The 464,432-nt window shown below is 34.9% G+C and overlaps 6 protein-coding genes across 10 annotated transcripts; 2 read left to right on the top strand and 4 right to left on the bottom strand.

Annotated features, from left to right (window-relative positions):
- Positions 1 to 59,652: 59,652 nt before the first annotated feature.
- Positions 59,653 to 106,623, bottom strand: LOC105214661 (tumor necrosis factor receptor superfamily member wengen). 2 transcript variants are annotated; one of them, XM_011188211.3, is made up of 5 exons: positions 106,360 to 106,623; positions 82,077 to 83,021; positions 81,187 to 81,397; positions 64,793 to 64,930; positions 59,653 to 61,565 (listed from the first exon to the last, which is right to left on the bottom strand). In XM_011188211.3, exons 2-5 carry the CDS (start codon positions 83,016 to 83,018, stop codon positions 61,474 to 61,476), a joined length of 1,383 nt encoding a protein of 460 aa, XP_011186513.2. In that variant the 5' UTR covers positions 83,019 to 83,021; positions 106,360 to 106,623; the 3' UTR covers positions 59,653 to 61,473. The 2 variants fall into 2 exon arrangements, with proteins under 2 accessions (XP_011186513.2, XP_054088588.1); XM_054232613.1 differs by lacking the exon at positions 106,360 to 106,623 and adding an exon at positions 105,632 to 105,773.
- A 2,959-nt stretch (positions 106,624 to 109,582) lies between these two features.
- On the bottom strand, positions 109,583 to 154,593 carry LOC105214663 (rab11 family-interacting protein 1). Of its 4 annotated transcripts, none has more exons than XR_851848.3 (8): positions 154,437 to 154,593; positions 154,020 to 154,347; positions 118,209 to 118,353; positions 116,159 to 118,134; positions 115,267 to 115,412; positions 115,032 to 115,192; positions 111,127 to 111,258; positions 109,583 to 110,774 (listed from the first exon to the last, which is right to left on the bottom strand). XR_851848.3 is itself a non-coding variant. In XM_054232612.1 (7 exons), the coding sequence occupies exons 2-7, from the start codon at positions 154,048 to 154,050 to the stop codon at positions 110,768 to 110,770; spliced, it is 2,466 nt and encodes an 821-aa protein (XP_054088587.1). In that variant the 5' UTR covers positions 154,051 to 154,347; positions 154,437 to 154,593; the 3' UTR covers positions 109,583 to 110,767. The 4 variants fall into 4 exon arrangements, 1 of the variants encoding a protein (XP_054088587.1); XR_008471603.1 differs by having other exon boundaries at positions 117,467 to 118,134; XR_851849.3 differs by having other exon boundaries at positions 154,020 to 154,304; positions 154,437 to 154,592.
- A 230-nt stretch (positions 154,594 to 154,823) lies between these two features.
- Positions 154,824 to 155,521, top strand: LOC105214660 (UPF0729 protein GD16342). Its single transcript, XM_011188210.2, has one exon. The coding sequence runs from the start codon at positions 154,972 to 154,974 to the stop codon at positions 155,266 to 155,268; it is 297 nt and encodes a 98-aa protein (XP_011186512.1). The 5' UTR covers positions 154,824 to 154,971; the 3' UTR covers positions 155,269 to 155,521.
- Positions 155,522 to 156,224: 703 nt separating this feature from the next.
- Positions 156,225 to 288,980, bottom strand: LOC105214659 (neurogenic locus Notch protein). Its single transcript, XM_011188209.3, has 10 exons — positions 287,359 to 288,980; positions 243,093 to 243,168; positions 205,716 to 205,984; positions 204,718 to 204,922; positions 189,314 to 189,447; positions 166,495 to 166,657; positions 160,256 to 166,196; positions 159,872 to 160,190; positions 159,319 to 159,798; positions 156,225 to 159,250 (listed from the first exon to the last, which is right to left on the bottom strand). Exons 1-10 carry the CDS (start codon positions 287,576 to 287,578, stop codon positions 158,907 to 158,909), a joined length of 8,151 nt encoding a protein of 2,716 aa, XP_011186511.2. The 5' UTR covers positions 287,579 to 288,980; the 3' UTR covers positions 156,225 to 158,906.
- A 9,185-nt stretch (positions 288,981 to 298,165) lies between these two features.
- Positions 298,166 to 364,845, bottom strand: LOC105214658 (irregular chiasm C-roughest protein). The gene is made up of 11 exons (XM_011188208.3): positions 364,595 to 364,845; positions 357,368 to 358,196; positions 302,182 to 303,102; positions 301,528 to 301,728; positions 301,288 to 301,464; positions 301,117 to 301,219; positions 300,618 to 300,745; positions 300,117 to 300,543; positions 299,720 to 300,047; positions 299,335 to 299,654; positions 298,166 to 299,271 (listed from the first exon to the last, which is right to left on the bottom strand). Exons 3-11 carry the CDS (start codon positions 302,935 to 302,937, stop codon positions 298,775 to 298,777), a joined length of 2,937 nt encoding a protein of 978 aa, XP_011186510.2. The 5' UTR covers positions 302,938 to 303,102; positions 357,368 to 358,196; positions 364,595 to 364,845; the 3' UTR covers positions 298,166 to 298,774.
- Positions 364,846 to 412,093: 47,248 nt separating this feature from the next.
- Positions 412,094 to 413,039, top strand: LOC105214686 (high affinity cGMP-specific 3',5'-cyclic phosphodiesterase 9A). The gene is made up of 2 exons (XM_011188241.2): positions 412,094 to 412,287; positions 412,357 to 413,039. Exons 1-2 carry the CDS (start codon positions 412,236 to 412,238, stop codon positions 412,968 to 412,970), a joined length of 666 nt encoding a protein of 221 aa, XP_011186543.1. The 5' UTR covers positions 412,094 to 412,235; the 3' UTR covers positions 412,971 to 413,039.
- The last annotated feature ends 51,393 nt before the right edge of the window (positions 413,040 to 464,432 follow it).

Here is a 464,432-nt window from a genome sequence, read left to right as displayed (position 1 = left end):
AAACGATGAAACCCAAATTTACATTTTCAGCCTTTATAGAAGAAAAGCTGTAAAATATGGTGTTTAATTGTTTGCTGGTGCCCCTCTTTGAAGAATGCTCAAACAATATTGAAACAAATAATCACAAAACTGTCGGAGATGATTTTTTAGTAGGAAATACCCTGTTCTGTTACTCGATCGCACAGATATAGATTACTAAACGGCTGAATGAATATTTATGAAAATATATGAATATGATTATTTCAAGCTGACTTAATGCTCATCTTCATATGAGTAACTCAAGATATGCTTCAGATTTTCCGAAATTTGTTGAGACTTTTTCCACTGTAATTAGCCATCCGTAGCATTAGACCGACTAGAATGTAACATTTAATAACCACCTCTCACACTCAAAATCTCGTTAACTTATTGACCATGATTGCATTTGAATTTCAAATGCAAAATGGCGAAAATAAAATGCGAAAAATGTTTCAAAATTCATTTTGCGTAAAAATTTCGCTATTAACAGTGGACACAAGTGGTAGTGGCGAATAACTGCACGACTCGGAAAATCAATTGCCACCAAGCGGCATGCTTATCGTGCTGCCATCGAGTGTGCCACACCGTTACAACGCAGTCATTTAAACGGCATAATTTACCGTTCATGGCTGCCACGTTTTATTGCCTTGGCTTATTGCAGCTACACAGTCGAATATGGACTTTTTGCCATTATTGTTGCAACATTGCTTCGATTGCGTTTAATTGCATTTAATGTGCTGCAACAGCGCCGACAAACTCAATGGAGTAGTGGTCGATTGGCAATTGCGAACGCTTAATGTTTTTATAATTAATAGTATCAATATTGGCACATTGCAATAGCTGCGCTGACTGCCGCTCGCTTCCAGTGGCTACGTGCTGCACGTACGCGAAAGCAGATGAGCTTAATTGCAGATTAAAAGTGTCCACCCGCACAAACGCCCAGATGTATGCTATGTACATGCCGGCAGTTGGCAATTGAATACAACAAAAACAAAAATAGTTATGAGCGTTTGTGCGCCTGTTGGTATGCAATAGCAGCGTTTTGTTTGCGGTTGCAGTGGCAGTTGCAGATTTTGTGGTCACGCAGGCGTTAATTTTCTGGTCAGTAATGAGTGCGTGACTAACAAAAACAAGCCATGCACACACATACATACGCACATAACTGAATATGCAAAAGTTTATGCGTGAAATTATGCTACTGCCGTGCCGCATGTTGCACACATACTCAGCGGTAGCTGTAAAAAATCCAAAATGCACATATTTGTTTATGACGCGACCGTAACGGAATTCATTGCGCAAATATTGATTTAATGTAATTTTAATTAAATTTAATTTGCTGCATAATCAAGTGTGTTGGTACTTGTTGCAACTTGCAGCGTTGAGGTGTGTAAAATTTTTGTTTGCTTTGCATAAATATTTACACTGACTGTGCAGTTCATTTTGATGTGCGGGGTTAGAAAATATTTCAAAAGAACTTATATAATATGAGTTATGAAATACTAAAATTTGAATGAAATATACCAAAATTGGAAGATTTATCACCCCCACAAAGGCAGTAACCGAAATATTGAGTAGTTTTATATGCATTTTAAACAATACTTTTCTAGAGCAAACTTAATATGAAAAACTAGGAGTTCACAAAGGAGGTGATTGTGGCAGTAGAGCTTAAAGCTTTCGGTGTGTTCAATGCAATCCATTGTAGTACATTTCACAACACCATAAAATTTCAATGGTTTCTAGAACTCTATTGTAGTACGGAACACGATTTGCTTTCAAACAAAATTCGGAAAACCGGTGATACACATATGGTTTCTGAAGCATACTACAATATACGAGGTAGTCAAAATTATTTACACATCGGACGTTTTTTTACAAGTTTCATACAAAATGCATTCGCTTGTTGTTGTTGTTGTCGCAGGGTAACAAAATGCTATGTTGTTGTAAACCTTGATCTATTCCTGAGCGGATGAAGTCAGTTTGGCAAGAATAGCTAGAAGTATGGCAGAGAAATAAGCAAATGAACTGAAGACTCGCAGTAGTCAAAAGTATTTACACACGGCGATTTAGCCTTTATCCTTGGATTTGGTTTAAGCAAGAGTATTAATTGAATACTATTGCATTCATAACAATCTAACTCAGCCTTAAAATATAAAATATGGTAAATAAAATGCCGAAAGCAAAGGAGTTATCGATTATAAATAAATCGGAGATTGTTACTAAGTTTAAGACTGGGGTTTCGGCATCGGAGTTAGTAAAACTTTATAGAATTTAAAGGAATACTGTTTATAATGTTATTAAAAAGAAGGACACGAATTATTACAAGGGCAATTTAAAGATAACTGGGCGGAAACCTGTGATAACTCAAAGAGAATGCAGAAAAATCCCACAATTAGTCCTATTAATATTGCAGCAGCGTCGAATCAGCATTTTGCATGAACAGTCTATGATGCTACACTGCTCAGGACCTTAAAAAAGTTAACATAAATACCTATGTTGTGCATAAAGTTGACCACTTCCGAAACCAAAAAAAGCGATATGCCTCTCACTTGCCTTAAAATGCATCCTAAAGCCTGTCGTGGGCAAATAAGGCTAAATTTTTGTTTCAGAGCTTCTTTAGTAAACGCTTTATGCATTTACCACGTAAGAAGAAGAATAATGCAATTTAGATAATAAATAAAGTCGGGAGTGACATTATGATTTTTTGAAATTTTTTTTGAAATTTTACTTACTTCTGTTTTGGAGAATTGGTACTAATTGAGGGACCCTAAATCATCCGGATATATCAGAATTCACATGACCATGCCATTCTAGTGGTCCGTCGGCCCTTTCCAACTATTGTAAAAAAACGTCCGATGTGTAAATAATTTTGACTACCTCTGTATACTACATGTCTGTCTCAGGTATAAAGTAATAAATTTTGATTTCAAGTGACTTTGAAATAAAAAAATCCATATTTTGAATCCATCCGCTGTCTTTAAAAGAGATTTCATTCCATCTTATTAGAAGTCTATTACCTTAGGGTTAATTTATGAAGCATTATTTTGGGATAACATACAAAACGTAACTACTTCGAGTTTAAATAATTTTAAACATTCACAAATCCCTCTTAACAGACAATTATTACTCTAGGCTCTAGATAACACTGAGAACAAATTTTTTAAAAGATATGTATGGAGACATACACTTTATCGTACAGCACAGCTGCTAGTTTCTTATCCTAAAAGTATGCTTCTAGCTTCTCTAAAGGCACATTTAATCATTCCGCTCTATTGTAAAGGGTGATTTTTTAAGAGCTTGATAACTTTTTTAAAAAAAAAAACGCATAAAATTTGCAAAATCTCATCGGTTCTTTATTTGAAACGTTAGATTGGTTCATGACATTTACTTTTTGAAGATAATTTCATTTAAATGTTGACCGCGGCTGCGTCTTAGGTGGTCCATTCGGAAAGTCCAATTTTGGGCAACTTTTTCGAGCATTTCGGCCGGAATAGCCCGAATTTCTTCGGAAATGTTGTCTTCCAAAGCTGGAATAGTTGCTGGCTTATTTCTGTAGACTTTAGACTTGACGTAGCCCCACAAAAAATAGTCTAAAGGCGTTAAATCGCATGATCTTGGTGGCCAACTTACGGGTCCATTTCTTGAGATGAATTGTTCTCCGAAGTTTTCCCTCAAAATGGCCATAGAATCGCGAGCTGTGTGGCATGTAGCGCCATCTTGTTGAAACCACATGTCAACCAAGTTCAGTTCTTCCATTTTTGGCAACAAAAAGTTTGTTAGCATCGAACGATAGCGATCGCCATTCACCGTAACGTTGCGTCCAACAGCATCTTTGAAAAAATACGGTCCAATGATTCCACCAGCGTACAAACCACACCAAACAGTGCATTTTTCGGGATGCATGGGCAGTTCTTGAACGGCTTCTGGTTGCTCTTCACCCCAAATGCGGCAATTTTGCTTATTTACGTAGCCATTCAACCAGAAATGAGCCTCATCGCTGAACAAAATTTGTCGATAAACACATTTCGAACCGAACACTGATTTTGGTAATAAAATTCAATGATTTGCAAGCGTTGCTCGTTAGTAAGTCTATTCATGATGAAATGTCAAAGCATACTGAGCATCTTTCTCTTTGACACCATGTCTGAAATCCCACGTGATCTGTCAAATACTAATGCATGAAAATCCTAACCTCAAAAAAATCACCCGTTAAATATGCCCAGGTTTACATTCGTCATATCTCAACTATGAAGTTTTGTATATACATATGTATAAGAAAAATTAACCCTCAAAATATACGTGTGTAAAGATCAACTTAAGGACAATTGGTTCGTGAGATATTATATATCATTTAGAGTGACGTAAATTGTGGAATTTTGAAAAAAAAACTGGAAAAAATTAATTTCTTTTAGTATAATAAAATAAATACTGCGGATACCAAAAATTTGTAAGAGATGCAAACATAAAAAATCAACCTAATGATTTTCGATGATGATAAAATAAAATTTCACGAAAGAGTTCATGAAAATATTGCCAATCAAAAGCATTACTATGCAATTACTAATGAGTAGATTAATTTATTCAGTTTTGGATAAATACAATATAATACCGGAACATCAGTTTGGGTTTAGAAGAGATCATGGAACTCCAGAGCAATGTCATCGTATAGTGAATATAAAAAGGTGTATTTTGCGGCAGTATTTCTTGATATAAGTTAAAGAACGAAATATTAAATAAAGCAAGCTTTGCAATTTACTTCGTAAAAGAATGAAACAATTAACGAAATGCAAGCTCTGCAATTAATATTTCGTTATAACCTAAAATGCAAGCCCAGCCTAAAAAAACTTGCACGGAAAAAGCCAGCGAATCAAGAAACACGCGCACCGAATTGATCAGCAGCGTCAGCTAAATCGCACGTTTATATAGGGCTAAGTTTAATATAATTAAATAGCCTTAATTTAGTAGTAGTATCGAATAGTCTTAATTTAGTAGTTGTTATGAATAGTCAGCAGTAATGGTCATAAAAATAAATTGGAAGATTAAAAGCACCCATTTCGTATTATATCTATTTTTTATTATTTTAAAACTAACTAAAATTAACTTATACAACAAACATTTGTCTTGTTACATAAACCGATCCATTTTTCCTTTTATGGAAATCATATTTAAAAAATCGTCAAATGAAAGTAGAAACTTCAAAACTATACAGTATCCGTGCTGGTGTCCCGCAGCGCAGTGTTCTGGGACCTGTCCTATATACAATATTCACGGCTGATCTTTCTGTTGTCGGTTTGTCGGTGCTATTTAAGTAGCCACTTATACTGACGATAGAGCTATAAATGCATTCAAAAATACCGCGCCAGAAGTAACTTAACTTATACAAAATGAAATAATTGAAACTGAACGATGGCTTAAGCAATGGAAAATAAAGGTTAATACTGAGAAATCGAAACACATCACATTTGCTCTAAGAAGAGGAGATTGTCCACCGGTATTTTTAAATAACATCATCATAGTGATGCCACAAATTATATCGGACTCTTATAAATCGAAGAGGAACTTGGGAAAGCCACATTAAAGGCATGAGAAGGAAACCCAACATAAAAACACAAATATGAATGGGAGAAAATCTCAGCTCAGTTTGAAGAACAAAAAAAGAAGAGCAGAACTGGAAGATTTAAAAGAATTGCCCTTTTGGAGATGAAGATTTTAAAATACATTAAATAAACTCGTAATTCTAAATTTTGGAATATAATATCTGCTCTCACAGGAGCTCAACTTTTATAATATTATACATATTGTGTTATTGATAGATACTAAATAAATAAATAAAAAAATTAAATCTTGTTACAAATCACTGAAAACGGTGTAGAATTGTGTCAGTTGCGCTTCGAATTTCAACTACTGAATCTCTTTGTTTCTTCTTTTTTGAAGTTGACTAAATTTTGCTTTAATATCCATGAAACTCAATCCAACAGAGTGATCTTTCATTTTATATGCGATTTTAAGACATTTCACATGTTTTTAAGTTCATACAGAGACATTAAATTATATCATAAATTGTTTTAAAGTATTACACAAGTTCTCATTGATAATTTAATAATTCTTCTAGCTTTTCTTTTCAGAATCCGCCAAGATTTCAATGAATGGATAAATTTATCATGGAAGAAGTACGTTTCTGCGTATCCGATTCATATTTTTCACCATCACCTGTTTTTTTTTAGCTAATTAAGTTTTTTAAGCCACTCTCCACATTAGCTTTTTTCGATTTGTTTTCGACGATCACTCACAAGCAAACATTGCACTTCACCAGCGCACTTTGCTTTGCTTCGCGCTGAATGCACTTGCGAATGCATAACGCGTAAAAGATTAGCTCAAGAGTTGTTGCTTAAAAGCCATTGCTATGCAACACTGCGTTCTCAACGATTTGCCAAGCATGTGGAAAGTGTGCAGCCAACGAGAAATATATGGAAGAAGAAAAGCATGAAGGCTTTGAAGGGTTAATATATGGTATTTTTAAATAACGGCATATGTAAAGCTTCTATTTACACACATTCACGCATTAATCAACAAGCCGAAAAAAAACTTCGCGGCCACTTGCTGCTTGTGCATGGACTCTGAACGGGTCTCAGAAAAACACGAAGATGTGAAAAAGGGAAATAACTGTTTGAAGCACAGTTTGCCGTTTGCTTATGCTTTTGTTCAGCCAGCCGAGCACGTAATGTGCCTCTAAATACCATTATTTCACACAATTCGCACAAATGTGAAGCGAAACGAAACAAAAGTGGAAAAAAATAAAAATTAAAAAAAATAAATAAATAGAAATTTCAAATAAAGTGATAAAATATTAAAAATCCAACTGAGAGTCATGTAAGTAAGCAAAGGATTTCTAACGTAAATTGCTTACGCGGCAGCTAGTCGCTTTAACGGCCCACAAAAGCGTAACGCAACTGCCGCACGATTACGCAGCTAATGTGGCTGAACATAACCGCAATACCCGTTAAAGAGAACATATGCACTTAATATTATTTAAACACACGCCATGTTATGTAAGTCAATGGAGCAAATCCTGTCAATAACATAACGCTTCTCAAACACACAATCGCTCTCACATATGGAGCTATATATATATAGTGGAGGCACGTTGTCTTGATGAGTGAAATAAGCTGTTTTCGAAATCGAAATAAAATCAACTATATGCCACAACAACAGCAGCAATAATGGTTGTGGAAATGCTAACGAGTGGCACGCAGCAACAGCAGGCAATCAAAGACGTGCCTGGAATTATGAAAACCACATATGTGCTATATATACACATATACATATATACTCTTTCCTCTCAACTACAAAATAAGCCTTTGACAGACATTCAAACACATTCCCAACAAATCAAAATATTTACGCAAAGCATTTTACAGTCGAACACCGAAACATTGCCGAAAATTACCTTCTTCAAATCCACACACACACTCCACCCTCTCAATCTAAGATTTCCCATAAGCCATTTCAAATACGCAGCTCCCCGCCACTTGATACGCAATCCCTAGGCGCTTATCCTGCCTTCAGAATTATTTGAATCGTTGGCATTGTTCGCGCGCTATTTGACTTCTCATTGCCAGCTCCCGCTTTCGGCGAGATAAATTCATAGCAATAATTTAAATAAAACTTACATTCATTCACGAAAGCTCTTAATACATGCGGCAACGGTAGGCGGGAGCGTGTGAGTTGGCTGTGATGCTTGCGACGCTCTTTGGCATTTGACTGCTGCGAAATCCCTTTACTTTTGAACACACACTCCTTTAGAGACTTCGAAGTCCCCCTCCTCGCTCATCAGACTTATTGTCTGCCGTTTAGTTGTGCAAAGTTTGGCGCGAAGCATTTTAAAATTTTTATGATACCTCTGTAAGTGTCTGTCTGTCTACAATTTGAATTGCTGGCGCATTGCGAAAATGTAAATGTTGCAAGTTTTTACTCTCCACTCCTCCATGCAACAATTCTTATATCCTTTCGTTCTTTCAGCTGCACCCTTTTTTCGATTATACTTGTGCTTTTGCGGTCGCTGCTCGTTAGCTCGTTCGATTGCTGATATTTTTTTTGCCAATTTCACTGCCGACTCAACACTTTCTATGGCGCTAATCTGCCATAAACAATTTATGTATATTTATTCGGTTGGAGGTGTTCGTGCGAGACGAAAATATTATTGAACATGATAGTGCGAATATATGTATTTGAGATATTCAGAATTTACTTTTTCTTTTACTTGTTTACGGCTATGCTGGCCTGGAGAACTGTGTGTTTAAGACGTATTTTAGAATTTGGAATTAAAAATCGAAAAACTACGTAATAAATGTTTAGATAATTTTTATAGGATGCTCGAAAGATATAAACATCGAAAACCCAATACAAAGGCAACTTTTATATTACCTTTGCATAAAAGTGGAGTTAGATCATCTGTTGAGAACTATAGGGGGATAGCTAAAATGTCAGCTATACCCAAACTTTTTGAAGCTATTGTCACTGACCAAATAACTTTCTTAATCTTTCCTTTAATTTCGTTTTCTCAGCATGGATTTTGTAACGGGAAATCTACAGTAACAAACTTGCTTGAATTTATACCATGTGTCAATGGGTTTTAGGGATAATAAGAATACTGATGTTATATACACAGACTTTAGTAAAGCATTCGATAGAGTAAACCACTCAATTCTTTTGCAAAAACTGGATCTTCTGGGTTTTCAACCAAGACTTCTTGAATGGGTATCCTCATATCTTACTAACAGAAAACAACAAGTTTTATTTAATAATACATCATCCGATTCAATTAGTGTCACTTCAGGGGTTCCACAGGGTAGTCATCTCGGCCCGATTCTGTTCTTGTTGTTCATCAATGATATACCTTCTGTAATTAAGTTTTCAGAAATTTTATTATATGCGGATGATGTTAAACTTTTTAAATCATATACTTCTTATAATGATAGAACTGAGTTACAATCGGATTTAAATAATTTAGTTACTTGGTGTCACAAAAATGATATGCCACTGAATCTTAAAAAATGTAAAACAATGTGCTTTTCCCGTAGAACTGTTGATCTTTCTCCCTATGTAATAAATAACTTCAGTTTAGAGCTAGTTTTTAGCTTTGTTGATTTAGGAGTTACTATGGACCCTAAACTAAATTTTAATTCTCATGTAAATTCAATTGTCTTAAAAGCTAAAGGTGCTCTTAGCTTTATTAAACGTTGGTCTAAAGAATTTAGTGATCCGTATATTACTAAAATTCTTTTTACAACATTGGTAAGGCCTGTATTGGAGTATGGTTCTGTGGTATGGAATCCTAGCTATCAATCCCATTCTGATAAGCTTGAGTCCGTTCAAAAACAATTTTTACTTTTTGCTTTAGGCCACTTACATTGGGATTCAAGATTGAATCTTCCCCCGTATACTAGTCGTTTAAAACTTATAAGTCTTCCCACACTCACTAGTCGCAGAGAAATGCTAGGTATAATTTTTCTGGTAAAACTTCTGAATGGTTTAGTTTGTAGTTCATTCCTTTTGTCTGATATTAAGTTTAATGTCCCATTGCGTTCATCCAGGCAGTTTAGACCATTATTTCTAAAATCTTTTAGAACAAATTTTGAGTTAAATGAACCATTCCGCCGAATATGCCATGATTTTAATTCACATTCCAGCACATTTGATCCATCTGACTCAATATTTAGCATCAAAAAAACTATTTTGTCTTCTCTTAATAAGTAATATTCAGAAATTTTTAACTTTATGTTTTTATAGTTTTTTAAATCTCAGCTGTTGAAATGTTTCTTTCTGTAGCTGAGCAGTTTGAGAACCGCCTTGCCTTTCTAGACTCGGCAAATTCCGCAAATTCCATAAACAATTTTTAAAATCTTTGAAATCATGAGGATCGAGGAAAAAATCCAGTATTAAATAACCTACAAGATAAGAAGACCGATGGGGATTACATCTTAATCTTAACAAATGAGAACCAAAGTAGCCATTATTCTGGTTCATAGATGATCTCGACATCAATATCCTATCTCCGAGCAGAAACTGTATACTATATAAATATTCACCAAGAGCAAAAACATTACAGTATTTTCTATCATATTTAACTCAATTTAGCGCAAAAAATGTATTGAAAACCAGAAAACCTTAGTTATTCTAATGGAAAAAAGATTCCAACTACTTCGAATTTGAATAATATTTTTCCTGCGGTTCAAACTGTTAACTTCTTGGTGCTTTTTCATACATTTCTTTCAGACGAGTACTTCGTTTCTTTTTATTAGTAAATGTAATCTCTACAGGAAAAACATATAACATTTTGATAAAGAAATTCCGCGATATGTACAATCTTGCATAAGATAACCAATCGGTATGACACGATCAAATTTGAGAATATTGAAGGGAATCTTTAAGATGCAGATCGAACAGCCCTCCCCTAAAGTGTTGGAAGGGCAAAGGTGAGAACTAATAATAACCCCATTTCTATATGGGTAAACGTGAGCACCTGATTTCCAAAGAGCTACATTTTTATACTCTCGTAATATGTTCAAATTCGATTGGCTGACTGTCCGTCCGTCCATGAAAACGATAACTTGAATAAAAATTTAGATATCTCACAAAATGCAACCTCGCTCACTTATCAAATAATACATTTTCGAAATCCATCTGATTATATTATATAAATCAAGCACCAGTGACGAAAAAACTTTGCATAAATAAAGCATTGTATGAGTGACATCGCTCATCCAAAAATTTTCGAAATCGGACTTTAATTTTTCAAGGCACCAGATATTGAACCTGTGATTTTTTACTGAAAATAGCCTTAAATCTTTCACATATTCCATGGAAATTCAGAGGAAATATCTTTCTTATAATATAGTGTCCCTGTGCCAAAAAACCGGGTCCTCGGTTTCTCTTGTCTCATTTACATATATATCTTAACAAAATTAAGTGAATGTATAAGCCCAGCATCAACAATTAAAACCCCGAAATCCAGCACAGATTCACTCTAGCCAACAGGTACTACTTTGGACTGAGTAGTCAATTGAAAAGTAAAGTCCTCTCTCGACGAACCGAAATCAAACTCTACAAGTCGCTTATCATTCCCGTCCTGCTTTATGGTGCAGAATCGTGGGCGATGTCAACATCCGATGAGGCGACTAAGAGTTTTCGAGAGGAAAATTTTGCACAAGATTTATGGTCCTGAGAACATTGGCAACGGCGAATACCGCAGACTATGGAACGATGAGCTGTACGAGTTATACGACGACATTGACATAGCTCAGCGAATAAAAAGACAGCGGCTACGCTGGCTAGGTCATGTTGTCCGAATGGACGAAAACACTCCAGCCCTGAAAGTGTTCGATGCAGTACCCGCCGGAGGAAGCCGAGGAAGGGGAAGGCCTCCACTCCGTTGGAGGGACCAGGTGGAGAGCGACCTGGTTACACTTGGGATCTCCAAATGGCGCCGAACACTGAGGGAAAGAGATTTATTTCGAAGAAAATATATATATAATCAAAATTCAATGTTTCCTTCACAGTTTTAAAATATGACATTTAACCCCTTTCTTCACTTCAAGTTTTTTTTTCTGTTTCAGTAGATTTCCAAAAATATTACAAACCATAAATTCCAACTTAAAAGCATTTCTGAACGCCCAACTGGTTACTTCCAACACATGAGGACATGAGCTACTCCGCGCCCAAGTCATTGCGCTGCCAAAGTTCATAAATTTCCACAACTAACTCAATTTATGCGCATTATTTGACGCTAATGTGGCCTAAACAGACTGCCAGCATATGAATGAGGTATATACATGCATATGTGTTAACGGTTCATATGTCAAGATGTGTGCATACATTAACATGTTAAGGAAATTTGCAAGAAAAAGCAGCAAGTGTTTCTACACCTCTTCCACCAACAAACACATTTAACTTCCAGCAAGAAGAAACAGGAAGGAAAGGGTCCTTCTGGCAGCGAGTTTCACCAGCTTTCACCGTTGTTTTTATTTATGACATGAAAAGCACTCCCGCGCACCTTTCTAACCGCCCTTTCGCCATTCCGAGATTTCTTTTATGGCATTCAAAAGCTCGTTGTTGCTGTTGTAGTTAACGCGCAGTGGCGTGAATTTGAGCGGACATGTGTGACGGCGCTTCCTTCAAGCGTTGATTGCACCTTTCTGCGAGTGGTCGTACTTGTGTGTGGGTGTTATTATGCGCCGTTCTGTTACATCACACATGATTAATCATTTGTGGCGGCAGAGATTACTTGTTTTTACTGCGGAGTATTTACCACCAACACAGCATATTTTATCTTTATGCGGTATTTTAGATTTTTTTATTTTTTCCTTACTCAAGGTGTTGATTTGCGTCACCAAATGTGTGCCTAAACATTTGTGAAATGGTTAAAGCCGCGAAAGAATAACATTTATTTCGGTTTTTGTTAAAAAAATATTTAAAATATTTTGTCGAGCTCAAATGTTATGTTGAATTCTGCTTGACCACAAAAATTGGCCACAGACACAAAACATTTACATTTCAGTCAAGCGTTCCTAATTATCCTAATTGTTTTCTATTTTGCTCAAATAAATACATACGGATGTATGTATGTATCCATTAATGAGCGTATTTTAGCAAACAAATGTGTCTAGTTTGTTCTATCACTAAATATAATCAAACTACACAGGAGCGTATTTAGAGTGACTAATATTTTAGGCCGAAAAATGGCAAGTACCAATTTTTTCATTTTGGGTATAGAACTTTTGTAAAAACAAGTAAGGAAAGCTTAGTTCGGGTGTAACCGAACATTTTATACTCTCGCAATTTATTGAAGAAATTTTATTAAGATAACACACAAAAATTCGGCATAAAGTTTTATAGAATAACGATAATCGTCATATATAGAAATGAGGGCTGAGGTAATTCCTGAACCGATTTCATTCAATTTCATCAGCAAGGTACACTATATCCAATAGTATACGCTCACTTCATTTTGCTAAGATATATCACATATTAACCAATACATATATGCGTAATAAAGCCCAACGAATTTTTGAAAAACCTATAATTAGGTATATGGGAGCTAAGAGATGTTGTGACCCGATTTTAATAATTTTTGGAACAGAGACACACTTGAAAGAAAACAATTTCCTCTGAATTACATTATCTGAGAGATTTACCCATATTTTCGGTTAAAATTTAACCTAAGGCCCTGAGTTCAACATGTTCGATATCTGGGGCTTTGAAAAGTTATAGTCCGTTTTCGACAATTTTTTCACAAGTGATGCCACAGATCACATACAGTATTTGTGTAAAGTTTTATTTCGCTATCTTCATTGGTTCCTTATGTATACATTATAAAGTGAAGGAATCATATGGAATTCAAAATTGAGTTATAAGGAAGGTAGTCGTGGTTGTGAACCGATTTCATCCATTTTCCACACATGTCATCAGGGTGTCAAGAAAATATTCTATACCGAATTTCATTGAAATCTGTCGAGTAGTTCCACGCCCATTTTCCATTTTGTAAAAAAATCTGAGTGCAGCTTCCTTCTGCTATCATTTCTGTAAAATTTAGTGTTTCTGACGTTTTTCGTTAGTGTTAACCCACTTTTAGTCATTTTCAACCTAACCTTTGTATGGGAGGTGGGCGTAGTTATTATCTGGTTTCAACTATTTTCATGGTGTGTGGTGGGGTACGTAAGAGAACCGACTGCAGAAAGTTTGGTTTATATAGCTTTATTGGTTTGCGAGTTATATACAAAAAACCTATTTGGGGGCGGGGTCACGCCCACTTTTCAAAAACAATTACATCCAAATGTCCCCTCCCTAATGTGATCCTATGTTCCAAATTTTATTTTCATAACTTTATTTATGGCTTAGTTATGACACTTCATCGAAAGCGACCTCCTCAGGGTGCCAAGGAATATGTGTTCCAAGTTTCATTAAGATATATTAATTTTTACTCAAGTTATCGCTTGCACGGACAGACGGACGGACAGACATCCGGATTTCAAATCCACTCGTCATCCTAATCATTTATATATATATAACCCTATATCTAGCTCTTTTATTTCTTGGTGACACAAACAACCGTTAAGTGAACAAAACAATTATACTCTGTGCAACATGTTGCGAGAGTATAAAAATGCTGATGTGACCGAAATTTAACTATAAACAAATCGTTTGGAACAGTATTCACCTCCGAAGGACTATGTTCTGAATTATTACAATCAGTTTTTGTGCCACAATAAGGCACATATGTATTTACATCAATTACTATATCTTGCTTTATATCAATAATAGAAAATACTATATTCATCAAAATTGTGCTTGGGAAAGTTATCCTGCCCTCCCACAAATCGTCTAAAACTTCCAACTAATATTTCCCCTCAACTGCATTACCTTGTTCCTACAAAGGGCACCGTCTCCATTTTATTCATACTTATTCAGAACCTTAATACATGTATAAAGAGCTACACCGGCTTCTAACGATTCAGATGCTATTGAAATAGGGTTTTTATTATATGTTGGCTAACAATGAATGCTATTTAGAAACCAACTACTGGAAATATAGAATAGTTATGCAGATTTGTCGGAGATCCTATAAGATATGGACAAAGTGTCTGCCATACAGAATCCTAAGCAGTATATTGGCTCATAAGGTCCGAGATGAAAAGATACTTTGATCATTCGAGAGAACTATTCTCCATAAGATCTTGGGAGCAATTCGTGTGAACGAGGAGTACTGAAGAAAATAGAACCATGAACTGTATGAGCTCTACGATACCATGGATATAGTTAAGCCCATAAAAATCCAACGAATGCGCTGTTTAGCCCATGTCGTACATATGAAAGACGATGCTCCAGTGGATAGATCCTTCGATTCGAGACTCTTGAGTGGATACCGAAAACAAGAGCGCGCACGCATCCAATAAAAGGATTAAGTGCATAGGGACCAGGGAGCACTTGTAATGTACAACTGGCGCGACTTCAGAAAAAATAGGGGAACCCACGGTTGTGGTACCAATGAAGGATAAGATATATGTAGGTTCATAAAAGCGATAACAGGTAAAATTTCTAGAGAATTCTGCCATATTGCGCAATTCATAAAGCAGTCGCTGCCGGAACTAGGCTGTCAAAATGCTCAGAAATACAACTTTTGATCATTACTTTTATTGAATAATCTGTAGTATGTCCGGATATGAGACCCTCGATTCAACTCAACTTCTTTTAAATAATCGATTTCCAATGAATACAGTTAGCAAGTAATAATTACATATTCATTTTTGCAAATTCCAACACACCTTATATAATTCATCATGTAATTTTGTAATGAAAATCGCCCATTTAACTTGAACCGCCTCTGAGACACTCCCTCTATACGAGTATATAGTAAAGAGTGAACTATTTTAATGTGATTTTATCCTGACCGCCAGCCGCCTGAGCAAGTGTGAAAAGTCGCACATTAAAACTAAACTATGTTGGTAAATACAAATACCTAATTTGCCACAGAGTAAACATGGCAACGGACCCCTCCCTCTCTTGTATCGATTGCAGTTCGTATGCAGTTCTAAATAGGCTGCGACTAGGAGTGCGCTTGCAAAAATCGCATATGTCCATATCTATACATACAGATATATACGAATGGTGCTCATAATGCGCTAGAGCCCTCGAGCGCTCGTAAATTGTAAACAAATCGCAAATGAAAATCACCAACGCCACATTGCAAGCCACCACAAAATCGCACTTTAATCCCGGCGCGCGATTAGTTTAATTGCCATTTTGTGGCAACGCAGTCAGTGGGGCCAGGCCGCTGAGGAGAGGCGAAAAGAGAGCGGGCAAAAATTGCATAGCCATGTTGCTTGCCAACAAAAATGCATTGAACTGGTGGGTTGTGCTGTTGAGGGGATCTGCACGCCTCTCTGCCGTTTTACAAGTGTCGATTTATCGCCACTATGCCCCATTGTGCGTATTTATTGCGTGCGGCAGGACACTGCGCGCTATTCAGCGCATAGTTTTTGGGAGAGTTGGGCGAGATTTCGATTTGCATTTTTGTGTTAGGCAGGCCAGTAGGCACCTCGGTAGCTACAGTGGCAACGAAAATGGTCAAAGCTAAATATTGCTTCTTCGAACCGAGTAGAATATGGCCTGCGATAGACAGCGAATGCCGAAGCGTAATGGGAAATTAAGGATTAAGCTGAATTTATAAACGTTTTTTGTTTATTGTGGCATATTATCCTGGCAAGGATAGCGAAATATTGGTTGCTGTTGCATTTTATCAATGAGTCCATATTGAAACCATGCAATCTTTATGTTTATATGTTTGTATGTATGTATATATGTATAGTAGAAGCGAGTTCGTGCCACGCAGCTGGAAGTCTGTTGTCGTCGCATGCAAATTGACTGGCATAAATTGGCAACTCTTATGCCAATAATATCACAGCGTGCACTCCATCGTCCAATACTGAACATACATACACTGAAATGTTGTTTTTGTAGTTAACGATGCGAGTTGCAGCGGTCGCAGCAAATCGCCAGCAATCTATTTTGGATTAAATCAAATCGAAATAAACGATTTTTAATGGCCCAACTCCCTGAACAACGCACACGAGCACACACACTCGTACACTTCGGACCACAATTAAATGCCTACTTTGGCGCTGCATGTGGCAGTCGAAAGGATAATGCTAGCTCTTCGTCCTGCCAGCAACACACACACATGCAAACTGGTAGTTAGTTACACGCAGTTATGGAACTATGTATGTATGTGTAGGTGTTCGTCCACACATATACAAGCTTTCAAGTTGGCGCGTCCACGCGCACTCGCTTGTCCAGCAGCGGCTGTTGCCACAATGGGCAACAGTGGCAAAAACATGGTCATTAATTATTTCTTCAAAGTGGCCCCCTCGTTCGCGAAACCGAGCGCAGAGGCGAGCTGGAGATAAGCCCAAAAACCGCTAGCCGCACAGTTGACCAGCCGACCGAGCGGTCAGTTAAGCAAACCTTCTGCCACAACGCACACACTCGACTTGTTCTCTTATGGAACCAAACAACTATGGGGGAAAGGAATCGCTTGCACGGGTGTTTAAACGAGTTAAGAGATAAATTAACCCTGTTGCATATACACACATACATTTATATATATTTGGATAGGCCTTGTGCCGTTTTGTGTCATTAGCTGAGCGTCGAGAAGCTTATGTAACTTGGTAATGTAGTATGTAAATATTTTAGCTAGAGCAGGGTTGCCAAATAATTCGATGAAATAAGAGGGTTTTAAAAGAAATCGGAACCTAAAAGATGACTTTCCACCATTCTACGAGGGCTGCTATATATATTTCTGGCCTAGGCAACACTAAGTGTTGGCAGGTGCAATCTGACATTTCCATTGGAAAGTTTGACATTTTTTAGCATAACACCACTCAGAACGTTTTGTCATTTAATCGTGAATTGTTTTATTAACAGGGAATTAAAAAATTCATTTCGGCCAAAAAATGGAATTAACTCGTGAACATTTTCGTGCGATCAGTTTTCACAACTTTCGACGTGGATTATCGCGACAAGAGTGCATCGATGAACTAAAATCTTTGTATGCTATGAAGCACCATCCTATAGCACTGTGAAAAACTGGTGCAACGAATTCAATCGTGGCCGACGCTCGCTCAAAGACGAATTCCGTGAAGGTCGTCCAAAAACAGCCGTTGTGCCAGAAAACATCGATGCCGTACGTGAACTGATAATGCAAGACCGTCATGTAACATACCTTCAGATAGAGGCATGCCTATGCATTTCTCCCACCAGCATACATTGCATCACACATGGCCGTAAAAAAGGTTTGTCCTCGTTGGATCCCGCACAATTTGACAATCGCTCAAAAAAATGCTCAAAAAAAGTGCAAAAGTGTATAAATCTTGATGGAGAATATTTTGAAAAACAATAAAGCCATTTTCGTTGATAAATATTCCTATTTTCATTATTAGGCCAGAAATATATATAGCAGCCCTCGTACCAGAGAAGTTGATTTTTATGTCATTCATGACCACCTTATAAATTTTTAGAAGACCGTGGATTTTGTCGGATGTTCAACTCTATTAACAGTTCCTTTAGTTCCAACCACATTGAGGACAAACAAGCACTCAGACTCTGAATAGTATGTACCTTGTAGTAATACCCATACGAACTAATTAAAAAGTCAGATAGCATGTAACGGAACACAAAATTTTATGATATAGGGTCATCCAACTAGTATTATTATTGAAAAGTTCATTAATTCATTGGTCTCTATATCAAAAACAACTTGTTTTTCGGCCGAATTCAGAATTACCAAAATAGCGATCAAAACCCTGTTTGAATTATCCTTTATTAATGATATATTTGCTCCTGGTCGATATCGTATGAATTATTCGATCCCAAATTCGAAAGTACAAAAAATGAAAGAACGTTTCGCCAAAAAGGTATCGTTTTGTAATCAATAGTTCGAAATAAGATTGAGGGTCTCCCGTCATTCTCATAAAAGCGAACAAATTCCATTGAATTTCGGTTAAGACATTCACAACCACCACTGGACTACCCTTTATAAAAATCGAACCATATTTTAACAATGCCTTTGGACCACCATTTTTGAAAAAGTTTCGATATTTCTGATGCTTATTTTGATTGCCTTAAAACATACCATTTTGCGGAAAACAAGGAATCTGTGCCATTTAGTATTTTTATCTTCTAAGGAGGCCTCTGATTTTAGAATGCCAAATGAGTTTATTTGAATAAAAGTTCAAGCTTTTATCATTGAAAATACTTTATTTTGTTTACGATTCCTTTTTAAAAAAGGTCTTTATTATCTACATCAAATTATATGCTTTTAAGTAAATATTTGCCATCAGCGACTTACGATTTTTGCATTATTTTTCAAAGGAAGAATATTCAACGATTTTCTTCCCACGACCGAGATTGAATCATGGCAACCCTGCTTATTTTTTCCTGCTCTCTGCCCAGTCTAATGGTCACTATGCATGATTAGGGTAATGAAGGCGTCGGTAAAGTGGTAGACAGTTAACCAGCTAGGCATTTGAGAGTGAACATGGGGAGAGAGAGCGGTTGTAGTAACATGTGCTGAAGATTAATTAATCTTTAAGGACTCTTTATGGCTATTTTATGCTACCCCAATCCACATACCTTGTACTATGCTAAAGCTGACCATTTGTTTTTTGATATCTATGTTCTATGTTATGTTTGAAACGATTTGCTTGTTTTTTGTGTAAAATATATTCGTGTGGTAAATGAATTTATGATAACAGTTAGCAAGGATAACTTATATGAGATAAGTAAGAAATTAAAATGTATATTTTTTTGGGTTTTAGCAGTTTTTTTAGAAGGAAAGAGTAAGGATGATTAAGTTTCGGCGGAACTGAATATTAAATACTTCTCGGATTATTATGCGAAATTCGGAATATCGGAATTTAGAATGCTTTGAATATCTCATACGAAAATGGTCGAAATCGGACTAAACGTTTTCAAGTCCCCCAATACCAAATATGAGGGTCACTATGCCTACAGCTGACTTTATATAGAATTTGGTGCTCAATTTGTGTGATATCTTCATGGAATCATGGCCAGATTATAATGCGGGTTGGTCCTAAATTTGATAAATTCAGTACAGTAGTTCCCCTAGTTAAGTATAAAGATTTGGAGAGTGTCGCATTGTTGTTAGGTGGTCGTGAAAATAGACGGAATGGAATAGTCTATCAAATTTCAAAAGTTGAAAAATATTAAGAAATGAGTGAGCTTATTATTCTGCAAAAAAAGTCCTCGATTCCCATTATTCTCTCCTCATCTCTCATATATCACATAAAATTCATTCCTCGCAAATCCTAGCAATTTATCCATTTGATATCCTGTTAGGTCCTTGCAGATTGGCGACTAGCAAGTTAATAAAAATAAATGCTCAAGGGCTTAGAAGGGCTTACCCACATGTGACACTATCAGTGCTGTCTGGTTCGCCACACGCCACTAAATTTCAGCAAATTTGTTAGCCGTCGGCCGAAGGATAAGAGCACATATACAATAACAAAAACAACAACAACAACTATAGGGAATCATGCTTAATCGCGCTGTTGTCATGCGTGTTGATTTATTTTTCATCATGTTCTTACAACGGTAATTTTTTGCGATTGTCTTCACCTATTTTTTTCCAACGCTTTGGTGCTACAACAATAACAACACATTTATTTTGATTACACCCAGTGACATTCATTTCTATTTGCGCGGCGCTTATCGTGGTCATCATCATAGTCATCATCAGCAGCAGCAGCGGCTGAGCATATGGACGGCTCTTTCATTACAATCACTAATGCCAACACATAACAACTTAATTTGTACGAGTATTTCTTGTTGTTGTGGTGATTGTTTGAGCGTTTGATGGGCTTCCAATCTCCGGCGTTAATCCCAACAAATGGCACAAAAGAAAAAACAAAAACAATTCAGCAAACTATTTGACCGCGCTGAGGTCAACACCGCCTCAGGCTACAAACCCTCATGCATACCGTTACCCTTTCGTCTATCTTATTCCAGCTTTTAATAATTTCCGAAAAGCTTTGTTCTTAAATTTTTGCGCACAAAAATTGTTGATTAAAGTTAATTTTATGGAATTCGAGTTGCATATTTGGCATATCCTTGCTCTTTGATTTTTACCTTTTTAACGGGTAACCACATCATAGTAAAAGTAAATTGCGTGCCGCCTTCATTTCAGATATATTACCTTACTGTTAATTCGCACGCACGTTGACTTCTCTGTTCGTTGGTAGTCCCCGGGGCATGAGCGCATGTCAAAGTTGCGTTTCCATATCCTTTACTATATGTGTAGCCTTGGATATTATTTTCTCAGGTTAATGTGCATTTATTCACCTTGCTCTGCCTTTGGGTTCACCTTTGACTCACTTAACTTTTGATGCTATGCGTAGTGTTGTTGTTGTTGTTCGTTACTAACATTGTTGTTGTGTTGAGTTAAATACCCATGTGAACTTATCCTTTGATACTCTAATTTATTAGCAAGGATATGTGAATTTATTGCCTTCATTGTGAAGTTGTCGTACTCGTGTTGGTGTTGTTGTGGAAAATGTGACATTTTAATACATTTGGAGAAATAATGTTGCTTATATAAAATGGATGCTGCGTATATACCTTCATATATGTATACATATGTATGTGTGCAATTATACAACGGAAATACTCATGGATAATAGTTTATGCTTTAATAAATTACCCGAGAGATTTAATAAATCAATGACTTTAAGCATAATATATTTTTGAAAAAAATTAAGAATTTACATATTTTCATCTAGTTTATTTCCTAATTCAACCCTAGTCTAATCACAAAGTAGTTAAGTTTGGTAAAAGGAAGGGAGAGGAATTTCCGGAGCAGGTTGAATTTATAAACGGAACCTGATTGAAGTAAGAAGCTCCTTACGGTTGCCATGTATAATGTTCAAATATACGTGTCTGAATATTTAAAAATTTGTTAAGATAAGATTTTGTCGTCTATTTCAAATAATACTGAAGAAGAGAAATAGATTACCAGATGTAGAATAACTCATTTTTGCATAACCTTTAATGAGTAAAATCAATAAATTGTAATCCACTTATTTTTATTTTCAAACATTTCAAAAATATGTTATACTAATTGAAAACAATAGTAAGTTCGGGTGCAACCGAACATTTTATACTCTCGCAATTTATTGATATATTTTTATTAAGAACAACACACAATTAGACCCAATTTGAAAATCCTATAATTAGGTATATAGAGCTAGGAGAAGTTAGGACCCGATTTTTACCATTTCTGGTACAGAGACGCACAATTAGAAGAAAAATATTCCCTCTGAATTAAATTAAGATAGCTGAGAGATTTACCGAAATTTTCGGTGAAAAATTACCATGGGGCACTGAGTTCTTCATATTCGATATTCGGGGCTTTGAAGGAATAAGACGGAATTAAAAATTGAGTTGCATGGGAAGTTGTCGTGGTTGTGAACCGATTTCATAAATTTTCCACACGTGTTATCAGGGTGTCAAGAAAATATTATATTCCGAATTTTATTCGAATCGGTCGAGTAGTTCCTGAGATATTCTTTTTGGCCCATAAGTGGGCGATGCCACTCCAATTTTCCATTTTGTAAAAAAATCTGAGTGCAGCTTCCATCTGCAATTTCTTCTGTAAAATTTAGTGATTCTAACGTTTTTCGTTAGTGAGTTAACCCACTTTTAGTAATTTTCAACCTAACCTTTGTATGGGAGGTGGGCGTGGTTATTATCCGATTTCAACTATTTTCATGGTGTGTGGTGGTGTACGTAAGAGTACCGAAATTACACCCAAATATTCGCCTTCCAAGTGCGATCCTTTGTTCCAATTTTTATAACTTTATTTATGGCTTAGTTATGACAAGGAACATGTGTTCCAAGTTTCATTAAGATATCTCAATTTTTACTCAAATTATCCGTTGCACAGACGGACGACTGACAGACATTCTGATTTTAACTTGTCTCGTCACCCTGATCATTTTGATATACATATATAACCCTATATCTAACTCGTTTAGTTTTATGACTTACAAAATTTTTCAAAAAAACCCCGTCGTATTGAATCCGCCATTTTGAATTTTTTAAAAACCGATACTGGATTCGTATTTAGCGTCCCCGAAAACCTTCGAATAGCGACTTTCAAACGAATCCGATGAGTTTTAAAAATCGCTGTCCGCCATATTGGTTTTCTTGTGTTATCACAAATGGGTTAAATGGGCCTCAGATTCACATTTATCGGCCACAAAAGTTTATAGTGCACATAGTAAGATCCCCAGGTCATAACAATGTTTTTTTTGTGTGGCTATGTTATCATTTTAAGATCTGTTCTGTTTCTTGTGAATTAGTATTCACATCAAGCTCCTATAGAATACACAAGATATCAATCCAAATTCTAATAAAATAATTGAGATAATATGAAGCATAAGTTTAGAACAACAAGGCTTTTCCGACTTTTAAACGTTTCAAGGAATTAATATATGCTTAAACTCCAATTTCAGCTTTATATTAAGTGGACCAATTTTCATGGAAACCCTATGTCATTAGCAAATGGAAAAAAAGAAAAGTAAAAAAAGAGGCATACTTCAGTTGAATCTCATAAAAACAAAGTAATAGTAAAAAGTATCACGTACTACAAATATACCACTACGGCCATGACAACACATTCAAAAGATCTTGTACTTGTATTGCTACCATATCGAAATCTTGTTTAAAGTAGAAGATAAGAACTAATAATATAGGAAAGGAATGTCCAACGTACCTAGTTCTGTATAGCATTCATGTAATGAATCCTTAGTACAACCCCATTATTATTTTGAACAAAACAAAGTGATGGACTTTGTTCTTACATTTCTTGAATTAATAATGTAACTAAAGTTAAGCCAATGAAGAAGGAATGCATCTCGGTGAATGGATTTGAGCACTGCCTTCCGCCTTCATATTTTGTAAAATAATTAGAGAATAACAGCTACTTGGCAAGTAACTCTGAAAATATTTCTCGTTTGTTTCTCGGATGTTGTTAAAAATGTTTAACCGGAATGCTCATTGAATTTCTAAAAAGGAATTTTAACCCGAGTTGATCTCCATATTCAGTCCAAATGGTAAATACACTATTTCCTCAAAGTAATAAAAAGTATACTTTCTAGCAAGAGTATTTTCTCGCATATGTAGAAGTTGGGGGATGGGGTCATATGTAGAAGTTCACGCAAGTGAGGAAAGTTTCTGATTGCCATTCACTTGGGAGTGGCCAGGAACGATTCTTTTACATATGACTCAAGCAGCTCACGACTTCCGGTTTTAGACCAAGTATCCCCTGGGTAGCCAACAGACACCCGTTTGAATGCGAACTAAAGTGAGAAGGCGAAGCCCGCTTCTGCGGTTGTGCGTAGGGTTTGGGACCCACCACATAAAAAAAAACATCCCCAATGAAAAAGCAATCAGAGCCGCATATTTATTAAATTATTTAAATAATTCTCAAAGTTCTTCGTTTTTAAATAGAATTTTATGTTATATTAAGGGGTTATTTGAGTGTCAAAATTTAAATTTGAAATATCAGATCAATCTGAGCTATAGACCTATGCCCTTTAAAAGTTCCGCCAATCAGGACACTTTAGTATGAATGTAAAACTTTAAACGCGTTTATCTCAAAACTCAAGAAATATATGATTGTATAAAGTAAAAAAAATTACAAATACCCTTGAAACCCAACTCACCCCTTAAAAGACGTTACCACAGTGGTCTGTAGACTTAGAATCATATACTTGAGCGTGATCTAAACATAAATTCAGTTAACGCAGAAATATTAAAAATTTCAGCAGCATATGAAGTCAGGCTGCTAAAGCATTGTAACGAAAAAGTAGTCATCAAGTTGCTTGTTAGTCTTTCTGCCTTCCCTTAATAAAAGCGACAGCGGCAAATGACTGTCAAAAAATCCTCATGCCCATACAATTTGTATGGCGCACCCCTAAATAACGCGACGCCGACGCTGAGCGGTTGAAATTTTCTATTTTGACAGAGCGTTCCGAAGTAAAATTGGCTGCGAAAAACGAATAATTGTCTGTTCAATAAAATTTCACAACAACAATTCAAGTAAACATTTCATACTTGACGTAAAGTTGCCGCTTTTATTTAGGGATGGCGCATCGACGTTAACGCTGAGCGAAAAAAAAACGTTCCGCCAACGCTTTTTTTTAGGGAAGGCAGTTTCTTTTGTAATTTTTGAACTAGTTGCTCCGACTGCGTAGACCGGTTGGTGGAAAAAAATTTATGTAATCTAGTCTCCCTGTTTGTTTTTGTCCTAACATTCTTACAATTGGTAAGTTGTTTTAATATTTGGTTACGCACGTAATTAGCCTTTATTATGTATCATAAATAAATTTATCGGGTAGTATATTTCAAGTGAAACTCACCATTTACTAAAAACTATCTAATCTTAACTTCATCCTCACAGTACTTCCAGTTATTGAATGAAAAATTAATGGAAATGGCATCATGCCGCACTATACTTCGGATTTCGACTGTAAGAAACACTTACGAAGATCTATGCTTTCTGCAGTCATATAATACAATCCAAGCTATACAAATGCTACGCAATCCCAGCTCAATGCACCGCTTGATTAATGACATTGCAAATTTAACATTAAATGCAAAGCACTCATTCCTCCTCCTGGGGTGGTGTGAAAAATCACTGAAAATTGGCTGCCACACTTGTCCGGCCGTAGCCTTGGTGCACTTAATCCCCCAGATACCGTTTATGTGCGCATTGTACGTAGAATGTTGAGCGGAGTTTTGAATGAAATCATTTTAATGCGTCAATTTAATTACGCACGTGACAGCTGTGACAAAGCCGCACTGATCAAATTGAGCGCGAGAGTGAGTTGAACTGAGGAACGATTGATGATGAAAATTGCTAAGCAGCGCCGAGCAAAGCGTGTGGCAATATGCACTTGCATTAAACACAACAAAAGCAAAAACAAAAACATTGATTTTGTCAGTGTTGCATTCTGCGACTGTGTAGCGGTGTTGGTGGTGGTGGTGATTGGCAACGCGCTGGCGATTTTCATTAAATATGATAAATGAAGGACGATTTATAGCGGCAATCGAGCGTGCGCTTATTTGAGTGTGTGTGTGGCTTATATGCAAAAATCCATGCGCCTGACGTGGTCACGCTGAAAAGTATGCAAAGTGCCACAACATGTTGCAACTGGGCGCGGCCGGGTGATGCTGTATTGTTATTTACGTGGCTCTGCCTCAGGAAACGGAAGCCACACGGTTGGCGGCGGTTATCCGCTTGATTGTTTGCATATTGCCTGCTTATGCTCGCACACTTGATCTCATTGTTGTTGTTGTTGTCATTGTTATTACACGCTTTGCAAAATAAAATTGACAAAAATTAAACGCAAGTGGCTGTCGCAGACTCTGCTGCTGTCGCCACTGCTGCCAGGGTGACATGATAAATTACTGCAAATTATTCTTGCCACAACAACAATAGCGTGGCATGCTTGTTACGCACTGCTGCCGAAAAGTGCCAAGTGGTTGGAGGAAGCCTTTCGAGGCCTCGACTTTTGTTTGAATTTTGCATTTTGTCAAGCCTTGTGAATATTCTTGTTTGCTTGTGTATTTGTATTTGTATTTGCCACACGGCCTTTATCTATGCCTTTATGTCAGTGACAACAACAACAACAACAACCGCAACATTAGCAATAATGAAGCAACAACAAAATGGCAAAACCGCAAGCGGCAAAGAGTTTTGCAAGCGAAGCCAACAACCACCCTGTGTTTGTGTTGCCACACCCACTCAGCCATAGTCACCGTTAGTCTTACAGCGTTTCGCGGCGCGTCGCTAAAGTCGACAACCATTAAAAAAGCAAATTATTCAAATTGTATTTGCAACAAATCGCGACATTTTTGTTGTTTATTTTTCGCCGTTGTCTGCTCATTACTTGATCTATTGTTGTTGTTGTTCGCGTAGTGGTACACAGCTAAAGTTTGTTATCTGTTTTATCGGATTTACTATGAGACCGTTAAGATTTATGATGCCACATCAAAAATTGTGCGTGCAGCAGCAAGCAAAATGTGGCAGCATGAGAGAAGCACAGTAGTCTTCCTTCAATTCTTGCTCACTAACACACACACACACACTTTAATAGAATGAAAAATTGGCCACCCAAATGTTACAAACTCTTACAATCTAAAACACTCAACCACATATGCAAAGCTAGCATAGAGTAACCCCCCAGCCTCTCTATTTGACTCATCTAACCGGTGGTATCCCCCCCGACTCGTTGTAACCAGCTGTGCGCATCGCTGTTGTGGCGAAATTGGTCATTAAATGTTGACACCGAACACTCAGCGGGACGAAAATTGCCGTTGACAGTGGCCGAGCAGTTTGGTCTCTTCAACAGCCGTTGTTGCTCTGTCCCTTGACTGTGTGCTGACACTTCCGCTTCGACCAAATCGTGTAGAACGTTTTAATTTGCCGCTGTCAGCAGCAGACTTGGTTACATTGGTGACCAACAAACAACAACAATAAAAACAGTGAAAAGTATGACAATGTTGGAGTTTTGGAGTTTTGGAGAACGAAGCTAACTGATTTACGCTGAATATGAATTTGAAGAGTATTGAATCGAAGATTATTGACCAGAATTGACCAACACGAAGGGTGTAGTGTTCCACCAGGACAACGCCAGACCATACACTCCGTTGATGACTCGTCAGAAGCTACGGGAGCTCGGATGGGAGGTTTAATCGCATCCACTATATAGCCCGGATATAGTGCCAAGTGTTTACCAACTGTTCCTGTCCATGGCCACCCTTGGTGGTGTAAAGTTGAACTCAAAAGTGACTTGTGAAAAGTGGCTGTCCGAGTTGTTCGCAAATAAGGAGGGTGCTACTACGAGGGGGTATTATGAAGTTGCCGTCTAGATGGAAACAGATTAACGAACGAAACGGCGCATATTTGACCTAAATCCGATCACTGTAAAGGATTTTGAAAAAAGCAGAAGGGAGATATTTGTTAATCTAATATTTACAATTTTGTGACAAGAGAGCAGATCTCAAATCTTTACTCTGAAAGGAAGATGGGATCCCTTTGGAGACCTCAGCTATTTTTTAACTATCGGACATACATACTATAAATGTAGGACTAACGGTCGGGTCTACATATTCTTGAAATTAAATATTTCATAATTGGTTGGATAACAACAAAATTTTAGAGTTAAGAAAGAAACTCATTATTTTATCCCGGTGATCAAGAAGCACATTTTGATATAAGCTTCTCCTTTGAAGTATCAATATATCTCAAATCAGTCAAACCGTTCGCCATTCTGAATAGTAACTTAACAAACACTCGGATAAGCATTTCAATAATTCTAAGAAATATAACTAGAAAACCTCTAAGATAATGAATAAACTGACTCTCTAGTTCTCTAAGACGTTTTTGATAGCTTAAACCAAAAAATGTCCTGTTATATCAAGAATGGTCGGACCAAAATGGAGACTAACACCCCGCGTATCGCATTGGCTCTACACAGCTGTGGTAAGGCCGATTATGACATACTGCATATTGGTCTGTTGGCCAATAATCGACAAGAAGTACGCAGTAAAGAGCATGGGAAGTCTACAAAGAGCGGCATGTATATGTATCAGTGGAACTCTCGAAACAACGCCGAGCCAGGCGTTAAATGTTATTCTGAACTTATTGCCTATAGACATATTCTGTAAGCAGCGGGAGGCGAAATCGGCACTTAGACTGAGAGAATCTTCACTACAAACCTGCAATAGGGGACATTCTAGTATACTCGGCAAGTTCCCATTTCTACCAAATAAGACGAATTTTCGGATTTCTAAAATCTGAGCTACATATATCATTCCCCTTTAGAGAGGAGTGGGATATGGGAAAAGTGGACAAAGATTCAGTGATAAGTATCTACACGGACGGGTCAAAACTAGACAAACGAGTTGGAGATGGGGTATTCTCAGAAAAACTAGATACCAGAATCGCCTTCCGGCTTCCGGATCATTGCAGTGTGTTCCAAGCAGAAATCACTGCAATTAAAGAAAGCCTTCTCGTTCTCTCAAAAAGAGTGTTAGCGACCAGACAAATATTCATATTCTCGGATAGTCAAGCGGCTTTAAAATCATTAAAGTCTCATAGAATATCTTCTAAGACAGTGAAAGAATGCTTGGATTTATTATTGACAATGACGTCATATTTCACGATACAGCTACAATGGGTCCCAGGGCATAGTGACATCCCTGGGAACTGTGTGGCAGATGAACTAGCAGATTGAGCACCACACTGCAGTTGGAGGCCGATAAAGAGGCAGTCTATATACCTCTGGTAACCTGCAAATACTTAATCGATAAACATGCAGTTAATATGGCTGAATCACCATGGAAACAAGTAACGACTTGCTCCGTAAGCAGAACATGGCCAGAGTGGAATAAGAGCCGTACTTGTCGCTTATTGAAATTTAAGAGGATGATACAAGAACCCTTGTAGGGGTATTAACGGGACACTGTCTGATTGGGAGACACGCCAGCAGACTGGCGCTACCTCTCAATGATTACTGCAGGAGCTGCCAAGAAAAAGAAGAAGAAGAAGAAACTATTACACACCTTCTTTGTAGATGCAAGGCTCTGTACAGAAAAAGAATCGCAACTATTGCACGCGGTTTTCTCGAGGATGTGGGCGAAGTTGCTCATGTCAAATTGTATGAACTTTTTCACTTTACCAGGATCACAGGGTGGTTCAATGATGACTCGATAATGTGAGGGATCTCAGTCCCAGTGGTATCACAATGGGCCTTCCAAAGGCCTAGGTGCGTCGTTTGACAGCCACTTAACCTAACTTTAACTATATCATGCTGAAACACTCCAAAATCGAATATTCAAAAACACTATAAGTCTCTAATTTTTCATGGCGTTTGAGATACTTAGTTATAGTGTTAATAGTGCTTAACTACCAATCAATCAAATACCTCGAACCTCAAGATATTGAAAATTTTGTAAAAATCCAAATACCATCTTTAAAATTTAAATATGTTCTCATATTTATTTGGAGGTTAATTGAAACGATTTACGGGTTTTCAGTTCGAGAAAAGACTAGATCAAGCAAAAAAAAGATCTTTCAGAAAAATGTTGTCTGAATAACTGTAAACGTTGTCCAAAAATATTAAAACAAAAATATTAAAACAATTTTGATATCTATAGCTATATTACTTCCTGAGGGATAAGTCTCCCAAATCTGTGTACCAAGGTTGATTCCTTATCATATTTAAATCCCCCATCTCTCAGCAGGAATAAGTATCAATAATATTAAAAGACAAATCTAAATAAAAAAGAAACAGGAGTGTAGAGGGACACCTTCATAATAGCCTAATAAGTTAATGATGAGTCTTCATCTCCTTTTACCCAAAGGAGTTTGCTTCTTCCTGTAATGTGAAATGTAACTAAAAGCTAAGACACCACAACAAAAGTAAAACAAAAACACCAACACATTGCAATGCCAGCAGCAATTCCCACTACTTTATGTCGCATTGCACAGTAAGAACATTTAAAGTTATGAAAGCCGCCCAAGAGCGCGCTAAATTACAATAGAATGACACTCTCAAGGCTCTGCTGCAAATGTAAATGCGAATACTACAGTAAGACGAAACAGATTGAAAGTGCAGAAGGAGGAGCACCGAAAGAAGATAAACTTTTGCATTCATTCTGCAGATTTCAGTCGAGTCTATTGTTCCCGAAGGTGTGACGATGAGGAGTTGATTCTTCTTCCTTGTGGGCATTTCCTTCTATTTGAGTGTATGTGTGTATAGGTTCAATTGGTGTGAGTATTTACACTTTGTTTAGTATATAAATAAACGCGTTTTTGTTGTGCTTTTGTTCTATTTGCTGCTAATTTGGTGGGCTTTGCCGCTGTCAGCGCATTAAATTGGCCGTTAAGATGCTAATGCGCGATTTTTTCGCCATCGCTCTCACACTCTTTAAGGACAAAGATAGTCTTAATGGTACTTTGGATGCAGTTAAGCAGTTTATAGTTTACGTAGAGCTTATACTCTTGATATAACGAAGATAGACTAGGAGCTGTGGAGTGGACAGCAGACGAGTGTTTATTGTTACAAAAAAAGAGGCGTGGTTTTTATGAGGTATACAAAGGCGGCTGATTTTATGTAATAAGAGATAGATAGAGATAGAATAAGTCCAAAATAATTTTAAATATTTTATACAAAAAATCGGATACATAAGACACTTAAATTCTCATATCAGGTCCAAAAAGCTCTAACTTCTAAATAATAATATACTTTGAACTAAACGAAATGTGTAAAAAACGAATTGCTGAAGCCGTTAATAAATAACAGTATGATCGACATATTTTGCTTGAAAAGAAACTTTTCTAGAAGAATCAACCGGTCGGCCATTCGACGAAACCTTGAATTCACATCCCCAATAATAGATCATTCGGGTAATTGGATTGCCCTTTCAAACGTATAGTTCGGGCAACGCTGAGACCAAGATCTCCTTCCTATGTAACAAAGTACCACTATTGATCTATTTTTCTTCATCTATCTAATTTAAAAGTGCTAAATTTAGAGCATTCGCATCAAACCAAAAATATATTTTGAGATGTTACAAAAGAGACCTCGACTTCGGTCTGATTGAATAATAAAAGCTTTTTTTTGTAATGTTAAATTAGGTAAAAGGAAACTTAGTGCAACAATGGTAAACTAAAGACTTATTCTCCAAAGCCGAAATAGAACATAATCATCAGAATCGTTCATATAAATTAAATTCCACAAATTGTGATTGTGACACGGTGTGATTTGATATCACACATCGTCAGCAGTTATCGTGGGAAGTCATTTACGATAACTTATATAACCTCTATAGAGACAGCTTTGACTTTCCTTAAACGTGTTGTACATAATTTTATAAGTTACTAATTCAAAATGTATAGTTCTTTGCTTTTGATAACAAGCCTTTTGTTCAATCTCATATAAATGAAATTTGTTGTTTTTTATATGCAATTTTTTTCTATATAAGAGTTCTGCACAAAGAAAGACTTGCCACTATTCCTTTTGTACTAAACCAGTATTTTATATTTTCGGTATACGATAAATGCAAGTTACTTCGGTACAGGCTTTCATATCTTTAGTACTTAATATTGTACCCACTGTTCACAGCGACATCTATGAGTGTACTCTTGAGGGTTGGGTATAAAATAAGCACAAATCGTAACTAATAGACCAAGGAAGAGTAATATCGTAAATTTACGATCTACAATTTTATTTTTTTTAATTTTCTAACTAATTGGAATTGAACAATGCTTTCAATCCATATTCTATTAAAATTTTGATAATAGTATTATTTTACTATTTTAACAAATTAAAATCAGTATACTCAACCGAATAGAGAGCAAAATAAAATATGACAGCACATCTCTTTGTATAAGGAAATTACTTAAAGTTCTTTGTTAGCGGCATCTGTGAGTTGAAAGTGGATTTTTAGTACTGCAAACTTATTTTTAGATCTAATGGGCTTAATATATATAAATGTACATATTCTTTACATGCGTTGGTGTTGGTTTGTGTAATGATAAGGATAAACAAATTATGCAGAAATTAGAATAAAACTTTACTTTACTATAAAGAAACCCTTTTGTTGCACAAATGCTTAAAAATATACATTCAACACATGGAGAGGTATTTACCGTTTCCCTTTCGCGAGTATGTTACAAAAGCGTTGTTTTTCAAAGTTCCTTAGGAAATATTCAGGCATCCTCAAACAGATGTTCAAATGTTCCTTTTTATGTTTTCAAAATAGTAGATGTGTTTCAGTGGTAAAAGAAGAGGTTCGAATAGAAGAACTTTGAGAATAATGAACTTTGAGAATAATGAAAAAATGTCTTATTCTGAAAATGTTCAATAAAAATTAAGCAGGAAACAATAATACAGTTGAACTTCCATAACTCGAAGATCTCCGTAACTCGAACACTTGAATTGGCAATAGAAGTAAAATTTCATACAAATTTTCTTCCGTAAATCGAACTTTTCGACAAGGGCATAATACAAAATTTAAAATTATGGTGATTCGAGTTGGATAAGTTCCACTGTATTTTCGAGTTAGAGAGACTTCCGAGTTACAGAAGGTAATTTGTATGAATTTTGACTTCTATTGCCAATTGAATAGTTCGAATTATGGAGAACTTAGCTTAAAGGGGCTATACCAGTGTGACTTTTTCAAAAAATATTTTTTTTTTATTTTTTGCTTATTCGATAGTTTATACTTTCAAAAATATCCTGTGAAAGCGGTCAGATCGTATCTTGAATAGTTTTTGAATGGCAACGTTCTATAGAGCGACCGCTCGCAGGTACATACCGCTATAATTGAAACTTAAACGTGTTTTTCTCGAAACGACATTTCTCAAAATTGCTGAAATTGCTGACCTAACTCAACGAGAAATTGACCGATCGACTCAAATTTACACTGAGTACTCTTGAATTTATTTACTATACAATGACCTACAATACTATTGTTTTCTTGAAAATAGTAAATTTGTGATTAAAAAACGACCATTTTTATACATAAAAAACGATTTTTTGTTTGAGATCTACGCCATTTTCTTAATTTTTAATATTTTTCAAAAATCATAGTTGGGGAACTTTTTAGTTTGGCACCACCGAAGACAGTACATAACTCCGTTATTTTTCAATATTTTTGTAAAAAAAAAAATTTAAAATATAGTTGAGAATATAAATTATTATGTCAAAAAAACTTCGAAACATTCGATCGAGTACTTTCTTTAAATAAAATCACGATAATCGCCTAATTTTCCATGGGTTACACTGCTATAGCCACTTAAAGCAATTATATTCTCAACAATTGAAACAAATAATCGATTGTTTAAAAAAAATCTTAGGAAATACAATAAACAAAGGAGAATCTCTCCTAATAATGTAATCTCCCACATATCAGAGCTGACAAAAGGATTTTTATCGACTAAAATATTGAATTGAATACTACAGTAACCTAATTGGGGTCCCAATGCTTTGAAACAATAAGGGCTTAATTTCCGGCACGAGCAGCAATCGGTCTGTATGATTTGAAAATTGTTTCAAACGAGAGTCTAGTAGTTCTAATTTTAAAAAATAATGAAACTGCTCTAAAACACTATTTTGCTATTTGTTGGGACAAATATATATGTATATATAAAACGTATATACAGATGTTTTGAGTCGAAAGCTCACAAAATATATTTCGGCTGAATTAAAAATATTTCGAAGTACTCCTAAAAAGTAAGCATATTATTTTTTTAAATAATATAAAATAACGATTTAAAAAATATTAAATTTTCCATAGAAAAATTTGCATTAATAACATCAAAATCTAAAAGATGTATCTTAATAAAATCATATAGATATGCAATTCTAAAACTGATCAATAACATACAGTTTTCATATAAAATTAAGTTAGTTTAGAAACTTTGCAACCAAATCAGATAAATATTAAACAAGCCAGTGCATTACTAAAATCCCAACAACAAAACAAAAAATAATTAAAACACGGAAACAAAAGAATCTCTGCACATTTAACAAAACTTGGGTAAAAAGAAAGAGAGAAAATATTTAGATATTCCCAGCAACAAACCAAAATCGGCATTTTATACACCAACACACGAATTTTTAATCAAATTTATTGATTACTTAAAAAGAGGTTCCGTAAATTTATTGTCGAGAAAATGAAATTAAAACACGGCTCAAATGCAAACCACATTTACATATATAAATATAAATGAAGGTGTGTGTGCACACGAAGTCACATAAACAACTTAACTTCGTAAGTTCTCTCACGTATGCATTTTGTTTATTTTTTTCTTTCAAATCGAACGAGCATTCGATTGCAACGAATTGTGGTGAAGCGGCAAAAGCCAAACTAATAAATATGCATTTGATAACATAAATAAATGGGCTTAAAATGCCGCATTAAGCGCCTATTAACTACCAAACTTTAAGAACCTAATTACAAATTCATTAATGCGCAGTTCGGAATGGCATCTGGGCAGGTTTATGGCGTTTGCTTGGTGGAAAAAAGTGAAACTCTCAGTGGTGTAGACATGTGGTGTAGCAGGTGTTCAATAGGTAAGGCACCTTAGCTATTTAGATATTTATGTACATTGTATGTATGAATGTATGGAAGTGCATCGTAAGAAGTATTCAGTTACATGAAATGCATACTTGCAACATTGTCCAGTGCATTTGTTGTTGTTATCAATGCATTTTATACAAGGTGTTTGATAACAAAAAGTTCAGATTCCCCAAAAATAATATGAAATTGTTTCGAGAAATAATCATTCGTTCGTAGGAAGTCTTAAATGAAGACTTTTTTGTTTATTTTAACTTCGAAAAATCTTCACATTATACCTCGTCAATCATTTGAAGACAGTTCAGGTTTAATTACAAAGAGATGTGGTCTTTAGAAAGGATTATTGGTTTGGGAAAATGGAAAGAATTGATAAAGATTTTGGTCTTGCCCAAAGAAAGGTCTTGACAGAAAGCTAAACATATAAAATTAGATACAGTTTCATTAGTACGAATTGTTGCCTCAACTAAGAGTTTGAAGAGATAGGCATTTGGATCATAGATATATAGTATGTATAGTATAAAAGGAAGCTCTCGTTTATCAGCTGGATCTTCTAAGAAGAACTGCTCTAAAATACCATAAAACTGGGTTCTCCAATAATTCTTATTTCATTTACGTTGAACTTCGAAGAACATATAGTGTGAGGACCTTTCAGAAACTTTCGTATTACTCAGCACTTAACAAACAAAAATCTCCATTCAAATTAAATTTTCTTAAAAAAACAATTAGAGCTTAAGTTTCCTTTCTATTTGAACTAAAAATAATATAGAATAATAAATAACAAATAATCCTTGGTGTTATAAAGAAGTCAGTCCACGTGGTAAAATATCTAAACGCTATCAACACTTTTCTCACGTGGGTTTTCCCATTCCATGTGGCCCTCTTGTTATCTACTTATTAAGGCATCTACGCTCTGTTGGGAAACTCATTGAGAAATTAGATCTCAGGTTTGCAACTGCTATTAGGAAAGCTCGGAATCATCTTAATACATACAACACGACTTCGTGGGAAGTCATATTGAACCATCTTAAAATATAGGACATAAGAAAAGGTGGCAATGTCATTGATAATGAGCTGAGCGAAGTGTAGACTCAAGACGTCTCCATACTTAAATTGTCGAAAAAATGTTCCAGGAATCAAATCAACTATTATCGCATCGATCGACTAGTCCTTATCAATTGGATTCAGGAATGTCTACATGAAGAACATTCTTTCGAATACTTATTTACTATAACTAAACGGACAATGGATAAATTATAAAGATAATCACGAAAATTTCTGAGAACTCTGATATCATCAGCCAAAGTTCAGTATCTGGGGTGCAACTGGATAGTGGTAAATAAAGTTGTATCTTCACAAAATCCTCATTCAGATTTTTCCACAAGTAAAAACTTTTTTACTTCAACACCCTGTAATTAAAGTGACCGGTAGAATAAACATTGAAGTTCGAAAATCTGCGTGCGATCTCAAACACCTAGGTGTACGATCGATAAATCGTAATGCTGCGACAGCAATGGTGGAATTTAATTGGAATTTGGTGCTTTATGAGCACCTGAATGGAAATTACGAGCGTACTCGCGTACTTTTAAGTTCGTAAACATTCACGCACAAACGTTTATGATGCTTTTTATTGACGCATTTGTATGTACAAAGCATAGGCTTACACATACATATGCATACATATATACGCATACACCTGGAGTAGTTGATGCGGTTTAATTACCTTCAGTTGGCCAGTTTCGGCAAATCGTTTTATGAATGAAATACAAATCTACGATTATATAATACACGCATGTACTATTTTGTACACAGTTTTCATGCTAATTTTCTGAATATATAAGGGTTTGCGTAATTAATTTGAATATGCCTAATATATATTGAATTTACATATTTACATATAATACATATGTTTCTATGTGTGAGTAGTAAAAATTGTGTCATTAAGTGCCAAAATAGTGAATGAAAGAATTCAAGAATGCGAAATTACCGCAAGAGCAGATTCCGGGTTCGTTGACTATAACACGCGGAGCCTCAAAAACGCAAATGATTTCAAAAAAATTATATTTTTTTAAGATATCAAAGAAACGTCTTTCAAAGTGAATTTTTCCCCAGCTCATAGTCTACTAAAACCAACAACGAATATTTGCCCTGATATGTGATAATGTATGATTTATAGCACCCTCATTCCACTCCGTTGGTTTTGATCCCTTTCTGTATTAAATCTCTAGAGAATGTTCTAAGAAAACAAATTATTTAAAAAAAATACTGACAAACAAAGTGATGTTAACTCATTTCCTTTTCTACTAACAAATTTAGATTCGCCGCCAAAATTTCTCAAAATTGATGGGGTTTTTAAATCGCGGTGAATCATGAGGTTTTCAAGAATAAATAAAACTCATTTAATTTAATGTTAATTATTTATAATGCCATTAATTTAGCTTTCTTATAAAGATAAGGGTTTTCCATTATGTTTAAAATCGATTCCGGACAAATGACCACGCCGACGGGTTCGAATAAATTTCGGTCGAGAGGCCCAATTTTCGACCACCTTTTGCAGCAATTGGGGCCGTATGTCAGCCATAAACTTTGTTCCGTAGTAAGTCTGTTCATTGAGAAATCGTTAGGTAAAATTACTACAAATCAAGTAACAGCTGTCATAAAGACCAACTCCAAAAGAAGTTTTGCCTTATTTAAAACCACACGTCTAAAAAAACACCCTTCTGATAGGCTTGAACCATTGAAACTCATAAAGGAAAACAATATTCTAGAAGACTGGAGTCCTATGAAGTTCATCCCAACTTGCTCACCAAGAACCAAACTATATTTTTTATATGTATATGCAAATTTGTGGTCTAATGGCCACTAATTTATGATGTGAATTGAGATATTGACTATATTTTTGCTCAGTTTTGGGTATTCATGTATTATGTAAATCCTTGCTTTAATACTGATTATATATTGTTTTATGGGGCCTGTGCTATTTTGGCAACTAATTTTATTTTTTTCGATCAATTAAAGCCATTTAGTTGTTAAAATTGTGCACAATAAAGACAGAGTAGCCTCCATAAAATGACTGTGAAGTGGTTCGATAAAACATTTTTAGGAAATAAAAACCTCGATTCTACATTCCATGGTGATAGAGAAGTCTTGTGAAACTCTATTGAATAACTAGGACAGAATAAATAAAACAAAAATATACATAACAAACTCCAGAAGGTCTAAACCTTGAGCTTATTGGAAGACAAATTGCACCAAGGCTTGATATGAATTCCCGTCCACAGGGACACTTTCGTTAACGAAAAATCAGACGACTAGTTGAATCCGAGACAGAATTAATGCCATGCCCGCTAGGATCGACCAGGTGAGAGCTCAATACACAATTCGAACAATTATACAACCAAATACAAAATAACTAAACAGATAAGGCCAAACTATGGCAAGACAAAACTAGGAACTTATAAAATAAGTCCAAGAAAAACATATTCAGATTTGCAGCTACCATAACGGGACTTTTGTCATTTGGAGAACATTCGATGAAAGTGGCCTACAAGAACATTTGCCGCGGCTGTGAACTAGAGGTGAATATGGAAACAATTTTCTACTATCTCTGTGAATGTCCTATCGTCTTATCGCAGATCCGACACATAATAGGTTGATTCCAAGTATCAGACATCAAACCTTGAATGGATGTCTACTAAACGCATACCGGACATATATAAGTAGCTTCTTTTTGTATGCTCTTTATCATACACTCATTCGATTAGTCTCCGAGTATAGTTAGAAACTTTAATTAACTCATATACAGAAATGACTCTCTCATTTCACATTTCCTACTCTCAAACAAATTTTAAGCCGCCATGAAAAAAACTACACTTAGCAACAGAGAGCTCATTAAATGAAGTGCAATATTCAAATTATTGGGTGCTGACCATTGACCATTACTTATAATACGAATTATCTGTTTTTGTTATGCCTTCCAAATTCCGCTCTTAGCTGAACTGATTACCCTAAAACGGGTTACGACAAGCACTACAACACCCTGGCTTAGTTAAGGCCACCCGCATAAGGTCACAATGAACGCAATAGATTTTAATTAAAATTGTTGGTGGAATTAAAAAGGAAATTTTAAATACGCAAAACTCCGCACATGTGTGCACTAGTACAAGCAATATTTACTCGTAAATTTCAGGCAAAACAACATAACATTTTCGACGGTCATAAAACGGAAATGGCCGTTTCCACTTCCGCTCGCTCTAAACAAGATCGCGAAATTGACATGTGAATAAATAAATGAAAAAAATCATAAACTAAACAACAGCAAAAGCGATCGTAAAATAGCAAAAACAACAATATTAAATTTTAATATTTACACAAACAGCCAAACTGTACAACGGACCAATCAGAGCGCGTCCCTACAAGCACCCGCACACACACATACACATACTCACAGATAGACAACGCTGCTGAAGCCACGAGATCCGTGTGACCTCGAAATGCGCCGAAATAAGCGAAATTTTTCAATCAGAAACATTCACCCTAATTAAAAAATATACTCGTACTCGATTGTACAACAACAACAGCAAAATTTAAAATTTGCTTAAGGCAAAAACACCTTCAATAAATCGATATGGTTATGGCTATGGCTATAGAGTGGGCTAAAGAGGTGGTGTGGAGAGCAGCTGGTGGGCGCCGTGATATGTATAAGCAAATCCACACATTTATATTTGCCCATCTTCCCAATGTGGCAACACTTTTCGTAGCGGTGGCGGAACGCACATGGCTCTGACAAGGTGGTAATTGGACAGCAACGGCACAACGCAGGAGGGGGGAGGGGGGAGGATAGAGTGGCGGCAATTGCGGTGACGACAATTCGAATCGCTTCATTCACTATTCATGCGCTTCTAGTTCGGTGTAGTATGAATGTGAAAACAATTTGCGATTTGATTTCTAATTCCAAATGGTGCGCGTACATTTCCGTTAATATCGAGAAAGAAATAGAAGCGTATGCGTATTTGTAATTACAAAAGCAACATAGCAAAATAAAAAATTAATAAAATTGCGCGTTCATGGCAAAATATGGGGGGAAGTCAAACACATAGCAGCAAACACACATAAAGTCCGCAAAGCAAAGCGTTAAGCCAGCGATATTTTAGCGAAAAGCAAGTGATAGCAATGAAAAGTAATGGCAGCAAAAAAATATATGTTCGTCGAGAAACCGCGCTGTCATCGCCATCGTCATTAGCGTACTGACGGAAATTCAAGTCCATAATCGAAAAACGTGGCTGGGAGTGGTGTATGCCGGTACCCAAAAGTGGATGAAACGTAAGGGGGAGTTTAATAAACAAACTGATCAAGTAAAATTAACAATAAGTACTCTACGAAACGGAAGCTAAATACAGGCATATGACGGAAGGATTTATTAGGATCCGAAGGATTTCTATTTTTTTGGCTTATGCCGATCAGTCGGACTCTAGGTTTAATATAAAGTTCAAAGGACTTCGATGGATTGTCTAGAAAATATTAGGCCTACAACTTTGCTTCCGCCGTTTTCCAATAGATGTCTCTAGGTCGATTAAATCAATTAAATCCTTTTATATCGATCTTGGACATTTGTGTCAACATTAACCCAACAAAATATTTGATCTGTTTGCATCCTAAACTTATTCTCAACTGAAAATGTCATTTTTTGAGCCGAATTATCGACATTTACTGGACATTTTGCTTTTCTTTTTTAATTCCAAGAAAAGTGCGGCTGATGCTAATCGAATGCTTTCGGATACATACGGTGTGGCTGTCCTAAGTGAAAGAACATGTCGCGAATGGTTTCAACGTTTTAAGAATGGTGATTATGAAGCCAAAAGGTCATGCTCTTCATTTAGTGGGACCAGCTGAGGGTGATATATTATGAGCTGCTAAAGCCAAGTGAAACCATCACAGGAGAAGAGCACTAAAAGAAAAAAAGGCCACAGTACGAATAAAGGCACGATAAAGTCATTCTCCAGCATGACAATTCGGCCTCACGTCGCAAAGGTGGTCAAAAAATATGTGGAGACGCTGAAATGGGATATCTTACCCCACCCGCCGTATTCTTCAGACGTTGCTCCATCTGACTACCACTTGTTCCGATCGATGGCACACGGTCTAGCTAACGAGCACTTCAGTTCTTATGAAGAAGTCAAAAATTGGATTGATACTTGGATCGACTCGAAAGATGAGGAGTTCTTTCGTCACGGAATACGCATGCTGCCAGAAAGATGGTCAAAAGTAGTAGCTAGCGGCAGTATTTTGAATAAAATGTTTGTAACCGTTTTTATACAATAAAGCCTTAAATAAAAAAAAACGGCGGAAACAAAGTTGTAACATTTTAGAAGTAGAGAGAAAGAGAGAAAAGGTAAAGTGAGGAGAGAGAAAGAAAAGTAAAGAGTGATATATAGAGGAAAAATTAAAGAGAGGGATAGATAGATAGAGAGAGATTTAAAGTAGAGGAAAAAGAAAGATAAACAAATTTAAAGGTAGATAGAGAGAGGTGAAATATAGATCAACAAAAAGATAGAAATAGAGATAAAGAGATAGAAAGATAGAAAGAGAGGTATAGCTTATTCCGAAGTCGAAGTTCTTGACTTTAACTTAGTGAATTTTATCAGTATAAAATTACGGCATAGAGTCTAGTAAATTAAGGGGGTAGCCATGTGATGGGCTCAAAAATTGATTTCTTAACATGCCTAGAATACGGCAGTAAAATTATTTTTAAAAATTCAAAGTAGTTTTAAAAATAAAGCAGTTGGAAAAATGAACTGTTCGAAACGCTGAGTTGGCAGCTCGATACTTTGAACGTGTTTTTCTCAAAACTGTGTTTTTCAAACTTTCCTCCATCGTATCTCAAAAACGTCTTGTCCGAATGACTTGAAATTCGTAGAGTACACTCAGCACATGTGAACGGATTAAACTATTATCAATCTAAAATTCCCAAAAGTTCGATTTTTGTTAAGCGAAAACAGTTTTTTTGAAATGTCTACCAAAAGCCCCATTTGATAATAGTCCCTTTTTCTGGGCGGGGGAGCTCAGAACACTGGAATTCATGTTCTACACAATATTTTTTACTTAAGGTCGTACAAAAAACTTCTAAAAAATAGTCATATAGGATGACCCTCTTAAATTAACTTAAGTGATATTCTAGTCTATATGGTACTAACAGTTAATATCACGGCATGGCTGACCTATAAGCATGGCTGACCTTTGTGGTCAGAGGGAGTTTTGCCATCATTTAGGAAACGTAGCATTTCTGAACTCCACTTTCAACTCAGCATAATCTTTAAATCTGACTAACTCTTCGATGGAAAACTCTAGATTGTGCTCAACTTTACTCAATTTATCAATTAATTTAAGGGATTAGGGGTAGTCAGGATTTGCAAAAAAAAAAAAACATTTTTTGGTGTTTTGCATTTTCGTTAAGGAGTTTTAGAATACATAATAAACTTAGACCTGATCGAAAGACTTTTTTTCAAATTTTCGATTCTTTAAGACCAATTAATTTTTGAAAAAAAGCTTCGATCAGGCCCAGGATTATCTATTTATAAAACTAATTTTTTTTATCCGATTGATTTTAGATGAATCTCCAAGGACTTATGATTATCACCGCAACGACTTTTTTTTGGAACTGAGTCTGTGACAGCTATAACTTTCGAAATTATAATTTTTTTTTCAAATTTTAGTGACTTCAAGTCAAAACTTTGAGTTATAATGCCATACTATTACTTTTGTAAAATAACATGATTTAATAGCAAAAAAAAATTACTGAAAATTCTAATTTTTTTTTCGTGTCTCTGAGTACCCCTAACACCGTAAGTACGCCAAAGAATACCTATCAATAACTAAGTCTCCCTATAAAAGGCATGCACGCAATTTTAATTGTGTCAACATTTTTTGACCAATTTGAAACACTTTAGGCACACGCCGCAAATCAAAACAAGGGCGTAAAACCAAAGTTGGATTTTCGCAAAAGAAATTTTATGTCAAAACAATTTCTATGAATCATACTCAGTTATGACACCAAAAGTGGTACCACAAAAGCAAAAGAAATCGCATTAGTCGGCTAATCAAACAACTATTTAACAAACCGCAACAATTTGCAATACGCCCACTTGTAGTATTGTACAAAGTACAACCCTCTGTATACATACATAATAATTAATATGAAGTTAATTCGATGGCCAAACAGCTGAAGAACGATTAAAAGGTCGTAAAAATTGAATTTTTTTCTCAAAAATAAATATGTACTTTTTTCAAAGTACCAAATACATACATTCTAACAAACTTACACATATAAAAAAATATATTTTTTCGATATCTGTTTACATACTTATACCCTACCGCTTATGGCTCGCACTGACCATTTGCAGCGATTTGATGGGCTTTGCAACACTGTGATTGGTTGAACGAAAATCAATTTGTATTGGGTTTTTCTTTGACCAACTTTGGCTGTCACAATGGACAGTGTGTCGAAATCTGCTACTGCCAATATGAACACACACATACATACTCACATGAGCTTACTCAATCAACAGTTTTTGGGTGGGTACTCATATAAGGCGCGCTGCCACATTCCATTAGCAATCAAATAGAAATTTTCAATGAATTTTTCATATTTGGCGGGCGCTGACCAAATTGCATATACATATATACATACATACATGTCCATATGTATGTAAGGGTGTAAGTATATATATTCTAATACACTCCCACATACATATTGTATATATTATTTCGCTGTCAAAGTTTCAATAAATACACCATTGCAATAAATCTACATACACACATACAAACAAATATATATTTTATTTTCTATTTGAATTGTAATGAGCTGCCACATTAAAATTCTACAAATTAGCAATTTCAACAATTTGCGAGTCAACCAAAAAATAATGTCCGCTTGAACGACTATGATACATATTCACGTGTGTGTTTATTTCTCCAACCTAATGGGTGGTCGCAATTGCAAAAACTAATAAATGCAACAAAATGTATAAAAACAAAGTAAAAAGTGAACAATACAACAATAGGACATATAAATATAAATAAAAAATATTAAATAAATATAAAATATTTAATCAACAGCCAAAACAGTTATTTGAAGCAATGTCTGGGTTAAAATATTTGTTTTAAAATACATCTGATCTTTTGAAAAAAAAAAAAAAAATTATTACAACTCTGAAAATAAAATGATTAAGGATGACTTTAATATTTTACTATTCACTGATTAATAATTTAGAGAATAAAAAAAATTAATTGGGTTATAGGGGGTAGATTTCCAAAAAACCATATTTACTAAAAGCTAAGTAAAATTTTCAAATAGGTCAAAGTTTAAAATATTAATTCAACAGCAAAAACAGTTATTTGAATCAATGTCTGGGTTAGATTCTTTGACATATGCATTTGTTTCTCTAGTATATAAAAAATATTTGTTTTAAAATATAACTGAGCTTTAAAAAAACATTACAACTCTGAAAATAAAACGATTAAGGATGATTTCAATATTTTACTATTCATTGATTCATAATTTAGAGAATAAAATCCATATTTAACTTCGTGAAGGGTTAAGGGGTTTCAAAATTTCAAAAGTTAAATTGAAAAAACTTTGTCTTATTACATAATGTAATATGTTTACTTTGGAATAATATTATCTAGTTAATGGACGAAGGATTTTTTATATTTTTATTACGAAAATACAAATTTTAATATTTTCTTTTACCGAAATATTTTAGGTTTATTAATTTTAGATATACTGTTCACGGCAAGAGCATTTATTATTATTTTTAGACGTCAAGAGGAATGAGATAACAACGACTGCGTTTACAGAATATTTAAATAAAATTTTAACAAAATACTGTTTAAATTTGTTGATTTGATATGCTGAATTGTTTAAATGAAATATTCGATTATATTAATTTGACAGTCGTTTTAATTAATTCATTATATCAAACAAAATTGTAAAAAACTATTTTTTCAAACTCTGAAACCCACCTAACCCTTTAACAATTTTTTTTTTTTAATTTTAACTTCTTTTTTAAGCAAACCTTTTTTGTTAATTGAAAAGTATTATTTTACAATAAACTCAAACTATAGACGTTTTAATACTGGAAATTGATTGTATGTTTGAAAAATTATTATTTTTTCACTAAAAAATTTAGGTGAAACACTATAGTGGAATATTTATTTTTTTTTTTTGCTCTAAAGTAATTATAATTTTAATAATCATATATTAAAGGAAGTTTCAATATGAAGAGGTTCTAACGTTGTATAGTCTAACAATATTTTTGTCTACAAAAAAAAATATAAAAGAATTGTAGGGATAGCTGAAAAACTCTTAAAAAAATTGCACAAAAGATTGATAAAAATGTCTACATCACTTCGATGCAATCAATCATATTAATTTAAATAGTTTTATTAACTAGAACCAATACTCTTCCGCACAAATGGTCTATAAATGCAAACGTCTGTTCAAAATTCAGGTGATATTATATTTATTATGAGCCCTCAGTCATGCATACATTTTGTATATAATATTCATAAAATTATAATTAGAATAAAAATAATAATCTTCATACATAAATATTTACAATAATAATAGAATTTTTATAATTGAGACTCACCAATTAATTCCATAGTGCATTCATAAATTCCAACATGAATGTACAAATCCTCATTTTCCAACCTGCAAAAAAATAACAATAATTAGTCAAACATAATAAGAATGTCATACATAGAAACATTACATCACAAACATACATACATACAGAAATACAAACATGAAAGTAAATGCCCAAAATAACTCACTTTTCATTCATTCGGCATTGCCTACCACGCTACCCCACTCGGCAAATGTACGAAGCTTTTAACGAAGTCACGAAGGTACGACAGTCAAATGTAAAGTCATATTTAAGTTCAATTACTGAAAATATTCCCATGTGATAGTTCACGTTTTTATTGAATTATATTTTACACCGCACTAGTTAGTCACTTTTCTCATTGTTTATGTTAATTCACTTTTGCAGTTTTATAAAATATTATTGTACAACAACAACTGCGCCCATTTCAATTGTCCACATATGTACGTATATAAAGCACAATACACATATTCTCACAGCAAAAGAAGCGCCACTACTTATTAACAACACCAATTAGCATAACTCCCGAATTAACACTGATCTAATTTCGAAACCTGCAATTGGGGTGGGAGTAAGATTAGTAATTCTCCGTGTGCGACTTAATAGAAGTGTGAGTGATTAGCAAAGATCGTCCCCTGTGTATAACAGTTTCGCCAAAGTCACAGTAAAAAATAACTCCTATTTAACTAACACACACACATATACAATTATATGCCTCACTCACACCACTGTGCTCTTACACGGCGGCCGAAGTGCAACTCCGAAAATTCTGTTAATCGAAAACTTTCATTGAGTTTTTGCAAACACAGCAAACGAAGGCACGCACAATAAAATCACGAAGGTGTCACTGCGTACATACATATTTACACATGTACATATGTACATATATGAATGGCCATTTTTAATTTGCAGCACTAAGAGCGTCATTAGCAAAGCATCAAATTTTAATTAGTTGTTATTTAACAACGCACTATACATATTAACACTTTACGTATATCACTTGCAAATCAATAAGCGTTATTAATAAATAATAACACTTCACTTTTCTACACATTAGTCAGCTAATTTCTTATTACGTTCTTACTATGTAACAAATTAACATTTTCTATTGTCCGTTTAGCACAACTCCCGAACTCACACTGACCTGTGCATTTGCATAAGCTGCATATGGTGTGGGTGTATGAAGAGTGATTATTCTGCGTGTGCGACTTAATAGCGGCCATTGAGTGTTGAGTGTTTATTAAAGTTCGTCACCTGTGTCGAAAAAACGAACGACATTTCGTGTTCACTCTTTTCTTATTAGGTGTATTCTTAAGGTAGTGTTGTTGTATGTGTGAGGTAAGTGGATGCTATCAAAATTGCGGGAGTCACTAATGTCAATGTGTTTATCGAAAATTTTATATGAGTGGGCTGTGGTAAAATCGTAATGTGGTAAATAATATGCGTGTGTACGTATGTATGTAAGCATGTAATTTAATTTACTCATGAATATTTTCATAACTAAATATTTTGTAAATATCATTTGCAAATGTGGTTAATATGGGAAAAGTTTCACTTCGAGCGAAACTGAAAATGAAATCATTTAGCAAATTGCAGGATTAATAAGCTATTATTATTGTAAATGTATATAGAACACGTTAATCAAGCGATGTAATAATTATACCCTTAACAGGGTATATTAAGTTTGTCACGAAGTTTGTAACACCCAGAACGAAGCGTCGGAGGCCCTATAAAGTAAATATACAAATAGTCAGTATGTTGAACTGAGTCGATTTAGCCATGTCCGTCTGTCTGTATATATACGAACTAGTTCTTCAGTTTTTAAGATATCGTTTTGAAATTTTGCAGATGTTATTTTCTCTTCAAGAAGCTGTTCATTTGTCGGAACTGCCGATATCGGACCACTATATCATATAGCTGCCATACAAACTGAACGATCGGAATCAAGGGCTTGTATGGAAAACTTCCGCATTTTACTACATATCTTCACGAAATTTGGTGTGAGTTATTGCTTATAGAAATAATTTAATATCCGAAAAAATGTTCAAATCGGTTTACTATAGCATATAGCTGCCATACAAACTGAACGATCGGAATCAAGGGTTTGTATGGAAAATTTTCGCATTTGACGTGGTATCTTCACGAAATTTGAAATGGATTATTGCTTAAGGTAATAATATAATCTCCGAAGAAATTGTTCAGATCGGTTAACTATATAACCTTAATGTTTCTAGCAAACAACCCGGCTAAAAAGAATTAGTAAAATATTTTCTTTTTTTGCTTAAACACATAGTTACTAAAAGAAATCCACCTGTGAAGGGTATATTAGCTTCGGTACAGCCGAAGTTAACGTTTTTTCTTGCTTTTACCTCAATTCGAGGTTTCGACGATACATAGGCCGATTGTATGAATCTTTAGTACCAAATTACCCTTTACCTTTTTTACTAAGGTACAAATTATTAAGAAAATAATTATTTATTTAATTAAATTATTTACTATATTATCAAAATCAATTAATCGCGTAATTTTACAATTTTTTTTTTTTTACTGTATTAGCAAAAATCATTTAATAACATAACTTTAAGCCCATACCACATATAGGCAAACAAAAGAATTGTACTCTCTGCTACGTATAGAGCTGGGGAATTAAACTTTATACGGCGTTCATTAAAGTATTTGCTTATATACATATTTACATACATACATACCTTAGTAAAGAATCCCACCTCAACCATAACCCTCGCAGGTGTAACTTCGAAAATTTTAATAACAACACAATTTCGTTCATGAATACACTAAAATAGCCGAAAAAATCACGAATGTCCGACGCCATCAATGAATAGCCATTCAGAATTCTGAACGCTGTGGGCATCATATTTTTATTGAATTGTCTTTAAGACCGATCGCACAAAAAATACACATTTTACGTTTGTCACTAGCGATTTAATACGCGATATTAATAAATAGTATTAATAAACAGTTCAATACACATTATTCCGCTAACTAATTAGCATATTCTCACTAAATATAACAAATGCAAATTTTATAAATTCCAATTAGCACGACTCCCAAACGCACACTGATTTATTTGCAAAAATTTCATTTGGGAATGTGAGTAAGACGAGAGATTCTGCGTGGACTGTTAATATTGTGGGAAATAACGAGCCACTTTATTTATTGCATACACACCTTCTTTCTAATTAGGAGCATTTCTTAGTGGTGTTGTTGTAGACGAGGCTGCATTAAGTGTATAACAGTTTAGCGTAAGTCACAAGTGACACTAATACACACACGCGAAAAACGAAGAAGGCAATTCGAATTTTCGTTATTATTACTATTTATTAATTAGTTTATTAAATTGTATTTACAACACACTATACCAACACCAATTATTTTACTAGTATATCACTTTTTTCTTCAGATTTCTTAATATATTTATGCATGTACAATTGCTATTAAAGTAAAACAGAAACCTTTTTCTCAACATACACCACAACACAACTCGCAAATTACCATTGTAGAAACCCACATAGGCATATACAAATGCAAATTACAACTGACCTCGCGACGTGTGCTTTGTGTTGTGGTGGGTCATGCGTGCGCTTTGAGTGATTTGTTGCTTTAACTGTTTTAAATGTGCATGTGGAGTAATGAGTGATTAGGAAAGATCGAAAGATCATCGTTTGAGACAATTAAATCGCGAAGTTCACTTGTTTACTGCTTCGTGGTTATTTTTTGTTTGCTTATTATTTCTTTCTGGTTGCTGCCTTCGCCGTGGGATGTTTTCGCAAATATTAACGCGTGTCAAGTGTCATTGTGCGGAGAACTATTTTTGGTGTTTGGACTAAATTTTATTACAAAATAGTGAAAGAACTCTAATTAATTATTGTATTTACTTAAATTTGCGTTAAGTGCAAGTGTTTAGTGTGTATAAAACGTGGAATAATTGAAAAAGACAAAAATCAATTGATAAATGATGGATGTGTGCCGATTGCTGCTGCGTAGTACTTTACATATAATCATACATGTATATAGGCAAAGGGCGGATGTTTGCCGTCGCTTTTTTGGAGTGTACAGGGCGACTGTAGTGCCGTTCAACATTAACGTGAGTGTATTTATTAATGAATTTTATTACTGATTGATATTTTCATAAAACATTTTGAACATGTGTACATAATTATAGTATGTTTGTGAACTTAGAAACCTATTAATGGCTATTAATCCTATCTACTGATAGGATTATTATTTATTATTATTTTAAACCGAATATATTTTGATTTTTAATTTTCATCGTTAACACCAACATTTTTTTTAATAATTAAATATTTTAATTTTTGGCATATGTAATCATAAAAGACTTTTCCATATATTATGAAAATCGTGTTTATTGCTTGTAAATCTCAAGAACGACTGAATGCTTTCTTTTAAATTGTTAAGGATTTACATAAGGAGTTTTCTCTGATTTAAGAAAAAACTGTTAAAGTGTACATTTTTGAAGAATAGTTTCTAATTCATATAGCAACTTCTGTTTTTAACTTAGAATTTCAGACTCTTTGTTCATCTCGTCACAGTTGAGAGAGTTCTACTACATTTTATGTTTATGGAATGTTAATGCAATTATTATATTTAATACAATTTTGACTTCACTTTTTTTTTTAATTTGTATGTGAGATTCAAATCATTTTCGAAAACAAATTATGGAATGTTGGTGTGTGGATGTATGATAATCAGGTGGTTAGATAATATCAATTTCTGTGTAGACTATAAGACCTTGCAGTTTACTCTTTTAGTTTATAAGCACTGAAGAACGGTGAACAAACTTATTTATAATGAAGTTTCCTGAATTTCTATTTAATGTTTCGAAAACATTTGAAATTAAACTTTCTGTTTTGCTTCGCTTTTTTGAGTTGCTGAATTAAAAGTAATTCAACCCTTATTATGTGGATTTTTTAATTACTAAAATTTGTTAATTAATAAAATTATTGTTAACAAATTTTAGTAAATTTTATAATGGGAATTATTCGAAAAGGCTGACATTTTTCACTTCTTCGTTTGAATTAACATTGGGTAAACATTTGTGCATTTGTAGTTTCAGCGAAGCAATTTAACTTATCAAGTTCTTAAAGATCAATAATTGGTTTGAATAAACGAGTGAGTCCATAAGGTCAAACTCTGTGCAGTACAACAGAGGTATCGGTTGTTATTTAGAAAACTCGTGATTTTTTCTGAGTTTTCTTAAGAGACTCCATGGAGTCAAATTTTAATTGGCAGGAGTTTTTTTTACTTAGTGGACTGTTTGTTGTTTTCATTTGATTTGAATTGTTACTTTTTAAGATTTCGGGTCTAATTGGATTGAATAAAGAGGGAGAGTCTTGCGTCAAACTCTGTCTTACAGAGGAATCAGTTGTTATTTAGAGAGATTTTTTTCGATTTGCATTAAGTTTTGGGGATGGTTTTTGGACTAATTGGTTTGAATAAGCCAGATACTCAATGAAATCAAACTTTGTCCAACAGGGGTTTCATTTAGGAGACTTTTGGTTGTTATTGTTGTTGTTGTAGTAAGGGTTATCTATCCCTGCTGGAAAGAAAAGCATAAATCTAGTTGTGGTCGAGGTCATCTAACGGAAGGCCCAGGAAACGTGCTGTTTCGACAGGGCTGGACCAAAGGGAGAGGGGTGTTACATGAGTAGGGTTCGTTGGGCATGCAAAAAGGTGGTTAGTGTCATGCGGGGACTCATTGCATGCTGGACATGTATTTTGTATGTCGGAGTTCAGTTTGGATAAGTTGGAGTTTAACCTGCTACAATATCCAGATCGAAGTTGCGCAAGGGTCACAAGAGACTTTTGGTTGTTTCCTTTGGTTTGATTTGCTCCTTTTTAAGGTTTTGAGTCTAATTGGATTGAATAAACGTTGTTATTTTGATCACCGTTTTTTTCTGATTTTTCTTACATTTTGGGAACGGCTACAAGTCTTTTTTTGTTTCAATAAGCGACAGAGTCAATGTGGTTAAACTCTAAATTATCAGCTTTTATTTATAGGGCTGTTTATTTTTATTTTTTAAGGATGGTTTCGGGTATATAAAAAAAATAATTTCTCGTAGTCTAAATGATTGAATGTCTTTTATATTAACGTGACTTCTAAGGATTAAATTCGTTTTAATTTTGAATTCCCGGCACGCTTGCATTCAACTACTGAGTACATATTTTTATATAATCGTGATATGTTTTCGTGACAAAACGTTTTCAATGTTCCCTTCTCCGTAGTCTTGAACATGTTCTTTCAAAGAATTGTGTTATTCAAAAGACACAAACTCCTTTGCTAAACCAATCGGCTTTTCAAAGTAACAACGATAAGTATGAACTGCTGCTAGTTTTAATTGTACTACACGAATATAATAGACTGTAGGTAATTTGAGTGGATTTTTATCAGCCGCGAAGTTACAAGGCTATATGCACAAATCTTCATTCCAATCAACAAGCTGCACTTGAGGAAAACTAAATAACACTTGCATTTCCTTCCGGTTTCCAAAATAAACGTGTTACACATACAACATCTGCGGCCCTGAATAATACCGCTTGCATGTGTGTCCACATGTTAGCACCACCACCACAGCTGTGTGACCCTCTTCAAATATTCGAAACACAGCCGCGACAAGCGATCTATGATTTCCTTTACCACTGAACGGACATCTAGTCATACTCTCGCGTTTGCTGCTGCCTCGGCTGTGCACGTCACTATCGGCAATCTGGAGCAGCCGTGAGACGTGCCCCCGGCAAATGGCGTCGACACATCTTCAACGTCTTCTGGCCCCTTTCGATTTCGATTTCCCATTGAGCGTGTCTCAAGCGCAGTCGCGGTGAACACATGCTTCCTGCATGAATGTTTGCTTCAACAGATTTGTGCAACGGCACACATGTGTGTGTGTGTGTCGGTGTGTGTCGCTCGGTGAGTAGGAGTATGTGAGCACGTGTCAATTGCATTCGGAAAATGTGCCATTTACATTGGTGCCACGGCAATAAAAAAACACAAAAAACAAACGTGTACAAAATCAGTGGAAAAACAGGAGGAAACAGAAAAGTCAAACGTATGCATAATTAAAAAAAGAGTGAAAAGGCGGGGAAAAAATTGACTAGTGAAAAAAGCAAGATGTTAAAAATAATTAAAATGACTTTGGCATGTGGCAGCAACTGCTACTGCATCGGCAACAGCAATATCCGCAGCCACCGCCGTCGCAGAAGGAGTCGCCGCCAATGCCACAAGCACGCTGTGCTGGCGGCGACAGCGACTCAGCGGCAGACAGACATGACGCGGCGACGTCACGAGCGCAGTCGCTAATGGTTGACTTTGTAGACGCAGTGAATTCTTTCAACTGCAACTGCACCACATTTAGTTTTTTTCTTTCAACTTGCATTTTTTTCTCTACTCCACTCTGAACTCAAAGCAATTCAACTGCGGTTCGTGCCAATATGTTGCAAGTTCGTTGCCAGCATCTGTTGCATGCAGCTCAATGCAAATGCATTTGCAGGCATTTACACTCTTTGTTTACAAACACATTCACACTTATCAGTTTATATGTATGTATGCATGTATATCGTGTGCACACTCATGTGCAATACATCATTTGCAATGTGACAGCGCACAATTAGCATTGGCCGTAACGCCAAAAAGTACGACGAAAATTGCAGGCCCAGTGCCTATTAAAAACGACATTATTCCCGAAACGTGTATTGAAAATATATATTATATAAAGTAGAAGTTAGATTGTAACCGCGCTAGAGCCAAGGCAGATAAGCTGGTTCTCTATTTTGATTCGAGTTCGAGTTACTTAGACACTTTTGTTGTGGGTCGCTACCTGAGTAAGTGGCTGAAAAGCCTAGTATGAAGTTTAAATCTAAAAGGCTTCGAACTTTTTATTTCTCTTTTTAACATTTTCAACGGAGTACAACTTTTCAAAACCCCATATACTGAACATAAGGGTCTTTGCATATTTTTTACTATAAATACCGATATATCTCGCAAATTATTATTATTATTTTATATTCTATAGAAATTCAGAAGAAATCGTATCCATATAATAATGCGCAGCTGTGTCAAAAATGGGTCATATCGGATCATCCCTTTCCCTTGTTCTCATATATTTAATATAACAGATTAATAACTTTTGGTTTGTTGTTGTTGTATCGGCATAAAACATTCGCCAAATAATTTTGTGGAATGTTGTCGATTTGACAGTCCTTGGCCGGATATGAATCCTAGTCCGTTCCGTTTACGTAGCATCGACTATCGTGGGTACGGTGTCGAAAATGCACGAGTTGGACTTAGCCCTTCCTTGCTTGTTATTAATATAACATTAGCGTTAAGCATGAAATGTTCAAATTAAAAATCTATTATACCAGCTATATATACTTGGGTTGTCGAGTTCAAAGTTTCGTGTGGACACTTTATAAATACTATAAATCTATATATTAAAAAAAAATGCTTGAACGCCACACAATAATTATTATAATTATTAATATGAACATTAAATGTCCATAAATAACTTCTCAGTTGTTTTAATATAATATTTGCATAGTTTAACAAACAATACAATATCAGTTCAGCTCCTCCACGAGTCACGAGTACAATGAGTACAATTTTTCGCTTTCGTTGGATTTTTGTAATTTATATAATTAATATAGGGCGATGGCATAACTTCTTTGTGGAATCATCCACGAAAGTAACAAATATCGTTTGTACATCTTTTGATAAGAAATTTGCCGATTTCAAAATATGTCACTTGCTTGTGCCGCGTCGGAACGAAGTTTCAATGGAAGTTCATGTGCAGGTTTTTCAACTGCCAGTGACTAATGTCAGTGTGAGTAAGACAGTTGTTGTTTTTGTTTTTATTTTATTTCTTTTAATGTCTTTAATCACACTTACTAAATTTCAGATAAATTTAAGTCTCTGGCAAAAAACGAATACTTACCATCCCTTCTTGTACAATAAATCGCTGAATTTTTGCAATTTTATGAAGAAGCGAGCAAGTATGCCATTTGCAAAAATATTCTTTGATGCGATAGCGAAAACTTCAAATATAAATCATACCTGTCCCTATAATGTAAGTACAGTTCTAATTGGGGCAAATTAAATTAAATGCAACTTGTTTGACCGACAGCATGATCTCATTGTGAAAGGGTTCGTTATGGAAGATGCAATGTTTCGGCTGTTGCCACTGCCGGTAGGACAATATATGTTCAAGCTACGTGTTGCCGCATATAACCATTGGAAAGCTGAGATTGGTTTTCAATTTTTGTTGCATTTGGATTAAAAATATCAGCGAATAGGATTTAGAAAATAGTTGGAAAAAAAGTAATGTTGGGCATATAGTCGTATGTCCAACGAATGATTCTTCAAATTTCGAAATAAAAAGTAGTTATACAATGCAAAATCTATGAAATACGTTGTACGCGGGAGCAGTTCGTAGCTTAAGCGATTGGATGGGTTACAAAATTTCAAAATTTGAAAAAAACAACATTTTTTTGTCTTATTAAATAGTACAGTAAGTTTAAAACATTCGCCAAAGATTTCATATAAAAATAAAATTCTAAGAGACCCTTTGGAAATTCCGCCCATCAGGCCACGGCAATTAAAACTTTAAATGTGTTTATCTCAAAACTTAACATTTTACGTCTGTGGACACGATTTATCGAAAAGTTAGGAACGATTTTGTTTTAATTTTGCACACCTTTTTGAATACTGTTGTTGTTGTAACGGTTACCCAAGCCTGCCTGAACCGATAAGCCTAGCCTAAATGTCATCGAAATCATCTAACGGGGGGCCCAGGAAACGAGCTGTCTCGTTGGGGTCAAACCAAAGAGAAATGAGGGGTGTTAGATGTGTTGGATTTAAGGAGCATGCAAAGAGGTGGTTAGTGTCATGCGGGGACTCTTTACATGCAGGACATATATTGAGTATGTCAGGGTCTAGTCTGGATAAGTAGGAGTTTACTCTGCTAAAGTATCCAGAACGAAGTTGCGCAAGGGTCACTCTAGTTTCGGGACGCAACTCGAGCTCTGTGTCTGCGATAGGGGGTGTTGTTTCTCCAAATATGCCATTCATGGCTCTCCTGTGAATGGCGTTCAGTGCTTGTCTATAGTTTGTCACATCCGAAGTCCTGTTGGTATAGTCTTATAGGTCATCGACGTATTTCAGGAAGGTACTATTGATTGCTCTGAGAGGCGGCTCGGCTTCCAGTAGGTGGCTACTTTCTGCGAAAGTATCCCAACAGAAACAGTTTGTCCTCATTGTGAAGGTGCTCGGCCGGAGACATTAAAAGGCAACCTCTAGCAGCCCGGAGAGCGGTATTGTGACAGGTCTGAAGCGTCCTCATCTGCGACCTACTGCATCCAAGCGACCATATTGGGGCTGCGTAGTTTAGGACAGATTTGAATACTATTTTTTCGCTCTAATATGTACAAGACTAAAATTTGAAAAGTGAATTGTTTTTGTTTCATTCGTTCATTAACGAGAATAATCCATGTACTATCGGATTATTTTTGGTTTATTGTTGTTAGATGAATCAATAATGAGGCAAGAGCTTTTTTTTTTATATGTAATGAGAGATGATGTACCAACGGCTTTCACATTCTGAAAAAAAAAACTTTTCCCGTCGATAGTTTGTTTTTTGACTTTGGAACTTGTTCGTTCGAATGTTTCTTGATCTCTGTTGTATACCAGCGAATCCATGTCTTGTCATATTGATAAACGAAATATCGTTCCAATATTTGAAACATATTCGTTCAGTGAAGTCCACTATTTCGAAATGTTTCTTGGTCTCTGGCGTATACCAGTAGATCTCTAGTCATCTTGATCGAGCACATAAACGGAATATCATCCGCCGGTGGTTGTTTTTAGTAAAAATTACAAATGATTAGGTCCACTAACTGGAAAACTTTGGACTATCTAAAAAAACTCTCCAAAATATGGGTTTATTATTTATAACTTCCTCTTGTATACAAAGGTTTTTTAGTTAGATCTAACCTCCAATTACTTTATACATGTTACCGGCTTCCGGAGATTGGTTTGGGCATATGAAGATCAGGCACTGTTTTTAAAATGCAATACCTAAAGTCATCTTTGTGTCGTAACTCTTTTTCTAGTACACATTTTAAAATAGACGCCCTCAATTCATAAAAGCCTATTGAGGTCCGCAAATTTCATGGCCAAATGTAAGAATCAACGCTTTGTTGTTTAATCAGCTTACAGAATAGTTGAGGAAATTAGAAAATAAAGGAAAAATGAAAACTCGCCAACATCAATGGCAGATATTTCAATGTTAAGTGCGAATCCACCGAAGGCAGAGGCATGAATGCTCGCCGAATGCGATCCATAGGAAATAAACGAAAACATTGTGCAATATAAAATGGATTGAAGGAGGTGGAGCGGCGCCTACGGATGCCGATTGCCACTGTGCTACGCAACAGAGACACTTTGGAGGCAATTCAACGCGTTTTTGTCATGCAAAATTTTGTCATAGAAATTTGGAATGCAACAGACGTGGCTGCCAACGAATGGGCACGAGATATACTTATCCGTAACTGCAGATGTACGCTGCATTCGTAGTCGAGATTGCATTTTTTTGTACTTCCTTATTTCCCCCGCAGCTGTCTTTTATGATTAAAATGAATTTTGCATTAAATTCAATTTCCTCGCCATTGAAGTGTGTGTAATTTGCGAATTGCGCATAGTCGTTGAGGCACACTTTTGAAATTTTAATTTCTTTAGCTTTGCTGCGCCACACAGCAGCAACCATATAACCACAACAACAACAAAAACAAAAACAATCGTTGCAGCAACTGCGCTTGCAACTGTTGCTCGTAGTTTGTCGTCTCATTCCTGTTGTTGTTGTTGTTGTCTTTGTTATTGCAGTTGCTTGCTATTTATTTTCATCGTTTGTTGTTATTATTATTATTTGCATTACTATTGCTGTTGTTTTTGTTGTTGTCATCTCCTCCTTTGGAGACTATCGGGTGCCATTTGTGGCAGCTGTAACGGTGCCGTGATTTGTGGCTTCATCGAAATTTTATGAGATGGATACTCGCGATTGCATGTAAATGTGTGTCGGCAATTGCATGCCAATTGACTGCTTATCGTGTCGGAATGAACGCCTTGGCGGGCTGCGTACACACGAGCGCCATGCGTTTGTCACATTGGCCCTGCTGGCGTTCGTCTGGCCCAGACATTGAATTCTGTTTGGGAGAATAATACGCTTAGCAGTTGCATTTGCGCATAGTGATGTAATTATGCGATTTATAGAAACTATAGATATGCGGTAGGTATTCGACGTTGACTTGAATGATTTTTTAATGAGTTGACTGTAAGTTATTATTATAGCGGCTAATATACTAGAACCTTACCTTAATGTGGAGATTTACGCATGCATTTTATTCATTCCGTTAGTTATTTATTTATTATGATAAAATTAACGTCTGTGTTTTCAGAAACAGCAAGTGAGTTGTGGGTGGGTGTCGTTAATTTCTATTGGGTGGGGAATATATTATATATAATTTACATACATCTGTCCATATATTTCTAAAATGGAGGGGTTCTCATAATCGTCGGTAAATGTTAAAGACTTTTCAGAGTTCGTAGATTGTCATTACGATGACTCTTCGGATTCTAGTGGAGGTCAAAAACTCCTTAGTGATCTAATTTGTCTATATCTGCGAAATTATTATTTTTCTAAATATATTTTCATACATACTAGAGAACTACTGGCCTTAGGCTTCCGGAGATCTAAATCTGTTGTCAGATTCTAGGATGTCACAATGTCCTTAGGGGTCGATTTTGTCTATTTCTTCGTACTTATTATCTTTCTGAATATATTTTCATACATACTAGAGAACTACTGGCCTTAGGCTTCCGGAGATCTAAATCTGTTTTCAGATTGTAGGATGTCACAATGTCCTTAGGGGTCGATTTTGTCTATTTCTCCGAACTTATTCTCTTTCTGAATATATTTTCATACATATGTACTAGAGATCTACTGGGCTGTGGCTTTACGGAAATCTAAATATGTTGTCAATTTTACCTTCCCGAATATGTTGTTTTCTCACCGAAAATAGTTTTGTATTTTGATGCTTGAAAACCTTGTCTTACAAAGTGAAATAATGTAGAGCAGCTAATGTTCCAAGGCTCTATTCTCGAGATACTATATTTTTGTTCGTTTTTACTATTTTTTCTCGATTTTATAACACAGAGGGAAATATTTGAAAGTCTAAGCACTTAAAACGATAACATCTCTTCGTTTTAATAAAATTTCTTAAAAATTTTGAACTTTACATCCCATAATATTAAAAAAATTTACACGAATGAAATCTCAAGATGATTCTCACAGAAGCCATTAGAGATTAACCAACATGTACAGACTTCTCTTTAATATACAGAAAAAAATTGGGATACTGGAGTGGTTAGTTTGAAACCTAAAAGGCAATATTGATCATTACTTACATGAAGATCAAATCGGCTACCTTACTTTTTAGGATATGACAGCGAAATCCAATCAAGCAATATTTACTCAATTTAAGAATGTTTTATGTCGAAAACTGTTTGATTTTTTGTCGAAATAATATGTTTTATGATATTCCACATTCAAATAAAATAAAACAATACTTTTTTTGTTTCAAAATATATATTTTATTACACACTTTATGCCTTTGACCATTATTAATTAATTACCCGCTCTTACACCTAACCATAACATATGTAGACATACATAGATAAATATATATATAGATACGCGCAAACATATGTACACATACAGTTAATTATTATTTTTTCATACATAAATACAATTGACCAAACAAATATATAGTATTATATAAGTATAAGTAGTTATGTATGTATGCTTGAGAATACAATGCAACAACACTAATTTAAATAAGTATTTCGTTATACAAATACAAAAAATACACGAAAATATGTATGTATGTATAGAATAAGTGTGGTTTCTATAAGACCACGATCGGATTATAGAAAACTAAAAAAAATAAAATTAATTTAAATGAAATCGTTTAACGATCAAATCAATATTTAAACTTAACACTAAAATAATTTATAAGAAATTTGTTGTTCTTTTTTGTTTTGCAAACACACAAATGCAGGAGTACGAGTAATTGTTGTTTTTTATTTAATTTTAAGGTATTTGATTTATTTAATTTTTTAATTTAAATTTTTTAAATTAATTTTTTATTTTTAATTTTTAATTTTCAATTTTTATTTTTTTTATTTTTTTATCTTTTTATCTTTTTAAGTATAAGCAATTGTAATCGAACTATGCCTATTTTAGCATAAATTACTGTTACTGGATATGTTTGTGATATACTTAGTTTCTTTATGCCAAATATTTAGCAATATAAACATTTATAGTATTTACATTAAGTAAAAATTATTTTATAATAAATTTTGGGGTTATTAATATAAATATATGTATATATTTATATAGATTAATAGTTTAAAAAATGGTTTCTAATGTTAGCATAAACATACAGTTACATATATATTAATATTATGCATATTTACAATAATTTTATTATTTTTTTTTATATCAAATGCATACAAACGTAAATATTTATAGCCTTTAATAGAAACTAGAAAGCTGAGTTTTTTTATTATTTATTGTATTTTATTTATTTAAAATTATTTTTATTTATTTTTTCTTATTATTTTATTATATTTTTTTATAATTAATTTTATTTAAGTTTTTTTTTATTATATTTTTTATTTTAAAACTCAGGTTTTTTATTAATTATTTATTTTAATTAGTTTTATTTAATTATTTCTTTCTCTTTTATAAATTTTAATATTATTCCAATTAAATCATTTTTTATTAATTTTTATGTTTCTTAAATTTTTTTATTTTATTTTTTATTATTTTATTTATTTATTTTTTTTTATATATTTATTTATTGAAAGTTAATTACATAAGTAATTTTTGATAGTTAATTTAGAAAAAAATATATTTTTTTACTTTTAATTACACAATAATAATTTTACAACAAGTCAACAACAAAGAATCTAGGTAAATATTAGTAGAGCGAAGTATTCTAACCATAAATATACCATACATAGGACATATGTACATTAATATTATGCACATGCCTAAATTTACGAATAAACGAGTACATAGTTCCGTTATATAAGCCATAAAATTTTATATTCACACATTTGAATTGTATAGTTGCTATTATACACAAATACCCTGCGAGAAAATAATTTAATGGAGCAATTTTAATTAACAAAATTTTTTAAAATAATATTTTTTAATTCGAAGCCATTTTAGTGTTTTTGTTTTTTAAATTAAGAAATTCATACAAAATTCTGAAAATATATTTTGTGAGACTAAGGCACTTTATTTAATATTATTTTAAATTATTTTTAAACCGAAATTGGTGGATAAAGGAAAGTAATGTGATAAAAAAAAACATTAAACAAAACAATTAAAAAAATTAATTATTCATTAAAAATATCGAAATTTCTGAAAGAAGTGTTGTCTTTGCTGTTTCATCAATTTTATTACTATTTTTGTGGTCGTAATTAATTTAATTTAATATAAAACAAAATTCTTATTCCATTAAAAAAATTCCCGCAGGGTATACGCCAGTACGTATGCTATGTCAATATGATTATATACGAATTTTTGTACAGTAAAATACAAAAAAAAAAAGAAATAGCGTCAATTATTATGATCGTATGTTATTTATTATTACTTTGTATTATTTTCATAGTTTCCATAAAATTCTCTTTTGATTTTTTATAGCGCATACCATACCGTACTGCCATTTATAGCAACTAGATAGTAAGTAGTTAAAAGTCATAAATTTTTATGGTTGGTTTTTGTCGCTTTAATTACTTGTTAAACATCGTTTTGTTTTCATTTTAATTAAGTAGTATTTTACGTAGTTACTTTCACTCAACTATGCATATATTTAATTACGGTATATTTTTCGTCCGTTAGAAAAGTTATTGTGTTGACTTCATACATATCTCCAATTCACATTAATTGTAAGAGCTTAGTGCTTAAGCGTGTCTGACTCAACCCTTTGAGCCATTTTCCTCAATATAAACATTACCGGGTTGTAATGTTTTTAAGATACGCCGTTCATGGTGATGCTTTGCCGGTTTTTCTGCAAAGAGGCGGAAAGAGTAGAAAAAGAGATTAGATGATGTGAGTAAATTTATACATAAAAGAAATATATTTTATTTTAAAGCAATGATTCTAGTGCTGTTATAATTATTTGGGAATCAAATTAGACTTCGCTGTTGATATACGATTTTTTTAGCTATTTTTCGATCAAAATTATCCAAATTAACTTGATCCGAACACGATCTTCAGATTACGTCATTAATATTAATAATTTCGGGGTCAAAGGTTACATAAACTGTTATTGAATTTTGGAGTAAATGTTTCTAATTTAGTGTAAATACATACTAGAGGTTGTGGGGAAGTCGATGAAAGAAAATCCTCAGCAATCATCTTTTTATTCCTTCTAATGTTTTAGTAAAACCCGAGAACTTCGGAAAAAAAATTCCTTCTTCGTAAAAAAATTTGATCCCTTACCCCCTACTTGACAATGCTGACCTCAAATCAAATTACATTAGATGAAACCACAGTTTTTTTTCTTCTTGTAGAACCCTCTCATAAATAATTTTTGATTTTTTATCGTAATTAATTTTACAAAAGGACTTCGCTTTGTTCTCCTTTCCTCTCTGTCAGTTTACGGTTTAACACTTGACATTTTCATCACCACACAATTGTCAAACTCAAGTGACATATGACTGTCAGCACAGTTAGTGCGAAAAGGTGTAATGCAGAATTTTAATGACCAACTGCATGATGGTCGAGGAAGGTCCCTAATAATGGCTACATAAAAATATAAGAAATCTTAAAAAAGAGAATTATGAAAAAACTGCATTACTTTTTGACTGTTATTTGTGGCACGTCTGGCAGAATGGGTCGAACGTGATCGGTAAACAAATAAAATGGTGTTTGACCAAAAATAATTTTTGGAAGAAGCAAGCAAGCTCTCTAAAGAATAATGCAAGCAGAAATGCGCAAACAATTTACAGACAATTAACGAGGACCGAAGGGTTATTGAACAGCTGATTGTTTCGGTGTGGAAGACATGTCAAGCTTATGCAGTCAATTATGCAGTCAATTCAAACTTTTTTTTTTAATATTTATTGTTGTTGTTTTCATAACTTTAATAGCATATTGTTTACCACTTTTTTGGTTTGGGTATTAAAAATACTTTTCATTAACATGTTGGCGCGTCAACATTTCAATAAATCACACGTAAAAGCTATTCATATTCACACTTGCGGCGTCGAATTGGAGGGGATACTCCAGCATATTTATTCGCGCACGCTGGAAATAAATTACGAAACTCTTTACAATATTAAAACTGAAAAGAGTTTACCGATGCTTTTCTTTGTTTTTTTTTTTTTTGTTTCTTTAGACTGTAAAGCATTCAATCACACTGAGGCTCTTTGGGAATAAGAGAAAATCGCGCAAAAAAAAAGATATATAAATAAGATGAAAAAATATGCTTCAGTCTCTACTTATGGGGCGCTCTCGCCGCCCAGTCAGTCAGTTGTGGCGCATAAATGGTTGTGTCTGGCGACGTGTCTCGTATGGCAGTCGCAGCCACACATCATAATTGTCACTCAATACCGCGTCGATATTTATTTATAGACGTCTTTCATATGTACATTTGAGTCTTAAAAAGTTTTTTGACTTTTGGTTTTTAAAACGCTTTGTTTTTTGGTATTTTTTCGAAAAGTATATTGTTCGACACACATTTCTATGCAAATTTTTACACTTTCCATCTCTCCAGCACCTTCGTCTTCTATCTGCTCATATTAAAGGCGTGGCTCGTGCTTGAACCGTGCACACGCACATGACGAAAGTACACACACTCTTTGGCATTACAATAACACTTTGAAACAATAGGTTTGGTCGAAGGGATGTCAGTTGCGGAACAGCGGGTATTCTGTAACTAATGTCACTCATAAAATAAACACCAGAAACAATTAATTTCGACAAGCGATTTTAGTCGCACATAGCCTCTTATACACACACATCATACACGCCTGCCACTTAAACGGTCATGGTGCAACACTAAAAACAATGCAGTCTTCTTCTTGCAATAATCCGAGACTCATTGGTTAAACCATATAGCGCCCAGGGGATACTCAAAAACACACATAGAAGTCAAGAGTCAAGCACTTCAATTGTATTTTCATTGTCATACTCAAGTGGCGTGTAAATTACTTTTTTGTATTCACTTCACTGTGGTATTGAAGGCGAAAGAGAGCGAAGTAACTGAAAACTACCTGTATACTGCATAAATATATACATATATAGAGAGTTGTTGTTGTGTTTCGGTGCATTGTCGATTTTGAAAAACATATGTTGCAAAATATTGATAAAATTGATTTTTGAAATGATTTTCAAGTTCAGATACTGAACTTAAACCTTTGTAAATATTTTGGTACAATGTATATAGCCCCAAGTTGGAGCCCGTGGTCAAAATAAACAGCGTTTTTCATTTAATTTTCGAGCCTTTCACATTTTAAAGATCTTTTGAGAAATTCTCAAAGTGTAGGAGGTACCTAGGGAATGAAGTCGATCACAGGGTATCGATATTGAATGCGAGAAATTAGCTTTACAGTCAAAGATGTTAGCTTTTGCTTTCATCTATTTTTTCCAAATTTAATTTGTTTGTTTATGGGAGCACTATTCAAGTAATGGCTTTGTCATATTTTAAGTGCTCTATGGGGATTTGTCGATTAAAATACCTTCCAGTCTTCAAAATATGCTATAAACTATTTTTCCATAGCTAAAACCCCAGGCAATTCCTACAGATGACGTTTTTGGGCTCTTGGAAACTCGATTTCTCTTTCTCCTTTCTTTGATCGCGAATGAAATTTTTAATAAGATTACTAGTGTGTTATTTTAGAATTGGCTCTAGTTTTAGAAACATATGTCCTTTAAAACTTCATTGAATTAAATGCCTAGAGAAAATAAAATAATTAAATTCTAAATAAAATATTGTTCTACCGAGCTTTATCACTACTATTGTAGCGGCTTAGTGTTCTTCGAAGTCATTTAACGGAAGGCTGAAGAAACGTGCTGTTTCGACAGGGTCGGACGATAAGGAGAGTGGTCTCAGATAAGTCGAGTTCGATGGACATGCAAATAGATGCTAGTGTCATGGACTAAGTAGACACATATATTCGGTATGTTGGAGTCTAGTATGAGTTTAACACTATCCAGTACGATGTTGCGCGAAGGTCTCACATTCTCAGGGTAGTCATGGAAGGTCATTTATGCTACTGAGAATCCACTTACCCGGTAATAGCACATGTTGCGGCTGGAAATTCGTTGATACACCTAATGCATCGGCGTTGCCAATAAAGAATGTGCCACCCTCCATACTCTGTACTTCAGCTAATTTCGCCATTAATTTTGTAGATAATTCTTCAACATCTGAAAAGGAGAGAATGAAATTATTTAGAATTGCGATTTTAAGAGAGAGCTTATAAAAGGAAATAAAAAGGCCAGATGTCAGAAATTTTTCGAATATAATTTTTACTCCACCATTGAAACCGTCCCAAATAGTCCATTTTCATTGGAACCCCCTTATTGCATTAAAAATTACTTAATGACTTCAAATTATATTAAAGACTTAAAAAAAACCTTAAAAGCAGTCAAATAAAAAATATACAAAGATGCCAAAAATAAATTTGCAATAAACAGACAAATATTAAAAACAACCAAAACAAACTTCAGAACAGATTTCCATTATCGTACTGCGCACATAAGCTAAACATTTGTTTACTCAAATTGCAACATGTGGCAGCGTTCAAAAATAAAAAGCAAAAAAAAAAATCTTAAATAAAAAACTAAAAAAGCCAGCGATAAAAATTTGGCAATCTTTGCTTCTAAAACATAAAGAATTCAGCTAGTAAATGAAAGATTCTATTACACAAGCTACATAATCTTACACAAAATGCTTCTAAAATCGATGGCCACACATCTTTCTATGCAGTCTTCTTTTTTCACTTATTTTATGTGTTGTGCGGAGCTTTTTTTTCGTTAAATGTTTATTTTTCTTGATGCTTCTTCTTGATTTATTTCTCTTTTCTAATTTTTTTGTGTGTCTAACTTCTGTCGAAATGTAAACAATTCTACGGAAAATAGTACATTAAAATAGCAGAAGTCAGACAAAATAAATTATTTAAAAAATTTATTATATTCGCTGCTTTGTTTTTCATCTTCTGGACGCAACAATTTGTTTACATTTGAATGCTTTGTGTGGTGTAGATTGAGAAGAAGCAGTAACTGCAGACCACAAACGCGTGCCGGTAGGTGGGCGGGCGCACAGTGGGTGTGGCGGCGGAATTAGTATTTGGCGCATTGGTCCGGTTAATACCAAGCGAAGTAAATATTTTCATTCATAATGATGGAAACGGCGGAAAATCGCGAATGTTTTGCCAAGTCGCTATACTAAATTGGCGAATTAGTGAATGATTTAGCGCGAATTGGAATAAAACAAAAAATTAATATTCAAAACAAAAATAATATTTATTTATTTAATATTTATTTTTGTTTTAAATTCCCAAATGGCTTAAAATGTATACAATTTATTGCCGTTAAGAGTATAAATTACTGGTTCAAAGCAGATTGCATTAAAATAAAGCAAAGCAGATTGCATGAAAGCCCAAGTACAAATTTCATAAAATTTAATATTATTCTCTGAAATAAAATTTTACAAGTACAAATTTCATAAAATTTAATATTATTCTCTGAAATAAAATTTTAGCCATATCATTTTATGATCTTTCAAAGTTATGTTTTAGTTCCACCAAAAGCTTAGATTTCATTTAATGTCGTTCCTAAGATTGTCGTTTCTAAATTACCCGCATGTATACGGATAATTATCTAGACTTACTGGACAAAAATTTCATTTCAGTCCTACCGTGGTCTCCCGATTAACTTTAAAAAATTAGTTTTACAAAAAAAGATAGATATAGTATAAATGGTGAAGAATGTTCTATAAGTCAGGTCGATTCTTTCTGAAGTTCTGGTATCAATGCTGAAATGTTAGATCAAAGGTTGCTTATTTTTCAAAATACAGCAGTTAAGGTTGATTTTTAGGCAATAAGAGTGATTTGATTGTGTGATAACAGTTATTCTCTGGATAAATAGCGAGCGGTAAATTTTACTCTTGGCCAATTGGAAATGCAATTTATACCAACAAATAGTGAAAATAAACAGTTTGTTTGTATGTACATTAAATGGTACAAGGTTCATTACTAGGCGCGTACCCCAGCTGGTTTCTATTTTCAAACACGTTCTAAAATCTTTATACATAATACTCGTATTTCTAATGCTGTTGGGCAATATTTTCACTGTCGATACTTTTCCACCTCCAACTAATGGCTAACAGCAGCGGAAGTCATGCAAGCGAGACGTTGGCTATTTCAAGAAAGTTTTCTAAACAGCGCGTAGTTGTATTCAGATATTTACATATGTATATGTGATTATACAATTGTTTATCGCATTATTTGCCTGAGTAAATGATTTTGAAATTCACACAAAACTTTCATTTTATTAGTTTATTTTGTTATTCAATTGGAAACCAAAATATTTTCTTCAAATTTGCAAAAGTAAATATATTGCTGCATACCAGAGTAGATAAGTGTGCACAGATATATTTTATTGATGTACTTTGCCCTCAAATTTATATTTTGCAAAATAATTCTTGTTCTTGTATGAAAGAAAAATAAGCCCAAATGTGACGTCACGAGATAGAGGGTGCCTCGAATGTACTATTTACTTAATTTCAATTTTATTTTTAACATTAAGCTTTTGTTTTTGTAATAATAAAATACATTTTTTCTTTATTTCTCCATACCCAGGCGACACAGAAGTATCACAAGCCTATACTGTCGAAATTCTTTACAATCATGAGTCGTCAGATTTCATTAGACATAGACATAGCATTTCATTAGGCCCAGAGTAGACTTCAAAACTTAAGACTGAATATTATCTAATAGTACAGCAATTTCTGAGGTTGAGCTCTCTAGTTTTCAGGCTGAACGGAGGAGATTTCGTAAATCTTATTGCTTGATCTCCTGAGCAGGAAAACTGATATGGAATTAGTTAGAATCTCAAAATTCCATATAGACATCATTCTAATGTTTGACATTACTATTATTTGTTCGTTTCATTAGAGCACAGCTTTGCAATGTCAATTTCTCTGTGGTATCGTTAGTAGTAGTAATTACCCTTGAGATCACTTTGGTTTGATATAAAAGTGGTTTCAAGATATCAATCCACCAATAACTGAATTGCCTTTATAGTTCTGAAATAATTTATCCCTTAGCAATCCAATCCTTGTGAAGTAATGTTACAAATGAAAGGAAGTCTAAAGAGATGAATAAAGGAAATTATTGCCAGAGTAATATTGGGTCTTCTAATGATCTCCTCAAACAGTTCTTTAAACTAATAAACTGTTATAATTGTATGCAGATTCAAAACTTCCACTTCTAATGCCAGTCTGTTTCAACAATTCACCCCCTTTTGCGTAGCAAACAATTTTGCAAGGAAATGATCTTGCAAATATTTTTATTGGCACACACAAAAAAAAAACAATATCTGTACAAATTGCATGAGTGTTGGTATTTTAAGTGCATGCAGCCATTACAATGGCACGTTCCAAGTTGAAGGAAACCATTTGTGGCATCATGAATATGTCGTCAGCAAATTGTTGGCATTCACACGGCTGCGAATGCTTATTAACTACATATTTCCATTTAAAATATTTTTTTGCCAACAATTTATAAATAAAATTCTCGCAACAATTTACTATAAAAATAAATAAAATCTGGAAATTTTGTTGGCAAAATAATTCGAAACGATTGCATGATCGGTAAATTTAGAATTGCTGAGCAATTGCAGGCGGTAAAATGTCTAGTTGTAATAAGTAGATTCTAGGAATCTGAAATTTTACTGTTAGAGACGCGTGAATTTTTTCGAAACTACTTCCTTAATACATATATAAATGTAAGTAAGCATTGCCAGCTGTTAGTTGTGTCAACTGCTTACATTTACATACATATCTATATAGATACATACATATGTACATCTGCTTCCAGCATATTGCTTGTAATGAGCATTTCCTTAATTACTCCCCACTCAAGTGGTTTTTTCTACTTTGTCTGCGTCGCCACAATCAAGCTGACAATATTTTCATCAGCACCTCATCGACGCAATGAGCGATCATCAACGTCAACGTCATCGTTCGCGCATCAACGGCAGTATCATAATGAGACACACGCTTTATGACAAGCATAAATTTCGATGCCACCAAATGGGATTACAACTTCCGCAAGCGCCTCACTACTCCCACCATAAATCTATACATAGGTGTTCATAGATACATAGTGCTACATATGTAGCACTACTAATAAATGCCACCAGCGTAAATTTAGAGTATCTATTTTAGTGCGCTATTGTTGCTTTTGTTTTTGTTATCTTACGCTTGTTCTTTAATATGTTTTCGAAATTGTTTCCAAAATGACATTTGATGTATGTGTTGTGTGTGTATGTTTGTATAAGCGTTTTGGTGTTGGCGCGCCACTTGATCGCACCACACCGCAACGCCTTCCATGACGCCTACGCCACCTCTTAAGTGCCCCCGGCTGCCATTTACATTGGCATGTTGATTGAAAAATGTTTGTACAGCACATTTGTGACATTATTGAAATTTTTTCATATTTCCCTCTCATAACATTATTTGTAGGTATTCTTATTGTTCCGTTCGGTTACCGGAAGCCGTTTGTTTTTTATGTTCCCTTGTGGTTTTGTCTAGTTCCGCTTGTCGCTTTTCTTTCACTTGCGTTTAGTGTTACATTTGTCCTTGAGCACTTATAATTTACATATTTCTTTGTTTCTTTGGTAATTTCCCTTTTCATCATGACATTCCACAATTATAAGCTTTGATGTATTGGACACCTGTTTTTTTTTATTTGATATGAAATTACTTTCGAGCTATAGACCACAAACTTCCTTTTGTCATTAGTTTTTACCATTTATCTTTAATTTGTTTTTCTCTTATTATTCTTATTCCATTATAACACTCGTTTTCGATATACTTTGGTATTGCTTCTTGATTATTTAAGTAGTTAGTATTAAAGTGTTTAGCTTTTTCTCTCGTTTAAAGAATTTATAATTTCCGGTAGTTAGTTTTAAAAATATTTTGATTTATTATTTGTAAAACTTTAATTCGTAGTTGTCTTATTTTTCTTATATTAGCTACTCCAACTGTTTTAAATTTTCGGTTTTCTATCAGTTGAAGAAAAAGTAAATCTATGAACTTTTCATGTCAAGTTTTCTAAGTGCCAATTCTCTAAAAAATAACCTTCATTTCCTAAATGTTTTCCAAGAATCCAAGCAGTATCTGTACTAGTTTTCGGAAAACCACAACTGTATTTAAAAAACTCAAAACTTTTACCAAAAGAATTTCCAAAATACATAATTCAAATGAACCAAGGTAGAGAGGGTGACATTTCCAAAAAATCGTTTTTTTTATTTATTCGATAGTTAATACTTTCAAAAATATCCTGTGAAAACGGTAATGTCGTATCTTGATTAGTTTTTGAATGGCAGCGTTCTAAAGAGCGACCGCTCGCAGGCATAAGCCACAATAGTCGAAACTTTGGACGCGCTTTTCTCGAAACGTTTTTCACAACTGCTCACATCATAACTCAACGCGAAATTCACTGATCGACTTCAAGTTTTAACTGAATGTTCTTGAATATATTTACTATTCAATGACCTACCTACCTACCAATGATTTTTTTGATTTGTTGAAAATCGTCAATTTGGCAGTAAAAAACGAAAATCGACTAATTTTTCATGGGTTAAACTGGTATAGCCCCTAACTTAGCCGTTCATGATTATATATTTAAAATATCTGTCTTGTGACAGAACTAAGGGTGGTCGGTGAACTTTCCGAAACAATATGAAATTTGATCACTGAAATGTTTTTTTTAACAAATGGATTATAAATAAAATTGAGAAAAATATTCAATCGAAGTAGCTGGTTATCTATCAAAATGATCATATCAAAGAGATGAAGCATAGATAGCCTTAATAAAAGATTTATGATTCTTCTCGAATTGAAAATGTTTAAATGTATTTAAACCTAAGTAAGCTCAGCGAAGTTCATTTTTTTAAGCTTTATAGAACATTTTTTTCTATCATATATAGTGGTTAAATTTATGTGTATTCCTTGGTTCTATAAAAAAGCCTCATTGTAACGAGGGGTTTGCTTTTTTGTGTGATCATTTCTTCGATCGCTTTCGACTGAATGTATAAAAATTACTGCTGTCAAAAATCAATGTTCTAACTAAGAACTGTAACTTCTGTAACTAAGAATTTTTCCAAAATAAAACCAGAGTAACTAATGACTACTGCAAGTTAAACTGTAATAGATATATTCGGGTTGTTAACGAAAGTAGTACGATTTAGATCGATATCGATTTATCTAGCGTTATCTAGCTATTTATCAGAGTTAAATAGTGATTTGCATATAATTGTTAATCAGTCAGGTTAGTTTTAAGGTTAGAATGTCTTTAGAACTTTCAAATATTTCATGTTTTGAATCAATAGATGATGTATTGCTTTTCTGGGATGTCTTTTCAAGACCATTATTATTGCAGGTGTGTATCTCCGGGTTGTAAAGGAATATAGTCTAATTTAGACCATATCGATTTGCCTAGCGTGATCTCTAATCTCTCTTCCATATATTTGCATATAATTGTTATTCAGTCAGGTTAGTTTTAAGGTTAGGATGTTACTTTGGTCTTCGCACCTAATTCTATTGTGATCCTTTGAAACGATATGTCATATATTGCTTTTCTGGGAAGTCTTCTCTTGCTCACGATTATTGCAGAGTGAGAGTAACACTCATTTGAAGTTCAAATTCAAATAAAAATCAGTTTATTTGGGATCTGAATGGAGCTTATTATGCTAAGAGCACTTAAAATTATTAAACGTTTTCTCATATATTTTGCAACTTACGGTTTTGGTCAAACGTGTCGAGTTTTGAATGAAAAACTATAAACTAACCTATAAAATGAGTTCATTGAAAATCTAATTCAACTTAAATTTAATGCTTTTAATATTAAAAGTTCGTTTTTAATATAATAAATTTTAGCCAAATGTTTACCAATTCTACAATATAATAAATTAAAGTGTTTACCAATTTTACGTTTTGGATATTGCAACCAAACCAGCTGTGTGCCCATTAAAAATCATCTGCCCACTTTATGATTGTTTTTATAGCACACAAAATCACACGCTTTTATTTCAAAAATTTATTAAACTTGCGCCATAAATTTCCATTTTGAAAACAATGAAAACCGATTTGAAAAATTACTAAAATAAAAACCACTTCATCATTTGCCGTTATAAGGCGATATCAATCAACGGCCATACATTCCATACACTTGCTGTGAGTAAATGGTGAAAAGTGCAAGGAAAATTATTAGCTGCCCCATAAATAAACTCGTAGGAGTAATTAATACAGTTCTCAACGCCACGCTTTAGCGCCCATCGCGTGAAATGTGACCTCCGACTTCCTGAAGAAACGGTATAAAGTGGCCAACGCACGTACCGCCACATAAAATGGGGGCACACATGTTTATTTTCGATTTTCGAAAACTAATTTTAAACATTTGCTCTCGCTTTCCAAACCAAAAAACTTTAATTCACAATTCTGCACATTGTTGCGTGAAAAATTGGGGAATTTTGGGGAAAAAGATGGAAACTAAAAAAAATTTTGAAAATTAAATTAAAAAAAAAAAATCAGAAAAAATTAAAAAAATCAGAAAAAATATATGTGAGATAAATTAGCAGAAAATCATGTTGTTATTGTTGTTGTGCTTTAGATTATGTTATACACTTGTATTTGTTTTTGTTGTGCGCACATAAGTCACACAGCAGCATCGGCCACATCGTTGGGGCAGCCATTCAGCCTCCTCGAGTTGATCTTGTTAAATCTCCAAATGAACAAACTACAAATCAAAACAGCTCATAAATTTTAAAAACAAATAAAATGTTGGACGGAATGAGCCACACAGTGGCAGCGGCAAAAATACAAAAGCAATAAAAATAAGAAAAATTGCACTGGCTCCTGTTGCTGCCGCTGCAAACACGCATAATTCACTCGGTGGCAATAAAAATGATGTTGATTTTTTATGCTTCTAAATGAAATTTTTTCCAACAATTGTTTTTCATTTTTCGATTTTGTTTTTGGCCGTGTAAAACTCTTTGCTGCATAAGAATTATTATTTTTAGTGGGTGGAAGTGGTACATGCCATTCATCTCTCAGTTGTTGGCAGATGTGCAGATGCTTGGCTGCATGTGTGTATGTGGTTGTTGTTGTTATTGTTGTTGCGCTAGAATACAAGCGAATTTGTGGCAAGCATGTGGCAAGTTGTTTGGAATAGCAACAACAACAACTACCAGTACACCTACAGGCAGTTGTTTGTATGTACATATATCTGCTCGTAGTCCATAAATCGGAGCAAATGGAATCGCACCCACACACCAGCAACCGATCAGCGATCGCGGCAGCAACACAACAGCTAGCATCAGAGGTGTAGAGTCAGAAGTCGAGGCGTAAGCAGTAGCTAAGCAAACGTAATTTACAATTTTAATGAACTACTGCATAAACAAACTGAATACAACAACAACATCTACAACAACAAGTAGCTAAAACAAAATAAAAATATTAAAGCAACAAAAAAGTTACAACAACAACAAAAAGTTTCTACAACAATAACCAAAAACTCACATATGGCTACTGGCTGGCTGCACGTCTTCAACAAGAGTAAAACATTAACAACAACAATTGCAACTTCTACTCGCGCTTTGTACTGAACGCTGAACGCTTCAAAGCACAAGAGTTCATATTTATTTATGAACTGTCAGTGGAAGCTGTGGAAATGGTAAAGACTGTGGTGTGCCTTTGCGAGCGAAGGAAGCTCCCAACGGCAGTGGCAGAGGTGATGGCAACAACTACAACACACACACATACGTACAATCGCTTGTAAACAAAAATTTGTTTATATTCTAAGGTGAAGCTTTCACCCTTTGCGCCGTTTTCGCGAGTCAGTCAGGTGAGACGTGCGATCTGCGCAAATACTTTTATACACACGAGGTTGTGTTTGTAGGTATATTTATGTATTTTTGTGCTTCTGTGTGCTTAAGAACGCTTAAACTTTAGCCAGAAACCCATAGCTGGCAGATAAACAGAGGTAGCAGTGGCAAATCGCTGAAGCAATTTATTGTTGTTCATATGTTATTCCCTCAGCGGTGGATTAGGTAAACATTTCATGGTTATTTGCTGAACGCTCGTAGTTGGTTTTATGCATTTATTATTTCTTACAGAGTTATAAGTGATCATACATTCACATAAATACTTGAAAGTTTGTTATGAAAAGTTTGCGAAATGATCTTTCAACGGATCTCATAGTAAATATCCTCTTTAAAAACGGGTTCTAAAAAATCTCAATATTTTAGTATTTTTGTTCGCTAATCATCGAAAACCACATTGGTATCTGGGATAACAACGCATAAATTATCCTTTTATATCCAGTAAAAGATCTATTGGGGGTCATAGGTCATAATAAATTTTCTTTAGCATTATTAATGCCATAATACAGTGGTTAGTGTGAAAGTCGTCGTTGTAAAACATACAAAACCCTCATTGCATGTGTACTATGTTCGGTTTAATCATCAGTTTAGGTTTTGATTTTACAACAGCGCCACCTGTTGGACCCTAAAATTTCTAATAATACTTTTTCCATGTTTTAAAACTTGTTTTCAATAAGAAAAATCGTCCGTTAGTATAGTAGAATTCGAGTAAAGAGAATATTTTTCAATGCAAAAGGAAAAATTCTTAACTCTTTCCAAGATTGATCCAGGACTCTTCATAAACTGACTTTTCAGAACTCAAAAAGCTAAAAAGATAATAAAAAAAGAAACGCAATGGGATGGCACCATCCATAAACTGGTAGTATTCTGAGGGATTCTACGATTTTTACTTTTATATCCGCAAATAGATTTAATACTCAATCGCAGATGCTCAAATTCTCATCCGACACTTTCAATGGAAAAGGGACAGCACTACTTTTCATAGGATTTGCCTTCTTTAGAACTTCTCCTGTTGAGAAAATTTAAAAATATTCAATTGCAACACTGTGCTCGGGCATTCAAATTGTAGCAAATTGAACCCCTTCACCAACCTAAAGCCATATATTTTACTGTCGCAATTTTTTTCTTGCAAAATGATTCTTTTTCCTTTTTGCTTTTACTTCATAAGATCAAAATTTTATTTCCAGCACAGTCTGTGGAATAAACTTCTACAAATTTTGAGGGTGCAACAGTTGTTGAAAACAATGAAACGGAGCAATGATGTAGGGAGATATAAATGTATGCACTGGTTTTTATAATATCGTACAAGGCAGTCATAGCAACGGCAAAATATTTCTTACAATAAAGTCTTCAGAAATTACTGAAGACCCACACTGCCAAGTGCTATGGCTCATTGAGTGCCACAAAATATTATTTAGTTGCGGCTAAGTTGGCAGTAGACCATAAACGAGATATTATTTATGTGCACAGCAGAGAACTGCAATTATTCCCTTTTTTGAGTCATTGGTTGAGTAACACAAAAAGTAGTATTAGTGCATATAAGTCAAAAATCATCAAACACAAAGATCCACTAAAACACATTTACGCACAGCACACAAAGCGAGAACATGAAAAATGAGTAAGTTTCTCTTCATACGTATCGTTGAAGTGCTCAATTGTTTCATGAGCCAATAATTCAGTCAAGTTAACCAAAAATGAGCCATACCACCAAAATAACACCAATAGTATAGCTAAATAAATAAAGTTATACGAATAGGATCAAAGTAAAACTGACGAAGGCTGTGCCGCCGCTAGGCAAAAGTGCCCTGCGGGAAATGACTAACGATGTGTTTTGTTCTTTGATGTCGTGTATTACATTTAATGTTTTAAGTTAATTAATGACAGTAAAGTTAATACTTTTAGGTTCTAATATATATCTTTTAATAGTAATGTATTGAAAATAAATAAAGACGCACGAAAATGCATGTTCAATGAAATAATGAAACATGTAATGTGACAAAGTTCTCACTGGGTATCTTTACTTTCGTGCTCAGCTACGAAGTCACAATTCCACTCATACCGATCAGTGTAGCGAGCTCATTCAAGTTTATTCTCATCGTGACCAATGAACAAGTGAGTAAAATGAAATTTTTAATATACGCTCGTTTGAGTCATAAATTGACGGCACATATAAGTGTAGAAATACTATGAGTTTTTTTTGGTTTGGTGGAAATGAGTCTTTGTCATTTTTGATATTTGTATTAGTACTCATTTACACCAATTTGTTTGGCTCATGAGTTTGTGCACTAATTTCATTATTACTCAATGCAGATCTCTGGTGCACAGACACAGCTACCGAATTTATATTTCTGATGCTGTTTCTTAAAATATATGTATGTAGTATGTGAAAGAGCAGACGAGTATTTGGTGGCTTGCTTGGATTTTTTGGTGAAAATCACTGTCAAGGACAATTGATGTTGAGGGCGCATAAATGAGTGAATGCATTGCTGGCAGACAAATATGCCAGTTGGAAGAGATTAAGTGGTTGGGAAGCGAATTTTCAGTTTTCTTCTTCTTCGATTTTTAAAACTTTGAGTGGGTCATAAAGTATTTTTGTTTAAAAGAGAAGTCTGAATACTATTTTTTTGGTATAAGGGAAATTTTAAATTTTGTTTTTATGTGTGTTAGGTTGGTTCTTAAACATCGAATGAACTGTCCTCATCTTTCATAGCTTCTAGTGGTTATTTCGTGATCGAAAATGTCACATATAAATTTTGTTCAAAAAGGAAGGTAGTTCAGATGAGCCGTTCAGGGAAAATATTTTGTATAAAAGTTGGATCTTTACTACATAATCGTCTTCAATAAGGATCTAAAGCTATATTTGAGGTCTTCATTTATAGTGATTTCGATGATGAGGTTCAGGTTTTCTTAAATTTCACTTCAAGTGATTATTATATTCACAGACCACCCTCATGTATACTATATGTCACATTTCTTGTCAATAAATCAATATTAGAAAGTGTCTAACTGTTAATTAAATTACTTGATTACTATAATTTTTTTAGAAATCACACCGCACGTGTTGCTGTCACGATCAATTAAAACCGCAAACAGTAGTTAAACATTTTGTGAAGCACCATATAATCATGTCTCAATCACTACAATTATAAATGTGTAAGTTGACCGCAAAAAACTGGCAACTCATTAACCAATTATGGGGCGAGTGACAACTGTTGCAATATAAAATAACAAGCGCTAGAGCGAATCACGTCATCGAAAGTTTGTAGATTCAAAGTACATATAAACATAAGTACAACTAGCATTTCCTTAGTCAATAAACCAATAAAAATTTTGGCGAAAAACAATTTAACCAGTACTTACAACACTCACTTCTTGAGAAATCGAAAACGTTTGCCAGTAATGAACGGTAATGCGTAATTAACATTGTTATAAAAAAGCTAAATTTCCATTTAAAAAAGCACACCCAAAAATTGTTTACCATACACTCATGAGCCACGAATTCCACAAGCAACTCAGTTCCATTTCTTTTTCGCTTACGTCGTCGCTCACTCAAAGCGCTGCGCCCGAAATTTCTCAAGCTGTCTCCAAGTCACGTGCTTTCTTTCAACAAAGTTTTTTTTCATTCTGCTGTTTAAGCTTTATACGATTTCAATACGTATTGAACGTTTTTGTTGTCACAAATCGTTTGCGGAATTTCGAAGCCGTATTTTGAATGAAAAAAAAAAACACATCCAACGAAAATTATTTCACTCGTGATAGTGAAGAATATACGAACACACAAAAACTGTGTGTTCGTTTGGCTACTGCTCAATTCGCCTTAACTAATTTATTATGCTGAACAAACAACGCATTGTGCTTGTCTTCCAAGGGCGCGTCAATGTGGGGCCAAGGGAGTACGTGAGAGTCTGAACGAAGGCACCAACATTGAGGCACTGGTGGTAAATACATTTCTGCGTGTATTCATTTCAGCATTGAAGTCACCGCCTTTGGTGTGGCATGTTTTTGGGAAACTTTTCGTTTTTTGGCTTCGGCATTTTTCCAAGTATTGCTTTGCGGAATTTGAGAGCTCGTCTTGTGAGTAAACAAATATACATATGTATGTATTTGAAACGTTCTGTGCTGATTTCTGTTTCGATACATTGAATGTTAATCTTTTAAACCTTTCAACCAGCAAGTATTTGAATGATCAAAAAGGAAGATAAGCCCATTTTACCGCTTTCTATGTAGAAGCGGCAACCCTCCACCATTCTACACTCCATTATACCACTTTGAACTCCCATGAATTCTATCAAAAGAGATGAATGAGAAGTTTATATTATTGAAGGAATAAAGTCTCTGTCGTCATAGAGACCACATTTTCCTTGTTTCGCCTCGTTACTAGACAATTATCGATCTATCGATCACCAAAAAGACGTTTCTTGAGATATTTCCATCATTTGTACTAGGTTATATTAGGTTATGTTAAGGGATAGATCTCCGCAGCTGCAGATAATCTCAAAAACCGGAAAACTCCTAACGGATCACTAAGACCCTTATGATACGACAAAGCGCTTGAACTCTGTGATAAAGTTCTTAAGTCGGCTAATGTCGATTTCAGTCACCGCACTGGGTTCGCCGAAGGTGTGCCTATCTAAGTCTGGCGAATGCTGGACGTTGAGGGGGGAAGTGCTTGGATGACACCTCTTCGCCTTAATAATGGATATATTAGAAATAGGAAAGTTTTAATTGACAATGATATAACTTACCTTTTAGGTTAGGAAAAGCTATTTAACAGATTGAGATGGAGTTTCTACGAGCTTTAGCTCTAGGCTCAAACGAAAGATTACTGAAAGCCCCTAAAGGAAAAGTATTCTTAATAGAATCTTGCAATTAGAGCCATTTGTTATTGTAAGAACAGTTTCTGAAATCTGTCACCATCAGAACCATCCATCGCTTGAAAGACATACTATTTTTAAGAGACTTACACGATCTGATCCCCAGGAAGTAGGTTATTCGAACTTCATGAGATAAATCACATGTGGATCAATTCCACTGGAAAATTATTGAGAAAATATAAATAAAAACAAAAAAAAAAATCGGTCCTACGAAAAAGTCTGTAAATGGGTCAAATAGGAATTTGTCACTGATATAAAAGTATCTGATTCAAAAAATGATTTGTCAAATTTGAAAATTTGTCGTGTTTTAGCAACATTTTTCACAATTAGTTAGTCAACCTATCAAATTTCATCAATAAAGCGACGGAACTAATTTGAGCGGAGTACTAACGTTAGAAAAGTATTTCATAGAACGATTCATAACATTACGACAACAACAATGACTCCTCATTTCTCAATATATAACAAAACCTATCTTTTTTTTTTAATATTTTCATGTTCTAAATATTCGGACATTATCAGTAGATTCTCGGAGTAAATCATAGTTATGTAAATAATCTTTCAACAAAACATCTAATATGCAATACATTTCCATTACAAGCTCACAATGAAAACTATGAAATATCTTCTTGCCTCATCTAACATGCATTGCTCTTCTCACCTGTACATTTCTGCACGTTCCAGCCCTCTGTGGAGATAACATCTCCCCACCACTGTCAACATATACGCAAGTAAATAAATAATAATACAGAATATAAATATTGTTTACACGGGTACAGTGACTTTATGTTAACCTCCAAAGACTGCTTGCTGCGGACACACAAGATCACTTGAACGCGCTTTGAAGGAACAAACCAGCAACAACAAACAAAACGAAAAAAAGTTAGTAAAACGTTAGGTAAAGAAACAAAGAGCTAGCGAGAAACATCTAGGCAGGAGTATGTGACAGGAATTTTAAATACTCACGCTCAATTCACAAATAAGTAGCAATTTTAATGCTTAAAAACGAGCTTCTGCAGCGCTGACATTAGCCGCTACTGTGTACTGTATACAATTATCCGTTGCGGCATAAGTGGATTGAGTACGAGTATTGTAGTAAATAAGTAGTTCTTTGCCAAAGATCAATGCAAAGATCGTTGCTTACTTAGAAGCCAAGCCCGAGCAAGATCTCCAACAGACAAAGCACTGTGGTGAACGTGCGCGGAATAAATTATGATTGAATGCCGTAGGAATAATAGTTAGAAAGTTACAAAGAAATTCTAGTTGGTTGGTGCGTAGGACAGCGGGCAGGAAGTACGAAGCGAGAGCGTGGATAGAAACTAATATATTTATGTGCTGCACGTGCGTAGAGGTCAGTGTCTAAGGATACTTTGCTTGGTGCGATCGATTTTTTGCCTAGGTGCTTAATGGAAGATTGGTTTTTGTGCTTTCTATATATATTAAGGTGGCTCTTATGTAACCAAAATATATTATTTCACAACCGAACCGAGACTGAATCGAAATTAACTATTTTTTCGTACTCAGTTCGGCCATTAATGTGATGTTTTCAACTATATATCGAAACTGTTTTGGAAATCTATCGAGAAAATTGTTTTCCTACATATAAGGATTACCCTAATTACAAATTTTATAAACTCCTAACCAAAATGAACAATTTTTTCGAACTTAATCAGTTTTTTGGGATATCTCCGACTATATTTTCGAGGAATTCATCTTGCTATATTTAACGACCATCCTAGGATATGTATCCGAACTTAAATTCACTTTTTTAGAATCCAGGCGGTCATTCGTTTGATATTTTCAACTATATTTCAAATAGATTCAGAAATTTGTTGAGAAAATTTTTACTTCATTTGAAGGTCAACCCAATCTACATATTATGTATATCCGAAGCTAAATAAACTATTACTTTCGAACTGGGGTTTGGGCAATCGTGTGATGTCTTCATGTTTCTAACTAATGATTCAGAAATCTGTCGAGACATTTGTCTTGCTACATTTGATGATCACCCTAATTTACATATCCTGTATATCCGATCTACACAGTGTGACTTTGTACATAATTTTATGATTATAAATTATTAGCCTACGGTTGGTATACTCCTCGGTATGTACATACATATGCTGCGCAAGTTCATAAGCTTGCTGCATAATCGTAAAAACAATATTCCATGCAGAGTTACCATTGTAAATTTACAATAGCAATAAATAAATTTGTATCTCTTTACGACAGACTCCCCAGCGTGCAGGAAATACGCATTAGATAGTGCCAATTTATGGCCCAACATCAAATCAGACAAAATTTTATGAGCGCAGGTGTGTGGAGTTTCATAAAACAGAAACACTCCGATGGAGAAGTAGAAGTAGCCGTTAATTAATATGAATGCATTTCGGTAAAGAGTTTTATGCACCTATTATGGCAATCATAAGCCGGGTGATAGAATTTAATTACCCACAATGCTATTTACCGCTCATAATTTCGGCTCTTACACGCTTTTTGAGATTTCTGGTTTTTTTTTTAAGATTTTTTATGGTATGCAATTACGTTTCTTGGTGTCGGGTGAAGGTCATAAACACTTAAATACCTATATAAGTATGTACCGTTTCCCCCAAAGATTTCTTCTCCGTAATTAACACTCACCTTGATCGAGACGACGTTCCATACGCCGCCATTGCCGCATATGATGCACCAAAATGCCAGCGGCTATGATGAAGAAGATTAAGCAGGCCAATACGGCCATAAAGAGTGCCGTTGTCTGCCAATCCATCGGCAGTGTGCCGTCCTGCAATTGCTGCAGCTCTTCGTGTGACAACTGTTGATCCAATTCAAAGTTGTCGTCATCCTTTCGGCGCTGCGAAATGAAGTTAATTTAATTTAGATTAGATTCAAAACACGATTGAAAAGTCAGGAGTTCTCAGTTTTCAATTAAAATAAAACTCATTATACAAGACACTTCTCTAAAGCCTAAACTCTCTCAAAGTCTTATATATATTCGCTATTATGACATCAGCAAATTTTGAAAGATAAAACTGTAGGGAGTCATTTAGCTAGGCTAGCTCCTCTTTATCATTCGAAAAAGATGCCGTCTTATGAAATGAAACTTCGAATTGTGGGCATCCGCTCTAACTAGATGACTTCAATCGTTACCTTCCGGAAGGTCTTGGGTCTGACTCAGTAAGTTTTCATGATGACCCTAATTGCTGTACTGTTATATAATCTAATTTATCAGCCATTGGAAAACGGTTTGAAAGTTGGAAAACTACAAGTTTTTTTAGATAACATGAAGCAGGAACTCCAGCTATAAGAATGAAATCGAAAAGAGATCTCTAGTCCATTGCTTAAGCGTACTGTGTTCCAGATTACCCAGTAATCGAATAGGCAGTACAGATTCTCGAGTAAAAGTAAAATGTTTTCTCAACTAACGGTTTTCGATCCAAAATTTATAAAACCACCGAAAGAAGTTGATCTAAACTACTCGGTAGTCCCCGATTTCCAAAATTATTTGAAAAGTTTCGACTTCAAGTACTCACCTCCTTCCAATTGGGCTCCGTTTTCGCCAGCACCACCCAATCGATCTTCAGATCATAGATAGTGCCGCATATCGTGTCACGATCCATCTGACACGGACGCAATGGTATCAGTTCGCCCTGGCACACAGTACACGGAATACATTTATCCTTTAGCGGATCCCACCAGCTTTGCCGGTCGCAGGGTGAGGCAGCGCAGCAGGAACATAGCGTGGTGAGGATAAGGAGAGCCGTGATGTAGGTGATCGCTGTAGATGAACTACTTAAGCTTTGCGCAATCACATTGTACAATTGTATTGCAGGTGAACTTAGTGTTGTTGTTACGGGTTTACTTAAGTTGCTAATATTGCTGTTGCTGCTGCTGCTGCTGCTGCAGTTAGCATTATTATTATTGTTGTTGTTATTGTTACTCATATAGCTGTTATTATTATTGTTGTTGTTGTGATCATGGTAAACAGCGTCAGTTTGCGCCGCATGCGAAGCCGTGCTATAGGCGAAACTGTTGTTGTTGTAGTTGTTATTATTATTGTTGTTGTTGTTTTGTATGCAATTGTTACTACTGCAATGCGTCGCATAGTTGCTATTGCTGTAGTTATTGGTGCTACAATTGTTGTTGTTGTTGTTAATATCATCACGCCTTCTTCTTCTTCTTTGTCTGCTATTCGCTGTTGTTATGGCCTCTATGCAATATTGGCGTAGACGCCAACTGATGCTCTCCGCTTGTGTGTACATCGTATTAAGGAGGGTCGTGTGCTGTCGGGTGTTGGTTATTGTTGTTGTTGGGCGGTTAACATTAACATTACTCGTACTTAAGTTAGACATTCCCGCTGTTGTTGTTGTTGCTAAGTGTGTGTGCAATATGTTGTTGGTGCTGGGTGTGGGGGTAAGAGATGTGGGCGTGGTCGTTGATGGACAGGCATGTGTCGTCGTGGTTCGAGTCGACATTATCTGAAAAGCGGAAAAAATAAAATTAAAGGTTAAACTAGAAATTCTTCTAATTCAATATTATTTTCAGTTTTATCTCTAAAAGATTTAACAGATTTGCTCCTATAGCACTAATGCTGTGAGTTCTATCATTATTCATACAATTATTTCAGGGTGAAAAGTTCCCATGAGAGTTACATGTAGATATGTACTCCTACATATGTAGCTAGTTCTTTATTTATCTGCTACAATGTCGGCGAAATAGTCTTCATCTCATTTGCTATGCACAAAACTATTCCATGCATGTTCATATGTATTTAATAGTTTCATCCATTAGCGACGAGCAATTTCAACTCCAATTCTTCCATTACTCACGCAGAGGGTTGTCAATTGCAATGCATTTAGTATGCGCTGAAAATGGATTTTCCCAGAAGCATTAAACCATTTAGTGTTGGAATGATATTTAGTAGGGTTGCTAAGGCATATACAAATTTGACAGATCTTTTTTTTGAGATACTCAAGGCACTGGTATCCGGTAATGTTCTATTATTTATATAAAATTTCTCGGAACCTCTAAGCAGGTTCTACAGAATTTTCTATCAATCTTATGAGATAAGCAGCAATTAATTGTTCTCGGTACAGATGTCCTTCAGTTTAGCTTACTCGATCGAAGACTTTCAAAGCTAGTAGTAGTATGATACTAAAATTTTCATTAAATCACTAATCATTCAATATTCTAACTAATACAAGAAGCCAATGGAATACGTCTGTCAATCAACCATAAAAATTAAATTTTTTTAACTAAAAATTTAAACTGTTATAACTATACATAATCTACGCAGTAGGGATGTTAAACTATGGATAGTCCACCAATTCCGAAAACTATTGATTTCTTAAAGTATAATCAACCAAATGTGATGTATTGATTACACAGCCATACAAAAAAAATTTTGTCATGACCTGGTGGTCTTACTATGTGTAATTAGTAACGAGTCTCGAGCGATGAATTTTTCAAAAAAAAAAACTTCCGTCATATTGGATCCGCCATTTTAAATTTTTAAATACCGAAATCGGAGTCGAAATCTGCGACACCGAAAACCCCTAGTAACAAGTTTCAAGTGATTCCGATGAGGTTTTAAAAACACTGTCCGCAATATTGGTTTTTGGATCTGAGGGGATTAAATATACCTCGGATTCGGATTTTCAGATACGCCCTAAACATAAGACACACATAGAATGACCCCAAGGTCATGACAAAAAAAGTTTATTTGAAAAACTAATCCACTTTTATTTTTAAAAATCTAACCTCCTTGCACCAATTAACTATGGTTGAACCATTTTAAGTTCATTAAACCAACCTCTACTCCAGCAAAAGTAGATGTTGCTAAAAATTTTGCTGTTTTAAATGCCAGTTGGCAACTCTATGCCACTCTAACGTGTCAACGTTTGAGATCATTCTTTAATTGCTGATTTAATACTTTTGCTGGCTATAGACTGACCGAGGGTCAGCACAGATTTGAACTTCAAGCTAATAAAATTGACTCATGTAAATGACTCTGAATGTTCACAAGCAGCACACACCACACTCATACTACTAGTACATACATACATGTTTGTACACATAGATCTAATTTTTGAACCGTATGGGTATGTAATATACACATGTATGTACTAGGTACAATAAATTAGTCACTACACATTGTAATAAATATAGTACTCGTGGAAACGTGCCATGTGCTTTTTATTTCCTTTAAATTAAGATCATTCCACATTCTACAGATTATGCAAAAGTGAATGTCTTGCTTGGGATAGAGAAGAAGGAGGTCTGCCGTCATTAGGTCAGACTATTGACGAGATAAGAGAGACTGCAAGCGGTGCACGTGAAATTTGAATACGAAATTATATGAGATATGTGATTAGCGAATCACCAAATAAATATTGCGACAATATGCAGGCTTTTCTGAAAAATTTGAATTTGAACACACGCATACATATTTCTGTCTGAAATTTTAGCAAATATAGAATTTTTGGTGTAAACACCACATTTTTCCATTGAAATAATAAATTTTTTAGCGCTTATAAATTGTTTCGCAACAACAAATCTATGAAAAAATCATAACGGGTGATTTTTTTGAGGTTAGGATTTTCATGCATTAGTATTTGACAGATCACGTGGGATTTCAGACATGGTGTCAAAGAGAAAGATGCTCAGTATGCTTTGACATTTCATCATGAATAGACTTACTAACGAGCAACGCTTGCAAATCATTGAATTTTATTACCAAAATCAGTGTTCGGTTCGAAATGTGTTTCGCGCTTTACGTCCGATTTATGGTCTACATAATCGACCAAGTGAGCAAACAATTAATGCGATTGTGACCAAGTTTCGCACTCAGTTTACTTTATTGGACATTAAACCAACCACACGAATGCGTACAGTGCGTACAGAAGAGAATATTGCGTCTGTTTCTGAGAGTGTGGCTGAAGACCGTGAAATGTCGATTCGTCGCCGTTCGCAGCAATTGGGTTTGTGTTATTCGACCACATGGAAGATTTTACGCAAAGATCTTGGTGTAAAACCGTATAAAATACAGCTCGTGCAAGAACTGAAGCCGAACGATCTGCCACAACGTCGAATTTTCAGTGAATGGGCCCTAGAAAAGTTGGCAGAAAATCCGCTTTTTTATCGACAAATTTTGTTCAGCGATGAGGCTCATTTCTGGTTGAATGGCTACGTAAATAAGCAAAATTGCCGCATTTGGGGTGAAGAGCAACCAGAAGCCGTTCAAGAACTGCCCATGCATCCCGAAAAATGCACTGTTTGGTGTGGTTTGTACGCTGGTGGAATCATTGGACCGTATTTTTTCAAAGATGCTGTTGGACGCAACGTTACGGTGAATGGCGATCGCTATCGTTCGATGCTAACAAACTTTTTGTTGCCAAAAATGGAAGAACTGAACTTGGTTGACATGTGGTTTCAACAAGATGGCGCTACATGCCACACAGCTCGCGATTCTATGGCCATTTTGAGGGAAAACTTCGGAGAACAATTCATCTCAAGAAATGGACCCGTAAGTTGGCCACCAAGATCATGCGATTTAACGCCTTTAGACTATTTTTTGTGGGGCTACGTCAAGTCTAAAGTCTACAGAAATAAGCCAGCAACTATTCCAGCTTTGGAAGACAACATTTCCGAAGAAATTCGGGCTATTCCGGCCGAAATGCTCGAAAAAGTTGCCCAAAATTGGACTTTCCGAATGGACCACCTAAGACGCAGCCGCGGTCAACATTTAAATGAAATTATCTTCAAAAAGTAAATGTCATGAACCAATCTAACGTTTCAAATAAAGAACCGATGAGATTTTTATGCGTTTTTTTTTTTTAAAAAGTTATCAAGCTCTTAAAAAATCACCCTTTACATATTTTGTTCACCACAATTCGCATTTGCCGTCACCCCATCTAAAAGTCAGCATAAAAATAATATAGCAACTGCAATTGTACACAGGTTATTTACATACATATGTACGACATGAGTACCTGCATAAACAGACATTTGCACATACATATGTATATTTAATGTACACACTGTATTTGCTTAAGCCGCCTTAACACTGATAAATGCACGAGAGCGCACTTAAACAAGCAAACAAACAACGCCAAACCTGACAACTTGTACGCAATCAAAATTATTTGCATTTTTATTTATTTCGCTTTTCTGTTTAGCCTCCTGTGTTTTCCAGCATATTCTGTAGTCACTTTTTTCTCAATTGTTGTTTTTGCTTTTATCCATTTCCATGCCATTTCCACTGGTCACTGGTTGCGCATGTTGACCACCGCCGATTACGCGTAAAATTTTTATAAAATTCATATTTCTAAGCGCGTAACGTGCGCTAGTGATTGTACAATCGGATACAAGTTGGTTCGAAAGCAACGTTTTCGTTTGCAATTTAAAAAATAAATTAATTGTTTTATTTTATTTTAATTTTATTTTATTTTATTATTTTTTTATTTATTTTATTTTATTTTAATTTATTTTATTTTAATTTAATTTAATTTTATTTTATTTTATTTTATTTTATTTTATTTTATTTTAAATTTATTTTATTTTACTTAATTTTATTTTAATTTTATTTTATTTTATTTTGTTTTATTATTTTATTTTATTTTAATTTATTTTTATTATAATTTGTTTTAATTTTATTTTAATTTAGTTTATTTTAATTTTATTTTATTTTAATTTATTTTATTTTAATTTTAATTTATTTTATTTTATTATTTTAATTTATTTTAATTTTATTTTAATTTAATTTAATTTTATTTTAATTTATTTTATTTGACTATTTTATTTTAATTTTATTATCTTATTTTATTTTATTTTATTATTTTAATTTATTTTATTTTAATTTTAATTTATTTTAATTTTATTTTAATTTAATTTAATTTTATTTTAATTTATTTTATTTTATTATTTTATTTTAATTTTATTATCTTATTTTATTTTATTTTATTATTTTAATTTATTTTATTTTAATTTATTTTATTTTATTATTTTAATTTATTTTATTTTATTTTAATTTTAATTTATTTTATTTTATTATCTTATTTTATTTTATTTTATTATTTTAATTTATTTTATTTTAATTTTAATTTATTTTATTTTATTATTTTAATTTATTTTAATTTAATTTTAATTTTATTTAATTTTATTTAATTTTATTTTATTATTTTAATTTATTTTAATTTTATTATAATTTAATTTAACTTTATTTTAATTTATTTTATTTTATTATTTTAATTTATTTTATTTTACTTTTAATTTATTTTATTTTATTATTTTAATTTATTTTAATTTTATTATTTTATTTTAATTTTATTATCTTATTTTATTTTATTATTTTAATTTATTTTATTTTAATTTTAATTTATTTTAATTTTATTTTAATTTAATTTTATTTTAATTTATTTTATTTTATTATTTTATTTTAATTTTAATTTATTTTATTTTATTATTTTATTTTAATTTTATAATCTTATTTTATTTTATTTTATTATTTTAATTTATTTTATTTTAATTTTAATTTAATTTTATTTTATTTTGTTTTATTATTTTAATTTATTTTAATTTATTTTATTTTATTATTTTCATTTATTTTATTTTGTTATTTTCATTTATTTTATTTTATTTTAATTTATTTTAATTTTATTTTATTTTAATTTATTTTATTTTAATTTTAATTTATTTTATTTTATTATTTTAATTTATTTTAATTTAATTTAATTTTATTTTAATTTAATTTAATTTTATTTTCATTTATTTTATTTTATTATTTTCATTTATTTTATTTTATTTTAATTTATTTTAATTTTAATTTATTTTATTATTTTAATTTATTTTAATTTTATTTTAATTTAATTTAATTTTATTTTAATTTATTTTATTTTATTATTTTATTTTATTATTTTAATTTATTTTATTTTATTGTTTTTTTATTCTATATTAAACAACAACTTGCTCTCGAACCACCCATTACATAAGCATTTACAAATCCCTGTTCATGTTTTAGCGACTTTCTGATTTGCCTTGTGTTTATGCCAAACTGTCCACTCGTTGTCCGTTGTCAATATGACAGCATATCATACTTCCGTTTTGTAAAGTGTGCGCACAGTGGCGGTGTTGACACTAAATAAATGGGTACCGCAAAGGATTTGTAAATATGCATACATAAGTACTATTACACAATCAATCAATCAGAAAATATATTCAAACTGTGTAGTGCGTAGGTTGTAGCACGTGTCGAAGTCGTCTTGTGGTTTATCTCTTAGAGTAAATACCAGTAGAGGCTACTGGATTTATGAAGCATACATTTTGGCGTAATGTATTTGCTTTTCATTTTTGTATTTCCAAATACGGAGAAGTTGAATACGGTGATTAGTAATTCTTTTGTTATAAAGTGGAGAAGACAGTTCGTAAGAGCTTTTTGTTAAGAGTTTCGGAATCTGCTCCTAATTCAATATCTCAATAATTGATTGAGAAAACTGTTGAAATTTATTGAGAAAATTATTTGAAACAAATTTTCCCTCAACTCGATAGTTCAAAAGAGCAAATACCCCTTTTTTTAATGGAAAGCTTCACAAATTTAGTTACATTACTATAAAAAATAGTAAAATAACTCTAGAAAAAAGCAAACCCCACTAAACTTGTTAGAATATTGATGACAAAATGTTTCTTGATCTTTATTAAGAACATCTGTTTGGAATTTTTAAGGATATTGGATCAATATAAGAATATTGTTGAGAACCCCGAGCTGCTTGAGTGATCTTCTAAGATCCTCTCCTAAAGAAACACTTGTAAAACACCACGCCACTGTCTTCACGCTTCCTAAACGCAAATAAAATGTAATTTTCCCGCAATTTGAAGTTCCGCAACGGCCGGCCAATAGAACAGGGAATAGACAGACCATCAACGTCAACGTCATCGCCATCAACGACGTTAGAGCTGTTGCAAAGGCATTAGTTTCAACATTAGTGACAAAAGGGAAAACATACTGTTATAAACATACAATACAGACATACATAAGTGACTATCCATATAACCTAGCAATATTGTACGTTAAAGTGACCGTTCGCTTATACTACATACACACTTCCATTACATACATATGTATGTACATATATGTCTAACTAAGGTTGTATGAGTGTAAAAAATGTTTAAAATTGAAATTCAAAACTCAGTACAACACTCGACGCGAATGTGGCGCGTTTCATGGTTGCTTGTCATTACTGTCATTTTCTTGTTGTTGTTGCTGTTGTAGTTTCATATATGTTAGTGCAGAATGGAATAAATATGGTTGAAAACAACAGGAAGAAATATTTAATTAAAATTAGCTATGTACAATAACCACCGGCACCGTAAATTGATGTGATCCGAAGGCAAAGCGCTGAGTAGTTAAACGCGGCGCAGAGAATTCAGCGCTGGTTGTTATGCTGTTACGAAGATCGTATATATCTACATATGTAAGCAATAAAAACAGAAATGTAATATATGTACTCTGAAGAGACGTAATCGTTCTGTCATAATTACGAAAAGATAGCATCCAAACTGTCTGACTTTTAATTTTTCCACTAAATTTGACAGCGTGACCCTTTGTGAAAATTAAAACTCATAATGGTTATTTAAAAAGTTTGCTGACCCTAGAAAGTACATTGAACAAAATTACAATTTTATACTTTTCGTTTCCGTACTTCTTTTCCCCCCCTTCAGTAGTTTTGTTATCAGCAAATTAAGTTGACCGCGTTGCTCGGTCGACCTCGCACAACTCGCCTTTAATTGTAGTTGAAAACAGTCGATCGCCAATCAATTGACAGTTTAACAATTCATTTAAGTACTCAACTCACTTCGTAACGGCAAAATCTACTGCAATACTACAACTCTATCAGAGCTTTTCCCCTCCTAGCCTGTTGACAACACACCCCCTCAATGGAAATGCGAGGCACTTGTTGTCCAACTTCGGTCGATCACTTGCTTGTCGTAGGCCATGTACTGTTATTGCTTCAACTATTTTTTCCAATTTCCCTTTTTGTAATATTATTGCAGTTGTTGTTGCATTTGCATTTAAATTAATTTAAGTTATTCGTTTTATGTCGTAGTATTGCTACATAGTCCACGCGGTCTGCCTGTATTTCTACATAAATACTTTGCGTAACGTATAATTAATTCCATTCGGAAATTGAAATTATGGTTTTCCCCATCGACTATGGCTTCGGTTTTCGTATGCGCACACCGTTTAATACGTTACTAGTTGCTTCCTTTCCGGGTCAAACACGGTTAAGCAGGGCTATAGCTAAATATGAAGGAGTATTGCCAGGGTGTTGGTTAGGTGAACTATGTTATTGGTATTGCTAGAGAAATTTCTACAGTAGGGAATCCTATTTTATATATATGTTAGTTTCAAAATGTCTTCCGTTTGATATATCCTGTATAACCTTAGAATATATTTCAGACATCTAAATGTCCTCATAAAGATAAGGTATTCTGTAGTGGTTTGACACTTTAGAGTAGAATAGAATTGAATTACTCGAAATACGCATACGATAAATATGAAAATTAGCTTCATAATAACTGGTTTTATATAGACAATTATTGACTTAATCGAAACAGTTTCATGACTTTTCCAACTTAGTACTCATATAGGTTCAAATAAAATATTTCTTAATTTTTCTCCGATTTTTCAAATTTTTTTAGTACTAAAATACCTGGATCTATATTTGTTACTATATAGTATATTTTTAATTAATGGATCCTTTAATTGAGTTAATTAGATATTTATCTTCAGAGGTATTAGTGTAAGAATCATAATTTAGTCAATTAGAAAATAGAAAAATTGGCTAATTGACTGATGCTTAATTGCTTGAACGCTTAATAGTTCAATCTCTGGTTGATCGAGCAAAAATTGGGCTATTTAACTGCTTTTATTTAAAATATTACTTTTCAAAATTTATTTTGTTGTCTCTTCAAACTGCTGCCAAATTATTTTATTAGCATGTTAAACACTAATTGACTCAATTAGTCTGGCATTAATTATGCAATTAGTGAGACAACTTAATGCAAACACAAAATTTGTAGTAAAATTAATTTATTTGCATCAATTCATGTTATAAACATATATATAGAAATATTGCACGATTTTGAACGTCCTTGAAATTACAAAAAAAACAAAACGAAAACTAATGTTCCAATTAAAAATACATTCAGACAGCTTACAGATTCCACTAAGGGCAATCACATAAATACTATATATAATATACATATAAGTGAATACAAAAACAAATACTTGTATATACGTATGTACCGTTACGTTTGCGTAGCATAGCGCGCCTACATTTCAACTTTGATGGACAAGCGTGTTGATTGAGCTAATCCATTTACTTAATGGGGCGCCATATTTTATTGGCAATTTACCAAAACTTGGCAAAAACTGATTTGTACAACAATTAAAGCAAAAAAACCAACATCGATGAAATAAATTCGCAAATCATTTATTTTGTCAAAATGCCAAGAAGCGCAGACTGAATACAAATCACTAAAAATAAATTTGCCAAAATATATACATATACTATTTATTATAAAAAATATTGAAAAAGGCAATGAAATTTATTTTGAAAATTAAAAAATAATATATATGTATGTATGATTACGTACTTTAGTAAATTCTTATACATATTTATATACATTTGTATTGTTATGTCTTTATGCAAAATATTTCTTGTAGAAGTCTCTCGGAATATTGCGACACCCAAATACTTGCGTGTTTTCTTAGTTAAATGCACAGCTGTCTGGCAGTAAATACACGTGTCATGTTTAAGAAAAAAACAAGAACAACAAAAATAATCGAAAGAAAAAAATTATGTGCATAAGTGCATGTGTGAAGATGAGTATTGAGTGCATAAAGGCAAGTGAGTGCATACATACATTCATATGTACGAGTATATTAATGCTGCAACTTTTGCAAAGTAAACATTTTGGTGGCAATGTCTGTGCCCAGTACATATATTTATGTATAAAAACACATTAGTAGTTTTTAGTTCCTCTGATAATAAGACTGTTATTAAGTCCTCAGTGAAATACAATGACGTGACGCCATACATATTTATCTGCTTTTGGGTGGTCCTCTTTTAAGGCAAGCTTCGAATTGAATACAATTAATATCTTTGTTCGTATAAAAACTTCATTGGAACTACAATGTAAACATTTGTTTATCAAATGTGAAGTTTTTTGTATGTTTACATGAAAGTCTTCACAATTGGATTAAAAACTGATCAATTTTAAATAAACTGATTATTCTAAACTGTGCCTATAAATATAATTAATTTTATTGGGCTTAAAAACCTTGTTTGACCTTATGACAGTTAATAGATATTTCACCGAAATCATTTTTTGAAAAATCCGAGATACCAATTAGAATCTAATGGAATTGCTGAAAATACAGTGGAACTTTAGATGATTTATGCCATCCATATGTGTAATATTATATTTTGTGTTTGCCTCCGTACAATATAAAGCGACTCTTTTAAAATTCTCCCTCGATAGTAAAATTTTAAATTTTGTATTATGTCCTGACCAGAAAGTTCGATTTATGGAAGGAAATTTGTATGAAAGTTGTACTCTATTGCCTCTCGAAGAGTTCGAGTTATGGAGAACTTCGAGTTAAAGAAGTTCGAGTTATGGAAGTTGCACTGTTGCATTATATAATTACCCATCCACACAAAAACAATTTGTTGTGACATTTGAATTTTGAAAAACCGACACTGTATTCGTAATCTGTGACTCCGAAAACATGTGGTACACATAGTTCCATTTTAAGAATCGCTTCCGCCATATTGGTTTTCGGTTATCTCAAAACCCGGAAATGATGGGGTTAAATGGACCGCGGATTCAGCGAACCCAAAAACATATGGTACACATAGTAAGACTCACAGGTCATAACACAATTTAAACCTACCATCCAGTGTATTTCAGATGATCTTAGAACAAGTAACTAATACGTATCGCTTTACATCTGTTGAGCACAATAAGTAGGAAAATTCTCATGTTAAACATTTTCGGATAGGCTCAATATAGTTTTAAGGCTGTTTTCAGCTTGACGATTCCTAGTCTCCCGACTTATACCAACATAGAATTTTCGTGATCTCTGTGACATTCATAATTAGTAATTGTGTTGAATCATAATTAGTATTTTGTAGCGATATTAAAGGACTGTGGGAATTTCAAATTTGACATCTTTGCCTATATTATTTTTGTCAGAAATTCTATAAATTCTAATAAAGTTTTACTCGAGTGAGTTTAACTCGAAAAAATACCGTTTATCAAAATGATGATTCAATCATCAATGATCAAATGATTCATTTAATTGAATTTAGGCTATTTAAATCAGGTTTCAATATTTTGTTTCTTATGACAATTTCAAGTGTTTCAGAATTTTTTCTTTATAGAAATTATATAGATGTAAAAATATAAAAAATAAATAATTACGGGATTTTTAATGCGGATCTTATCAAATATTAGATAAAAATTATCCCAAAAGCGTCACTACTAGAAAAAAATTATTAAAATTGTATTGGATAAATTTTAGTCCTCAATAGATGTATTGAATTAAAAAATTTAAAAAATGTTGTATATAAAATTTCATGTGAAACATAACCTAAGCTATCTTTGAGATCCTGGGGCTGTGTATATAAAGTGAAAAATGATATTGACTTATAGAAAAAAAATCACATAGCATCTCTCTAAATAGACCACTATAGTAAATGTACCACACCTTCTGCATTTGTGCACAAACAACAACATTTGCATATTTACACACACATACAAAGGCACCACACATTCCTAAATACATACATATGTATGTACATCATGTAATTATAAACTCTCAGTTAGACTGTCTATTAATGTTTGCATAAACATTTTATGTTGTAAGTAATAACTACAAATAGACACTTGCAGGCCTACCAAGTTCGCGTTAGCGCACTTCAGAAAAATAAAATCAGCAATTCAAGCAGCCAGTCTCAGTCACTCACTCCGTCATGTAGTCAAACAGTATATACTATATGTACTTGCGTATGTACATCTGTTTGTAGTCAAGCCGTCAAGTTGGTGAAGAAGAGCAAACAGTTGACAGTGACAGCAATTTACTGCTTGTTGCCAAAGCAAAAATACAGAACAGAAACAACAAATAAAACAAACAAACAAATACACAAATAAAAGTGTAAATATATAAAATGAGGCGAGCAAAAAGTTAACCTCACGCCACTGACGTCTTTGCCAATCAAGTTGAGGCACAATTTGATCAACAGTACAACAACAACAATTGCAATGCAACTGAATGGCAATAGGAAAAAAGTTGCTTGAAGTATATATGTACATATATTTGTAGATGATATTCACATGGATGCTGCTGCAGGAAGATGCAGCCGGTCAGATGATAAATATCTGTATCTACCCAGTTGGAAGTTCAATAGTCAAGGCGACAATAAACTAATTTCTTTTTAAATCTCTAACGTACGTCGTATAGAGTATACAAACGAAGCTTTGTCCAGAGGCTTTACTCGACTATGGACTCGATTAACAACTTGATGGTCTCTTTGGATAAAAGGTGCTTTTGGCTTCAGGTTTTATCTAATCATTACAGAAGTATAAACAGCGCGGTGAGCTGCATATCTTTCATTGTCAAATCCGGCTCCTTGGCCGATCTGAGCAAAATCAATTAGTACGAAATTGAAATTTAATAGCAATAAGCCCCAAACAATTTTCAAAAAGCACCAGCGTTCCACATGTATTTCAAATTATAAGAGAAGCTTTCAGAAAAATTTAAGGGCAAGCTACAAAAACCGAATTTTCCAAAATTGCTGTTACTGGAGAACTTAATGGGTTTCTGACGACTGCTTAGATCACTTAATTTTCAATTGTATCAATAAGGAAGATCTATGTTTATTTCTAGTCCTTCATATGCTCTGTTGCCTATTTTATACGGAGAAAGTATTGAAGCTTGTTGGTCGGCTGTAAAATAGATATTGACCAACAAAACTTTCAAAATCAATTAGTTTATATATCAAAGTTGCAAACCAAAACCAAATGTCATAAGTTTTATTGTGGATGATAATTTTCTGAGGACCAATAGCACAAAGGTTGGATCCGGTCTTATGCGATTGGTAGCTTCGCCTTACTAGCCATAGTTACATATAGTCCTAAAGTCAAGACAAAAAAAATAACAATGTAATTATGATCGAGGTCATGAACAAAAATCTAACCATGGAATGGTATTCTCTAAGTAAAAGTTAAAAGGTTAAAACATCGAATAATCCCTATTTTGAGAAATCGATCCTGATTAGATGAAATAATTTCATATAGCTTCTTCGAATCCTAGGAAACATATAAGTATTGACAAATTAAGATGCCTAGCATCTGGTTTACAGTATATTCGAAATATTTTCGACTTTTCTCGTCAACTAGCTAATTTTCGAACTTAAAACCACTTCGCGTTTTTGGAAAATATACACACAGGCTTTATTGACACTTCGTTGGGTAATACATGAAAAAGTATTGATTGATTCAGAACTGAATCCACTCTAGTTCACTAAATCTGATCTATATTTTTTTATAAAACAATAAAACCATCTACAGAGTACGAGTTTAGTACTTTAAAAAAAAATTAGAAAAAAGCTGAAAGTGAAAGATAGTTAGATTTATAAGCGCAAAATATTAATGAATGTAGCATTTTCCTGTAGGGTAAAAGCGCAGCTTCCAACTGCCACTGCAGACATACATGTCCATATGTTTGTATGTAAATTGTAGGTACTCTCATATAGTATGTACGAAAACATTGAGACAACGTGCAGAGGCATTGCGCTTGAGTCGAAATTAAAACACAAATAAGAAAAGAAAGTGATTTTCATTAATGTTTACAAAAGTGTTCCAACCAACGACTTTTCGCTGTTTTTTTTTCTTTTTTTACTGTTTCCTTATTTGCGTGTCTCTCTACGTACATATGTATGTATTTGGGTGTGTATGTTTGCGTGTTTGCAACTGCACATGTTTGCTTAGACGAGCATTTAAGTTTTTGTTTACAAATCTGTTTTACAATGAAAATAATCAACATCTGGGACATGTGCGCTATTTTTGTTTTTGTATATTGTACGTACATACAACAACTGCCAGATTTAACAATACACACAGCTATACATATGTATATAAGGTGCATATGTGCATAAATATGTATAAGTAATCGTACAGAGAGAGTACAGCAGTAAGTCAAGTCGCCGTAAATAGCGCAACTGCAATGCTGCTACGTCCTTCGTTGCATGGCACATAGCTTGCCACAAATTTTGTTGCATGTATTGTATGTGCATAACAAAGTGTATGCTTGCAGTGCAGTGAAACTGCATTCGCAAGCAAGTTGCTAGCAAATGAGCGCACCCGACTATTTTTATGCGCCAAAGGGCTCACACGGCATTGCCATTAATTTTTGATCCTTAGCAAAGTGATACGAACTGCATCAACCAAAGGTATTCTTTTTTTTTTTCTTTTTTTTCTTAAAAAAAATGTTAGCTACTTCAGTTGCCAAATTTCGCCACGCTAGATTTCAATTAGAGAACAGCTGCTGTCAACCAATGCATTACTATGACAACAGTTGTCGCTGCTTGGTGGCAATGCCAACTTTAAGTTATCTACACATTCTTACTTACATACTTAGCTGCCAACTGCTGCATAGCTGCAGCTTTGGATAAGCAATTTAGTTCAAGCATTCGCCCAGTTTGATGTGCATCACAGTTGTTGCTTTTGTTATTGTGCCACATTCATGTGCATATGTACGTATGTATGCGTGACCGCCTACCTTTCACCCCATTGGCGCACGATCGTGCACTCGTCGTCGATCGTCCTCAATTAGCATCAAAGTCGCCGACAAATAAAAGCCAATCAATTGCCATTATAAGAGCGCACTCACTTACCAACAAACACACATACAAACATATTAGCTTCCAGTGTTTAGAAGGTTTTTTTTTGTTAAAATGTTCATTTATTTGTAGGTTGATCGCTATATCGATCACGCTTTTCCATTATTACATTGCCTTTTAGTGTGGCACTTTATGTATGCCTCTAGCCTATTGCTGCGCTGCTGTTCTAATTGCTAAGCGACAGTTTGTGCCACCGATATCGCGTGACCCAAATTGCTGTGGACAGCTGAAATAGCAATCGGCTCCAAAAAGCTTTCATCGTTGGTGAAAGAGTGTTGGAAAGTTTGCGCTACTGATTGCATACAACAACGGTAATAAATTTCAATCAGTATTCATGCGAAAGACTAGTTGAAAGCAGAGTGCAAGTTCTATTTAGGTGAGTAGATAAGGTTAGCACTTAACAATTATTTGTAGAGATTAGAGTAGACATTTTGGCGGATATAGTAGTGGCGATCATTAAAGAGTAACTACGATGTGTCAGGATCAATAGTTAGCTTAAATAACTCATATTCTTTTCTTCTGCTTTTCTTGTATCACGAGTTCTTGAGAGTGAAATGTATAGAGACAAAGAAATAAAGTGATTCTTTGTTTTCTCTTAAGGGTCTATACCAGTGTGACAATTAAAAAAAAACGATTTATTTTTTTTTTTGCTTATTCGATAGTTTGTTCTTTAAACAATATCCAGTGAAAGCGGTAAGATCGTATCTTGAATAGGTTTTGAATGGCAGCGTTTTAAAGAGCGACCGCTCGTAGGTATACAGAAAGCGCTATAGCTGAAGCTTTAAACGCGTTTTTCTCGAAACGATATTTTTCAAATTTGCTGACATCATAACTTAACGAGAAATTGACCGATCGACTTCAAATTGAAACTGAGTATTCTTGAATATATTTAAAAAATTGTCAATTTGACATTAAAAAACGACATTTTTTTCAGAACTACACCATTTTGTTAATTTTTGATATTTTTCAAAAATCGTAGGTCATTGTATAGGAAATACCTTCAACTTTAATAACCTTTAAGACTTTTTTTGTTTCAGCTACTCATTCCGCCGGAATCATGTCTGCAATTGGGGAACTTTTTTTTGCCGCCTCCGAAAACAGCCCGTAACTCCGTTATTTATCAATATTAATCTTAAAATATAGCTGAAAAAGCACCTTATTATGTAAAAAAATATTCGAAACACTCCATCGAGTACTTTCTTAAAAAAATCACAAAAATCAAAAATTTCAAAGTCGGTTAAGTAGACTGTGTCACTTAAAAGCATGAAAAAGGTCCTATAAATATTGGGTTCATTCATGAATTTTGGCATATAGCTTCCATGAGCTTTTTACTCCGTTACATGTTTTAGTTTAAACTAGTTGAAAGTATTATATGTTTTAGTACATTAAATCACTTCTAAGGAGTCCTGACACCAGAATAATTTGGTATTATTTGTTGTCCTTAGCCGCATGAGCTTTTTAAAAGATCCAGTTCATATAACATTTGATCTTATCTGTCAAAAGATAACTAATAAAAATTGATTTATAATAACCATGAATCAGAAAGTAGTAGTTTTCTCTGTGAAGGCAGTGATATGGTGGAATGAAGAGTGACTTCGAGTGACCTTCTATTTATATTTTTTCGATCTTATTGGAAAATAGTGGGCCATATACCGCGAGAAGTCTTAAAGTCTTTAAACAAAAGATTTCTGTATTTTTTATATTCTTCAGAAAAAAAACTGCGAAAGAGAGAGCTAAAAAGCAACAATAACAAATCTTAAACTATAATTTAGTTGACTTCTAACCCATCTTTAACGGCTATACCGTGTAAGTGGTGATATTTATGTGGTACGTCCAATCGGCTTAATGGATGCTAAGAATAATCACAGCAATTATGGCACGAGTTCCACATAATACGTACAGTAGAAATAAATAAAATAAATATAATCGTACATATTCTAAACGCATACACAGACGCAGGCAGGCAGGCGAATAGGCATCATGTCACATCCACTGAATGCTGATTACTGACAACCGACTGCGCACTGCGCACTGCACTTCAACGACTTGCAAACGCACACATCCACAGACACTCAAATAATGTAGAGAGACGAATGCAGCCCCACCCCACAGCGCTCACACCCCGTCGCATGGGGATTTAAACGTGGCGCATTGCCGCATTTTATTGCAATTGCATTGCTTTAATGAATGAATGAGCAGCAACTGCAACAACAAACAGCAACAACAATGTAGCGCATTTGTTTTTGTTTTTTACAAAAAGCTACAAACGACTAATTGTTATTGCTGCAGTTGCTGTTGTTGTTGTTGACTTCGTTGTTGTTGTTTGCGCAAATACTAATTAAAGCAAAAAATGCAAATACTACAAATTCTTTGCGTATCACAACAATTGTTGCTATTGTGAGCATTTATAATAAGAAATGCACACAAACCTACATACATACATACATGCAATGCATATAGGCAAAATACTCAGAAGACAGTCTGCAAATGACAGCAGATAAATAGTACCGCGCAATATAAAACAGTTTTTAAAGATTCTTGTTGTATTTGTTGCTATTGTTGTTGCATTATACGCAGTTTGCTCTGAGCCAAATGGGCAACCAAAGCTACAGCAACAACAACAGTTACAACAACAAATGTAACAGTGGCAACACTAACAATTTTATTGGCATTTCTGTGCCGCTTTTATAATAATTTTATGCCGTCTATTTATGTTTTGGTCGTTTAGCGTGGAAAAAGTGCAGTTTTTATTGCCAACAATGCAACGCTTCTATTTGCAACATACTAACACACACACACATACTTGCTTTCATACAAACATATGTACACACTCGTATTCTTATGCGCTTATGAGCTCGTATATTTCTATCAGAACTTTATCGTTTGTTTTGTGTAGCAACAACTTTAGTGCCCATAACTGTGCTTTGAGTTGCTGGGTGGCAAAATATTGGACGATGGCATCAAAAGTCTCAGTAAATGGCACAGGCATTAATTTGTAGCTTTCAAATCTCAAATCGTATCAGATAAAATTTGAGTAAGTAGAGTAAGAAATTGGAGATAAAATATATTCAGAGGAAATGTTCTTCTCGCTTTCGGACGCTGAGTCTAAAAATACCCAATAGCTCCATAGCAGATGAGCTCTTGTTCAGTTGCCACCTTTTTAAATATTTCCGTCCACTGAGACCTTGAAACCTAACTAGAGTAGATAGACTTCCATTCTCATCATAATCAATGGATGAAATGGTACTATGTTTCTGAAATCACTTTTGATGTCTAAAATCGTCATTTTCATTGAGGTATTTCTAAAACTGAAGCATTCGTCAAATCGACGGTTGGCTGGATAAATAGAAAAGGTTATACCTACTTAACTCTTCTTCCAAATCATTTCGTATAAAAATTTAAAATTTATTTCTACTATTTTTGCAAAAATTGTGTTGAAAAAATTTGAAAAAAAAATAAGCAACAGTTTCAGCAGTGAATGGTGAAAGTATGTGCTAACAGGTGAAGTCAAGATAATACATATTAGTATATTTGAATTTAGAAAAAAATATACTGATATAAATATCTTACCTTCGACTCACTAAGTATTTAAGAACAACTTTACAACTGGTATAAATCTCATGACTTGCATAGCCGAACATACAGCTGATATAAATCACATGGCAAGCATAATCGAGAGCTTGAGATAAGCGAATTGATACTACAACTCGTATAAATGATATAAACTGGCATAAGTGAGACTTTGAGAACAGCGAATCGAATGTACAATTGGTATAAATTTGCATAGACTGGTATAATAACGCCATTGAGAACAAAATACAGAATATAAAATTTGTATAAATCAGAAAGACTGGTATAGTCGGAACTTTGAGAGAAACGAATCAAAAATTGTACTGATAGAAATGGTATAATAGTTATAGTCCAAATTTCGGTCATATTTTAAAATTTTCTTCACATTGATCAATGGCCTCGCATAATGAATGAACAGCACTGCTTTAACCACTACACATTTGTCAATAGCTCTCACAGCAAAATCGGTGCAGAGCAAGTTGAAAACATATTTTAACTGTTTGTTTATTTTAATTATTTTTGGAGAACACAAATTTCTTCTCGTGTGAAATTTTGCTTCTGCTTCTACTTGTGCATTATTTATTTTCTTTCATTGCATACGAACACATAACTCAAAATTTTTCCATGCACATTTTCCGCCACCAAAACGTTGAATATTTTCACGCTTGCTACACTTGTCAATATTAATGTCATTTTTCGGTACGATATGGTTTCCAAAAAAATAAAGGGGTGGGTGGACATAAAAATATTTCTTCAAAAGATACAAACAATCGCAGGCATACCAGGCGTATGTCTTGTGAATTTGTTGTTTGTGTGAATATACTATATAAATAACACGACAAAGTACATGTGTACGAGAACATCAATGTTGACACATGTACAACAACAATGTAGCTGTGTATCAGTGTATATTTGTTGGTATCTGTATCAGTGGAGTTGCCTATATATCACAGCCTCTGCTTAACTAGGAAGTAGTGCGTCACTAGCTGTACCTTGAATGATTGGCGACGATCGATGTGATCACTCAACGGCGTATGCACACAGATACAATAATTTGTTTGTGTGTATGTATGAGTATGAGTATGTATGTGGGCACATTGGGTGACGCGTAGACGCAAGCTATCAGTGTCATTTGCTACAACGTCAATCAATTTGGGGAGTAAAGTTAAAGTCAAACGAAAATAAATTGCAATTATTTTTTTTTTGTTTTCGAACAAATATACATACATACATTCCTATATATAGTACTTTGATATGTATATTATTTGTATGATTTTTCGTATACCGAGTTAACGCATCCGTAAACACTTTTCCTTGCGCGCTCGGCCCAACATATGCTGCACGCATGTGTACATACAACACATATACATCTACAAATATATATGTATATGCATGTAGATATGTATTCTTATAAGCGCGCCGCTCAAGACATCTTTCAACTCGGCAAACGCTTGATGGATGTATTTCAATCATATTGCTTCAGGGAAGCGTTTATGTTATGATGAAGTCGAAATCTTATACAACAACACATTAGCGCGCTAATGTGCGCCATAATGAGTTGAAAATAACAACAAAAACAACAAGAAGCATATACATTGGTTAGCTATTAAGACTTAGCTATAGTATTTACTTGCCAAGAGCGTTCGCCGCGCGACACCGCTGGAGTCGCGCTTGTCGGCTAAAGCCTTCAAATTTTGTTATGTTATTGCACTTGTTGTTGGTTTTTTGCTGTGGCGGCATAGGCGCAACAGTGGCATACACTGTTTAAATGCGCTGAGCCGCGAACCCTTACTTTTTTAATAGTATTTACGATTTTTATGTGTGTGCGTTGCATGCGCCCCTGCTTCCGCCGCGCTTACACACACTAACTTGTATAGTATTTTGTTGCTACCGCGCGCATTTCATATATGTGCAAACATGTACTATATTACGTGCATTAATAACGAATCTGCGCACCATAAACCGAGCGCTGATGCTAGTACATACACATAGACATTTGTTTAATTTAAAACGGCTGCCGCGCGGAGTGCTTTTTCAAAAATTTCATACATTTACCATTGCGCGCTCATATGTATGACGTTTTTGTTATTATATTTGTGTGTGTGTGTGTGCGCGCGCATTATGAGCGCTGAATATTTTCACTTGTTTTTATTAGATTTAATTTAATTTCATTCCACTGCGCTGCGCGGTTTCAATGAAAGTCACAGGCGGCGGCGCGGCGGGTCATCCACTGACCGCGCGGCAAACTACTCGAAAACTGATTTAACGCGTTTAAACAAATAACCCCAAACCGAAAATTCGTAAATATCTGCGACGCATGCATTTTACAATTTTACGAATATTTAACAAGTACACACAGCTATATCTACTTATATGTACCCGAAATCGCCCCTAAATTATATTTATTAAAAAAAAAATAAATTCACTCTACTCTCCTCTCCACAAGCGCGCTGGAACAATGACAGCAGCGCGTCGTTCATCGTCATCACTTTCGCATAATTGGCAGCCATGATGTGGCACGACCGCTTGCGCGCGACTGTCCGCCGGCTAGTTGACTGACTGCTGCTCATACTGACTCTTACACTGATTCAGATACAAATTCAGATTCAGCAGCAGCTTCTGTTTCAGACTACCGGACAATTTGCCCGAGTGGCTGGCTGGCTGCGCGTTGAAGTGAATGTGGAAATACCATCATCAAAAAAATATAACTGATGAGGTATTACATACTATACGTAGTAAGGTTGATTAACATGTCTATATATCTCTCGATGTGTATGTGTGTCTGTTTCGGCGCGTCCGCAGCGGCGGCTTCCGAAACAGTTTTCAATCAGCGCGCAAATAAATCATTTTATTCTGCAAATGCAGTGCAGTGTAATGTACATAAAACAAAAACAATTTACTCTGCTGCAAACATACACATACACATACATACAGACAAATGACTTTCCTTGCTTGTTTGCCCGTTTTATGGCGAAAAAAACAGCAAACTATTAGCATTCTGTTGTTAATATTAAAAAATAAAGTTTTTTTTTTTAATTTTGTTGTTGTTGTTTTTGTTTTGCTGCGCGTTTGTCACTGAAAGGGCGGCCTTTGTGTCTGTAGCGGCAATATATGATTTTTTACGAGAGCGAGATTTGGCTTGGCTTGGCTTTAGTAGCGAATTTGCAAAATGTGATTTTACAAACCAGCGCTGGCAATGATTAATCCTAATGATGTATACTGCTTTTTTTGTAAATATTAAATATTTTGAATTTGTGGTATGCGGTTTTAAAATGTGTGGGGTAAATAACAGTTATTGTGGGTATAGGTTGCGTAATAATTTATTAGAAATTGTTTTAAATTAAATTAAAACATACCTATGTAACTTACATTCTAAAAAAATTTAAAGAAGGCCAAAAACAAGAGAAAAGGGTTCAAATTTAAAATTAAAAAAAAAAAAAATAAATAAAATACAGTGGAACTTCCATAACTCGAACTTCTATAAGTCGAAGATCTCCATAACTCGAACTCTTGAATTGGCAATACAAGTCAAATTTTATAAAAATTTCCTTCCATAAATCGAACTTTCCGGCCAGGGCATAATACAAAATTCAAAATTTTACTATCAAGGAACAATTTTAAAGGAGTCCCTATATTCGAATGGAGGCGAACAAAAAATATGATATTACACTTATAGATTTCATAAATCGTGTAACAAAGGCATGAGATACAGACGTCAGGAGCCAAACAATAGCAACCCGAAAGAAACAAAATTATATAATACATGTTTTAATGTATTTAAATAAAACTTTTTACGAGGTAAATAACTAAAACTGTGGGTAAATCTATAGTTTACAGCTTTTTGAAGAATTGTATGTTTTAATGAAAATTCTATAACTCGAAGTCTCCTCAACTCGAGTTTTTTTGTGGATTATGGTGATTCGAGTTGGGGAAATTCAACTGTATTTATAATTTTTCAAGTTTAAAATTTTGTAAAAATATAAAAAATTCGTATTGTTTCAAATCAGCAATAATATAATTTTGTTATTTTTTTATACTAATAACTTTAAATAAAAAAAAATTTTGTTTACTATATTATATTTCGCGTATTTATTTGTTTTTGTAATATTAGAATTAAATAATATTTTTTCTGAATATATAATTATCCAAATTTTTAAGTCTTGTACGAAACACGTTATATAATTTAAAAATTTGTGCAAGTTTTTTTTCGCGAATAAAATTATTTTTCGTTAAATTTAATCATCTGGAATTTATGAAAACCTTAATTTTCACATTTTTAATTAAATAATAATTTTAACCAATAATAAAAAAAAACAATATTCTTTAGTGAATTAAATTCATAAAAATTAATGATTTATATATAATAAACAAAATTATAATATTAATAAAAAAATAAAAATAATAAATTAAACTATATCATATAATTAATATAAAAAAATTCTGCATAATTTTTTATTTATTGTGATATTTTAATATTTTGGAAAAAAGTGAAAAAGTATTTATATAAGATTATTTTATAAATTAAATATATATAAAATTATGAGCTTTATACATACGAAGTGGGCTCAAAGTAAAATATTCTGTGCAGTTTTTCCATAGAAAAGGGTCTATAATGCATTCTATACAAAAAATGCGTATTTTTAAATATTTTACTTTTTTTGTGATTTTTTATATTCTCACATTATGGTTCTCTGTTGCATAAATATATTTTTTTTTTTTGTTTTTGGGTTCACATAAAATTTGGTCACTGGTATCCTTTTTTCGAAATATTTGCATTTAATTTTTATAAATATATTTTCATATTCATCTTTTAAAGATATTTATAATATTTTAGTTTTGACAATATTTTTTAATTTCACGATTCACTTTTTGTCAATATTAATTATTTTTCAAATTTTTTATTCAGAACATTATTTTATAAAAATAGAAAAAAATCGAGTTGAAAATTTTAATATCTTTTGGAATTAGTTCGCACTAAACACTAATTATCAATTTTTTTTACAAAATTTCCAAAACTTTCAAACTGAATAATATATATTTCCAGTGTTTACACCAAAAATTTTGTTTCAATAAAATTCGATAAAATGCCAAAAATCCAACATTTTTATAGCAAATTAAATATTTAAGATAATAATAATTCACTGCTTTTTACACACCCCTCAAATCACATCGTAAGGCACACCACCAATTCAAATTAACACTATAAAGTTTTATAATTATATTTATTTATTAAAATATTATTTTTTCAAATACTCATATTTTCCAAACACCATCATCAACTTACGTTATTCAAAACATTTGCTTAGGGGAAAATTAAAAAAATACACTTTCAAGACATTTGAAAGATTTAGCTTAAACAACGTTTGGTTCGCTTAAGTTCTACTGCATTAACTTAGAGAAAAAACTTAGACAAAAGTTTCTTTCTATTTTACTATTTTTTTTTTTTGTGTTTTGCCGTTTGCCGCCGACGCGTTAGTGACTAGCGCGCTTAGTTCGTTACGGTTGCGTTTTTCGTCGAGTTTGCGTTGAGACTGAAGCGTTGCGCGTCGTGCAATCACTGTTTAAACTCAAACGCACGAAATCACGACAAGATCGGATCGTGCGCGGTTGGCTCGCAACGAAATGGTCTTCGTATCGGTGCGCAACAACCAGCAGACGAACCAGCGGTGGCGTGGAAATGTTGTTTAGGAGGTACGGTGATACTTGGATAAGTGGAACAGACATAAATCAGCAACAAAGTAACTTATTGTCGCTTTAATAAATCATTTGTATTTGAAAACATATTTTAGACTCTGTCTGCTGATCGTATCCATAGTCAATTCAGTAACATATTCGTTCGCGGTGAAATAAAATATTGTTAACGACACTTTGAATGAAAAGAGTCAAAAGTCGTTAAAAGAGATGCTTCTAAGGCCGAAATAAAATGTTAAAGTTTTATAGGATTCCCAGAATGCATATACTAATATCACCTCATATAGAGAAAATGCTTACACCAGACTAACCTTAATTGGTTTCAGTAGTATTTGATGCTTTGATTTAGGATTCCATCTCTTCAAAGAATCACTTTTGACATTTCCTATAAATGCTGTTTGGTTAGCCCGAGATAATGATTTCGGAGATTTTAATTGGGTACTGTTTAAATTTGGGTTAATAATTTGTGTTACTTTGAAAAGTAAATTTAAGGCGATAGATCGCTTTTGAAAACAGATTTTATGTTGTTAACGGCAGTGTATTTAAGATCTTTCGAGTTTTTAAATTGGCTAAGGTTGAGTATTAATTATCTAATCTAACCGTTTTAACTTCTGTGCTCCGCTAAATGACTTCATTATACTCAAAACCTAGTGATCGCTTTTCCAATGCGTACACCCTTATTTCTATCCAGATGTGGCTGCAGTTTAATTGCTATCGATTTAAATGTAAACAGATTTTTTGTCTCCACTAGTTAAAATACACACAGTACGTTTACTTTTCCATTGACATAAACGAGATTTTTTACTACACCTTTTTGTTATCGGCTATCTAAGGAAAAGTGCTACTTTTTAAATGCGAAGGGAAGGGAAGAATCGGTAAGGTCTAAAATTTTCATTATCAGTGTTATCAGCGTCGATATAGCAATATACCTTATAATTTGGTTAAGCTATTCTCAAAATCTTCGTTAATTAGTATTCTAGAATTTTTGAAAGATATAAAATGAAAATGAAATGGAATTAAACCAAAATTGCTCTTCTGAACTAAAAATTTAATGAAAAAGTTTTCAATGTGTTTATTGGAAATTTTTACTGGCATTTTATTTCTTTCTTACTACTAATCCTTCAATTATTGATTTACTTATTCAATAGAAACTAATAAAATTCTATAATGGACCAGTTTTCCGAAGCTTCATCAGAAATCTTGAATTGTGATGGTGTAAATTTATTTAACTTCTTAATTTACAAATTATGTAAAGAACACATTTAGAAATATTTTTTGCTACGCCCACAACAATTCGCAAAGAAATAAGATATTGCTACAATAATGCATTGTGAGCCTGATCAGAAGCTTGGTTACTTTATTGTCTATATTTACATATATACGAAATATTTTAAGGTTTTACTTACCTGTATTCGGTATACAGTTGATAGGTGGCTTATTTGTTATGATCATTGTCTATAGTCTTCTATTGCCAAATTGTTACTATTAATTTTAATCATATATTAGAAATTGTAATATTAAAATTATTTACCTTGAAAAAAAAAACTATAATTTTGTATATTTTTTTTAATTCGACAAAATTTTGGTTTCACTTATTGATACTCTACTGTATACACATTAAATATGTGCGTACATAAACACTTTGGTTCGAGATAACCTGAGCAACTAGTGAACATTTGCTGCTGGCAATGTCGCACTCCCAACATGAGCGGCTCACTAAATTGAATTTTTGTTTGATCGCAACGGTGCACTCTTAAATGAGAGCACAGCAGAAAAGAGAGAACCTAACCAATATAAATTTTAATGTTGTTAAATGCGAAGAGAGATTTTGATATTTAAATGTTATACTAGCAAATGAATTTATGTATGTATTAACAAAAAAGCAGTAGTCTTAAATAATGAAAAGATCTCCCAATTTAATATTGATGCTTTGAAAACAGTAGAAGTCTTATTTTTAATTTTGATAAAAAATTAAAAGATTTCCCATTTTTTACTCAATATTACTATTGATCTGTGGCAAGTGGCTTTAACTTTCAATCAGTTCCTACTTTTCTATTCCGTAGAAAAACGTTGAAGCCCATTCTCAATATCTTTCCTGAACAAACAAACATTTTTCGATATTTAAATGTTATACTAGCAAAAGAATTTATATATTAACAAAATATTAGAAGTCTTATTTTTAACTTTGGTAAATAAAGATAAAGATCTCTCAATTTACTATTGATGCTTTGAAAACAGTAGAAGTCTTATTTTAACATTGATAAAATACTATTGATCTATGGCAAGTGGTTTTAACTATCAATCAGTTTCTACTCCTCTATTCTGTAGAAAAACGTTGTTAGCTCATTCTCAATATCTTTCCTGAACAAAAATTTATTTTTTGGTACCATTTTTATGCAGCTAATAGCAGATGGGTTACTTTGTTTCACCTAACTGATTTTACACTAATTTATAGAAGCACGACAATAAAATAAATATTTTCTGTTAGGAATTTCCGTTGTCAACTGCTGGGCATTTCCATTTCTGAGTGTTGCAATGGCGGATGTAAAAAAAAAAATGTTGTTCATTGCATATCCAAAGGGGCAGTGGATTAGATATTCCAATGAATTATCAAAGAACATGAATGAATTTCATTAATATACTCCGAAATTATATCCTCTTCTATTTCCGACAGCTAAAATAAGCGCTTTGTTCAACGGATGTAATAATTTCAGACTTGATTCATAGCATACATGTAGGCGCATAGAAATTTTTTAGCAGCAAGCGTAACATTTTTGAGTGTTGTGTTTGCAATGAAACTGTCAATTTAATGGTAGAAATATTTTTTATTTATTAAATATTTTTTTTACTTAGATTTAAATTACAATATCGCGACAATTTTGCACATACACATAACAGAGATAAATGTCAGAGTTAAAACTAGTAATTTAATATAATTTTAGACCGGCAACAAAAAAGAAAAAAAAATTTACCAAACCAAAAGATACAAAAATAAAATATATGTAAAATAAACATAAATAAATTTAAATGCCTTAACAAAAAATATTTATTATAAAACTTAAATTGTAGCAAAAATTGTTTGAAATTGTAGAAAACGGCTTAACTTAATATTACGTCATAATTACAAGTGTTGTATAATTTAAATTTTTTTACATAAAAAATGCAATATTTAATCAGTTTTCCATATGAGTTTTGTTGTAAATAGTTTAAATTTGATTTTTGTTTTTGCCTGCTTTTTGGCTAGTTCAATGCATTATTTACAGCTGTCACTTGCATTAAGAAATGTCAAATTTTATACAATAATATAATTTTGTGTTTTTAAAATATAATTTTTTCATGAAAAATTTGAATTTCTTTCATTTTTTTTACTTTCTTTTAATTATTGTTTAATAAATTAACTTAAACTTAGCTTGCTTTCCGTTGCTGGGTGTAAAATTTAAAATCATTAAATCTTGAGTTGTGGTGTATACGTTGTTACTGCAGTTTGGCTGCATTAAATACCGTTAATTTTTTGTTAAATACATTTTGTGATTCTTTTACTTAAAAAATATACAATTTTTTTTAATAATATAATAATTTAACTGTATTTTAGTAGAAACAAAATCATTTCTAACTAACAAACATTGACATTGTTTGCAAAAATCATGTTTTACTCCTCAAACACATATATTTTTTTTCACATACATTGCTATAGTTTTTCGTTTTTCTTTTTTGTGTAAATTTTTATATGTATATAACTAGTCTAAAAAAAAAGCACTTTGAATTTTCACACTAAGGCAACTTGGTGATACTACTCATGCGCCTTGACAGCTCTTATATCCTCAAAGAATTTGGTGTATGCTTCTGTTAAGGCTGTTTGGAAGGCGCCGCACAACTCAAACAAAGTGACCGTTCATTGTGTTGTTTTTGTTTTTCTTTTTCATTTCATTTTAATTAGCGCGCGTAACTTTACTATTTGCTATAAATAACTATAATATATCTTTTGATTTTTTGATTAATATTCAGCCGCTGCAAAGAGAAATCAGAGTTTATAAAAATTTTGCAAAATTACAATTTTGTTCAACAAAGGATGTTTGAAGTGGGTGATATAGCATTCTCAAGCATATTAAATACATTTATAATAGTAATAGAAGAATCTTACAATTCTCAATAATAATATTTTGTTAAGGAAAAAGTTTGTTTTTTGCATTTTTCAAGCTAAAATTAATGAGCGATGTGTATTTGTCTGTCACCTTATACCCTTTAACACACAACTAATTATACCATAAAAGTATATAAAAAATAGTAATAAATATGTAATAGTTTAATACACCACATATTGTTATAGTATTTGGTAGAAAATTGTAATCAAATTGCTTACTTGTCCTGGCAATGACATGCGAACTGCCCGAATCGGTTGGTAATACATCGCGCTTCGCAAACCTGTCTTTCATTCTTTCTTTCACTTCTTTTTCTTTACAAAAAGTCATTCATATTGATGTAATTTTTAAAACTGAAGAAGAGCATAACAAACAACAGAAACGGCGCGTTTGCATTTTGAAAAACAAAAATATTAGTAAACAAGTAAAATTGGAAATTGCATTCAAAACTTTCAAATAAATATGTAGCACAATCACAATCACAGGGGAAATTTGAAAGGCGAACGAAAAAATGGTGAAATGGGTGCACATGAGAAAGACAGTTACAAAACAGTTGTTGTGGTAGGATTTCTATAAATTGACTTTTGAAATGACAGCGATAAAGGATAAGGTAGAGTTAGATTAGCACAACACAGTGGGAAATTAAGAAAATATAAATAATATTATAGCATAATATTTTTCGCAGCAAATAATATTCAAAATGTCTGTCAGTTTTATGAGATTTGAGTAGATGAGCTTTGTTCTCCTTACGATTGTTTGGAATAACATAAAACTAGATGTGTTTGTCCGTCCCTTTAGATGTCTAAATGAGGCTCAATGTGTGACAAATTATCGAAAAAAATTTTGAGAATCGATTGAAAACTGTATAACATTGATATGAATGCGACATATAACCTTATAATTTTTTTTATGATGATTGTGAAATTCGATAGAGTATATAAGAACAGTATACTTCATAATATAGAACAAACCATAATTCGTTAACGAATAGAAAAATATTGTAATAGACTACCGAAAATCTAAAATGTTAAACATGTAAAATAAAAATCCTTTTTTCTGCATATCAGAATTAAATAAAATTTGAATCAATCAGTTCATTTATAACACTGCACAATACTCGGCTGGGTATTGAAGCAAACTAGCTTATTCCGGGAGAATGTCTTATAAGTAAAAAAAACTTGTGTTTTTTTTTTCAATTTTCGAAGTTTGTTTTATTTGCCTTGGAAGTTCGAAAATAGGCTTATTTTAAAAAATTATTATTATTATTATACAGGAGATATTTACTAAAAAATCAAAAATATGGTTATACACTAAATTTCCTTAATATTTCAATAATGTATTAAGTGTTTCGGACAAGCTTATATGACAGATGTTATTAGGGGTTAAAGTTGGTTAAAATCCCTATATTTCGAAAATTTGGAACAGTAATGTGTATGGATATGAATGTGGTTAAACGACATTTCTTCTGATATGCGAATTTATTTAATTTCAGTATAAATCTTTGGTCGGCTATAATCGCTTAAAGCGGTTTCTACGCCAAATATATATATACAACCTTGGTAAAAGTATTAGGCACCCCACTAATTACTGAATTTTTTGTTGTAACAAGTGAAATAATGAAGTTTTATTAGTAAAACAGTGAAAATACAATGAATTAGTGATAATAGTAGTAATAGTGATAATAACATTAAAAAAAATAAAAAAAAAATATTATAAAATATTTTATGAATTTCTTAAAAATGACAATTTTTAGTTTTAGCTTAATTTTTTTTTAATAATCAATCAACAGTTAAATTTAAATTTTAATCAACAGTTAAACACCCATATAAGACACTTACAAAAAGAAGTGGTAACTTTGATAGCCACATTTGAGAATACTTGTATTTTAATGGGGTGCCTAATACTTTTGGCCAAGGCTGTATATATAAATCTTTGGTCTAATACTCAGAAAAAATGTATAATTTGTTTTATAGTGTAATATAATATATGATAAGAAGTAGATATTGTTATTGAAATAAACTGAATTTAAATAAATTAAATATTCAAACGGAAATCGATTGTTCTTGTTGTGGCATATAACTTTCCCAAATAATTTTGAGCAATTTGGCCCAGTTGATAGTTTCTAACCGGTTATAAATCCGAGTAATTTTCGTTTATACAGACCCGAACGGTTCGATATGGGAATCATAAAAACGCCTATCTTACATATTAATACTAATTATATTTTTTACATTCCTTCAAAATGAAAAAACTATAGTCAGGTTTATTTAATTATGTTTTATAATTGTGTGTTTTCAGAAAGTAAACTTAAACATTACTAAGAATTAACGAAATTTGAAACTATTTATTCGAAAATCTTAATTTTGGTGGAAATTTTGGCCAATTTTAAATTGAGCTCGTTTTGGCAACGACTGTTGAGACACATTATTGTCGAATATGTTCCAAATACACCTTTTTGTAATCGACAAGATATGTATTGTTCTGTTTGTATAAATCTCAAACAGAATGAACATAGTGAACATGGGATTCTAAGGTTTTAAGGATAGATTTCAAGTCATGGTTGTAGCTGTAGCTGTTATTAAGTTTTATATTACTTTTTTAGTCGTCACCTCTTCGGATAAACAATTCCTTTCGACGTAGGCATGAATAGGTCATACAAAGGATTGGTTATAATCATGCATAGATGTTAAATCAGTGTCTCATTTGCCATTTCTTGAGTAAAATTAAGAACACTGAGGCTCGGTATGGCTTCATATTTTCTCGGAAGAACAAAATTATACAAACAAAAGACCCAGAAAAAAACCTGGGATCTCAAAACAAACCTGGAGTCTCAAAACAAACCTGGGGTCTTTTGTTTGTATAATTTTGTTCTTCCGAAAATATGAAACATTCTTTCGAAAATAAAACCAGTGACTGGTTATAATCATGCATAGATGTTCAATCAGTCATTTGACTTGTTAATTATCTGTTCAACGCTGTAGCAGAAATATTTGGATTTTAACGACTTAGTCTTGATTTTAGAATGATAAAGAGTCGGATAGATATTTTTTGTCCGTGGTACATTGTTACCATGTTAAAAATGGTTGCCGAATGGTACGCAATTTAAAGATTATAGGCTTCTCCAAAGTTTTTGAACATATGTATGTTCGAATAGAACTGTCTGTACTGTATATAGAACGTACAAAAATTAAAAAAGGGTCTCGCGAGACAGTTTGCACTGATTTTGTATAAAAACTGCAGAAGTTAATTCACAGGACGTGTAAAAACAAATTTAATGTGCTAACATGCACTTGTGAATGATAATCAGATGCTTGGATATATCAATATTGTTTTGTGAATTGTTGTAATGTACTCATATGCATCTAAAAAGTGCATGTTTTTAGGAATATTTTGTTTTATTATGAATATTATATATATTTTATATTTTACAATTGTATAAAGCTTTTATTTTAGATATATATTTTAGAAAAATATTCCAGAAATTATTCCAAGCTTTAAAACTTTATGTTTAAATTGTATATTTTTGTAAACTGATCAGTATTAATATTCACTGCCAATATAAATGGCATAATATTTAGCTGAGACAAATTTATAATCTATAAAAACCCAAGTTTTTAAGTACTTCATATGAAAACTAATTCAAATCTTATATATTTGTTCTAAATATTTTTTTGTGTTTTTTAAAATTAATTTTGCAATTTTTAACTTTTTTAAATTCTTAAAAATCTCATCTACTGGAAATAAGCGCTTCAAATGTTATTAAAATCTTTATAGAAAATGTCATTTATATATAATTTGCCGACTGAACAGGTTATTACAAACCGTTTCACGCCCACCCATTCTACGTAAGACTCGGCTATCACGCCTTCTTGTTTTGATTTCTGTGTAGTTATTTGATTGAATGCATAGCGTATTTTCATTAGCGTGTGTTTAGGTGCATTTACATATAAATTGAGTGTTGAGTTATGTAAGTGTATTGAAATGAGAGTATGAAGTAACGGCCAAAGATACAGAGAGTGAAGGCAGTAAAAGTGTGAGAATAATAAAAAAATAAAATATTGACAGCACAATAGAAAACTTATAGAGATACAACATTTACATTTGCTAATTTGCCACTTGTATATACCTCTTTGCCGATGTGGTGCGTGAGTAGGGATTCTGCAAGAGTTTCGGTTGTGTTTCCATAACGCGCAACAATAAATTATCCAGGTAATCCTCCAGTTCTTTGACACGTTGACGTTGCAGTAGTGCCTCATTTTCCATGCCATTCGCGATCAGCATGAGTTCCTTGAGTTGAAGAAAATATAGAAAGATTAGTATGAAATGTAGCAATTGGGGGAAAGTGAGTGATTATATTGAACCTCTCGTGATTTGCCGTCGTATTTTTTGGCCAATGCCGCTGATATCTCTGAGCGACGTTCCGCATGTGATGTGGATTTCTCATGTCCAATTATGATGCGTTCGTTGGCTTTTGGACTTGGTGTGGAACGATTATCTTCGCTTTTATCTGTAAGATATTAAATTATTAAATGGAAAAGCTTTCAAAACACATGCATGCGCGCAGTAAAAATCACAATCAATATGAAAATAATGGCTTTATTATAAATGAATAAAAGTGCAAATTTAATGCTAATGATTTGATTCACTATATACACTATATAGTATATATGTATATCTGTTTGTATGTATTGCATGTATTAACTTGCTAAAACCAATTAAAAATCATAAAAAATATATGATTATATAATATAATAAATATGTATGTGTGTGAGTGATGATGAATATTTGCGTTTATGTGTGGACAGCGTACAAATGAAATCCACTGGCGGATTTGCGTTTGATTGGCTTTATTATAAAAAAGCGTGCATTTAATTTTCACAACAACAACAATTACTGTATGCCATATGTATGTACAAGTACATTAAAACGAAACAAATCGGGTCAAAGCATTTCCATGCCGACATTGCACAACATTGACTTTGGTGTATGTGTATTGGTTTAATTTTTTTGATTTTGTAATTTTTCAAAATCGTGCTAGATTTAAAAGCCAGATTTATTAGTTAAGCCACTATACACATGCAGCTTTCTTTTTTTGCTGCTAATTTTGCGCGCTCGAAAGTGTGTGCGTGTGTGTGTGCGTTACGTTTTCACTTTCAATTACAATTCAACAAATCCGCCAGCGTTAGCCGCCACAGCCAACAACAACAACAAACGTTCATCAACCACTGCACACCGTCCCTCTCAAACGCTCACCTCGCTTATTCAAATACTTGAATTTGCCCAAGCGCCTTTCGCGTTTCTCACTAACAATCTCACTCGGCGATTGCTCGGGCGTACTACTGTAGGGACTTTGTTCGTCTTCGAGCGATGTCGATCGCTTGGCAAAGTTCAATATGCGTTGATCCTCTTCGCGTCGCTTGGCTTCGCGTCGTTTCTCCTCCTCACGCTGTCGCATCTCCTCTTGTAGAGCCGCTTCTTCTTCACGCAATTGTTGCTCATTTCTGCGTAGTTCGTCCTCGAGACGCGCATCTTCCGCAGCGCGCCGTTGTTCTTCGCGCTCAGCCGCTTCACGTCGGTTGCGTTCTACCTCGGCAGCGATTGTAGCCGCTTCAAGCTCAGCTTGACGCTGGCGTTTAGCTTGTGCAGCGGCTTGAGCGGCAGCTGTGGCTTCAGCGTCTGCAGCAGCTTTGGCAGCTGCGGCTGCTTCGGCTTCAGCTGCTGCTTTAGCCTGCGCCTCAGCTTGACGTCTGAGCTCGAGTTCTTGCTCTTCTTCAGCGCGCTTGAGTTCCGCTTCCCTTTCACGGTTACGTGGTAGGGCCTTGGGCACAACAGGCACTTTACTTTCGGCCTGTATGAAGGACTGCGTATGCCACTTCTTATCGGTATCCAAATCAAATAAGTGCGATTTATTGCGTTGTTCGAATTTGGCAAACGAAGCGTTGAGTTCATTGAAATCTTTTGTCTCTTCATCGGGCGATAGTAGACTAATGTTTTGTGTAGCTGTTACGGGTTTAGGATTGATAATAAGTTCTTGTAGCCTTTTAGCAACGACGTCTTTGACTTCGTTTTTAATTGGTTCGGGTATAACTTCCTTCTTCTCTTCCTCTTCAGAGTCTGAGGACGACAATGAAGAATCGCTGTCGCCATTCACTTGTGAATTGTTTAAATTAGAGAAATCATTTGCTTGTTTCACAAAACTTTGTTCTTCTTTCTGTTCGGTCACCTTCTTGTCATCGCCATTTACTTGTGGTTCCGGCTCGGCCTCTTCATTGGGTGTTGGTAGCGGCACACGTGATTGCTCCCAAGAGCGCCGTTTCAACGAATCGGAACTGCCAATCTGCAAGTGTTGTTTATATAATTTGGACTCCCATTCATCCAATGCTGGTTCCTTCTGTTTCGGTGATGAGGCTATCATGTCGTTGAGTTGTTGTTGTGTGCGTGGTGGTTTTGAGGGCGGCGGCAGTGTTCGTGCACGAACGCTGAAGTCGTTTTCTAACTCCTCTAATTCGGGATCTACGGCGAGATCCTCCTCCACCAAATCTCTTCTAGACAATGGCTTACCTACGACTTTGTTCAGCAGCGGTGAAGGATTACGTGGTGCGAAATTTTGTGTTGGTGGTTGCAAACTCGAGCGTATATTCAACGAACTTGCTGAACTCTTATGTGATAAATTGTCAAAGACAAATTCATCCTCGTCCTCACTAATCACACCGGGATCAGCTTCACCAGCACGTTGCCCGTAACGGCGACTTCCGCCATTCGAGCTGTTCGGTGTGCCGATGCTTGCAAATGAACCACTGAAATTCGATACATCATCGCCGTCCTTGTTCTTCTTTTTGCTGTGCAAATGCATTTTCGAACCAATCGATTTGGCAAACTTCTTAATGCCTTTGCGTTTCTCTATTGTGCCTATGGAGAGCAGACTGCCACCCACGGAAGAGGCCAGTTGGCCAATGGAAGACTTGTGTTTTTCTTTCTTGCTCAGATCGGTCAGCGAGCCGGATTTGACAATGAAGGATATGCGCGCTTCCAGCTCACCGCGCTCTTTATTCTTCTTCTCCTTGCCGGGTTTACTCTCCAATTTGAACCATTTCGAACGCGGACGATCGTAAACATCCATTTCATTGAGTGGCAATGTGGCCTGTCCGAGAAACTCATCTATGCCGAGATTATTGCGATGCAAACAAGTCAGCACCAGTTCGGCACGATTGCCTTGGTCGGGAATTTTACTATGTGATAAAGATAAAGTTGTTGTAGTTAGTTGTACTAAATAACTCTCGGCATTAGGTGGGAGTTTACTTACAGTTCGCATTCCTCATTCCAGCTGACATTCATCTCCGCTTTCTCCTTGACAGATGTTTGATATTTCTCCTTGCCCAACGATATTGTGACAAAGCAGTTGTTGGTGCCATTTTTGCCTTTCGTCAGCAGACTTTTTGCTCGTTGAACTAAAAAAGAGAGAGGAATCAGATTAGTAAAGGGGTTTGTTTTACATGGAACGAAGAGTTTATAACAGAGGCCGAGTTTATATTTTGATCTCATAGTTATTAATAAGAAATTTAGTCTATAGTTTCGACCCCGGTTGGGATCTTCATACTAATTTTTAAGCAAGTGGGTAACAAGGATGTTGATTTATCTCTCATATTCAACATCAGATCTATTAATATTCGTAATATCTCTCATATTCAACATCAGACCACAGCTAGTACATAAGTCTTTACTTTATCAAGGGATACGACAGCTCAATATTCCAAGTTCAATGATTAAATGCTAGTCATTTAATAATACGAATGGTAATTGAATTATATATTCGAAAGCGTTAAGTGCCTATTGAAAAGCACCGATGTTATTGTTAATATCATTTCCAATTTTTTTTTTTTGAAACCTTAAAAGGTAATTCTCATCTGTGGAAATTAAAAACTGTAATTTAAAATTAATAACAATTATATACTGTTTATGTATGTATAGATTGAAGAATGAGATTTAATATGGGGTACAGTGTGTACCAAAGTTGTTTTCTACTTTTAGAACTACGATACAGGATTAGATAAATGAGTTTACAATTTCTTAATTTTTATAAAAATACTTCCTTGTTATTGAACTCTTTGAGATATAACGAATGAAATTACTCAAGGAAGTCAGAGCATCACGTAACTATGAGAGCTAAAACTATGTTTACATTACTAGTAGAAACTACTTCCTTTAGTAAAATTTTCATCGATGATTAATCGTTAAATGAAATGGATTCCTACGGGTTATAGATTTTTTATTTTACTTGATAGCTTTAAGTCCACTCTTAAGTAATTTGTCCAAAGATGAAGGGATATTTCCGGTTAAGTTTATAAATATTAGATGAATAACCAAAAAATCATTGACTATCAGGAATCTTTGGAATTTAACACCATCGGATTATGTATCCTGAAGATTGGCTGGAACTCACAAAACTATCAAAGCTTCCAGCAGAGGAATTTGAGTTCCATCAGATAACATTTGATTCACTACTGGACTTATCTCCTCATACTTACGTTCTCACTTATTACCAATTGAGTCTATAGTTCTTGTGCTGTATGTTGCAGTGAGACCAAAATTTACGAATATACGGGTTTTCTCATACCATTGAAACACTCGTTGTATTTCATTAAACGACACATTCCCAATTTATAATCACTTTGCACTGCACTATGCAGATTTTGATCGAAATATAATGGGTCTTTGATTCACCATGCAAAGTTGAGGATTCCAGACGATCGTGATGCATCATTACTTGATATAATAAATATAGCTTTCATATGTGCGTGTGCTTTTCAATTTACGCATTCATTTCTATTATTATGCGCTGTTTTGGGCATTAGTATTTAAATGAAGCTTCAATCCATCGACTACTCTTATTTCGCCGTTATTTATTGTCACTACGTTGCAATGAAGATCTTTTCCAATTTTCTATTAATATTCGTAATTCTAATGTGCGACTTATTGCTTCAAAGGTCATTTGTTGCTTCATTTACTAAACTAACAAATATTGAATGTGAATCCTTCGATAAGAAATTTGCAGAATTTAAAATGTGTCGTTTATTCGTGCCACGCCGACGTGAAATATCTGTGACTGTGCACGTGAAGCTTTATGAATTGCCGGTGAATAATATTAGTGTGAGTTTTAAATTGAAATATAAATATTAATGAAACGGTAAATCCACAAATGTACTAACTATTACAGATTAATTTAAGCCTCTGGCGAAAAACTAACGCCTATCAACCTTTCTTGTACCATAAATCAACCGATTTTTGTCAATTTATGAAGAAAAAGGGCAGTATGCCTTTTCTCAAAATAGTTTTTGACGCTTTTCAGCAGAATTCAAATCTAAATCATACGTGTCCATACAATGTAAGTAGTACAAATGAAATGAAAAGTGTTATTATTTAACTTTGATGATTTCTAGCATGATATCATATTGAAGAACTTCGTTTTAAATGACAAGATGTTTCGCCGGTAGGACAATACATGTTCAAGGCAATGCTGTTCGTTTACAATAAAAAAAACAGAGATTCGTTCTCAAATGTTGGTGGACTTAGATTAGTTCGGCATTATTTAATTTCAGAAATATTTTGGAACAAAATAAAATATCAAATTAAAAATAAATACGAAATAAATGATCTCTTTTATTTTAATAACAGTAATCTTTTAGTTTCGAAAGTGCTTATACATTGCTATATATCTGAAGATTGCATTCGATTTACTTTCGACTTTCGGAACCACAAAATTAGAACTTTTTTTTTTTATAGATTTGAAAGGCCTGGTGACGAGAGCGCCACTCCCGTAAGAGAAATTTGCAAGAGAAGATTGCATATTCCCATAAACGGCTGGTGCCAATTTCAGACGAATCAGGGTCGTTTTATTTTGACCGCAAGTGGAAACTTTTATCTCCGCGTATTTAAGAGAAATATCGGACGTGACAAAAGTTCACGACCTTGTCTTGCTAGACCGCCTAACAAAAGATACGTGAGTAAGCTGGGGTATTAGCCATCTTGAAAGACGGCCATAGGCCATATTTTGTTTGAAATATTGGCCATAAGAAAACTGTCAGTGGCGACGCGTTTGCTCACTACGGACAACAAGCTTCACCGCAGTATTTGATATTGTTTTAGCAATCAATCCGAATCAATATCTACGTCTTTTTGTGTCCTACGAGGAGACATAGATCGACTCGTACACATCAGATATCAAAGAACTGTCTAAATAGTGAAATGCATCCGGCGAACCTGGTGTAAAGAAGGCGTAAATTTTCCCATCGGCGGGAAAAGTTATGACTAACGTTTTTCCCCTATATTCTCTATATTTGGCTGTACCTGTATTCTTTTGTTTCCCTCCGAAAAATTTGACTCAAATGACGAGGTCCAGAAAACTTATTTTCAGTTTCAGACGGATTAAGGAACTTAAAGCGTCGTTACGTGGGATTTATTGAGCTAAAAAGATTAACAGTTTCCCAAATTTTGTTTGTAGGTAATGTGCCTATCGAACCGACATCATTATTTTCTCAAAACTATGCAGCGAGGACATGGAAAGACGTGATTTGCTGTAGGTATAGAACCTCAAGCAGAAGACGAACGAACCTTTAGTTGTAGATCTTCTTAATTGACGTTAGAAAGTGTTAGGAATAGCTTCCTTAATCTGAAAAAACCTTTTTTGGACCTCCTAATTTGACTCAAACTTCAGGAGGGAAATAAAAATAATTCAAGAGGAACTAATTCTAGTGAATCAGGCAACAGCTCGTATCCTAATTCGACTAATTTGGTCGTGATGACGTCGTAAATGTGGTCCGAAACGTTGACCCCTCCGGACGTTAGGACAATATATGCCATCTTCGGAGCAGTTTCGCTGGGTGGAGTCCACTATTTCGACAGCTCCTTGATATCTGATATGTACCGGTACAGCTATGTATGTCAAAATGGCACAGATACTGCTTCGGAATGAGCTTAAACAGTGGCAGACACTGCAGTGAAGCTGTTTCATGGTGCTGTTTGTTGTTTGGAGTGAGCAAACGCTGCACCCATCGCGCTGATCTTATGTCCAATATTTAAAACAGAATATAACCCATGGTCGTCTTTCGAGATGCTTACCGTGTAAGCTTCCTCGCGTATCTTCAATCGGCGGTCTACCAAAAGGAGATCGTGGGCGTGTGTCACATTTTTTCAGTGGCGGCCATTTGTGGAAATGTTGACGGTCACCAGTGAAAACGCTCTTTAATCATACTAGTCGACCAATATTTTTCTAAAATATGAGGACATACCGGTTTTCACATGTGGTTTAAATAAAAGTATGAGTCCGATTCGTCTAAAATTTTACACTAGCCATCTACGAAAACGCGCTAAGCGATAGTAAATTAATTTTGCGATAGTGTCGCCCTCGTATATTAACAGGCCTTTCAAATCTATGACCAGGCCCCAAATTTGTGGTCCCGAAAGTGAAAGGAAAGTAATTTTCAGTAATAATTTATTTCGGATTTATTTGTTCAATTAATAACTCATTTTGTTCCAAAATATTTCTGGAATTAAATAATGCCGAACTAATCTAAATTGATTAACATTTGAAAACGAACCTCCGCTTTCCATTGATTGTAAGCTGCCACCAATAGCTTGATCATGTATTGTCCTACCGGCAAAGGAATAAGTCGGAACATCTCGTCATTTAAAACGAAGTTCTTCAATATGATATCATGCTAGAAATCATCATAGTTAAATAATAACTCTTTTGATTCCATTTGTACTACTTACATTGTATGGACACGTATGATTTACGTTTGAATTCTCCAGCAAAGAGTCCAAAACTATTTTGAGAAAAGGTATAGTGCCCTTTTTCTTCATAAATTGGCAAAAATCGGTGGATTTATTGTACAAGAAAGGTTGATAGGCGTTAGTTTTTCGCCAGAGGCTTAAATTAATCTGTAATAGTTAATACATTTGTGGATTTACCGTTTCATTAATATTTTTATTTCAATTTAAAACTCACACTAATATTATTCACCGGCAATTGGTAAAGCTTTACGTGCACAGACGCAGATATCTCACGTCGACGTGGGACGAATAAACGACACGTTGGAAAGTCGACAAATTTTTTATCGAAGGATTCACATTCAACATTTGTTAGTTTAGTAAATGAAGCGACAAATGACTTTTAAAGCAATAAGTCGCACATTAAAATTATGAGTATTAATAGAAAATTGGAAACGATCTTCATTACAACGCTGATAATTCTAAAATGTGATAATAAATAATGACAATATAGAGTCTCCAATGGAATTTATACCGAATTTAATACATAATAATGTGGAATAATAATGAAAGCTATATTTATTATATCAGGTAATGATGCGTCACGATCGTCTACAATCCTCACCTTTGCATGGTGAATTAGAGTCCCATTATATTTCGATCACAACCTACATTGCGCAGGGCAAAATGATTATAGATTGCGGGAGCGTCGGTTCATGAAATACAGCGATAGAGGTATGAGAAAAATCGTATATTCGATCATTTTGGACTCAATTTGTAAGTATTGAGAACAGAATTACGAAGAGAAAAGTAGTGTAGTGAATGAAGTACGATCTGGCGGAACTCAAATTGCTCTCCTGGGAGCGTTCAGAGTTTTGTAAGCGCCATCCTATAGTAATGATGCATTGTCCGATGGCGTGAAATTCAAACGATTGTTTCATATAAATGAAAGAATGCCAACCGATGATAATAACCTTTTAATTGGAGGAAGGTTAAAAAATTTTAAGCGATAATAATTCGTGATAAGTCATTAGAATAATATTAAATCGTCAATTAAATCTGGAGCAATATTGGAAAATAATATAAATATTTTTATTTTATAATTTTATTCCAGTTATTGAACGATCTTCGGAAGTTATGAAAGACTGAGTAGACAGATCTTGGTTTACGTGCTTACTAGAACCTTATAGGATAGATTCAGAAGACGCAACAGTGAACGAAGTATTGCAGAAAACGATTTCGTTAAATGAAGTGTGGAAGACAAGCATCAATTGAGCAATTTCTACTGTTTTACCTTAGCATTGAAATCGGTTATGTACTATATATTTATTTTATTCGTAATAAAAAATTTTCAGAACTCCAATTAATAAGCTTTCTAGTATGATATCAATTTTTTCAAATGTTGGTGGATTTTGAGTAATTCGTCATTATTTAGATTTTGAAATATTTTGAACAAAATAAGATATTAATTTAAAAAGAAATACGAAATAAAGTGCTACTTTTATATTGATAATAGCAACCCTTGGTTTAATGGTGCTAAAGACCTGAAGATTACATTCCGTTTGGTTTCGGAACCCACAATTGAATACTTCTTTTAGATATGAGAACGCCTCATTTAACGGAAAACTGGAAATTTCCTAAAGAGCGTTTAGATGCTGTATACATTGACTTCTATCATTGGGAATCGTCAAAAATTTCTTTAACTGATTTCAACGCCCGGGTATACGGGAAATGGCTACCACCAAGTAAAACGAGATAAGACAAGTTTTCAATCTCGTATGCCCAGACCGCCGATTGTAGATGCGCTAGAATTCTTAGGCGACAGGCATCCCGAAAGACGACCCATGAATCATATTCTAGTTGAAATATTGGACTTAAGAAAGCTGTCATAACGATATGTGGCGCATTTGATCACACTGGACAATAAGCAGCACCATGAGACAGCTTCACTGCAGTGTCGAACACTGTTAAAACTCAGCCAGTCAGAAGCAGTATCTGCAACATAGAATCGAAACATAAATCCCCTGGAACACATTAGAGATCAGAGAGGTATTCATCCGGCGAACCAGCGGTGAAGAAGAAGTAATCTGCCGAAAAAGTTGCCGACGTCTCGACCAAATTAGTTGAATTAGGATTCGAAATTTTGTCTTGTTCTCTAAATTCTTAATATTTGGCTCCGCCTGAATTCTTTGGGTTTTCCAGGCGGAAATTTTAGACAAATGAGGAGGTCAACGACGCTCCATCTTATTTAATCCGTCTGAAACTGAAAATTCTATTCATAGACCTTCACATTTGATTAAAACTTTCAAAAGAAACAAAAAACAAGCGGAGCCATATCTGGAGAATATAGTAGATGAGGTATTAGCTCGTAGCCTAATTCGACTAAATTGGTAGTGCCGATGTGGGCCGAACAACGTCGGGCATAACTTTTTCGGCAGATATGCCAATCAACGTCTTCTTCGGAGCTGTTTCGCCAGTGAATTCCCCACTATTTCGACAGCTCCCTGACCTCTGATGTGTACCACTGTTAATTTATTCACTGCTTTGGATTACGCTTCTACAGTGCAACTGCAATGAAGCTATCTCACGGTGTCGCTTTTTGTCCGGAGTGAGCAAACGTTCCATCCGTCGCTCGGACAGCTTTCTTATGCCCCAGAAAATGATCCATCGCTGTTGTTGTTGTAGCGGCATAAAACATTCCCCAAATAATTTTGAGAAATGCTGCCGATTCGACAGTCTTTCTAGATGCCTAATGTCTGGCCATGAAGATGGTTTTCACGTTATTCTCGGTGGTAGCCGTTTCAGGGACCCATGAGCGTGGTTCAGCGAACTCCAAGTGGGACCTCGTTGAAACCGGTTGATTGACGGCCGCTAACGAAAGAGAGAATCATTCATACGCACTTTAATTTCTTTGCGTCAACCGATATTTTTCTTAAACACGCCCACTACGAGAATGTACTACATGTTAATAAATTTCTCTTGTGTGGGTGGCGTATCGTACATCAACAAGCCTCTCAATTCTATGAGAAGCACTTCAGAAACAAAAGTTTACTGTTATCAATATAAAGGTCACAATTAATTTCGTATTTATTTTTTTTTCTAATAGCATTATCTTTTGTTCCAAAATATTTCAGAAATTAATTAATGCTGAACTAATCAAAGTTCACCAACATTTGAAAACGAATATCTGCTTTCCATTGATTACAAACGGCCACCAATAGCTTGAGCATATACTCTCCTGGCGGCAAAGGTAAAAGTCGAAACATCTTGTCATTCAAAACAAAGTTCTTCAATATGACATCATGCTGAAAAGCGTAAAAATTAGAAGTAGTACCCTTTCCATATATTCATCCGTATTACTTACATCATATGGACACGTATGATTAACATTTGTCTTATCAAGTAAAAAGTTAAACATTATTTTGAGAAAAGGTTTACGCTCTTTGTTCTTCATAAATTGGCAAAAATCGGTGGATTTATTGTACAAGAAAGGTTGATAGGTGTTAGTTTTTCGCCAGAGGCTTAAATTAATCTGTAATAATCAGTAAATTTGGGGATTTACCGTTTCATTAATACATATTTTTATTTCAATTTAAAACTCACACTAATATTATTCACCGGCAATTGGTAAAGCTTTACGTGCACAGACGCAGATATCTCACGTCGACGTGGAACGAATAAACGACACGTTGGAAAGTCGACAAATTTTTTATCGAAGGATTCACATTCAACATTTGTTAATTTTGAAAAAGAAGCGACAAACGGTGAATTTTCGTAAAATACGTCGCACATAAGTATTATGAATATCGATATAAATTTCCAAACGATCTTCATTGCAGCACTTACAATTCTAAAATGCAGCAATAAATAACGACTAAATAAGAGTCTTCGTTGTAGCCGATGGAAATAATGACAAATTTAACAAATTAATGCGTAAATTGAACTGCACACATACTTTTGAAAGCTAGTTTGATTATATCAAGGAAAGATGCATCAAGTTCGTGTGGAACCCTTACTTTAGCATGGTGAATCAAAAACTCATTATATTTCGATCAGTTACGGTAGGATGGCGCAAAGGGATTACGAATTGCAATAGGGTCATTTAACGAAACACAACGAATGATTCATTGGCAAGCGAAAAACCGTATATTCGTTAATTCTCGGCTCACTGCAACATATGGCAGAAAAATGGAGATCTATTAACCCATTTGGTAAGGCTCAACACACACTAGATTAGTGAAGATGTCTTTTCTTGTCTCATACGACAACAGCTCATAATTTCATATGTGACAACCCACACCGAACAAGACGAAACAAAAACGCCTTTACGTTTGGTTTGGGTTAGAGCAAAATACGTTTTTGTGTCTTGTTAGTCAAAGACGTTTTTGACTAATCCGGTGGCCCTACTCAGAGCGTCAGCATGCATAATCCAATGGCGTTAATTTCGAAATATTACTGATGGAAATCATTACTTTATTATTCATCTAATATTTGTAGTCTTAACAATATATGTCAAGATTATACCTTCACCTTTGGACAAAGTACTTACAAGTCAGGATAGATTCAAACCTCTCAAGTTAAATGAATGAGAATAGTGTGTAGAACCACACTTCATCTAACGAGATGATTTGAGGTAAACGAAGTAATTTCTGCTTTTAATGTGAAGATAGTATTATATCTAACATTAAGTAGCTCTGGATTCCTCCTAATGGAGTCATTTATTTCCCTTCAATAATTAATGAAGCTATTGATAGGAATTAATATATCCGTATTTCTGTAGTTTTATAATCGATAAGAAGTTGTTTTCTTATTTGTGTAGTTCCTTTATCATAGTTCGAAAAGTAAAAACACTTTTGGGACACAATTTCACCAGTCATTAATTATTTCTATTAAATAAGATTCTAATTAATCGAAATAATCTTATTTAATAGGAATAATATAGCAATCGTATCAAAAATAGCGTTTTTTTACTGTTTAAATTACTCTTTTACGAACATGATGAACTTTTAATATCAACAAATATTAATAACCTTTTAATTGCTTTGTTAATATTATAAAAATAATGTCGGGTGCCAGTCGGCATTTAACACTCTCCTGTTGAGTTATTCGAATACAATTTAATCGAGATCAAATATATTTGAAAATAATATATATTTTTTTAATTTATATTTCTATTCAGTTCTGGATTTTAACAAGATCTTTGGAAGTTGGCTTACCAGAGCCCTACCGAATAGACGCGAATAATCGAGCATTTTCTACTGTTGCAGTTTTACCTTATTAGTAAAGGTGGATATGTAATATTCATCAGATTTAAAATAAAAGGTTTAACAAATCTATTAAAGTTATTTTATTTATTTTTAGAGGCATAAGATGTAGAAAACCAGATATGGTGAGTTGAAAAAAGAAAACAATTCTGTACCTGGACCTCGAGTATAAATTTATAGGGTGGAATTTGGTCTCATTAAGACATCAGGAAAGCTAGCAATGATTATATGCGAAAGAGTCTGTCTGAAATTATTTGAAGCGAGATTACTACAGTTGTGGAACAACTAATCGGGGAGAAATAAGGAATACCTATATTCGATACGTCGCCTCTCAAAAGCTCACCCGTCACACAGGTTTCTTGAATAAATAAATCTAGTCCTACACTTCGAACGACACCTCAATTAACCTTGGTCAAATTATACCTATTAGTTCTCGAAATTATTCATCTAGTAGAATGTTGATCTACATAGTGGTGCGGTTTTGAGATGCACTGTAGACAAACACAATATAAAGTGAGTATATTGAGCAAGAGTTCTTCAAAACCGCAAAATGAAAGAAAAAATTAACTGAAATAGGAAATAACTGGCAACAACAGTAAAGCACAATAGCTGCGCGTCGCTGGCGGCTGATTCAAGCGCATTATTGCCGGGCGACTCAGATGAAAATGGAGCGCTCAAAGCAAATGTCACAGACACATAATGACACATAATGAATAAATATCGAGGCATAATGAGGCGAACAAACAAAGCTAATGACTAATAATTTTGCGGAACGTTAGACAAAGCGAAAAGTAAGCAACCAAACAGCAAGCCAAGCCAGTCAATTATGGTGCCAGTTAACCGTAATACTTGAAAGAAAATATTTGTATATATATTTGGAATCTTTTTTTTTTGCAATTATGCAAGGCTGTACAGGTAATTTATATATACTCAGTGCATAAGTAAATATGTTTTTACCATAAGCAACATGCAAGAAAAAAGTGGTAAAAGACAAGCAAACCTAAAAATGGTGTAGTTGGTGCGGTTGTTTTGGGGTTGTGGGTGGTGCAAGCAGGCAGGCAGGCAGCAACAGCGAAATTAACCACAGACACAAATACCAAACATTTTGTAGGCAACAAAAGCAACAGGTGAATCGAACTAAACCACAACAACAACAATAGCAACATTAACGCAACAATTTAAAAGAAAAGCAAATAAAAAACAGAAAGGTAAATAAAAAGAAAAGAGAAAAGCACACAATACGATATATGTAATTATTTGTCTACAACACAAATGTTGTTGCCAACATACATACATAGTTGAAGTGGGTGAATGGAAGTTATCGAAGATGGTGCAAGGTGTGGGCGGTGTGTGAGCACAGCGTGTAATTATTATCGCATTATCGGCATATTTGCAGCAGCGTCTCATCACAAACCTCACACTCGAATTTCGCGCTCGTCGCATTTGCATCACATCGCATTCAGCAAATATTTGCATTTTTCGCATTTTTGCACGGTTGGCTTTCTTTTGGTTTTTATTTGCGTTTATCTTTGTACGCTTTTCCCGTTTATTTATCTCACTAATTGCGATTAACTAATATACTAGACCAACAAAATTGTAGGTTTCCACATACATACATATGTCTACCCATTTAGGTATCTTAAATGGTAGGTATGTAAGCGTGTTTTAGACCCCACAAGCACATAAAATTATGCAAAAGCCAGCGAGCCATAGAATATGGGTATGTGTTATAAATGGCTTTACCGATGACGCTAGCGATTTTGGCGAATTTGGTCATGCTTGCGAAAGTTTTGTTTTCCTCACAAATATATAAATTTCGTTATATAGCTAGAAATGGCTAAATAAGGGGAGTGTGCCAAACTAACTAACATAAATGGCGGCATAGAGACTTAAAGAATTATGTTATTACAAAATTATAGACAGCTATTAGAGGACGGTCGACGAATAGGTAGTAATTCGAGATAAAACCTTTCACTTCGCATAACCTAAGTTCGAATACTGCACGGACCAACATAAAGGAAACCGATTTTTCGAATCATTCTTACTCTCCGGCAGATAATGACTAGTCTCCAAGGGTATTCCTGTCGAAACAAAACTTCTCATGAAAATCTATAAAAATCTATCTATTAGATTCGAATAAAAGCTTATTCGCTATAGGCCTAAACCACAAATAGGAGAAGCTCGGCCAAAGGTTTATCACTACATATTTATATATGTATACTGTCTTCCAACACTCTACTGTGTAATATTTCAACAAAATGATTTGAAATGTAATTTTTTTAAATCTCACCGCGAACCTTATCGATTTTGCACTCGTTTACACTGTAAATTTGATTGAATCTTTCTAGGCAAGAATATATTGACCAGTAATTAAATTAATGTTTTGAGTCGCTTGTTGACTGCTGTACGCCGGACTTCTGGATTGGCGATGTAGTTCGAAGGATATCAAGTATAATCTTACGTATGTTACTGTATAACCCCAGCTATAATATGAGGCGTCTACTCAGCAAATTTGTGATATGCTCTAAGCGCTTCGGCGGTATATGAAGGTCTTTAAGGATCCATACATAAACTTTTGGCATCACAGTGGAACAGCGTCTTTAGCTTCCAAGCGAAATACTTCAGCTTCTGAACCTCACTTAACATAACCTACTGCATAGCCAGGAGAAAAGCTACACCCCTCTGCATATTCGTATGGTTCCATGCAAAATGGGTGAAATGTAGGATGCATCGTATATATATACACAAAAGACGTGCCACAGATATTGTAAACATACTGCGAATGATGATTGAGAGATATTACGACAAAGTTTTTATGATCCAAAAACAATAAAACATGTACTAAATAGTTTCCGAAAAGTTTAACCGGCTTCACTATAATTTTTGAAACGACAGATCAGAATACTAAATGGTCACAAAACTGAAATGGTTGAAAAGCATTTTGGATGGCGAATGTGTCCAGTCGTGGAGACAGTCGTGTCTGGAACATTTTCTAACTAAAAATAACAACGGATTTTCAAACAACACTAGACTTTCAAACATCAGGATTGGCCAGAATACTATCTCTTACGGATAATTCATAAGAAGAGGAAGTAGTTTTGATGTTAGAAACAATAAAGAGTTCTTTTGTGCATTCCGTGGTCAATTATTAGATTAGATACAATAGAAAGGGTCTGAAAGTAAAATTAATTCATTATAATTATAGGTAGAACCATATGAAAAGAGATAGTTTCTGAATAAGTGAAGTAGAACGGATGGATACTATCTGCAATAAACAATAAGGCACGGCCTACGAAAGTACCACTATATTTAATTCTCCGGAAGTGGTACCCACACCCCGCTGCGTGGCAGGAAAGCACTCAAGGCACTTTTTTGGAGAAAAAGCTATTATGTTGATTTTGAATGACATACTAACATGCGGGACCTGGTTTAGATAATTGTTCTGAGATGACAAACTATTTTCATGTATAATGAAAACCCTTAAAAAATCGTTCGGAGTCGACTTAAAAACATTTAGGTTCCTCAATTTTCAGAAAAACTCAACGCGCATATCTCGCATGAGAGAAGCCCAACTAAATATTTCGCTGGAGTGTTATACAAATACATAGCTCACACCTATCTATATAGCTATATATATAGCTCATTTTAATTGTGATCAAAGTTATATCACAGCAGTATGGATTATGAAAGTATTTATAATAATAAGATTAAAGTAAAGGTGAAAAGATTACAGCAAAATATATGTAAGCATAAACAAACATAAATGCATACATTGTTTGTAAGCAGCGAAATCGGTTTGGAAAGGTGCCCCCCAAAATACAAACAAACTACAATGTATACAAGAGAGAGTTTTTTTTCACAGACTACACACATTTTTCTTTTATAATTTACACCAATAGTTAACAGTTTTATAGTACATATGTATGTATGTAAGTGTGTAGTATGTATCGCATAAAGCGAGCTCGTAAAGCTTTTATTAAAACGCTTACAGTTTATTAGCGCTTTGCGTCCCGTCGCTACTTTTGTCACTTTCCATTATTTCGGTGGAAAAAAAGAAAATTTGATATACAAATTAACAAAGTAAGCTTTTAAATTCACACTGAGTTGCAAGTTTACGAGTGTAGATATGTATTGCACATACAAATTAATATAAAAGAAATTTCAAGTTCAACACGCGCTCTGTTAAAAATCAAGGCGAAATGATTTTTCATACTCATATGTACTGGTAAATAAGAGAGTATATAAGCACTTGCTTAAATATATATAATTATGGTGGAGCTGACTTGCGCCTAGACGAATTAAATTCGACGGGGTCTCATTTAACATTATTATTTTTTAGTATTTGCCTCTGCCACCGCTTAGCGCCAGCGCGTTTAATAGTTCCACTTGAAAGTGGCTTCCGGCTCGCAGCTATTACGCATTTCGCTGCGTTACTTATTTTCGTCTAACGGCCCCAAAATGCTGACATCAAAAGATATGTTTGTACAATATTTACCGAGCAATATAATATGCTATATGTGTGGTTTCGCGTCTTTGCCGATGACCTCATTGCGAAGTTTTTACCTTCGCGTGCTAAACGGCTGTTTCTTTTGACTCACTCGTCTGTTACTCACTGCACCCATGGACTTTTTTCTTTTATTTATTTTTAATTTTTATTTGCTTTTCAGCGTTTCAGCTTATTCTATGCGGTTACTTTGTATACATTTTTTATTATTTATTATTATTCACTTGCTGTTTTTGTTGTTGCCCATTAGTCTATATATCAAATGCGTGTTTTGACTATTTTTGTTGGTATGCGGCGACGGCGTCTAACAAATTTGGCAATGTCGCTTCAGTGCACCCCCACAAACATGCCGGTTCGTTCGTCTATTTCACGTCGCACAATGTCATCATCATCGACTCTTTGTGGCGCTTACTAAGCTTATGTGAAGCCGTTGGTAGTGTCTCTATTGTAATATTATAGCAATGTTTGTTGATGGTTTCGCTTCCAGGTTTTTTTGGATTTGTTTTTTCACAGCATTTTTCACATAAACAACTTATTTGGAGCGTGATTGCGGATTTTCATGTCGAAATAAACAGTATTGTCTATTTGAATATTTATTTTTTGGTTTCATGCAACTACGGATTCGTTGCAGAAAAGTCTATTCGATACTTTCGAATCATAGCTTTGGGATTAATCGAAATTGGTAGAAAGAGCGCTAAGGCCAGTCCGTGCAATTTTATAACCAAAACGTTATCTTGGAGAGAGCGGATTGTTCAATTGGCTTGGAATTTCGTTAGTTTTATAGGATAGTCAGGCGGTAATCTCTTACGCCAAACCTAAAAGTCTAAATATTTCAAACCAACTACTATACATATGTACATCTGTAAAGCGACAATCATCAATTTTAAAAAAAGAAAAAAGTAAGCAGCCGTAATCGATATAAATTGTCCCAAACGGTGCATAACGAATATAGTGTATTCCCATATTAGTCCAATCTACATAACCGGAACAAAACTGGACGTTTGAGGTAGCCAAGGACTTTCAAATCGACAGCATGACTACCAATATAAGAACTTTATTAGTCGGGGAAGTTTTGAGAGAGTAAGCGAACACACCATACACGTTTTAGGGTTAATATAGAGAGCATGGACTTATGATATAACCATGAAAAGCTTGGTGGGTTGGATTAAATCCATTAACTACCTTTGTGAGAGTTCAAATCACAATCGGACCAGATCTATTTTCTAGATTATTTTTGCCATTTGAGTCCCAGATCTTTATAGGTATAGTGTATTAAACCAGAAGACACATGTAAGAATCCAAAGTTGATGGACGAATAAATTTAGAGTGAATAAAGAGTTCGGCTCCCGATTGGGTGTCATGGGACCACTACTTTGGTAGATAACATAATTTTAAAGTGATACGATACAGTGGATATTTTTAATGAAAATGGCGAATTTGACTTTGATAGCTTCAACATAAAATATGGGAGGAGTTATACGAAATTCTGACGATCTTTTTGATGCCTTGTTCCAGCAGTACAAAATAATAAAACTTTGAAAATCAAAAAATTGTATTTCGCTTACATCGCAACTAGTTTTATGACAGACCTTTTTATCTTAACAAGAGAGACCAATTATTACAAATGTTGCTCGAAGGTATAAAATCTGTAAACGATTATGAAGAGCTGAAAAAGGATGTCCACATTATCAAGTATTCCTTTCACCATTATTTTTGTTATCACCTTAATTAGCTTTGTCTTAATTTTTTTTTTAGAATTTTACCTTTGGCAAGATTTTTAATCAACCTTTCTTCAGTTTAAAGCGCATCTTTAATTAAATTAAATAAGATAAGATTCAGAAAACGGTTTATCTACAGTGAATCAACTTTTCATTAAAATATTTATATGCTAATGCAAAAAGTGGAGTGATGCACCCAACCAGTCAAAAGAGACATGTACTTGAACTTTTATATACACATACATATCTGTATTTATGTATAAATTACCAACATTCCACATGCAAACTAGTTTTGCAAAATGACTGCACCTTTTTAATTACACACACACTCATACGTATACATTTTTATAGTCACATTTCGCACGAATAATTGCAAAAATTACAATAAAAATCAACGTGCAAAAGGCTAACTAGACTAACAATATCAATGTCTTACAGAGAGAAGCAACAGACGCCCCAACATTTAGCCCGGATGACATTTTGGCCTTTTGGCGAGGTCAGCAAGCGGGTTAATTAATTTAAATGAAAGCATTTTGGGGCGCCGCAACAGCAAACAACAACAACAACAACAACAACAACAACAACAACTACAGACACGAGACATGTGGCCGAGATAAAAAAATCTGTGGACATATTTAAATACATTTGACAATGTGTCTACCGTTCATTTTCACTTGATTCTTTTTCGCTTATTTTTATGGAGCAACAACAAAAACAACAAAAAAAAAGAAAGAATTGAAATTAGCTCAAATAAGTTTACACTCGCTGTGTGCGCTTTGCGCAAATGCACTTCACAAATTCACAAAGAAGATGTCAGTCAACATTGTGTAAATGTAGAGCAGAAAGTGTGTTGACATTACATCATCATCGCCAGCAATTACAATTACAATTACAATTACGTTTAAACATGAATGTAATTACATACACATAAGTACCTAAGTGAGTAGTTAGCTCATCGTGTGCGCGCAAACGGACGGACGGATGTACGATATGGGTTGCAAAAGCCACACTGAAAAAAGCATGCCACCAAAAGTAGCAACAACAACAACAAAAACGTTTACTAATCAAAAACAACTGAAACATCTGTTTCACAAATGCTCACATTGGATTTGTAACGCTTTCATTGCAGAGTACAAACGCTTACATACATACATACATACAAAAACAACAACATATAAATACAACAACATACGTAAGCATGTACAGATACATATAAGCCTGCATTCAACACCGTTGTAGCAAAGCAAATAAAATGATTGCGAGTTCGATAATTGACAGCCAATTCAGCCACGCCATTGACAATGTGCAACCAACAACAACAATAACAACTGGCACTAATGGCACTAGAAAAAGTATAATTACTTTCGTTTAAGCTAAAAAGTTGTGGGGGTTTTCACACTCGCAAGTTTTTTTCGGATTTTTGAGGAAATTTCACCAGAGTGGGTTGTAAGCTGCACGAAGAAACAAATCACGTCATTTGAAAGTGAAAATGTGACGTTGTTTCGAAACTTAAATTACATACAATTTTTATATTCCAAATGAAGATATTTATCGCTGATGAATGGTGGAAATTATTTGCATAATTAATGCCGTTAAATGTTGGAGGAGATTAACACTTGTTTTTTATGAGAGATTTTAACAATAAATATTTATTTTGTGCAACAGATGCGAATGAATGTTAAATCGTTATGACTAATATAATGGTAAAATTAAAGAGATAAAAATCAAAATATTATTTAAATATATATAAATAAGTTGAGAAAAACAAAGTTTCCACATCATTATAAACATAAATCTCACTTTAAGTTAAATAAAAACTATACTGAGTTCTAGAAATTTGTTTAAAAATTTAAGATATAAGAGATGTACATATATAGGAGTAAATAACCTAACTTAACGGCATTGATTTGAAATATACAAACTGTTTCACACTTACAATAATTTATTAATTTTATTTAGATTCGATTTTAATTAATTCTTAATTTAGCCTTGCACTTTAACAGTCTCGTAAGCTTTTCGTAAGAATCAGTCTGCTAAAGTCAGCTAAACTTGAAAATCGTAGTTATTCAATTTACTTTCATTGCATTTTTTTAAATTCTAGCAGTTCCTACTCAGAATTTGAGACATTTATGAATGAAGATTTTACAAGGAAATCCCTTCAAAAATGCAAGAGTAGATTATTATATAAAGGGTTTTTCAAAAGGAATGTTACAAAAGTAGACCGATAAGGACAGCAAACGTCACCATATTTTTTCCCGCCCTTTTGACATTTCTCTTCAGTAAGGTTTTTCATTTCATTATCGAAAGATATACGATCCTACCACGAGTCGAAATTTTTAAAATTTACTACGGAAATTCGGAGTCAGTGGACTCAACTTTAAGAGCGCTACGTCCAATTTATTGAGCGTCTAGTGGAAAAAAGGAGCAGTACAAAATGTTCTCGTGCCAGTGAGACAAAGAAATGCCCGTAGTGTCGAGAATATTGCTGCCGCTAGCGCATCATTAGAGGAAGACCCAAATTAGTCTGTAATTCATCGTTCTCAAGCTTTGGGCATGGGTCGTTGTGGCGACTTTTGAAAAAAAATCTTGGCCTACATTTTTACAAGATCAAATTGACCCAAGAACTGAAGCAGCTTGTCCACCATAATCATCGTATGTTCGTGAATTGGGGTGAGCAACAACTTGAAAATGATCCGTAATTTAATAGTGTATTCTAGGACTGAAGTCCAAGATATTATAATTTCATATTTAAATAAATTTCTTGCATTGAGATCGAAGATCGAACGGATATCTCTTTGACCAACTAATAGTTTTGAATAATGGATGTATTACCGACGGAAACTTATAGCGATCCCACCAAAGAGCGTTACTATTTTCTCGAACAATTGCACATTTTTACGATATGATAAACCGACAGATAATTACACAATTTTTGTTAAACTTGGCTATCTAAGCTTTTCAATTTATTTTCATTGATTTATTTTCAGAAACACTACTAAAAATTAAATCAGATATGTATGAAATTATTCCAAGAAGAACCCATAAAAACCAATCAGAGCAGATACGATATTTATAGCAGATAATGGAAGCATATCGAGGGAAAATGAAAAACATTCGTTGGCAAATTGCAATGTCTATACAAAATACAACAATCGTAGAGGCTTGATACTACCAATTGCAGAAACAAGTTTTGAATTTAATAAAAAGAAAATAAAGAGAAAATTGTTTTGTTGGGATGTATCTATATGTATTTAAATACTAGTACTATTATGCAGCACAATTAACCTTCATTTAAAAATCAATAGCAAGGGCAGTGGAATTGACAATGATCAATATGAAAATACGATAAATTTGCAAAACGAAATAGAAGATAATAAAAATAGTGTCAATTAGGCAGAATTGAATGCAATGGAAAAGAAAATAAAAAATAAGCAAAATTAAATTGTACATTTATGGAAACTGAATAAAAAATAAAAATAAATAAATTGTACAAAATTGTTGTTGTTACATGATATATATTTCTATTCGGATATAGCTATTATAATTGTCAATTGAAAAGGAAAGTGTCATATTTTATTTAATAATAATTGAAAGATCAAAATTAATTAAATAATGGGCAAATGAAAATAAACAAGAATACATGTTTTGTGGAAATAAAAAAATAAAATTGTATATACAAATATTTCAATGGAAAAAGCTGGCGTGAGTATGGTAGCCGCTATGAAACCGTATAACAATTTAACATTATGCTTGACTATCGCTAGCTTAGCTACTATATATTAGTAGTCTAACAAAATGTGAGATTTACGTTTGGGTTTTAATTAAGTTTTAAGTGAAAATATAAATCGTTATACAACACACCATAAACGAAAAATAGCCTAAATTTTTTTGAAAAATATTTTTTTAAGCCTTAAATGTATCTTATACTAACATAACCTAAGAAATCTTGAAACGCTGACATCTTACTAATGTAATTTCAGACGATTTCCAAACGCCGCTTAAAATCTCCTCACACTTGTCTACTCGAAGCGAAATCAAAATTTGCCAACCATAATCCACAAGCAGAGTGACGTTGAGTAAGCCGATTTTAAATGTTTCATCTAGGAAGTTCAAGTGCCTCGATGCAGTATGCAAAAATCAAAAACAAAAGCGAAAAATATGACTTCTTTGCAGCTGTACAAATACGCATTCGTAATCTGATTTTCCTCATAAAAGTACTAGTGCGTGCGTGTTGAGGTGAAGGAAATTCCAGCGAAGCAACAAATGCATTGACCCCAACATTCAGACTGCAGCTCAAAAGCTACAAATGTACACACGTACGAATGTGCAACTTTATTTATACGCATTTTCGCAATTGTTTGCAAATACGAAAAAAGTAGAAAAATAATAAAAAGAAAAGCTACATTTTCATATGGAGACACAACTCTAACAAAGCAAGACACAATAGAAGAGACAGCAACTGGGCAGACAACTGCACAAAACCACAGCAACAAATAACACTTAATGAGTGCTTCAAGTGTGCCACAACCACAACAGCGGCAACAACAACAGCAACACCTACGGGGCTTGTGCGTGAAGGCATTTCTGCTTTGCACACGAATGTTGCAATTCGAGAGCCGGCCAACTCAACCCAACTCAACCCAACTCAACTGTAATAGCAGAAACAGTAGCAAATGCATTTGGAATAAAAGCAAACAACCGATCGCCAGCAGCGAGAAGTTCACACAAGGTGAATTCCACAGTCAAAAGAACTGTTTAGCAAACTATTTTTAGAGAGATCTTCTTTTGGAAATTTAGTGGACTCAAAATAAAGATTTGTTTGAATAATAACCCCAGAAAGTGTTCTCAAACGATTAGTTAAAATACTAAGATCTAAGAGAATGAATATTTTATTAAAACAAAACTAAGTTTCCTAATTTTGTCTATAAATCTCCCACGATGAGAATATGATAAACCTTTTAGCAACTCTCCCACAAATAACGTCTTTTCCAAAGGAGTAACATCCTGAAAACATTGGTGATTTAAAGTGCGTGTTCCAGCGAGGTAATAAATAGATTGCTTATAGAATCAAGCAGTCATAGCTCCGATCGCTATCGCATGCAATTCTAGTAAGTCCAGTTATCATACAAAGATTACAAGTGACATTCTGGTATCGCTAAGCATTCATACCATCCATTTACTTTGGAACAAACGCTTTGCTTGTTAATCATGTTAATGGGCGTTGCTTTTCAAAGCCGTCTCAAATTGACTTGCCCTGCTTTTCGTCAGCGCGCACTTGTTATAACGTAATACATATAATGATATGTGAAGCTTGCAATAATGAAGATTTTTCTTTTTGAGTAGTTTGGAGCCAACAGCACAAACAAGAACAAACCGTTCTGCTTTATATGACCAAAGGCACCATGCGGACTTAATTAGAGATTTGATGTGTTTTTAATTCACATTATGGCATGTTGTTTGTCTTATTAAACATGTGGCTTTTCAAGACATAAATAAATATTTTTAAGTGAGTAAGAGAACTGAATTTAAGTGTATAAGGCTTTGGGGTCCGTTTGAAATTTGGTAACGAATATGAGAGGTTTCAAAAGACAGGATGGAATAATTATAGGTCACCACTGTTCCCTTCATAGTCGGGTCTACGTAACAGGAACGGACTTGGATTTTCATCCAGAAACCAGAAACCAGGGACATTTAAGTACTTTCTAAGGCGTCCGAAACTCCCGTTTGGTTTCAAAATTACGAGGAACCTGAACGAACTAGTAAAGTAAAGCTCAAAATGGCGATGAAGTCAATACACAAAGTTTTATTAAGAATTAATTCATTCTAGGAGACGTGTCACCTTCCAAAACTTATAAGGGAAGTCAACAATGAGCTTGTAATGGAAATTTTGGCCCTTCTCTGAGCCGCATTAAATATATTTACGAATATATGAATCCAAAAGAATTTTATGGAAGATATGTTTGCATATTTTTTAAAAATAGCACAGGAAACCGTCAATTAAACAGGTACAATATTACAAAGGTTAAACACAGCCGATTCCAAAATATTAAACCAACGAATCAATAACAACAGAGAGGATATGAATTCCACATGAACACAATTATCTGATAAATAATGATTATTCGAACGTGAATAAAATAGTGGGGCTCACAAACAGCCACCAGTCTCTAAAAAGCAACGCTGGGGAAGCAAATGAAACGTAACTGTTTCGCATAAATGCACACTCTTTAAATGTCGTTGAACACCAGAGCAAGAAGTAAACAAAATAAATGTGAGGCAATGCAGCAGTTCGGAGCATCAAAGCAACAAATCAGCACCGGTTGATCGGCTGCATGTGGTCAATATCACAGCTGCGCATGGCAATAAGCCAATATGTAATAAAAAGCCTACAGCAGGGGAGCGGAGAGTGTTACTTAGACAACAAGTGTATTGGTTGTTTCACTGGCCGACTCTATGTGGCGCGGCAAGTTGCCATTTTAAACTTGGAAATTTAGGTTGACTGCAGTGCAGCAAAATTCAGTCAGTGGACTAGCTGCTGAATGTTGGCTTTTATACCCTCGCAGGATGTTGCACATGAGTATAATAGTTTTGTTCACATAACGGTAAATTAAATGATATAGTTATAGTGTAATATATGAAATGATCAGGGGTTCATTACAGAAAAAAAACATAGTTCAGACACTACTCGACCAATTTAAAACAAATTTTGTACTTAATCGGTTAACAACCAGGTCTACTTCCCATATAACAGAATTTCGAATTACATTTGATTCATTCACTCTACAATACATAAATCAAGCACTAGTAAAGATTACGGATTAAAATTCTGCAGTAATACTATCTCATCTAAAAATTGTCGAAATCGGACTATAAACAGACACAGTGTCTCTGGTGATTTTTTTACCCAAAAAATACGTAAATCTTTCAATAGAAATTCAGAGAAAATATTTTCCTTGTAATATAGCTAACATCAGATCGAAACTTCTCCCAGCTCCCGTATACATAAGGGGTAAGAGGTAGTTAGGATTTTCAAAAAATCACTTTTTTTGCACTTTTGTTAATGCTAGTGTGAAACATTAAATGCGTTTTTCTCAAAACTATGTTTTTTGAATTGGTGACAACAGCAACTCGAAATCCGTTCAGTAGATTTTAATGAAATTCATACAGCTTTTAGAATACATAATAATCCTAGGGCTGATCGAAGCTATTTTCCCAAAATTTCGTTTTTTTTAAGAGCAATTCCCAAAAATCTAGAAAAAAATGTCCTGAGGCCGCCATTTTGTTAATTTTGAAAAAAAAGGGGCCGTAACATATAATAAAATTTATTTTTGATTTTTAATTTTTTAGATCAAAAAATAAGAATTATTTTTGATTTTTATATTTTTAAATCAATAATAAAAATCAATTCAAAATTTGTGACATAATATGTTTCTTAATCTCCGTTAAGCTTTAAAGTAAAACTAAGGTGTACGCTTATAATAACAAGAACAAAAATTAAAGAACAAGTAATAGCGTTATTTCAAGTTTTGCATAACATTTTTGTTAACTTTTATTTTTGATCTAAATATGTAAAAATCAAAATTTAAAAATCATACAATATTTCGCATATAGTTCACCTAAAAACCATGATGGTGTAATCAAAACTTTTCTACGATGTTCCTTTATGTATGATTTTTTTTTTTATTAAAAGTTGTGAAATAACTCTTATTTCCGGTCCCTGAAAAAAAGCTTCGATCAGGTCCAGGATTATCTATTTATAAAACTAATTTTTCTTATCCGATTGCTTTAAATGAATCTGAAAGGACTTATGATTGTCGCCGTGGGACAACACAAACAGCTATAACTTTGGAAATTATAAATTTATTTTTTCACATTTTCGAAATTCATTACTGAAAATTCTTATTTTTCGTGTAGATATTCTCAAACTTTCGATAAACTTTATATCGTATATATCAATTAATATGTGAGATATCTTAGCAAAATAAAGTGAACTTTTAATTTTGCGAGAGTATAAAATATACAATTACACCCGAACATAGTGATACCTTACTTATTAAATGAAGAAAACGAAAAAATAAATATAATTATCTGCAATTGAGATAAGCAAAGTGAACACAATTAAAAAATCGAGTAAAAGATGCGAGCGGAGACAAATCAGCTAAATAAAAACCAATAATGATTTAAAAAACCGGGTTAACATATGTACATATTGGAACAAGTTGTCGGCGTAGTTCGGTCAGTACATAATCGCTGAAGTAATATTGACAGCGTGTATTCGCGTTGCTTCACTACTCATTTGATAGAATGGCTGACGCATTCTCGGACGCAACTCGATTGACTTGTTGGTCAACGCTTCTGACACAAAGCTATAATTTACAACTCTATATGAGTATGAAGAATGTTTATAAGCATAAATTCAACATTAGATTTACGATTTTTCGCAGTTGTCACGATCAGTGATGATGCAATTTCTTTGATTGAGTCGTCGGTAGCGCGTCAAAAACGTGAAAATGTTTTATTCAATTAATAATTTCTAATTGAAACTCTACGGCTGAGGTGAATGCGCTGACGACACGGTAATTAAACGCAAAAAAAAAGATATAAACAAATGCTAGTATATGAGTATACCTACACTTAGATATAACAACAACACTGTTATGGAATTGTTATGGAAATTGAGAATCAATAATGTGACATTCCAAGCGTTAAGGTGGAGGCGCATACATACATACAAACAAACATACATACATATATATAAGGTATGTAATGAGAAGTTTACACCTCTAATGCGCCACAGCTGGGTTTGTTTGCGAAATTAGCATTCATTGAAGGTCTATAAAATAAGCAAACGAAAGCGCGCTAGGAAAACTGCCAACAAAACCAAAAACCAAAACAAAAACTACGAAAGCTAAGCAAAAGCGATAACGAAATAAACAAATAAAGCAAACCGAAAATATGTCTGTAACTACAAGCAAGTATGAATTTGTACACATGCTCATTAGCATTAGCAAAGCAATGTGTACGCCGGCGCGCTTACTAAACACTCGACTAACTAAAAATGGGCAATGGAATGTGAATGCTGTACTTAAGTATAAATGCTAACTTAAGCAACGTACTACACTCATTTTTAGTTATACACATTTTTAATTGTTTTTTACCAACTACCAATATTATCAATGTCATTTTGATTGTTTTTGTTTTTGCTTTCTGTAGGTACTATTTTCCTTTTTGGTTTATGGAATTTTTAGTTGGTTTATTGGTTATATTGTTAACACCGCTCACGAATTGCATTTCTCAGTAATTCCATTATTCACACCTCAAACCAAAAGCGAGAAATTTTCAATCAAAAACAAAGAGAAAATCGCTGAGAAAAAAAAGAGTAGAAATCAAAATGTTGTCAATCATCAAGGCAAATGCTGTTGCAAAGCAGTTTTTAAAGCTTGGAAGCCCAAGCACGCTCAATGAAATTCACATAATTATGAAGGGGTATGACTTTTTTAAAAACATATTCAAGAATAAGAAGCTCAGAGAAACTGTCTAAACATCTCTCTAAGATAGTTAGAATTCGCATTCTTGCAAAGTAAGAAATTAATAAAAAAAATTGAATAATTTTCTGCACAGAGTATAATAGTTGTGATCATATAACGGTTTTTTGTAAGTCCTAAAGCTAAAAAAGAAGAAAGATATAGGTTTATATATAACAAAGTGATCAGTGGTAGAGTAAAAATCCGGATGTCCGTGGGTACGAACGATAACTTGTGTAAAATTGAGATATCTTCATGAAACTTGGTATGCGTGTTTCTTGCCACCATAAGAAAATTGGACTATTACAAAAGTGTAAACTACCAAAGTGCTTTATTTCAATAAGGAAAAACACCAGAAACCTCAAATTTAATGGTAAAGATGATACAAAAAGGCTGAACTCAAATTCATATAGCAAATGTGAAATGGCCTTATTAGACCTATGGGTCAAAAACCATATCTCAAAAATTACTCGGCCAATTCCAACGAAATTCGGTTCATAACATTTTCTTGGCATCCCTATGATATAGTTTGAAAATGTGTCGAGTCGGTTCACAACCACGCCTACTTCCCATATACCAAAAATGTTAAGTACATCTGATTCGTTCACTTTACAATATATAAATTTAGCACCAATGAAGATGTAAGAACAAAGCATTGTTTAGCAGTTGTTTGTAGTAGTGGTATAATTTATTCGATAGGTAACTCTCCAACGCTTGGCGAATCAAAGACAAATACAATTACTTTTTAAAAAATAAAAAAATTAAAATTATGTGACAGTCATACCCCTAATACGTTCATACTTATAGAATGTAGAAAGCAGCACGAATTGTATGAAGTTGAGAAAGATTTCGATAAAATATTAACCGCAGTGATATTTGCTTGTGAAATAAAAACGTGGTTATTGTAGCTAATGTGCGAAACGTTCGTTATTTATTGTTGTTCGGTTCTTTGGAATTTGCAATAAAAATAATGCAAAGTAGTACTGTAGAGTACAGCAAGTGTTTCTCAAGATGATAAGACTTACATATATGACTTAGTTTATGAATAAAAAAGCGTTTCCTTTATTTTATTCAGAACCGAAGGCAAAAAATATAAAAAAAAACATTTTGTTTATCAAAATTTCTTGCACAATTTTGTAGGAAAGCGATACTACTTTCAAACTGAACTGCTCAAATGACTAGTAATTTTATAAATATTATATTACGTAAAGAATTTCTGAAATTATGGAAGACCTATAAATCTTGTTAAACGATGATTTCATAAGAAAAATATTTCAGAAAACATTAAGTTATATGGATAATGAAATTTGTGGATTTTAACAATAGTTCAAATAAGCCAAAGCAAGACACCCACTTCGATTAGTAGAAAAATATGTTTATTTGTCGTTCATGTCCACCGTATTATTGAACCCGAATGATATCGATATTTTAGAAAGATAATGCATTGAAGGTGCGGTATCGATCATTTAAAAATTGACGAAATCATATAACTTTTTAAGACCATAGATATCGAACATGAAGACCAATGGATTTCCGAAAACCTCAGATATTTTACAGAAATTCAGAAGAAATCTTTTTCTTCTGCTAATGTGCCTTTGTTACAAAATGGGTAAAATCGGCCATTAACTTCATCTAGTTCCTACATACATATATACCTAATATTAGGGTTTTCAAACATCCGTTAGACTTTATTCCGTATATTTCGAATAACGGATAGAATCTTAGCATTTAGTAAGGGTATATGTATATATATTTGGTCCAGGAAATTCCCTCAGCCCTTATATACTATATATAATGGATTCGTTATTTCATGGAACTTTATGCCGAATATTATGATCAAATCGTGTGCCAACTCAATAAACCCGAGCCGAACTTAGCTCTATCTTAATTATTTTGAATTTCTTTGCATTGTTAACTGAATTTTTTGTATTTAAAGAACAAAAGACAATTTAAAACAAACATTATCGGAAGTACAAATAAAATCTTAAAGAACACTTCTACGTAGACTTGGAAAAATAAATTTCACTAAATAAATATTTGCTATAAATAAAATAAAGCACAAAGGCCATTAGCCCACACCGCCCACATAAAAACGCACAAAGGTAAACAAAAACTGTGCGAACACACAGGGAAAAGCAACAAATTTGTACAGAAACATTAACGAAAGCTAAACACATTTCAAGTTTTCTTTCGTTAGCTTTTTTTCTTGGGCACTTAGGTATAATGAGAAACCATCGCACAAGGGGCCATTAGGCAATTTATATGTACATATTTGTAGCAAATTTGTAGTACTTGAAAAAGAAGGCAGCAGAAAAAGTTATAAACCAAACGAAACGAAAACATTACCTGGTGCTGGCAATGCGGAAATTTTACGCTTACTGAAATGAGCACCGTAAAAATTGCATTTATAGTAAACAGTAGCTGGTGCGCTAGCTAGTCAGCTAAGTGCCAACTAACAGTATGCAGTAACAGCATATGGATTTAATCAAGCGCATCGTTTTGATATGAGCTATTGGACACTGAGGTGGGTATTCGATAAAGCGTCTCGGACGTATGAAGACAACTGCGAAGCTATTGTTAATAAACACAAAAACGGTAAATGAAATGCGAACTGAATGCATTTGAATCGATGTTTATTGCATTTGCGCACTGAGAAACATGAAAAACTACTGTTTGTTTTTGTCTGGGAAATTTTACCGAAGAAATGAGGAAAGTAATCACATTAATATCGACGCAGTCATTCAGTGCATGCCACAGTAAATCATGTTTAGTGATGGTGGAATTTATGTTGTGCATTTGTGCAATATCAAGTATTTGTAGCGTTTTTCTTTGGTCTAGAACACGTCTAGAAAGAATATAATAAGAAAAGTAACAGTAAACACAAGCGTCAATAAATCAACTTACAGTTGTTTGACAGCTGTTTTTCTGCTGCTAACGACTACTTGTACCGTCAAAACAAACTAGAGCTGGTTTTATGGATAAAAGTCGAAGTGTTGCGGTTAAACGATTGCAATTAGAATTTCTGCACTTTTTTCTTCGAATGATTTCGATGAATCTCTTACATAGGCATAACTCAATTCATACAAATCTAGAAGAAACACCTATTATGGATTAAAATCTAGGGTCGATAGGTCTAAATGTAGTTCCAGAATGGATAATAGCTAAAGAATGAACTTGCTAATTGCAATAAAAAAAGATCGATCAGTGAAACCTTCCGGCAATTAGAATTATCAAATTCTTAATTCTAAATATATACATTCTAGAATAGTATTGCTATCTATCTAAAATATATCGAAGCGCTATCTTCATTCAGCAGCACTCAATAATTGACACATTAAAACTACTAGCGCTGATGTAACATATGACAGCTGTCAAAAGATTTGTTTATGACAATTCAAAGTTCACTGACATCCAATCATTTACCTCATCTCCAGTCTTTTCAGGTATTCCATCTATTTATAGTGAAAAACAACGACCAACAACAACAACACGTCACACTTAAAAAACTTTCAAAGCAAAGATACACTTTCTTCGTTTCCAAGCGAATCAAGCGATCAACAAAAGAAGCCGTTGAAACGCATAAAAAGAAAAAAACGATTTTTACAAAAAATGGGTCAACGAAATAAATCAGTTACCAATAGCGGAGCGCACGAACTGAGATAAATTAAAGAAAAGTGTGAAATGTAAAGAGCAGCAACAACAACAAGAAGCTACGTGTGCCTTGCAGTGGCAAAATGCGGGCATTGAAACGGGAATGTGTGCGCACAGGTCAGCGGTGAACGTGTAAAATGCTGATGTTATTATACAAGATACTCCATGTCTGTATGTACTCTACATGTTTAAGAATGTTTAATATGGCTATTATTTTACGAGCAAACTTTTTTCGAAGCTTAATTTTACAGTTACTCGCTTTTGTGGCTTAATTGGAGAAGATTGGGTATTTAAAGCGCCATAACGATGAGCGTTTATTTTTTAGAATGACTGCAAAGTGCTTTAAGAATTAAATGCGAGCATAGAGTATAAATGGATGGAGTTAAGAAAGCATAAAGTTTTTATATAGCCAACAAGAAAGTGTATTTTGTGTTTATTTTCACTACAGGTGGCGCCAGGGACGAAGTAATTCTAAAAATAATATTTTCCATTTGATTTTCTATTTTAGAATAATTAAAAGTTCTCTCTGAATACCATGCTGACATGCTACGGATACATAATTTAACAACTTAAGTGACCCAGAGGCTAGAATTAAGAAAGATGCCACCAAATTCCTATCAAAAGTGTTCTAGTACTACCATAGTTCTGTTAGAATATAGCTGAACCAATAACAAATAGGAAAATATGACCAATAGAAGCGTACCTTCGAAATCGGAAAGGGAGTTTTTAAACAATGTCCCAATCAGAAATTTAGTAGTCTGTACATCTAATAAGAACTGTTGTTACTCGAAACAAATTTTGTGATCATAATATCCAAATAAAATATGTATTGGAATTTTAGTATATTTCAGATGAGCTCATCTCATTGCGATAAAACTTGAAATTTAAAATTAGAAAATAAAATGAAATGCAAATAATTTTCAATATATGTAATCAGCAAAAAAAGGAAAAAATACATTATAAACAATGAAATTCAGTTTTCGCAGCAAAAACGTTACTCAATACCATTAATTTTCTTATTAAATGAAACTGCAATACATAACATATGACAATTATTGTAAACAATATAACAAAAGTACTGATTCATCAAGTTCAACGCCATTGTAGTAGTTTCAATAAAGAGTTGATTACGCCGCTATTTACATACAACTGTTCTTGGGTAAAATTATTATCGACAAAAAGAAAAAAATAAAAAAAGAGTGCTTAACAAAAGGGCCGTATCATTGTAAGTAATAAATAGCGAATACAAATGAATAATAATGAACTTGAATTTCTGCGCTCAAGCATATTAGTGGAGCTTATGAGTTGAGCAAAAAAATTATTGTTGATAAAGACGGCATTGTTTTATTGACATTTGTACAAGCAGACATTCATACATAATTATGTGCACATAGCATCTAGCTTTGTTTTATTTAATATTTATATAAGATTTCAGCATCTAGCTGTGTTTTATTTTATATTTATATTATAATTCAAGCGAAAAATAGCAAATAATAAATAAATCCATGCTATCGCGAGTAAACTTGAACAATGCACAGCTTCTTGCAGATAAATTTGTTTGATTTTAAGATGGAAATACATCAGTTATTTAAATATTGACAACACAAATTTAAAAATACTTGAAGACAAAGGCAATTGTCAATTTGACAGCGACAGACTTGTAAACTAACATATTTATTTATGTTTGGTACATAGTACGTATGTATATAAGGCTGTTATTTAAATAAAAGTATTTTAAAATAAAGCACGGTTTCTATGTAGAAACAAAAAATAAAATAAAAATCATATAAATTAAACAAAAGTTCACCTTGCAATGAACTATAAAATAACACTTTTATCTACTGCATGCTGTTTTGATATTTTAGTCAACCTATATAGATGTATGTATGTATATTTGTATATGATATTTACAAACATACTAATCCACATATATATATTTTCATACTACAATACTTAATAATTAATTTCACTGCTCTTGTTAAGTGTGACATTACTCATGCAACAGTCAATGTGGTTAATATTTTTTTAAGCGGCTTGAAAATTTATCAACTGGAGAAATGACTAATACTTTATGACCACATCTAAATTTCTAAACTAAAAACCAAATTTACATTTCACAAACAATACACATAAATCTATACAACAATATACATACATACATCCATCCATATGTGTATAGTATTCAGGTATGATCAAGCAAAGAATTTATTTTTTGTCACAATACAGGTTTTAAGACTAGAGCTCTTATCTTATCTCTTGGGAATTTTTACTGGGCGAGTACATATTTTGCTTTCATGAAGAGTCTAAGTAAACAAATTGTATTGTAAGGTATAAGACAATAGCTGATTTGGCAGAGATTTGTCGATAAGAAAATTGCACTGAATTTATTTTGAATGAATAATAGTAGGAGAATGTCCACTTAAAAAAAATATATATGTATATAAAATATTCTCTGGCGAAACCAAAACATATTTCTTGAATAATGATATTGGAAACGCCACTTGTCTGTACGAACATTGATTTGAAGACATGAATTTGAAAGACGCACATACAAAATATAAAATAATACAAAAGAGAAACAAGAAAAAATATACTCTTTTTTAAAAACGCTACTATTTGTTAAGGTAAATATACGTTGTGATAGACGGAAGACATGTCTCCAGTGTTTTAGACGTGCGTACGCTCCGAGGACCAAACATTGACTCGGACCATTATCTAGTAGCAGCAAAGATACGCACTCGCCTCTGTGCAGCAAAGAACGCCCGTCAACAAACACAAGGAAGGTTCAACGTCGAAAAGCTGCAATCACAACCGACAGCCGAACGATTTTCTACTCGACTTGCACTCCTGCTCTCTGAGAGCACTCATCAGCATCTCGATATAAGGGAGCTGTGGAACGGCATCTCAAACTCATTGCATACCGCTGCAGCCGAAACAATTGGTCTCCGGCAACGCCAAAAAACCAGTTGGTACGATGAGAATTGTCGTTCCGCAGTGGAGAGAAAACAGACTGCCTACCTCGCAACGTTGCGATCGACCACAACACGTTCGGGGTGGGATAGATATCGAGAACTGAAGAGGGAAGCGAGACGCATTTGCAGACGTAAAAAGAAAGAGGCCGAAATGCGTGAGTATGAAAAGCTTGAAAAGCTGGCCGACATGGGTAACGCTCGAAAATTTTATGAAAAGATGAGGCGATTAACGGAAGGTTTCAAGACCGGAGCATTATCATGTAGGGACCGAGAAGGTAATCTGGTAACGGATGTCCAGAGCACACTGGGATTATGGAGGGAACACTTCTCCGACCTGCTCAATGGCAGTGAAAGTACAACACCAGGAGATGGCGAACCCGATTCCCCAATCGATGACGATGGAATAGATGTTCCATTACCCGACCATGAAGAAATTCGAATAGCAATTACCCGCTTGAAGAACAACAAAGCGGCGGGGGCCGATGGATTACCGGCCGAGCTATTCAAATACGGCGGCGAAGAACTGATAAGGTGCATGCATCAGCTTCTTTGTAGAATATGGTCGGAAGAAAGCATGCCTGACGATTGGAATCTTAGTGTGCTCTGCCCAATCCATAAGAAGGGAGACCCCACAATCTGCGCCAACTACCGTGGTATAAGTCTCCTCAATATCGCATATAAGGTTTTGTCGAGCGTATTGTGTGAAAGACTAAAGCCCACCGTCAACGAACTGATTGGACCTTATCAGTGTGGCTTTAGACCTGGAAAATCCACAATGGACCAGATATTCACCATGCGCCAAATCTTGGAAAAGACCCGAGAGAGAAGAATCGATACTCACCATCTTTTTATCGATTTTAAAGCTGCCTTCGATAGCACGAAAAGGAGCTGCCTTTATGCCGCGATGTCTGAATTTGGTATCCCTGCAAAACTAATACGGCTATGTAAGCTGACGTTGAGCAACACCAAAAGCTCCGTCAGGATCGGGAAGGACCTCTCCGAGCCGTTCGATACCAAACGAGGCTTCAGACAGGGTGACTCACTATCGTGCGACTTCTTCAATCTATTGCTGGAAAAAATAATACGAGCTGCGGAACTAAATAGAGAGGGTACAATCTTCTACAAGAGTGTACAGCTCCTGGCGTATGCCGATGATATTGATATCATCGGAAGCAACAACCGCGCCGTTTGTTCTGCGTTTTCCAGACTAGATAAAGAAGCGAAGCGTATGGGTCTGGTGGTGAATGAGGACAAGACGAAATATCTCCTGTCATCAAACAAACAGTCAGCGCACTCGCGTCTTGGCTCCCACGTCACTGTTGACAGTCATAACTTTGAAGTTGTAGATAATTTCGTTTATCTGGGAACCAGCATTAACAACACCAACAATGTCAGCCTTGAAATCCAACGCAGAATCACTATTGCCAACAGGTGCTACTTTGGACTGAGTAGGCAATTGAAAAGTAAAGTCCTCTCTCGACGAACCAAAATCAAACTCTATAAGTCGCTCATTATTCCCGTCCTGATGTATGGCGCTGAAGCGTGGACGATGACAACATCCGATGAGACGACTCTTGGGGTTTTCGAGAGAAAGGTTTTGCGCAAGATTTATGGTCCTCTAAACATTGGCAACGGCGAATACCGCAGACGATGGAACGATGAGCTGTACGATTTATACGACGACATTGACATAGTTCAGCGAATAAAAAGACAGCGGCTACGCTGGCTAGGTCATGTTGTACGGATGGAAGAAAACACTCCAGCTCTGAAAGTATTCGATGCAGTACCCGCTGGAGGAAGCCGCGGAAGAGGACGACCTCCACTCCGGTGGAAAGACCAAGTGCAAAGTGACCTGGCTTCACTTGGTGTTTCCAGTTGGCGCCAAAAAGCAAAAAGGAGGAATGAGTGGCGCGCTCTGGTGGATTCGGCTATAATCGCTTAAAGCGGTTCCTACGCCAAATATATATAAAAAATATACGCATACGGCTCGGAGCAATTTACGTTCATTGCCAGCAACGTTTTGAAGCACTTTCACAGTTTAATGATAACAGTAAAAGTGAGAAAACGAGATATGACATATTGTGGTTAACTTATCAAAGTTTTATAATTTTTCAAAGTTTAGAATTGTGGAATGAAAAAGGTATTATTATGAAGCGCTCAAAAGCCAATTTCCGCCTACAATTTGTATACTAGTTGAACAATTTCTAAAAGAAACACAGCCAAAAGTTACTGTGGCCGTGTTTTTGTTTTCGATTTATCTCAATTTCAGTGAAATTTAACGTGTAAATAAAAATATTCAGCCAAATTCAGACAAAGTCAGCACTTGCATGCCAAATAAAGTGAAATCTACAATATGCAGTAGAGAACTAAAGTAGCAGTCATCATCACGTGACATTAATAATCTTGTTGCCACAACTACATACCACATAATTACACATTTGTATGCACGGTGGAAAGCAGGTGGTGAATGAGGAGCACTTTGGCAAATAATAATGTTTTTATGGCGTTGGCGGAGGCAATTGCCAGTGGGAGCACTATGGCACGGTGTTGTGAGGTGTACAAGACAATTTCAATTGCAATCCCTGGCACAAATTCATTTCTCGAGAACAATGGCGCATTGTAGAAAGTGGCACATAAAACCCAAACAAACTAATGACAACAAACATAAATATGTACATATGTTTACGTGCTATAAGAGTTCAATTTGCGAATGCACAATCTTAACAGAAACGTGCCTACTTAATCAATCTACAACTTGTGCAGAAAAAAACAAAATATATGTTTACTTTGCTCATACTCATTCCACGATAGCTAATTGTTAAAAGCATTATGGTGGCGTGTATTAAAAAGTGAAAATAAAACTGAATTTGACCGGGCGTACAAAGTTGAATACTAATAGCATCGGTCACTGCCATTCGTTCGCTTCCGAACCAAGTTGGAGTTTGTATAGCATAGCTCTAGTAATAACGATTTAAATATTTCCAATGTGCTCTATCATTCTCCAACAAATAAACATTATACTTATACCACAACTTCATATCTACTGTTTTAATTTCATTTGGAATGCGTTTTTAACATGATTTGTGCAGAGTGTGCTCATATTTTTGCTACATTCAGTTTCGCCTTGTACTGTGAGCTTTGTTTTAATGAAACTTTGAAACGCGCTAACTGCTCAGCGATGGTTTTTCTGAAAACCAGTTCTCTGTTAATCAAACCACATACGAGTGAGGTGCTATTGTAGCTGCCTTTGCCTCCATTGTATGTGCACATGTACATATGTATTTATTATGAACGTATGGTATACAAAGAAAGTGGCTGCTCACAATTCCGTCAGTCAGAGGCTTTGATATCAACAATGACAGTGAATCAGTCACTGATGCAGTTAGCGATGTCAATAATGCGCTGGCACAAAATCACGAATTATGTCGTACACAGTTGGTGCAGGTGATGTTTTAGAAAGCCGATGATTTCGTTATCATGCTAATATATAACATTAATAAAAGTTTTTCTTTTATAAAGAATTTTCTCAAAACATTTGCTAATTAATACATTATATTTATAAAACATTTTCTCTTAAAAAGACGCAGTTTGAATTGCATGTAACGCATGGAGAAAATGCTAAAAGACTTTCATTTGAAAAATATAATGGACACTAAATCAGATTAAAAATTGATTAATATGATATAAATGGATATTAAGATGCATATTGACTTACCAGTAACTTGTATGTGCGTTGGACTCCACATTTTAATTTTCCAATTGCGTCGTTCAATCCAATTTGAAAATTAACTATGTTTTGACAATTTTCACTTTTTTTTACAATTCCAATAGGAATATTCTATTTTACATGAGACGCTTGAATGATATTGCGTTTTTGCACAATTCGCTTATTTTTTTGTTGGATTTTCCCCTTTGCTTTAAAACTTTTTTGTTAGCTTCACCACATCACAACAACACTTCACTGCACTACCGTTTTACAATCGCATTAACACCGTAGAGGCTATATAAAGACGATATTGATATATTCTTTAATTATTCTACACCTATGACACATTTAAAATATATATAATTATTGAACAAACAAAAAAATCACTTCACACGAATAGCTTATAAAAACTGAAGCCAATATTACCTGTATTTTAAGCGCTAAATGAAATAACTGGAATCAACAACCGAACAGGTCAAATTGCAAAAAACGAGTGACAGCTGTTGACTAAAGAATTTTGTACGAATAAAAGTAACGAGTACAATTGACGCAGTGGTGCATTTCAACTAATGTGGAAATGTTTAAAGAAAAGCTTTTTGATTTTTAATTATGGTAAAAAGGAAACAATTTAAAATTGGAATAATAAAATACAATTAGAAAAGGTATAAATATTTAATAATAACATAATGAATTACTGTTTTCAAAATAAAATGAAGTTCACCTGTTTTTCTCTTGTATATTTGCACAAAACGTTTCTTGCGTCATCTGTTGGAAAAATGTCATTTCTAAAAAATAAGCCAAATGTCATTTTTTCATTTGTTTTGATTAATTGAATCAAAATTTACGAGTTCTATTCTTCTGAATAAGAAAATTCTAAAAAATTTATATTGCCAATATTTTTCTCATTTGAAAAAAGAAAATTTGTACAAATTCCATTCCGTTAACTATACAAATTACTAAAATGGTTTGCGTACCGTGCTTTATCATTCCTGTGCTGCTATATATTTGGCACAAATTTATACAGCCAATAGTACTACCATTTATACAGCGCTATTGGAATCCTTGGGAGAAGAAGGATGCTCAGGGCAATGTAATTAAAAATGCACCTGAATTTCCATTCGAATGCAAAGGCGGTAGCTGTCCCTTTACTGGTTCTAAAAACAAAACTTTAACTAATGACGGAAGTGCAGAGTCAGCTGTTATGAAGGACGCTATCGACTCGAGCACCAGTGGGCCAGATGCAAAGAAAGAGAACTGAAATTACATTAGTGCAATTAGCATATACTTAAGTATATGCATTACAAATTTTACAATAATGACTAATAAAAAATGCATAGACTTAGTGCTGGGCGTGTGGAAGGCAACTATATAAATATTATAGAATCACAAGCGGACGGACATTAGTAAATTTTTGTGCAAAGTAAATCTGTTTGTTTTGCACTTTATATAACTGTTTTTGCAAAGCTAAAAATTTTAAATGTAAATAAAACCGATAAATGAAGTTAAAAAAATGTGTTTTTGTTGGATAGTGTTAATAAAAATGTAATTGGTAATTTATGCTTAAAACACGTTTTAATATGAACGACGAACGGCTAAAGGTCGCTACAGCGAAGGTTAATCACTTTATCAAAAGTTGAGTCATGTGAGCTTTATCACTGCGCCTATTTCTATGCAACTAAAAATTGTAAATTTGGAAGAAAATATTTTTCGGTGTTAATAATTAGGAAAATTTGTTTATATACCTAATTTGAATAATAAAAAACGTTTTTTTTATTTTATAAAAATATGTAATGTTTTATTAATGTCTTTTTAAAAAGTTTCGCTTAATTACTTAATTCGTTATAACTACTGCTACAGAAATCTTATAATCTACTTTGCAAAGCACTATTTTACATGAACTATATTAATTTTAAAACATGACGAAATTAAAATTGGACACACAATAATTAAAATAAAAAATATAAGGAAAAACGGAAAAACATATATCAGTGGACAATTAATAGCGCAGTAACATTGAAAATAAAAATACAAAATAGAAAATAACTAAATTAAAGCTTTTTCGCAAGTTTATGCGCCAACAAGTTATTTGAGTGTCTTCAAAAAAATATAATATTTGTTTTAGCATATTTGTTGTGTTTAAAAGTGGCGCATGGAAATAAAAATAGTTTAGCAACAGTACTGCTGATGGAGTTTGTTTTTATATAAAAAACTAAATTACTATTTAAATGCTAAAAGAGCACAATTAATTAATTTTTAAATAATATTATGTCTTTTATGTTTCGTGTCTTATGCCGAACGCTTTCATTATAAGCGACAGTTTCACACAGTCAATAATTGCAAAGTGGTCAATATTATGGATTACTGTTTGTATTAGTTTAATTTTCAATTTAAAAAAAAATTATTTAAATTTCTACGCATTATATTTAGCGCAACAATTTACTACAAGTAAATTTATAAATAACGCTTTAACGCATACGGAATACAAAATAAAATGCTTAGAGTATACATACATTAAAAAATTAAATATAAGCTAATTTAAAAACTTTACGCCAATTACAGCACGTTTTAAATATTTACTAAAAATTAATAATTTGCAATTAATTTCGTTTAATTTACATTAAAAAATATATATTTTAAATATTACGCATATTGCTTTTAAATAATATGCTGATTTTTACTAATATTTTTTTTTTTTTGCTTTTAGACAACTTAACGCTAAACATGTTAGTTATACTTAAGTCATAGACATGAGATACTTTTTACAGTTACTTGCTAGCGTTGTTAGCATACGCACTTGCTTAAGATTAATTATTTTATTTATAATTATAATTTAATTAAAAAAAAAACTTTATTTTATGCAATTTGCTTTAATAACAAAATTGTAATACCTAACAATATTGGAAGAGTTTTCAGCGCACCTATGGCTAACATTTTATACTAGTAGCAATTACATATTTACTTTACGCAGCGTTGTTTTTATGTTAATTTGTTTTTTCTTTTTTTTTATATTAAAATAAGTCTAGTGTCTTCAGTTTGCCGCATGCTTTCATAATTTTTAGTTTAATTTTTTTTAATACTCTTATTTTCACAATCTACTCATTTTCAGCACTTTTATATTAAACTAATTTAATTCTTTTTTTTTACAAATTTCAAATTGCAAATTTTAAACAAATGTAATTTTTTAATAAAAAACTCGAATATCAATAACAATAAGCAATTAATAAATTGGTGAGCTGCGTTTGGGCTGTGGGTTCACGATTTTATTCGGTAGATATTAAGGTAATTGTTGATATTATTGAACGATTTTTAATAACGGAGACATATTGATGCGTATTAAGGTTGAGATTTTTCAAAGTAGAAAATTAAAAAAAAATTTCGTTGAACTATTTTTCGGATTTGAGACAATTTTGTAGCAAATTTAAACATTCGGAGTACGTTCGACGTCTGTAGCTTTTAGTTTGTCGAAATGGAACCATATTTATATATGGGCAAGGATTGTCGAAATTTATCAAATTCATTATGAAACAAAAAATAATTATTTTGAATATTTTCCAATTAGGACAAGCATTACTTTAACTGTATAAGTGGCCTCAGGCAAAAAAAATAACAGTAAATTACTTTTAAGCTTTAGTGATAAATTTGGAATATTTTAAAACGTTTCCTCTAACTTTTGACCTTCAAAATTACCTTTAATTAAAATATTTTTACATTTCAAATTTTTTGAAATTTTTCTTCAAATTTTTCGACTCTCAAAATTACCTTTAATTAAAATATTTTTACATTTTAAATTTTTTTAAATATTTCTTCAAATTTTTCGACTTTTAAAATTAACTAAAAACTGCTTGAGAACAACAAAAATTTACTCACATTCCAAATAAATCCCAGGCCCCACAGTCCACACGCATTATAACATTTTCAAAAACACCAAAAACTTTTCAAAACCATCTACACAATTCCATCGCTTTTCACAAATCGTGCGCATTATATTATAACGGTACTATTTTCGGTACACATATATACTATATGTATTATATGTATGTGTGTGTATAACTAATTTTGTATGCATAGCACTTATGCATATATAATTATATAATATTTATGTATGTATGTATTTACTACTCTGGTAGGAGATTCGATTGTGAGTTTCTTTTTTGCAGCTGATTTTTTGTTTTTGTTTTATATACTTGTTCATTATCGGTATGTAATTTATGTATGTAAGTCTATTACTAGGTCATTATTTACTTGCATGTATGCTATGTAGTAGTGTGTGTGTGTGCGCATATTTATAGTGTAACGAATTTTTGCGCTGTACACATTAATATGCTTGTGGGTATATTAAAAAACGGAATTAATAAAAATAGTAATAATTTACAATAGGCACCGCAGCTATTCGTTCAATGCACGCTTTAAAGCCTCACCATGCAGGCGTGCATTTTAATAATTTTCGCTTTATAACTGTATAATAGTTGTAAACTATATTTAGCATATAGTAGTCGTGTATGTATATGTATGTATGGTTAAAAAATGCATACTTAAAAAATATGGCTGACATCCTTTTTTGAAAAGGAAGCATCTAAGTCTCCATGCAGCCGGCGGTGTTACGCGGCGTTGAAATGCGTGTCAAATTTGTATGTATGTATAACAACAATAATAATAATAACTACAAATGTTTGTTTGTATGGAAATTGTCAAAGCGCGCGCCGCAAGCAACACTTTTGAGGCCGCCGCATTTGCTTTCAGTTCGTTCGTACTCTGCACGTTTAAATATTCAATTAATTATAATTTTTTTTTTTTTTCGTTTAATTAATTTTCACTTTTTACACGCGTTACATTCACCGTGGCGCATGTCGCAGCACAGCAGCAGGCAGCTTTTACCGCTGTCACCTGCGCTTATTGTCAAATGTAAATCGCCTCCGAACCCTTATTGGCCTGATGACCACCGGAGATGTAGAGATTATTACCCGCTGGCGATTGCACACCCTCCGACCAGTCCGATGTGGAACGTGGCGATGAGCTCGACCAATGGCCGGGCGATTCGGGTGATGGCGTGGGGTAGCTATCGAGCGTTTGCACCAGATGTTGTGGTGTCAGGCCCCCCGAATGTTGACTCGTCGGCGTCAGATATTGGTAGAAGGCCTGATTGTGTTGGGAGGATGGCGAGAGCATGTTGGTGGCGGGCGATGAGCCCGACATAGTGCTCTGTATCGAAGGCGGATTCATTTGGCCGGAATGAAAGGAATCTGTTGAGCGGATAATGCAAGTGTTAATAAATATTGCACCGTAATTTCATTATATATTGTAAACCCACCTGGTGAACCGCAAAAGCCGTTCAAGTCCAAACCGGTCGAGCCGAAATCGAGGCTACCCAACTGTTGTTGGTGTTGTTGCATTGTTTGCATTATTGCACTACTTTTCGCATTCTGTTGCTGTTGTTGTTGCTGCTGCTGTTGTTGGTGTTGTTGCTGCAGCTGTTGTTGTTGTGTTTGTTGTGGCGCCATCATCATGCCATCACTACCGGTCGGCGATACAATGCCCACACTCACCGGTGAATTCTGTTGCGATAAACTCTGACTGCTGGGCGATTGAAAACTCATACTCTGCGGCGAATTTATCGACGCATTGCTCTGTGGACCATTCGTTGAATTGCTGTTCGCATTGTTTAGGCCGCCACCGAGCAGCGAGTTCACATTATTGCCGAACTGCTTCTGGTGTGTGGCATGTCGCATGGCCTGCATATGTGTGGGCGAGGTGGGCAGGCTGGGATGCGATTTCACGGGCGACGGAGAGCCTAAGGGGAGAGAGAGAAAGAAATTTTTTATTATTTGAGAAATCTAAGGCATGTAATGCTATGCTGTACTCACCCAAGTAGGCGTGCGGCGAGAGCGCCATGCTGCTCTGCACGGAATGTGGTGGCGATTGATTGGAGTACGGCGGACTCAGTCCCTGCTCGTGATTGCCCATACTGCCAGGGCCGTTGTGGCCGAGACTGGCGGGGCCACCACCACCGCCGCCACAAAGCGAATTCATATTTTGCTGATTGTTGCCCTTCTGATTCATCATTTCCTGATGAAAGGGCGAACCACGCGAGTACACATAGTTCTCCATTTTTATTAAATCCATATTATTCTGCTGTTGTTGCTGTTGGTGTTGTTGCACTAAACTTTGCATTGTCTGCGCATTCTGCAATAAAAAGGTAAGTGGTTAATTTAAACTTGTTAGACATTTTTCAATTTGAAGGTACTCACTTTTATGCAGTCTTCATAACTGGGTGGTTGTTTCACGCCGTTGCTGTTGCTCAGCAGATCGTTGTGGTGATGTGTTGGCGCCGCCATCGCGTTCGAGTACAGTGACGACGTGTCGTACGGGCTCGGTTGGCTTGTTAGGCCCGACAGTGGTGGTGAGTCCACCGCACTGAGACCGGCATCCAGCAGTTGCTGTTGATCCACTCCCTCCAGCCCCTGGCCGTGCGCTGTCAGTCCACCACCCAAGCCATTCAGCAGTTGTGCTGCCGTAAGGCCGTTTTGTCCGCCCTTTTTTGACACCGAGCCCCCTGTCCCCTTTTTTGAGCCCGGTTTGCGTCGCAGACTGCCGCCGCCGTCGAGTAAATTGTCCGGGCTGCCCTCCAATAGCTTTGCCTTTTTCGCCGCTTTCGATTTTGTTGTTTGTGCTGGCTGTTTTGACGATGAAATGACAGTAGGCTGTGAGATGATTTGCGCTTGACTGCCGGGTGGCGGTGAACCGATCATTGTCTGTGGTGTCATGGCCATCATTTGTGGTGAACGCGGTACATGTTCGTCCAGTAGTATAACGATGTCGTGGTGTAAACGCTCGGAAGCAACGTCGCGTGGCAAACGATCCATGTGATCGGTAATTTCGCGATTGGCAAAGTTATCCAAAAGCGCTTTGCAGGCCTCATAGGAGCCCTCACGTGCCGCCAGAAAGAGTGGTGTTTCATCTTTGTCATCCTGTGCGTCGCGATTTGCATGATGCATGAGCAGTATATTCACAGCTTCGGTATTATTGACAGCGGCTGCCCAGTGAAGCGCAGTCTTTCCAGAATTATCAGCTGCATTTATATCCGCATCGGCAGTGATTAAGTCCTCAACCATACCTTCGATGGCTAAGCGCGCAGCGAGTATCAGCGGTGTGGTGCCATCATGCATGCGTGCGTTCAAGTTGGTAGCGCGATTGCGCAGCAGTATCTGGAAAACGCCCATTGCATCGGCGGCTACAGCTGCATGTAGTGGTGTACGTCCGGTATTATCTTGACAATTGGCATCAGCGCCAGCATCCAATAAACGTTTGGCAGCGTCAGCGCGCGCATAACGCGCAGCCAAATGTAGTGAAGTTTCGCCAGTCTTATCCATAGTCGCGTTGAGCTCAGCGCCCTGTGCCAGTAAATCGGAAATCACTTGCGCCGTTTGATCGTCAGAGGTCTCTATATCCTCACCGGTATCCAAACCGCCACCGCGCACTGCCGCCACCATGAGTGGTGTCATGCCGCACGGTCCGCGTACATCCACATCGTGTTTGCCATCTTGGTGTGCCGGTGGTGTCATAATGGATGAACGTACATCCGCTACCTCAAGGTGCGCCTGCGACCAGACGCGTGGATCAGCTTCCTCGTAATCGGTTACCATTGTGTGATCACTGGCATAACCGCCGTGCTCGTTGCGCATACGTTTCTGTGGTGGTAATTCGGATTCGTCGTCCGACCACTGTGGCGCATGACCCATATGACCAGAATTCATGTTGACATCGTTGCTCATGCAGGCAATCGAGGGATTCTTATTCAAATTACGCATCTCCTGTCCGGTATCACGTCGTCGGCGTTGATGGTTCACCGCTGTGGCGGTGGTAGTACGGAAATTCTCCGGGAACCAGGTAATGCCATGAGCGCGCTTACGTTGCGTAGTCACTAGTACGCCAAGGAATGCGAACACCACTATGCTGATGCCGATGAGCACATATTTCACGTTGCTCGGACGTTCCTCCACATCTTCTCCGGGATTCTGTACACCACGCACGCTATAGATCTGGAACTTTGGCGAAAGCGTGTACTTGGCAGCAGAAGCCGCTAAGAACTCGGCTGCTTCGGCGGCGCGATTGAAACAATCACTACACTTGCGATTATCGATTTCCAGATAGATTTGTATGCCAGTCTGATCATTACGCTCCGTCGAGATTATACGGTGTTTGCGCCCGAATTCCGAGTTCTCTAAGTCGGTCAAATGTGAGGCGCCCTTCCAGGTAAAGATCATGTCATTGCCCATCGAGTCCTTTTTGATGCGTACCGTAGTGCGCAATACATGACCCATCTCACGTAAGAACTCGATTTGTTTATCTTGGAACGTTTTTACATCCATCAACATTACCACTGAAATGGCACCATCAGCTAGATTCGGTTGCTCGAGTGTGTTTTCACAATCCAGCCCATCCCAGTTGCACTCAGCATTGTTGCAACCATAATCACAGTGTCCGTCAGCATAGTGTTTCTGGCAGTAAGCTTCATAAGTCGGGTTGCATGGTTGTAGTTTCTTGGCACAATCGCGACCATCGAAAAGACATGCCGCATTATTACACTCCTCATTGCATTGTCCATCCATGAAGACGCGCCAGCATTCGATCTTCGCGCTGCAATTCACCCATGGATTGATGCCTAGCGAACAGTCGTTGCCATCAAAGTTGCAAGCGTAGGTGTTGCAGTCTTGGTCACATTTGTGATTTCCCTTCTTCTGTTCACAACCACGTTGGACGCACATTTCACGTTGATACTCCAAGTCTTTCGCGTATTTATTAAGTGGACCACGACTGGTATCCGAAGCCCAGCCAGGGTAGTTAGTATCGTATATTTCACAACGTTTACCTGCCCATTTGGTGGGACAGAAGCAAACAAAATCGCCGAGTAAATTCTCGCATGCCGCACCTTGACGGCACGGATTCGAAGCGCACTCATCCAATGTGTCGATCTCGCACTGCATACCTTCGGTACCGGGTGGACATTCGCAATGATAGCCGCGTGTCATGTCCACCACACAGTTGCCCGCTTGACAGGGATTTGAATCGCAATCATTACCAGAGAATTCACAATTTTTGCCATAGAAGCCAACCGAACAGACACAGTGATGTCCAGATTGTTTCGTCGAACAAATGCCGCCATTTTGGCATGGCGAATTGGCACAAAAGTCGACTTTAGTTTCGCAATGACGTCCCATATAACCAGGTTTGCAGTTGCAATGATAATTGTTCACCAGCTGTACACAGTCCAAAGTACCCGCATTAGAGCAGGGATTCGAGAGACACTCATTGATGTCGCCCTCGCAACGCGAACCCACAAAACCGGCAGGACAGGCGCACTCAAAGCCACCAACACGATCAATGCAGGTACCGTTGTTGTGGCAAGCACCAGGCACGCAATCCTCCTGATTAATCTCGCAGATGATACCTAATGTACCGGGTGGACAGGAGCAGCTGAAGGATTGCACCAAATCGTGGCAAGTACCGCCATTCTGACATGGATTCGGCGAGCAGTCATCGATGTTCAGTTCACAGTTCTGTCCTTGGAAACCCTTCGGACACATGCATTTGTACTCGCCCACACGATCCAAACAAGTACCGCCATTTTGACAAGGTTGTGACTCACACTCGTTGATATCCGTTTGACAGTAACTGCCCGTGTAGCCTTGCTTGCAAAGACATAAATGCATGTTGCCCATCTCCTTACACGTGCCGTTGTTGCATAGCTGTTTCAGACCCACTTGTTTGCGCATAGCTGCCACTTCGCAGGAAACCATCTCCACGTCACAAAGTTTGCCCGTCCAACCAGCGTCACACTTGCAATTATATTGGTTCTTTATCTGTGAGCAAGTGGCTCCGTTCTCACAGGGCGATTGGGAGCACCAATCCACATATTCCGTACACTGTTTGCCCGTGTAACCATGCGGACAGTGGCATGTGTACTCATCACCACTCTCGTGACATGTGGCGCCATTCTGACAGGGCTGCGAGTCGCACTTATTGATCTTATACTGACAATTAGACCCGGTAAAAACGGGTAGGCACGAGCAGTTGTAGCTATTGATACCGTCAATACACGTGCCGCCATTCATGCAGGAACTCTCTGTGCAGTCCTCATCGTTCGTTTGACAGTTGATGCCCGAGAAGCCGAGCGGACATGTGCAAGTATATGAGTTTACATACTGTCGACACGTAGCGCCATTCTGACAGGGCAAACTCAAGCATTCATTTATGTCCGTTTCACAATGTTTGCCATCGAAACCATCAACGCACAGGCATGTGTAGTCTCCAATGCCGTCCAAGCAAGTGCCGCCATTCTGACATGGGAAAGAAGCACAATCATCGGTATTGATGGCGCAGTCACGACCCTCATAACCTTTAGCGCAGAGGCACTTATATGTACCGGGCACATTTAAGCAGGTCGCACCATTCCGGCAGGGCGACGAGAGCGCACATTCATCGATATCCTCATCACAATAACGTCCCGTGTAGCCAAGTTTACAGGTGCAGGAGAAATCCAAGAAATTGGGCGACGGGGTGCATTTGGCGTCGTTACGGCAGCGATGTGTGGAGCAAGGATCCATTTTGGACTCGCAGTCTCTACCGGTGAACGGTACTTTACAAACGCACTTATAGCCATTCACCAGATCAATACACGAACCGCCATTTACACACGGATTTATCATGCAGTCGTCAATGTTTGTCTCACAACGATATCCCGTATAGCCGGGCATACACTGACACTGGAAGGAGTTGAGTTGGTCAATGCAGATGCCGCCATGCTGACACGGATTGGAACTGCACTCATCGATATCTATTTCACAGCGTTTTCCGCCATAACCGGGTGGACAATGGCAGATGAACTCGTTAATACCGTCCTCACAGCGACCACCATTGATGCATGGGTTCGATGCACACTCATCCACATCACTCAGACAGCGCGCATCATAGAAGCCACGTGGACATTCGCATTTGTAACCGTTAACCATATCCATACAGACGCCATTATTGGCGCATGGATTGGAGGCGCATTCATTGATGTTAATCTCACAGTGCAGTCCCGTAAAGCCCGGCACGCATTCGCAGGTGTATTTATTTATGCCGTCAATACAGGTGGCGCCATTGTTGCAAGGATTGCTGTGACACTCATTCACATTGATTTCACAGTTCTTGCCCGAAGTGCCCGGCAGACACTTGCAAAGGTATGAACCGACACGATCGATACAGTGTCCACCAAACTGACACGGATTGGACTCACATTCGTTGATTTGCGTTTGGCAAAGGTAACCGGTGAAGCCCGGATCGCAGACGCATTTGAATGAGTTATCACCATCGATGCACTTGCCACGATGACATGGATTCGAATCGCAATCATTGATGTTAATCTCACAAGAAGTGCCCGTATAACCAGGCGGACACTCACACGTATAACCGGCTATGGAATCATGACATATACCATTATTGCGACAAGGTTGCGACTGGCAATCATCTATATTGATCTGACAACGTGTGCCCGCAAACCCGAGCGCACAGGAACATTTAAACCCGTTTATCATATCGTGGCAGGTGGCACCGTTCAAGCAGGGATTCGATTGGCATTCATCAATATCAATTTCGCACTGTGTACCAGCAAAACCGGGCATGCAGACACAACGGAAAGTGCCGGGATCATCCAAACAACTGCCCTCATTCTGACAAGGATGTGATTCGCACTCGTTTATATTCGTCTCACAACGTGGACCCGTGAAACCTTGCGAGCAATTACACCTAAACGAGCCGGGTGTATTCACACAGATACCGTTATGTTCACAAGGTGAACCCTGATCGCATTCATCAATATCCTCCGAACAATCCACACCTTTATAACCAGTGGCGCAGGAGCAAGTGTAGGAACCATTTATGGGGCTTGTGTCACATATTGCATCCTTATGACAAGGATTCGATGTACAGGCATCATCCAGATGACACAGAAGACCAGTCTTACCGGGTGTGCAACGACAGTAGAACGAACCCACGCCATCTATACAAGTGGCGCCGTAAAAGCAGGCTGCAGCTACGCAGTCGTCAACATTATCGCTGCAGTCTCTACCCTCCCAGCCGTTCACGCAGATGCAGGAATAATTGCCATGGGTATTAGTGCAAGTCGCGCCGTTTTGACAAACCGAGGGCCTAGAGAGTTACGTCATTTTAAGGGGAGGAGAAATGGTATACAGTTATTGAGTATTGAAAAAAAAAAATCAAAATGAGATTGAGATTTTAATGAAGGGAAGAAGTATGGAAAAAATTAAAAAAAAAAAAATAGAGAGCGTGAGTTTAAGGGGATGAAGAATGAAAAATCGTTTACAGTTATTGAGTATTCAAAAAAAAAAAAAAAAAATAAAATAAAAAATTAAATTGTTGGTGTCGTGGGTATATAGAAAGATTGGGTTTATAAATAAATTTTATAAAAAGATCTCTTTGTACTCACCTCATCGCACACTCATCAACATCTTCTTCACAGAGTTCGCCGGTAAAGTTTGGCGGACAGGTACAACGATATGTATTAATGCCATCAATACAAGTACCGCCGTTCTGACATAGATTTCCGGGACAGTCATCGATGTTTTCTTCGCAATGTTTGCCGCGAAAGCCTGTAAATGTAAGGAGAGGAGAGATATGGTTAGTTTAAGAATTTAGATAGAGTTATTTATAGAAGATATTTGAAATGGAATGTCATAACCTCTGAAATCAAGTTCTGTATTCAGACACATAAGATCAGATATAAGCTCTCTGAAGTACCGGTAAGAAAACAAATCTTGTATTGAAAAACATATAATGAGCTCTAAGCTCTCTGAAGTGTCGGTAATAAGAATATGAGTGGTAATGAGAGATCAAACGAAAAATCAAGACTCCGCAGTTCTTTATGAATCTGAATCGGTGATTATACTTTTATATGTGCTGTAGGAATAGTTAGGAAAAGACTCCTTTAAACAAATCAAGGAAAGGAATAAAAACTGACTACTAAAATAAGGAGTCATTGTCTCATTCGGGAGCATGCATTAAAAACGGGTCTCCCCTACAAAAGCCATCACTACAAGTAGCTTATTAGATATGTATAACGGTAAAACCTTAGAGGCATTCCAACCAGAAATGCATGCAAATTACATGCTCCAAGTTCTCACGCCTTCACAATGGCCAAACGCCACAAAATTTCACAAAAATTTATTGACCTCAATCCATTTGGACTAAACGCACACAAGTCGCCAAGTTCTTGCCGTCGCCAAGTGGGCACTAAAACGCCAAAGAAAAGAAAAGAGTGTGTACACAAAAAAAGCACTGCATCACTACCAAAGGCATAATTTGTTTAACACATAAAAAGGTAAATCATTTCAGTTAGTCAAAGTCAATCATTATCGAAGCATTGCACACAAAGCGTCATTAAGCATTATTAGCCAGCGGGCAGTGAAGCAAGAAAAAATTTACAAAAAAATCCAAAAAAAAAGTAAACTCGAACAAAGCAACGGTAATAATAAAAGAATTGGTGCACAGAAATATGCAACCCAGAAAGAGAAAAAAATAAAAACAACAAAAAAGTGCAACAAAAATTGCACGCAAAAAATCCTGTTTTTGCTGCCCACAAGCATTAGCCGTGCAACAATGCGCGCCACCTCGCACACCTCCGCTGTTGCATGCAGCTTGTTAGCCAAATTTGAGGCATTACTCATGCTTATGCAAATTAATGCCAAAGTCCACTCCACTGTTGTTGGCTGTCGCGTCGCATTGTTGAAATCGAGCGAATCGAACACGCTTACAACAAGACGCTAAAGTGCAATAGATAGACTCCGAGCTGTGAGCGCCGCAACACACCCCGCGCAACGTCTGCAATTGGAGCCTATGCGCCAAGCGATTGCCAAAAACGCTTGGGAGAAAATTGTGGAGACATACATACATATGTACATATGTGGATAGATGAAGTAGACAATGGGTGTTGAGCGCTTAAATATGTCGGTGAATGCGGCGAATTGTTTTTTTCTACAACAATAACCAGGCAGATTGGCACATTATTGTGGCGATTGTGTCAGGCGAGTGTCCAGCGCGCTTAAGCTTTACGCTGAATCATAGCCTAAACTGGGCGACCAAAGAAACAGACAGCCCTACAGACATATAGTATATTCTATATATACATACATAAATAGAATTGAGTATATTGCATTCTCGCGCTGGGTTTGGTGCCACAGCCACAGCCGACTCCCAGCTACATATGCAAAAGCGCCAATGGTCGTTGGTGAAAAGCGAAACGAAAACAACAGATAAATAAATTAAAACCACCGCTTGCACCTTATTGCCTCCGTCGCCCTTGAGAATCAGGTCTGGTTGGACTGCATATAAAATGCTGATTGTTGTTGTTGCAGCACACGCATAAATCTCAGAAAGTGCAGCTGTGTTACACATGGCTACGACGCGGAGCTGTGGCTTACAGACACACACATATAGAGGCAGCTAGCTAGTATAAGATCTTACTTGGGAGAATATCGGGAGAATATCAAAGCGCAGCAGAATGAAAACAAATAAAGCGCGAAGTTTCCAATAAAATAGGCGTACAAGTAAGGGAACTGGAGTAATGGGCAGCAAAAGACTGGCTCAAAAACAATAAAAGTAAGTATGGACCTCAAAACTAAGGTTAAAAGAAAATAAGAGACAGATAAATATGTATGTATGAGTAAATATGGCTCGGACAGTTGACCAAATACCAACATGTTCCTCCTCAATACCACATTTCCACGCTCAGAGTAGAATTGTTTATAAGACAGGTAGGCAGTATGACTTTGTTGTAAAGACCGGCTTTTGTAGCGACGTGAAGTTGAACGGAGATACAAGTGAGAGCGACCAAACACAAACAATGCAGTCGCTCAAAAAATGCTACAAAGATCGTATACTCATTCGAGACTCGAACACTACACGAGCGGCGCTCGCAGACAACGCGCTCTAACAACGCACACCAAGCGCAATCGTACTCTCCAAAAACGCTAACACAGCATAAAAGACAAATCTTCGGACATAAAAGACACATGTGTAGAAGAAACAAGAAATGTCTGGCGAAGTAGCGACAAGCAGCCGAAAATGAAAGAAAGACAAACGCATTGTAAACAATAAAACAACAGATCTTCATGCCTCAAACGAAAACGTGTCGAAAGCGTAGAGCTAAAACATAAACAATCCGTAAGAAAACGGTAAGAGAGAAAAGAAAATATGTAGAAACTAAAGTCAATAAAGAAAATAAAGCAAAGCAAAAAATCATAAAAACGAAAAAAAAAAATACAAAGTAGTTGTAACGAGGTACATACAACAGCCGATGGTACGCCCGAAGCCGGGCACGAACGGTAAACGAACGACTTTGAATGTTCTTTCCCACGGTCTCATATCTTGCATGCTTTGTATGCTTGCTTGCTTGCTTGCTAGCTTGGTTGGTCGGTTGGCTGGTTGTTTGGCTGGTTCGTCGTCGCTTCGCCTGCTTGGCTTGTCTCCGTTTCTGTCGCCTTACCTCACATCACTCCACTTTTCACTGTATGTTTCTACCATAAATATGTGTAGTTGGGTGTAGTTTTGAGTGAGCTTGTGTGTGTTGTACTATATTTATGAACGAGACTATGAACATAGTGTTGAGCATAATTTGGGTTTTTCGAGATCTGATTTCGTTGTAGCAAATATCGAGGTGTAAGTAGGTGAACTGTTTTAGGCAGGGTTTGAAATAAAGTTGGTCCATACCTCAAGAACCTCTATGTAGACTAGGTTTACTTGGCTTATAGGTGTTAAAAGCAAAAGGCTTGAACTTGTGGAGTTGAGTTTCGGGATCAAACATACATAACAATATGGATAAACTTGGTTTAGGCCAGATTTTCTATATGACTCAAGTAGACTTGAAGAAATGACGTTATTCGGTAATCTTTAGAAATTAAATGAGTTGAAATATTTAAGTTCCCGATCTCAAAATTGGTGAAACTGAGATATTTATGGCAATCTTAGTTGAAAGCTGAGCTTAATGATACTCCTCTTCTAATTAAAGGCACATCTTATAGTAAGTGAAAGCTTCTTCTGTTTCCCCGAATTCAGATAATGAAGACCACTCCGTATATAACGCTAATATCGGTAAATCTTACTTGCACCAACTTCAACGCCTCGTCTTCATCACTAACAACACCGATATTTAGCAATCTCAATCGGTTGACATGACTCCATAACAAACATATAAATAAGTCTACATATGTAGATAAATAATTCGTCGTTTCATTTGCTTGTTCGGTCGGCTGATTGCCGACTATTTATGCGTACACAAACACGATCATTACCTACGTTGTCCGAATATATTCGTAAGTTGCGCTTTATTTTAGCTTCGTTGCGACTTCGGCTGAAGACAGCGACAAAAGCCAAGCAGTAAATAGGTATGCCCTCGCCACCGACCTGTACAATATATATTATTCCTATCGCGTCACTACAACAACACACATACACGAGCTTGCTGCAACAATCAGCTGGTGTTGTTGGGCAGCAAGCTCACCACTAAACCACTTTTCTTCCACAGTGTCTTAAAGACAACATTTGTATGTATGCTTGCAGCACCAAGGGTCGTCTGGGCTCGCTTTAAGACTTTTCATAAAGCGATGGACTTCAATAAAATTAATGTATGTATGTTTGTATGTCCATCTTTGTATGTACTTTATACACCACTCTTAAGGTTGTCAGAGCTCTTTAAGGCTGTTTAGTATTATTGTTGTTGCTGTTGCCATTGAAGCATAAACGCTTAAGAATCATAAACATATACAGGTCCGTTTAGTATAGCAAGTAATAAGCAACAACAACAGCAACAACAATAGCAATAATCATGCATAACAAAAGGTGTATGACACTGAACTGTGTTGATCGTTTGGTTCGGTGTGTGTCTCTGCTTCGAAAAAAGTTAACTGAACTGGACCAGGCCAAAAAGGGTGTGAACCTTATGCTGTTCATAAAATTGATTTCATATTGCGCATGCTCATATTTATACATACATATGCTATGAGTTCATACAATAGGTATCGAACCCGTTTCTTATTCTTTGCGGATATAAGAAAAATAATTATTGCTCTATTTTTTAGACTACAGAGTATGTACGCCTGAAAACAAGCGAATATTGCTCATATGTTGAGAACTAAATCATTCTTACAATTGAATTATTCAAAGTCTGGTGAAAAGGTCAGCACTTTGCTGAAAAGTTCAGATTTTTAATTAAGACCAAATGAAAAAAAGTGTATTGAATGGCAAAGGCTTTTCTGATCCTATAACAACAACCACAAGTGACTGAAAAGTTCGCAACGTTTCTATGAGAAAAGAATTCATAAGTTTTGTAGTTAGATCTAACCTAATCCACCGTATTTTAGATAACTTCTCTTCAATAACTTTCTCTAGTACCCAAAGCTCAAGATAAAACTCGTGGGATGAGCAATAGTTCTAAAATATAAGTTCTTCCTTGTTAACCTCAACTGTCCTAATCAAACTGATCTATTGTTCCGTTACTTTTTTCCCAGAAAAATACTTGAGACTTATTATCAAATTAAGCTGAGAAAACTGCTTTTATTTAAACACTTATAAAGCCTACAAACCGCATACCAGCAATCAGAATATATTTAAATCCTAATGATATCGATAATTTACCTTAATCTTCACACAAAACAACATTCTTATCAGCTGCAGTTGTATACTTAAGTAAGGCAGCAATCTTTATCTGCGATAAATTAAGTTAAATACGTGAAAAGTCCATTTCAATTTTGATTACGAATTTACGAGCATCATTAAGTGCAACACGATGGATGAGCAAACAGGAGAAGGGCGTTATAGAAATTTCAGCACCACAGTGATTGGGAGTGAAACGCATAAAGAGCATCTTAAACGCGAGAAAACATTAGCAGTCAGATAAAGATATACAGGAAAGCGCTTTGAGCTCAACAAGCAACCCATCGAAGCTCCTCTGGCTTGAAGTTCTCATTCCTTTTTGTGCTTATTCGGCTACAAAATTCTAAGATACTTTTTGTTTGTGTATTTATTGGAGAAAACTTATTTATTATTTTTTGTATTATAGACAAAGTTGCTCGCCGGACTAGTTGGCTAGTAGGCAGGTTGTGCTCGCCTAATTCCGCGCTTGACTCAGCAACCTGCGTTGCCACAATTCGCCTTGATTAGTTGTGACTGGGACAAAACTGTATTCTTGTACTTTTCATTCTATAATTAATATTTCACTGTACTCCATTTTAGAATTATTATTGAAATAAATATTCTGTTATATTCTATGCTCAAAAAACCGGTTCAAGCAACAGCGATAATAGTGGCAATAGTTGTTGACTTGGTCAGAGTTCCACTTATTTATATTGTAATTAGTTTTGGTGTTATAATCTCAGTTTCGTTATTGTTTCTGTAAGTTTTGGTAATATTTTAATTGCTTAATGGTTACTTTCATTGGATTACTTTTTAGCCATTTTTAACTCAAGCCTAATGGCAAGTACCAATATCTTCGTTTAAGTTTCTGATGAGGGTTGATTTAGGTCCAAAATGTTTTAAATTTATTATAGACGCAATAGTTGAAAGCCTTTTAGTGCAGAAAGCCAATTTTCAAAACGATTCGTCTTTCTTAAGATATGCAGAAAAGTTTTATGAAGTATATTCTTAACAAGAAACAAATTCCTCGAAGTTTTTTGGCATTATCATCGTCAGATTTCTACAATATCTTCTAGCAAATATGTTTATAATACACATTATATTATATGTGGAATGAAAGGTAAATAAACTCAAGATTTAAGACAAATCTCATGTTAAAACATAGACTGGGATCAGATAAATCTGGAAACTGGGAAAAGGAGTTGATATAGTGAAAATGAAAGAAATATATACCACATAGTTAGGATAAAATTTAATAAATGAAGTTTCTGAACTGGAAAAGAATTTCATTTCCTCTTAACTTGAATCGTTTATGGATTTTTTGAATAATATATAAGGCTCCAAATGTTCCTTCAAAATTGTACAACACCGCAGCATTCATACAACAGCTCTCAATTAGCATCTGGGGTTGATTTTTTCTCTTCGCCGTTTAATTTTAATATCTCCCTGGAGTGAATACTATTTCGAAGCTATGCTTAGAACAAATTTTAAACGGAAGAAACTGCTTCCAGCTGGCGCATACATAATTTGTACAAAATGGAGTGTGAAGTGAACGAATGATCCGAGAGTGTAAAGTGAAAACAAGTGTCAGGTCGATAGAAAAATGTAGAATAACAAAAACAAAAACAAAAAAACAATATGCGATCATACAACAGTAAAGCGTTTGGAGTACAACTTAGCAACACAAGAAGCCGACTGGGTAAAGAAACTCATTACCTCAACTATAATATGTATGCCTACGAGCCCTTCTACCAAAGTAAGTGTGTGCGAAGTGTTTACGTACATAAGTACGAGTATGTGGCAGTGGCAGCTATTTTCGTACGCACATTCAACATCTGCTCCCGATATGTTGTAAAGTGAATGGCGTTTGAGACACAGGCACCGCCACCGACGCCACCGCTATGGGAATAATATTTGAGCAGAAGGCGCGCTTGCCTAGAAGTGATTTTAAAATAGTCGCTGCGCATAGCACAAGCACATGTTGTGGCAAGACAAATATTTAGCTGCCAAGTGCAAGTGGTGTTTACCAACTAAACAGGCTCGCATTCGCGTAAGCAAATTTGTATGAGCATTTTTTGTTTTTGCAATAACAAATAAAAATTTCCAACGGGCCTATGCGAGTGTATGTGGCGCTGCTAATCTAAATGCAAATGCGCGGCTGTGAGAACGTAAAACCTAGTCACACAGTGACCTTCACCTTTTACTAAATAGTGGAACCACCAACAGCACCAGTTCGCGTATGTGCGAACACATGTGTAGCAACAACAGTGTTGCTGGTGGCAAAGTGTTGGTCATAGCGGCATGTTTAGAAGCAAGTTTGGCATTTAATTAAAATATTGCTGCGTTCACTGTTGTTGTTGTTTTTGTTGTTGCTTTTTATTTGGTGTATTTCGGCTTTACGATCGGAAGTTGACGCTAAAATGCGAGGAACAAGTAATAAATTGAGCTATGAAGAGTGTGAAAGAGTTTATCGAGAATAAAACCGAAAAACGTACTATATTTTTGGGGCAATATGGTAAAATAGGTTAAGTTGACTTCAGTGAGTTCAGATATTATCACTTTTAGTAAAATTCAGATGCTATTATTTAGCTGTTTCTATCATAATTTAGTAGCTCAGATCCTCAGGTATTATTTGAGGTAAGATAAAACATCAATTCTCGAAAGAGTTGGTCGGAACAACTTAATTTTTCCTCATTTGCTTAAGTCGACTTAAGCTCTTTCAACTCAAATGGCTTCATGTATATGAAAATATCCATGTAACTTGGAAAATCCGGATAAAGATAGGTCTATTTGTTGGTAGATCCCTTTCTAGATAATTTGAATATATCGATTTTTTGGTTCAATATTTTTGTTCCCGTTAGATCTTAGAATATGGATGTCATATATACAGATTTTGAAGAAATGAATATAAATATTTCAGATTGGGTTATAGCTGTTGTAAGAAATGAGTCGTAACCGTAATTATAGGTTTGAATTTAGTTAACCGGGAGAGCTGTGAATGAGGTTCTCTTTACTGCTGAGTTTTCACTGAATAGATGGAGTGAAGATCAAGATCCATTGGTAGTGATGGATAGATGGAGAGAAGATCAAGACCACTTAGTAGAGAAATGATGTGCTGAAGTCAACTTTGAAGTCTCTTCAAAATATGCACACAAATTATTAATTCAAATAAGGAAATCAATTAAACAAATTAAAGAACCGGGAACAATTAAGTAGAGAATGCGGTATTAAGACTAAACTGTATTTAGCGCTGCATTTCAAGAATTGTTTTCTAAAATAGTATACAATTTATCCTCGTACCAACATCAGCTAATGGTGGCAATTACCTTTTCATAACGAACTGAGACACCTAATTGAGCATAAAAAACGACGCGTGAACCATATACTGACCTCAATTACCGTTCTAACGTCTCACATCAAGCTACTGATTATCATAAAGTAATGTGGAAAAAAGAAACGGAATTTGCTCCATATGTGGCAAATAGGCAATCACAGTCTAAATAGGGCATGAGGAAGAGTTTGAAAATGGCAGGCTCCTTCATGCCTTGCTAAGCTATGCTGCCTAGATGGTAACTAGTGCATACCATGCGTACATTTGTCATCTTCTATTTCTTTTCCTTTGTATGAAGTATGTTGTTGTTGTAAGTAGAAATGGTGGACTCAAGGTGCAACCAATTCGGGCAAATCGAATGCAATTATTTGCACTTCGTTATGTGGTCGATTGTTAGTACGAAGGAATGTGGCAAGAACTATTTTTAATGGTGGAGAGGAAGAGAGTATACGTGTGTCTAAATCAAGGGTGTATGAAATATATTTACCGATAAATGTTTAAAAGTACTGCGCTTAAGATGACATAGATCTTAATGTTGCTGCAACCGAGGCGCCACATATCGCTGCATGCTTGCAACAAGCGTGAATTTAGCGCATTGTCATGCATAAAATTAGCAATTTATCATTTTTTTAATAATCCTTGCAGAATTTAACGCTCTGACAGCAGTCAAATGTGTGGATTTCATGCAATAACTGGAAAATTCGCAATACATAGCAACTTTATTAATGATGACTCACACTCCAGCGGAAGCTAAGCCGTTATTGGCTTGATTAATTGAACAGTTACTTGAGCGCCATGAATGCAAAAATATACGTACAGACATAAAATAAATATTTTTTAATAAATGCAAAAGTTCGCTGAACAAATTTTTTAATTGCCAGCACAAATGAGTGGCTACAACAAAAACAAATACAATAAATAAACTAAAAAAATGCATAAAAATTATGCCGAAAAAAACGAGTGCACAGCCAATCAGCGGCATGTTGCACTCGTTTGTAATTTATAATTTATGGTCTGTAAAGGACGGAGAGAAATTAAAATCAATTGGACGAGGGCAGCAATTTGCAGCAGCAAGCAAAGGTCGTCAAGCGGTTGTTGATAAAAATAGTAAAAAAACGGTTAATAGCGGCGAAGAAAGTGCACAAAGCACAGTTATAACTGTTATGCACACACAAACAACACGAAAATCCATACAAATACCAACAAAATTCGCCAACAAGCAGCAACAGCAGTCAAATGAAGCGCGCCAAGCAAGTAACACAAGTAGCTTAAATGCAACACAACAACAGCAACACTAACAACATTTATCAAACAATTATAACAACAACAGCTGCTGTTGTTCAACCATTTAACAATTTGTAGGAGTAGCAGCAACAGTAGCTCGGCCGCTGGCAATAACACCAACAGCAACAATACACGAAGTTGTTGTAACAACAGTGTTGCTACTATTTTTTCTGCCACTGTCTTTAATTAGAAAGTCTAGCTGCAGTCTAAAACAACAACAACAAGAGCATGTAGTGTTGCAGCAGCACAATGACAAAGATAAAATGGCAGAGACAATGCAGCTGAAACTTCGTGTCGACGCCACAGCACAGCTTCGACGCTCACCTACGCTACTTTGCATTTTGTCAACAACTGTAGTGGTCAGCAACAACAAGCGCATGCGAAGCAATATTTATAGCGGAATTGCAACGAAAATAGAATATGTATGCAGCTTGAAAGCAAATGGCGTGGAAAAACGTGAAATGGCAGAATGTGGCGATAAATGATTTTATTAAAATGTACGAGATGCTTAAGTGAGTGCGCACAGTGGGACGAATGTGTGAATAAAGTAGACATAATTTTTAATTATTAAAAAAAAAATACATTAATTTTAATAAATATATTTAATAATTAATTAAAAATAAATATAAAAAAATTAATAAAAATTAAAAAAGAATAAAAAATATATATTAAGAGCTGATTCTTCAAAAATAATTTAAATTAAATTTAAACTAAAATATTTTTAGAAAAAACCAAAAAAATTATTTTGACAAAAATTTGTTGGTAAAATCTAGTTTGCGTCCGATAATAATTCATAAATTAATATTCTTTGATTAAAATATTAAAAAAAATGTCTAAATACAGTCGAACTTCCATAACTCGAACTGCTCTAACTCGAAGTTCTCTATAACTAGAGATCTTGAATTGGCAATAGAAGTCAAATTTCATACAAATTACCTTCTGTAACTCGGAAGTCTCTCTAACTCGACTTTTTGTGGATTATGGTGATTCGTGTTAGAGAAGTTCCACTGTATATTAGCGGTTAGGAAAAAATTTTCTTAAAATTTATAAAGGTTAAGACTCATCATTATCCTAGATTTTATAAAAAAAATTTATTTAATAAAAAAATAAAAAATAAATAAATAATTGAGGTTATATGCGACTCAAATAAAATTAATAATTTCATTTCAATTTTGACCATAGAAAATCGAGTAACAGACCACTGTACACATATACGGCCACTTTAAGAGACCGACTAGAATAATTTATAACCTAAAACCCGCCTGTAACCAGGTGCGACAAACCCTTGCAGCATTTTGTGGCAAGATTTAGAGCAGAGCATAGCAGAACGAACAACTCACGAAAACATGAACTAAATAAAACTAACAATAACAACACGAATAATATTTAAAAAAATGAGGCGCTATGTAAAATGTCAAAAATTGTTGTTGTTGTTTTGTTACAAAAAAAAATTGTAATAAAAACAAATAAATGTTGAAATAAATTGCAAGAGCAATTGTAGACCTTCAAAGCCTGGCAGAGAGGCGTAGCAACACTTTATTCCACATTGGACTTAATGAAATGACAATTGCGTTAGTGTTGATGTAGCGGCGATGCAAGTGTATTGCAATGGCCACTAGTTGTTGTTGTTGCTAGAGTCACACACAACACAATGCATTTAATATTGTTACTATATGTTGTTGTTGTTGTTGTTGTTATACTTGTATACAATTTTATATATTATATTTGCCCCTAGCATTGTCAACGCCAACTGGTTGTATATTGTGGTTGTTGTTGTGTCTGTTTCATGCGCAACGGCATGCGCGACAAGCCGAACAACAACAAACAAGCAAGCAAATGATTGCAGCGGCGTACTACAACCATAATGGCGTTGGTGGAGCTGGTGGTGATGACATTGTTATTGTTGCTATTGCTGTCCTCCACAACTAGAATCTGGTCAGCAATTGTCATCTTTTCGCTGTGCACGCGTTGCTTCCCGCATTGTCGCTGATGAATATATTTATGCAGAACCATGTATTTTATATATGTACATATGTATGTATAAGTGCATGTTGTTGTTGTTGTTGTTGTCCATTGCAGCGAGTGCATTTTTCGCAAATTTCATGCAATTTTATTTAATTAATTAAATTGAAACGAATTGAATGAAATGAACTCAAATGCCAATTGGCGACTGGTGACTGCAGTAGCGGCGACATTAGAATAACAACAACAGCAATAACAACAATAACTGACACTAGTGCAACAGCGTGCATTAACCGCCGCGTGACGCGGGTGTAAGCGCGTCTCTGTCACTGTCACTATGCGCTGAATTAATTAGAAAAGTGTTTGTTGTCGCACATATACTCACCAACATGTAACAACAACAACAACTGAATGCAAAGTAGCATACAATTGTGTATTGCTTGTTGTTGTTGTTGTTCGTGGCATTGCATTTGCGACTTTGCCTGAGAATCGGGTGCGGCTTCAGACACACTTGTTTTTCTTCATTTGTTGCAGTTGTTGTTGTTGTTGTTGCGTATTTCGCAACACGTACTGCACTTGCAACAAATAGCTGTACACTCCTATTTAAATTAAAACATTTAAATAACAACAACAACAACAGCAATATATGTTAATGCACTTACATGTGCTCATAGCGCTTAATTATATATGTATGTAGCTTAGAACCCAACATTTAAGTAGTTAATGTGAGACTTTAGTGTTGTTTAGCTGGCTAGTGTTGTATAATTGCAGCATTTATTGTTGTTTTTGTTTATATACATTTCGTATTTCGTTTATGTTGTTTTTGTTGTTGATATTTTTAAGTTTGTTGCACTGCGAGCGAGTTTGTTATGGCCCGTAAGGCGAGTAGTGTGTGAAAGCTTTTCTGCGACGTTCACATTTATTAATTAATGTAAGTAAACTATTTTCGAAAGTATAATTAAATTAACAATTTAGTTGTAATTGTCATGCTGAGCATATTGATTAAATAACTTCAGAAGCAATAGCAGGCATGGAACACTAACACAAAGCATATAAAAAAATTCTAACTATATGAAATAACAAAATGTTAGTAGTACCACAGCGCTATCTACTGCCTAGAGATTTATTGCAAATTTGATTATAAATTTTTACGAAGCATTGAGATCTAGATTTGTCATCTGAACGATAAATATGGGATTGTGTATAAGTGGAGTAATTTTTAACACTCCAAAAGCTCAGTATAGCAGTATTCCTGCTTACTGCCTTAAGGAACTTGAAAGTTCCTCGATGAAATACTTTCAAATTGGGAAGTAATATGCTCCGAAGGTCTAGCTCTTAGTTTCTTGTAAGTTGCTACTCATATATAATACAGTTTTTTTATTATTCCACTTCAAGTATATTTTCTTAATAAGTCTAAAATAGATAATTATTCTTCTCTTTAGGCTATCAATGTCTTCAGCAAACATTTTTAAAACAGATAACTTCGAAATGATAAACATTTGTGTCAATTTCAATAGGAGCAGCTGACTTAAAAATCTAATGTGAGGTTATGCGAACGCCAAATGTTGATAAATTACACAAATAATCCAATTCATTATAAAAATCTCACATTATACATATGTACATAAAAAGTAGTACTGAACTTTAATTTGAAAAATATCGCACTTCTCAGTCTTCAAAACAAATATGAACCTCTGTAAATATGTATTATATGCAAATGAGTGCATATTAGTTATGTATATGTAACGTTTACTAGTTATTATTATTATTGTTGTTTTCTTTTTTAATCTCAGTAATATGCTTTTCTCACGTAGTTAATAGCTTATGCTTTTACGCTCTATCAACAACAAAGAACTGCCAGAAAATTGCTATGATTCACAGGGTTTGCTAAAAATATATCTTATATATTCATTACATATCTAAATATAGGTACAGATATGTATATATGTTTGTCTGTATATATGTAAGCAATTTGTTCAAGTACAACGCTGTGAAATGGCGAGAATATTGTGACTTTATGATTTCTTGGATAATTCTAATTAAACTACACTTTATATGTGTGCCGTTAAACGGGAACCATTACGCTCCCACGTTTGCAACAACAATAATAACACACTAAAATCGATCAATATTCAACGGCTAACGGTTTTAGAAATAATTTCAACTCATTTAAATTTTCTTTATGATCTATTTAAATGGGTCGTTGCGGAATTAATCGTTTGTAGAAATGAGAAGAGAGTGTATTTATTACTCATGAGCTAACTGGGATGAAGTACTCGTATATCAACTTGAGCTTAATCAATGGTTTTTGGATTGTCCATGGTAATGCTAATAATTTAGACATGATACATGGGAATTGGTAATTGTCAAACTCTAATATATTTTAAAAGCAAACAAAAGCTCCTGAGATCATCTCTAGATGTTATTCGAAAGTCTTACTTATCCTTAACACAACTCTATCTCCAAACTTTCTCTCCATAAAACCTCTAAGCTTGTTTCTCAGCCTGTCCTCAATCTTATTTTTGCAGCTTGTCTTAATAAATATTACAATTCTTCATGTGAAATTTCTAATTCCCGCACCTAAGATGGCAGTTGTCGAAATTTTTCTGAAATATTGCCACAAATCGCCGTAAGCGATTTATTTGGAAACGCAAATGAACCAACAACCAACCAATAAAAGCAACAAAACACCAAATGGTGGCACGCAGGCCGCCTGCCCGACCAGCTGACTGTCAAATGATTGTCAAATCGAGTCAATTAACATTTTATGTACTCGCTCTATTAATCAACTAATTTATTATTGTTTTAGACAACAAAAAACAGAAAAAAATAAAAGATATCAGCAACAGCACTTAAACCGCGCTTGTCTAGTGGCCTAAAAGTATGCGTGCTCATATATCACAACGCCGAAATCGCATATAATCTGAGTCTGAAAATGTACAAGGGTGAGCAAAAGAGGTTGGGTTCCAGTTGTATGACTTGATTTGCGTACAACTTAAGCGTGTCTTTTGTGCCACGCAATGCCGCCGCGGCTGTTGCGGCATGTCAGTATACGTACAACAACCGCAACTCCGGCGCGAACGCCAACTTTAAATTCACTCGACGTCAGACAAGTCAAGTCAATTTCGCAGCGGAATCACCCGCTGGACATCACGCGCGCCAAGTCAAGCAGAAGTATTTAGAGAAAAATAAGAGACAAGCAAACAAAAAAACGAAGGATTTCTAAAATATTGCTGAAAATAGGCACATTGACTGTCCGCTACGACTGTGTTGCCCACTATTGTTCGAGTGGAGCTTATGAGTTAAGAGTAAAGCTTTTGTTTGCAGTCACATACAAAAATATCTATGCATGCAAATGTGGTTGAGGTTTGCCTCGGCAGCAAATTGTTGCAGCTGCCACACTGCCAACTCGAGGCTCTCCTCGTCGCTATGACCAGCGCTGCATGTCATTACTCATTTCTATGCGAAATTGCGAAAAATTTGAATTTTATGTCGAAAGCATATTTTTTTTGGTTGATATACGCCCCAACAACAATAGCAAAGTTGTGCGAAATATTAACAAGCGAATTTGACAACGAGCTTGGCCGGCAAGGCAAAGCAATTGTTAAGGAAATCTAGGAAATGATTTCTTGTAGTGTTGTTGGTGGCACGTGAAAAGGGCATCACGATTTTAGCTGTTGGCAATGTGTTGGCGCAATTGGCATTAACGCAATGTAAAATAATAAATATAAATTTATATAGAAAAAAAAAAGAAAAATCGGAGTAACTACTTAGTATGGAAAAAATATCGGAAGTGAAAAATTTTGGTTATAAAAAGTTTAAAAATCGAAAATGACAACAAAATGGTACATAATGATCGGTAGTTATGTATTTGATACTAATAGTAACATCTCATTAAGCTTTGAAACCTATTTTCAAGTTTTGGCGCATCGAACAAACAACTGGTATAAATTGGTATAATCTTTTAAAGCTAGAATGGCAAGTATACCACTTCAATACAGAAACCATATAGCCTCTAGCATCCAACTCAACTGAATAACTTTATTCTTGTATTTATAGCTGAGTTTTCGACAAGAGAGGAGCTCTAACAAAAGGCGAATCGATGATGTCTGGAGTTCCTCAAGAATTATATATTTATGAGATCGCAGGCAAGGACTGTCAATTTGATGTTGATTTGAGGCTACAAAAAGGAAGGTGGGGTTTCATTTGCAGGTTTTTATTTGATCTTGTTTTCCCGAAATAGTTAAAGAAGGAATAAAGCTGAGGAACTAATTCTAGTCTACTCATAGAGCATTCTATCTTCCGTGATTTATTAAAAAAAATATTCACATTCTCTTCTAATAGTTCTATACATCAGTATGTCTGTCCAGCAATTTATTTAAATTGTATTTTGCGGTTTAGATCAAGTAATTTGAGCTTTGGAATGAAAATTGGCGGACAAAAAGCAAATTACGTTAAGAATTATGGCGACGCAAGAACAAGGAGAGCTGAAACGCAGAGAAAAAGAGTGCAAGGAACAGGTTGGCGAATAAAAGAATGGCACTAATTTCCACAAAACAAACAACAACAACAACAATAAAATGTGTATTAGCATGCTATTAGTTAGACACAAACAAACAACAAAGCGCTGGAAAGGATCATAAAGCAAATGCACAAGTATTCTAATTTGCCAATAAAAAGCGCATCTTCAATGCGGCTAACTAATCTTGTGAAAGTCACAACTCACACTTAATCGAGCGCTGGGTGAGTAGGTTAAAATATTGCATTTGCATCCATCCATGTATGTATGTCTGTCTGAGTGTGTTTGGGGCCGACGACATGCTGATGGCAAATAATAAAACAATAACAATAAAGAAATAAAAAAAAGTTGCAAGCTTTTGTTGCAAGTAAGAGGCGAGTAGCAAAGTAGCAGCGGCAAATGACCAATAATCATGGGAACCAATCACACCGATCAGTGATGCATGCCACCACCAATGCTGGCCACAATTCGATGGCTCGGGCAGCAGGCCGCCAAAGTAGCAGAAGAAGCAGAAAAAAAACAGCAGAAAAGTGGAAAAGTCATAATCCCGATTGTAAAATTTGTGTATTCCAGTTACCCGAGGGGGACTACACATTCTCTTTGATAAGTAATAAGCGCTAGAAAATCGAAAAAAACAACAGTAAATGAAATGCAAAGATGTTGCATATGCATGTTGCAACAACAACAATAGCTGCAACAGCGCTTGCTCATCATCAACCAACAAGCAAAAGAGTTGCAACGAGTAAATTACAAATACAATAAAATCATGTTCACTCATTAAATGCTGCAAGCCAAATTCATAATGAATGTTTTTTGTGGTGGCGGCGGCGGCGGCTCCAGTGACTGACAGCGTGTTTGAGGCGCAAGGAAGCGCAATCGACGCTCCCACTACAGTTACGCCCTAAGGAGGTCATGCAGCAAATGCATACCGCCGCTGTGGCATGCCACCATCAGCGACGTGGCATAGTATTGCCACCGAGTATTGCCAGCTTAGTCAGCAACAATAACAACAACAGCAACTGATATATTGCAGACACTAGAGACACTAGAGTCGAAAGCCGCCGACCAGCGAACGGCAGCCGAAAGTCAACCGAAGTCTATGCAGCACGGTGTCGTAAAATTAAACGAAGTGAACCACAATCGTCGAATGGATTGATCACCTTTCTCTACTCATTACTTCCAGCCTCAATTTACGGCGCTGCATGTCTTGCATGCGAACTGGACTTGGCATTTCTTTGGCGTTCGGCACCTTTGGCTTGCGCCCCGACAGTTTGTTTTTCGTTTCGCCAATGAATGCTCCAATGATGGATGCTGATGAATGTCTGCCGGAATTTAGCTGTTAGCTTGCTGATTGCCTGGGCGCAGATCTTGGATTGGTTCGTGATTGGCATCGATGGCGGTAAGACAGTTGAAAGTGTGAAGTTATTTGTTGTCTTTTTCTTCGCTTGGGTTTCTTTTTGCGTTCGGTTAAAATTGGATACAGGAAATCAAAGGGAATTTCTTGTTGTTACGTTATATAATTGTAATATAATTATTGTTTATGCAATAAAATACATAAAAAATCGATGAAATAGTCACATCACCGAGGACCAATAAGATAGAGGAACTCTTATAAAAGAAATGCTTTTAAGATTCAGTGTTCGGATTGGGCTGGATCGGAGGCGGTTCCGGTTTCTCACACCTTAGCCTTAGAGATTGGTCTAAATTTTACATTAAGACTTACGAAAAAGACTCGGCTCGGATGAAATTACGGTCCTGCACCCTAGTTATCGAGCAAAGTCAGAGTTTTACTAGAAAATTTACAACAAAGACACCACAAATAGGTAAATAATGAAACATAAATGCAGCCAAAATCAAGAAAAAGGAAACACTAAAATCAAGGTGAAGTCTAGACCTCGTTGACTGACATGACTTCCCGCTACCGCCTTCGCCATTTACCACGCTGGTAAAGGCAATAGCAATCCTTATCCATTACCAACAGTATTTGCTTAAGCTACAAAAAGATTTATTGGAATTAAAATTGCAAATGGAATGGAAAACTGAAATTGCCATACCAACGAGCGTTCCGAGCACCACCATGAGGAAGATGAACACTTAATAGCCAGAATACGGACGCGCTATTGAAATGTGGCGAGCAGGTTTCTAGCCATGACGGCATATATTTTCAATTCATAGAAACGCGGAGTGAAATGTAAAGTGGGCAGTAATGATTACCGATCTTGAGAGAGAGTGTGGGAGAGTAAGGCATGCAGCTTGATTGAGCGCGCCAAAAGCGGCTGCTGCTATTATGCGATTTGAGGTTTTAACGGCATGCGGGGTACTACAGATAGTCGGTCTGCTAGTGCGGATGTGGTATTTGGTGTTGCTTCGTTTTTTTTTTTGAATTTTTTTTGATGGCAGTGGTGAGTTTAAAAGTCTTGAGCTTGGCGCGTGCATCACGATTTCGCGTGGTCGCGCGGTCGCATTTGCGCGCATACACTGTGGGAGGCGTAGCTGCAGCTGGGTGCCATTGAGTCACTGAATGGGTTCAAAAAGAATCATTTTGAAATTGACTCAAGCAGTGATGGCATGATAGCGTCGTCGTCGTCGTCGTAGTCGTTGGATGGCGCGCCACTTCGGTTCATTCATGCAAACGTCAAATCGTTCTAATATGAACGTTTATAATTTTGTCAGCACTTGGCCTTACCGCGTTGAGATTAGAATAGAATTATTAGGTGCCGTTATTGCAGACACTGGTATTCTAGCTTTGTGTGGTAATAGCATTTGCAATTGGTATGTCATGGAAAAAATTTTTGGGAACAAATGGTTTTTTTGTGTAATATTTTTTTTTGGTTCAGCAAGCTATTAGCTAATTTGGGGTAATTTTGTTTGTTGCAGTCGAAGAAGACGTTATGGCAGACGAGTTACAACTTTAATCAGAATTTAGCATAGAAATTGTTTGCTTTTTTATTTTAGTTGTTGAATCTGCTTTTATAAGCAGAGAAACTTGGTGAAAAAACGGTTCCTTCGACAGCCAGGTCTGTGGGCCAAGACTTGACCTGGTTTATTTCCGACCAGGGCCTGTACAACCCTGTTTGGATCGGTAAGTTGGTATAGGTTGGTAAGTATGGAATCTAGTTGAACTATAGATGGATTCCTAACTTCATACATGGAGTTCTATCTTGAACAAAAAAATGCTAGATAATTATGGTTCAGTATTTCAAAGTCCGATTTTCATTACACTATTATCTACAATAATTCAATAAAGATCAATTCGAATTATGCACTCATATGCCATGCATACTTTCGAATAGCGTCGACTACACCCTTCGCCTTCAAGGCGATTCGTTCGAGGGTGAGGCTAGATGATCGCGTGTGCTCTAGTCAAATCGCGCATGATCGTGCGATCATATTTACAACAAAAATCGCGCTTAATTCGCACTAAAACAGGATTTATAGCCGCCACACCTTCAAGTCAATAATAATCATTTAATGCGCTCAATAGTAGCCAGCGCATTTATTGATTACCACCACCAACCAAATGGGGCAAAAGCAAGCGTAGCAAATGGAGGTGGAAAAATATATGGCAAGATCAGACAGCTGGTATGTATGTATGTAGCAGAACGAAACTTTGATGGATATTCATGCTAAACGCATTAGCTAGAAAACTGGCGGTGGCTAAGTGAATGTCATACGGGTCGGCATATATTACCTCATATATAATATATATTGATACAGGTATTTATCGTTGTTGATATGTATGTATGTATGCAATTTGTCTTCCATTTTCAATTGAAAAAATTCGTTCCACTTTGCGCTCGCGCAACCGTGTCTGGAGATCATGGTCACCATATTCGACCACAAATATTAAACGATCAATGCTTGGCGGCTACGCGCGCAACGCTCGTATTGCGCGCCGTTGACAGTTACACATTGTTTGAATAACCACTGATCAACGGCGTCGGTTGCGCCGTATTGACCACCGCCATCACCGTGTATTCTCCAGTGTGTACGCCGCAATTATTAATATAAATTCAATTTACAATAATAACTCAATTAAACGCAGAATTCGCTTGGCGTAGCAAGTGAGATTGCACGGTTGGTTAGTGTGATGGAAAACGCTGATGAATGCGTTGAAGCTCCGACTTATGTATGCTTGCTGTTGCTGTTGATATGTACATATAATTTTTCTGTTTAGTAAGTTATTTGAAAGCTGTGCTGTCACATTTTCACACTTCCATTGCGCAATTATTTTGTAAGTAGTTAATTGATGGCGCTTCTTGCTTCTTGTTTCTTGCCACTCGAAAGGATGCTGACAATTAAGTAATTGTGGTGGCGCAATGATAATGATAATTATAATCGCTATAATTGCGATATGTTAAGATATGTTGCGAGCTGTTGATTAGCCAGCTTAAGTATTGAAGATTAGATGGCATGCAAGTGTTGCTCTTTCACTTAGAATTGAATATTGTTGAAGACAATGGTTACTGTTTGTACTATAGGTGGCGCTGTTGTCAAATATTTTCTATTTTCGATCACATTCCTGTCAAATTAGTTATTATCACTGTGGTAATTACCTCAAATTTTATAAAAACACATTTGATTGACTAAAAAGTTAGTAGATAGATGGCGCTGGTGTCAAAATATTTCAAATTTTCTCATATCGTTTGATTAGATGCATACGTGGAGTATTCTTATTCAAAAGAATTCGGCATGAGCAAAAGTATACCGTCAATCAATCTTATAGGCTAGGCCGACTTAGACAGTGAAATTGAAGAAAACGTATTCTGAAATCAGATTATAACCTCTAGCTTTGAAATAATTGATCAGTTCTGAAAGATTCCCTTTAGAACACTCCTAAGAAAGGCGTAAAAGGTAGGTTATCAGATAAAAAAATAAAGTTATCAGAAGATAAAATGAACTAAAACAAAATTTCTATCATCAAGCTACTATTTTTTTAAATATCTGGAGCCTCTAGATCCGTCTTAAATGGGCACTCACTCGCGTTCAGTAGTAACTGTAGTAAAAAGACGTTAGAAAGTCAGCTTAAATAACTTTTTCACGAAAATTTCCAGACTGCAGCAGTCAATTGCATGTGGGTCTTCGAGAAAAGTAAGACTTTAAAGACTTTTAGTTGATACAAAAAGTGGTTATTCTACTCCATACCTCTTACTAAACTGAGGTGATGTCTTCTAGATAAGAAGAACCAACTTAGATGACTAAAAAAATATTACTAAAGATATAAGCTAAGCCTGACGAATCATCTAGCTGAAAAGTTTCGATTGAAGCTTTATAGTTTTGAAGGTTATGAGACGGCAATCAATCCCAAAAAGCATGCGCGAAGAAACTATTATCAAACAATATGCATACTAAGTCCCATCACCTTGACTCTCATTAGCAACTGCTCTACAGCAATTAAGAATATACATCTTCAGAGACAAAATATCACCAACATTTCAAAACAACCATTCTGGCATAAGCAGCATAATCTAACAACATTGCGAGCAATTACCTTAACTCAGCCGTCAGCCGCAATGAATTGTTGTTGCACACCGATCAGATATTAAGTAAAAATGCAATACTTAGGTATGCACGTACGCAGAGAGAGGGAGGGAGGGGGAAAATGTGGAAAATTATTTAAAAACTGGTTTGAACATTGTAAATTCTATTTAGCACAAGTTACGATGACGCGTCGTGGCAAGCGCGGCGTCCGCAAACTTAACGGCCAGGTGCATAATGTTTTGATTGCCTAGGTACAATTGCTGGTCTAAGCGTTTGCCGGAACGCAAGGAGCACACCGGCTAAAGCCGTGAAGCAAGAAGTAGAAGAAGTAGCTGTAGGTAGCTAGAAGTCAAGCCAAGCGATTTGTTGCACTGATGCAACGCTGTGGCGGTTGGTTGTTTGGCGTTATCTCAATTAAAATACGCATAAAAGCGAAGAAGGGGGTAAGAGAGGGGAGCGAATGAAATATATGTATATGTATGAGCACTTGCAGAACGTACTGCGGAGTAACTCAGCTAATCGCTTGTGGATGGGTGGCTTTGATATGCCAACAAAGAGCTGTTACATGCAACAAATAACAACAACAAAGTTGCAATTTGCCTGCTACGCGTCAGCATTGCTTTTTCTAGTTAAAGACACCGACGACTTCATGCCTAAACATATTCATATATTTATTTATACCAACAACAAATGCGTTGCCTTCTTGCCCACGTCACCGTGCAGTGGCACTACTGTGGTGGAGATTAGCGGCAATTAGTCGCTTAAAATTGTGCAACTCGTTGTTGTGCGCTTTGCCACTTAGTTGAGCTGTCGAGCTGCCAAGTCAAGAGTGCTGCATGCGCGCTTTCATGTTGCATGGTTCAATTTAATGCAATGGCATCAACTTAATTGTGGCAATTATACGAAAAAATATGCGTGTTGTTGCTAACAAACATGCAGTGAGGGTTGCAGTGAGCCACGCAATGAGTGCGTAACTGCTATATAAATTTGTGTTTGTTTATATGTATGTATGTATATTACTGAGTTGATTCAAAAGACACTTACCAGGTGGGCATTTGCACTCGTACATTAAACCATTCGATTGACGACAAGTGCCGCCATTCTGACACGGCGATGGCGCACATGGTATGTATTTGGATTCGCAATTTTTGCCAGTATAACCGCCAGGACACATGCATCTAAGGAAGAGAGAGTGAGAAATGAAAAATAATTAGTTTTCTGGCGTAAAGTAGTATTTTAGTATAATAGTGTATATAAGGTTGGAAATTAAATTAAAAAAAATTAATTTGTATGTAAAAATATGGAAATAGACTTAAACATATTAAAAAATATAAAAAATAATAAACAATTATTAAAAGCAAAATAAATTTGTTAAAATATTGCTTAATTAAATAAAATATTAAATTTAGTAAAAAAATAAATTTTAAGATAAGAATATGAAAATGGACTAAACCATATTAAAAAAATAATAAAAATAAAAAAAAAATTAATATTGAAAACAAAATAAAGAATTAAAAAAAATTAACTAAAAAAATTATAAAAAAGTATTAAAAATAAAATAAATTTGTTTAAATATTGTTTAATTAAATAAAGAATTAAATTTAGTAAATAAATAAATTTTAACATAAGAATATGAAAACAGACTGAACCAAATTAAAAAAAAAATTTAATATTAAATACAAAATAAAAATTAAGAAAAAAAATTAAAAAAATTTAAATATTAAAAAAAAAGTATAAAAAATTTTTCAAAAAAAAAAAAATTAAATAAAATTGTTAAAATATAGTTGAATATAATAAAATATGACATATTGAGCTTAAAATTTTAAAATATATTCCTATGTAATATTCTTAATTATGTATTATATGATACAAAAAAAATTTACATAACATTGTATATACAAATTCTTCATTCTCTATATCATGACATACAATTAGATATATAAATAAAATATTTAATTCTATCTTATAGCATAACTGTCATTCAAAACGTGTCAAATAATATAAATATGTGAAATTAAATTCCACAAATGCTTTTGTTTACGCATATCAATTAACAATATCCGAATATGAGCTCACCCGCATGTTACTCATACGCACTGTAGCACCACGACCAATGCACTTGCATTGTTTTTTATATACATATATACGCGATAATAAAGCGATAAATGAATGAAAAATGTAAAATGGAATTAGACACCTTGACTATGATATGGTTTATACACTGACTTTGTCGCTCTAATACAAAAGTTAAGCCGAAGTTTCGGATATCAACGTACGCTGTAAATATATGAAAAACAACGAAGTGCTCATTTTCTGCCTTATTTGCTAAATTTTATGATTTGTATACGTATTCAATGTTAATTCGAATAAATATGAATTGTTTTTCCTCCAAAGTTAGTGATAATTTAGTTGAGTTGTACATAGAAAGCTCAGAGCAGAGTTATGTTCCTGCGATGGACGGGACTATGTAACAAAAACGGACCCAGATTTTCATACAGCCAAGGACTATTCAATCAGAAATTTTCCTGAATATTGTTTGTGGAGCATTCTAGACGCCACAACAACTATAAAAAGATATGGGTTCAAAAATCTTCGGAATAATTTGGAACAACAATTGTTGATGGGATTGAAAAAAATTAGCAGCAGTTGACCTCTAGTACCACAAAGTGAATTATATATAATATATAACACGTTAAACTAAAAACAATCATGAATTTGTTAAGAATTTAGAGGTATATATGTTTCAACATAACAACAATTATAAGCCCTTGCAAAGCCTGAAGCGCTAAAGCCAAGCAGCTTACTGCAAGCCAAGCAGAGATACATAAAACCAACAACGAAATGCTGTCATTACACTCAGGCGCAATTCATCAGCCCAATGTTTATGTTTCGGTCTGCAAAATGTGAACAAAATAAAAAAAAACCAGCAACAACAATATACAAAGTATAAACGACACATGTGACGACGTTTTTTATGCCGCAGTAGACTGTTCACTTTTATTTTTTTGAATGTTGATATTTTTTTGCTGGATTTTAAATTTTATTTCCCTTCTTTATTTTTGCTCGGACATCACTCTATACACATACACATGCATATATTTGGTTGCTCTGTACTTAAATTGGATTTAATGCTGTCCGGCCTTTTCCTTATTTAATTTGTTTTTTTTTGTTGTTTTGGCTTTTAGTCTCTTCCACTTTGCCTTTCATTCGCTTGCTTGCGTTTACAACTTCCTTTCAACATTAATCTTCAGCAGTGACTTGTGGTGTTCTGGGACAGGCGATACACAAAGGTAAACAACATAAGCTTAACGCTATTTTTATGTTGAGTCAGCTCACGGCAAATGCTTGCATAAAGACGGACATACGAGTATCTATGTATGTATATATGTATATAGTATGTGTACATGAGATGACAAAAAATATTGTGGAATCAGTGTGTACAGAATTAATGACAAAAATTCGCAGTAAAATTGTGTGTATGTATGTATATAAATAAATACAGGGTGACTCAATTATTTCTGGTTTATTTCGTGGAAATAGTAAATACGAAAAATCGAAATTGAATCAAAAGGTATTTAGGCTCATTGAATACAATGATATGATCCTTATTTTAGCCACTGCAGTCTTATCTGAAGAATCTAGAGTATTCTTATATGCCTGCTAATCACCCTCTATATTTGAGTTTTTGTCCAGCTTAGGTATTTTTAGTTGTTTATTGCTATCGTTGGATATTTAAAGCAAGGCAACATAAATTAATGCCCTTCGCAGAACATTTTTGTTTTGTTTTTGTTGTTTTTGTTTGATATATGTATAAATAAAATAAAATAAAATAAAATAAAATAAAAGAAAATAAAATAAAATAAAATAAAATAAAATAAAATAAAATAATATAAAATAAATTAAAATAAAATAAAATAAAATAAAATAAAATAAAATAAAATAAAATAAAATAAAATAAAATAAAATAAAATAAAATAAAATAAAATAAAATAAAATAAAATAAAATAAAATAAAATAAAATAAAATAAAATAAAATAAAATAAAATAAAATAAAATAAAATAAAATAAATTAAAATACCGCTTAGAAAAATATTTTTCTAATCTAAATCTTCCAATAATGACCCCAACTACTCAAACCACTTTTTTTTATAAATTTCCTCTAGCAAAGCAACAAGATTCCTGCTCCAGTTCCGCATTCTAATTGCGTATTTGTCAAATCGACTGACAAGTGCAGCGAGCCTGTCGGAAATCAAGTCTGCAGGCAGGCTATAATTCCTGTAGTACATACAGAACACACAGAAAAACTGAATTAAGCAGGAAAATGGACTAACAGCAAAATGTGGCAAATAGTGGGTTTGTGGTGCAGTTAAAGTGGCTGACAGCTGGACAGCCAAAGCAATCCAGTCACTCAGGTACTCAGCTGGTGTAGAGTAGGTGACAGAAGAGAGATTTGCCACATCTAGCATCAAAAGGCCATTGAGGCATGATCACGATCATGGCGGTCACACTGTGATACGAGATACCAGTGCCAACACGGCTGCTGCAAAGCATAAGTAATACATTTATAAACGTATATGTACACAAATGTACATATGCACATATGTAACACACGTACACACACCCCTGCCATCAGTGCGGCTGCTGTAATTTTAATGGCCACTCAAGCATCCACAATCTGAATGAGCTAGCCGGCTGACTGACTGCCTAAATGGCTGCCATCCATCCAACTGATACGTTTGAGTAGCAAAGTGCAACATACAGTGGCAATTGCGCTCAACCACCATCAGCTCCAACAGGTAGCATGCAAAAAGGGGCACAGCTGTTGCAGTTCAAAATCGCTGCATTTAAGGTTTTTTCTACTTTTCGTAAATGACAGTAGCCAGATTAGCTTACCAGCAACAACAACAACAACAACGTGAGTAGCAACAGCAGTGGCAGCAGCAGCATCATCATCATCACAATCAGCACATCATTGCCACCGACATTGGCATTGCCAGTTGAGTAGCTGTTGGTCCGGCACTACATACAACTCGATCGCACCGTAATTTGCACAGAGAAAAACTCGCCTACATACATAAATACATATCCATAGTATATACACACACACACAGTTGTGCAACAGATTTACTGCAGCTCAGCAGTTGCTGTTGTGGTTGAAGATGCTCCTAATGTAATGACATTTATTTTTAACTTTTTTATTATTTTTATTTTGTATTTTTTTGTTTTATTACAGCTCGATTTTAAATGGCTTTCAGTAGCTGTCTGCGTTTATATGTATGTGAATGCTGTTACATTTACGACGATTTGTTTTGTTGATGCTTGGAATCGCACGCAATAAATAAATGCTTGAACATTTTACTGATTTTTTGCACAATTTTTAGGTTTTTTGTTTAATTTTTCGAGTTTGTTTTTATTTAAATTGTAAACGGAAGTGCCAAAGCAATTTGTATTACATTCGAGGAGTAAGTTTTATACGTGAGTGTCTCTTGTCTTTTAGGTTTGATTATTACAGCTCTTTGAGGCTTTTCATATTTTTACATGGAAATAAATATTATAAAAAACTAAAACTTGAACTAATTATATAACATTTATACTAGTAGTATACTACTACTAAAGTCTTGTAAAAAGTAATCCATTATTTTTTCAATAGATGGGATTTAGTAAACTGTATCTCGAGTTGTATGAATGCGATTGTGTAATGCTATATGTCATTAGAAAGTTAAGATTTTACACTAAAAATACTTCTGAAACAGTTTTGTGATTGCTTGCCTCAGTATAGTATGAACCCACGTCAAAGATGGACACCAGCAAGGTGGACATTTTAAAATTTTTACGGCTTATCTTTGATAAAGGCGAAAATGAAAGCCAGGCAATTGAAAATTTTAATAATGTTTATGTTTCTGATACGACCACAGTCAATTAAGCGCAATTTTGGTTTCGCTGAGTCCGTTTCGGTAGTTTAGATGTAAAAAAGAGGACGCTCTGGAAGTTCAATAGTCGAAACTATCGGTAAAATATTAGAAATCGTCGAGTTCGACCATCATGTAAGCACTGTTTCGATTGCACAGGAGCTATATATTACACAAAAAACAGCATTTGGAACCATTTAAAAAGGCTGGATACCTCATATACCGAATTCAAATCTGCGAATCGCTATTCAATCGCAACAAAATCGATCCATTAAAGAAGCAGATGGTTACTGATGATGAAAAGTGGAACATTTATGACAACGTCAAGCGAAAACTTTTGTTATCGGACCCGACGAACATCGTGACCAAGTCAGGAATCAGGGTCAGGAAGGTATTGCTTTGTTTTTGGTGGGATTGGCAGGTGATCACCTACTATGAGCTGTTTCCTTACGGCCAGACTCATAATTCAGACCTGTACACACAAAAATTAGACCGTCTGAAGGAAGCAATAGGTCAGAAGCGGCCAGTTTTGGGAAATTCAGTTCAATCTTGACAGCGCTAGGCCATACACATCGAAAATGACTCGCCAGAAGCTTCGTGAGCGTGGTTGGGAGGTTCTTATGTATCCATCTTATAGTCCGGATAAGGCACCAAGTGAATGCAACCTAATTCTGTCTATGACGAATGATTTTGCTGATGGAAAATTCACCTCCGAAGGAGCTTGCGATTGTACCAGTCTTTGTCAGTAGGAACGACGGTTTCTTTGAAAGTGGCTAAATTATCTTCAAGTTTTTGTTTTTTACGAACAAAATGGTGCATATTAGAGCTAAATCGGATCCTTCTAATTATATTAAATAAATCTTTCAATTAAATGCGAATTAATGGATGTCTTATTACTGAAGCATTTATATATTTAATTGATATTTATTCGTTTATGTAATCTATTTTAATTTATGACTATTTTTAATACTTCATATTGCTTCATTGTATCAATTAATATTCTACTTTAAATTTTTTTTTATATTCCTTCTCCATTTTTCATAAAATTTCATATTAATTTGAGTTTACTACTCCATGTCCTAATCGATTTTACAAGAGGTCCCTAAAAGGCAACGAGCAAGAGACATACTTAGAAAATGCGCCAAGCAATGAAAACAACTGGGCAACAGACAACTAGTAGTAAACTAACCACTAAAAACACAGAGAGTGCTAGTAATTAAGACAACTAACTAAATTATCAATTAAACCTTATATTACAGTTAATTAAATAAATGCACAAAATTCTACATTAAAAAAAGAAGTAGAAGAAAAAACGAAAAAAAACGCAAAAAGCTAACAGTTAGCAACACGAGTGTGTCCGTCCGTCTGCTTGTCCGTACGCTTAAATAGCTAACGATTGCAATTACAACTACTCGCCTATTTTTGTTGCCTTCTGCCTTGTTTTCTGGTCAATTAAAAAAGCCCTAAAAGACCTGTTCACAGCTCGCTTGGCTAACAGCGCGTACGTCCGCACGCCGCTTGACTTGACGTTTAGACTGTCTACAAGACAGTCAGTTTGTCGTCTTAGCAGCGACGTGCGCTGACTACTGACGATTTGACTGAGTTTGCCTCAAAAGCGCATGGCTTACAACTAATAAACAACAACAAACAATAGTGAGTACAAAAATAACAAAAACCATTTGGTTTTTTTCAACGCAGAAGGTTGCCCATAAATGGCTAGCAGACGGTGCGACGAATAAACTCAACAACAATAACAAAAACATTGTAAAAAACAATAAAAAAGCAAAGCAATACTACATACGCGCAACAACAACAGCAACAATAGAAAAGTGCAACAAAAAAAATGGGTCTGAGAAAAAAGGCGCTTTAACAACAAATTTGTCTTTATTTTGCCGTTCAGACGTGCGAGCGAGCAAAAATCAGCACTACAGAGGAAAAACGCTCAACACTGAGTAGAAGAAAAATGTTCAGCGGGAAAATTAAAAAAAGATTTCATAGGCGGCCGACCGCAGTTTAGTTAGAGCCGTCTAGCTCTGTATGTACTCGTATGTGAGTATGTTGCAATAACAGTATGTAGCAGCAATGTTGCTGAAGTTAGTCAACACTTTGTAGACAATGTTGAGCGATGTTGCACACACTTTGAGAAAGCCAATAAAGCCAATTGTCGCAAGCGGCAAAATTGAAGATAGTAAAGCGAAGTAGTGAAAAACTTGGAGGCCGAAGAGAGCCTGCATAAAAGTTTTTATTAAACTTTCAACTATTAGCAATGAGATAACGGTAATAAATGATAATACAGCAACAAATATGGCGTTGATTTCGTAGGAAAACGAAAACAAATCATTGTCACTGATGAACTCCGATTGTCGCCAATATTTCTGGGAAATATTAAATCAAATTAATCGATTATCAGTACAGAGGTGACTTAGGTCGAAAAAACAATAAAATTAATAATAAATAAATTCGCTTATGTCAACAAAAATATGAACTTAATGATTTATAGTATCAAATTGACGATTTATTGGGAAACCCGATTTCTTATCGAGAGTTTTTAGCGAGATTTTGAGTAGCCTATCAGGTGTCGCTATAGTTGAAAGTCGAATAAATCAAATAAAATGATGTTAATTCTGTGAATTTCTGAAAAAATGCTAAATTAATTAGAAATCCTCTTACACCAACAACAACTAAAAAGCCTTTTCACTTGCATTCGTCTGCATTTTATGGTCACCAATTAATACGAATCAAATACTTATTTGCAATAACACACTTATTTTTTTAATTACACAGCAAATAAAGAAGAAACTGATTTAATTATGTATTTCTCTTTTCCATCAAACAAGCAACTCATCGTACATGTTGCACATCTTGATATGAGGTTAATATGTGCAAATAAGGTATTAACTTGTGCGCGGAGCCATATAATTGGAACGATTGTAGGTATTTGATAGAAACGAAAAGTATATATTGGATATAAAGAAATAACAGTGGAGAATTGCTTGTGTTGCACTTAATAATTTTCTTCGGTTTATTGGGGTAGTGGGAAATTTAGTGGTTTGGTATTTGATTCGTGGTATAAAAAGCTCACCATAAATGAATAGAAATTGCAGACTTCATTATATTTAACATTTAAATTTCATGAAGTTGGATATTATAGTTATTAATTTTTGGAACTTGAAATATTTGTAAAAACTTAAAAAAGAAATATTATTTATAAATAATAAATTATTTTAAATAAAAAAAAATTTAAATATAAAAAAATAAAAAAAATATTTGTTTTTGTAGATTTTTTTTAACTTTAATTAATAAACATTGAAAAACATTTTAATTTAAAATATTAAATTTAAAACAAATATTTTTTTTTATATTTTTTTATTATTAAATAATTTTTTATATTAAATATATTTTTTTACTTTTATAATATGGTTTTTTATATTTTTACATATAAAAATATTTTTTCTTAATTTTCACATTAATTTTTAATGTTATATTTCTTGTTTAAAAATTAAAAAAGTATATTTTTTAAAACAAAAAAAAGATATTATTTTTTTCCAAATAATTATGATTTTTTTCTAAATAATTATTGTTGTTTTATGTTTTTATATGTATTTTTTTTTTATTTGACATTAATTTTTAGTGTTATATTTGTTGTTTAAAAATTTAAAAAAATATAAATTTTTTGAAAAGAAACAGATATTATTTTTTTCTAAATAATTATTAAATTTAAATTTTATTTACACAAAAAACATTTGCAAATATTTTCAAAATCTGAACTAAATTCTAATTTAAGAATTTTTCAATTCACATTTAGATTCGATTATCACTTTGAACCCTTAAAGCTTCCGTCTACTTGAAGTTATTATTAAGTTTTGGTCTAGAAACATACCTAGGAAGCATGTGGTTCTGAAATTTCAGACATTTGATACTCAACTTGTATTGTTTTGAGTGACAAACTGCTTTAGGTAGCGACTGAGCGACATTTATAGCTCATAATTGGAAACATAATATAAGAAAACTCAAAAAAAATATTTTTATTTTTATTTAGGTTACCACATTTTCGAAATTGCAAAATTTATGCTCTTGCTCTAGCGAACATCTCTAATAAACGGATTTTTATTACTGTCATATTCACAAATATACACATTTTAATAAAAAAAAAACTGAATTTTATATATGTTCAAACATACTAAATCAAATACGCTTAATTTCCAATGATTTATTATTAATAAACATTTGTGCAAGAAAAAACCAAAAAAAAAAAAAATAGCAGCGAAATAACGAACGAAAACGCGAAAACATTAGCCGAAATTTAACCCTTTATAGCATCATGTGACAGATATGTTACAAACCCTTTTAGAGGGTACAAAACATAGGAAAATCAATTTTTCCCTTTTTAGTATGATATAGAAGCACTGTCATATTCCGTATTTTTCAATTTTAAAATTCTCTGGTTTTTTATGTATTGGCATCACTTATAAAACGATACTTTCTTTTTCGCTGTGGTAAAGTTAGTGAATGCACGTGCTTGCAACTACCGAAAAGATAAAAATAAGAAAATTTTCAGTGTTTTAATAAAATATTTAGTGGAAAAGTCCAGGTAAGTTCACTATTATGTTTAATTTCTATAAGATAATACGAAAAATGTTCACTAATACAATATATAGTGAAGTTTAGGTTTGTACCATTTCTGTAACATTGAGTAATAAGGTAATAAACAAGCGATGGCACGTTCGTCTATTTTATCACTTTTTAGACCTTGCAGTGTCTTTTGCTTGGCTCTTATACAAAAGAGCTTATAAAGAAAAAAATTAGAGGGCAATCAGTTGTCATCTGCTGATTTTCGTTTAGAAGTTGCCACGGTGTTGTGCAAATTGGGTACAAAGTCCCCTATGAAACGAAGAGGAATTGAAGCGGAGATACAATCTAAAAAGCATAAGGGCCCAGCCCTTCCTCCTATGACAGTTAGGCAAGATCAAGTTAGACACTGGCCGGTATGGGCAGAAGAACGAATTCGTTGCAAGCGTCCAGGATGTCTTGAAGAACCACACACAGTATGTGAAAAATGTGTTGTGGCTTTATGCTACAACAAGCAAAACAACTGCATCAAAGAATTTCACACTTCTTAAAAAACATGTAAATATTCACGAAATACAAACATTATTATTTAATGAGCTTAGAAACGTTGTTACATAACGTGACATATCTGTCACATACCCTTTTTTGTTGTTTTTCACCCAAATAAAAAAAAATGTTTAAACTATAAAACACGTATTTCATTTCTATCCGAAATCTATTAGAAACGATACAGCTTTTCCGTTTTTACTTACTTGAGTTATAAAGGGTTAATAGAGTTTCAAGCAAAAAAAAATAAAAATAAAAATTCATCAAAGAAATATGCACAATTAAAAGCACTAGAATATGAAAAATATACGCAAAAGGCAAATAAACGCACAATTGTTATTGTTATTATTATTGTTGTTGTCTACACGTATGAGTGGCCAATGAACTGTGCAAACTGAATATCAAATGCGTATTGTATTACCGACATTCTCAATTTTTTTTATAATTTTTTAATTTAATTTTTTTCACTACAAACAGCCATGGCAGGCAATAATAATATTAATATTATTGTTATTGTTATTGTTGAACAGTTGTTGGTCCCAGCTGTTATTTGCCGCTTGCGCATACCTTGCTGTTAGGGCTGTTATTGCTATTGCTGTTGTAACTGCTTGCCGCCAGCACAATTCAACACGCACATTAAAACGATAATTAAGCGTATTTGCCACAGCGAGCGTGCAAACCCAAGCAATCAAAACGCGTAAGCTCAGCTCAACTCATGTGGTATAATGGAAAGAAGTTGAAAAGCGAAAAAAATTTGCCTATAAAAATTGGAAATTTTCATACACGCTTTTATTGAGCTTGTGAGCGTTGTTTTGCCGCCAGCTGAGCGCGATGCTAGCGGGTTTTAAACATCATTAAATAAAAAAAAAAAATCGCAATTATTTTTTGTTAGTGGCTACAATTATTGAAATTGTCGACAATACTGATTATTTTAAAAATAAAATTTTTTTTATATTTTTTATAGTTAGAGAATTCACCGAAATGCAAGTGATCGAATTATTAAACCACTTCAAAATAAATAATGAAATCAAAATCACTTCTTAATGCAACACACGAAAATAATCGCGCTACATGCCTTATAGCATTCCTTTTTCTCTTTTTCTCTTTTTCATTTTCTATCAAAATCTTTAATTGCCAAAAATTGCCGGCAACGACGCACCCAAAGGTCACGCCAGCAGGTCCGACGCTTACTATGTGGAATTATGTGAGACTTCCGACCAAGATAAATGATTTAATGCCACGAAAATGGTTGCGTTTTACCATATAAGAGTACATATAAAGTATTTCTATATACAATCACAGATAATTAGGTATATTCAACTGTAATTATCGGCCAAAGGAAATGCCTAATTATCGCACGAAATCTCGTGGCTCAAGGTATGCACTTGTAATCGATTAAATAATTGTGAACGAAATTACATTTTTTTGCCTTTAGAAATAGTTTTACGATTACTCCATATTATCACTGTTTCGATTTATGCTTTAATTCCTTCAAAATCTGCTTTTAATTCTCTGCTATCTTCTATAAATGCGGCTTTTAGTTGATTTCCGGTGTAATCAGAACACAAATTAATTAAACATTTATTCTCCTATACATAATGTAATAAATAAAGGATTATGTAAATGATTTTTTGTTCATAAATTGCGATTTTAATACTAATCTTTACTTAATCGGATTAGACTTCCCAATATTCATACTCAAAGGCAGAGATTTTATTCAATTACTGTGTAATCGTCGCTTAATTGCACAATTTAAGCTCAATTAAGCGCTAATCCTATTAACTAATACTGTCTTAAGTGTATTTATAAACACAAGAGTAATTTTTACTGCCGAATAAGAGCGCAGTGGACGAAAAATATCGACTAAGAGACTTCGTGACACTATTGAGAGCAAAAGTTTTTGGGTTGTAATTGAAGAAAGTCGACCAAAACAGTTGTAATATCTACTTAGTTGTCTCAAAAATGAGTGAGAAAGCGGATCTAGTGAAATATTTGAAATTTTAACAAGTAAAAGAATTCATTCTGCTGCTGCTTCTTGGATTTCCAAGACAATAGAAATACGCTGAAAGACTTAATTTGACAACTGAAATTACAACTGAAACTCTAGCAGATCAAGAAATCAACAACTAACTATTTATCACGCAAAATCACTGGAATACGATCTCTCGATGTAAACTTGATTGCTTGACAAGTATTTTTTTCTTCACATTTTCTAACTGCACCTTACTTTTACTTACAAACTTAAACATGTCTATCTAAAGAAACACATATATAAGTACCTATACCTGGAAGTAAACTGATGAATATATATGCCACTTTTGCATATGAAACAAGAAATTCTAGTTGAGAAGGAAGCAATAACTTAGTAAATCATTAAGTTTATTTTTACGATGGGAAAAATTATCGGTACGTATATGTATAATGTGAACTAGTTACAAGGAGACATGACTATAAGTATAACATATGTATATAAATAACTCTCTGTGTGTGTGTCCGCGCATAAAATTATAGGTGAGTCACTAGTCATTGCTAATTGAAACTAAGAATCTGTGCACGCTTATTGAATTATGTATTTGTGAAAATCAATTAGTCGAGCGCACCACACATCAAGGCGGTGAAGTTCAATGAGCATGCGGTTAGATCAGTTGTGAACGTATCTCGTATGATGCTTAACCACTTATGGATGCACGTAACAAAGATGGTAGAACAAGTTGAGATCAGTTTTTGCAGATTTATTGTGTTTACAATTTATATCATATATATTCGTATGTAAAACTGTAAGTTAGATATCATGTATTATAATCTTCAGGGAAATCAGAAATTCGATGGGAATTGGATTAAAAATATTAAAAAATCAAAAATTTGGTTTCCAAAAGTAGATGAGGTCTCAAGCAATTATGGTATACAAAGCAGCACTGCTAAGGACTGGTCGTAGTGCGTTATTCGTAGATCGCTGTTTTAGTCTGGAAAGACTGTAGATATGAATTCAGTGTTTTGAGATCTTGAAAAGTACGCAACTTGTAGTAGGATCTCAGTGATCTTAGGTGTTACTCAAACCATTTAGAAATTAAAAATTTATTCGAAAAATATTCAAAGCTGTATTGTGTGAAATATCCAGAGCTGTGAACTGTAAGAAAGACTAGGGGACCTTAGGTGTTATCAAAGCCTTGTGGTAGATAAAAATCTCTTTGAAACTGATACAGATATTTGAAATGATCCAGAGGTAGTGACTGTACTAAGCACTAGGAGATCTTAAGTGTTCCTAAACCTAAATAGTAAATAAAAACTTATTCGAAGATGGTCCAGATGTAAACAAGGTTGGAAATTTTAAATTTATAAATTAATTTAAAAAAATAATTTTTTTTGTGCCTAAAACCTTGGGATCTCAAAAATAAAACCAAAGGATTCCAAAAATATTTTTTTGTTGTTTTTTTTTGTGAAGTTCCGTTATTTAACCATACGAAAATCTGAATATTTTGATTATGAGACTTTCATTATTTTCTGTGGCATTTCCTGAAGATCTAAATCTCCAACGCCAAGATACGACCACACCAGCTTCAACACTCATCTTTCTCACCACACAAGTTCAACGCAAACGCCATAAATCTCAAGGCAATGTCATTTGAAAAGCAAAAAAATATAAAAACAAAAAAAAAACAACAAAGCTAAACGCCACTAACGACAAACACCACTAAATATCGAAAAACACATGTTTCGATCGCACTTTAGTTGCTACCAAAAATTATAAAAAACAACAACAACAATAACAACAACTAGCTGACATTACAATTTGTTAGCATTTATCTAATAGTTCTAGTTTAATTTATTTGTATTACTTTTTTTTTTGGTTTTTGTTTAGCCCACCTAGTTGCGCCGGTTAGGTGGCTTTAGAGTTTTGTGTAACCATTTAGGTGCAGATAAAAGGTAAAAAAAAATAAATGTGTAGACAAATAAATAAAATTAAGTATGTTAATGAAACCACATAAAAAGCAGAGAAAAATCACATTTAATTTGTTTGATTGTCGACGATTGGTCTACAAAAAAAAAACACAAAACCGGAAATTTGAAACCAATGAGGCACCCGCTGACACCACAAGGCGGTGGCTTTGAGTGAGTGTGTGTATAGCTGGCGTTGGTGTGTCGGCACTAGAAAGCAAGTAACAATAAATTTTAGACCCACACGCAAGCATACAAACATACATATATCTATATATATTTATATCTGATAAATCTAGTATGTGCTACAATATGTGGCAGCAATATCTACATATATACGTATGTATATCTGTATGTATGCTTTAAAATGAAACTCGTGCCCAATGGGACGCTGTGTTCGCCACGAACGCTTCCACAGCGCTAACGCTCCAATGCGCATGCGCTTTTGCCTACTACTACTTTGCTGTCGCTCAGCCAATCAGCAAGCGCGTCCACCATTTTCATATGCAAATAAATGTATTTTTATTTTTTTCTTCGTTTTTTTAATTTATTCACATTTTGTCAATTTAATTCAATTTCGTATTGCAAATACTCGCTATATATTAAACGCTACTCACTGATTTATCTTAATCGCTTTTATATTTTAATTGCGCTGGCCGATCGCATTATTTATGGCGCACAGTTCGTTAGTGAGATTTAGTGGAAGCGGCAGCTGAAATGTCATTTCGTTTAGTCACAACAAAAGCGGAGAAAAGATAATGGTTCCAAATACAATAACAACCAAGGTATGAGCGGGGGCCGCAACTCAAAGGGTGTGTGTCACAAAATGTTTACAAAAACAAAAATGCTTGAATTAACGAGCGCGCGATCTATTCAATAATCATTAGATTATATCGAATATATTCGATATATATTATATATGCGGTAATATATGCTGATATGTAAATATGTATTTCATAAAACTTTTTTGAAATTTTCGTCGCTTTGTTTAACATTTTTTTTCACTTTATTGTTGTTGTTGATTTTTAATTTTTTTTTTCAAAATTTAAATGAAAATTTATTGCACTGAATTGCTTCGTTTGTTTCAAATGCAAATTTTTCTGCCACACAACAGTTAATTTTATTTATTCATTTAGCTTTTAGCCTCATTTTTATACGCTACCATAAATAACAGAATTTTTGTTGAAATTACAATTAATAGCGCTAGATATTTTATATTGATCGCATTGATTTTCGTGTTTTTAAAGTGTTGCTTAACATTTTGTACAACAAGCATTTAATTTGCATGAAACAAATTCGCGTGCAATCACTTATTCCCACACGCAAAGGCCATGCGTGACAGCTTCAACCACCAATGAGGGACACGCCAGTCAATTTTTTTTCGGGGACAGTTGATTTATGACTTTAAGCTAGCAACTAATTAAGTTTCTAAAGCGCTTAATTACTAAGCGCATATATAATAAAGAAATCTGTCTCTCTTCTACTTACTGATAGGAGCCATGTGTATTCTTGCAGGTGCCGCCATGTTTGCATGGGTTCGCCTCACACTCGATCACATCTTCGGCGCAAGTTTGTCCTTTGAAACCTTTCGGGCATATGCATTTGAAATTATTGCCACCGGCCACAGAGGTACAGGTGCCGCCATTGTGACATGGTGAGGTGGCGCAGAGATTTTGAGTTTCGCAGTATTCGCCTGGAAAAAATATTAAAGAGATTTATATATATAATTAAAAGCCTTATAGGATAATATAAGTTTTCGAAGTATAAATAACCTAAAAATTGTATTCTATAGACTGATAGGCATACTAAAATATCATTTTTGGCAATGAGGTGGAAATTTAAACATTCCGAATGCACCGATATCATTCGGGTTCTGAATTAATGTTTTCAAAATTTCGGGATCCCAAACTTCTGATATAAGAATTTCGAGATCCGGAATTTATTTTAATAAAATTTTGTATTTTTGATTTCAAAATGTTATTATCTGATTCAAAATTTCGGGATCTGATTTGAAAATTACGAAATTTTGAATTTTTGTTTGAAATTTTCGGGACACCGTATTTAATTTTAAAATCAGAACCTAAAAATCTTTATTTTTGATTTAAAAATTTTAGTTTCTAAAAAAAAGTTTCCGGAATTAAATTTTAAAATCAGAAAAATCATTAATTTTGATTTAAAAATTTTATTTTCTAAAAATTTCGGGATCTCGAATATCTGTTTTCCAAATTTCGGGTTCTAAAATATAATTACAAAATCAGAGTGTAGCTATCTTTTAAGCTTAATCTAAAAAATGTATTTTCTGATTTCAAAATTTCGAGATCTCGGTATATTATATTTAAATCAGAATGTGATAAACTATTAGTTTTGTTATATAACCAAGCTGTATCTGTTATTTGTTCTCACTTCTAACGTGCCGAGTTAAAACTGCCAAATTCTGGTAATTAATTTCTCTACAAAAAAGTATAAATAATGTCGACTCAACTCACCTGTATAACCATTCATGCAGGAGCATGTGTAATCGTCCAATGTTTTAAGGTTACACGAACCACCATTGCGACAGGGCGATGAATCACAGGCATTCGGCACACGTATCTCGCATAAAGACTCGGTAAAGCCGAGCGGACAAATGCAAGAGATGCCAAGGCGATCGTTACGATATGAAGGTTGACAAGTGCCGCCATTTTGACAGCGCAGCAGGCCGGTAAAACAAGGATTCAGATGTTCGCAATATTCGCCGACATAGCGAGAGCTGCAACTGTAATGAGAAGAAAGAGATGAAGAGCGATATTAGTAAAGTGCTAAAGTAAAAAATAAAAATTAAAAGCATGTGTTAATCAAGTAGTATAACTTTCCAAAGCATTACTGTCACTTTGGCATGCCGACACACTTCATTCAGATTACAAACAACTCACTTGGTAATGCTTTCCAAGTAAAATTTTGACCATTCAATTTAAGGCATTTAGATTTATTTCCCATAAAATGACAACAAAGACAACTGAATTGTCTGCTTTCTTTTCAGTGGTACACAAAAAGCTTTTGTCCTTCACAAATTCTTCACCACAAAAATCTTTTGACCTCTTTTTCTCAATAACCCTTTCTCTTTAGCATAACAAATTATCTTTCTTAAATTAATCCTCAGCATACAGCTGCTTCTCCATTATATATGGGCATATACTATACACTTGAAATAATTAATGATGTAAGTTGCTATTTTGTCATTTCCTGTTTTGACACCCAGCACCAAGAATGAATGAATGTGTAGACCGAAGCATGACTATAAAGACAAAACAAAAAAAATCAAAAATTCCCTAATCAAAGAAAGGAACGAAGAATTACAACAGATTACCGCTGTGGTTCTGCACAAAAAAGAATACAAAAACAAAAACTGGTTTTGTTGCAACTACAACGAACTACTAAAATAAGTCCGATACGCATTCAAAAAAAAAAAAGTGAAGGAATTATATTTAATGTGCATTGGGCCAAAACGCCAAGAAAAGCACTGAAAAAAGTAGCAAGTTCCAAATTGACAAAAAGTAAAAGGCCAGCGCTGGGCACGCCATGTGTAATAAACACAGGCGAACAATAATAAAAGTATAGCGGCGCCCTTTCGCTATATGCCTACCGGTGCATGGGGGACCGTCCACTGTAAGCGCATTACGAGCCACTCACTGCTTGGCGACAATTAATAGTCATGCCTATGGCGGTGTACACTGATTTTACTTGTACGATTGCATTCGAATAAATTCGTTTTATTTTGAGTTAGCATATCTTTTACGAGCGTATTAAGTGGTGCCCAACGCCTGAAATCACCCTAAAATACATTAAAACCAAGCGAATGATGAAGTGTATATATAGAGACAAGAGAAAGAATTGTGAGGAAAAGAGTCAAGAGTCAAAGAGGAAGACAGTTGTAAAACAAAAACAAGAAATATTAACAACAAAGCAATTCACCTGGAAACCACGACAGGTGGTAAATATTTGGGGGACCGTAAAAAGTTCGGTTTCAGTTTAAAAGCATTAGATTTTCGTTGCACTTAGAAATACAAATTTGTATGTTCTTCGAAGAAACGAATGAAAGTGAAAGGTATGGATCATTTCAAATAAAAGTAAATTTTTATTAAAAAAAAATCTGGTTTGATATTGTCTTTGAGGACTTTTATAGCGATCTTTGGAAGATACGATCGACAAAAATTTTCTCAAACATTTTCTGCTTCAAAATAGACCACAATTTCGATCGCTAAATATATAGATTTTTTTAAAACGAACATTATCTTGAGGTCAGAGGACAGAAAAAAGACTCCGCGTTAGAACTAGAGAATATAAAAAAATATTACGACGGAGTACTGAATACCTCATAAGCCAGGGGATGTACCACCTGAACTCTAAGTACACAGAGGAACAAAATACTGAAAAAAGTACTCAAGGTGCTGTTCCAAAGGGATTTTAAATGCTTTTATCAGCAACTTAGAAATTTTGAAAAAGCTCTGTATACTTCGTTATACCACTCGTAGTTGAAAATAGTATAATTCTTGACCTTTTTTTATTTTTCGTTATCTAACTTTGTTGAATATATATGTATATCGTTTGAGCCAAGTTTCCATGGTATGCCGAGTTCTAAGATATTTTGACAAATAAGTGAAGAGCTGCTTTTTAGATATCGGGTGTGTGAGAGAGATGATTTAACGGATTTTTAATCTGACTTCAGTCTACTTATAATCTATGCTTCGATGGGCTCAAAAAGCCCATTCTTTTTGTTTTTTTCTGGATGTCTACCTTACTAATATTTGCATTTGCAATCAATTATGGTACTTCCCTGAAGTTCTCACTTCCTTCCTTACACCAAAACAAAAATAATCAAACATACAACTTCAAACTCCAAAACCGCTCCACTCCATCACTTACAACACCAACATGCCAGGCTACATGCGTGAGCGACATTTGAGTGTTGCACTGTTTATGTCATTCTGCACGTTCCGCAATTTGATATTCAATAGGCGTGGGATAGTGTGGGAAGCTTACGAGCCGTGGCGGCGGCACAGCTCTCGAGTGTTGTGACAACACAAATGCAGGCAATGAAGTATTTAATTGTCGGGTAAACAAGACCAGGCTAAAGCAAAGAAATTTCACTAACGTGTTTGAGGCTACATTTCGGATATGTTTGTATGTACATATGTATGTATATTCGTTATTATGGCTATATGCCGTATGTTTATGGCGCACAAGCTTTGTCGATTAGAGAAAACGAGTTAAAGATGAGCGTTAGACATAATTAATTAGCTGATACATAAAAAAATGTCGTTAAGTTGAAAATCCAGCAACAACTGCAGTGGCTAACAGCTGCTGATCCCACACAGAGTACCGTTTAATTGCCGCTTACTGGCTAACTGTAGTTTTTGCTGTTGTGGATTACGCACATTTATGTTTGTGAGCAAGTACGACACGTCATTCCGAAGCGTTAAATACTGCGTGGATGGAGCCTGAGCGAGTCACAAATATTTACGCGCATACGGCTCGGGTGGTGAAAAAAAGTCAACTCAACTAAACTGAACGTTGGCGTTGGTTGGTAAGTAAATAAAGGAGGGAATACAATGTGTACAGCAAACAACATCAACAACAATTTGCAACAAACGTCAGTGTTGGTGGAAAATTTTCCCCTGAGAAAAATTGTGCAATGTTGCAAGTATGCGTTCGAACAATGCGACAATTTTGTGCGTTCAATTGCATTTTAAGCGCTCAGCGTCGATAATAAAATAACAGTCGGCGATACAACGGACAACATTGTTAAGCCATAAGTACGCCAATGTAGGCGATTTTAGTGAGAAGTAATGAATAGTCATTAAGGAGCCAAATAAAATAAAATAAAATAAAATAAAATAAAATAAAATAAAATAAAATAAAATAAAATAAAATAAAATAAAATAAAATAAAATAAAATAAAATAAAATAAAATAAAATAAAATAAAATAAAATAAAATAAAATAAAATAAAATAAAATAAAATAAAATAAAATAAAATAAAATAAAATAAAATAAAATAAAATAAAATAAAATAAAATAAAATAAAATAAAATAAAATAAAATAAAATAAAATAAAATAAAATAAAATAAAATAAAATAAAATAAAATAAAATAAAATAAAATAAAATAAAATAAAATAAAATAAAATAAAATAAAATAAAATAAAATAAAATAAAATAAAATAAAATAAAATAAAATAAAATAAAATAAAATAAAATAAAATAAAATACAATAAAATAAAATAAAATAAAAAATAAAATAAAATAAAAAAATAAATTGCACTAAAATAAAAAAATAATAATTTAACTTAAAAATAATAATTAAAATAAAAAAATAAAACATATTTAATTAATTTTTTTTTATACATTTTTTTTTATTAATTTTAGATTGAAATTAAAAATTGTCTAAAAAAATAAATAAAATAACAAATAAAAATTAAAAATTAATTTTCAATAAATTCGCTTGCCACACAACTTCCACTCAAGCAACACCAATTTTCCAATTCTGCCACATAATGTGCAAACAAATATTACGCAGCTGACCCGCAGCACCTATGAACAAAAATAAATGTGCTGCCATTTGCGGCCGCACGCATGTGGCATACAACATACATTTGACCTGAAAAAATGTTGCTGCCACCTAGCAGCAGGCAGTAGCAACTAACACTTTCCACAAAAAAGCAAGATTTTCAAATTCCATTTGCATGCTGTGGCAAGCACAGGTCTATCGGCCGTTCCATTTGTTGCCAACAAGCAGCTGCTGAGCTTGCGCTCACCAAGATAAGCGTTGGCCAAGAGATCGTAAAATTTGCGGTGATCCAGGTGTAGATCAGAAGCCAGAAAGTAAAAAAATAGAAAAAAGTCTACGGTACGCTTACGAAGCGTGGCAGATCCACAGCAGCCAGTAATCGACAGCTTAGTCGCAGCTGTGCAAATTCATTTGTATGTATTCATATGAGAATGTGGCAAGTCCATTTAACCCAGTTAGTTAGTTTGATTGTAAAAATCGTGCTCGGGATGCTGGAGCGTTCAAAATCTCAGCGACAAAAATACGGTACTCATGTTGCCACATGCAAGTACTTGGTTGCCCGTTGGGCAGTGTTAAAGCCTTTCGCTGCAACAACAACAACCACAGATGTGTGTGTTTTCGCTGTGGTAATAGACGACGAGCCTTTATCGACCCACTGATCTCTCAGGTTCACATTGACGATCAGGCGGCTCAAATGTTGTGCTGTGCACCTTTATTCGCCAATCTCAGCGCTTCATACCTATTTTTTTTTCAATTTTCACCGCTAACGCCGTTGTGCGCCGGTGAGCGCTGCTCGCGATGAGTTGCACGCCGCTGCTACTTGTCGATAGTTATGTGGCTAGTGTGAGTTGTTGTTGCTATTTTTCTATTTGCAGCGCATGTTGTTGCTGTTGTTGCATTCATGTATTGGCGCTTGATCATATCGACGATCGTAATCGCGCTGCGGCAACTTGTAAAATTAAATTGCTGGTGAAAATCGAACACACGGCCATAGCGCCATGAGGCGCAGTGCAACATGAGCAACAACAATAACAGCTAGAGTAGCCACTACAAGCAAATACACGCTACAACACCTAATGAATCGAACGATCGCCAACATGCGATCATGCCACAAATGCTGTGCCGCTAAAAGCGCAAGCTTGCCACAAACACATACAAGCCTACAAATATAAAACTATTGGTGGGAGCTTCATGTGGTGCAGTTAGTTATCGGCATGTGTGTTGTAGTTGTTGTGACTAGTTGTTGTCATTACCGCTTTTCAACAGCCTCATGTGTGAATTACAGTTAGCAGGCGATGTTGTCGATGAGAAATTGTTACAATTTTCGCCCGAAGGAGTTGCCACATAGCAATGCGCGGTTATTAATGAGCGTGTGTAAGCAACTTGCAACATCGCATATGTAACTGAGTGTGATTTAGGAAATTTTAGAATATTTAGAAAATTTATTTCAGATGAATTTTTAAAATATTTTATTATTTTCATTTCTAAGCTTCTAGGAGCTCCGCCTAGTATAAGTAAAAAACCAACAACTACAACAAAAAACAAATTGTAATATTCGCACTTATCACAGCAATATCAACGCTTAAATTAAAAAATTAAACGCTTGTCGTGGCTGCTGTAAAATTAAAATTCTGCGATTGCACGCTGCTGATAAGGTCTAAATCAAGACAGTAAGCCAACCGCCAACAAAAACAAAAACTATTAGCAAATCTTGTTTAAATTACAAAAGCAACAACTGTAGAGTGCACACCAAAAGCGCTGGCTTAAACAAAGTGGGTGCGGAGCGTTTATTTTGCCATTTTTAGCCACGCATTGCGTTCGTTGTACATTGCAGCACCGGTGGTAGTTGCCACCTTGCGCTATGCTCAATTTGATTGTCACTTGCCACATTTAAATGAACTGTCAGCGCGTGTGAGTGTTGTGTTGCAACTACAACAACAACAGTGATCAACTGACATGTGGTTGAGAGACGAACGGCTGGCCACTTGTCTGACAGTTTGTCACACGGCCGTTAATTTCTGTCCGTTGACAGCATTTTTGTGTCGCACTTTTTTGCATACCCTTTTTCACGCATTTTACTTCATTATATAAATTTTAGTATAGTAGTTGTAGTGCTCGTGTTGGTTTTATTTTTGTATTTCATTTCAGTTATTACCCACCTTGTGGCATGCGAGTGGCTATTTTGTTGTATAATTTAAGCCGGTATGCTATGTGCAACACTCTGTGGCAACAACAACTTATTGTTACTATGCTGGTGAGTGCGTCAGTTTATGAAAAAGTGAGTCAGTGAGTGAGTGGCGCAGCTAATTATGCGAGTGACGGCTGTTGACAAGCGTATCAGAATGCAGTAATTGAAATATTTTAAATTTAAAATGTGGAAAAATAACAGATTTACATATAATTAAATATGTTTTGTATTGAAAAAATATTTTTTCCGAAAAAAATGTATTTAAAAATTTTATTTCATTACTTTTTTATTGTTACTATGAAAATTTTGGAAAAAAAATTATTATTTTTGTTTTATTCTCATATTATGAGACTTTTGTAGAAAATATATGGTTGGAAAAATTTCGAAAATATAACCTCAAATATATTTTGAGATTGCAAAGACCAGACAATGAACCGAAATAGAGATGATATAATTTCTACTTCAACAAGAGCATTTAAAAAGAAATAACCATCTGCAAGTGAAATTATGGACTTCGAAAACGTTTCGGAAACCATAATCTAAAGACGTTTTAAAAAAATCTATATAATATATCTTTAATTTCTAAAAATAAACTAAATGCTATTCAAAATTGTTTATACTTGCATATTTAAATACCAAAGTTGGATTAAAAAGTAAAAAAAAAAATCTTTTACCTAACCTCAAAAACCTTAGATACCCAGACCACACAAATATTGATCCTTCTATTACGCTACCTCTTATTCTACCCCAAATACTTGCTTTGTTTTTTAACATTTTCTTAAAAAATATATTTAAAAAAATGATGGAAACTCGCGCTTAAAAGCGAGAATAATTTCGAATTTTCAATGCTCCAAATTGTTACGCATGCGCAGCTTGTAACTGCCAATGACAAGCGAGACTAAAATGTCTACAGATTTATGAAGAGGCTATTCACATACATTAACATAATGATTATATATACCCATACTATATATATGTAAAAGTAGTACAAAGAATCCCCAACAACTAACAAATCAAAACCAATGAGCTGAAGCACTATGTCTGTCTACGAAAAGACGAGTTGCGTCTTTGGTTGATGGAAAGGATCTAATTTCTAGACAAACAAAACCACAAAACTATACTTAATATGTATATATGTAAGTAAGAGAAATAGAAGAAGACTCTTGCGTCTGACACCAACAGCATCCTCACCACCTCAACCACCACCACCATCACCTAACCAACGACTTGCGAGAAAAACGAAACCGCAACTAATGAAGTTTCTCACGCCGCGCGTACATTGCGCATGCTCGCCGCCGTCTATTTAGTAGAACATCAAGTTACAATTTCTTGAAATAATTTTTCAAAATTTACGCGCAGCACTTACTATGTACGTACTCACGCCTGCGGGGAGGAGAAGAATGGTGGAGCGTAGAATAAAAAATAATAAATCATCTGCTAGCGGTGGCGGCGGTGATTTCTAGTCTGGTGTAATGTAGTGCTAGTCAAATAGATTTTTCGATATACGATGGAAATGTGTTCTATGAGGAAAAGAAAGTTAGAATTAAGAGCCAGAATCTAGCTTGGCTCAGAGAGAGAAGAAATTAGACTGAAATTCTTACAAAAGTAGTTGAAATGAGTGAGTTGTATATATGTATATCCATCGCCCTTCGCTCTCTAATTGCTAGTAGGCAAATCCAGTTTTGCCGCAGGATAGAGTACCCTCTTGCTCACTATTTTCTTCGATTATCTTCTCCTGTGGGGGTTACAGCTGCGCGAGCGTCATTAATCAGTTAATTACACGCAATTTATAACGCATGGGTTGTGGTGAGTTGGAAAAGAGTATGAAATATTTAATAAGAGTAAGAAATAGATCATCTTCGAATATTAGAAAAATACTTTCAAAAGTATTTGTTGAGGTTAGGTTGAAGATTCTTATTTGCATAAATACTTTATTAGGAACTTTTCGTACTTAAAGCTCTGTTTATATGCAAAAAACTATGACGAAAAAATGAAATTTTACCATTACTTAAAATTCTTATTTTTTTGAGGTTAGATCTCTTCTACAGAACTCAGTTTAGTCATCCAAAAATTATGTTAACCATTTATAATAATTTCAATATGCCTTCACAAAGTCACTACAAAACCCACAACTACACTTTACATCCAACTAGACCACAGCAATATAAAATTATGTGGCTTTCAACACCCAAAGGCTCAAATGACAAAAGGAATTCCAAAGCCTGCGGTTTTACACACAACACAAATGACATTTTTCATCGACTTGACTTGAGAGCACAGTCACATTACCTGACAAATGCGGTGAACATAAAAATAGCAACCAAAAAAAGTAGAAGAAGAAGAAGACGCATGCGCAAAGCTAGAAGAGGCGCAATGCGTAATGCAACAACAATTTGCAGCATTGCATTTACTGCTTTCATCCAAAGCTAGAGCACAATTACGTTGCAGGCAGTAGGCAGCCAAGTCGGCAGCAAGCCAAGCGACCTGTTGCACTCCAACACGCCAGCAACATAACTCATACGAGTACGCTACCAGCAGCAGACGGCAGTCGACAGCCGCCAAGCAACAGTCACTATAACAATCACGTCCCCAGACGCAAGCAGGCAATGCAAACTCGCTACTAAATAAGTATGGCGCTGATAGACTAACTGCCACGACGATTGGGAAAAGCGCGCACGCGTGTTTGGCTCTACGCATGCGCTGCGCTGAATTAATGCAGCTGCCACAGCAGTTGTAGTCATATGTGGCGCAGCTTGAATTACGAGCAATTGCTGCCGTGTGGAGGCCGAGGCTGTTGTTTCATCGACTAGTGCAGTCCAAAGTAGCAATTGCTATCGATCGTGGACTACTGTTGTTTTACCAGCAACTGTATTGACTGGCTGCCGAGTGATTTGATTTGTAAACGACCAACGTGAGAACTAATAAATGTGTTTTTGATTTGTTGACTCCACACCGCAAAGGAAGATGTAGTAAAAAAGCATATATAAAACATGTAATCAACTGACCCCACTGTGGAGGCTGACTGCCAGCCAATACTAGTATTTGATATCCTCTCGGCGCTATGGCTCACTGCTTATGAGCGCGCTCAACACATTTACGATCGTCTAACGATATTAAATGTTGACCGCATTCATTGAACTAGGACTACAACAGCAATGGCCACCACCGCTGCGATTGCAGCAAAACGCATGAAATGTGGCCAATCGAAAAAAATATGAACTGAACCGCAGCACTTCAGCGATCATTGGGTGATCGAGCGATCGCGATCGCACAAAAGATTAGTAGCTTAAGTAATGGTGCGCTGAAAAGCTGCATTAGGTGAGCAGATTGGGAAATTAACAATAAATTGTGTGTCTACAACTGACTATCTCTAGAGTGTGTATATGACTTTTATAGTGATCGCTAAATGATCGCGGCGGCGGCGCTGAAAAGCCAGCGCAATGCGCTCTATGGCGCTGTTGTTTGTTTGTAAGGCGAGCGAACAAGAGTCTGTCACTAAATACCGCTAAGTTAGCGCTTATTGCACACAGTTGCATTTCGTGTGCTCAATAAGTTTTTGAAATGATGGCGGCGCGGCGCATTCAATTCGAAATGCTTGCGCACACATGCAGATTTATGAGTCCACAGTGGAGTGGCATAAATGGACCGAATTAAATCGAAATAAAAACTCACAAATAATAAATTGTGCACAATAAATGACCTGTATGTTTCAATTTTAATGTGTTTAACTACCAGCTGCGCGGCGGGTAGAGCGAAGATGGATAGCTGACGACGCTTGGCTCACAATGCGCCGTTATATGAATTCAATAAATTTCAACTTTTGCTCCATGATTTGTTTATGGAAATTGAAAGTTGTGTATATTAAGCGGCTTTTGCAATCAAAATCGATTTTCACTGCATTTTATTATAGTTATATGATTTGAAATTTATGGATTTCTCGTTGCAATATTTATTAAATTGTAACTCATTGTTGTCTTTTCGCTACATAAATGCATATATTTTCTAAGATTATATCGTAAATACTAAATTTGCATGTGAATTATGAGCGGCAGCATGGAGATTTTATGGTAATGCCGTTTTTACTCATTTGGCTGTACATATGGCTGTAGCTGGAGTATGTAATAGCTAATATGGCGCTATATAATATTTGATTTATTTAGAGTGCAAGTAAAAGTAAAACTATATTTTAATGGAAACGTTTTAAGCTTAAAGTTATAAAAGGAAATTAAATTCATTTAAAGGAGCCGTTAATGTGGAAACTAAAGGAAAGTACTTTTTCAATCGACCTTAGAGACACTTTCAGTTCAAATATATAGCAGTCATATGTCATAACAAACAATTCATCAATTCATAAAAAGAAGGTTTCTATCAAAATAGAAATTTTTCAGTTAAAATTTCTTAAGTGAACTTAACGTAAGTTGAGTTAAGTTACTCAAACTTAACATAACTTAACTTAAGATATGCACTTCATAAAAAGATGGATTCAAATAAAATATAAATTTTTAAGTTCAAATTTCTTAAATAAACTTAACGTAACTTAACATAACTTAACTTAAAAATATGCACTTCATAAATATGGACTTTATCAAAACATAAATTATTAAGTTTAATTTTCTTAAGTGAACTTAACGTAACTTAACTTAACTTAAACTTCACATAACTTAACTTAGAAATATGCACTTCATAAAAAGATGCACTTCGTCAACACATAAATTTTTAAGTTTTAATTTCTTAAGAGAACTTGACGTAACTTAACTTAAACTTAACGTAACTTAACTTAAAATATGCACTTTATAAAAAGATGGATTCCATCAAAAGATACATTTTTAAGTTTAAATTTCAAAAGTGAACTTAATGTGACTTAAAACTTAAACTTAACACAACTTAAACTTAACTTAACATAAAAACAAAATGTAAATAAAAAATAATTAATATAAAAAATCTAAACTCACTCTGTAGCTTAGTACCATACAAATATAATATTTATTTTTAAAAGTAAGTACATAGCAGTTGTCGGCAACGTGCCACAACTCCCTACCATTTTAGTGTCTCGATGTCAAATACTATATGGAATGCTACATTAACTATGCTGCAGTGAACACACCCCACAAATGTGAACTCAAAGCCTTTGAAACTCTACTACAACTCCGTAAGAAGTTTGAAAACGCGCGTGTCTACTAGCCGATTCTGGTCACGTTTCGAACTGCCATTGTATGCAGAAGACGAAGGTGGATATCGGCGGCGAGTAGTGCATGATATTTTGTGAGCGAATGCCCTGTGGGAAAAAAGTAAGTGGAGAAGTAAGAAATCTTCTCTTCATAAGTAGTTAAGTATCTGGAAGATGGTTAATAAAGTGGAGAACACTGTACTTTGTAACCTATAAGACACTTCTATATTTTGTTACAAATATATGAACTGAATCGTCAATGTTAGTCCCACAGCGCAAGCCAAACGGCATCATTCCGTCTGATTGGCTGATTGAGAGCAAGTTGACTAACTCACAACTGGCCGTCTGACTATTGGTCCGACGCGCGGGCGGGCAATCCCTGCAGCGCAATAATTACACTTTACAACTATTTTTCGTATTGTAAATTTGTGTTGTTGTTGATTTGGTCTTTTGGGAGCACCAATTACGTGTGCACTTTTGTTATTTATCTGCATTTATTTTTTGCCGGCAATCAAATGCCAGCGCAACGCCAACGCATGCGCAAATGGTCATATGTTGTGTGGAAAAATAAAAGAAAAACGCTCAAATGTAAAGGCAATAAGCAATGGCTATGCAGCAATTGTACGTAAAATCATGCATGTTTGCTGCCTTTGCGTGCCTCCCACTGTTGCAACAACAGCACCAAACTGCATTGTAAGCAATACAACAACTGTTAGTGGCACTGTTAGTCACAACGCTTGCGCTGTGTGTGTGCAATTAATCTCGCTAGTAATTCACAGCTGGGTCTGCGTCTGCGCGAACACGCTACAAGTTGAGCATGCGCATAGCAGCTTGTATGCCTAGCTGCACTCCAGCAACAATTACAATTATCAGAAATAATTTTGGTGAGTTTATTGAAATTACGTTGTATTTATTTTTTATTTAATGGCCAAAAAACTGTATTTTATTTTAATTTTTTTTTTGGTTTTCCACTAACCTCGAGCGCTTTTAATCAGCATTATATATATAGATGTTTATGCTACGCTATTTTTTCTTTGCGAGTATTTATTACGAGTTTCATGTGAATTTATGATTTTTCCATAATTTCGTTTTATCGCCTCTTTAACTTGGCAACTTTAAATGCATGGCAGCGTGTCAAACACACACGCACTTACAGATAAAATATATAATCAAAGCAAGTATGTTTGTAACATATATAAATCTATATACCTGTTGCATGTACGCACATAAATAAAAATCAGGTATTTATGACACCAGCGTGAGTGCATTTAAATGATGCCCGCCGCCGTTGGCTGATTACCCGGTCGCAGCGTCTGCGTAATTTCCCTCATATTAAAATGTGTGAACTTATTGTGATGGCTGGCCAGCCACCGCCAGCCGCTGACCCAACGTGCGTGTTGCCAGCTTGTTTTTTTCCGCATTGTTTTTCTTGTAACTCTTAAATGGCACCTGAGAAACTCAACAGGTCTAGCTTGTATGAGCCAGTTTTACATATTTTTTTTTTAATTTTTCATTTAAGCGCACAAAAATCATTCTTGTCTTGTGTGATATTGGTGATAACGTACAAAATTTATAGAAATCGCCGTGAGTGATATCACAAGTTATGCGCTACCACTTTCGCGGTGAAAGGCACATTAAATGAAATATTAATAGCGTGTGCGATCTTGAGATTGTGAGCAGGTATTTATTTATTATTTGGAGGCATATATTTGACAGTTTCGCAGCTGTTCTTACTGTATTACGTAGTTTAATTGTCAGAATCACGATTCCGATTGATTATTTTCATTACATTTTCTTTTAAATCATTAAAGAGAGTAAAATTATTTATAAACAAGTTACTTTCTAAACAAAATTCAGAATAAAATAATACAAATTGAAAACAAGTCAGTAAAATCGGTAGTTCAATCGTATTTAATTCACAACTAAAGATTATTAATTAGATTTCACTGCAAATTTGATATAATAATGATTTTCGAAATTCAATCTTTCGTACATGAAATTCAAAAATATGCAATTAATGCTCTTAATATTTTTAACGTACCAAATTGTTGATGATTTATTTAAATAAAATAGTAAAATTCATAAGACAAAACTAAAAATATGAATGCAATCATAGTCACAAAGTCATAAAGTCCTAATTCGATATTTATATTATTAATTGATTTAAATTATTCATTCTTATTTATAAACTAATAAATCAATTATTAACTAACTGAATTCATAATTAGTAATCATAATCCCCAACTGACTATAATTATTTAAGCTATTTAATCAATTAAATCTCAACTTGCTCAATTCATAATCTATTAAAATCATCAAGTCATAACTCATAAAGTTTAATTCATAATTCATTAGACCATAGCCATAACATTGAAATCATCAATCATTAATCATAATTTATTGAATTAATACTTAATTAATCAATCACAGTTTAATTCTATAATCCTAATCATATTTAATTTTGTTATTAATTATAAGTCAGTGTAAAAAATCATGAAATCTTTTTTAAAATATATTAAAAGTCATCCAAAAATTTGGTGGAATGAGTCAAAAATGGAGCTGAATGCAAATTTTTACGACGAGTATGAATATATTTGAGTAATTTTATCAGCCTAATGCATCTTCGCCATGCCTTTAACAACAACACTCACCCACAGGTTAGAGCAGCTCTACGAATAAAACAAAAAAAAAGAATGGACGTGCATTGAAGCATAAAAAAATTTAAAATTCCTTTCGCAAAGAAGCTGGAGCAATCATGGTGCGGCAACCGTAGAATTTCAATTAGTCAAAGTCTGCGTCATGCAACTAAAAAACAACAACAAAAGTTGGTGCAGCAAAAGTACGATAAAGCGCCGAGTTGCAGCCACTGAGGAAAAAGTAACTATTAACTGCTGCTTTTAGTGGCAACTAAGCTTGTGGCGCATGCGCACGGGTATAGCCTAAATGGAAGGTAGTCTCAAAGTGGCACGAATCCGCAGAGCGTATTGTAGTTGTATAGTGTGACGGGCGGCGCATGTGTGTCAGAGTGAACGCAAGCGCATGTGGCTAGATATAGAATTTTTACTAGCAGCACAGTAGCGGCAAGAAGTTGGCATACAGGCGAGGAGCGTGTGTTGTTGGTGGCAACATTAAAGCGTAGCCACAATGAACGCTGATTACAAAAAAAAAAATACAGTCTGCAACACCCACAAATGTTGCCAGAAAAAATATGTACACAAAAGTGTAGTTATAGTACAGTTGTGTGCATAAAATTGTATCCAGTATTTATTTAATTTTATTTAATTTAATTTTATATTTTCCAGTCTATTACTTTTCTAAAGTGTTACTTGTCTTTCGAAATATTGTAAATTATCAGTTGAGCTTTATTTTATTCTTCCACTTTGTACTCTTCATATTTCATATCTCCATTCACCTTCAACTTATGCACGTTCATAAGTCAGCGTTAAGTTCGCATTTCAGGAAGTGCAAAGTGCTGGCCTCTACTCTCTCAAAGTAAGCCAAGAAAATATTTACACTTCCCACATGCCGTCACACACTTGCCCCCGACAGCCACACACACTCAAATACTGAGATCCCCACCAACAATTTCCACAATTTGTTATCAAGCCACAGGCCCACTTCACTTCATTCAGCGATCTTGCTGCGATCCTCCGCACCTCGATTGTCCCTTCCACCATCGGCGAGACAGCCAGTTTGTCTTCCCATTAAGTACAGAAAACAATTCTGACCCGCCACCACCACCAACACACATTTGTAGCGCGTCCGCAACAAACGATCGATCTATCGATCGCACACAGATCACTAAACTTTGTGGTTTGCTTTGTGTGAGTGTTGCCATTAACTCTGTACGCTCGCCGGCCAGACAATGCCATCAACTGTTTGCTTTTCTATTTCACATGCACCACTCCTGCTGGTTGTGTCTGTGTCTGTTGACTTTGTTGCAATTATCACATCGTATTGATCGCGAATGTGTCGCGGCTGCTGAACTGTCTCATGCCATGCTGCTTTTGACTGCAACTCTATGGCTTTTAGTGTGTTGACAGCGTTGGCGTTTTGGGTGAAATGCAGCACTCACCAGGCCGCACAAGCAACTACTAGATATAGTCTAACAGCTCAAACTTAAACAAAGGAAACGCTTTGTCTAACGACGGGCGACGTTTATCGCACCCATATGCTGACGTCGCATCGTTGCACCATAATCTTGCTTGTGGTCCGCGCTGTCGTTGGTAACATCTCTGAATGCATCATCGACGGCCGCATTTCCATTGCTGTCGCCATTGTTGATCGTCGCCACTTAGTGATCAGTGATCGCAGTTAATTTCAAACGCTAATAGCGATCTTCGATCTCTTTATATATGTACATACGTATGCTAGGTATAAGTATGGGTAGGTTTGACGTGGTGTGACGAACTGGGAAGCAACGCATTGATGTCATCAAGGGTTTAGCGGATTGGGTTCAGCGTGCACCTCGGTTCACGAGAAGTTGAGAATGAGTGAAATGCTACTCTAAACATTTCGAAGATGTGTCGGAAAGTAATTAATATATAAATTATTTCGAACTTTGAATTCGACATTTTTACCGTTCATTATGATGGCATATATTGATACTCAAACTTTAGAGAGTTGGAAAATTATAGAAGAAAATTTCAAAATATTCCAAGGGTGTGTTGTGATTAAATAAAAGTTTTGTAAAATTTTCGAAAATTCGAAGATGATTCGAAAATTTCTTTAGAACATAAAAAAATGGGTATAGAATTTATTTCGATTGCGTTTTGCACTTTTGGATCATTCATTTTGATACGATATATTGTTAAACAAACCGCTAGAGTTCGAAAATTATTCGAAGATCACTTCTAAACATATCAAGTGTGTATTGTGTTGAAATAAAAGGTATGTAAAACTTTAGAAAATTCGAAGATGCATCGAACATTATTCCAAAACATAAAAAAGTATGTAAAATTTGTTTCGGCACGGGTATAGAATATTTTGAAGTTTAATTTTGATAGGAAACATTGTTAATCAAACTCTAAAGAGTTCGAATTTTTTCGAAGATCACAGCAAACGATCACTAGAGTGAACTTCGATAGAAAAATAAGTTGACAAAAATTTCGAAAGTTCGAAAATGGTTCGCAATTAAGTTCGAAAAAATTCGAACATTGCTTCAAAAGAAAAAAAATTATCAATGAATATTTTTATATATATAAATGAAATATATGTTGTTGAATTAATATATTTTTATTATTCTTCACTTTAAAAGGCGCTACTCTCGAATTGAAGCTTTCTTTTACTACTTCCTTTAACAGGAAAGATTAAAAAATTGAAATATTATATATGTATAAGCTTCTTTAATATATAAAAATACACTTCCACAGTTCGCACTAGCGCCGGCACATCCGCCCGCCACACGCTGATGCAGCCGCAGATAAGCGGCATAGAAAAGCACTAAGCACAGATTAACGCATATAAAAGCATAATGTAAGTATGTATTTGAGTTTAGCACTTTTTTGCCTACTGTTGGCAACAAAAAAACTTTACAGGTTCAACCAGTAACTGCGGCAGGCGGTGGTACATACTTACATATGTATATACCCAACTCAGTGTGTGAATAAAATATGTAAATAAAAGCGGTGCTGCCTTTCATCAGCAGCATGTTGCTATGAGTGCTGACTTGCCAGTTGACTGGCCGGTCAACATGTTGCACGCAAATGTTGCGCGCTTAACAGTTTTTAGCGCAGTTCTCATATGAAAGTATGTGATGCTTGTTGTTGTTGTTGTGATATGTATGTATGTGTGATATTTATGGCGTTGGAAAGGAAGCAAAAACAAAAACAAAAAGCAAAAAAACAGTAAAACAGTTAATAGCTTATGGCCAATACTAATGCAATTGAACGGTTTTTGCATGCTGCTATTATTGTAGACTCGTTAAATTATGAGAATATCATTTCCTCATTGGAATGACTTTGAATATGCTAGTGTAACAAAAAAAAACATTAATAACAATAACAACAAAAAATAGAAATAACAACAACAACAACAGCAACTGGTTGCTATAGAGCACACTAAAAGTCTTGTACACTCATTTATGTTAAGTATTTAACGGCGACTAATGCACTGCATAATTAGCTTGCAACAAATTTAAGTTTAAAAAAAAATCAAAAAGGAAGTATTAAAAAAGAAACACTGAAAAAAAATTATACATATTTTCTTAAATGCAATTTTCAACTTTATGCCCATAAATTGAAAACGGCACTTCTCGCCTGCCACTGTCACCTTTCTAACATGTTTGGCAACATCAATAAGTACAGGACGCGGCTGCTGCGGCTACTGCCACACGCCAACTATGCTCCAAGTGCTGCAAGTGCTGGTGTTGCACGGAGCCAAAAAGCGGTTGCAACTATTGCATACATGCTGACAACAGCCATTAGCAGCTTGCCACAGCGCACAGCGCTGACCAACTGAAAGTACTCGGCGCAACAGAACGCTTACATACGGACATACAGTTTGAGTATTGGCAATTCGTAAATGTCCAGCTGGCAGCAGCAAAGGGAAGAAAATGTGAAAATTGTCTGCCACGAATTTGCAAACTTTTACACTTGAATGGTTGGCTTCTGTCGGTAACTGTGGCACAAAGTGAATGTACCACAAAATCGCTGGCACTGGCACTAGTGTAACATATTTGCCAATCGCACAAACAACAACAACTACAATTATAACTATATACAATTGCATGCTTGCAACATGCACCAAAGTACTTGCAACAGCCACTACAAATGCATTGGCAGGTAAGCTAGCTTACCAATATACTATACCCACACACGCTTGGAAATAAAGGTGCGGCAATTTTCAAGGCAGGTGCAACATGCAACGCCTGTGCCTGCCTGCTAGCCAGCCAGCTAGAGCTAGTCAAACAGCCTGTCGCAGCGCATTTGCGCCAATTCTATTTTGCCGATATGAATATTCTGAACTCAATACATCCGTGTGGTTATTGTTGTTGTTGTTGTTGCTATTATGTTTTTCCTACTAATACTATTGTTCCTTCCACTGTAGCTAGGCTTCTCTATAGGTATCTAGCGGCAAGACTTGTTCTTCATAGCAAAATTATGGAGTGAGAAAAGTGAAGTGAACTGCATTGAACTCCAATCGCCGAATGCGTGACCCTTATCGTGTTGCACATATACGAGTTAGTAATAAATACAAATAATAGTTTTTTTTGGGTAAACCAATCCCAAACAGATGTTGGCAGTTGCATATTGTAGGCCAAAGGCAATATTTTGCTATTTGTTGTTGTTGTTGTTGTCTAACTATTAGTTTTTTGTTTTTGTTTTTATTGTCTATTGCAATTCGGTACTACGTGCTATTTGCTTCCTTTTCACCCCTGGCTTACAGGTACATACATTTTTTTGCACTTGTGGCAAGTAGTCGACTTTTTGTGTTGTTGTTTTTGCTTTTTTTGGGTTCAATATTAAAATAGCGGTACGTGTGGTTTTTCGTATTTGCCAAACAATAATATTATATTAAATTCATTTATTATTTCTTATGAATTGCATATGTTATTACAGTAAATAGACATATGTAGTGAGTATGTGGCATATTCGTAGGTGTTTCTCGTGCAATTGGTTGCACCTATGTAATGCGTTGATAGTGTGTATTACGCAGCTGCAGTGAACTTATTTTTTAGCGTTGAAAATAGTTTATATATAGCTATTTATTATTTCAAATTTATTGGTTACTTGACCAAGCTGCTCCCTTAATATATGATATGTGGCAAGTTTATAAGGCGCCCACGAAAGGCTTATGAGTTTTATTTATGCTAAAAAAGACTTTCTCACGGACTCCAATGTAAATATACAGCAGGAAATTAGCAATAAAAAGTGATTTAGTCAGGTCTCAAACCCATATTATGTTAGCCGAGTTGAACACCCAGTCTGTCTTTATGGATTTATTAGAAAAAGATTAGAAAAATCTACTGTTTTGAACATTTCTGAAAATTCTAATTGACTCAATTAAATAAATTGACTCAATTAAATAAATTGACTCAATTAAATAAATTGACTAAATTAAGAAGCACAATTTCATTAAACAAGAATTAATGCACAATTTCATTAAACAAGTTAAGTTATCACAAATTTATATAAAATATATGAGGCTTTTAGTTTTCAGTCAGTGAGCGGCTAATACAAGCTTAATGAATTCCCAATGTGAATATGAGACTATTAATTGAGAAAAATGGTACATGGACTATATGATGACATGGACTAAATATGACTAAATTATAAATTTCGGATGGCTTCTTTATATAACCATTGGTTTCCTGCTTAAACATAGACCTCAACCTTGTCGATCTCTTTCCAATCCAGAGGTATTGGAACAGAAAAATTTCGCCAGGGTCCAAATATGGTGAATTTGTATAGTAATTATCAGTGTTTTTATAATTTTTATGTTTGTTAAGGAACCCATGGAATAATCTTCTAATCATTAAAAGTTTACTATAATCTGAATTCTTTTCTAATAAAACTACATATATAGTCCATGTCTGTTCACTAAATTAGTCAATTAATATTTTTAAATTAAATCATTTACATTTAATCAAAATTAATTAAGAAATTACAACACTTTTCTGAAAGCACAAATAATGAACTAATTTTTCTCTACCAAAGTCTATCAAATATCATAACCCATAATGATATGAGCAATATTGCAATTGTAAATGCTAACAATATAATAGATAGACTAGGCTGGGAATGACGAATTCCCACTGAGCACACACACACACACACACACACACCGAAGTGAGGCAATATGTTTGTATAGAGCATGTTGCAAGTGCGGTTGGCAAGTCGAAGGAGTGAATGAATGGCTGCATGACGGCGTTGCATAAACCACAAGCGCTTGCAATAGGCAGCGACAAAGTCAAAATGCACATTGAATGAATTTGACAGCAAAAATATTGAAATACAAGCAATTGTGATGAATACAATGGGAAATATTGCAGACGCCGCGAACGGCTTGATGTGGTGAAGAAGCTGATAGCAACTATAATTACCATGTGAAAAAGTTTAATTAGAATTGAAATGAAAAGTATACTAAAAAAATTAAAGCATAAAAATATGTGGGTGTTAGATAATATAGAGATATAGATAGACAGATATAGATATGGATATAGATATATATACATATATATATATATATAAATGCATATCGAGCGTTTTAGAGGCACAACCAAAGCACCAGACGACCAATTAGCCATCACTATTAGCTCGAGCAACAATAATAATATTATATTATAAACAATATGATTAGCATCAGCGACAGTAAAAATTTAAATGAAGCAGCTGTGACAGCTCGGCTACATAAATACAAGAGCTTATTTGTAATTGTTGCCAACTCAATTAATGAAGTCATGCATTGTTCGCTTCACAACAGCAATTAAAAAGAAAAATTATCGCAAGCCATATAAAGTTTGCACCAAAAAAATAACAACAAAAACAACAACAAAAAAACTCTGCTTAGAACTTAGCAAAACCAACAACAATAAGAGTAAAGTAATGCAAAAAAATTGTTTATGTAAATTAGTTGAGTGCAACTGCATAATAATATTCTCATGCTTGTAATACAAGTCTGTAGCTGCGCTTGCAGTGCAACACGGCGCGGCATGAAAATTAAAATGCAAAATCTAGCCAAAAACAAAGCGCAGTATGGAGAACTTTGCTGCTATTTTTGTTTTTTCATTTATTTCTGCTTGTGAGCTGTCCCACCTCGAAACAAAATGTAAATAGCAGCAAACAAACGATGAGAGTCAAGCGATGAAATCAGCAGTTCAAAAGCAGCAACAGCAGCGGTGGAGAGCTTCTACTAAACAGACGTCCAAGTGCCGGTCAGCTGAGGACAAACGAGCTAAACAAGCGATGTCTCAAGCAACAACAAGCTAACAAACTAAGAAAGACAACAACAAATCGCGGCAATATTATGTGGCAGGAACTAAGTTAGCCGCACAGGCCATAACTCGTTCCGTACGCCAAACAGCACCGCGAGCAAAAATGTAATGCAAAAATTTATTGTAGATCAGCGTACAGGAATCGCACACAAAATGCATTGTGCATGGCAAGAAGTTGCAGGCAGAAGTAGAAAATAAAATAATAATCGGAAAAGCAACAATTTAGCTGCAAGCGATCTGCATTCTGGATTGTTGAGTGAATTTAAGACTTTTTAATATTGTAAATTTCGTTTGTGTTAGGTGAACTTGGAAGGCACAGAAGGTGATCAACGATTCCCACTACCATATTATAATACTAAAAAGCTCACGGGCAAGATTCTAAAACTTGAATGTTATCCTAAGGCGACTGGATTTATTTATACAACCATCGCAGAACTCAAAATATTGTTTAACTTTTATTATTCAAAGAGATAAATTAACTTTTTTATTCCTCTAACACTGATCGATCGCCAGATCCCGTGAAATTGTGATCCAAATGTATCGAGATCCATTAATAGTTTTGGATTGGATGCGTGTGAAACATCCATATGTTGTCGATAAATCTTAGGTTGAAATTCATAAAGACAAGTCTAAATTCAATCCAAAGCAAACTAAGGGCTTCATAAAACAAACTTCAATATGCTTCAAATAACAAATGTTCCTGATATCCCTGAATGATTCTAAGTTTCGATATCGAAATATCATCGGAAGGATGGTTTCAGAACGTCTCCTACACCAAAAAAAGGGAAGTTGATAGGACTCTTGCAATGCTCAGAAAATTAATGAGTCTTTGGGGGGTTTCAGATCCAGTCATAGTCTGGGAAGAATGTCTCTTGAAACACCGATAACACCGACGAAGCTCCAAAGGGACTTTCGGTCTCCATGGCTCGAATCAAAAATTTTAAAATATTCATCTTCTAAAATATACCAAGGTATCGAATGGAGAACATCGATAAACACAAGAAATTGTCTTTATAAGAATAATTTAGAAAACTTTTGACACTCAACAAAGGCAACACCAGCGATCGGAAGCAGCCTACAAAACGACAAAACCATCTCACCACCGACAAGTGAATCGCACAAAATAAAGTGCGACAACGGACAGCAACAACAGCAACGGCAACGGCAACGGCAGCAATATAATGGCAACCTGCCACGACCACAGCGAACCTTGGCTGGACATTTGCGCGAGTGCGCATATTGAAAAGTCTAACCCGAGCGGTGTGTGATGTTAAGGTCTCCACACTGTTACACATTTCGCGGCGGCAACAGCACCGCTGCCGATCTTTAGCCCCGGCCTGATGTGGCAATTGTTGCAGTCTTTAGTATTTTAGTAGCTTTGTATTTGTACTACTTGTCGGCTTGGCTGATAATAATCACCTGAAAGTTGGAGTGTGCGCGTCCAAACAAAAAGCCAAATCAAAGCACCCAACGCAAGCCAGGCTTTCTGCAGTTGTTACAGGCGTCAGAGGAAGAACTGAACAAGTCAAAGCAAGGCACAGTCTGCGCGATCGAGTTTACGAGCTACGAATGAGCGTAAAAAATTTGCTGCCTATTGCACAACGACGACGAAGTTGAAGGCAGCAGCTCAGCTCCAACAGTGGAGGCAAGTGAGCGCAGAAGTGTAGCGAGTTGGCGAGGCGCAGTAAAAATTCAATCGTATGGCGGTGAGTTGCAATTTTATTGCCACCAACAATAACAACAGTCTGTCTGAAAGTGCCACAAAGGGTTCAAAAGACGGCAAAGCAAAGCGAGGCATTCGAAATGCATTTCGAATTTGTGGCACAGGTTTTGTCTGGACCGCAACGACGATGAACGCAGCATTAATCGAGCGCAACGACAGAAAAAGCATGTCGGCAGCGTTGTTGTTGTTGCACACATATATATATTTGTATGTATGCATGTATATGATTTTTTAATTTAGGCCTTAAACCTTGATTTGTATGGACAGGCGTGCAACAGGCAAACAATGCCACAAGGGCGCGTTGATGCGCTGCGCTGGCAAGGCGATAAAGCGATTGCGCGCACACTTATTTTATGCAATTACTTGTGTATCTGTGTGTGTGTATGTATTTATTAAAAATTATTGCAATGCGTGCAACAATAAAAACAAAAATGTCGTGAAAAAATCGTACGAAAACGGGAATGCAGCATAAAAATAGCGAAAACAGCTTGACTGCGTGACAACAACCGGCATTATGGGCTGCTGTCTCAATATTTAGATGGCGAATTAAAATGTAAGAAGGAATATATAATAATATAAGGATACATGCAAGTGAGAAATGCTAGTGGAAATGGTTGAAGTAGCGTTTATTTGGTGAAGTCGTAAATATTTTGGTGGAATTAACAGAAAAGTAGCGATGGAACTATGTTAGATCAGTGAAAAATCAAAAATTATTTATATAATATTTAATTTTTTATGATTTATAGCTAAGTAAAAGAAGCGGGCTTAAAGCTTCAATACAAAATTTCAATGTGGCAACTTAATCTCAGAGCTTTTTGGAAAGTTTTATGTACCTATTTTGTTATTAGCATGCATTATGTAAGCAGATACCAACAAATTAGAACAGAGAACTCTGTTTTAGAGCGTTAATAATACGGACTTCGAAGCTTTTGAGACTTTTTTCAAACTCCATTGAGCTTTTGACCAACTTTTCTTTAAAATAGGAGATATTACCTTCCACAAAATTTTTCGAAAAAAATAAAAGTTAGCTCATACATATTAAAATTAAGCTCTCGGAGCTTTTTGAAGAGCTTTAGATATTTAGTATAGTATTAGTACTAATAAATAAGTAGAGAGAACTCTGTTAAGAGCATTAATAAATTGAACTTCGAGACTTCGGAGGCTTTTTAACCTCTATTGTACTTTTTTCTAGCGCTCCTTCAAAATGATAAATACTGTCTTCCCTAAAATATTTAAAAAATAGAACACTGGGCAACTTATAGATATATAAATTAAGCTTTGGGAGCTTTTTAAAAAGCTGTCCTTATCCCAGTATAAGTATGAAATTTACAAGCAGGGTCTGAGAAATAAGTAGATATAACTTTGCTTAGAGATTAATTATAATAATTTCGAATCTTCGGACGATTTTTTAATGAGCTTTTTGAGCTTTTTCTTAGGTATTCACTGGAATGACAAACCTTTCGAAAATAGAATACTGTTCTACTAATACAAATATAATTTAAAAAAATATACAGAAATTCGCTGTTGCCACAACAATGTTGCCAGTGTCTGAGAAATGCGAGCGAGTCATGAGATGCAATGAGTTAATTAAGCAACAATAGGCGAGCGTAACAAGTGAAGCAAATCAAACAAAATCAAGTTTTTTTACTACAGCCAAGACATGTTGCAACATAACTACAAAAACAACAATTGTAAAATTACAACAACAACAACAATAAAAATTAAAGTATATGTAGGAAAATAAAGTAAAAAAGTAAGAAATATGCATGGCAATAATAGTAATTATTATAATGGCGGTGCAGGTATGCAATGTCGTTAAGCCATAGCGTAATGCGTAGCATTTATGCCAACAAAAACATACAACAAACAATAGTGCATGCAGCCGCTAGTTCTAGACTGCGCCTACTGCGTAACAAATTGCCAGGGGTAACGCTGTGGCAATCATTAGCTCGGCGACGTTGAATGGGCGGTCCGCAGCCTGTGCGGCGGGTTGCCATTGCTGTAGTGCCAATTTATGCAAAAAACCCAACACTGGGTATGCTGAAAAAGTGAGTGTGGAAAAAGTGTGCAACGAGAATGCAAGTTTTTCATTCCTCTGCTCAGCGCAAAAACCTTGAGAATGCACAAGAAAGTGAATACTCACAATGGGCAAGTGAAATTCGTCATGCGTCTGCGTGTGTAATGTGTATGAATGAGGTCTATATGAGATGTACTATAAAGAAAATGCTACTAAATACTTGTGTAGAAAATTATAAATGGCGGAGAAATTGAGCCAACAGGCGAATCTTAAAGAAGATAAAAGGTTAGAGAAATTTAGATAGTCTTGTATGTCCAAAATAGGTATTAAAGGAGGTGAGGAAGACTAGAAAACATATGAGGATTGATGGAAATCTTCTTTAGTGTCAAAAGTGTCAAACGAGAGAGAGAGAGAGAGAGAGAGAGAGAGAAGTAGAGAGAGAGAGGTTCTGAAATGCTGAAACAATCTACACATGAAACATCGCCCAGTTCAACAGTTTGCCCTATCCTGATCATGCATATGCTATAAATAGCTTATAGTTACTATAACCGAAGAATTAAGATTTAACGGTACTTTCAACTTATGAAAAAATATGTAATATTACCGATCAATTAACGATCGAAAATAAGAGTAAATACATTTATAAGTTCTCACTCTCTCGGAGTGTTTTCTGGCTTTTGAGCTTTTGAAAGCTCTGCTTTGGAGCTTCAGAAATGCTTAGGAGCTTTTAAGCCTGGTCAATTATTATCTAATAATCTTGAATAGCAGTATATTATAACGTTTGAAATAACACAAAGTCCTCCACCTCGGAGCTGAGATTGAAAAACATTTAAATATTCAAAAGCTTTATGAAAGCTTTGCAAAAAAAAATTATAATTATTCAACTACTAGAAGACCACTTGAGTCGAAATATATATGTACATAACTGAGGGATAAAAAATACCAAAAAATATATATAAAATTATCTACACCTCCAGAACAAAGTTGGTATACTGAGTACTGACATCTCTTTTTTTTTTTGTTTTTTGAGAAAAGTACAAGCCTTTGTGCCACTGAAAGCCAGCAAAAATTGAATCCTACACACATTTCGCGAACAATACGCACACGCATTGACCATACAGCGGACAACAAAGGCGCACAATAGCCACAACAACAGCATGTTGTTGCCACAAAAAGCAAAAACTCGGAAGATTAAATGAAGATGCACAGCAACTTGCTTGTACGTATGAAATATATGCGCAAATGGAACTCGTTACTCATCCACTTTGATATGTCACAGCCTGCAGGCATATAGAAATGCATATTTATATATGCAACGCTCGTTTGTTGCATGCGCCATTTGCCAGGCGCAACAAGTCTTTTATGTCCAAACTGTTGGCAGGCGAAATGCTGCTCAAGCTTAAAATTTCAATTCCAGTACATTGCAATTTACATGCAGACAAGACAACTATATGTATATCGGAGGCTGTGGCAGGCGCATTAAGTGGAAAAGCCTCCGCCACAGCACACCCATTCAAAGGAGTTGAGCTGCGGCAAGCACGCAGTCAAATTGCGAGTAGGCGCAGGCTGCATGTCAAGCATGCGATGGCACCAAGATTGAAGCGACAATGTTGCAGACTGCTTGCTTGGACGACACTACGTTCTACTGCGTACGTTGCATGCCACATATGATGGACTTTAGCAGCTTTTCTTTATTTATTTATTTTATTTGGTTGCTCTTCACTATCTGGCTGTGCCGTGCGCCCACGCGCTTGCATCCACATATGCTTGTGTCGCTTGTGCCTGTCGAATATCGCTTGACTTTGCGCGCAACAAATTTTTATGCCGGTACATTGCGCATGCGCGACCAATTTAGTGCGCGCATCTTCGCAATGCGAGTGTCGCTGTCAATGCTGTGTGACGCAGATTGCGGCAACAAGTTTTTGGCACACATGCGCGTCTACCAATTGGCGCTGGTTCCGTGTGCGGTGGAGTGAGCGGCGCGGCAACTTGTTTGCTATGTGCATTATTGTCATTTATATATGCAGCGGGCCAATTGGGATTTGCGGTAGTTTGAGTGCATGCGCTTGTGGTTTTAGGTATATATAAATGAAGGGGCAGTGAGAGACAAGCGGAGCTGACGCGGCAACACATAAATATGTATGAGCGCTGTGTTGCTAAAAGCAAGCCGCAACGCGCTCGAGACTTCACTACCACTAACGCGTTTTTCAGTCGTTGCGCGCGCCGCGGCTTGCCGTCTGTGGCGCTGCAACTCGCCGAATACATTCTGTTTCTTATTGAGTACCACTTCTATATATATACGAGTACGCGCAACTGTGACACATTGCTTATCTATTCATGTAGCACGCTCTGACTGACTGTCGGCCTGCCGCCTGTCCGCGCCGCGCTTGCTGTCCATGCGTTTGTATGTCGCCTCCTTAAGTGCCTGTGGTTTATGCGCCGCCGCTTAATGCTTTCAAGTGGCAAACCTGACAGCTGTCATTGCGTATACTTTTTTACTCCCCCTTAAATTGTGCGCAAATGAGAGCTTAAGTAGCGGCTAAAAAATGCAGAGACACGCGCAAGCGCGCAATGTGCGCTAGTTTATGGCTGTTGAAAGTTTACGCCGCACAGCATATTTAAAAAAATAATAATTTTTACTACAAAACCGATTTTATTGGCATGCAAAAATTATGCAAAAAGTCGCGCGCGCTTCTCAGAATTTCACTGCGCGCCACTTAACGCAAGCGCGCTGGGTCTTTGCATTGTTGCTGGCGGCAGAAGTTCAAACGCGCGCGGCGCGGCAATTAGCACATCGTAAAAGCGCTTTAATTTTTAGAAAATATTTAATTGTAAAAATTTATTTCAACGCTGCTTTTATGTGTCTTTTTGGTTATAAATTGCTTTCGAGCAGCGCATAACGGTAAATTAAATTCGTAAAAATATCAATTTGAAGCGCAGTTAATAAAAAGTAGCTGTCAAGCGTTCGACAGCAACACCCGCATGCGCCGCAGAGATGCTTTGACTTTATTACCACTTGTGTCTATAATAATATTTTCGAACGTCGTCTTCAAACCCAAAATGGCTAAATCAAATTTCATAATAAAACTCATTGTTCTCCTAAATGGAGTAAGAGATAAATCAATAGTTGACCATAAAATAACAAAGTAAAATAAAAGCGGTGGCGTTAAAGTGAGACAATAACGAAAAGAAATATGAAGGAAAAATATAAAAAAGACAAAGAAAGCTAGCAACAAAATTGCTTTGGACTTGTATTAAATTTGTTTGCATTTGTTGTTATAGTTGTCGAGATATAGAGCTTTTTCGAACTACGCCAAGAGCATAATTGCAGGAGCCGAACAATGAAAGTAAAACAAAAAAGAAATAAAATATTGAAATAACAACAGACAATAACAAGTGGCACGAAAAAACAACAACAAATATAAATATAAAAAAATATACAAAAACATAGCTCCATACAATATCTTCAAGTCTAAAGCGAGTGAAATAATTTTGTACTTCTGGGTCACGAGTGGGCCGCCTTTTTCAGAAAAGCGAGAACAAAGGGTCTACAAAAACCACTAGACCACTAGACAACAATGTTGTTGCCGGTAATTACTTGCAACAGTAATGCGGCATTTGGCGCTGTCATTCACACGCGCAAATCGCCGAGTGTCTTCCGAAGAAACGAAGTCTAAATAGAAATGCCATGTGGTAAGCAGAATCAATTGTATTTGCTTTGTAGCAACACTTTCAGCGCGCAATTGCTGACCGCTTACGGTGTGAAAGCGTACAAGTATATTTGTCCACCTACGCAGGCGAAAAGGAAATGAGCGGATGTGTGCTTAGTACATACTCGTACATGGGAAGATAAACATGGATGTGGATGGGGACGTAGACTCTTGTGTGTTCTGAGAGCTGTTTGCAGTTGCTGAGACAGGAAGAGACTTGCGAAGTGAAATAGATAAAGAAAACTGAAGTGAAGTACTCAGAAACCGTTTAAAATTTATTTTGGAATTTAATATCCGGAACCCAGGTTCTATAAAGCTTGGTTTAACATAGTAGTAAGGAGGAGAAAATGGAAGAAAATACAATTTGCAGTAATATAGGAGACAGTTTCTATAGATGTTGTTGGGGGTTCTAGCATATGATCTCCAGTTTATGTAGTAAGTCTCAAGTAGTCTGTTCCCAAGACTAGAATGAAGCGGTTCTTGTGTTCCCTACAAGACTTTAGGCGGAAATTACAACTACAACAACTTCAAAAACCGTAACAACAATCATAAGGTTCTAATGTTAATGAAATCGACGTCTCGATTGGGTTTTCTTGAATCGGCTACTGGAGAAAGAACTAGGAATTAAAAATATTCCTTAAGCGTCAATAAATTCCAAGAACCTAGGTTTCATTTCACTACCTTATTTACTTAACCTAACCTAACCTCAAAATTGGTGATCGTTTGTATACTTCATGACCTACCTCTACCGATTTTACTTTATTTTTAAACATTTACGAAGCTATTTAAATAACTATAACTAACTATTACTAATATAAGCACTACAAATCATTAGCCAAATCAAAATGAGCTCTACTTTACATATCCGTAGCCATATGCGCCAAAAATCCGAATGCAAATTTGAACTAATCCCAAATCGTACGCCAAATTCGGACCATTTGTAAGCAAATCATGTTACTTAGTTGAGCATACATAGAGAAAACCAGGGCAAATAAAATGTAAGCACAGCGCTGATAATGCGCCTGGCAAGATCTATAACAAAAGCACAAACCAAATAAAAGTCACTGCAATAACCATAAGAGCCGATCGAACGTTCGCCAGAGTTCAAGCGATGTTATCGCACCAAGACGAAAACGTAAAATTTTCAACGAACGAAAAAGCAAATATGTGCATACTAGTTAAAGCACAAAATAAATTGCTGTGCTAGTGAAAAGTGCATAAAACTCATTTTAAGGTTCCAACAGCTGCAGACAATGTAGCAAGATCATGAAAATCAATGCGCGTTTATAGACCACAAATGAGCAAATCAAGGAAGGAATATAGATTTATATTTATGTTTACAGTTTACAAAAGACCACCTAAGGCCCGGCTGTGAAGCTTTATCAGCAGTTAAAAGCTAAAATGAACTCAAAGGCATTATTGTACTGGATGCACGCGTTGAACTGGGACATAGATCAAGTAGAAGATTTTTCGTCGTGTCATCAGTTTCTTCTTCAATTATGTTTGTAACTCTGTGAGTTTGTAAGTAAAAGTTTAATTTTATATTCCAATAAGAAGTGAACAATTTCATATTCAAACAAAAAGTGAATATACCAAACGCGATCAACGATCTTTGCGATCAAGCAAATAATTTTCAAGTTTTATAAAGAGAAACCTCAAAGAAATTAGGCAAACAAAGTGTAAATGTAAGCACAAAATCACTGATAATGTGATCGACCGGTAAAGCACCGCGGCGCGTCGATCGGCAGTTTGCAGTATGTTTGGCAAGCAAGCGAGTGTGGCATATATTGCTTTACGAGTGGAAATAAATATATTTTCTTGCTTATTCATGCTGATTTTACTATATCATTATAATTTTATTGTTTTGCGATTATTTTGATCGCACATTTCTACTTTAAAAGATCTCTCGTTCGCGATCGGTGATCAACGCGCCTCAACTACAAAGTTGCCTAAGAGCTTTAAGCTATATAGAGACTTTAAACTGAATATATAGCAACTTGAGCTTACTTTGAGCTCGCATTTCTTCGCATCTGATCCACTTGAATGTGGTCGAATGGTTTGCTGTGTGCTGGGTGTTGGAGACTGCGCTTGTCAGACGAAGTGCCGTTAAGTGCTGCTTACACTGAAGTACACAATTTTCTGCAGATCATTTTCAAATGAGTTAATTTTATGCAAACGAAAGTAAGGTTTTTATATAGAAAAGTAATGAAGTAAGCATAAGAAGTTCGATAAACAACATTAGGGTGACTTCAAATGAGAAGTGATCGCAATTGATCGTAAGAATCACAGGTAATCGAAAAAAGTGAATTCCACTGAAATTATTCAACTTCGCTGACACAATATTTATTTTTGGCATTTTAATAAATTTTATTTATTTCTTATCTCATAGCGCCCGGATACATTCATTTAAATCAGATTGCTTACATACATACATACATACATATATAACAATCATATTTATAATGTAAAGTATATTTCATTGCTTGCTTTAGGGCGTATTCTCGACGTGCAGGCAATGTTGCTGAGATATGCGAAAGCCGGTCAATTATTATTCAACGCGCAAACGCATGCATATTAAATGTGTAAATATGTACTCGAGATTGCTTTCAACGAGAGCTCCACTGTATGTATGTATGTATATTACTCATATTGCCGCTGGCAATTTAATAAAGCGCATTTAGTTGGGAATAATTCAAAAATTTGTTGCCAACAACAAAAGGCAAAGAAAGAAAGAAATCAATCCTTTGACGTTTGGGGAATTTTGCAAGTCTGCAAAAATTCGTGCCAATAAAAATGCTTTGAAGATGACAGCGCTCATAAAGCTGTCAATCAACTGTCAAATGGGGCCTGAAGTGAAATGTGTGACGCGTTAAAAGCGGGTAGCAAAATTGGTTGGTTGAAAGTGAGTGCTAAATGCGGCAGTTGCAACGGCTGAGATTTGCATTTGACGTATAAAATACGGACTTCTCAAAATTTAAAGTTAAATTTATGCTCAAAATTTATGTTGCACTTACTAGTAATTGAGCTTTCATTCGTTTTTTTATCTTAGAAAAAAATCCGAGCAGCCTAAACAAGGTTTACGGGCCAAAATTTCAATTTCACTCATTCTTACTTGAGCTTTCATTAATTTATATTTAAAGAAAAATGTATAATTTTTGTTTAAGCAGCCAAAAGCACATTTGTCAGCTGAAACATACCTCAGTCAAAGGAATAAATCAAGAAAATATTATAATTACAAACAAATCATAGTTATTCCGTTAAAAACTAATAGCTTTCACATATTCTATGAATTTAAAATAATCGAGTTAACGTCTTTTGGATATAAATACTCTTCAGCATAAAAAATTGAAGATTTTTCAATTCTGATTTGTTTTTCCTATGAGCTTTCACTTGAGCTTTCATTGCTGAAAGTTTTGAATGTAGCGCTAGTTCCTGCAAAAAGCGTTTCGTTACAGAAATCAATAGTATTTGCTTGAATTTAGCTTTAAATAAAAGAGCTTTCATTATTTCGGATTGAGCTTTCATGTTTAAAAATCAACACAAAATCTGTTGAATGCATTATGGGATTAAAAGCGCATGGGTTCACATGCATTGTGCAACTACTAAGCTGCCTATTCCTTCTTTTTGTCTTATTATCCGCCATTGCCGCAGGAGAATGGCTTATCAGCGTTAATTTCTTCAACATTTCACTAAAGATTTCAACATCATTAAAATCAATTTTGATTTCATGGCGACTGTGACGGGACGTCAATTCGTGCGTGAGTGCATACAACACACAACTCATACTCTTATGCGATTATAAATCTTAAATATCCACATAGAGCTGTATATACATATGTGAGGATAAGTTGACGCGTGAAAGGTCAGTGATCAACGGCCGCATAACTGACAGGCTCGATTGTCGTTTGGCTAACCTGGACACGGTGTGTGTGTGTGTGCTCAATTTGGGATGAAAAGAAAAGCACAGCGATTACTGGACTCATGTGATGCCTGACATGTCCGTGCATATGTATATGATTGTTATGCACAATGAAGAAGAAGAAGAAAATATGTAGGTAAAAGCGGCTTACGTTCGCATACGTGTATTGCTGCGTAATTACGACGCTGTAAACTTGACGATCAGTCAAAAAGAAAATAATAATGTTCCCACAAAAAAATCAAAAAAAAAAAAATAAACATACTCAGAAATGATGTTGTCGATGATATATGAATGTAATGTGCGGTCGTTTGTATGCCTCAATGTAAGCATACATTGGATAATTTAGCCAAACAAACGTATGAAGTTAATAGTCTGAATGGCTGATGACTCCATGAACATCATGCCATGCGCAAAGAGAGAGATAGCGCGAGAGCATGACAAAAGCGCGTGCTGCCATCAAGCTGTGATTTATGTATGGATATTCACAAAAATCCATTGAAAGTCTGTAATTACGCGAAGATCCTCAATAAACTGGCTTACTTTGCTTCTACACACACAGTGAGTAATCAAGCGTTAAGCTAACAGTACTGCATAGCAATACTTGAATTAAAGAAGCAGTGAAATATAAAAATTCCATTGGCTTCTTAAACTACACAAGAGTTGAACCTGTAGTCCAGTAAAGCATATGTGCTACGTAACATAACATAGCATAGCGTTGAGTTTTTGTAATTAAATCAAATTAAAGTATTGTTGTTGTTGCAGTTTTTATTTAAATTATAGGCTTTAGTGCTTATTGCTTACACTTTTTTGGTTCCTTTCATTACTTTTCTTCAAGTTTTTTGAATTTTGAAATTTATTTTCAGGCAATTAAGTAATCAATATGTCACTTATAATTGCTGTTTGTAATATATTGATTACTTTTAAGAAAGGTTGGGGTCACAGAAGAGTTCAAATTTACGTCTTCCAGAAATTAGCTCTACAAAAATCATTCCAAAATTCTTGAAAATATAGCGAAAATCAAGAGTATACTAAATTGTCGCTAAAGTGACGTCATCATGATGGTTCTAATTACCCACTGAATCATATATTTCCTTAAGTTATATATATATATAGGTTAGGTTAGGGTAGTAGGCAGATCTTTGCATATACAGATGCTCTCACTTAGACAGTTTTGAGCGCCGACCTTTTGATACCAATAAACTCTTAATGGATAAAAGATCCTTAAGATTCAGCAAAACGCTTGGAATTTGTTACTTCTTTAGTCGGCTAATGTCAATTCTAGCCAATTCGCTAGGTTCACCGAAGGTTAGCCTTCCAAGATGTTTCAATCTGGGTCTAGTTTTGTATAAGAAGTATTTAATATTATCTGGTTTGTAGGGATCTCTCTCAGAGAATCACTAAAATTTCATAGAATAAAATCATTAAAAAACCGTCTCCCAAGCATATTATTTCTACGGGGTTCTACTAACCCAAATTTCCGCTATATAGTACAATAATGCATATCATATAATTATTATGATTTCAAGCATAATTTTAATTAATTTAAACACCAAAAATTTTCATTTAATTATGAAATTCAATACACTTCATAATTGTATTGCCATAAATACGCCCAAACTCATTTAACTTCTCGTCGCTCGCCTCTTGTTTCTGAGTTTATATGGTGACCATACCTTCAGTTGCTCAATAAAACAAAAAAAACCTTCTCAATAACCACTGCAGACATATTTCAAGCGAAAAATCCAATATTGAATCATTGTTGTGCCACTAGGCCATTGTTGTTGCTTGCTTGTCCCCCTTCCCGAGTACATATCAATGTTGAGCGCTGCTTAAGACTTTCGTTTTTTCAACTCGTTCAATTTCGATGTTTCGTTGTTGGTTGTGCCATTCTGCGGCAACGTTGATGAGTCCCTTTGGGAACCTTTTCACATAGCACACGGAACTCGATCACAAGCGCTTTGGCGCGATCGGCGTACTTTGAAATGTTTTTTTTTTTTTTGCTTTTTTGTTTTTGTAATGAGTGAGTAAAGCAAATGAAAGACTTGGCTTGCGATTGAAGAAAAAACAAAGGTGAGGTATAAAGAGAAAGAGCGCAAATGCGGGAATGGAGGTGGAGTGGCACATGAGCGCGGTAGACGTTTGTGAAGATTTAATGATTGCATTCGAACCACGGCTGTGCCTTATTTGCCCTTTTGACTGGTTGCTTGGCTGTGGCTGACTGGCTAGCTAACTGTCTGCTGCTTTGCTTTGACCGTTTTTTGTGCCTTTTTATAACTTCTACTCAACTCTTACATTCAAGTTCAACTGCTGATGGTCGTGGAATGCGAGCAGCCAGCAAAATGAATAGCGTTTTAATTCGATTTCCAGTAAGTTTCTCAAGGCTTCTATATACTACTGTTAAAGTACATATGTATGTTTGTATGTGTGTGTTGTGGAGCTATAACATTTTTAGAGCGATGAGTAAGCCGAGCATGTAATTATACCAACTGATAATGTGCCGCTTAACCTGTTTAGCTACAATTTAATTCTGTTTCGTACTTCTTTTCATTTAATTTTTCTGATTTTTTTGCTAATCAAAGCAACCATTTCGCCGTCGCAGAAAATCCCATAAACCCCATAGCAGCGCATGGCCAACAACAATCTGCCATTGTAAATTAAAAATTGAAAAGACTGCCAAACATTTGTTGGCCCATCAACAAATTAACAATTAAGCTTAGTAAGCAGCGGTAGCTAACGAATTAGCGGCCATAAAGCAAGACATCAATGCAAATAAATATATGTATGTATGTTTTGTATACAGTTTAGTGGCAATTACATATATACATATGTAGATGTGTGTATGTGTAGCCGTGGCTTGATCGGTCATTGGCAGTTAAAAGCCCAAATTTACATATTTTTTTAGCTATTTTATAGGTAGCTATGTAAGTACTGCCTAAATGTTTGTTAGCAGCAAGTCAAAAGCGCCGCCGCATTCGCTCGCATTATTTCATTATCGCATTGGTAGTCACAATAAAATCACTTCATTGCTTGTAAAGCACCAAAATTAATGGTTATGTTAATCAGACACAAATAATATGTAGTAGCCGTAATAAAGCATAAATTAAAAATATAAATAAATAAAATAAATTGAGTTGACAACGGAAATTAGGCAACTGGATGGGAAATTATGCGAAAAAAAAATATTGTAAACAAAATAAAAGAATAAAAAAAAATAAGAATAAAGCAAAAAAAATATAAAAAATAAAAACAAAAAAATTATAAAAAACTAAAAACCCAAAAAAAATTATACAAAAAAAAAACAAAAAAAAATTATCAAAAATATTATTCAAAAATTAAATAAAAGAATATAATAAAAAAATATAATAAAAAATAGGAAAAAAATAATCTTAGAAAAATAAAGAAATAAAACAATAAAACCTAAAAAAAAATTATACAAAAATTAAATAAAAAATAAAACAAAATTTCACCACATTTTAAGATATTGTTTTCAATATATGATAAAGTACTTGAGTATTACTGCAAAAAACCTCTCGGAAAACTTAAAAAAAATCTATAATCAAAATACCTAAATCCACTTAATACCTATTTTAGTCTTCGTGGAGTGCGGTGCATTCAAAAAATATGATTTTCATGGGCAAATTGTGGATTTGCGGTGTCTTTGTGGTTGACAAGAGTCGATAGCAAATTTTAAACCAAAGGTATTATATTTTTTAAATGAATAAAGTTATATTATTATGCATTATTCATAAGTATTAAAAGGCATTTAGCGCCGCTTAGCTGCGGTTTATGGGAATTAAGCAAAAAAAAATATTTAAAATAAAAATATATATTAAAACTATGTGGGGTATAAGCGATTAATTTTCGATTGTTAAAATGTTGCGGTAAGCATGTATTCATGAACTACATTATCATTAAGAATATTAAATGATTAAAATGCAAAAAAAAACTGAAAATAATAAAAAAAAAATAAAATGATAAAAATTAATTAATAAAAAAATATACAAAAAATGAATTAATAAAAAAATATAATATATGAATTTAAACCATATTTGAAGATATTTTTTTTAAATATACTAAAGTACGTGTGTTTTGCTACTAAAAAAATTTAATAAATTTTATTTAATCTATATATTTATTTAGTCTGCGTAGAATCCATTTTTCATTTATACGAAATTTTTATTAAAAAAATCTAAGAAAAATTAATTTTTTTTTCAAATTTTTCTACACATGCTGAAGTCACATTTCAACTCCACACACATTTTTCTTCTACTTCCACTACTTTCCTCTCCTCTATTGTCTTAAATACAACACACTTAATACCTCTCCGCCCGCCACTAACATATCATGAACCTGTCAACACAAACCAAAAATTATCATAACCTGCTTCACACATTCTTGTTCACACTGCCACCCCTGCACTTAATGTGGCTTCATTAAAATGCCAAATATGTCGCGCATGCGTAAATACCCAAATAACAATACAGAAAAATAGTATATGTAAATCCATTGAAATTTACGCTATTATGTTGATAATGTTTTAATTGCGCGCATTGTTTGGCGCTTTTCAATATTTTAATGGCGCATAAAATACAGAAAATAAATAAATAAACAATTATATTTTGTTCGTTAAATAATAATAATATTAAACACTTGAACTTACTTGCAAAAGCTGTGTCCATTGCTTTGTGTCATGCACGTGCCGCCATTTTTACAACCCACAGATAAGCATGAGGAGCCTGTAATGAAGAGGAGAGGAGGTTTAATTAGGATTTTTATAAAGAGTTTTGACTATAAAAATTAAAAAAAAAATGAAAGAAGAATATACAAACACAAATAAGATAGTTCTATATTAAATACATTAAAATATAAAAAAAATGTAAGCGAGTTGCAAACGAACACACAACTCTTATAAAGTTTCATTAGAGGTTGTTGAGTCGAAAAATATAAGCTGACTTTTTGATTAATATTCTATATATTATTTATACTAAATGAATTTAAAATACTTTTTTATAAGCGAGTTGCAAACGAACACACAACTCTCATAAGATTTAACTGAAGGAATCCCCAAAGGTGAAATAACATTTTTTCTGGAAAATATAAGCTGTATTTTGATGGAGGTTTGAAACCATTAATTGATTGAAATACCGTTAAACTAATTTTTTTTTTAATTTGAAGTCGCTTATTTTCTAATGATACTCGTTAAACGGAAAACTGATGAGATTGTATGGATTAAGATTATTTGGTGATTCTTTTGTTATTCGCTTACAAGGCTTAAAAGACACAAGACCGTAATCCAATCCAAAATCAAGCTCACAATGAGTCGCCGCGTACCACACCACAGACCCCGCTTCACAAAACCATAAACCAATTCATTTTCGCGCTGATTTGTGGCACACACTCACCTCCAATGACAACTGCCACTAATTCAACGCTACAGACTGACGTTGCATATAAAATAACAATAACAATTGCGGATATTTTGAGATTTTCATGTGGTCGCTCATAAATATTGCCGCGTGGTCGACAGTGCCAAAACGGTGCAACGGTGGCAACGATGTCGGTCGGCGCCGACGATTAATTTTGCAATTTTCGTGGCACAATTGGTAAGTCATAATGGCGGCGCGACAATGAATTGCAACACTGGGCAAATATTAGACGAAATATATGTATTATAGAAGAAAACAATAAAAAAAAAACAACAACAAATAATGCAAGCGAGTGGCCCTTATTGTGCGCACAAAGCGAAATAAACACAAATAAAGCTTACAATAAATAACACAATCTCACAAGCAATGAGTGTGGAGTTGGCCAGAAAAAGAAACAAAAACAACTTTAAGGCACATACTGCCGCAAGTACGTGTTGCAGCTAATAGACGGCATTAAGCGACGCAGCTGTGCGCTTCTAGGAAGTGCTGCAGCGCCAGTTCGTTGGAGCGCGCTGGGGTGAGTTGGGTGCTGGTTCGGGTGTACGGAGGGGGGTAGGGTGCACTACACGCAGTAGGTGCGCCAACCGTACAATAAACACTGACGTGACATGGCAAATGTCGTTAAGATTACGTTTCATTATGGAAGTTGGAGTGCAGTTCGGTTCGAAGTCGCCAACGAAGCAAATGTATATTTACACAGGAGTTTTACATGTGTGTGTGTATGCGTTAGGCGGTCTTGGAGCGCTTGCATGGCTTAGAATATGCGCGCATGCGCAGTAGACAAAAAAGTATATGAGCATTATTTAGGTATTAGCAACAAAGTAAGTGTGTGGCAACAGCAGTGAAATGCAATACTGGCTGGGAGTTGTGTAAATAATGTGAAATGTGTAAAAAAATGAAAAAATTAAAAAAAAATTAAAAAAAAAATTTAAAAAAAATATAAGAAATAAATAAAAAATTAAAAATATTTAAAAATAAATAAAAAATATAAATAAAAATTTAAAAACATATTAAAAAATATAAAAAAATAAATAAAAATAAAAAAAAAATTTATATGTATAAAAAATATTAAAAAAATTAAAAATATTTAAAAATAAATAAAAAATATAAATAAAAATTAAAAAAAAATATAAAAAAATAAAAATAATAAATAAAATTAAAAAAATATATATGTATAAAAAATATAAAAAAAATTGAAAATAAGTTAAAAAAATATATAAAAAATAAATAAAAATTAAAAATATTTAAAAATAATTAAAAAATATAAATAAGAATTAAAAATAATTAAAAAATATAAATAAGAATTAAAAAAAATAAAAAATAAATAAAAATAATAAAAAAAAATTAAAAAAATATATATATGTATAAAAAATATTGAAAAAATGAAAAATAAATAAAAAATATAAATAAAAAATAGAAATCAAAATTAAAAAATATAAATAAATATTAAAAAAAATTAAAAAAATAAATAAAAATAAAAAAAAATTAAAAAAAAATATATGTACAAAAAATATTCAAAAAATTAAAAATAAGTTAAAAAAATATATATAAAAAATAAAAAATAAAAATAAAAAATATAAAGAAAAATTTAAAAAAATATAAAGAAAAACTAAAAAAAATATAAACAAAAATTAAAAAAATATAAAAAAAATTATTTTAAAAAAATTTCAAAATTAAAATTTTATATAAAAAATCTGAAATTAGTATACTTCAATCTTCCGTGAAATACACTCTGATATGTATAATTTTAGCTAAATGCCTTTGTGTATGTGCTTCATCATCAGATCATCAAATTTCCATCAAAACCCCGTTGTATGCGGCACAACGATAGGAAATCATTGCCGCCATGTGGCGCGTATTTGGGTTAACAACTTTGTGAAATTTTTAAAGAAAACACACAAACAAGACGGTAAAATAAGAAACTTCGAAATGAGCGTAATAAAAACTGGGAGTGGAAGCAGCAAAAACGCACGCAGACGCACGTGAATGCTGCAAACGCGCAAACAATTCGTCAATTTCAACTGTCAAGTACAAGTGCGAAAGCGCCGGTCTTTGTTTTTTCGAGGCAAAAAACCTCAAAACAGAAAAATGAGAAAACAATGTCGAATATATAAAAGTAAATGAACTGAAAATAAGCTGAAATAAATCAAAGTGAGAAGAAATGTAGTTATGTATATGTGCCTCAACTACCTGTCATTAAAAGTGGCTTAGCGGCAGTAAAACGCATGATACTATAGACAAGTGAAAACAAATAAAATTACTCCGAAACACACACATATACCAGATATCAAAGTATACATATATAATGTTTATGGATGCTCTGTTCCTCATCATAATCATCAATTTCTTGAAGCGGTCTTTTGAACTCGAAACGCATGCGGCCCATTTCATTACGCTTGCCGATCTTACACCACCATCAGCAAAAAACATATCGAAAAGCATTGCTATGGTCTTAAACAACAACAACAACAACAAACACATATGTTTGTAAGAAAACAAGATTCGCCCATTTTTACCTTCTCACAGTCTTCGGCGGCTCATTTTTGCCTCGTAAATACTCACTTTGTTGCCTTTTGTATGAGTACTTGCTACCTTCAAGCCCACCATTCGCATGCAAAGCGGTTAAAAATGGAAATAAATCCACCACAACCGACGAGCAACATCAATAACAACATGTTGTAATAACTTTTTAATAATCAACAACAAAACAGTGAAGGCAAAGCAAAAACAATAACAACAAATCTACCAAATGAGCATAACCAGAGCAACAACAACAAATAATCATAATAATAAAAACAACAAAGTTACGATTTAAGACAACGCAAGCAAATAAATAAGAGGCAAGGCAATGTGGCAACTGTTGTAAAGGGCTGAATCCAGTGTGTGTGTTTGGTACAGTGGGTTTAAATGTAATTTAAGTTGAGTAAACTGGGAGTGACTTAAGCTTAGTTAAGCTACACACCTTAAATTTTCGAAAATTCGTGAGTAACTCCTTTGGAGCTTTCATACATAAAAGCTGCGTGAAAGTTTTTAAATTCGAAAGACGTTTATTAGTTGAAGAATGAAAATAGTAATATTCGAGTACACCAATGAAGTTTTTAAATTTACCGAAAGCGAAAAAAGAGAAGCTTTTTGGTCTATAAACTTATTTCAAAACCGAAAAATTCGAAATGAGATAAACTAGATTTACAAAAGGACGCATGTGTCCGTGCTTCCTCCATTCTAATATTGAATAGTAATCTGAAAAATATGCAAAAATGCTTTTCATGAAAGCTTTGATTTTTGTGAAAGCTTCGTTTTTTATTAAAGCTTTTTAAAATATCAATATTGGTATATAAATAAAATGCCCAGGAAAACCACTTGTATGAATGAGGTTTTCTTAATAGTTGCAAAAACTTTTAAAAGCTTTCACGCAATAAAGTTTTAAGCTTTCTCAAAACAAAGCTTAAAGCTTTCACAAATAAAATTTTAAATGTATTGTAAAAAAACAAACTATAAAAAATATATTTCTAAAACAAATATTTTTTTTAGTAAATTCACCGCTCTTTGTTTCACCATCCACCGCATAATGACGAAAGCCCCCCAACCAAAGCGCAAACTACTCGCACTGCGTTGTACTACAGGGCCAAGGGCTACTTAGCAACATCGAAGATCGACGCGCCCTACAATTCAATCATAATGTAATTTATTATGGCAACATGGTGAGCGTAATAACAGCAACAACAACAACAGCAGCAGTATGCTTTTCACAAGGGGAACAAATGAGCGAAAGTTCAGTGTACTGCTAACATAAGCAAAAACAGCAACAACAACAAAATAACTGGCATAACAACAATAACAAGCAACGGCTGATTATGTTACGTTGTCGATTGTTGATGTTTGACCGGTGACGACTTATTCGCGTAGCAGCAGCGCTGTCGGCTGTGATGGACAACTCAAAAGCGCTGCAACAACAACAACAAGAATGCTTGCAACAACAAACAAGTAAACGAACATGCATCGAGTGAAGCGCAAAAAAATGCAATCTGGAATTGTTACCAACAAAGTGAAAGAATTTCTGTTCTGTTGTCACCGACACACATACACACACACCGCTCACCGATTCGCTGCTGATGCATTGCTGTCGAAAAGTGTACGCAAAAATTTAAATGAGCTCGTTCTACAAGCAAGTTGTTGTTGTTGTTGTTGTGGTTGTTTTTTTCTTTTCACGGTCACTTTGCGCAACAACAACAACAAGTACGCCGCGCAGCATTTTAAATTGATGTTCGCTCTTTTAAATGACATTAAATTAGGCTGCTCATCGTTGTTTGTTGTTTGCTGCTTCGGTTTGGTTGACAGTGTCACCGCTGATTGCTGACGGCCCTTGGCGCAGTTGTCGCTGCTTGACTTGATTGGCTGTTGTTTGTTAGCATTTGCTGCTGTCATGTTGCGGCGCAACCTTTGCCGCTGGTGCTTTTGATGCAACACAGACTACTGCAGCTACCGACGTGCTGCTGTTGCGTCAACAAAGCGTGTTGCCATTGACAGCTCATCGTGTTGCGCGTAGTCGAGGTGCTGACCAACGTGTTTGCAACACTTCGCTGCCATCTTTTTAGCCTGCGGTCTGACAGCGCACTGATAAATTCTTAATGATGATTGATTTGAGTAGCTGTTGCACCGCTTTCATTTGGGGTCAGGTGGCGGTGGTGGAGAGTGGCGAGGTAACAAATTGGTGGTGCTAATTGGAGGAAAAGTTTATTAAGGAGAAATTCGCAAAAGAAGGCGGTGAAATGGTAGCGCCCAATTGTTGATTATATAGGTGATATTTTAATTTTTTAAGAAAGGAAATTTTTTAATGTTTTTTTATTTTTTTTTAAGTTCATAAACATTATTATTTTTTTAATTATTTCAACTTTCAAAACTTTTTAAACATTTTATTTGGTTTTCTTCAACAAATTCCAATTAAAATTCAGCACGCATGCTCTGGCTCACATATTGTTGACATTGCATGCTGCTGCATTTCAGCGCGTTATCACACAATACAATTCTTTATTTGAATGAGTAATTTTTATTTACATAAATTTTTCGTGTTGTTTTGGTCAAGAGTATGTAAAGTGCATTAACACCAGTGCCAGTATGATGAACACAGCACGTACACTTGAACGTTTTGAAGATAAGAATGGAATAAATTTAAATTCAGCTGATGTCAATTCAATTAATTTATACGATTGATAATTTACTATTTATATATTTTTCTCTATAGTTTCAAACTAACGATTTAAATTTTTTAAGTGCATTTCAAAAAATTTAAGAAAAAAGTAAAATGAATCGTTCAATAAAATTTTTTTTTTATTAATATTTGAAATATTTATGTTGTATTTGTAAAATTCAACACCGGAAGATTTCAGTGAGAACATATTTTTATTAATTTTTATTTATGATTAAAAAATATTTTTTTATTTAAAATTATAATTTTTATTCAATCTATCCAACAGATCTTAGCAATATTAATATAATTATTTAATTTCTATTGTTTTTTTATTTAAATATTTATATATTTTTTTATTTTATTGAAAATTTTTGATCCAATTTTTACAAAAAAAAAAAAATATCTGAAATTTTTTAAATATTTTTTTTTATTTTATTTGTTTTATTAAAATTTAAATTTTTTTTATTAATTTTCGTATTTTTTTAATTTTTATCAAATTTTACCTAATATTTTTTATTTCAAATTTTTTAAAATATTTTTTTTTTATTAAATTTAAAATTATTTATTATAATTTTTTTCTTATTTTTGAAACTTTTTTTGTTGTATTAAAATGTTTTTTTTTACATTTCTTTTTATTTCATTTCAACTTTTTGTTTTGCACACCGCCCTCTTGTCGTGTGTCACTTTGTCAATTAATTTAGCGAAGATATTTTGTTATTGCTATTGTTGTTGTAGTCAACAACTTCCTCTGCACGAGTGTAAATCTATAAAATTTATGAATGAATGAATGAATAAGTTTGTCGGCTTGACAGACAAAGAGATTAAGCGTAAATCTCTGCGGCTCAACTGAAGCAGTCAACATTAGACACAAAAGTGAATAAATTAATGCATAATACAACAATAACTGCTACGACTACTTCTACTTTTTTTTCGCAATTATGGCGAAAAGGTTTTGAATGAATACATCTCTCTCTGGCTTCACCTCACTTGAAGTGTTGAAGAAGAGTTGGTGACTAACGGGCAAGCAGCAGCAGAATTTCAACACATCCGGTCACATAACAAAAAGTGGTGTTTTTTGGTAATAAAATTTTAAATATAGGTATGCGCACGAGAGAAGGTCAATAAACAGAAGTGTATTGGAGGAAAATGGTTTATACTTTTTAAATAAAAAATTAATAATAAAATTAAAAAAAAAAATTAGTAAAAATAAAAATAATATAATTCTTGTGCCTTTGTTTATACATTTTAGTGGAGCTTTCATCAACATTTTAGTGAAAGCTTCTGAAAGCTCTGTTCGATTTTCTATTATTTTTGATTCAAATTTATGAAATTCTAAAAGCTCTTATTATTGGTATCTAAATTGCTATTAAACTGAAAAGATCACTGTGATTTATGATTTCAATTCTCTGAATTATTATACTTAAATTGGAAAAAACAAAAAAATATATAAAAAATATCCAAATTCAATCAAGCGCTCAATATTCGAAAATCTAACGAAATTCGGTAACTTTTGCACACCCCAGTCGTTTGGGCTCACTACGAGTCGAGAGCTAATAAACTGTCGCAAAACAACAAACGCTACTGTCGATGAATAGCCGCTGATGATGGATGTCGAAGCGAATAAAGAATGCATGAATGAATGAGCGCTTCGCCAAAGCACAGTCGAGCACACGCTGAAAGCGCGCTTGAACGGCGAAAAACTTTTGAATATAAATTGAAATCAAGCAAAAAACTAACGCAATAAAATTTCAAGAGCTATAAAAATACAATGATTCTAAATATAAAAAAAACTTATATAAAAAAGAACAACAACAAAGCGCTCGCGTAAATTGGCAAATGGCCGCGCGCTAGGCTTGCTAGAAGGGGACCGTACTGAGCGCGCTTGCATTGACAATTGTTATTTTCTATTGAATTGAATGGAGCGCGCAGCTAAAGTCGCGTCGCTGACGCATGCAATAAATTGCAAATAATTGTGGCAACACGCTGTTGAAATTGCAAAAGCTCGAAGAACACACACTTTGAAACGAGAGAGAATAGCATTTAAAATAGTAAGGAAAAAATGCAACAAAAGCCATAACAATAAAAGCAGGCAATTGAAAGAGGCAAATGCGACGCATTGCGCTAACGGTAGGCAAAGCAAAATACAATCATATGTGCATGCAACATATGCAATTTATGCCTGTTGACTCACTTATCGAGTGTTGCCTTACTGCAACGGTTGGCGGTGGCGCAGGCGAAGTCAGCTGACAGACTGTCAGCCGCGCGGCCAGCTAGTCAAAGCGGCAACACAATGAATTAAAGCGCGCAGCCGCTGGTCAGCGCGCCACTACTCAGGCAGTCATCAGTATCAGCAGCGAGCGCGCGCGTCCGCTTGCCAATTGTTTGCTGTGCGCGGCAAAAGCTGCAATTGCCCGCGGTCGTGGCTGAATTCAATTGATTTGACATCAATTAAAAGAGTGCAACATATCATGTTGTCGCGTTCATTTTTTTATTTTTGCAATGCCTACAGCTGCATTTTTATTTATTTATTATTTTTATAGTTGGCTGTGTCATTGTGTGGCGGCTGAAGTGGACGAATAAAATTTATGTAGAAAATCGCGAAAATTGTAGCTGTTATAATTCAAAGCTGCTACAATTTCAAGAATCACGGTAAGCGCCACACGTTGCAGCTACTCGTAGACACCTGGTCATCTACTATAAGTGCTTGCCACACTTTGGCCGGTTGGTAAATGCCAGAACAATAGGCAGCTCAACAAATCAACATGTCAAATTCAGCTGGTCACTTAAGTGACATTTTTGCTGTGTTTGTTTAATGAAAGCTTTGAGTAATTTTTAAAAGCTTCAAAGAATTTTATACTGAAACTTACAACTTACAGAACTATTGTACTTTTCGTACATTAATTAAACACTTTTGATAAAGCTTTCGTCAAAAGTTTAGTGAAAGCTTCTGAAAGCTCCGTTCAGTTTGACATAATTATTTGCTAAAGTTTAAGAGCTTTTAATAAATCGCTATTTAACATATACTATCTTCAATTACTAATGACTCGAATTCCACAACGTTCTTAGATTATATTGAGCTTTCGTAATAACTTTGAGCTATTTGTAGCGCTTTCAAGGTTGTTTATTTTATAAGTCGAGTAATGTACAGCCAAATAGTTATTTTTAATTATAAAAATGGAGCTTTTCGACGAAACTTCCTCATTTTACAACTTTAAAATTATTTGCGGAAACTTTTCTACAATTAAACAACAATGTTGTCTCAGAAATAATACATAACTCCATAATCTCCACACCTAACCGTCATTAAAACCTATACTTTAGCTCATACTCTATAAACTGCTACAATTTATGTTGTTTTTAAAAGCCACTTCTGCAAAGCGCTTTTATTTACAATTCTTTTCTCCACTCCCGTTTGAGATACACTCATAAAATCGCCAAACAAATGCCAAGTCACTTGCAATAAAAACCGTTAAACTAGACAGCTTGCTGTGACAGCGAAAAAGTGTGAAAAAGGTCTTAGAAAAAACGCCCACAAAGCTTAGAAGCAGCGGGCATGTGCTTACACTATTTATATAGACATCGCGCAGGCGCAGCGCTTTGAGCTAAGCAGCCGCAGGTGTTGCATGTCGCCGGCATGAGTTGTGGCAAGCGCTCCGAGTTGATGACTACAGGATATGATTTTCACGAAATTTGCAATTCGCATGTTTAAGTGTAATAAAAACATTAGAGAAGCTGCGCCTGGATATATTATACATATATAATTGGCAGTACTAAGAGGTGGTTGGCGGTGAAATATGTGGTGTCTGAAGTCGACATTTTGTTGTTCTTGCTTTGAACTAATAAATAAATTTGATTTGTGAATATATAGTTTGCTGTCGTTTATTTGTTAGTCATGCCACAAAGTAACTGAGTAAGTACTGGGTGCGCGCTTTTATGTGGACTACATGTTAAGGTCAACTGTGTCCCGTTTTGAGGCTTGCGCTTAAGTTGCGCTCATTTGTTATAGTTAAATTTTATTCGTGAGTAGTTTATTACACTCAAAGTGCATAAAAAATTCCGAAAAGCTCTTCGATCTGAGCTTTTACTGAGGATCATTGTGAAAGCTCTAAGGCTCAAAAACTTTCAAGCTTTCACTTTTACAAAAAATGTCAGCTTTTCAAACTTCTGTCAATCAAATTTACTTAAGTAGGCCTATATATTGTCACTCGAGCTTTCATAGAGGATCAGCGGAAAAGCTCTGAGTCTCTACAGCTTTCAAGCTTTAACTTTTAAGGCTTCAAGATAAAGTTTAAACGAAACTTCTGTCAATCACATTTACCTAAGTAAATGATTATCCTGTCATTACAAATTAAACGAAGAATTAGCCTCAATTAAGGCATTTTATTTTTCCGCCAAATTTTCACCAAATCAATACGTGATTACCGCATGATGTTTATGAGCAGTTGTAATTAAATACGATTTTCCGCAAAATTAACATGCTCGCATTGCGTTAAAGTGCTCACAAAGTGACATAAAGTTAGAAAAAACTCAAACAAAAAACTAAATTTTACACCAACGAAGGTGTAGAGAGAAGCTAAAGCTAGTGTGTATGGCAAAAAGCTGGTAATTCACTTGTCACACCTGTCTGCACGTAGTAAGCTCAAATTCAAGCACCTGCCATGTGTGTGTGTGTTTGTATGTATGCACGAATAAGTGATTAAAATAAGTGGCGTTCGGTGAGGTGCGGTGCGCTGGGACGCGGCAATACCTCAAATGCTTAACGTTGAGCGATATGGCATGGTTGGTTGGCCGCGCACAGCTGATTTGTGCAGAGATCACTTACAAGCCATATAACTTACATCAAATGAAAACTCAAAAAAAAAAAGCAAATACAAAAGTAAGAAAAAAAAACATGTGTTAACATAATGAGTGGCACAAAATTGAAAATGAAATTAAAATTGTGTGGAAAAAAATCGTTAAAAATCCATAAAGAGCAAATCCGTTTACACGCTCTACCGGTGAAGCTGAACACGGTGGCTGGCTGGCTGATGGTGAGCTGTGCGCTGAGTGTGCGCTATGCGCATGCGCGCCAATGAATTTGTATTTTTTTGTGCGCATTTCTACATGCATATTTGTTGTTTTGTTGATTTTCCCACGGGGTGTATATACATATATGTGTATGCTTGTAGAACTTTAATTTGACCAAAAATTAGTGGCGCAAATTGGTGTGACACTAATTAGTTATTAAAATACGTCGCTGAAATATTTGCTTTATTAAGCTTTTGATTCTTAAAATTTAGTTTAATGACAACTTGAGCTTCTGATTGATAGCTTTCGGCACACATTTCAACCAGTAATAGCAGAAAAGTCTTGTATGGCATTCAAATTGGATCGCGCATGCGCAATTGACATTTGAGCACAGAGCGCTTGCCTTACTTTTCCACTTATTTAATTTATATATGTGTATTTTTATACTTTTGTGTAAGCTTTTAAGAGCTTATACTACTTAAATGAGTAAAAAGTTGATACCATGCGCACGCGCAATCTGTCACTCTTGGATGACAGCAACTTGACATTTTGATTTGCACACGTTTCAATTTTTGCTACTAGTGTTTCAGTATTTAATTGTGAGTTTTTTTATTTTTACAAAATTTGAGCGTTTTCGAGAGTATTCGAATTGAAAGGCAACAAAAAAATTGAACTAAAAGTCACGATCAGTTAACGATCATTGAATCGAAATGCACTTTTTTAGCGATTTTAACTCATTTTGAACTGGATAGATTGTTTTAGAGACGATGAATATTTATTATATAACTTTCAGTATATCACAAAGACAATAAATCTATTTTCGAGGAATTTGATTACTGATCCTCAGCCGATCGCAGGATTCAATCTGATGAATTTTGAATACTTTTACTAGTTTTTGCTTATAATTTAAAGGATAAATGGCATTTGATAGATCTTATAATCGAAAAATTGTAAAAACACGTTTGTCCAATTCCAAGCCAGATGGTTCTATTTAACGGAACAAATGTACTTATCATAAGGGACGTAGGAAAAGTAACAGAAAATCATATTCACGAACAATATGTGATTAACATTAATAACGAAAAAAAAAAAATATTTTCTCTAAGAATATTGAAATAGGTCAAACTCTCCGAAATCATTAGATTGAAAATTATGTTATTTGTCAGTTTATATCCAAAAGTGAGAGGGACTAGCGTTTATACTGAGATAAAAGCAATACTTTTTGTCAAACATAGACGAGTTCTTACGATTATGAGTCCTCTTCGAACAAAGTATAATATTTCTAAATGAATATGTAGAGGTATGTGTATAGAAGAACGAAGTTGTACTTAATATCAAAAAACTGGGAGGATCATGAATCAGGAATAGAGTTAGTTTCTGCGAATTAAAGTTTCGGAATCCTTATTTTAACCTAACTCCCAAATTAACCGAATAATATAGCAGAAAACTGATGATCTGTTATTAGACCTTTATTTGTAGATTGCCTCAGTAACATTTCCCCCTACAAACTAACGACATACCAAGTCTTTAAAATGTCAAAACTACTATTACTACCAACAATTACTTTCCAATTTCAAATAACTCAAATTTTCCCATACCACAAGCATGGAAAGTTTTCGGCAAATTATCACTGGTGACACTTGCCACAAAGTGGTCATCAAAATTCTGAGCGCACTGACATTCTAAATTTAGACACGCTAGTTACTAGTAATCGCACAACAACAAACAAACAATACATACAAGTAATTTAAAAAAAATGTCATTTGAAAAAAATTAAAAAAAATGCTTATCGTTTTACCAAGCAGCATGCTGCATGCGTTTCAACAAATGTATGAATGAATGAACTGAATAAATAAGCACGCGCGATAATATAACAAAACACAAAATGGAATTAAATCATAAACATAGTGAAACAATATAAGCCAACAACAAAATTAATAAAGACTTTCAATCACGGTCAAAATTTTCTCACGGTCCACGCCACAAAAGTCAAACAAAAAGCAAAAACAAAATACAGTAAATATAAAAAACAAAAGGCACACACAGACACACAAACATACAGGCAAAGAAAGAGGAAAATAAAACTGGATTTTGTAAAGTGATAAAAACAAAGCGTACAACAAAATTAAATGTAGCAACAACAACAACAAGCAGTAGTGACAAAAAGTGAGAAGCCGAAATAATGAAATGAAACAAAAGGCAACAAATATTGTAAGCTTATATGTGTCTTTGTATGTGTGTGTGTGTGTGTTTGTGTAATAAAACAAAAGGGGTGTATGGTGTATGCTTGGTGTGTAGGAGAGCGGGTGCGGCAAGTTGGCTGGCTGGCGAAATAATTTGTAAACACGGCACAAAAACACGAGCCCCAATTACGCAAAAACCACAAAGGTAACAAACAAATAAGAAAATAATAAAAACAACAAAAAAAAAAAAAAAATATACAACAAAAATAAAAACAACAAAGAAGTGCAAGAAAACTGAATAATGCAGCGGATGAGTCGATGGTCAAATGAAAGTGAGGAAAAAGTGGGGAGTATATGATATACAAATGTTTGCAAGTTAATATGTAATTTTTGAAGGATTCTTGTTCACACTAAAGAGTTTTTAGATATTTCTTATTATAATTAAAAAATTAAAAAAAAAAATTCTAATTAAGTAAATTATATTGTTTTTATACAAATAACTAAATAAAGAGCCTACGGAGCACTTGTTATAATTAGCTAGTAATACAGTGCACATTTATCGCTTCTTGTGGCATGAGTATGCCTCGCATATCTTTTATTCATAGCACAATTTATCATTACCATTGTAGAACTAGCTAGCCAGTCTGACGCTTACATTTATCAGCGCTTCGACTCTATTTAGTGCAAGCACAGAGAGGCTTGACTTGCTTTAATCATTTATAAATTGTGTACTGAGTAGCCTTCAATTATGTAAAAAGTTCAAAAAATTCTAAAAATTTAATGCGTAGAGCCAAGAAGAAATATTAAAATATTTTTATGGATGTGTAGTTGCCAGCTTGTTAAAAAAAAAATATTTAATTCTTAGTGATAGTTAAACAAAATTTTAAATTTTTTTTATATTTTTATAATATTAGAAATTGCAACGAAATAGAGATTACAAATTAGAAAATAAAATATAGCTAAAAATTTTATGTAACGGTATATCAATATTATTTTCACTAGAACAATTTTTTAAGTCAAATCTGGCGGATTTTTAATTTTTTTGAAGTATTTTTTTTACATTTTTCTTTCGACAGGGTTGCCAAGTGTATGCGTATTCAAAATAAAATAAAAAATTGGAGCATGTAAATATTTAATTATAAAAGCTGTCAATCTTTAACAATTATTTTTATTTATATAGTGTTGCCATGTGCATTGATATTTGGAAAAAAATCACAAAATAATAAAAAAAAATAAAAATTTAATTGATAATATAATATAATTTAATTTTTTGAAATTTTTTTTCTATTTATTGTAGATTGACAACAATCTACACAACTAGTTAAACTGTAAACAGCATTTTTATAAATTTTTATTTAGATAGGGTTGCCATTTGCACTGATATTTGGCATTAAATTAAAGGATTGGGCATGTAAAATTTCATGATTAGTATCGAAATAAATTAATTTTTCGAAAATAATTATTTTTATTTTTTATAAGGTTGCCAACTAGCACCAAAAATTTTTGAGGTTATATTTTGTCACTAATAAATTTAACCATAGAACAATTATATTGATTTCAATGGAATTATTATTATTGATTTAAATAGTATGTATCGAAAATTAGACAATTTTCGAATAGGGTTGCCAATTTATTTTAAGTGTTTATGGTTGCCAACTATTTTGAAAAAAATGCTTACATTTTGTCACAAAATGTTTAAACCACATATAAATTGAATAACAAAAATTATACAAAAAAATTGAGAAATTTTCAAATAGAGTTGCCATTAAATTAAAAATAATAAATTTATATTTTCAACATCAATTAATATTTAATTATTAATATTTTTTTACAAATAATTTAAATGATTATCTACCAACATAAGCTGCGCTTAGCTAACTGCACACATGTATTATTTATATATAAAACTTTCCACACCCACTTACTATCACTGCAACTGCACAGCTCTTATCAATTCAGTGTGCTCCCAATCCGTCTCCGACCCAATATGCGCTGACGAATTATCAACATATGCAGTGACTGAAGCGAGTGCGCTGAATACATGAAATGGGTGAAGTGCATTACAATGAATAAATATGTGACAACAAAACCACAAAAAGCAAAACAAAACAACAAAAACATCACATCTGCGCTGATTTATAACTATGACAGCCACCCCCTCGAAGCGCGCGCAGCACAGATGAGCTGCATGCAAAGCAACAACAACAATGTGAATGAAAGTGTTGACAAGCCACAAATGTCCGGCGTTACATACAGACACACAGACAGACATAAATATATATTTATTTTTTTTGTATGTAAATAGTCTACTTAGAAAAAGCACTTTCCCACCCAGGCGACACGCGTACTGCGAAATAAAAATATTTTTATTTTTTTTTGTAATAAACAATAATAACAAACGATGACTGTGATGAAGATGCAGAAGCTCAGTTAAAAAACAGCACAAGTGTAAATATATACATATATATATATATCTATATATACTCGCTTTGTGCTCATTTTATTCGTTATTATTTTGTTGTTGTTGTGTTCCGCTTTTGTTTAGCAGCAGCTAGAAGAATTTTTCTTTTATTTTTTCTAATCTGTTGCATTGTTGTGGCAGGCGGACAGCATTGTTGCTGGAGTGTGCCGGCATGGCTCGTTGGTTTGTTGGTTGCTGAGCAGCAACATGTGCATTTTTTCAAACAATTGAAAAATACAAACTTCTTCGAAAAACAACAACACCAAATAGGCTGCTATCTTTAGTTTTGTTATTGTTGTTGTTTTTGTTGGTCCTTTATCGATTGCCAAGTATGTGAAAAGTGTGGGAACGAAAAATTTCCATCAGTGCAAAAGGAAGTACTAAGTACTGATCTGTATGTAAATATATGTATATATAAGTATTTATTGGTGTGCTTTGGGAGTGAAGTGTTGAATGAGCGGAACTGTTTGACAAATAGCGATTAATGTGTGCTCTAAAGTTGTAGATAATAGTGCTGTCAAATTATGGGTTGTTGCTAGAAGTGAGGCATTTGAATGCACCTCTGAAAGAGAAGATTGGAATCTTATAGACAGTTTTGAGGGATTGGAAGATGCTAATTAAAAATAGTCCCTGAATATGCTGTAAAGAAAAATATTGCATGTATCTTTAAAGCCTCAATCATAATAGTTTAGATAGTATGGTACTTCTGAATACATTTATATATGTACATATATGCTACACTAAAGAAAGTTATACAAATCGCCTAAATGTATGCTAAAGTGAATAGCTAAAAAAAATATTTGCCAAATTTTGGCGAAACTCGAATCGTACAAACAACTGGTATAAATCGAAAAACTGGGAAAAAGCATATTGAGATGGAATATTAAGAGATTATAACATCTTAATGAGTAATTTACTTACTCTACGCTGGCTAGTCATGTTGTACGAATGGATGAAAACTCTCTAGCTCTGAAATTATTCGATGCAGTACCCGCTGGAGGAAGCCGCGGAAGAGGACGACCTTTACTCCGATGGAAAGACGAAGTGGAAAGTGACTTGGCGTCATTTGGTGTTTCCACTTTGCGCCAAAAAGCAAAAAAGGAGGAATGAGTGAGTGGCGCGCTCTGGTGGATTCGGCTATAATCGCTTAAAGCGGTTCCTACGCCAAATATATATATATATATTACTGTTGTTGCTTTCAAAATTATATTTTCTGATAAGCGATCAAAGCTCCACGCACAGAGCAGTGGCTCAGAGAAAACTTGGAACAAAAGTTTCGGAAAGCTCTTGAAAATTCAAATTTAAGCTAAACGACGAACATAAAAAATATTATGTTAGGGTCTAAATATCTAAACATCTCTTGTGATCCCATGTTTTAAATGAAGTTAGAGGTTGTAAAAAATATGTATCACGGCATTAGAGGTTATATATGGTGCAATTAATGAGAGAGGCATTTGAAAATAAAACTTTTGAAATGCTTTGAGACAGTCTTATAGTCACTAATATGTCTCTAAAGGTCTCAATAATCTAGTTACGACTGTTTAAATAAACAAATTGAATTGAACAATGTTATAAAGAGCGTAGATACCTACATATGTATGTAAATGCAGTAGACCACTGTATTAAGCTTTACACATAACGAATTATTTTTATTACCTATTTACCCTTTCACGAACAAAGGTATGTAAATATCACATAAATAAAAAAGAGTAGTCAATTCAAAGGACTATTTTTATATGACATGTCACCCTGTCCTATATGCATATGCACATTACATATATGATTTCAGGACAAAATATCCATTATAAGCAAGGACATTTGATTTATTGAAAATAACACTTAAATGAACACAACCGCTGTAATTGTAATCGAGATTTGCTAATGGCTGTAAAAGTGCGTCGGAAATCACCCTTCAAGCGGTACACGAAATCAGATAGACACCCATACATACTACCTGTATAACGGATTAAATGCCTCAGCTGGTGTGCAGGATGGGTAGCTAATGCGCTTGTCTGGGGACATGTAATTTAAACGCACTTGAAAATTACACTAAACCAATTTGAATATCAATGTAAAAAACAACAACAAGAACAACAATGGAGGCATTACAAGGCGAGTAAATAAATGAATATTCATTCCATGCTGCTCAAGTAGGTGTTGGTGCCGCGTATGAGTGTGTACATACGTGCTTTATAAATGCGTAGGACACGTATTATAAAAAAGGAAGAAGATTCGTGGTGGTGTATTCGTGGGAACCGGTTGATGTGCGTTAATAAAAAATTGAAAAAAAAATAAATAAATAAAAGAAATCATAAAAAATTAAAAGAAAAGCTGCACACCCGCTCGAATGCGAAATGTCAGGGGCGCAGTTAGACAGAGTTTGAGGCAGAAGGAACTTAATGGCATACAAAAAATCCGCAAAATAAACAAATTTTATTATAACATAGCAGCTTGTCAGGCGCACTAATGTCGGGCCTGGCACATAAGGGTTAAAGCGTCAGCAATCAGAACGGGGGTTACTTTTCACCATTGTAAGTAAATCACTTGGAAAAGGGTATGTAAGAGCAACAACAAAAAAACTATAGCATAGACAACACTCAAGTGCGTACATCCGCTATGCCAACCACAACTACAACAACAGCAACAACAAAATAGCAATAAAAATCGAAAACTGCCAGCACTTAAGTAATCAGCGCAGCGCAAAGTTTTTGATTACTTTGCATTTGCGCCTGCGCAAAAATGACAACAGCAAATGCATGCAACACTTTCACCCAACGCACCGCGCAACACAGCTACCCCACAAAGCGGTGGTATGTGGTTGAGCGCAGACACAAGTGGTGGTTGTTGTTGATATTATGTTGTTGTTTTTGTTGTTATGCTGTTGTTATTGTTGCTTGTCTGTGTAATTGCGACAATTGTTATTACATGGTGCTGCAAGTATGGCGGTTTATATGCACAACGAGGGGTGAACGCGTATAGGCGACACGACGGTTATGTTGCCAGCAACATATGTATATGGAAAAGTATTTACTTTATGCAATCGCAGAGTGGCGGTTGGAAAAAAAATAGCAACTGCATGTCAATAAACTTTAATGGGCCGGCAGTCGACTTTATATGCATACAAGAATGGTTAGCCGTTAGCAAGCAGCCAAGCCAGCTGGCTGGGCAGGCGACAAATAATTGTGAGCGAGTTTTTGTTTTTTCATTGCAACAGATTTTATTTCTGCATTTCGCGCAATCAAACATTATAAATAAAACAGTTTAAAAGCCATAAATATCCGTTCGAAATAACGCAAGCAAAAACAATAACAACATAAGCAAACAATCTACCAAGCGACGGCGAGTCATTTTCTCCGCCATTTAAGCAAATGCACATGGACAATAATAAAAGTGTTGCGTCTATTAAAAACGAATGCAAATATTGCAATTTACATGCTGTTGTTGTTGTTGTTGCGGCTTTTGCCTTTCCACACTTCTTTAATTATCGAACGCCTTTGCTTATTGGTTGTTGTTGCACGCTGAGTGCTCTGTAACGCTGATAGACTTGTAGCCTGCTCTATAAAAACTAAGTTGCAATTAACGAGGCGACGCGAGGCGATGGTTGCATGCAACGGCGCGGCGTGCCGGCATTGCAACGCGCGTTGTACAACTCGTAATTGCTGTGAATTGCTGTTGCATTTGGCTGTAGAATGCCCGGCAGTTGAGATTTTTTATTGCTCCGACACGACCACTTGCCATTTGTCAATCAACGAAAATTATTTTCGAGTAATGATTGTGTTGCAAAAATCAAATGTGCAACCAACGAACGACAAATGTCTGGTGGCTAGCTGGAGCGCTGGAAAAAAATGTGTGAAAAGCACGCGGTATTCAAATGAAGACAAAGTGTGCGACAGAGTGGTTGGTGAAAAAATATTTGGGTTATAGGTAATTTAGTTAAATGATTTTTAATACATTTTTTCCTTTTGTGAGCTTTTTTGCAGTAACAGTTCGGTAAACAGTAGTGAAGGAAAGTAGGTAAGTGCTTGGTAAAGGTTTAATGTGATCTCTTTTCGCAACACAAAACATTAAAAAATCACAATCGTACAAAAAAATAATACAAAAAATAATTTGAAACAAGTTAGAAAGCTTTTCGAGCTCTCAATCGAAGTACTTTTTTTGTCAGGTATACAATAAATTATTCCAGTTGTTATAACTAATCCACATAAACTTGTAGAAAAATATTAAGAAATCATCTTGAAAAAGATTTTTTCGAAAGCTTCGTGGATTATTGAAATTTAAAAGCTTTGTTTTCCTACATTAAAGCTGTAGCCTGAATGCCTTTGTAGACTGTTAACATCTTTCTTACAAAATAACAGAAAATTCGAAAAGAAGCCAAAGAGCTTTTCAAGCTTTTATACGCATATTTGCCTTTGGACAAGCTAAACAAAAACGAATTGTGTTTTCTATAGTAAAATAACATAAAATAGTAGACAAGTTGTAATAAAACATATCTAAAGAGCTTTTCGCGAAAGCTTCGTAAACTGTAAAAGCTCTGATTTCATACTTACAGAGCTTTTTGTGCATTTTTTCGATTGTTTTAAATTTTTTAAACAAAATCAGTGAAGATCTTTCAGTTTATTATTATTTTTATATATATACATATTTCCATCTGCTTCCAGTATATATTATTTGAATGAACATTTCATTCATTATATAATTTTAATGCACCTTCTATATAATCAGCGCTTCAAATCTCAGTTAAACACAAGGGATATTGCTACCCTCCATGGACTGCAGCTTCACGTGCCACAAAAGGTAGCTGAAATCGCTTGGAAATTCCTCTACTTCAAGCCGATTTCATTTTCAGCACCAAGAAAAATGCTTGCATTTCTACAAATAAGTAAGTAGTTGGTATTTTTGCTTATCTCAGTGTGAATGACAGTATCGTTGGCGGCATCTGTGGCCGGTATAAAGTAATGGCATGGAATAAGGAGAGTGTGATAATTTAAGAATCAGATTAAGAAGCAGTGTTGCCAATGAAAAGGAATCGAAAAATATATAGTAAAAATTACAAAGATACTATACAAATTAAAAGGAAATATTTTATAAATTTTTAAAATAATTTTCTAAGATAAGATAAGAGATAAGTTTCTAACAATCTGGCAACACTGCGCAAATTACAAAGCAATTTTCCGCAACTTCATTATATGATGAATACATATGTATCTAGGTAAGTAAAAAGCACACACAGTCATCTCAAAACCAACTATAATAATAACAACAAACAATGATATTGCGCCAACAACCAACGCAATGCCTAACAAGTACTAACACTTTGGCTGTTAGCCTCCACAAACTTCAACTTCAATACCAATTCTGCATCTGATCTTGATATACTCAAATGCCAATTGCATGCAACGCGCCAACTGACACTGAGTTAACTTGAAAGTGCAACGCCTCGACGCAAAGCTCCGCCGACACGAGCAGGCATGCGTACATTAATATGCAGATATGTGTGTACGTGTGTGTGTGCATATTGGTTTTTATTGTTATTATCGATTGTTCCATCGATTGAGTTTTGCATCTCTGCGTCTGCACCATCTCCATAGCTTGCCACATTTGATCTGCTCCGCTGTGTGTTGCATGTTGAATATTAAATTGAAGCAGTCACTCTCTTTAGCGACTGCCACAAGTTGTTAATTTTCTTGCCACTTCTAGGTTGGGCCTACACAAAGGCTGGCACATACATACATACACACGTACTAATGCGCTTACAAATAAATTCTTCCTCTTCACCATCTTTGGAGCGTAAAAATGTGGCATATTCTGTTGTTTTTGTTATTTTCTTTTCTTTTATTTTTATTTTTTCATCGTGGTGACACTGAATATAGACATCTCCTCGTTGTTGCACTTAATGATTTCTTCTTCTGCGTCATCTGCTTGCGACTCTTTGCACCTGCCCTGCACCTCTGCCCGATTATCTACTTATTTCACCTTTGCTAGGCTACATCAGTGACTTCTCCTCTACTTCTACTTTATCTCCTCTTCTTTCCCTTGTACTCTCATCCTACTTGTTCTAAGTTTTGTGCGCGTTTCTGCATCATTTACTTCGTCGAACGTCGAGTAAACTAATCATTTTTTATTGCATGTTATGCTTTGCTAATGCCATGTTCCTCTATCTTATGCTTGTTTTTGTAATCTTGTTGTTGTTGTTGTTTTACTGTTGCATTGGCATTTTCTTGTCGTTAAGATGCCAGAGTGACTCTGATTTTCTGTTGTGCGCTCGTTGTTGCTGTGTTGTTTTTATTGCATTTTCTTTGACTTTTAACTCATCACCTTCCAGCTGAAAGCAGGAAAGAGATTCTTAAATACCAAAAGCCTGAAGGCTTGTACTTAACTTGCTGTTTGATTCGATCTTAATTTGGTGTCAAATACCGTGAAGCGTATTGAAGAAGTAGGGAAGCATTTTCATACTAAAAAGTGTAGCATGAAAGCTTATCAAAACCAAAATTAAACTTTTGGGGTTGTTTGAAAGCTCTCTAATGAGAATATTACTTTAAATATTTCGAAATATTTATAATTCAACATAACTAGCGATATTAACCAAATTTGTTGAAAGCTCTACAAGTTTTTGTTGGCTTTAAAAAGCTCACATGATAATTTTGATGCCTACTATTCTTGTTTTTCTAGTTAAAAAAAAAATTAACGGCAATTCTTAGAACTAAATTTTTTATAAAAGTTTTCAAAAGCTTCTTGAGTGAATTTGCTAAGAACAACGAAAGCTTTTATTATCACCTACAAAATCTAGAATTAAAACAAATATTAACAAAGCTTGCACAAATTTTCCTAAAACTGTTGAAAGCTTTTATTTTGTTAGGTCTAAAGGAATCTAAAATCCATTAGGTCGTCGTTCAGCACAGTAATTTTTTTTTATAATACATTCAAATATTCTTAAAAGCTGCAAAATTTGGTGCAGATTTTCAAATGCTTTATCTAGGTATAGGTTGCCTTTAATAAAATCCATAAAAGATTTTTCTACATTAAATTCGAAATTTTAATTTAGGAACACAAAAAAAGTAATTATTACGCCTACAATCGAAAGCTTTTGAAGAAAGTTGGAGAGCTTTCATAAAATCTTTTAAATTTAAAGCTGCAAAAATCTTTCAGTTACAGCTTTGAATAAACAATTCGTTAAACTTTTGTGAGCTTTCATGTTGTGAAAGCTTTTCTTTGGAACTTCTGAAAAGATGATTCAGTCAAAGATGAATATGAGAACAAAAGACTAAAAAATTTCCGTGTTATAAAGAAATATTCTCCAACAACATGAAAATATCTTGCTTTACTTCTTTCCACTGTCTTTAGAGAATATCTAAAGTAGTCTTCCGCCCAATCACATAGTCGTTAAGCCGCCAATCGACATGCTGCGCGGTATTTGTATCGATCGCGTGCAACTAATATGCCATGTTGTATGCAACTAAGCCGACACAAGCAAGACGCATGCCCTCACAGACACACATACACACTTTAAAGACTGTTGAAGACCATCACATGCGGGAAGTACACAAATCTAAACAAAGTATCTACAAGTTATAACGACAATCAGCTGTATGCACAACAGATAATAAAAGAGAAAAGCTGGCATTAATTGTAGGCAGGTGTGTGTGTCTATACATACACTGTTAGTCCGTACGATCGATCGGTCGACGGGTTGTCAGCCTTTAGAAAATGTTAGAATTGTGGCTATGAAATTGGTAAGCAAAAGCAGGAGGAAAAAAAATATTCAAACATAAATACGAATAGCTTAACGTACAACAAAAACAGCATGTAACGGAGCAACAACCACAACTACAACAAGCACACATACCAGCAATAACAACATGCAATCATTAATAATGTTAGCGCGGACTTGCAACTTAGTTCTTTAGACTTAGCCTCAGCTCTTCAGTCTCAATCGCAGCTTGAACATCAGCATTCAAGTCACAGTCCATCTATCTGTACGCCTGTCGCTCGTACTGATCTACGCGCGCTGCGTATGCGCGAGTGATCGCGACTGATATCGGCCGGTTCACAGCTCTGAGCGACACAACGAAATCACACACACCTGCATCTACGCCCCCCTAGCGCACAAATCAGCATGCGAAGCGGCCGAGGCCTGCTCGTCTTCTTTGATTACTTTTTTATTTTATTTTTATTTCCATTGCTTCCTTTATGCATTTCGATCATTTTCTTTCAATATCAATTCTACACGCTATGCTGATCTTCCAAGCTGACTCTTCTGCTGCTTCTTCCTCTTCCGTTGTGGCACGCAGTATGTACTCCGCTGTTCTTGCGGATGGCTATCTTAGAAATCTATGAACTGCTGCCTGGCTGTAGACTGCGGTGTCGTGCCGGTTTGACTCAGAGCGCGCGAGGCTTCTATTAGGTCCAACTACACAGCAATGGCCGCAGCAGGTAAAGTGCGTAGAGTTGCTCAAGCGCGTACGGTGCCTGACCGGTTTTCGATGCTAACCAGTTGCAGGTTTCTACTTTTATTGCTTCTCATGCCCTCACTGCTAGCTAACCCGTTGTGCCGCGCCGCGTACTGCCACATTCGACGCACCGTTGTCTAAGCCGGCAATCTGTCATCTTTACGTGTGATACTCCGTTTTGAGTCATCATTACGGACAAAGGCAGTGCTGAGTTGGCTAGAATCGCACAGAGCCACAGTGCGAGTGGGCTAGTTGCTTAAGTGTAAGTGCTGAAATATCGACAGCTTCAATTGCGGACTTTCTTCACTCACATACCAAAGTAACAGCGTCTTCGTATGTTGTTGTAGTTGTGTTGTGTTGTTTGTGGCTGCCGCTTCAAAGCGCTGTCTTTTAATCGCCACATCAAACATTTGATGGCTGCAGCACGAACGTATGGCTCAAGCAATGAACGAACGCGCTGACGATCGGTCGTTTGGTCGATCGATAAAAGCAGAAGATTAAAGCGCTCCACGCTCCATAGACATAGCTTCGCGTTTATGTACATATAATCTCTTCCAGCTTTGTGCTTTGTTGCTTGTCATTTGTCGGCGTGTATATCTAACATTTCATTTCATTAGATTTCAACTCATTCCTGCAATGCGTCAGCTTCAGCTTCATTTAATTGAAAATTGAAGACGCAGAAAGAAAGAAAGAATCGCGCTTAAGAATCTCTTACATGTCGTCACTGTGTTTCGTCTTAATTACTAATTCTCATTTTGTTAATTAATTTTATACGTGATAACAACAAATCAAATAGTCTTATGGCCGACACTCAAACGAAGACGGCTTTCCAAGCGTAAGTTTCCCATGCGTAGACACAGACCTACAAACATATTGTAGGCCGCGCGTTTGACCAAACCAAGCGCTCAACTCTGCGCATCAGTTCTTCCTACTTAGCGTGCTCGTATAAGCTACCAACTATAACTGTAAATTGGAATTTTCACTTGCAATGACATGCAGCGCGCGCGTTGTCACGCGGATTTCAGTTGTACTAGTACAAAACGCTGCACGCCGCCGCACTAAGCGCGCCTATTTTGGTTTCTAATTGCCCATTGTGGGTCGGCATTCGTTGGCCGGCCACTGCCGCTGTTGCCATAGTCATATGCCGCTCGCTGATGATGGGAACAACTTGTTGGTTGTCATGTTTATTTATGATTTATGCGAAATCACTGCGGAATCATAAAGCCCAGCCTCGCGCATTCCCGTGTATTTATTAGTTGGAGTACGCGCTGTGACATTATGACAGTCAGCAGGTGATCACTAGCCATTGGTAGTGTTGAACGCCTTTTGTGGCGCGTTGGAAAAGTAGGAACGATCCGACGCGCGTTCGCGTGTGTAAAGTATGAATTTTGATGGATTGACAGCGATTTTAGCTCGCTCGGTATGTTGACAAATGGTAATCGTAGAAATACCGAGAATATACGTAATCATGTACGCAATTATTCGCTTCTAGAGGCATACTTTTGTGTTACAGGTTCTTAACTTATATTCAACAGCGGATGTCGAGCTCGATGCCGACTCCAGATTGAGTCGGAAGATGCGCTAGAATTCCGTTCCCACGGCAATCGGGTCGGCATAGACGGAACGGATCCAACTCTTGCTTTTTTGATCTCCGGTCGTATTCAATGAAAAATGGTAAAGTTCTCAAGGATCACCCTTTCAGTCCAGTAAAGGTAACCTCGAGTTAAGATGCTTTGGAACTTGTGTATTTGAACGTCTGAGAAAACATGCTAGAATTCCGTTTCCATGGCATTCGCGTCTGTATAGCCGAAATGGAACTAAATTTCTATCACGCCAATGACTGTGAAACTATTTGGGGTCCAAGAGTATCTAATAACGTCACTCATTTAGGGTTATAGAGATCGAACCACTGATTTCAAAAGCCCTTGAGCTCCATGCATATATATCCGAGCGGAAACAATCCAATTTTTACTTAGCAAATGCCAGTTTTACGTCCAATACTGACTCTATTAAGTAAGCAACCACTTCGATTTCAGCTTTTAATAACTCAGTTGACCTTGAAGACTCTCAATTAAATTCTTATCTCCACACTTTTTGCACTAATTTGGACGAATGCCCCGCGGCGCGACCACGAATCTTCAGACATTATTTTAATATTCTCCACAGAACATATTAAAGCAAATAAGGCTAGCTATCAGAGCTCAAAAAGGATTTATCAATATCTTTCAGGCAATTCGAATGCGAAAAAAAACTGTATATATGTATTTGTATGTATTAAAAATCGATTTCAATCTAGTGCAAATAACCGCAGAGCAAAAATAAATATAACACAAACATGTATGTATGTGGAACGTAGGCACTCTCCAGCGGTGAGGTGTGTCCAGCATAAGTGCCATAACACCGAGATCGAACGGCACAAAATACACAACATAACAAACCCACAATAGCACTCAACAAAAAGGGGTTAAGCTATATAGTATGGTACTTATGCAGCGTGTAAGTGGATGGGCAACGAAATCGATCGACAAACCGACGCTTTGCAGCAAAAAAAACCGGCAAAAAGTGGCAAACTAAAAGCCGCGCTTCCACTTCGCATAAAGAGAAATACGCGTCTTATACAATAGCGGCCTGAGAAAGATTGCAAGCGACAGCAAGACGTGGGCGCATAACGACGTCGCAGACGCAGTAAAAGGTACCGTGAAACAAGTGAAAAAGGAAAATTTCATAGCGATGGCTGATGAGCAATAGCAGAGATAATGGTTGTACAGATTTGGATGGGAGAGGCAGGCAGCGATCTGAGGTGGCAGGGACGCGCTCACAACTGCTGAAGCAACGACAGTCAACAGGATAGCGGATAGAGCTATTGCCAATGCTTTGGTTGCTGAGGCGCCTAAATAAACTGGCTTTATATGCGAGTCGATTGTGGATTCATACATATATATTATATGACTGTATATGTAGCGGACCGAACGTCCATTTGATTGAACAAACAACCGGTCGTTCGTTCGTTCGGTCCTGCAGTTGTTAGTGCAATGAGTGGCATGATGATCGGAAGGTTTATTCAAGTGCATAAACAGCAATAGTTAGCAACAGACAGGCTTAAATGGAAGACCAACAAATATAAAGATGTATATAAGGCTGTATAAGGAGCAAAACGATCGCACAAGTGTCTAATCGTCCGACCGATCCACCGACCGTCCGTCAGACCGTCCAACCGAGCGATATCAAGTATCATCATTATGATCAATATTCAAGTGGGCACACAAGTGCTACATATCGCTCTCTCAAAAGTCACTTCACTTCACTGTATAGCACATACAGGCACTCTACACAGCTGTAGAAGTTGTAGCGGCGACTGCATATATAATGTCCGATTGTCAGTTTTGTTTGTTTCTCTTTTTAGGTTCTTCAGTTGATTGGTTCTTTTTTGTTTTTAGCCTTTAATGCTTTTCATAGATTCACTTTTTTGCTGCGGCTGACATTCATGCGCTTCGTCGCTCTACCTTTTGTTTGCATTCCGTTTTGTGATTTTTCGGTTAAATTTTTCCTCTTTTTCGTTCAACTACTTTTGCCTGGGGCTGCTGCGTTCATCCAATAAAAGATCGATGAGTCTGTGATGCGTTTAGCATCAGATATGCGTATCTGCAGGGCGAGTATTTATGTATATACGTAGCAAGCTGAACAATGCGACCGCGCAAGAACAATGACGCGGGAGGGAGCCAAGCCCTGCCATTCAACCTCGAGCTGTAACCTAAGCTTTTTTTGTGAGCCGCCTGTGCGGCGTGGTCGAGGCGACGCGCTATAAAGTGCTGTTAAAGCAAAAAGGCATGAAATTTATGCTGCATAAAATAAATCGTATTCCTTTCGTATTTGCAGCGCCGACTTGCAATATCGATCGCAAGTGATCGTGTCGAGTTCGTCGTAGCAGGTTTTCGGTTGCTGCTTCGTTCTCAGCCACAAAAGTTCCCTTCAATATTTGCTTGCCGCACGTTTTTTTGCGCTTGCAACTTGCTACATTGTGACAAAACAGCAAATTTAACACAGAAAATTAGTAGCATGCAATTAATTTTAAGTGACTGAACTGTCGTCTTCGCTTTGATTTTGCTGTTAGTGCTTTTATTTCATTTCATTTATTTTTTGACTCACAGTGAGTCAAGGGAATATCGTGCAACGCATATTTGTGCACCGTGCAACACAGAGTTGCATGCGTACGTGCGAAATCGCGGATAATTAATTGCGTGGCAGACGAGTGGTGGAGCGACGCGACACGAAAGTCAGCGTTAATTACGACGCACGCAAAAGTCGGAGTTGCTACTGCGTCTTTTTGGCACGCCGCGCACTACTTGATGCGCCCATTTAAGGTGCTGGTGGCGGTGGTGGTCTCAGCTACTGTGCACTCACTCGCTGGTTGAGGTTTGCTGCTTGGCTACTTGTATTGCCTTGCGGCTGTGCGGCGGTATGTGATGCGTTTGACATTTCAATAATTAAAAAATATCACTGTATGTATATGACTTTATGACAGACTGTGTGACATGTTGTTCCAAACCGTATACAGGTGTATGGGCCGACACACAAAAATGTAGTTAAGTAGCAGCTCCACTGTCGACTGTTGGAGACGTGTAATTAGTAGTAGGAGATTTCGTTTGTGACTTGCTGTCGATCGATTTGGTTGGTATTAAAAAAAATCGACATCTTTGCACGCATGCGAAGTGTGATAAAAATGGAAAAGCATTGTGAACATGTTTATAAGTGGCAACAAGTGGGCCCAGAAGACATTATCGGCGAGTTTAATTATTATTAATGAATGTAAGCAGGAAATTGAAAGGATGATTGGAGATGAGGCAGTCGAAGGAGGTTTTTTTCAATTCTATTTATTAAAATTTTTAATTTTTTAGCAAAAACCGAAGTAATCTTTAAGGAGTAAAGTGAGGGAAGCGCTGACAAATTATCTACAACTTGTCCTCCAGACTTTGAATCAATCTAAGTACAAGGGAAATAAGCAAAAATTCGATAAATTTTGGAGAGTGTATTTCCCTGACGCCAGTTTAACGTTACTCATAGAGATAGAGAGAGCGCAGGACAACAAGATGTCAACTGTAACGTCAGTTTAGCGATGCTCAAAGAGAAAGAGAGAGAGAGAGCGCAAGATAATAAGATGTCAAATGTGACGTCACTTTAGCATTGTTCAGACAGAAAGAGCAAGAAGGTAAAATGTCAGCCCCAACGTCACTTTAGCGTTGTTCAGAGAGAAAGAGGGAGAGCTTCGGAGTATAAGATATCAAACGACTGTATTAACTTAAAAATCACTGTTAATTATGTTTGTCTTTACTATAATCGAATAATGTTTGTTTTAATTAGATAAAACATGGTTTACTGAGAAATTCAAAAAGAAATTGAGAAACAAATTTAAATATGGAAATTTGTGTTAGAAGTTTAATTAAGCAATTAGAAAGCGTGGAACATTATCAGATATCGAAGATAGCAAAATTGAAGGGTGAAACATAAAATCGATTATGAAAGAAGATGAAGCAAAAGAAATTGATGGAAGAGAGAATGCTTCCCATAAAAGTTAAAGAGAAGAGAAAATGGGCTAATAAACTAGGCTATAATGTAATCAGTGAAAAATAGATTTTAAGAAACATTATTTTCGATTACAACAACAATAATAAAGTGTAAAACGGCTTCAGAAATATCTGTTGTGAAACAAAATTAATGATAATCGAAGCAAACACCTTAAGGATCAGACGGCAATAAAAATGATGCGTCGTTTAATATAAAATATTGAAGCGAAATTAATTTCAGCGAAAAAAACCAAAACAAAAAATATGTTGCCACAAATCAAGTCGCTTGCGTGTAAGCTAAGCTGCACAACGGGTTTCCGCGCTTAACTGCACTTAAGTAGTCGGCCCAAGCAAATACCATTCGATTACCACCGTTATACGCATTTTAATTAGCTCAAACATCGGCTGAAGTTGTAAGCGAGGAAAAAACAACAAAAAACAAAAACAAATTAAATGCATTTGCCGCTTTATTTGAGTTTATTTTGGGTATCAATCTACAGATGCATGCAGACATACACACATTCAAAGACACATCTGTCGCTGTAATGCATTCGCTGTCGTCTCATCGTAAATGTCATAACGGAAGTTGGTTAATGGCGCTGCTTTCTCCATATTAATTAGCACGCATGCGCAGCAAGCAGCCATGGCACACACTGGTTTTTTGAGCAGCAAATAAAAACACGAAGTAATAAAGTCTTTTACTCGTCTGTCTTGAAAAAAAAGAGTAAATACAAAAATGTAGCCTGCATTGAGATGCTGTGCTTGCTTGCTTGGATTCTTGAATGCCACCACACAAATTCGGCCATCGATCGCAAGCAGTAAGACAAATAAGAAAAGGGTGCAGCAGCAATAGCAGTAGCGACAGCAGCTGTTGTTGGCTGTTTCGAATTACCAAAGCAAACATACAGACACATCTCTGAAAGTCTCAGAGCTTATGTGTGTACCTTTCTTAAATGCATTGGATCGGCTTTTTGGTAGATAGGTTGGTTGGTCGAACAGGCGTGAAAAGCAAAATTTCTGTGAAAGCCGTAAAAATTGTGATAAAGTTATCAGCGAGCGCGCATGAAAAAGCGTAGGCTTTTCAGTATGCAGCTCAAAAACCTTGATAGGCACTGATGAAATATTTTTTATTTTTAATTTCAACTGCCTGTTTATTAATTTTTATAAGCCTGTACAGCTTTTTACGAGCTACTACACTACTCTATATGCGTCGGCACACAGCTCAGTATGTATTTTATGTTTCCATGTGGATATTCTCGGCTTGTCTGCCGCCAGCTGTCGCCTGTCATATGGATGGAATGTGACAAAGTAGTAGGTAGGCAAGGTAAGGTAAGGTAAGTGGTAGTTGGCCTTTTATGAGCGCCACCACTTCATTTGTAATGTAAATCAGTGTTAAGAAATCGTAAAAATTATTGTTTTTTTTTCTTGCGCTCCTTTTTCGACTGCTTACGAATTTTGCGAATATTGTTTTTTTTTTTAGGCGTCACCCCAACTACTTATCGCAGAAATCTCTTGAGCAAATGCACACTCAATAAAAGTGCGCACTAAGTTTACCTATCTATAAGTAAGTGAGTATATATTTTAAGTACCTCAAGCTAAGCAATTTTCAGTCGTTTGGCACACCATGTCGCCTCATTGCTGTCGCTAATAACACAAAATGCGTACACACGCATACATTTGCCAAAATTTCCGTTACATTTCCTTTAATTTATCGACTCCAACTGTGCGCATGCGCAGCGTCTAGTTTACTTTAATTACTCTATAATATGTGTAAAAGTGTTTTTGTTGTTGTTGTTGCAGCCGGAGTTTAGCTGTTATCTAATTCGTCGCGCTAGTAATTTAATGGGGTGCGCGCTGACGCAATGTTACAGTTAAAAATAGTTTTACTTCTTCTAAGGGCATTTATGTGCCTGATAAACTATGTAATTTGGGTAAATGCAGATGTTATTGTAGTTTATAGGTATTCACACAGAGATATGCAACCCCAAAGTCATTAATAAGAAGAGGTCTTATAAGTTAGGTTATAAGGGAGGCTCGTCTTTGAGGTTGAAGAGCAGATGATGAGCAGGAATTTAGCATTGACAAGGATATGAAAATATTAATGAAGAGTTTTAAGTCGGAAATGTTGTCATTTCGAAGTATGAAACTTATAATTTCATTATGAAAATTATATCTAGTTAATGTGAAATTTTTATAGAATTCCCACTGTTAGCCTTTAGTTATTTAAAAACTTCTTTTTTATCGTTAGTTCTGAACTTAAAACTTTTATTTGGCTAAAAGTAACTTTTAGAGCTTTAAAATTGGCTACGAAAGCTCATAAAGCTTAAAATCTTTGGAGTCATTTTCAAAGTATAGCTTTAGAGCTTTAAAATTGGCTACGAAAGCTCATAAAGCTTAAAAGCTTTGGGGTCATTTTCAAAGTATAGCCTTCAAATATTAATGTGTATGAAAATTAGTCAGACACTAACCGATTTTTGAGCTTTTAGAGCTTGAAGCTGGACTACAAAGGCCCATAAAGCTTAAAAGCTTTAAGGGCATTTTTAAAAATTGACTTCAACTTTTTCATATTATGAAAACTTGCCTAGTACTAACTGGTTTTTGAGAACTATAGCTCAGGGTTATATTTTTATACTATATAACATCTACAGAATACTATCAAAAATTGTATCCTTGGTGGAAACTGTTATAAATATTATTTTTGATATGTATTATATGTATGTATGCGTGTAACGGTTTTGACAAGTGCAATAAAGTACATAATTATTTAATGCTCACACTCTATGTTACCACTTCAGTCAATACAGCTGAATCGATTCTTAATTTAAGGGTAGTTGCAAACACACAACAACAATTGCAGCAGAATATTTCACATTTCCTCTGAATGACTTTGTACAATTGAAAAAAATATGTTTTCGAAAATAGTTTTCCAACTTAACACACATCAATCCACATACATACAGACAGAGACATGCACAAGTTCATAGACAAAGTAAATGAAATTTGACAAATACAAAAACAACAGGAACCGAATTGACAGTAACTAGAATAACACTTACAAAAACAAAAATGACAAAAGCAACAACAACATTACAAATTATACTCGCGTGCAGATATGTATGTGCTTATGTGCGACAGCCAAGGGCAAAAGTAACGTATTGTACCCTCCGATTGAGCACTCACACACATACATACTCATATACATTTCAAGCACTCAAGGCAAAAAGGACAACGACAGGAAATATGCAAGGAACAAAACGGAACGCAATGTAAAAATAGCATGCCAAAACGAAATGAGAGAACACAGAAAACACGAAAAACAAGGTAAAAGGAGAGAAGCACAAAGCGCCTGGGTTCAGGTTCAGGTTCAACAACTGCGCTAATATGTGGGTAGCACAATGAAAGCAAGTACAAAATATGCTAGTATATAAGCACACTCTGTGTGTGAGAGAGCGAGAGAGCAAATATAAGTGTACAAAGGAAGTCCACATGCAATTTATTTTCAACATTTTCGATTACGCCTTCACATACAATTTCGTAATTTGATATTTCTAGAAACCAGAAACACTGTGACACGCATGAGACGGGACGAGAAAGGACAATGAGGGATAAGTAAAAAAATATATATGAGAGTACTGACTGCGCTCAGCAAGGATATAAACAGCGAAATGGGTGCGCCTGCGTCTAGGCAATGCACACAGGCATACGCATACCGATAAAGCAGGGAAAGACACAGGGAAATTGAACACATGTTCACCGCTTCGTAGGTACATTATGGTTGAGCGGAAATTTTTACACGCTTTGCCGCATTAATTCGATGCATTGCGGCGATGCGCAAGTCACACACGGTCACGTACAAAAATATAAAAATTTATGTGTGCGTATATGACTCCATCGATCGGTAGACACAGCTGTCACACTTTTGGTTATAACTGCAGAGACTGCTTCCTTGCTAAAGGTAAAATTTTCGGTTATACGAAACTTTATTTATGATTTAATGGGAGAGTGAGTGCGAGGAGAGCGCGAAAATAGAAGTTGAGAGCGCGAATTGTCGCAATTGTCATTGGAAATGTTAATATTTGGTGTATGTTGAAGTGAGGGTAGCGTACTTATAAGCATGGAAAATATAAAAAAATATCAAAATACTACAAAAAACTACTATTTCTACGTTGTTTTGACATTTTGTTTTTATTTTGCATGTCAAAAATATTTTTTTCCGCGCACTGGTAAGCCTTTGAGGCATGCTCATAATTTTTTTTCACTATATTTTTAATGAAATAGCCTTCTACTGCGTTATTGATGGTGTTAATTCTAATTTTTTTTGAAAAAAAAAAATATTTTTCATAAAATATGTAAAGTAAGTAATAGTGTCTGGAGAGGAACAAATTTTAATTTTTTTTGTTATTATATTGTCTCATTGCGCTTATTTTTATATTTTTTATGAATTTTTCTTTTTTTTTTTAATTTTTATTTATTTTTTCTTTTTTTTCTCTTTTGTATTTATTTTTTTCTTTCTTATTCCATTTCTTCCTCTTATTATTTTTTTATTTTAATTCTACCTTTGTATTGTTGTTGTTGTTTTTTCTTATATTAACATCTAACTTGCTAACTGGAGGTTATAACCTGTTGTTGCACGGATTTATGGTGATTCTTCATGCTTCTTGCCTGTTAGCGGTTGGCTTTCATAGTTACCATCAGTACATACATATATGTATATATGTGTGTCTACATACTTTTATTTGCCTTTATTGGGCTTGCTTGTGTTGTTTATATTCTGTTTTTTTTCAACAGCTTGCGGATGGTCAAATTAAAAAGAACGTTGAACTGTCAACCTGACGATGGAGCACAGTAGCTACCTAAAGTACTATTAGAGTGTCATATAAGTACATGCGTGTGTATGTATGTATAAATGCGTTGAAGACATACAACTAGGTTGTTGTTGTTAGTGTGTTTTAGACATTTTGATTTTTTTTTCAAATTTTTTCTCATTAGTGGCTCTACCATATGAACTATTTTTTTTTATTTTTATTATATTTTTATTATTTTTTAATTTTTTGTAAAATATGGCAACCCTTTAAATAATTATATTGACCATAAACCAACACAAAATCGACTTCCTTGAGATAAAAAGAAAAGTTATTGCAAAGCAACTTGTTCCCCGCGCTTGCTTACTCATCTTCTCTACTAGTACTACACTAAAAATCTTGTTGTTGTTGCTGTTGTGCATCAAAAACACACAATTTAACACACAAAAAAAGAACTACAAAAGCATTAGACACAAAGATAAATGTAAAACAAAATTGTTAAATTACTAAGAGGCAGCACAGCAGCTACTGTTTTAGTCACAGATAAACACAAAACAGCAACAACAACACAAATAATCAAATAAAATGAAATAAAATTACAACAACTAACGCTATCAATACTGAATGCTCGGAAAAAAATGAGTAAAATCAGAAAACTGCAAGCAAACAACGCGCTTTCAAGCGAGCTATCGAAAAAATGCTGCGCATGCGCATAGCAAAAATCTAGAGAAAACAACAAAAACAAGTCAAGCAAAGTAAACGCTTTGTTGCTGTCGCCTTAAAAGTCGTGGGGGAAAAGTCGTCCCAACCAAAAACTGTGTGCGCCAAAGTGGAGTGTGGCAGTCAGAGTAAGCAACAACAAAACAAAACAAAACAAATGCAATAACATTACCAATAGCAATAAAAGCAACAATAACACGTATAAAGCGTTTGTGGCATCAATTGAGCCAATCAGTGGCGACGACGAGGATGGCGCATACGGTGCGCGAAAAAAATGAAATTGCTATTGTTGTTGTTGTTATTTTTGTACGTTAAATGCATTGTTTTTGTGTTGCTGTCGACGTCGTTACCTTAAAGCGCAGCCACAACCATAACTATCAGCGCTTGGCGATCAATCTGCGCTTGAAGTGCGGTTGTTGTTATATTGGTTGGACGCTTTTGTTGTTGTTGCTATTGTTATTGTTGTTGTGCGAATGTGGCCGCAAGCTGCGCATGGCCAGAAAATGAGCGCGCACTAGTAAGCCAATGAAAATGGAACAACAACAATAATAACAGCAACAATGGATTTGCTGAATTATAAAAAAAAATGTAAAAGAAATATAAAAAAAATAAAAGAAAAAAGTTAGAAAAAAAAATAAAAATTAAAACAATATAATAAAATTGTATCTACTAAAACTAAATCGTCAACAGCCAATTATGAGCGTTTTACGCGCATTACATTGAACGTTTTGTCGCGTCGCGCCATTGTGGTGATGGTCAACAACAACAAAATTTAAAAGTGTGGAGCTTTAATGTTGTTGTTGTTTTGATATTTTACAACAAACATTTTTTTTATAAATTTGTTTCTAGTAGACATTTTCTAAATTTCATTCTTTATATACTTATTATTTATTTTTTTTTAATTAAATTTTTTTTCAATTAAAATTTTATTAAAAAAGTATTTTTTGATTATAATTATTTATTTAAATTTTTAAGTTTTTTAACTATTTTGGTATTTTTTTTTATTTAAATTTTTTATTTTTTTTTATAATTTAATTTTTTTATTTAACAGTTTTCTTTCATTTTTTTATTTAATTTTTTTTTCGATCAAAATTTTATCAAAAAAGTAATTTTTTTATTATATTTATTTATTTCAATTATTATTTTTTATTTAACTTTGTTGTTTATTTTTTTTATTTAAAATTTTGTATTATTTTTTTATAATTTATTTATTTCTTTATTTCTTATATTTTTATCCACGAAGGGCACACATAATAAACCAACATGCAGTACAACCTCTCACTAAATTTTTTTATATAAGTACCCTCCATCCAACATAAGATAAGCTCGCGTCCCTCAGAGTGCCGCCGTGCTGTGTCGCATGGCATTAAGTCGCAATTATTTCAACGCTTAATGGCACAGCAGGGCACCAGAGCCAAGCCACCAAACAGGCTAAAAGAAACAAATAAACTTATATGCAATCAATGCAATGAATCGCCGCATAAACTCTGGACCTCGAATGACAAACTCAAGCAGCAGGAGCTGTCGCTGCCGATACCGTAAGCCAGATAATGGCGCGCTTGACAGTAGTTGCTCTGGCTCTGGCTGGCTTGGCTTATCACATTTTTGGCACAAAGTCAATTGTGGCAATTCGTGCTGCTGCCACAATTGCCACAACACACAAGCCGTGGTACGTATGTACGTACGTACGGAATGGCCAAGGTATGGTCGATGGAGTAGGCGCGATAACTGCACAATCGAAATCTAGTCAAGTCCAAGCGGTGTAGGGTTATAGCGAACAGTGGCTGTCAAAAGTATGCAGACAATATTGCAGGGCGAGATTGTCGCCAGATACCACAACTACAATTGAGCAATCGCTGAGAAGCTGCACAGCTGTGCATTCCGACTCGCGATAATCATCGAAGTTATGTTATCGCCAATGCGGCAAAAGCGGCAAAGGTCACACAGACAGAACTCATTAAGCTGGCGGTTGACAGGTTAAAAGGCTGTAGGTAGGGTTCTAGAGGCGGTTAGTTGAGTTATGAATGAAGTGAAGAGCGTGGAATTGGTGTAAAGGAAGCAACTTAGATGCGGAAGCTTGTGAAAGGTGATAGAGTTGGCGGATATATGTATATTATATCGGAAAATGAAGAAATATAAAATATATCAAGTATATAAAAAGCTTGATCAATTGATAAATTCGCGAATTTTTCGATTGTGTACCTTCCAACGCCCACATCTTACCAAAAGACAAGCTCGTTCTGATATTAAAAAAAATTGTCAAACAGTACTGCATATCTTTACAACACATGTGTAACGAAGAATATACATACAGACGACTATAAAAAGACATAAATACTCATAGTAACCAATAAATAGTACTTTAGCTACCTTATGTCGCATGCCACGATTGCCAATCTATGGGCATACATACCATGGGCCTAGACTGTGTCGTTAACTATGCGCTAGGCCTCACTACTGCTGCTGCCACATGGCGGCGCAATGTTGCAAGTTTGTTGGCGACGCGTCGTGAGTTCACATTTGCGGATAACTACAATGCGATAAAAATTAAAGCTTCAGCTAAATCAACTGGATGTGTATGTGGCAAGCAATATTGGCACGTAGCTGAGTAATGGTAGCTACCATATTACTCAGAAACCGCGGTGGCAAGCTCGCACACAGACACATCATTTTATGTTTGTATGTATGTCACATATACTCGCGCATATTTTTTAATTAATTGAACAATGCAATAGGCAATTCAGCAGATAAAATAGTTAGACGATCAGACGGACGCACGCTTAGGCAAGCTGGCAGACAGCTCAGACTTAGGGCATTAGATATGTGGCGAGCGCTTGTGTGGGTTGCAGAACTTGAGCAATTGACAAACTTAAATTAAGCATAACAATGCAATCCATACATGGCGTGGAAGAGGAGTGGTGGGGTGAGCTTGTAGTGAATTTGCACACAAATACGAGATAGAAAAAAGAAAAATATAAGAAATTGCTACAAAATCAAGAAAAATATTGAAATTATACTACAGTAAGGAATATATATAAAAAAAAAATTGTTAAAGTTAAATCGCATAAAATAAATTAAATAAGAAGGTAAAGAATCTATAATAAAATAATATAAAATAAAATAAAATAAATTAAAATAAAATAAAATAAAATAAAATAAAATAAAATAAATAAAATAAAATAAAAAAAATAAAAAAACAAACAAAACAAAATAAAATAAATTGAAATAAAATAAAATAAAATAAAATAAAATAAAATAAAACAAAATAAAATAAAGTAAAATAACATAAAATAAAATAAAATAAAATAAAATAGAATAAAATAAATTAAAATAAAATAAAATAAAATAGAATAAAATAAAATAGAATAAAATAAAATAAAATAATATAAAATAAAAATATTAAAAATTCAAAATTTAGTATTTTTTAATAAAAAAGAATCGTAAAAATTTAATAAAAAAATAATATTAAAATATAATAAAATAATTAAATTAAAAATCAAAGTTAAAATATTATTTGTGTTTCATTAATACAAATAAATTAAAATAATAATATAAAAAATATAAAAAAATCGTATTATTATTTACAATAAATATTTTACAAATTAAAAAACAAAAAATAATAATAATGAGAATTAAATATAAATATAATTACAAAAAATAATTGTTATTAATTAATTAATGTATTACTTAAGTAAAGTAAAAAATAATAAGGATAACTAAATTAAAAAAATAAGAAAAAATAATTATAATTATTTAAAGTAAAAAAGGAATAATAAGGATAACTAAATTAAAAAAATAAATAAATATTTAATAGTACTAATATGGAAGATATAAAAAAAAAATTAATCATACAAAATTTTAAGTGAGCTGATTAGCAATTTCTAGCCAGTGTGTTATGGAGGATAACGTAATTAAGAAGTTTTTGCGACAACTTATTGAATAGTTTTCTGATTTCTATAAAAAAAAGATTTTTTAAATGGTTTTAATAAAACTTAAAGGGGATTCATCACTATAAAATTAAAAAAAAAACAATATTTTTCGCCTAAAAGCCAAATAAGGAACTTTAAAATATGATTTAATATTATTTATAAAATAGCAAAATTTTTCAAATGGTTACTATTTGCAGCCCGAACGCAGTATATAACACTCCTAAACAGAAAGACGCATTTAAATATGCACTGATAACACATATAAACACTGTATGTATATGCCACACATATGATCTATGCAAAATGGACAACCAGAAGCTTGTTTTAAGAAAAACTGACAAACTGAATTGATTCACGTTCGACGATAAGTGCAACAACTACAATGACATAACATTTGACCAGTTGCCACTATGCATTTTAGCGCTATTTTAGACAAACAAAGGATCAATTGTCCAACACAAACTTAGAAGGAGGTGAGCTGAGTGCATTAGCGAATGCACTGAAGGAAGTGACTAAATCAGCAGCAAGTGAAATGATGATGGACTGTGAATGTTGTTTGCGGAAATTTGCATAGTAAAGCCATAAAGCAGACTTAAACCAGCTAAGTCAATATTTGAGGAGCGGATTACACAGCGGCATAAAGACAGCAGACAGCCGATAAATAGATGGAAAAGTGAGCGCATAAAAAAATATGAGCAAAAAAAAAAAAAGTAAAAAAGAGGAAATGCCAGGAAATAGCTGTTTGCCTACAAGCATAAGTGCTTGCATACCTAAGTGCCTAAAGGCTAGCTAAATACATATATATAAATATGTATGTAGCGACTATCGATACATGTGAGCAAACAAAATATGCAATCAAGAAGAAACAGCATAAGCGTGACTATTTGCACATACTATCGGCGGGCATTTATCAACATCGACGACGCGCGCTCGTCAAAGCGAGTGCTCCATACAACGATCGCGGAATCAAAGACGCCTATTATAGTGTCTAAGAAGCATTACTTGACGATTAAGTGCCGGCCGAAGGCTGACGGACTGCTGCCAACGCCGGCCGTTTGACGTTTGTTGAGCGGAGGGGAGGGGAGCTGGGCTTTGGCGCAGGCGTGATGGCAATCCTGTGCTTGGCGCACGATTTGGCACAAGTATACACACACATACAACCTCACACCATGTATAAGTGTTTTTTGGGGGGTTTGTAGCTGAGAATGGCTTATTGATTGCCACAATAAATGAGTGAATGAACGACAAGCTGAAGCAACACTAATGAAAGGCTTAATGCGAGCCTAAGACAAATAAGATAAATACATGAATATACTTCGATATAAGTATTTGCATAGTTACTCATAAGCTAGCTATATTTTTGAAGTGCGTCGTTGTTGTTTTTAAAACGGTGTCAGCAAACTTTGGACAGTGCTAACTGATAAGTATGCGCTTTGTTATTGTTTTCTGCATTTTTTTCAGAAAAATGCAAATTATTGACATATGATTAGTGGCGCGCTGGACTGCATGAGTGACTACAAGGCGCTACAAATAATGAAGAAACATAAAATATAATTCAAAAGAAATGAGAAATGCATACATACATACATATATACAAATTTATATGTATACACTTTATTTACTTCCAAAATTTTTAAGCCCAGCAGTAATAAAAACCAGTCACAATCTTATGAAACAAGTAGAATTCTGTGGAAATCGAGCGGCGAGGTGCGCACAGAAAAACATGGCTTACAAGAAAGAGCGCGGACTAAGCAAATATTTAAGCGCATATTTTCCACAAAACATTTTATGCGCCGTTTTGTTGTTGTTGTTGCTGTGTGTTTTTGTTATTATTATTGTTTTTATGATTATTTAACCATTGTAGAGTATTTAGTGTGTTGCTTGTTAAATTTCCTGTCTGTCTGTCTGTCTGTGAGTGACAAACAACAGGCCTATGTACACACACAAATATACACATATATATAAATACATACATACATACACACATACCAGTAACGCTTCGAAGTGAAACGGCGTTTGGCTTAAAGGCAGCGTGTGATTATGGTTAAAGGGCGGCTGGGGAGCATACTGTTAACTACATATTGCTTTCAGTTATTGTTGTTGCACGTACATATAGCCAACGTAATGGCAATTTGAAAATAGTTAATTACAAAGAAAAATGCCGCATTTGTATTTGTTATACTAAAAAATACATGAAAAAAGTCCCGGCCTTAAGCAATACATGAACCAATAAATGTGCGCATGCGCAGACATACCAACTTCTATGCTAACGTTGGTATATGCATGTATTTTGATGAATTCTCTTTCATTTATGTGTCTGAATGTATATGAGTAGGTCTGGCGACAGGTTATTTTTAATTTGTGTGTCACGTTTGCCAAGACTTTAATTTATTCTTAGATGTTAATACATATACAGTTTCATAGAGCTTCTAAAGGGTTTGTCATAGAACGAAGAGGTTAGAAAATATTTAAGTTTACAATTATTATAATATTAAATAATAAGGGACTTCGATTTGTTGATATTGGAAGTATGGCGAATCGAACAGCCAACTCACTTAAATACCATAGAATTATATAGTGATTCGATAAAGAGGTTATGTAATTTTAAAGAGCTATACGTGACCAGTTATAATGCCGAAGTCGTACTAAATAATGAGGTTCTTCGATTAATTAAAATTTGAGTTGTGGCGAATCGAACAGCCAACACGCTTAAATATCATATGATCATATAGAGTTTTAATATAGAGTTTATACTATTTTAAAGAGCTGTATATACTCAGTTATATTGCCGAGGGCGTATAAAATAATAATGATGTTTGAATTGTCGAAATTAGGAGTTTGGCGAAACGAACAGTCAATTCCTTTAAATCAAATAAGAACACATAGCGATTTAAAAGAGTGTTCTTTATGCTATTTTAAATAGCTATACATACTAAGTTATATTTTAAATGACAAAATTCTTCAATTTGTCGAATGTTTGAGTATGGCGAATCGAACAGCCAACTCGCTAAAATCCAATATGATTATATAGACATTATCTAGAGAGGTTATCTCATTTTATTAACTTAGTTATATTGAATTCGAATTGAATTTTTAAGAAGGTTATTCGACAATAGAGGAAATTCCAAACTCAAAAAATGAAAAGTGGCGAAACGAACACTCCTAAAGGCCTACTATTGTCATAAAGAATAAGATGTACTACATATATTATATTATAAAATAAATTTAACTGAGTTTAACGGCTCAGCACTAAGCACTTCAGCGCTTTTAAAGCTTTTTGCTTCCTCCTTTCTTATAATAATTCTCACAACCAGTACAATAATCAGCAAAATTTGCCAATGTGGTGATAAATATTTATTTTATTTAAGCAACGATAAGCAATCCAGAGTCTTGCACTTAAACTGCAGAAATTTCACTCAAATCAATATACTTTCAGTAAATCTTATTTATTTTTCCTCAGTTAAACATCGAAAATGCGCCTTACTGGTATTAAAATCTGTTTACAAATAGATTAAGTAGCGATTTGTAGGATTGCAAAAGGCAGTAATATTACTAAAGTGTAAAACATTTTTAAGAGCCATAATAAATATTATTGTCGACGCTGGGAAAAATTGTGTGGGAAAGTTTGGCGGACGATTATCAAAAATGAAATGTGCTTCAAAATAAAAATTGTTTTAAATAAAATTATGAAAGACATAATAATTATGGGGATAATTAAATGAAATATTGGTTATTAAATAATCAAAAATATATATAGAAATTTTAAAAATAAAAATTTAATATTTTAGGATGAAAATATAGAAAATTATAAAAAAATAATATAAATAAAAAATAAATAAATAATAAAAATAAAATCAGAAAATTATAAAAATATTGAAATATAAAGATTTAATTAAAATAGAGAAAAAATTAATAAAAAATATAATAAAATAAAATAAAAAAATAAACATTAAATTTAAAAGATAAATAAAAATATAAAATAAATTTAAAAAAATAAATAAAATTATAAAATAAAACAAAAAAATAATAATGAAAACTAAAATTATAAAAAATTTCTAACCGTACATTTTTTTATTATAATTTAGTCATAAATAATAAAAAAAAATTATAATTTTTAAAGTTCAAAAAAATGCATCCACAAATCTGCTAATAAACGAATTCCACAGAACTCAATTAGGATAGTTTTCTGTCAGATACTGAAATTCCGCTGAAATCTCTCTACCACAGTTACGCACACACCTTTGCAGACACACATACACATACAACAACAAGCATTTGCGCTCAGATACAGATTTCGTTGCACGTTGAAGACACAAAACGAACAGCCATGAATTCATAAATGTATTCCTCTACACAATAAATAAGTATGTGTGTATGCGCCCAAAGGCAATATGATCCTGAACGAGTCTCGATCCAGATTTGCTGTCGTAGACGGAAACAAAATGGCTGAACCAACGACTCACTGACTGACTAACTGGCTCGCTGGCTGCCTGACTGGCCAAATAAGTGGTTAGGAGAACATGCTGAGTACTAGAAGAGATTGCTGAGAGGTGAGTGAGGTGAGTGCACAAAAGAGTGGTTGAAAAGAAACGAACGCAACGTACATAAGACTGCAGCAAGACAACAGTCAAAGGTAGTAGCAATAACAACAACAATAACAACAGCATAAAGACAGTCATCGAAAACGGTGACCGCAGCATAAACGAAGAAAATGCAACGACTGCGACTGATGAAAGACGAAGAAGGTTAGCCTAAAAGGAAAGCTGATAGACGAACGAAAAGAATATATGGTACAAGGAGAAGGAAATCAAATGAAGAAGAAGTGGTTAAATGGTGAAAATAATGTTAAAGGAAAGGTTTGATGAACATAGCAATAGAATGTATAGCATTATTGGTTGGCATAAAGGAGTATACCTATTGAAAGGTAGACACTGAGTAGGATTGCATAAAGAGGAATTGAAAAATTATTGAGGCGTCTCGAGGGGTTGTATATGTATTGGAAATGGATGGTAGTTAAATATTTTTACTTAATTACTTAAAACTATAATTTATGATTTGTAATTAAGCTTAATTATGGACATAATATTCTTCTTATAGCTTGTATGAGTCTATATAACTTATAATTGTTTTTTTAAATTTTAATAATAATTTTTCAAATATATTAAGATTGGTCTCAAGTAATACTTAGTTATTAGCACTTACCCGCTGCATTGCCGCCGCCAATAAATCCACAAATCAGCAGCAGACTTGTAAGAAGTTTTATCCAAAATATATCCGATTTAGGAAATGTGTTGTTGTTGATCAACAGCCACATTTTGATAATCCAGTTTTGTATAACACGCACGAGAAATCGAACTTTTTTATTCTTGATTACTTGAAGAATAAGACTTCTGAATGTTTTAATGAGTACACCAAAGCGCATGCGTTGCCGCGCTTATGATGAAAGTACGTTTTTGAAGTCTAACTGTTGTATTAAAATTATTTTTGAAACTCAAATTATTTTATGAATATTAAATTAATTTAAAACACATATTTTTCTAATTGGTGGCGTTATTTAAGCATAATTTTATTTATTTTTTATGCGCACTAATAATTTGTTTTCGATTTTTTGTCGTTTAACTGCACTTTAAAACACGTATAGTCAGTAGTCTAAGTTTCAAAATATTTTTAAATATTTTTTTTGTAATTGTTTTATTAAATTTTTTTTTATATTCGAGTTTTTAAAATTTTTTAAATGAATTTCGGTTTCATATAATTTTTTTTAAAAAAGATATTATTTCTTTTTTTTTATAAAAATTATTATTTACTTTTTATAAATTTTTATTTAATTATTTTTCAATTGGAAAGTATATCCCGTTATTCGTATATCATATAATCCCGCGTTACTTTTTGTCACTTCGCTTTTAGCACTTTTTTGAACTTATCCTTATTTCAACTTTTTCCAACAAAATATACTTTTATATTTTTACACTTATTTCAATATTATACCAAAAAGTTGCACTACGCACTTGGCTTTATTGTAATCTTTACTTTGCATTCCTTCAAAATTTGTTGTTTTCTTACAATTACATGCCTATGCTTATGCTTTACACACTTTACATCATTCACTTCTTAATTTTTGTTGTTTTTTGCCTTTTCGTTTCCTTTATAGCTTACTTACAACAATTTTCGTACAATGTTACTCGTTATTTTTCGGTAATTTACTCGTTTTAGCCGAACTGCCGTTGTTTTCTTATTTTTAATTTTTTGTTTTTTCGCGATTTTTGTTTTTCAAACACAAATTTGACCAAAGCTAGTTGGTAGCGTTTAACCGGATGAATTTAATTTGAATTAAATTCCAACGCGAATCATGAGCCCAGCGCAAGCGGCTACATTACATGGACGAAGCGGACGCACCAAACAGCATATTCGTTAGTTAGCAGCGGCGACGCTGTTGTTATTGTAATGGTTTTAGTGCTGCTGGTCGCTTGCAGCTGCATTTCACTCACTGCACCAACAAATTGTATTTTCTTTTACACTGATTTTTGTTTTGCAATTTCTATGCAGTTTCAATCACTTGATTCCGTTTTCGCACTTCAAATTGTAAATTCACAAAATAACTTTTTCACACTTTTGCTGCAACCGAAATTTGCATGCACATTCACTGTTTTCTTCTTATTGCAGTGCAGTGTTATTGCTTTGTTGTTGTTGTTGAAAATTCAATTTTTATTCAAACCGTCGCCATCATCATCATCAACATCAACTACAACCGTCCATCCGGCAAACGTACACAATAAACACTACTCACTTCGCGTCACAAACTATTATGAGCGGCGCGGCTGGCAAGTCGAGCTCGCAAAGGCATTCAAGCTGCGCGCCACCACCAAAACACCAACACAAACACAAAGAGCAGAGAGAGATAGAGAGCGCGAGCGAGCGCTTAGCGTATGCATGGTATGCTGTGGCATAGTGCTAGGGGCCAGTGAGAGCGCGTATGTGTGTGCAGTGAGAGAAATGCGGTGGGAATTAATAAAAACATAAAACAGAGTACAATTGTAGCGGACACCTGAAATGTGTGGCTCAGCACAAGCAGTGTTTGTTGTAGCCCGACGAGTCTCGTTTCAAAATGGCTGGCTCTTGAGATCCACACTAAGCTGTGGTGTGAGTGGGAACAAATTGGTGTGTACGAAAACTACAGAGTGCTATGAAGAAATTTAAATTGGTTTTTTAAGAAAATTTTACTGAATTTTCACATGGATTTATTTACAGTGTAGAAAGCACAGTAGTTTGGTGTGAGAGAAATATTAGTTTTGTGACTTTTGGAAATATAAATTTAAAATTTAATTTTTGTATTTAAAAAAATAAAAAATAATTTATTTTAAACGTTCAAGCGTTGCTATGCTTTGCTAGCGCAAATTTCTGTTTGTAAATGTCAAATTTAAGTTATTTTAGGGGATTTTAACCATTTTCGGTAATTAAAATTTTACAAAAACGTCAAATGTATGTTTTTAGCTCGAAATTTCTTGCTAGGCATTAGCTGATCATGATTTATGCTCTCATTTTGCTGTGAAAAGGTATATAAATATGTCATTTTGTATATATAATGTACCCAAAGCTTCCGTTTTTGATATAATTTTGTTACTAACAGGAACTGGGTTTTTTTATTTCTTGAAGAAATACTAAACAAAATATTGATAAAATTAATAAAACCATGTAAATAATGTAGATTTACTTGAAAAAAATATAGCTTTATCGCAAAAGTTGGCACATAAATTGTGGGAATGCGACTATTTTCACACTGTATATTAGAACTAAAACGACAATTGTGGTCTTGCGACAGGAAAAAATAATATATTTTTTTGCAAATAAGTACATTTAAAGCAAGGAATAAATTTATTTTATATTATTTTATCTAAGCAACGGAGGAAATTGTATAATTGTAGCTATTTTATGTGGTTAGATAAAGAAGAAACTGCAAGTTCTATGGTTGAAAATGCAGTAAACAACTGAATACATTGTATGATGACAATAAATATGTGTTTTTGTGAACAAAATAGGCTATAAAAATTGTTAAATTAACATAAAAACTTTATTTATAAAGCTGATTAAAGAAAACTATTATTTTTGATAAAAATTATTTGTTTTAAATGAAAATAATAAACATTTAAATTCATAAAATTGTTATAAATAATATAAAAGTGATTTGCTTAATATTAATGATAAAAATAATAAATATTTGTAATATTAAAAAAATTAAAAAATAAATATAATAAATTATTATTATTATTACTATTATTAAAATTTTTTAAAATATTTATTTTCTTAAAACTAGCATATACGACGCCCTGTGTTCCAAATATAAACTATTTCTATGTATGTGTAAGTGTATAAACACATAGTGATATTACTAAAGATCCATTAAACTATAAAATCATGGATTTAAAAAAAAACTGGCGACTTTCAAAACGAATCTTAACATTTCAAATTGCAATATTAAAAAGTCTGGCAACACTGTGAGTGAACGAAAGATGATGAATGAAAGATGGAAGTTGTAGCAAAGCAACTTTTAAGCACATTGAAGCAAAAAACAGCCAAAATGAGAAGAATTAACTGACTTTTTTCCATTTTTTTTTATAGAAAAATAAATAAAATATAATATTTAATAAATAAGGAATGATTTTCCAATTAAAGAGAACAGAAGTTAGATGTTTTTATAAGTTTATTTCATATATATTCTATAATAAAGGAAGTGTTCGGCAATGTTTGTCAAAAATTTGAATATGACAAGCTGAAGGTATAATGAATTGTAACATAAGTAATTATTTCAGTATTATAATTATTTCATATAATAAAAAAAATAATACACGAGTTCTTTCAATTAGTTTTCAGAATATATGATATGCAAAAATTGTCATATTTTCATGATCATTTCAATTATTCTATAACATCTTATAGTTAAATTTTTGCCTAATAGTTCCCAAAAATGTCAGTCTGTATTTCCTGAAGAGCAAATTGAAGAAAAACACGTTGCTTTCAGTGGTAAAAGTTGTTATCACACACATTATTTGTTATACAATGTAGAGACCGGAACCGTTGGTCGAGAAAAAATATATAACTTCCGCGGCGCAGAAATTCAGAACGGCGTTGCCGTTACACACATACATTGATAATATAGTATAGCTACGACTTAAACAGTTCTCCTTATTAACCATTAACTGTTAATAAATATTTATTTTTTATTCAGGATTATGTTAATATTTCATTCAAAATTAAGTTTAGAGGTCTATATATTTGAAGATATGCGAATTATCTCTCCAAAACTTAAAATTGCTTGGTTGAAAAGGGAGGCAAGAGCTACTCATAAGCCATCTTGCCCGTTGTGATCCCACGGAAACTTCAGTTAAACGCCAGATCGGATGATTTGCTGAAATAAGTGAGGTTTTTTCCATTCAATCACCCAATTTCCTTTAAGGGGTTAGGTGGGTTTTAGAGGTTAAAAACAAGGGTATTTTTACAATTTCATATTTCATTTAAACAATTCAGCCGTTCAGCGTATCAAAGCTACATATTTAAACAGTATTTTGTGAAATTTTTATTTACAAATTCCGATAACTCAAACGTTGGACACTATCTACCTTGACGTATTCAAAAAAAGGTCTTGCTGTGGACATCATAACTCATTTTTGGTAAATCCAAAATCAGTAAACCAAAAATATTTCGATAGTACATGGATAAATCTAGTTAATGAACGAAGGAAAAAAGAAAATATTGAAATTTGAATTTTTGACAGAATTTTAACTCTCACTTTTTTGGTAAAATTTTCGACAATAAAATTTCTTCGTTTATTAGCTAGATAATATTATTTCAAAGGTGTGTGCAAAATTTTAACAAAATCGTTTAATAACTTTTTCGAGAAATTGAGTGTTGAGATAAACGCGCTTTAAGTTTTATATTGGCCTGATGGGCGGTACTTCCAAAGGGTTTAACTCTTAGTGTATTTCTCGGATTAATTTGATGTTTTTTAGATAATATTTACAATATATTGCACAATTTAATAAGACAATAAATTTTGTTTCTAAATTTTGAAATTTTGAAATCCACCTAATGCCGTAGGGTATAGAACACAAACCTTAAATCTCAACCTATAGTTAGTATATACTTAATATACATAATCGACTATTCGAAAAATCCTCCACAGAATTCAATTAGAGGTGATTTTTCGGCGAAAATAAACTATAGTATATGAAAAGAAAAAAAGGAAAGGAAATTAAAAATCAAGCATAAAATTCTGAATGGAGATTCTTTGCAGATTATGGTGTACCAAAACCTATAGATAATGAATACTAGAAAATCAAATTGTTCTGATGGTGAATGGATGTAAAACCAAATGTCTCACTTGTATGGCACTTAAAAAAAAAAACATTTTTTTATTTTTTGCTTATCGATAGTTAATACTTTCAAAAATATTATCTGAAAACGGTAAGGTATCTTAAATAGTTTTTGAATGGCAGCGTTCTAAAGAGCGACCGTTCGCAGGTATAAGCCGCTATGTATGTATGTGATTGGCGTTGCAACCGTTTAGCCGGTTATAGCCGAATCGACGATAGTGCGCCACCTCTCTCTCTCCTTTGCAGTTCGGCGCCAGTTGGAGATCCCAAGTGTAACCAGGTCGCTCTCCACCTGGTCCCTCCAACGGAGTGGAGGCCTTCCCCTTCCTCGGCTTCCTCCGGCGGGTACTGCATCGAACACTTTCAGGGCTGGAGTGTTTTCGTCCATTCGGACAACATGACCTAGCCAGCGTAGCCGCTGTCTTTTTATTCGCTGAACTATGTCAATGTCGTCGTATAACTCGTACAGCTCATCGTTCCATCGTCTGCGGTATTCGCCGTTGCCAATGTTCTGAGGACCATAAATTTTGCGCAAAATTTTCCTCTCGAAAACTCCTAGTGTCGTCTCATCTGATGTTGACATCGTCCACGCTTCTGCACCGTAAAGCAGGACGGGAATGATAAGCGACTTGTAGAGCTTGATTTTGGTTCGTCGAGAGAGGACTTTACTGTTCAATTGCCTACTCAGTCCAAAGTAGCACCTGTTGGCAAGAGTTATTCTGCGCTGGATTTCGAGGCTGACATTGTTCGTGTTGTTGATGATGGTTCCCAGGTATACGAAATTATCTACGACCTCGAAGTTATGACTGTCAACAGTGACGTGGGAGCCAAGACGCGAGTGCGCTGACTGTTTGTTTGATGACAGGAGATATTTCGTCTTGTCCTCATTCACCACCAGACTCATATGCTTCGCTTCTTTATCCAGTCTGGAAAACGCAGAACAAACGGCGCGGTTGTTGCTTCCGATGATATCAATATCATCGGCGTACGCCAGGAGCTGTACACTCTTGTAGAAGATTGTACCTTCTCGGTTTAGTTCTGCGGCTCTTATAATTTTCTCCAGCATCAGGTTAAAGAAGTCGCACGATAGGGAGTCACCTTGTCTGAAACCTCGTTTGGTATCGAACGGCTCGGAGAGGTCCTTCCCAATCATGACGGAGCTTTTGGTGTTGCTCAACGTCAACTTACACAGCCGTATTAGCTTTGCGGGGATACCAAATTCAGACATCGCGGCATAAAGGCAGCTCCCTTTCGTGCTGTCGAAAGCAGCTTTAAAATCGACAAAAAGGTGGTGTGTGTCGATCCTCTTTTCACGGGTCTTCTCCAAGATTTGGCGCATGGTGAATATCTGGTCAGTTGTCGATTTTCCAGGTCTAAAGCCACACTGATAAGGTCCAATCAGTTTGTTGACGGTGGGCTTTAGTCTTTCACACAGTATGCTCGATAGAACCTTGTATGCGATATTTAGAAGGCTGATCCCACGGTAATTGGCGCAGATTGTGGGATCTCCCTTTTTATGGATTGGGCAGAGCACACTGAGATTCCAATCGTCAGGCATGCTTTCTTCCGACCATATTCTGCAAAGAAGCTGATGCATGCACCTTATCAGTTCTTCGCCGCCGTATTTGAATAGTTCTGCCGGTAGTCTATCGGCCCCCGCTGCTTTGTTGTTCTTCAAGCGGGTAATTGCTATTCGAATTTCTTCATGGTCGGGTAATGGAACATCTGTTCCATCGTCATCGATTTGGAGATCGGGTTCGCCATCTCCTGGTGTTGTACTCTCACTGCCATTCAGCAGGTCGGAGAAGTGTTCCCTCCATAATCCCAGTATGCCCTGGACATCGGTTACCAGATTACCACCTTGGTCTCTACATGAGGATGCTCCGGTCTTGAAACCTTCGTTAAGTCGCTTCATTTTTTCATAAAATTTTCGAGCATTCCCTCTGTCTGCCAGCTTCTCAAGCTCTTCGTACTCACGCATTTCGGCCTCTTTCTTTTTTGTCTGCAGATGCGTCTCGCTTCCCTCTTCAGCTCTCGGTATCTATCCCATCCCGCACGTGTTAGTCGAAATTTTAAACGCGTTTTTCTCGAAACGAAATTTTTCAAAATTTTCCTAACTTAACGAGAAATTGACCGATCGACTTCAAATTGAAACTGAGTTTTGTTGAAAATTGTCAAACAAAGACCATTTTTTACCTTAAAAACGAAACATTTTTCAGAACTACGCCATTTTGTTATAATAATTTATGATGTTTTTCCAAAATCGTAGGTCAATGTATAGGAAATACCTTCAACTTTAATAACCTTTTTGAATTTTTTGTTCAATTTTTGTTTCAGCTACTCATTCGTCCGGAATCATGTCGGCTGTTGGGGATTTTTTTTTGCATCTCCGAAGACAGCACATGTCGCTTTTAAACTCTAAACTCAGTGGATTTGAGTGGCAAATCGAACGTGCAACTGGTATAAATGAAAAAAGTAATAGCATAGTGAAAAAGTAATGGAGTCTTAGTGGCTATACCAGTATTGTGAAATATCTACACTCCTTCTAATATTAAATAAAATAACTTAATTATTCCCAATTTTTTGAAAAGAGAGTAACGAAGTGACTAGTCGAAAACCATACCATAAATTCGCAAATGAAAACAAGCATTTTATATTTGATTTAGTTTTTATTTTATATGCATCTTTTTGCGCTTAGACTTTTCTTTTTTCCTCGACTTATTTAGGTATTTTAGGTTAAATTAATTATATTTTATTACGCACTCATACAACTCGCTTATATACAAATGTTTACACAATGCGTAAAAAGCTAAATAAATATTAAAAGAAATAACAAACACTTTGAAAATTCTAATTTTAGCTTAAATTTAAATTATTTAGAGCCATATTATAATTAAAATAAATATTAAAATTGAGTATAAATGTAAAATGCAATAAACACACGGTGTAGATAAGTATAGAACGTACGTATAATTGAGAATAGAAGGAATCATAAGGCAGCATTTCTTTATATATATATACATTAAATATTTGCAGTGATTAGACGTTTTGCAAACTATAGTTCAAATTTAAATTTGCAATAAATATTTTTGGTAAAAATTTTTTCTGACGCGTTTGCATATTTCAATTAAATGAATTAAAAAAACATAATTTTAAATAATCAAAAAAAAAAATATTTTTTTTTAATATTTTTAAAACAAAACTTTTTAACCACTGCAAGCACAGTTAGCACATTTCCATAGCTTTTTACATACATACATTGAATTTCACTAATTGTTTTATGTTAAAAGTAATTTCAGCGATTTTTTAACATTTATTTATTTTTCTTTTAATTATTAAAATAAAATAGCATATACTACACAATATTTTATTATTACAATAATATTTAAATGCTTTTCATTATAAAAAGCATTGGAAAATAATTAATTGTAATTAGTTACATAATTGAATTATTTGCTAATTAAAAACTGCATTAAACTAACTGCTCATCACTGCCCCTCTACCATACATCATCTTATAGAATTTAGAATTATAAAAAAACTAGTTGCTTGACTTTTACATGGAACTAACTACAGGCTTTTTCGTATATATATGTATAGTTTTTTTCAATTATTATATTTTTTTAATTTTTAATATTTTTTTCTAATTACATCAGTATTTCGCGTTTCAACTGTCACAAGCATACAATGCATACCGTTAAGTAGTTATTCTAGTTGTATTTAACATTTTAATAAATAATTTCTTATTATTTTTATAGCATTTTTCTCATAGCAGCTAGCACTAGGATTGACGCTCAAATTTTCATAATTTTTTTTGTTTTTTTTTTTCATATATTTTTTTCATTGACTTGACAAGTATTTGACGCATTTTTGTATTAAATTTCATAGTTAATTAACGCTAATAATCACAATACGTTAAGAATTCAACTTTCATCTGTTCATCTCGCAAATTAAGATCCTGGATCTTGTTTTCTATAAAATTTAAAATTTTTTTCTGATATGAGTATACGACGATAATTTCATTATTCATTGTTGCTATTATGAGAAGGGTGGTGTGTGGTTAATTTTTTATTTTTAGTTTTTAAATTAATTATTTAATTTTAATTTTATAATTTTAAGATTTTATTATACTATTTTTTTATTATTATTCATATTTTGTAGTTTTTATTTTATTATTTTTGTAATATTATATTTAAAATTTATATTTAAATTTTATTTTTATAATTTACTTTTATTGCTTTACTTAAATTTTATAATTTTGTGAATTTTATAGATTTTGTCAAATTTTTTTTTTTTTTTAATATTATATTGTATAATTATTTTAAAATTTCATTATTTATTTTTTTATATTTAATATATATACATATATTTTTATTTATTATTAGAATTTATTATTATTTTATGAAATTTTAATTGTATTTATTTTTTATTTAATTCATACTTTATTTTAATTTTATATTTTAAAGGACTTTATTGAATTTTTCCAATTACAAATTATTGAAAATTTCCAATACAGCTGAAATATTTATAAACATATTTTTTTATTCTTTTTTATATTTATTATATATTTTTTTAAATTATTATTTATTTTAGTTTTATAATTTATAAAATTTTATTGAACTAGTCAAATATTATCTTGGTTTGAATTATTATATTTTATAATTACATTAATATATATTTTATTTTTTTTTGTTTTTTAAATAAATAAATAATATTTTTTTTATATTCTAAAATTTAATATTTTAATATTTTTGTTGTTTCATTTATTTTTTCTTTTTAGGTAGTTGTTATTAATTTGTATTATTTAATTTTTTATGTTATTTTAATTTAAATTTTTTTTTGTAAATAATTCAATATTTGTTTAATTTATTGTAATTTTTTTATTAACAAATTTAATTTTTATTAATTTTATTTTTTTTTTTAAATTAATTTTAATTTAAATAATCTATTACATTTTCTTATTATTTTTGTTATGGTTTTAAATATTTTTCTATTATTTTTAAATTAATCCAAATAATTTATATTCAATTTCATTTATTTTTTATTTTAATATTATTATTTTTTCAAGCAATCCCAATTTTGAAAAAAGAAAAAAATAATAAAATTTAGTATAATTTATTTCTATATTATAATTTTTTATTTAATCCAAATTTTATCAGAATATTTCATTTTTTTTTAGTGTTTTAATATTATTTTAATTATTTTAATTTTATATTCTGTATTTATGATTTTTATCACTTTTATGATAAAAATTTTAGTTTAATGCAATATATTTTATATTAAAAATATATTTATTTATTATTTTTTATAATTAACTTGTGCTCTTTTCATTTTTATTTGTTTATTTATTTTCAATTTAATTTTCTTTTATTATATATATTTTAAATTTTTTAATTTTCACTTTAATAATTTTATTGAAATATTTTATATTATTTTTTTTTTTTATAATATTCTAATTTATTAAAAAAATGTTTATTTGTATAAATTTGAATCTTTATTATATTTTATTTTATTTTATTATATTATATTATATTATATTATATTATATTATATTTTATTTTATTTTATTTTATTTCATTATATTATATTATATTATATTATATTTTATTATATTATATTATATTTTATTTTATTATTTTAGTTTAGTTAGTTTTATTTATTTATTTTAATTTTATTTTTTTTAATTTAATTAATTTTTTTTAATTTTAATTTTTTTATTTATCTATTTCCCTCTCATTTTATTCATAACTCTCTCCACACACACACACCCCACCTAGTAGTACTAACATTCAATGTATTTGCAATAATTTTTGTATGGTTAAAACTTTACAACTTTCACTAATTGACTAAAATCTCTGCTTGCTTTATCAGTTAGTAGCGATTTACAATAGGTTTTACGTTTACAGTTAAAAATTTACACTACAGATACGCTAATGATATGGGCGAGCCAGCCACTCACAGTTAGCTGACCCGTGTAAATAGTCTTAAATACATACTCGTTAGATATACATAGTACAATACATATATGCATGTAGTGGGCACATATATATGTACAAATCGGCGCATATATATGTGCGTGTGCGTAGCATTGACATTTAAGGACGCGTGGTACGGACTTCTACAATTGTCTCTGCGGCGGCGATTGTGTAGCGTGCATGATTAAAGTACAAGGTGCTTCCCAATTGTATACAGGGTGCTGCTGTGTACGTGCATAAAAGGTGCCGTTTGTGGCGCTAGCGCCTACGCTTTCTCTTAGACATGCGTAGCGAGTGCGCCTTGTTTGGCACTGCCGTTCGACGGTAGGATGAATTGACCGGAGGGACTTTGTGCCACCGCCACGGACACCGGCGCCGTTGTTGTGACCGGTGTTGCTGTGGACAAGGGGGCGCCCTGTGTGAGCGGTGTCATGGCCGCCAGTGTATTACTGCTGGCGGTCAGATTAGAACTGCTACCGCTAATGCTGCCTGGGCCGCCATTGCTATTGGCGCCGCCCGCAATGCCAATGCCGCCCGAGACCGCGCTAAAGTTCTTCAACGCATTCACACCGATGCCGCCGTTCATGTTCACATGTTGTTGGCTGGGGTGATGGTGATGCCGTTGGTAGGGTGGTGGCGCAGGTGTGGCGGCGGGATTGGCCGTGCTGGGTGGTGGCAGCGGCGGTAGTAGTGATGAGTTCGATCGCAGATAGGGATTGCCATAGATGGCGCTGAAGCGGCTGTCTATGCCGTTCTGCAGTAGCGACTGACCGGCTGTAAACGGAGTGGTATGTTAGTAAGTATAAGTGGAAATTGCGGTCGTCTATCCAAACTTACCAAGGAATCCATTACCAATTTGTGCGGTGCTCTGTTGTGGCTGTTGTTGCATATCGTTGCGATTGCGTGGCAAACTCAGATTGCCGGTCGTTGTAACGGGGTTTGTGTAGTGCGGCAAGGTGGCCGAGTTGATTGTGCTACTTTGGGATTTGTTGCCGTTGTTAGCAACACCAGCGCCGGGCTTGCCACCTTCGGTAGGTGCACTGTAGTCGAGCGCGTATTCAAAGTAGGGCGCATAACCGTTGACAGTCTCTTTGTAGTCTTGATTCTTCAAGTTCTTAATATGACATTGACGGCTGTAAGTGAAGTCGCCAGAAAATCTGCGAATTATAAGACAACTAATTATTAGAAATATGGAAAAGATTTAAATAGCGCTGTGTCTCACCTGTCGTCCAATTTCACTGGACCAGCCAGTGGTACACCTAAAGTGGCGCCCTTCATTTGGACATCTGGCATGGGTGCTTGTGTGAGATTTATGGCCAAACCGTCACTGCCTGCTTCCGAGTAGTCCACATCGTAGGCTTTAGCACGCAGTTCATGTTTCAGACCAGACAACTTATCGCCACCACGTGATGCCTCTGGTATGACATCCGCAGGAATTGGTTTCTTATTATTACGCTTCATGTAAACAATCACCAACATCACAATCATAATGACAATAGCAACCGAAGAGAGTGAGCCCATTACAACAAGCAGTATAGGCACCGAACCCGCTGGAATCAGAAAATTGTAAACGGTCATTAGGAGTCCAAAATCTATTTTAGTAATAAAGTAAAACTTACGTTCTGGTTTCAGATTGATCAACAACGAATCACTGCCATATGAATTCTTCACCGTACAATTGTAGCGGCCGAAGTGACTGGATCGGCTTTCTTTAATAATGAGTGCTGCACGCACACCCTCCGGCAAATGTTGTTCCTCGAATATATAGATATCCGGATCGGCGGTGCTCATATTAATCAGTTTGTCATCGAAGGACCATAAAATCTGCTCGGCTTTTGGTACACTAAATGCCACACAATCGATTTTAGCACGACTACCCACAGCACCGAACTGTACCTTATGGGAGGTGATAATCGGTGGACGCTTTACGTAAATTGTGGCCTCCGCACCGATCTCTGGAAAGCCGGTAACTATAGCCTTGCAGTAATAACGGCCTGCGGTCTCGGTAGTCACCTTCAACTCAAGTTTCGCTGAGTTGCCGACGACCTAAGTGGAAGGAGGTGGAAATTTTATTGGTTAGTTGATTATTGGACAGAAATGGAGGGAGATCTTCAACTTACTTTGTCTGTATTTTCGTTAATCCATTCGATTTCAGGCGTCGGATTACCGTCGACATCACATACTAAATTCGCATTCGTACCTAAATCTGCTTCAACGGAGATCGGACGATGTTTGAAGATTGGAGCATCTGAAAGAGAGATAGTATTGAAGATTTATGTTTATAAAACAATATAAGAGAATATAATCTTTAAGAGCTCTTGTTCCTCTAAAACTTCTTCTCATATCGTTATTCGAGATTGAAATCAGATTAATTCGGCTCCAATTCCGAAAGTTGGGTCTTAAGTCCTTTTTATTACAAAGTTCTAATAAAGTTTCACATATTACCATCGATATCAGAGATCGCTAAAAATATATAGTTCTTACTCTCTCTCTCTCTCTCCATTTCTGTCTCTCTCTCCCTTTCTCTCTCTCTCTCCCTTTTTATCTCTCTCTCCCTTTCTCTCTCTCTCACTCTTAACCTTAAAAAGAAAACAGTTTCAAATTAACTGTAGTACTCACAGCTGATATCCAAAGTTTCGGTCTCTTCGCTCTTGCCAACCGCATTGACGACCTCACACTTGACCAAAGCTTCGTGATGCTGTCGGCTTACATTGTGTATGATCTATATAAAGGATAATAAAATCGAATATTTAGTATAAGACTAGTAAAATCAACAAAAAGCAAGCTCACCATTTTCGTTGTATAATCACCGGTGACCAATTCATCATGTATGAACCAACGATAGCTTTGTGGTGGTGGATTTGCATCCGCTTGGCAGGACAGTATAACTTCGGAGCCTTCCAAAATGCGACCACCAGCCAAGGCGCCGCTAATAACCGAGACCACGACCTTGGGAGCATATTTGACCTATAAGATCAAGAAGTTGTGCATAAATATATATTTTTCCAGTAAATATTAAGAATGACTCACCTCTATTTTTATTTTCGCAGCGCGATAAGTGCGATCCGCCGTATTCTGCGCTTGGCAAGTAAATGTCGTGTTGTGATGCTCTTTCTTGGGCACAAGTTTCAAAATCGACTTGGCTGTTATGCGACGCGAGTCTGATAAAGGCTCTTTCACGTACTCGATGCCTTTGGTGAGCACATTGCCGAGACCGTCAATCCAAGTGATCTGTAAGTGTTGAAGGATATTTTTAGTGGATTGTTAAAATGTTGAATTTAAACGGAAGTTGGAATAAGGCTAACCGATTTTAGTTGCTAAATTCAAATAAATTGATAAGGCAGTGTGCAACTGCTTTATCTACTAAAGCAGAAACTGTTATGGTTCTATAATGTGCTAGAGTATACAGCGCGCCCTCTAGACATCCACTACAGCAGCGCTCAAACTGTGCACGCAGTGGCATTACAATTGCCTTTGCGCTAAAACATCAGCTGTGGCGTGCCTTTCAGTGAAGTCAGTAATAAATTCCGGCGGATGCGTGCACACGCAATAAAATGTAAGTTTTTGGTGTTTTAATCCAGTTAAAAGTGTTAAATTTGTTGTATTTTAGTGTTTAAAGTGTTAGCGCAGTTGTGAGCAACATTTTGCTGCAAAAAAAAAGTAAGAAAAGTGATAACTACTCACCTCAGCTGCTGGCTTGCCACCAGCCGACACGCACTCCAGCTCAATCTCGCGGTCTTCCGTCGTGTATATCACCTCACCCTGTGTGATTTTCGGCGCTTCCGGCGGCACCAGCACCGTCAACTCGGCAAAACGCGAACGTATGCCTGCCTCACCCGCCGGTCCGGGTCCCACTTGGCACTGATATTTGGCATCATCGTCCAGCATCACCGGATAAATGTCTAGCGAAAAGTCACCCTCCTCATCGCTGCCGACCATCGAATAGCGTTCGAAGCCGCTCAAATTGCGATGCTGCCCCAAGCCAAAATCATCTTTCGTCCATTGCAATGCACCCATTTTGCCCATCACACGACAGGGCAGCGTAACACGTGAACCCACAACAGCGGTTTGATCCTGCGGCTCCATGGCGAAGCGTTGACCCTCCGTTGGTGATTTCTCATCATTACTATGATGGCTGTTGGAACTTTTACGCGACTTCGGTTTGGCTTCTGCGGCGTGCCAATGTGCGCTGAGCAACAACAGCGACATTAGTAGTATGCTGAAAAAGCTGAGGCGCATTGCAGGGCAGCACGAGTGGGTGTGAGTGGGGGCGGTGTGTGGAATGTGTTTGTGGTGGCATAGATAGTTATGCGGATGTGTACGCTGGCTGGTTGCACATTTACAGTTGCTGCCACTGCTGCTGTTGTCGCTCCCGCTGTCAAGTATGCAGCATGGCCGTGTCGTAAGTGTAGAATATTTGCGCTTCATTGATATGGACATTTTCGTTATATTATTATTGTTGTTATTGTTATTGTTTTAGCAGTCGCCGTAGCAAATAATATCGTTGGATGCCGCGACTTTTGTTGGCGTTGCAATAAAACGCGTTTTCGTTGAAAATTTCTGTTGTAGGCCCGTGCACGAAACGTGTCAGGATGCAGCGAGCGCCTGCAATTGCATAATAATAGAAAATGGAAAACATGAGCATCAAATAAATATGTACATATATGGACATACATATATACACTACATTATATAACATATGTTATGACACTTTTGTGTTGCAAATTGTTAAATCTGTACGGTATTTTTGCTCTCGCTTTAATGGCATTTTCATACTAAATGGCAAAATAGTAAAAATATGGACATTGCCTTTGCAAGCGCGTAAAGATATCCAAACCCACCTCTGTAAAGAAGTTATGGCACTTTTATAATAATCATAACAGTGAGTGTATGTGCGGTGCTCGAGGAGTAGCAGAAGGAGTATAATGTTGCATTGTTGCGCGTGTGTATAAAACGAAATATTTATGCGTTGATTGCAATTCGCTTGTGAAAATATTTGTGTGTGCAAGGAATAAAACGTAAATAATGCGATACTAAAGAGTGCACTATTTTAACGCCCCCGTTATAAAGGATGTTGTGAAATGTGAGAATGTGAATAAGAAAAAGACATGTATATTGAAAATGCGACAGTAAGAAATATGTGCATAAAAAAACAATAAACCATAAAATTAATGACTGAAAATAATATAAGGAGAACGGGTTAATGGTAATGATAAAACAAAATTTACCTAAAATGTGATATTTAATAATAACTTTAAAATTATTTGACTATACAAGGCGTTGTGGACTTAAAAATTATACGAATAATTAAAAATATAGCGATATAAGATCTAATAACGAAATAAAAATAATAATAATTCTCGTGTTTTAAAAAAGCTTAATAGCTGATGAAACTAGCAAATAATTTGTGAAATCAAAATTAAATTGGTAAAGCTAAAAAATAAAATATATAATATATAAATCGGCTGAATCAAAATTAATATAAAAATGTGTAATATAAAAAATATAATAAAAATATAAAATGAGTGTGTTTAAAATATATATCCGGAAAAAATAATGTTAAAAATTCGTTGCAAAAAAATAAATGGTAAAAAGTAAAAAAAATATAAAAAAAAAATTTGTGAAAAATTTAAATATAAAAGAAATATAAAAAATAATGTGAAAATAAAAATATATAAATACGTGCTTAAAAAATTCAATAATTTTATAAAAAATAAAGGTAATACCCAAATAATTGAAGATAAAATTGGTTATAAAAAATTATAAATGTAAATAAGTGAAAAAGTTAAAAGTTTTGATAAATAGTAAATAGCTACACAAGTAGGCTTACACTTTATTTCAAGTCATTTGTTCATTTAACATGACAATTCATTTTTCGCTCTCAGCGATCAATTAATTTCAACAACACACTCAGAGAAGCAAAAGCAAAAAACTTGCATGACATTTTTCTTACCATGCAATTTTACTTCAAAACAATATGGGAGAAGGCAAGAAGCGTATTGTAAATCAAACCTATGACAACGAATGCAATTGAAATAATTTCCTATTAAATATTAACTCATATTGTTATTATTTAATGTTCAAATTATGCCATGATATATTATTCCTCATTGCTTTTTAGCTAGGCAAGAAAATCAATAATTTGCATTGCATTGCATTTCAAGCATAAAAAAGTGCCGTTTGCATTGTTGAGAGAAACGAAAAGTGTTGTTTGTCTTTTGTGTTCTCTGTTTACTATGTTTTAAATGTCATTAAACAAATTGCATGCAATATTGTCGCATGCGTTGCTTTTGTGATTTCAAGTGCACTTGTGCAGCTGTTTATTATATTAATAAATTTATAATAAGAAAATGTCAATAATTTATTAGAAATTAAATAAAAAGGAAATTGATATAAAATTAATGGGAAATAAAAAATAAATTTAAAGTCTTGAAAAGTTCAAAAAAGTCCATATAATTTGTGGAAAATTCAAAAGGTCATGAAAGATCTTTGAAAAAAAATTGCATTAAAAAAATAAAATTTGGAAAAATATATGAAAATCGGTAAAAAATAAATATTTGGAAATTCTTTGGGAAAATAAAAAAAAAGTAATTAAAAATTTGGAATATCGGTGATAAATAATAAAAAAAAAGAAATAAAATAAATAAATATTATTAAATTAATAAAAAATATCAAATTTAAATTTGTTTGCGAAAATTAAAAAAAAAAATTAACAAAATAGGGGAAATTAAAGTAATTAGAATAAAATAAAATTAATAAATTTTATAAAAATAATAAAAAATATTAAATTTGCAAAATTAAAAAAAAATGGAGTTACGCGTGAAAAATTATTAAAATTATAAATTCGACAATTGTAGCGGCAAATAAATTGGACACTTTTAATGAAGTCAACATTATTCAACACTTGGTGAGTGAGTTTCTTTTGTTTTGTTTTGTTTTGAATAAAGATTCCACTGCATATACTATTATATTATTTTATTAATAATTTTTAAATAATTTTATAACATTTTATTATTTTTTTCCATTCAAATATTGTTTTTAAAATATATTTCTTTTATTTTAATTTTCAAAAATTTTAAAGAAAATTTCTAAAAAGAAACTTTGTGTATAGAAAAACTAATTGGATTGTTCTATGAGGTGACCGCTCCTGAGAATTTTTCACATTCCTAATTTCCTTTTTTGGTGTTATTTTGTTCCTTTTACTGAATTTAATTATTTTGTAATTCATAATAATTTGAGGACTACGTTTAGACAAGTAAATATCGAAGTTATGTCGTTTTATAAATGTCCATATAAAAATAGTGAGGTTAGAGTAATAAGCTTAGTTTAGTAGTTGGACATTGATATTCACAGAGTATAATTTTCCATTGTCTATAACATATTCTTAAAGTAAATGAAATACCAAGTCCTAACTTTTTAGGTTAGCATGGTTAAAATTAGATAGAAACAAAATAATATTTGAACGGACTGAGTTCACATGTCTAACTGCAGATAATTTGAGGAAATTTCACTAGTAAATCAATTGAGAAAGATATTTGAGATAGGAATAATGAGAACCAAATAGGATTCAAGTCCTTTGTAGAACTTTTGCTTTCTCATTTGAATTTTAAAACAAGAAATATAAATTTTAAGCTTTACATTTTCCAGGAAATATCCGTCTTTGAATTGAAAAATTATCCCCACTTATTCTTACGCAGCCATATTTATATGTACTTACATTATCTATAAGCCATCTTATCTGGTAAACTAATGGGCATACAAATGCAGCAGGATATTTTCTCTTAACCCATTACCTTGGTGGAATGTGCATAAAATACGATTACATTTGCGATTAAGATTTTTATGAGCAACGTAACCTGAGTAATTTTTATATGAAATTATAAGGAAAAACATTAAGGTTTATAGCGCGAATGGCATTGGGCAGCAAGCAACACTGGCAAGCAAGGCAGCTTGGATAGTTGCTGTTGTTCTTGGTGGCCAGGCTGAGAGGCGTTGGTGGTTGTGCTATTTAAGCATGGACATGCGTGGGCGTATAAATACATATTTACAAGCGCTATATGAGCATATAACGAAATCCTTTATATGTACTATGTAGGTGTGTACTCTCATGTGCCTTGCGGCTATTCGCTACGTTGAGCGCACATTAACCAAAAAGCAATATCAAGAATGGTAATATTACTTTAAAATTTATATATATGTATGTGCCACCTACTCACATCGGTGGTTTGTACACTCATATGCTTGTCGGTGTGTGTGCCAGTCGAATTAGCCAAATGCAATGAAATGCCGTTGCGGTAATGGATTCTTTTGTGGCAGCTGAAATGCAGTTTTCTCCATTACTTACATACCGTTAATTTTTTGTGTTTTCTTTTTATTTATTTTTTTTTGTTGTTATTTTTTCTCCACACTCAGCTCACTCAACGCAATAATGATTTTTCCATAAAAAGGAATTAACTGTAAACACACATGTGTGACATACTAATTCATTTTTTTTATTCCTGCCTTGCGTGAGCGCTCGTGTACAAATGTATTGCATGCATGCAAGTATGCACGCGTGGCTGAGTATAAAATGGATTTCCGTTTTGTGCAGCGCAAACGCATACAAAGTGGAGAAAAATAAATAGAAAAGAAGCGTGTAACCGCAACAAGGCTGCCGCCAAGCTTTTCACTGATTTTGTAAATAGTCCTGCAAGCGCACTCAGTTTTTAGGCTGACGTATTTATTTTTTCATTTCTGCTGCTTCTTATACGCGAGATTTCAACAGTTTTCGGCTTGCAATTTTTCAGTAATTTTTTATATTTTTCTGCATTTTTTCATTATTTTTTTTTTAGTAATTTTCCAAAGCTGATGTGATTTTAGTTCGCGCTTGGCAATGACGCTGTCAGCGGTGAGTCAGTGCGACGGCACTGTGTCAGTCAGTCACTCAGCTAGGCTGTAAATTTGTTACACTAACCCACACAAATGTGGCAGGTTTCAGGGTCACAGCGCACATTGCACCGACTTATTTTATTATAGTCGTGTATATATGTATATGTATATATGCATGTAAATATAGTCTATAGAATTTGTATATATGTACATACATACGTTTGCCTTTGACTTTTGGCCTGGCGCCCAGTCGTGCTGTCGCCTAGTCGTCCTGCCGCACCATGTTGCATGTTATGCGGTGGCTGAGTTAGCGAAGTTTTGTAGGTCAAGTTTGTGCATACACACACATACACTCTCTCTCTCAACTAGACACACGAGGCATTTCAAAGTACACACTAACTCATACAAATAAATTTTTTTAAAGTGTATATGTGTTTGCTCGCCCACTTTTTGCTTGCACTGTCGAAAGTAGTTAATGAAAGTGCAGCAACAACAAACAAACAAACCCCCAGCTAACCACAATCAGTTTATGTACTTGCCATTACATGTTGTTGTTGTTGCATGTGTGCATATAATACATATACATACATACACATATTTGTATATGCAAGCTCCTTTTATAAGCAGCTTAATGCCAATTTAAATTCAACTCGAATGAATGCTTTAAAAAATACCTAACCATTTGCGCCTATTCGTGTGCTAATCGGCCCATTTTGTTTGCTTGCGACGGCTGAAAATTTAAAATGCGCCCGTCCATATTATTTGTATACGCATGAAATATGAATAGCTGTGGGCTGTGTGAGTGAGGGTGGTATACGAACCACATGGCTTTGTATTCAGTTGTCCTTGACAGTTTTGAATTACTTAATGGCAATGATTATTTGCACTTGGCTGTATTTTTGGATTTTTTTTTTTCATTTAGCGAGTGCATTTTAGATTAATTTAGAGACTGTTCATTGAATTTTTTGTAGGTTATATGGTTTATTATATTATTTAGTAGTAAGACTAGTCTTTAATGCAGAGTTTTTATATATTAGTTAATTATTAAAATCAATTTGTTCTAAGATATTCTTATCGTGAGGCGATTTGTACTACTTTTGGACCTTAGGAATGCTTTTATAAGTTTTTTTACAGTAACTCTTGACAAAGGAATGGGATAGGTTGTATAGCCTGATGTGTTCTCTATGAAACTGAAGTGTGTTCTCAGTTACATTCAGACTAAGATTGAATTCTTATCACAAATCCCCTTTTGTCTGCGATATAATACACTCACGTTGAGCTACTAACTCGACTTAATTAACAATTTTGGAGTTTAGTATTAAACACCACTAACAAATACGAAGTTTGAAACATCGAGTACATAAAAAAATATCAAAGTAAACTCAGAGTTAATTAAACACTCGAATAGATTCATAAACTCAAAAACTTAAACTCGAGTTTAGGGAACTACATAAATGTACTATAATATTCGAACACATAAAAAGAGCATCAAAGCCAAGCTCTTAGTTAATTAAACATTACACTTGTCAATATTTCATAAACTCAAGACTTTAAATTCGAGTTCGCTCTAAATGAATATACTCAGGTATAATTAATTACTCGACTCAACTATTTGTAAACAATAAAACTTAAACTCGAGTTTACTGCACTACAATTATAATAAACGAGTACATAAAAAGAGTATCAAAGTAAACTCAGATATAATTAAATACTCTTCATAAACTCAAGACCTTAAACTCGAGTTTACTGTTTTAGATGAATGACCTATATTAATCGAGTGCATAAAATGAGTATCAAAGTAAACTTTGATACAACTAAACACTCGACTTGAACTCTTCATAAACTCAAGACCTTAAACTCGAGTTTGCTACACTACAAGTATAATAATCGAGTACATAAAAGAAGTATCTAAGTAAACTCAGATATAATTAAATTGCTCTTCATAAACTCAAGACTTTAAACTCGAGTTTACTGTTTTAGATGAATGTTCTATAAGATATTTTTTTAAATGAGCTGCATTTATATCTAAGCCTAGTAAAATATGTCGTAAAATAATAAGATAAGCAGTTCTTCACATCAAGAAATCCCAAAAATGGTCTTAAGGAAATTTAGAAGATTCTTAGTTATAAAATTCCAACAATAAAAGCATCGTCAACGTCTGAGCTTACATAAGATGCTAAGAATATGATAATAATGACAATTTTAGAAAGTGGAATCGAAATATAATCGCTCTCGAATCGAACTCTTTTCCGTACCGTCAGAATAAAAAATTTTCTCTTTCTTTATTTTTTAACTTTTCTATATTTGTATTTTATTTTCTTTTTCTCGCTTGTTTAATACTACTGCATAAATACTTTGAATTGTACTAACTTAATCAAACTTAATGGTACAAAGGTCACTGCTATTTTTAGCATTTAAGACTTAAGTAAGGCAAGATTTATATTAAGATTTCTTTGTCGTAAATAGGAAATCCAAATCTTTTTTTCTATTTCTAGAATGCTTCTGCTTTTACTTGTTACTAAATTTGTTGGCAGTGTGAATAAATAAGTTAAATTTGCTTAATTCTAATAACGCTTATTAATCAGGTTTTCTTCTAAGAATTCATAATATTATCCTTAATTAGAACGACATCTGTGAAAACACATACGTGCTGACTAACTTACACGTATAGCTGTACCTTATACAAATAGCAATAGCTGTACATATATATATGTATGTGCACAGGTAAGGATGCTTGGGTGAACGCCTAAAAGTTGACAACACGTGCATGAGTTACCTAATTTGCTGGCAGAATGTTAAACATATTACACCTTAAGTTGAAACGAAGCCAAATAATTTCACCTGACATGTATTAAAGTGATGGATGTAGGTTATATAATATATCAATTGAGATTTGCAATCAAATCAAAATTTTTGAATGTGTTAAATTTCATATAGAAAAGCATTTTCCTAGTCTGCAATGCTATAGTATCCTTGCCATTAATTATAATCTTAAAGCCCAGAAAGAAAATTTCAAGCACTTCAAGTATTATAATATTTCAGACTTTAATTTCACCCTATTCCACGTGTATTTGTTGTTTTTCTTTTTGGTTCTGCCTTGCTCAAATTCATTTTATGGCTTCTGCATTTGTAAATAATCCGCAGTGCTAAGCTTTTCATGGCACCCACACACACACACGCACGCACGTACACGTCGCGCACTTGAACTGCGACAGTCAGCCGCTTACAGTTGAACAACAACAACAACACAAACAAACACACGAACACTCCTGATAAAAATTTGACAGATCTGCGTCTGCTGAAGAAATATCTTTTGAAAAAAATGAGTGATTTCGTTATAAAAATTTTCATTTCCTTTTTAAGGTTGCGTCTAAAATTGAGTTTTAGACACCCACCTCCCTCTACATAGTACATACACACACCTAAGCGGTTGACTTTCTGCACAAAAAATACATTTGTAGCCACATGCGTAAATGCAAAAAAGAAAATGAAAAATATTTCTCATGAAGAAAGACGGTGGAACGGTTTTTTGTATGTCATTCAATATGTATTTGTGTTTGTGCTTATTTCAGCTTCTACGATATGTCATCGTAATTATGTCAGGTGATGCCATAAATTATAGGAATACATAAAGTGGTGCGTAAAAATATTAGAATTATATAATGTATAGTAATGCTAGCGAAAATATTTATATATTTTCTTTGACACGCAGCTTTTTATGTCATCTACTTTCATGTTCATTCTTAAATTATTATATTTAAAGCATTATTTGATCGTATTTTGAAGCGTTTTATGCGTGAATTTCATTATAATTCATTGACTTTTAATATTCAGATAATTTTCTACTCGATATGAGTGGAAATAAATATCAAACTGGAGCTTCACATTAAGCTTTAGTGCTCAATTCGACGTTTATTTTATTCGATTCTCTAAAATTTCCATTAATTTTTCATAATTTCTGGCTTTCATCTACTTTTGTGCCATATTCACTTGTTGTGTGATTTTGCCTCCTGCCTATAGCAAGCTGACAAATATAAGCCTACTTTTTTGGCTTCCAGCCATCCACAATTTGTGGCGAGAATGAAAGCCTGCGAGAGAGTAGGGAGCTTTCATTTGAAGCTTTCGTGCTTTCGCATATTGTTTTTCATCAATTTTAATGGTTTGGCTCTGCATGTGTATACATATGTAGGTGTTTTAAGGAAGAGAAAAATTAGAATAAATCCTAAATTTTTTGTATACTAATTTCCAGAATTAGTAACTCGTTTTATACCAATTTGTTAAGATTTTTGATATTTGAGAGTATCTATGTGAAATAGAACTAGTACTGGAAATTTTAAAAATATTTAAGCATGCCTATGAATTATGCATTTCTTAATATTGTTATCGATCAATTGATAAATCGATGTTTTATACTATCGATTAATCGATAAATTTTACCTCATAAAATTTGTTTCATCGATTATTTCGTAGCTAGTATTGTGTAAATGTGGTTTATCGATAAATCGATTAATTTATGTTTTGTGTAATCGATTAATCAAAGAATTTACTCATCAGGTTTTCTTTCATCTATTATTTTGTAGCTGGTATTGCGCAAATGTAGTCGATAATCCGTAGTTTGATGTTTTGCGTAATCGATTAATCGATGAATTTAGTAACGATGTTAATTTTTTTATTAATTTTTAAAATTTGCTAGCTATTAAGTATTAATTTCCCGTCCATGCTAAGCGCAGTACTAGCACTGTGGACTTCCTAGAACTATTAATTAAATAATATAATAAATTTGCTTTCGTTTTACCAAATTACTCCAAATTTTTGGGAATCTACATGGTTGATATCAAAGGAAGTTCTGAAAAGTAACATTCTACGGATTGACCGTTGAAAACTTTGGAAACCATGTTCTTGGTTTCACATCCTAAAACTACTGAGATTTTCTACACAGATCCACCAATATAGTACTTCTAAGAGATGAAATTATTAATATGAATTGATAATCAGACTGCCTTTATCATTTTAAAACTAATAACAAGTTTTCTTTTAGACTGTAACTTAAAACACTTACTTTGTCACTCTTTCTCTCTCTCACACTCTTTCCACACTCACATCTCCAACACTGTTCTGTCGACAGCAAAAATGCGCTAGGTCATTGAGCCAATCCTTTTTTGCCATTTCTCTTGACCGTTTCGCAATTTCCTCTGCTCACTGCTCACAAAGGTCGAAGGTCTTCAACAAGGGCCCTCCGCTTTACGCGCAAAGGCGGGTCGAAAGCATTTCAGCGGTAACTGACAACGGACTGAATTGTGGGTTGTCGCTTGTTGCTGCTGCTGCTTTTTCATGATTTTGTTTTACTGGAGAGAAATACTATAATTCTATTTGGTCACAGCATATACTGGCTGGCTCAACCAAAGTAAGCGTGTTCCACTGAATGGCAGCGTTCCGACCAACCAACCCAACTATGCGGACTACTAAGCTGTAAGTTTTTTACTTGCCCTTCACTTTGCCATTTTCGTGGCGTAAATTTGGTTGTTCTTGTTGTTGTCTGTGCTAACTGGCTTTTTAAGGACTGTGTGGATTTTTATTAATGTGCGCTGTCGCGTTTATTTGCGTTTATTTAATGTTTAGTAGTTCAGCTGACCACATATATTAAGGTTGTCTGATAGTCATAGACTTGTATATATAATACATAGATATTTATTTACTTTCATATATATGTACATATAGTAGTATATTTGCAAATAAATGCGGCGCCTGTCTGTGGTAAAGCGAAATTCATGGCTATACTTAACACATTGTTTGCCAAAAGGGCGTGTTTAATGGTCTATATTATAATTTGCGCATTTATTCCAACAAATATGAGTAAATACATTCATATATGTAATATATGTATGTTTGTGCCAGCGTTTTAATGGTTTAGTTATTTGCTTGATTTGAAGACTATTAACACATTAGCGCCGCTTCTTGTCATACGCCACTTTATTGCTGCTTAATTTTGTAGATTTGTGTGGTAAAGAGAAATTGTTTACATGTGTACATATTATTCAAGTCAATATAATTATGAAATTGTAGGCTTTCAACAGTGGAGGTGAGTTTTCTAATTTGCGTATATATGCTTCATTAAAGTAAGAAATTATTCAATTACTCAAGTGAAAGGAAGTTCATACGTTTGAATGTTGTACCATTGATAATACTGGATTACAATTATTATCTTATTTTAATTATTTTAAGAAATAATACTAAAAATGGGGAAAAGGATTGCATCCATTCTTTATGGTCTCATATCAGTTCCTAAGTAGATTATTTCAACAATCACGTCTATATCACTAGACTAAACTGCTGAAAAAAGTAGATAATACTGCTGAAACTCGATTAGAGAGTAGTTTTAAGAGCGATATTTCATTTTATTCTAGAGATTGATAAATATAACGATAATTGAATTAACGGTAATTTAGAATATAGCACATATAAGCATATAGCACATTATAACTATAAACCAGAGAGTATAAACTCTATATAGAATTTATCCATATCAAAATGAATTAATAAAAAAAAACTCTGAAGAAAAGCTTTCACTTGAGCTTTCATTTGCAATGGAGCTTTCGTTCTAGTATTGAAATATTATACAATAATTCCAATGAAACCTTCAGAGAAGAGCTTTACCTTGAGCTTTCACCTATTACGCAATTCATTGTTATGAAACGATATTAATTTTGATAAATTTATGGTTAATTTTGACAATCAAGAAATCTTATTAATTCAACTAAGGAGAGATATATTGTAAGGTAAGGTCTTGAGCAGAAACTTTCACTTTCTGAAACCAAACAAGGCATCACATATGCATATACAACTACAACTACTTCTAAATTTACAACTACATATGTGCAGATTGAGCTTCAGCTAGCATCAGCTGTAAGCACTTTAGTACTCAATAAGTTCGCTTTCACGCTTGTTGTTGTACGCCGCTCAGCTAGTGTCGCAACAACTCAATTTGTATACACCCACGCCCACTTCATCAATTCCAAGCGTTGAAACTGAAATTTATTACCCGAAATTGTCGTCGTCGTCGTCGTGTCGCGGGTTGTTTGCACTTTGTTTTGTTTGGCACGACCGAAATTGGAATTAGGAAATCCACACTTGTCGCGGTGTGTAAATAAGCACACAAACACACACACCAACACAACAAAGTTTCCAGCCCCACACATACCCCTCGCAAACATGCATAGCTTTGTAGTGCGAGCCATCGATGAGAGATCGCTGTCGTTACAATTTCATTCCGTTGCACTTAGCTTAGCCGAGCTTAGCGCAGCTCTCAGCACGGCTACAACAACACTACTAGCGGCCTAACATTACCATTACGCGACGCTTTGTTACAGCAAGTTGGGGGCACTTAGTTGCACAACGCCTGAAAGTATGCTGCGCGCCTCACTTACTTATATGCTATTGTTTGTATGTGTGTAGTTGTAAGGGTGTGTGTTCGTTGGTATGCCTGTGACTACAGTGAGCTTAGCGCAATCCTCTGTTGTTTGTATAGGCAACATTCGCAATATCCGCTTGCCTGATTGCCCCAACATGCCTGTCAATAGCACGAACATGTGTTTTGTGCCGTTTTTTCTAATTTATGACATTTCGTAGGCGCATAACTGACAAATCGCGCACAAATACCAATACATACACACACACACATACAGAGAGCTGTAAACAAGGACGCCAACAAACGCTCGACAAAATAGTTCGTAGGTGTGGCAGCTTGTAACTTGTAGTTGTTCGATTGATGCGTGGCTGCCAGCCTGCCTTCCTGCCAATTGCGCAGAAGTTGCAGATGAAAAACAATCAAAGAACGCGCTGCCAACAACAGCAACAACAACAACATCACGTATGCAAAGCGCTCTGTTGTTAAGTACACAATGGGATTTTGAAAAAGGCGCACAACACACGGTACACGCCGGCACAAGGGAGCAAGTGCAAACACAAATTGAATTGTTAGTGTTGTTGTTGTTGGAAATGTGAGCGGTTAATGCCAAACGCCAAATGCTGGGAATTTGATTACAAATTTATGCCATAAAAAAGCAGCGGAACTGCGTGCATTTGTAGGTGTAACAATTGGTTTTTGTTTGTTGTTGTTGTGGATGTTGTTTATTAGGGTGGTGTTTGGCCCCCAGCGGTGCATTTTTGTATACATATTTGTGTATATATTGTACATATGTTGTATAGGGAACCATCTTGCAGCAAATCGTGGAACACAGTGTTTTGAACTTGCAATTTTTTAGAAATAAGTACTGAAGAGCCATAGCTATATACAATACCGAAGAACTCAGAAGTAATAGAAACAGGGATCTGTATTTTGATGATTCAACTGAAGGCAGCCTTAGAAGGAGACTTTCATAAAATTCTGAAGATCAGAATCTCATTAGAGGTCAAAAGGTCATAAAGGTTAAATCTGTATTTGCTATGTTGAATAACTAAGGAGCAATGGAGGTGGAGATTTTTTCTAGTGGTTCAACTGAAAGGAATCTCAAGAGCAGACTTTAATAAAAATCTGAACATCAGAATCTCATTAGAGGTGAAAAGGTCATAACGGTAAAATCTGTATTTACTATACTAAAGCACACTGAAGCTCTGGTGATTCAACTGAAAGCAATCGTGGGAGCAGACTTTCAAAAGAATCGGCGAATCAAATTCCCGTTAGAATTACAAAAAGTAAGTTAGATTGCTATTGCAGTAATATAAACTCCTTTTCGGAGCTACAAACATCATAGTATGCGAAATTCGACTGCACCCACTACAGACGGGTCGACGGGTCTACGTAATCGGGACGGATCCGGATTTTTATACGGCCAAGGGGTGTCAACTCGGCAGTATATCCAATAATTTTTTTGGAGAATGTTTTATGCCGCTACAACAACAACAACAACAAAGTAATTTATTGAAAATTATAGGGTAGGTTTTGCTAGATATTGATAGTATTATAAATACCTCGATAATTCAAATATATCAAGACGGTCAAATGCTGTAAAAAAGCATTTACTAGTGAAACTGATGAACCTTTGGCTCTCAAACAGCATGATATAGACTCTGATGATGAAACCTGAGATCGTACGAGCGCTGAATAATGGTCGATCTTATAAAAGTTCGACTTTAAGTTATATCAAACACCTTTGAAAAGGTTTCTGAAGACGAAAAGTAAAAATTAATATCAAAAATTGTTTGAATCTGGCAACACACTATCAAAGTGGTATTGAATTTATCAGTATTTTGCTTAGAAACTTATATCAGAACTTCGAGAGAAATTTGGCTGTAAGGTATTTTGAAGACCACTTAAAAGGTTTCTAAATACGAAAAGTAAAAATTAATATCAAAAATATTTTCAAGATGGCAATATTTTATCAAAAGTTGTATAAAATTTATCAGTTCCTTGCTTAGAGACTTCCTCCAGAACTTCGAGAGGGTCGGGCTTACAAAAATTTGGTATATCAAAGACTCTGAAAAATGTTTCTAAAAAGAAAACTTAAAAATTAGAATTTAAAATCTTTCTGATCTGGTAATACTCTATCAATGTATGAGACATTGAATATATCAGTTTTTGCTTAGAAGCCTTCTCAAGCATAGCTTTGAGAAATTATATCATAAAGCTATATATATACATTGTCATATCTGGAACTGCAAGTACATAGATATGTAACATACTTCAATTCCTGTTATCATTGTTTCTGTGGCTATTGCAGTTGCTGCCACTGTCGATTGCAGTTATGACAATATGCTATTCAAGCCACTGCTATATTGCTGTTATTGTCTACAGTTATTGTTTAGCTATGTGAGCTGTACATATATGTATTTGGTACTATGTTTCTATAGGAAACATATAGCGTAGGATATGTGGAATGTGAGGAAGCAGCGCATTGTTGCAGTCGTCAAATCGCGAAAAATGTTTATTTACATGTTTACCGTTAGGAAATGAAAGCATCCTACGCTGACTGCATGCACACACGCAACACACAAACAAACACAGCTACAGTCATATTTATATGTACATGTGTATATGTAAGGGAATGTGGCTTGACTTGGCATGTGAGTGTTTGGAACGTGCTCTTGAGGGCTGAGCAAGCCGCGTGTGCTGCACTACAAGTGTATACAAAATATAAATGCTGCGTTTGCGTGTGCGCCGCATCGCCATGTGTATGCACGAACACTTCCGGTGTAGAAGGATAATAAACACATGACACCCCCAGCAACGAACATTTAATGCCAAGACAAGCGAATAGACAAACAACAGACATTGACAAAGTGACGGGTAAACCGAAAATACACACACACGCACACTCACCCACTCATATAGACAATGCTTTAATGGCGGCTGAAAGAGGTGAGAAGCGCTTGGTAGCGGCTTCTAGGTGCCACATAATGTTTAGGCTGCGGTTATATATGTATATGTGTGTGTGTGTGTGTCTGTGTTTGCAAGGAACTGTTATAAATAATACGCGTATAAAAAATATATATAAAATTAGGCAGCCGTGGGAAGAGCAACAACTGGCTGTGTGCGCCTGCTGCTACTAAATACTAGATAGTATGCGAGTGTTGCTTGGCTGTTGATAGTTTGGTGCGTTGTAGACATGTGCCACAACAACAACAACTGATTTGAGATTCATACAACAAAAGTAGCAGTAGACTATAAATAAACTGGCGTTTAATAATAACAAACAAGCATACGTTTATGCCAAATAGGAAATACCAATAAAAAGTGAGGCGTCAACTTGAGAAGACAAATCAGAAAAAAATGAAAAAAAAAGAAAAAAAAAGAAAAAATAAAAATAATAAATAAAACGTAGACAAAACGTATTTGAGACACATTACTAAGAAAAATAGCAGAAGTAATCACAACAAAAAAATTTCAAACAAATAGTTGTGAGAGCAGCTGAATGTAGGGTGTCTGGATATAGAGCCGAAGTCTGTATGTAAGAAATATTTCAAATTGATGAAGCAGCAAAGTAAGGCTAACACAAAAAAATTTATATTTGAACTAACAAGGCACAAACAACTATTAATAATAGTAACAAACTGCGACACAACAGACCAGCCCGCAAAGGAAACTGGATACTTGGTGACCGCCAAGCCAAATAGACAACTGAAGACACCTCCAACACTGTCAGTTTATCTATTATAGAAAAAAAAATATATATCTGTATTAGTGTATTAGTGAGTACCGCCATTGATGCGTTATGCAACACAATGTGGCAGTCAAGTGTGTTGCTGGACGAACACAAGTGATGATTATTGCAAGAAGCAGGTGGAAAATTGAATTTTTTCTATGTGATTGCGCAAGTGGCAGCAAAATAAGTGAAGCAACAGAGCAGCTGATGGCACTAAACATGGAAGCTAGTAATTCAAAACTTAGCAGCCGAGAGACATGCCTACAGTTGTACCATATATACATACCCATATACAAATATGTATAAAAGCCGTCTACAAATTGCTGTTCATTGTTAGTGACGCTGCAGTCACGCTGTGTGTGTGTGTGTGTGATTTACGTTTGACAGCTTCAAATTGGACAGTTTGATTGGGTAGGCGCTGACTTCGAGTTGGCTCAACCCACAAGTGCCAGCTATTGTATATTATCTGCCTCTGTGTAGCTTTCGTTTGATTTTAAATGACTAGGAAATTTGCAAAGCTTTTGTATTTTTGTATTGCATTTCCTTTGCCAACTTGCTGCGTGTTAAAATTATCAGTTAAAAGCTGCATAATTTTCTATCAGTCGGCAAATGAGCGCTTGTAGTAGAGTAGGTTGTGTCAAGGAAGTGGGCGGCATTTATAAATCGCTTTTGTGTTCTTACTACAGCGCGAATGACGTTTGACTTGTATCAATAGTTAGTTTAGAATATTGCTGACTTAATTTGTAGATTGCAATAAGAGAGTGTCTCAATAAATTATCGGGGATTAATGCTAAGTATGCACTTCTAATTCTACCATCAACTCACTTGCTTCGATTTAAGGTTAATAGCAAGTTACTAATACTAGATAAAGACAAAAGAAAAGATAAAGAAATGGTTTCAAAGCAAATATTTTGATGAAGGGGTCACTCAACAACAACCAGGCTCGCGTATTCGGAATGTAATCGGATTTTGTTTCTGCCAAAATCTTCTAAATCAGTGGGAATATTTCTTAAAACTAATTGTGAAATACTTTCTAACACTACAACAACAATATATGAACTTTGAGATGACTCTAAGAGGTTTGAAACTCTCTTCTTGTTCCTCATTGGTTAAGAAGTTGAGCCATATAGTGACTGGATAGATCTGTTATTGTGTTTCGAAGTTGTGTCGTTTCCAAGTATACTATACTATATGGTCTACAGCTTTGCTTCCGCCGTTTGTTGGAAATTGAAGGCTTTTTTTCACTTAGGACAGCCTCACCGTACGTATCCGAAAGCATTCGATGAGCCTCAGCCTTCGCACTTTTCTTGGAATTAAAAAGGAAAAACTAAATTTCCCGCAAATGTCGAAAATTCGGCTCAAAAGGTGACAGAGAATAAGTTTGGAATGCAAACAGATCTCTACAAACATTTTGTTGGGTTAATGTTGACACAAATGTTCAAGAGCGATATAAAACGATTTAATCGATTTAATCGACCAGTGCTTGACCCTAGAGACATCTATTGGAAAACGGCGTAAGAAAAGTTGTAGACCTAATAGTATAGATATGATCCAAAATACTTAGAAGCTAATGGCTCCGATCATAAAAATGCGATGATTTTGAAGTTTGCAGATTACTTTGAGGCTAGAACCAATGGTTGATCTCATATATCAGATTTGATAAGTAAAGATTGTGTTTATTTTATCAAAACTTAAAATCGAAAAGTCTTTTCGGAGAGCTGAACTCTTTTATGGAATATGTAATAGTCATACGAGTGAAAGCTGTGGTCTGTGGTTAGAAGATCTAATATTTTCTTGTTATTTAAGGGGTTTCGAAGACTAATTCAAAGCTCTAAAGTGTTTAGTTACCTAAGAATCGAAATTTGTAAATTTTTTGCTATTTTAACACATTTTTTTAATATTTCCTAGAAGGCATATATAGAGTTTTTAGTCTTTTTCAATTTTATTAAAAAAAATATTATATTTTGTATAACAAAATTAATCCAAAGAACTGTCAAAAACTTAATTATTTCGTTCCTAACCCTAATTTAATCAATAACAAACTCGTATGAGGCGTTGTATTGCTCCAAATTATAAGTATATAATATCATAAACAAGACGAAAACAAGAAAATCCAAATCGACATTAAAACATGAATAACTAAAATTGAAGTAAAGTACCAATTTCTAAATTTAATATTAAATAAACAACAATAACAAGTAAATATGAGTAGCTTTACTCCGAGTAGTAGACAACAAATTGGAAATGCACACTACATTTTTAACGTAATGTCTGCTGAAAGCAACGGCGAGTGGGTTAAAGTGAAGAAATGTGTAGAAATGTGTAGAAATACAAGCAACTTGTGCGCCCAAATGTAACCTATAAATAATTTATGAAAGTACACATGTGAAAAAATGCGCTACAAACGATGGGTTGCCAACAAAGCGCTGTCGAAGAGGAGCTGGACAAATGGAGGCGCTTTGCAAGGAAGGCGGACTACGTGAGAGAGTTGCCAGACGCAGGAGTTGTAGTGGCTGAAGACACATGCCTGTTGGCACTGAGACAGCTGCAGTATGACTGCTGGCATGTTTCTTAGCCGCGTCCTGCCACCAGCTAGTCAGCCAACCCATCAGCCGCTAAGCTTTATGCGTCTGGTTGGCGCGCAAAACTTTTATTACAATTTGTTGTGGCACTAATGGCATTGCTTGGGAATACGTACGAAGCATTTCAGGCGCCGCCAAAGTTGTAAAACAAAAACGCTATGAAAGTGCGTGGTGGCAAGTAGAGGAAAGAAAGTAGTAATAATGCGATCGGTTGTGTGTGATTGGCAGAAAGCGATTATTGCAATTAAACTCATTAAAGCGGCACAAACAGTACGTAATTGATATTGATATTTTTTCGGTTAGGGTTTGAGTAGGTGCGGGTTTGTGGCACAAATTTTGCTTCTGTTAGTATTCTTGTGTGTGCGAGTCAGTTTACCGTTATGTGTTAGCTTGAGATTAGTAAATTGCTTTTTGCTATTTGCTACGACAAGCTAGCTAGTACGTTAAACCGTGAAAAACTTGTCTCTGTCCAACTTGTCTCTTTAGTCAATATAAATACGTTTATATTATTGTTATTATTATTACTGCACACATCGGTGTATTATATTTTCTACGAGTATATGTAAATTTACTTCTTGCCACTAAAAGTTAGTAAAATTTCATAGCGCACGTACGCAGTCATACGCACACTGTGTCAGTTATTTCTTGCTGCCTGTCTGTTGGGTCTGCAGTGAACGCCATGAAATATTCAATACACTTTTTTATTGTTTATCGATCGATGGAGCGTACAAGATATGCATAGTGAATATAATTTGTTGTTTTTTGTGTAAACAAAATGTTGTATGTATTTTTTGTTGCCAAAAGTACAAGCTAGAAAGGATGGACTGAAGCCGAACTAGTACCAAAAGGACCAGAAACGGGTTAGTTTGAAATTTTATATATTTTTTAAATTTCATAATATTTTGACTTGATGATTTGATGAAGCCTGCATATTTATAAAACCAACAAAGGGAAGATTATTAAGAAGTTTTTGAATAAATAATGTATCAAAACAAAATTTAGTTTATATATGCAATAATTTTAATATATATTTTTTTATATATTTCTTCTTTATTTCTACCTCTTTAAGCAAATTCTGAGTTCAAAAATAATTGTTTGTTGCCAAACTTAACACATTTTTTTGTTTTTTTTTTTCGGACTATAAAGGGACTAGTTAATTTCGGACCAATTATTCTATGAAAAATAATAATCTGCTCTTTAGTTTGCCTTGTGCTTCAGACTAGTTATAATATAATTTCATTTAGTTTCTTATACTGTCTATATTTATGAACGGTACAGTCGTAATGGCCTTGTCGGCCTTTCGCTATACGTATACGACCCGTTGTCCCACACTGTACTTTAGTTACACTGATGTGGCTATGCATTTTTTATATGATTTACAGGCAATAGACAGCATTTTTTGTGGGATAGAATACAATGCTTCGTTTGTTTTTATTGTTTATATTCGATTTTTTCTCTATATATTCTCATTGTAAATGTAACCAAGAGACGAAGTCAATGGAGTGGCGTTATCGATTAATATTGGTCATATTGAATGTATAAATGTTGAGAAATATTACCGTTAAATTGTATATAATTATTATTTTCTCGAATTTCAGTATTTTTAAGTACTTCGTCTTCAAGTATAAGCTTTGAAACTTATAGATGATTATTAAATATTTGTAGTAATTTACCCCTTAAGATATTTCTTGACAATTTGCTTCAATTATGATATTTGTTCCAATTACTGTTGCTTATTTTATTTTACTCACTGGGTTTTAATACGTTTTAGATTTCCTTAGAATAGAGTAGCTTACCTGAAAGAGAGAAAGAATATTATATTTAATTATTTTATAGTCAAAAACAAATTTTATTATTTAATATCAGAATAATAGCTTCACGCTTGGTGGAGTTTTACATTATATATGTAATATTTCTCTTAAAACATCTGAGCTTCAAGCTTTTGTTTCTCGAAAGAATTTCAATCGTTACTCGCCTATTTACTCCAAAATAGTGCTTATTACCGAGAGATATCTTATAATAAATTTCATGGCTAGTATTGTTAAGGGTGCCCAAGGTGGTTTCTTAGTTTAACAAAATGTTGACATTCTATGTGTTTTGGATTAATAAAATCTCATTAGTATTAAATCTCATTTTTAGGTTATTGAACATTCTTATGAATACTTTACTATTCCACGTTCTTAAAAAAAAAAATAGCGGTGCTAGATTTTCTGATTTTTAGACCTTTAGGAAGCTCCAAATATGCTCTCAAAAGATATTATTATAAAGCAATGGAAAGCAATTAAGTGAAAATCCCTATTTGAGGGAGAAGTATATTGATATTTGAGAATAGTGAGTGCTTAAGGATCGTTCAATATTGTTTGAAATCACACAGTCAAATTAAGAAAAATTATTATAAGATGACTGTATGAATATACTACCTCTCGAAAAATCTCTTAACTCAATTATGATACATTTTCGATTAGAAAAAAATTCTTATTTATTATTGACATAGATTGTGAATTGTCAGATCTGATTGCTCAATCAACACTAGTTGTTATTGTTCGACTTGTTGTTGCAAAACATTGTTGATATCTTTTCGAAGGCTGCTGCTAAGATAAAGGTCCATAGTCTGTTATATATGTATCTGGCTCTGTTTCGCTTACTTTAAACCAACTGTCAGTCTTTTCCAACACCTTCTTTTAGCAAGAGCGCCAACGAAATTATTAACAGTTGGGTTAGTAATGAATGAAAAATATATATAATTTTCTAACTTTATGAAAATTTCATGTTTGCCCTGTCATTAGTCCTTAGTACTTGTGCATATAAAATATGTATGAAAAAAAAAATGAAAAAAATATGGATTTATCACTTTAATTAGCTAATTTAGGCGCTAATGAGTCGCATTCCAATTCATTTGTCACAAATTTTCATAAAAATATGTAAATATGTAACTTTGTAGGTGAGAAAAACAAAAAACTGGGGGGGTTTTAGGTAGAAAAATTATAATTTTGTATATATGGAGACATTTTGTAAAAAAATAAAAAAATAAAAAATAATAAAATTGTAGCAATGCCAATGACCGCTAAATATTACGCCGTGAAAAATATGCGTATAATAAAGTGTAGATATGTATGTTTGTATGTCAACATATTTAGAATATGCTACTAAGTATTTAGTATGTAAGTAAATGCTCTATGGAGTGACAACGATGGTTGATATGACTTTGTTGTCGTCGCTGTTGACGTGGCCATGTGACACTGCCTGTCAGCCATGACAGCGACGAGCGGCATACTGTCACTTAGCTATGCTAGCGCTTAGGCAAATGTTAGTTTGTGGTTTGGTTTGTTGGCTTTTTCCTGCAATTAAATCGATATTAGGTTGAAGAGGTCGTTGGACAAATGGTCGGTTGGATGGATGGACTGACAAGTACGGCGACTAATTGCAAATGGCACGGAAATGTTTGGCTAGCAGGCGACTAATTTCGAGTGGCAAATTATAGAAGGCAAGAGAGAGAGAGAGTGAGTGAGAAGGAGATTGAGTGGCAGAGGAGATAGAGTGGTGCCTATGTAGGCACGCAATAACAGTTAGTGTGTAGTAATGTAATGTGGTACTTTAGCAAATAAAATATAAATGCAAATGCTGATACCGAAATTCATTTGCATACAAATGTCTAATTTATGTGTGTGCTTGTATGCTTGTATATACATATATGTAGAGACAAGCATGTAGTTACAGGCATAATATCGTAGTCTTATCGGTAGCTTTACAATGTCCACTCAACGCGACACTTGAGAGCATGTTGCCTACAGTGTTGACATGTGCTTATACCCAGACATACACACACATATACATATAGAGTCAATTGGCAATGCACTTGACAGCACAAGACAAATACGCGCGTAAACACGCATACATACAGGCTTACAGACATTTGCATACAATACAGCCGTCATGCCGCTCATATAATGCGGCAAAGTGGCAGCCATTGAAAGCTTCAAGTGGCGCTCCATAACTACATATTGCTGCTGTGTCGACTGTGTCTGCTATGGCGGCTGCGCCAATAACGATAACCGACATTCATTGTTGTGTTTACAACTGTAATGAGCTTTCATAATGACCGCGAAAACAAAGCACTAACCACCTGACCCCACTTCCCTTTCAACATTTCCCCTCTAGCCAGTGTTCAAAAATTCAATTTAAATTAATATTCCCGCAACGTTTTTAGTGGAAAATCAGTAGCAGTGCAAACTGTCCGGACACAAACTAATCAGTGACTTTATAGCGCAACAACAACAAAGCGCACGCTGTTCATCTAAGCATTCGCGCGCAAAGCTTAAGCACTTGCTAGCAAACAATGACCAAGGCACAGCGCGCTCTCCAACCGGAAGGACGTGAATAATTTTGTTGTTGTTGTTGCAACAGCTGTTCGCGAAAGCGTACTATAAATGTCAGTGGATGGCAGTAGTGTGTGTTGTTGGTTCTAAAAGGAAGTTGGAGTAGGTTCCTTAAGACGTTCATTTCAATGTATTCTATATAAATAGGTGCTCAAGTACGAGTGCGCAGTTTTCAATTTATTAAACATTTTTAATGAGCTGTCAAAATGAAAATCCTATTTAAATCTATTATTTTGCGTCGTTATGTTTTCTAGGAGGGATAGCAAACTACTTGTATAAACGTGAGTCGATGGCTTAGGTGTCAAGTTACTTGGTGACTTTTTACTGTGAGGTAAGGTAAATAGAGGTTACAGTTAAGCTTTTTATTTTAATTTAAAGGGGATAGTTGCTCCGTAGATATTATAGTTACTGGAATAGGAAATGAGAGAAAAAATTCTAAGATTAAGATTTTAATTTCTTTTAATAATATAAAATTATTTTTTTTTAAATTTCAACACCAATTTTCGAAAAATTTCGAGTAAAGTCTTAATGACCTTTTGGAAAACAAATATTTATTTTCAATAAAAGAGAAAAAATAAACAGTTTCAAGATTAAAAAAAAATAAAACATTTTAAAAATTTTGAATTAAAAAAAAAAAAATTAAAAAAAGATTTGAAAACATTTTGAGACTTTTTGAAAATTTTAAAATATTTTTTTTTTACTTTTATTTTTTCACAAAGGATTAGTATCTTTTTAATTTTTTATTCGAAAAACAAACCAAAATAGTATTAGATTATTATTTTTTTAAGAAGATTAAGATTTTCATTTTTTAATAATATAAATAATTTAAAAATTTCAACACCAATTTTCGAAAAGATTCGAGTAAAATCTTAATGAACTTTTGGAAAATAATATTTAAATTTTGAATAAAAAAAAAAAAAATATTAAAAAAGTCTTGAAAAAATTTTGAGATTTTTTGAAAATTTTAAAAGATTTTTTTTTTTAATTTTATTTTATTTACAAATAATTAGTAGTAGTAGTAGTAGTATTGTATAATTATTTTTTAAAGAAGATTAAGATTTTTATTTTTTAATAATATTAATAATTTAAAAATTTCAACACCAAATTTCGAAAAGATTCGAGTAAAGTCTTAATGACCTTTTGGAAAACAAATATTTAATTTCAATAAAAGAGAAAAAATAAATATTTAAGTTTTGAATTAAAAAAAAAATATTAAAAAAGTTTTGAGAATTTTTGAAAATATTGAATTATTATTTTTTATTTTATTTTTTTAGAAAAAATTAGTATTTTTATATTCGAAAAACACACCAAAATAGTACTGAATTTATAAATGGAAAATGTTTTAATCTAAAATTATTTATTAAATTTTTTTATAAATTTTTTTTATAAAAATTTTTAATATACAGATAAAAAATATTTATAAGGTTTTTAAAATTTCTAAAAAAAATTTCCACGCTTTCTTCTTAAATCTTAATGCATTCTAAGTGATCTTAAAATAAAAAATATATTATATACATATATATATAAAGATGAACATACTGCTATTCTTTAATATGTCATTCCAATGACGAAAATATCCATCATATGTGAGTATAATGCTGATTTTACTCCATCAACCCTTCATCAGAAATTTATTAATAATATAGTGACAAATTATAGAATTCTTCAATTTCCTACTTAAATTTTTACAAAAATCTCAAAATTAATTTCACTCACCCACGAACAACTCTATAGTTATACTATAATACATATACCTTCACATTAATAATACACACCGTAAGAACTTTGACTTCCACCCAATCATACCTGCTCGATACACACACATATAGAGTTATATTTTTAAAAATTATACGCAAAAAAAAAGGAAATAACAAAAAATCCACTTCACCACGATCTGGCAACACTGCAAACGGAACTTCTTGAATGTGCCACTTCAATGAATGCCATTCGCAGCAAGTTACGCTCAAAAGGATTCGCAAAGCAGCACCGACGATCAATGCTCAAGCGCACTTGAAAAATGGAAATGGAAAAGTTTTGCGAATCAACAACCGAACAAAAAGCAACAACAATAAAATAATAAGAGCAGCAACATTGAGAAGGACGTCGACGAGTACCAAGCACTGGCATAGATAATGTAATGCATGCGCACAAACCTATGTATTTGTATGTATGTGTGTATGAGTATGCAACAACAACAAAAACTGAAAATTGCTGATTGAGTAACATTTTGCTGCAAAACTGAGCAAAGTTGCAAGTGAAAAGTCGATAAATTATTGATTAACTCAACTCAACGTCTACTTATACAACAAGGCGACTGAGCACACAAGTGTGAGGTGGTGGCGGGGGCGTGGTAGACGCAGTTACACTTAATGCGGCAGTCAATGCTCATTACAAAACGTGCCACAAGTACGCAAACGACAGCAATAAAAAGCATAATAGCAATTGCAAATACACTACACATACAGACAGACATACATATCTACAGCGAGAGAGTAGAGCGTGGAAGAGACGCAGTGTATAGTGTAAACAATAAGCGTGTAAAATTTATGCATGCGAAAAAAAAAATATGCGAGCGGGACTTTTGCGGCAAGCAATAAGGATCTACATTTTTATTGTTGTTGTTTTTTTATTTTTTTTTTTACCATTTGCTGCCGCTATCATTGTACGGCTATTGTCTGTCTGTTGGCGTGCTCTTGAGAGTGAATTGCAGGCCCCCATAGCAATTCTACAGGCTCGTACTATTTATTATGCCGCGCCAACAACGTTTGGCAATGATAGCCGCAAACCCCATAATGCCAGCAATTGTACTCCAACACCCACCTAGACAGCAGAGACACCCACGCATACACAAAGACACACACACGCAGAGAGCGATCCACAGACACCTGCGTCGCAGCGTCGCAACCATTCATCCGCATAAAAGAATTCATGACAATTGTAATGAAATACAAAATTTATATGAAAACGACGCTGATTTCCGACGCAACGTTAAATATGTTGAAAAGCCGCATGCGACGGAAGCACAAAAAAGAGCGCACCAAACCAAACCAAAAAAAAAGAGAGTGACAAAGCCTAGGCAGCGTGGTATTACGCTGGCTGTTTGGCATTGAGCTCGGCTGTGGCGGCTTTTCCTCTGCAATGGCGGCCTGAATTTATGCGCACAAATGGTAGCAGTCTGTGTGTGTGTGTGTCGGTGGTGTAGGAGACAGTCCGTTTGCAGTGCCGCAAGAAAGTGAATAGTGTGACAGTTTAAAGTGTCCACTGGGGACATGGAAAGCACTGGACGCGCGCGTCTACATAATGGAAATGGATGGTGCGCTGGTGGATTCGCTAAGTGGACGTGTGGTGGAGAGCAGCGATTTGCATGATAGTAGGATAATAGGTGGAGAGAATAGTGGATATCAGAGTAGGGGTGGGGTGGTGATGCTAATGTCGAGGTCGTCTAAAGAGTTATGGCGAAATATGTAGTATAAGAAAAGAGGTTGGAAGATGAAGCGGAAATTGAAAGGAAAAAGGAATAACTGGACAAATTTAAAATAAAAATAGAAAAGAATATGAAATATACAAATAGTTGACTTATATTAGAAAATAAAAATAAAACGCTAAAAACAAAAATTTTGCAAAACAAAACCACAAAAACGTGTCAGTAAGCTATTGTATGGAAAATAGTGTGAGAGGTTGAATAAAATTGGAGAAAAAAATAGGGAAATATAGACAAAGGGACAAATGATAAAAACTATATGAAATACTGTATATTTGTATACTGCTAGTATACTTCTTCGCTTAAAAAAATACAAATATTGAGGTTAAGTGGTGATATTTCATTTAAAGTTATTTTAAGTATCGCCTTTTCGAGACAAAATTGTAAGAATTTCCTTTTGAGTTCTCTTAATCGGCCCTTCTAAGTGAGTTTGATGTACTTGAAGAACTTGAATATTTGGAATTTTTGGGCTCGATTCGTCTATTCTTTGCTCGATATCTTTGCACGCTACTCTCTTATCAACAAATCGGTTTGACTACGAGTTAAGAGAGTAAGCTGATATCTCATTTACTGTCAAAATAGGACATGTTGGCACACGTTCTGTTACTGTTTACTTCTCCCGTTTGTTTTAATGACTGTTATAAGTTATTCGATCGGCTACTCTCCTCGCTTGGCGAATTGAAGGCCGCTAATGATTACTATGATGGGCGTTATTGAGAATGTGACCTTGAATGCTGACATATATTTCATTATATATAGATTAGATCGTAAACCCTAATTAAAATAAGTTTTAAATATAATGGCCTCGAAATTAATTAGAGATCTTCATCAAAACATTTACTAAAGGGTTCGATTCTTTTCACTAAACAGTTTCATACCTTTTCGTTTTGTATGTATTAGAGTAAAATTTTAATAATTTTTCCCCCTGCTTAAGATTCTAGAATCAATCTTTGAGAGTTTTAGTTTTAGTAAATGCGTTCATTTACATTCGATATATTTTTCGATATAACGATATTTGAACAAAATGTATTCTCCGACATTAATTTCCTAAACACAATTATTTTTTTTTTTTATTTTAAATAATTAAGTGTCGAATATAGAGATAATGAATAATTTATGATGCAAATTTTCAATTTGAATACCTTTTGATAAACAATTTATCGATTAATTTCGATCGATAAATTGAAATAAATAAAAATCGATTATTTGAATATCACAGAATAATAACGGTAAAGCTATAGAATGAATATCTAACCATTATTATAACTATAAGAAAATAATAAAAATATGTGAATAACGAGGAAAGTGCACAACCATAATCGAAACGAAAGAAAAAATCACAATCGCCAAGAGCCTCGGCGCAAAGACACAGCTTAAAATATTCATATTCAAAAGCAATAAGTCAGCTAAAAGCTTTCAGCTATGACAATCACTAATGCTGCACAAAAGTATTTGTCACTGAAACGGAAGGAAACGCGTTGGCAGTTAACTTTTCACAGCGATTTATTGGTTACACTCTTGCTTGCTTTTGCGCTACCGGATGTGGAAGGCAAGCGATTTTTCTTTGACTAAGCGATGCTGAATGCCATTTTGTGCGCTTTTAGTATGCTAAGAAATGTCGACAGTTTCAAGTGAAAATTGAAAAAAAAAGCTACACAGCATACCGTTAGCCAATTTAACGGAATTGGCTTAAGGCCATAATTGAGTGCAGCATGAAAGGGAGAGCTGCAAGTTTAGCGAGATCGCATTAAAGCACTACAGGGAATAACACGCAGACACATGATACAAAGCGCACACAACAACAATTTTTGGCCCGCGTTAGAGGCTAATATTTTCACGCATTACAAAGGCTTTTTGGCAACGCTTCACTTCGTCACTTCGCAGCGGCGCCAACGTACATACGCTCTCATGTGACTGGCAATGAAGTGATTCTAATGACCTGTGCCGTCTGCGCTCGCGAGCCTGGCAGCAGCACCGCTATTTTGGCATGCGTCTTCGCATTAAAATAAACTCAATGACAGTTTTTTGTTTTTGTTGGCCTCACTTTATTTCGTATGCTATGCACAAGTGCTCTTCTCAAATAAACGTAAATGTATTTCCGGAATTCACAAGAGACAATATTCGCGTTAAGGCATACACATATAAAATACAAAAGCCATCAAGACGGTGAAAATAAAAGAAAAGTGACGAAGAAAGTGAAAAAGGCCAGCACTTTAACGACAGTGTAAATTCGTTGTTGTTCTTGTTGATTTTTTTTGGAGGAGGGGGTAAAGAACGCTGTCATTCGCGCTGAAGTGCCTGCTGAAGTGCATAGAGAGAAAGCGGGGCGCATGAGAGTTCAAGTGCGACGTAATCGAGAAATTGGCAAAAATTCGTTAAATTCGTGAGTGTGTGTGTGTGCGCCAAAAAGTTGCAAAGACGCTTCTTGCTACGCTGCACAAACGTACTGACTACGTTAATATTGTATTTACAGTTTTGCTTTATTTTCATTTTTGTTTTTGGCGCGTCGCGACACTAAAGCAATGTCATGGCATCCCGTCTATGGTCTTGGGGAGCGTTTCGGAGTAATGCCAAGCGTCTGCCTGACTAAAAGCCTCATACCTCATGCGAGTCCCAAAACAATAACAGCAACAACATCTCGGTGGCTAAGTGTCACTGGCAGTGTGATAGCGGCAATGCCAAGTAGTCAGCGAGTCAGCGCTGCCAAGCACTTAAGCCAGCGCCACTTCACTTGTGCCACACTGTGTACCGACTACCAAACGTATTTCGGGTTCGCGGAAATCACATTGGGACTTACTGATGCAGTGCATCAGCTATGGCATCCGCGCTGTCGCTGACTACAGCCCTTCGCTGGAACCGTTGCGACATAAAGTTCGCTGAAGTTGTGACACTCACTCTCTCAAAGACACAGAAATATAAATATATCCACATATATGTATGTCGTTTGAGGCCCTGTTTTCCACCTAGGAACTTTGAGAAAAAAGTATATATGTATTTATGTCGATCAGCCCAGTAAGTCTGTGGGTCTGTGTGCCGCTACAGTATTTTCGCAACTATTGCTGGTCGCTCGCTCGCTCGCTCGAAGGCGCTTTCGCACCGCCTGTCAAAGCCATTAATCAATGGTAGCGGAATTTCAAGAATGACACAGCACGTTGCCGTTAGCTTCCAACGACGAGTGTCGCCGTCGTGTGCCATGTGAATTCGCATGTGAAATGAAGTTGGCAATGGTAGGTCGTGCGCGTTACTGCACGGGCAGCCAGAGTCGCTGAGCTGCGCCTGGCAACAGTGTAACGGAAAATACTTTCTTGATGGCAACACACACATTTTTTACTGAGGACTGCATGTCTGTGTGTGTGTGTCCATTTCCAAATATCATCTACTCGCAACGCGTGCACTTGCTATGCATTGCGTTTGCTGGCTGCCAAATCACTTGCAGTCCTTCGTGTGCAGCCATTTCTTTTTTTTGGACTTTTCGCCAAAAATAAATTGAAATTATTGATATATCTGCATAATGCAGTAGCTAAGTGTGCGCCATATTATCAACAACTTCGACTTCGTCATCAACGGAAATGCACAGCAATGCGCTGGCGAAAAGAAGCGCACGAGCTTTGAAGTGGTAGCCAGTGCTTTCAATTTATACTGAAATATAAAAAAATAATATTTTTCTTTTCGCCAAATGTTTGCAGCATGAAAGTAATGAGCGGAATTAACAAAGTGTATGTCCAATTGCAATCTGCACACACACATCCTGCCATTAGCGCAGTCTGGCAACTTGCTGCTCGATTTTTCAACTGTAATAAAATATTAATGTCATTGCTCGCCTCATAGAGTGCACGAAATTCAATCGAAAAGTAGAGTTAGCAGCCGGCATAATTTATGCAAAGGCGAAAACGTATTCTGAAGTAATCAATTGATCAAGGAAAATTATGTGAGAGGGCTCGGCATTATTTTCAAATAATTTCTGAACTGCAACAGGAAGTGTATTAAGGATTAGAAGAAATTTATTTTAAGAGAAAAGTGGCGTACTTTTATCAAGGAATTGATATTTCAATTCATAAAGTGCATGGATAGGTTTTTATGGAGGAGTTCTTAGTTATCGATGACCTATAATCTGGTCGACTGATTCTATGTTCCATGAATCTTCAATGATGCATTCTTTGACTGGAATATAATATTCAAAGGAAGACGTCATAAAAAAATAATACTCTTAGACCCAAAATAAATACGAACTTTAACAAAGAAATGGTAAGGTTCGAAGTACTTCGGTGATATATGCAGCCCTCTTGATCTATAGTTTTTTGACATCGCAAAGAACTTGTGTTTCAACTACTCAAGTGTCATTCCAGTATTCTGTATCGCGGGGATCAGCCGCAAAACCTATTCTAACTCATATTATTTTTCATTCCTCTGACATTTTTTTCTATAATTCTCAAAATTTGGTTTGTATAGCATAAAAAATTAAGTTGAATGTCTTCCCTTTGTCTATAATATGCTGTCAAAGCTAATTTTTAGGGGTCATAAATATGGAAACATTAATAATACGATTAGGATCCAAAATAAATTTGGAATATAGGAAGGTATAAAAAGGCTGGGAGTTTATGGGGTCGCAAAGGTCTGGTGTTTCAACTGTCTGATCTCTGTATACTTGATCTCGGGTATCATCCCCGAAACCTAACCTAACCTAAGAAAATAATGTTTTTCATTCCTCTGCATAACTTTTGACATATCGTCGACTCTCTTCATTATGATCTTCATATTTTCAGAGAGAATAATTATAACTGTAATTAGAATATCCTAGAAGAGCAGTCAAGAAGAAGAAGAAGAAGAGCTTTCCTTGCTATTGAGAATATGGACCAAACTCTCTTCCTTCAAAAAAATATTGAAAATCCACGTCTTTTCACATCAAATTCTTCTAAAATATATAAAATATAAATCGTAAAATAATACCTGCCAATTACTCGCAAACTTATCATCTTGTCCATCTACACTCATTTCACTGTCCATTCATTTTCATGAAGCGAATTAGTGGCGTAAGTAGATATATTTTACAATTAATTACAAAATCAATGCGCCCGTTTTTTCGACAAACTTGCACGCGGCTATCGATTACCTGAAATTACAGCACACATAACTAATTACAATAGCTGAAAAGCATAGACTTGGCGTAGTTATCATTTATCAATTTCACTGAGCTACACACAAAGCTTTGCGCACTTAACCCACCAGCATACGGTGTCCCCGTCCCCGTTTGGCAGCAACTAGTAATTTGCGCAAATTTTAAATTATGACCAAAAGTGCACAGAATAAATGTTCATTTTCGCTGTCGTTCAACACGCGTAATGTGCTACCTACCCACCACGTGCCGTTTTTTGGCATAACGTTAAGTACCGTTGTAAGCGCAGCTCGAAAGTTTCGCTCACTCAACGGTTCACCGATACTTTACGTTGCTTTACGCCGTGACGCCTTCAATGCTAGCCGAAATTACATACAAACTTACCGACGAACAAGCGAACAAGTGAACGAGTAGAACGAGCGGTATTACAATCTCATTTATTTGTTGTTCAACAAACTTAGAGCTACCGTTACGGCCAACAAATTAATTGCATTTCAAATTTACGACCACCTGAGTCGGTTTTGTTGCTACTGTAGGCGCTTCTTTCTTGCACCCCCCCAACATTTTCGGCAGCACTATGGATATTTTTGTTGTAATTTTTTCTTTTTGCCTCGTATTAAACACCTTTGTCGCGCATTTTTCGCTTCTTGATTTTCTTTTCAAAGTAAAAGTGATTGTATTTTTCTCTGCCTAATTTTCGCCGCCATTTAGTGCAATGAGGCTGGAAACTAACCTTAATTTGGTATAAAAAGCATCGCTGTGTGTGTGTGTTTGATGTGGTCCGAGCGGGTGTACGTAGCGAAAGAAGATGCTCGAAAAATAATCACTCTGTTGACAGTTGAGATGACCGATTTCGGCGGACAAATGCTGTGGGACATTTAACGGAATTGGTGCAAGAGAGAAATTGATATTAAGAGCAGAGATGGCATTTGTAATATTTTTTAAGGGTTCTTATAACTCTTTTGACTTTGCTAGGAAGAAAATTATTTGTGCCTCAGATATTATAATCAGTTGATTTGAATTGATTTAAAGCTTTAAAGGTTCCAATATTATTTAGAAAATTGTTATTATCAAAGTTATTCGTCGACGTATGAGACCCTGATCCATAGCTAGGAGTTTTTGGATATATTGGATGCAATATATTCGCTCAATCTGGAAGACTCTTCATGCAGAATTAGTTTTCAATCAATAGCAATATTTATGAACCGTATTATTGGAATGGATCTCACTTCTAATCAATGCAGGGACCTTTCCTATGTTGCAGTTGGGTTATGCTTCATCTTTCTAAGTTTTTTAATTGAGCTTTTGTGTTCAAAAAAAATTGTTGAGGGTTTTACTAGTGCTCTTCAAAAAATTTAAATTTATTTTTAGAAAAGTGTCAAAGGGATCTTTTTCATAGTGGAATTGAATAAATTTTGAGCTTTTGATAAAGCTTTCTAAGCTTTTGATAAAGCTCGCAAAACTTTTGATAAAGCTTTCATAACTTTTGTGCTTAGAAACATTAATTGAGGGGTTTTGAAGGCGTTTCACAAATGATTTTGGTTCATTTTTGGACCAGTTTTCAAACTATGCGCTATATTTTTGTTGTAAAATGGTGTTGCCTCTTCAGAAACATCCAAAATTGAGCTTAATAAGAATTAAAGGCATTTTTTTCATCAAGAAACTACTTTCTTTAACAAGTACTTCGTCACATATTTGAATGAATTTTCTTTATCTTAAACCAACCATCACGGATTAAAGCCAAAGCTGGTATGTGGTATTAGCGCCAAGCTCGCTTTGTGACTACTGCTTTGAAGTATAAAGCTCTGCGGTCAGCTAAATTTTTGTCAATTTCAAGCAAGGAAAAGCGAGTGGTCAAACGCTAAGACACAGATAATAGCAACAGCATAAAGCAAAATAGTATAGAAGAAAGTGAGTACAAAATACCGTTATGAATTTGCGTGTTCTGCATTGATTGTAAAGCGCGCGTTTGACGCACCAGGATTGAGGTCATTGCTGAACGCGCCACATTTCGCGGTTTGTGAATATTTTGAGTGCCACGAAGGCGGGAATGAAGGAAAGCAACTCAGAGATATTTGGATTTTTCACGGATATTGCAGCTTCCTTTTACGTTTGGTTTAGGTTTTTGGTTTCTTTTTAGTGGTCACTTTTATTTTCTGCCACACTTCTCATACTCAGTTCTTTCACTTTTTTTGACTGTTGGAAGGTTTTTGGCAATCTTCATTGCATTTTCACACAGCAGCCCAGCAAGTTTCTACTGAGTTCCGTCAGAGTCAGTGTGGAAAAGCAACATTTCTCACTTCGATTTTCTGATGCTCCGCTCTACATACCAACTAATCGCCCACCTTGGAATTGTAGGTGGTGCTTGTTGGCGAAATGCTCAGTCATGCTTAGCTGGTGTACCTATATTGCAGTGAAAACGTGCCTCAGCCAAAAGTTAATTGTATTGAATTTCTACTTAAAGGCAGGGGAGTGTGTGTTGGGGGTGGTGCGCGTGTAGCAAAAATTGCTATGAATGTCATCCGAAGGTAGCTCAATGAAGGCCACAACGCCTACTTACGCCTACATGCATTTATATGCTGCATGTGCTTCATTAATAATTGAAATGCTGTTGAAATATCAGCTGCTTTTGAATTTATGTATGGCTGTATATAGTAAAGCTTATAACTGAAGGCGACTATAATAATGCGCTTGATAAAGATAAATCGCTGGCAAAAAGCAACGTGCAACATGCAATATGATGTAGCAAATACGATAAATGCTAACAAAAGTCTATGTAATACTTGCGAATGTTGTTGTTGTTCTTGTATGGCATTGTACATGTACTTTTCCATGTTATTGGCGAAGGTGAAGTGTGTGCTTTTAAGGCTTATGTAGTGATAATAATATATATGTATTTGTACTAACATAGTTATCTTTTAATTAAGTGGGTGTATTGAGCGCATCACGTGGGTTCATAAAGACACACATACTCAAATATGTTTAAATACATGTGAAATTATATGAAAATGGCAGAATCATGCATTAATAATATCAATTATGTGATTATATATAGCTCTTATATATATATATATATATACATATATGTATATGACTTGTTTATATGTCTGTATATAAGTTAATAACGCTCATCCGCCAAATTGAGGGCGTGAAAGTGCAATTTATATCGAATTAAAGTCGATTGCTTTCATAAAATTGCGGAAAATGTTTGTGAAAATAATTATAATTTTTGGCTTATAATTTTCTCGCTCAGTGTATAAATGAAGCTTATCTTTACTATTATCAACATTATATAATCTTCTACAAATTCTATTGACCTCAGTAGAAATCATTACTACTATATTTCATCTACTATATATATATATATATATATATATATATTCACCTCAAATTATAATAATTTTACAGTTACACGTGCCTGCATATTTGTTCGAGCTTAATTAGTGTGTCAATATATAATTACCAGTACATGTATTGACATGGGATTATTGATTTTGCTACAATACTATTGCTATTGCTAAGGCGATTTTTCTCAACACTCATAATATACACACACACACACACACACACACATAAGTAGTATATACAGCTCACAGCATTTATTGTTGTGCATTCACGACATGAAATTGCTTTTGTGTCGCTTTCATGCACATTTCTCGCTCCTGTATCCTTCAGTTATTGCCTTGTATTGACCATTGACAGCTGACTTGTATGACAAAACATTCTATTAACTGTTTGCATATGAATTATGTAAGTGTGTGTGTGTGTGTGTGTTGAGTGTGTGCGCAGTCATTGCCATTCCCTTGAGTGCACAAATGCCATATTAGATGACATTGGCAAATAACGGTGAAGGATTTTATTACGGAGCACTTTCATATATTAATGCTTTATATAAGTTGTTATAAGGAAATGTTGTGTGGTTGTGTGTTGTACAGAGATTTTGAGATTATTTTGTTCGGAGATTGAAGCATGTAAAGTTTACGGGTTAAACAGTACCATAAAGTGTAATCTTTATTTAAATTAAAATTATATCACTTTAATCCTTAGAATATGTATAAAGAAACGTTCTAAAAATTTCAATTTATTTAGCATGAAGATTACGAATGAAACTTGTCAGGATTTAAGCTATACAGAAAACTCGCTAGATGGCGCTGTATTCAGATATATGTAAATACTTTATTTATAGTCCGATTTTGTACATTTTTAGAATATTTTCATATGCATTTTGTATTTATGGCGTGAAAACGTTCTTAAATTCATAATTAAATATTAAAATACAACAAAATATCCCGGGTCCATTAGTTATGTAAATATATATGAATATGATATGTTGCATAATTTTAGGCGCTCTGTTGAATTTTTAAGAAAAATTTATCAAAATTTAGGCGGAGAAATATAATACTTTGTAGTGAAAGAATAGTATCTAATATTCCAGTCTCTACAACGAAGAGATCTAGAGTCTAGGGTTTAATCCAAAAATTCCCACACTACTTGCTTGGGAATGCTGGAGTTCTTCTTCCGATTCAGAACTGGGTGGCTGGACCTTCCATTAGCTTGGAGAGCTAGAGGTTAAATCATCTTCAAAAGTTATGGGCAACACTAAGCATTTATAAGTAATTTCCCAAGACTGATTGCTTGGTTCGAGGTCTTAAAAGCCAACCTAACCTAACTCGGTCTTCATAGCGGCATTCTTAAGCCTACTTTACAGCTCGAGAGTTTACGATTAATATTAAAAGTTTACAAGTTCTCTGAGTTGAGAGTTGTTTGATGATTGTTATACAAAAAGTTGAGCGTGAGCGATAGAGAGGTCGTTCGAGTCTCGTTAATCTGCATATTTGTTACACGATTTTATTTACCGTCTGTCTACAACGCAGTCTACAGCACAGTAACTCCCACAATTTTACATTTCCACCACAACTGACGTCAAGCGTACGCCCCTAATAAGCCAAGCGGCGCTACACTCCAACAGTCCATTAACAATGCTATGCCAAAAATTTGACTTTTAATAACTTTTCAAAAGTAGCTAAGCCAAACACACCAACTGACTGATTATACCGATTAGCGTTGATTTATTGACGTTGCCACAAACTACGAATGTGCCACAGTGGCACATTTCGTTTGATATCTCTTTCTTATTTTGTAAGCAAATGCGGCCATGTATACAGGTTCATTATAAGAAATATGCGCGCACAGCGAGTAAAATAATATTTATGGAAAACATTTGCGGATTTTGAGTAGCGAAAACTTGGCTAATTAACGCCATACCCTGCAGAGGCGCGACGCTGTGAGTAAAAGTATCAAATGAAGGGAATCAGCCAAAAAAAAAAAAAAAGAAATTGGCTGTGAACTTATGCTACATGGCCCCCCCTCATTCGCATTTGTGCAAAAGTGAAGAAATTAAGCGTCGCGCAACACCGAAGTCATGGCCTCCATTAGCCATATATATTGCGGCCGCCGCCTGACTTGGCTGGTGTTTGAGCGAAAACAGCCGCCATGCGGAATGGCAGCCAACAGCCGCCAGCAACAACAGTCAACTGTCATTTCAAGGGCTGTCAACACATTGTCGAGTTTGCTTTATGCCACCCATTCGCCTTGGCGGCGTCAGCGGTGATAATAATACTCATGATGTTGATGATGCGCTCGAGTTTTCGCCATTGCTGTTGCTGTTGCTGCTCCTTCACAGATTGCTGCTGTCTTTCGCTTTGGCAATTTGGCAGCGCTGTGTTGGCAACGAGCTGCCAGCAACAGACGCCAAATGAGCGGAATTTACAACAAAACGACATTGGAGACATTGACAAAAGTGGGCGACAGCAATGCTGTTCGGAGGAGGAAGAGAGAAAGTAAAATGTAGGCAGCACAGGAAGAAAATATTTTTATATACATACATATATAAAAATAAGTGGTTGGAGGTCAGCCGCCCATGTTGGCCATATAATTAACAGATTTCATGCCATTTTAGCCATAATTTTCCAACAAACAACAATAACAAATGGCAGCATTACACGTAATACGTTAAAGTCGTCCAAAAAAAAAGAAAGTAAAACGTCGCAGAAAATGAAAAAAATATGCAACTCGCCGTCTGTTCGGTTGGTGCACGCTCTTGCGGCAGTCAGCATGGTCAGTAATATGAAACGCCACAAATTGGCTGCGACACGCAAATTATGGTAATACGCCTTACACGCCGCCACCGGCTGCTCTTTCATTACATTTAATATTATATACTTTATACTCTGCTTATTGTTTTTGTAATTATTATGAGTTTTCTTGGATTTAATTTATATATTCTTACAATTTTCGGTTTTTTTTCTGTGGCGGTAAATTATCTTTGCAGTCTTTGTGGCCTATAAGCGACATTAGCACTAGCATTTGGCGGCCGCAAGCAAGCACGATTGCATTTTGCATGATTTTTATGTGCCGGTATAGCATACATTTAGGCGCTTAATTTCGTAATAATCTGAAATTTATCTCAAATTAATTAAATATTAAGTATAGAAATATTACACTCACACCATTTGCGTGCCGCGCATAAAAATTGCACTCAATTTAAGCAGTCTTATGCCTGCACGCCTAAAAGCATGCACTAAAATCGTAGATTGTCTGTTAACATTGCCCTTCGGCATTCAGCTAATCAACGCCGTATAGCATGCTTCGTCGCAGCTCGTTGGGCAGCTGAGATTTATTGCTTATTAAAAAGTTCTGCCACAAAAAAAAAAAAAGAATTATCAACCAAAAATGATAATTTTACGCTGTCTTGAGCAATGTCACAAATTATAGCCATCTATATATCTATATCTATGACTAATAGGTTTGTAGTTCACAGGTGTGCAATTTGTGTGGGAATAAATCATAATTTGATTCAAGCAGCCAAAGCATACCTCTAGGCGCAATCATATTTTTCATCAAGTACTTTTCTGCCTGATAAAACAGCTTGAACTTGTTCACCTTGCTTGCCTTTCTCGCCATCGACACCTTAATGAGCTGCTCCGCTTGCTCTGTAGTGGGTAACTAATTGCTTAATAACCGTAAAATATGTTATTCGCTTGCTGTGCGGCTGTTGCTAACTGCCTAAAATTATGTTATATTTGCTGAGCGCTGAAGTGGACAACCAAAGAGGCATACGATTGCGATATTTTGGCTTAGCGCGAAAATTTGTAAATAAATATATGTACTATATGTAGTTTGATGATTTTGGGCTTCAAAAATATTAGGCGCTCATAAAAGTATGCTGTGAAAATTCATTAAATGTACATTTAGAAAATCAGGGTGTACTTAGTTGTAAGGGGTTAGATTTAAATGTAGTAAGAGTGTTCGAAGGAGTTAGAAGTGAACTTCATATCGATGGTCTGATTAGATAAGCCCGTAGAATTATAGACTGTTGACTCAGAGCTTTCTTTAAAAGCTTTTTTCTAACTTTCAAAGCTTTGTTGTCCATAATTTCAAAACAGAGGCCGGTATCACACATTTCAAAATATATTTTTCTTTCCTCGGTATTTCGAACCGAGCTGGTACTGCTTACTCTAACTGAATCAAAGTTCCATAGAGCTTTTTGTGAGCTTTTATTAGAAAAAACGTTTCCATAATTTTCAACCAATAGGTTCAAACTCTATTAACACCTCTATATATATATGGAAATTTGTGCCAACACTTACTACGCTTCACTAGCCTGCTGCTACAAGCGATAATTCCTCAAATTGTGTAATTAAGTAGTTCTGGAAAATATTACCAAATTGCGGCAACATCAGATCGCGGCAACATACACACAGTACATATAAAATACAACAACAAAAAAAGCAGGAAAATGCAAATTCATATAGAGTGCAGATTGGATTGGAGCGCGCTAAATAATACTAATTATGCATAAATTGCTCGCAAACTTGCACACACACATACATACGTACATATATAATTATTTGTGAGTTTGTATATGTATATAGAGTGTTGTGCTTCAACCGTTAAATAACTACTAACCAAATATTGATGCCTCCGTCACATTGATGGCATGTCTGCTTTAGAATTTATACGGACGCGCGCTAATTATGCAGACAAGTGTGTGAAATATAATGCAGTGATGCATTTAACGGTACACCGTGTGAACGCTGAAATGGCAATATTTGGCGGTGAATGCACAAATGCCTGAAGTGACATTGATCAACGCTACAAGCGGATAAGTGTACAAACATAATTATATAAGCTTATATGCATTAAATATATGACTGGTGGCTGTTTGCCATGTACTCGTGTTTGGCCGCCATGTGTGCATACGCTGCGGCGCCTAAAAGCATATCTCTTAGCACCTGCTGAACGGCAATAAATTGCAGTGGACTTGAAATTTTTATTGAAATTTTATAAAGTTCTTATCATTTGTTGGATGGACAGCATGACGGTATTTAGTTTGAAGTACTCGGTGGCTTGAATGAGTCTGAAAGGAGTAAATAGTTATTTATTATTATTATTACCCTTAATTTCCACGTCCTTTTAGTATCGCCAATTCATACTTGAAAGTCTTTTTTGTTGGTTTTAACTCTCTTCATAAACATTTATTATTATCTATTTTTCATATGATGTAGGTAATCGGTATTTGGTTTCGTCTTTATACTATATTGGTGTTTTGGTAAGAGATATTTCTGCATTACATGCCAACTACTGAGTTATTTATATCCCGAGAATGTTATATTCACAATGTTTAGTAAAATTTTCAGTTCCAAGTACTTGGTATTTGGTTATGATATTCGTTACTGCATATTTATTAAATTATTATAACTTCTTTGTACATATTATTATATCTTGTTTTATAAATGTTTGATATTCTGATATAGGTATATATTGGAAATTCGTTACAAGTATTTGGTAATCAGTACTTAATATTTAGTCTATTACTCCCTACCAGGATCTCATCTCTGTTCTACTGGAAAATCTTGTCTTATTGAGGGGATTTTGTTTCTGTGGTTCGTAATAATTTCAAAATTTTATCTGAGAATGGTTACTTGGTATTCGGTAATCGATTTTGAAAATACTCATATACTTTTTTTCATTTTGGAAGGGATAGTAGAGTGTTTTAGATATAATTCTTCATTTCATAGCGAACTAAGTTGTTGCAGTAATAACTCAAAATATGCACTACTAATTTATAATTGCCAGAAACCAGTCTTAACCTCACTTTTGTTAGGGAAATATTCGGTTCTTCCAAAATCTTTTCTCAAGCATATTTCATGTGCGCCAGGATGATTCCACTTGTCATTTTTATAAACACTTTCAACTGCGTGACCGTCCGCTCGACGCTGCGCCATTAATGCACTGCCGTCGAAGTCATTATCCTCGTGTCACGTGTCATAGGGCGCTTCCCGAGCGTAGTAATTTGTGTGAAGACGAAAGTCAAAGTGTGTCACGAATTGGCCCGAAAATCTTTAACAACCTCAACAGCATAGCTTTTACTAGGAAAATATGTGCGTTGCTTATACGCCGCGTAGTACCAGAAAACGTGCAGCGGCCTTTGAGGCGAGCGCAACAACAACAAAAGCATTAGCACTGGCGTTGGCAATGGCCGTGTTTGACAAGTCGCGCGCCTAAAGTATATTTAATGTGCGCGTGCTAGGAGTTGACAATAAAAAATGCAACAACAACAACACACTCAAGTGCTAGGATATTCGAGGGCAGCTGTGACATTGGGATAAACAAATCCACTGCTGTAAATTTGAGCACGTGAATGTTGTAAAATGCGAGGCAAATAAATATGTCAGCAAAGCAGAAGTTGTTTGCGAGATAAAATTGTAGCTAGGGAAATTTATTTTGTTAGGGTGGTTCTTAAATACACAAAATGAAGGATTTTCTAATTTTTGCTTACCAGAGGCTTTTAGAAACGAAGTTAGGTCAGGGACCTTCAAATATATTAATTTTTATCGATTTTTTATATATTTTTATTGATAATTATATCGACTTTGAGGTTAGATACATGATTTTTGTAAAAATTAGAAGTTATAAAAATGTTTAGATATTTTTATCGATAATTCTATCGATTTTGAAGCTAGTTATAAGAAATTGAAAAAAAAAGTTTTATACAATTTTTTAATATAATACATTTTTGGACCACCCTATCATGCATATACGCTCATTAGCAAGCACGCGCGCGTGTCTGCTTGTCATGAGTTATCAAAGCGCCTTTTGACATTCGATTTTGCCTTAAATATTCAATACAAAAGCGCCAATAAAAGCGGCAAAATTGAAGCGGCAGCAAAGTGCCACTTAAAATTCAAAACAACTGCATACAGTTTCAATATTTCCTACCCCACGCAGCCGCACTTCTTACACTCGTTAGGCCAGCAGTACTTAAATTTTATGTAAACTTTGGAAATTTGAAATTTGAAGGCCTCCAACAACGAAATGCGCCCGCATTAACTTGGCAAATAGCCCGCGGATATATTTTCATTTTCATTTTATTTTTCATTTATTTATTTTTATTTTTCGTATTCGCGTGCGTTCGTGTTTGTGTTTAATTGTAATTTTTGTTTATTGTAGCATGCTTTTAGGCGATTTAAAATAATTTTAAACTTGTTCGCGTTTTTCGTTCGTTCGTTCGCCCTCAAGTCCCAACCGAGACACGCACTACCGCGTGCAAACATAACATTCTTACGAAAATAGTCGAAAAATAAGGCGGAAAATATGCACCAGCGGTAGCAACAACAACAACACTTTACCACCAACTTGCGTCAGTTTGCGTTTCGCGGTGCGTTTGTTGCTGTTGTTGTTGTTTGCTTTATCGTTCGTTTGTAACAACATTTCATTTTTGTTGTCAGGTCACGAAATTCGCTTCAAAAATTTATTGCGTGCTTCTCATTTGTTATTTGACTGCTTGCTTGTTAGTTGCCGAACTAAATCTGCGTGAAATCCCAAAAGGTGGGGAGAGGGAGGGGGGGGGAGTGAGTTAAAGCTGGTGCGCCGTGGAGGTCAATTGTGGGTAGATCATAACTCACACACGCTGCTTAGCGCGCTGAATTACGATTTTATTTTTGTGCGAGTTGTTGTTGTTCGAGTGCGTTCATGTTTCTGCAAAGTTGTTTGTTTGTTGTTGCTTTGGCATACATTTTTTATTTTGTGCGTTATTGTTGTTGTTCTTGTCATACACATGTTGATTTGCGAAATTGCATTGATTTTGTGAGTTTAGTAGTTGTTGAGAACTTTTCAATCGAAAAAGTGTTTATTTGATTATTTTTTTTGTAGTAGGGTTGCCATGTTGTTTTAATTTTATATATTTTTATTTTATTTAATTACTAGTATGTGTAAAATATATAATTATTATCTGTGTCAAAGGTATATATTCGCCTATTTTTGATGTAGTTGCAGTCATAATATTTATTGTATAGGGTTGCCATATAGCAATAATTAAAAAAATTTATACAGAATGATACGGAAATTGCTTTTGCTTTAAGCTTGTTGAAAAAAAAATTGTATACTCAGTCTCAAAAATGTCTGCATAGTGTTGCCACCTTATTTCAATTAAAATATTTGCTCAGATTTTTCTCCCGTTTTTGAACATTTTACTCATTAAAGTTTAAGCGTAAAGTGAGTTGCAGAAGCTCTTATCGCACAATTTTCTGTCGTCTTGAAATTCGTATTTATGAAACAATTTTCTGGCAACCCCTTAACTGTTATATATAGGTTCTTCTTGCTGTTGTTTGTGTTTGGAGGAGATTTGGCTATTAGGAGCTTCTTTAGAACTTTTTTGAGGGACAATTCCAGTCAACTCCCGGAACTTCGGAAGAACTTCCAAGTTGGTTGTTTTTTTCAATCTACTGATTGCTATAGCCTGAGTTCCAAAAAATTTACTACTTTCGAGAGTTGTGTTCATAATGGGTCTATAGAATAATATATAGAAATAATTTTCTGGCAACCCCTTAACTATAAGATATACATACGTAGGTTCTTGTTGCTGTTGTTGGTGGTTTTAGTGATTTCGGCTATTGGTACAATCTTTAGAACTATTCTCAAGAGCTCTTGGACGGACTTGCTCCGGAGGCTATGCAGGTTAACAAAACGTGTGAGGAGAAGGAACCATTCCTAGCGGAGCCGCTTCTATGATCCCATCCCTCATGTCGATAGCCCAAGTGAACCTGCACAGAGCTAAGGCAGCCTCGGTTGACATCTCGAACAGGTTTATGTCGGATAGCTTCGGTGCCCTCCTAATACAATCCCACGGAACTTCACAAAAACTTCAAAGTTTTTATTTTTATTTTTTCAATCTGATTGCTGTAGCCTGAGTGCCAAAGAAAGTACTACTTTCGAGAGATGCGTCCATCAAAGGTCCATAACGAGCTTAGAAGACTTCAAGATGTGGGTCTTGAGAAATTTTTGGTAAGATATGTCATGTTCTGGAAGCATCAGTGTTAAGTTGATAAGTTAAGACCTCAAATTCCTGTATCAGATAGATCAAAGTGGGCCCGAAATTGAGTAGTTCCTCTCAAAAAAATTTATTTGTTTAGCGAATATTCTTTTGTCGCTGGTTCATATGGGTGCGAGATTTAAATAAAAACATAAATTGTTCAATCAATGTTTATAATTACTTGAATTAAGATAACAACAAACGATTTGTGTATTTACATTTATCCAATGAAATAAAAACACAACACAATCGAATTTACAGAGCTTCCCAGCTAAGCGCTTATCACAATAGAACGCTTGACTTCGCCAGTAAATACGCCCCTTAATTCGATTACGTACATGACTCTATACAAACAAACATATATAGATCCATATGTATGTATGTGTAATTTCACTTGTTATTCCATTGAAAACAAAAATAGGTGAAAGTGAAATTGTACAAACAAAACGCCTACAAAACTAAATTTATTTCATTTATTGCTTGCTTATTTATTTTGTTGTCACCAAAGCAGCGCATAATGAATATATTATACTGCAAACAAATAGAAAATATTTAATAAAATGAACAAGTAATTAAATTGCATTTTATCGTTGTTATAAATTTTGCATGAGCGCCAAAGCGAATTATATGTATTTAAAACACAACAATAATAACAATTATTTTTCATGAGCAAAAAATTTAAATTTTGAGGTCACCAATTTTTTGGGCTACTGGCATAATTTACAAGCTGTAAATTTGTAAATTCGAAGTGGTAAAAAAATATATGGATGAAATATTATTTGAAAAATATTAAGAAATAAATTTATAAAAAATTAAAAAAAAATTAAAAAGAAAATTCAAATTAAAAAAAATTATAAAATAAATTTGAAAAAAAAGTAAAAAAATGTTTAAATGCCATACAAATCAAATTATTTGCATTGCCAGGCGCATATTGCAAATAAAAGCAATTAGCATACACAAAACATAAAGTGGATAAATTTAATGAATTTTTTTTTATTGGTTTTCCACAAAATGCAAATTCAATACGCAAATGTTAATAAAACAATTATTTTTGTTATGCTTTTGTATTATTTCACATTAATATTGTAGTATGAATGCCACACTTGCGTTTGTGGAAAAACTTAATAAAATTGCACAAAAGTGTATGCGAAGCGCAAAAAGCTATGCATTTATGATTTGTAATTAAGTTATCATATATATGCCATGGGAAATTGCTGAAATAAAAAAATTAACATACAAATAAAGTAGGACAAACGGACTGGCTGTGAATAATAACTAAAAATTGTTTAAGCGTAAAAGTTAAGCCGAACAATGCGGATATGAGTGGATTTCGACGACAATTTGTATAAAAAATTAAAAAAAAATATTGAAAAAATTAAAAAAAAAAAATAAAAAAAAAATAAAAAAAAATATTTAAAAAATAATTTTAAAAAATAATTTTAAAAAATTTCAAAAAAAAATTAAAAAAAAATATTTAAAAATTTTTTAAAAATAAAAAAAAAAAATTAAAAGAAAAAATTTCGAAAAAATTACAACAAAATATATTAAAAATAAATTTCATAAAAATTACAAAAAAAATTTCAAAAAAATTAAAAAAAAATATATAAAAATAATTTAAAAAAATTAAAAAAAAAAAAACAAAAAAAATTTTCAAAAATATTACAAAATATATTTCATAAAACTTACAAAAAAAATTTCAAAAAAGATTTAAAAAAAATTTCAAAATAAATAAAAAAAAAATTTAAAACTTGCAAACGCATGTAACAGCATTTTTTAACAGTACTTATGCATATGTATTAACAAAACAGCTGTGAATAAATGCCTTTGCACATTTACGCGCACAATAAATGCACTTACACACATACACATGAATATATATTTCTTTTTGTTGTTGTGCACCACAATATACATTTCTATTGTAAATTTATTATTATTAATTATATTTTCAGCCATAGATCATTAGTTATTGACCGCAAAACCCAATGTTTGCTTATAAGCACAGGCATTTCACACGCTACTACACACACACTCCCAACTACAAGTGCTTTATTTGTATATGTGTATTTGTATTTACAACACCCATAAATTAAAAAAAAATAGTGTTAATTTCATTTAATTCATTGCTTTAATTAATAATGCCAGCAAATAGTTTGGCAGCTGCATTATACATTACAACAATTGTTATTGTGATGCATTACGCTGGTGCGTCGTCTCACTTGTGGCATTTCGGTGTTGAAAAATGTGTAAAAGTAATTGAAATGTCGATAGTGCAAAATAATGGCACTTTTTTTGATCGAAATGTTGACAATTATAGCTGTGTTAAAATCTGCGTGCCAACAGTGCTCAGTCAGGTTTTTATCAATAAAAATACATATAAATGATGCATAAATAACGCGTAGAAGTATTCATCTAAGTGTACAGAAAGTGAGAAAAAATTATAATTTCAGTTTAAAATTAAATTATTACTTTAATTAGACAGCGCTCAACTGAAATTTGCATATTTATTAATTAGAGGGATTGAATATTGAATATGCAAATCTTGGATTTTTAGAAAAAAGTGCATAATTTAATTAAAATAACGGTATATGTATATATGAATTTACAAAAAAAATTTAACTCAGTACTGTCATTGCCATCGATATTTATTACAACTGAACACAAGCAATATATGAAAATATGCGAATATATTCATATATGTATATATATCCATAGATACTACTATACCCTAGTTCAATGTCCCGGAACTACGCTAGAAACCATCATAGATTCATTATGTACCTTAAAAATAGTATAGAAAGCATCAACAGTATAGTTGCAGTATAGCAGATTGATCTTTGATCACGCATACAGAGTAAACATCATTGAACTCTCAGCTAATAAGATATAAGATATGATAGAGGACAATGAACTGTTCGAAAATATAATGCTATTAGATAACGACGTTGGGCCTGTGGACCTGTAGTCGCCAAAGAAAGAGACTTACTAGTATTAAGATTTCATCTTCAAGTTCTAGTTTGCCCAGAATCGCCAGAATGTTCCACTTGACAGTAGAATGTACGAAATTATGTGAGTACCGAGCTATCATCAAATTAAGTCTTGAAAGAAAGCGTAAAGTTTACATATCTCAATGAAATTTGATTAATCCGTTGGAGATTATAATCAGCGAGGCTGGGAAAGCGTAGTTGAGGGCTCGAATTTTTTACTGAAGGATTCCATTTGTCAAAAGCTATCGCTCAAAGCTATAGATTTGCGTGAAAAACAGCTGAAGCTTTCAAATAAACATGAATCCAAGCAATGTCATTGCATTCCAAACTAGCTTTCTAACCAATATTGAGGTTTGGCCAAAGCTTTTTAGTATTTAATGAACTTATGTATATAATTACTCGAATCGAATCAACCATTCATTCGAATCTAATTATCACATAAAATTGTTCTTTAAAACTTTTGAGAAAGCTTGTCTCTCAAAAGATGCCGTTATTTGGACAGGTGCGAGCTTTAAGCTTTTGAAATACGATTTTATTGGATCTTAATATTGAACAACTTCCACTAAGGCTTTTGTTTATTCGAAGAAACGGTGTTTTAGATGATTTAGGCATGGTTGCTTAAGCTTTTAAGCTTTAATTGTTCTTTAAAGCTTTTGAGAAAGCTTGTCTTTCAAAAATTCCACTTTGTGGGACAGTTATGAGCTTTTAAGCTTTTGAAAAACTATTATATTAGATTGGTCTTAATATTGTACAACTTCCAATAAGGCTTTTGTTTATTTGAAGGAACGGGGTTTTAGATGATTTATGCATGGTTGCTTAAGCTTTTAAGCACACTAAAAGCTTTTTAAACCATTTTTGAATGATTAAGTGTTTTATATGATATATTTCTTTGTGTGATATATCTACTAGTGGACCAAGAAAAATAATTCTGGAGTTAGAAGTTCGTCTAGAAATATTTCAAATATTATTTCAAGGAGATTAAAAGCCTCAAAATCGGTTTCACCAGTAATTGCAGTCAAATAATAATCTTTGGCAATGTGAGCTTTCACTTTAAATGTAATTATGTGGAAAGCTTTTTCTATATAATAGGTATGCTATAACACTAAAAATTAAAAAATTAAATTCAATGATTTTTTATAATTTCCTCTAGCTTTATTATACAGAGTTCGCTTCCTTTATTATTAAAAACTGCTAAAGCAAACTTTATAAAAAAGGAAAAAAATCAAAAGTGTGAAAGAAAAGACGAAATCAAAATAAAAAATTATAATGTGTGACATTTTTTAATAAAAGCTGACAAATGCGCACCCCTCAACTTGAAATAATTTTTTTTCGCATTTTGTTTGTGTGAAGTTTTTTATACATATAATATGACCAAAGGGTGACACCTGATTGTGCTGCTCATTTACATATGTATATCTGCTGGTATGCCAGCTTTGACAGTACATTTCAAAAAAATATTGAAAAAGAAGTGGAAAAAATCATATGCTATATATGTAGGTGCAAATTTGCTCATAGGCCTCATATAGAAGCAAAGTGTGTGTGTCAAAGCGCAAAAAAGTTTTGCGAAAACTCTTGTTATGCCATTTTTCTATTAGATATGCATTGCGCTTTTTGTGTTGCTGGTTTGTACTATTTTCCTATTTTTATTTATTTTTTTATGTTTTTTTTTTGTTTTTCTTGTTTTTTTTTTTTGGTTTTTTTTCCTTGCTTTTGAACAAACTCAGCGCACAAAAGGCGCTCACTTTTTTGTTGCCACAACATATTTGCATTTGCAAAGCTGAAAAAAATGGACAGAAACAGAGCAATCAAAGCAAAAGAACAAAAAAAAAAGAAAATTGGAAAAAATATCACTGAGTTATCAAACCCTTTAAACGCAAATACCCAAAGCGTTTTTTAAGTTACACACACTTCGTTGACTGCGGACATAGTTTAAAAGCTCAGCTATTGTTTTATGTGAGAAACTTTAGCAGCGACGACCAACACTTACATACAAACGTACATAGCATAGCATAACATAACATAGCACAGCATAAGCACCGCATAAGCGCACATAAAGCACACTTTAGCGCCTACTTAGAAGCAAACACACGCCTAAACACATGTAGCTGAGCTTAAAAAAAAAAGTTCCGCTTCAATTACAGTCCCCTTTGGGTTGTTTAGGCGTCACTTCAGCGCCACTCAGCCATAACTTTTGAATCCGCAGCGCAAAAAAATACATATATACACACGCATATATATTGAAAAACAAAAACAAAAACAAAAAGTAAATATAAATTTCTATTTGCATAGCAAAGGCTGAGAGCGGTGGCGCTGAGTGGCAAGTTAAATGAATAAGTTTGGAAAACTATTTACGCTTTACAAATCCCTCACCTTGGCACTTCCGTTTTAGCTTTTAATTTTGCAGCAGTTATAAATGCAACGCTGCCTAACAATTTTCACTTTAGCTTTTTCTACTATTTTATTTATGTTTACCGTTATAGTTTGCTGCTGGTCGTTGTTGTTGTTGTGAATGGCGCGCGAGTTGGCAAAATTTAATTTGTTCCGTTGCTTAACGCTAAACTACGGATAATGCGACTGCAAACTGTTATGCAACTGCAAAAACAACAAGGAGAACAACAACAACAACAACAGGCTTGAATGCAGAGGCAAGTGAGTCCTTCTGCCGGATGTTGATGTCGCCTTGCTTGCTTTTGTATGGGTGTATGTGTGTGTGTTTGCATTTTGCTGTTGCGCTTTTCTCTCTCTCCTCCCTCCCCTACCCCTCACTTCCCTTCCACTCACACCCACACCATAATTTACCATTGTTAACCCTTTCCAGTATACACACTCCCTTGAAACTTTCGTTGTCCCAATCAACACCAACTGCACACCCGCACACACCAGCTCTGCTGTTAGTTGTTTTTGTTGAATTTTTAATTTTCGAAAGTATTAAAAAGAGATTTTGGTGCGCTTTCGAAAAGTTGTTGGTTTTACTGCAAAGCTACTGCTGTTGCCGAAACACACGCTCGCTCTGTGCGCATTCATTCATGTATCTCGGTGTGTTTGACTCACGCGCTGTGTCTACACAATTTCCAAATGCCAGCAACAGGCGCTTTTGTTGAATTGGAAATTAGTGCATGGCTTTACCGTTCAGCTATACATCGTGCCAGCTCTCGAAGTTTGGAAAAAAGCTTTGCAGCAGCTTATTTCGAAGGGAAGCCAGTTGTTGTGTTGTTTCATTAAAGTGATAATGATTAGTATTAAAATGTGAATGGATAATGCCGAGATCTGGAGTTCATTTTGTTAGTTACGTAATCCTTTCATTTGTATTCTTTTTTTGGAAGTATTATACAATAGTAAGTGCAGCTAAAATCTTGAAATAAAGAATAAAACTCAATTGTATGCAAGTTCTTTGTAAAGTAGGGTTAGGTTTGTTAAATATAAGAAATATGTGACCAGTATGTCATATTGAAGTAATAGGTGCTAAGATTCAAAATTCCTTTCTACTATAAAGAAATAGTTTCGTCCATACTTTCAATACTATCCTGAATTCTTTCAGGTTTCAGACTCTTGGAACACTATTATGTTCTGAGTCACTTTAATCAAGTTTACCGTTATTTGTGAAGATTTCTTTATGCTCGCTTGGTATTAGTCTAATAATGGTGACAGCTGTCAAGCTGGACGAGTTGCCATTATAAAAGTTGTGCCGCAAGGAACCCTAAAACACTGATAAATATAAATCACTTTTCCAGTATTTTCAGTGAATTCGATTCAGTATGTTATAAGGGTCAAGGTTATTGTATAAACATATAGTTCCATGAGGTTTGATATTTTAAAGTGACTATTTTCTGGATGTTTTCGAAGTACTAACTATATAGTTTCTTATATGGCTTTAAGATCTAAAAGGAATTAAGGTCTGGTGTTTTTCAGATATTGGCAAAGCAGACTGATAACTTTGAAACCAAAATTTAACTAACTTCTCGAGAAAAAGTAGAAGAAAGATAGAGATATCATAAAGGATATATATTTTTCAATAAAGCGGCTCCTAGATTGATCACTTTGGAACCAAATTTTACCTAACTTCACGAGAAAAACTAGAAAAAAGATAGAGATATCATAAAAGATATTTATTTAAATAAAATGGGTTCCAAATGTTGCCCAGATTGATCACTTTGGATCCAGAATTTATCTATCTTCTCGAAAAAAAGTAGAAGAAAGATAGAGAAATGATAAAAGATATAAGTATATTTTTCCAAAAATGGGTTCCAAATGTTTTCCAGATTGATCAGAACCAAAATTTAACTCACTTCTAGTAAAAGTAGAACAGAGATAGAGATATCATAAAAGGTATATATTTAAAAAAAGGGTTCCAAATGTATTAAATTAAATTAAATGTGTTAAGAATATTAAATGATATGACTATACAGATCATTCTGGTATGTGGGAAACAATTGGTTGTGGAACAGAGACCTAGGATTCTGTGATACTTCTTCATAGTCATTTTAAACATGGGAACGTAACTAACAGTACCTTTAATACCTGACCACTGGATCCACTAGATTTGCTATAGCAAATATATTTGACATATTTCATTGTTCAGTTCACTAACTAAGCATGATAGTGAGGTAATAAAATCAACCCAATAATTTATGAAACTTAGTTTTGTCCCTTACAAATAGTGAAATACTGAAAAGTCTGATATTTTCTAAATATTTTCTATAAGATTTATGTAAATGATCCACTAATTTGTATTCTATTTGTCTATTTTTTCAGATCTCTCATAAGCTGAAAATATGAACTACGCTGGAATATAAAAAGTAAGTCTTTAGTACTATTACACATATGTATATTGACCATTATAGCCACATATGCTAGCAATCTTTACCACATATTAATGATTTTTTCTTTTACACTTTGTCCCACCATAAAACCCAACAAGCACACTTCGTGTTAGTTGGCATTTTTTTGCAACTCTTGTCGCCACGATAAGTGCATTTTTCGATACTTTCTTGTTGCACACGAATATATGGATTTTGTCATGTGCCGGCACACCACTAACTGCTGGTATTACCGCCACCGCCACCGCCAGCGCAAATGCTTTGAGTTGCCTGCCATAAAATAATAATAAACTAACCGAATTTACAGCGAAAAGTGGCAGCGCGGAAACGAAAAAAAATCGCAAAAAAACATATTTTTTTATAAAATTTAAGTTCGCTAAGTTCGTTATTTCTCGTTGCTTTTATGACCCAATCGCCAGTCGTCGTCGGTGCTGGTGTGGCATATGCCACTGGCAGGCAGTGGCAGGAAGCAAGTGGCGGACAGTTAAATCGGTTATGTTCAGTGCAAACTGCCGTGGCAAAGTGGGCGTGTGGCAGCAGCAACAGCAGAAAACTTAGTTTAACAAGTTTGATTCCGTTTTGCGCTTCATACTTTTCCACATACAAACTACTATTTGACCAAGTTCTAACTGGAAGTTCTGTAGTTTTACTATTTTACATTTACGTCAATATTTTCTTGCGACTTTTCTACTTTTCTCTCCACTAAGTCTGTAATAATTTCGAACGTTCGTTTCACTTTTTTTTGATTATTTCTTACGAGTGTATTTCTTTGCTCGTCTTTACTGTTCTGTTCTGTTCACTGCGTGCTGTTGGTCATTGGTCTGCCCTGTGAAGCGCAAGTGCTTGTGCAATTGCATTGAGTGTTTGTTGCCGTTGCTGTTGCTGCTGCAAGTCAAGTGTGCGCGCCAATGGTTAAGTGCGAGGTCCTGCTTGTCAATGTGTGTTTTAATTCAATTTTTTTGCACTTTTCCTGCCGGCAAAAGTTTTATTTATTTATTGGTTTACGTTGAAGCGGCGGAGGAAACGCAGATGAAATTATGCTAATATTGAAAAATTGTATTTATTTTTTATGGCGAATGGAGTGCAGTTACATTGATTTGTAATATTGTAAATTAAATTTCAGATATTACCGCAAAATATGCTTACTTGGAAACTTTCTTAGATTCGTTTGTGTGAAATCTTGGTTGCTTTTTGTGAAGCACCGGTGAAGGTTTAACATTTTAATTAAATTTTATTTTCACGGTATGTGTTTAAATCATAAAAAAATCGCATACCGGTTTATACCAGTTTTATTGTAGATTATACCTTTTTATACCAATTTATACCATTTTTATAACAGTTCATACAAATTTTATACCAGTTTATAGCAGATTATACCAGTTTATACCAGTTTATACCAGTTTTATGTGTTCAAAAACCAAATATTAGCCTAGTTTTAACCATTTGGCTGACTACAAAATAACTATTCCTGCCATCATTTGAAATTTGACTGCCTTTAATCTTCCGCTTTCTTATAAATCTAAATTTCAGAAGTTTTAGACACTCACATAAGCGCTAATTGCTATCTTATAATAATTTTCTCTCTCTAAAAAATATAATTTTTATAATTAAAAGATAAGTTCTCCAGTTATCCATTAAGAAAAATCACTAACCTCATTAACCCCTTACCAAGTCTTTAGCAGTTAATGAGTATTTGATTCTATCAGCCACTACTACCTTTCCGCTTTGTATGTATATTAACTTTAAACTTTTGGTATAATCAAAATATCCTGGTTTGCATATTAATTTTCACAAAAGTTAGTTAAAAGTAGCGAAGTAAAGATATGCCTTCAGTCAAGTGGAAAGTCGCGTACCAATACGATAGTTTGGCAGCTTAAGTGGCATGTGGCATGTGGCAAGCAAGAGTTTAGCCTAAAAATTAGCACCAGCGCGCGGTTAAAGAAGTTTCGTTGAACTCACATTAGTGAATTTTCAAAACGACGATATGACACTTTCGCACAAGTTTGGCGAGTCGAGTTCACGGCGAGTTCAAGTGGTGTATTGAGTGAGGTACACACAGCTGATATAAATAAATGTCACGTTTAATGCATGCGACAAAATGTAAAAAAGCGCACACGAATTTCGGTGAAGTCAATCTACATTAGGGAATTGTGGGCAACATGATGGCAGTTAGTTAGGTTAGAGGTCTTTGAACCTTTCTGGAAGTAAATTTGATTGTATATTTAAGGTTATGAAAGTTCGGCGAGATGTTATGTTGAATAATTTCATACATAATAAATTTCCAATGGATAATAATTAATAAATAATGTAATGATTACCGCATAATGTAATGATTACTGCAGAATGTAATGATTACCGCATAATTTTATGATTATTGCAGAATGCAATGATTACCGCATAATGTAATATTTACTGCTTAATGCCTTGGTTACCGCATTAGTTAATGATTACTTCATGTAATGATTACATTTAGTCCATTAACATTATTAATATGCTATATTATTTAACCCAACTACTCCATAACTGCTTTTTAATAAGTAGAGTGGTTTACATATTAATTTTCCAGTACATAATCATTACAACATAATGTAATTATCTCATTTTGTACAACAACATATAAAAAAACTCTATTATTTACACCGAATGTTCCTCAATTACTCTCAAACAATAAATACAGTAATATCTTACATAGTAATTTTCTAATATATAATCATTGCCACATAATGTAATGATTACAACGCAAAGTAATGATTACATCGCAAAGTAATGAATACATTATAAAGTAATGATTACATTTATCACTAAAAAGATATAAAATTGCATTATTCTTTAAGCCTACCATCCCATAACTACTCTTTAATAACCGGTGCCTCAGCGTATGCAACAATTTTGTCGGCTTTAAGCCACAGCAACGCTATTAACTGGTATTGGTGGCACTGGCACGTCTGCAAACGACGTCTAGGGCACAGCAGAACCACAAAGTCACCACACAAGAAAGAGGGAAAATTTGTAAAAAACGAGAAAAAATTGCTGGCGAACTTTCCTACGCCACAAAAATGCCGCAAAGCAGTAAAGTATGCTTAGCATGGGCAGCATGTAGATGCAAAAAAATAATTGTAAAATGTCTGTGGAACTTACCATAAAAATTTGCTACGCCTTTAATGAACGCGGGCCTCAATTGCGCTGAAACTCATATGCCTGTGTGTGTGCGTGTTGGCGTTCGTTCGTGTGTGGTACTTGCCACAGCAGACAAGTGACTGGCAGCGGCTCTGTATTACACTTATATTCTTTGCACTACTTTTTAGTTGTTTATACTGCTATTTGCTGCCGCATAAACGAATTTATTTATTTGTTTGATTGCATGGAAATTATTTGCATGCCTCGTATTGCGCTGCTTTACTTGTCACAGCACAGTACACATTCATGTACTATATACATAGAAGAATTCTTGCAAAATTCGTGTGTTTTTCGTTGTGACTGCAGTTCTTGCTGTTGTTTGTCATTCAATTGCCGCAAGTAACAATTTTTTTTTGGTTATTTTAATTTCTGCTTTATTTTACTGTATTTTATTATTCAATATTTTTTTTTGTTGTTTTTATTGCAATTTTTTAGTTTTTTTTCCACACTCGTTGTTTGTTCTTGCTTTTTGTGATTTTAGCTGATATGTTTGCCGCTGCTGCTGCTAAAAATGTCATATATTCTCGCTATTATTTGCATATATGTGTGCACGCGTTGTGGTTGTTGTTTTGTTTATTTTTACTGCCGCATTGCATGCAAACACGCATGGAATTGCTTATTTGTTTTAAATTCACAATTTTTTTTTTTTTGCATTTCTTTTTATACTTTTTGTTATGTCTGCCGCCTTTTTTCGCTGGTTTTTCATATCAATCATGCATTTTTCTTTATTTGCAATTTTTTTTCTCAAAATGCTTATCCTCTTTTATTTCATTGTATAGCAATGTGTGAGCTAAAAATAAAAATAATGAAAAATTTAATTATTTTTTGTTTTTTATTTTCGTTTTTTCTTAAATTCATGCATTTGCATGTGTGTTATCGCAAAATTATGCATATTGTAATAACTGAAATTACCGTTAACTTACGGCACTACAATTAGTAGGCTTAAATTTAAATGATTTTTAATATAATTTATGCAAATTGTGCAATTTCTTCGTAAATTGTTCGGTGAAGCCGTCACAAAAGAATGTTTTCATGTTTTCAATAAGGAAGTCTCATAAAAGTGGGTCCTAAAATATAACGGGTTCATGTTTTGAACACGAATTTCACAAAATCATCTACGGATTGTGTGAAGATGGCCTGACTTTAGTTTCTTCAGAGCAGCGCTTAGCTTAGTTTTCCCAGAGTAGATAGATGAGTTTTATGAACACGAAAATATGATAGAGAGTCTATATATCCTAAGGAAGTGGAAGTGGTTAAGTGGAGACTTTTATTTGATCTTTCATTGTCCACTTTAAGCCGATTCTTTACAGATCGTTAAAGCCTGTGGTCATTCCCGACCTCTCATAACCACAGCGTGGATTGTTTCACGATCAGACAACCCTCGATGAATGTATGTTCTCTAAATTAACACTAAAATATTTTTAATGCTTTAATATATAGCAGACTAAGTATGATATCCATTTTGGGATTAAGCTATAGGACTTATCCTATCCTAATAACTGGTTGAGAACACTCTAAACTTGAAGTCTTAATACTGCAGACCCAAAATTTAGATTTAGACTCAAATTTAAACTCCATATTTTCCAAAATATTAACACTAAAAGTAGAACAGAGGTGATTTTTTGTAAGAACACTCAGATCTTTGGGTTTTATGAAGTATTCTGGAAACAGTATTATCTAATTTTAGATACAGTGGAACTTCTCTAACTAGAATCACCATAATCCACAAAAAAACTTCGAGTTAGAGAGACCTCCGAGTTACACAAGGTAATTTGTATGAATTTTGACTTCTATTGCCAATTCAATAGTTGGAGTTATGAGAACTTCGAGTTATAGCAGTTCGATCTATGGAAGTTCAACAGCAGTTTCATTATAGATATGGAAAAGAACCTTACAAAGAGAATTACTGGAAATCTTCATTCTTAATATTCTCTTCAGTGTTAAATTTCGATGATATGTTTCAGCAAGCACACTCTCCGGAACTTAATCCTATATATAGGATCTTTAAGCACCATTGTTACAAAAACACATAACTATAGTGAAAATAGATATTTAATTTCTTTAAAGGTTTCTTATTTAAAGATATTTAAATATTCGATTCCTCAAAAAAAAGAAAAAAAATTGCCTTGACCTCTTTCACAACACTTTTCACCAACGTCCAAAAAATTTGCACTTTAACTGCACGGTCTCTTGGTGTACGAAATTTAATTTTGTGCTAGCACGAAAATCAAGTGAAAGAGCAAAGGAAGAACGCGCGAAAGACAACAAACAACAAAAAAGGAAAAGGTACAGAAAACAGCCAGAATGTGGCTTCAAACGAGTTTTTGTGGTCTGTATGCAGTGGTAAGCTATTGTTTGTGCGCTTGCAATGGAGCAAAACTGCACAACAACATAAATAACAACAATAAGTGAATGTGTATCGAGCGAAGAACGCGCTTAAGCTACAAGCCAATTGCAACACAGACAGCGGCATCCATATCCATTGGACGATTGGAAGCTGTGTGCAACAGACCACGAAACTGGTTTTTCCGCAGAACCATTGCTTGCGCAGCACGAAGAGGAAGAAAGTAAGCAAAGTGATAATTCTTGATGTTGGTTGAATGAGTGGAGCAAGGGAAAGTAACGTGGTGAAGGAGTGCAAAGTGATGGAATTGAAAAACAGAATCGTTAGGCTTGACTATGCAGACACACATACACACTCACGGAATTATACGAAAATACACACACACACGCGTTCACACAAAGACGCGTCCAAACAAAGCTCGGCTGTCACTGCGGTGCGCTTCTACGCCTTTTTGCTTTGCGCGCTTTTTGTTGCTGTTGTTGTTTAGTTGCGCTTGTTAAGCAGCTAACGTAGTTAGGCTTGGTGCCTTTTATTTCATTTCATCTGCGTTTTAAGCGTACACATTTCATTGCCGCTCAAGCACAAACACCCACAACAACAAACACTACACATACATACAGTTCCTTGCAATTGCACTAAACGCTTATGTTTTTGTTGTTATTATTGTTATTGTTCACTGCTCCACATTTTTGTTTATTTATTAAATTTTTTAGTATTTTTTTATTTTTATTTCCTTGTATTTATTGTTGTTGCTATTGGAGTTCGCGCGAATTCCTTGCCTTTTTCCTGCTTTGCGACCGGTTTGACAAGGAAGCTTGCTCAGGCTGTGGCATGTTGTTGTTGTCGCGTCCTAAACAAATATACTCACATACTCTGGCAGTTATGCTTGGTAAGCCAGCCAGCTCACCAGCCAGTTAGTCAACCAGTCAGCCGACTAAGTGAGTTCACTGGCTGGCAGGCAGCAGTAAGTCTCGGCAACGCTTCCTCCGATTTATGTTTGTTTTGGGACTTATGATTGCCAATTTGTTTTCTTTTTATTGCGATTTTAAATGTTTTCAGTTGTTTTTGGTTTATTTTGTGGTTGTATGTTTTCTTATATTCTTTATATGTTTCTTCGTTTTCTTTTGTTATTTCATTTGTGTTGTTTTGGCGTAGATTTTAACGCTGTTTGGCGTTTCCTTAATCGTCTCCGTATACTTTTGAAGGAATTTTATATTAATTTATATATAATTATGACTAAATAGAGGACTTATATCAATTTCGCGGCTTTAATTTTTAAGTTGTGTGAATACTTTTGAACCATAATGTACTTTATAAGTTATTGAACGAAATATTTTTTTTTAATTTTTCTTATGAAAAATAAATTTATTTTTAATTATCATTAATCAGCTCAGTATTCCCCTGTTGGTCTCGAAAAGTAGCAGTGTACGAGTGTACTGACCTCTTCGATTCGATTTTTCCACTTTGCTAAAACAGGTTCTCACCTAGCATGCAACATTGCTCAGTACTTTTACTTGCACTGAAGAAAGATAAATATTTCAGAGATGCTGCGAGTAACTACCAGACCGCTTTAAATAACTGAGCGATACAGTAGAATAAATAGAAGTTTATTATTATGAAAATTCTTTAGCTATAGTTTCAGCTTAAGACATAGTAGTAGTGATAACTCTACGAAATTATCATTGATAAGTGACTAAGCATGTATAAATTCTACTTAGAGAGCTAAATACTAGCGCTGGGTGTTTGAAATCTAGCTTTCTTCAACATTTCTTCTCAAAATTAGTCTTAATTAGGCAAAATTGATTATAATGCCGAGCACAATTGACATTGTAGCAGACAATTGAACTTGTGAAACAGTAAAGGAAGCGCGCTGTAAATAAGTGTTATTGTTTTCAAGATGATATGACTCTTTCTATGAGTCTCTATTAGTCTCTAGCACACTTCGAGTCTTTGAATATCGAAACAATAAAGCTTTTTTACTTTTAATCTTCAAAAATCGTTAATAAATCGACTTTGAAGCAATCTATTGAACTTGTGAAACACTCAAAGAAGTTCTCTCTCGACTATTTTTGTTGTTTTTTAATTATCATAATTAATTTTAATTAAAGAATCGAATCACTATTTATTTTTTCATCATTGGAGAGACTGATACGCTTGCTTTCACCGAGAGATTGCTGTCTTTTCACGAAGAAAAGATCTGTCAGAGCAGATTATTTATGAATATTTGGTATATTCTCAAGAAGTTTTTAGGCTTAGGTACTATGAAAAACTATAGTCCAAACAAAAATATAAACATATTATAAACTTAAAGCTTTAACATAAGTAACCACATTGCCTACAGTAAGGCGCTTGACAGCACGCACATCCCCCTTTTTTTAGACTGCTAACAACACTGTGTTTCATTTGCCTTGTTGTGCCAAGCTGCAAATTCACCACTTTAGTGGCAGATTCAGCTGTTGAGCATTCAACCAAAGCTTGTTGGCTACTAGAAAAGGCACGCACACACGTACATACATGCACATGACTTACTCATTATATGCATTTACGTGTGAGTGCTTATGTTGTGTGCTGGAATTTCTAATGTGCTACAAACACACACTCTCCCACAAGCATGTGTATTTAGCATGAGCGACCAGTCGAGGTTAATAGCAAAACAGCAGCAATGTTCATGATTAGCATGCGATGAAAAGCGATGACGAGTAACATTGCATGCAATTTGCGGTATGTAACGCCAACTGAGGGCAGCAAATACCGACACACCAACATGTATATATAATGTATAAGTGAAATGGCGGGTTTAGTTGTATTGCGCTAAGTATGATTTTGGGTTTAATCGTTTGGAGGTGGAAATATGATTTTTTTGGACGCAAAAATTTGGTGCGGTAGGTTTTGATTGAAAAGCTTGTATTGCGTTTAAGGTTAATATTTTTATGAAAACTGACTTGTTTCGGGATTTTTTAGAAGATTTCAAAATTTTTACAATTATTTTTCAAAAAATTTCATAATCGAGTTTGGTAGCATTGTTTCTTTGTTATTGTGTATCTGTTTGTAGGCAAATTGCTTATTATAATATTATTATTGATCCTTTCAAGAAATTTTATTTTTATTTTTATTCTGAGTTTTGAGTTTTATTTTTAGCATTTTTCATGCTTTTTCTTTAAATATTTTTCTTAATAGTTATTAGGAAATGGTTGATGGAGTTAGTGTTTCATATATACCAAATATTTATTCGCATTAATATTTTAGTTTTTTGCACTTATTATACCGTTATAAATTTTTGGATATATATTTTTTTTTAGAAAATAATTGATTTATTAAATATTTTTTCATATTTAAGTTTTTATTGGAATATAATATATTTTAGTTCATATTTTGTTAAATTTTTTGGTAGGCAATTTATTAAATTTTTTTTTTTCAAATTAAAAGAAAATACAAAAACATAGTTTTTTGATTAAAAATCAATATTTTTTATCCGTTTTTTTTTAATTTAGTTATTAAATTTTTTTTTCAAATTTATTATTATCCGGTTTTTTTTATTATTAAATTAAATATATTTATAATGCCTTAATAAATTTTAATATATTTTTCATTAATTTTTTTAAGCTATTTTGGAATATTTTCCATTATTTTTATTTTAAAATAAAATTTATTAAATATTTTTTAAATTATTTTATAATTTTTCCACAACATTTTATCGTCACTTTCAACATATTTCAATTTCATTGAACTCAAAGTATATTTTTACGAAAACTTCACACTTGCTACATGCCACAAAATACATTTTAAAGTTTTTGTTTTAAAGTTCACTACCTCAAACACACACACACACACATAAACTTTAGTGCTTGCCACTCACGCGCGCTAATATTTCAGCGCGCCACCAACACGCCATAGGTTTTCATTTTATGCCTTTAGGTCAAGCGTTGGGTCAACAACACAACAAAAATAGCTAACTACCAACAACAAACAAACAAGTAAACTCTTCAGTAACAACAAGAACAAGAACAACAACAACAACACTAGTAACACCAACAATAATAACACTAGCAATTTGAGCGTGAATTCAAGTGCGTAATACGCACTAAAGTCCATTGTATAGCGTTAGCAGCCAGTGCAAATACACGTTTGTTAGCATGCCTTAAGGCGTTCGAGAGCGCTAACCGTGTACGAAGGTGGTAGCGTAGCGTAGCAACGGCAGGCGGGCGGGTGTATGTGAGGCAAGTGGACGCGCGCGTCCGTTACCGACAGCCGAACTAATTGTGGCAAATCGATTCTTAGCTGCTGCCCTGAACGCGCTAACGCTATGCGCAGTTAAAGAAGAAGAAGCAGTAGTAGCAACATAAATAAGGCTGCATGTTGCACTTGCGGTAAATTAGACTAGAAGGTAGAGCGTTCAGTTGAAGTTAGTGAAGGAAAGTTCAACTTTTTCGAGTTTTATTGGCAAATTTTTTTTTTATTGTTTTTGTGTTGTTACACTACTTTTAAGAGTTTTATGAGTATAAAGGGTGCCTGTCGTTTTTAGCATTTCACTAGCACGCACTTTTGTTTTTCATTTATTTTTTTTTTCTTCCTTATTTGTATTTACTACACATAACTGTTTTATTGCTGATTTCACTCCAACATCAATTTTTTTGCCGTGTTGCACGAACGAAATTGTACACATACTCATACATATATTACGGACACTTAAAGGCTTGTGGCAGTAGTTATGAGTTGCTTTATATATATGTATGAGTGTATGTTTGTGTTTATGCCATAACTAGAGACTTAAACTCAGAGACTTATTTGTTCAATCTTGAGTTCACTTAAACAATAATATATTTAATTCAGATCTTTCCATTTACCTCACTATCAATGCAACTAAACACAGCGGTTTCTTGTATACAAGTATATATATGTATTTTCCGATTTGAAATTCTAACAAGAAAATCTTTTCACACACACTCGCGCGCGCGCCACACTGTCATCATCATCAGCTAAAACGAACGAACTGTTTTCAAACACGGAGGAACACGTACTAAAACTTGATTTCCACCGAATCCATTGCTCGGCTGCTGCTAAAAAGAGCTACGTGTGCTGGCATATGCCGTCGCCGCCGCTGCTGCTGCATTTGTGAGTGGAGCGCGAGTGGAGCTGCGCATTGTGTTGGCGGTGGCGATGGCACGCGGCCATCCAGTGTACGGCATCAGACGCTGTTAATCCATTGGAATGCTGTTTTGGGTGGTGTTGTTGTTGTTGCTGTAGCAATTATATGGAGTGCACACGCCACAATGACACACGCACACACACATACATAGAACACTGTTAGAATGTTGACTGTTAAAACGGCCCCAAAATGTAAATGGTTAACAGCATAGCAGCGTGGAATGCTGAAGACAAAGCGCTGTTAAGTTAACTGTGTGCTGTTAACTGCTGTTGAGTCAAACAGACTGCTGTTAGCTGCCATAGAGTATGTTAAAACAACGCTGTTAAAATAAGAATACTGTTAACATAAAAATTCTATTACAGCAACACCACTGTTATCACAACTCACTCTTACAGCCACTAATGCTTACTTCTCCACTTCACTGTTATTAACACTCCACTGTTATGTATGTATTTTATTTATCTCTGCTCTTATTCTATTTTTACTACTGCTTAAACCACATATGGCACGTTACCTTCGCTTCCTCTTTGGCTGCTGACACGTTTCATTGTTTCCACCACCTCCGCTGCTTCCGTTTGTGTTTGTTGTTGTTTTTATTTCACTTCAACATTACAATAGCTATGTTCTGCTATCGCTTGCATTCTTACATAAATTGTCCGGCCTACACACACGCACACACAGCAGCAGTAGCAGCACACATACCTCATACTCATTCACATCCATAGCAGCAATCACTCAGCGCTACAAGTCGCTGCTGCTGCTGCTGCTGCTAGGGGGTGAGTAACAGCCGTATTCAGGTCGTATTGCATGCCTTTGTTTAGGTTTAGTCGCAGCAGTTATGTGCATTGGCGTTGCAGACATGCCACCTAAATACTGTGTTGTTGCACATTGTTACGTCTCCAAATACATATAAATATTTGATGGCAAACAGCAAGCGGAAAAGCCTCACAACTATTGAATTTGCGTTAACAGCGGCGCTTGTGTGTTAGATGTATGTATGTTTGTATTTGGGCAGGCGCCGGTTTGATGGCAAAAATACTTGTTTGTCTGTATGTTTGTGCTTACATTAGCACAATGCTGGTACTGCTATTTTGGCAGCGTCTGCTTTCCTACAGGTATTTTGTTGGCTTCTACTTTCTTCGTCAAAGAATTTTTTGTGACGCTCTCGGCTGCTCAAATTCTTGAAGAGTAGATTCGGAAAAGTCTGCACTTCGTGGTTTTTTGTAGAGAAAATTTTGCTAGTTCCGCTAAAGTATCTCTTAGCTGCAAATATGGATAAGCAAAGTTGTCCTGTACAGTTTTAAGAGAATAGATAACTTTCTTAAAAATTAATGAATGGTAGTGAATTGTAAAATCGCTATATTAAAAAATAATAATACAAAAATGTAGTGAATTTTGCTAATTTTTTTATTTTTAAATTAAAAAGTAATTAATTCTTTTTTAAATAAAATACAACCGTGTATGGTTTTATATATTCTAAAAGGTGGTAACGGTCATCAGCTTAGAAAATATCAAAAAAGAAATAAAGATTTATTATTGAATTTAAATTTTTTTTGCAAAGGTTTTTTTAAATTTATTTGGACAATTTTTATAAATATAATATCAATACAGTGACCGCTCTTTATTTATTACATTAATATAAATCCTGTTTGTTATATTTTCTATTAATTCATTGAGTATCTCTGGCCGTATTATGCTGAATTCAGAGCTCAGTAATATTTCGAAAATTTTTGGCCCCTAATTCGCTTTTCAAATAATAGTCAAGAATTCGAAGAAAGTAAAACCTAGAGACCTTCTTCTTCTTGACTGACGTAGACACCGCTTACGCGGTTATTGCCGAGTCCACAACAGCGCGCCACGCATCTCTCCTTTTGGCAGTTTGGCGCCAATTGGTAACACTAAGTGAAGCCAGGTCCTTCTTCACCTGGTCCTTCCATCGGAGTGGAGGTCTCCCTCCTCCTCGGCTTCCTCCGTCGGCTACTGCATCGAACACTTTCAGAGCTGGAGTGTTTTCGTCCATTCGGACAACATGAGCTAGCCAGCGTCGCCGCTGTCTTTTTATTCGCTGAACTATGTCAATGTCGTCGTATAAATCGTACACCTCATCGTTCCATCGTCTGCGGTATTCGCCGTTGCCAATGCTTGAGGGACCATAAATCTTCCGCAAAACCTTTATCTCGAAAACTCCAATGTCGCCTCATCGGATGTTGACATCGTCCATGATTCTGCACGATAAAGTAGGACGGGAATGATAAGAGACTTGTAGAGATTGTTTTTTGTTCGTCGAGGACTTTACTTTTCAATTGCCTACTCAGTCTAAAGTATCACCTGTTGACAAGAGTGATTCTGCGTTGGATTTCCAGTCTGAAATTGTTGTTGCTCTTAATGCTGGTTCCCAGATAAACGAAATTATCTACAACTTCAGAGTTATAACTGTCAACAGTGACGTGGGATCCAAGACGCGAATGCGCTGACTGTTTGTTTGATGACAGGAGATATTTCGTCTTGTCCTCGTTCACCACCAGACCCATTCGCTTCGCTTCCTTATCCAGGCGGGAAAAAGCAGTACTAACGGCCTGGAGACCTTAGGGGGCAGCTGAAGTCAACTATATCTGACATCATACGTCCAGAAAAGATGGCAGACCCTGTTTGGTTTAAAAAATAATCTTAGATAGTCAAAAAGGAAGTGCCTCTCTCACCAGTAGGCCTCTAGTACTCTGGAGCTGTTTAATTTAGGTATCATATTATGACTGTACCCAAAAAAAGACTCCGCTTTCTGTGATATTATCGTTCCTACAACAGATTTACTTTTAGAAATAGTGTTTACCGTTACAACAACAACACCGATATGGAATACTGGAAAGAATGTCTCCTATGTAAAATTTTTCTCAAGCCGTTTGCTAATCTATCGAATATCGACCTTCCACTACTATTCCTTTAAACCTAATTGAATCTTATGTCATATCATAATTTTCTTACCACTGAGCAAGTAAATTCACCGTAATTAATTTGAAATAGGTATCAAATCGCTATAAGTCAATTCATACATGTCATGCATTTGTCATCAAATCTCGCAGACTCTGCTTTTAGGTAAAATATTTATATCCCATCACACCAAAGCCAATCAAATCGTGAGATATTAAATCGATTACTTTCCACTTAACACAATCAGAAGTAGCTTTATATAATATAATTTACAACACTATAATGGGATCTGCATCACATGACTATTGCTTAAAGTATTTACTTGACATCACTACTTTAAGTCACATCACAACTTGATGTCAAATGAACAAGATATTGAACTGAATTTAGTCCTCAAGTACTCAGGTAACTTAACTGGTCTAACGGAACAAATCATATATTTTTATATCACTTGATAATTTATTGTACATTTTCATTATTAAGTTTCTTTTCTACCTATATTGAATATCACACAGCACAATATCATCAGATAATTTACATTTTAAATAGGCGGTTTTCTCTACACTTAATTCCCACAAAAGTCAGTTGAAATCGCTTCACATTAAAATAAATTAGACTATTTCTTATCAAATAATTTTTCAAAATCATATGATGAAAAATTGTATATAAAATTTGACATTGATGTCAATATCAGAAATTATCATGTGATGTGATAATACGTAAATAAAATCATAAGGTATAATAATTATAGCTATTGGTGATGCAGAAATTGCTTGCTCTTAGTAAATAACTCATATAACTTAGAAGCCAACAATTTATTTACTTAATTCTCAAATAACAATATGTCATATCATACAACATTTTATCACGTGACATGAAAATATATCATATGAGGTCTCATACATCACATGATATACAGTTTTTAGTACTTAAAAATATAAGTAATATGTATATATGTATATAAAAAAATGTATTTTGATTATTATAGAAAGAATGTTGTCACGTCACATCACACCTAAACAAAATATGTAATGATATGGTGACTTTGAAATTTCTTTAGCTCCATAGCGAATATACAAATTATATATTATATATAGCGTATGCTTAAATGTGCCAAATTGTATTAATTCAAAAGAAATTGTGTCACTTCACACATCACATCAACCAAAGCACATGAAAATCACATCACATTACAAAAGATCACATGATTTTAAAGAACATAATTTCCAAAATATATTTTCAGTTATAAATAATTAAAATAAAAATCATATTAAATTAAAAGTAATAATCTATATCCACATATGCTTCCAATGAACTATATTTAACTTTTAAGGGCGTAACATTCATCAATTGCCTTGTCTTTATTCCCACAATGCAGTTGAGACAGTAGCAATAAACAAAATTTGAGAGCAATAAAATGGCTTTTTTTGAAACTTCTATTAACTTAAGGGTGCCGCGTACTATTTCCAATGTCATACAGTTTTTGTTACAAATTGATTGCGCCTCACCTGGCAGCCAAGTGTGGACTCGGACCCCTAAATAAAAAGGAAAAGTAGACCGTAAAAGTCACATAAATAATATTTCCCAGATAGCGGGCTGCTTAGTTAATTATGTATGCAACTAGCTCAGGGTATATTTTTTATTGTTAAAATATGAAGCGGCGCTGCACAGAAATGTATATTTTTGTATATATAGGTGTATATGTGTATATATGGCTGTAGACAGCGCCAGCTAAGTTTCGAATGAGTGACAGCTTAAATCAATCAAAAATTTTTTAAATGCACATTTGGTGGCATATCACACGTTGTATATATCTAGAACTCATCTTATCTTATGCATGTGTGTTAGGTGTATGTGTGATTGGGGTGTGTGTGTGTGTGCGAGGCGAAATGTTTGTCGACATTAGCAGCGAACAAATTAAAGACTTTCGACTTTCAACTTAAGCTGAGACATTGCAACATTTGCATGCTCCCCTATGATAATACAAAATGCATACCTACATACATACATACATATACATGTGTGTATGACAAACTTTTGAAGCTATACTCCATGTAACAAGAGTGTATCTCGTAAATACCTTTTATCTCATTGCTAGCTCGAAATAAATGCAAGGGGGAAAATGCGAATGGGGCAAATACAAACATACAAACACACAACTTTTGCTTACAAGCAGTGATAGCGCACGCCACATTTGCGCTTGCAGGCAAACGTTAACGCGCTCGCTTGCTAGCATTCTGATTGTTTCGGCTAGGTATGTTAGTACGAGCGCATATGTACATATGTATGTACAAACGTCGCGATAAGTAGGTGGGGGCCCAACTACATGCGCATCTGCTGCCACCAATCATGTGCTTAATGGTTCCCTTAAGTCCTACAAACAATATAGTTGCGCTGTTGTTGTTGTTGTTATTTCACTTGGGGTTGACTTTAATTTATCGCTGCTGCATGTGTTGCATGTGGTCGCAACGGTGTGCCGTTGCTTTGTTTTTTTTTTTTGTAGTTGGTTGTATCGTGTAAGTTGTTGTAAGAAAGTTGCTTACTTCAAGCACCTTTGCGAGTGCGTTAAGCAACTGTTTGTTGCATGTGGCATACATTTTAATGTTGCTACTACAATACGTCGCTGTCGTGTCTGTGCGCTGCGCTGCGTAAGTGTAAAACAATTGAATTGCAAGCGTTAGCGTTTTTAACGTTCTTTCGTTGTGGCATTCAGTCAACGCGCTTCAGGTGTGCTTTTGGCGACAACCACATTATGGTTGTATAGCGTTGTGATTGCAGCGCGTTTTTCGCGTAAATTTCGTGTGATTGTCACGTAATGCTATTTGATGTACTCGCAAATAAAGTCAGCAGTTTTTAAAAGCTGACCACACTTCATTTTGTGGTACCCCAGTTAAATTTACTGCGATTATACTTCAAAAACCTCAGTCTGTGTTTCATTTGATGTTGTAATCTTCAAGGCGATTTTGCTTCTTTACTTCACGAGCTCTAGATGAGAGTAAACCCTTTTAATATCAGTTTTGTAGTTAATAATATATTTCACTCCAATTAAGGCTCGGTTCATGATTTGATGTTAATGATTTTGTCCATCATCACCGATGGGATTATTCATCGTTTCAGGCCTTCCTATGATTTGCAAGCAAAGTTGCTTCACCCAGCGATGAGCCCAAAAATACTCAAAGAGATACTTTTTAATATTATGAATACTTTTTATTTAATTATGAAGATATGACGAAGTATTGATTATCAAGGACTTAGTTCTAAAGTCAAATATTCTATGGAAAATTAGCCCTTACTTATTGGATTTTTATTTAGAAAAAAAATTGTCTTTATATTAAGAATTTGTCAGCATGAAATCGTAAATCCGTCAAATTGACGGAAAATTAATGGAGTATGTACATGCTTTTAACTATTTACGTTGAACTTAAGGGGCTATACCAGTGTGACATTTTCCAAAAGTCGATTTATATATTTTTTTCTTATTCGACAGTTAATACTTTCAAAAATATCCTGCTAAAAACGGTAAGGTCGTATGTTGAATAATTTGGATGTCAGCGTTCTAAAGAGCGACCGCTCGCAGGCATAGTTGAAGCTTTAAACGCGTTTTTCTCGAAACGACATTTTTCAAAACTCATAACTTTTTTTCATAACTCAACGAGATATTGACCGATCGACTTTATCAAATTTAAACTAAATGTTCTTGAATATATTTATCTACTATACAATGACCTACGATCTTTTAGATTGTTGAAAATTATCAATTTGGCATTAAAAAAACTACCAAATTTTTACCTAAAAAAACTACATGTTTTTCAGAACTACGCCAAGTTTTGATATTTTTCAAAAATCGAATTATATAGGTGTAAGAAATATTTTCAACTTTAATATACGTTTTGACTCGTTTATTTTTCAATATTTTTGTAAAACAAAAACCTTAAAAAAATACCTTGTTATATCCAAAAAACTTCGGAACATTCGATCGATTACAGTCTTTGAAAAAAATTAACAAAAATCGCCTAATTTTTCATGGGTTTCACTGATATAGCCCCTTAAGGGAATCATACCATGACGACTGGTTTTTTAGAGATTTTTTGGATTTTTTCCACGATCAGTAAATAGATAGAGCTTTTAAGTTTATTATCATTTATTAACATATATTTCGACAGTATAAACACAAATTTTAAGCTAAAAAGATTGTGTAGAACATAAGTTACGAGCTCTGAACACCCCCACCTCGAAAAATGGGCTCGCACACTCTACACGATTCCGGTTGATTGGCTTATCAGGAATGAAAAGAATTAGTGTTTTTTTAATTTGTAAGCTTAAATGCATGGAATGGACTATGACCAAATGAATTTACCAAACATAGGACTTTTGATATATATATATATATATATATTTAGCGTAGGAACCGCTTTAAGCGATTATAGCCGAATCCACCAGAGCGCGCCACTCATTCCTCCTTTTTGCTTTTTGGCGCCAACTGGAAACACCAAGTGAAGCCAGGTCACTTTGCACTTGGTCTTTCCACCGGAGCGGAGGTCGTCCTCTTCCGCGGTTTCCTCCAGCGGGTACTGCATCGAATACTTTCAGAGCTGGAGTGTTTTCTTCCATCCGTACAACATGAGCTAGCCAGCGTAGCTGCTGTCTTTTTATTCGCTGAACTATGTCAATGTCGTGGTATAAATCGTACAGCTCATCGTTCCATCGTCTGCGGTATTCGCCGTTGCCAATGTTTATAGGACCATAAATTTTGCGCAAAACCTTTCTCTCGAAAACCCCAAGAGTCGTCTCATCGGATGTTGTCATCGTCCAAGCTTCAGCACCATACATCAGGACGGGAATAATGCGCGACTTATAGAGTTTGATTTTGGTTCGTCGAGAGAGGACTTTACTTTTCAATTGCCTACTCAGTCCAAAGTAGCACCTGTTGGCAAGAGTGATTCTGCGTTGGATTTCAAGGCTGACATTGTTGGTGTTGTTAATGCTGGTTCCCAGATAAACGAAATTATCTACAACTTCAGAGTTATAACTGTCAACAGTGACGTGGGATTCAAGACGCGAGTGCGCTGACTGTTTGTTTGATGACAGGAGATATTTCGTCTTGTCCTCATTCACCACCAGACCCATACGCTTCGCTTCTTTATCTAGTCTGGAAAACGCAGAACAAACGGCGCGGTTGTTGCTTCCGATGATATCAATATCATCGGCATACGCCAGGAGCTGTACACTCTTGTAGAAGATTGTACCCTCTCTATTTAGCACTGCAGCTCGTATTATTTTTTCCAGCAATAGATTGAAGAAGTCGCACGATAGTGAGTCACCCTGTCTGAAGCCTCGTTTGGTATCAAACGGCTCGGAGAGGTCCTTCCCGATCCTGACGGAGCTTTTGGTATTGCTCAACGTCAGCTTACATAGCCGTATTAGTTTTGCAGGGATACCAAATTCAGACATCGCGGCATAAAGGCAGCTCCTTTTCGTGCTATCGAAGGCAGCTTTAAAATCGATAAAAAGATGGTGAGTATCGATTCTTCGGTGGGCTTTAGTCTTTCACACAATACGCTCGACAAAACCTTATATGCGATATTGAGGAGACTTATACCACGGTAATTGGCGCAAATTGTGGGGTCTCCCTTTTTGTGTATTGGGCAGAGTACACTAAGATTCCAATCGTCAGGCATGCTTTCATCCGACCATATTCTACAAAGAAGCTGATGCATGGACTTTTGATAGACATTTGAAAAAAATTTGCGAATTTTCCTTTTTTTTGGGGATATTTTTATTGATAATAGAGCGTTCAATGCGTTTACATGTGATGAGTGACTGAATGACTGAAAATTGTAGTGTTAATTTCAGTCATACCGTCAAGACGTTTTTAAGATACGGTGGAAGAAAGTTTGAAAAACACAGTTTTGAGAAAACGCGTTCTAAGTTTCTAGCTGCCAACTCAGCGCTTCGAACATTTCATGCTTCTGCAATATCTTTAAAACGACATTGAGTTTTTAAAAATCACTTTAACGCCCTTAATCAGCTGATATCATTCTATCAGAAGTATTACATGATTAATATCGCTTATCTAGGCCTCCGATCGGATTTGAATGTCGATTAGCGGTTTTCTAAATAATCACCTGTTGTGCCTTGGTTTATATTTATACATTTTTGTTGGCCTTTAAGTATGTTGTTGTAGAACTGTTTTCTAATAAAAATTGGGTGCATTTATCCACAACCCAGTCAGAGAAGGAATAAGAAATCTCTTAATTTGGTTGGAGCCCCACAGCTTCGCTTGTGATATTCGTTAGAAGACAACAGTGTTGTTCTAGACGCTGAACTATACGTCATAATGTGTTATACGAACAGCAATTAGCGATTGTCTTCTTATCACCTACAGTGTCCTATATATAACCAATCAAGGATACAATTTTGCAGCTCTTAAAGAGAACAGTGATTCCATGGCTTGGCACCCATCGCTGTTGAAAGGGATAGTAGATCGCATATCATCAGCATTAACATCAAATCAGTAAAAAAATATCAAAATTTATATTTCAATAACTTTTATCAAGAAACATGTATTTTGGGATAAAGTGTCTTACTAATTTATTTTCTCCATGATCCTAAAAAGCCTTGAAACAAAAATGATTTTCCAGTAGGTAACGAGAGATCATAGCTCGAGCCGTATAAGTTATTTGAGGATAAGACTCAAGCGTGTATAACCGACTGCAATGGGTTACATTATGTAGTTAATTACCAAGAATTCTTAAATGTTTCGTGTTAATGGTGCCAACTAAGATAGAATATACTATTAAATGTACTTTTGGGTTTCCAGTAGATAAATAAGAGATACTACTGCGCCTTTTACACAAAATAATGTGATTTAATCGTGTTCGAGATTAACTAAAACGATCTCTAAATATGCCCTTTATTTGTGCATTGAACCACTGCAATCACAAATTTAAATTACCTTAAAGGAATACATTGCATACAATCAACTTGAGTATCCCCCAATTCACATAAATTTAGACAACAAATAATGTATGTACTGTAAAGAAGCATTTCCGAAGACACCACTATAAATTCACGAATCATTTAAGAAAATGTGTTAAGAAAACGTTCAACTTAGAATTTATTAGATTATTAGGATTACAGATGAAATGGATAAAAATACAAGAGCGCTACAAGAGAGATCAACGACGGCGTATTTGCCGAAATTTATGCATTACGTGCGTTGATGGCAAAGCAAACAAAATTACCAGAAAAATGTGACGCCTGACACCCCCGAAACAAATTTATGTCTATTACAGTAACAACAAAGGGCGAGCCGAGGGAATGTGCGCCCGGGACAGGAGCAAAAAGTGCCCGCCTAATGGCAGTGAGCTTGAAAATGGCGTGAAATGGGGTCAAAAATATACAAATCAGCTGCAAAAACAGAACAGAACAGAACCGAACAAATGATGATCGCGGGACAGGAAGCGGCAAAGCCATAATTAACTGTGTCGCACGTGGAGTAAGGAAAGAAAGAAAAAAAGAATTCTTCTCTCTACCTAAAAAAAATATACAATGCAGCCGTAGAAAGCGTGAATATTCGATGCTGTGGCGACATAACTTGCAACAGCTGACAATGTTTTGACAGCGCACAATATTTATATGTATGCGGAGGCATGCTGCTCTTGTGCGCCGCTACATATGTATCTATGTACTGTAAGTGATCGATGTGAACTTACTTGATCTCGCGCTGTTAACTTCACGGTGCGTTCTTGTTAATTTGCAGCTTTTCAATCGAGAATGCCCCAAAAAAGGCAACAACAGAAATAGTGAAAACAGAAACAGAAACAGAAACAGTGGTGAAGTGGCGAAGAGACAAAGAGTCCGATCGGAAATAACACAATGTAATGAGACGTGCAACTGTTGATACTTCAGTGGCAATGAAGCCACAATAACAACAACAACAACAATGAGAAGTAACAACTACAACAACAACTCAAGCTGCATTGATATGCCATAATATATGGACGAAGCGACGATCAACGGTTTGTGATCTTGCCACAGGCGGCGAAGTTTTTGTGCGTCGTGAGTGTTGTAAGGCGATACGCATGATCGGATATGGATATATACACACACGCAAGTATTATCTATGCATAGTCCTACCTATACACAAACAATTGCAGTTGAAAAGGCGCGGGGCAGCGTTCTTGGCAATTGTCTTTGGAGGCACGTTCTTGTGCGTTCGCGCTGTTGTTGTTTTGTTTGTAAGTGTATACGTTCGGCATCTTCGCCGCCGACGAAAGCTTGTTAGCAACATATTTAGCCGCTGCTTTCGACACAATAGCTTTTAAATGAGGGTCTTCCCCAAAGACAAGATGCCACCTACATACATTCATGCATATGCATATACAATTTTGAAAAGTTGTTGCTTTTTTTGTTGTATAATACAGCACTTCCGTTGCCAGTCGAAGTGCCAAGCACACTCGCTGCTGTTCATCTTGCATTTTCGCTGTCAATGCTGTAATGATCGCTGACATCGCTACTGATCGCTCTGTTACTCGTGCACTCACATGCATTTACCGTTACATATGTGTGTATGTATGTGATGCATGTGTATTGCTCAGCTGTTGCAAGTACTCGCCGGCGGATTAGTTGCATTTATGCGCACTGATGTTCGCTTCCGGTATTGTGTGGCACTCATTTTCGTTCATTGAAATGTTGTATTTTAGTTGGACTTGACAACATTTTTATGATGAATTTGTGGGTGGCATGGTTTTCGTGGTAAGCGAGGAATTAAGTGTAGAAAGTAGATTTTTTTTCATGAGAAAAATGTTTTTCTTTGAAAATATGCGCTTGGTGAACTTTAGTTCATTAATACCGTAAATAATTATTCATAGCTATGTCGAAAATTTTGATTTTTTTAATATAAAAATTTAAAAATTTATTTCAAACTTTTTATTGTCTTAAAGATACACTTTAAATTTATGAAAAATATTATAATAATAAATTAAAAACTCTGCCAATTTGATGTCTTTTCCCATGAGTCCTCGGGAAAATTTACTTTAGCGTTTGACAGAATACCTCCTAGATCATCCGAGTTCAAAAAATGTGTGTTTAGTTAAGATTTTAAACAAGAACTTGGACGAAGGAAACGGGAAAAATGAAATTATATTTTTGGCAGAGGTTCCAACGGAAAAAAATTGGATAAAATTTTGAGAATTTTTTAAGTTCAAAAAAAAAATTGCCCAAGTTCTTGTAACTTTTATTATAAAAGCTTGTCCAAAATTTCATAAAAATCGGTTGAATAGTTCTTGAGAAATCTTGACAACCGATTATTTGAAAAAAAAAGCGTGTTTAAAATTTAGAGTGACCTTAAAGCAACTCTGGAGCGCTCATTTCTTCAGATTGCTTCTCCAAAACTATTACTATGACTCGATTTGATATTTTACGATAATATTCAAGTATGTTATAGAATTTATTAAACAATAAAAATAATTATTATTTTGAGCCGTGAAACAAAACCCCTAAACAAACTCTTTCTTAAATTTTCGTGTTAATTTATTTCAGATAATAGTTATTAAATCACATATTCTTGTGAGCTTTCAACCAAGCCTAAACCGTTTAATATTCCAAAGATTTGTTTAACGAGTATGGCCGGTTCATACACGAAGACTTTTGTTGTTGCAGCTAGCAATTTGTAGTCGAGTGACGACGGGAAAAGAAGGAAGGTACAGAGTTTTTAGTGCTTGAGCTTTGTGTCCTTCTTCCATTTAGATCGGTACCATATAATTTGGCATTATTTTTCATTTTCTTTCAATAGATGCAATTCTATTTTCTAATGCAGATTTGCAATATATTCGGAATTGTATCATCTATTTTTCATACATATGTATTATGAATTTTTGAAAATGGTACAAAAATCTATAAAATGAAAAATATATGAAACAAGTATGGAGGGACTAAGTTCTGATTCTCCGAACATTTAATACTCTCACAGTCTATTTATGTAATTCTAGTACGACAAAACACAAATAGAATCATATATTCGGCATAAAGTCCACCATAATGGCAGTATGGTATATGAGGTATATGAGGCTGGAAGAAGTATTGAATAGATTTTGTCCATATTCGACACAGAGACACACTATTAATGGATAAACATACCCTGTGAAATTCTTTAGAATATCTAAGAGATTTACCTATATTTTCGGTAAAAAAAAAAAAAAAATTCGGTAAAAAGCACTGAGGCCTTCATTTTCGGTATTAGGGGCTTTGAAAATTTACAGTCATTTAATGCCAACTTTCAAACTGTAGTATAAGGATGCCGAAATAAATATACGAAGCCAATTTCGTTGAAATTCGTCGAGTAGCTCCTGAGATATGGTCACGCCCATTTAAAATTTTGTATAGAAATTTATTTAGGGGGATGGGGTCATATGTAGAAGTTCACGCAAGTGAGGAAAGTTTCTGATTGCCATTCACTTGGGAGTGGCCAGGAACGATTCTTTTGCATATGACTCAAGCAGCTCACGACTTCCGGTTTTAGACCAAGTATCCCCTGGGTAGCTAACAGACATCCGTTTGGAGGCGAGCTAAAGTGAGAAGGCGAAGCCCGCTTGTGCGGTTGTGCGTAGGGCTTGGGACCCACCACATAAAAACGAATAACCAGTGAATAAGAAACACAGGCCTCGGATGAGAAACCCCCCTTTTGATGACGACCACGGCAAACGTATAAAGGACTATGATTTGAGGGCATGCACCTGGAATGTCCGGACTCTTAATTGGGAAGGTGCCTCTGCCCAGCTGGTTGATGTCCTCATACAACTAAAGGCTGACATCACCGCCGTCCAAGAAGTGCGATGGACGGGACAAGGACGGAAGAAGGTGGGTCCTTGTGACATCTACTACAGCGGCCATATAAAGGAGCGCAAATTCGGTGTTGGATTTGTGGTGGGAGAGAGACTACGTCGCCGAGTCCTGGCATTCACCCCGGTGGATGAACGTCTTGCCACAATCCGCATCAAAGCGAGGTTCTTCAACATATCGCTGATTTGCGCCCACGCCCCAACGGAAGAGAAGGACGATGCGACCAAAGATGCTTTCTATGAGCGCCTAGAACGCATCTATGAGCGCTGCCCCCGCCACGATGTCAAAATCGTGCTTGGCGATTTTAACGCCAGGGTGGGTAAAGAAGGTGTCTTTGGCACAACAGTCGGAAAATTCAGCCTCCATGACGAAACATCGCCAAACGGCCTGAGGCTGATCGACTTCGCTGGGACCCGAAATATGGTTGTCTGTAGTACCAGATTCCAGCATAAAAAAATTCATCAAGCAACGTGGCTGTCCCCTGATCGAAACACGCGCAATCAAATCGATCACGTTGTGATAGACGGAAGACATGTCTCCAGTGTTTTAGACGTGCGTACGCTCCGAGGACCAAACATTGACTCGGACCATTATCTAGTAGCAGCAAAGATACGCACTCGCCTCTGTGCAGCAAAGAACGCCCGTCAACAAACACAAGGAAGGTTCGACGTCGAAAAGCTGCAATCACAACCGACAGCCGAACGATTTTCAACTCGACTTGCACTCCTGCTCTCGGAGAGCACTCATCAGCATCTCGATATAAGGGAGCTGTGGAACGGCATCTCAAACTCATTGCATACCGCTGCAGCCGAAACAATTGGTCTCCGGCAACGCCAAAAAACCAGTTGGTACGATGAGAATTGTCGTTCCGCAGTGGAGAGAAAACAGACTGCCTACCTCGCAACGTTGCGATCGACCACAACACGTTCGGGGTGGGATAGATATCGAGAACTGAAGAGGGAAGCGAGACGCATTTGCAGACGTAAAAAGAAAGAGGCCGAAATGCGTGAGTATGAAAAGCTTGAAAAGCTGGCCGACATGGGTAATGCTCGAAAATTTTATGAAAAGATGAGGCGATTAACAGAAGGTTTCAAGACCGGAGCATTATCATGTAGGGACCGAGAAGGTAATCTGGTAACGGATGTCCAGAGCACACTGGGATTATGGAGGGAACACTTCTCCGACCTGCTCAATGGCAGTGAAAGTACAACACCAGGAGATGGCGAACCCGATTCCCCAATCGATGACGATGGAATAGATGTTCCATTACCCGACCATGAAGAAATTCGAATAGCAATTACCCGCTTGAAGAACAACAAAGCGGCGGGGGCCGATGGATTACCGGCCGAGCTATTCAAATACGGCGGCGAAGAACTGATAAGGTGCATGCATCAGCTTCTTTGTAGAATATGGTCGGAAGAAAGCATGCCTGACGATTGGAATCTTAGTGTGCTCTGCCCAATCCATAAGAAGGGAGACCCCACAATCTGCGCCAACTACCGTGGTATAAGTCTCCTCAATATCGCATATAAGGTTTTGTCGAGCGTATTGTGTGAAAGACTAAAGCCCACCGTCAACGAACTGATTGGACCTTATCAGTGTGGCTTTAGACCTGGAAAATCTACAATGGACCAGATATTCACCATGCGCCAAATCTTGGAAAAGACCCGAGAGAGAAGAATCGATACCCACCATCTTTTTATCGATTTTAAAGCTGCCTTCGATAGCACGAAAAGGAGATGCCTTTATGCCGCGATGTCTGAATTTGGTATCCCTGCAAAACTAATACGGCTATGTAAGCTGACGTTGAGCAACACCAAAAGCTCCGTCAGGATCGGGAAGGACCTCTCCGAGCCGTTCGATACCAAACGAGGCTTCAGACAGGGTGACTCACTATCGTGCGACTTCTTCAATCTATTGCTGGAAAAAATAATACGAGCTGCAGAACTAAATAGAGAGGGTACAATCTTCTACAAGAGTGTACAGCTCCTGGCGTATGCCGATGATATTGATATCATCGGAAGCAACAACCGCGCCGTTTGTTCTGCGTTTTCCAGACTAGATAAAGAAGCGAAGCGTATGGGTCTGGTGGTGAATGAGGACAAGACGAAATATCTTCTGTCATCAAACAAACAGTCAGCGCACTCGCGTCTTGGCTCCCACGTCACTGTTGACAGTCATAACTTTGAAGTTGTAGATAATTTCGTTTATCTGGGAACCAGCATTAACAACACCAACAATGTCAGCCTTGAAATCCAACGCAGAATCACTCTTGCCAACAGGTGCTACTTTGGACTGAGTTGGCAATTGAAAAGTAAAGTCCTCTCTCGACGAACCAAAATCAAACTCTATAAGTCGCTCATTATTCCCGTCCTGATGTATGGCGCTGAAGCGTGGACGATGACAACATCCGATGAGACGACTCTTGGGGTTTTCGAGAGAAAGGTTTTGCGCAAGATTTATGGTCCTCTAAACATTGGCAACGGCGAATACCGCAGACGATGGAACGATGAGCTGTACGATTTATACGACGACATTGACATAGTTCAGCGAATAAAAAGACAGCGGCTACGCTGGCTAGGTCATGTTGTACGGATGGAAGAAAACACTCCAGCTCTGAAAGTATTCGATGCAGTACCCGCTGGAGGAAGCCGCGGAAGAGGACGACCTCCACTCCGGTGGAAAGACCAAGTGCAAAGTGACCTGGCTTCACTTGGTGTTTCCAGTTGGCGCCAAAAAGCAAAAAGGATTAATGAGTGGCGCGCTCTGGTGGATTCGGCTATAATCGCTTAAAGCGGTTCCTACGCCAAATATATATATATATATATAGAAATTTGCGTGCAGCCTTCCTTTGCCTTCTTTAACATGATTTTTAACGTTTTTGGTGTTTCTCCTTACTGAATTAAAACACTTGTAGTGATTTTCAATATAACTTTTGTATAGGAGGTAGGATGGGTTATAATCCGATTTACTCCATTTTTAGAAAACGACTCTAGAGAGTTTGGTTGGTATAGTTTTAGTACGAGATATGTACAAAAAACGCATTAGGGGGCGAGAGCCACGCTTTCGGGCGATTTCGCCCATTTCGAAAGCAAACTTCCTATGGTGCCAAGAAACACGTGTAACACTTTTCATTAATTTTTACTTAAGTTACTCTCTTAGCAACTTTGTTCCGAGAGTATAAAAAAAGAAATGAAATACAGACATAGCCAACTTGAGTTGCCCGATTCGAGTCGCTCGTGTGAACTGAATGAGCAACATCAAAGAGAAGTAGCCGATAGTGAACAACAAAAGTTTCCATGTATGAACTCAGACTAAGATAGCTTCGCCTTAAGATAAAAGAAATAAAATGCAGTAGTTTTCCGAAATAACGAACACATTAATTGTCAGGCCTGTTCGCTATATCGAATTTTTCGTTAATTAGTACTCACTTAGAGGTATTTTTATCAACAAAAATGAGTTATATTTACGTAAATTGCAGTTTAATTAATTATTTTATTAATTATTTGTTAAAAAATGAAAAACCATAACAAAACAATTCAAATCCAATAAATTCTTCCAAAATAAACCAATTCTGACACTCATACTTCTATTTGGTGCTGATCAATAATTTTAAGCTTTTTTATAAAACTCAAATTTTTTTTTAATTTGCAAATTTCTTTTGAATTTTCTCCAGTTTTATTTTTAATTCTGGTTGGATGCTATTTGATTTTTTCCTCTTTCTTCATATGTCTTCTTCATGTTGTTCGTTAAACCGGGTACTTACAAATCCTCGATGTTCGTTGTTTAAGTACTCAATGTAACAAATTTGCTTGTTCGTTATAAGCGGTTTTCGTTAAAACGAATATTCGTTATTTCGAAAAACTACTGTACTCTACTTTTCAGGGTCTACTTGCGAAATAAATCAATCATTAGCGGACCATGCTGAACACGATGGAAATAGCTTTGATATTTACAAAAAATATTGAATTGCGGTCTATGGAAGGGATTATAAAACATAAGTGAATTAGACAATTCAGGAATTTAGTAATATTTCGAATTAGATAATATTTCACATTTACATAAATATTTTGCCAGAAAAAGTCACCCACGCAATAAGTGCGACCACTGCACATACTAAATAGTGTTGTCACAGCAAAATTATTTTTAGTTATAACACCGGATATCCGAAATTTTTATTATATAATTAAGAATAATCTAAATAAAAAAGTATTATCACGAAAAACAATATTTACACTGCATAACTGTCAGCAATCACCCCATATGTATGTACATACATTTACTTACATGTCATGTATATTATTAAAAAAACATTAAAACTCATCGCATTCGCAATAATATTATGAATAAATTTGCGCACATTTGTTGCGCCAACTTTTTGCCACCTGCTGTCATAAAAATTATTTCAAAGAAAAAACAATGTTAACACAATTCAAATTTTTCATGCAATTTTTAGTTTTTCGCTGGTGCTACAAATATTTCCGGCTATACAAAAACAACAACAACAGCCATATGCATATGCACACTTACATATATTGTTGTATAAATTTAAAGTTTATTCTCGCCAAATGCACTAACACCAAATTGCCGGAATTCGAGCGGAAAACGGAAGTCGAATAAAATTCATGCGCATGTTTGGCCACCGCGTCGCCAATTGTTGTGCGCGTCCTTACATTTCCCGTACGGTTGAACTGCCGCTGTACGCCTTCAATAACAGCTGGCTTTTTGCAAGCGGCAGCAACAACAGCAAAACAAAAAATAAAAAACAGCAAATAAAACAATTACCACAACAACAAGAACAAGAACAAGAAGAGCAAGCAACAGCCGTCAAGTGTGTTGACTCAACACTCAGCACTAAAAGTCTGCATACACATTTGCATATGTACATAGCTGTGTTGTTGCTGCTGTTGCTGTTGCTGTTGGTGGGTGGGTGTTGCGCACTTTGTCCTTTCTTAGTCATCCAACATGGTGTTGTTCACCAATTCCAAGAATTTCACAACGCTTCCGCGGCGTTTGGTCAATGAATACTTAAAAATAATCACACACACACACATTCGTCGACTAATATTGGCATAAATAGAAAGGCGCTATTTGCTTATTAAAAATGGCACGTAAATTTGTCAGGAGGTGTTTTGGTGTATTTTTAAGTAAATACTAAGCACTTTGAAATTTATTGTTTTTCTGCTTAAAGAGTAGAAATTAGTCATCTTGCAGTTTTGGGTTGGGAGGGTGTGAAAATTATAGCAATTTTTAAAAGGCAAAAGGAAACCAAATTGAAAGTGGTCTGCACCCCAGTTTTGCTCTGCCACGTCACACCATTTTGCAGTGATATTGAATCTTGTGGTTAAGTACAATAACAACTCAGGTATTATATATAAATGCGTTAACGATGAATCGTGACTTTAAATGCTTTTTGAAGTCTTCTCAGTAAAATGTTAACCCAATATTACACCCATAGAGTTCATTTCACTTAAAAAAAACTACGAGAATGTCTAGTTCAGGTTTGAAGAAGTTTCAAAAGATTTCACAAAGATTAAATGAAAAGAACTTATGTTGAAGCAAACAAAAACAAATATCCAATGTGTTTAAAAGTTTTATTGAAATGTATTTTGAATATGTGTAAAAAAATTATATAAATCAAAAAATATATAAAATTATATATACATATTATACAAACCAATGTAATGTAATTTTAACTTCAACAATTCTTTTTTAATTTTTTTCAGGTCATGCTGTTGGGCCATCATGATTTTTTGAAATGATTGGTAAGTGATCACAAATTTTTATATATACATACATATATATACTCAATCAAATTAAGTGCCATTATATTCTTTAAGAGTTTTCCTACAAGGTTCAACAGCTTTGAATTTAAAAACAGTTCTATACTAGATTCATCTAAAATTTTATCTATAATAATGAGTGTGGATTCCTGATTTAGTAGTAAATCTTGTAACAGGGGTTATTAACTTGTCTAATTTTAAAGGCCTCGAGCTATTCACCACTCCACTTGTGCTCTCTGTCTCCTCTGTAATACATCCATTGTCCATATCACATAGCATGCCGAAAGAAATACAGTGTCCAACAAAATTATGTATACCCTATGAATGTAAACACAAATATGGTTATATCTTTTTGATTGCTTTTCAATTTTGCTTATAGGTATATTGCATTAAAAAATTAAATTTAAGTATTGTACATTTAAACTTTTTGTTGTAAAACTCGCGATCATCTGAAAAATACAAATATTTAACAACGATAAAAGTATGGATACTCCTAAATACATATTATAAGGTTAGCTTCTAAATACAGTTGACACCCTTAGCGTTAATTACAGCCAAAAGACTTTGAGACATGCCGTCTACCAAGTTGAAAAAAAGTAATTGTGTTATGTTTTCCCATCCGTCCTTCAATCTAATTAAAATATCTCATTTATTGGGACGAAAACAATATCGAACTAGCTTATCATTCAAATATTGTTATAAATACTTAATAGGATGTAAGTCAAGTTTTTTGGCTGGCCATAGTAGGAGCTCTATCGATTTTTGATCGATAACCCGACTTTTTCCCTTTCGTAACCCGACTTGTATATTTGGGTATATATATATAAGTCCATTTTTTGTGCTGAGGCCTCCAAACTACTACTTAGCATCACTCCGTAGGACTCTCCCGTCATTTGCCTACGATTAATACCAGTTTTGAGAGGCCGCTGTAGCTACAGCAACCCCAAACTAAAACATTTCCACCACCGAACTCAATGGTGCCTTGGATATATTTACTTTGGAGCCTCTCATGACTCTATCGTCAAACTTTTTGAATGCCTTTCGTACTTTTCAATTAAAGCTTGTTCCCATTACTCCAAATTAGTACTTTGAATGCCTTTTTGGCAAACTCAAATCAAGAAATATTGAAATAATATAATAGTAAAAAATGTGGTGGGGTATCCATCATTTTGTCGGATACTGTATATAGTTTTTGTTATAAATGGCTTTTGTATTTTTCTTCTAAGACATTAAAGTGGAGATGTCTTACGTATAAATATAGTTTGATCTTTGACAGAACGGAATCTGTTTGTTTCGACTTTCTAATCCAAGAAATTTAACCTAAACCCATAATAAATGTGTATTTTTAAAGTAGCGTCAATAGCTTTGCTTCAATAGTACCGAATCAGATATAGCATATCACTATGATGGGTAACTATGAATAATTTTGTAAAAGATAATCCATTTATTTATCTTCTTTCAAGCATAATTAAGCTCTTGCTAAACTTAGGTGATTGTAATATAAAAGAAAACATATAGAATATCTAATTTCGAAGCGGTAGTAAAATAATGGTATGGAAGTAGATAATTTTTTTATATAGGCAATGCCTTAAGGTATGTATAAATACTTCTAGGTCTTAAAAAAGAGAGAAATCGATTTCTTTAATTGTTTATCACATTTCTTTATTAATATCATTAGTTATATCATATGGATTACTGATTCTAATGTTTGAATTTAATTTTATTTATTTATTTATTTAAATTATTACATTAATTCTATTTTGAAACAATTAACACACAGAAAGACACCGATAACAAAGTAATTTCATTAATTATTTGAACTCTGCTAATAGCAATTAACAGGTTCGACTCGTTGCTGCCCGCATTTTTTGCTAATCCAATAGATTTCCATTACAATTACTGCTATGCTCGCTCTATTGTCAAACAATCGCACGTAAAAGTAAGAATAAAAAAAAAATTATTGAAAGGATTATTTATTCTCTATTTATTTCGTTATACTAGTTGTTTCTTCGATTCGCCACACTTCAACATTTAACGTATCCGAAACAGCTGTAGCTAGACAAATAACCTCTAATAATCGATAAACTTTACACATTTTTAATTTACATTGAATTGAGCTATATTTACCGCTTTCTTAAGCAGCACGTTTCTGGCAGCCACATATTGTTTAAAGTTTGCCTGTGACGTTATCTTCTACGAATCTACGTCATTTTCATGACGTCACTGTAACCAGAATGTCATTAACCAATTAACCGTAAATTACTTAATTAAGAGCATTACTTGTTTGCTCACTTCTCGTGGCATATATTTATATATGTATGTATTGGTATACGGTTGTCTATTTCTGTATGTCATTCCAGCATATTTACCTATTTATTTTTGGTACAAACATTTTCCGTCTAAATGGCGAGGCTATTTTTGACGCCTACGCGCTCATGGCGCTATCCCTTTTATTTGAAGAAAAATGTGTATATACATATGTATATGTATAGTATACACGTATATATACATAGGTAGTATAGCTAGAGCGTGTGTTCCCTGAAATTCGCTTTTCTTCATTCTTGTCCGTTCACTTATATTTTAGCCGTCTTATTTGTGTGAAATTCCCCCATTTTCAGTGGTTGGCTATATATATGATTATTTATATATAAATACGAGTATATATGCGCATTTTTATATATGTATGTAAATAAATATCCATTCATTTATAATGTCAGTGTGACGTGTCTTTCTGGTTCTATTTTAGCGAGAACCATTGTTGGTGTTGTCATAGATATTGATTGCTGCATCCAGTGGTTGTCATCTGTATACGTCACAGCGGTGTTTTCGTCATACTTTTAGCGGTTTCTATGAATATAATATTTCCAAGCTTATTTTACATATAGTTTTTTTTTAAACTCCCTTCATAGTTGTTTATTTCAAATCAATTATCTAAATTTTTTGTTCCCAATAGAACAATGAACTAGGATTCTAGTTCGACATGGGTTTCTATTTCAAGTGCCAACCATTTCTGTATTGCGCCACCACTTTGATATTCCCGGGATCAAAACGATCAAGACCGAAAAGTACTTTCGCGAAAGGCTGTCGCATTTTAGTGAACAAGCTGCCAGATAGCCCAAGGAACTGGGACTATCTATGATTCTCATATTGGATTATCTGACTTGGACATAAGTTATATTACCTAAAGTTATTGATAACTTTTTGTTTTGACAATGTGACATTCCGTTAAGTTAAACAAAAGTAGCCTCTAATATGAACCGGTTCTAATATTTAGGATGGAAAGCGCAGAGATAATTTTTTGTATAATTTTCATATCTCACAAAATACATGACCCATTTGAATTAAATTACTAAATTGTAGGTCTGGCAACTAGGAAAAAATTCTCCCAGCCCACATATGTATACTCAATATAAGGTTCTTTTCTTCCAGCAGCCATTGTACTGTTGCTATTGCAATTCGAAATCCACCTTCCCCTTCAAAAATATTTAGTGGATCCTAAAAACCTCAACGTTTTTCTGAAAATATTTGTTCTAATGAAGTCTTACTGCAGTTCCTAGAAATTTATAGGATCATTCAGTTCCGCTACAGTTTTCAAACTAGCATTATTTATCTTCTAAATAAATAATTTTCTTATTGGACTTATCTCATAATTCTATTACTTTATTGTCGTTTTTTAATTTTATAATTTTCACAGTATTTAAGCATCTTACTAAATATTGTCTCCGTAATTTTCCAACTTTGTTTATATGGATACTGGCATTTATTTATTTTGAGACTCTCCTCCTTTTATACGCGTAATACGCTGACGCTCCTACATTTTTTGTTGTTGTTTATTCCACTTATTGTTGTCTTTATTAATTTATATTTATACTCAATCGTTGAGTGATGTGCCGAACAACACAACGATAACAACAACAACATGCTCTATTGTTGTTTTTGTGTATGCAACAATGACATTGTTAATATTGACACAAAGTTCTCGACAATTTTGTTGCTTCCTAGCAGCATACGCGCTTCAACTTCTCCAATATAAGCATTTACAGGCGACGTAAACGTTTATATGTATATCCTATAATCCACTTCCGCGCCTGTGTAATTTTTGTATACATTGACATTTTCATTCTTGGTTTTGCCGGCAACGTAGCCTCAGGTGCTATTCATCTGCCTTTCAATCGTTTATACCAACAGTGGCCGCATAGTCCCTTGGGATTTTACAGTTTCATTTATAAGCGCATAATATGTATTCATACAGGTTTGGTCATGTGAATAGATACATTTCTTTTTTTAGAGAAGAATTTTTGGTAGAGAAATCTCTTTTGTAAGATAGGGTCTTTATGAAGTTGTCTTGAGTGTTGTTTTGCGGATCTAAGTGGTAATATCGTTTATACCAACCAAAATTGTAAAGTGGCGAATCGAACAAACAACTGGAGTATGCAGTAAACTGGCCTAATAAAAAAAACAGAGAAGATGTGAATCGAAAACATTTGTTATAAATGATATCTGTGTTACTAACCTATAAAATACTGAACGCTCCTATTTTAGTGACCGCATACGTACCCTATAGCCTGCCGCATGCGAGCCCAGTACTCTTGTGCGCCCATGTTTATTTATGTGTATTATTTTATTTGTTTATTACCTTGTACTTTTTTGCAATTAAATTTTATTTATTTTCTTTTACTTTCAGTTTTATTACAAAATACGTCATGTCGTTGTTGTTGTTGCGGTCAAATTAATTGCTATTTGATAGAATCCATTGTCATTAAATTATACAATCCCTAGGCAATAAGTGCAATGGGTTTTTGTGTTGTCTCACTAAACCAGTGATATTTTTACTCAACTCCCTTTAGCTCCTTTTAGTTGCTCAACTCTGCTCCTGCGTCTTCGAAAGATGCGCTAATGAAGTGACAGTTGCCCGAAAGGTATTCGCATTTCATCAACGTGGTCGCACTTGCTCATCAAATACCAGTTGCTTCGTATTGTCTCCGCTCTTGTTTAGTTATCATTTCCTCGTTGCGCTTGCATTCTTCCTGTAGGCATTTCCTTTACATTTTCCTTTCATTCCAGTTGTGTAAATTGCCCACTGTATGTTGTAACAACATAATTGATTCACTTTTTTTCCTCCACAGCTGGCTGCGAATGAGTTTTTCATGGTTTTGTGGATTTCAAAAAAACATAGTGATTTCTCCCTACTCTGCTGAGTCGTCGCAAAATTGCATTGAGTGAAGGATTTTCAGCTACTCCTTTTTACCATTTTAATTAGTAATTTCCTATTTGCATTTTTGTGCATTTTTTAGTACCTTGAAAGTAGTATTTATGTATCTTCTTCTTCTTCTTCTTTTTTGAGGCCGTGACGGCATAAGTGATTTCAGCCTGGTCTCCAGTAGCCCATTAAGCAATTTTTTCTTTCGCAAGTTGGTGCAAATTCGGCGCAGTGAACACTAGGAAGCTAATTAATTTACTTCTCTCACTCTCTCTATCTATCACTGTTCACCAATGACTACTTTGAGATCTCCATTAAGTCGGAAGAAATAATTATTCTTCATATCCGGTATTCACCATGAATAATACAAAGTCATCCAGAGATCCGAATGACTTTATCATGTCTATACTTCTACATCTTATATTAGAACCTATATGAAAGATTTTATTCTTGAGAAAGATGTTATACTTCGAGAGTTTATAATACTTATTTTAACAGTCGGGAATTAGTTTTCGATAGTCTTGTGATCTCAAACTAGTGGATTGAGTAGAGACACTATGGCGTTAAATGCTCATTTGATGGTAGGAGATTCATTTGAGTAAAACCTCTATCCGATATAGAACAAACGGAAGTGGTCTTTGGTCGAAGGTAACAACATTATCAGTATACGTTAGTTATTATAAAAGACTGTGGCTTGTTCATCCAATACACAATAGAAGGATCGAACTATAAAAAGTCACTTTGCATTGTACAATTAATGCAGATTTAAAGCTCGAGTAGGGAAAATTTGTCTAAAGGATCTATCAGTTATTGTCGGATTCAAATCTTTACTATAATCTATACTTTCAAAATGTTAACTAGGGAGGAACAGGTTTTTAATAAACATTATCTCGGATAAACATACATAGTAACTTTTAGGAAGAACTTTGGTACAATAAAAGTTATTGAATCCGATTGAGGTCAAATAGAGTGATAGCTTATCCCATTCTAATCCCCGGAAAATGAACTTGTTGTGAAAAAGGATTAAAGAATTAATCCCACGAACGGCTTTTTAGTTAATGTTTCCTCTCTCTTTCTCTTAGCCTAACGTGAGTATAGATCAGAAGGATTAAGGGAAAGAACTAATTACATCAGAAGTTCAGAGTTCAAACAATATACCCATTATGATTGGAAACTTCGCTATGATTTAATATAGACTGACTTAGAATCTAAAATTATTAAAGTTGTTGACGATTTCACATACATGCTTTCACTTCATTGAAGTAAAAGGTTCCAATATCGAGATTGCAAATGAATATTGGCTTCATTAATTGATTAAATCCATGGATTGGTTGCATATTCAGTAAATAATAAGCCAACACATTAAACGCGCATTTATACCCACAAACCTATTTAGTATACTCGATAGAATTGGACAGGCATATACCTATATTTATTTGCATCAAAATCCGAGATTTTCCTCAAGTACTCGCACTCGTACTCACTAGTATTCATATAACTACACATACTGTTACATATAAATATATGTATATTCTTGATACATATGCACATCTAGTCCTTATGTAATTCACGGGTAATGCGCGCTATGCGTTTAGCCTAATTGAAGACGGAAGTATGCATCATCAAGTTGTCGCATGTGTTACACGGCTGACACTGCTGACTCCAACCGTGCGAGTGTAATAATTTTCAATTTAAAATTTCTCAACTTTTTCATTTATTTCACAGAGCATGAGTTGTAATATAATTTGCTCCTTCTAGTGGGTTCAGCTATATTAGAACTGTTGCTGTACATTCGTATGTGTGAAATTCATAAAAAAAGCATTGCTTGTAGTATGTGCGCTAATCTGTGAGTGTACAGTGGGTGCGAATAAAAATCCGATATTCTTAAAAATTGTTTTTAAATGGGAATCAATAGTAAGTTGACAGTTATTGGAAAGGATTGGAAATAATACCGAAATACTAGATTTCCATAACATAGACGCTCTACTATTCGTTTCAAATAATGTTGTGAGACAGACATGTATACTTTTTATTTTCATAATCGCTAATATATGAAATAACAAGTAAGGAAAGGCTAAGTTCGGGTGCAACCGAACATTTTATACTCTCGTAATTTATTTAGAGATTTGCCTATATTTTCGGTGAAAAATTACCCTTAGGCACTGAGTTCTTCATGTTTGATATCAGGGGCCTTGAAAAGTCATGGTCCGATTTTGGCAATTTTTCCACAAGTGATGTTACAGCTCAAATACAGTATTTGAGTATTTTATTTCGCTATCCTCATTGGTTCCTTATGTATATCTTATAAAGTGAAGGAATCAGATGAAATTCAAAATTGAGTTATATGGGAAGTAGGCGTGTTGTGAACCGATTTCGCCCATATTCCACCTGTGTCATCAGGGTGTCAAGAAAATATTATATACCGAATTTCATTGAAATCTGTCGAGTAGTTCTTGAGATATGGTTTTTGACCCATAAGTGGGCGACGCCACGCCCATTTTCCATTTTGTAAAAAAATCTCAGTGCAGCTTCCTTCTGCCATTTCTTATGTAAAATTTGGTGTTGCTGACGTTTCTCGTTAGTGAGTTAACGCACTTTTAGTCATTTTCAACCTAACCTTTGTATGGGAGGTAGGCTGGTTATAATCCGATTTTCTTCATTTTTGGACTGTATAAGGTAGTACCTAAAGTAAATGTTCCTAAAACAACTTACATCCACATATGCCCCTTCCTAGTGCGATTCTTCATACCAAATTTTATTTCAATAGCTTTATTTATAGCTTAGTTATGGCACTTTAAGTGTTTTCGGTTTTCGCCATTTTGTGGGCGTGGTAGTGGTCCGATTACGCCCATTTTCGAACTTAACCTTCTTATGGTGCCAAGGAATACGTGTTCCAAGTATAGTTTCAAGTATGTTTTTATAGAAGGACTACAGAAGAGTAGAGAGAGTTTATAGAAAATAGAAGGAAATTATAGAGGCATTTTATAGAAAATAGGACGAAATTATAGAGGAATTGTAGAAAATAGTAGTTGTAGTTATAGAAAATAGGAGGAGGAAATTATAGAGAAATTGCAGAAAATAGTAGTTGCAGTTATACAAAAATAGTAGTTGTAGTTAATATAGCGCGACAATCATATGAGTACCATAAAAACCGATTTTTTCAGTTTGACGCGCTCGTGAGGATCGGGTGCGTCCGGGTGGTGGCTCAAACGCTTTGGGCCACCTAGTAGGTTCCATTGGCTACCATTATAGCCATTGGTAGCGAACCTAGCTTCACCAGGAGCGCGACAATATATATCTCAATAGGAGGACAATAGGATATCTCAATTTTTACTCAAGTTACAGCTTGCACGGACGGACAGACGGACGGACAGACAGACATCCGGATTTGAACTTTACTCGTCACCCTGATCACTTTGGTAGATATAACCCTATATCTAACTCGTTTAGTTTTAGGACTTACAAACAACCGTTCTGGGGACAAAACTATAATACTCTCTTTAGCAACTTTTGTTGCGAGAGTATAAAAATTATGCCATGACAGAAAGTGTTACACGAAGCAGAGTTCGACCTATTAGTAGCTCTACTGTGTTTGCTATTGGCTTACGAAACTACAATCTATTTTAGTATATTCTTCATCGAACCCTTGACTAACTGAATGGGTTCCGAAATGTCAAAATTCTCGGTTTTGACAGCCTATTTTATTGGTTTCCATAAGATTCCTGTCTAAAGCCATTAGACTCCTCCACCTCGCTTCTCGTTCCTTTTATTTTATCCACGGTCCCCATTAAGTCTACTCCACCTGCCAACCATCCCTCAATTGTGTATCCCCAGTGATGCAAGCCAGAAACGAAAGTTGGTCCAGCGATCTATCGATCTTTTAAAGTGATCTTTATCGATCTCGGAGGGTGACCTTCAACCCTTCAACCTTTATACATACTGTTTTCCGATTCTTAAATATGTATGTTCCTTGCTCATCTTGCTTGTCTGCTCTTTAGGTTGTATAGTAGGTAAATGGTTGGATATATAGTTCACCTTAATAAATAAATATTCTAGTGAATTGTAGTGAAGAAAACCAATTTGAAAAAAGTTCCTATAAACATTAGATTTGTCTAGTTTAAGTTTAGAACTCACGACGTTTAGTTTATCACTCGTCTATAATAATGATCAGCTAAGCTAATTAAAAGCCAATCGTAATAGATGGTTATATTAAGATCTGTCATTAGGGCCTAAAGATGATCAGAGATCACAAAACACGATTGAAGAAAGTCATAAAACGAAATCGTCTAGACTCTCTAGGTATAGTCAAAGATTTCTTAACTATATTATATTAATTCGAACAAATTTAATTTTACATGTAATCTCCGATTTTTTTTTTTGAATACACTATAATATGGGTATACTAGCTATAGTGACTATGACGCCGCTCTCTCATATGCTTACATTTATACTTCAAATATGTATGTATGTTCGAATGCTCCAAATACTGTAGTACTTCGAGAGCATTGGTTCACCACAGCAGTAAGCTAATATGCGGCAGGCAAATATGCTGACTTACATACATACATACGTGTACCATATGCATACAAATACATACATACAGTCTTACAAACTCAAAGAAGGTAATTTCATTAATGTTACGCAATGAAAATTTAGGTGTCACTTTGGCTGATGGGTTAAAGCGCATACACATGGATACAAGCATATGAGTATAAGTATGTGAGAGTGTGTCATATGCAGACGCAAAGGTATCAGTGCATTACAATATTTTACTTTAATGTGGCGCTTACACATTACAGTAACTGAAAGTCAGCAATCTTTGCCAGCTATGTGGATAGGGATGTGGTTGCGGTTACGTCTGCTGTGTCCCTTTGAACATTTCCTGCGGTTTTTAATTATACTTCTTCTGCCGCAAATGTATTTACTAAGTCATATACATATGTATGTGTCTAAGAGTATGCATAGGAAGTGTAATTAAAGGCTCATACGCATTGTTGTGTTTATATACGAGTACGTACTGTTCCTTTTCCTTTTAAGAATAAATAGATGTGGATATCTTAGCACTCGGCCGGCAGACATTTGTTGCAAATGTTGGGCATTAAGCCATTAAAGCACGCTGATGGATGGACACAGTCGACTAAATTTATGTACTTGTGATGTCAACAGAAATGTAGTGCATACAATTGTCACCAACTGATTGTCATCGTTTGCTGAAGCGAAGTTCTCAACCGCTCATTACAATCGGAACTTGACGAAAATGTGACTGGACGAAGAAGTCCGACTTTTTATTACTGATTTTAGAGTGCGATGAAGTTAATGAACTGAAAAGAGTAGCAAGGACTCTTGCTTGAGTCGTAATCTTCAAACCTGATAATACTATCTTGGATCATATCCAAGCTTCTGTTGGTCAGATTATCCTACGTCGCTTTCTATCTGAATCTGTTGTATCATTAGTCGAACGATCGCCTGCCATGAAATAAGCACTAATTTTAGTATAGATAATTGGTTAGGTTAGATAAGTCTGGTGGGCCAACAGGCCACGCATAGACCAGTTATGGTCCTTAGCGATACCAGATGGAGTCCCGTCACGTATTCGCTGAGTAGTAGTCATCTGATAGGATGCCAGCGCTTAATGCGAATTTTAAGAGATGATGAGGCCTCACTAATGATATCTCCTCCAACTTACCGTACTGCGGGGCCCCTAGATACCTGAAGCGTTGTCTTGCTAGTGCAGGACAAATCCACAAGAGATGCTCCACTGTTTCTTTGGTGCCATGCTATTGACATTTCCTGTATTCCTCTCGATTTGAAAGCCTCATCTTATAGGCAAGCGCTGCTACTAGGCTATGACTAGTAAGTGTGCTAACCATGGTCCTATATAATAACTATAGTAAAAACGATTTCGATTTCCAAACAATTGTTCCATTTTCAATATGGAAATCATTTTCTGCTTTGAAAACCCACATAGACCATCAGATGGCCTTTCCGGTTTCTGTCATTATTGTTATAAAACATTTCTCAAATAACTTAGCCCATTATTGGTAGCTTTTCCGGACATAATTTCAGATCCATTATGTATGAAATTCTGATTCAGTGAAAGGATAGTATATTATTTAAAGCTTTTTATTTAGGTCTCATAGACTTTTACCTGTGACCAAAAGGAAGTCACCTTTTAGGTTTCATGACAATGACCCTCAAGGTGTTAATTGAAATTTTGTTAATTACAGCCACTATTTCCATGAGCAAACAGGTCGGTTCTCTTCCGCAGCTCATAAGCTTGACAAATCGGATTCTGCTCTTACGATAAAATGAGAGAAATAGAAACAGCAATATCCAATTTCTCTTTAAGGTTACTAAAAATTTACATATAAAACTATCACCAAGGAACAGTTTGGAAAATGACCCTACTAAAATGCTGTGGGGTTCACTCAAGTTTTTAGCTTTTATTTGGAGTTTCCATTTAGTGAGAACCCATTACCAGATTCCTTAAAATAACAGCCGCTTGGGGGACCTGATTTCTGGATGATATTAGTTGAATTTTTGTGGGGAAAGGATTTATCGCCAGACTGTCGATTGCTTGAAGTCTGTATATGTTCTATAGTTCAACACATTACATGAGATCTTATTTTATATTTATTTTGTATATAACTGCAAGGATTCTTTAAAAACAGTCCCTCTGGGTTCCATCTTTACTACAACCTCTTCTCAATAAAGATCCGACCATGGACGCAATCATTTTCATATTTGTTTACTCTGGAGACTCTGTAACTCCAATCCCCAGCGTATAAATGTTGATTACTTAAGTTACCGCTTCAGTTAGCCTCTCACTGCCATTAAGGGTATCCTATTTGTAAGGCCCACCCAATAATTGCGTCGGCCAATAAATGCAACCTCAAATTACACAAAAATTAGAAAGCAGCGGTAAGGTAATGTTGGGCCGGCAGTTGTAGAAATGTAAAATGACAGAAAATAAAAATAAACAAACATATGTACGATGTAGGCAAATAAAATGGAAGTAAAATGAGTAATAAAAGCGGCGGGAATGTGTGGCAGTCGCAAAAACCAGAAGTAATAGCAGATCGTAAAATTTCGAATGTCAACATGTTACGGGCGGTGAAAACCATTCATAAAGGTATGCATTACTTTCGGAGGTACACCGATGTATGTATGTATGTGAGTGAGTGTTGTTGCAGGAGCAGCTACTTTAAATTTTATTTTATACCCACACGATGGTCATTAAAGTGTGCCATTTGAAGGGGCGCGCTTGCAGAGGCAAACAAAATTTTACAGCATATGTCCCTATAAATGTGTACATGCATACATATGTATATATATATATGTATGACGATACTTAGAAAATAAAGTTCTATAAAAACAATGCTTAAGGGACTAGATTTTATGTTTTATGAAAAATTATGTCTACTTAAGAGATAGCGTTGACGCAGCAGGCGGGTTGAGGGGAGGTCAACAGCGGCTTGTATAGCCGCGTTTGTCGCAGCAAGGAAACACCGGAAAAGTCAAATTTCAGCAGAGTAATTGTAGGCGCATGTCAAGCAGCCACGCCTCATGTGTTAGGGAATTTTAAATAAATGCGCATGCATATCCGAGTACTGTACTGTGTATATGTATATGTATGTAGATGTGTTTGTATGGCAGTATGTACTCTTGGAATGATCGTAAAAAATGTAAAAGTCGCAAAAGGGGTGAATATGAATTAGAAATGGAAAGTTGGTGGTCCAGACGCAAACATTAATACTTATATGTATGTATATGTTTGTATGCTAGTCTTATGTATATATGTACATATATACATATGTGTTTTAATATCAAATCTATGTAGATATGTATGCCTGTGTTTGCGCGCTATATATATTAGGTGGGGCGACTAATGATGGTAATAAAAGCAAAGCAAAGTAATTTCGATTTTAATCTCCAACATGCTGAAACACCTTGAAGAGGGGATTTCTTGACAACTGCTCATATGTACACACAAGCATATACATATATGTACATTTGTATGGGCTTGATATTTTTACTATTTTAGTAACTTCATAAACAATATTTTTGAATATTTTTTTAATTTCTTATTTTATATAATATTGTTGCTGTGTCACATAAGCTTGAGTTGAATTTTGAAAATATTTTAAAATACCTTTGCTACACATTTTTAAAAGAGTAATTAATTACTTCTAGTGTATATGCTTGTTAAAAATTATAAATTTCATTATTTTACCAAAAGAGTAACTAACAATTTTATGTTTATTCTGTTTTGAAAATATATTTATTGTTACATATTAATTTTATTTCAAATATTTTATATTTATTATATTATTTTATTTTTTTGTACAAAAATAAATGTTAAAATATCCACCTAATAATACTTCTCACATTTCAACTCAACACAATTCATGTGCGAGTACATTACACCTTCGCTGTGACACTTCATTCTCACCTTACTATTCCTCTGCAATCACGAAGGCGAATACACCTTCAACACAACAAAAAGGCAAACAACAAATTGCATACGCACTGCTGTTACTTGCATACACATGCGTGTCCATGCATGTACAAATTGCAATTATAACAACAATTGCAATGCGAATTAGCTCAGCTCAGTTTCAATTGCGTTTTTCTCGTTCGTTCTCGTTCGGTAAAAATTTAATATTAATTATTATTGAATGTAAATTGATAATTGCAGTATTTTGAGAAGTGGTGTAAGTGACTGAAAATAATGAAATATGCTGTTGAAATAATTGGTAATGAAAATGTAAAAATGTATAAAGTGTTGGTGAATTGAAGGTATTTCATTCATATTAGTCTTGCACAAAGTTTAGTATTCCATGTGTTTTTTCGTATCGTCAAAGGTGACACGCTCCATAAAGGCTGGTCGATCCTTCGTATTCCGATGTTTAAAAACAAATACATACATATGTAAGTATGTATTTACGTGATTGATTCTAATGTCATATTCTGATATATTTATATATTCACTGTATTGGTAAGTGCCATGACGTTTTAAAATATTAATTGTATATAATTTTGTGTTGTAATCCGAAATTTCGGGACAACAATTTGAACTGTAAAAAAAAAATTCCATTTATTAGATTATATTACAAATAATTGTTTGTGGTAAATGACACTAATTAATTAATTAAAACTCAATAATGTAAAACAATTTATTTTAAGATCCCAAATGATAATACATATTTTTCGGGATTCACATCTTTTTTTATAATTTTGTATTTTTGACAGTGTTTTCAAAAACTATAATCAGTTTGATTCGATAATTATTTGCATTAAAAACTAGAAATTAAGTACATAATTGTAATTTTAGTGACCTCTGCCAAATAGTATCTCGGGATTAACATTTTTGAATTATTTCATGGTTTTAAAAGTGTTTTCAAAAGAACGTAATCGTAATCGATTGGATTAAATCTTCAACATCTTCTAAAAGCTTTGCTATTTTAATAGTCTTTTCAAAAACATATAATTGATTAGTTCCGATCCGCAATAATTATAATATTAATTCCGTTAAATACTATAAATTAAGAGACTATTTTTATTTTATTCACTAAATATACATTTACATCCAGAATATCAATCCTTACTATTTTTTTAAATATTTTATAGTTTGAATTATGTTTTAAAGAAAATGTAGTTTTAGCTAAATCTCGAAAATAATTTGTGTCATATACAACAACTTAAGTGAAATTTAAAGTAACCCTGGTCGATCCAACTCCGTGGTATTCATAAACAGATTGCTGCGGTGGCATTAATACGTAACTTTTTTATGAAACACTAGAAAAAAACATTTCGGATCCCGAATTGACTATTCTACCACGTGTGGAGACAACTTAAATGTATTTCATCGAAGAGCATATGTAACTGATATTCCGTCCTAGACTTGATGTAATTCCTAGGGTAATATGCTGGTTCACAGTCAATTAATCTCAAATTAAATGAAAGGTATTGAATAAATATTGATTATATGGCGCAGTGTTTAGTTGCATACATATGTCTCGCATCTACATATTAATGCCTCAATTCTTTATTAAAAGAATTTGAATTTTAAATTGCCGTTTTAGGCGTTAAAAAAAACTTAAACTGCCATTGCTGGCTACTGAAGCTTCAAATAAAACATTTAACTGAAACCATCAAGGAATCTACAAAGATACTCCAAAAACTAACCTTAATTTGAAAATAAAATTTTCTTTTATTTCGTGTTTTTTTTTGCACTAATGCATTTAACAGACCAAGCTTAATTAATTATTTGTTATTGAAGTGCCATAAAAATGATAAATTTCAAAACCGTGTTTGGTACAATATAAAGCGAGCCGGCTCGTATAAAGCGACATAAATACATACATATATTTATGCAATTTAAACTCAGTTGGTTGTTAATTTGATTGCCCAAATCTCGCAAATTTCACACCCTTTCCTACATTTATGAGTTTAAGCGCCGTTTTCGGGCTTCCTTCACCACAAATCGAAAAAAGCAAAAAGATTGCAAAGAGATAAAATTGTATTCATTGGCAACGCCCACCTAGTGCGAAGCAAGCAAAGAGGCACGAAATGAAACAACAACAAAGGCCTTGGGGAACAGAACTCAAAAGTAAATGAGATCCTCAGTTACGAATGTGATTGTGATTTAAGGTTTAAATTAATATGTTTTCGGCTCGCTAACCAAAGATCAGAGGTTTCAAAGCCTTTCATGGAAAATATATTTAATAATATTCAAGAGAGAATATTTTTCCGGTGTGTTAGATTTCGATGGATTACGGCCCACTCTGTATTTTGTATAATTTTGAAACTGCCTCTCTATGGGTTATGGAAATTGAAAACTCATATTTGCAAGATTTGCTCTTCGAGATAATCTGGTTTCAAGGGTACATGCCATGAGTTGACGCTTTACCCTCAGGAAGTGATAAATAAATCATAAATTGATTGTCGTTAGCATCATTTTTGTGGATTAGTAACTCGAAACTTGCAATGGTTGCGAATTTTATATTTAATTTGCTATTATGGTATTTATGTGGAAGGTCTTTTGAGTTCAGTTTTCGTTTCTTTTTCGTTTCTTTGGTTGAAGTTCGTTGTTCAATGTTGATTGCAATCAAGATTGATTAATTGAGGTGTTAAAAGCAGTGACATATAGGTTAATATATTTGTTTGTTTTATATAAAAATATTTTGACTGAAGCAGTTTTATTTGTTCGGTAAATATAAAATAAGTATTACTTAAGTATTACTAGTTTTGATGTCATAAGTATCCAATTGAAATGAGTAACAGTTTTGTTATCACATCGTCATTAGTTCGACCCTCATAGGTCTTCCAGGAATTTTGAATCAATCAGTTATTAATACTTGAGCTGACCGCGTTGGTATTTCTTAAGTACTCAATTAATACGATTAGTTTATAATTATTATTTAGGAAAATCAGAGCGAATGATTACCGCCTCCACTTATCTTTCAGTTTTGCCCTATTCTCCAGGTCGAAATATAGATGATTGTATCACTCAAAAGGTAAATAATATGCTTCAGAAGAAAAAGGTGCATAAATGGGATTCTATATAGACTTGTCAGACGGAGTCAGACTTTCCCATTGAAATTACAATGGGTTCTATCAAGACTCTCGACCATTTCTCAGATGTTGTCATGGAAAAGTCATTTTGGTAGCCAATGGATACGTTAAAAATATAGTATTTAGTTATAAAAACAATAATTATAATGAACAATTTCGAAATCAAAGACCCTTATAGCGTTTTTAGACAGGAGCTAATTGATCAATTAACCGGCCTTTGCTCGATTAGCTCGACATCTACCGTAGCTTTTTTTTGTATCAAAGAATTCAGTCAATTGCAGGCAAAGAACGTATATCGTACGTCTTTGTCGCAGATTTGCATTTGATTTTGAAGTCGATTAAAATCCAATGAAAAATAAATGTAGATTTTATTTTATATGGTAAATCGATCTTAATCAGCGTTTTAATCGAGCAGAGGGCGGTTAATTGATCAATTAGCTCCTGTCTAAAAACGCTATTAAATCTATTCATGCATAATTAAGGTCTTAAGTGATAAATCCGTAAATGAAAATCGATTTCAATTATGGAGGTTATGAAAATAAAGCCACTTTAGTTCCAAAAACTCAAGTTTTTAGTTTTTAGGAAATATATAGACCTTTAAATTTTATATAGACCTAAGACTTAAAAGAAGTCTTAGTCATATAAGTTAACTAGCTTATATTATAAGGGTCGGTTAAGTCCAATTTAAACTTACACTTGATTTCCAAACTCGATCCAAACTTATGCAGTTCCTAGTTAGGCTATGGTTATCTTTTTTCTTTATAACCTTCGTTTTTCCTACTGTGCTGCTTCAAAAACATTCATAAATATTCGCCAACATAATTATGTATGTAGGTTGTACACTTGTGTTGGTCAGCATATGTCAGATTGCATTTAATTTGATTAATTCATGCTGAGATTTTACTTGACTTCCAAAAAAATATAGCGTTTGTTTAGTTTATTTTTTGAAAAATAAAAGTAAATAGAGATAAACATACAGCAAATTTTAATATTACTCAAAAGCACAGCGAGATGAGAACGCGATAAAAACTGATGAAAAATGCAAATAACAACAAAATACGCAGAATGATGGCAGGTGTTGAGTTGTTTTTTTTTTTATTATTTATGTGACTGTTTTTGTTGGATTTTTTTTATATTTTTTAAAGCAACAGTTTTTATTGCTTTCAATGCAGTAAATTGCTTTAAGCGCATTTAAACAAAATATGCGGGGAAATATAATATTTTTAATAGAAAAAAAAATTAAAATAAAATATAAAAATAATAAATATAAAAAATATATGAATATTTAAGGTTTTTTAAGTATTTTTAAGATTTTTTTTCTCATATTAGTTTTCTGTAATTATATTTATCTTACGACTCAATCAAAATGCTGATTAATTGCAAGCATTTACTCAAAGTCTGCCGCTGTAGCGTTAGAAGCTGTGTCTAATGCCACTTTGTTAGTTATTTCCTGACTGATCTGTTGGCTCCAGTCGTCATCGTCTAACTATTATTTACTACTGCCACAGCATGCAGCAAGCCGCCGCGCCGCATTACGCAATGCCTTTAAAGAAGTGAGAAGTTAAAGAAGTGAGATGCGTAACGAATGCATGGCGCCCGGCATGGACTTATGTACGATGCTGGTGGTAAAAACTGTGAAAAATTAATATAATCTTCTTCTTCTTCTTCTGTTTTTTTAACCAATGCTACAAAAATAGTAATACCGTGAAGTTTTGTGGGAAAAAACCACACAAGTTGCCAGCGGAATTGCTTTAATTGAAAATTTTAGTTTGTTTGCTTTTACCATATCTTTCTTCTACACTTCTTCCTCTAGTTGTTGTTGTTGCTTATATAATTTTGTTGCTGTTGTACGTCTAAAAAAACATTCAACATTTGTGTCATATTCAACATTCAACAAATAGTTGGTGTTTCCTTTTACCATTTTTTTTAGTTGCACAGCCGAGTAGTTCGCTGGAAGCGTAGTGTAACTTTAGAAGATTTCAAAGACTTCAACCGAAATTGTAATATTGAGTACGCTTTACGCGCAGAAAATTTATAAAATTCTGGCATAATATTTACCAAATAAATATACCGCTACTGCAGCAACGAGTGTGGCGTGGAGAGAAGAATTTGAGAGAAGAAACACTATAAGGTCTGAGTGTTTATCCTTCGCCGAATTGCAATTATTTATATGTGTGTTGTTATCAAATTTCTTCTCCCCCTTTTCTTGAAAGTCTACTCATAACTCAAATTAAGTACTTTTGGAGTGTGCTCAGTTTAAGAGCGTTTTTTTATCAATGTTCCAGTGCCTCAATCGCACGTACGAGGTGTTGGTGTTAAATTGTCGCACGAGTTTAGTAATTCATATCTCTCCTTTTTTTCGAACACTCATAAAGTTTTGAAATTGAATTAAGCCCAAATCATTTCCGCCTGAAAGATAAGAAATCTCTCTTCTATCTTAACTAGATACCTACTTTGAGAACCTTTTGATTTTGAGCGATCTTAACCAAGATGTCTTCAATCTTAACCAGATACTTACTCTGAGGACCTTTTGATTTTAAAAGATCTTAACAAAGATCTTAACTAGATACTTCTTTTTTATTTTGAGTGATCTTAAACAAGTGCTCTAGGGATGTTTGTAAAACTCTCTTCATTGAACACATAAAAGGTATGAAAAAAAATTTACAGTCATTGTTTACTTAACATTAATAAATCGTTTATGTTTCGAGTTGAGAATATACAAACAATTTTTTGGAATTTATACTCTAAGAAGATTGCGATTTTCTCTATGTTAAGTTGTTCGCATATCTATAGACCTCAACAGAACATTGTATATAGATCCTCAGTGAGGTATCAGAATTAATTAACAATATCCAATACCTTTTTGAGTAAATTTTTAGAATTTTCGATTTGTAATTAAGAACACATTAGCATTCTTCAATTAATTAACCCGCAGTTACCTCCTTAAGCATGTATGGATTTATAAGTGGTCATCTTTCATGTCTGCAGTTGTCACAGAACGGGTATGACTCCTCCCTTCCATAATTTCATACATTCTAAACTGCCACAAATCAAAAACTAGGCATACTGAACAAGTTCACTTTAAGTGCACATTATCTCAAGTACTTGAGAACAAATTCACGCTCTTTATGTAAATGGAGATCACTTGACAGATATTTTCAACTACGAGTAGTTACATGTGTTGCCAATAGTTGACCCTATCAAGCCACTTGAAATAAAGAAATTCAGAATTGGGTTTCAAATGATTACAATCACGCATACATATTGATAAATATTACTGAATGAGCAGAGACACACAAATGATTTTACATAAGAAACACATTTACTGCAGAACTCATGCTGAATACGTCCTTTTGTAAGTACTTGAAGATGTATGATTAATAGAATAGGTGGACGTTTGACTGAAAACAAGTTGGGATAACTACACTTAGGACCTTGCAGTTAAATGTCAGATAAAATTTTAGTTTGGAATTAGTATTCGAATACTGATTCGATAAATACAACAATTGACTTACTTATAAAACAATTTTTCTGTGAGTTACTCTACTAAACTTGACAGATTTATTAAATTTTTAATCCCTTTAAGTTGGGTTTATTTTGAGCCATAAGATGAGAAAAGACTGGCCTCCAAGCGAATTGAAGAAACAATTGGTATAAAAGCTTGATACTGGTCAAATAGGTATAAAATAGAGAATTATTGTCGTGATTTAGCATAGAACTTCAAGAGACCATTAAAATAAAAATGAAAATTTTCAATTCTAAATCCTCTTTTTTTAAATCCACAAACTCTATTGAAACTCAATATTCCAAACATGAGTGTTCCCCTTTTCGTAATTTTTAAATCGTACAGAATCGCTAAACATTATTTTGCGACAAGCGAACAACAATAATAAAAATTGCATTCGTTAACACCCCACACAACACCACACACTATAGAGGCTGAGTGCAATCACCTCGTAATAAACTCGAAGCAAAGCAGGAGAAAGAAATTAAATTACACCCTAAACAATGCCGCCTTGTTGCCATGCGCCTCGAGACGACTAAGTTGCTGTCACATATAGTCAACGAAAGAGATAAGATCAGACATGTGTAGCAGACAGGGAGGATGCGCCTAAAAATAGATTTGAATACATTCCGAAAACTATAGGCATACGATTTAATGCTAAGTGCTGGAGCAAACCTAGCGCACCATCTAGTGCAGTCGTAGTAGTGGTTGGTTGGTACTCCCTTCACTCTATATCAAAAGCGACAATTGATTGGAGCGAGGTGAGTGAATGGACGGACTGCGCGTGGGGGAATGCCGCCGTCATGTCGTGAGTGTGGTGCGCATTTAATAAAGGTGTGACATTGTGCTGCTGCGGCGCGGTAATAGAGCGATTTTCAGCGATCATTCACACGTCAAAAGCGAACAAAAAAATGACGTGGGCACAGTGAAAAAAGTTTTGAAGAACTCTATTTAGAAATTGTTTGGATTTTAGAGAATTTAAAGAACTCGATAGTAGATAATTGTATTGTAATATCGTTTTATCGTTTTCATTGAGCCTTCAATACACTTCATATCGATCGTTTTTGATCAAATTTCAAAATAATATGGTCTTCTGAATCCCCATATCTACTACCCCATATCTACTCCCCAATCACTACTTTTGGAGCTGAAGACTATGTATTAAATTTTGGAAATTGTGATTATGTAATACTCCTGCATGGTCCTGTCCAGGCATTAGCCTTATTCTCTCTGCTCTCTTAGAAACGTAATTAGTTTTCACCAAATTTTAAACTAACTTGATCCACTGTACGATGATATCATTGCGTCACTGGCGCATGAATGCTTAAATTTCCTTCCATCAATTGCACGTGGCTTAAAATAGAATAGGTTGCTAAGCGTGAAAGTTAGTATGTGTTCTTAATTTTCATTTTAAATTTTCATACCTTGAGAATTGAGTATATAAGATTTGTGTGGAGATTTCTAATTATTCGTTTTCTAAGTTCTCCGAGGTCTTTTGAATCACCCTAACTTTGGTCATTTTTTCACTTAGGCAGTCTGTTTTATTTAGTATTTTCTAACTTCGAAATGCATTTGCTCCCCTCAAATATTAAAAACTCACTGCATTTTCGTCTCATATCTCTCACCTTCATTTTAATGCCATCACTCGTGCTTCGCTAGACGCGCTTCAAGCCATAGAGACGCACCCTCCCTCAGTCGAGTTGTCTGTCCAACCGCCAGTTAGTCAAGCAGCCACTCAGGCAGTCGCAGTCCAAACAGCCGTGCTGCCTGTCTTGTCTTGTCTATTGGCATCATGCGCCAGTCTGCGTCTAATTTATTTCTTTCGTCTGTTTGTCATTTTGATTTAATCTGTTTGCACGATCACTTTCGCAGCGCGATCCCCCATCATCAACACCGTACACCCAGCACACCTAAATATAACTTGGGTGTTGTCTGTACGAATTCACGTCCCCAAAATATAAATTTACTGGTATTTTTAGGCATTTTATGACTCCCAACTCAGGGCAACAATTACGCCTGAGTTGTAATGTTATGTTTCCTCGGTAGTTTATGCATTTTAAATGATCTCGGCTGACGGCGTGTCCTCAAATTGCGAGGGGGTCCGCCGGCATACGGTTGTGCAGGCAATTTCAAAATAATATGTGCGATCATTGATCTCGACAGCACATTGAGATTGCGCATTTTCATTCATTTACGTTTTAGCGTAGTGACACGAGGTGATTTTCTGTCACTTTCATATGCTCTTGGTTTGATTGTTATGAGAACCACGTGTGCATGGAATTTCGTACTGCGTTACTTTAAAAGGAGCGAAAGTTATTAAGAGAAGTTTATGGGTATCTATAGGTCTAAAAAATTTACGAGTGAAACAGTACGGTTAATATGAGACCTAGTGAAATGTGACCGCAATTTTAAATTTCAATAAACTGTAGTTTTTAAGCATAGAAGATTGAGGTTATGAAAAATTTCAGCTTTAGGTTTCAGTTGATTAAGGGTCTCTTTTTCCAAACAATTTTTATATTTAGGTCCCTCGAATTACTAAGTTCAATCCAGTTTTAGGGTCTTTGAAAATATTTATCGAAAACTCGATGTACCCAAAGCTATACGTTCTTTGTTCAAGAAAGCACTTTTATTCGAGATTTGTCGAAGAATTCGTTTTAGGGTTGACATCTGAAATCTCTTGGAGCCCATCGACCCCGACCTGAATCAGGTTCCAGCATAGAATTAAACAAAATTTGGACTGAGATGGGCTTGACTTTTTATTAGGTTGGCAAATATACAACCTTCCGCCTTTTTGTCTTTTGAATTTTGCGCCTATGTATAAAACGCTACAGAGCTCCTATCTGGCAATACTATATATCTTTGAAAGGTCTTGACATAACCTACAAAACGACGCTGTGCATGATTAGCTTGGATATTGCGTTCAACAGTTATAGGCGTGTAAACTACAACTAACGCTGAAATTCGCGTTCGACCCATTTTTGAAGCGGATGGTGACTGGCGGCCAGGAAGGTTTTGCTGTGTGGTTGGTGGGATTGGAAGGGAATCATCCACCATGAGCTGGTCCCATATGGCCAGACGCTTAATTCTACCATTTACTGCGAACAACTGGACCGCTTGAAGCACGTGATCGACAAGAAGCGTCCATAATTGACCAACAGGAAGGGCTTAATGTTCCACCAGGACACCGCAAGACCATACACTTCGTTGATGACTCGTCAGAAGCTATGGGAACTCGGATGGGTGGTTTTATCACATCCACCATATAGCCCGGACATAGCGCCAAGTGATTACCACCTGTTCCTGTCCATGGCGAACGCCCTTGGTGGTGTAAAGTTGAACTCAAAAGAGACTTGTGAAAAGTGGCTATCCAAGTGCTTCGCAAATTAAGAGAGGGGTTCTACGAGGAGGATATTGCCTCTCGATGGAAACATATTATCGAAGAAAATGAAGGCATACTTGAACTAAATCCGATCACTGTAACACTTTTTATAAAGCATTGAATAAAGAGCAAAAAAGCGGAAGGAAAAGGTAGAGATATTTGCCAACCTAATATGACAAGTTTAAGGATTTTGGGAATTTTGAGAAAGAGAGAGACAGGTAAATAAAAGACATGTCTTACATGTGCTGCACCAACAGTCGAGAAAACAAAACTGAAAGAGAACTGGTTCAGTTCCGAATCCACAATTGTGCCAATGAATATTGAATATTTAAATAACACTAAGTGCTGCTGCTGAATGCCGAAAGCAGTATGTGGCAACGCAGAACAGCGCAACAGCTGTTGCGGCGTCGTCAGCAGTTATTTGCACCTCGCAACTCACTTGGTTTAATTAAAATTTCCATTTCAAGACAAAACAATCTTCCCAAGCAAACTTTGCGCACTTTCAGCACATAAAGTTCCTCTGGCAGCCCCACAGCGTTGTTGCAACAACACAACGCGTGCATACAGATGTGATCTGTAGGCAAAAATGCCAGCTTCGCTGAATGGCAGCCAACTGAGAGTTACCAACTACCAACTAGTAAGTGATGAGACCGCAAAATCAGAAGTGGCAGCAATCGTAAAGTTCAGTATACAGAAGCAGCGCGTTAGTTGCGGCATTTGCGTTTCACCAACAGACATTCTTTGCATTTGCCTGCGATCTCGAAATGCAATTAGTTGCAAGTTACACCTTTATGGCATACTCTATATGACTGTACGTTAGTTTCATGTAAATCAAGTCGAGACAAGAAATTTAAGAAATTGTAGAAAGTAGTATTGTCTTCAGAAGATGAAGACTTACATTTGAGTGTGAAATTTTTAGAAATTTGATTTAAATATGCTATAAATTAAAAAAATTGGGAAAGTTGCCACCTGTTTGAAAATTTAATATAAATTTAATGTATCAGGTAAAGAAAGACTCTGTTATGTGCATCATATTTCAATTATTTCAATAAAATTTTGTGTTTAAAATATTTTTTGAGGAGGGTTGCCACCAGTTTACAATTCTCAAACACTTAAATTAGTCAGAAAACGATTTAAAATATTAATTTCAACAACTTAAAAAGATTTATGACACTTACAGCAGGGAATATTTTAAATGTGGGTTGCCACCTGTTTACTATTTTTATGCAAATATCTATTTTATTTATGAATATTGGTAAGAATAGGAATCTTTTATATTATAATGCCTACATCTAACTATACGGTTAAAAATGATTCGAGTCTTATATGTTTTTGAACAGGGTTGCCACAAGAAATCAATTTTAAAATATTGAAATATTTATTCAAAAGCCGAACAATTTGAACAAAAAAATTGCTATATTATCCTAGTCCAAAGTTGGAACAAATATTTTCGAGTGTTTAACGGTCAGACGATTCCATCTTCCATAGTGATGGAACCGTTTCAGTCACATAGATCCAACTATAGTTTTAGCGGGAGGCATTCGACCTTAGTCTTCTCCTAACTCTCACTTTCCACCACTAATAATTTTTTCAATTGAACCAATACCATTTTGATAAGTAAAGTTAACTGTTTCCTTGTTCTCTAAGATATTTTTAGGGTGTTTTTTCGAACAGAAAGTTGATTTTATCCATCATTTATCTGTCCTTTAGAAAGCAATAACAATGTTTCAAATGGCATCTGAGAATCGGCAATACCGTTGATGTCGCACCATAGTAAACTCTAGTCGAAACGTAGTTAGATGATTGTGCAAAATCATGCCTTATATAGAGCTATGTAAGTCTATCACATATTCATGGTAACAACTTTACTCAAACTGATTTATTCTCATTAGTCATTATAAATATTACGGTGCTCTGCGTATAAGCAGCAATGCCAACAAGGTTAAGATCTCAAATAGCCTACAGAAGCAATACTAATGATGTACTTAAGATCACTTGTTGCTTCACGTTTTATTGTTTGCTGTACTGACTTGATCTCACTCAAGGGTTAAATCGCAAATAAGCGCAATGGTTGAATTGATTTTTTTGCAAAGTGTGGAATGCTATTCTATTTTGGTCCGAACGTTCTACTATATATGAATGTATTCATGTACATATGTAGTACATTGAAGTAACTTTTGAACCCTATTCTCGAGGTTTTCAGGCATAATTCGGCCGATACTGCTGTAATTTCACGTTCGTTATTCGTACGAAGTTCATCAATCGTCGCTGGCTTGTTGGCATAAATCATAGACTTGACGTAGTCCCACAGGAAATAGTCTAACGGCGTCATATCGCACGACCGAGGCGGGCAATTGAACGTAAGATAACACGTTCACCAAACTTGGTTTTCAATAAATCGCTTGTGACATTCGCTGTGCGGCTTGTGGCGCCGTTCTTTTGGAACCACATATTATCCAAGTCTATATCATCCAATTCGGGCCAAAATATTTGGTTATCATTGAGCGGTAGCGATTCCCATTCACAGTAACTTAACGTTCTTGATCATCACGGAAAAGTAATCTAATGACGCTAACGGCCCATAAACCGCATCAAACCGTAATTTTTTCGGAATGCAATGGTGACTCATGGAGTACGTATGGATTGCTGCCTGACCAATAAAGTATATTTTATTTATTGACGAAGCCGCTCAGCTAGAAATAAGCCTCATCGCTGAAGATGTTTTTTAGTAGAAAATTCGGATCATTTTCAAGTCCAATTCAGGAACATTCGACGATTAGGGCGGTCAAACGGCTTCAGTTCTTGCGTTAATTTGATCTTGTAAGAATGTAGGCCAAGATCTTTTCGCCACAACGATGTCACAGAGATGTCCAACGCTTTAGAACGACTTGTGAGAGACTGATTTGGGTCTTCCTGTGGATTCAGATTTTTCCACTAGACGCTCAAATGTTGATCTGACGGGATGAATATTACGACCATAAATTGGACGTAGCGCTCATAAAGTTGACGCCACTGACTCTAAATTTCGGTAGTAAGTTTTATAACTTCGAGTCATATATCTTTCCATTACGAAATGGCAAAACCTTACGAAATGTCAAAAGAAAAACTATGGCTCCTTTTGCTATCTCTATCGGTCTAATTTTGCAGCGTCCTCTTGAAAACCCCATTATTTCGAACTTATGTTTGACTTCGAAGTATTTTTTAAGATACTCAGCAAGATATTTATGCCGAAATTGTGGAAGTATCTAATATTCGACATCGCCCTTACTTCTTACATCCTTACCAATTGTTATTCAAATTATATATTGAGCGGACGGCTATGCGGGCGAATTGAAATCAAATCGTGTAGTGATTGAGATATATATTTATGTCTATAATCATTAATTTGTGGTGTTGACATATAGTTATACCCCCCGCAAAATGTGGTAAACAAATTCCTATAGTATTAGATCGTGAAGTTCTTCCAAACATACTGATGCTTCGGCTCATTGTAATTCTTAAAATTAACAACGAGAATTTTTTTTTATTTTTTTTTTTTGTAAAATGAACAGGTTGTTATACAAATATGAAATCACTGTCAAGACGAGTTCATTACACTATCTTCCACGATCTCACTGGCCTATGTACGGTGCTTTCTTCCTATATAACACTCATTGTCATATGCTTTGCGCATGCGGCAGTTGTCTCTTTTGAAGTCTTACGAGAGCCCTTAAGGCAATTCTTTGACGCTGTCTTTTACGCTTGCGGGGAGTGTTAAGTGGCGCGTGAGTACTTTCATTAATGAACATTGAAAAGAAAAAGTAGTGGCTTATAAGTATGAACAATTGGAAGAAAAATAGTAATAAATAATTGTGCGCAAGAATTTCACACTTGGCAAATAAACCATTAGAAAATTTCGATTTTTACAAAATTTGCATATCATTTTGGCCTAAAAAATCAGTTTACCGTTAATTGAGGGAGCGTCGAATTTGGTATAAAACCTTTGGTGGAGAAACAGTCAACAAACAGTAGCACAGCTGGTGTAGCGCTGTCAAAAGTGTTGACAAGTGAGTGCGCCGGACGTTTGTTGAAAAGGATAATAATATTTAATACTATTTTTAACGGTAAAAAAACGCAATTTGCTATAAAATGCTTTTGAAGCTAATTTGTGTAATTACAGTGACACTAACGCTAGTGTCGGGTAAGTTTAAATCTAGTTCTTTAATCGTATTCGAAAGGTGTCTAACTGAAGCACTAAACTATATTCTAGCTGCGCCCAAGAAGAAAACTTCGGATGAACATATTGCTGCGCTGTTTGTAAAGGACAGCGATAACGGTGAATTGCGTTTCTTGACCGGCACCAGCAGCGTCAACCAATTGATCACACAAAAGCAGGATTTTCTCGAACAACTACGTCCAACGAATGGCGCCAATAATAATATTCGTCCTATCTATATCGATTTGAATGGTGGCGGCATTGAGACTACATCACCCACTGTAGGCTTCGGTGGTGGCGGCGGCGGCGGTGGTGGTAATGGTAATGGTGGTGTTTTAGGTGCTGTTGCTTCTAATGCGTCACCAGTTGGTGATCTATTACCGCAAATTGTTGGTCAGGTTGTGGCGGGTGGTGGTGGTGCCACCAGTCCCTCCACTGCCTCCAGTCCCAGCACTCCAACATATCCAGACTCACCTCCTAACTCAATTCCTGAATCTGCTGCAGCTGGTGTAGGCCAAAATCCTGGCAGGCGTCGTGTAGTTAGACGTGGTAATAAACGTCGTCAAGGCAATCGTAATACAAATAAACGTCGCCGTAATCGCCGTCGTCCAGCTAGGAGAAATCAACAGAAACGCAAAGTTGTACTATTACGACCACAACGTAATTAACTCGAGGTATAAAACTATATTTCAGAAAGGAAAAATATATTGAATAAATATTTTACATATGAAAATCAAGCTTTGAGTTTATGAATTTCTTATGTGGTATTTCTTTCATAAAGATTCTAAAAGCACTAGCGCTGAATTAAGGCTTTCAAATTTATTTTTTACACCTCTTAGACAACTTGTGTATCATCGACAGACGTATCCAGAAATCTTAGAAATCCAATAAGCTTTCCTCCTTGCCTCAGCTTTTAGGGAATTAAATACCTTTCACTAACCTCCAATAATCAATGTTATAAAACCTTAAGTGTAGTACTGTTTTGTAAATAGTGAATACATTAGTTTCAATAAGTTATTAAATCAGTGAAAAGATTGAATGCATTCGGCTCTCTCAAGCGAACCACTTACATCATAGTCACCTTAGTAATCATCACTAGCAGCTGTTCAACTCTTGCAAATATGTGGTTTTCCCACATATTTCCTTTGCAACAACAGCGATAAGACTGGAATGTCATTGGTAACAGTTGAGCATATGTGCGCTAGGCGTTAAAAGAATATGACAATGTTGCCACTTGATAATTAGTAGCTGACTGACAGATAAATTTTCTTAAAGATTTGAGAGAATAAAATAGTAAAACACTAACTTTCAATGTTGCTAATTGAAACACGATTTTCGGAGTATTTTTTGTATTAAACTTTTGACAAAGGTCCACCAGGTTCTTATGTTTATTTGCAGTCGTAGATAGCTTTAATGTAGTATCCTAAGTATGAAGTTCCAAAGCAATATCCCTTAATTTAAATTTTCGGGAAGTAAGTGATTGTACATATTCACAACTGCGAAATCCCTATATATGTGTATCGGTGGATACCAGAAACATTGAGCATAAGGAGGTCTGTGAGTAAGCTCTCAAAGATAAATAGAAAGTTTCTTAATTTAAAAGTATTATTTCACGACTAGTTTTTCCAAAGCAGGTCTCGAAGGAGGCTAATCTATGGCAAGGTACACTCTCGGAGGACTCTACAAATTCTAGATATAGAACTGTAGATGACTACTGAACAAAGACCGGAAAACAATCGAATCAATAGAGATAAGTTGAGAAATTGACAATTTGCCATCGCTTTATTAAGAAAGGTATTAGTCCGAAGAAAGCTAAAAAATTTGTAAAGATCGGAAATCGGATGTGATCGGAAAAGATCAGAAAATAAAACAAGGAATAAAACACTAAGCAGAGTTAGCCAAGAGAGAATCGTGCCACTATCCTTCTTTTGAAGTTATTCACATCGCCTGTGCATTAAGGAATTTTCTCAAGGAAGAGCTCAAAGGGAAGTGACATCCTTGCAAAGACCGACAATCGATAAAATTAAGATCAAATAGAATCTGATTTCACATTATCACCACTAAGCTCTCTTGGTTGGCTCATAAGCTTACTCTCTTTAGCAGATAATTTGAGTTTGTGTTTGATGACACCAAGTTTGTGAGAGTTCTAAGTAAGGACAACACCGTCGAGAATCTTAAACTTTTTTCATATCTTTTGAGGCTTCGCAAACAGGATGGAAGTCTCATTCTCAATGAATGCATCTGAGCGCTGTCTCTCTCTCTCTCTCTCTCTCTTAAGCATTTTTCCCCCTATATTAATATTTAGAGTAAAACATATTGTAAATATTTATAGACAATGTGGCAACACTGCCATTGCAAATTCCAAGGTGTTGCCATAATTGTTAAAACATTATAGAACATGACGCTGGCGCGCGTGGTTCGTCACTGGCGCCTTATACTGTCATTTGAAGTCACTTAGGTATTAGTTGTTAGTCCGCATACTTACTACAAGTCCATTGCCACACTTACACACATATTTACTTACGAATATGGTGTGCAAACAAGAAACAGATAGAGCGAGAAATACATGAAATTTCTTTTCTGCACACTTTTATGGTCATTGCAAAACAGACAGACGATGAAAATCAAATGCTTCGAGCTTCAAAGTGTTGGCAACGCGTCAACGGCATTTATGAGTTGGTTGACACTAATCAAACTCGGCAACCGCACAACAGCCAGTGAAGTAATCAACTTTTTACACTACTAAACTCCTAATGTCATAACGTAAATTTAAGTTATGCGGCTACTTATTGGCCGCACTCAAACACAAATACACATGCAGCCAGTTTGAAATACATAACTACATACATACATATATGGGAGCGTTGTATTTAAAAGCGGAAATGTTGTGGTTGCCGTCTGCGGCTTTGCTCATCAAAATACTTTTACTCATATACATACACACGTATATTTACATATACATATGCATAAACACTTAACGGTAGTTTAGTTATTTGCTGTGCGCTTTATAAATTTATGCATCCTTACATTGCCCAATTTCCGCTGTCCGGTTAGCACCTAACCGCCGCCTTAGTTCAGTACTGGAATTTCCAAACATCTTTGCCTTATAGCCAGCGTCCGAAAACTTTCAACAACTCGGTTTGTGTGGTAAGTCGGTTTCTCAACTCCCTATACTCTCTTCGTATACTTTGTTCCCTTTTACGAGTAGAGCGAGCATTTGACACATTGCTGGTCCTGCTGCAATTTATTGTTGTTTTTATTGCTCTTATTGCTGGATAGACTTGCCTAGGTCTACTCACTCACGTAATTTGTTTAAATTATGTATTTTTGTAATGATTTCATTTTAAATTCACTTGAATTATTGCTTGTTTCCTGTTTCCGGTGTCCTACACTTTCGTATGTCCAACTTTACCTAGCAAGCTCCAGTATAGCGAATACGAAGATTTCAAGCTGGGAAGTAAAATATAAGTTAGAAGTTTCGCTAGTCAAGTCCTGAAGATCGAAGTCGTTCGAATATATTCCAGGTCAAATCGTATTTAGTTTATGATGAGAACTATGATTGTAGAACTTTAAAATTTAGGTCTTTTAGACATAATCTACTTGAATTGCAATACTCGAAGAACTCAGACAGCCACTTTTAACAAGCCTCTTTTGAGTTCAACTTTACACCACCAAGGGTGTTCGCCATGTACAGGAACAGGTGGTAATCACTTGGCGCTATGTCCGGGCTATATGGTGGATGCGATAAAACCTCCCATCCGAGCTCCCGTAGCTCATGATGAGTCATCAATGAAGTGTGTGGTCTGGCGTTGTCCTGGTGGAACACTACACCCTTCCTGTTGGTCAATTCTGGACGCTTCTGGCCGATCGCATGCTTCAAGCAGTCCAGTTGTTCACAGTAGATGGTAGAATTAAGCGTCTGGCCATATGGGAGTAGCTCATAGTGGACGATTCCCATTCAATCCCACCAAACACTCAGCAAAACCTTCCTGGCCGTCAATCCCGACTGTTTGGGACGATTCACCGGCCTTCGACCATGACCGTTTTCGCTTGATATTGTCGTATGTGATCCATTTTTAGTCGCCAGTCACCATCCGCTTCAAAAAAGGGTTGAGTTCGTTCCGTTTCAGCAGGCGTTGATTCGGTCCAGAAGGATTTTTTGCAAAAAATCATGCGGCACCCAAACATCAATCTTTTTTGTGTATCCAGCCTTCTGCAGATGGTTTAAAATGGTTGGGTGACAAACTCCCATCTCCTGGGCGATGCCACGAGATGTCACATGCCGACTAACTCGATGTTTTCCATTATTTGATCGATTTTTGTCGTCACAGGTCCTCCGCCGGCTGGCTTATCCATGGTGTCGTTTTTACCCGATCTGAATCGTCGAAACCATTGCTCCGCAGTTCGAAGTGATAGCGTACCATCCCTAAAAACACCATTAATCTCATGGAGCATTTCTCTAGTGGATTTGTCTTTAACGAAGGAAAACTTTAAAATAGCGTGAATTTTGACGTTAGTGAACTCCATGTTTACATGTATATAACTGTTGAACGCAATATCCAAACTAACCTTAATAGCGTCGTTTTGTAGGTTATGTCAAGACCTGCTGTGAAAGATGTATAGTATTGACATACGAGCTCTGTAGCGCTTTATACATAGCCGCGAAATTCAAAAGAAAATGTAATGAAGTCCATGTTTAATCTATAAGCTTGAGTAAGCGAAACTGTTTTGTAATTTTAAAAGGAGAGAGCGAGTTGTTTTATTAAAATTTTAATATGCTAAACGAATTAGATACATAACCAAGTGTATCTTTGATTCAGATATCTGGGTCCCTTCGATGTTAAAGTATATTGTTGACAGGTTAAATTGATTGAAGAACCGAGGAAACAAGTCCATAATTCTTAAGTTGGAGGAACAGTGAAAACGAGGCTAACCGCAATAAATCCATTCAATCCTTCGACCATGATGGTTTATTATATAAATACTTCCCTTTTTCGGGTGTAAAGCTTAGAAAAATTTTATAAAGCCCTCGTATGGAGATCGAGTATACGTTTTGGTAGAACCGAACTCTAGATAATGGGTTATAAATTAGAAACATTTATGACTTATTTTGAGTCTGTAATGAATATATCAACAATAGTTGAACTCATTTTTAGACCATATAAGACTTTGTTGAACGGCAAGTCGTCCAAACCATTATGTTTTAACGAAAGGACGTCCGGAGAATTTTAAGAAATATTTAGAGTTTGGTAATCGTCTCTTTCTGATTACCGGATTTTTATGTAGGGAGAACCAGATTTTTTTTAAAGCTAAAGCGGAGAGCTCTAGGTCCGACAGGTGTTTGAGAAGTGTTTATTTAAACAAGCAGTCGTTACTACCATGTCCAACGAAGAACCGTCTTAAGTAGTACATGCTGAGATCAATAGAGGTACATTAAGACTGGCTTCTCATTACCTAGTGTGGTCTGTCTACTGATACTGTATGCCCTCTCGTCCTTTTTGTACCTGTTTCGATTTTGATTAGTTATACAAATAAACAATATTCATATAAATGTATTCACAATATCTAGGTCCCACTGTTTACACAATTTGTTATTGCATAAACCAAAAGTTTGAAGAAATATGCGAGCTAAACCACTTCTAACATACCAAATTACTACAACTCTTCTTTCAAAATATTGTATTCTCACAACTTCTAAGCTGTTGACCGGCCACAAAAGTAACAACAAAACTCTATTGATTCGAACAAAAGCTTATAAATCATTTGCGGTGAAATGTTTAAAGTTTGTCTGCTTGCTGAGTGAACTTCTTCCTCCCATTATGTAAGTTTGATAAGTGACCATTTGGGCGAATGCATACGGTATGGCGCAGATGTTTGAGCAAAGTGGCAAAAAAAAACTTTTTCTTTATCATATTTGAAATTTTAATGATTTTCCAATAAATAATCAACGTCAAGCCAAAATTACTTTGGAAGTTTTTGCTGATAAAATACAATTTTAGTTGTTGTTCATTTGCTGTTTTGTCTTGTTATTTCGCCTTTGTTGCGCTACGAGACGAACGTTGGAGCTATATTTGTGGTACAACCACAACTCGGCCACAAGGCCATACCGAATCCGATCGAGCTGCTAAATACTTGCGATTAATTAAAACCACCATAAAATAAATCACTAATTTTAATTTTCACTTTTGTAACTGTATACAATGCAACGTGCAACCATTAAGTGACGCCTACATGCGGTCAGTGGCCAGCCTGACCGGCGTCGACAGCCCAACCAGGCGTTTGTGGTATGCGCATAGACACAATATACATATTTATGTAGATATATGTATGTATTATGCATTTAAATGAATTTACTGGGAAGCTGAAAAAGCAAAACTACTTGCCGATCAGACAATATGCCAAGCCAACTTGATTTAAAATATGCAAATCACAACAACAGGCAATTGTCTGCAATTTCTACGATTGCATACACAACAACTCTATCTCTTAAGTGGAGCATTCAGAACATGCTCATAAATTAGTATATAAACAGGGGTACACAATAAGATTGTGTTGGCGATAACTGTATTTTATATATATTTTTTCCTTCAGTACATCGAATTTCCCTTAACTTCTTTAAAGAGGAACACATTAGAAGTATTTGAAAATATTTTATATTGGATATGTAATATTTGATATATCAGAGGGGAGCGAACCTTTACTATAACGGTCAATATTTTGAAAATTATTACTTTGGACTATTGATGATTGTCCGAGAAAGCAAGAGAGACGGAAAGAGTGAAAGACTTCGATGCTGAGATTCATCTATGATACAAACTAAAATTTGAAAAGACCCTAAGACACTAATTATATCTAAATCTAGTTGAATTTAGTAGGTTTAAGACAGTCTAACCAATATTTACCGGATACCGGTTAGCTGTTCGATTCGCTACATAATAAGATTTAACGAGATTTAGCTATAAGGAATTGCGATTAATGGTCACTTATGCTGGTGTTTGTAACCTTGGTTCTAATGATCTAATTATAACTAGAATTCTGAAAATGATTGAGTTTAAGACGTAAATCCCATTCATTTATAGACATTGTATTCAAAAATAGTTTCAAAAAATATTTTGAGTTGTTATTGGCGAGGTAGAAAGCATTCTATCAATAATTTAAGGAACGCGGAGATTTATTTACCGATTAACTGTCGTGGTATCTTCCGGCTTCGTATATCGAATTGTTGTGGTAACAGATTTTTCGATTATAAATCGTTGAAAAATATAACTGATTCGTAATCCGTCACTCCGAAAACGCCCGAGTAACGAGTTTCAAGCGAATCCGATGAATTTTTCAAAAAAGTGTCCGTCATATTGGATCCGCCATTTTGAATTTGGAAAAACCGACATTGAATTCGTCATCCCTGACCCCGAAAAAATTTAATTTTTAACATTTTTATGTGTCTCCAACTATAACTTGTTGTTAGTTATCCAAACTTCCTCTTAGGAATACTTCAAAATTCGATATTTTTCTTAATTCTTTTATCTGCGTAAGGTCCCACATAAAATAAATCCCTTCTTTGAAGTAGTATTATAAGGAAAATACTGTGAAGAAGTGATGGGGAGCCTGGCGAGTAGTCCAATCACCTTGTGATATTGGATATTATGTTTCATACGTCTTTAAATAAGTTTGTACTAGTTTTTTATATTCTTATAGATTAATATGAGCGTTGTAGAAAATATATAGTTGAAAAAATCCATAGCAAGGTACAACTGACCTATTGACAGACCCATTTTCATATATAATTTTCAATTCATTGGCTACAGCAAGTACCATAAATTTATCTTTAAAAAATTTTAAGTATATTTATACTCAGTGACATACAAATTTACATAACCACAAACTTATATTGTGTATTCAATTATTTATGCAAAATACAGCATTTGCTCACCAACGAACAGCTGATAATGACACTGATATTGGCGATATTGTTGGCCATTATTTTATGTACATATGTATGCATGCACGGCGACTTGCTGTCGACTTGGCGCCAATTATCTGAAGTGAAACGTGTAAAACAAGTGTTATACGTACGCCAGATTTTTTTATGGCTCCGTACAATTTACCAAAGGCATTAAATTTCGCATTTTTTGATTTCTCATTTTCTTGTGCTTCTCTGTAATATTTTTATTTGTTTTTATTTTTATTTTTTCTAAATTTTAATGATTTCTTGTGATTTTTATTTAGCCCATTTAAATTATAGTTGTCTCAATTTGCTTAAGGGCTTTCGTTTTGACCTTCATTGTACAACTTCCAGCTATGAAGTTTGTTGATTTTGTTAAATTGCTTTCGGGCACAAACGGCTGCTTAACTGTAACGTGTACATATGTATTTATATATATATATATTGACAAACCTGTGCACATACATTTACTTTTGCTATGTATTTCTTTGACAATATTGTGAATTGAATATAAATACATATATTTACAGAGATACCTACATACATATACACACCGTAAATACACGTCTCAGCTCGTGTTCAAACAGCATTAAAACTCATCAATATTGTCTTAATTGATTTGCTGTAAAATTAATGAAGTGTTATTGAATTGTTTGTCGAGCTAAATGTACGTGAGGCACGAAGTTGTTTTCACCCAGTAGCAATTATCTACGAAAGCATTATATTTACATGACAACTAGTCGTTTAGTGCGTTCCCATGTCTCTCTGCAAGGACTGGCGAAACGAACAGTAGGTGGCATAAATTACAAAGAATAGGAAAGCCTGAAATGGAGAGAAAAAAGAGAGAGAACCAGGTATCACTTTGGATAACTTTGCTGCAGCTTTCATATCTTTCGACAAGAGAGCAGAGCAAACTGAGAATTGTCGAATCACAGACGTGTGATTTTTAGCTATTAAACTAATGTGTATATTAAATAAAGAATATCTCTGTCATGTCATTTGGTTTATATGAGTCTTACTGAAGTATGCAAAAATCTTCACTGGAATAATCGTCTTCAAAAAATCATGACTTAATTCTAATTTACTTTAGTTAAAATTCGGTGATTGGAGATACTAATTTATTTGAGATCTATAATTTAAAAAGACTTTTTGGTCCATCTTGACACAGGAAATATAATGTTTTGTAGCTGAAATTAATTCGAAGAGATTTTAAATTATTTTAAAGATAATTATTTCGCAGTTTCTTGGGAACGAGAACAACACAGTTTGAATTTTAGAAAATTTTGTATAATACAACAGGGAAATATCTTTATATGGGGATACGAAACTCCATAAGAAGTATTTATGATAATTATTTAATATTATATATCCATTTATTTTCAAATACTTACATATATATGTCGCAATGAAGCTCACTGTATATACATATATTTGCCTAAGAATGTAAAGGGTAAAGCATAAATAAAATATTTATACATCAAACCCTTGACCATGAAGCACGTTATATTTGGCTAAATCATCTGTCAATACGTGTATATAGTACATATACGAGTAAATGAAGGTATTCAGACTGTAGGTTATATATACTATATGTATGTATAATTATCGTTGACATATGTCATTAACAATTTCGAGCGCATCTACGCCGAATTAAAGATGAAATGCTGTATCACTTCGAACTGCGGAGAAATGATTTCGACGATTCAGAGCGGGTGAAAACGACACCATGGATAAGCCTAACAGCGGAAGACCTATGGCGATGAATACCGATCACATCATGGAAAACATCGAGCTAGACCGGCATGTGGCATCTTATGACATCGCCCAGGAGAAATGAGTTAGTCACCAAACCCTTTTAAACCATCTGCAGAAGGTTGGATACACAAAAAAGCTTGATGTTTAGGTGCCTCATGATTTTACTCAAAAAAACCTTCTGGACCGAATCAACGTCTGCGTTATGCTGCTGAAACGGAACGAACTCGACCCATTTTTGAAGCGGATGGTGACTGGCGACGAAAAATGGATCACATACGACAATATCAAGCGAAAACGGTCGTGGTCGAAGGCCGGTGAATCGCCCCAAACAGTGACCAAGCCGGGATTGATGGCCAGGAAGGTTTTGCTGTGTGTTTGATGGGATTGGAAGGCAATCATCCACTATGAGCTGCTCCCATATGGCTGCGAACAACTGGACCGCGTTCAGAATTGGCCAACAGGAAGGGTATAGTGTTCTACCAGGACATCGCAAGAACACACACTCCGTTGATGGAGCTCGGATGGGAGGTTTTGTCGCATCCACCATATAGTCCGGACATAGCGTCAAATTAATAACCACCTGTTCCTGTTCATCGCGAACGCCCTTGGAGATGTAAAGTTGAGTTGTAAAGTTGAGGCTTGTGAAAAGTGGCTGTCCGAGTTTCGCAAATAAGGAGGGGGGCTTCTACGAGGGGGGTATTATGAAATTGCCGTCTAGATAAAAACAGAACTATTTGAAACTAAATCCAATCACTGTAACACTTTTTATAAAGCATTTAATAAAGAGCACAAATTTAAATTCATTCCTGCTGAAACGAATTCAACGCATCGTTATGATTTTAGAACTACTATACTGAAGTCAATGATTAAAAACAAACACAACAAGTTTTGAAAAGATTTACACTTATTTACATAAAAATATATTTTTTATAGCACTATGATTAAAAATTAAAATTAATTTCTCTTAATAATTTTAAAATAATCAATACTTTAACTTTTTTTGCCTTATTCTAATAGTGAATAGTGGTAATTAATAATAAGTGAACATCAACCTAAAAGAGAAACACTTGTTAAATTTCAAAATTAATACTTAGAAAACTATATTTACCATTAAACTAAAGCATCTCATGCGTAAAACCAGTGGAGGATGTCATCGTTGGGTCCCTCGTCGTCTGTCGCTCTCTGTATCTGAATAGATGATGATGCCTGCGGAATATGTGGCGCCCACTGACTTTTTTAAGGCACAGAAAAGCCAGGAACACGAAAAGTAGATATCTCCAGTTGAAAATATGCATTTCACTACTTATTTTCCGTATATGTAAAATATTGATTCACTAATTCCCCACTGACGTCCTGCGCAAACCGCTACATTTTATCGCACACTGCGAACGCGGCGAAAGATGTCCGCGCTTTTATATGCGCGATTAAATTATTTTTTAAGAATTCATTATGATAGTTGAGCTAAATATTAAACATAAATTATACAACCGTTAGTTGTTTACTACCGTATGGTTTCTTCTTAAACCTCTCTTCGTCTTAATTTTGTAAATAAATTATTTACATATTGATTTTACAACCAGTAGCCGGTCAATGCCCTTCGTTTAGTCTGAAAGGTATTTAAATATGCAAATTTTGAAAGAAAGAATGATGAGAAAGCAAAAACTGATCGCGTATTTTTGTAAAATATCAGTGATCGGAGAAATTTGCGCTATCAATTTATGCATAAGTGACGGAGGTTGACGAATGGATTATTCTCGCTACCGTTGAGAGTTTGAAACCAAACATTGATTAATAATTATTTCAATCAGCAGAACCTATGTGGCATATGATATATATTAAACCTCAGAATTTTTTTGAGAATGTTACTGGCAAGCACTGATGGTACAAAAGAAGCTGGTCGAATTCATACCAATAATTACTCTATTGATTAAATCGATAGTTCCAAAGTAAAAACTTCTTATCTTTGAACACCTCTAATTCTGTTATTAGGTCTACAACTTTACTTCCGCCGTTTTTTTTGTAAATTTAAGGCTTTCCTTTTGTATAAAAACGGTTACAAATGTCGCTGAGCCTCAGCCTCACTTTCCTTGGAATTAAAAAAGAAAAGCAAAATTTCCCGCAAATGTCGAGAATTCGGCTCAGTTGAGAATAAGTTTGGGATGCAAACAGATCTCTACAAATATTTTGCTGGGTTAATGTTGGCACAAATGTCCAAGATCGATATAAAAAAATCGTGCTTGACCCTAGAGACATCTACTGAAAAACGGAGGAAGCAAAGTTGTAGACCTAATATAAAAAAAAGTATAAAAAGGTTCCAGCAATTCGGATAGTATAGGCTAGGATATGTCGTATAGCCATGCCCTAAATATAGTTCTGAAAACATTCGATGGATCTAGCTGCAAAATGATAAATGAACAGACTTTCTCCACCGACCAATGAATTTCTGAATCGACCAAAAGACATGGGTTGTAATGTCGATGAACATCAAGTTTCTCCGGATTGAGTAATATTCGTAGTTATGACCCCTCGTGAATGTAAAGTGTCACATGGCTCGACTTTCTAGTGCTGTAATACATTTCCAAAAAGGACGAAATTATGAAGATTTCATATACGGTCTTGCTGGAAATCCATATTGACAGAAGGGTGGTTGAATTTGATTAATACAAATTAGTAACATTTTTGAGACGACCATAGACTTGTCTACAAAGCATATTAAGTAACTTAAAAAATTTCTACTACTTATTTCTTAAACTTATTTCTACCAATCTCCATTACCGATCACCCGACAACCATTAATTGCCCACACTCACTACTGTGTAATTGTCACCCACCGTTATCAGTGACAACAACTTGTTTGTGAAATTAATGTGTAAACAAGAGAAGGCTACTATAATCAAAATTGTAAAACAACTATGAGAAATGCGACAAACAACGCACCATATTTAACACAGAACGCCACAGAGATTTCACGATCAATTGACCTCAACCGAGAGACAGCGGTTAGCGCCAATGGCATACCATTAATTCTAGTAAAAGCCATGGGCTTACGACTCATGTGTATGCCTTATGCACACGCCTAATATTGTAGTGAAGGAGTGTGTGCAAGTGCAGTTTGGCGACTGTACCCTGAGTGCAGCTGTGTCTAAGCCATGAATAAATCAATTAGAGGAACGAAACTGAGCTCCGGGGGTTCACTACTTGCAGAAGTTGCCGATCAATCGCTGGTGTGGCTACCTCTTCATATGTATATGTTTGTTTGTATGTGTTGGTAAGTCGTTTTCATTTCGGTTAACAAATGATGATGACTTCATTAAATGTAGTCGTATCGCAGTTAAGTATATACACATATTGTATATAGTAGTATGGTCGCAAGAACCGGTGTTAGCATGCTAGCTAGTAAGGTTTGTAGCGCGTTTTGTAGATGCTGCAACGCGCATATCAATACTATTAGGTTTCAGATGGTGTCTTCCAGGGACAAATTGCTCGTTGAGAAAATATGTAAAAAAGTTAAAAGGTAAAGTGTCAGATATAAGGTGGAATAGTACTGAAGATAATTGTACTCTTTCAAGTTTTTGAATATAAATAATGAATATTAGCGAATTTAATATTAGAAAAAAATAGAAGAAAATCGAGATTATCTCTATTTGGCATCAGGTAGAATTCAAATTAACTTATATTCATCTTTTATAGACTGAAATTCTTACCTCGAATAGTTTCGTAGGATTCTCTAAATATTGTTTTCGTCTGATATCGTAAGTGTGGAAAACTGTATCTTCCCAATAACTGTACTAGACCATTGTTTGCTATATTTCAGCGAACAAGAACTTGTACTAGAATGATGAAAGGTTCTTAAAGGATGACAAAGAGGTTCTTCGTAAAAATCTTCGCTAAAGTTTTGAAGCATGTTTTGTAATAGTTGTTATTCTTCATCAAATATCTCGAAGACCTGTCGAAAATTTCATTAAGATCTGTTGAGTAGTTCTCGAGGAACCTTGACAACCGACATTGGTACAAAGTTTTGTGAAATGAAAATGTGTTTAAAGAATTAAGGGACAATAAATTTGCTCTGGAACCGGCAACTTTATCAGACTATAACTCCAAACCTATCAATAGGTCTCGGCTTGAAAATTTAAAACAAGATTACAGAGAAGTGAGGTTAGCAAAAACCGAACTCTTTTGGTATACTTGATTTTTAGACGGACAAGAATCTGGTATCTGTGTTTATATATTAATCGACAGACTCTTTCGTCTTATATCTTAAGGCAATGACGACTAATCTATTCCAAAGATAGATCATCCGTATTACTTTCTTGACATGTTGGCTTAAAACAAGAGCGTGGACACGGATTTTGGAATTTTATTTTCCAAAAATATAGTTCTAGGGGTTGTCTCAATAGATCTTGATACATTCGTAAAGTATTTAGAAAGATTGTGATTAAGAATTAGTGTGGTGAAAGTTCTCAAAACACAATCAATCCTGCTAGAACTTTTCGATAAAATTCACAAATTTTCTTAAAACGCTGGATTTACATACACAAAAAGAAGATTTCTATGAAAGACTTGATCGCAAAGAGATACATTTTTCGAATTTGTCTTGAAAATCTGTCGGTTTCTGAAACACTCATATTTCGAGCTAACTTCGAGTCAAATTCTTTATAAACAATTCATTTCCAGTTTAGTATTTTCCATGGAATTACCCGCGACTTTAACTCATATGTGCGTGTATTTCATTAAGCAGCACTAATTTTTCATTAGCCCAAATAGGTTGGGCACAGCACACAAAATGATGAGTTTACACACCTGCGGCAAGAAAGGTTTGGCGGTGAATTTGTACGGCTTTCAACATATATGTACATATGTATGTAAGTGAGTGCCCCTTTAATAATATGCTCCATAAGCCACTTGTTCTTCTGCCAGGCATATCTGCTTATAAATACAGTGCTCGATTTACGTGGTAGCACTTGCTTGATTGCGCTGCTACAGCGCATGCGCGCGGACCACCTTTCTTAAAACTACCTACTTTCGATACTTATTGCCAATGGAGAAATTAATCGCATTTATTTGAAGACAGCGCGCATTTCTGCTTAAGCTTTATTTATGGTATACAACTTGTTTAGGGCTGGCGGTATTGGAGAGCTACATATAGAAGTATATATAGCTATAATTCAACAATCAAGGGTTATGTTAATTAAGCTGTGTTGTGGTTACCTTCTATATGATTTAATATGCATATTCTGGGACCATGAATAAAATTAAGTAATTTAAGCTACAAAGTAACTATGCGCCAGACGAGTCAGGCGTCTGGTGTCGCTCACCGCAGGACGCTCTTTCTCCTACCGCTGATTGTGCCATATGTGGCAAGTGTAGCTGCTACAGAATAAAGCAGAAAGATAAATGCATTTTTAATAAACACTTTGGTGACCATTTAATTGCTTGTGTGTAGTAAAACTGCTGAGCGACTTTTTTCAGCGGGGTTAATCTGTATAAAAGTGGAGCTTGTTATAGTCCGAAGGAAAGCTACAATTCTACAAATCTTGGCTTTATAATTGGTATTATTTGCTATACTTTTGTTTCGACGCTTTTGTATTACATTTTGTATACGGAAACGTGAGTGAGAATTTTCTACGCATTCGCCTTTGCTTTGTAACCAGTTTTGTTATAATTAAAACAACAATAGAGATCGACAAGTGAAGTGGTTTTGTGTCTGGCGCACGAATTTTGTGTGTGATTGCGTGAATTCCAGTGGCGCTATGCGTTATAAATAAATGAGCAAGCAACAAACAAACAATACAACACAATCATTGCATATTTACTACTGTTTCGGTGCCAAACAAAAGGCTACTACGATCCGCTTTGCCATAATTCCACAGAAGTTACACACACAGGCATACAAACGGGCCGCAAATCTTTAATTAAATGCCATACTCAGCGGCGCCTGTAGGCGCATCCCCTCTGTGACTATGCGCAGCCGCAGCTCTCATAACAAGCTCTTGTTGGCTTCTGCTTCGGTTAATCCAATTCAGCGGCTTCTTTTTAGTGATTTATCAGAAAGATCAGCGGGTATGTAATTAGAGCATCCGGAAGCTTGGCATTAGTGCGCATGATTCGTACGAATACTATACTGAAATGTATAAACAAGCATGTAAATATATAAATTAATAAATGAGAAAAAATTCGTAGTAATCTTCTTTAATATACTTTGAACAGAGGTGAGCAGAGATAGCTCAAGCTACCAGCTGTTCGTGAGACGATTGATTTGTGATAAATTCGTGGTCGATTTGGAGTTGCTTCTGTTGAAAGCAGAAAATGTTTCTTGATGTTGATTTCTGTATGATAATTGTGGGACACAACTCATATTCTAAAATAAAACCAGCGATAATTTCAGTTTTTAAGCTAGAATTATGGGTGATCTATTTCGAGGTTCCCTATCATTCGAAAGAACATTCTTTGGCATTTATATTTTAAAGATTATCTCTCTAAAATGTTGGCCGCGACTTCGTCTCGGATGGTCCATCCGTTGTGTTCAATTTGACTCGTTTGAGCATTTCGACAGCGAATGACACGGGTGATATTTTGCTCCGAAGCCTGAATCGAAGCGGGGTTGTCCGTATAGACTTTAGACTTTACATATCCTCCCAGGAAAAAGTCTAACGGTGTGATATCACACGATCTTGGTGGCCAATCGACCGGCCCAAAATGTGAAACGTGCTCACCGAAGTGTTCTCTCAATAAATTCATTTATTGATGCGATGTGTGGAAAGTGCCGCAGTCTAGTTGAAACCAAATGTCGCCGAGATCGCGAGCTTCAATTTCAGGCATCAAAAAGACGGTTATCATGGTGCGATAACGGTCGCCATTGACAGTTACATTCTCACAGGCATCATGGATGCTTTTTCTGGATGAAATGAACGAATATTATTCAATAATGTATGCTGGGTCTTAAGATGGAACAAAAATAAAATGACATCTTGACAAGACTCCCGTGATCTGTCCTCACACGATATTAGCTGCCTTCAATTTGCAAACATTAGAGAGTGGCATATCGAATAAATTATACCAGCTGTTCAAACAGACTGTCAGTTCGGTTTCTTTAAAACTAAATTATGTTTCATGTTTTGAAAACAATATCGATCTTTATATTAGTATGTTCGACAGTATTTTGTCATTTGAGTCATTCACAATGGTAAAACTGGTCTAAAAACTTGGGTAGTTATACCACTTTCATCAGGTATCCGCAAACTCTGTTATGTGGAATACAGTTCTCATTTTTTTTACACGAGGTTAATTTTGATTGAAAGATTCATGAAGCTAGAGCTCTTCTTCATACATATCTACATATGTACTACTCTTCATCATGTCATTCTAACTGTTTGTTGGACAAGTTGAAATTCCGGTAGTATAACGAAATTTGAATATATATTTAATGACAAGCAATATCATCCCATTTTTTTAAGTTATGCTTCAATGCAAGACTGATGTTTTAAGATCGTCCAATTTCATACCGAATATAACAACAACAGAGAACGATACCAAAAATGGTATTTCTCCGAAACATTTGTGGTCTAGAGAAATACACTTTGACAAGAAAATTGAGCAAAGAAATATTTCTTTTCTTTTCGACCTAAATATTTAGTTAAGATTACTAGGCTTTGTAAGAATATGTACTTGCTAAACTACTTAATATCAAACAGATTTATTCGGTAAATAAAGTTTTGCAGATTTTTTGTCAAAAAACCTTAAACATGCACCGCTTGTTACCTTTCAATTGCTCATTCTAAATAATTACCGAAAAAAAATTCAAATTCCTTTGCGTCTAATGGACATAAATCATGGTGGTTGCGACATGCGATAATGAAGCGTACAACGAATCGAATGGACTTTACAACGACTCAATGAATTACAGACTCGAGATTGCACGAATCAAATTGACATAATTTACAAGGTGTCACCGAAAGCAACATTTCCAGCAAAAACTGCAAGGCTACTGGTTGGACACACCGCGATAGCAAAGTAAATTTTCGTACTTGCAACACACACATGGCGCTTGCCACAAATACAAATGCATATATAAATAATTAAATGTGTGCTGCACAATCAGTTTAAATTATATGTGAGACAATTCGGAATTTGAAAAGACAATTCTGGCTGTGAAGGAGCGGTTGAAGTCCGGTGTTCGCAATTGAAGTGAAAGGGTTGAGGTAACGTAGGGTCGGCCTTATATGGCAACTTTTTTGGTACAATAATGTTTCAAGATTTGATATCTTCATATTCAAAAAAAAAAAAATCTAAAATAGTTGTGCTAATGGAAATATAAAAGAATTAGGGTATTTTGCTGCTGAACTCATATTGAGTTATTAGATCGAAAATATACGGAAGGTTCTACCTAGGAATCGGACGTCATCAAGAACTTAATCTCTTCGTGTGACAAGCTCTTCCCTATACGCTCGTATAATTGCGTTGAATAATGCAAATTGCACACAGTAAGCATCCCTATTATCAATTATTAATGACACTTATGATAATTTGAGTTCATCCTTTTGGCAGTTATTCTCAAAACGTGTAGTAATGTCTTAAGATCAGTACGATAGGTTTTGGTTGATGATATAAGCTGCACAAAGACCTCTCTTAATAAAAAATTGAGCTGGATATAAGATCGAGTGGCTCCGACGAATGTTAAGAAGTCACTATTGTCGAAGTGATCTTCATTGGCTGAGAGATGTATTTAAGCTGCTGGAGAGTGAGCTGTTACTGTTAATAGAACAAGAAAATAGTGAAAAAATTAAAAGTTCACCCCGAATATTATAACATTGATTTTAATCAGTTTAGAAAGAGACGGGGAGGAAGAAGGGGAGGTAAATAAATATATGTAAGCATATAATATTAAACAGAAATTCAGCATGTAAAATTATAAGGTCATCAGACAAAAGAAGTGTTAAAGTGGTAGTAATTCATTGCTAATGGATTTCATGAGGCACCGACGTGACTAATATGCATAGGAATTGTCTCAAAATTCTTAACTCACTAAGATAATTTATTTGCATATACTCAGGCAATTCCCGAAATAAGAGGCATGAAATCGTTAACTTCGAACCGAGCTGATCTCTATATTAAAAGTGTTGGCAAATAAATATTATCTCATGTGACAGATCTCAAGATCACGTAACAGTTAAAAAATACTGTTTTATCTGAGGAGTGAATGCTTATGAAAGATTTTATTTTTATGCTAATAATGGATATATAAAAATCACGTATATATATTACTATAACTTCTCAAGACCCTCGAAGTTTTTGGCTATTTTTTGTTAAAAAATATCGGTAAATCTCTCAGATATCCTAAAGAAATTCAAAAGGTATGTGTTCCTTCTAATAGTGTGCGTCTGTATCAAAAACAGGCAAAATCGGGCCAACATTTTCTCTAGCCCCCATATACTTCTTATTCATATTTTAAAACTTCCTGTGGACTTTACACAGTATATATCGGTTAGTATGTGAAATATCTTAGCAAAAATAAATAAACGTAGAATCTTGGACATAATGTAGCTAGGTGGTATAAATAGTTGAAATCGGTCCACGAATTACCACAGTACCCATATATAAGCGTTTTCGCTATTCTAGTGGACTTTATACCGAATACGTGGAAAAAATTGTGTGTTATCTTAATAAATTTACATAAATAAATGACGAGAGTATAAAATGTTCGCTTTCACCCGAACTTAGCCCTCCCTTACCACTTTTTTATTATTTTTCTATAACCTGATTTAGTGAATGAAAGGTGGGTTTAGTTATTGAATGTATATTATGTTAGAGAGAGTTCTTAGAGCAGAGTGTGCCGCTCACATATTTCAAACAGGAAATCAAGAAATGAACTCCTTTCTTTGATCAGAGCAATTCATATAATCCCAAATATAACAATTCTTTTGATGTATTGCAAAAACAGTTACATGAACAAAACTACTAAACCTTCCTAGCAACATGCTGTGGAATGCTGCAAAGAAAATTTAATGAAATGTTGATATTTTGTCAAGATTTGTATAACAAACAATGGACAAATTGTTACCAACAGTTTCAATGTCCTAACAGGCAAGTCGATTAATAATTAAGCAATGCATTGTGCATATTGTATAGCAAATCGATTTTACTTGTAGTTACAAGTATATTTGTATATATATATATATATCTGTAATGCCTATTTGTATGTATTATATGTGAGTTGTAGCAAATGTTGCAAATTTATGATTTAGTGTAAACATATTCGTTAACAATTTGTAAGCCGTAATGCATGCATCTTTCGTGTGGGGCTCCTGGAAAATTTAGCTAAAGGCTGGAGATTTACTGTAAAGCCGATGGCAGTACAGTGGGACAGATTGTTACAGCAATTTATATTACTTTAAATTTAAATTTATATTTTATGCTTCATATATTAACCGTAATCAAATACTGAGAAGTATTTGGAAGAAAATCTACTTATAGAAGCTCGAACGACACAGGTAGCATGCCTCCTGTAAGCTTATTCGACCCACTCTTCTTCATATTTGTGGATAAAGTGTTCCTGAATATGACGAACGAAGAGAGGAGAGTGTATAATGTAATATTTATGAAGTAGATGGCGATGGTTAAGAGACCCCTAAATTAGACAGGGGGTCGGACTGGGGATTTAATCCCAGACTTCAACTTTCAGGATATGGAAGTGTGTTATGTCCAGTAAGATACGTGGTCGATGACAGATGCTAGTACAAGAGAATACATTCTTGATACATCCGTGAGATATTTTTTTTCTAAGAAAGGAAACACTTTTTCTGATGACCGATTTTTAATGCTACCAAACTAGATCGCTGAAAGTGTTCCTGGTTTAAGCAACTTGCATACTTTGCACTACTGATTTTTAAAGGGACTTACGTGTGGTCGACATTGCCTCATGGCATTTTTTAGTTTTATGTACCAGAAACAACCTCAGAGTTTTGTTAGACTTTTAAGATCCTCTTCAAACCAACCTCTTACTGAGTGTATTGAAATAGAAGAGAGCTAGGAGATCTCTCCATGAGGAAGAAAATGCGTAGAACGTGGAAGTGCAGCGAAGCCTTCGGACTGTGTTATTTACATACATAAATGAGGCAAGGAGAACCGTTTGAACCCCCTAATCCACTCTACACTATACATTAAAAAAATTCAAATAACTACCATAAAACCACAATTTGTTGCAAATGAATGGCACAAACATTAGTGGTCAGCATTTTTGAAAAACAACCATAAATATAAGTGGCATGCAACACTTGAACTAATGCAATAATGCACTGAAAGCGCACACGCAGAGCAATAAAACAGAAGTTATTAGCGCACAAATATGATTAAATCGCCTTCAAGATGCCCATTAGTAGTAGTAGGCGTGCATATACATATGTTGCACATGCACATGCAACATACGAGAAATACGACGCGCACACACGCGGAAGTCTTAAAACAATTGAATTGAGCAACAAAAACTTACTTTTCATTACAAACAACACAAGTGACCTGGTATGTGGCATGCGGCTGAGTGAAATTGTGGGTGGCTTTATTTTTTTGGCTGCAACAATAATTTATGAATGGCAGCAGTGTGTGTGTAATATGTGTGTCAGTCGAACGCGACACAGTTCACACCTGCATAAATGCAAACAGATATCTACATATGTAATGTTATGTTATGTTAGTTGTGGCATGCCACACATGCCACACGTAACACGCATGCATTTTTGTGCAGTGTTGTTGTTGTTGTTGCTTGCAACGCGTTAATCAGACAATCATCATGCTTGCGGCGACGTGCCGTGGTGGCTGGCGCTGCTGAGAAACGCGATCTCACTTTTATGATTTGCTGCAGCAATTTACATAAATTAAGCTTGCATGCGGCTTGTGGCATGCCGCAAAGACATATTTCGGTGTAAAATTATATATATTTTTCGTGAAAAAAAAACTTTTTGTTTGTTGTTGTTGTTGCATAAAATTAACCACATGATGCCACTGTGTGTTGCACTTCAGCAATTAATTGAATTACCGTTGTTGCTGCTGCTGCTGCTGGAGTGAATGCAAATTCTTGCCACTTGACGTCTACTTCAAGCGACATCATTCCACCATATAGAATTGTGTTGCTGATAAATGAGGTCTTACGTGCGCTGGCAACAGGTTTCATACTGGTTGGGAAAGTGCAACATTTGAAGTTTTGTTGTTGTTGGATTGAGTGAGTCGTATAATTTGAATGTTGCAAGCAAATAACAAATAACGCAAATCAGTTGAACTCCACTCAACGCAGCTCACCTCGTGTGCACTTCACTGCCAAGCGCATTCACAGGCATTCTCAGGCATTCTTATTTCCTACATTTTGAAGCCACACAGTAGCTACTGTGGGCTGTGTGGCAAGGGTTGTGCGCACTTACACCTGCCACAAACTGATTACATTAATCACAGCTCAGCTAACGCTGCCGATGGCTGCTCAGCCTTGCAAACAACAATGCAAATGTTAGCAGGCAACTGACGGTTAAAAATATCTAGCTTAGGCCACATGTGTGTAGCTGACTTTACAGATTTTCCAACACACTCTAAGACTAATTTCCTTTCAGCTCCACTTCATTAAGTTTGATCTCAAGCCAGCGCCAGCCTCACCTGCTTTGCATACAATATATACATTTACAAGTCAATCCGTCACACCAGTTACCATTTGCTGCAAACCGCACTTAAGTCTCACTTAAGCACATACTTATGCACCTATGCATTTGCTTGACTAGCTTGTTGATTGCGCATGCGCAAGTTTCGCATTATAGGCTCGCTACTTTTTCTTCTGCTTCTTCTTTTTGTTTATCGACGGTTTTCCGTCTTAACACAGTAGCTGCTGCGTCGCGGCAATGCGACGAGTTAATTTTCCTATTCACTCAATTGTGCTGTTGCGGCGCAAATACGAAAATTACTGCCACAAATGTGGGTCTAAAGCGTGTGTGAGTGTGTGTGATGATGTGCATTTTCTTCTCGGTTTTGCTTATTTGCTGTATAATAGCAAAGAAGCAGCACCTATATACGTATATATATGTATTTAAAGTTGCCAGAGTTGCCACTTTATTCAATTAGATGTAATATCTATAATGTCTTCAATAGCATTAGTGTAAAACTCTATGGGATCCACAGTTTGGAGTCAGTCGCAAGTCAGCCTCTAAAGCTATTGATCGTAAATATGGTAAGACTGAAGTAGACCTCTCTAAACGATCCCGTTTCAAAGCACCTTAACGGATATAGAGGATTTCAAGCTGGAAAACAAGCAATCCAGCTAGCCTTGAAGCTATTAGTCAAAGGCTCCAAAAATATCCAATAATTTTCTATCTCTTTCACAATTTTGGTATAGGTGGTATTGCATATCGTGCTATAGTATTTCCAGATGAGCTCATTTGGTTTTTGCTCTATCTCTGAAAGGTGTTCCGACGACATTTTTCAATTCTTATATCGTTATTCGTCCAATTCTCGATTTAAGTTGTTCCTAAAGGGTTCAATTCAAAGCTATTTCAGAGATCTATCTATGTAGTGGATTCATATCAGTCAAGATGTGGCCACCATTTATATTTTTCAGAGTCTTTAACGGGATTTGAAACCCCTAATCTTTCCAGTTGAAGTGGAGCTGTTGATCTCCATGGTTAGGTCCAAGAAACATGTATTATATTAAATCGATGTCACATATTGAATGGAAATAAGTGAAGAAGTTCTAATCGTTATGTCAATATCGAACAAAATGTCCATATAACCTGAGGAATCGAAAAACAATTGCCTTTCAAAAGTAACTAAATACAAGTAAGGAAGGGCTAAGTTCGGGTGTAACCGAACATTTTATACTCTCGCAATTTATTTATTTAACTTTATTTATATTAGCTGTCATCGATTGGCTAACTGCTATAGACAAGCCAATCGAACAAACTTTCCAAATTTACATACACACTGGTCGCACTGAACTCTTCAACCACCGTCTATGTTTAACGTTTTCTGCAACAATTTTAATTTTTATTAAAGTTTTTTATTCAATAAATTCAATACAAAAATACTAACGATTTATCTTCGCCTGCGCTTTTCAATTTCAAATTTGTGTATAACAATTTTTATTATTTTGACAGTAATTTGTTCTTTAAGCCGTTCACAATAGTAACAAGTAAGGAAAGGCTAAGTTCGGGTGTAACTGAACATTTTATACTCTCGCAATTTATTTATTTAACTTTATTTATATTATATATTACACAATTTAACCCACGTATTCGTCATATAAATTGTATAAAGTCCATTGAAAGTTGAAAACCCTAATATTAGGTTAGAAGTTAGAAAACCCTAATATTAGCTTAGAAGTACCGAGGTCCTCATGTTCGATATATGGGGCCTTGAAAACCTATGGTTCGATTTCGGCGATTTTTAGAATGGGGCTGCCACACTATTGACATAGTGTGCAAAGTTCTGCATCGATATCTTCACTAGTACTTACTTTATATATTGTAATCTAAACGATTCAGATAATCTTCTAAGTTCTGGTAAATAGGAAGTAGACGTGGTTGTGAAGCGATTTGGCCAATTTTCACAACATATTATTGGGAGGTAAGGAAACTATTACAAACCAAGTTTCATTCAAATCGGTCGAGTAGTTCCTGAGATATGGTTTTTGACCCATAAGTGGGCGACGCCACGCCCATTTTTCATTTTGTAAAAAAATCTGAGTGCAGCTTCCATCTGCCATTTCTTATGTGAAATTTAGTGTTTCTGACGTGTTTCGTTAGTGAGTTAACCCACTTTTAGTAATTTTCAACCTAACCTTTGTATGGGAGGTGGGCGTGGTTATTATCCGATTTCTGTCATTTTTGGACTGTATAAGGAAATGGCTAAAATAAACGACTGCAGAAAGTTTGGTTTATATAGCTTTATTGGTTTGCGAGTTATATACAAAAAACCTATTTAAGGGCGGGGTCACGCCCACTTTTCCAAAAAAATTACATCCAAAGATGCCCCTCCCTAATGGGATCCTATGTTCCAAATTTCATAACTTTATTTATGGCTTAGTTATGACACAGTATAGGTTTTCGGTTTCCACCATTTTGTGGGCGTGGCAGTGGACCGAATTTTCCCATTTTCGAAAGCAACCTCCTCAGGGTTTCAAGTTATCGCTTGCACGGACAGACGAACAGACGGACGGACAGACGGACGGACAGACATCCGTATTTCAAATCCACTCGTCATCCTGATCATTTATGTATATATAACCCCATATCTAACTCTTATATTTCTTGGTGACACAAACAACCGTTATGTGAACAAAACTATGATACTCTGTGCAACAGGTTGCGAGAGTATAACAAGATATCAACATAGCTATCATACATGGAAAACTGGGGTCTGAGGAATACGATATGATAAGCAAATTCTAGGGATCGTTCAACTTTTTTATTATATCCAGCATTAAATATATAGTTTTCAAATTTGATAGTATTGGACAATTGGATGAAGGAACATTCATACCTCCAACCTCGCATCATCTAAGTGGTACTGAGGTAGTGAGATGCAAAGGCGTTAACCAGCAGCAACCAGCGTACAGACCTCAGACCGAATACTAAGTTCCATTTTTTATGACTTAACCATACGAACTAGTGAGAACTAATGAGTCAAACTGTAACTGTAACTGTCAGTGTTGATTCGAAAGACCTAGACTCCGGTCCCAGGCAACTTAAGAATCCAATTAGTCGAAGCTGAAGAAACATATTATAACTTCTTGATATTACTAGATTAATATTTATTATATTATGAAGTAGACTTGATGAACTTAGGTTTTAAATCTGCCTTGTTAGTGTTGTTGTGCTCAACATTTTCCTGTACTTTGGTTGTTGCATTATAGCTTATGTGCATCTATTTTTATACAGGTACATATGATCCATTCGAATGCTGCCACAATGGCTACCACTGTCAGCACATTAGACCACACTTCATACACACCTCATCCCGCACGGCATGCCATGATGTCTTCAAACTACAAATCGTTTTCCGAATACCAATTATGAATCATTTGCTGAGGCACTCAACTCCAACTAAAATTATGATGTTGTGATGGTGCGTCAGTGTGGCAAGCAACCGAATGTGCAACAACATTCAAGGTATTTTCTTTATGTTATTGTTGTTGCTTTTGTTTTGATGAAGTGCTGTCTACTCCAATGAGCTTTTAGTTAATCAAAGGTGTTGCTTTTAAAATTCCACTGTCGTAGATCATTAATGTCTGATTACATACACTCGCCTGGTCTGCAACACAATTGTTGTGTTGTTGCTTACGCGCATTTAAATGCCTGGCAAAGTGAGGAATTCAAGATTTCCTTTTGATTTGTTAATTTTGATAAAATCTAAAATTGTTTCGCTCTCATTCTGCTGCACAATTACATTTTGGTATTTTTGGAAAATTATTTGTACATTTACATAATAATTTATTTTCATATTTTGAGTGGCCAATTGTTTAGGTGATTTCATTTTAATTGTGTGAATGTGTTGCGGTTGTTGACTTGGAAAATTATCAGCAATGCCGGCACCAGTAATGGGCCAATGAAAATTCCAAAAGTGTTTCGTGACGGATATGAGTGTGGTGGTGCTGTTGTGTGGGTATGATGATTTGTGAGGCTTCGGCTTTAACTTCTTCCGGCATGAAAAGTTGTTGTAATGCATAAGCTGAGGAGTTGGTGGTGTTTCAGCTTTAAATTACCACTAATGGCTATTTAAATTTATGTAAAATTATGATTAATTACAACAAAATTGTATAATTTGACAACTGTATGCCTTTTCTTCGAATGCTCACAATAGAGCAAAGTGTGCTTGGTGCTTGGTGCTTGGTGACAAAGACATCTTATTTAATAATTTTGACATAGAAGAGTCGACAATTAAGTGGTAAATTTATTATAAAACTGTTTTTAATTATTTTCGAATTATGATGTTAAGATAGGTTAATCTGGTAGGCCAATGAGCAAAACAATGAGCGATTTTGGTTCATTGCGATACCAGATGGAATGTGGTCACGTAGTCAATGAGAAGAAGTCATCCTTTAGAATACCTGCGCTTGACGCGAATTTTAAAAGGTTATTATGGTTGCCTCGACATTGCAGGACAAGCACACAAGATATGTACCTTTGTTTCTCTGGATCTCTTCTATCGAGCGTCAGTAAGAACTTCGTATGTATTTCTGATCTACAGCTTTACATATAACTTTTTAGGTTTTGCATCCCGGAAGATTCTTGCAGCGCGCTTTGAACATTCTTATCAAATGCCTGTCTAGATCATCATATAGGCAGTGCCTAGGTTTACCTTTGTTGATCACGCTTTCTGATGACAGTTTAATGCCTCTCTTGTCAATTTCGTCCACTATCTCCATCGAGGGTTAATGTTCCTAAATTATGATGTAGTAAATAAGAACTTGATTCGGACAGAAACGAACATTAAAGCTCTGGTCAATTGTATGATCTCTAATTCATTCTATATCTTCCTATATCCATCAAATGCCTCTCAGATTTACTTTATATCAATTATTTCAGCTAACTAGACATATATCTCAATAATATTTGAAAAATATATATTGTCTGACCATCTTTATATGAAATGAAAATCTATCATGGCTGCGTATACCGAGACAAGATAGGATCGACACAAAAGTATTCCCTTTGAATAAAACGATGTATCCAGCACAATATCATGAACTAAATGCCCTCATAATTGGTTATTGATAGCCTAAGTACGACTTGTTGAGGAACTGTTTCTGATCTCAAAAATAGTACTTCTTGGATGGGTGCTTGGTATCTTCAAACATGATCCGTTGTTTGAAATTTTTATCGAGTTCTACGAAGCTGGAAGCTGAATAAACGAGTATTTTCCTAAGATCTATTAGGGGTTAAACCTACGAAAACTATAGCCAAATATAAGACGATGTTTACCTATGTATAATCTTACAATTAAAGTACAAAAGTAGACCGATAAGGACAGCAAACGACGCCTTATTTTTTGATATTTCTCTTCAGTAATGTTTGACATTTCATCACGGAGAGATATATGATAAACAACGAGTCTGGCTGAATTTCTGGCTGAATGGCTCCGTCAATAAGCAAAATATGCGTTATTGGATAGGCAGCAATCCACACGAACTCCATGAGTCACCATTGCAGCCAAAAAAAAAAATACGGTTTGGTGCGGTTTATGGCCGGCGGCGTCATTGAGTTGTACTTCTTCCGTGATGATCAAGACCGGCAAGTTACTGTGAATGAGAATCGCTACCGCTCAATGATAATCGAATATATGTGGCCCGATATGATGATATGTACTTGGATTATAAGTGGTTCCAACAGCCAATTTACCGCCTCGGTCGTCCGATTTTACACCCTTTCTACTATTTCCTGTGGGGTTACGTCAAGTCTAACAAGCCAACGACTATTGAAGAACTTTGTACGAATATCGAACGTGAAATTGCAGCAGTATCGGCCGATTTATGCTTAAAAACCGTCGAAAATTGGGTTCAGCGTCTGGACTTCGGCAAGCGTGCCCGTGAGGGCCATGATCGAAAGAAATCGAATTCCATACATAATATCATCGAATGAAGTACTTTTTAGCGCTCTTATTGATAAACACTTTATGTTACGAGTAATATATTTTCGTTTAGTCTATTTAATCAGGGTTTTTTCTTAACGAGGTTAGAACCGACCATTTCTAATAAAAAATAAAAATAAAAAAAATGGAAGACTTTATACACCTGTGACCTTCATCGTCATTTGATTAACTTTTTCTTTTCATTTTGCTCAATATTCTGACGAACTTATTAGCAACATGCAACATGTTGCAAGAAAATAAAAATCTTCTAATAAAAATGAACACTTTATTTTGAATTACACGTTTTTAACGACTCATGTGCAACAAGCTGCCTCAACGTGTGGCAATTGCTGCTTGATTGATATAATAGGCGAAAGATATGTGGATAATTGCTGGGAGCAAGTAAATAGTTTTCAAGGTCTTGTAGGGGCCATCAGCGCTTATTTAATACAGTCAATAACAAAGCGGTGGTTTGGACGGCCATTTGTGGCAACACTGACAGTGAGTGCGGCGCTGCAATGGTTAAGGTACATTGTCGATGTGGAAATAGCAGAAAATTACAGCTTAGATCGAGATTGTTGCAACAAAAATGTGAAAACGCACATGTGTGTATAAATAGGTATTTTAATATGTGGAGTTGAATTAGTTAATCAGTGGTGATGCAAGCTACAGCTATTGCTTGTGGCAAATTATGGAAACCTGTCGTACGACCAACACAAGCGAGATTGTTTGTAATAAGACTAGGCAGGCATTTGAATTGCGCTGCAGCATTGCTTGGCAACAACATGTGGCATGTTGCACATCACTACCTGCCACACTTGCGATATTTAGCACTTTTAATATTGTTGCAACAGCTTGTGGCAGCTATATTAAGCCGCATCATTTTGTTAGTTGAAAAGTTCAAATGGAAAAAATCAAATTCCTTGCCGCAATGTTGCATGCAACGAAGAAAAAAATGTTAATAAATATTCGCTGCCATGCAACATTAACATCTAAGTTGGCTAATAATATGCGCGATATGTTGCCACCGCATAGCGAAGTGAGTGCAACATTTGAGTTTGAGCGTTTGGAGAAGGTGGCAAGCATATTGCAATGTGTGAAATCTTCGATTACCGAAACAGGTGGACCAAAACTTGTGTGTATGTTTGTGGCAAACAAGGCTCTTCGTTCTCTGCGCTTTAAACTCAAAGGCGGCACAATACCTTGGGCCTGTTTATTTGACAGCTGGTTGATTGGCCCTGCCTTGGGGCGCATCTGTGCGGTCAAACAAATAACTGGCCGACACGGGGAGTACGCAGGTGCATGCCACATACATACATACCCAATATGCTTGCCATGCGGAAACAGCGAGCCAGCCAAAAAGCTGTCTTAATTCGCCATTTGCTTTGTCTGCATCGCTACATATGTATGTATGTATGTGTGTGTTCCTCAGAGTCTTTATAGCGCTGATTTCATACTCCAGTTGCCGTTGCCCCTAATGTCGCTCGTGCGCAACTTGCTCATATTGCAACATTGCCAGCCTATGGGATTGTGCACTGTTAAATCTGATTTTATGACGACGCGCAAAGCACTGCAGCAACAGCAGCGCGCAGCGGCAACAACGTTTTGTGGCAATCATATTATCAGGATTGCGCCACCGATATAGTCGTTTAATTGAGTTTTTATTTCATATCACGACACTGTTGGTGGTGGTATCCTCGTCTTCGGCTCCCCTATAATCTCCGCTAGCCAGCGCAGAATGCGTGAAGACTTTTGTAGCGTTGGTGGCACAACATGCAACATGAGTATATACACATTGCCGCCAATAAAAAGTCTACTCTAAAAGGTAATCTACAATTTATGTACTTCGCGTGGCATGTTGTTCTGTGCCACTCACACATACACATACCTTTTAGGAGTTCAACTCCTACTTTGGCACATATAAAATTACAATTATGCGCTTACATGCAGTCTGCATGTTGCACGTGCTGGCATGCCGCTAATTGTTAACAGCTGAAAAGTGTAGTGAAAAAAGCGAAATCTTTTTCGTAATAAAGTTTGTCCTCCTCACTTCACGCAGTGTCTTGCCATCAGATTGCCTTTTCACGCGCTCGCTCATAGCCACCAATAACAAGTGCAATCGAACATGTGTGTTTATCTCTTATGGTAACTGAGTAGCTGTCGTAAATTTTTAAGGCAACGATATCGATAGTTGAAAGTGGCAAGTGACCACTTTTTGTGTGTGATGCTCATGCACTTTGCTCGAGCACTCTTGGAGATTAAATGCGGATGGCAGACAAGATCTGCAGTGTTTATATATATGTGTATATATATATATCAGTACACGTATTTGTAACAGATATGTGTCGGACCCGTTGCAATAATAGCTTTCGTCCTTCGATATCTTAAAATCAGCCACGAAATAATTGGTAATTCGTTATTGGAAATTAAAAAGCGGAAGCAAAAAGTAAATTGGTGGCATGAAAATTAATACTCTCAATTAAGTTTATAAACAGCAACTTATGTTGTTCTTAAAATTACAAAATTCAACATTTAGACTAATCTTTATAATTGGGTAATTTTTCTGTAAATAGAAGAGTCATAAATAAACAAGTCAAGCAACCGCTTTTGAGTTTATGGTTTCCTTCGCAGTTATTATTATCGATCCCGTTATGTTGTCTTTGATCGCAGTTAAGTTTATCATATTTTCTAATGCCGTTTCTTTGATGATGCTGAGTTCTCCACTATACTGAACAGTAGTAAATATACATGACAATATTTCCGACAAAGGTGAAAACCACTCTTACGCAGAGATCGTCAACCAGGTATAAGATTAACCTATAGGATTGGCTTTGATAAATGCTCTTCAAGAGCTCATGCATTTTTATCCACCAGGACGTGGTTCATAATGTAGAATCTCTAGCAAAGTCGCCTTACATGAGAAAGCTTCACTGTTACCGCCTTGGATTCGTAGACTTTTCATTCATTTGAGGGGTCGAGGTTAATTTTCACATTCAGAGACCTCATACAATGGTCACTTTATAGGTTAATGTACTTTGCGCTTCCTTCCCTGCGTAGGATGTGTTATCATATAGTACAAACGGGTATTCCCCTACTTAAGTTTTCCCCACCAAATAATTAAATGATAGCACCATTTGGATATTCACGAAGTGATTGACCTCAATTTCAATTGTATCAAGCTATCTCATGATTCGACTCTTTTGGTTGTTTGGTTATATCACGGTCTCTTAAAACAGCAAAATCGATGAACTTGAAAGATATATATATATATATATATATATATATTTGGCATAGGAACCGCTTTAAGCGATTATAGCCGAATCCACCAGAGCGCGCCACTAGTTGCTTTTTGGCGTCAGCTGGAAACACCAAGTGAAGCCAGGTCACTTTCCACTTGATCCTTCCATGGGAGTGTTGTTAACGCTGGTTCCCAAGTAGACGAACTGGCGACAGGAGATATTTCGTCTTGTCCTCATTCACCACCAGACCCAAACGCTTCGCTTCCTTATCCAGTCTGGAAAAAGCAGAACAAACGGCGCGGTTGTTGCTTCCGATAGTGAGTCACCCTGTCTCTGAAGTCTCGTTTGGTATCGAACGGCTCGGAGCGGTCCTTCACGATCGTGACGGAGCTTCTGATGTTGCTCAACGTCAGTTCACATAACCGTATTAGTTTTGAGAGGATACCAAATTCAGACATCGCGGCATAGAGACAGCTCCTTTTCGTGCTGTCGAAGGCAGCAGCTTTAAAATCGATGAAAAGGTGGTGAGTGTCGATTATTCTCTCTAGGGTCTTTTCCAAGATTTGGCGCATGGTGAACATCTGGTCCATGGTGAGATCCCCAATTCTAATTTCATTAGACTTGAAAATATTCGGAGCGGTTCTGGCCTCGTTCGTTAGATCACTGGATCTGTATACTTCGCAAGAGTTCGACGAGAAATTGTCACCAACCAACACTGGAGCAACTGTGAAAATTTTAGCAAAAATTGGTACGTAAGATATCCATTGAAATATTTTCTTTTAGCAAATCTCATGGGACCACATTCAACACCGGATGCTACCTCTTTGGCATACATGCATCATGATGGATGATAACTGTAAAGTTCTGTGTAAGAAGACAATGTGGAAACTTCAAGGCACTTTCTCTTCGACAGTTCATTTTCGGTATACAGGGGACATTTCGGATGTCATACCTTCGATGAAATGGGCTAATCCGATAAAATTAATAGTATCCGTCTCAATAAATTTGGAATTAGCACACGTTGGACTTCTTGGTAACACAAAGAACCGGTGTTTCAACTATCCCAAGAGATATATTTATGGTATACGTCACGGGGATCAGTTTCGGGACATATACTAACCTAACCGTTTAGAGAAGGCTTGGCAAAGCTTTAAAGAGTTTAATACCTGAGTTCATAAATGATAATACGGTTTTTAATTAATTAATTGAGTACAATTACAACCACTAGACTCATTGGTTGAAGTCAGGATAGTCAGGAAGTCAATGGTAGAATATTTTTATTGACATTATTACAACTAGTAGAATCTCCTGAGCGTAGATATATCACCAGAAGTAAATTAATATCATATTTTATAATGTCATCTCATGACATAAAAGATAATTAAAAATAATGATTATTATTAATGCGTTCCCCAGCTCATTTCTTACACCAAGTAAATTTAAAGCAAATTATCGTCACCAATTTATGCATTATCTAATCATAATTTTCACTTTGTTTACATTATTTATATAATGCATTGCAATTTATGCTATTCCTTCCCCACACTATTGCCGTAATAGTATTTTTCATCACATGCAACAAAATGAATATTAAACGCTTCTAGAGTGAATTAATGTCAAGCATGTTGCATGCCACATACATGACAACCCATAAACAAATGGCATAAGTGAAATGACTGATGACTGCTAGCGAAATTACCAACGATTATGGAGAATGATATAAACGCGTGCATACATAAGTATGGCAGCAATGCCACACATATTAAATCTAAACAGATAAATGCTAAGTTGAAAGTTAAAAACAGAACAAGTTAAATGCAAAGATAAACTAGAACAAGAGCAAAACGGGATTACGGAAGAATTGTGGAAGACCAAGACAAACTGTGGTAAAGAAAGGTTGCAAGCCAAAGAATAACAACAAGAGTTGAGCTACTGAGCGACTTAAAAACTAAGTCACTGATATGCAGAAAATGAGTAAGATGAAGGGGGGATCGTACCTGGTGTACTGGCAATCGCACAATCACCACGTCTGCTCGAGTTAAAGTTGAAGTTAAGAGGAGTGTTGTTGCGTCAAGTGAAGTCGAGCACAGTTCCAATCAAATCCAATCATTGCAAAAGTAAACGCAAATCACACAGCCCAGCGGCCAAGCACGCGCAGAAGACAAAGAAGCGGGACTCCGTTGGAGTAGAGTTGTAGTAAATGTTCGTGATTTTTTCTTGACCACCAGCTCGTTTGGTAAACAATCGGCACGGCCATTGGAAATTACTCAAGCCGCAGAAACAACGAGTATATTTTTTCTGAAGTTCCCGACGCGGCGGTTGTACAGTCAGCTGTGTTGCGCCATTGCTTAAGTTGTAAAGCCCACCGCTTGCGCTTGTATTTTTTCACCTTCTTGTATTGTTGATTAACTGTTTGTGGAAGAGGTGCAGTCCCAGCGGTCAGCCGAGTTTGCCGCAAACTGTTGGCATTCCATTGTAGCAGGTGTTTAGCATAAGTAATTGATATTCTATTCACATTCATCACGATCTACCGACTAGTAGAATATAAAAATCAACAAGCCATGCGCGAGTGTATGTTGCGGCCTTACGCCCGTCAAACGGTCAACTAGGCAGTCAAGCTGTGCGTGCACTTGCGCCGCGTCTCAAGTTGCTTGAGTAAAAGAAATATAGAGCACAATCCATGTGATTATATGAAGAACGTACTCGAATCACAAGTCAGGCGATGTTGAGGTGTGCAAACGTTGTTGCACCACAATCACAACTTGTTTCACCGGCGATTAGCATTCGCTTGGAGTTCGCGTAAGAGGAGTCACAGCAATTAACTGTGCATTAATGAAGGTCCATAGGTGATTTTGTGTGGTGTGATTATTGATCTGTGTGGACTATTAGCAAATGAATACTGTCTTTCGGTCGTACTTATTGTCAATCCTGTTGAAATTAAGCAAATTAGAATTGCTCACTCTCATGGAGAAGATTTCTTTTTTAATTAAATAACTGCAAGTTAAATGAAAACAAGTATTGAAGGCCTAAGTTCGGTTGAAATTGAACATGTTATACTCTCGCAATTTATTTACCCACATATCCGGCACAAAGTACACTAGAATAGCGAAAATCATTAAGCATAAGCATAAGAATAATCATCCAGCATATGGGGCTGGAGTAATTCCTGGACCGATTTCATCTATTTTAGCCACCAAGCTACATTATATTAAAGATTTTACGTTCACTTAATTTTGCTAAGATATCTCACATATAAACCAATAGATATGGAGAAAGTCCACTCGAAGTTGGGGGCTAGAGGAAGTATTCAAACTTTCCGGCACAGAAACACAACATCTCTTCTGAATTTCTTTACAATATCTGACAGATTTACCTGCATTTTCGGTTAAAAATTTGTCACAAGCACTTATATCCTCTAGTCCGATATCTGGGCCGTGAATATATATAGTATAATATATGGTCGCAAACATTTAATATCAGTATTGCCATTTTTTATTTTAAGTATAAACTTATGTACATATTTAATAATGGTGGCAACCACAATTGTCAAACATTCGAATTTAGAGCCTACTTCCTAAACCCTCCCATATTTCTTCTAACTGAGGCTGCTTATTATGTGCATATAATAAAATATTTCAAATTAATAGGATTATCATGAAGATCAGTCGAACCAACGGTAGGGATACTGATTTCATACAGATAGATTTGTTATTCAAACATTTTCGAAATCGAAATCTCATTTTCCAATCTGTCGATGACTTGAACCTCTCAGCTCGGAGGGTAATTAGCAGTAGCGATGAGGAGGCGGGGATCAGACTGAACATCGGCATCGATGATGAGTCCTTTGCAAAAATCCGCCAACAAGGATATCGGATGTACTTCAGGTACAGCACGATTGTGATAAGATCCTGGTTTAAGAAGGGTACGGAGACTAAAGACGACAGCACCAAACCGGTTGCCGAGGCTAGCACTCCGCCCGTTCGTTCTTCCAGCCTAGGTAGTGACGCTGCGATCAACACGGAGCAGCAATCCGATGGTAGTGAGCAATCCGTCCTACCAACCACCCAAGAGCTCTTCGAAGGACTTGCTCTGGAGGCTATGCAGGTTGACAAGACCTGCGAGGAGAAGGTGCCATTCCTGGAGGAGCCGGTTCTATAGACTCATCCCACATGGTCATATCGGATAACTTGGGTGGCCTCCTAATTAAGGAACCGTGGACTTTCAGAGGAAAGGTAAAAGGCCTCACAGAAAGGTAATTGTGGGATCTCCATGACAGGGGTTTTCTTTATTACTTTATTCACACTTTTTCTTACTAATTTTTAATGGGATGTACGCCTTGATGTTAGCCCACTTATGGGGGGTTCTATAGATGTTATAACACTACGAACTTTAAAAAGATTTTTTTTTAAGAAAATCTGTCGAGTCAAAAGCAGACTATTCGATGAGAAATGTAAAAACTCAAAAAAAAAAACTTATTTTATTTATATTTGAGTTTCTATAGAAGTAGTAAGGTCATGTCATTATTGTGACCACCATAATAATCATAAATATGAAATCAAAAATATTGAAAAATAAACAAAAAATATTTACAATATTTTCGTAAACTTCATATTGTATAAAAATCTTACTATAGGTTTATTTATCCATTATTTATATGCAAAGCGACTAAATAATCAATACAAGAAACCATTCGCGTTCACTTTGATTGCTGCATTCAATGCTAGTGTCGCAGCTTTCAAAAAATGGATTAAGCTAAACTAAAGTAGTAGAAGAAGAAGAATGCAAATTAATTTGGCTTTTAAACAGACATAAAACGTCCCAAATTGGTTGAATATGTCAATAAAGTCATATTGCTGGCATTAAAGTGGCGACTACTAAATCGTAAAAGACGCCCACGTGCAACGGCGGATAATCCAAGCGGTGGCTTAAAGCGCGCTTTGTTGGGCGGCTTTGTACATATGTACATATACGCTGATTTATACAAATATTTACAAAAAGCTTATAATGTCTTTCAACCACACTCTTCTGGTCGCATGTTACTACACTTGTTGCGAGATTAGGCCAACATGTTGCTGGGCGGCCGTCAACGCCGGCACACTTTAGGCCTCCGAAATTGTTTAATTTGATGGTTTTCCTGCGTTTCGGCGCATATTTTGTTTCAACTGTTGTTGTTGTTGTAATTGTTATCTCATTTTTCTTGCTAGCTACATGTAATTAATGTAAAGGTCGTTCGTTGACCAATGTAGACCGTATTTTTTGTGCTTGTTTGTTTTGTTGTTACGCTTTGTTGGTGATTTTTTTATTATGATTGCTACTGTTGTAGCGGTTGCAAGTGTTGATTTCTCTTATTTTTCTTAATTTTATTGTTTCGAAATTCGTTACAGTTTGTGTTGAACATTATCTGCTGTGTTGCACAAAGCTTTTGTATTTGTTTTCAGTTTTTTTTTAAATTTGATTACGCCTTTATGTTTTAACAAATTTCGTACAAAATAAACAGACTTTTGGAAATTTTCGAATTCAATTTTCGGATAAATGTATAGTGAGTTAAGTGAATTTAACGTTTTATGTAAACAATAACAATATTAAATTGCCTTGAAAATGTATGAAGAAGCCTAGTTTAGGCGTAACTGGGTATTATTAAATTATGTGTACTTCGGAGAAATATGTTAATGGGTAATGATTCTCTATTACAAAAGGAGTAGTGAAAAGTCCTTTTTTTGTTTCGTTATTATATGTAGTCCGACATATTCTAAGTATCTATGTGGATCCATTTCTGTACTGTTTGATATGATATCATTTAAAGTATATATTTTTTCTGATTTATCGAAGAACTGTAAGCCTTATAAATATATTCCACTGAAATTTTAAGTTCAACCCAGTTTAATCCCACTTTAAACCATAAATATATTTTCTTGATGTCGTAATTTTACATATTTAAGGACGAGTGGGTTGTACCATATTTTTTTTTTTAAAGGATCACAATTTCAATTATAATAAATTACCAGCGTTTGCAAGTTTCCTGAGCAAATCAGTGTCGCGACAACAGTATACTCCGTCACTTGAAACCCTCTTCTTTCCACTACCAAAGATATTGATAATTGATAATCATCCAGTTTCTCTAATAATGAGACAGGAGTTTCAAGCAGTCTATTAACAACGTTTCTAAAATTCCGAAAAGCAAGTGGTCTATAGGCATACTTCAAGGTTTCAAATGTTCATCTGTCTATGTTACCACAATTGACAGAACGGATTCCAATATTTATACTCTCGCAACAAATGGTGCTAAAGAGAGTATTATAGTTTTGTTCACATAATGGTTGGTTGTAACACCCAAAACTAAACGAGTTAAATATAGGGTTATGTATATCAAAATGATCAGAGGGACGAGTGGAGTTCAAATATGGATGTCTGTCTGTCCGTTGATCCGTGCAAGCTGTAACTTCAGTAAAAATTTAGATATCTTGATAAAACTTTGTCCACTGCCACACACACAAAATGGCGATGGCGAAGGAACACATTTGGATGTAATTTTTTTGGGAAGTGGGCGTGGACCCGCCCCCTACTAAGTTTTTTGTACATATCTCATACACTACTAAAGCTATATCAAGGAAACTTTATACAGTCGTTTTTTCAGGCACTTCCCTATACAGTCCAAAAATGGGAGAAATCGGATTATAACCAAATCCATCTCCCTTACAAAGGTTATGTTGAAAACTACCGAAAATGCTTTAATTCAATAAAGAAAACCACCATAAACCTTAAGGGGGGGTAGGGTTTGACAAATTTTGTTTTTCAAATTTTTTTTCTGAACCATCAATATCTCAAGAATATTGTGTTAAAATTTTAGGTCATTCGGAGAAAAACTAACGACTACAGCAGGTTGAATAACGATACCTCCAGCTACCAGCGCTTAGTGTACAAAACTTTGAATCGATTTTCCAAATATGTCATTTTTAAAGTCGGTGACCAGCCTACAGAAAAAACTACTGCATCAATCGTTTTGAAATTTTGAACAAATATTATACATATATATAGCTCTCGAATGACGTCGAGCTTTTTCAAAAATTTTAATTACTAACAATTTTACAATAACAAATAGATCGATTTTTTCGTCTAAAATCGTCATTTTGGCTTGAAAATGGTACCAAAAATTGAAGAATTTACAAATTATAAAAAAACTCGATCAATTGAAAGATAAACTAATAAACTAAAGAAAGCATTTTGATTTTTTGGTTTCGGATGATCCAGTGATGCTGTAGGCTGGTCACCGCACAACAACTTTTTTTCGAGGTGCCTGCAGAGATCGACGATAAATCCGTTATTCCTCGCTATTTTTCGATAAAACTTTTTTTTTAAGTATCCCTCAAATGTTGCACTTTCATATAATAATAAGTAAAATAAACCTACAGCAATAATTTTTTCTAAAAAAATTCATGAAAAAAGGTCTTTTTTCGACGAAACAAACCTTACCCCCCTTAAATTTCATTATAAAGATGGTACAGAAGGGCTACACTCAAAAAGGTACAGTATACTCTCGAAAAGAAAATCGATTGGTATTTTGGGTAATTTACTTTTTCGAATAATTTACTTTTCCAAATATATACATAAATTTTCTGTTTTTATAATATTAAATGCATTTTTAAACTTAAAAAATTCATTCATTTATTTGCTTTAATAAAACATATGGATTCACTATGATGAGAAAAAATCTTGAATATTCTTTTGTTTTTTTTCTTTTGCAATATATTTTCTGACCATTTTTGTACGACAATTCAAAAAGTCTGACACCTGATTTGTATCGTTTTCATTTTTAAACCAGTGGATCAAGTAGGAGAGTTTATTTACTAAAAAGACGCGATAAACAAGAGAGTAAGTGTTTTTGCAACATCGTAAAAAACGCTGCTTGCCTCGTTTCGAATTTTTTATCACACTCTTTGAAAAGTAAATTAAAAAATTTACTTTTTCGAGGTGCATGTGTAATCTTAAAGGTGATTAACTTTTCCGCGATTATTTACTTTCTGAGAATTTACTTTTCGAGTGTATACTGTATATAAAATTTTAAATGGGCTTGGTTCCGCCTACTTGTGGTCCAAAAACCATATCTGAAACTACTTGACCAATTTCAATATAAATCGGTTCATAATATCTTCCTGCCTTACTAATGTTATGTTTTGAAAATAGTCCAAATCGAGAGATATTTTGAAGGAATTCAAAGGGAATATTTTTCTTCTATTAATACGCCTCCGTGCAATGAGTGAAATCGGGTTATAACTTCCTCTAGCTCTCATATTCCTAATATTAGATATAGTTGTCGAAAGGCCTTTTTTTTAAGAATTATGAAGTCCACTCAATATACGAGCTTTCTCCCAGATTAAGTTTAATGTCAGATTCGAGTCAAGTATAAAAAGCCCAAGGGATACGCAAAATTTATTCAGTAAAGCTTTTATATACCAAACACACATACATTCATCGATTCTAAATGCCAGAAGTAAAATTTGAAGCCATCTCAACAAATAACGGTGATTTGTCAATTTAAATAATTTATATCGTCACAGTTTTAAATCGGGTTAACTAGCTATAAAGCTTAAAATCAATTCGCTTCACGCAATTGTGGTTGTCATAATATTAAACAGCAATTGCAACTCAAAGGATAACTGCTGTCTCAGCATTTTATAGTGATTGCGGCATTTGGGTCGATTAGGATAAAAAGTTTGGGTTACTTTTTCACACCAAATACAAGATATATAGTATGTAATTATGTATATCTCCATATGGCGCATATGTTAAATGTTAAGCTCATGAGCGCATTAAAAAGCTTATTCAATTTAAATCGCTGATTTGACACAATCTGCTCTAACTACGAGTTGGCGAACCGCCATTTATGTAAAAACCCCTCAATAATTGTATGACTTTCCGTAATCCGCAATAAAAAAGGTTTGTCATTTGTGTTCATACGCTATTCAATTATTGATAAATTGACTTCGAGCTTTCATTTACATACATACATACATATATACATATAAGTAAAGACACATATATATTGTATGGCACTTTCAGACTTGGCTCCAAACCGCATATCTTTCCAGTTACAACTCCCCTGCACCCGTTCCACTCACGCTGGCAAATCGCATGCCAAGTTCAATATATGACAAATATACAGGGTTGCTCTCAGCCTTTCGTTAGCTTCCTGTTTGCAATTGTTGTTGTGATTTAGTTTGTGATTGTGATTATTGCTTGCCGATTATTGCTGTTTGTCCTGCTGCCCGTGCTGTCACATATGCTTGACGCATAATAATAATAACAACAAGTGCTTCGGATTTAAATAACTGTCACAATCACTCTTAACCGGACGCAGACATACATACATTCATACATACATACATATATACATACATAGACATATACTATATTCATATGTAAGTTCAATTGTGTTGTTGCACATTTTGTGGGTCACTTGAAGTGCGTCAATGTCCCAATGGTCGGTCATTCATTTGCTCGTTTATTTGCCCATCCGACCGGCAATTCGTCCATCTATTACTATTTACCAGCTGTTTTGTTCGTTCGGTCCGTCCATCCGTTCGCTGCCATAGACAAACATAAATATGCATTGTACAGTTCAGAGAATAGGTCGGCAGGAAAATTTACAGCTCAGCGTTTCCGCTCAACTTGAATGACTGCAATGTTTGCTGATTTTATTATTACTTTTATGCGATTGCCATGACTACTGCTACTGCTGTTTAATAATGTGTCCGCTATGCGTACTCGTACGGTTTGATTGTTGCATAATAACCCTTTTTATTGTATTTGTTTATCGGACTGCGCTCAGTGGGAAATTGCAGTTTGGTGATTTACTACTTTTCACTCAGCATTGGTGTATGGCATAATGTGTAGAAAATTGTATATGTCAGTGTTATAGCTTTCATGTAGTGGATCCAAACTCTCGCAACATGTTCTACTGAGTATATTAATTTTGTTCACCTAACGGTTGCTTTTTGAGATAGATGCAGGGATATATGTATCTCAAAATGTTCAGGAAGATGAGATGAATCTATAATAAATTAGATACCTTGTTAAAACTTGATAATACGCATAAAAAATTTTCTCCATTACAACGTTCATATTTTTTGAACTTAGCAAAATATAAATCAAGCCATAAAGAAGGTATTTAAACTCAACTCTCATCTCCAAAATATCGTAATATATTTTCTGATCCATTTTACCGAATATACTGATACACCCAATATAATGATTTCGATGAATTCTCTCCAGGTTATACCTTTGATGAATACTATAAATATATTATATCAGTGAAGAATTTATATATATATAAATCGTCCTCATCCGCGGCTTCCACGAACGGCTACTGCATCGAACACTTTCAATTCCATTCGAACAACATGAGCTAGCTTAGCCGCTGTCTCTTTATTCGCTGAACTATGGCTATATCGTCGTATAACTCGTACAACTCATCGTTCCATTGTCTACGGTATTCGACATTGTCAATGTTCATAGGAACATACAGTTTTCGCAAAACTATTACATATTTCGAAAACCCCTAGAGTCGTCTCATCGGATGTTGTCATCGTCCACGCTTCTGCACCATACATCAGGGCGGGAATAATGAGCGACTTATAGAGTTTGCTCCTTCTCGTGCTATCGAAGACAGCTTTAAAATCGATGAACAGGTGGTCTGTATCGATTCTTCTTGCTTGGGTCTTTTTCAAGATTTTGTGCCTGGTGAATATCAGAACCATTGTGGATTTTCCAGGTATAAAGCCACAGTTTGTTAAGGGTGGGCCTTAGTCTTTCACACAAAACGCTCGACAGGACCTTATATACGATATTGAGAAGACTTATACCACGGTAGTTGGCGCAGATTGTGAGGTCTCCCTTTTTATGGATTGGGCAGAGCACACTGAGATTCCAATCGTTGGGCATGCTTTCGTCCGAACAAATTCTCCAAAGAAGCAGATGCATGCATCTTTTCAGTTCTTCACCGCCGTATTTGAATAGCTCGGCCGGCATCGGCACCCGCCTTCTTGTTCTTCTTAAAGCGGGTGGTAATTGCTATTTGAATTTCTTCATGGTCGGGCAATGGAACACCAGTTCCATCATCATCGATTGGGGAATCGGGCTTGCCAGCTCCTGGTGTTGTACTTTCACTGCCATTCAGCAGGTCCCAGTATGCTCTGGAAATCCGTTACCCCCTCGGTCCCTGCAAGATACCCAGAGAATACTTGGTCTAAAACCGGAAGTCGTGAGCTGACTGAGTCATATGCAAAAGAATTGTTCCTGTCCATTGAATGGCAGTCAGAAACTTTCCTCACTTGCGTGAACTTCTACTTATGACCCCATCCTCCAGAATTGAATAATTTATAATCTTATACTTTTTTGTCGGCTTTAGGTTTTGGGCTAATCTGGCTACCTATAGCGTTACACCAATATTTGTTCGTCCCTAGAGTGAACTTTAGGTAATTTTTTTAAATCCTAAACTGGTTTAAAGCCTCTTTCGCTATCTTTAATCCTTTCCGTAGACTCGTATGATACCTGATCTTATAAAAACGTTTCTTTTTACTACAGGGTAGTTTTCCTCAGGCTGCAGGTAATTATTTTTTGAACTGTCTACGTGCAATTTTATCTTCTATTTAGTATGTAAAGATGTTGGGATATAAATTTAAATCTCACTTTCAGATGATGTATCTAGCCAGGAAACAGATTACAATGTTATAGCGACGCAGTCGAGCCCCGAGGTAAATAAAGAAGATCATTCAACTTACTCGAAATCTAAGGCTTACGCATTCTCCAGAGATGTGTTTTGGTAAATTAATTAATTAAGGTCTTTAGCAAATCTTTTGGTTTTGAGCCCAATACAATTATCGCTTATAGAAAATGTACTTCCACAACATATGTTCAGCAGTTAATCAGCGGTTTAGATACATTGACTTCATCGTTTTTCAATAATTATAAATTCACTCTTATATACAAAGTCGTTTGCGCATTTCCTTAGATAAACCACACATAGGTCATAAAACACACATAACTTGTTGGAATTTTTACGTGAAGCGCCAATAAATTGCGGCATTAGTGCCAGCCGTGGACACCATTGTTTATGTAGGTGCTTACTGGCGTTTTCTATACTCTCTAATGTATTGTGGGCCTTTCACTAATGCTTTCAATGAACATTGTTAGTAAGTTTAGAAACAAAAAGGGTTGGGCAGTCACATTTGAGGCCGCTTGAATATTTTTTTTATATGCCACATACTTTTCCTTCAGCCGCACGTGCCTCCACGCGCTTAACCAAACAGCGGTGCATATGCCTCGCGCCCATGTACACCTGTTGTCATTAAACATCAAGTGTTCTTTCTGTTCGCTTGATTGCAGCAAACAATACTTTTTGAGTTTATCGGTATTTAAGTTGTGATAAGTCCATAAAGTATTGATTTACGCTGGCATTGCGTTGGATTTATTATTAAATATTCCATTAAAAAGTTGTAAAAATTGTTGGCTTTCTTTAATGCATACAATACCGTTGCGGCTTATTTTGGTCATTTGAAGGCCATTCGTTGTTGGTGCCGGCTGGCTGGGCTCACAATGTTTCAAGCTGTGCGCTTTATGGATATCAACACGAAAGCTTAAATTGTCATTCATTTCGTCGTTCTCATTATTTTGCTTTGTCCAGCTTTGTTTATGACTTACTTCAGATTTATTTTTAGAATTTGTATATTATACTGTTATTTTATTTGCTCCACTTTATACTGTTATTTTTGTTTTAATTTTTTTTTTTTTATTTTTATTATTTTATTCTACTTAAATTTCCTCTCTGCTTGACACTTCTTAGAGACTATTGTTATTCAAGAAGTGTAAAGTATATAAAGAAGGTTATCTTAGGTTATTGATAACCTGACTCTATCAGAATCTCAATTTTAATATTTAGAGTTCTCGGAATTTTTAATATTAAAAGTATTTTGGGAAATTAATGAATAAATGTTATAAATAGGTTCTTTGACGAATTTCTCTCTTCATTACAATTGTTACTTACAAACATGATAAACTTCTTAAAAACTCGGTGTTTTGGAACATGTCTTATATAAAACTGCGATGCGAGGGTCTTGTTCCTTTGGTCCTGTCAATATTGAGATGTATATTTTAACAGTGAGAGGTAATCTTTTACAACTGATTCAAATGTGGGATCTACTGAATTTCGAAGAATTTCTTTGACAAATGAGGTGACCAAATTAAAATAAAATCGATCAAAATATCGACATAATATTGGCCCCAGACCGTTGAGTCTCTCTCAAGTAGGGAACAGAACTTAAATCTGTTTTATTTTTTATGTTTTCTATTCCCCCCAGTCTCTGATATGTCTTATAAAATAAATACTAGTTCAATATTACTTTTTCGATCGGCTATATATAATATTAAATCTTATCTGTTCCGTTGTGAAAATGGATATTATAATATCATTTTATAAGCTTCAATTCTGAGACTTGCCGCTTGCTTGAATGCGCAGTACGACATGTACTATGGTACAAACCCACTCTTAGAATATAGTCGAAAATAATTGCATTCCACTCTTTCACCTTCTTCTTCACCTCTTGACCTTTTTTCAACTAGAAGAAAGCAAGACCATTCATCACTGATTTCCGCAATACTTTGTTATCAATAATTTCTTCTCGTTTTATATGTTTTTTTCTTCATCAATTTTTTAATACTTAAACATATATAGTTACTGTAATCAAAGACATTCTATTCGTCTCTATTGGTGAAATACATATAAGAAATCATCACATATGAGATCAGCTTAAATGTTTCCACTCAATTAAATATGCTCATCTTAAATTGTTCATCGATTCGGCTGTCTATTACGGCATATAGATTGCAACATGATGGCGTCAATAAGTTAATAAACATATTTTCATTGAGCACACATTCGTACATATGTGAATGGAATTCTTCATGAAGTCTTTCGTGTGCGTGCATATGATTTTTTATAGCTATTATAAGAAAACCCTGCAGGAAATTCAATATTTGTGGTGATTACATGAATCTCAGTACCAACGGAAGCATAGAGAGTACAAATCTCAATCAGATCTCGTTTAAGTTCTCATTTGGTCTTTAAGCTATCCTTTCTAGGTAATAATGATCTAAAAGAAGTTCATCATATTAAGCATTTCCAGCTAAAATTATCTAAAAGAAGTTCATCATAACGGCATATGATTTGGGATCGGATCTCCCTGTATGCGAAATGCATGGGAATATACAAGAATCAGATGAGAATTTGTGTTAGAGAGTTCAAATCTCAAACAGATCTCGTTCAAGTTCTCATCTGGTCTTTAAGCTCTCCTTTCCGGCTAGAAATTATGTAAAAGAAGTTCAACATAAAGGAATCTTATTTGCGATCGGATCTCCCTGTGTTGGAAATTCATCGGAACATATTAGAACCAGATGAGAATTTGTGAAAGTATGTTAAGAAGCTTCTCTAGCATTGTTAATTTGTCCAGTTACTTCTACAAATTTCGAATTGTATATGGATGTTGTTTTATAAAGTATTCGACTCCAAATGCATGATGAATATGTTCAAGATGATTTTTCGGATGAAAAATACGAGGATACTACATCCATTATATATATATATATATATTTTCAAAAATGAACTCAGTGCATCTTCCGATTTCCTACCGGGTCAACATGCACCCACTAAATATTGGCATGTAAGCACAAGCGACTTGTCAGACAGGCTAATAATATTTGTATTTACTCTCACGTCAACAACAAATATACGATATTTCTTGGAAATCAAACAACACCAACAACAACAACAATTTGACATCTAACGCACGTGCTATCAGTCAAAATTTAATTGACAAGCGAAATTACCCAAAAATAGAAGATGAGCAACGACAGATGCACAGATCAAATCAGACACATGCACATATGGACAAAAATAAAGATACATACATACATACATATATACGAGTGTTTGTGTGTGGCTACAAACATAAATTAGCATAGAAAATGCCGCCAACTCAAAGTGGCAACAAATCAATAGATAATTGTGGGGAAGTGGGTGCAGCCGCATGAGGCGCGTTGTTGGCAATGTTGAAATACATATGCATGTATGTGTGTGAGCATTGTTTATTGTTTGTCTGTTAAGCTTGTGTGGCTTGTGCTTGCCTCTCGGTTCGTAGTACTCCGGTAAACGTGTGTGCAAAGCTTCCGCCACGTGAAGTGTGTCGAATCAGTTTTAAAGATGTGTCAAAATGAGTCAACGGTATAATGAGGCAACAGGCGTTGCATTTGCCGCTGCCAATAATTGTTGGTTGCTGATATTGGTGTTGTTGTTGTTGTTGTTAAAACAATATTTGTTGTTTTTGTTGATATTGGTGTTGTTGTTGTTAAGATAATATACGCTGTTGCTGTTGAAGAAATACTAGTTGTTGTTGTTGTTGCTATTGCTACAATACTCGATGTTGTTGTTATTGTTGTTGCTGTCGCTTTGGTAGTTGTTGGTTTCGAAGCAATGATATTTGTTGTTGTTGTAGCCTTCGACTCGCTATGGATGATATTGCTGAAGTGAAGTGGCGCTGTCAACGACGCAATCACATACACAATGACATATTTGTATGTATGTATGTATACGTGTATTTGTTTGCGTTTTCATTTTGGTTAGCCATGTCGCAATTGCCAATATGTTATTGATGGCATGCCAAACTGACAGACGATTCAGCCAAATATTTGGTATGACACCCTGTGTGCGGCGCCAAATATTCATATCTACATACATACATACATATATACATAATCACATACACACACAGCTTTGCATATCTAAGTATATAATTGCGCTTGGAGGCGTTAAAATGATGATGATGAGTGGTGACGCACAAGCGACACGCTGCGGTTGTCCAGTTGAGTGGTGGCATGCCGTCGCGATATGTCACATAAGCTCGTATGCGTAGCGCAGAAAACAATAACAACAATAAACAGGGAAACACCAATGAAGCGTAGAATTATGCTGCTGAAATTTAAACTGAGGAAGAAATAACAATTAAGCAATAAATTTGCTAAAGATTTATTACACGGTCATATATCACACGGCACAAAGTATGCCTGCGAGGCACATGCGAGTACATGTAAGGATGTATGTATGTATGTGTGTTACAAAAATAACTTCGCTTTTATGTTATTCGATCGATAAGCTGACATATCAGTTGCTCTTGGCTGGCGGCAACATTCTCGACTATAAAAATAATCAGCAATTAAATATCGGTGTTGATCAGCTGGCATCAACGCAGATCAGCGTGTCGCGATCGGCGATTAACAGAAACCAGCTGCATGAATAATGACGGCAGCGGCAGACGGAAAAGGGGATACAAGAGTAAGGGGTTTCCAACACCAAATAAGCACGAAGAAATTTGCTGCTTGCTCCTCGAGTATTCCTCTTTCTGATATAGAAGACACATCAACCCCCTTTTCCATTTTTTTATCCCCTTCACTGCCTTCATTTTACTAGTTAAGCCAAGCATTTCATTTGCTTGTCTTCAAATCTAATAAAATATTAAATTACAACGACATGCTATGCGTAATGCTCATTAAGTTTTCTAAAAAATCGATCGGTGTAATCAAGCGAGTTTCACAAATGATTTGTGTGATTTGTGACTTGTTAATGTGATTTAAAACAATACGGTTGACAATATGACAATAAAAGGCATTAAAACCGAAATATTACCTGTTTGCTTTCAAATACAACATTGTGGTGCCTTGTCTTCTGACACGCTCGTAATTTAGTAGCCCCAGCTTTTGTGTGGACCACCCATTGAGCGCGTTGGTAGCACCAAATGTTTTCGGTTAATATATTTTAGTGTGGTTATGTAAGCAATAAAACATTTTTATACTATGTAGACATTGTAAGAGTGTATGACATACAACCCGTGGAGAGAAATCGGTTTTATGTAGTAAATCTTTATTAACTAACTGTTTTGAATTGTAATTGGTTGGTTAGTGGGAGTGTTGTTGAGATCGAAATTAAGTTTGATGCGCTCATTGGATGAACTATGGTTTTCTGGTTCGTGAGGTTGAAACATATTACTATTGCTGATGAATACATATTTGTGACGATAAGAAGATATTAGATCAGAGGGCGTGAAAATTCATCTCATCATCCCAGTGACATCATCACTTGTTGTTGTTATAAAGTAGGTCCGTTGTCGTAGCATGTTCTTTAGCTTCCTAATCAGCCGAACGGCTATGAGTTGAGCATATTTACTTCTTTAAGATTTATTTTGTAAGTAAATTACATTTATATATTAAATCTACCTAGGGTGGTCCAAGCAGAGGTACTTTTCGAATAACATTTTTTTAAAAGATCACGAGAGGATCGTGTCAAACTATCAAGTTATTTTTGTTCATTATTGTTGGGCATTTCATCATGGAAAGGCTTATGTCTGAACGACATTTACAAATCGTTCGAGTTTATTAGGATATAGCACGTTCCGTAAAAAATGGTTTTCGCAACACCATTCCCCATCTCGAGACCCAGCGTACACTCTCAGCTGTACACGAAGACCGTGGATAGTCGATTCAGCGCCGTTCGCAGCAACTCAGACTGACGTTTGGAACAATTTGGCGCATTTTACGACGAGATCTTAAATTGAAAGTCTATAAAATACAGTTTGTGCAAGAATTGAAGCTGCTCGACCTTCCCAAGCGACATCACTTCGCTCTATGGACTATTGAAAAATTCCAAGATGGTTTCAACAAGACGGCGCCACTTCCCAAATATCTCCTAGGTGAACAGATAATTGCACGTTTTGGTCCGGTCGATTGGCCACCAAGATCATGTAATATCACATAGTTAGACTTTATCCTGTGGGGATATATAAATTCAATCCAGGCCTTGAAACAAAACATCACGCGTGTCATTCGCCAGTTAACAGTCCAAATACTCAAACGAGTCATAGAATATTGGATTCAACGGATGGACCATCTGAGCCGGGACCAATATTTGAAAGAGATAATCTTTAAAAAATAAATGCCAAAGAATGTTCTTTCGAATGTTAATAAACACTTCTCATTAAATTTGAAGTTTCTCTGTTTTTTCTTTAAATGCAACCTTTCATAATTCATTTGTCTCTGGAAATTCCAAGATAATACAATACTCTTAATTTCAACTGGTTTCTCATTGCTCTTCATATTCCACAAATCAAGAACACAAGCTAGAGAGTATTTCAAATGTTCCACAATCGATCTTACCATTATCGTGAAGATTTGAAGCCACTTCGAAATGATATGGTACTGGAAACATTTATAGGATATTCTACCATCTGGTAGCACTTCTCGTATTTTCGGTAATAATTTACATGCCTTTACTTATACAAGAAAAGTGAGAACTACTTACCTCCGTAGTTGGTAGAACATTCTTGCGGTACTCTTTTGGGAGCATCTGGATAGATTAAGTATATATTTCTCTTACCTAAATTATCTTTTCTCCTGTGTTTCTAGATAGGAACCTCATGATTCATGAATGTTTTTACTGAAACTTAACTGTGAGAAAAAAAGTGTGACTTGCTGTTAATAAGAGGTCCTCACTATGATCATATTGTAATTGTTTAGAGTGGTCTAGAACTGACTAAGATGTCAAGTGAAACATTTTTTCAACAAAAGACAATTGTCATATTTTCTCTTGAGCATATATTTCATATTGAATCGAAATAAGTAGTCAGCTGAAACAGGTTTAAGCACTCATAACATTCCAGAGTTGTGAACATTGCGAGAGTCCTACAACTCTTCAACACATGTACTGAAAATTTTATCAGTGATAATTGTTTAACAATTCCTTTTTTTACGAAATGAAATTGCATTATTAACACCGACGTGTTTATTACCGTTCAGTAAAAACAAAATGATGCGTAGCCAACTTCATTCGCCAATGTGAAATTCATCGGATGCCAATTACCAAACATATGGCAATAACAATTTTAACGCACCATCGCCAACACACCGGTGCGCGTGCGCAAAGTGGCTTCAGCCACGATGTGCGACTCTGCGGCGACTGTAATCGTGAACGTACTGCTATGCACACGCCAGCGCAACGGGGCACGCGTACAACACGCTGTCGTGGCATCAACACTTCGACTCGCCATATATTGTAATAACAGCTCAGCCAACAATTTGCGACAAGTGGGAGCGGGAAAGTCTTGGAGATAACAACACCAAGCTGTTGCCCGTCGCATAAACGACTTTCAGGCACTATTTTGCAAATATACTTACATATAAATGAATTTAGGGTTATATGTAGTAAGTGGCAGCGAATAGCACGATCGCATCTTGATATCAACTGCTGTCCAAGCGTTGCAGCAAGTTGTTGTGACTGCCGCATTGCGATCGCGATCAGTTGGTACGAAGTTCTTGCGACAGCTGCAATTGTTGCTGTAGCTGCATTAATGCTGCTGTGATTGCTGCCACATTTTAAATTTTGTTGTTATTGTTGGCGTCCGCTGCTGCAACCGTTCGACCTTCAACGCTTGCCTCATTTTCTTTTATAGGGTTTCTGGTTGGTGTTTTGAGCAGCTGCTGTCGTGGTTTAGGTGTAATTTTCAGATGAGCTTCTTTGCTATGGTTGTTGTTGTTGTTCTATGCATTGTTGTTGTCCCTTGCATTCAGCTATTGCAGTTAGTCACTCATGCGCAGTCTTAGAAATGTTGCGCAAGTTGTCGCGCATCATGTTGACGAATTCCTTGACGACTTTTTTTTTGCCTCATCGAGTGAAATTAAAGCGAATTCAACAGTTTAAAATTGTTTCGTGATTGACATTTGTTACGCCACGACTGGCAATCTTCAACCAGTTGCCACGCTGCGCTTAGATTCTGTAGTAATTTAGATTGTTGCAACGCTGAGGTGAATTTTTATTGCATGAAGTTGGTTTTACCAGTTTTTTATTCGCTATCTAAACATCAATGAAATAGCTCATAAATTGATTATATTGCCAATCATGAATGACTTTGGTTGCAATAAATTATTTTTTGCACGGTTTTTATTGCATAAAATAAAAAAATGCATACTCTTAGGCGTCTTTGGTTTGTAAATTCGTTCGCTCAAGGGCAAGCGCCTGAAATTCTCAGTCGGCTTATAAAAAAACATTTTGGGTTAATTTCACAGCCTCTAATAATCTCTTGAGCATGATTTTCTGTCTCAATATGGAAGTTTTGCTTAAAGTCACCTTCGAAAAATTTTATCTTATGAAATAATATTTTTCCTGAGAACCTTGTGCCTTCAGACTATTACAACACTACCCTTGTTTTACAAGTTTCCTAAGGAAAATCAACTCTCATAAATGGAAATCTTCGACTACTTCGAGTTCTTCGATCTAGTTTTAGCCAGAACTATTGCTGATATGGAAAGTTGAATTGAAAGGATCTAGTACAATCGGTATCTAGTAGAACTATCGGTTTCCGGTTATTAATTTCTTAGTTTATTTTAGCCATCTTACGTAAGGATTAAGCTTTTAAATCAGAATCCAGTGGTTTTTTAAATCAGTAGGGACTTATTTCTGATTACATTGAAAGCGGTTTAACCATTTACACTAAAAATGTTCACGTTTGGAT

Source organism: Zeugodacus cucurbitae, chromosome 5, assembly GCF_028554725.1.
Source record: "Zeugodacus cucurbitae isolate PBARC_wt_2022May chromosome 5, idZeuCucr1.2, whole genome shotgun sequence".
In the NCBI taxonomy this organism is placed as follows: domain Eukaryota; kingdom Metazoa; phylum Arthropoda; class Insecta; order Diptera; family Tephritidae; genus Zeugodacus; species Zeugodacus cucurbitae.
The sequence above is the reverse complement of the archived record's forward strand: the minus strand, read 5'-3'. Positions and strand labels throughout refer to the sequence as shown.

Coding starts and splice junctions, on each gene's coding strand:
- LOC105214661 (XM_011188211.3), bottom strand. CDS start 83,018: ATGTCGACTCGAACCACGACGACACATGCCTGTCCATCAACGACCACG. Junction 64,931..81,186: donor GGAACGTCGTCTCGATCAAG/GTGAGTGTTAAT, acceptor TCTCCTTTTCAG/ATGTTGAAGAATTATCTACA. Junction 61,566..64,792: donor GCAACATGTGCTATTACCGG/GTAAGTGGATTC, acceptor GCCTCTTTGCAG/AAAAACCGGCAAAGCATCAC.
- LOC105214663 (XM_054232612.1), bottom strand. CDS start 154,050: ATGTGGAGTCCAACGCACATACAAGTTACTG. Junction 118,354..154,019: donor AACGCACATACAAGTTACTG/GTAAGTCAATAT, acceptor TCTCTTTTTTAG/TTCAACGAGCAAAAAGTCTG. Junction 115,413..116,158: donor CAAGTATTTGAATAAGCGAG/GTGAGCGTTTGA, acceptor AATATCTTACAG/ATAAAAGCGAAGATAATCGT.
- LOC105214660 (XM_011188210.2), top strand. CDS start 154,972: ATGGTTTGCGTACCGTGCTTTATCATTCCTGTGCTGCTATATATTTGG.
- LOC105214659 (XM_011188209.3), bottom strand. CDS start 287,578: ATGCGCTTTGGTGTACTCATTAAAACATTCAGAAGTCTTATTCTTCAA. Junction 205,985..243,092: donor AATGGACACAGCTTTTGCAA/GTAAGTTCAAGT, acceptor TTCTCATTACAG/TTGCAGCTCTCGCTATGTCG. Junction 159,799..159,871: donor CTCGCCGCACGCCTACTTGG/GTGAGTACAGCA, acceptor CTCTCCCCTTAG/GCTCTCCGTCGCCCGTGAAA.
- LOC105214658 (XM_011188208.3), bottom strand. CDS start 302,937: ATGTCCATATCAATGAAGCGCAAATATTCTACACTTACGACACGGCCA. Junction 301,465..301,527: donor CTGCGAAAATAAAAATAGAG/GTGAGTCATTCT, acceptor TTGATCTTATAG/GTCAAATATGCTCCCAAGGT. Junction 299,655..299,719: donor CCAGTGAAATTGGACGACAG/GTGAGACACAGC, acceptor TATAATTCGCAG/ATTTTCTGGCGACTTCACTT.
- LOC105214686 (XM_011188241.2), top strand. CDS start 412,236: ATGCTTTTGAAGCTAATTTGTGTAATTACAGTGACACTAACGCTAGTG. Junction 412,288..412,356: donor GACACTAACGCTAGTGTCGG/GTAAGTTTAAAT, acceptor ACTATATTCTAG/CTGCGCCCAAGAAGAAAACT.